General features: G+C 44.2%; 7 protein-coding genes, 1 long non-coding RNA gene, 2 other non-coding genes and 2 pseudogenes across 22 annotated transcripts; 7 read left to right on the top strand and 5 right to left on the bottom strand.

The window, feature by feature from the left end:
* Positions 1 to 19,684: 19,684 nt before the first annotated feature.
* LOC118758680 (U6 spliceosomal RNA) lies at positions 19,685 to 19,791 on the bottom strand. Its single transcript, XR_004995779.2, has one exon. It is a non-coding gene; the product is annotated as a U6 spliceosomal RNA (small nuclear RNA).
* Positions 19,792 to 31,248: 11,457 nt separating this feature from the next.
* Positions 31,249 to 41,852, top strand: LOC101524640 (cytochrome c oxidase assembly factor 7). The gene is made up of 3 exons (XM_058660862.1): positions 31,249 to 31,389; positions 36,823 to 36,963; positions 41,190 to 41,852. Exons 1-3 carry the CDS (start codon positions 31,284 to 31,286, stop codon positions 41,636 to 41,638), a joined length of 696 nt encoding a protein of 231 aa, XP_058516845.1. The 5' UTR covers positions 31,249 to 31,283; the 3' UTR covers positions 41,639 to 41,852.
* A 59,759-nt stretch (positions 41,853 to 101,611) lies between these two features.
* GPX7 (glutathione peroxidase 7) lies at positions 101,612 to 113,229 on the bottom strand. The gene is made up of 3 exons (XM_012927987.2): positions 112,949 to 113,229; positions 107,394 to 107,655; positions 101,612 to 102,202 (listed from the first exon to the last, which is right to left on the bottom strand). Exons 1-3 carry the CDS (start codon positions 113,081 to 113,083, stop codon positions 102,039 to 102,041), a joined length of 561 nt encoding a protein of 186 aa, XP_012783441.2. The 5' UTR covers positions 113,084 to 113,229; the 3' UTR covers positions 101,612 to 102,038.
* A 46,629-nt stretch (positions 113,230 to 159,858) lies between these two features.
* TUT4 (terminal uridylyl transferase 4) lies at positions 159,859 to 285,837 on the top strand. Of its 7 annotated transcripts, none has more exons than XM_058655132.1 (30): positions 159,859 to 160,059; positions 190,815 to 191,685; positions 199,794 to 199,957; positions 207,151 to 207,267; positions 208,801 to 208,978; positions 212,583 to 212,671; positions 213,864 to 213,915; positions 219,424 to 219,493; positions 221,996 to 222,122; positions 230,243 to 230,362; positions 230,535 to 230,747; positions 234,781 to 234,955; positions 235,501 to 236,204; positions 239,633 to 239,783; positions 241,063 to 241,149; positions 243,953 to 244,056; positions 247,644 to 247,701; positions 247,795 to 247,898; positions 248,139 to 248,228; positions 251,576 to 251,689; positions 263,127 to 263,204; positions 263,331 to 263,508; positions 263,623 to 263,670; positions 263,758 to 263,840; positions 271,023 to 271,138; positions 274,135 to 274,352; positions 275,425 to 275,525; positions 278,516 to 278,963; positions 283,483 to 283,641; positions 285,192 to 285,837. In XM_058655132.1, the coding sequence occupies exons 2-30, from the start codon at positions 190,905 to 190,907 to the stop codon at positions 285,278 to 285,280; spliced, it is 5,016 nt and encodes a 1,671-aa protein (XP_058511115.1). In that variant the 5' UTR covers positions 159,859 to 160,059; positions 190,815 to 190,904; the 3' UTR covers positions 285,281 to 285,837. The 7 variants fall into 7 exon arrangements, with proteins under 7 accessions (XP_058511115.1, XP_058511102.1, XP_058511122.1 ...); XM_058655119.1 differs by having other exon boundaries at positions 274,132 to 274,352; XM_058655139.1 differs by having other exon boundaries at positions 159,860 to 160,059; positions 274,147 to 274,352.
* Positions 178,879 to 179,033, bottom strand: LOC131479697 (U2 spliceosomal RNA; annotated as a pseudogene).
* LOC118758689 (U6 spliceosomal RNA) lies at positions 207,809 to 207,913 on the top strand. The gene has a single exon (XR_004995786.2). It is a non-coding gene; the product is annotated as a U6 spliceosomal RNA (small nuclear RNA).
* A 10,374-nt stretch (positions 285,838 to 296,211) lies between the features above and the next one.
* On the bottom strand, positions 296,212 to 307,928 carry PRPF38A (pre-mRNA processing factor 38A). Its single transcript, XM_004588676.3, has 10 exons — positions 307,633 to 307,928; positions 306,729 to 306,888; positions 304,522 to 304,643; positions 303,522 to 303,607; positions 301,825 to 301,935; positions 298,264 to 298,376; positions 297,351 to 297,377; positions 297,144 to 297,241; positions 296,642 to 296,687; positions 296,212 to 296,374 (listed from the first exon to the last, which is right to left on the bottom strand). The coding sequence occupies exons 1-10, from the start codon at positions 307,760 to 307,762 to the stop codon at positions 296,332 to 296,334; spliced, it is 936 nt and encodes a 311-aa protein (XP_004588733.1). The 5' UTR covers positions 307,763 to 307,928; the 3' UTR covers positions 296,212 to 296,331.
* A 180-nt stretch (positions 307,929 to 308,108) lies between these two features.
* ORC1 (origin recognition complex subunit 1) lies at positions 308,109 to 338,661 on the top strand. The gene is made up of 17 exons (XM_058655048.1): positions 308,109 to 308,251; positions 315,867 to 315,966; positions 316,486 to 316,610; positions 318,141 to 318,323; positions 322,829 to 323,140; positions 325,009 to 325,381; positions 327,013 to 327,117; positions 327,435 to 327,633; positions 329,420 to 329,517; positions 329,938 to 330,039; positions 330,422 to 330,593; positions 331,412 to 331,519; positions 331,758 to 331,907; positions 333,689 to 333,808; positions 336,672 to 336,841; positions 337,314 to 337,401; positions 338,411 to 338,661. The coding sequence occupies exons 2-17, from the start codon at positions 315,872 to 315,874 to the stop codon at positions 338,603 to 338,605; spliced, it is 2,595 nt and encodes an 864-aa protein (XP_058511031.1). The 5' UTR covers positions 308,109 to 308,251; positions 315,867 to 315,871; the 3' UTR covers positions 338,606 to 338,661.
* Positions 338,662 to 341,156: 2,495 nt separating this feature from the next.
* Positions 341,157 to 356,110, top strand: CC2D1B (coiled-coil and C2 domain containing 1B). Of its 3 annotated transcripts, none has more exons than XM_058655057.1 (25): positions 341,157 to 341,279; positions 342,636 to 342,709; positions 343,710 to 343,863; positions 344,690 to 344,796; positions 345,124 to 345,276; positions 345,501 to 345,626; positions 345,758 to 345,917; positions 346,044 to 346,231; positions 346,366 to 346,441; positions 346,566 to 346,676; positions 346,760 to 346,887; positions 347,052 to 347,124; positions 347,248 to 347,384; positions 347,762 to 347,879; positions 347,961 to 348,133; positions 348,474 to 348,599; positions 349,026 to 349,084; positions 349,165 to 349,281; positions 349,514 to 349,587; positions 349,691 to 349,749; positions 349,924 to 349,975; positions 350,402 to 350,501; positions 350,659 to 350,749; positions 351,661 to 351,790; positions 355,799 to 356,110. In XM_058655057.1, the coding sequence occupies exons 2-24, from the start codon at positions 342,653 to 342,655 to the stop codon at positions 351,787 to 351,789; spliced, it is 2,568 nt and encodes an 855-aa protein (XP_058511040.1). In that variant the 5' UTR covers positions 341,157 to 341,279; positions 342,636 to 342,652; the 3' UTR covers position 351,790; positions 355,799 to 356,110. The 3 variants fall into 3 exon arrangements, with proteins under 3 accessions (XP_058511040.1, XP_058511036.1, XP_058511038.1); XM_058655053.1 differs by having other exon boundaries at positions 346,757 to 346,887; XM_058655055.1 differs by lacking the exon at positions 355,799 to 356,110 and adding an exon at positions 353,541 to 353,789 and having other exon boundaries at positions 346,757 to 346,887.
* On the bottom strand, positions 355,333 to 534,444 carry ZFYVE9 (zinc finger FYVE-type containing 9). Of its 5 annotated transcripts, none has more exons than XM_004588672.4 (19): positions 534,102 to 534,444; positions 478,014 to 478,125; positions 458,538 to 458,643; positions 447,204 to 449,314; positions 432,366 to 432,465; positions 429,556 to 429,732; positions 427,774 to 427,943; positions 420,788 to 420,908; positions 406,853 to 406,975; positions 405,532 to 405,687; positions 394,198 to 394,422; positions 391,667 to 391,749; positions 387,253 to 387,357; positions 370,717 to 370,867; positions 366,309 to 366,389; positions 362,176 to 362,338; positions 359,300 to 359,405; positions 357,308 to 357,484; positions 355,333 to 355,942 (listed from the first exon to the last, which is right to left on the bottom strand). In XM_004588672.4, exons 3-19 carry the CDS (start codon positions 458,605 to 458,607, stop codon positions 355,781 to 355,783), a joined length of 4,281 nt encoding a protein of 1,426 aa, XP_004588729.2. In that variant the 5' UTR covers positions 458,608 to 458,643; positions 478,014 to 478,125; positions 534,102 to 534,444; the 3' UTR covers positions 355,333 to 355,780. The 5 variants fall into 5 exon arrangements, with proteins under 5 accessions (XP_004588729.2, XP_004588730.2, XP_058511005.1 ...); XM_058655022.1 differs by having other exon boundaries at positions 355,766 to 355,942; positions 427,774 to 427,835; positions 534,102 to 534,388; XM_004588673.4 differs by lacking the exon at positions 429,556 to 429,732 and having other exon boundaries at positions 355,361 to 355,942.
* Positions 523,607 to 523,675, top strand: LOC131479700 (U2 spliceosomal RNA; annotated as a pseudogene).
* Positions 534,445 to 534,598: 154 nt separating the features above from the next.
* LOC131478008 (uncharacterized) lies at positions 534,599 to 537,242 on the top strand. Its single transcript, XR_009244241.1, has 3 exons — positions 534,599 to 534,727; positions 536,216 to 536,341; positions 537,088 to 537,242. It is a non-coding gene; the product is annotated as an uncharacterized LOC131478008 (long non-coding RNA).
* Positions 537,243 to 540,269: the final 3,027 nt, after the last annotated feature.

Raw genomic sequence — 540,269 nt, 5'->3', positions numbered from 1 at the left:
AATTTATTTATTTGCATTGGAAAGTCAGATATACAGAGAGGAGGAGAAACAGAGAGCAAGTCCATCCGTCCACTGATTCATTCTCCAAGTGGCCGCAAGGCCAGAGATGAGCTGATACGAAGCCAGGAGCCAGGAGCTTCTTCCGGGTCTCCGACGTGGGTGCAGAGTCCCAAAACCCTGAGCCGTCCTGAACTGCTTTCCCAGGTCACAAGCAGGGTACTGGATGGGAAGTGGAGAAGCTAGGATTAGAACCAGCACCCATATTGGATCCGGGCTTGTACAGGTGAGGACTTTAGCCACTAGGCTTTTGTGCCAGGCCCCTGCCCTTGATTTTGATGGGGCCTTCACCAAGGATTGCAAACCCCCCCCCCCCAGGAGGACAAGCTCTATTACAATCATCTGACCCTCGCCCACAGCTTGCACTCTCTGAAATACCTCCCAAATACACCAAAACCCCAACCCCATCCATCCTCCCTCCTTTTCATCATTCTGCACACTGCTCAATCAGCTTAGATCCTATTGGCCCGCCTGAAAATCATTCCCAAATGTCCACTAGCGTTGCCATCTTTCTCTTCTTTCTGTTGAAAAGCAACTCTAATCTGGAGCAGAGTAGGAGAGTGGGGGAGAAAAATTCCAAAATCTTACTCACTGATTGACTAACTTCCCTTAAGTTTTTCAAAACGAAAAACTTGGACTGGCCCACCTCCAGCAGTTGCACCCATTTGAGGAAAGAAGCTGTGGATGAAAGACCCCTGTCTGTCTCTCTCCTTTTCTCTCTGTAACTCTGCCTTTCAAATAAAAACAAATAAATCTTTTTTAGAGTGAAATTTAGAATCAGACACACAAAATGCAAACCTGGGGCAAAACTGGTAATCTGGGGCGTGGGGAGTGGCTTCACTCTTGAAGGGATTTTCAGCAGATGCACCAGTGGCATTACATACGTTGTCAGAGCTGTGCACCTGCCACCCCCAGGCAGCCACAGTATCCTTCATCTCGCAAAACTGAAACTCTGTCCCCATTGAACACCCCTCCCCATGTCCTCCTCCTCCCTGCCCCTGGCAGTCACCGTGCTACTTTATCTGCCTGTGAATTCCACTATCCTGGGTCAGAACTTTTAATATTAGAGCCCATGAAGATGAAAACCTTTTGTCCAAATGTTATAAATGCTTCTAAATACATATGCTTAATTTCTGCCCCAAGCTAGTGACAAGCTGTTTGTAGCCAACCTTCTGGTCCGAAGACCCGAGTTTGAGGAGCCCAAGTACTAAGTCACATAGTTTTCCCCTTCCTCAAAAACATCTGATCCTACAATTCTTCCCATCTCCTACATCACCACTTTTATTTGTCTTTTCCCATCACCATAAAACATGAATTCATGTCGTTTTTTAAAAAAGATTTGCTTATTTTATTGGAAAGGCAGATCTATAGAAAGAAGGAAATCCAGAAAAAAATCATCCATCTACTGGTTCACATCCCAAATGGCCACAATGGTCACAGCTGAGCCGATCCGAAGCCAGGAATCAGGAGCCTCTTCAGGGTCTCCCATGCAGGTGCAGCGTTCCAAGGCTTTAGGCCATCCTCTGCTGCTTTCCCAGGTCATAAGTATGGAGCTGAATGGGAAATGGAGCAGCCAAGAAATGAACCAGCTCCCATATGGAATGCCAGCACTTGGAGGTGGAGGATTAGATAATTGATCCATTGCTCCAGTCCCAAATTCATCTTCCCCCTAAAAAAAAAAAAAAAAAAAAAAAAAGCAAAACAAGCCCTGTCAATGAACGGATTTGACTTGACCCTCCAGCCCTTACCCCGTTTGTCCACACCAGGGTGGCCTCTGCTGTGCTGGGTGTCTTGACCTTCTCTCTCACTCTTTGCTGTGGAATCCACTTCAGTTAAGCTCCCTCCTCCCCCACTGTGCTGCTCCTGTCAAAGTCTATTTTGTGACATCTATTTCTCAGCTCCCAGTGCTGACGTTGCCTGACCTGCCACAAGCACTAAACACAGCAAGCGTATCATGTTCCCTTCTATGGAAACAGGAAACCCCAAGTCCTGTTTCTTCTCCCTTCGCTGGTTGCCCCTATTGTCTCCTTGTTTCTCCAACTTGTAGATAGCACAGTGTCCTCCCACACAATGCTTACAATTGTTCCTTCATCCATGTATACACACACTCCCTAATGATCTTCTCCCAACACAGTACTTTAATCTAATTACTAAGCCCCTGTTCTGGACCTCTCCTCTTTTTTTCTTTTTCAATTTGTTTTATCTGAAAGGCAGAGTTAAGGAGAGAGAGAGAGATCCTCTATCCACTAGTTCGCTCCCCAAATAGCTACAACAACCATGGCTGGGCCTGGCTGAACTCAAGAGTCAGGAGCTTTATCCAGTTCTCCTACATGAATTCACAGGCCCAAAGACTTGGGACATCTTCCACTGCTTTCCCAGATACATTAGAACGGAGTTGGATTGGGAATGGAGCAGCCTGAACACAAACCAGTGCCCATGTGGGATGCTGGTGGTGCAGAGGGTGGCTTTATCCAATATGCCACAATGCATGCCCCTAAACAATGCATGCCCCTTTTGAATTACAGACATACACATCCAACTGCCAACTAAACATCTCCCAGTATACTGCCTTTTCTAGTAGCTGCACAGAAACCTTTCCCACGGATCTTATTAGCCATGGATGAAGTAATAAGTAGCAAGTGAAATAAGGCCATTATTAGCTGAAACCAATCATGATTTACTTTCTGTGTCTGATAAAAGAAGCCTTTTCGGAAAGACCTGGCACACGTACAGGGAAAATATCATAAGAAATATCATAAGAAATCAGGGTTCTGCCATGCAGAAAGAATGGGAGCCACAGCCAATCTGTAAATGAATGAAACAAAAGCCCCAAATGTATCCAAATATAGGGGAGTTTGGTTTGATAAAGGGATAATCTCAAGTCAAAAGGAAACATGAAGTTGTATTTGTAAGTGGATAATCACCTTGAAACATTTACTGTGATCTATAGCTGACACTATTATCCAGAATGAATTTCAATTAAGTTAAAGTCATAAATGTGGAAAAAAGAAAACACAAAAACTACTGGATGGAATCATGGAAGAATTTGCTATCATCTCAAAGTGAGGACTTTTGTTTTTAGAACAAATCAAAACCTCAATACTATAAAAGGCTAATTAAGTTTGCTATCCAGAAGTGAATTATGTCTGTAAGGTGAAGCAATTATACAGAAAATCAGATGACAAATAAACTGCATACATATATTTGTATTTCATATAATAGGAAAAGGGGTAATTTTCATGTTTCTGTAGAGAGCTGTGATCAGAGAGCACAGAAGCCTAAGGAGGGCAATGTAAAAAAGATACGAACTCATATTCACAGAAAAGAAATACAAACAATTTCCTAAATGCTCGCCTTACTCATAATAAGAGAAAGGGAAATTAGAATTTCTTTGAAATATTATTTTTTCACCTACAAGACTGGCAAAGAGCCATAACACTGATGATACACTGTGTGGCTGAAGGTGGAGTCACATAGTACAGGGACTCTCATATTCTGTTGGTAGGAGTATAAATTAGAAAAACAGAGTGTTAGCATTTATCAGAGTTTTGATATATGTCTCTAAAATTTTTTGATTTTCAATGTATTTATTTTTAAGTGTTTCCCTGGGTGGAATGGGAAGTGGATGGCGGGAGAAGGTAAGTAAGGGAGAAGACGGCTCTCCCTCTCGTGACCGAGGTGGAGGGAGGCAGTGAGAAGAGATGTTGCATCACTCCTTGTTCCCAGATCACATCAGTGCCAGGGGACAGAGATGGTCCACTGATTTTGTCCCAGAGATCCAAATGAGGGGATGAATGTCCTGAGGGTGTCACTTCAGTAGTCTCAATTGTTCTATGGTGTTGGCTTGGCTGCACCAGATATGAGACAGCACTTTCCGTACTTGCTGGCTGTCTGTTTCTGTACGTTCATAGCTTGAGATGCTTGGTGGAGAATCTGGCCTGTAGTGTTGTTCAACCTGCACTTCTTTCTGTGTTTTGGTGATGCACTTAAAGTCCTCTGTTGAATCAAGAAGACCAATGTCCTGTCTTCTATGTATATCCCAGTATATCTATATGTCTTTCCTTACGCAGAGTCAGCAACAGAGGTAGCTTTGTCCCACGACATGTGCTTTGAGGCCAGACCAGATGTCTCTGTGGTGTTCTATGAGGCTAGGAATTGAGTGGAGTGTACCCAGTAGACTGATTCCTAAAAGCCCCTACTGAGTTGGTCCCATATCTCATTCTCATGGGCACCAGCAGGCACTGCAACCCAACCTAGCATGCCCTACTCTAGACCTAACCTTGCATATGCCTGTGAGTGCAGTGGCTTGGTTGGGGTGACCCCCAATAACTCCAACCAGACACACCCCCAGATCAGACCCCAGCATGTACCACCAGTTGGTACAGACTGCCCTAGCCTGCCCTCAGACCTAGCTTTTTTTTTTAAGATCTATTTCTTTTTGTTTGAAAAGTACATTTTTGTAGAGAGGAGAGATAGAGAAGTTTTTCCATTTACTGGTTCACTCCCCAAATGGCCACAATGGCCAGAATTGAGCTGATCCAAAGTCAGGAGCCTGGAGCTTCTTCTGGGTCTGCCACATGGGTACAGGGTCCCATCCTCCGGGGCTTTCCCAGACCATAAACAGACCTGGATCAGAAGTGGAGCATCAGGCCTAGTGCAATAGCCTAATGGCTAAATCCTCTCCTTTCAGATGCCAGGATCCTTAATGGGTGCCAGTTCGTGTCCTGACTGCTCCATTTCCCATCCAGCTCCCCGCTTATGGCCTGGGAAAGCAGTAGAGGATGACCCAAAACCTTTGGACCTATATAGGAGACCTGGAAGAAGCTCCTGGCTCCTGGTTTCAGAACAGCTCAGCTTACACTTGTGGTGTGAGCGGGGGACGAAAGATCTTTCTTTCTGTCTCTCTTCTGCAAATCTGCCTTTCCAATAAATAAATAAATCCTTAAACAAAAAACATCTGGGACACACTGGCGCCCACACTGGATGCTGCACAGCATGGGAGATTATCCTGTTGAGCCACAGTGCTGGCCTCAACTCAGTTGTCTTGAACTAACAGTGTTGCTGCCTGGTTAGGGAGACCAGCCCCCAGACCCAGCTCTCATGTGCACCAGTGAGTGCTACAGCCTAGCCTGGCCTGGCCTGACTCCAGTTCTGGCTCTTACATCCACCAGTGGATGCTGTAGCCTGGCCCAACTTGCCTCCAGACATGGCTCTAGCTCATACTAGCAGGTGCTATGGTCAGGTCTGGCCTGTCCTCAGACCAGGACTTTCTTATACCAACAGGTGCTGCAATCTAGCCCAGCCTGGCCTGCTCCCAGTCCTGACTGACTCTCACACTCTGGTGGATGCTACAGCCTAGCAAAGACATCCCCAGAGATCACCCAAGCATACTCTCAATCCTGGTTCTGGAGCATGTTGGAAGTTGCTGCAACCCAGCCCACTTCCAGCCCTGATACTGGCAGGTGCTGTGGCCTAGTTGGAGAGACCCATGAGCACTCCTTTTCAGGCTCATCCCCAGACCTGGCTCTAACATGTACCAATGGGTGTTGCAGCCTAGCCTAGCCCAATTCACCCTCAGACTTGGCTCTTGTGTGTGGGGGCAGGTGCTTTTAGCCTGACCCAGTGAGACCCTCCAGATCCCCCCTTCTGAGCCACCTTATCTCAGCTCCCTTGACTGCCTGTGGGTGCAGTGGCCTGGTCTGTGGGAACCCCCAGAGGTCATTTTTTATTTATGTCAAACAAGCCCTTAGGAGCCCCCATTGCAACATGTCCCTTAGTCCTCCAGTGCCTGGCAATGCGCACCCACCCCATGCACTCATGGTCATGGTTATGGTGATGGCAGTGGAGTGGCCCCAGCTGGTGTGCACACATGGTGTCTTTGTGGATTATCTGCCCCACCCCGTTCCCCCCAGGACATTTTTTTTAAGAAAAAATACAATACGCAACTAGTTTGGTACACTAATATAGTTAATGTAGAGTTGACATTAACCAGGCCCAGAATGTCCACCAGCTACTGGCTGCTTTTCTCCCAGTGGATTAATACCTGTCTAGGTGCAAGGCAACCTAGGCAGTTGCCTACATCTGGAGTGGTATGTAATTACTCGTTTATTTGAGAGGGAGAGAGACAGAGAAAGTTCCTATCCCATGTTTTACTCTCCAAATATCAGCAAAGGCCAGGGCTGGGCTGGTCCTGAAGGCAGTAGCTAGAAATATAACCTTGATCTCCCATAGGAGTGGCAGGCAGGAACTCAATTCCTTGAACCATCCTAGCTGTCTCTTGGGGTCTGCAGTATCAGGAAGATGGACTCAGGAATCAGAGCATGGAATTAAATCTAGATATTTTGATGTGAAATACAGGAGTCTTAACTGCTGCCTGACCATTGAATGTTTATATGCATATTCCTTTTGACCCAGCAATTCTACTTCTAAAAATTTATCTACAGCTGTGTTCAAATGTACATGCCTTATTTGTAGTAACAAAAGACTGAAAACAACATGAATTTGTGTTAATACAGGCCTGGTTAAATAACAGCATACTTAACACAATGTATGCTTTACCACCATGAAAAAATGAGAAAGTTCTTGTATGCAAACACAGAAGGATGTTCCAGATCTGTTGTTAAGTGAAAAAAAAAAAGAGGTCCTACATAGTGTGTATTTCATGCTATCATTTCTGTAAGAAATACATTTATAATTGCTAATGTATTTATGGAATATCTCCCAGAAGATTTTTAACAAAATCAGCCATCAATTGTATACTTGCTACCAGTAGGAAAACTGAATGGCAGAGTACAGGAAGTAGGAAGACTTTTCCTAAAATACAGAATTTTGTATTTTTTGACTTTTTTTTAAAAAAAAGATTTATTTTATCTTATTTTAAACCCAGTGTTACAGAGAGAGAGAGAAGGAGAGACAGCGAGAGAGATCGTCCATTGCTGGTTCACTTCCCAAAGAATCACAACAGCTACAACTGGGCTGCTCCCAAGTGGAGAGGCAGGAGCTTCTGTGGCGTCTCCCATGTGGGCACAGGTGTCCAACACCTTGAGCCAGTCTCCAATACTTTCCCAGGCCATTAGCAAGGAGCTGAATCAGACACAGAGCAACCAGGACACGAACTGGTGTCCACATAGGATTCCAGCACCACAGATAGAGGATTAGCCTGTAAACACTGCACCAGCCCCCTGCCCCACCATTTGACCTTTTTTTTAAAAAAAAAAATCCTGACAATATATGACCTATTAAAAACTCAAATAAATAGCAGTTGGCACTATAGTGGAGCACATTAAGATAGCATCCCATTTGGGTACCAGTTCAAGTCCTAGCTACTCTGCTTCTGACCTAGTTCCTGGCAAATACACCATCCAAATAACCCACGCAGGCACGAGGGCCCAGGTGCTTGGGCCATTTTATTCTGCCTTCCCAGGCATATTAGCAAGCAGCTGCGTTGGAAATGGAACAGCTAGGACTCTAACTGACAGTATGATATGAGATGACAGTTTTACAAAGAGCAGCTAAACTTGCAGCCCTTGGTCTTTTATTGTTGTTGAGTTAATCAAAACTTGATCAGTGGTTACTTATCATAAGCTTGGTGAATGTAGACAACACCCTTTGACAACCTTAATGAACATATGTTTTCTACAATAACCATTCTGACAATTCTTACAATTCTTTTTTTTTTTTTAAGATTTATTTATTTTATTACAGCCAGATATACAGAGGAGGAGAGACAGAGAGGAAGATCTTCCGTCCGATGGTTCACTCCCCAAGTGAGCCACAACGGGCCGATGCGCGCCGATCTGAAGCCGGGAACCTGGAACCTCTTCCAGGTCTCCCACGCGGGTGCAGTGTCCCAATGCATTGGGCCGTCCTCAACTGCTTTCCCAGGCCACAAGCAGGGAGCTGGATGGGAAGTGGAGCTGCTGGGATTAGAACCGACGGCCATATGGGATCCCGGGGTGTTCAAGGTGAGGACTTTAGCCGCTAGGCCACGCCGCTGGGCCCAATTCTTACAATTCTGACAAATGTAATTTCTATACCGATTCACTAATTCCAAAACACTCAGATTTCTTAGAACTGTCCAACTTTCATGTGTTATGGGGAAACTTGGCTTCTTTTGATGGATGTAGACAGACACCCAACCTTATGAGAAAGGATTCAGAACAAATGTATGTTTCACTTGAATTCAAAGATGAGTGGTATGTAGTTATGCATTTTTTGACCTTACCTGTGTAAACATAAGTTAATGGCTAACCCAATGCTTTGCTCTCTCAAAAACACTTGTGCCTTTTTAAAATATGTGCTATTAAAGGTTAGGGTCTGAATCTGTGTCCAGTTATAATCAAAGCTGGATCTAGTGTGTTCTAGGCTTATAATTTATTTCTCCAGAAACTCAGGTGTTCTCAGAATTAGAGATTTCTTCATGTTCCCTTAAATGATAGCTATTATTGCCATTGTAAAAAGAATATCATCAACTTGCTGTAGGAGGTCGAACCAGAACAAGGGGAGATTGGGGAACCACAAGAAAGGTAGATTTCAATTGAAGCAAAGGAAGAACATTCCAAAAATGAGAACTGCCCCAAACAGAGTGGGCTACTTGCAAAAGTGTAAGTTCCTGGTCACCAGACATGTGCAAAAAACAACTGATTGACAAAATGTTAGGGATATGACAAACAGGATCTCTATGACTTTTAAAATATCAAACTCTTTGATTGTTATAATTTCCTCTAATTCTGAAAGTTAGTAACTCAAGAAAGTTAAATGGGAGCAGATGTTACTATGTCTTAATTTTAAGCCAACACTTTGGATACCCGCATCCCATTATTGTTTTGCCTGGGATTTAGTCCTGTCTCCAATTCTGATCCAGTTTCCCCTAACGTACAATCTGGAGAGCAGCCAATGATGGCTCAAGTAATTGAGATCTGGATGGAGATCCTGTGTCCAGGCTTCAACCTGGCCCTGCGCTGGCTGACATTTGGGGAATGAACCAGTAGATGGAAACACTTTCTCGCTCTGGTGTGTGTGTGTGTGTGTGTGTGTGTGTGTGTGTGACCCTACCTTTCAAATAAGCTAAAAATGAACATAAAATATTTTAAAAAGAAACCTAGCTTTAAAAAGACAAAAAGAATGGATTGGGAATTTCCAAATAGCTCACAGACAAGATTTCCTGTTTTTCTAATATTCTGTGAAACTTCCTGCTGTCTTCTGTAAGTCCTATTTGATAATGAGGGGGAAAAAATCCCAGTTAAAAACGAACAGGAGGACAGGCACGTAGCCAAGTGGCTTAGATGCCCATCTCACATGTATGTACCAAGGTTTTGTGCGCAGCTCCAACCCCTCCTAATGTATCTCCTTAGGAGACAGCAGTTATGGATCAAGTAATTGGGTCCTTGCCACCCACACAGGAGACCTGACTGAGTTCCTGGCTCCTGGCTTCAGCTCTGACCCAGGCTCAGCCTAGCATTTTGAGAAATGGACCAGTAGCAGTTGGAAGTTCTCTCCCCTTCTCTCTTCTCTACCAAGTGGTAATAAACAGTAAACAAGTTCTTCCTTAACAGTGCAGTAAGAGTGTGATGAAATTTCTGCAGGCCATTTCCTGAGTGTGAAGTGCTAAGCTGCATTCCTCCCATTTATTAGAACTAAGACTCAGGGCAGAAGTTGATAGCAAACATCATGTATCAAAAGAAAGACCCTTAACTGGTGGAGAACTTTCGTCTGCAAAGTTGGGTTGTGGCTCAGGGCTGTTCGCAGGGTTGGACAGGAACAATCCATACCCATGAACCCGGGATACCCTCACAAAGGCAGGGCACACAGCTCCATAGAAAGGTTTTTCACACCCCAGCAGCAGGTGAAGGCCTAGGTTGCCTTGCACCTACGCAAGAGTTACACTGCTGGAAGAAAAGCAGCCAATAGCTGGTGAGCATTCTGGGCCTACTTAAATTTGTATTAATTCTATTAGTATGCCAGCACAGTTGCCTAATTTTTTTTTTAACAAAAAGATATGTAGGAGGGGGCTGGCAAAACCCACCAGTAGACAACCCTAGGGCCCGCACTGGTGTATGTGTGTGGGGGTGTGTGCTGTAGATTACCTGAGGAAGGAGGTTTGGGGATGTGTAGAAATGGGGATGGCAGAGGGAGTACTCATTGGTGAATGCCAAGCCTGAGGGCCAGCCATATCAGTTTGGGTAGCAGCTTTCACCAGCACATGCAAGATCCATTGCTGGGAATGGGCCTAGTATGAAGAACTTGGGGAACTCTCCTGCTGGGCCACAGCTGCTGGTGAGTGTGAGAGCCAGGGGTGGGAGAAGGCCAGATCAGACTGGGTCACAGCATCCATTGGCATACATGTGAACTGTGTCTGGGAGCAGGCCAGGCAAGGTCAGTCCACAGCATACACTAGCACAAGTGAGAGCCAGGATGGAGTGCAGGTCAGACCAGGTTGAACCACAACACCCACCAGTTTACATGATAGCTGAAAGTGGGATAGGCTGCTGCAATGGATGGCAAGATCTGGGTCTGGGGGTGGTTGGCTGAGCCAGGCCACAGCACCTCTTGGCAAATGCTGAGAGTGGGGTGGACCACCTCAGACTGGGCTGTAGCACCTGCTAGCATGCACAAGATCCGGGGCTGGGAGAGGGCCTGATAGGGGATCTTTGGGGGCTCCCTTGATGTGCCACTTCCACTGGTAAGCATGAGAGCTGGGACTAGGGCCAGCCTGGGGCAAGTTGGGTTGTGCTAAGCCATAGCACCCATGAGTATGCATGAAAACCAGGCAGGACATGGTCTGGGCCAAACTAGACCACAACACATGCCACCATACACAAAATCCGGGACTGAGGGCAGGCCTAGTGGGGATTATTGAAGGTCATCCTGATTAGGCCATGGCTCCTGCTGGTATGTGTAAGGACCAGGCCTGTGGTGGGCTGACTGGATAGGTTTGTGTGAGATATGAGACTGGGACAGAACTGACCAGGCACCTGCTTCCACCAGGTTGTACATTCACTGGCTGGTGCAGGTGACAGACCACACTTGACCCTGCACTGGCTGGCACTTATAGAGTCAAGTCTGAAGTCACCTCCCAGTAAGATTTCTTGGGGACTCGCCAACTAGATAGTTAGACTCAGACCTCAGCCTCAGGGGTAATCACAGGATGTGTAATCAGACCTTGGAGTTCATGTATGAGGACTGGATCTCCTCAATTGCTGATGCCTGTGCAGTGGACAATATGCCCAGATGCACACAGGGGACAGAGTGGCCAGCTCATCTAGATCAGCTAGAGTGTCTAGTGCCTTGTCAGAGGATGGAAAGCAGAACATCTTGGACCACTCTTCTGGCCAGACTTTGCAGTATGTTCTTGGGTCTATGGATGCACTAAGGTGGACTTTATCAATCAACAGACCTCGGAAAGATTTTCTCAACCCTGGTGCAGTGAAGCTGACAACATCTCAGAGCTATGAAAAATGCTCAACTAACACTCTCAGAACTCTTCCCCACATTGGGGTCTCTAAGACATCATCAGATGACAGTCCCCTATCCCTGGGTGCTGATGTAGTTTGGCAGCAAAGTATGGACCTGCTGCCCCTTCTCTGTGGATAAAGGAGGAAACAAAACAAAACAAAACAAAAAACACTGAAACATGCTTCTGACCCACCTTCCTCCAGACCCTGATCCTCCCCACTCTAATAAGACAGATGCACAAATGTGCATTTCTCTCAACTATGTAAAAAAATTAAAAAGAATGTGAAAAACAAAAATGCAAAAAGGTTTATCACAGGCTCAGCAGGCTACTCCTCTACCCTGTGGCATTGGCATCCCATACGGGCACAGTTTGAATCCAGGCTGTCCCTTCTTTAAGCCTAGCTCCCTGCTAATGGCCTGGGAAAGCAATGGAAGATGGGTCAAAGCCTGGGGACCCTGAATCCATTTGGGAGACCTGAAAGAAGCCTGGCTCCTGGCTTCGGATTAGCTCTGTTCTGCCCATTGCAGTCATTTGGGGAGTGAACCAACAATGGGAGACCTCTCTCTCTAGCTCTCCTCTCTCTAGCTCTCCTTCTCTCTCTGTGTAAAATCGATCTTTTAATAATAATAAGTAAATCTTTAAAAAAAATAGAGAAAGAGTTATCACAACAGTCCCCTGGGGCTGGTAGCAGGGGTCAGTATTGCATAACTAGAGGAGAAAACACAGGCTCAGAGAAGGGAAGCTTCTTCCATGTCCTGAGGGGTGAGTGGTCAAGACTTGTGCACTGCAAGCTCTCTACCTGTTCCAAAGCTAGCCAGAGTCTTGATCTCTCTAAATTCCTGTGCCTCCTGGCGGCTGTTTCATATTTAACACAGGGCCACAAGAATTCTGAAACAGAAGCTGGCCTTTGTGGCACACAGTGGGTTAAGCTTACAACGCCATTGCAGTTCAAGTCAGCACTTCTGCACTTCTGATGCAGCTCCCTGCTAATGTACCCGGAAAACAGCAGGAAATGACCCAAGTGCTGGGCGCCGCTGCATCCCTGTGAGAGACCTACATGGAGTTCTAGGCTCCTGGCTTTGGTCTGGCGCAGCCCGATTATTCCAGTCATTTGGGAAGTGAACCAGCAAATCAAAGATCTCTCTCTCTCTCTCTCTCTCTCTCTCTCTCTCTCTCTCTCTCTGCCTCTCTCCTCTCTCCTCTTTCTCTTGCTGTGCAACTCTGCCTTTCGAATCATAGAGCTGTTTTTTTTAAAGAATTTTTATAAGAGTATGTGGGGTGGGAAAAGAAAGAGGGGGGCTGTGAGAAACCCTGACCGTGGAACCAAAAGTTGTTATAGAAATTGACCATCAGAATCTCTTACAGCCGCTTTATGGAAAGGAATAAACCTTCATTAACACAGAAGTCACCAGCCTGGATCACTCAGGTCCCCTGTCCCGTCTTTTATAGAGCAGTCATGTGAGCTATTTTTAGAACTGGCTGGAGACAAGCAAACAAGTACATCGCAGCAAGTTTGGGGCTATTACACTCCCGCAAAGAACCCCTGCAGTCCGTTATCACTTTCCTTCTCGCCAACATTCTTTTCTCTACCTGTGGCCTCTTCTATCGCCACTACTCTTCCTAACTCCCTCTACACGAAACCTGGTTTCTTACTATGGTTTCATTGTCTCCAGAGAAGGGAAATGTGGATTAAAAAAAAACAACTAAGTACCTTCTTGCCCTGTCTTGATTCAAACGGAATGTAGAGAGGAAGCAAACTCCTTAGCTCTGTAAAGACAGTGGTGAGAAAAATCCCACTTGTGTGGCCGATCCCACCAAAGTCAAGACCCCCAGGACCACACCAATTTACCATGCTCTGTTGGTTAGTGTATTCTCAACTGCATTTCAGAGAATTTTGTAACCAGATAAAACAACTCACTGTGAGAAGGAACATTACTTTGAGGACAAAATGCCTGCCATTACTCAACCTACAAATGACTGCTCTAATGTTATCTTTTCTATTTCCTTCATCCTTGGACACACAGTGAAATTCCTGGGGCTTGAAAGCAGTTTACAAGTTTAGTCTGTTTTTCATCCTTAAATTGCTGGTTTTGGTATCAAGGCATTCCCAGCTATTTTGTACTCAAACATCAAAGTGAAGTGGATTTCATCTAGCAAACAGTCGAAATGTAAAGAATTTAAAACTTTGGCTAAGGAGGGGAGATAAAACCTGCCAAAAACTGTCACGTTGCGGGGGAAGAATTTTGAGCCTGTTCGCATGGTGGACAAAGACCTGACCATCATGTGAAGTATCCAGATGTCCTGTTTCTGTTTTTCTTGTGGGTTAGAGGTACAGAGAGACCATCTACTTAGATCTCGCCTCACAATGCCCACTCTGATGGCTAGGATTTGGTCAGTCAATCCTGGTATCCCACATGGGTGGCAGGAATCCAGCTTTTTTCTGTACAGTCTTTGACATTTCAGGAACATCTTATCTAGTTATTTTTTTCTTTTTTTAAGATTTATTTATTTTTATTGAAAAGACAGATCAGATTTACAGAGAGAAGGAGAGAAATAAAGGTCTTCTATCATCCACAATACCCGGAGTGGAACTGATCTGAAGCCAGGAGCCTTTTCTGCAAGCTCAGGGTTCCAAGGCTTTTGGCCATCTTCTGCTTTCACAGGCCACAATCAGGATGGGAAATGGAGCATCTGGGATATAAACCAGTGCCCACATGGGATCCCAGTGAGGACTTTAGCACTGGGCTATTGTGCCAGGCCCACACCCAGACTTTTTTTTTTTTTTAAGACTTACTCATGGGCCTGATGCAATGACTCAATGGCTAAATCCTCACCTTGCACATACCAGGATCCTATTACGGAATCCTGTTTGTGGCCTGGCAAAGCAGCAGAGGATGGCCCGAGGCCTTGGGAACCTGTATCCACATGCAAGACAAAGACCTTCCTTATTTTTTATTTATTTGAAAGGTAGAGTAACAGAGAAAGGAGGAAGAAAGAGAGATGCCCCATCTTCTAGTTTACTCCCCACATGGCCACAACAGCTAGGGCTGGGCCAGATTGAAGCTGGAACCCAGGAACTCTATCCAGGTCTCCCAGATGGGTGGCAGGGGCCCAGATACTAGCTGTCTTCTGCTGCCCCCAGCATGTGTACCAGCAGAAAGACAGAATCAGGGCTGGAATCTGCAGCAGGCCCTCTGATGGGGGATGTGTGCGGAGCCCGAGTAGTGTCTTTTTTTTTTTTTTTAAAGATTTATTCAGTTTATTACAAAGTCAGATATACAGAGAGGAGGAGAGACAGAGAGGAAGATCTTCCATCCCGATGTTTCACTCCCCAAGTGAGCGCAACGGCCGGTGCGCGCCGATCCGAAGCCGGGAACCTGGAACCTCTTCCGGGTCTCCCACGCGGGTGCAGGGTCCCAAAGCCTTGGGCCGTCCTCAACTGCTTTCCCAGGCCACAAGCAGGGAGCTGGATGGGAAGTGGAGCTGCTGGGATTAGAACCGGCGCCCACATGGGATCCCGGCACGTTCAAGGCGAGGACTTTAGCCGCTAGGCCACGCCGCCGGGCCCCCAAGTAGTGTCTTAACTGCTGCCCAACCTCTTCACCTGTGACAACACTCCTGTGTGTGACAGCCACCTACCCACTGGGGTGCACCTTGACTCCCTCAAGCTAAAAATCCCTCTGTGTCACAAGTCATAAACATCCAAAGCCACCCTCCTAGTCTCATCCTTTCACTTTTTTTTAAGGCTTATTTGCAAAACAGAGATGCAGAGAGAGGAGAGATGAACAGAAATCTTCCATGCACTGGTTCACTTCCCAAATGGCTGCAATGATTGGAGCTGGTCAGAAGGAGCCTAGAGCTTCTTCCAAGACTTCTACATGGGATTAGGAATGATGCAGAAGGAGGAGAAAAAGAAAGACTTAAAGGCTGACCAATACTTCATAATGTGAATGAACCATATTTTATGCAACACTCCACCAGCTAGCAGACATTTGGGTTGTTTCCAGTTTTTGGCTGTTATGGATGTATCTTCAGACATTTGTACGTAGATTTTTATGTGAGTGCTTATCTTCATTTCCTGGATATAGTCATAAGAATAGAATTGCTGGATCCCACAGTCATTCTAATTTTTCATGAACTGGGCCCAGTGGCGTGGCCTAGCATAGCAGTTAAAGTCCTCGCCTTGAACGCACCAGGATCCCATATGGGCGCCGGTTCTAATCCTGGCAGCTCCACTTCCCATCCAGCTCCCTGCTTGTGGCCTGGGAAAGCAGTTGAGGACGGCCCAATGCTTTGGGACCCTGCACCCGCCGTGGGAGACCCGGCCGTTGCGCTCACTTGGGGAGTGAAACATCGGGATGGAAGATCTTCCTCTCTGTCTCTCCTCTCTGTATATCTGACTTTGTGGTGAAAATAAATAAATCTTAAAAAAAAAATCTCTGTTAAAAAAATATATATATAATTTTTCATAAACTAACAAACTGTTTTCCAAGACAATTGAATCATTTTATAGTCCCACCTGCACCATATGAGGGTTCCAATTTCTCTACATCCTTCCCAACACTGATTCTCTTTTTTATTATTATAATCATCCTAGTGAGCGTAAGTAATGTACTTCATTATGATTTTAATTTGCATTTTCCTAATAGCATGATGGTGAGCATGTTTTTTAAAAAATTGTTTTTTCTGTTTTCATCTACTTGAAATGAACAGCGACAGGAAGAGAGACACTTTGTCTTGCTAGCTCTCTAGTTCACCCCCCAAACATCCTCATCTGTAAGGACAGGGCCAGGCCCAAGCCAGGAGCCAGAATTCTACCAAGGTCTCGCACGTGGAGAGCAAGGAAGGGTTCAAGCCATCATATACTGCCTACCTAGATGTGCAATATTAGGAAACTGGATCAGAAGTGGGGTAGCAGGACTCAAACAGCACCCTGAGATAAGATGCTGGTATCCCAAGCGGCAGGTTAATTCCTCATACCACAATGCCCATCCCAAACATCTTGTCATGTGCTTTAAATTTGTCTCTAGTCTCAAATCCCTGACTCAGCTCTCCTTTTGCCACCAAAATTGTCTTTCTGAACCACACCACACCCCTCCTGTTTGGACATTTCAGCAGCTCTGCATCTCCTACAGGCAGGGTCAAAGGCTCAAACCCTTAATTTGACAATTGAGGCACTCTCCCATCTGGCCTCTCTCTATGCCTTGGGCAACACCTCACTCCTCATCTCCCCACTCTGTTCTATCTTTGCAACATGACTCATAGCTCTTAGAACATACAGTCCTATTTCAAGTCCCTGTACATTTGCTGATGGCATCCTGCTCCGGCTTCTGCAAATGCGTCTCCCACCAGCTCCTGAGCGCTCGCCTCCTGTACCTCCTCTCCGGAAGGCCTTTCCTCACCTGCCCTCTGCCGTGACCTTGGCTGTCCTCATGAGCTTCACTTCCCATGGTCTAGCATATTGGTATCTTTGCTTTTGGGTATCTCCTAACTAAGCTGTAAGCAGGGTGGGTGGGCATTGCCTGGACTTAATCTATCAGTCTTCATAACCCAGAACACAGCTTAAGTGTGGGCAATTAATTTTATGGAATCCTGGCGTCCCTTAAATGCCCTCTGGCTCCAGTGTCAATTCTTCGGTTCTGTTCTCCAACAGACAGTAAAGCGAGACTTCAGACAATACTCCCACTGTAACAGTATGTAATAGGGGGCGCGGCGCGGTGGCCTAGCAGCTGAAGCCCTCACCTTGAACGTGCCGGGATACCACATGGGCGCCGGTTCTAATCCCGGCAGCTCCACTTCCCATCCAGCCCTCTGCTTGTGGCCTGGGAAAGCAGTTGAGGACAGCCCAAAGCTTTGGGACCCTGCACCTGCATGGGAGACCTGGAAGAAGCTCTTAGCTTCGGATCAGCTCAGCTATGGCTATTGCGGCCACTTGGGGTGTGAAACAATGGTTGGAAGATCTCTGTCTCTCCTCCTCTCTGTATATCTGACTTTCCAATAAAAATAAATAAATCTTAAGAAGAGTATGTAATAGTTGAAAGAAAAGACTATTTTCCCCTCATTTTATTTGCAAGGCAGAGAGACACACAGACATATTTTCTGTTTATTCTGTTAGCTGGTTTACTTCCCAAATGTCAGCAATGGCTAAGCCAAATCCAAGAGCCTGGGACTCCAGCTGGTTCCCATGGGGGTGACAGGAACTCAAGTACTTGAGCCACCACCTGCTTCAGGCCAAGGTATGTAATACCAGGCAGTCAGACCTGCCAGAGGAGCTGGGACTTGAACCAGGTACTCTGATATGGGATGCAGAGGTCCCAAGCAGCCACTTGATCCACTATGCCAAACATCATTTCAAAAAGGAGTAACAAGGTAAATTTTATATCCTTCAAAATTAATAAAATAAATAATCATTTAAGAGGCAGAGAGATGTAGACACAGCTTTTCTCGGATTCACTCTTCATATACACACAACAGCTTACGCTGGGTTGAGCTGAAGCAGGAGCTGAGAACTCAAAGTAGGTCTCCTTCCTGGGTATGAGGGACCCAACCATCATCTGTCTCCTCCCAAGCTCAGGGAAGGAACAGAGCTGGAATTCACACTTAGTTACTTGGACATAAGCTGCAAGTGTCCCCAAGAGGTGGCCTAACCATTAGGCCAAAATCCTACCCCAATACTAATTGACTTTGTTTCATCTCAACAAGTATGTGTATGGATTGCTTTTCTTTTCATTTTTTTTAAATTAAGATTCATGTTTAAAATATTTATTTATTTTTATTGGATATGCAGATATACAGACAGAAAGAGGGACAGAGAGGAAGATCTTCCGTCTGCTGTTTCACTCCTCCAATGGCTACAATGGCCAGAGCTGAGCCGATCTAAAGCCAGGAGCCAGGAGCCTCTTCTGGGTCTCTCACGTGGGTGCAGTGTCCCAAGGCTTTGAGCTGTCCTTGACTGCTTTCCAAGGCTGCAGGAAGGAAGCCAGACGGGAGGTGGAACATCTAGGATACAAACCGGCACCCATATGGGATCCCAGCATGTGCAAGGTGAGAACTTTAGCCACTAGGCTACCACACTGGGACCTCATTTATTTATTTATTCTAACGAGTTACAGAAAGACAAGGAGAGACCCTCCTTTCACTGGTTCACTTCCCAGATGGTCATTACTGTGAGTATTGGATCAGGCTGAAGTCAGGAGCCAGGAGCTTCTTCCAGGTTTGCCACATTAGTGTCAGTGCCCGAGTCCCTAAGCCATCTTCCAATGTTGATGGCCTGGGAAAAGCAGGATCAAAAGTAGAGCAGCCAGGCCCCAGTGACAGAGAAACACACACACACACACACACACACACACACACACACACACGAGAGAGAAAGAGAGAGAGAGAGAGAGAAAGAGAGAGAGGGAGAGAGAGAGAGATTTTCCATCTGCTGGGCTGGCCCAAAGCCAGGAACCAGGAAGCTTGGAGCTTCTTTCAGGTGTCCCATGTGGATGCAGGAATCCCAAGGACTGGAATCATACTCCACCACTTTCCCAGGCCACAGCAGAGAGCTGGATTAGAAGCAGAGCAACCAGGACTCAAAGCAGCACCTGTATAGGATGCCAGCAACACAAGCAGAAGCTTAACTTGCCATGGCACAGACCTGACCTGGAGTTGTTTTTTTGTTTTTGTTTTTTAGATATTTGAAATACAACTTTATTCTGATTCTTAATGAAAAGGGATGGGAATGATAGTAACAAACAAGATTTCACTACTGACTTTTTTTTAAAGGTTTATTTATTTTTATTGGAAAGGCAGATTCCCAAAAAGCATAGAGAGAAAGATCATCTATCCTCTGGGTCACTCCACAAATGGCTGCAATGGCCAAAGCTGGTCTAGTCTAAAGCCAAGAGCCAGGAGCCTCTTCCAGCTCTCCCACAAGGACGTAGGGTCCCAAGGCTTTGGGCCAGTCTCCACTGCTTTCTCAGGCCACAAGCAGGAAGTTGAAGGGAAATGGAGCAGCTGGGACACAAACTGGCACTCATATGGGATCCTGGCACTTTAAGTGGGTGGATTAGCCAATTAAGCCATTGCGCCAGGCCCTTCACCATTGAATACTGTGGTGTAACTAATAGCAGTTTTATATTTGAAACTAGTGAAGAAAACAACTATGTTCCCGAGAGCTAAAAAAAAAAAAAAAATACAGAATGCTTCACAAATTAGTGTGTCATCCTCACACAGGGAGCATGTTCATCTTCTCTGTATCATTCCAATTTTAGTATAGGCACTGCCAAAGCTAGCACTGGCCCGGGCTTTTAAGGACAGACAAGAATCACCTACATTAAGAGAGGGAGTAACAGCATTCTAAACAAAGAGAACCACTTGCGCTAGCAGTGGAACCAGATGGTATGTTTGGGGTCTATGAATAGATTGAGATGAGGCATAAAGGGTGTGAATGGAGGGGCGGCGGAGGAGAAAGACACGGGCCGGAAAGGCAGGCTGGGGCAGGTGACTGTGGCTTTGTGGGCAAAGGAAGGAGCTTATGGCTCATCACTAACGCTGTATGACATTTGGTTCCAGCTGCCCCCTGGCACCATTGCCTTTCCCCACAGTCAGCATGTGGTTATATTTAGCAGTTCAGGCTAATGGACTCAGTGATGTGTGTGCTGAGCACATGTGTGTAATCAGTCTTTAGAATGCACTTTTAGAATTGTCGCTTGAAATCTCATGAACTTTTCAGAAAGCACCGGATCCCAGCCCAGACTTGAGGTGGTTCACCATCAGCCTAATCCCTGCCCTGCCCTTTGCTCTTGCAACCGTTTAGAGTTCCCAGAGCCTGCTGGCTCTGTAGGAGTGGCTATAATCAAGCCAAACCAGTCAGCTGGGGTGGGGCCTGCAGTACTCAGCCAGGTGAGGAGCCGTACGTATGTGCGAGACAGAGAAGGAAGAGGACATCGGGGGTACCCTCTTCTGTGAGATTTCAGTCTGATATGCAGGGCATTAGATCAGAAAGACAGGTTGGGAACCATTAGTGACATGGGGTAAAGTGAGCATTTACAACGTGCTGGAGTACGGCAGCTGGGACATAGTGAGGGATTCCTAGCCTTACCAACCACAATCTGGTAAAACAGGCAATGAAAAAAGGCCGTAGTGCTTCAGGAGGTACCAGCAGGCTGACCGCAGTCATCATCAACCAATAAAGTTCAGGGCACGTCCTAGGCCGGAACTGCTGGGGTTTGCACTTTGAGCAGCGGCTGGAGAGAAGCGGGGGAGGACAGCTCCCACAGAGCAAGCAGCCCGTGCACTTTAGACCAGAGACTGGCTTATCTCTTACAGGTGGGGAAGTTTCCCGTCCGGTGGTTTGCAGGGCATAGGTGGGAGGGCCCGGAAGGCTGAGCTAAGGATGGAGGTATTGTGGAGCCGCTGTCTTCCAAATGGGATCAGATCTGTCTCCTAGAAAAACAAGTCCCTTTCATGGCAGCCCAGGACACTCACCTGCAAAATGAAAGATGATTTTGAAAATGTCAGAGCCTGCATCCTCTGATGTCTGATTTTGAAAAGTGCTTCTTCTTCTTCTTTTTTAAGATTTCTTTTTTGTTTGTTTAATTATTTATTCATTTTTGCAAGGCAGAGTTTACAGAGAGTGCAAGAGAAAGATTCTTCCAACTGCTGGTTCACTCCCCAAACAGCCACAATGGCCAAGGGCTAAGCCAGGCTGAAGCCAGGGGCTTCTGGGTTTCCTACCTGGGTGCAGGAGTCCAAGCACTTGGGCCAAATTCTGCTTTTCTCCCAGGCACATCAACAGGGAGTTGGATGGGAAGTGAAGCAACTGGGGCTCAAACAGGCACCCAAATGGGATGCCTGTGTCACAGCAAGGTTTAACTTGCTATGCCTAGCGCCAGCCCCAAGAATAAAGCACTGCTTCTTTAACTTTATTGTGCATCGAGGCACCCTGCAATCTTATTCTAGGACCAGGATTGTGGCAGGTTGAGTTGTTGCTTGCAGGACCCAGTGTTGTAGCCTAGTAACTAAAAAATTCACCTTGAACGCTGGTTCTAATTCCAGCGGTCCCACTCCCCATCCGGCTCCCTGCTTATGGCCTGGGAAAGCAGTCAAGGATGGCCCAAAGCCTTAGGACCCTGCACCCATGTGGGAGACCCGGAAGAGGCTCCTAGCTCCTGGCTTCAGATCAGCTCAGCTCCGGCCACTGCGGTCACTTGAGGAGTGAATCATCGGATGGAAGATTTTCCTCTCTGTCTCTTCTCCTCCTCTCTGTATATCTGACTTTCCAATTAAAAAAAAAAAATCCAAAATAAAAAATCTAAAAAAAAGTTGTTGGTTGCAGTGCCAGTATCCCACATTGGAGTGGTCAGTTAGTCTTAGCTGCTCTATTTCTGACCCAGCTTCCTGATGGCTGCCTGGGTAGACAGTGGACCATAGTCCAAATACTTGGAGAAGAAGTTTCCATCCACTGGGTCACTCCCCCAAGGTCAGTGCTGAGCCGAGCAGGAGCTTCTTCCCAGTCTCCTACATGAACCAGTATATAGAAGATCTTTCTCTTTGTATCTCCTTCTCTCTAGATCTGCCTTTCCAATAAAAAACAAATCAATATTTTAAGAAGGAAGAAAGGGAGAAACAGGAGAAAGAAAAAAGAGAAAGAAAGATAAAAAGACTACTGTCAAGCTATTAAAAAACCACCGTTCTACACCACCCAAGCCTCGAAGTTTCTCATTTATTTCTGGATTTTTTTTTAATTGGAAAGGCAGATATACAGAGAGAAAGATCTTCTGTCTGCTGATTCACTCCCCCAGTGGCCACAGCAGCCGGAACTGATGCGATCAAAACCAGAAGCCAGGAGCTTCTTCCGGGTCTCCCACATGGGTGCAGGGTCCCAAGGCTTTGGACCATCTTCAACTACTTTCCCAGGCCACAAGCAGAGGGCTGGATGGGAAGTGGAGCAGCCGGGACATGAACCGATATCCACATGGGACCCTGCCAGTTACAAGGCTAGGATTTAGCCACTAGGCTTTCGCACTGGGCCCCTCATTTATTTCTTAGGCAACGAAAAGCATGGAGAGACATCCAGCATAGAGCAGATGACAAAGGACAGGCTGTGAGTCCTATTGAACCTCCCTATGTCTCCTGGCAACCGTGCAATTCCAAGGTTATAACAGCTCTAGCCTTTATCACGCTTGATAAACCAGGCTGTCTCCTTCCAGACCCATGGGCAGGGACAGGAACAAAGAGAGAGTCGGTGGAGAGTGTAAGTCAGGAAGAAGCAAGGTCTCTGGCGCTAACGTGGGTTTTCCCTGGGACAAACCCCTTCCTCTAGAGTGGAGACCAGCAGTCCCCGTCGCTGAATGTTGGGCGCTGGCGGGAGGCCGGGCCGGTCACGTAGGACCAGTAAGAATGTGTTATTTATCTCTGCAGCTGGAATGCAAGCGAGTCCGAGCCTGGAGCCCGGAGCCCAGAGCAAGGTGCGGGCCTGGACGTGACACAGGGCAGGCGGGCTACTGTCCCCTCCTGCAGCGGCCTGGGGGAGTGCAGCGCGACTCCCACGCCCAGGGTCCCCAGGCAAGAGCGAACCAGGCAGCAACTAGGCCAACACTCCAGCACTAACCCACACCTTCAAGGTGACCTCACGTCACGTGTGATTGGCCCTGTCTCTCCGTGCATGGAGAGCAGATCCTGTGGTTCCCTGGTTCATGTATAATCTCTTGTGGAAGACTTGGCCGGGTGTGTGACCTGGAGGAAACATCCGTACTGCTCTGAGTTTCCCTTCGATTATATAGTAGTATCAATTCTGAAGTGGCTGTTAGGACAGTGGACACGCCTAAGGGAAAAAAAATCATGTCTTTAAAAGGCACTTGTTAAAGAAAAAAAAACTTAAAAAAATTTTTTTTCATTTGAAAGGCACAGTTATAGAGAGAAAAGGAGAGAGAGATACAGATACCTTCCACTCACTGGTTCATTCCCAAAATAGTGGCAAAGGCTGGGCACGAGCTGGTCTGAAACCAGGAACCAAGAGTTTCTTCTGTGTGTCCCATGTGGGTACAGAGGCCCAAGCAACAGAGTCATCTTTCCCAGGAACATTAGCAGGGAGCTGAATGGGAAGTGAGCAACCAAGACACATTCGGTGCCCATATGTGATGCCAGTACCTCAGGTGATAGCTTTATGTGCTATGCCACAGTGCCAGCTCCATATCAGCTTGTTTGTTCAAGACTTATTTTTTATTGAAAAAGCAGATTCACAGAGCAAAGGAGATACAGAGAGAAACTTCTGTCCACTGGTTCACTCCCCAAGTGGCTGCAATGGCCATAGCTGAGCCAATCCGAAGCTAGGAGCCAGGAGTGTCTCCAGGTCTCCCATGCAGGTGCAGGGCCCCAAGGCTTTGGCCCGTCCTCGACTGCTTTCCCAGGCCACAAGCAGGGAGCTGGAAGGGATATAGAGCAGCTGGGATATGAACTAGCGCCTATATGGGATCCCAAAATGTACAAGGTGAGGGTTTAGCCGCTAGGCTATTGTGCTGGGCCCTGGATCTTGACTTTTTTTTTTCTCTGAGTATACAAAAGGTTAATTTTGAAACAGAGTTAAATTATACCATATAATTTCTTTTTCATTTAGCAATGCAAATAACCCTTTCTTTTAAAAAGATTTATTTATTTGATTAGACTGGTGCTGTGGTGCACAGACTAAGCTTCTGCTACAGTGCTAGCCTCCCATATGAGTGCTAGTTCGAGCCCCTGCAGCTCCACTTCTGAATCAGCTCCCTGCTAATGGCCTGGGAGGGCAACAGAGGATGACTCAAGCCCTTGGGCCCCTGTATCCACAGGGGCAATCCGGAAGAGGATCCTGGCTCCAGGCTTTGGACAGTTCCAGCACTGACCATCACAGCCATTGTAGGAATGGACAATGGACAGCCAATGGACAAGAGATCTCTCCCTCTCTGTCTCTGTAATGGTGCCTTTCAAATCATTATGTAAATAAGTCTTTTATTGAGTTGAAAGGCACAGTTACAGAGAGACAGAGAGATTTTCCATCTGCTGGTTCACATTCCCCAGATGATCACAACAGCAGGGGCCACGCTGGTCTGAAGCCAGAACCTTGACGTTTCATCCAGGTCTCTCACATGGGTAGGTGGCCCCGGGACTTGATCTGTCCTCCACTGCTTTCCTAGGCACATTAGCAGGCAGCTGGATCAGAAGTGGAGCAGCCAGGACTGGAACCAGTTACCTTACAGAAAGCCGAAGCTGCAGCTGACCACTTTACAGGATCAGGCAGTTGGATGGGAAGCAGAACAGCCAGGACTTGAACCTGCAGTCTGGTACGGAATGCAGATATGGCAAACAGAGGATTGATCCGGTGAACCACAACACTGGACCCTGTTGCTTCTATTATGAGAACTACAAGAACAGCAACAAAACCTGTGGCAAAATGTGAGAATGTCTATAGGACACATTCTTGGAAGTTGAAGTTCTAAAATACAAGCATGATTTAATGTTGCTAACGTTGCCAAGCAGCTCTTTGAAGAAGAGGTGTCAGTTACCTTTCCACCCACACTGTGTGGGGATACGGATTTCCCAGCATCCTCACAGACACAGGAAGCCAAACGCTGTTCATCTAATAACTTCTAAAACACCATGTGAAATGTGCCTTCCTTGAATCACTAGCAAGAGCACCTTATCATGTGCTTTTATTTTATGTTTAAGATTTATTTGCCTTTGTTAGAAATGTTTATTATCAGACCAGATAATAAAGAGACAGAGATCTCCCATCTGCTGGTTCACGCCCCAGATGGTCAAATGGCCAGAGCTAAGCCTATCCAAATCCAGGAGTCAGGAGCTTCTTCTGGGTCTCCCACGGGTGTGCAGGTTCCCAAAGCTTTGGCCCATCCTCCATTGCTTTCCCAGGCCACAGGTCAGGAGCTGGATGGGAAGTGAAGCACCCTGAACACAAACCCATGCCCACATGGGATCCTGGTGCATGCAAGGCAAGGATTTAGCCATGAGGCTATTATACCAGGCTCCTGTCATGTGCTTTTTTTTTTTAAAAAAAAAAAAAAGATTTATTTTTATTGGAAAGATGGATATACAGAGAGGAGGAGAGACAGAGAGGAAGATCTTCCGTCTGATGGTTTACTCCCCAAGTGGCCACAACGGCTGGAGCTGCGTTGATCTGAAGCCAGGAGCTTCTTCCGGGTCTCCCACGTGGGTACAGGGTCCCAAAGCTTTGGGCCGTTCTCGACCGCTTTCCCAGGCCACAAGCAGGGAGCCGGATGGGAAGCGGGGCCGCTGGGATTAGAACCGGCGCCCATATGGGATCCCGGCACGTTCAAGGCGAGGACTTTAACTGCTATGCTATAGCGTCAGGCCCTGTCATGTGCTTTTAAAAAAAGATTTTCTAAAAGAAAAGAAAAGATTTTCTAAAAAGCAGAATTACAGAGAGATGGAGAGACAAAGAGAAAGAGATCTGTGTGCTGGTTAACTTTCCACATGGCTGTAACTGGCAGAGCTGGGCCAGACTGAAAACAAGACCCAAGAACTCCATCTGGGTCTTCCACAGCAAGTGGGTTATCTTTTGCTGCTTTTCCAGGCACAGTAACAGGGAGCTGGGTTTGAAGCAGAGTAGTCAGGGCTCAAACTGGCTGTTACATGGGATGCTGGTGGTACAGGCAGAAGCTTAGACACTTTTCCCCTACCATCAGCTTTTTAACCAGTGGTTTCCTCTTCTAAGAGCCGCATGTTCTTGTTAAAACCCGTGTTTCTTAGTTGTGCCTTCCTTAAGACCTAGTCATTATGAAGTCTATTTTTTTTTTAAAGATTTATTCTTTTTACTGGAACAGCAGATTTTATGGAAAGAAGGAGAAACAGAGGAAGATTTTTCCATGTGCTTGTTCACTCCCCAAATGACCACAATGGCTGAAGCTGAACTGAGCCAAAGTCAGGAGCCAGGAGCTTCTTCCAGGTTTTCCACGTGGGTGGGTGTAAAGTCCCAAGGTCTTGGGCCATTCTCCACTGCTTCCTCAGGCCACCAGCAAGAAGCTGGATGGGAAGTGGAGTAGCCTGGGACACAAACCAGCATCTGTATAGGATCCTGGCTTCTGCAAGGCATGGATTTAGCCATTAGGCTATCAGTTCAGGCCCCCTCTATGTTAAAAAATTTTTATTTTTATTTTTATTTATTTGAAAGGCAGAACTAGAGGGAGAGAGCTCTTCATCTGCTGGCTTACTCCCCAAATGGCCACAATGACCAAGCTGGACCTGACCAAAGCCAGGAGTCAGGAGCTTCTCCCAGATTTCTCATGCTGGTACAGGGGCCCAATGACTTGATCCATTCTCTGCTGCTTTCCAAGGTGCATTAGCAGAGAGCTGGATTGAAAGTGGAGCAGGGCCAGGTGCGATAGCGTAGTGGTTAAAGTCCTCGCCTTGAATGCGCCGGGATCCCATATGATTGCCAGTTCTAATCCCAGCGGCCCTGCTTCCCGTCCAGCTCCCTGCTTGTGGCCTGGGAAAGCAGTTGAGGACGGCCCAAAGCTTTGGGACCCTGCACCCGTGTGGGAGACCCAGAAGAGCTCCTGGCTCCTGGCCTTGGGTCAGCGCAGCACCGGCCATTGCAGTCACTTGGGGAGTGAGCCATCGGACAGAAGATCTTCCTCTCTGTCTCTCCTCTTCTCTGTATATCTGACTTTCCAATAAAAATAAATAAATCTTTTAAAAAAAAGAAAGTGGAGCAGCAGGGACTCAAACTGGCACTTACCAGCTATGCCACAACAGCGAACCCCCCAAATGAATCTTTTTAATAAATAGTCTTTAGGCAAGGAGCATGATTTTAATTTTATAAGACACATATGTTTACATATAAAATCATTAAAGCAATTGAATTTAAAAAGTGCAAACAGTTATTAAGAATCCAGAGGAAATTGGGGTTGGCATTGTGGCTTACTGGCTAAAGCTGCCACCTGCAGTGCTGACATTACATATAGGCACCAGTGTACATCTTGGCTGTTCCACGTTTGATTCAGATCCGTGCCAATGGACTAGGAAAGCAACAAAAGATGGCCTCATCGCTTGGACCCCTGGGCGCACAGGAGATATTTGGAAGAAGCTCCTGGTTCTAAATCGACCCAGCCATGGCTATTGTAGACATCTGGGTGGTGTACTTCTCGGGATGAAAGACTTTTGCACTCGATCTGTAGCTCTGCCTTTCAAATAAACAATAATCTTTTAAAATATTTCCTTAAAAAAAGAGGAAATAAACTTGCAAAATCAGAATAGTACTAAGAGAAGTTGGATGTCCTTTTGATTATTTTAAAAAAATATATTTATTTGGGTCTGGCACAATGGCCCAGCAGCTAAATCTTCACCTTGCACACACCAGGATTCCATGTGGGCAACAGTTCGAGTCCATCCTGCTCCGCTTCCCATCCAGCTCCCTGCTTGTGGCCTGGGAAAGCGGTAGAGGACGGCCCAAAGCCTTGGGAGTTTACATCCATGTGGGAGACTCAAAAGAGGCTCCTGGCTCTAGCTTTGGATCCATGCAGCCCTGGCCATTGCAGCCACTGGGGGAGTGAATCAGTAGACAAATCTTTGTCTCTGTTTCTCTCTGTAAATCTGCCTTTCCAATAAAAATAAATAAGTCCTAAAAAAAAAAAAAAGATTTACAGAGAGAAGGAGAGGCAGAGAGAGATCTTTCATCTGCTGGTTCACTCCCCTAATAGCCATAATGCTGGAGCTAAGCCAATCCAGAACCAGAAACCAGGTACTTTCTCTAGGTCTCCCACATGGGTGTGAAAGCCTGAGGATTTGAGTCATCCTCTACTGCTCTCTCACTCCGCACTCAGGGAGCTGGGTAGGAAGTGGAACAACTGGGCCACGAACCCATGTGTATATGGGATGATGGCACTATAAGCAACTTGTTATGCCATGGCATTGCCCTTCCCCTCCCCACCCTCACTTTGATGGTCTTAACTTTTTTTTTAATATATAACTTTACTGAGATCCAGAGTATCTGAGTATCAGAGATCCAGAGATCTGGAGTATCTGAGATCCAGGCTTGATGAAAAATCAGACTTGGCTAGGCCGCAGCACCCACCAGCATGTGCACGCCAAAGCCAAGGTTTGGGGCAAGCTTTGTAGTGATTCTTTTACTGTCAACCCAACTAGGTTGCAGCATCACAGTTAGCCCAAGAGCTGGGTCTGGGTGCAGGCAATGAGCTGGGCCAGGCCACTACAACAGCCAGCACACATGAGATCAAGGGCTGAGGATCTCCTGAGTGGGCGTTCCTAATGGGGTTCCCCAACTAAATCCCTGACCTGTGGGAAAGTCACATGGCTATGTGGCCTGACCCTGCAGCATATGTTGCAGGACTGGGTCACCTCAATTACCGACTCTAGTGCAAGGATAAAGACTATACCCAGATGCACCCCAAAGATAAGACTGCTGGCTGGCTCATGTAAGCCAACAAAGGACTCCAAGTACCTCTTCAAAGGATAGAGAAAAAGGCAGATGGTCAACCCTCCAGATCAGGCCTGTGGATACACTGAGGTAGACAGGCACAGCCAACAAGCCTTAGACAGAGCTTCTCAGAACAATCAAGACCACTCCAGTGACACCTTTGGGACATTGTTAGAGACCCATCAAAGGACCGTCTGGGTCCCTGGTGCTGATGGGCTTCCAACTAGGCAGGAGAGGGTTGGTGAGGTGGGGCGAGGGTGGGTGCTGTCTGCTTCCTAATCGGAAGTCCAACATGGGTCTGCCACACCCTTGCCTTTGTAATAAGCACTAAAATAGATCAATTTTTTTAAAAATGTAACTTCAGAGAGGGCCCAGTCTTTTTTTTTTATCTTTTCACCAACCAAACTCTCTATCGCCCTCTTCTGTTCAGGTGCTCTCATTTCAATGCAGTTCAACTAGGATTAAGGGAAAGTATTATCCACTGTGGGCAGTGCCTGAGTTTAGTTCTCTACTTTGCTCTCATGAATCCTGCTCTAGTCGTGACTGAGGGATGCAGAAGCCACATTGTGGTGCAGTGGGCTGAATCACTGCTTGGAATGCTCACATGTCATGCATGAGTGCCTGGCTTATGTCCTGGCTGCTCTGCTTGCTGCGGGTGTGATCCTAGCAGGCAGGCAGAGGGTGCTGACTCAAACGGTTGGGTCTCTGCCACCCACATGAGAGATCCAGATGGAGTTATTGGCTTCTGGCTATAGCTTGGCCCAAGCTTTGGGTAGTGAAGCAGCACATGGAAAATCGATTTCTGTCTCTCTGGCTTGAAGTAAGTAAATAAGTAAATTTTGTTCCTGAAAGTGCGTATGTCTCTCTGGAGTGTCAACTAAGGAACAGGCAATCTTGCATTACCTTGTGAAAGCTGTGTTATGAAATTGACTGTGAAATAGTATGAATTTATAAAAAGTGAAAGTGATAGTTCAAATTTAAAAAGAAAAAGTGATAGTTCAGACATGTTGTGGCTGAAGTAAGCTGTTCTTCAGGGAGGGAGTGGCTGGTTTGGCCCACTCTCCTCTGCCTTTAGGAACAGTTTTGTCCTGAAGCCATTTGGGCAGCACTGTTACAGGTGATGGAAAACCGTGCATTAAGTTCCAGTAAAGGCTCTAGACCAGGCCAGGAGGAGATTAACAACTTCGGAAGAGTTTTTGGGTTACACTTGACAGTGCTGATGATTCCAAGCAGGAATAAAAGTGACGATAGGCTGCAGGGGTCGGTGTTGTGGTGTTCTCACACAAAGCTGTCACCTGCAATCCCATATTTGTGCTAATTCGAGTCCCATCTGCCCCACTTCTGATCTTACTTGCTGCTGCTGCTGCTGCTGCTGGCCTTGGAAAAGCGGTGGAAAGTGAACAACAAGTACCCTGCCACCCACCTGGAAGACATGGAAGAAGCTTCTGGCTCCTGGCTTCACTCCGGCCCAGCCCAGCCACTGTGGCCATTTAGGGAGTAAACCAGCAAACACAAGCTATCTCTCTCTGTATTTCTCCCTATCTCTCTGTCTGAATTCGGATGTTCAAATTTCCCTTATCTACTTGATGTATTGCTCCTTTTCTACTTCATCCTTTTCTTCAAGCAATATAGATGGCACACCAATTCCCTCGTTACTGTGACCTCGCACTGATTATTGGACCTGTCTGTACCCCATTTTCCTTGTCTGCAGGTTGATGAAGATTAAGTCTACTCACCCCCAGTGAAAATGAAAGGAGTTCATTAGCACAGGGTGTAGAAAAGTCAGCATAATCTACGCATTAGATAGCTACCTTAGCAGCATTATGACTCACACAGCATCTCCCAGGGCTGGGGATTCCACAGGTACCACCTGTCGAGGCTGGAATTGGTTTAGAAGGAAGATGGGCCAGGCTGTCCATAGCCCTTGTCCAGCCACCCACTGTCCCCAACAGCAAGTGTTCAGAATGAATACTGAATGAATGCTGAATGAATAAAAAATTGTTTTCTCAGTGAACTGCAAGCCGCTTGAAAGCAAGGACTATACTTGCTGGCTCTCATACTCCTAGAACTAAGCACCAGGTGAAGCAGTCAGCAGGGGCTCAGGGATTAGCAAACTAATGAAGACGCAAGGGTGCATAAATACCTACATGCAGGAAATCGTGAAGGCTGCAAAGCAGGTGCAGATGGTGCTGCCCCAAGACAGCAAACATGACAGCTAGGGACTTCAGCCGCGCGAGGACTGCTGGGAAGTCGGGGCTTGCCCTCGGGCTCCGCATCCCGCCCCGCCCCTCAGCTGGCTCACGTGACCGCGGCGGCCAACCGGGACTGACAGGGAGAACCATGGCCGGCTTGGTGGACTTCCAGGATGAGGAGCAGGTGAAATCCTTTCTGGAGAACATGGAAGTGGAGTGCAACTACCAGTGCTACCGCGAGAAGGACCCGGACGGTGAGCGGCGCCGGTGCAGCCTGAGGACGCGTGGGGGTGTGTGTGGGACGAGGCTCGGGTGAGCGACCTCTGAGGAGAGCCGGGTCGGCGGCTGAGGAACACGTGGGGCGAAGCCGGGGCGGGGAGGGGGACCCCGGGGTCTGCGGGGCTCGCGACCCCCAGGGCGAGCTCGGGACGTGTGCAGGTGCAGGGGTCCCAAACAACAACTGAACTGGCTGCACCGCAGCACCCCATCTCGACAAGGCTACTTCTTGAAGGTGACCGGCTACAGCCGCAGGGGTATAATGGTTTCTAAAAGACTCCCTGGATCTTCTGGGAGAGTTGATCTGTATCCAAACTGTAGAGAAAGTTATGGAACTGAGAATCTGGGGAGCCAGCAGGGTGGCAGATCAGGAGGGCTGGACAAGTGCTGATGAATGAAGGAGGCTGGGAGAACAAAGTTTGGACGTGGGCGGAGTTAGGTCTGGGGAGGGAGCCGGGAGAGGTGTTTTGACTGCCGTCTGGAGGGCAGGGTTTGCGGCCGTGTGCTGTGGGGACTGTGAAGAGCGAGGCGTGAAGAAGGGTGCACATACGGATATGGGAAGGAATGGGCGAGGGCCGCCGTCCCTTCTTGGAACATCAGTTCCAGTCCCAGCTACTCCAGCTTCCTGGGAGGGCAGCTGAAGATGGCAGGCCAGGTAGGTGGAGTTCCTGACCTGGCTGTTAGAGCCATTTGGGGAATGAACCAACAGGTGCAAGAGCTCTCTGCCCCCTCTGTTTCGCTCTTCATGTGAAATAATTGTCTTGGAAAAAAAAAATAGGACTGGCTGAGGTACTTCAGAGGGAGACTCCGGGTAGATTGTGTTTGCCAGGGCTACTGTGTAAATATTGTCCGTGGAAGTCAGATTTGTCACGTGAAATAGCCGAATCTGTCCGATTGCACCTTTATCCGATTTTCTGCTTGCAGATAGACAAAAGCTTTAGCTTTTATTTTGTTATAGTATTTGTCGTATTTTTAAATAACATGTTTGTTGTTTTAATTGCCCAAGTGTATCTCCTCATACTTAACTGCCTCTAGACTCATCCAGGACTATGTAAATATATATGCCAGAGTAATCTTTTTATTTATCTTAAAGAAACATGTTCACTTTTTTTTTTTTTTAAAGATTTATTCATTTTATTACAGCCAGATATACACAGAGGAGGAGAGACAGAGAGGAAGATCTTCCGTCCGATGATTCACTCCCCAAGTGAACCGCAACGGGCCGATGCGCGCCGATCCGATGCCGGGAACCTGGAACCTCTTCCGGGTCTCCCACGCGGGTGCAGTGTCCCAAAGCATTGGGCCGTCCTCAACTGCTTTCCCAGGCCACAAGCAGGGAGCTGGATGGGAAGTGGAGCTGCCGGGATTAGAACCGGCGCCCATATGGGATCCCGGGGCTTTCAAGGCGAGGACTTTAGCCGCTAGACCACGCCGCCGGGCCCGAAACATGTTCACTTTTAAATTTTTATTTGAAAGAGGGAGGGAGAGAGGGAGAGATCTTTCATTTGTTGATTTACTGTGCTGCTTTCCCAGGCTCATTAGCAGGAAGCTGGGTTGGAAGCAGAGTAGTCGGGACTTGAACTAACACTCAGTGATGGGAGAAAGCCAGTGTTGCAGGCAGCCATCACACTCACCTCCAGGGCAGCCTTTTTAAAATGTGGGTTGGGTTATCACCTCACTTTTGACAACTCTGCAGTAGTTAGTTTGCTGTTGTATTTGGAACAAAAGCATAACTCGTTATGTTCCACAAGGCCCTGTGGTCTGATGCCTGCCTTCCTCTTTATTTCCTGTCCCACTCAATTCAGCCTCCTTGTACCATCATGTGTCACATAATGACAGAGTTACATTCTGACAGACACCTCACTAGGTGACATCATCTGTCTGTGAACACAATAGTGTAGCAGGCACCTAAAGAAAACTAGTGGCCAGACCAGCACAATATCTCTCCTGACTAATCCTTGACCAGCAAGCACCAACATCGCATACGAACACTGGTTCATGTCCTGGCTGCTCCATTTCCCATCCAGCTCTCTGCTTATGGTCTGGGAAAGCAGTGGAAGATGGCTCAAATCCTTAGGACCTGGCACCCGCATGGGAGACTCAGAAGAAGCTCCAAGCTCCTGGTTTTGGATTGGCTCAGCTCTGGCCGTTGCGGCCACTTGGGGAGTGAACCAGCAGATGGAAGATCCTTTTCTCAGTCTCTCCTTTCTGTATATCTGCATTTCCAATAAAAATAATTTTTTAAAGGAATCCCACCTGATGGAGGTCACTATTTCGTGGGCTCTTGATGCAGATGAGAGAACACGCAGGAAGTGTGCGAGGCTGCTGCTGTTGGAACTCACCATCGCAGCCTGCTTTAAACCTCCTTTTCTGTGGAAGGGTACATTCTCAAACAGTGATAAGAATAGTAAAGTAAATGCAGAAGTCTTCAACAGCCTTGTGTCTTGTCGTTTCCAGGGTCGTGACCTTGTCCTGTGTGTGCAGAACTGCTGTATGACTGGCAGCATGGCAGTTTTGTTCACACCAACATCACCACAGAGCCACCATGCATCACACTACCACCTGGCCATGGCTGGTGTCAGCAGGAGACAGCAGTTCTTCACTTTATTTGTTTATTTATGTATTTAATTAATTAATTTTTTAAAAAGTGTATTGCTTAAGCTCTTTTAAAAAATTTTTTTTAGAGATTTATTAATTTCTTTTGGAAAGTCAGATACACAGAGAGGAGAGAGGAGAGAGAGAGAGAGAGATTCCATCCACTAATGCACTCCCCAAGTGGCCACAACAGCCAGAGCTGAGCCAATCTGAAGCCAGGAGCCACGAACTTCTTCTGGGTCTCCCACATGGGTGCACGATCCCAAGACTTTGGACCATCCTCCACCGCTCTCCCAGGCCACAGAGAGCTGGAAGGGAAGCGGGGATGTCAGGATTAGAACTGGCGCCCATAAAGGATCCCAGTGCATTCAAGGCAAGGACTTTAGCCACTAGGCTACCACACGGGGCCCTATTTATTTATTTTTTTAAGATTTATTTATTATTATTGGAAAGCCGGATATACAGAGAGGAGGAGAGACAGAGAGGAAGATCCTCCATCCGATGATTCACTCCCCAAATGAGCCGCAAAGGCCGGTGCTGCGCTGATCTGAAGCCCGGAACCAGGAACCTCTTCCAGGTCTCCCACACGAGTGCAGGGTCCCAAAGCCTTGGGCCGTCCTCAACTGCTTTCCCAGGCCACAAGCAGGGAGCTGGATGGGAAGTGGAGCTGCCGGGATTAGAACCGGCGCCCATATGGGATCCTGGCACGTTCAAGGCTAGGACTTTAGCCACTAGGCCACGACGCCGGGCCTGATTTATTTATTAGAGATACGGAGAAAGAGAAGTTTTCCATTAACTGGTTCATGCCCAGATGGTTGTAATGGCCAGTGCTGCAGGCCATGGCTTAACCCAGGGTGTCAAAACACCAGCTCTTAAATAACCTTTTAAAAGAAAGGAAAGTGGGCCCGGCAGCGTGGCATAGCGGCTAAAGTCCTCACCTTGAACGCCCCGGGATCCCATATGGGCGCCGTTTCTAATCCTGGCAGCTCCACTTCCCATCCAGCTCCCTGCTTGTGGCCTGGGAAAGCAGTCGAGTACAGCCCAAAGCTTTGGGATCCTGCACCCGTGTGGGAGACCCGGAAGAGGTTCCTGGCTTTGGATCGGCACAGCACCGGCCATTGCGCTCACTTGGGGAGTGAATCATCGGACGGAAGATCTGTCTGTCCTCTCTGTCTGTCCTCCTCTCTGTATATCTGACTTTGTAATAAAAATAAATAAATCTTTAGAAAAAGAAAAGAAAAGAAAGGAAAGTGAGCAAGAGATGATGTGTGACGTCCTTGGGCGTGGAAAGGAAGGGGGAGGGAGAGATGTGAGAACGGAGGCCTGCTGGGGCTGGGGAGCTCCCGGAGGGAACAGCCTGTCTCCAGCTTCTTTGGGCTTCTTGTCCCCAGCCTGGCTGAGGAGTCTGGAAGAGTCATGGCATATTGCTTGCTGCTTTGAATTAACAGACTTTTGGATTTTCTTTGTTGTTGTGTTTTTAATTTTTTTTCCTAAGACTTACTCATTTATTGTCTATACAGATTGATACAGGGAATGGGGAGGCAGGGTATTTCTTTTCTTGCCAGAATTTCTTTTATCATTATTATTTCCTGTGATACAGTTTTGTGGCTATAGGGATTAGTACCTTCTCCTATCCTCCCTCCCATTTCTGGTCTCCCACCATTTTCACCTATATTATCACAGTAATACAGTCCTTTAGTAATAGTTACAAGTTTAACATTCTGCTAAGTGTATGATGATATTGTAGGTATCAGCAAAGTTTGCAAATCTAGTATCATATTGTCAAAGTATATAACTGTTTCATTGGGAGTCCTTTTGTTCAGAAGTAGAAATGTGTGGTGCAGCATATCCATATCTTTTATCTGCAACAGCTGGGGCTGGACCAGGCAAAGTCAAGAGCCAGGAATTCCTTCCATTTCTCCCATGTACCTGGACCATTTATTGCCACCTCAATGCATTCACAGGAAACTGGACTAGAAATAAGAGTAGCCAGGACTCAAACCTGTGCTCTAGTATGGAATGTGTATGTCCTAAGTGGCAGCTTAGTTTACTATGCCACAAGGTTCACTCCAGGTTTCCCTTGTCTTTACTGCAGGACTTCATGAGAGATTCCAAAGGTGAGAAAATGCCAGTCATTGGAGTTTGTAGGGCTTTGTGCCTGCCTGGCAGGGAGCAGAAAGGCTGACGTGTGGGGCCAAAATCTCCCAGGCCATATAGTGCTTCATCCCTGTTGGGGGGCCGGAGGGGTGGGGAGACAGTGCCATTTGTCAGTGCTGTCACTTACCTTCTTTGGGATTAGGTCAGTTTGCCCCAATCTCTCCTGAAAGAGAAGGGACTGGTCTGTTTTTGTTTGTTTAAAAATTCATTTGTTTATTTCAAAGGCAGAAGTACCGAGACAAAGAGGGAGAGATAGATAAAGACATCTTCTACCTGCTGGTTCACTATCCAAATGGCCTCAGTGGCCTATAGCTAGGCTGGTCTGAAGCCAGGAGCCTGGAACTTCTTCCAGGTCTCCCAAGTGGGTTCAGGGGCCCAAGCACATGGGCCATCTTCCACACAACCTTTCCAGGCACATCAGCCGGGAGTAGAGCAGTCAGTACTTGAACCAGTGCTCAGAAGGGAAGCCGGCAATACAGGTGGCTGCCTTATCTACTGTACCCACAGCCAGGACTGGCCTGTCAGACCCAGGAGCCTCATTAGGCCCTCCTGTTCAGCCCGACCCCAGCCCTGGCTCTCACACACGCTGGCTAGTGCATGAGCCTGGCAGGGCTGGTCAGCTGCCCCTGACACTGACTGCTCTGATTCTTTCCTTGCAGGCTGCTACCGGCTGGTGGACTATTTGGAAGGGATCCGGAAGGACTTCCATGAGGCTGCCAAGGTATTGAAGTTCAACTGTGAAGAATACAAGCACAGCGACAGCTGTTACAAACTGGGGTCCTATTATGTGACTGGAAAAGGTAAGGAGGGGCCTGGGTTTGTTTTGTTTGTTAATGTTTTTTGTTGATCAGGGGCTATCATCCCACCCAGGCTTCCTGCTCAGTCCTCACAGGCTATCAGGGAAATGCATTTCAGGAGGACTTGAGGATGAGGCTGAGTCAAGCAGGGAAGGCATAGGCTTCTCAGTTCAACCAATCTCAGGAAGGTTATGTGCAGACAGTGGGACCTTGAGCCAGTGAGTTTAACTGTTTTCTCAGTCCTATCACCTGCAAAGGGGAACACGTAGTCCACACTTTGTAGGCCAGTTGTGAGGCTGATGCTGTGAGATTTGGCAGCAGCACATGCCTCAATACTTAATGAATCCCCTTCCTTCTGTCTTTTCTCCTCATGCCATAATTGTTACCACTGAGCAGGGTTAAGATGGCAGTTGCTAAATCAGCAGATTGGGAGCTTAGGAGTGGCTTAGCTGGATGAGGTCAGGCAAGCTGTGGCCTTCCCAAGGCTTCCTGGGCGTTTCCAGGCCCAAGTTGACTCACTCACATGGCTGTGGGGCAAAGGTCTCAGCTGCTTGCCTGCTCTGATCCTTAGTATTGTTCTTTTTTTTTTTAGAGGTTTACTTGTTTACTTTAATTGAAAGGTGGAGTGGCAGAGACTTTGAGAGGGAGATCATTCAATTGTAGTTTCACTCCCTAAATGGCCACATGCCAGAGCTGGGCCAGGCAAAAGCCAGGAGCATAGAATTTCATCCTAGTCTCTTTAATGGGGGATGAGGTGGGATGACAAGAGCCCAAGACTCCCCTACTTTCCCAGGTAGATTAGCAGGGAGCTGGATAGGAAGCAGCTAGAGAACTCAAACTGGCATTTCAATCTATTTTTATTGCAAAGTCAGATTTACAGAGAGAAGGAGAGACAGATCGAAAGATCTTCTGTCTGCTGGTCCACACCCCAAGTGGCCGCCACGGCTGGGGCTGAGCTGAGCCAAAGCAGGAGCCAGGAGTATCTTCTGAGTCTCCCACAGGTGCAGGGTCCCAAGACTTTGGACTTTTGGACCTCTACTTCCTTCCCAGGCCACAGACAGGGAGCTGGAAGGGAAATGGAGCAGGCAGGATATGAACTGGCACCCATATGGGATCCCAGTGCATGCAAGGTGAGGACTTTAGCCACTAGGCTACTGTGCCAGGCCTAATTTTCAAGATTATTTACTTTTATGGAAAGGCAGATTTACAGAGAGAGGTAGAGAGCTGAACGGCTGGAGCTGAAGCCAGAAACGAGGAGCTTCTTCTGGATCTTCCAAGCAGGTGCAGGGTCCCAAGGCTTTGGACTGTCCTCTGCTGCTTACCCAGGTCACAGACAGGGAGCTGGATGGGATGTGGAACATCCAGGACATGAATCAGCACCCATATGGGATCCCAGTACTTACAGAGCAAGCATTTAAGGATTTAACCCCTGAGGAGCCAATTTGCCGGGCCCTTTTTTTTTTTCTTAAAGGTAGAATTACAGAGAGAAGGAGAGACACACACAGAGAGAGAATCTTCCATCCACTAGTTCACTCCTTGCATGGCCACAATGGAGCTGATCTGATCAGGAACTAGGAGCTTCTTCCAGGTCTTCTACGTGGGTGTGGGGCATGAAGGACTCTGCTGCCTTTCAAGGCCGTAAACAGTAAGCTGGATCCAAAGAGGAGCAGCCAGGACTTGAGCTGGTGCCCATTTTGGATGCCAGTGTCACCGGCAGAGCCTTTACCCCATGTTACTGCGACTTTTATAGTGAACCAAATGGATGGAAGAGATGTTTCTACCCTTATCATTCTGCCTTTCAAATAATAAAATCTCTAATTTATTTATCCCACACTGGAGTGCCTGGGTTTGATTCCCAGCTCAGGCTCCTGATTCAGCTCCTCACAGAGCAGACTTCGGGAGAGAGCAGGCAATGGTTCAAGTAGTTGAGTCCTTGCCACCCACATGGAGACCTGGCTGGAGTGTCTGACTTTGGAATGGAGCTTCTCTCTCTCTCTCTCTCTCTCTCTCTCCCTCCCTCTCCCCTTATATTCTCTCTCCTTCAAATTAGGAATGGAAAAGCTTTTATGAAAGGAAAGTGACGAGCAATATCCATTTAGATTGAATGTTGGGCTAATTGAGGTTACCAAATAAATACAATGTCAGTTAGAGAAACCTTTGGAGTGGTTGTCGAGTGTGATGCTTGAACTCCTGCTTGGGGCACCTATATCCCATGTGGGGGTGCTTGGGCTGAGTTGTGACTGCTCCTCGTTCTAGCTTTCTGCTTCTGCGGACCTGGGAGGCAGCAGGTGCTGGCTCAGGCACTTGAGTTCCTGCCACCCAAGTGGAAGACCTGGGTTGGACGCCTGTTTGGTACAGTGATAGCTGTTGCAGACTTAGGGAGAGTAAATCAGCGGATGAGAGGTATCTCTCTCACGTAAGTAAAAATTCAGAAAACAAATAAACCTTTATGATGTAAAAACATAACTGTAACATTTACAATTATTATTGTGTGCCAGGCTCTTTGTAAGAATATGTTCAGGCTCCTTGTATATCAAGAATATACATATACAGAGAGATTCCATGTTCTGGTACGCTCCCCAAGTGGCTGCAATGACTATAGCTGAACCAATCTGAAGCTAGGAGCTCCACAGGGGTGCAGGCTCTGAGACCTTGGGTCATCCTTTACTGTTTTCCCAGGTCACCAATCGGGGGCTAGATCAGAAGCAGAACAGCCAGGACACAAATCTGTCCCCTTACGGATGCCAACATTGCAGGCAGAAGATAAGTGTGCTGCACTACTCCACCAGCCTCTGTTGCCCTTATTTTACAGATAAGGGTAAAAGAGGTTCACAGTGGTTAAGTAACTTTGCCAATGTCACACAGCCAGTAATTCCTGGAGCTAATGGTTTTTGGCCACATGTCTTTAACCACTGTGCTGTGCTGTCTCCATTGGTGCATGTCAGACAGTGGCTGGGGGAAGCTCCGTAAGGTGTGGCTGTCCTGGCTTTTGTGGTTGTCACTCTGTGTCTAAGACAGTATTCTGTCTAACATGTAGTTAAAACAGAAATACTGTGATTCTAACCTTTCAGTACTTGTCTGACCCCCTCCAGAGACACCTTTAGGAAATTTGACTTTGGTGAAGAAATACCAATTTGTGGATCAACAATTTCCTTTGTTTCACTTTGCTTTTGATTTTCTTCAGATAGAGTCAAGTAGAGTCTGGTAGGACTTTTGTATTTACAAATAACATACATGACCCAGTTTTTAAAAATATTCTTAGGGGCCAGTGAGGCTAAACCTCCACCCACCAGTGCCGTCATCCCATAGAGAAGCTGGATCATGTTCCAGCTGCTCCACTTCTTTTCCAGCTCGCCGCTTATGGCCTAGGAAAGCAACGGAGTCTGACCCAAGGCTGGGGTTCCTACACCTATGTAGGAGAGCTGGAAGACTCCTGACCACCCACATTCAAGTCTGGGATGGAGTTCCTGGCTCATGGCTCAGCTTGGCTCAGGCCTGGCTGCTGCAGTCATTTGGGTAATGAACCAGCAATGGAGGATTTCTGTTTCTCTCTCTCTCTCTCTCTCTCTCTATGTGCCTTTCAAACAAATAAATCTTTAAATCATCTCTGGATTACTCAGGCTACCTAACACTCTGTGCATGCTGAAGTTGTTATACTGTGCTGTTCAGGAGAGTAATGACAAGGGAAATGAAGTCTGAATGTTTATCTCTGAAGAGGCGCAGTTTATCTCTGGGGATTTATAGTCTGCAGTTGGTTGAATTCATGGACATGGAACCCAGAGAACCAGCAGTGTTGAAATGAGCACTTTTAAGATGCTGTATTAATGCTGTAAACCCACAAAGTGGACCTTGTCATTCCCAGTTTTCACCTCCTTTAGCTATTATGGACTTTTCTCATTTTCTAATTACTGTATAATATTTTGGGAATGTAAATTTTATTTGAATGTCAACTACAGTTAAGCATGTGCCGTTTGTTTTTCTTGCTCAGGTTTTGTAATTTGATCAAATGTTTTTATTATAGTTTAATAAATGTTTGCTTTATTAAAAAAAAAAAAAAAAAGATCATTTGAACCAAAGACCACACAACAGACAAAGCTGAATGGTTTGGGTCTGTGGACTGTACCAGGCTCCTTCCTTTCCTGCTGCCTTAGCCCGTGGTGACTTTGGCTCCAAATGTTAGGGTCTTCACTGGCTGGGGTTGACTTTTCCTGTGTTTTCCTTTCCCTGAGGTGGACTGAGCCAGGACCTGAAGGCAGCTTCCAGCTGCTTCCTGATGGCCTGCGAGAAGCCTGGAAAGAAGTCCGTGGAAGCATGTCACAACGTTGGTCTCCTGGCACATGACGGACAGGTTAACGAGGATGGCCAGCCCGACCTGGGCAAGGCCAGGGACTACTACACAAAGGCCTGTGACAGTGGCTATGCCTCCAGCTGCTTCAACCTCAGTGCCATGTTTTTGCAGGGCGCGCCCAACTTCCCCAAGGACATGGGCCTGGCATGCCAATACTCACTGAAAGCCTGTGAGCTAGGCCACATCTGGGCCTGTGCCAATGCCAGTCGCATGTACAAGCTGGGGGATGGTGTCGATAAAGATGAGGCCAAGGCCGAGCTGCTCAAAAACCGGGCCCGGCAGCTGCACAAGGAACAGCAGAAAAGCGTGCAGCCCCTAACATTAGGGTGACTTGGCTCACTCTCACTCTGGGCAAACAGAGATTGAGGCTGGCACTTCCTCTTTCTGAGACCTGTCACAGCAGCCCTTGAAGGTCACAGAATGGAGCAGGAAGAACTTGGGACTTGATATCAATAGCTCCGTTTACTTAAATCCATTGCCCCAACAGCCTGCAATGTTTATTTCAGTCACTATTGCTTTAACTATGAAGACCCACCTGAGTTTATGGGATCTTGACTTTTAGTTTCTGGCAGCTCTGAAAAAAAGGAGCCCCCAAAACAGAGCCATAAAGGTTGGGGGAGGGAAACAGTGACTGGCCCTTGGGAAAATTAGCAGCCACAGGGCCCCCAAAGCAGCCCCAGCATCTTGATTTGCTTAGTAGAGGTTCAATAGACCTGACTGACAGCCTGTGACTTAACCCTTCCTGTGGACTGGCTTTTGTCGCTAGACTCAGATCTCTGCTTGGATTCGTAGAGATGAGGAGGCCGAGGCCACGTCCAGTTGCAGGTTGTCACCCCAGGGGTTGCTGGTGAGAGAGGACACGCAGTGAGGAAGCACCACCCCCCCCCCAACCTGGCCCTCCTGGCTCAGCATCCTCAGGAAGCAGACTCCATCCCTCTCCAGAAGCTGGAGCTGGGATTTGTTTTGATTTAGTTTTGCTTTTTAAAGATTTACTTTTTAATGTTTTTATTCGAAAGGCAGATTTTACAGAGAAGGAGAGAAAGATCTTCCATCCACTGGTTCACTCCCCAAGTGGCCATAGCAGCCGGAGCTGAGCCAGGAGCCAGGAGCTTCTTTCCCCCCATGCAAGTATAGGGTCCATCCTCCACTGCTTTCCCAGACTACATTTAGCTGGGATTTGTAAGCAAGAACTTGATGACACATATCTTTAGATTGATTTTCAAGTCCTCCCACCTAAAATAATTGTCTCTAAGAATAAGCATATTTGACTGATTCATAATTTGTATCATTACCATTTTTCTACAGTCAGGATAGAGAATTTTCTTGATGATGACAGCACTTTTTCTGTTAAGAAAATTTGCTTTGGACCTAGTGCAATGGCTCCATGGCTAAATCCTCACCTTGCAAGCACCAGCATCCCATATGGGCACTGGTTCATGTCGCAGCTGCTGCACTTCCCTTCCAGCTCCCTGTTTATGGCCTAGGAAAGCAGTAGAGAATGGCCCACTGCCCTGGGATCCTGCACCCATGTAGGAGCCCCAGAAAGAAACTCCTGGCTCCTGCCTTCGGATGGGCTCAGTTCCAGCTGTTGTAGCCATTTGAGAAGTGAGTCAGTGGGTAGAAAATCTTTCTGTCTCTCCTCGCTGTAAATCTAATCTGCCTTTCCAAAAAAAAAAATTTTTTTTTTAATTTTACTTTTTCTGTTATGTCCCTGGCTCATCACCAGGGGGCGAGCGTGCCATTTTCCTGCACGTAGCAGGACCATTCTGTCACCTCCTGCTTTCAGCTTTGGGTTTTTGCTGCTGTCCTCCCAAGAAGTCTTGCTGGGTGAGGGTTTTTAAGGAGACTTTCCTGATTGCGAAGAAGAGATAACAAAAGGCATCAATCTTACTTTTTTCTTAATGTGAAGTAGCTTTTGGTTTTGCTTACACTGTAGGCCAACAAACATTGAAAGGTGCTCACCATCAGTAATCATTTGAGAAAGCAAGTCAAAACCACAATAAACTCTTAAAATACAAGGTAACTTTAAGAAAACAACCTGATTTAAAAATGGGCCGACAGGGCAGGTTGTTGTGGTGCCACAAGTTAAGCTGGTTATTTCCAGTGGAGTGCTGGCTCAAGTTGCAGCTACTCTACTTCCAATCCAGCTTCCTGCTGATGTGCCTGGGATGCATCATGATGGCTCAGGTATTTGAATCCCTGCTACCCAAGAGTGACACTTGATGGGAGCACTAGGCTACTGGTTTTGGCCTGGCCCAACCCCAGCCATTGCAGTCAATTGAAGAGTGAACTGGGAGGTGCAAAATCTGTCTCTCGCTCTGTCTTTCACATTCTGCCTTTCAAATAAAAAAAAATATTTTTTTGAAAGTGCCAGAAGTGAGCATTCAGTTTGTCAGCTAGAGCACCGGTTAGGACATTCACACCGCGTATACTGCCTGAATTTGATATGCATCAAGCTCATGATTCCAGCTTCTGGGTAATGCAGATCCTGAGACACCAGAGATAGTTCAAGCAGTTGGGTTTCTGCCACCCACCCACGGAGGAAACCTGGCTTCTTGCCTTCAGCCCAAGTCTCACTGTTGAGGGCATTCATTTTATTTTAATTTTGTTCGAGGCACTTAGAAATTAGTCAGGCTTCAGAGTTCTCACTGTCTTTTATGGGTTGAAAAGCCCTTACCAGATACCTCACAAAGGAGGGTCCACAGGTGGCAAGCAAGCACATGAGCAGAAGGCCTGTTGACATGTCAGGGGAAGTGCACGCTAGAACGAGACTACTGCGTGCCAGGCAGCCATTGCAAAGCTGACAGCCAGACCGCTGAGGGCAGATACTGGCTGGATGTGGAGCAACATGAACTCTCCATGTCACTAAGCAGGGACGCAAGAGAACACAGCTGCTTTGGGAGGCAGCACAGTGGGCCCTAAACATACTCTGACCATTTGGTTTAGAAGCTGAATGCATGAATAGATGGTACATCCAGACAATGGGATATAAATCAATGTTATGAATAAATACACTCCCAGGCCATGAAAAGATGTGTGAGCGTGGTAGGTAAGTATGTAATGGATCAATAAATAAATACTAGTATCAAGTGAACAGAGCCAATCTGGGAAGTACGGTCATAACTACATGACAGTGTTATCTTCTAGAAAAGGTTAAGCCGTGGAAGCCATGGAAAGTTGGGTGGCGGGGATGATTCATTAGCACGCAGAGCATTTGCGGGCAGTAAAACTGGTACTATACTGTGAATATACTTCTCTAAATCCCAAAAGTGTGTGGCACTAAGAGTGAAACCTAATCTAAACTGAGTATGGGGTGATAATGTGTCTGAAGGTTTACAAATCACAGCAAAGACACCACTGTGGCAGGGGGCATGGATAGTCAGGGACTATGTGTGAAGGCAGAACAACTATGGGGGCTCAGTTTTGCTGAATCTGAAACGGCTCTGTTATAACAAGTAGCATGTGGGGCTGGCATTGTGCACAGAGGGCTAAGCCACTATTCCACTTCTGATCCAGCTTCCTGCTACTATACCTGGGAAAGCAGTAGAAAGTGGCTCAAGTACCTGGGCCCCTGCTGTCCGTGTGGGACACCCAGGTGGAGTCCTAAGCTGACTTCATCCTGGTCAGGCCCTGGCCTTTGTGACCATTTTGGGAGAGAACCAGTGGATGGAAGATCTTTCTTGTATCTTCCTGTTTTTTGCTCTTTCAAAATCTTTTAAAAAAAGACTTTAAAGAATCTATTCAGATAAAACCACAGTGAGATACTGTCTCACTCCCAGTGGGATGGCTGCCTTTAAAACAAAAAGGTTTTGGGCCCGGTGGCGTGGCCTAGTGGCTAAAGTCCTCGCCTTGAGGGCCCCGGGATCCCATATGGGCGCCGGTTCTAATCCTGGCAGCTTCACTTCCCATCCGGCTCCCTGCTTGTGGCCTGGGAAAGCAAAACGAGGATGGCCCAAAGCTTTGGGACCCTGCGCCCGTGTGGGAGACCTGGAGGAGATTCCTGGATCTTGGCTTTGGATTGGCACAGAACCGGCCTTTGGGCTCACTTGGGGAGTGAATCACCGGATGGAAGATCTTCCTCTCTGTCTCTCCTCCTCTCTGTATATCTGACTTTGTAATAAAAATAAATAATAAAATCTTAAAAAAAAAAAAGGTTTTAAGAATATGGAGAAATCAGAACCCTTGTGTACCCTGATGGGGAATTAAAATCATGAAGCTGTTATTAGAAACAACATGTCAGTTCCTCAAAAACTTAAAAATAGATTTTCTGTATGATCCAGCAATTTCATACCCAAAACAAACAAAAGCAGTCTCCGAAAGATATTTGTGTATGCATGGTCATGGCAGCATTATGCACAATAACCAGAAGGCAGAAGCAGCCAAGTGTCCATCAACAGGTGAGTGGAGAAACATGACGTGGCATACGCCTACCATGAAATACTAATATTACAGTCTTGAAAAGGAAGGAAATGCTGACATCTGCTACCATGCAACTGAGGCTTGGAAGACACACCAAGTGACAGAAGCCGGTCATAAACAGATGTACCATATATGCGCGATCTGGCGTCATTCGGAAGTTAAATCTGAATTTATAAAGGAGGCTGGTGGTTATCAGGGTGGGGAATAGGGAGAGAAGGGGGGAATTGTTCAGTGGGTATCAGAGTTGTAAGAAAACTGAAGATTGACTGTTGAACAACGTGAATATACTTAACACTACTGAATTGTACATGTGAAAATGGTTGAGGTGATAAGTTTTATAGTAGGTGTACTTACTGTATTTGTAAAAGCCTATACATTTGCTGCATTTAAAAATAAAAGGTTGGGGACTGGTGCAGTGGCATCATCACACTAAGCCTCCGTGGTTCACATACCATATGAACACCAGTTCATATCCCAGCTGCTCCACTTCTAATTTGTCTTTCTGCTTGTTACCTGGGAAAGCAGCAAAGGATGGCCCAAAGTCTTGGGACCCTACCCCCACATGGAGATACGGCTTTGAATGAGCTCAACTTTGGCCATTGCAACCATCTGAAGAATAAACTAGCAGATAGAAAAATCTTTCAGGCCCAGCGTGATAACTCAGTGACTAAATCTCCTTGCAACCACTGGGATCCCTTATGGACACTGATTTGTGTCCCGGCTTCTCCACTTCCTATCCAGCTCACTGCTTGTGGCCTGAGAGAGCAGAGAAGGATGACTCAAAGCTTTGGGATCCTGCACCCATGTGAGAGATCCTAAGAAGCTTCTGGCTTTGGATCAGCTCGGCTCTGGCCATTGAGGCCACTTGGGAAGTGACTCAACTGTAAATCTCACTCTGTAAATCTGTCTTAAAAAAAAAAAAACTTTAAAAGAAAAGTCTTTTCCCCGCAGCTCTGCCTTTCAAATAAAAGTAAGTAATTGAATCTTTACAAAAAAAAAAAATAAGACAAGATTTGAAGTTTTGAGTAATAAAAGTAATGCGTTCTCATGGAATGTAGTTTGGAACTTGGGAAAAAGCCATTGACCCTGCCAGTGTTTAGCACCATGGCTTGCTTGTTTTTTCTCTCTCTCTCTTCAGCCTTTCTCTTTCTTTCTTTCTTCCTTCCTTTCCCTTCCTTCCTTCCATCCTTTCTCTCTCTTGTCTCTCAATTTATTTCTCCCTTTACTTGAAAGGGACAGAGAAAGCAAGATCTCCCATCTTCTGGTTCACTTTACCATTTACTATTTGCCTGCAACAGCTAGGGCTGGATGAGGCCAAAGCAAGGAGCCCAGGACCCAATTCAGCTTTCCCACATAAGTGGCAGGGACCCAATAACTTGAATTGTCATCCATTGCTTCTCAGAGTAGGCCCGGCAGGAAGCTTGTGGAGAGGTGCAGCCCAGATTCCATGATAAGGAATGCAGATGCTCCAAACCACACTCCTCAACTGGCAATGCCTCAATCAGGAGGTTGTTAAAATCCCATCATTTCATTTAAATCAAGAGTTTTGTCATTTTGGGGGATTAGGTTGACTAATTTCTTACTGGAGTCACATAGAGAGAAGGAAAGACACAGAAGGTCTTCCATCTGCTGATTCACTCCCCAAATGGCCACAATGACCAGAGCTGAGTTAATCCAAAGCCAGGAGCCAGGAGCTTCCTCCACATCTCGCATGTGGGCACAGGGGCCTAAGGACTTGGGCCATCCTCTGCTGTTTTCCTAGGCTAAACACAAATAACTGGATTGGAAATGGAACTGCCAAGACATGAACCAGCACCCATATGAGATGCCAGTGCTTGCAGGTGGAAGATTAGCCTGTTGAGAACTGGCCCTGCTGAATTATTGTTTCATGAACAGGTTCCACCTGGGGTCCGTGGAACGTGCCTTCTTGAGTCATGTACTGGAATGGGACTGGGAACAAAGCATTGGGCGCAGTATGATGGCTCAGTGGCTAAATCCTCACATTGCATATGCCAGGATCCCATATGGGTGCCGGTTTATGTCCCAGAGGGTCCACTTTCCATCCAGCTCCCTCCTTGTGGCCTATGAAATCAGTAGAAGATGGCACAAAGCCTTAGGACCTTGTACCCATGTGGGAGACCTGGAAGAAACTCCTGGCTCCTGACTTCAGATCAGCTTGGCTCCAGCCATTGTAGCTTCTTGGGAGAGTGAACCAGTGGATGGAGATCTTTGTCTCTCCTCCTCTGTAAATTTGACTTTCCAATAAGAATAAATCAATCTTTTTTAAAAAAAAGAATGAGCCTTAGCAGTGTCAGAATGACAATTCTCACAAAAGGCAGTGAGAGTGGATTCAGAGCGCTTCCTGTGCAGGTTCTGTGGGAGGTGGGGCTGACAGCAGCCAGGGCCATGTGCGTCACATTTACATGCAGTCTTGAAGGTCAAGGTTTGAAAATGGGTTTTCAGACTCTGCTCACAGCAAGCAGTGTCATTGCTGTGTCTACTGGCCAGCAGGCATTGGAGTCACCATTAGCAACTGTTTCCTATGCTTTCCCTATATGCGAGGTTTGCCTGGATACGAGGAAGGCAAAGATAACTCAGATGGTCTAAAAAGATGATTCAGAATTGACTAGTGGTATGTGTTCTCATTGAGATCTCACCGTCCAGTGCTCAGTGTGTTCTCACTGAGATCCCACCGTCCAGTGCTCAGTGTGTTCTCACTGAGATCCCACCGTCCAGTGCTCAGTGTGTTCTCACTGAGATCCCACCGTCCAGTGCTCAGTGTGTTCTCACTGAGATCCCACCGTCCAGTGCTCAGTGTGTTCTCACTGAGATCCCACCGTCCAGTGCTCAGTGTGTTCTCACTGAGATCTCACCGTCCAGTGCTCAGTGCAAACTAAGTATGTGTATCTCAGGCACGTCACACACAAAGACGTTTCAAGGGGATATTTGTAGGCTTTTTAAGAAAAAGATTTTTTTGATTTGATAGGCACATTTACAAGGAGAAGCAGAGACAGACAGAGAAGGTTCTACATCTGCTGGTTCACTCCTCCAATGACGACAGCAGCCAGCACTGAGCTGATCCACAGCCGGGAGGTAGAAGCTCCTTCCAGATTTCCCACATGGGTGCAGGAGCCCAAGAGCTTGGGCCATCCTCTGCTGCTTTGCCAAGCCATAATAAGCAGGGAGCTGAATGGGAAGTGGAGCAGCTGGCATGCCAGCACCACAAGGTGAAGGATTAACCTGTTGAATCCCAGTACCAGCCCCATAATTGTATGTTTTTTAAAAGCATGAGGTAATCATTTTAGGGTGAAAATCTGAAAAGGTTTTGGCTTTCTAGCATTCATTTTTTGATTTTTTAAATTATTATTCCTTACATGCAGGTTGAGGTGGACAAAAGACTTCCCATTTCATGGGTCTAAATGCTTCAGCAGGGCTCTGGTTTGCATTTTGCTTGCCCAAGGCTGTCTCAGGGCTGGATGGCCTTGGGCGGGGTACCCAGCCTCCTGCGATTGGGTCTTGTCACCTCTCAGGTGGGGCTATCTATCAAAGACTTGTAGTGCAGTTGTAAGCAGCTCTTGGCATAGAATGGAGAATGAGTTCTATGGAGCTGAGTTTTGCAGTCCGACCTTGTGAGCCAGTGAGGTGGTCTGGCTGTAGGGAGGTTGTCTGTGCTGCTGCTGTCTTAATATGGGGGTGGGGAGCTGTTGTGGAGGGGGCCTCTCTAGGAGAGTGCCAAACACCTGCAGGAGGTCAGCCTGCCCAGGGGTGCTGCAGACACAGAAGACCCACCTACCGACTGACCATGGTGGAAACTATTCCCAGCTGTCGCGCTCCTGCCCGGGCTTGAGGAGGGGGATTGAATTACAGCGTATAAATCAGGCCTCCCCATGGCGGGAAGCGGAAAGACCGAATTCTTTACCCTCACATAAATCTCCCCACCCCCATGAGATAATCCTAGTCTCCCTGTTTAGCCCCATCATGTTCCTAACTCAGACTTCAGCATCAGGGAATTGCTTGTAGTCTCTGCAATACACCCCCAAAAATATCCTCAGTGTGCACACACGGTAACCATGGGTGATGATGAATATGTTAATTAATTTGATTGTGGTAATCAAGATCAGTGTATACATAAATCATCACATTGAATATAAATTTGTCAATTAAGCAATGAAAAAATAACAGCAAAAATACCCAGGGTTTTTCTTACTGCAGTGCTGTTGCTATTGCTGGCTTTTCTCTCTGTTCTCTCTGGCCTGTTCTAATACCATCTTCCTTCATCTTTTTTTTTTTTTTCATTTAAAGTTTTATTTATTGCTTTATATGAAAGGCAGATTTACAGAGGAGAGACACAGAAATCATCCACTGGTTTACTCTCCAAATGGCCATGAGGACTGGAGCTGAGCCAATCCAAAGCCAAGAGCTAGGAGCTTTCAGGTCTCCCCACATAGTTTAGGGGTCCAAGGACTAGAGTGATCTTCCATTGCTTTCCCAGGCCGTAAGCAGGGAGCTAGATGGGAAGTGGAGCAGCTGGGACAATGAATGGGTGCCCATATGGGATGCTGGTACTTGTAAGCAGAGGGCTAACCTGTTGAGTTATTGCAATGGCCCCATACCCAAGGATTCTTTTTTTTTTTTTTAAGATGTGTTTATTTTTATTGGAAAGACAAATTTACAGAGAGGAGGAGAGAAGAGAGAAAGATCTCCCATCCAATGGTTCACTTCCCAAGTGGCCACAATGGCCAGAGCTGAGCCAATCCGAAGCCAGGAGCCAGGAGCTTCACCCAGATCTCCCACATGAGTATAGGGCCACAAGGCTTTGGGCCGTCCTCTACTGCTTGCCTAGGCCACAAGCAGGGAGCTGGATGGAAAGTGAAACAGCCGGGCATCAACCAGCACCCAAACCTGATCCCGGTGCATACAAGATGAGGACTTTAGTCACTTAGGCAACCATGCTGGGCCTACCCGCGTGATTCTTTTTTTTTTTTACTTGCATTTCATTTTATGACATCATTTCATAGGCTCTGAGGTTCCCCCAACCCCTCCCCGTTCCTCCCCCCATGGTGGATTCCTCCACCTTCTTGCAGTATTACAGTTAAAGTCCAGTCAAGCTTCTTTCATTGCAAGCATGTGCCATGCATAGAGTCCAGCATCTTATTGTCCAGATCAATTCAACAGTTTCTTGGGGAGACCATCTCTGGTCTAAAAGCAGAGCTGGCAGAATGTCATTCTGATCAATTAAAAGCCATAACATAACATCAACAACGGTTTACAATATTATGGAGTTAATCGATACGGTATTGAGTGACTGATATGTTAGAAAATGCAAGTTCTTAACCACACCCTTTGACTACTTCATTGACATTTCAATTTTAGTTTATATACAACCTGCTTCTATCCACCTTAAAATGGCTATAGGATACTATTCAGCTGTCTCGTGTCTATTTCCGTTTTTGTATTTAGCAGTTTATTGTATTGAAGCATAATTTTTACTGAACTAGGCAGATTTTAGGGTAGTCCAAACTGGCTTATAACTTTAACAAGGCATATGTCAACAGTTGAGACACAGAACAATTTTAGGAGGGGTGTGCAGAGAAATCTTCAATACCCCAGTGAGGAGTAACTTATTTTCGTGTCCTACCTAATAAGGTATATATGTGAGTCCCTGCTGACCATTTCCTGTCTGGTTCTAAGCTTTTCTTGTTGTTCTCTATCTATTCTAATTTTTTGTTGTTTTTCGTTTTGTTTAGTTTTGTTTTGTTTTTAGGGGGGGACTCCGGGGCAACCCTGATGGTCTTTGCAGGAGAGGGTGGGAATCCAAAGTTGGAACTAAGTGAAGACCAGAGGAAGCTCCTCTTCCTAGTCCTGAAGGAAGTTTACTGTTCTGTTTCTGCAGACCACTCAGGGCTCCTGGCTGTTGTTCTGATGACATTGGACCCTGCGAGGAAGGATTTGGGCTTCTTCCATCCCATGTGGGAGATTCAAATGGGAGTGGAGGACCTCAGAGTTCTCAGCCTCCAAAGGCACTCCAATTCTTATGCACACCAAAGTGGATGCCAATTCTCCTACTAGAAAGTAGTATAAATAAGACCAGCATTGTGGCATAGCAAGTTAAGTTGCCACCTGCAGTGCCAGCATCCCATATGTGTGCTGGTTCAAGTACGGGCTGCTCCACTTCTGATCCAGATCCCTGCTAATAATGCGCCTGGGAAAGCAAGAGGAGATAGATCAAGTGCTTGGATTGTGAAAGTAAAGATAACATGAGGTCATTATCATTTAAGATATACAAAGGTAAAAGTAAAAACAATAGGGAATCACTATTAGTCAGGCTCACCATTGTTTTAAGGAAACAGGCCATAACTAGGCCGGAACAATGTGGTTTAACTTGATTACCTCTTGCTTCTGTAAAATGCTTTGGCAAATAGAGTTCGACTGGCCCACAGGATGAGATTTTAATCATGAAAGGAAAGGGCCCCATGTACTAGGAACTTTTGTAATTAACTAGGGTCCCATCAACCTGACAAACATCCAATATCTGGGAATGAGTTGACTGAGAAATGAACTCTGTATGAACCAACCCTATGTGACCAGTCTTCTATAAAATCCCTGCATATGTGTTGTTTGGGGTCACACTCTGGCAAGGAGTGTCAGTCCTGTTGTTTGGTTGGTTGCCCTGCCTCTCATTTTAATAAAACTTTGCTATTAGCAGTCGAGTGAATGCAACAGGACCCCTGCACTCACATGGAAGATCTTGGAGAAATTCATGGTTCTAGGCATTGACCTGGCCCAGCCCTAATCATTGAGGCCACTTATAGAGTGAGCCAGGGGATAGAAGTCCTCTCTCTTTCTCTGTAACTCTATTTTTCAAATAAATAAAATAAATCCATTGAAAAAAGATTACTATCAAGCTGGCTTCCCAGCTTGGCACTTTGACCTAGGGGCAATCTGGGCTGTTCAGCTTCCACAGTTTATACAATTCCACCAAAATATCCCACTTTCTCTCCTGCTTGGCATAAGCATAGCTAGTTCATAACAGTCCCTCACAGCCAGGTCTATATGTCACCCAGTCTGGGAAGCCTGCCTGGATCTCCTAGGTCTGCACTGCCCTGAAAGTCCTTGTGCTTCTGCCTCTGAGTTCTTTCCTCAGGGTGTGAGACAATACAGGTGCTGCAGGAGCGACAGTCAGGTGCAAGTCCTTTCCACTCCCAGTGCCCAGCTCCTGCCCTGGCTTAGCTCAGAGGCCAAAGAAATCTGCACTGGAGGACAGTGAAGGGAAACTCTTGGGGGACAAATCCTATCTTCCGATAGATCCACTGAGCATTGGAAAGGTTGCCTTTTAGAAGGGTCTGGATTTACATCACTGCTCTGCCATGTACAACTGTGTTTTGTTCCCTCTTTGAACCTCATTTGCTTTTTTCAGTTGAAGTGTTGAGCAGGATAAAGCAAGCAAAATGCCTTGCTCAAGGTGAGGTACAATCTTTTTTTTTTCACATGTTTATTATTATTATTATTATTATTATTAATATCCCTCATTACCCTCCCTAAGTGATGTCCCCTATATTATCACAATAGTATAGTTCTTCAAAGCAGTCTTAAGTCCATCATTACGGGTATGGACAATGGTAGAGAGTCAGGTATCCTATTATCAAGCCATAGTTAACAGTTTCATTGATCTGAAAGTAGAGATGCATACTGTATTGCATCCTCACATCTGGATATGATAGTCTCTATTGCAGTTACTATACAGCCCCTTAATTTTCCTTTATTATTTCATTAATTTTTTAAAATTTATCTTTCTTTTATTGGAAAGTTAGATATACAGAGAAGGAGAGACAGAGAGAAAGACCTTCTGTCCACTGATTCACCCCCTAAGTGGCCACAATGGTTGTAGTTCAGCTGGTCTAAAGTCAGGAGGCAGGAGCTTCTTCCAGGTCTCCCAAGTGGGTACAGGGTCCCAAGGCTTTGGGCCGTCCTCAACTGCCTTGCCAGGCCACAAGCAGGGAGCTGGATGGGAAGTGGAACAGCCGGGATTAGGACTGGCGTCCATGTGGGATCCCGGCATGTGCAAGGCAAGGACTTCATCGACTAAGTTACTATGCTGAGCCCCATTAAATAAATTCTTAAATCCAGTTTCTCTTTTTGTACTTTTTGGGACTCCCATAACTCTTATATTTGGCCTGTTAATAGTGTCCCTTAATCCTTAAATACTTTTCTTAGCTTGACTTAGTTCCTTTCCCAGCTGTTTGATTATTTTATTATTGTGGCAAAAAAATATCTTCCAATTCTGAGATTATTTCTTCTGCCTCATTCATTCTATTATGGAGACTTTCACCTGAATTTTTAATTTGTTTCACTGTGTCCTTCATTTCTAATAATTCTACTTGATTTTATTTCAGTGTTGCTATTTCCTGTGTGACATATTCCTTAAATTTCTTGAACTCCTGTATGTGCTTTATAACAAGTGTTTGGAATTATTTATCCCCATTTTTTCTATGTATTCCTCAGTTCACCGTGAGGTTAACAAAGGCATTTGCTCCTTTGCAAGGGAGTCTTCTGTAATATTCACTGTGCTTCTGTCTCTTCTTTTGTTCTTGGTCATTGTACTTCTGATTGCCAGGTTCTTTTCTTTAGGGCAAGTTCCTAAATTGTGTCACCCACAGGTCTACAGCTCTATTTTCTTATTGAGCCTGGTATCCAGTTCTTTGTTTGCAGTCACTTGTCACACTCCCTCCAGCAAGTTTCAGGCCTGGATTCTAGTGTTAGGCTTCCATCACAGTCTCCATAACCTCAGATCTGGCTTACCACTCACCACCTCCTGTGATCCTGTTGTGGCTGCACCGTTGTCTGTGCAATCTTTCTCACATTTCTGATTCGAACAGTGCCCGGGATTAGGGACACATCAGTTGTCCTAATTAACTAGGTTGTTAGTGGTGCTGATCTTGCCAGAACCTGCTGGTCATTAAATCTGAGGGCCACCCAGACCTATTTTGACCGGAAAGATGCCAAAGTCGGTATTATTTTCCCTGTGGGACCAGTGCAATGCATTGAGCTGGAAGTGGATTGCTACCAGCTCAGCATATGCGCAGTTCACTGTTGTTCCTCCAGTCTCAAAGCCTTTGCCACACTGTACAAAATGGTACCAGATGTGGGGGTACCAGGTCTGGGGGCTACCTAGAATTATTTTGGGTGGAACCTATAGGATGCCAAGTGGGTGCAATGCACTGAGCCAGAAATGAGTTCACTCCCAGCTTAGTGCATGTGCAGTCCTGTCCCACACCTTTTGCCTCCTTACACAAAATTGTGTCCTATGTGACTCTGGTGGGGGTCTGGATTGTGAAATCCACCCTGTTCCTGGACCGCATGTTTGGAGTATATCGCTCTGTCTCTGCTCCTGGTTGAATCAAAAAAATCATCAGGATGGGCAATTCTTTGCCTGGGTTCACCCCCTGAGCTCCTGGTGAATGCTCCTTCCCACCTTCTTGCTGGTGGAGCTCCAGCTGCCAGTGAAGCTCAATTCGCTGCTTGCTGACTGCCACTGGGGTATCTGATCACTGTAACACCACACCATTCTCCCTGCTGTTTTCCCTTGTCCTTCATTCTCCAGGTGTCCTGCCCATCAGCCTGTCCCCTCCTATTTCCTGGAATGTGCCCTGTCTGCTTCACTCTGGCTAATGATTTTCCGTCTGTTTAAACATGTCCCTACCCTATTCCACCATCTTGATTCCCTTCCATGTTTACCCTTTGAATTTATTTTTTAATTTACTTTTTTCATCTTACATAAAAGAGAGATGGATGTCTACAGAAATCTTCCATCCACTGGTTTACTCTTCTGATGTCCACAACAGCCCAGCAGATGGGGAAGCTGAGACCAGGAGCCCTGAACATCCTTCTGGGCCTTCCACATGGGTGGCAGGGACACAAGTGCTTGAGCTTCTGCAGCTTCCTAGGGTTCATATGAGCAGGAAGCTAGAATTGGAAGCAGTGCCAGGACTCAAACCAGGTACTCTAATGTGAGATGTGGGCATCCTGAGTAGTGTCTTAACTGCTATACCAAATACTTGTCCACTGCTAGGCACGTTCTAATTGCGTAATGGCTTCCCAAGGGGCAACCAGCAGTAGGCTTGCTCTGTACAGGTCAGGGAGTAGAAGCAGGTTTAGTGGATGAGAGCCACCAAGAGGCAGAATTCAGCTCCTAAAGGTCAAATAGGAAGAATGACTCCCTGGTTGGCAAAACAGGAACACCTGGGGGCAGATGGGCTTCCTGCCACAGGGATCTGCAAGCCAAGGGCAGATGCTCACCTCTCAGGGTTGATGCAAAGGGGACTGATTCAAGGTGAGCTTGGGGTCAGAAAGTGAGTGTGGAAACTCTGGAATGTGGGAGCCAAGTCAGGTATTTCAATTAGTGCCTTCTAGAGTCCACCAACACTAAGAACTTCATCATGGCTGTACCCTAGGTTGGACACTGGGGACACAGAGCTGAATGTGACACAGCCCCTGACATTTAGGAAATCATGGTCTAAATGGATCATTTACTGTGCAAATACTATGTGCCAGAGACTCTGATTCTCTCAGCAACCTTCCGTGAGAACTTTTTTTTTCTTCTTTTAAAGATGTATTTATTTATTTGAGAGGCAAAGTTACAGAGAGAGAGAGAGATCTTCCATCCACTGGTTCAACTCTCCAAGTGGCAGCAATAGCCAAGATTGAGTCAGGCTGAGGCCAGGAGCCAGAAGCTTCTTCTGGATTTCCCACATGTGTGCAGGGGCCCAAACACTTGGGCCATCTTCCGCTGCTTTCTCAGGTGCATTAACAGGAAGCTGGATTGGAAGTGGAGCAATCAGGATTCAAACTGGTACCCATATGGGCTGTCAGTGCTGTAGGTGGCAGCTTAGCCAGCTGTGCCACACCTTCCATCCTGGGTGCTTTCGTCTCACTGTTTTTCGGACAAGGAAATGAGTTTGGCCAAAGTAGCTTGTGTTGTGCCGGATTTTGATATCCCCAGAAAATCATCAAGTCTGAAGTCAGTGCTAAGGCATAAAGGTGGCTTATTCAGGTTAACCTAGGTCTCCCAGCCACCTCCCCCAGCCCAGCAGGGCTGGGTGGGGGAGAGGCAGCCGCAGCCGAGGCTGCTGCAGGATCCGCAGGGAAGGCAAAAAGAGAGAGCAAGAGCCCAAGCCCTCCCAGTTCTTATACATTTTAGGCTATTAATTATACAGTCATGATTTAGCAGGTTTCTACTGGTGGGTTTGAAGCAAGCAACTTTCAAAAAGTATAAATCGATGGGGCGGTGAATCTTCTCAAACACCAGGTACCTGCTTCCTGAGGAGTGGTCTTCCTACGTGACCTGCCAGGTGTCCTGCCGGGTGTCATGTAGACTATCAGGCCTGGAGTTCACACAGCCCCCAGCTAAGCCATTAAGGCAGAATCACAAAAGGCAGAAAACATCTAGGTTCTTCACTTGCAGAAAGATACACAGACCAAATGATTGTCCATCTGGGGTTAGAATTCAGCCCTGCCTGTCTTCTAAAAGCTCTTTTTGCTTCCCAAGGCTGCCTCACACCTGGGTATTAGAAACTTTTTGCAGTCCCAGGAAGAGGCTCAGACAGCCCTCAGGGCCTTGTGGTATGAAGGAGATGCTGACAAACGTGGGTTAAAAGCCTAAGGTCAGCCCAGAAGGACAAGGTCTTCTCACAGCAGGCTCACTGCCCAGGGAGTTCTCTCCAGTCCAGACCAGGGAAGCACTGAGGCCAGACCTTGCCACTCCTACGCAGGGCCAGCGCCAGGACTCCTCAAGGAAACCTGAAACCAGGCTGGGTTCCATCAACTGCAAAAATAGCAGCTGACTCTCCCCTCCCCCAGTTGATCTAACAATCAGGTTCCAAAAGGCCCGGTTGGACTCTGGATGGCAGGCCGCAAACACTGACCTTGAAACTGCTGTGGGATGTAGTAATACCCGTGGCAACATCCTATTACTTGTCAATTGTATGCAGGGAGGGAAGGGTGCCTCCTGGGCAGGAGGCATATGAAACAGGGAGCTCATTTCACAGCCGAGTAACTGGCACTCAGAGGCACCAAGAACTTGTTCTAACCTACCCTGAGTAGGCACACAGGCTGGATCTGAGCCCAGGCTGCCTCCAGCCATGACCCTGGGGGAAGGGTATCCTCAAGACCCCAGAAGATTCTCAGGACTCCAGAGCTGGTGTTGTGCCGCAGCCAGTTAAGCCCTGCATTGGCGTTTCTGGCATTGCATATAGGGGCTCTGGTTTGAATACCACCCATTCTGCCTTTCATTCAGCTCCCTGCCAAGGCAGGCAGGGGATCACCCAAGTGCTGGGCTCCTACAGCCCACATGGGTGACCCGGGTGGAGCTCCAGGTTTTCAGCTTCAGCCTAGTTCAGCTCTAGCAGCTGTGAACCAACAATTGGAATCTCTCTGTCTCTCTCTCTCTTTCTGCATTTTAAAGAAATAAAAATAAATCCAGCCGACACCATGGTATATGGTAGGATAAGCTTCCTCCTACAATGCTGGCATACCCTGTGGGTGCTAGTTTGTGTCCTGTCTGCTCCACTTTTGATCCCACTTATGGCCTGGGATAACAGTGGAGGATGGTTCAAGTCTGTGGGCCCCTACACCAATGTGGGAGACTAGACAGAGATCCTGGCTTTGGATCGGTCCATCTCTAGCAATTGTGACCATTTGGAGAATGAAGCAGCAGCTAGAAGATTTTTCTCCCTGTTTATCATTCTTTCTCTCTGTAATCTTCTTTTCAAATAAATAATATTTTATAAATTTTTAAATATATATATTATTTGTTTTTATTGGGAAGGTGGATTTACAGAGAGAAGAGTCAGAGAAAAAAATCTTCCATCTGCTGGTTTACTCCCCAAATGACCACAATGGTCGGAACTGAGCCAGTCTGAATCCAGGAGTCAGGAGCTTCTTCAGGGTCTACCATACAGGTGCAGGATCCCAAGGTTTGGGTCATCCTCTACTGCTTTCCCAGGCCACAAGCAAGGACCTAGATGGGAAGTGGAGCAGCTGGGACACAAACCAGCACCTATTCATCCCAGTGCTAGCCAGGGGAGGATTAGCATCAGGCCCTAAAAATAAGCTTTTAAAGAATTCAGGAGAATCCTAGGCAGAGCCTGATTCAGTCACTTTCCAATTGTTTGCCTATACAGCAGGGTGCAGCCCAGGCTCTTTGGAAAACTAGATTTGGGAGGCTGCAGGAGCTGAAGGAATGCTTCCTTCTCCTCCATGGGCACCTGCTTACTGTCTTGAAAGCTGGGACACACACCCTCAAGTGTACAAGCTCAAGCAGCGCTTGAGGTCAGGTTGGTCTGGATCAGAATCCTGATTTTGTCTGGTCCACAAATCGCTTCTGAGTGCCTCTGGTGTACCAGCCATTAGTCTAGCAGCTGGGACAGGTCAGTGAGACAAGCAGACACAAATCACTGACCTTGTCTAATTTAGATTATGGAATCCTGAAATATAATCCATAGAATTACTGCTGGAATAAAATGAAAGAAGGTCCAAGTATTTCATCGTGTCTGGTTAAAAATACTCTGTGTGATAACAGTTACTGGGAGGTGAATGTGACTGGTTGGGGCTCAGTGAAGAGCATTTTATTTGATTTTGAGTTCTCCCATTTTATTTAACAGGTGAGGAATGTGCCTTGGCTGCCCAGGAAGGCAGCTCCAAGCCTAGCATGTATATCGCAGATCCACTAAGCCTGGAGGGTCCTCTCTGCAGCCACTGATGTGCAGGGTAGGCTTACTGCTAGACAATGGTCTCTCCAGCTTAGATGGCTTGAATTTTCTTGGAGGTAAATGCTTCCTGCATTTCTTGGGTGTGCTGGGAGTTTTCCAGCATGGCCTATGGGGACGAGTGACACAGAACCCAAGATACATGGTGTTGCACAGGCTGGTGTCCTGAAGGAGTGAACTGTGTACCAGCACCAAGCCCTATTCCTGCTTTACTTTCTGTGGTTGCCACTCTGAAATTCTTGTTAGGTTTCAAACCAGGAGTCCTACATTCTCATTTTTCCCTGGCCCCTGACAGTGGTATAATTGATTCATGTAGGTGCTGGCTCCAGAGGGGAAGCAGCAACCCCTGACCTGCAGCAGTCCTGGCACCTGTCAGAGGCTTGTCAATCCTGGAGGCCAATGGCTGTGTCCCTAGTAGACAGGGAGGAAGCCAGACCAAGCAACGCCAGATACGCCTGACCTTTAACTGCAAATCTCTAAGAGATCATACCTGGGCAAGGCACAGGGTAGGCACTGAGTGGATGCCCTGGCTGTAACAGGACCCCACAAGGAAGGACTTGGTTTCAAGAGACCTTCAGCTCTACATCAGACAGTGATGCCTGACATTCAACAGAAACAGGAAACAGGGGTGAGCAGCTGGTTCTGTGATTACAAAACAGCATGGGGTGCATCCGGTGCCTGATTTCCTGGGTTGGAGTCCCACTTCCACTCCAAATCCAGCTCCCTGATTAATGCGCATCCTGGAAGGTGGCAGATGGTGGACCAAGCTACTGGGTTCTTCTTTTTTTTTTTTAATGATTTATTTATTCATTTGAAAGTGAAAGTTACAAGGAAAGAAAGAGCCTTGGGACCTTGCACCCACATGGAGACCCAGAAGAAGATCCTGGCTCCTGGTTTCAGCTCAGCTCAGCTCCAGATGTTGTGTCTATTTGAGAAGGGAGCCAGCAGATGGAGGATCTTTCTCTCTGTATCTTCTCTCTGTAAATCTGCCTTTCCAATAAAAATAAATTTTAAAAAAAGAAGAGCATATGTTTCCCAGTTACCAATCATCAAGGGTTATAACCTGGGTTGCTATAGAATATACAGCAGGATGCCATTGTATCTGTTTAATAATAACAGAGCAGAGACCAGGGCTGCGGTGTAGTGGGTAAAGCCACTTTCAGAAAGAACAGTTTTTTCTGGGCCAGGCAGAAACTTGTGTCCCACATTAAGGAGCCTGGTTGGAGTTTGGGCGCATCACTTCTGATCTAACTTCCTGCCAATGCAACTGATAAGCAGCGTATTGTGACCTGGTACTTAGGTCCTTGCCATTCAGATGGGAGACCTAGAAGGAGTTCCCATTTCCTGGTTTTGGTAGTGAAGCAGGAGGTGGAAGAGCTCTCTGTGCATCTCTCTCTCTCTCTCTCTCTCTCTCTCTCTCTCTCTCTGCCACTTTGCTTTTTAAATAAATATATGTTTGTAGTGATTTATTTATCTACTTTCATTTACTTAAAAAGCAGAGCCTAGGAGCCAGTGCAGGTTAATCGCCTGTGGCACCGGCCATCCAAAATGGGTATTGGCTTGTGTCCCAGATACCCCCTTCTCATCCAGCTCCCTACTAACGGACTGGGACAGCAGCTGAGAACAGCTCATGTCCTGTACCCTGTGGGAGACCTGCAAAGAAACCATTGACTCCCAGTTTCAGACCAGTCCAGCTCTGCCTGTAGCAGGCCATTTAGGGAGTGAGCCAGCAGATGGAAAAATCTCTCCTTATCTCTTCTCTCTATAATTCTTGGTCTCAAGTAAAATAAATAAATCTTGCAGAAAAAAAAGCAGAGCCTCCCAGGTTGCATTGGATTGGGAGCAGTAGCTGGAACTCAAAACCACATTCTAACGTGAGATGCAGGTGTCCTGAATAGAAGCTTAATCTGCTGCCCTATATAATGCCTTAATTCCTGCCCTAAAAATAAATCCTAAAACAAATAAAAAAAACCCTGTGAGAGCAAATCCCATGTTCAAAAACTGTTTTCAATTCTTCATAAATATTAATTCCTTTAAGAAAAAAAATATTTATTTATCCAAAAGGCAGAGAGACAGAGAGTGGGAGAGAGGCATCTTCTGTCTCTTGCTTGGTTCACTCCTAAAGTAGCTGCAGTGACTGGGGCTGGACGAGGTAGAAACCAGGAGCTTCATCTCGGTCTCCCACACGGGGTCAGGGGCCCAAGGACCCGGCCCATCCTCTGCTGCTTTCCCAGGCCATAAACAGATGGCTGGTTCAGAAGTGGAGCAACAAACTCGAAAGTGGAGAATTAGCCTGTTGCATTTGCTCCAGCTCCTAAATGTTAATTGTTAATTCTCATAATAACTCTATGAAATAGGTATTATTTCTATTTGAGTTGTAGAAATTCAATATATTGGCTGTAATGAAAAAGAAAGGGATTGAAAGAACACAGGTCAATCATATACCACATATTGTTTCACTCAGCATAGGTACCAGGACATGTGTGATGTGTGAGTAGTAAATCTGATGTGTCCACAGTTAGCCCGAGTCCCAAGGGGTCTCATCAAATGCCCTGTGTGCGGCATCTTGTCACACATGTATGGAAATCTAGTGCTTGATTATGGGTCTGACCCACAACAAGCCACCCTCTTCAATGGTTCTCCCAGCAAAGTAATAGCAGTCAATTCCATTGCCAGAGAAATCATTGCCTGTGCTGGTGAGAGAGGTCATTCACTTTATGGGTCATCAAAAGGATTTCTTCTTTCCTTTACTTTCCTTTTCTCTTCTTTTCTTTCCCTTGCTTTCTTTTTTTTTAAGATTTGTTTATTTATAATTACAGAAAGATATTTCATTCACTGGTTTACTCCCCAAATGGATACAACGACCAGGACTGGGCCAGGGCAAAAGCAGGAACCTGGAATTTCTTCTGGGTTTCCCATGTGGATAGCAAGGGTCCAAATACTTAAATCATCTTCCCTTGCTTTCTGAAGCACATTAACAGGGAGTTGAATTGGAAGTGGAGTAGCTGGGACTCAAAACCCAGTGCCCAGCAGTTTAACCAGCTGTGTCACACACCAGCCTCTCTATGTAAGCTTTGATTGTGTAGAGCCCATATGTAACGTGACCCATCTTCTCAGTCTGCCTGGGACTAAATGCTCTCTTGGGATGCAAGATTCTCAGCACCCAGACTAAGACAGTTCTGGAGGCATCCTCTGCTGCTTTCCCAAGCCAGAAGCAGGGTGAGTCAGCAGTTTACAACATCACTGGACGTCACTCATCCTAAGGCCACCAGAAGACATTCCCAACTGATCTCCATTCTGAGGATAATTGCATGTCCTCTAAGTGACTTGTTTGTACCTGGTGAACACTGTGAACCGTGTAAGTGAGGAGGTTTCCCTTTTTGCTTTGGCTGCCAGAAGTCTTGCAGCTAAATATGTAGGACACAAATTTAGCTGTGTTAGGTCATCGCGTCCTGCACTTTTTGTATCATTCCAGGCTGTCCTCTGTCCCTATCTTGTTTTTCCTTCCATCTTATCTTGCCTTGACTCAGACTTAATGCTCTTGTTTTATTCTATATGTCTTGCTGGATCAAGGCAGGGCAAAAAGAAACTGTTCTTAACTGAGGGTCTTAGGAACTCTGCGCCAGAGATATCAAACATATGAAGCAATTTGCAAAATGTTTATGTGAAAGCATTTCCCCCCCTCCTCTCTGGGAAGAAGAAGCCACATATCTTTTTAAAAACTTGCATTTCCTAAAATATTAACAGCCATCGGTATAAGGAAACTAGAAAACAAATACATATTTGTAGCAAAAGGCAATTGGAAAGTAGACATTGCAGTGGTAAGGCTGGCATTTTAAGATGCAGGAATGTTGGTGGGGTGGGAATGGCAGAGAGAAAAAGGTTGCCCCCAAAATGAAACAGCCTAGTGTCAGAAAGTGGTGTGATGGAGCACAGGTATTAGAATATTCTAGAATGTTGACATACTGGTTTCCTAGAACGCCTCCTTCCAGATATCCTGACTTAGCTGTATCTTGGGGGCCTCCAGCTCAATGCCCTGAACAGGTGCAATGGGCTGCTAGAGCCTCTCCCTAGTGGGCACATGGCTGCTACCCAGACACGTGTCCATTTCCCGCTGAGATGTCCTTTCTGACTTTTCCTGGCTTCTTTTGAGGTTTGTCACAAACATCTGGCCAACTCAGACCTCTGGTCTACTTCTACATTTTCGGTGTGCATTTAAGGCCATCTCAACCCCACGGTCATTCTCTGAGCTGTCGACCAGAGGACCACTGGCAAAATGGGGCTCTTCAGGTTGGTGTTCAACTTCTGCAGCTACAACTCAGAACCTCTGAGAGGGGCTCAGGAGTAGTGCAGATCAGGGCAGGGCAGCAGATGAACTGAAGCTTCATGACCAGGGGAACCAAATCAGAGTCAAGTTTAGGAGCAAGGGCTGAGCAGAAGTAGAGAGTGGGGATGCATCGGCAAGGAGATGGGGTGGGGTGGGCCTCCTGGATCCTTTCTTTTTCCATTCACATATTCATATAGGTAACATTTTTATATGTTTATTTTGTTTGAAAGGCAGAGAGCCAGGGAGAAGGAGAAAGAGTTAGAAGGCATCTCCCATTGGTTGGTTTATTCCCTCATATCTGCAACAGCTGGGGCAGGGCCAGGCAGAAGTCAGGAGCCTGGTCACAATCCAGGTCCCCACAAGGGTGTCAGGGACCCAAGTATTTGAGCCAACATCTGCTGCCTCACAGGGTGCACATTATCAGGAAACTCAAGTTAGGAGCAAAGTCTAGACTCGAACTCACACACTGCAAGGTAGGCTACAGGTGTCACAACAGGCATCTAAATGATGTCCCAAACAGCTGCCCTAATGTAGCTATCTTTCTCTGAGCGCTCCTCTGCAGCAGATGTTGCGTGACCTGGGGTGTTTATAATGTGGGAGACAGGCATATAGACAGCAACAATCACATGGGTTCAGAGATGTGACACAGGGGAGTTGTGAGGGCTGTAGGAGGCAGACTGACGTACTGACCCATAGGTTTCATTTTCAACTTATGATGCCCAGCATCCCATATGAAGAGCCCTGGTTCCAGTCCTGGCTGTTCCACTTCCGATTCAGCTGCCTGCTAATGTGCTTGGGAGAGCAGCAGAGGATGAAACAACTGCTTGGGCCCTTGTCTGCTAATGTGCGAGACTTGAATGAAGCTCCAGGCTCCTGGTTTCAGCCTAACCTAACCCTGGCTGTGGCTGGGGGTAGGGATATCTATTGGCAGATCTAGGATCCCTCTGTGTCTGTCACTCTGCCTTTCAAATAACTATTTTTAAAAACAAACCTGCTGGAAAAGTACTGTCTGGAAAGAGTTGTGAACAGGTGGGAGGCCTCCAAAAGAGGCCAGGGTACATGGAAATTTCCCAGTGCCCAGGTGTGGGCCTTAGCCCAGGGTGCTAATGATCACAGACTGTCCAGATCCCTGGGCCATAGTGGTTTGATCTGTTCACATCTAATTATCTTTAGACTCCTTTCCCCCAGCTGTTCCAATAACTCACACATTTTAGTCTGCTGCAATCAATTCCAACCAGGAGAGGATAATTGGTTCTAAACATGCACAGACATTCCCTGTGTCTGGAGGCACACAGCCTGCTGCTTCTCGGCCCACCTTGCTACTATGTCCTCTCTCCTGGGCCCAGCCCTGAGCCAGGTCCTCTTCCCAACAGCTGGGTGGGCTGTTGTGCTCTCCTATGGTCCATCTTACCTCCTGCAACTTCACTTTTTAAAATTATTTATTCTATTTACTTGAGAGATAGGTGTCTTTCACATACTGATTCACTCCCCCAAATGCTTGTAGCAGCCAGGGCTAGACCAGGCTTCTCATGGTTTGTCCACATGGATGCCAGGGACCCAGCTACCACCATCTGCTGCCTCTCTGGTTGTGTATGAACAGGAAGCTGGATTGGAAATATGAGGCAGGACTTGATGGCAGGCACACACTTCACTCTTGGGGCGAGTGTCCCAAGGAGGGACTTCATCCGAGGCACCGCAACACCTGCTCATTTACTTCATCTTTAAGACAAGTTCCATAGTGGTGTTGGGGATGGCTCGCTCAGCTGGGAGGCTGGAGAACTGGATAGCAGGCCCTGGCTCCCCACACGCTTCACGGTGTGAGGTCCAACCAGGCATGACTGTCTAGAGTTTGACTTGCCCAACAGTGATATGACAGCAAGGATGCAAAGATGGGGAAGGTCTTTCCGTGTCTGTGTTGGATGCTGGCTGTGCTATGTGAGCCTGCTTCTTTGAAATGAAGGCCGTGGGCTGGAGACAGCAGATGGGGTACATGTCTGGCTCTTGCTTTGCTCTCTGAGTTTGGGACAGCTGTGAAACGTCTCTTTCAGTCTCCTTGTGGGGTAAACTGAGGTGATACCTGCCTCACCCGGTTTTATGATACTCCAGAGAGATGAGGGGAAACACCATGCAGCAACAATGATTTGCTTCCTAGAAGTCAATAACTTCTGCTATGATGAGTTGTAATTCAGTTCTGGTTGTTGCAGAACATGAGGGTCTGGCTCCAGAGTCACGAGGGATGTGGCCAAGTCTTTGAAAGCCTTGTGAAAAGGTTCCCATGAGAGATACAATTAGGGGCAAAAGGATGCCTAGAGACACCTGGCTGGCCACCTGCATGCATTAGCTTCCTCTGTCCCTGTGGGGGAATGTTGGGGTGATGCTTACTAGCTGGGTGATCCTTCCAGACCTCTGCAGGGTGCAGTGAATGTGGATGGCTTTGGCTGCTCAGTTTCCAAACACTCTGCCTACCTGGGGGAGTTCCAAGCTATGTGGAATCTGAGGGAGGCAGCAATTCCTCTTCTAGATCCCTGTGGACCTGGGTGGAGTTGGCCAAGTTGATGCCTTGGTGAGGCTCTGAGGTTGATGGGAGCTAGGTGGAGGGCAGAGAGCAGTCAGAGATTACTTTAGGTGGCTGAAGTGGACACGAGCAAGTGGCTATGTAGACAGACTCTGTGCTACACAGGCACTGCTCCGGGCAGGAATCAGGCTGTGCCCAGCTGCTTTGCCTTGATACCTTTCCCTGATTTCACCCTGTCATTTCAGGAAACTTCCAATAAAGCCCTTTTTTGGCTGGGTTTTGCAAGAGATGGTTTCTATTGTTTGCAACGCAGAGTCCCAACTAATACATGATAAATCCCTGCCAGACATGACATGCAGTCGTGGAAACTGAGGTTGGAAGAGGTGAAATGACCTGAGTGGGGTCACCAAGTCAGGCTGTGGTGCTGGCGCAGGACTGACCACAGACATGATTGGTGTATGGTCTTTAAACAATGTAACACATTATTGTTGAGCATTGTACTGTTGGCTCATTTGTTCTTAGGTCTCCATACAATCTTATGAGGTGAGAGGGCTAGTACATCATCTTAAGACAGAGAGGAAGGGATTAGTTGGAGAGGAGACCTGGGTCTCAAATACACAGCTCAGAACCAGGGCGCTGGTGTTGTCTGTGCATGTGAGCTCCCCAGGCACTTGCTGCCATGGTTTATGGGGCTGCCTCCATGGGTACCAGAAGTGTTAGCAACCTGGAGTGAGTCCTCAGCTGCCTCCAAGACCATGAGGGAGGGAATGTCATGTACCAGAACCTGCAAAGAGAGCCACTCCTACAGTCATTTGCAGATCTAGGGGTTGAGGGCCAGAAGGACAGTGCTCGGGATGTAGAATGGAGATGGAGAGAGGACAGATAGAGTTTTCTTAAATTGGGGTCTCCTCTGTTGTCCCCACCGGACCCCACTAATTGGCCCTGGTTCCTGCAGTGTTGGCAAAGTGGTCTAATCAGACTTAATGGAAGAAAACTAGGCAATGAACATGGCTGATCCAGGTGCTGAGTTCCCCGAGGAAGGCTGGCTGGCTGGAAGAAGAGTGCTGAGCTAAGGTCTGATCTGATGGGCGGGGTGAGCCCAAAAGATGGACAGCAGGGGCAATTACTGCTTCCTCCCCCGGGGCGGGGGTCCAGGACCATCCTGCTGAGCTGGGTATCCCACACCCCTGCACTGTCTTCACGTTTTTTATTATTTATTTATTTATATTTTAAAGATTTATTTATTTTTATTACAAAGTCAGATATACAGAGAGGAGGAGAGACAGAGAGGAAGATCTTTCGTCTGATGATTCACTCCTCAAGTGAGCCGCAACAGCTGGTGCTGCGCTGATCTGAAGCCGGGAACCAGGAACCTCTTCCAGGTCTCCCACACGGGGGTGCAGTGTCCCAAAGCTTTGGGTGTCCTCAACTGCTTTCCCAGGCCACAAGCAGGGAGCTGGATGGGAAGTGGAACAGCCGGGATTAGAACCGGCGCCCATATGGGATCCCGGGGCCCTCAAGGCGAGGACTTTAGCCGCTAGGCCATGCCACTGGGCCCTTTTATTATTTATTTTTATTGGAAAGGCATATTTACAGAGAAAAGGAGAGTCAGAGAGAAAGATCTTCCATCTTCTGGTTCACTTCCCAAATGGCCACCATGGCTGAACCTGAGGCAATTCAAAGCAGAGAGCCTCCTCCAGGTCTCCCATACAGATGCAGGGTCCCAAGGCTGTGGGCCATCCTCTACTGCTTTCCCAGACCACAAGCAGAGAACCGGATGGGAAGTGGAGCAGCCAGTACAAAAACAAGCGCCCGTGAGCCATTGCCCGGAGCCCCTTCAGACATTTTCTTACCACCTGCATAGAGAGACTCATGGGATTTGAGCATTACAATCAGGCTAAGGAGTCTGGAATCCCAGCCCTTTAGCACCACATATGTTAATAATAGAAATTTCCAGAATCTAGCAATCTGACAACCTGAGGCTGCTAGGAAACAATTTAGGAGCTATTCTCCAAGTCTTTACTTAGTAACACTAAATAGTCCCTGCTGAGTCTAGAACAGCTTCGAGGCCCTTTGCGGTTATTACACAGGAGTGGGTGGTATTGTACCTTTGGGCTAAAATATCATTGCATTCACTCAACCACTAAAACAGAATGTGACGTACACCAGTGACAGTCACAACAACGTTTTATCACATGAGAGGCAGGGCAACAGACATCCTACCAGAGTGTGGCCCAGAAGAGCATATACACAGGGTTTTTATACAAGATTGATCACTTAAGGCTTAAACCAAGTTCAATACAGAATTCATTTCCCAGACAATTCCCAGATACTGGATGTTTATCGGGTTGATGGGACCCTGGTTAATTATAAAAGTTTCTGGCACAGGGGGGCCACTCCTTTCACTATCTCATTCTGTGGGCCCTTCCTAACTAACTCTTCTTGCAGAAGCATTTTACAGAAGCAAGCGCAAAGTAAGTTAAGTCACATTGTTCCTGTCCTAGCTATGGCCTATTGCCTCAAAACAATGATGAGCTTGGACAGGAGCGACCTCATGTTGTTTTTACTTGTACCTCTATACCTTAAACAACAATAACTTCACATTATCTTTGCTTTTCACTTTTACAACATGTGCAGATCGGGATGAGCTGGTTGGAATGGGAACCCAGTCTTGCAGAGCAGTCTGTTTCTTTATGCCACAGCTTCGATCCTCTCACCTGCTGGGAGTTGCAGGATCATTCCTAACTACCTGGCCTAGAGTGCCCAGCCTGTTGGTGCTTGGAGGTTCAGGTCTGCACGGTGGCAGGTAGTCTTCTTACTGCCTCCTGGCATATGACAGCGCTCAAGTCCACGGCAGCAGCAGCACAGGCCAGACCAGAACATCATGCCGCAATAACTGTCCAGTTTTTACCATTTAGCACGATTTTCAGTTCACAAAGGACTTAGGACAACATACCCAAGAACACAGTCGAAGTCAAAACGATGAGACTGAAGTCACTTGTAGATGGATCGGAACATGTTCTCATTCCCTTAGAACAAAAAGTTCAGCTACCAAAAGGGAGTCCGGGGCGTATGAGCCAGGCAGAACGCCACGCAGCTGGTGGTCGCAGCGGGAGGGGCGTGCAGCGCAAACTCCCAGATTTCAAGTGGGGAGCATAATTCCTGCCCTGGGAGAGGGAGGCGGGGCGGGGGTCCTGGAGGGGACCTTGCAGCTGGCGTGGGGGAGGGGCGCGGCGCCGCGGGAAGCTGCCTGCGCCCTCTGTCTCCATAGAAACCCGCGACCCCGGAGCCCCGTGGGGCTGGGGAAAGCGGAGCTGGGGGCTCGGAGGATGAAGGCTCCGCCTTCCTCCATGAGCAATGGCGACCTGCCTAGAGAGAGCTGTCTGCGTGCTCCCACAGCCGGCCTCCGATGCTGCGGGGGCGGGAATCTGTGCTGTTCCTTGACTGTCAGTTCTTCCAACCACCGGTCCATCGGTTCCCCCCCGCCCCCACACACACACGAACCTAAGACTGTCCCGGCGGCCGGCCTGATTGATGTCTGCCGCTTTCTTTGTTTGCTAGAGCTCCCGGCACACCCTTGGGCTTCCTGTGCTAGCTGAGTGACTTTGGCTGGGGGGCAGGCTAGTCCTGGAACGAAGGCCTCCAGTCTATGGGATACTGTCTTTAATTTGTGAACCGGACAGGATAGAACTTCCTGTACCTCTTAAGACTCTTCAACTCTGCTGTGTCCAGTTCCACCATGGAGACCTCCAGCCTTGGAATTCTTCAACTCCAAGGTCCATCTCCCTCGTCGCACCCTTTCTTGGCATTTGCCAGCATTTCCCTGATGCTATTTAAAATAATTAAAAGAGTAAAAGAAAGATGATAAATCTTAGTGGGTAAATGGCCAAGGGTTACTTTGTATATTGGCCCTCCTAATGTCCTCCACAAGGCTCCCTGGACAGATGGTCCACTCTGAGTGGCCTGTGTCCTGTGGAGTGTAAAGAGGTGTACACTGACCCATTTACACCCTTGTGGTGGTAGCAGAGGGGAAGAGCTCCAAATGCAAGTAGTTGGGAGTTCATGGGTGAGAGCCAGAACTCCAGGAGACGCACAGGTACTTGGCTGTCCTATCTTTGACACTCATCCCCATGCACAGGCTCCTGGAAAAATGAGACACAGAGTGAGAAAAGCCATATCACAAGAGAGTCGGGGCATTCTTCCTCTCCTGTCAAGAAGACACGGGTTGAAGATCTGAGTCATTTCTCTTTCTTTCTTTTATTATTTTTATTTGAAAAGCAGATTTACAGAGAAGGGGAGAGAGCAGGGAGATCCTCCATCTGCTGGTTCGCTCTCCGAATACCTGCAGTGGCTGGAGCTGAGCTGATCTGAAGCTGGGAGACAGGAGCTCCCTCCTGGTCTCCCACTTGGGTGCAGAGGTCCAAGGCTTTGGGTCATCCTCCGCTGCTTCCTCAGGCCATAAGCAGGGAGCTGGATCAGAAGCAGAGCAGCTGGAACACAAATTGGTGCCCACATGGGATGTTAGCACTGCAGTCAGAGGCTTAATCTAATATACTATGGTAGCAGCTGGGTCTTTTCTCTTTCTTTCTTTCTTTCTTTCTTTCTTTCTTTCTTTCTTTCTTTCTTTCTTTCTTTCTTTCTTTCTTTTTAAGATTTATTTATCTTCACTGGAAAGTCACATACACAGAGAGAAAGAGATACAGAGAGAAAGATCTTCCATCTGCTGGTTCACTTCCCAAGTGGCCACCTCAACAGCTGGAACTAAGCCAATCAAAAGCCAGGAGCCAGGAACTTCTGCTGGGTCCCCTACATGGCAGCAGGGTCACAAGGCTTTGGGCTATCCGCTACTGCTCTCCCAGGCCACTAGCAGGGAGCTGGATGGGAAGTGGAGCAGCCAGGACATGAATCGGTGCCCATATAGGATCCCGGCGGGTATAAGGTGAGGACTTTAGCCACTAGGCTATCATGCCAGGCTCAGCTGTGCCATTTCTTAGGGTCACACGAGCCAGCCATCATGGTCTTTCAGACTTGGGAGGTATCAGGGACTCAGAAGGGTGGGTATTCAGTAAGCCACAGAGATGGAGATCCTGGGTGACCAGGCTCAGTCACTGTCACAAAGAACACAGGTGCTGGGGTCCTTGCCAGGCTAAAGACCCTTTTCCATGACTTTCGTTTTTCTTCAGGAGAAACTGCAAGCCTCTTGACAGGTCCAGAGCTGCAGGACTTGGCCTGTCTGCTTCTCCAGCATCTCCTGTCCCCACCCCCCACCTGCCTCCAGTCAAACCCAAAGAGAGCTACTTTGTGGTACTGGAAATTGTGGGCAGGATGGCTGGGACAGTTTCCTGCCTTTCCATAGGAATTTCAGATGTTGAGAGGGAGTAGTATGAGGTAGCAAGGTTTAATGAGGTGGTACACCTGCCAGGACAGGCAAACACCTCTCCCGCAGCTGAGTAAGAGTGCTCAGTCTACACTGAGACTGGAATTGATAAAGCTATGGGGTCCTTTTCTTCTGCTTAGAGTTTCCTAGGTGAGAAATTTATGTTCTTCCCCAAGGTTTTTTTCTCCCCAATGACAGTTTCCCATTTATTATTTTTTTTAAGGTTTATTTGAGAGGCAGAGTAAGTAAATCATCCATCTGCTAGTTTACTCCCCCAATGTCTGCAACAGGTGGGGTTGAGTCAAGCACCAGGAACTCCATTTGGGTTTCCTGCATGAGTACAGGGACCCAAGCACTTGGGTCACCTTTTACTGCTTTCCCAGACACATTAGCAGGGAGCTGGAGCAGGAGCTGGGCAGCTGGGCAGCTGGGCCTGGAGCTGAAAAAGCTTGTATGAGAGGCTGGTAACCTTCAGGTGGTTCCTTAACCCTCTGGCCACAGTGCGAGCCCCTCTTATCACCCAGTGTTTTCAGACTGAGTAGCCTGCTTGACCCGAGACAAAGAGGATTTTCCCGGGTACTTGTCTGGGGAGGGGACAGGAGGTTACTGGGGTCCTGGCAGGACCTTGTAGTATTGAGGAGGCCGCTTCATTCCTTTCTTTCTTTTTATTTTTTTATTTTTTTATTTTTTTATTTTTAAAAGATTTATTCATTTTATTACAGCCAGATATACACAGAGGAGGAGAGACAGAGAGGAAGATCTTCCGTCCAATGATTCACTCCCCAAGTGAGCCGCAACGGCCGGTGCTGCGCCGATCCGAAGCAGGGAACCTGGAACCTCTTCCGGGTCTCCCACGCAGGTACAGGGTCCCAAGGCACTGGGCCGTCCTCGACTGCTTTCCCAGGCCGCAAGCAGGGAGCTGGATGGGAAGTGGAGCTGCTGGGATTAGAACCGGCGCCCATATGGGATCCCGGGGCGTTCAAGGCGAGGACTTAAGCCGCTAGGCCACGCCGCCGGGCCCGGGCCGGCGTATTTCTGGCCCGAAAAAGCGCCATAGGTAAAAACTGTACCCGGTCGGAGGTCGGAGGTCGGAGGGCGCTCGCTTCATTCCTTTCTGCAGGTACCCTGTCTGGCTCGGGCCCCTTTTACCCACACAGGTTCATTCCTATTTTCTGATTCAACCACATCACTGTCCTACTGTGTCTCAGCCAGGGGCCTCGGTGTCTACTCTTCCCTTGGCCTTCATGGCAGTTCCTGATCTTTCACCACCTTCCCCCTCTTTCATCTGCCAGTGGGTGCTTCCTGACTCATTTCAGGCACACTTCCTCTAGGGTTTTTCCTGATAGCCTTGGCCAGGTTAGGGACCTCCTACAAAAGCCCGTGGCTCCTTGCAGTCAGGGATGGGAAAACAGTTTTTCCTGGCAGGGAATGGTTGGCAATCAGTGTTGAATGAGCAAAGGAGAGTGTTTGAGAAATGGCTGCAGACCACCCCCTCCCCAGCACCCCTGACAAGTGTGCTATAAAGGGTGAGTGGAAGGCTCTAGTATTTTCAGGTTCCCACATTCAGAGTTCAGATTCAGGCTATTCTCCATCTGCAGCCCACCCTCCCTGCTGGCCACCCCCATCCTGTGCCCTCGGAGTGTTCCAGACAAGTGCACAGGTGCATGCACACACACATTCCCAACATAACCAGGAAAGCAATTTACAAGAAATAATTGCCGGTCGATGTGTGCTCAGGAGCAGCGGTTGAGCTCAGACTATTTCTGTCTGTGCGTCAGCCCACCCAGCTTCCTCTGTCCTCAGCAGCCCTGGGGAGATGGTGTGGGGAGAGAAAGAGGAGGCTCCCGCTGCAAAGAGTTGGGGGCAGGTTGGTCTCCAAGGCAGGATTCTGGGAGCCAGCACTTGCATTGACAGCTGAGCTTGGGCTGGGGGTTGGGCTGCTCTCTGGGGTCTGGGACCCGTTGGCTGGTGCAGGAAGCATACATGTTGCAGTGTCCTAGACCCACCCCATATACATAGGCTTCTTTGGGGAAAATCCTACCAGGTCTCAGGGGGATGGGGTTGGGGCATGCTCAGTATGAGGTCACCCAACCTCTGTACTCAAAGCTCAGCTTTGTTCTGGAGGAGCAGTTATGCTCCAGGGGTGGTCTTAGATCAATGGCAGCATTCACTGGAACTTGATAGGAAAGCAAATTCTGGAGGCTTACTTCCAGACTGGGTGGATGGGTGCAACAAACTGCATTGCAGCCCAGGAGTCAGCCCTGGGCCACTGAGGGTTTCTAGAATTCACAGATCATCTTCCCCAAGAGGGTGTGTGCGAGGGTGTCATCTGAGGCTTACTTGTAACTTCCTGGAAGGCCTAGCACACACAGTCCTCCGAATAACATTGGTCTTTACCAGTGAAGACACACCAAGCACGCAGGCACCGTCTTCGCTGCTTAGGCACTATCCCCGGCAAGGTCACCCCGAGCAGAAGGGACTACACCTCCCCACTCTCACCCACCCCCACAGGCGCTCGCATGCATACACCCACACGGGTCCCCTAAGCGCTCTCGACTGCTGATCACTTGCCATCGCTGGGCCTCGCTGGTTGCAGCCTGTGACAGGCTGTCCTCCAGCCAGCCTGCTGAAGCTCCCTCACCTGGAAACTCTGACTCATCACTGATGTCTCAGCCCCGACTACGGCCCCCCTCCTCGAGCTCTGTGCAGGGCCACTCTGGAGCCCACTGCCTTTTTTCAATAAAGACTTATCTATGTGTTTATTGGAAAGACAGAGCAACTGAGAGGGAGAGGAGAGACTCTGCAAGAGATCTTCCATCCACTGCTTTAACAGCCAGGGCTCGGTCACACTGAAGCCAGGAGCCAGGAATTCCATCTGGGTCCTCCGAACTCACCACACCACAGCACCTCCTCCCCTCACTGTCCTTTTGTATCCTGCACTGCCCTGCCTTGCCCATAGGAGCCCCTATTGAGAGCAGGGGGGGCTTTGTTTCCAGCAACCTGCACAGGTCCTGGGATAGAACAGATGTGTGCAATTACTGGACAAAGGTGCTGGGATTCGTGTTGAAAAGAACACACACACCAGCACAAAGAAATACAACCAGAGGTCTTCTTCTCTTTTATTTACTTTATTTAAAATATGAGGGTAAAAAACAAAACAAAACAAAAACAACCTTCTGTCTATGGGTTAACTTTCCCAATACCCCCAACAGCCAGGACTGGAGCCCAGACTCAATCCAGGTCTCTGACATGAGGGACAAGGACCTAAGTTCCCGAACTGTCATTTGCTGCCGCCCACGGTGTGCAGCAGAGGAAGCTGGACTCAGAGCAGAGCCAGGACTTGAAGCAGACCCTCTGAGATGCTGATTTGAGCTGCTGGGCCAAATGCCTGCCCCAGAACTAGGCTTTCCTGACTTCCAGTCTCAGATACTTCTGTGGGTGGCTGGCTGTGCCTTCCCATCTCATAATGTGTCCCTGGCTGGCTCAGACCCAGGTGCAGGTCATGTCTGAAATGCCAAGAGTTGTATTCAGGGGGCTACTATGTGTCCCCAATATTTGCTTTAGAATAATAAAAGGCTTTCCATTGCCAACACTATTCAACATACTTGCATGGACTAAGTGGCTGGATTCTCCCCAAGCCTATGAGGAAGTTACTTAGACTTTATCACTGCTTATACAGACAAGAGAACTGAGGCACACAGCTTATCTAACATGTAAGTGGCAAGGACAGGGTTTTTAAAAATTGGATTAATTTGAAAGGCAGAGACAGAGCCATCCCTTCTAGTAGTTCATCTCCCAGATGACTGCAACAGCCGGGGCTATCATTCTGAAGCTAGGAACTGAAAACTCAACCCAGGTCTCCCCACTCCCCAGCAGAGACCCCAACCACTGGAGCCACCACCTGCTGCCTCCCCGTCTGTGCATTATTAGGAAGCTAGACTTGAGAATGGAGTCAGAATTTGAACCTGGGCACTGTGATATAGGATGTGGCACTCTACGTGTCATCGTGATCACTAGGCTGAACACTGACCTAAGGACAGGATTTTAGAAAAGATTTGTTTATCCAAAAGGCAGAGTAATGGGGAATGGGGATGGGAGGCATTGTCTTCTGTCTGTTAGTTCACTCCCCAAATGGCCGCAAGAGCAAGGGCTGGTTTGAGCTGAAGCTAGGAGCCTGAAACTAGCTACATCTGGGTCTTCCATGAAGGCAGCAGGGACCCACACACTTGGGCCATCATCCACTGCCTTTCCAGGTCCCCTAGCAGGGAGCTACAGCAGAAGCAGTGCAGCCAGGACTCCAACTGGTGCTCCAACATGGGATTCTGGGATTGCAAATAGCTCAACTCACAACACAATATTGGCTCCTGGGACAGTACTTTAACCAGGAATGTGGTTCTGAAGTCTCTGCTGTTTGTTCCTTTTTAAATTTTTTTTAAGATTTATTTATTTGAAAGGCAGAACATGAGAAAGAAGCAGAAAGATCTTCTAGCTACTGGTTAATTTCTCCACGTGGCTGCAACAGTCAGGTCTGGACCAGATAAAATCCCAGAGCCAAGAATTCCATCCTGGTTTTCCCACATGGGTGGCAGGGATCCAAGAGCTTGAGTCATTCTTTGTTGTCTTCTCAGGCACATTAGCAAGAAACTGGATTGGAAGTGGAGCAGCTGGGACTACAACCAGCATTCTGATATGAGCTGCTGATATCATAAAGTGGCAACTTATCCCACTATACCATAATGTCTGCCCCCAATCACACCACCCCAGAATCCCTTCTCTTAGACTATTATATCGGAATGCATCCATCTGTCATTTTAAACATTTTTTAGCAGTTTGGTGGTTATAAAGAAAATTAAAATCCATCACTCCCTTGAGTACTTGCAAAAACCTAGTGAGGTCACTGAAGTTGGGAAAACAAAAGGATTTTATTAAGGCCATGTGGGGTGAGGAACTAATTCACCCTGTGCAGCCTGGGTTCAATCAGCTAGCCATTTATTCTCTCACTAGATCATTGCTCCCATCCACCAGGGAGTCTGAATGAAGCCCTGAGCACACTACACTCCCTCTCATTTCCCTTCCTGGGCCACAGGTCCCCTCCAGGGCAGAGCTGCTGGAGAAGCAGCGGCCACCCGCTCCTGGGTGCTGATCATATTCCCAGGGTCTCCGAGATACACTTGCTCTGGGATGAGGGAACCAAGTTGGAGTGGTTGACTCCCCAGATAAGGGAGGTCCCATGCAACCTGCACCTCCACACACCTAGGCATCTTCCTGTCGGTACCAGGCTGCTCATGACCATTTTCCTGGGCTCCTGTTTGACTTCCTCTGGCCAGGCAGAGCAGTGTAGCTAGGTACACAGTAGAACCTGGGGGCCAGGCAGAGCAGCATAGCTGGGTACATGGTGGAATCCGGAGGCCTCCACTGGGAAAAGCCCTCATTTTTTCTTTAAAGATTTATATATGTTTTATTTTACTCGAAAGGCAGAGTTACAGAGAGGAGAGAGAGAGAGAGATCTTTCATCCACTGATTCACTCACCAAATGGCTGCAACATGCAGTCCAAAGCCAGGAGTCAGGAATTTCTTCCGGGTCTCTCACATGGGTGCAGGAGCTCAAGGACTTGGACTGTCTCTCTTCCTGCTTTCCCAGGGCATAAGCAGGGAACTGGATCGCAAGTGGAGCAGCTGGGACTTGAACTGGTGCCCATATAGGATGCCAGAACCACAGGCAAAGGCATGTGCCAGCCTTCCACCTGTGACACTGGCATCATTATTTTAAAGATTATTTGAAAGGCAGAATTCCAGAGAGGGAGGAGAGATTTTTCTATCCACTGGTTCACTCCCCAAATAGTTGCAATGGCCAGGGCTGGGCTAGGCTGAAGCCACGAGTCAGAAGCATCTTCTAGGTCTCTCAGAGTGGTGCCAGGGTCCAAAGACTTGTGCCTTGCTCCACAATTATCCCAGGTGCATTAGCAGAGAGTCAGACTGGGAGCAGAGCAGTTGGGACTCAAACTGGTGCCTATATTGAACATTAGTGTCACAATCAAGGGCTTAACCCACTATACCCCAACACCAGCCCCTACGAGGACTTTTTTTCCCCTCTAATAAGACAAGTCACATCATTTTCTTTTTTCTAAGCTACCAATTTTTTAAAAAAATATTTATTTATTTTATTACAGAGTCAGATATACAGAGAGGAGGAGAGACAGAGAGGAAGATCTTCCGTCCGATGATTCACTCCCCAAGTGACCGCAACAGCCGGTGCTGCACCGATCCGAAGCCGGGAACCAGGAACCTCTTCCGGGTCTCCCACACGGGCGCAGGGTCCCAAAGCTTTGGGCCGTCCTCGACTGCTTTCCCAGGCCACAAGCAGGGAGCTGGATGGGAAGTGGAGTTGCTGGTATTAGAACTGGCACCCATATGGGATCCCGGGGCATTCAAGACGAGGACTTTAGCCGCTAGGCCACGCCAACGGGCCTGTAAGCTACCAATTTTTTTTTTTTAAAGATTTATTTTATTTTTATTACGAAGTCAGATATACTGAGAGGAGGAGAGATAGAGAGGAAGTGGAGCTGCCGGGATTAGAACCAGCAGCCATATGGGATCAAGGTGAGGACCTTAGCCACTAGGCCATGCTGCCAAGCCCAAGCTACCAATTTTTAAAACTTTTTTTTTATTTGAAAGGTCGTAAAATGTACAAAGATTAATTTCCTGGTTCTTTCTCCAAATGCCAGTGATGGCGAGGGCTGGACCACAATGCAGGCAGCAGCCAAAACTCAATCCAGGTCTTCCAAGAAGGCTGTAGGACCCAGGATGACATTGGGTGACTGTTCCCCATTCCCAAGTACTGATGCAGTTAGGATACTGGGTACAGCATCTTCCCTTCTCCCCCAACCCCCAACTACAGGAAGAAGAAAAAGAAAATTGGAAAAATGGTCTCATCCACTTTCCCCTATTCCTCGACCCTTCCCACCCTAACCAGTGGTCCACATGGGCATGCATTCTTCTCAATTATGTAATCATCATCAAAAATAAAATTAAAAGCAAAAAAAAAACCTTTTTGTCAATAAACACCACAATCATTTTTAAATTCTTATCTCTTTGGGCTTATCAGGCACCCATGATGTCACTAAGCACTTCTACCTTTGGGATAAAAGTGTGTATCAACCATTTAAGCCAGAAAGTCAAGTCCTCCTGGGTTCTCTGCCCCTTCCAAAGCCAAAGCATCACCAGGGCCGTGATTACTGTCTGCCACACCCATTTTTCTCCGTACTTCAGGCTGCACTTAGGTCCAGAGGTGCCCAGAGCACAGAGCAGCCTCCACCTCGGCGCGACTCTCTCCATCCTGATCAGAGATCCTTCTACAGCCACGCAAGTCCAGGCTCCGCTCTTTCTTGACTCCTTCACCACTTTCATGAACTGGCCATCTCCATGAACTGGCCCGTCTCCTCTCTATCATTCTCTCAAGAACTCTGTGCTTTGCGACATTAAAACTCTGTTACCTAGATCAGTCTATTTCTTCATATCCCTGGGCCTTTACATGTGCGGCTGCTTGTGCTTGGACTGACATTTTTATACCTTTTATACTAGCAAACTCCTGTGCTTTGAGACAGCTTGGTGGAGGAGGGCAAGGTGGCACATTGACTTAAGCAACTGCTTGTGATGTGTGCCTAGCTTATTGGAGTGATGGTTCAAATCCTGGCTCCTCCTCTTGTTATCTAGCTTCCTTCTAATTCATCCTGGGCAGTAGCAGATGACGGTCCATGTGGTGGGTTCCCTGCCTGCCACATGAGAGACTTGGATGGAGCTCCAGGTTCCCGGCTTCAGCCTAGTCCAGCCCTGACAACTACAGACATTTGGAAAGTAAACCACTAGATAAGATTTTTCTTTTAATTTTCATTTTTAAAATTTTTATAACAGAGGGGGGTAGGGAGGTAGTATGGTGGCTCAACAAGCTAATCCTCCACCTTGTAGTACCAGCAACTCACATGGGCACAGATTCTATTTCTGCTGCTCAATTTCAGATCCAGCATCCCTGCTTATGGTCTGGGAAAGCAGCAGAGGTTGGCTCAGATCCTTAGGACCCTACACCCATGTGGAAAACCTGGAAGAAGCTCTTGGCTCCTTGCTTCAGATTGGCTCAGCTCTGGCTGTTGTGGCATTTGGGGAGTGAACCAACAGATAGAAGATCTCTTTTTGTCTCTCCTTCTCTTTGTAACTCTACCTTTCAAATAAAAATAAACAAATCTTTAAAAAAGCCAATATGGTCATCCTGTCTATTTGCCACATGGATGGGTAATCAACGCATAGCACTCCCATGCATGGTTTAGGGGAATATAACCTCAGATGGTCCATTTAGACCAGAGCTCAAATTCACTTCTCCCCTGGCTGAAGAGATAGAATTCTTTTTCCTCTTGGCTTAATGGAACAATAACAACAATAAAGTGCAGTCCCAGTGATGATGGCAGCCAATTTACTACCGTAAAAAAAGTTAGCTTTGGGCCCAGCGTGATAGCGTAATGGTTAAGGTCCTCGCCTTGAACGTGCCAGGATCCCATATGGGCGCCGGTTCTAATCCCGGCAGCTCCACTTCCCATCCAGCTCCCTGCTTGTGACCTGGGAAAGCAGTCAAGGACGGCCCAAAGCCTTGGGACCCTGCACCCGCGTGGGAGACCTGGAGGAGGTTCCTGGCTCCTGGCTTCGGATCGGCTCAGCACTGGACGTTGCAGTCACTTGGGGAGTGAATCATCATCGGACGGAAGATCTTCCTCTCTGTCTCTCCTCCTCTCTGTACATCTGCCTTTCCAATAAAATAAATAAATCTTTTTTTAAAAAGTTAGCTTTGTAAGAAAGCCAACCCAAACTAGAGGCCAGAGCTGAGAGAAATGCATGGACTGAAGTCATAAGCCTGGGGACAGTACGGTCTTGTGTGAAAAACCACACCTAAAGCACATTCTACTGTCGGACTTGTCATCTGTAGTCAGTGTATTCCTTTTTGTTTTGCTTTGCATTTTATATTTTTTAAAGATTTATTTATTCTTATTGGAAAGTCAGATGTACAGAGAGGAGGAATGACAGAGAGAAAGATCTCCCGCCAACTGATTCACTCCCCAAGTGGTTGCAATGGCTGGAGCTAAGCTGATCCAAAGCCAATCCAGAGCCCAGAGCTTCTTCTGGGTCTCTCACACAGGTTCAGGGTCCCAAGGCTTTGGGCCGTCCTCAACTGCTTTCCCAGGCCACAAGCAGGGAGCTGGATGGGAAGTGGAGCTGCTGGGACATGAACTGGTGCCCATATGAAATCCTGGCAAAGTGAGGACTTTAACCACTAGGCTACCTCGCCAGGCCCTGCATTTTATATTTTTAAATAACTGAAGACCCACAAAATGTACACACATAGTACAGAGGGTATTATTAGTCTGTTTTTTTTTTTCTGGAATGCTCACATCTTATAAAACCATAGTATATTTTCATAATTAGAAAGATGATTTTTCAATTAATGAATTTTTTTGAAACACAGCGTGACAGAGAGAATATCTTCCATCTGCCCCACCTGGCCACAACAGCCAGGGCTGGGCCAGGCCAGAGCCAGGAGCCCAGAACTCCTTGTGGTTCTCTCACGTGAGTGGCAGGTCTCCAGACACCTGAGCCATCACTGCTGCCTCCCAGGAGGCATTGGCAGGAATGCTGGATCAGAAACAAAAATGTTAGAATTTGAATGGCTCTCCAGCATGGGATGTGGGCAGCCTCAGTGGCAGGCTACTGTGTGACAGCAACCAGCCTTGAATTTTTTTTCTTAATGTTGACTGGGGATATACTTTATAGACTCCAGATAAAAGTCCTCTGTCAGACTCAAGAATATAGACTGAAGCTTGCCTTTTCATGCCCTCTAATACAGCCTCAGGAAGCACAAAAATTGTGAATGTCGATGCACAGCAATTTTTTAAAAATGTACTCTGCTTTTGCTGTGCTCTTTAAATATTGATTTGCCTTGGGTGGGCACTGTGGCACAGCTGGTTAAATTGTCTCCCCTATGAGAGTGCCAGCTTGGGTCCCAGAGACTCCACTTCCGATCCAGTTCCCTGGTAAAGCACCGGGAGGTGCTGATGATGGTTCAAGTACTTGAGTTCATACGCTCACATAGGAGCTCCTGCATCCTGGCTTTATTCTGGCTCAACCTCACCTATTTCAGGAGTAAGAAAGCAGATGGAGGATTTTTGGGTTTTGTCTCCCTCTCTGTCACTATGCCTCTCAAACAAATAATAAACACTTAAATCCTGGGGCCAGTGCGTTGGCATAAAGGCTAATCCTTCACCTTTAGGGCTAACATCCCATATGGGCCCCAGTTCATGTTCCGGCTGCTCTGCTTCCCATCCAGCTCCCTGCTTATCTGGGAAAGCAGCAGATGGCTAAAAATCTTTTTAAAAATATTTTGCCAGCCAAAAAAAAAAAAAAATTTTTAAAAGAGTAAGGAAACAGAAAATCTTGATCTAACTTTAGGATATGCAGATTTTCTCCTGTTTTCTTCTAAAAGTGCTATAACTTCATAATTTTCACTTAAAATCTATTGTGAGTTGAAAGACAGATTCAACAGAAACAGGAGACATAGAGAGGACTGCCATCCACCGGCCCACTCCCCAGATGCCCACAGCAGCCAGAGCTGAACTAACCCAAAGCCAGGAGCCAAGAGCTTCTTCCCAGTTTCCCAGTAGGTGCAGGGGCCCAAGGACTTGAACCATCCTCTAATGCTTTCCTAGGTCATAATCAAGGAGCTGGATGGGAAGTGGAGCAGCTGGGAAGCAAACTGGTGCCCATGTGGGATGCTGGCAAAACAAAGTGGATGATTAGCCTGTTGAGCCACTGTACTGGCCCTATCAGTTAACTTTTGTAGAAGGTGTGAATTTTAAGTAAAAGATTATTTGTTTTAAGCTATGGAATCTGATTTTAGCACCACTTATTACAAAGACTGTTCTTTCCTAATTTAATTATTTTTTCACCTTTCTCTACAATCTACTAGCTGAACATAGATGGATTTATTTCTAGACTGTATTTTGATCTATGTCTCAGTCCCTCTTTCAATGTCACAGTGGTTTTATTACTATTTCTTTATTAATTATCTTTTACTTATTAGAAAGCCAGAGAGGGGAGAGAGAGAGCGCATGAGAGAGAGATCCCTTGCACTGGTTCACTCCCCAGATACCTACAAAAGCTGGGCCACGGCTGGGCCGGGAGCAGGGAACACAATCCAAGTTTCCCATGTGGGTGGGAAGGACCCAGTATTTGAATCACCAAGGAAGCTGGCATCAGGAAGTGGAACTAGATCTGATGTGGGAAGTGGGCATGTGAATCCCAGGGCAAAATGCCCACTCCCTATTGGATTATTATTGATTACTGTTACCATGATATAAATCTTGAAAATGATTCATTTCCTCTAATTTGATTATTCTTTTTAAATATTGATTTAATCTAAATTCCTTCTTTCCAGATAAACTTTAGCTATTTATTGAAATATTTATTTATTTTATTGGAAAGTCTGATTTACAGAGAGAACGAAAGTCAGAGAGAGTTTTTCCATCCACTGGTTCACTCCCCAGATGGCCGCAATGGCCAGAGCTGAGCCAATCTGAAACCAGGAGCCCAGAGCTTCTTCTGAGTCTCCAATGCGGGTGCAGGGTCTCAAGGCTTTGGGTCATCCTCTGCTGCAGTCCCAGGCCACAAGCAGGGGAGCAGGATGGGAAGTGGACAGCAGGGACATGAACTAGTGCCTATACAGGATGTTTCACTTGGAGGTGGAGGATTAACCAGTGAGCCAACACGCCGGCCCCCCATATAAACTTTAGAATTAGCCTAACTATACATGCAAAAGAGCTGCTGTAGTTTTCCTATTCACTATGGTGAATTTTCTGATTCATGATCACAGTGTACATATTTATTTAGGTCTTCTTTGGTTTCCTCCAGCATTTTTTTAAAAGATTTATTTATTTTTATTACAAAGTCAGATATACAGAGAGGAGAGACAGAGAGGAAGATCTTCCGTCCGATGATGATTCACTCCCCAAGTGACCACAACAGCCAGTGCTGTGCTGATCCAAAGCCAGGAGCCAGGAACCTCCTCCACGTCTCCCACGCGGGTGCAGGGTCCCAAGGCTTTGGGCCGTCCTTGACTGCTTTCCCAGGCCACAAGCAAGGGAGCTGAATGGGAAGTGGAGCTGCCGGGATTAGAACTGGTGCCCATATGAGATCCTGGCCCGTTCAAGGTGAGGACTTTAGCCACTAGGCCATGCTGCCGGGCCCCAGCATTTTTTTTTAAGAGGCGCAGGTCGCCTGGCCCAGGTCTTTGGGCCTGCCTTTGAGGTGGATGCCAGGTGTGTGAGCTTCAAGGGCGAGGAATCCAGTGGGGCTCCAGTCACCTGGTCTGGGTTCTGGGGCCTGCCTGTAACAGTATGTCCTCCTCAATGAAAATGGCAGAGCAGTGGTTGCAAACACTTGTTGCCGCTGCTCTGGCCGTGGCGACACTAAAAACGCCGAGTCATACTCTTGGAGGTCCGGGAAAAACTGGCAAAAGCGGTTACGTTTTAAAACCTTTTCTCCGCTGCTCCTGTCCCCGTCTAAGCTTTCCTACCCGCTTCTTCACCACCCTTATTCCCATTTTCCACCACCTTTCTTCCCAATTCTTCCCGTTTCTGTATTCCCCCCGTAAGGGCCACCAGAATGTCACGAACCAAAAAGGAGAGAGACAAAACCAAAAAGGAGAGAGACAAAACCAAAAAGAGAGGGCGAACCAAAAAAGGCTTTATTGCCGAAAGCGAGCTGCTTATATACAGTTCTCCACCAATCACTTCTGCCCGTGGTCCACGGGGCGCTATCTGATAGGCCAGCAATCGCAGCCAGGGAGAATTAGCCTATCCTTGTGACTTCCTGCCTGCCCACTGGCGGGACAAGTCCCGCCTCCTGGCACTCGGCCAGCCGCCATCTTGAAGCCCCTCATCCATGTGGGGTCGGCCGCTCCCCACAGACACTGATGCTTATGGAGAATATGGCAGCCCATTTGGTGCCATAGCAGAAGAAGGAGAGCAGAAGAAATTGGATAACTATCCTAGCCAAACAATGACAGCAAAAATCTGGGTGAATGGAGACTTGAGATTGACTAGGTCAGCCAGTGGACACTGAGAGGGCTGCATCATCCCTGGATGGTGAAATCGACAGCATTTCAGAGTTATCCAGACCACTTGGGCACACACCGGGACCCTGGGTTGCTATTGTGTGGCGGTTCCTTGTTCCTGGGTACTGGGATATTTGGGAGGCCGGTGTGGCTTCCCCCTTTAGCTCTCCCCTTCCACCAGAAACAAGAAGAAATAGCAAATTTGGAAACAATGTTTTCACGCACTTTTCCCTAACCCTTGATCCTTTCCACCCTGATCAACCATGTGATCATTATGAAAAAAAGAGTTCAGGTTTGAGTCCTGGCTTTTTAAAGATTTATTTAATTTTGTCAAGATGACAGATTTACAGAGAGAAGCAGAGAGAGAGAGAAAGATCTTCCATCCGCTGATTCACTCCTCAAGTAGCCGCAATGGCCGGAGCTGAGCTGATCCAAAGCCAGGAGTCAGGAGCTTCTTCCAGGTCTCCCTCCCATGTGGATGCAGGGTCCCAAGGCTTTGGGCCATCCTGGACTGCTTTCCCAGGCCACAAGCACAGAGTTGGAAGGGAAGTGGAGCAACGAAGATACAAACCAGCGCCCACATGAGATCCAGGTGCATGTTAAGGTGAGGATTTAGCCACTAGGCTACTGTACTGGGCCCCATTTTGTGTTTTTTACCAATCGTATCTTATACAAACCTTAAACAGATCTTATACATATTTTGCCAAATTGATACCTAAGTATTTCATTTTCTTTGAGCAACTATAAATGTTAACATTTTAAAATTTTTTCAATTTTAAAAAATTTGTTCTCAATTTTTATTAGTATATGTAAATAAAATTGATGTTTGTTTTCACTTTGTATACCAAACTTTTTTTTAAAAAGATTCATTTATATTTTTATTGGAAAGGCAGATTTATAGAAAAGAGAGATAGAAAGGAAGATCTTCCATCTACTGGTTCACTCTTAAAGCATCTGCTAAAGCCAGACCTGAGCCAATCTGAAACCAGGAGCCAAGGATTTTTCAGTGCATGCCACGTGGATGCAGGGTCTCAAGGCATTGGACCGTCCTCCACTGCTTTCTCAGACTACAAGCAGAGAGCTGGATGGGAAGTGTAGCAGCAGGAACATGAACCAGCAACCATATGGGATGCTGCGTTTAAAGGCAAAGGATTGGTCAACTGAGCCTTTGTGCAAACCCAATATTTAAAAGTTTAAGTAGTTTAAGCTAAACTTTACCAAACACATTTATTAATTCTAAGAAGTTATTTTGTAGATTCCTGGGGATCCTTTATAGTTTAAACTTGCATTGTTGGTATTCCAACTGTTGGAACTTCTATTCAACACAGGAAACCCCTCTGCTGAATCCCACATTTAGCCTTTTCCTGATTCCCTTCTCATAGCTGAAGGCGCTTTCAAATAAAATTTTTTTGTTAAACATAGGATTATAAACTCTTAAGCCAAATGCAGGCCAGGATCTTGGGCGCTCTTTCTAACATTCAGGTCTTACCGAGTCGTACCTCTACCTGATTGACAGTTGTCTGCCCTGGGGATCTCAGCCCTGCTCTTTGGCTCCTACAAAATATCTACTTCTTGGATTCAGGAACTGGCTTGTGAAGACATGAGGCCACAGGCTGTGATCCCCAGGTCTCTGTTCAAAGGCAAGGAACCCAGCTCTTTAGCTAAACCCTACATGACCCAGTTAGTTCCTGGAGCTGAGCCGGTCATCTGTCTCTGCTCACCTTCTGACCAATGCACCTCTGTTTTATCTTAACATTTATTTGAATGGGAGAAGCTCTCTCTTTCTCTCTGTCTCTCTCTCTCTCTCTCTGTCTCTCTCTCTCTCTCTCTCTCTCACACACACACACACACACACACACACACACACACCTGGGCCAGGGACTCGATCGAAGCGAGGAGCTAGGGCCTGGATCCAGATCTCCCACATTGAGCCTGGGAAACAACAGAGAACAGCCTGGAGAACAATAGAGAACAGCCTAAAGTGCTTAGCTCTGCTCTCACGTGGGAGATCCAAAAGCAGCTCCTGATTCCTGGCTTTGAACAGGCCCAGCTCTGGCTTTTGTGACCTTTTTGGGCAGGGGGTTGAACCAGGAGATGGAAGATTTCTGTTTATCCCACTCTGTTTTTGTAACTCTGCCTTTCAGATAAATCTTAAAACAACAACAAAAAGAAGCAAAAAGCAGGAGTACATGCTGTCCCAGTCCTAGTGACTGAAGGACCCAGTTAATGACCAAGCAGTGGGAAGGGGAAGCTAAGTTTGTATCCAGAATCAAGGAACAAACCACATTCCCTTTGAGCCAAAAAGGTGCCAGAGGCGAGGGGTGGTGGGTAGGAAGGGGGACACCAGGGAAGCAGGGCACGCACCAGGCAGCCTGCAGTCCTAGATGGTGGGATTCTGGAGACAGAAGGGCACACACTTGGACTGCAGCACCAGCGTTTCTAACCAATGACTCCTTGAACATATCACCTAACCTTAGACCTGATTCTCATATCTGTAAAATGGGTGATAACAACACCTACCACATCAGGAAGACAATGTGTGTGAAGGTTCAAAGAGTGGCGGAGGGGCAAGCCTTTAGTTTAGCAGGAAGCCACCAGTTAGGACACCTGCTCTCATGCTGGGTTTGACTTGTAGCTTCCTGTCCAAGTGGTGGTTCCACCATGCGTGTGGAGAGCTGGCTCCCCAGCTTCAGCCCCTGCCTGGCTCTTGGGGGTATTTAGGGAGTGAACCAGTGAGCTCTATTTCTTTATCTTTCAATTAAGAAATTTAGAAAGCATAAACAGAAATAAAAGGCAATGTCTGGCACATACCAGGGGCTTCCCTTTCACAGCAAGGGAGAGAGGGGAGGAAGGAGGACCGAGGTGGAGCCGGCTCTATCACAGAGTCACGAGGTGACCTGCAGCCTGTTTCGTCATTCAGAAGCAGTGCTAAGATCCATTCTTTTTCCAGCTACTCTGAAAGGCAAATGAGATGACCCGCTCAGAGTTAGTTTACTCTTCATTACAGTATCATATTTTATGATTATACTATGCCATGGCTTACCCATTTCTCTAGTGGTAGACATTCAGTTTTGTTTCCCCTCTGATTAGCTATCAGGGTCTCTAGCGTACAAGTTCTCTCCTAATACAGTGATTTTACTAAGGCCAGTAATCAGACATGATCACAAAGTTGCAGGATATATGCATTTCTAGCTAAGTAGAGGTCAAATTGCTCTACAAACTGGCTGTACCAATTTATACTCTTGACCAGTAGTACATAGGAGTATCCCTTTCTCCTCCAACCTTATCACTATTAATATAAAGCACTTCTGGACTTTGGGCAATGTAATTGTTTTAAGAAAATAATGCATACATTACATTCTCCTAAGAATAAGAATCATCCTTTAGTGTATATTGGACATTTGTGAGGCTTTTTTTTTAAGATTTATTTTATTACAAAGTCAGATATACAGAGAGGAGGAGAGACAGAGAGGAAGATCTTCCGTCCGATGATGATTCACTCCCCAAGTGAGCCGCAACGGGCCGGTGCGCGCCGATCCGATGCCGGGAACCTGGAACCTCTTCTGGGTCTCCCACGCGGGTGCAGGGTCCCAAAGCTTTGGACCGTCCTTGACTGCTTTCCCAGGCCACAAGCAGGGAGCTGGATGGGAAGTGGAGCTGCTGGGATTAGAACCGGTGCCCATATGGGATCCCGGGGCGTTCAAGGCGAGGACTTTAGCCGCTAGGCCACACCGCTGGGCCCTTGTGAGGCTTTTGTATGTGGATTACATTTTCTCATTTGCTTAAAGGAGTACCTTTATGTTCTAAATCTCAATTCTATCCTATTTTACAAACAGTTCATTCTCATTATTCACAGTAGCCATGTTCTATACAATCACTGCCAACACTTAATTGATTAACATGGAACTACTGCTCCTGGGGAAAATCCAAGGATAGGTGTCTGTGAGTAATTTTTACATTTCTGTAAACCAGTTGAGACATGTCTTTATTATGCTTTTCTGTCAAAAGACACTTTATTTGATATAGGTCATTGACACATTTCACACTGTGTAGCCAACACACTAACTCATGCCAAATGAAGTTTATCTAATTCACACGTTTCTTCTGGAGGCACATCCTCTGGAAGCCTTCTCTTGCTTAGCAATACCAGGCTACCCCTGGAGCCCATTTCAAACAAGGTAACCTCGTCAACAAAAATGCAAAAACGGTGGCACTAAACAGCCTGCAGAAAGGACACCTGCTTTTGGTGTGCGCTGACTCAGGAAGATGGGGCTCTGCTTGCTGAAGTGGGGAGAACTTCAGCTGCTCTGGGCACCCCTGAATCCTCAAATGACCTCAGAAGTGCCTTTACCACTAAGAGGTTATAGATAAGTTTAGCTAGTAGACAGATTTGTAAACGTGGGCTTTGAGGATAATGAGGATCAACCATGTGTGTGTATGTTTGTGTGTGTATAGATATTTATGTTTAGGGCCTGGCGTAGTAGCGTAGTGGCTAAAGCCCTCACCTTGCATGCGCCTGGATCCTGTATTGGTGCTGGTTCATGTCCTGTCCAGCTCCCTGCATCCCGTCCAGCTCCTTGCTCATGGCCTAGGAAAGCAGTAGAAAACGGCCCAAAGCCTTGGGACTCTGCACTCGTGTGAGAGGCCTGGAAGAAGCTTCTGGCTCCTCGCTTCAGATCAGCTCAGCTCTGGCCATTGCAGCCACTTGGGGAGTTAATCAGCGGACAGAAGATCTTTCTAACTCTGTATACCTGCCTTTCCAATAAAAATAAATAAATCTTTAAAAAATAGATATTTATGCTTAGTGTGTCTTTGTAGTCATCACTTGTTTTTTAACTTCACAAATGGTGTGTCTTCCATGATTTGTATTTGACATAAGAAAATATGCCAATTTTTTCTTTTATGTTAAAAAATTATTTAATAAGTCTGTTTCTGGACTCTGTATTTCAGAGTTTCTCAACTTTAGGACAACTGACATTCGAGGTCAACATTTCTTTGTTACAAGATGCTGTCCTTTTTATGGCAGGAGGTGGCACAGCATCCCTGGCCTCCATCAGCAGGTATCAGTGACACCTCTCTCCCCGCTGCAACAATGAAGAGTGTCTCTGGATAGAACCAAGTGTACCCAGCAGTACACTTAGTTGTCAATCACTGCACTGCCCAATGGTGCCCATTTCTGTGCCAGTGTCACACCGACAAATTTTACGTCTCTTTAATGGTCCTATTAACTGACTTACTAGTAGCATGAATGAAAAAGACTTGGGTGGGTAGAAAATTCAGTACCAGTGACATGCTGTGGTTCCATGGGATGGAGGAAGAGGGAGGGAATGATGTCTGCAGAGGGACATAGGTATCCCTCCTCCCTCCCCAAATGCCTCATCATAGCATCCCAGAGGAAAACATAAAACAGTTTCTGCCAGAAACACTGTAAGACATAAATGTAAAAACATGAACTCTGATAAAAAGAAAACCTTGTATGTGATAGAGCAAGTCTCCCTTCCTTGTTCTGTTCATTCTTACTCCTGTGCGCTTCTAGATTAACTGGAAAATTAACCGGAAAAATTCTGTGTAACACTTGGTTGGGATTTTTCTGCACAGGTTAATTTTTGAAGAGCTGACATCTCTGACATTGAGTCTTCCTCTTCACATACATGCTCCGCCCTTCCAGATAGGCAGGTTCTGGTTGTTTTTCTTTAAGGTTTATTTACTTGAAAGCAAAATATGAGAGAGAGAGAGAGAGAGAGAGCTTGAGAGGAAAAAGAAAGAGAGAGCGAATCTTCCATCCACAGGTTCGCTATGCCATGACATCAGGGGCTGGGCCAGAACAAAGCCAGAAGCTGAGACTCCAGCTGGTTCTCCCATGGTGGCAGGGGTCCACACATGTGGGCCATAACCTGCTGCTTTCCCAGGCACAGTAACAGTGAGATGGATGGGAAATAGAGTATCAGGGACTCAAACTAGCACTCCAGTATGGGTGTAGTTGAGCACCTGCCCTAGACAGGTCTCCTAATCTCTCATTAACCTTCATGATGTTTCTCTGTTAGAGTGAAGGTGGAGGACTGCGCTGTGGCAAGTTAAGTTGGGTCTGGGTTAGGCTTTGTTCCCATTCCCTTGCCACTTCCCAGGTCTTTCCAACTGCAGGAATGATTAAAAATGAAGCACAAAATTATTTGATACCAAATGTATCAACCAGATGATTCCTTCCTGGAACAGCCACCTGCCTTTGTCCATAGACCCAGCAGGATTACTTAGTCATGAAGCTCTGAAAAGGGTTCTTGAACTATTGTTTATTTCATATCCATTGTTAAGTTAGAAGATCAGCCTTCTGGGCCCACATTATGACAAAGAACTTAAGCTGCCACCTTCAATGTCAAGATCCCATATGGTCACAAGATCAAGTCCTAGCTGTTCTACTTCTGATCCAGCCCCCTGCTAAAGCGCCTGGGAAAGCAGAGAATGGCTTGGGAGAGCCAGAGGGGATTCCAGGTTCCTGGCTTTCACCTGACCCAGCCTAGCTTGTAGTGGCTATTTGGGAACTGAACCAAAGGGTGAAAGATTCTCTTTCAATCTCAGTAACTCTGACTTTCAAATAAATAAATAAATCTTTTAAAAAATTAACAAAGAGAGGAAGAAAGACAATAAGTCACCAACAAATGGCAGCATTCAGCTTTCTTGGAAACCTAGCCACTGCCCATCCTGCCCTTTCTGTTCCCCTGGCAAAGCTTAAATTCATTCCCCTCCCATCCCATCTGGCCTCACTGCCTACTGTCGGAGTTTCACTAAGTCCTGCCTACACAGTGTAGGCCACAGTTTGAGCTGTCCCAGGGTGCCTTTTCTCCTCTATTTTACCTCCCTATTTCTTCACTTACCCTACACAAATCCAAATGAACACATTTCTCATAGAACAGAGTCAATGCTACGCTTCCACCAGACCCAGTGGAGTGAGAAAAGAGAACGACACAGACACAAAGACAGAGTTAAATGCCAGCCCACGCGTATTAGCTTTAAGGTATTTGAACAAGTCACCAGACCCTCTGAGCCCTGATGTTCTCATCTGCAGGATGGAGATCATAGTAACTATTCTGAATGCTGTTGACAAACCTTACTGACAAATTCTGCCAGCAGGGACTTGAAGATTTCACAGTACATTGCAACAGGTTGAAAAAAATGTATGTCACCAAGACTACACTTTTTCTTTTTGTCCCTCAGGGGTTTTTAATAGTTTATGCCAGAAAAGGAACAGGTGGTCCATGTTACCAAAACTGTCAGATTATCATAACAAAACAGAAAACAATACCTATATTTGGTTTCTAAGTGTAGGGAGAAATACATTTTTCTTATTAATTTCCTTTTGTTTGGAATTAAACACTAGCTTGTACTCCCTAAAGGCTAGAATTAAAAGAATCTCCCAAACTCCACAACAGGGATTACTAATCCCTGGGTGGCACATGGGATACTGAGGACACTAAAATACCAAAGACATCTCAGGCATGGAATCCCCAATCCCCGGAGGAATGTGCTCCCACTCTTGAGTATTCTGGGAACTCTCAACAAGCAAGGCTTTCAGCATCCTACCTGGCCCTCCTCAACCCGCACCCTCCCCCCTGTAAAGGACCATGCTGCTGAGCACAGCACCAAGGCTTGTGACACCTTTCACACCTGCTGTCCGTAAGCTTAAGCTGGGTCCAACTTTGGGTGGGGTTTTGCGCTGATGAACAGGAAGCAGAGCACACAGGTGGTGACAAGGAAGGCCAGGAGAACAACAGCTGCCATGGACAGGCCCATGAGGGTGCCCACACTGGGGAGAGAGCAAAGCACAGGAGCCAGGGGTCGGGGCACCCTGAGACAGAAGCATCGCAGGTGTGGGAGGAACCAGCGTCAGCCTCATTTTGTGTATCCCCAGCTCACACAGGCTATCAGGGCCTCAGCACAGGAAGGTGCATCGGTGATGTGCTAAGTGCTCAGCACATACAGGGCCTGGCACGGCCCAGCACCACTGGGACCCAGGACACATTCCCCTCTCCTCTCCCTACCTTCTACCCAAGGGAGCTGGAGACAGCTTTTTTTTTTTCTTTATTAGTATTATTATTTTAAGATTTATTTATTTTTTTATTGGAAAGTCAGATATACAAAGAGGAGGAAAGACAGAGAGGAAGATCTTCTGACCGCTGATTCACTCCCTAAGAGGCTGCAAGGACCAGAGCTAAGCTATCTGAAGCCAGGATCCAGGAGATTCCTCCAGGTCTCCCACATGGATGTAAGGTCCCAAGGCATTGGGCCGTCCTCAACTGCTTTCCCAGGTCACAAGCAGGGAGCTGGATGGGAAGGAGGCCCACTAGGATTTAGAACCAGCACCTGTATAGGATCCCAGCACATGCAAGGCGAGGATTTAGCCACTATGCTACCGCGCTGGGGCCCTTACTATTATTTTTACAGATTTATGTTGTTCACTCGAAAGGTAAAGGGATAGAGAGACAGAGAAGAGAGAGGAGGATCTTTCATCTACTGCTTTATTCTCCAAACGGCTATAACAGCTGGGGCTGAGTCAGGTTGAAGCCAGGAATCTAGAGCTTCTTCCAGGTCTCCCACATGGGTGCAGGTGGCCCAAGCATTTTAACCATCTTCTGCTGTTTTCCTAGGCCCTTAGCTGGGAGCTGCATCTGAAGTAGAGCAGCTGGAACTTGAACCTGCACTCATACGGGATGCCACCATAGCAGGTAATGGCTTAATCCACTGAGCTGGTCAATGGTCTGAAAAGCCCCTCACCCTCCACTGTGCTGTTTCTCAAAGATCAAGACCTGTATCAGGTCTCAGTCAAAATGCAATTGTCTTTCCAACCTCAAGGTAATTCCTAGGCAAGTTCGGAGGCCCTTCTGACCATGCCAATGTCAATTCTATGTCCAAAGAGTTCCCCACTGCTGGTCCCTTCCCCTCATAGCCTCTTCCCCATGTCTGGCTTTGATCACTTCCTCTCTGTTTTTCCCCCTCACATGACACTTCTGACGCTTCGGGAATGGGGTGCTTTCCCAAGCCCCCAGCAACTCTTCACCAGTACCAGTGGGCACCCTATAACTTAGCTCAATTCTGGCCCTACCTGCCTGAAGACAGTGTCAGCTCCCATAGATAGTCCTACAATACTGACCCCCCAGCCCCGTTCCAAATGCCAATTGCAAGCAGTAGGTTCTTACATACACTCCCCATCCCCAGGCCCAAGTCAGCTTGCCCAAGACTTCTTTGGGCTTAATTTTGCTAGAGGGGTTCATGGAACTCAGGGCTACACTTGTACCAGCTTCTCATAAAGACAGGACAGAGGAGACAGGTGAAAGTGCAGAAGGAACAGACGCCTAGGACCAGATATAGGGGAGAACAAGGAGTTCCCATACCCCCAACAGCAACCTCCCAGGGACCCCAGCACACCCCGAATATAAAGGTCTTGGAACCCTGCTTTCTTGGATTCTTTCAGAATCTTTGCACAAGCAGGCATGGCTGATTTCCCTCAACCAGTCAGGCAACCTTCAGTCCCCCTCCCCTCCACGGAGCTGGGGGATGGGGCTGCAAGTCCCTTCCCTCTAATCACATGGCTTGTTCCCCTGGCAACCAGCCCCCATCCTGAGACTCTCCAGGAGCCCACCGAGCTGAGCCTCCTTAGAACAAAAGATGCTCCTAGCACCCAGGAAATTAGGAGTGATTTAGGGGCTCTGTGTCAGAAGTCAGGGATCACAGGCCAATTATCAGAACCCAAAATTCTTTGAGGACCCTCATCTCCAAGCTTTTGAAGAGCTCTGGTGAATGACTGCAAGCATAGACCAAATATGCATTTATATCACATCTGGTCTCCAAAAAAGTCTCCTGGTTCGGGTATTGAGGGGCTACTTTGCTACTTCATAAGCTCTCATCCCATCATCTCCCCATGATGGCGCTGCACAAGTCCTTGAAGGCTTATCCCAAATGTCCTGATCTCATGCTTCTCTCCCTCAGTCTCCATGCCAGGCTCACCTACCCAAGCAGGACAACTAACTCAGGACTGTCAGCACTGCCCATGTGGTCAGGCAGCTCAGCTGGGTTTGGGGCCAGATTAAGCACCTTTGGGACCCAGCTCAGAAACTCACTCCCTATGAGAGATCTTGGTACAGTTCTCTCATCTTCTGAGCCTCGGTTTCCTCTTCTGGAAAGTGAGAAAGAGCCACACAGCACCTTGCCGCTGCCAAGGCAGACAAACAACACAAAATGCTCTGGGCACAAGCAGTCACCATCCCTACGGCCCAAAAGCCGAGCAGACCATGCTACCGAGCTTCTTACTGAGCTTCATCCTCCCCTTGCTCAGGGTCTGGCACACAATGTGCAGCTGATAAATATTACTGAGGACCAGCTTTCCCGGAGCATTCTGACCTGGTCTGTGGAGGTCCCTACCCATGGTGCCCCGTGCCCATTAGGAAGGCACAGGTCAGCAGCAGGTTTTGTTCTTTCCCTCCTGTCACTTCTCCAGCTTGCCTGTCCATCCCCGTTCCTCATCTCTAACTCCAGACTCCTTCCCTTGGCATTTCTACCAGAATTTCATTCCCAGCTGCCTGGCAGCTAAATTCCTCCGAGAACCTGAGAGCTAAGGTTTCAGACACCTCTTACAGTGGAATAGTATTAGAGTGATTCACTATTTCAAATGTTAGTTAAGATCAGGGGTAAATTCTCTCTTTTTAAGATTTATTTATTTTTCTTGGAAAGTCAAATTTACAGAGAGAAAGAGAGACAGAGGGAAAGATTTTCCATCTGCTAATTCATTCCCCAAGCAGCCGCAATAGCAGAGCTGAGTCAATCTGAAGCCAGGATCCAGGAGCTTCTTCTGGGTCTCCCTTGTGGGTGCAGGATCCCAAGGCTTTGGACCATCCTCTACTGCTTTCCTAGGCCACAAGCAGGTAGCTGGATGGGAAGTAGAGCAGCCAGGATACAAACCAGCGCCCATGTGGAATTGTGGCACACGCAAGGTGAGAGCTTTAGCCACTAGGCTACCATGCCAGGCCCCATGGGTAAATTCTTGAGAGAGAATGTTAAGTGAAAAGAGCAGGACTAAATCTATAGCATCACCCCCTCTTACCTCCATAAACTTATAGATCTGACTACACATAGAAGGGCAGAGTAGAAACATACCAGACTGCTACCTGGTTTTTCCTGGGTGGAGGGCTGGCTGTGGAGGTCCTGTCTCTGTTCCTTAGGTCTGACTATGGTGGAATATTCTAGCTAAGTTTTTTAACCAGCACTCATAGCTCTTTGCCCAATGGCTTGCATTAGCCCAGAACAGACTCTGGGCAGATCAAAAGGGTGGGATAATTCATGTCTCCTTTCTTCCCTGCTGGCTCTCAGTCAACGATACACAGACACTGGTTCTCAGAGAGATTATCTTGCAGGTGCCCGGCCTCTCCCAGCTGGCAGAGTGGAGGCTCTGGTGAGCTTTAGTGTGCCTTGCTGTGCCACACACCTACTGTGGGCTTCCTCCCTTTGTCATCTCACTTCCCTGACTTCTATTGGCACTTCCTGAAATCACTGTCCCTACAAACAGCAATGTACCTGGTGTGAAACGAACCACACATGACCAGAGTTAGTGGAGGCACCAGTAACCCTCACAGGAGGACTCTGCGTGGGTGTCACCCATGTGGGTGACACCCCTTTGAATGACATTAGGGATTCCTGGCCTGGGAGGGAAGCTGGACAGGGTGCACCTCTAGCCTTCACAGATTGCACCGTTCTGACTCTGAAAGATCAAAACAACCCATTGGGGCTCCCCTAGGAAGGAACCAGAGGGCCAGCCTATTGAACAAAGGCTTTGGACTCAGGGAGCTCCCAATTCCAATCCTGGCCATACATACCGGCCATTCATATGCTAAACAAGCACAAAAACAAACAAAAATGTCCTTTTCTTCCTGTCTTACCAAGCAACCATCAGGCTGCCATGAGATAGTGTGTACAGCCCTGACCACCAACTCTGCCCTCCTACAAGGCTGCTGCTGCCGGTTCACACCTTGGTGAAAACCAGAACTCATGCTGGAGAGTACTGAGCAAGTGGACCAGGCTATGTGAAGGCGCCAGCTGCTTCTCTACAGGGCATCCTCTCTGCCCAAGATATGCCTTACAGAAGGTGGCTCTCCTTCGGCATTCTCTCACCAAGGAAACGGTACCCACCTGGAGACAGCCTTCCAAGAACAGCGCCAACTGGAACTGGAAGCAAACCAAGGTCTGCCTTCCGCGCTGGCAGGGGCTCTGCCAGAAGCAAGCCAGAAGGCCCAGGGCCAGGGTGAGAGCACTCTGATGACCTGGGCATCCTGACACTGGCAGGTGCCCTCTTCTGGGTCTAGGACGGGCTATGGATGCTGTCTATGGTATTCATGAGTTGTGTTAGGACTGACCCCAGGAAGCACTGCCCTACATCAGAACTCTCAGCTTGCACTTGGGGTCACGCTGACACGATGTGACCTCAGACATCACTCTCCCCAATATCCCCTCCCTAGCCCTCCAGCTGAAGCATTCCGCATGGAGGTTTCCAAGGCAACAGAAGGGACCACAAAAGATGTGGAAAGAAGGGAGTGATGGGAGAGGAAAGAGGACCTCCGGCTGGAGACGGAGGGAGTTACTGTTCATCTCTGTGTCCCTGAAGGACAGCACAGTATCTGGAAGACAGTGCAGTGTCAGAAGTGTTTTTTTAAGTTATCTGACTAGATCAGGTTCTATTTGGAAATTCAGGCTAGATTTAGATGGTAGCAGAGCAGGACAGGCCCAGGCTCAAGGCCAGCCAGGCCAGCACAGCCATCTCCTCACACTGGTGGTAACTGAACGTCGCTCAAGCCTTCTCATATAGGCCAAGGCTGGGAATGCCCAAAAGCATCTAATCCTAGGCAATTTCCTTTGAACCTGTGTTTTACTGCTAACGTAGAGTAGAACACCCGGCCTGTGGACCAGTCAGGAGCCTTGAAATCACTGGGTCTGCCCTTGACAAGGCAACAGCAGGCAGGACTTGAAATCCAATGTATCTGGGTCCAGTGCAATAGCCTAGCAACTAAATCTACACCTTACAAGTGCTGGGATCCCACATGGGTGCAATTTGTGTCCCAGCTGCTCTGCTTCCCATCCAGCTCCCTGTTTGTGGTCTGGGAAAGCAGTCAAAGATGGTCCAAAGCCTTGGGACACTGCACCCACACAGGAGACCCAGAAGCTCCTGGCTTTGAATTGGCTCAGTTCCGACCACTGTGACCACTTTGGGACTGAACCAGCAAATGGAAGATCTTTCTGTTTTTCCTTCTCTGTAAATCTGCCTTTCTAATAAATAAATCTTTTTTTAAAAAATCCAATATATCTATAGCAGACTAAAAATTAATAATTTTGTATGACCCATGAAGGATGCTATAAAGATTCAAATGATTCTTGGCAAAACAAAACAAAACAAAAAGGTTCCCACCCCAAGGTAAAAGACCTTAGATGGACATCAGGGCAATGACTGCGGACTCTCCACCTCTGCCAGTTGAAGCGACAGAGACTCAGAGAGGTCTGTGGGCACTTGAAATCATGCTTCCTCCCCTGGAGGGTGTGCCTCCCCGGGGACAGGGAACTCGCTGCCTGCCAGGATGGCCTACTCTGTTTTCCCTGAGCAGGCTGAGGGTCAGGTCCCATTCTCCAGGTGTGACGTTTGAGGACCCATAGGCATCAAAACCTACTGCCCCCTTCTACTCTGCAGAGATTCCAGAAATTGTCAGAGCTGGTCTAGACAACACTGTCCCCCAACAAGCAGGCTAGCTGAGCTCCCAAGGGTGGGGATTCACCTGCAGGGCACTCCCGGGCAGCATGGCCAGAGCCAGGTCCTGCTGCGGCTCTATGCCACTATCTGGTGATGGCTTGGAGGCAGCTCCTCTCCTCTTCTTCCCCCAGGGGTGGGACCCATGACCAGCACTTACCACCAAGCTTGGCACGCAGCTGCAAGAATGAGCAAACAGGTCAGGGTTGACACTAGGAGTAGGGATGGAACATAAGACAAAGAGCAAGGTTTGAGGCTGAGGTTGGGTGTAGGTCTAAGGTAACTTTTGAAATCAGGGTGTTGGAGTAGAGCTGAGAAGGGAAGGCGGGCAGAAGGCTGGGGCTGGGGCCAGTATTGGGGAGTGGACAGGGACAGTGATGAACCTGGTGTTGATATTAAGCAGGGATCACTTGGCTGGGAGTAGAGTTTGGGTGGCCTGTGGACACTGCTAAGAGTCAGGGTTGGTAGAGATGCAGGCAGGTGCAGGTGGTGGTTTGGGGGTTCCAGTTAGGATGAGGTTCTAGCACGGGTCTCAGCGGTTGGGGTCCAGATGCGGGACCAGAGCTGGAATGAGGAGAGTGAGAAGGAAGTCCACGGGGAACGGCTGGATGAGTGCTGAGGACTGACTGAAGCTTAGCCTCCGGTCGGGGTTGAAGGTGGGAGTTAGGGCCGGCGCCAGCAGCTGAGCCACCACCTGTAGCCGAGCTCGTAGGGGAAGAAGCTGTGCGGGTCGGAGCAGCAGTACTTGTGGTCGCGGAAGCCGCAGCAGAAGACCGCGGCCGCCTGGCCCACCTCCTGCTCGGCGCTCACGAAGCTCGTGCTGGCGCCGCTCGTCGCGCCCCGCCCCCGCGACCCCGGACCGAGCGAGCCTCTCACCAAAGCAGAGACGTCCGAGACAGAGACGCGCGGGGTTGTCACGGCGGCCGAGACGCGGGGTCCGCCGGGCCACCAAGGTGCGTGTGAGCCGAGGCGTGGTGGGTGGAGAGTGCGGGTAGGGACTGGAGCCGGCCGGCCCGGGCAGGGACGGCGGAGAGGGGCGATCCGCTGAGCCGACGGGGCGGGGGAACGGAGGAGCTGGCCCCGAGCAGCCTGCGCGCGCGTCCAGGTGGGCTCCCGGGTTTGTGCACAAAGAGGCGGCAAGACGGGGCGGGCCGGGACCTCTAGGCACGCCGAGCGCTGCGCGGGGCACCGGGGAGTTCGGACAGAGGCGGGGTTGCAGTTGGCGGCTGGCGCAGCAGACGCGTGAGCAAGCAGCACGCACTAGTAGGGTCGGTGTGCTGAGGCTCAAAGCACTGCCTCACTCACCCTTCATGACGGTCGGAAGTCCCGGAATTTGCCTCCCCATTTTATGAATGAGAGCTGCGGACCGGAGAAGTTGTTCCTTTGGACCCCTGAGTGCACAGTATTTTCGCCTGGGGTCTGGCTCTCCCTGCGGCTCTCACAGCTTCTCTACCCGGAAAGCCTAGCCCCGTTAGCTGTCCCTGAGGGCAAGGAGGCCAGTGTGGTAGTGAAACGCCCCCTTTCCTCCAACAAACCGAAAATCAGACTTCTTCATTTTCTTCTGGACCACCAGGAAGTGTCTCCCCCTCCCCAATCCCAGGCGCAGAGAAGCAGAGCCTGGGTGAATCTCTGTTTGCCCAGGGACAGGTGACCCCTAAAGACTCTGGGTGCAGCCCTTCCCAGCTTGGACTATCTGCCTTCCTCACAGTAATGAATAGAGCAGGAAGAAGTTAATGAGTTCTTCTGTGTCCCCGGTTCCTCCACCTCCCCTAACTTTGAGTGTGTGCAGAGGGGATCTGGGCTCAAGTCCTGCTGGGCCATTTCTCAGCTTTGGTCCCTTGTCTCCTCCCAGGTCAGCTCCTTAAATGCTCAAGTAGCCCAACCTCTGACCTGAGCCCTGAGGGGTCAGAGCCAGATCGGTGTGAGGGAGGAGTGGGGCACTTAACTGGCTAATCATCTGCCTGCAAACAACTGCATCTCTTATGGGCATCCTGACCACTCCATTTCCCATCCAGCTCCCTGCTTGTGGCCTGGGAAAGCAGTGGAGGATAGCTCAATGCCTTGGGACCCTGTATCCACATGGGAGACCCGGAAGAAGCTCCTAGCTCCTGGCTTCGGATCTGTTCAGGTCTGGCTGTTGTGGCCATTTGGTGAGTGAACCAGCAGATGGAAGATCTCTTTGTGTGTAGCTCTCCTTTCTGTAAATCTGCCTTTCCAATACATAAATAAACCTTTTAAAAATGTTTCCAATCTAATGAGGCTGGACATGAAAATATGCCCATTTTATTTCTATTTTTTTATGACTTATCCATATCCTTTGAGTTTTTTTTTTTTTAAGATCGACTTATTTCTTTGAAAGACAGCATTACAGAGCACTCCCCCTCAAAGGGAGAGGCAGTGTATGAGAGCGAGGCAGACATATCTTCCATCTGCTGTTTTACTCTCCAGTGGCCACAGTGGTCAGGGCTAGGCCAGGCTGGAGCCGGGAACTGGAACTCCATCGTTGTCTTCTTCGTGGGAGTCAGGGGCCCAGATAGTTACACCATCTTCTGCTGCTTTCCCAGGTAGATTAGCAAGGAGCTGGATCAAAAGCAAAGCAGCTGGGATTTGAACCCACACTCAAATGGGGTTCCAGTGTCATAGACAGCTGCTTAACCTGTTGTGCCACAACACACCCCTTTAAATATTTTTTTGTAGTACACTTTTGATCAATAAATATTTAATTAGGTAATAAAGATTGCTTCGGTTTTTAGAAATCCTGGAAATTTTGTACCAAACTGCCTCCAGAGATTGACAGTATAGAAAATGACGGGCTACTTTCATTGTTATTCAATGTCATTCTGCATTATTTGGACTTTTTTTACAATGAACTTGCATTTTTTATAATTAAAAAAGATAACAGAGAGGAAGACAACAAATTTTTGTCTTAGATACCCATCGGAAATGCATGTTGGGTGCAAGTTTTTATTGATCACAAGTTGTTTTGGTTTATATGCAAAAAACCTTTATTGAATTTCTCTTCTTTAGTTAGCACAGCCCTAGACACTTCCCTATGTATTTCATCCTAGTCCCCGCAACAGCCCTGTGAGGTAGGCATTGGCCCATTTTACAGGTCTCACTGAGTGGAAGGTTATTGCTTGATATACTTCTGATAGCCACAGATTCTCATTGGTTAGAGGTTCTTACTGGCCAGTGACTCACTGGTCCAGGGCTCTCACTGGCCAGCACTCCTAGTGGTTGCTCTAAGATTCAAATCTTCAAATTACCAGCATTTTTGCCTTCCAAGAGTACTGGGTTGGGTGGAGTAAGAGGGAATGAAGGAGACCCAGTGGGTATCTCCCTTGAAGCACCTTTGGTTTGCTTTGGTCACGGCGGCACGGGTGGCTGGGAGCAGAGGGCTCATGGCTAGAGGTCTTCCCGGTTCCGTAGGATGAGCTTCCTCACCAGCGCTGTGATGTGGGGCCGGATCTCCTCCACGGGCACAGTGGGGTCCCAGGCCCCGATGACCTTTCCGTCTGGGGCCACCAGGTACTTCCAGAAGTTCCAGGTGGGCTCCTTCCCAGAAGTCTCTGGAGAGAAAGGAAGAAGGAGGATAAAGTATGCACCTGCTCCTGGAAATTCACTCTTGATGGAATATTCCTCCTGCCCAGGCAGCTCCCCAGACCACAAGAGTCAGAGTCACTAAGTTTTAGACTCAGGCACCCGTCTTTTCAGTGTCTCCCAAAAGCTCTCTGAGAGACTCCTATGTCAAGTCAAGGTTAAGAGTGACTGTGTTAGTATTCCGCAAAGTGCTTGGTAAAGAAGGATCAAATCTACTTTTATTAATGATTTTAAATTACTGAACAGTGTATACCCTATTCTACAATTAAATTATAATGACTTCCAAATGTTCATCCATGGACTGATTGTGTCAGAATCATTGGGAAGAAGGGAGGTGTTTAAACAGATTCTTAGGCCTTACTTCAGTAGCTCTCGGGCATATGCAGAGTAACAGAGAGAAGTCTTCCTTTGGCTGGTTCACTCCTCAAATGCCCCCAAAAGCCAGCGCTGGTCCAGGCCACAGCTAGGAGCCAAGAACTTCATTCTGGTGTCTCCCATGGGTGCAAAGATCCTCTACTGCCTTCCCCCAGGGAGCTAGATCAGAAGCAGAGCAGCTAGGACACAAATTGGTACTCCAGTATGAACTGCTGGTGTAGCAAGCAGGTGCTGAACCTACTGCATCAAAATGCTGGTCCCGGATCCTACACATTTTTAAGAGCTCCCTGGGTGTTTCAAAGCCAAACTGTATTTCTACAACTATGGGAAAGCACTAGTAAAAACTTAAAAAAGAAAAGGCTGGCATTAAATGGGCTCACAGAAGGAAGCACAGCAAGAACAAGATGGTGGAATAGGGTAAGAACACGTTTAAATAGATGGAGAATCATTAGCCAGGGTGAAGCAGAAAAGCCACGATCCCAGGAAATAGGAAAGGACAGGCTGATGGCACAGGGTCACCTGGACACCCGTGGACACAGGGAAGCAGAGACAGCAGAGCAGTGTTGCAGTGACCAGATACTCCAGTGGTGGTCAGCGCTCGGTGTTCTACTGGCAGCCAGGTAGGAAGGGGAGTTCATTGGGAACTCAGGAGGTGAACTCAGGTGTTGAACTGCTCGTCCAGCTGGCTTGCTTAATGTGAGCACAAGCAGAAGCAGATGACAAAATCCAAGCAGGTGAGTATAGGAACAGGCTGGATTTCATGGCTCAGACCCCCACCGAAGCCACATCGGGCACCATTTTGTGTACTGAGGAAAAGGCTTGGGGCTTAAGGAACAACAGTAAGCTGTTCAGGTGCTGAACTGGGAGAAAACTCACTTCTGGCTCAACACATTGCAACACATTCTAACAAGAAAAATAGTACCAACTTGGCATCGTATGGGTTCCATCCAAAACAGGTCTGACACAGTGCCCAACAGCACACGTGAGAACCAGGAAGGGAGGGGGTGGAGCTGGCAGCGGGAATATGGGGGACGGTTCCCTTGCTGGAGAGCGTGAGCTGGGATGGGGGCAGACCAGACTAAGCAGGGCTACAACACCTCATGTGGACTAGATCAGGCAAAAGCCAGGCTGGGCTGATCATTCCTACTGGTGCAAACAAAATTAGAGTGGGTGAGGGTTGTTTGGGCTTAGCCACAGCATCAGCTGGCAGAAGCTGGCACTGGGGGCTAATCCTGTCAAGTCAAACCACAGAACCACCTGGAGAGTGCATAATCTGGGAGTGGGAGAGGCCTGGAAGGGAAATAGTGGGCTCCTCCCTCTTGGGTTACCACTCCCTCGGAAGAACACAAAAACTAGGACAGGGGCTGGTGTGGCTAGACAGAGAGGCACCCAACAACAACCATGAGAGATGGTTGGGTTGAGCTGGTTAGATAGAACTAAGCCTTAATACCCATTGACATGTACGAGAGCCAAATGGGATGTGGGACAGACTGGACCAGTCTGTTGCCCATACTGGCAAACCAGGGTAGGGGGCGGGCCTGATGGGGGTAGGGATTATTGTCAGTCGCCCTGACTAGGCTGCAGCTCCCACTGGTTTATGTGAGGGCCCAGTATGTGCTGGGCAGAACCAGGCTGAACTGCAATACCCATTGGTTCCAGTGGAAGTCGGGGCTGAAAACAAAACCAACCCAGCAATTGCAACCACCAGCTGATTGGGGCAATGGACTGTGCCGGGCCCTGTACTTGCTAGTACATACAAGAATCTGGTCTGGGAACACCTCAGACAAAGTTTCTTTGGGGATCTCCACAATCGAACTGCCGGACTTGGAACCCTAACCATGGAAAGACAGAAGACAGAACAAGTCAATCAACCACCTCAGCTATATGTTGGCAGTGAAAAACTGGGCAAACAGAGTCTCTCTGATGGACTATGTCAATCAGTGGATTCTTCAATGACCTCATAGTGCTTGGAGTGGCGAGAATGGCAGCGATTCATAACTGGTGAACCATCAAAACCACTTGAGTAAGAATCTCAGAGCATGCCCCACATCTGGGACCTGGGGTAGGTGGGAGACTGGGTGGAGCTTCTCCCTTAATATCCCCCTGTACCTCAGATACATGAAGGAAACAATGTGGAAATAATAGTCTTACCCACTTTCCTGTAGCCCTTGAACCTTTTTGCCCTAATTAACTATGTAAAGATTGTCAAAAATATAATTTTAAAAAATGGGAAAAGTTAAAAAAAGAAAGAAAGAAAGAAAGAAACAAGGGGCTTCAACACCAAAAAACCAAACCAAACCAAAACAAAACAAAACAAAAAAACAGGTCTGAGTGGCCTTAAGACCCAACGACCTGCAGGTTCCAGCAAGACCAGCACTGGTGACAACCCAGTGATTTAAGACAGCTGGCTTCTCCCTAATCCTGGGCACTGCTCAAGCTGGCAGTGGGAGAAGGCTGTGCAGGCAGCGGTGTGGCCACAGCACAGGATCAAGTCAGAGGGGGTAGAAAGTGGTGAGCCAGGAGCTGGGGCTGCAGAGACCATAGAACCCTGGATTGAAACTCACTGGAAGGAGTAGCACAAGTGACTGCAAATGAAGAACCGGGTACTGAATGCAGTCTGTAAAATCAACCTGTACCAGGGGGCAACACAGCTTAGAACCTGGGCCTAAGGAGAGGAATCTGCTAATGGGAATAGCAATGACAAAGAGCAAAAGAAGAGACGTAGACAATGAATATTACTGATGCCTCTCTTGCAAAGGAACAAAAGCTGTTGTTAACCTTAAAGTTAACTGAGGAAAACATCAAGTCATGGGTAATAAAGAATTTAGAAAGTTTGTTATAAAGCTTCTTAAAAAATGAGAAGCATTCAAGGAATTTACGGAATATGTCACACAGGAAATAACACTGAAAAAATCAAGCAGAATTATTAGAAATAGAGGAAGCAAATTAAAAACTCAGTGGAAACCTCAATAATAGAATGAGTGAGGCAGAACAAAGAACCTCAGAATTGGAGGACATTTCCTTCAACAATGGGGTGAAAACCAAAAGGCTGGAAGAGAAACTGAGTCAAACTAAGAAAAGTATTCAAGAATTAAGGGACACTATTATAAGGATGATTATAAGAGTTATGAGAGTTCCAGAAAGCACAGAAAGAGAAGCTGGGATTAAAAAATATATTCAATGGAATAATAAAGAAAATCTTCCCTAATTGGGAGAAAGCATTGGGAAACAAAACACAGAACTCCCAACAGGGTTGATCAAAAGCAGTCTTTGCCAGGACACATGATAATCAAGCTCTCTTTAGTTGAACACAGGGAAAAGATCCTTAAATATGCACATGAAAATAATCAATTGACATATAGAGGAATGCCAATCAGACTCACAGCTGACATCTTAATGGAAACTTTACAGGCCAGAAGAGAATGGAATGACATATTCCAGATTCTAAAAAGAAAAAAATTGTCAAGCCAGAATAACGTACCCAGCAAAGCTCTCCTTTGTCTTTGAAAATGAAATAAAATTCTTCCACAGTAAAGAAAAACTACAAAAATACACCCTTTCCAGATCTACCCTACAAATGATGCTTAAAGGTGTTCTCTTGACAGGGAAAAGGAATAGCACCCACCAAAACTAAAGACAAACATAGAATGTCCAATAAAACAAAAGACTAAATCAAACAAGGAACAACCAATCCATTGCTAAAATGATAGGACCAAATTACCACTTATCCATATTAACCCAAATGTAGATGGCTTAGGCTCATCAATCAAGTGTCATAGATTAGAGGATAAAATACTAAACCCTTGCCTACAGGAGACACATCTCACCAACAAAGATCAGAGGAAACTGAAACTGAGAGGATGGAAAAGATATTCCAGGCTAATGGAAAAGAAAAAATGAACTGTTGTAGCCATTCTTATATCAAATAATAAAGAAAGGAAGTGCAAATCTGCCTGCGGGAGGGACCTTCTGTTTGCTGTAGCACAGTGCTGCTCATTTCCCCTCCCTGAAAGCCCGTGGTGGGGTGGGGAGGGGGCAATGACCCAAGGGCATCCAGAAGTGCTGAGAATGCAAAGAATGAGGGAGAAAACAGGATCCGAAGGACAGGCTTGGCTGGGGACCCCACTCAGTGGCTTAGGCATGTTTGGGGCTAGAGAAGAGAACTATCCCTGAAATACTAAGAAAGCAGGTGGTTTGCAGGGACACAGCTCAGCAGTCCCTTCTGGCTGGTCCAGCGGGGGCTGGCAAGTTTTAGGTTTGGTATTTTAACTCCATAGGTTTCCTTCCCATTGCCTACAGTCCCCGCCTGACTTAGGGAACTACCACCTGTCACCCATCTCAATGAGCCTTCCCTACTCATAGGGTGCCCCCTGTCTGCGCCTTGGTTTTAAACATAAACTCATCTGTTTTACACTGTTTTCACCTGACTTACACTGACTATTGTGAGAGGGGCCTGGTCCCTTTCAAGGAGCCCACCCTGTCTTTGGGAACAAAGAATGGCGGAAAGGCTGAGAGGAGCGATTGGAAGGGAGAATTAGGAGGCATCAGGCACCCAGCATTGTTGGGGAGGAGTCCTCCTCGGCTCCCATTCTCAAAACTCAGTGCTGAGTCAAAGCGTCAACTCACCTGAGGTTACCGTTTTCAATTTTAGTATATGTGCCGCCAAGCGTTTTACCAAAGGGAAGAGGCCCCGAGCCATCCAACCAACCAGTGGCCTCTGCTGCCCAGGAGCTACAGCCTCAGCCAGTTGAGGGAGGGAGAGGGGAGGCAGAGACCAGGACTCACCTATCAGGTACTTGAAGGCAGGGTGGGCACCAGTGCCTGTGACAGCTACCTTACTGAACATGGGGAAAGAGACGCTGTAGGTGCTGCGGGCAAAGCTCTCAATCTCCTTGTTGCTGTCGGGCTCCTGCTGGCCAAACTGGTTGCAGGGGAAGGCAAGCACGTTGAAGTGGCGGGGACCCAGGTCCCTCTGCAGCTGCTGCAGGTCTCGGTAGTTCTGGTCTGTGAAGCCGCACTGGCTAGCCACGTTCACCACCAGAGACACCTGATCAATAAATAAACACCAAAATACAGCTCAAACACATGCATAGCACAGTGGCGAGGCATGCACCTGTCCGTGCCTTGACGGGCTCGCATTCAGAGGCACTCCAGGGGTCAGTGTTGTGACAGCAGGTAACAACTGCTGCCTGCGAGGCCAGCATCCCATGTTGGAATACCAGGTGGAGCTTGGGCCGCTCCATTTCTGATGCAGCTTCCTATTAATGCATCTGAGAAAGCAACAAAAGATGGTCCAAGTGACAAGGCCCCTGTCACTCCTGCGGGAGGCCTGGATAGAGTTTCATGTTCCTGACTTCGACCTGGCCTAGCCCTGGGCATTCTTTTTTTTTTTTTAAAAGATTTATTTATTTTTATTACAAAGTCAGATATACAAAGAGGAGGAGAGACAGAGAGGAAGATCTTCCGTCCAATGATTCACTCCCCTAGTGACCACAAAGGCCGGTGCTGTGCCGATCCAAAGCCGGGAACCAGGAACCTCATCCGGGTCCCCCACATGGGTGCAGGATCCCAAATCTCTGGGCCGTCCTCGACTGCTTTCACAAGCAAGGAACTGGATGGGAAGTGGAACTGCCGGGATTAGAACCAGTGCCCATATGGGATCCCGGGGCGTTCAAGGCAAGGACTCTAGCCGCTAGGACACGCCGCCGGGCCCAGCCCTGGGCATTCTTAACAAAGTTTTGCAAGTATCCTCATATGTGAATCCTCTGACCATCAGTTCTCTCTCTCCTAAAGATTATTTTCTGTTTGGAAGGCGCAGTTACAGAGAGAGAAGAAGAGACACAGAGATTTTTCCATCCATAGGTTTACTTCCAAATGGCCACAACAGACAGAAGTGAGCTAGTCCAAAGCTGAGAGCCAGAAGGTTTTTCCAGGTCTCCCATGTGGGTACAGGAGCCCACGGACTTAGGTCATCCTCTGTTGCTTTCCCAGGTCATGAACAGGTAGAATGAGAAGTGGAGCAGCCAGGACATAAATTGGCACCCATATGGGATGCTGGTGCTACAGGTAGAGAATGCTGTCTTTCAAATACAAAAACACCAGGTGGCCTTTGTGGCTGTGTATGCAGGGATCCCACAGACACACGAACACAGGAACACGTGAAATCAACCATGTAGGGGCTTCCAGATGTGCACCATGTACACAAATACTTGGAAGGCTAAGGACTCAGTGTTTGTACATGGGAAAGCATGTTCATAAACATACACTAGCAAATACATATCACACATGGTTGCATGCAGACACACACACACTCACACACAAACATGACATGTTCACAGTGAGAGGCATGCATACTGGTAAGCACACAGAGAAGGTCCTGTGGGGGAGCAGAGGGCCAGATCTGGGCTTGATTTTTGGCTCAGTTTGCATGTATCACTCTGAACTGTAGTTGCCTGTACATTGTCAGCCTTCCTTCTAGAATGTGAACCAACTAAGGCCAGGAGCTGTTTCTGTGTCTTCTCTGGGCCTGGTGCACATATGGGAAAGTCTCAGTAGGCACCCGCTCGACGCTTGAGTGTGCACACAGACACCTGCTGGGGACACAGGCAGGCACACGTTGTCTTGCTGAGAATCCCAGGACTCTAATCCCTTTTTGTCCCTCCCCCTTCAGCAAACAAATGTTATATTCTTTGGCCACTAGACTCAAACCTGCATTAGAAAAATCTTTAAGGAAATAAATATAAAGCAGACTGATAGAATTGCTGGATTATGATACAACAATTACACATTTGGTGCTGCTGCTGTATTATAAGCTTCTGATTCTATTTTGCTAAAGGATTAAAACCTGACCCCAGGAGCCTGGTGCAGTAGCTTAGTGGCTTAAGTCCTCACCTTGCATGCACCAGGATCCCTCCCATATGGGTGCCAGTTTGTGTCCCGGCAGCCCTGATTCCTATCCAGCTCCCTGCTTGTGGCCTGGAAAAGCAGTCAAGAACAGCCCAAAGCTTTGAGATCCTGCACCCACTTAGGAGACCCAGAGGAGGCTCCTGGCTCCTGGCTTTGGATCCAGCTCAGCTCTGGCTGTTGAGGCCACTTGGGGAGTGAATCATCAGATGGAAGATCTTCCTCTCTCTCTTCCTCTCTGTATATCTGCCTCTCCAATAAAGAAAAAATAAATCTTAAATAAATAAATAAATATAAATAAAATCTGACCCCATGCCTGGCCACCACAGCCTATCTCCCTGGCTATTTGGGATTCCAGCAGCTGGCCCATAGAGAGGGCCGTGTCCCAAGGTGTGTGGAGCTCCAGACAGGCCCAGGTAAGAAAGGTTTCTCCACTTGAGCACTGCTCACACTGCGGGCTGGACAGTTCTTTGCTGTGGAGCCTTTTCTGGTCACTGGAGGATATTTGGCAGCACTTTGGCCTCTACCCACTAGCTGTTTAGTCTTTTGATAATCAAAATGTCTCCTGACATCACTAAATGTTCCCTGGGGCGTAGGCACAGTCACCCCCAGCTAATGGCAAAGCTGAGCTGGAACCCCAGCCTGCTGCTTCCCCCAGATGAGAAAGGACCCAGTCCTGGGGCTGCAGACTTTAGAACAACACCCCCCCCCCCCCACTGGAGGCCAGCCTCTGCCCTATTCTGCTCTGGATGGTGAAAACTGGGACTCTGTATGCTCTGCCTCAGTCAGGGGTCTTCCTCCTTATTCACTTTTTTTTCTAAAGGATTTATTTATTTTTATTGGAAAGTCAGATTTACAGAGTAGGAGAGAGAGGAAGATCTTCTGTCCTCTGGTTTGCTCCCCAAGTGGCCACAATGGCTAGAGCTGAGCTGATCCAAAGCAGGAACCAGGAGCTTCTTCCAGGTCTCCTTGGATGCAGGGGCCACAGTTCAGTACCAATTTGGTATGCTGGTGCTGTGGGGGTGGAGGCTTAGCGAGTTATTTCTTTATTTTATTTTATCGGAAAGACAGATCAGATTTACGGAGAGAGAAAAAAGATCCTCCATCTGCTGATTCACTCCCCTAATGGACACAATGGCTGGAGCTTAGCTGAAGCAAGGAGCTTATTCCAGGTCTCCCATGCAGATGCAGGGTCCCAAAGGCTTTGGGCCATCCTCTACTTCTTTCCCAGGCTGTAAGCAGGGAGCTGGATGGGAAATGGAGCAGCCTGGTCATGAACCATTGCCCATATGGGATCCTGGTGCTTGCAGGGTGGAGGATTAGCCCATTGAGCCATTGTGCTGGGCCCAGGGGTCTTCCTCTTTCTTCTCTTGCTAGCTCCTGGGGCAATAAGAACATTGCAGCTTGCTTATCTTTTTTTTTTCCCCCAATATTTATTTAACTTGAAAGTCGGAATTACAGAAAGAGAGAGGAGAGAGACCTTCCATCTGCTGATTCACTCCCTAAATGGCTACAATGTCCAGAGCTGAACTGATCCAAAGCAAGGAGCCAGGAGCTTCCTCTGGGTTTTCCACAGGGACCCAAGCATTTGAGCCATCCCTCCATTGCTTTTCCAAGCCAAAAGCAGAGAGCCAGCTCAGAAGTGGGGCAGCTGGGACATGAACCAGCACCCATGTGGAATTCTGGAGCTGTGGGCTGAGGATTAGCCTGCTGCACCACTGCACCAGCCCCCTTGCTTATATTTATTAACCCACATCTTGTATATCTATCCACTGTGTTGGGGTGGGAGAAATCTTGCTTCTAGTTTCAGCTCCGAAACCAACAGCTTGATTTTTAGAAACAAAACACAGAGAGACGCAAACACATAGTTGATTTACATGCATGATGCTAACACAAGCAGATAGATTCTGAAACATGCAAAGCAAGTGTGCAAATAAGCCATTCTCACACTAGGAAACTCCATACAGTACACAAGCACCTTCCTAAGTGGTCACCCAGGCATCTGGACTCAACACTGGTCCAAGCCCCAATTAGCCTGAGGACAGTGTCACTCTTGCTCGTGGGTGTCACCAAGAGGCAGACCCAGTGCCAGGCCTGTCAGAGGAGCCAGAACCGGATGGCAGGTGATTGAACCAGCAAGCAGTCAAGCAGCTTCTAAGGGCAGGGTCTCTGGAGCAGGACTCCATCTGCACCTGTTAGCAGCTGTGTGACCTCACTCTGTTTCTGTCTCAGTGCTTATTACAGCTGAGAATGACCTTGTTCCTGTCTCTCTATGTGTGGTCTCTCTCTTCCACAGATAAGTTCCATGAAAGTGGTACATTGAGTCTGAGGGGGAGCAAACCCCTCCCCTGGTCTTGGCCCTTTGCCCTGGGCCTTTGTGTAGTCTTCAGTGGCCCAAGAGCTTCCACACAATTGTCTCAAGTGGAACCATACAGGTTGGTGGTGTGTGTGTGGTATTGGGAATGACTCCAGCAGAATATGAAAATTTCAAGCTTTCCAGAACACTTGCCTCCCTGGGGATGGCTCTGCTCCTAGGACAAAGAAGGTTGACATCATTTTCCTGTGCTCCATCCCATACTGGGCATACCCCACCCCTCCTCCATTTAGGCTCAACTGCCAGCGCCCTTATCACACAGAGGACCCCAGAGCCATCCAGAGAGGCAGCCTAGCAGAGGTCTTCATGACCCACAGACAGCCATCCTCTTTCGATCCCTCCAGCCTCAACTCTCCGCACTCTGGGCCTGGGGCTTTAACCTCCTCCAGCACAGCTAATTGGAATGCCTCCCCTCCCCTGCCCCTGCCTGCGGGGTGTCTGCTGCAGAGCCTTGACCAGGCCAGTTGCCTGTTAGCCCTGCAAACTCCTCTCACAGCAAGCCCTTCCTGGTAAAGGAGGGCCAGCCCGCCAATATGCCCAAAGGGCTGCTAGCCTAATAACCGACCCCGGAGGGAGTGGGGAGTTGGGGGGTCCCTTCCAGGCTCGTGGCTGTCTAGTGCTTGTGCAAACGCCTCCCCCTCTCTCCAGGACGCTCTGTGTGAGGGTCCCGTCGCACCCACAAATGGTAAGGCCTATGGCTCGGAGCAGGGTTCCGATGGGCTCCACAGCAGCAACGCCCTCGTTCCGAACGTGGAACCTGGTGACCCGAGGGCAGGCGCAGGGGCCATGCAGAGGCTAGGCCTGCCTGGCTGCTAAGGGCAGGCGCCGCAGCCCAGGGGGCGCCGGCAGCGAGGGGGTCTCGGGTTTCACTGCGAGCCAGGGCCTTGCCACGTAGTCGCGGGACGGACACAGCCGGCTGGCGCCAGGAGCAGGCAGTCCGGTGGAGCGCGCAGGGAAGCCGGCCCGGGTGCGCCCTTGGAGCCGCGCCCCAGGCTGCAGGCGTCCCCCAACCCCCGCAGGCCCTGTCGGGTGGCGTTCCAACCCGCGGCGCACCCGCACTCACTGTGCCGCGGTACTTCTCCAGTGACACCAGCTTTCCCCGAATGTTGACCACTTTGAAGTCGTAGAAGTCCTGCTCTCGCTGCGCGCAGGCCGCGGCCCACAGCAGCAGCCACGCCACCGCCACTGCCGCCACCATGACTCGCTTCCGAGGGGGCGGCGTTGCAAGGCCCACAGACCAGGCGTCGGGAACCGGCGTGGAGGGGGGCGGTGGGAGGAGGCGGCCCGCGAGGCAGGACGCGCCCCCTTCTCGTTTTTCTTTGCGGGTGGTGGAGCTTCTGACTCCAGACCTCAGTTTCCCCCTCTGTCCTACAGAATCCCTGGAATCCGTCCCCTTCCAGACCTTGTCCCGGAGATTCTGACCACCAAGACTAGAATTTTCTTTGGTGGGGCTCCGACGTATCCTAGGAGGCGGCAACTTTTGGGCAGAAAGGGAGGCGGAAATGTGGTCGCAGACAAGAGCTTCTAATTAGTGCAGTGGCCCTGGAAGCTAGGAATGCCACCGCTGAGGGGAGGGGGCAGTTTGTGTGTCTGGATAGTGGAGCCAGCCTCCAGTTCCTCCGCACCTCACCCTCACCTCCAATCCATTGATAAAGGAATGTAAAACAGGAACGGCAAAATGGCACCTACATTTAGAGAAATGAATGAACGTTGGTTGAGGGGATTGCTTGGAGAAGCGGCCAGGGTCTGTGGTGTGTCGAGTTCCTGGGAAGACAAAGGTTGTAGAGCTGGACATTAAGGAGGGGGCACCCTTGGCATCCACATCTGTAGTGGGAGTGGGCAGGAGTGGCAGAGGGAGGAGCAGAGAGCTCCATGCAGCCCCAACGACTGTCCTAGCTGACCCCATATACGGACCCTGGCACTGGAATGGCCCCTCTGAGCCACTCCCTGCCCACAACCACCAGGAGTTCAAATGGGCAGGCCTTGGTGCCATTGCCTTCATCAATCCTTGTGATGTGGAACGGTCCAGGCAAGCGTGTGACAGGTGGCAAGAGGGCCCTATTCCTGTAGGGGCTGACAGCTAAAGGCTTTGTGCTGGCAACGCTCCTAGCAGCTGTGTCCCAAGTCCTCAGGGATGGTTCAGCACATCACGGTGTCTGCTGTGCTCAGGAAACATCTTTTCCGAAGCCCACAAAGGGCCAGGCTGACCCTCTGGCCACTTCCTCCAGGAAGCCCCAGGCTGGTGTTAGAGAAGCTGAGTAAGCTGGAGGTTTGTGTGATGTAAAGACCAAGCACTCGTTGAGCACCTGTTGTAAGCCAGGTTCTGCTCCAGTGATGAACGAGACAGGCATGGTCCCTCTGTAGGGAGAGACAGACATTCAATCATTCATACTCAGGGCCAACATCCGCTATGGGAGTGCCCTTTTGTCTGCTGACTGTACTGCTTCCAATCCACTTAAGAAAAAGATTTATTCAATTTTATTGAAAAGTCAGATATATAGAGAGAGGAGACAGAGACAGGAAGATCTCCCGCCTGCTGACTTGTTTCCCAAGCAGCTGCAATGACTGGAGCTGAGCCAATTCAAAGCCAGAAGCCAGGAGCTTCTGCCGGATCTCCCACATGAGTAAAGGGCTCCAAGGCCTTGGGCCATCCTCGACTGCCTTTCCAGGCCATAAACAGGGAGCTGGATGGGAAGTACAGCCACCAGGACACGTACCAGAGCCCGTATGGGATCCTGGCTCATGCAAGGCGAGGACTTTAGCCACGAGGCTACCGCACTGGGCCCTTTCAATCCACTTTTAAGCTAATGCTACTGGGGAGGCAGTACCCATTTCAGGAGCGAATCAGCAGATGGAAGATCTCTCTGATGGCTGCCATGGTGGCCGGAGAAGGTGGAGTTTGCCTGCAACCAAACCCAGAATGGATGGCAGAATTCTGGTGGGCCCCTCAGGCTGTGAGACCACCGTTGCACCAATGAGGGGCACAGACCCATATCCCCCCCCACCAATAAAGGCCGAAGTGACCCCCATCTCAGCTTCCGTGTCAAGGAGAGTATAAAAATCCCCCTCCCCATCTCTTCCTCGCTCTTTTTCCTCTGCAGCCCACTCCTTCACGTCTGTCTGTCTGCTGCATGGGGAAGGGAAGCACGCGACCGTGGTTCCCTGAAATAAAGGCCGTCTAAATTCTTTTTATATATTTGACTGAGTTATTCTTTCCCTGGTGGCCGGCGAATCTAACATTTTGGCAAGCGGTGAATCTAACACTCTCTCTTTTTCTCTTTTTCTTTCCATAATTCTATCTTTCAAATAAATAAATCTTTAATAATAACTGTTTAAAATTCATAATTAGCTCTAAAATAACTATTGTGGTAGGCACCAACAAAACTAGCACAGTGGCCAAGGAGAGTTTTCTAGAAAAATAGGGGGAGGGAGGTTTCAGCTGAGTTCTGACAAAAGAGTTGAAATTATCCAGATGGAAGGAGGAAAGCCCTGGGGCAGCGGAGAGAAGCCTGGTGCACTGCATTGCAGGTACCTAGAGCTGGAGGTCGATAGGTGACATGAGAGAGAAGCCAAATCCAGAAAGACAAGTACCACATGGCCTCACCTGGGGCAGATTAAATAAAGTGGACCTGAACTTAGGACAGTGGTTACTGGAGGCTGGGTGGGGACACAGAGGGAGTACCACAGTTAGGGAGAAGGGAATGTTCTAGTGTTCCCAGCACAGTGGGAGAGCTATAACACTCAGCAAAATGCTAGCTACTACATGAAAAACTATGAAAGGAGTATAAGTATAAAGAAATGATAAAGAAACAAAAGTGTCTGATCAAATCAGCCTATGCCGTATGCCTATGTTGAACCACTCCGTTGTATCACATAAAAAGTGTAAATATTACATGTTAATGATTGGATGGTAGGATGAAGATAGGCAATGTTACTGTTTATTTTTCTATTTAAAAAGTAGAAAATGCTATTTTTGGATACTTTTACTGTAAAAAAAAATGTGGTAAATGGGTGCTTGGCATTGTGGCATAGTGAGTAAAGCTGCCACCTGTGATGCTGGCATTCCTTATGGGCACTGGTTCGAGTCCCAGCTGCTCCACTTCTAATCTAGCTCCCTGCTAATGGTCTGGGAAAAACAGAAGAAAATGGCCCAAGTACTTTAGCCTCTCAGTGATGTAGGAGATCCACTCGAAGCTCCTGGCTCTCGGCTTTGTCCTGATCCAGAGCTGACTCTTCAGGCCATTAGCGAATGAACTAGAGTGTGTAAGTTCTCTCCATCTCTCTCTATCTCCGTCTCTCTGTGTGTGTCCATTTCTCTGTGTTCTCTGTGTAACTCTAACTTTCAAATAAATCATTTTTTTTAAAGTTGATTTTTTTTTTGCATGGCAAGCTTACAGGGAGAAGGAGACACAGAGAGAGATCTTTCATCTGCTGATTTATTACCCAAATGGCTGCCATGGCTGGGCCAGTCCAAAGCCAGGAAGTTCAAAGTCCAGATCTAGGAGCCTATTCAGGGTCTCCCATGTGGATGTTAGGGTCCACGGGCCTGGGTCCTCCTCCACTACTTTCTCAGGCCACAAGGCTGGGAGCTGAATTGAAAGTGGAACAGCCCAGACTTGAACCAGAACCCATGTGGAATGCCAGCATCTCAGGCATAAGCTTAACCTACTGTGCCACTGTGCCCTGTAAATAAATAATTTTTAAAAAAAAAAAGTGCTAAGTGCTTGACATGTACATATCTTTACCCTGATTGGACTTTACTCCAATTTTGTATGCCCCATACACATGCATAGTCTTTGGATTTTTAAAAAAACAACTTTTTTTTTTATTGGAAAGGCAGATAGATATACAGAGAGGAGGAGAGACAGAGAGCTTCCTTCTGTCTGATGGTTCACTCCCCAAGTGGCCACAATGGCTGGAGCTGAGCCATTCCAAACCCAGGAGCCTCTTCCAGGTCTCCCACAAGAGAGTGAAGGGTCCCAAGGCTTTGGGCTGTTCTTGACTGCTTTCCCAGGCCACAAGCAGGGAGCTGGATGGGAAGTGGAGCTGCCAATATTAGAACCGGTACCCATATGGGATCCCGGGGCGTTCAAGGCAAGGACTTTAACCACTATGCTATTACTTCGTGCCCTAGTCTTTGAATTTTTAAAAGAAAATATTATAAAGAATTAACATCAAAAATTACATTGAGAAGCAAATAAATGCAGTTTGGCGAAAGATGAAAGGGTAGGTGGAGAGGAGGTGGGGATGACATCAAACTGAGATGTGAAGGTGTTTTGTTTTATTTTTTAGTAGGAAAGTATCACATTGAGTCCAGTGTTGTAGCAGGATACCACTGGCTGTTCTGGGGCGAGTGGCTAGGCAAGACTAATGTCAGGACAGAGCCCGAGGACCCTGAGGCAGTTGACTCCTGGCCAGCGCAGCCAGGGGAGAAAGGCTTCCTGGAGGTGGTGAGGAAGCATTCTTCAGGTTGGGAAGGGAGGAGCAGTGTCTGCAAAGGCACAGAGATTGAGAGGCAAGCTTAGCTACCTGGGGTGACAAGGTTGGATGAAATTGGAGGAGCCGTGAGGGGCCCAAGAGAGATGTGGCTTGAATCCTGAACAACTAGACTGTGGCAAGGCAAGGTATTGCAACAGGGCACAAGATGACACAGTGAGCAGGACTGGAGCTAGGCCTTTCGGGATCTTCCTGAATCCTCAAGGTGGCCTATCTTCAGGAGTGGACAGCATTGTCAGAGGGTGGAGGGCAGGGGAGAGGGCGCTCAATGGAAGGACTGAGTAAAAGCCGGTGTTGCTGCCCTTCTCCATGTAGGAGCCTTCAGCCCGCCATGAGTCCTGCAGGCTAGTAGTGGATTTCTTCTTGCCTGCTCCGCCCCTGTGAAACCCTGGGGCTCCCCTGTTGCCACCTGTCGCTTTCACTCAGCTTTTCCTTGGTTGTCCCAATAATCAGGAGTTCTCAAATTCTGCTTTACATAACAGAGTTGTGCGAGCTTGGCCAAGCTGTTTGCTCTTAAAATTCAGGTAGCTAGGCATTTGTGTTGAGTAGAGAAAAAAGTTAACAGTAAAATGTTGCTCAATTGTCAATCTCTCTCCTGAGTCCGTCTCTCCTCTCCTTTTCACACTTCAAAACCCAGCTCAGATTTCTCCCATTTTCTGCTGTGCTTAATCATTCCCTTCTCTCTGTTACCACGGCATCTGTTACAGCTTTCTGCTAATGGGCTGATGATAATATTTCATCATTGTTGGGCCCAGCGCAGTAGCCTAGCAGCTAAAGTCCTTGCCTTGAACATGCTGGGATCTCATATGGGTGCTGGTTCAAATCCCGGCACCCCTGCTTCCCATCCAGTTCCCTGCTTGTGGCCTGGGAAAGCAGCCAAGGACGGCCCAAAACCTGGGGACCCTGCATCCACGTGGGAGACCTGGAAGAGGCTACTGAGCTCCTTCCTGGCTTCTGATCGGCACAGCTCCAGCCATTGCAGCCGCTTGGGGAGTGAATCATCGGATGGAAGATCTTTCCCTCTCTCTCTTCTCCTCTCTGTATATCTGCCTTTCCGATAAAAATAATTGTTTGAATTTAAATATTTCATCATTGTTAGTGTCTGTGACTGTCTCTACCACCAGACAGTGAACATCTTCAGGGCATGCAGAACTGTATCTGCGGCATCATCATCATCATTAAATTTGAGAGAAAGAAGACTCATCTACCGGATCACTCCCCAGATGTCCACAACAGCACAGGAGCCAAGCCAGGGGCTGGGAACCCAGATCTCCCACATGGGTTGTGGAACCCAACTACTCGAGTCATCATTGCTGTCTCCCAGGATTCACAACAGGAGGAAGTCAGAACCAAGAGCCAGAGCCCACGTGTTTTGATATTCTGGATGTAGAATGTGTCTAACAGGTGTCTCAACTATTTGGCCAAACTCCTTAGTCACGTTTCTGACTATCAGTAAATGGTAACTGTTCTTAAACTTTCTGGTGACTTCTGTTCTTTGTGCTACAATATGATGTAAGAGGCTCCTAATTTTAGTCAATGGTATATATTTTGTCATTTAATTTTCAGTCTATGAATTTTCCTGTGTTTCTGAAAGAACATAGTTGCTTCCAGGTGGCCCATCTACACAAACAAGAAACCAACAGGGCATAAACTAAAGCACACAGTTCTCAGCCCAGCACCTAGAACAAGGTCACATCTGGACTACCAGTACTTCTTTTTCTATAATAAGTTCTTATGAACATTTAAAATACTCATAAAGGGCCCAGCATGATAGCCTAACGGCTGAAATCCTCACCTCACAAGCGACGGGATCCCATATGGGTGCCAGTTCCAATCCCAGTGGCCCCGCTTCCCATCCAGCTCTCTGCTTGTGACCTGGGAAAACAGGATGGCCCGAAGCTTTGGGACCCTGCACCCTGTGGAAGATCCAGAAGAGGCTCCTGGGTTCCTAGCTTCAGATTGGCTCAGCTCCAGCTGTTGCAGCTGCCAGGGGAGTGCATCAGCGGACAAAAGATTCTCCTCTCTGTATGTATGACTGTCCAATAAAAATAAGTCCAAATAAATATGAAATGCTCATAAAATACTTATGTTTTTGGCTTATTTAACGAGTTGTTGAGTACCTATTATGCACAAGAAGTTATTTTAAGGGCTATTAATAAACTAATGACTAAAACATACCCAAAATTCTTTTTTTTGTTGTTTAAAGATTTATTTTATTTTTATTACAAAGTCAGATACACTGAGAGGAAGAGAGACAGAGAGGAAGTGGAGCTGCCGGGATTAGAACCAGCGGCCATATGGGATCAAGGTCTTAGCCACTAGGCCACGCCACCGAGCCCCCAAAATTCTTGAATATACATTTCAGTGGGGAAAGGGAGAAAATGAAAACTTCGAATAAAAAACTGTTTAATTAGCTTTTTATTATTGTAACAAAATGCCTTAGACAACTAACCTATGAAGGAAAAAGAGGCTGATTTTGGTGCTGGAGATTCAAGTGTGTGATTGGATGGTCCCTTGGATTTGGCCCCACCAAGGGTCTTTCATGGCAGCAGCAGAACTTATGTGAAGAAAGGGTCACCCTGCAAACCAGGAAGCAAACAGAATGGTTGGGCCCACACCCATTTCAAGGGCCTACCCACTAGGTCTCATTTCTGGACAGTATCATAGGATTAAGTTTCTACACTCATAAATACCATTACTATATGACTCTGGGGGTTAAAGTCTATGAGTTCAGGAGACAAATCATGTTCAATGTGATAGCAAAAATGTATAGCATTATGCAGAGTAAAAAGCAGGAGGGTGGCCAGCATTGTGGCATATCTGGTTAAGCTGTCACTTGCAATTCAAGCTCCAATCTAGCTCCATGGTAATGCACCTGGGGAAGCAGCAGAGCGTATTTAAGTAGGCCCTGCAGCTACGCATGAGATTCAGATGAACCTGTCTCCTGGTTTTGGCTGGCGCAGCCCTAGGTGTTGCAGCCATTTGGAAATGAACCAGTGGGTGGAAGATCTCTATCATTCTCTCCCTCTTTGTAACTCTGCATTTAAAACAAATAAAATAAATCTTTAAAAAGCTGCTTCATTAATATTTTTCCATTACCTTCTTAAATCTAGGCAAAAATAAAATACATTCATTAAAAGTAATAAAATAAAATACTGTAGGTGAGGGGCCAACGTGGCGGCACAGCATACTAATCCTCCACTTTGTAGCATCGGCATCTGGTGCTGTTTCATGTCCCAGCTGCTCCAATTCCTTTTTCTTTATTTTATTTCTGATGTTTATGTAGTTGAGAAAGATGTATGCCCATGAAGACCACTGATTAGGGTAGGAAGGGTTGAGGCATGAGGGAAGTGGGTGAGACAAATGCTTTCATTTTTTTTCCTTTTTCTCCTGTATGGAGTGGAAGGGAGGGAAGGTGAGGAGCCCACTCCTAGTCGACAAACTACATCAGCACCCTTGTATGGGGGATGGCCACTTGATGTCATCTTAGAAATCCAGATGTAGAAAAGAATGTTTTTGAGGGTTTTGCTTGAGTGGTTTTGATAGTTCTGAGACATTGTTGTCTTTGTTGTTCCAAGGCTGAGAAAATCTCTTCAAGGTCTGTTGGCGGACAAAGTCAACTTTTTGCAGCCACTCACCCAGACACTTGCGGCCACAGCTTAGCCAGGAGAGTTGTCCAGCCCGTTCTCTGACGTGGCGCTTGACATTCTCTGCAGGCCTAAATGATGTGCTCCTGGCCATGCTGTCCACTGAATAGGCATCAGCAAAGCAGGAGGTACAGTCCCGATACATGCATTCCAAGGTCAGACTACGAATCTTGTGACTCTCCCTGTGGTTGGAGTTTTGAGTCCAGCAGTCCAGTTGAGGGGATCCTCCAAGAAATTTTGACAGACGGGACCCCAGACCTGATTCTTACAAACGCTTGCTAGTGCAGGGTCCAGTTCAGTTCATCACTGCATCAGCCTATGCACACACTCATGATTATGGTTATCTGGTAAGTTCTGTCCCCAATCCCATGTCCTATGCACATTTACAGGTGCTGCAGCTCAGCCCAGTCCAGCCTGCCACAGACCTGGCTCTCACACATACCAGTGGGAACTGCAGCCTAGTTGGTGCAACCCCCAATGATCCCCACCAGGCTCTCCCCCAGTCCCAGTTCCTGCACATGCCAGTATGTACAGCAGACTAGTCCAGTCTGTGCCACAATCCAGTCTGGCTCTCATATACATCTGTTGGTATTGCAGTTTAGCTCAGCCCACTCCACCTCACAACCCAGGCCACATGTATGCCAATGGGTACTGCCACCTTGTTCAGCCAGGCCCAACCCTAGCCCTGGCTCATACTTATGACAAGGAGCTGCAGCCTAGCAGAGTAGTACTCACAATTTCCCTACTAGGCCAACTCCCTTTCCCAGATCTTGCACTTGCCAGTGGTTACTATGGTCTGTCTTGACCCAACTTGCACCCTGTCCTAGCACTTGCCAGCAGATGCTGCAACAAAGCCTGGCCAGTTGGCACTTAGTCTTGCCCTTGCATACACCAGCAGATGCAGTGGCCTAGTTTCACCTGGCTTTCCCCTAAACCCAACTCGCATGTAGGCCAACGGTTGTTGTATCCCTGCCTGGCCTGGTCCACCCCCAGTCCCAGCTCTTAGGCTCCCCAGTAGGAACAGTGGCCCAGAAGGGGAGACTCTGAGGCCTTCTTACCAGGTTTGCCCCCTAGCCCAGGGTCTTAAATGTGCCAGTGGATGCTGTGTCCGGCATGGCCCACCTTACCTCAACCTGACTCCACTCAGCCTACCCCTAGTCCCAGCTCATGCTGGAGAAGCTGCAGCAAATCCCAGCCCAGACAGCCCCAAGTCTCAGCCCTATTGTGAACTGCCAGGTATTGTGGCCCAACCCTGCCTGGCTTGCACTCTGTCCTGGCTGTCATACCTGGCAGCAGGTGCTGTGGACTGGCCAGGTTGGACCCACCCCCAGACCTAGGCCACATGTATGCCAGGGTGTAGAAGTCCCCCAGAAGTCATTCATCACCTGTATAGTACTCCCTTAGTGGTTCCCCCTCCCACACATTACCAAACCCTGTTCCCTGGGCAATCCACAGCCCCTACACCCACATATATGCATAAGACCTTGACCTGGTCTTCCAGTGGGGCAGCATGCCAGCTTGAGGCCCTGCCTACCTGCCCCACTGCTCCACTTATGATCCAAATCCCTGCTTTTGTCCTGGGAAAGCAGTAGAGGATGGCCCAAAGCCTTGGGACCCTATTCCCAAGTGGGAGACTCAGAGGAAGCTCCTGGTTCCCAGCTTCAGATCAGCTTGACTCTGACTGTTGCAGAATTTAGGGAGTGCACCAGCACATGGAAGACCTTCTGTCTCTACCTCTCCTTTCTCTGTAAAATCTGCCTTTCAAATAAAAACAAACATAATTTTTTTTAAAAATTAAAATAAAATACTATAGGTGATTTGAAGGGGCGATTAGGATTGAAACTTACTGCTGTGTGGTGGTCCCTGCCTGCTTACCTATGTGTTACCCTGTTGTGTGTGTGTGTGTGTGTGTGTGTATTTGGGCATGCACAATGGCTCAATGGCTAAATCCTTGGATCCCATATGCACACCAGTTTATGTCCCAGCTGCTCCACTTTTCTTCCAGTTTGCTGCTTATGGACTGGGAAGGCAGCAGAGGACAGTACAGAGCCTTGGGACCCTGCACCCATTTGGGAGACCCAGAAGAAACTCCTGGCTTTGGATTGGCTCAGCTGCGGCTGTTGTGGGGCCATCTGGGAAGTGAACAAGTGGATGGAAGATCTTTCTGTCTGTCTCTTCTACTCTCCATAAATCAAATCTTTCCATTAAAAATAAATAAATCTTTATATATATATAATATATTATATATATGTATATATATATAAAACATATATATATATATACATATATATATATATTATTTGAAAGGCAGAGTGAGAGAGAGATCGTCTACTAATTCACTCCCCAGATGGCTGCAGTGGCCAGAGTTGAACAAGACTGAAGTCAGAAGGCTGGAATCCCATCTATGTCTCCTACATGGTTGGCAGGGGCCCACCGACTCAGGTCATCCTCTGCTGTTCTTCCAGGTGCCTTAGCATAGAATTGCACTGGAAGTGGAGCAGCCAGGACTGGCTCTGTGATATGGAAGGCTGACATTGCAAGCCACAACTTATCTAGTTGTGCCATGACACTGGTCCTGTGTGTTACCTCTGAGGAATCTGTGACCATGTTTAATTAAAACCTGTCTCTACTCTTCAGCACAGGACTTGATTTAAAAAAAAATGTGTGTTCTGGACATGACAGTTCACATTAAAGAGTGTTGGAGGGCCCAGCGTGATAGTGTAGCGGCTAAAGTCTTTGCCTTGAACATGCTGGAATCCCATATGGGCACTGGTTCTAATCCCGGTGGTCCTGTTTCCCATCCAATTCCCTGCTTATGGTCTGGGAAAGCAGTCAAGGATGGCCCAAAGCTTTGGGACACTGCGCCTGCTTGGGGAACCCGGAAGAAACTCCTGGTTCCTGGATTTAGATCAGCTCAGCTTCAGCCATTGTGGCTACGTGGGGAGTGAACCATCAGACGGAAGATCTTCCTCTCTGTCTCTCCTCCTCTCTGTGTATCTGCCTTTCCAATAAAAATAAATAAATCTTTAAAAAAATGGTAAAAATAAACAGTGTTACAAATTCGGAGGAGACATGGTTAAGATGTTGCTTGGGATGTCAGTATTCCACATGCAAGTGCTGGATTCCAGTCCCTGCTCTGCTTCTGATTGAGCTTCCTCCTGGTGTATACTCTGGGAGGAGGCAGGTGATGGCTCAAGTGCTTGGGTCCCTGTCACCAATATGGGAGGGAACTGGATCAAGTCCTGGGATCCTTCAACTATTGCAGGAGGTTAGGAGTGAACAGTTGATAGAAGATCTTTCTCCGTTGTTGCTCTGCCTTTCAAATGAAAAATAAAAAGTATTAAAGATTATAATTTCCTTTTAAAATGCTTATGTATTTTTAGCAAAAGTGTGCAATTATAGAGGAGAGATGGAGAGATTTTTCCATCTGCTGGTTTACTTCCCAAATAGATACAAAGACTGGAACTGGGTTAGTCTGAAGCCAGGAGCATCATCGGAGCACTTGGACCATCATCTGCTGCTTTCCCAGACCATTAACAGGGAGCTAGAACAGAAGTGGAACAGCGAGGACACGAAGCAGCACTCATGTGGGACGCTAGTGCTGCAGGTTGCAGCTTTACCCACTATGCCATGGTGCTGACCCCAAGAATATTTTAATTTCAAAGTGTGTGTCATTTTATAATTATTATTAATATGTGTATGTATATATGTATCTGTATATATCTATATATGTAGATATATAGGTATATGTTCTAAGCAGTTGTTATTTTTCCAACCATTGTAGAACATCGTATCAATTTGTTGTGGTCTAGGTTAGGGCCTAATATTTATTTCCTAGGTTCTTGCCGCTTAAAAAGTGTTTTAAGCACAGGCACCTATACAGCTTACAAAGCAATTTATTCAGGAAATGAGGAACGCAGACATGTGGGGGGCCATGTTTAGGGAGAATGGGCCCAGAAAGAAAAGGGTAAGGGAGATTAATACCTTGTGTCCTCAGCGCCTGTCAGTAGGGGGTTGGGACGTAGGTTCTTAGGGGACTTGAAAGGGGAGTGGCTATGTGACTCTCAGGTCCAAGATAAGGGGAAGTTTTCACTGGAAAATGTCTTTTGACTGATAGGTGGGTAGAAAGGATTGCATAGGTAAGGGAAGTGTGGCTTTCAAACTCGTGACCCTGAACTAGCTGCCTGCCAAGTCCACATCAAATATAATGGTTTAGCTAGTACTGGGAGCAGGGGTGGGGAGAGAAGGATTGGTGTGTACTGTAAAGCACATGTGTGTGTTTCAGGTGGCAAGGTAAACTGTATTTTGACAGTGGATTATATTCAAAATCTTTCAACACAAATAATATAACTTTACTTCCCTTTGGTTTACTTTAAAGTGAGAATAATAATATTACCTCCTAATTCACAGGCTTAAAATGAAGATTAAATGAGTTAACAAATGTAAAGTTTTTGACTTCTAGTACAGAAAAAAATAACTAACAGTAGTTGTAAATATTGTGCAGCAGGAGCCGGGAAATGTACCTGGGAAAGCAGAAGAACATGGCCTAAGTACGTTGGGCCCCTGCCACTCCCATGGGTTACCTGTATGTAGTTCCTTGCTCCTTGCTCCAGCTCTCAGCTCTGGCCATTGAAGACACTTGGGAAGTGAACTAGCAGGATGGATGATCTGTGTTTCTCTCCCTGTCTCTCAGTAACTCTGTCTTTCACATCAATAAATATTGAAAAGAAATACTGTGAGGGAAGTGTGGTGATACAGCAGCTAATCCTCTGCTCTGTGGCACCGGCATCCACATGAGCACCAGTTCATGTCCTGGCTGCTCCACTTCCCATCCAGCTCCCTGCCTACGGCCTAGGAAGACAGCAGAGGATGGCCCAAGTGCTTTGGAGACAGGGAAAAAGCTCCTGGCTCCTGGCTTCAGATCAGCTCAATTCTGGCCGTTGCAGCTATTTGGGGAGTGAACCAGAGGATGGAAGACCTTCTCTCTCTGTAACATCTACCTTTTCAACGAAAATAAATAAATATGTTAAAAAACAAAACAAATAAATTAAAATGAAGAAATACTGTGGAACAGCAAATTATTTTTAAAATTCATATACAATTTTTATGACATTGTTATAGCTGTATAATACGCGTGCAGATAGACAAGGGTGATTTTTCTGACTGTATCAGATCACTTAAAAATGCTGTACAGATAAGTTATATTTTACAATAGGAAGCAGAGTACCCAGACTTCCCTTTGCTTGAGGTCAGAATTATTTGAGGTCTGATTAGGGTATGGGGTGCTGCCTCAGATTTTATCTGGAGGTACATCCTATTAATACTACCTTTATTGAATTTGACCATGTCCACAGACTATTCTTGCACCTGCTCCTAGATAACACAGCTCTGTTTAGAGGGAAGTGGAGAGAGGCTCAGTAGAGCTTGGTTATTTAAGAAGGTAAAACACTTTGTACCATGCCTGGTACTCAATAATGGCAGGATCACTTGAATTGAATTATTAATCAAGCCTTAATCAAGCTACTGCCCTTCTCTGAACCAGAAATTTTTCTGTGTATAAAACAAAGGATGGGCCTGGCACAATAACCTAGCAACTAAAATCCTTGTTTTGTGTGTGCCAGAATCCTATATTGATGCTGGTTTGTGTCCCAGCAGCCCCGCTTCCCATCCAGCTCCCTGCTTGTGGCCTGGGAAAGCAATTAAGGACAGCCCAAAGCCTTGGGACCCTGCACCCACGTGGTAGACCCAGAAGAGACTCCTGGCTTAGGCCGCTTGAGGAGTGAATCAACAGGCAGAAGATCTTCCTCTCTATTTTATTTATATCTGTATGTTTCATTTCCAACAAAAAGAAAGAAATCTTGAAAAAAAAAAAAAAAAAAAAAACAGGGGAGGCCCATTGGTACAAGGTGCCTCTGATTTCGCTGAGAGCCAGAGAGGAAAGAAACTTGCCCAAGTTCGAATCACAAGTTGGTAGATACAGAGATTGAACTGAAACCGCCACCAACCCCAACTCTATGATGAAGCACTTTTTTAAAAATTTAGAACTTTATTTTTAATGTCTATTGTTTATTTGAAAGTCTGTGTTACAGAGAGAAGAGGGGGAGAGGCAAAGAGAGATCTTCCATCTGCTGACTCACTAAGCAAGTGGCTACAAAGACTAGGGCTGAGCCAGGCTGACATCAGAACCCCAGAGCTTCCTCTGGGTCTCTCATAGGAGTGACAGGGACCCAAACATCTGGGTCTGTCTTCTGCTGCTTTTCCCAGGCCATTGCTAAGAAGCTGGATTGGAAATGGAGCAGCTGGGGCACAAACTGCCTGCGTCACACACAGTGACTTCACACACTGTGCCACAATGCTGGCCCAAGAAGAACACCTTCTGTGGTACGGTGTTGTTAGTCCATTTCTAGGATTCTTGGGAGCAGATAGAAATAACTGACTACAGATGCACGTAACAGCAGGGCTAGATCCTGAACTATGCAGTGTGGCGTGTAAAAGATGCAAATGAGAGGTAATCTGGTACCATTTACATACATGTACAATACAGGCACTCAAAATTAAAAAAAAAAAAAAAACCACACTTTGCAAGAACAATGTAAATGGGCACACGATAAACACACCGGAAGAGTTACTGCAGAGGTAGGGCGAGGAGGACAGATGAGAGCAGAAACAATATGAGAGGCCTTGGAGACCAAAGAAGACAGTGAGCTGAGAAACGATTCACTCCACCCTGTGTGCCCAAAGCTGGATAAAACTGAATGCACTTGCTCTCTTGTGGACTTTACTTCTGCAGGTGTGCGTGAAGGGAGAGCAGATGGGTCTAGTCAGTGATCTGTACAAATGCCTCCCTCCTCGCCTCGGCCCCTGCCTTCCTTTGGGCCTCAGCCCAGCTCTCCTGGACTCTTGGAGCCGCTTTCTCCTGGGTCTCCCTGCGGCTTTCACTTGTGCCCCTTCCAATCCAACACAATTTCCCTCAGAGCAGGTAGAAGCCTGTTTGTCACAGAAACATCTGGTGATGTCACTCCTTTGTTTAAATCCTTCAGGGACCTAGTCTGGGGAGTATGGAGCAGTGGTCAGACACACTGCAAGTGGCTGCCTGCAAGAAAATCCCAGTTTTGCTACTTCTTAATTTGATTTGAAGCAAATGAGATGACCCGACTGTGCCTTCATTTTCTAACAGGTAAAGTAGGAAAAATCAGAACTCCTGCCTTGTTGTGGGGTTGGTGGATTTAAATGAGTTAAAACTTGCAAAGGATTTCAAACTGCTCATCATCACATCATAAAAGTGTAGCCACGCTTGCCTTCTGGCTGGCCCTTCACAGTTTGGGTCTTGTGTAGACTTCCAGCTTGGTTTCCTGCCTCCCCTCCCCCCCTTAGGATGCCAATACAGATCAGCTTTTCTCAGCCTGCCAGCCTCCTGCTTGCTTAAGAACCCCTCCTCCCAGAAAGCTTTGCCACAAATGGGGCGCAGTGGCTGGGCAGTCCTTTCTTTGCGATTCCCAAACAGACCCATGGTATTTTATCATGCTGTTTTATGAATTTCTTTTTCACTATTTGCCTATATGCAGGGCTTGGCCCACAGTAGGTATTCTATAAATATTTCTTTTAAAAAATTTGTTCATGAAACTTATGCATCCAGGCAGCAAAGTGCTCCTACCTGTACAGCCTTGGTTAACTTTTGAAACTGAACACTCCATGTAACCTGAACCTGGGTCTATAAACAGTGTTTCCTGCTCATGTTGCATTCCAGTCAACACCCCCGAAGCCCCTGTTCCTGATTTCCGACATCATAGATGGGTTTTGCCTGTTCTTATACTTTGTGCAAATGGAATCGTGTAAATTCTTTTCTAGCCAGCCTCTTGCACTCGGCCTACATTGCACTCATAAGTATTCTGTATTTTTTGCGTGCAGCTGTATATTCTACAGCTTGTTTTTTCTATTGTTGAAGGCTACCCAGCAAGTATTTTTTGAACGAATGAATGAATGTGTGTCAGGGCTAAGGTATGAATTCCTCAAGGAAAGAGAGTTTGAGCTTGCTTGCTTTCTTTCTTTCTTCCTCTTTCTTTCGTTCTTTCTTTCTTTCGTTCTTTCTTTCTTGTTGTTCTTTTAAAATTTTTATTAATATACAGAGAACAGATTTCATGCATTCCATACAATTCCAAGGAGACAACCGCGCTTGCCTCACTCCGTGGATTCCTCCCTTGCAGTCCCCTTACGTCCCTCCCCTCTCTCTGTCAGTTTTTGCTGACATAATCTTTTTAGATGACTTCTCTTTCTTCTTCCTGTATCTGGAGGAGGGGGGATACAATGGGAGAGACCATGCCCAGCCTCCCAACCACCTCAGTATCCGATGTCATCCCAGGGTCCTCGTCGTAGAGCATGTTCTGAAGGTTCTGCTCAAGTTGTTCCAATAGCTTTAAGATGCTGTGGATATCACCGCTTTAAGGATGAGGAAATCCTTCCAAGGTCAATTGGCTGACATAGTCCACCTCAGAGACTCCATTCGCCCATAAGTTTGCTGTCAAGCTTCACTGGGGTAGTTAATCAATTTGTTCTGCCCTTTTCCTCTGCAAACCAATGGATACAGCAACCCAGCCCAATCCTGCCCACTACACACTCGGCTCTCATGTACACCAGCGAGGAGCTGCAGCCCAGATAGAGGACCCCCAATAACTCCCACTGAACCCGCCTCAGCGGTTCCTATGCCTGCCAGCATGTCAGCATGTACACTGGACTGGTTCAGTTTGTCTCACATTCTTCTCTGATCTTGTATACATCATTGGGTATTGAAGCCTAACTCAACCCAACCTACTCTGCCCTCCAGTCCACATTCATGCTGGCAGGTGCCACCTGTCCAGCCAGGCCCTCCCCAAGTCCTGGTTCTTGTGCTCACCAGTGGGAGTTGCAGCCCATCAGAGAAGTGCCCACAGCCTCTCCCTGGACCCGCTCCCTGCCCCAGATATTGTACTCTGCAGGTGGTTCTGGAGTACATCACAACAGGACTTGCCCCCAGTCCCAGCACTTGCCAGCTGATGCTGTGGTAATGCTCAACCTGTCTGCCCTTACTCTGGCTACTGCATGCAACAGTGGATATGGCTGCTTAGCCCAGACTGGCTCTCCCCAACCCAGTTCACATGCAGACCAATGGGTGTTGTAGTCCTGCCCAGCCTGGTATGCCTCTGGTCCCAGCCCTCATACCAGCAGGACCAGTGGCTTAGTAGGGGAGTTTTCACTACTCCCGCATGGGCTCACATATCCTGTGTGCTGGTGGGTGCTGCGGCCCAGTCTGGCGTGACCCATCTCACCTCAGCATTTGCTGGGGTGCTGAACCTGGGCCAACCCAGTCAGCTCCTGTTTCAACTTGCACTGGTGGGTGGTATGAGTTCCTCAAGTAAACAGAGTTTGATTCATTTCTAAAGTGTCACTCACTGTCTTATCTAGCATAGGGTCTGGCCCTTGGTGGGAATCCAGTGAGTATTTGAGGAATGAACTGATGTATGATGCCCCTGGGCCTTTGTAATGAAAGTGGTCATTTCCCCATCCTGGCTGGGGCCCCAGCCTCAGATCCCTGGGTGAGGCAGCTGAGTTGCTAGGCAACAGCATGAGGTTGGCTCAGGGGTCACAGTGATGAGTGTGCTGCTGAGGCCAGCCTGGTGCGTAATTGGAAACACTTCTATTCAGCAGGCTCCCAACAGCCCCTCTGGCCCATCCCCCGCCCCAGCTGCGGGAGGATTGTTCTGTAACAGGCCTTCAAATCCCTGCACTCCCCCTTTCCATAAGCTCCTGGCTCTCAGTGAGGAAACTGGGTTCAGAGAGTTCAAATAACTCACCCCAACCAAGTACAGAGGTAGACCCAGGTTTGTCTGGTCATTCCTGTGTGCTGATTTGAGGGGCTTGCTTGGTAGAGAGATCCCGACTGATGTCTTTGTGGTCACACGAAGGTTCTCTCTGAGTTAGTATCTGAATTTGGCAGCTGAGTAGTGATAGGGGGTTGGGCAGCAGCACCTAGACCCCACACTTCTCTGGCCTCATCGTGCTGAGACAGGGGAGCACTTGACCCAGACTGCAGACCAGAGGGGGACTCTCAGGAAAGGAATTCCTGGACAAGAGGACTTTTTAAAGATTTATTTCTTTTTTATTGGAAAGGGAGATTTATAGAAAAAAGGAGAGATGGAGAGAAAGATCTTCTGCTCGCTGGTTCACTCCCCCAAATGATCGCAACAGCCAAAGCTGACCTGATCCAAAGCCAGGAGCCAGCTGCTTCTTCCAGGTCTCCCACGTGGGTGCATGGTCCCAAGACTTTGTACCATTTTCCATTGCTTTCCCAGGCCACAAGGAAGGAGCCAGATGGGAACAGGGGCCTATATGGGATCCCAATGTTTGCAGGGGGAGGATTATCCAAGTGAGTCATCGTATTGGGCCCAAGAGGACATTCTGAACAAGGCAGAGGCAACTGCCATGTAGAGATAAGAGGACATGGTAGAGGCAGTTCAGATGGCCCCTGATGTGGGTGTGTAGGAGAGAGTTAATAGTCCGGTGGAAGCCTTCTTTGCTAGAAGAACTGACTATTCTTTCAAGCATTCATGCATTCACTCTCATTTATCCAAATATTTCTTACGAATCATGTTCTCTATGGTTTGGCCATCCTGAACTCTGTTCAGTTATCACAAAACCTCTAGCTCCCAATCTGTGAATGCACTTCTACAGGAAAGCTTTACAGTGTTGGTCTGTAGTCTGGAGGTGGGGTCTCTATACGGCGAGGGTTTCCAGGAGGCCGGGTCACTCAAGCTTGTAACAGAAAGAAGGAGAGTGTTAGCCAGCTTAGAAAAAGAGACCTGGCTCAGAGAAAGACAGTATGGTAGCTGAGACAACCGGAAGAAACTTCTCACAACAAATTCTAACACATTCCTTTAAACTTCTGCTCCTTTGCAGAGTCAGCCCCAGTTGACCCAGGGCTGTTTCCAGCCCCTCCAAGCTTCTAAAGGTATATTACCTTTATTTTTAGAGGGCATATCATGTGGTCGTTATTTATTCAAATTGTATTATTTTAAGAGCATTTGCCTATATCCTCAAGACTGCAAGTTCCTTGAAGGCAGGGAACTCTACCTCTGCTTTTGCTTTCCACCAGCAACTAGTGAATTGTCGGCATTCTATAAATATTGCTGAATGAGCTAACAAGTGAAGGAACGGTTTACATGTCTTTATCCTTCACTGAATGATGAATTATCCAAAGGCACCGATCTATCTGATGTCTCTCCAGTAAGTCTCTGGGCTTTGAGTAAGTTTCAGAGACCAACATTCCAAGGGGAAATCTCAAGTGAACCGCGTACAAAGTGTGAGACCTTGAATTAAGTTTCTTAAGCTTCCTTGCATGTAGTTTTCTGATGTCAAGTAGAGTGATAGTCCTGACCTCACAGGGTTGCCTTGAGGGTCAAAGGGGAAAATGGAAATGAATTATTAGCATAGTATTGGGTACATAGGAAGTGCTGTGCTGTGCTGTGCTGGTTGAATGAATGAACAGATAGATGGAAAAGCAGTAGCTCAAGTGCAGGAGAAGAAAAAACCAAAATCTTGCCCATTTCAGATAAGGAGGATTTCCTTCCTATCACTCAGGGAGAGACCTTCCCCTTACACTCCAATACCCCAAGTTCCAGTTTAGAACCTAACCCTAACCCTAACCATGGGAGTTGCTAGACCCTCAGACCGTGGGAGAGCTAGGATCAGCATCAGGATGGATCCCTCCCCTTCCCACGTACCCCAACCCCTTTGCGCCTTGTGAGATGCCTGGCACACGCACGGTGTGCGGGGGGAGGTGATGCTCACTGATCACATGTGAAGTAGAAATACAAGGGACAAGGAGTGAAACCAAACATTCAGAGTGATTACAGGCTCTATTTCCATTCGAACTAGTCCCATTAACAAACAGAAATCTTCTTTCCTGGTAGCAGTGTTCTTGAAGCCAATGAATGACTTGGTTTATTGAAAGACCTTCAGACCTGGCACGGTAGCCTAGCAGCTAACGTCCTTGCCTTGCACTCACTGGGATCCCATGTGGGCGCTGGTTTTAATCCTGGCGGCCCTGCTTCCCATCCAGCTCCCTGTTTATCACCTGGGAAAGCAGATGAGGATAGTCCAAAGCCTTGGGACCTTGCACACACATGGGAGACCCAGAAGAGGCTCTGGGCTCCTGGCTTTGTATCAGCTCAGCTCTGGTCATTGCAGCCACTTGGGGAGTGAATCAACAGATGGAAGATCTCCCTCTCAGTCTCTCCTCTTCTCTGTATATCTGACTTTCCAATAAAAATGAAATAACTCTTAAAAAAAAAGAAAGAAAGGCTTGCAATGGCTGTTGTCCTGCTGACCTGCACTTTGGAAAACCTCCTCTTGACTGGGATCCAGTTACTTTAGACAACAGCAACAGCAACAACAAAAAACGATTTAAAAATCTTTTTTTATATTGATTCTCTGGCAAACTCTCAAAAGAAGGTCTGTCCTGTAGCTGGGCTGTGATGTAAGAAAGTGGAGATTTCGCCATTGTCAAGCCATGAAACGTCTGACCTCTGCCGCCTGCTCATTTCATGTAATTGACCATAATTCTCCCCTCCCCCACCCCGATTGAGAGACAGCTCATTTCCTATTAGAAGAAAACCAGATCGTTAACCTGGGAACTGGAGTCCTGCAAAGCGTTTATTTTACCAGCGCATGCTTCCAGAGGGAGCAGACAGCAGGAAGCCTGCATTTTCTCTCCGCTTCGGTCCACCTGGTACCTGGACTTCCTGCCATGCTTGGGATTGGCCCCAGCTCCCCTGCCCCCATTCCCTCTTGGGACACTTTGCAGCCTACGAAATATTTAGGCAGATGTTTCCTGTGGAAAATATTCCACAGGACTGCCCTATGTTATATGGGTTTCTGGTAGAAGTATTCAAGAGTGGAGGCTGGGCCCCATTTTAGAGATCTGAGGAGGTGGACTGTGCCTGTAAGCGATCTGTTGTAATATTAGACAACTCCTTTTTAAAAGTTTCTTTGCATTGCCAACAGTTAAAATCTCTTCTTCAGCAGGCCAACTTTGGACTTTGTCAGTGCTGGACCTACCACCTATTAACTGTATGAACTTAGACAAATATCTAATACGTTTCCTTTCACGTAAAAAGTTATATTTTCTAAAGATGAATTTTTTTTTTGAAGATTTTTATTATTATTGGAAAGCCGGATATACAGAGAGGAGGAGAGACAGAGAGGAAGATCTTCCACCCGGTGTTTCACTCCCCAAGTGAGCTGCAACGGGCCGGTGCGCGCCGATCCGATGCCGGGAACCAGGAACCTCTTGCGGGTCTCCCACGCGGGTGAAGGGTCCCAAAGCTTTGGGCCGTCCTCGACTGCTTTCCCAGGCCACAAGCAGGGAGTTGGATGGGAAGTGGAGCTGCTGGGATTAGAACTGGCGCCCATATGGGATCCCGGGGCGTTAAAGGCGAGGACTTTAGCCGCTAGGCCACGCCGCTGGGCCCTAAAGATGAATTTCAAACATTGAGATTAACCAGGAAGAGAAGGTGTTTGAAAATCCTGGCACCTACTGACCACTCATAAATGATATTGTTATATCCTTGATCCAGAGAATCGGCTTGATCCAGTTTCCAAGCCAAGCCTGCCTCATCTCTCATAGTAGGAAGGACTAAGAAATGGATCAGATCTTGGAATAGACCAGGTGTGAATGCTGGTTCAGTTTCATGATTGCCTTGCGCAGAAATTCTCCCCCTTCTTACTGCTGTCTTAGGTCTTCGGCCTGTGTGAGTCCTACATATCTAACCAGGTAGGGAGTGGCGATGCATCCTGTTCTATAGGTCACTTCCTGACACACAGCTGTGAACAGAATAGCTCAGAACCATAGCATTGCTCCCACCACACTCCTTTGGGGATCACTCACTGCCTAGGCTCTTGTCACCCAATCTGCATGTGCAGTGCGTCTCTGAGCTCTTCAAACTTTTTGAACTTTTGTGTTAGCCCAATGAGTCCTTCGTGCTCCTTACCAAGTCTTCATTCCCTTTCTTCTCCAGGCCTGAAAAGAAAGGATTGAGTTTTCCAGATACTGGGCAGCTTTCTGTGTGCTTTCTGACTTACTTTAATTCTAATGACTCCATGAGGTGGGTAGTAGTTGTCATCTGTTTTATAGATGAGAACACTGAGGGTCAGCAAGGTTAACTAGTTTGCCCGGGATCACATATTGAACAGATCGTGGGGTACAATTTTGAACTCAGGTTTCTGCTGCTACTACACTCCATTAGAGTCTACATGTTCATCCAAGAGTCTCAATCTGCACCCTCATAAACACTGGGTCACTGGTGTAGGGTAATTCCCTTAGGGTTTCCGACTACCTCCTGCTCTGCACCCCGAAGTCCATTCTTTTCCCAGGATCCTGCTTGGCTTCACATCTTGACCCTTGATAAAGGGGTATTAGCTAATATTTTTACTCTCCTCTGGTCCCAGGTGCCTGTTTTCTTTTTTCTTTTATTTATTTATTTTTTTTAGATTTATCTAAATTTATCTGAAAGAGTTTACAGAGACAGAGAGCAAGATCTTCTATCTGCTGGTTCATTCCCCAAATGACCACAATGGCTGGAGCTGAGCAGATCCCAAGACAGCAGCCAGGAGCTCCTGTAGTATAGGAGTCTCCCACGTGGGTACAGGGTCCCACAGGCTTGGGCTATCCTCTGCTGCTTTCCCAGGCCACACACAGGGAGCTGCATGGGAAGTGGAGCAGCTGAGACACAACTAGCACCCATGTGGGATGCCAGTGCCACAGGGCACAGGATTAATTTATTATACTCCAGTATAACAAAATGCCTATTTTCAGATTCTCCAATGGAAAGCACATTTCCTGGCACTTGGTATCCAAACCACAGTTGTAAATGTCTTTACCCAGATACCCTTAGCCCCTTGATGGGACAGCAGAGACTAGACCCAAGTTTCTGTAATACAGAGACATATTTCCATATGCACAAATTATATTTCTTCTTTCATTAGCATTTCAGGAAGTTTTAGAACTACCCAACCCAGATGGGAGAAGAAAAAAAAAAAGGAGCCCTGAGTTATGCTATGAAAGAGCTTACAGTGCAGCTGTGTAAGGGAAGAGGGCCTATGATTGAATTAGCAACATGTTCCTAGGGAGGGTCAGATAACACTGCGATCCCTACCCGCAGGCTGGCGTTAGCATGGGTCAGCATCAGCCAGGCTCAGAAGCTGATCTGGTGCTGCGTGAAGATGGATGTATCGCTCAGATTAGAGACCTGTCCTCAGTCTTGTATTCATAAGCTCCCTGTGACTGATACAAAAACCAGAAATCCATTTATTAATTTGCAAAAAAGAAAAAAAAAGTATTCTTGGCAACGCCAATTTAATTTGCAAAGTCGACCAGAACACTTGCATCAGGAGACCAGGCCGTTTGCTCCCTCCCTCTGAGCATGTCACGTGGGAAGCCAAGTGTCAGAGGGTGGCCTGGAAGGCCTGCAATCAGAGCCAGGGTGTGAAGCAACCTCAAAAAAAAAAAAAAAAAAAAAAAGGCCTCTCTGTAAGCTCAACTCACTATAGCTGTGGTTCACAGCCATGATTGCCTGCTAGATTCATCTGGGGCAGAATTTTTAGATACTTACGTTAGGACCCACTCCTTGACAGTCTTCCAGTTGGTCTTCAGTAAAATGCAAATAGGCTGGGTTCAAAGCTGCTGAGACCATTCTCATAGGCAGCAGAGGACTGCTTGCAGGGTGTTGCCAAAAAAGCCGTGTTTGTGTTGTGGAGCGAAGACTTCTCGCCCCAAGACAGTGGCTGGAAAAGCGCCCCTGACTCACCACCCCTCCAAGTTCCCTGGCTGACCTCCCTCCGTCTCCATTCACAGACCTTCTCCACATGGGATATGCTAATTACAGTGGATGGAACTCCCACTTAATAATTTGCTGTGGGTCTCCAGGCCTGCCATTGTGAGATTACTCCTGGATCATCTTCATTGGAGTTTTGAGTATTCTCAAACTTCTTCGATGTGATTTTGCAGAGGAGATCTTAGTTTCCTGCAGATGGTTGATTTCATTTATGGAGAGTAAATTCTATTTCAGGGACCACCTTGCTTCCGGGCTTGCTGAGAATGTCCCATGCATCCAGAGAATAATTCAAGGCTGTGGCGTTCAGAGAGAAAGCTTAATGACCATGAGTTAACTCGGACTCTGAGGATGGAACAGGGGCTCAGTGGCAAGCATCAGAGAGTTGTGGGTTCACGCCTTGATTTTGGATCTTTTTGGAGTACGTGACATTGAGCAAAAGGCTTTATTATGTGAGCTTTCCTCATAAACTAGAGATTATTGTGTGTAGCTTCTAGAGTTCTGGAGAATAATACAGACACTGGGGAGCCCTTGGCATAGAACAGACAGTCAGAGGAACTGTTCATCTATTTCAAGAAAACCTGCCTTTCAAAAGTCAGAATATTTCCTCATAGCCAAACTACCCTTAACTTTATTCTGCTTTTAAAATCACTATGCACATAAGCACGAATTTCAAAATCTTGTACCAAATGAACTTACCCTTTAATAACATTTTCCATGAACTTCTTGAAATTTCTTCATGTATATTCAAAAATGATTCCAGTCGTACAGTACAGAAAGAGCTCAAGGGAGAACAAATCACCCTGATTTTAATGCTCAAAATAACATTTAATAGGGAAGATCATTCTGCTCACCTCTGTTATACAGTGTGGGGCTGGGATCCTGGCTCAGCAAGCTAGTCCTCTACCTGCAGGCACCAGCATCTCACAGCAGCATCATGTTCCTGCTGCTCCACTTCTGATCCAGCTCCTGCCTGTGGCTTGGGAAAGCAGTGGAGGACAGCCCCAAAATTATACAGAGTAATTGATACAGGAAGGATTTTTGTGGGTTCATATTCAGATTTTAAAATTCTGTTAAAAAGGCATTCCTTTTTAAGATTTTGCTTATTTTTATTTGAAAGGCAGATTTATAGAGAGAAGGAAAGAGAGATTTTTAGTTCACTGGTTCACTCCCTGAATGGCTGAAATAGCTGTAACAAATGATCCGAAGCCAAGAGTTTCATCCAGGTCTCCCATGTGGGTTCAGAGATTCAAGGACTTGGCCCATTCTCCACTGGTTTTCCAGGCCATAAGCTGGGTGAAAAGTAGCAGCCAGGACTAGAAATGGGTTGCCACTTCCTGCAGGTGGAGAATTAGCTTATTGAGCCAAAGTACCAGTCCGAAAAGATTTGTCTTTATTTGAAAATCAGAGTTACGAAGAGAAAGGTAGAAACAGAGAGGGAGGGAGAAAGAGAGAGGTATCTTCCATTCATTGGTTTACTTCCCATATGGCCACAACAACTGGTCTGGGACTGACTGGATCCATGAGTTTCATTTGGGTTTCCTACATGGGTGACAAGTGAGTCCCTGGTGGTCTAGTGGTTAGGATTCGGCGATCTCTCCTACATGGGTGACAAAAGCCCAAGAACTTGGGCCATCTTCTGCTACTTTCACAAGCCATTGACAGGGGTCTGGATCAGAAATAGAGTAGCCAAGATATGAACCAGCTTCCATATGGATGCCAGCATAACAGGTGTTACAGGCTGTGGCTTTATTTTACTATGCCATAACTCCAAGGCCTTATTAAGATATTTTAAATAGGGTCTGGCAAGTAACCTAGTGGCTGAATCCTCACTTTGCATCCATCGGGATCCCATATGGGTGTCAGCTCTTGTCCCAGCTGCCCCACTTCCCATCCAGCTCCCTGCTTGTGGCCTGGGAAAGCAGTAAAGAATTGCCAAAAGCCTTGAGACCCTGAACCCACAAGGAAGACCTGGAGGAGGCTCCTGTCTTGGCATCAACTCAGCTCTGGCTGTTGCAGCCATTTGGGGAATGAACCAGTGGACAGAAGATCTTTTTCTCTGTATCTCCTTCTCTCTGTTTATCTGTCTTTCCAATAAAAAGATAAGCCATTTTTTTTAAAAAAAGAGATATTTAAAATTAAGTGCTAAATTAAAATGTATTATTCTTTTTAAAAATTTATTTATTTATATTGGAAAGTCGGATTTACAGAGAGAAGGAGAGACAAAAAGATCTGTCCGCTGGTTCACTCCCCAAGTGATCACAAACGCAGGAGCTGAACCTATCTGAAGCCAGGAGCCAGGAGCTTCTTCCAGGTCTCCAATGCGGATTCAGGGTCCCAAGCCTTTAGGCCATCTTCTACTGCCTTCCAGGGCCACAAACAGGGAGCTGGATGGGAAGTGGAACAGCCGGGATATGATATGGGATCCTCGCAGATGCAAGGCGAGAATTTACCCACTGGGCTATTGTGCCTGGGCCAAAATGTATTATTCTTTTTTTTTTTAAGATTTTATTATTATTGGAAAGCCAGATATACAGAGAGGAGGAGAGACAGAGAGGAAGATCTTCCATCCAATGATTCACTCCACAAATGAGCCGCAACAGGCCGGTACATGCCGGGGACCAGGAACCTCTTCCGGGTCTCCCACGCGGGTGCAGTGTCCCAAAACTTTGGGCCGTCCTCGACTGCTTTCCCAGGCCACAAGCAGGGAGCTGGATGGGAAGTGGAGCTGCCGGGATTAGAACTGAAGCCCATATGGGATCCCGGGGCGTTCAAGGCGAGGACTTTAGCCGCTAGGCGACGTCACCGGGCCCCAAAATGTATTATTCTTAAGTTTTTACTTTGTAAAAATGTTTTTAAAAGATGTATTTATTTATTTATTTATTTATTTAAAAGCCAGAGTTGCAGAGAGAGAGAAATCTTATATCTGGTGGTTCCCTGCTAAGGTGAACTCAATGGCCAGGTCTGGGCCAGGTGAAAACCAGCAGCCAGGAGAGTCATGTGAGTCTCCCATGTGGGTTTAGGAGCCTGAACACTTGTGCCATCTTCTGTTTTCGCAGGCTATTGATGGGGAGCTGGATAGGCAGTAAAGTAGCTGAAATATAAACCATGGCCCATCTGGGATAGTGGTGTCAGAAGCAACAGCTTAACCCATCACACCGAAACACAGGCTTATATTACTTGTGTGTTAATATTTGAAAGAGAGAGGGATGGAGACAGAGATCCACCGGTTGGCCTTGCCGATACCTACAACATCCAGGACTTAGGCCAAATCCAGGAACCTGGCTCACAGGTGGATCCCAGCAACTGAAGAACTTGAGCTGTTGTCTGCTACCCCCCAGGGTGAGCATTATGTAGAGCTGACACTTGACCCTAGGCACACTGCAGTGTGGGATGCCAGTGACCAGACAGACTGCTTTACTGCCGTGCCAACATCAGCACCAAAATGTATTTTTTAATTGAAGAGAAGTAGCTAAATACATTCATGAATGATAAAGTTAAGATAAAGAGGTCGAAAATAATTGGAATGGCAATTTTTGCTAAAGATTTGTTTAATTTTATTGTAAAGTTAGATATGCAGACAGGAGAGACAGAGAGGAAGATCTTCCGTCCGATGATTCACTCCCCAGGTGACCACAATGGCCAGTGCTGAGCCAATCTGAAGCCAGGAGTCACAAGTTTCTTCCAGTTCTCCTAAGGCTTTGGGCATCCTCGACTGCTTTCCCAGGCCACAAGCAGGGAGCTGGATGGCAAGTGGAGCCACCAGGATTAGAACCGGCACCCGTATGAGATCCTAGCACATGTAAGGCAAGGACTTTAGCTACTAGGCTACTGAGCCAGACCCAGAATGGTAATTTTTAAAAACTACATTACTTACTGTTGGGCAACAGTGATTGATTTGTCTTTCACAATGGAGGTTTAATAGTTACATAATTCCCTCCTTCTCTCTTATTCCTAACTTTTATTTTTTGTGATTGTACTTTGCTGAGATTCATAATGTTTACATTTTATTTTGAAGTTACACTTTGGGCTCAGGTCTAGATGTATTTTATTGCTAAGATTTATTTTCTCATTTATTTGAAAAACAGTATCTGAGAGCAATAGACAGAAGAGCTTCCTTATTTACAATCATGTCTTGACTAGCTGGATTTCAATACCAAGAAGTTTGATTCTTGGAACTATTTGAATTTTAATAATGTCTGCTTTTTAATTTAAAAGACAGCATAGGTGCCCACATTATGCCTAGCAGTACTAGTGGGGCACTGGCCTGCTATGTGGGTACCAGTTTGCATTGTGGCTGCTCCACTTTCCATCCAGCTTCCTGCTAATGATCTGGGAAAACTTATGCTGCGGAAAATTTTAAAACAAGTCAGGTTTGTTTTCTTGTAAATAACTTCCTTTTTCCTTTTGAAGAAATAATTATCTCTGAAGTTAAGTAATAATCAGGTTTAATCAGTCATTTGATCACATAGATACAGAATTTATTTGCTTGTGATTTACTGAGTAATAGCAGGAAAAGCCACATCTTTCCCTAGGCCTCATGAATCTCAACTATACAGTAAGAGCCAATGAGTCCTTTCAGCCTTGCCAGTCTAGCTGTCCCTGCTTGGAGCCATGTTTCCAAGCAAGCAGTTTTAATGTTATTTGGGATGATAGCAACAAAGTACGCAAAAACTGAGCTTAAATCTACTGATACAAGTTATGGCACAACTTTGTTTTTAAAGATTTATTTATTTTATTGGAAACGCAGATATACAGAGAGGAGGAAAGACAGAGAGGAAGATCTTCTGTCGGTTGATTCACTCCCCAAGTGGCCGCAATGGCCGGTGCTGCGCCAATCCGAAGCCAGGAGCCAGGAACTTTCCGGGTCTCCTATGCGGGTGCAGGGTCCCAAGGCTTTGGGTCATCCTTGACTGCTTTCCCAGGCCACAAGCAGGGAGCTGGATGGGAAGTGGAGCTGCCGGGATTAGAACCAGTGCCCATATGGGATCCTGGCGCGTTCAAAGCGAGGACCTTAACCTTTACGCTATCGTGCCAGGCCCAGAACTTTGGTTTTTTTTTTTTTTTTTAAGATTTATTTTATTTATTTGAAATAATTACACTGTTACATGGACAGGGGAAGAGAAAGAGAGAGACAGAGATCTTTCATCTACTAGTTCACTCCCCAAATGGCCTTAATGGCTAGAGCTGGCTCAGATTTAAGCCAGGAGCCAGGTGTTTCTTCCGGGTCTCCCACATGGACAACTTGGTCCAACTTTGTCTCTTTCCCAGATGCATGAGTAGGGAGCTAGCTTGGAAGTGGAGCATTCAGAACTGGAATCAGAGCCCATACGATACGCTGGAGTCTAAGGCAGCAGCTTTACCCCTACGCCACAACACTGGCCCCCAGGACTTCATGTACTTGAGAAAGCATGTAGTAGGGTATCCATCTTCACTTCAGGTTGTTTTCTATCCCAGCAGTGAATCTAGGACAAGAATGCCTTGGTATGTTTCTCTGATTGGAGGCCCAGTTAGACAAAGTCTGATGTCTCACAGAAGCAACTGTAAAGATGAACTATTATGAGGCAGATTAGAAATGACGAAATATAAAACTAAAGCAAAGATAAAACCAAGAGAAGACAATTCAGTATGTTGATGCAGTTATACAACACACAAGTACCATTCACAAAGGGCTTAACAGAGGAATAGTGTCCTGTCCAGCAGGACAGTCAGCACGGCTCCTGACAGAATAGGGTGGTTGGCTATTAAAAATTTTTTCCTCAGATGCTCTTCAATAGAGAGGATCACCAATGACAGCTATCATGTCCCTGGAGTGACAGTTGGGCAGCCACTTTCCTGTTTTCTTTAGGAAACTGACTACCACCCATAATCACTATGAGTGACTAATAATAATTTTTGTAGTTGACCGCTCTTTGGCTTTCAGAAATAATACATGAGATGAATCACACAAAAGGCTACTATTAAGATAATTGTTAAAAAGTACCAAGCTGAATAATAAGTCTTAACATGGTTAATTTTTAAAAGCTAGCATTTAACAATAACAAAAAAATCAAGCCAAAATATTTATAGTATGAAACCATGTAAATATTAGAAAAAGTATACAATATGTCAGCTGTTTGTATACATGCATATATATATATATATACACAAAAGCCACATATGCACACAAGCAGAGACAGAAATTAATATAGATCTATGTGTGGTAAACATCCAAACGTATCCTAGCTCAGTTCCCTGGGAGGACTTTGAAGTAGTGATAGCCCTAGCTCAATGATCACACTTCGTGGCAGAATACTGGTTTCTAAATCCTAAAAAGCATCAGAGCTCCTTGGAAGTGGTTGATTCCAAAGCTGAAGTAAGGAAAGTACAAGGTGAGCCTGCAGCATGTGGTGCCAGAATGAAACTGCCGAGAAGACACATGAACTAACCCAAAAGAGGTTGTTGGCATAGGCATTGTGATGCAGCTGTTAAGGCACTGCCCAGGACACCTGCGTGCCAAATCTGGAGTGCCTGGGATTGAGACCTTGTTTAGCTTCTGATCCAGCTTTCTGCTGATGTGTGCTTCGGGAGGCAAAAGATGGTAGCTTAAGCACTTTCCACATGGCCGACCTGGACAGATGGGCTGAGAGCCAGTGCGATAGGCTTCCCTGAGCTTGACTTCAGCACCTGTCAGTGCATGGAAGAGCTGGAGCTAGGGGTAGGCCAGGCTGCAGGTCTGAAAAACTGGTATGCTGGGGTCCCTGGGCCAGGCCACAGTACTCAATGTGGAGGGAGGCCCATCAATGACTTTTGGCATCACCAAGCAGCATGTCCTTTCATCTCAAGATGTCCTCAGACATTCCAGGATCTCTGATCTCAGACAGCAGAACCCGTAGGTGTGTAGTCTGGTCTTGGTGCATATGTTCTTTTTTGTTTTTTAAGATTTATTTATTTTTATTACAAAGTCAGATATACAGAGAGGAGAGACAGAGAGGAAGATCTTCCATCCGATGATTCACTCCCCAAGTGACTGCAACGGCCAGTGCTGCGCTGATCCGAAGCCGGGAACCTGGAACCTCTTCCGGGTCTCCCACACGGGTGCAGGGTCCCAAAGCATTGGGCTGTCCTCGACTGCTTTCCCAGGCCACAAGCAGGGAGCTGGGTGGGAAGTGGAGCTGCCGGGATTAGAACCGGTGCCCATATGGGATCCCGGGGCGTTCAAGGCGAGGACTTTAGCCGCTAGGCCACGCCGCCGGGCCCGCATATGTTCTTGATTAGACCACCTGTGCAAAAGCCAACAAACTCTCAGAGTGATAATGAATATTCAGGGACATAGCCATTGGTACTAGGTAGAAGTTCTTCAGCTTAGATGAAATAGAGCATTAACCTGGGATAGGCAAGCCCTACACCCCTAATCAGCAGGAAATAACCACAGAATATGTTAGAGTAAGAGTTGGAAATCTTTAAGGTGGAGAATGAAATGGGACAGGTAGCTAGCTATTTTGGGGTCATGAGCTGGAAGCTAGGAGCCCGGAACTCCACCTAGGTCTCCCATTTGGGTGGCAAGGGCCCAATCACTTAAACTATCATCTGGTGCCTCCCAGGATACATTAACAGGAAGGTGGATTAGAAATGGAGTAGCTAATTACTTGACCCAGCACTCTGAAATGGAATGTGATCATCCCAGTGGGCACCTCAGCTGTGCCACATTGCCCACTACTGTCCCATTACTAGATATCCTTTTTTTAAAAGTTTGATTTTTATTTTGGAGTTGGCACAGTGGCTCAATAGGCTATTCCTCCACCCTGTGGCGCCAGCATCTCATATGGGCACTGGTTCATGTTCAGGCTGATCCACTTCCAATACAGCTCTCTTCATCTATGGCCTGGGAAAGCAGTGGAAGATGGTCCAGGTGCTTGGGGCCCCTGTATCCATGTGGGAGACCTGGAAGAGGCTGTTGGTGCCCAGCTTTGCATCTGCTCAGCTCTGGCAATTGCAGCCATTTGGGGAGTGAACCAATGGATGGAAGACTTTATCTGTCATTCCTTCCCTCTCTGTAAAATCTGCCCTTAATTTACTTTTTAAATGGTTGCAATGGCTGGAGCTGGGCCAGTCTGAAACCAGGAGCTGGAAGCCTCTCCCAGGTTTCCCACATCCATGCAGGTGCTGAAAGATTTGATTCCTCTTCTGCTGCTTTTCCAGGCCATATGCAGTGAGCTGGATTGGAAGTGAAGTAACCGGGACTTAAACTGGTGCCCATATGGGATGCTGGTGCTGTAGGCAGAAGCTTTGTCTACTACCCATGCTCTAGCCCCTAGTATCTTTTTTTTTTTTTTTAAGATTATTCACTTCCATTGGAAAGCTAGATTCAGAGAGAAGAAACAGAGAATAAGATCTTCCATCTATTGGTTTATTCCCCAAGTGGCCACAATGGCCAGAGCTGAGCTGCTCTAAAACTAGAAGCCTTCTCTATGTCTCCCACCATGGTCACAGCATTCCAAACACTTGGGCTATGCTCTACTGCTTTCCCAGGGTACAAACAGGGAGCTAAATGGAAAGTGGAACAGCTGGGGCATTAACTGGCACCCATACGGGATCCTGGTGCTTGAAGGGAGAGGATTAACCAACTGTCATTGTGCCAGGCCCAAGATATCTTAAACAAAGATTTTGTCTAATTCTCCCTTCAGTCACTCATTCAGCAAATACTAATGTACTTGAAAACATTAATGGAAAATGGAATTAAAAGATAAATTTTAATTAGAGTGTAAATTTCTGAAATCCATGTATGATTTTGTTCAAAATATATATATTCTTATGAATTTTTAGAACCCTGACATTGATCAAGCACCTGTTGTGTGCCAGGATTGAGACTAGGTGCTGCAGATTCCAAGGTAACATGGGTAGACCTAGTCCTTGCTCTCACAGATGTTATAGTCTAGCACAAAAGGCAGATGAATAAATGGGCGAGAAGAACAAAAGGTACAAGTACTGCAACAAGGTGAAGCACTGTGAGGAACTGTGGGCAGAGCCATCTACTTTGCTTTAGGCAGATAATGGAAGGCTTTCAGAGGGAAGTCATTTAAACTAAGAACTGAAAGGAAAAGCTCCAGTTAGCGAAGCAGTGTAAATCCTAGACTGAGAGAGCATAACATAACACATTTCAAGAAACTGAAGTTTGCACACCAGTTCTGTTTGGGTGCAAGCAGTAGAAATTAGATGGGACAGAATGCCATAGTGGGTAGCCTCAGAAACAGGAATAGCAGTTAATGCAACCATGTCCTTTGCTGCAGTGTCTGGGTCTCATTTCCAGCTCTGGCTTGCATTCCTGGCTGCTTTGCTTCTGCCCCATCCAACTCTAGGCATTGAAGGAGTCACCTAGTGGGTGGGAGTTCTCTGTTTCTCTGCCTTTCAGATAGAGACAACAAAAAAGAAAAAGAGATATGTAATGTTACGATACTTGAATAGAAAACCCTTTGTAAATGTTTGCTAAATGCATGAATAGTGAGCTATTAAAAAAATGAGAAAATGAAACTTGGAGAAAGTGAAGCTTGTTTGATTTTTTTTTTCTCCTCTTTATGTCTGAGAAGCGTTTTAAAGTACGTTGGTTAAGATTTTAGACTTTGACACCAACAGCTAAGGTTGGAATCTTGACTTTGACAATTAATGGCTGAGTGACCTTATATGCATTACACAGCCTCTCTGTATGTCCTTTCTCCCATTTATTAGATAGAAATAACAATAATTCATAGAATCATTGTGAGGATCAAACAAGTTCATATTTGTCAAACATTTAGAAAGATGCCTAGACCTAACCACCGTATTTGCTATCATTATTCCTCTACTCATCAAAACGTTTACTGAAGGCCAAATATGTGCTCAAGATGCTATGTAAATACAATGTGGCTTCCGCCATGGAGGAAGACCATAAAATCTAGTGAGGGAGAAGACTCTGGAGTAAGGAGTTAGAGCATGATGTGATGGAGCAAGATGATAACGGTGAGTGTAGCAAAATCAAACAAGAGGCAATGACTCATTCTTTCTCAAGAAGTCAAGGCAGACCTCAGAGGGAAGGACACGCTGAAGTCTGTGACAGAGGTAAACAGAGTTTGCTACAGAGAAAAGCAGCAGGTTCATTATGCCAAGGAAGTATCGTGTTGCAAAGGCTCAGGAGGATGCAAGGTAGTTTTCAGAACTGGCAAGGGCTCTTGAGCACCTATTCTGTTCCGAGGTGTGTGTTGAGCTCTCTCACTTTTCATAGGAAAGTAGGGGGTAAGAATTATTCATCAGATTTTAGAAGATGACCAGAAAGCTGGCGAGGCTACTTAATGTCACAAAACTGAACGCAGTGCCCCTAAGTGTGCATATAAATCTGTGACCCCAAGATTTGTGTTCTTTGCTTTCAGGCTGAGGACAGGGAAGGGAAGGGTGGGGGAATCAGACAGAAAATCAAAACTAAAAGTATGATATTTTTGTTTCAAATTTTAATGTTGAATGGTGATGTTTTAAAACAGATACTTGGCATAACAGGTTTTTAAAATTGAAGGCATTCGCTGGTTCTAATCCCGGCAGCTCCACTTCCTCTCTATCTGTCTTCCTCTCAGTACATCTGACTTTGTAATAAAAATAAAATAAATCTTTAAAAAAAAAATTGAAGGCATTGACCCTATGCTAAACTCTTAAAGATACCACAAGGTTATTATCATAATAATTATTTTTTATTCTTTGAGTTTCTATTTTCATATCCTGAATATTTGTTAGGGGATTGTCTTCTTACACCTTTGGTTTCAAAACTGTGTGTTGAGGAGCCCTGCACTGCTGTGGCCAGCTCACATGGTGTGATGCGACATTTTAAGAATCCGGAGGAGGCCATGGCTCAGGGCTAAATTCTTGCCTTGAATACAATGGGATCCTGTTTGGGCACTGGTTCATGTCCTGTCTGCTCCACTTTCCATCCAGCCCCCTGCCTGTGGCCTAGGAAAGCAGTGGAGCATGAGGAGTGATCTGAATGTCGTCATGGAGACTGAGACCCTGCCACCCTTGACCTGGCACCATTTCTTCTTCTTCACAGCTCAGGAAATTCACACAGGTCCGTCCATCTGTTCACCAATCAGATGTAACCCTACATTTCACCTGAGAAGCCCACCCTCAATCTCCCAGCCCTTTTCCCCATCCCCATTTACCAATCATCCTTAGGCATTCACATGCAGGCCCTCAATCCCTCCCAATCCCGCCCCCGAACCCACACCTTTCGCTCACCTGAACATAAAGAGCCCCAGGTGCTTCCTTGCTTCTTATTGCCCTTGCACCACCTCGGCCTTGTCTCTGCCTCGCTGGAATAAACCTCCTAGAATACCTTGCTGCGTTCAGGTGTTTTCGGCTCACATGAAAGAACCAGGCTGCGGGAATTAGCCACGTGTAATAGCGCAATAACGAAAGAACTCTAAGAACTTTAAGTGCACTAAATAACTAACATGGAGGATGGCCCAAAGTCTTGGGACCCTGTGCCCATGTGGGAGACTGGCCCCTGGTTTCAGAATGGCTCAGTTTCAGCTGTAGCAGCCACTCAGGGAATGAATCAGTGAATGAAAGATCTTTGTTTCTGTATCTCCTCTCTGTAAATGTGTCTTTCCAATAAAAAATAAATAAATCTTAAAAAAAAAAAAATACAATCTGGAGGACTCTGAGCAGGTATCAAACCAGGCAGTCTAATCCAATGTAGCAGGTAAGCATCTTAACTGCTAGGTTAATGCCCCCTCTGATTGCCATGTTTTCATGGCTTATTCATTTTATTTTTTTCTTTGTTGCGTATCACCGCTGTACTCCCATTCCACTTCATACTCATATAGTATGTGCACTTGTTACCACTTTGTATTTATTAACTAGCTTCATGCTTATGCAATTGTGTGGAAATAGGCTCCAGTATAACCTTCAATGTATTGATGAAGATTTGAAGCAAAAAAATGTTAAGTATCTCATTTAAAGACACAGTCACTTCAGAATCCGTGCTGTCAATGAATACCTTACTTTGCTTGCAATCAGGTGTTGATCTACTGTTAGCATGGACTCTAGTAATGCAAACTCAGAACTGCAGTTAAATGTTGAGAGTCACCTCTGGGAGAAGACTGTATGGCCTGAACCAGACAGAGCTTAAAACACAAATCAGTTCCCCTCCCTGACTTCCCCAGTTGTATGAGTGTGTGTGTGTGTGGGGGGGTGGTCTATCTAAAATTTGAATCCTCGAACCAGCACGTTGCTATTCCCTGGAATTGGAAAAGTTTAAAATTAGTCACTTCAGTGTGGGGGAAGACAAAAGTAGGCAGAAAATGCAGCACAGATAAATGACAAAGAGTCAGGATTATCTAGCGCTAAGCAGAACCATATTAATTCACAAAGAGAAATGTCATCTCAAAGAACAATAAGGAATGAGAAGGGAGAATTCTGCAGACTTATTGCAGGAAGCAAACTTCCTTAAAATATGATTGATTCAGACTGTACTTAAAGTGAACCTTGAACAAATGGAACCATGGAGATTTAGATAAAAGACCAGGCAAAAGAGAATCAGAACTTAGGAAAGTCCAGACTGGATTGGAAGAGTTCACATTAGTTAAGAACTCTCTCCACTTCCTTTTTTTTTTTTTTTTTTTTTTTAAGATTTATTTCTATTGGTAAGTCAGATTTACAGAGAGAAGGAAAGACAGAGAGGAAGATCATCCATCCACTGATTCACTCCCCAAGTAACCTCAATGGCAGAGCTGAGCCGATTTGAAGCCAGGAACCAGGAGCCTCTTCTGTGTCTCCCATGCGGGTGCAGGGTCCTAAGGCTGGCTGTCCTCCATTGCTTTCCCAGTCCACAAGCAGAGATCTGGATGGGAACCAGTGCCCATATGCAAGGCAAGGACTTTAGCTGCTAAGCTCCTGCACTGGGCCCAAAGAACCCTCTCCACATTTATTTATTTATTTTTAGAGAGGAGAAACTGAAAATTCAAAAGAACTGGTAGGGCCCGGCACCGTGGCCTAGCGGCTAAAGTCCTCGCCTTGAAAGCCCTGGGATCCCATATGGGCACCGGTTCTAATCCCGGCAGCTCCACTTCCCATCCAGCTCCCTGCTTGTGGCCTGGGAAAGCAGTCGAGGATGGCCCAAAGCATTGGGACACTGCACCCATGTGGGAGACCCGGAAGAGGTTCCTGGTCCCTGCATCGGATTGGCGCGCACCGGCCCGTTGCGGCTCATTTGCGGAGTGAATCATCGGATGGAAGATCTTCCTCTCTGTCTCTCCTCCTCTCTGTATATCCGGCTTTCCAATAATAATAATAATAATAATAATAATAATAATAGAAGTAATTAGGTCATGAGGACTCTGGCCTCAGAAAAGGATTAATTAAAAAAAAAAAAAAGAACTGGTAAAATCACCTTAGAAGATTTTTGTCCGAAATTATGCAAAAGTGTGCCAGTTAACTGTATATTCTCATTTCAGAGTGTGGGTTCAGTCTTTCACAATGAAAGATTTTTGTTCACTTCATAAAGTCTCCAGCAAAAACTCCTTCTGTGTGTGATTTATAGATAGTAATTTGAATGGTTAGACCCTAGCTGAATGTGCATTCAAAATATCATTCCAGGAGTGGGGAAAATCTCCTTTTCATGGTCTGAGGATGATATGCTGAGCACAGACTTCTAACAACACTGAGGACATTCAGCGTTCTTGCTTGTGAAACTAGAGAGCTACATTCTGGATAGGTGCAATTTATAGCAGCATCATGTCCCAGATTTTTTAGGACAGTCCCAGATTTCAAATATTCTGTCTTGCTTTGTAAGTATATTAGATTTGAACTTGTTCTTTCATACATCCTGATTTGGATAGAGAACAAAATGCTGGTATAATGTTAGTGATCCATTTTTGGAGTATATGATAGGGATAAATACCACAGGAAGTCGTGGTGTTTAGTGCTTTACTAAGAGTTTTCCTTAGTAATGCGGTAAAAAAAAAAGAAAAGAAAAGAAAAGAAAAAAAACTCTGTGCCATGTGAAAGGGGCAAGGAGAAAGTCCTAGAGATTCAAGGAGGTTGTGTGTGCCACTTGGAGAGAATAGGAAGATCCAGAGGAGAGAGGGAACCTGGATGGCGGGAGGAAGAGAGAAGGGAACAGTATTTAAAGAGGAACTTAGAGAATTCAAAGGTCAGCTCAGAAAAGTTCACTTAGGAAAACAGAGGTAACTGGGGAACAGGGCATTGAGGAGAGAGGCCAGGGAGAACAGGAACTAAAGAAAGTGCCAGAATGAAGCAGGAGGAGCTGTCACAGGCCCAGTGGAATGGGTAAGAGAGACAACCCAGGAGTTTCTGTAGAGATTGTAGATATACAGAAGACCCCGAGGGAGTGCTGGTGAGATCAGGGAAAGCATTCTGGGACAGGACCAAAGACGCCCAAACAAGAAAACTTCAGCATTGCCCGCACCAGCTGCCAGAGCAGTCCGTCATTGCCCTGATCCCTTAGGAAACCTCCCTCCAGGGCGGTTTGGAGTCTGGGGTCAGATTCCTTGGAGAGCTCTGGAGACATAGCAAGATTTTTTTTTTTTTAATGTTGCTTAACTTTAAGGAGTATGCTCTCTAAAATATTTATATTTTTGGCATGGAAAGTGAAGGAACTTCTTTGTCTAGAAGGTAGATGTCTCAGATCCTTGAGCTATAGCAGGATAAAATAAAGCATGGCACTGCAAACCCCAAATCCGAACGATTATATTACCATCAAGTGTTTGTTTCTTAAAGGAAGATCCATTTGTAGATAAAACAGCCTTTGCCCAGAAATTTTCAGTAGCCCATCATTTTTTATTAGCAGTTAAAAAAAATTTATTTTATTTTTATTGGAAAGTCAGATATACAGAGAGGAGAGACAGATAGGAAGATCTTCCATCCACTGATTCACTGCCCAAGTGGCCTCAATGGCCGGAGCTGCACCAATCCAAAGCTAGGAGTCAGGAGCCCGGAGCTTCTTCCAGGTCTCCCAAGTGGATGCAGGGTCCCAGGGCCTTGGGCTGTCCTCCACTGCTTTCCCAGGCCACAAGCAGGGAGCTGGATGGGAAGCGGGGCTGCTAGGATTAGAAGTGGTGCCCACATGGGATCTCAGCATGTGTCAGGGGAGGACTTTGGACAGTAAGCTACTGCGTCAGGCCTAGCAGCCCATTATTTTAAAAGTTGTGAATGTTTAGTTGGTTTCTTCTCCCATGTTGTGGTATAAGTGATATTTAGCGTGGTACAAATCTTTGAAAACACAGTTTGATGGTACATATTAGGAGCCTTTTATATTCTCACACTTTGATGTAGAAATACCACATCTGAGAACTTTCTGTGTTGAGATAATGCCATGATGTCTTCCATATTTGTGCAAAAAAATTAGTATAATAGAAAGTAATTAGAAATAAAATTTATCTAATAATGTGGAATTGGTTGAGCAGGCTCTGGTACTTTCTCATAATGTAATATTTCACAGATCCTAGAACTTTCTACAACAATTACATTAAGTAAAATAAATTATATCAAAACTATGACCCCCAACTATGCTAAAATGCATTTTGTAAAAGACTGGGAGAAAATATGCCAAAAAGTTGTTAATACACTGGTGTTTTCTCTTTTGTGTTTTCCTGTATTTCGTAGATGGATTATGTATTTCTTTTATACTTAGAAAAAAGTTTTGTTGTCAAAGATTTTTAAAAATCAATAAACTACATGTTTGCAAACATAATACTCATTTATTTGAAAAAATACAGAAAAGATTTAGAAACTGTAAAAACACATACTGAAAGAAATAGTCTTAAAATGTTTATTTATTCACTTACTTATTTGAAAGGCAGATTGAGAGAAAGAGAGATAGAGAGGGAGGCAGAGACAAAGACAATGAATTTTTCATCTATTGGTCCATGCCCCAAATGGCCACAATGGCTGAAGCCTGGAACCAAGAGCTCCTGGTCTCCCACCTAGATGCAAGTGCCCAAGCACTTGAGCCATCCTCTGCTGTTTCCCCAGGCACATTAGCAGAGAGCTGGATCAAAAGTAGAGCAGCCCATTTGGGATGCTGCTGTTGCAAGACTAGCTTTTATTTGCTGTGCTACAATGCTGGCCCCTATTCATATCTTTCTAATCTACTCCCTTTTCCATTGCTGCCGCTTCTGCTTATTTGAAGCATTTATAAATTCTCACTTGATTTTCTACAACATGCCCTTATTGTTTTCTCTGATTTCAATTTTGTCTTCTTGATTTTTCTTCCATACACTGTTGACTAGTATTTTTCAGTATCTGAACACGACTGTATCACTGTCCTGGGTAAGATTCTTTAAGGGCTAACTTTCAGACCAAGTTCTAGTAAGTCAACTACTTGCAGGTTGCTGAGACATGCCCTACCCTTCTCTTCTCTATGTCTTTATTTCATTTTTTAAAGATTTTTTTTTAAAATTTGAGTTACAGATATAAAGCAATAGGTAGAGAGAGGTCTTACATATAGTGGTTCATTCCCCACGTGGCTGCATAGATTAATTAGGTCTGAGGTCTCAAAGCCTGGAGCCAGAAACTTCATCTGGGTCTCCCATGTGTATGACAAGAGCCTGAGCACTTGGGGCCATCTTCCACTGCTTTTCCTAGGTCATTAGCAGGGAACTGCATCACAAGAAGAACAGCTGGGACACAAACCAGTGTCCAGGTGACATCTTTGCCTGCTGTATCACAACGCTGGTCACCTCTTTTTTTTTTTTAAGCTGAATCTTTTTTTAATTAATTAAATCTATTTATTTGAAAAGCAGAGGGACAGAGAGCTCTGCCATCCTCCAGCTATCACAATTGCCTCCCAGGTTGTGCAGGAATCTGGAATTTAAAGTGAAAGTGGGACTCAAAACCAGTCCCTTGTCTAAGAATTTCCCTTCTTTGAAAGCTGACATACTATTGTAAACATGTACAGTACTACATTTTACTCTGTTAATGGATACTCATGTTTGTTGCTGCATGCTTTAGCTAATGTGAATAATGATATAAAAATGGGTGTGTAGGGCCCAGTGGCGTGGCCTAGCAGCTAAAGTCCTCGCCTTGAATGCGCTGGGATCTCCACTTCTTCTCCAGGTCCCTGCTTGTGGCCTGGGAAAGCAGTGGAGGACGGCCTAATGCTTTGGGACCCTGCACATGCGTGGGAGACCTAGAGGAGGTTCCAGGTTCCTGGCATCAGATCGGCGCAGCACCGGCTGTTGTGCTCACTTGGGGAGTGAATCATCGGACAGAAGATCTTCCTCTCTGTCTCTCCTCTCTGTATATCTGACTTTGTAATAAAAATAAATAAATCTTTAAAAAAAATATGGGTGTGTAAATGTCTCTTTGAGACTTTACTATCAGTTCTTATGGGCATAAATGTGAAATTTCTGGGTCATATGATAATTATATTTTTAACTTTTTGAGGACCCTCCATGCTGTTTACACAGTGTCTGCACCATTTTATATTTCTACCAAAAGTGCACAAGGGTTTCTGTTCTTCCACATTTAAATTTCCACTTTTATATCAACACATTATATTTTTAAACTCAGTTTAGTGAGAAAGAGAATGTGCTCTTACACTGCTTGATTCCAGCTGACAGCAAAAACCAACTTGGGCTGGGCCAGGCTGAATCTAGTATCTGACAACTCAATGCATTGCCTCCAAGGATTTACATAAACAGGAATCTGGAATCAGGAAGTAGCGCCCAAGATCAAGTCCAGGAACTCCAATGTGGTGTAAAGCAGAGGCCTAACCTGTGTGCCCCCTAAGTATTTTTTCTTTTGTTTTTATTCAGTATTATTATTAATAGTAATATTAGAGGGCCCCCTTAGTATTATTTCTTTCATTATTGATTTAATAGTTTCTTTTTCTCAGCCCAAATGGTGTGTCATCTTGTGGTTTTTACATGCATTCCTTACTGATGCACAGTATCTTTTTACGTGCTTAGTATCCACCTGCATGTTTTTGGAGAAATGTCTATTCAAGCACTGTGCCCAATCTGAATTGGACTTTTGGTGGTAGTTACTGAGTTTTCTTTCTCCCCTCTGTTGATTATCTTTCTATTCTGTTTTTTGAATCACAAAATTTTCATGCAGCTCAATTATTTTTAAGAAGTAAAGGCTGAAAGGGAGAGGGAGGAGAGGAGTAAGTTATAATCAGCGTTGGAGCTAAGAATTGAACACAGACCATTCAGTCTGGGGTCTGGATCTCTCAAGCAGCACCTTAACTGCTGTGCCAAACACCTGCCCCCCTCATTAAATTTTTGTTGTCATTGTTGTTATTGCTATTGTCTGTGCTTGTATGAGTCATATCCAAATAATCACTGACAAATTTAATATTGTAAAGCTCTTGTTCTGTTTTTTCTAGGAATATAGTTTTTGGTCTTAGATTTAGGTTGCGGATCTTTTTTCAGATCTGTTTTCTTTGTGTATGGTCTGAGGATAGTACCTGACTGTTTTCAGTTTCCCAGTTCCATTTATTGAAAAGACTGTCTCTTCTCAACTGAACAGTCTTGGCATTCTTGTTGAGAATCATTCAACAATACATAAGATTTCTTTCTGAACAGAGGGCATGAAATTTTTAAGAGGCTATAAAGATAAAGCAAGTACAGGTTGTCCTACTATCTTATATTAGAAGTGGTCTTAAGGAGATTGCTAAGAATGGAGTTGGATCTAATTTTTTTTAAAGATTTATTTTTTTGAAAGGCAGAGCCACATACACGTGGTGAGACAGCAAGAGCTCTTCCATTTGGTGGCTCACTTCTCCAACGGCCTCAATGACTTGGGGAGGCCAAGCGAAAGCCAGGAACCTGGAAATCCACGAGGTCTCCCATGTGCATAGCAGGGGCCCAATTACTTGGTCCATCCTCTGTTATTTTCCCAGGCATATTAGCTGTGGGATAACACCGGCCCAAACACCTTTTTTTTAAAATAGCATATTTAGCTCTTACAGTGTGATGCCTTTATAGTAGTATCTCCTGGTACGTATATAAGCTCTTGATTATCTAGTTCTAATGTTGCATCTCACTCTGTAATATTACTCACTTTTTTTTTTTAAGATTTATTCATTTTATTACAGCCAGATATACAGAGAGGAGGAGAGACAGAGAGGAAGATCTTCCATCCGATGATTCACTCCCCAAGTGAGCCGCAACGGGCCGGTGCGCGCCAATCCGAAGCCGGGAACCTGGAACCTCCTCCGGGTCTCCCACGTGGGTGCAGTGTCCCAATGCATTGGGCCGTCCTCAACTGCCTTCCCAGGCCACAAGCAGGGAGCTGGATGGGCAGTGGAGCTGCCGGGATTAGAACCGGCGCCCACATGGGATCCCGGGACTTTCAAGGCGAGGACTTTAGCCGCTAGGCCATGCCGCTGGGCCCAATATTACTCACTTTTTAAAAATGCCATGTTAAAAAAAATAGACTTTGTAATGCTTGCAGGAAGTAAGCTAAAGGGCAAGACTGAAGTTTAAAGTTCCACACGTAGAATCTTTAGGACAGAGGAAACCAAGTCGGTCTTAGCAGGATTGTTCCTGTGTGAGTTTAAAGGCACATGAAATCCCAAGTGGAGAAGATGGAAGAAAGTCAGTTTTAAGAAGATTCATTTCTGTTGCTTATTTAATACAAAAATCTATACAGGACAGAAAAAGGGAGGGCGTGGGCTCAGGAAAAATACCAGCAAATCTGGTTATCTTGCTTATAAATGTTCAGTGATTTCCAATAACTATGCGATCAAGTCTGATATTTCATATGACACACATGACCTAGCCGGCTTATCTCTTAGGGACCTTGCTGTTGATTTATTTATGCAAGCAGTCCCTTTTTATTCTTAATTAAAACAAAACAAAAAACAACTTGGCCTGGCATAATGGCTCAATGGCTAAATCCTTGCAAGCGCTGGGATTCCTTCCATATGGATGCTGGTTTGTGTCCTCACTGCTCTACTTCCCATCCAGTTCCCTGTTTGTGGTCTGGGAAAGCAGTGGAGAATGGCCCAAAATCTTGGGATCTTGCACCCACAAGGGAGACCCGGAAGAAGCTTCTGGCTCCTGGCTTTACATTGGCTCAGCTCTGGCTGCTACAGCCATTTGGGGAGTGAACCAGCAGATGATAGATTTCTGTTTCTCCTTCTCTCTGTAAATCTGCCTTTCCAATAAAAACAAACAAAAAATTTGGATTTTCTATCACCCTGAAGGAGAATAGAATATGAATATTGATTCACTGGGCAATTATATTTCTCACTAGTTATAGTGAAATAAGAGTTTAGCTGCAAATGATTTTCATCTGTGTGAGTGAAACTGAGTTTCCAACACTTCCAGAATAGAAGGCTAAATGTGGAGACTTAACCACAATTATGAGATCTTCCTTGAAAATAACAGATATAAGTCCTCAGAATATTTTTGCAATGCTATCATATTTTATCATTTTACTTCACAGCAATCTGTGGTGCCGTGTGATAGCACACAGGGATGGCATTGTCCTGTGTGTGACTTACTGAGTGACTCTGGACACTAATGAAGCCTTATATGCCTTTAATATCCTCATTCTTCAATTCAGAGCAGTACTTGCTCTAGGTATTTAGCTGTGATGATAAATTAGATTATGGGTGCCAAATGCAGGTATTATAAGGAATACTGGTGTTTTTGTGTTCAAGTTTATCATCCACAGGGTCAAGCTTGTTAAAGTACTATGTTGGAATTTCAAGACTGGAGCCATAGCATTTAGTGAAGTTGAGGGAAGAGGTGATCAGGAAGGCTTTGCAAAGAAAATGCAAGTTTAGCTGGGTTTTGGGAAATAAAATTGTGCAAGAGAACTATCTAGGCAGGGTAAGTACAGAGAGACCTTGGGGTTCTCATTCCGGTCTTGGCTTTCTTGTCTGGACTCATTATCTTCTGTATCTCCAGATGGAATGCTGTCCTCTCAATCACAGACATGCAAGTAAGCAAGGCTTCAAGGTCCAATTTTTACCTTTTTTGTTTAAGTCTCATGCAGGTGGGATTATTTGTCCAACTCTTGGTTGCTTTTTCTTGTAGCTCACTAGAATGGTGAAGTTTTTGAGACAGGAGTCTGTTGTTTTTGTATCCCTGGGCACCTGACCAAATGTTTTGCTCTTATTCAGTAACTAGCCAATGTTTGTTCAATTGAGCTGGCTCCAAGGACACCGCTACCTCTAACTAAGGAGACCGGCATGTTGATATCATCCAAACTTCTCTATCAGCCTTAGGTTTTCACTTTTGTTGCTTAGTATGTTCATTATATCATCGCTGCAAAAATAGTTATGTGATTCCAAACGCTACATCAGAGGAATGCAGAGGGTATATTAACCCAACGTCATTCAGTTGAGAAGTATCCAAACCAGGCAGGACTTTTTGGACTTGAATTCCGGTACTGTGTCTTCTACACCTGGGACTTGTGGCATTAGTCAGATAGGGGTAAAATACTCTGTTCTCTCTGCAAATGGAAGCAACAATGCCTACTTCATAGGATTTGCACAGATTAAATAGTGAGCTATGTGCTGTTCCTGGCTGAATGTCTTGTACAGAGTGGGCAATGTTTGATGTTTTCTCACCAAGCTTATTTCATGAGGCTTCAGTTGGATGTACGGACACACCAACCAGATAAATAAGGACTTGGTTCTGGGTTGTCCTGGAAGGTAGACAGACCACTAAGGATCCTCCCTCTGTAACTTCTTAGCAGTTCCAAGCTCTGAGTCTTAAGAATTTTTTTCTTGTTCATACTTAAGATACAACATTTTTTCTTTCCTCCTAAGTCCTTTTGTTGTCTACAGTATACAAACTGAAGGAATGCAGATGTATGTGTCCAGCTTTTAAGTTGGAGGCTAGTTTGAAATAATCTCTGAGCCAGGGTTTCTAAAACCAAACCCAACGAAACATTAAGCCTGCTCTGAAGTACTTTTATTACAAGGAAGCTAAAGGGGAGGAAAGGACTTTGTTGATGGTAGTTGCTTCTAAGATCTGCCTGAAACCATTTTCTGAAGAAAGGACTTCATTGATGGTAGTTGCTTCCAAGATCTGCCTGAAACCATTTTCGAAGTCTCTTGCCCGAGGTTTCTCTGCCTTTAACTCCTCCAGCAGCTGCTTTGTATAAAGCAGGGTCCAGGGGCTTCTGGAGCAGGGCGGCAGTGGCAGCCGTGAATGGGCTGCTGTGGCCACGGGGGCTTCCATTTGTTTAGCTGCTTGGTGAAGCGCGGGAAAGACCACTGGCCGCTCCGTCGGCGGCAGAGGTTCGGGTCGTGTCCTGTGTGCTAGGTCAGAGGGTCACAGGCAAGGCCAGGCTTCCCCCAGACAACAGCAGCTTTGGGTGCGAGGCGCCAGGCTGGCTTACGTGCCCCACTTCCTGCCTGGGGGCCTCAGCTGGGTGGGAGAGGGGGTAGTGTTGGAGGGAGGCGGTGCCCGAAGCCCAGGGGCCTCACGTGAGTGAACCCCAGCCTCCCCCAGGCGCGCCCCAGCTTGGACACGCAGCCCCCAAACTGCGTCTAGGCGGGCAGCGGAACCTTGCGACCCTTCTCGGTGGTCCTGCTTCTCCAGGAGAACCTAGACAGACTTTGAGCTCCCTCCGCCCCCACCTAACTCCAACAAGGGCCCCGCCCCCTCCTCCCGGGCTAACGAGTATCCTTCCCCTCAGCGTGGGTGTGAGAGCGTCGTCTCTCCCCAGTCGCCCCCTTCTCATTGTTTTCCAGCGGCTACCACAAGTACCCTCGAGCGTAGCCCCTCCCCCCTAGTGGTGTTTACCCTTCCTCAGCATCGGTTTAACCAGTACCCGCCTCTCCCCCGAGAACGGAGAGACTCCCCCAACCCTTCTCTCTGCGCCTGCTTTCCCAAAGTCTAGTCGCCCGACGCTCACCCTCTCGGGCCGGTACCCCTTTCTGGGCCCTCGCTCCCCTCCCCCACTTCCCCAGGTCTCCACTCTCCCTCGGCCCCCTCCCCTCGCCCGGTCCTCCTCTTTCTCCCTCTCCCTCCTCCTCCTCCCCCTCCCCATCCCTTCCCCCCCACAATGCAGTTCGCGGCGCGGCGGACATGGCGGTGGAGCCCTGAGCTCGTCGTGTCCTGGCCTCCGGCGGCGGCGACGGCGGTAGCGGCAGCGGGAGGTGGAGGCAGAGCTGGAACGGGGAGGCTCTGAGATGGGGAGGCGCCGCGTGCGCCTGTAGCTCCTGTAGCTCGCGGGCCTTGCAGGTACGGAGGTTCCCGGTCGCGGCTCGGCTCCGGGTGCCGAGGGGGGTGTGCTCGGGCAGGCCGGCGGCCCCGGGTTTGCCCTTCTCAGGTGCTGTGCCTCGCAGGTGCTGGGCTGGGGGAGCGAGGGTGACGGGTGTCGTCCCAGCCGTCCCCTTGGCGGGACCTGACACTTCTTTCTTTGCTGGGATGGGTTTCGGATCTCCCAGGGGGTGGTGGTGGGGGGAGAGTGGAGGGAGGGTAGGGACGGCGGCCTGAGCGGCCTGAGGAGGGCAGTGGGGCTCTTCGAGCGGAACTCCACCGAGAGGCTGGGGCTCTGAGGCCTCTTGCCGAAACCTGTCCTGCACGGGCCAGGCCCATTTTGGACTTAACGGGATTGAGCATTCTCCGCGCCTGGGACGGTCCCCTGCCCTGTGTGCCTTTTTTTTTTTTCAAGCTTGCCTCGATTATAGATAGCGTGTGTGCACACACAACAATACACAGTCTTTTCTCGGCGCCTGCCCTTCCAGTGAGAAGCTAGAGGTGTCTGGATTTTGTTTCTGACTCGCCCGCTTTCTTCCTCCCCGCCCCCCAGTCGGATGGTGGCATTGCGCGCCTTTGACGTGGGTCACAGCGAGATTCGTATTTGTAAACAGACAGCGCTCCCCAAGTGTGTTGCACGCCTCCGCACGAGGTTTCAGGTCCTGTTGGGATCTAGGTTGCGTGAAAATGAGGTGTTTAGCCTTGGAAGAAGGTCTGTGCGATTTTTTTGCCGTATCTGAATGGGATGAATTGCTAGTAATTTAACTGTATGGATTATTTCCTTTTCAGATGACCAAGTCTTAAATCACACGCACTTTTCTCCCTTGCATGCAGTGTTAGTTTCATTATACCATGTTGCTTCAAATTGATATGTTCTCGATGCAGAAGTAGTCCTTAGATACTTGGTGTTCTCTGTTGGGAGCCTAGTGTCCCAGGAACGCGATCTGAGAACGAGCTTTAGTGGGTGGGAAAGCTTTTATTTCCAAAGTTTTTTTTTTTTGTAATTTCCCTCCCAAATCTTGTATTAGCAGAATGTTTGTTATGCTTGGTGAAACGGAACATATCCTGTTTCAGTTTTGAAAGTGGTGAGAACTATTAATAATCCCAACTGAGTATGATATTTAGAGAAAATGCCATGCTAGTTGAGTCTGTGTGTGTATGATGAAATTTAGAATTTGCAGTATTACTGTACATCTTGCCAGTGATTAGTCATAACTTGTAGAGCCATGAAATATTAATTTAGGAAGCTGTACTTAATGAAATCTAGCATCGAGAGTGCTATGATGCTTAATAAATAAATGATTAAGAGTTCTTCCTTAAAAGTTGCCTACGCTGGGAAAGACAGGACTTTTAAATCTTTTATGTTTCAAAATGTTACAAAGAAAAGAAAGTTACTTTTAAAAGGCATGCTTTTTTAGGTACATTTTCCCGATGTTTTCGTTTGGCTGTTGTGGAAAATGAAAAAATAAAGTTTCCTTGACATAATCCAGAAGTGGAACCTGGAGTTACTGACATTTACTGTTTTCAGGCCAGCTGAAATCTAAATACTGGAAGGTCTCTTCATTGTCCAAGGCCACGATCCTGAAAGAAAAAACTTTTTTCCCCCCACCGGAACTTACATTTTTAATAACATTTCCACAGACTTTCTGAAATGCCTTTGTGTTTAAAGAAAATAATAATAAAACAATTCTAGAAAGACCTAAAACTGGGCTGGGGAAGAGGATACTACGATTTTTAAAAAGTGTGAATTTTAAAATTAGTATTAGGCAAATTAGCTGTTCACATGATATAAATGGAATTCTGTTAATTCTGGAATCCTGGAGAGTTAGATAATTTGGAGAAACGTGTGGGTTTTTTTGAAAGGCAAGAAAGGCCAGGGAGTTGTGGGGTAGGAAAGGGGGATACAGAAAGAGACTCAGAGAGGAAGCCTGCCCGGCCTCTGGTGTACTTCCTGAGAGCCAGCCATTGCTAGGCCGGGCCAGATTGAAGCTAGGAACCCAGAGCTCTATCCAGGTCTCCCAAGTGGATGGCAGGGATTCAAATACTTGCTGCCTTCCAGGAGTTTTCTCTGGGTCTCCCACATGTGTACAGTGTCCCAAGACCTTGAACCATTTGCTGCTTTCTCACATCATAAGCGGGGAGCTGGATGGGAAGTGGAGCAGCCAGAATTAGAACGGAATTTTAGAATCATGGAATACAGGCAGTGCAAAGCAGAAGATTGGCCTGTTGAGCCACAATCCAGGCCCTAAATTATTTTCATATTAAGTTATTGCACTAGATACCCTTAATTACCCTGTGATTTGAGAGAAGGAACTTATGCTTATTAGAGTAACTGTTTTGTTCTAGTCACTGTGTTAGATGTTTTTATGCATTTTTTCATTTTTTGTTGTAACAGCCCTATGAAACCTTTTTATGGATGAGCAACCCATGACTCAAGAGGTTATTTGCTAAAGATCATAGAATTGGAAAGATTTCAAAGCAGGTCTCATTCTAATATATAGGCCATTATGTTGCTTTCAGGTGCATCCAATGTTTTCTTAATTTTATAAAAGAGGAAACTGCCTAAAGTTCATTTCTTCAGTACAGATTCAATACAAGCGTTTGCATTTTACTGTATGCTAGACACTACTAAGTTTTGGAGACATAGCAGTGTGTGAGTTAGCAGAGAGGGAGAGACAGAGATCTTCCCCAGACGGCCACAGTGCCTAGGGCAAGGACCAGGGTATCCCTCATGGGTGCCAGTGGTCCAGACATTTGGACCATCGCCTACTGCTTTTCCCAAGCAGAAACTGGATCAGAAGTGGAGAAGCCAGGACAGGAATTGCCAACCAGATGGGATGCTGGCGTCCCAGGAGGCAATTTTGCCAGCTACACCACAATGCAGGACCCCAGTACTTACTCCTCTATTTGTTCTTTTCTCACCGGTAAATGCAGATAATATAAAAGTACCAGTAGGGGGCGCGGGGTGGTTGTGTTGCAGCATGCATCCCATACAATACTCCAATTTGAATCCAACTGTCTGCTAATGTACCTGGGAAAGGGGAGGATAGTCCAAGCACTTGGGCTCCTGCACCCCTGTGGGAGACGTGGAAGAAGGACAAGGCTGCTGGCTTCATCCTGGTCCAGCCTTGGTTGTAAGGGGTATTTGGGGAGTGAGTCAGACAATGTAAAATACTCTGTCTCTTTGTTCTCTATGGCTCTGCCTTTCAAATAAATAAAAAATAAATATTAAAAATAACAGTAAAAATATGAAAATATGTGCTAATACTTTGAAGCTCTAGAGAAAGAAATTAGGGTATAATAATTATGCAGTAGATTGTCTATAATGTTGGTAATTCAAATGTCCATTTAGAGCAATTAGGCTGTTGTATGATTAACAAGTATACCTACCTCTTTCTGGAAGTGTAGGCTGCTTTGTATAGATTATTACTTTGCTAACCTTTATTGGTGAACAACTTGTGTGAGTACTTCTCTCTGTCCTCTTTAATGCCCTAAACTACTACTTTCTAGTGTAAACTAAAAAAAGGCTAACCCAGGCTACAGAGTGAAGGAGTGAAGGAACTTCCTGAGTGGGTATAAATTCTGATTTCTCCGAGAAGTATTTTTAATCTCAAAAGAATCTTGTAAGAGATGAAAAATTCTTAAGGTGTGGATCGCTGGATTTCCCAACAGTCTAGAATCCAAAAAAAAAAAAAAAAAAGAGTGGTATGAAAAAGGTGTAACCGTCCCACTCAAAATGGGTAGAATCTGTTTTTAAAGAGGCAAAGAACTAGTCTTGCAGTAGGAAAACAATTCTAATCACAACTCAGTTGGCTTATCACAAGATTCAAAATCCAGATGCTTAAATTTAACATATATGACCCTTTTCAAGTTGACTTCTTCCTTCAACTGCTTCTCATCACTCTATTGAAACCCTCTATTCCAGGGCCCAGCATGGTAGCCTAGTGGCTAAAGTCCTCACCTTGCATATGGCAAGATCCCATGTGGGTGCTGATCCGTATCCCTTCTGCTGCATTTCCCTTCCAGCTCCCTGCTTGTGGTCTGGGAAAGCGGTGGAGGGCAACTCGAAGCCTTGGGACCCTGTGCCCACATGGGAGACCTTGAAGGAAGCTTCTGGCTCCTGGCTTCAGGTTGGCTCAGCTCTGGCCATTGTGGACACTTGGAAAGTAAACCAGCAGACGGAAGATCTTTCTGTCTCTCCTTCTCTCTGTGAATCTGACTTTTCAATAAAAATACATAAATCTTTTTTTAAAACAACAACAAAAAGTAAAGCCCTCTATTCCAACCATACTGAATTTCTTACTTTTCAACACTCGTCTTTGCATGCTGTTTCCTGGGTCTGGAACCAGTGCCCAAATGGGATGCTGGCAATGGCTTTGCCTGTTGCAGCATGGCACTTCCCCTATGCTACATTTTTAAAGAAGCAATATTTTCAGTGTCTCCCAGAGAAATCTTTTGCTGCCACTTCCCCCCCCAAGTGTTTTTAAACTTACTGATTCTCTTTCTAGAAATGTGCTCATTTTGGATATTTTATATAAATAAGATCATCTATTAAAATGATTTTTTTTTGCCTGTCTTCTAATGTTTTCCAGATTGAATTCATGGATGAACACTTCTTTGCTTTTTATGATGGCATAGTATTAAATATTTTTTGGAGCTAATTACATTTTATTTGTCCATGGAATAGTATTAAATATTTTTTGGAAATAGTTACATTTGATTTGTCCACTCAGCATTTGATGGACATTGAGTTTGTTTCCAGTTTTTGTCTGTTATAAATGTTTCCGTTGTGAGCATTTAGTAAAAGTTCTTGTGTGGATGTATGTTTTTGTTTTTTTTGGGACTTTGCCCAAGAGTGGAATGGCTGGATGTTTATATATCGATGGTTAAATTTATGAGGAGCTGCCAAACTGCTCTCCAGAGTAGCTGTACTCTTTGTTACATTTCTACTTGCATTGTATAAGAGTTCTCAATTTCCACATCCTCACCGTCACACATGACACATTTGTTAAGTTATAATCATCGTGGTAGATGAGGATGGCACCTCATTGTAATTCTGTTTGGAATTTCCCTGATGATTAGTGATGCTTAGCATCTCTTCATGTGTCTGTTGGCCATTCCTGTGTCTTCATGCATTTGAATTCTGTGTTTGCTTTTGAAAGGCAGCATTACAGAGGACTTCTGTCCACTGGTGGCTAGACAGGGTTCGGCTGGAGCCAGAAGCCCGGTGCATCACCCAGGTCTCCCACATGGGTAGACCTTGACCCAAGCAGTTGGGCAATTCTATGTTGCTTTCTCAGATGTGTTACTGGGGTGCTGGATTGGATGGAGAGCAGCTGGGACTTGAACTGGTGCCTGTATGGAATGCTGATGCTTTAGGCAGGAGCTTTACCTGCTTTGCTACAGTGCTGCCCCGCCCTTTATTGTTTAACCTTAAGAGGTTTTTTTTTTTTTTTTGTTTTTTTTTACGGATATTAGAACCTTACCAGATACATTAGTTGAAAAAAAAAAGTTTTTCTCTTTTGTGGGTTGCCTTTGCATACTCTTTTTTTAAAAAAAGATCTATTTATTTTTATTGGAAAGTCAGATATACAGAGAGGAGGAGAGACAGAGGAAGATCTTCCAGTAGATGGTTCACTCCCTAAGTGGCCGCAATGGCTGGAACAGAGCCAATCTGAATCTGGGAGCCAGGAACCTCTTCCAGGTTCAGGGTCCCAAGGCTTTGGGCCGTCCTCAACTGCTTTCCCAGGCCACAGATAGGGAGCTGGATGGGAAGTGGGGCTGCAGAGATTAGAACCAGCAACCATATGGGATCCCGGGCTTTCAAGGCGAGAACCTTAACCATTATGCTATCGCGCTGGGCCTGCCTTTGCATACTCTTTGAACAAGCATTAAGCCTGCTGATTTCCTCCATTTACTTTTTTTTTTTTTTTTCGGAAAATATCGTATTTTTAAAAAAAAAATTATATAAAGTGGAAATTTCACCTGTATTACACTACATTTTTAGGAGCTCAGTAACATTTCCCATCCTCCCCTCTCTCCTGTCCACATTTCCTTCCCATTCTCCTTCTTTATTCCCCTCACACTCCAGTTTTTACAGTACCAAACTTGTAGTTCACTCGGCAATTACAGGTTTAACATTCTAGGTAGATACCAATGCATGGCAACTAGAAAATAATAATGAAGAACTAAAACAATGATCTTGCTGTTCCTTGTGAGTATAAACAAAGGCTGTACACAATAATCAAATTCCAAAATGTCAGTGTCACACGTGTAGATTATATTTTTTGCATTTTCTTTTTTAAACTTAAAAATTGTGTTAAAGAAATGTAACGTAAGATTGCTGCTTAACTTTTTTCATTTCTAAAAATTGAGTTAAAATGCACATAACAAAGTTTATCATGTTACCCAATTTTTAAATAAACGGCTAGGTGAAATTAAATTCAATACATTAAATAATTCATAATGTGTACCATTACTTCCAACTATTTTCACAACTTATAAAACCGACACTTTGTATCACTTAGACAGTCCCCCCTCAATCCCCATTTTCTCTCTGTGCAGCTGCAGACACTCACCATTCTACTTTTTCCTGATTTTGACGCTGTAACATATAAGTGAAATTATACAGTATTTGCCTTTTCTGACTGACATTTATCTTATAACATTCCAAAGGATATTCCATACAGCAGCCTATTACAGAGTTTCCTGTTCAGGCAGAATGATACTCTGTTACAAGGGGGTACCGTGCCACATTTATGGGTTGATAGATGCTTGATGCTTGAAATGCTGCTGATTTATCTGTTGTGAATAATGTTGCTATGAATATGGAGTACAAATATCTCTTTGAAATACTGTTTTCAGTTCTTTTAGATGTGTATGCAGAAGTGAAATTGCTAAGTGATAAAGTAATTATAATTGCATATTTAAAAAATAAGATTACTTAAGATAATAAATTACTTAATCTTATCTTTTAAATATACAATTATTTGAAAGAGAAACAGAGAGAAAATTTTGCATCCATTGGTTCAGTCCCCAGATGGCACAGCTGGCTGAAGCCAGTGTCCCATGTGGGTGAGTGGGTGAGTGGCAGGGACCACTGTGCCTGGATGATAATCTGCTTTTCAGGCTCATTGATTGGGAGCTGGATCAGAACTGAACTAGCTGAGCTCCAGTGGTCACTCTAGTAAAAGGATGTAGTTTGGTAGTAGCTTATTTATTTTCTTGTGCTATAACACTGGTCCATATAGTTGCATTTTTTGAAAGTAAATATTATTATACTATTGCCACAATGGCTAAATAATTTTACATTCCACACAGAAGTGCAGAAAGGTTCCAATTTGTTTACATCTTCACCAATACATATTTTTTAGTCTTCCTAGTGGATGTGGATGGTTTGTATTTCAGTAATATTAGTGATGTTCAAGATCTTTTCATGTGCCTATTGACCACTTGTATATTTTTCCCTGGAGAAATGCCTTTTCAAATCCATTACTCCTCTCTTTGATTTCTTTCAAGATGTCCATGAAATGAACAGAGACAAAGTTAGATTAGTAGTTGCCACAGATGAGAGGGGGAGAAAGTAGGAGTGACTACCAATGGTTAAATAGTTTGAGGTTTTGGAATTAGGTAGTGGTGATAGATGGGCAACTCTGAATATGCTAAAAATCACCAAAATAACATCAGAAGAATGATGGCACCATGGGGCTGGCACCATGGCGTTTGAGGCTAAGCCTTTGCCTGCGGCACCAGCATCTTGCATGCATACCAGTTCATGTCCTGGCTACTCCACTTACAGTCCAGCTCCCTGCTTAATGGCCCAGGAGAGCAGTGAGGGGCAGTTCAAGTCCTTAGGCCCTTGCACCCATGTGGAAACCCGGAAGGGGCTGCTGGCTTCACTTGGGCTGCATTCCAGCTGTTGTGACTGTTAGGGGAATGAATCAGTCAGTGAAGGTCCCTATCTCCTACTCTGTAACTTTGCCTTTTAAATAAAAATGAGTTTTTTATATGTGAATTATAAAGCTATTAATAAATTAAAAATAACCAAAATTTACTGAATGAATCCTTGCTAAGTGCCAAGTACTAGCTACAGTACCTAGGCAGTTCTAAATTCTCTCAGTAAGAGGAGTGCTGACATTCCTATGGGTGCTGGTTCTAGTCCTGGCTGGTCCACTTCTGATCCAGTTTTCTGTTAATGTGCTGGGAAAGCAACAGAGGATGGCTCAAGTGCTTGGGCCCCTAATGCCACGTGGGAGACCTGGAAAAAGCTGTTGGCTCCTGGCTTTGGCCTGGGCTAGCCCTGGTCATTGCAATTATTTGTGGGAGTGAACTAATGCATGGAAGACCTCTCTCTGTCTCTCCCTCTTTTTGTGTTGACCTTTCAAATAAATAAAATAAACCTTGACAAAAAATAATCATAGTGCATAAATAGCTTTTCTTGATGAGCCAACCACTCCTAGTATCACAGCCTCAATTCCTACTGTCATGGATATTCTCATTTAAGCTTTGCAGTAATTAATGTGATAGACAATCTTACCATCAGTTATCTTTTATAAAAGTAGTAACTAAAGCTCAAAGAAATTTGACCAACGTTATATAACTAGTAAAAGATCCTTGTCAAGACTGCAAATCAGTCTAATAGCTTAATGTGGTTGCTTCATATAGGAACATTCCCTGTGATATCAAGTCATCCTTGCATCTGGGTTGAAATTCTCTTGTATCTGACTTTGCCCCCCCTTTTAAAAAGATTTATTTATTTATTTATTTAATTGGAAAGGCAGACATACAGAGAGGAAGATCTTCTGCCTGAGGATTCACTCCCCAAGTGGCCACAGCGGCTAGAGCTGAGCCAATCTGAAGCCAGGAGCCAGGAGTCTCTTCCAGGTCTCCCATGGGGTACAGGATCCCACAGCTTTGGGCCGTCCTCGACTGCTTTCCTAGGCCACAGGCAGGGAGCTGGATGGGAAGCGGGGCCACTGGGATTAGAACCAGCTCCCATATGGGATTCTGGCATGTTCAAGGTGAGGACTTTAACCACTATGCTATTGCGCCTGACCTGCCCACTTTTCTTAAGATTATTTTTTAAAGATTATTTTTATTGGAAAGGCAGATTTATGGGACCAAGGAGATAGAGAAAGATTTTCCATCTGCTGATTCACCCTCAAGTATTTACAATGGCCAGAGCGAAGCCAGTCCGGAGCCAGGAGCCAGGAGCCAGGAGCCAGGAGCTTCTTCTGGGTCTCCCATGTAGATGTAGGGTCCCAAGGCTTTGGGCCATTCTCTACTGCATTCCCAGTCTACAAGCAGGGAGCTGGATTGGTAGTGGGGCAGCTGGGACATGAACTGGCACCAACATGGTGAGGATTTAGAGATTGAGCCATCAGCCCCTCCCCCCACACCTTTTTTGTTTGTGTTTTGAGAAGCACAGTGAGAGATCAGGAGAGCTCCCATTTATTGGTTCACTCTCCCAGCTCCTGCAGTGCCTGAGGCTTCACTGGGAAAAGAAGGCAGGAGCTCAGTCCCTTATGGGATGTCTAGTTGTAGGTGGTTGCTTTACTTGCTATGCTACAATGTTGACTTCTGTGTTACAACTTTTAAACTTTAAGTATTCAGTATGTGAGGATTACATGAGAAAATTTCAAAATGTTCATGGAAAATGGGGTTAAGAGATAGGTTTATTTTATTGTAGGCATTTGACTTAATAGTCCACGTCCTTTATTGCAGTGCCTGGGTTGGTCCTGGCTCCACTTACTAATTCCAGCTAATGTCGATCCTGGGAAGCAGATGATGTCATACTTGGTTCTTTGTCATTCAGGTGAGGGATCTGGATTGAGTTTCCAGCTTCTACTTTTGGTCCAGAACTAGCTCATCCTTTGTAGACATTTGAGCCACAAACTGGATGTGCGAGCTCTGTCTCTGTTTCTTGAAAAAATGTTTTGTTTGGTTAGAAAAAACTTTGAAATCCATGCATAGTAGTTTTTTCATGATATGCATTTTCCATAAACTTTTCAAGGACTCCTGTATCGCCTTGGGAGGCGCTTTACAGTCAGTTTGAAAGGCTTTATAAAGGTAGCCTCATAGATGGCCTCTTTGCTTTTCTCCCACATCCCATTCTTGTCTTCCTCCTTTTTTTTTTCTGTTGGAAATATGCTCTGTTTCTCACATGTGTCGAGAATTATCATACTAAACCTTCTTTCCTTCTTTGGGATGTAGCTTACTTATCTCACATGTCCCCTCCAAGTGAAGAAACAAGACCGACATTGTTTTGTACACTATTTGACCTTTGTATAAAATTCTTCTTGTGGGACTAGTACCCTGCTGGCTGTGTTTCATAGCTGATTTGTCATTTCAGTGTTGGAACATTTAGGTTGCTGCACTGTATTCCCAGTATTTTGGTATAATTCTTGACATTGGACAATTGGAAGCCTAACATTAAAAATCACCTGTACATCTTTATTTTTTTCTGAATTCTTTCTGTAAACTGTGATATTCAACTCACTTTCCTTGATGTATGAACTCATATGGTTCAAACAGTTCTGTTTTCTTAAAATTTTATTTATTTATTTATTTTATTGGAAAGGCAGACATACAGAGAGGAAGAGAGACAGAGAGGAAGGTTTTCTGCCTGAGGATTCACTTCCCCAAGTGGCCACAACAGCTGGAACTGAGCCAATTTGAACCCAGGAGCCAGGAACCTCTTCCAGGTCTCCCATGTGGGTACAGGGTCCTCAGGCTTTGGGCTGTCATTGACTGCTTTCCCAGGCCACAGGCAGGGAGCTGGATGGGAAGCGGGGCTGCCAGGATTAGAACCAACACTAAGGGCCCGGCGGCGCGGCCTAGCGGCTAAAGTCCTCGCCTTGAACGCCCCGGGATCCCATATAGGCGCCGGTTCTAATCCCGGCAGCTCCACTGCCCATCCAGCTCCCTGCTTGTGGCCTGGGAAAGCAGTCGAGGAAGGCCCAAAGCTTTGGGACCCTGCACCCGCGTGGGAGACCTGGAAGAGGTTCCTGGTTCCCGGCTTCGGATCGGCGTGCACCGGCCGTTGCAGCTCACTTGGGGAGTGAATCATCAGACGGAAGATCTTCCTCTCTGTCTCTCCTCTCTGTATATGTGACTTTGTAATAAAATGAATAAATCTTTAAAAAAAAAAAAAAAAGAACCAGCACTAATATGGGATCTCATTGCATGTGCAAAGCGAGGATTTTAGCTACTAGGATACTGCACTGGGCCTATAGATTCATGTTTTAAATACTTAGTTAGGTCCTTAACATGGCTTAGCAATATTCCACTGAGTTTCCAGTGTTCTTCACATCTGATGGTGTTTTATACTCTACTGTGTTTTTTAAAAGCATGTTAATACATTTTCTTACTGTATAAATTTTATTTTTTGTACATTTTACATATTTGATTAGGGTGCAAAGGGTCAAGGGCTAGAGGAAAATGGATTTGACCATTGTTTTGACATTCCATTTTTTTCCTTCCTATATCTGGGGAGAGGGGAGAGATAAGAGGAGAAGCCACACCCAGCCTCCCAACCATCCCAGGGTCCCCAGTGTGGAGCATGCTCCGAGGGTCCTGCTCAGGTGGTTTTGATAGTTCAGCAATTCTGTATTGCTGCCAGTCTTGCCACTCCAATCATGATGAAGTCTCTCCAGAATCCACTGGCTGACATAGTCCACCTTAGGGTTTCTGTTTGCCCAGGCATTCACTGCCAACTCTTTGCTGGAGTAGTTGATTGATTTGTTTGTCCTCCATCCTCTGTTATGGTACCAGGTGTCCTGAAGGCTCCAGTGTACTGCCAAGTCCTCCTTGTGCTTCTGGATGTGCTGTCCACTGCTCCGTCTAAGCCACTGAGGAGGCCCAGCTCTGACACATGCATTCCTTGGTCAGACCATGGAACCTGCAATTGCCTCTGTGATTGGAGTTCTGAATCCAGCAGTTCAGTTCAGAGAATTCCCAAAGAAACTTCATCTGAGGTGATCCCAGACCTGACTCTTGTGTATGCTTGCCAATACAGGGTCGGGCACAGTCTGTTGCTCTAATCAGCTTATGGGCATGCTGGTGGTTTCAATTGCTGGGTCAGTTCTGCCTGCAGGCCCTATCTTCTACGCAAACTAATGGCTGTTGAAGTCCAGCACGATCCTGCCAACTGCACACTCTGCCCTTATGCAAACCAGTGGGAGTTGTAGCAACCCATAATAACCTCCACCAGGCCTGCCTCCGGCCCTGGTCCTGTGCTTGCCAGTATGTACAACAGACTGATCCAGTCTGTCCCACATCCTATTCAGGTTTCATACATGTCACTGGGCATTGAAGCCTAGTTCAACCCAACCAGCCCTACCATCCAGCCTACACATGTGCTGGGGGTGCCACTGTCTGTCTAGCCATGCCTGCTTCAGTCCTGGTTCCCATGCTTACCAGACAGAGTGACAATGCAAGAGGGAGTTGCCCACTGTTTCCCTACCGGGCCCACTCCCATTCCTAAATATTGCACTTTCCAAGTGGTACTGCAATTTAGCTCGACAGAGTTGCCCCCCTCACCCCCATGCCAGCATCTGCTAGCTGATGCTGTGGCAAAGCCCAAACAACCCTCACTCCCTTTGGCTTATGCATGTACCAGTAGGTAACATTCTGCCTAGCCTGGCTTGTCCATGGTCTAGCTTACATGCAGACCAACAGGTGTTGTAGCCCTGCCTTGCGCCTCTCCTGCTCACAGTGGAATAGTGGCCTAGCAGGGGAGCTCCCTGCAACCCCATTACCAGGTTTGCCCACTCTGCCCCAGGTCTCAGTCTCATGTGTGCTGATTGGGTGCTGCTGCCCAGTCTGGTATGTATGTTTCACTTCACCTCAGCATTTGCCAGTGGGTGCTGTAGCCTGGCTGTGCCTTACCTGTCCCCAGTTCTGGCTCACACTAGGGGGTCTACAGCTTAACCAGCCCAGCCAGCTCCCAGTCCTGGCCCTAGTGTGAACTGGCTGGAATTGCAGCCCAAACCGGCATGACCCACACACCATTCTGGCTCTTGGATTTGCCAGCAAGTGATATGAACTGGTCCAGTCTGGCTTGCCCCAGACTTGAGCCAAAGGTAAGCTTGCAGGCACCGTAACCTGGCCTGGTTTGGACTGCTTCCTTTCTTGGTTCTTGTATTCACCTGCAGGGACTGTGTCCTGACAGAGGTGTTGCCAAACTCCTCCGTCAGAACCTCTCCTAATGCCAGATTTCGTTCACAACAGTGGGTCCACGGCCTAGCCTGACTTAGTCCACCTCCTGTCCCACAGGAACAGTAACTTATCCTGACTGGTCCTCACCCATTCTGCTTCTTGTTGTTAGGTGCTGCAGCCCAGCCAGTCCTGTTCGATACCCAGGCACGACTCACACATGGCTCAGCAGGGACAGAGACCTAGCCTTGCCCATCCTACACCTATTCTGGTTCTCACGAGCTCCAATGGGTGCTGGAGTCTAGCCCAGTCTTTCACGCCCCAGTCTCAGTCCACACTGGTGCCAAGGGAGACTGCATCCATATCCAGACCAGATTGCGTCCCTTACTCTGGCCTCTGCACTCACCAGTGGAACCCATAAACCAGCCAGGGTATCCCCTTAGCTCCCTAACCAGGCCTGATGCCAGCCACAGATCTTGCTCGTGCCAGTGGTTGCTCTGACCCAGCTTGGCATAGCTCCTCCCGTCTTGGCCTTTGTCTTAGCTGTAGCCTGGCGTGGCCCAACCAACCCCCAGGCCCAATTCTCATTGGTAGGTGCTGCAACCTGGCCCTGCTTAGTCAGCTCTCATTCCTGACTCTTGCAAACCAATAAGTATGGCAGCCTAGCCCATCCTGTTTTCTGCACTTGCTAGTGGGTCATGTGTTGCTTGGCTCTGCCTGGTCCACTGCCTTCCAAAACCAACTTATACACTTGCTGATGGATGAAGCCTCTGCTTCCTACCCAGCCTGCCCAACACCCAGGCCTGGGCCACGTTCTCATCAGTGGGAGTTATGACCTACTGGGGAGTTTCCCAGGTTCCCCTGCTAGATCTCACACATGCCATTGGGTGGTTGGCCCTTACCCGACATGCCCTGGCTCATCCATCCCAGCCATTGCATGAGCTGGTGTGCCTAACCCACCCTGCACCCTGTTTTAGGTTGTACCTGTGGGTGCTGCAGCCTGGACCTGCCCTGCTTGTTCCCAGCCCCACTACCAGTGAGCATTGGTGAATTCCATCGTCATGCCTAGCCCTGCCAAACAGGCTCCCCAGCGATAGCTTGCGTTGTGCTGGTGTGTCGTGGTCATCCATGTTCCATGCTAACAATCCCAACCCAGGACTTCCATGTGGCTGGTGCATGAGTCTGACCCAAAAACATCTTCAGGTCTCTCCCCTCCAAACCACCAGGTCTTAGTCCCCTTGCTTATCGCAAGTACAATATCCCTTTCATTGGGTGTCTCTCAGGATTCATTCCTTGCCTACACGTACTGTGGCCTTGTCCATGGATGTCCCTAGGCAGTAATTTCATACCCCCAAGACCGCAGAGCTCACTGATGGGTGGCCATTGGGCAGATCCCACAAGCCCAGGACCCTGCACATAGCAGCATTGCATGGAGAACTAGAATCCCTAGCAGGATGCCTGGGTCACAGTCATGTGTCTGGGGCACCCAGACACGCTTGCTGTGCTGCTGCTCAGACTTACCTGGACTCCGCCTTCTACCCTACTGCTTTTAAGATCTCCGTTGTCAGGCCTGACATTGTGACTCAGTGGATAAATCCTCAGCTTACATTCACTGGAATCCTATATAGGCACCGGTTTGTGTGCTGGCTGTTCCCTGCCCCATGCAGCTCCTTGCCTTTTGCCTGGGAGGCCAGTGGGGGTATGGTCCAAAGATTTGGGACCCTGCACCCTTACGGGAGACCCAGAAGAAGCTGGAGGCTCCTGGCTTCTGATCAGCTCAGCTCCAGCTGTTGCGGCCAACTGGAGAGTGAACCAGTGAACAGATGTTTCTCTGTCTCCTTTGTAAATCTGACTTTCCAATAAAAATAATAAAATTAATTTTAAAAAAGACCTTTGTTCTCTTTCTTACTATTCTGTTTTATGGAACGGTGTTAACCAATTTTTGTTCTTTGCAATTCTTTGAAATACTAATAAATGGGGCCTGCTGCATTCTGTGGCAGGCTGAGCTCCACCTGTGGCACTCACATGCCGTATGGCACCAGTTCAAGTTTCAGCAACTCCACTTCCAGTCTAGCTCCCTGCTAATGGCATGGGAAGGTAGTGGAGGAGAGGGACGTCTTTGGGCGCCTGCACCCACATGGGAGACCTACAATAAATTCCTGGCATCTGGGTTTTAACCAGTTCAGCCCCAGCCCTTGTGACCATTTTGGGAGTGAACCATTTTTGCAACATCTCTGTTTTTTCTCTGTCTGTATTTTTGTCTTCCAAATTAAAAAGGAAACAAGGAAGAAATTTTGATAATGCTGATAAAAGTGGGTTAATTAAAGTTGGAAAAATTTGCAATTCTCATAGACAGTACCTACTAATTAGCACAAAATTTTTCAGGAAAAATGTCACATTTAACTGTTTATCATAACCTCTCCATACTTTTTTAATAATGAATTTATTTTATTTTTGATGCGTATTTTATTTTAAGGATTTGTTTATTTTTACTATAAACTCAGATAAAAAGAGAGACAGAAAGGAAACTCTTCCATTTATTGATTCACTCTCCACATGGCTGCAATGACTTTTGCTGAGCTGATCTGAAGTCAGGAGCCAGGAACTTCCTCCAGGTGGCTGCAGGGTCCCTAGGCTTTGGGCTGTCCTCGACTGCCTCCCAGGCCACAAGCAGGGAGCTGGATGGAAAGTGGGACTCCTGGGATACAAACTGGCACCCACATGAAATCCCAGTGCATACAAAGCAAGAATTTAGCCACTAGGCTACCACACTGAGCCCTGATGATGTTTAAATAGTTAAGAAGGATGCCTGCCCATGTGGACCACCAATTAAGATGTGGAGGGTTGACAAATGGTGGAAAGCGAATGAGACAACTGTTTCCAATCTCCTTTTTCTACCTATATCTAGGGAAAGTGGGAAGGATGTGGGGAGGGCTGCTGCCAGCACCCCAACTGCCGCAGTACTTGTGGATAAAGAAGCGCCACCAGGTGTCATCCCAGGATCCCTGATGTGCATGTTCTGAGGGTACTGCTTAACTGGTTTTGATGTTTCTGAGATAGTGTTGATTTCATTGCTCCAAAATGAGGAAATCCTTCCAAGGTCCATTGACTGACATAGTCCAGTTTAGAATCTTCACTTGCCCAGATACTGGCTGTCAAAGTTTGGCCAGGAGAGCTGTGCAGTTTGTTCTGCCCTCCGTGGTACTAGACATTCTTTGCAGGCCTCAATGTGCAGCTGAGCGTGAGGTCTACAACACAGGCTTCAGCATTGAGGAGACCTAATTCTGACACTTGCACTCCACAGACAGACCACTTATCCTGTGCTTTTCACTGTGGTTGGAATTCTGAGTCCAGTGGACCAGTTTGGATTTCCCCAAAGAAACTTCGGCACAGGTGACCTCAGACCTGACTGCTGCGTGTGCCAGCCGGTGTGGAGTCTGGCTCAGTCTGTTACTTTCCAGGTGCTTTCATGGTCTAGCCTGACAGGACTTGCCCCAAGACCAAGCACCTGCTAACTGTTGCTGCAGCAAAGCCCAACCAGCCTGCACTTATTGGCTCATGCATGTACCAGTGGATAGAGTCGCTCAGCCTGTCCTGGTTTGCGCTATAACTCAGTTCTCATGCAGGCCAGTGGGTTTTGTAGCCCTGCCCACTTCTACTGAAATTGCTTTTGATAAGATTGCAGGTTATTGGGGCACACGATAGCCTAACAGCTAAAGTCCTCGCCTTGTATGCACTGGGATCCCATGTGGGCACTGGTTCTAATTCTGGCTGCCCCGCTTCCCATCCAGCTCCCTGCTTGTGGCCTGGGAAAGCAGTTGAGGATGGCTCAAAGCTTTGGGACCCTGCACCCGTGTGGGAGACCTGGAAGAGGCTCCAGGCTCCTGGCTTCAGATGGCTTTGCTTTGGCCGTTGTGATCACTTGGGTATGAATTATCAGATGGAAGATATTCTAGCTCCTTTTCTCTGTATATCTGACTTTCCAATAAAAAATAAATTGATTAAAAAAAGACTGCAGGTAATCACCTAATGCTTGTGATTATTATTCCTTTCCATTTCTGCTCAGCCTTCCTTGTTCTGCAGCAGTTAATTTGCAGCTGCCACAATCTGCTTATGAATTGGGGACTTCCAAATTATAAACTCAGCTCCCTGATCAAACATATGTACTGGCTTATTCTCAGCTCATTATGCATGCTGTTTTTTGGTCCTGAAAAGGTTCTCAGACTTTTTTTCCAAATAATATTTTAAAAACTTATGTAAAGGGAAAGCAGCAAATGCTGGTTTACTTCCTAGATGGCTGGTGTCACCTGGTACTTGGCCAGGATGAAGCCAGGATCCAGGAACTCCATCGTGGTTCCTCCTATGTGGTCTTCCTTGTTGGGCCAGCATCCACTGGTTTCTGAGGCACAGTAGCAGAGAGCTGGATTGGAGCTCCTGGGATTTCAATCTGCTTTATGATGGCAGTGTTTCAAGAAGTGACTTAACTGGCTGTGCCACACTACCTACCCCAACCTTTCATTCTCTTTCTGTCTAAAATGAATTTTTGCAGGAAGATTATAGATTAATTTTTTTTTTAAAATCCAGTGTGTCAGTCTTTTATTTTTTTTAGATTGATTTATTTATATTGCAAAGTCAGATATGCAGAGAGGAGAGACAGGGAATAAGATCTGTCTGCTGGTTCACTCCCTAAGTGGCCACAACAACCAGAATTGAGCCAATGGGAAGCCAGGAGATTCTTTGGGTGTTGCATTCGGGTGCAGGCTCCCTAGGCTTTGGGCTGTCCTCCACTGCATTCCCAAGCCACAAGCAGGGAGCTGGATGGGTAGTAGGGCTGCTGGATATGAAGGTTTGCCATTATTGGGATCCTGGCACATGTTAGTCGAACATTTAGCCACTGAGCCATTGCACCAGGCCCCTAGTATGTCTGTACTTGGACATGTTAATTTATTTATATTTAAAGTAATTACTGTGGTAGACTTACTTTGCCATTTGCTTATTTCTTTTCTGTATATGTTAAATGTGTTTGGCTCTGCAATTCCTTTATCTTTGCCTTTTTATGTATCTGGTTGATTTTTAAAATTGAGTACTGTGGGGCCAGTGTGATGGCACAGCATTTAAAGCTTACTGCCAATATTAGTGCCAGTTTGTATCCCAGCTGTGCCTCTGCTGATTCAGCCCCTGCTAATGTCTGCGGAAAGTTGGAGAAATGGCTCCTGGCTCCCAGCTTTGGATGGCCCCAGTTCTGGCTATAATGGCTATTTCAAGAGTGAGTCAGTGGATGGCAGATCTTGCTGTTTCTCCTTCCTGCCCAACAAATAACTAGTTTTAAAAATAAAAATACAAATTATATTTGCAGATAAACAAAAACTGAGAAGGTTCATTGACCTTCAAGAAATGCTGAAAGGAGGTTTTAAGGCAGAAATGAAAGGATACAAGATAGTAATTAAAATCCATAGATGAAATAAATAATATTGATAAAGTCAGTTACACAACTGTAAAAACAGTGTTTTTGTATTTTTGATTTGTAAACCTTAATTTTATTTCTTTCCATGATTAAAAATACAAATAAATAAATAATGAACCCATGTTAAAGGGCATAATGTATAAAACTGTATAATCATAAATCACATGATGGAATTCCATTCAACAATGTACCACATATACAGAAGTGGTCCACCTGTGATGTCATTGTCATTTTAGTTCGTCTAAGTACACTATAATGTTCTCATAATGATGAAATTGTCTAATGATGAACTGCTCAAATACTGCACTTGATCTTAGCCAAAAGGCCGAGAAGCCATGATGATGAACTTCTCAGAATGTAGCCCTAATCACTGTATAATATGTAGCAGTAATATGTGCTCATAAAAATATAAATAGGGATGGACAAAGATGTATTGGAAAAACGTGTACTACTGAAACTATGCTAGTATTAGTTTTATAATTATCCCTAAGTGAGTCATTTCAAAAAACTTCAAAGAACAAAATAAAGACAAAATGGGCTCAAGAGGATATCGTCGGGAAAATCAAGATGGCGGAAGAGGGTAAGGACATGTTTAGACAGAAACATTAGCCAGTGTGAAGCAGAGAGGGCACATTCTAGGAAATAGGAGAGGACAGAACAACAGCAGAGGAGAATGACAGACACAAGGAAGCAGTGGACACAACAGTGTGGTGTTGCAGTGACCGGTACCCCAGCAGCGTTCAGCAAGCAGTGATCTGAACTGCACTGGCAGCCGAAACTCCATCAACAACCAGGTGGGAAGGGACTTTCACTGGGAGCTCAGGAGGTGAACCCAGGCAAAGAACTACCCATCCTGCTGGTCTATTTGATTTAATCAGGAGCAGAGACAGAGCAGCAAGTTCCAGATGGATGGTGCGGAAACAGGGTAAATTTCACAGCTCAGTCCTCCTTCTAGAGCTGAATGGGCGCCATTTTGTATAGGGAGGCAAAGGCTATTGGATAGGACTGTGCATGCACTAAGCTGGGATTGAACTCATTTCTAGCTCAGTGAACTGCAACAAAATGGCATCCTACAGGCTCCACCCAAGATAGGTCCAAGTAACCCTCAGACTTGTTGGCCAGCAGACCAAGAACTCTAGCATTGGGCCTCATGCAGTGGACCAGCAGCTGAAGTCCTCGCCTTGAATGTGCCCGCCGAGATCCCATATGGACACCAGTTCTAATCCCAATCGTCCTGCTTCCCATTCAACTCCCTGCTTGCGGCCTGGGAAAGCAGTCAAGGACAGCCCAAAGCCTTGGGACCCTGCACCCTCTTGTGGGAGACCTAGAAGAAGCTCCTGGCTCCTGGTTTTGGCTCAGCTCAGCTCTAGCTGTTGCAGCTGCTTGGGGAGTGAATCATCAGATGGAAGATCTTCCTCTCTGTCTTTCCTCCTCTCTGTATATCTGACTTTGCAATAAAGATAAATAAATCTTAAAAAAAAAAAAAACTAGTAGTGGCACATCAGGCACCATTTTGTACAGTGCGGAAAAACTTTAAGACTGCACAAGCAACAGTGAGCTGCATATACCCTAAGCTGGGAGTAAACTCACTGAGCTCAGTGCATTGCAATGGTCCCCAGGGAAAATAATACCAACTTTGACATTGTACTTACCAAAATGGGTGTGTTTGGCCACCAGACCTTATAGCCAACAGGTTCCAGCAAGATCAGCCCCACCACCAATCTAGTTATTTAGCACACCTGGTGTCTCCCTAATTCTGGTAACTGTTCTAACAGGAAGTGAGAGAAAGGTTGTACAGAACACAGTGCAGCCTCAGTATAGTATCCAGAAGCTGGGGCTACGGAGACCATGGTAGGTGTCTAATGTAAGAACTCAGACCTGGAACTGGCTGGAGGGAGTGGCAAGCAAAGAGGTATAATCAACCACAATGAGTAATTAAATCGAATTGTAGATCTGTGGGTAACACAACTTAGAAACCTGCCCCAAGGAGAAGAATCTGATAACCAGAAGTACAATGATCAAGAGCAAAAGAAGAGACAAAGGCACAAGGAATATTACTGAAAAGTCCCCTGTGAAGTAGCAAAAGCCTTTGCTCGGCCCGGCACAGTGGCCTAGCAGCTGAAGTCCTTTCCTTGAACTTGCCAGGATCCCATATGGGTGTCGGTTCTAATCACGGCAGCCCCGCTTCCCATCCAGCTTCCTGCTTGAGGCCTGGGAAAGCAGTCCAGGACAGCCCAAAGCCTTTGGACCCTGCATCAGCACGAGAGACCTGGGAGAGGCTCCTGGCTCCTGGCTTTGGATTGGCTTAGCTCCAGCCATTGCAGCCACTTGGGAAGTGAATTGGCGGACAGAAGATCTTCCTCACTATCTCCTCCTCTCTGTATATCTGACTTTCCAGTAAAAATAAGTAAGTCTTTGAAAAAAAACCTTTGCCGACCTCAGAGTTAACATCTAGAAAATGAGGGGTACAGAATTCCTAACACTTGTTATAAAGCTTGTCAACAACGAGAAACACATAATACAGGAGTTCAAGAAATTTAAGGAATATGTCACACAGGAAATGAATTAAATGAAAGCTGGTGTATCAGAAATGAAGAATACAGTGGAGCAAATTAAAATTACAGTGGAGAGCCTCGAAAATTGAATGAAGCAGAAGAAAGAATCTCAGAATTGGAAGATATTTCCTGTCAGCAGAGGGTAACAAACGAAAAGATCGAAGCTGAGCTGGGTCAAGCTAAAAAAAAGTATTCAAGAACTGAAAGACACTATTAAAAGGCCACATGTAAGAGTTATGGGAGTCCCAGAAGGTGCAGAAAGGGAAGCTGGGATTAAAGGTGTATTCAATGAAATAATAATGGAAAATTTCCCTAATCTAGAGAAAGAATTGAGAAACAACATCCAAGAGGGGCACAGAACTCCCAACAGGGTTGACTAAAAGCAATCTGCATCACAACATGTAACAATCAAGCTCTCTTCAATCAAACATAAGGAAAAGATCTTTAAATGTGCACGTGAAAAAATCAATTTACATATAAAGGAATGCTAATTAAATTCATAGGAGACCTCTCACAGGAAACTCTACAGGCCAAAAGAGAATGAAGTTACATATTCCAGATTCTAATAGCAAAAAATTGTCTGATCAGAATAACATACCCAGCAAAATTTTCCTTTGTCTTTGAAAATAAATAAAATTCTTCCACAGTAAATAAAAGTTAAAAGAACATGCCTCTTCCAAACCTGCCCTACTCATGATACTTAAAGGTGTTCTCTTGACAGAGAAAAGGAATAGCGCCCACCAAAACCAAAGCCATGTGTGAAGAACATCCTAGTAAAAGAAGACTAAATCAATGAACAACCCATTCCTAAAATGACAGGACCAAATTACCACTCATTCATATTAACTCTCAATATAAATGGCTTAAACTCATCAGTGAAACAATATAGATTATTAAACTGGATTAAAAAAGCAACACTCATCTATTTGTTACCTACAGGAGACATATCTCAGCAACAAAAATCAGCGGAAGATATATCTCATGGATTTAGATTTTTTTGTTTCATCTCTTCAAAACACTGTCTTCTGTTTAAATTCTTCAGTAACTCATAGATCATACAGAAGCATCATATTCTTCAAGAAGGTTCTTAATTTTCTTTTTTATTCAGCAACACATTAGTCATTCAGTAAAATAGTAGTCAACTTCATGGTGTTAATTTTTCTTTCTGTTGATTTTGTTTTGTGCCTTTTCATTTAAGAGGATGTATAGTAACTGTGTAATGGAGACTATCATTTCCAGATGTGAGGATACAATGCAGTATGCATCTCTACTTCCAGACAAAGCTGGACTCCTAGTGAAACTGTTAACTGTATCTTGACTATTGGATACTGAACTCTTTTCCATTGTCCATGCCCGCAATAATGGACATATGATTGTGTATGAAGAACTATACTGTAGTAATGATATAGGGGACATCGATTGCGGGAGGAAGGGGGTAAGGGAAATCCCTGGGCCTATGGAACTGTATCGTAAAATGATAATAATAAAGAATAAAAAAAGACAAAATGGTACTCTTACTTTTTAAAAAGACTACTACTTATTTGAAAGGGAAAAAGAGAGAGAATGAATTAATATCTTTCATCTGATGGTTCATTCCAACAATTGCAGCAGTGTCTCAAGCTAGGTGGAAATGAAACCAGGAGCTTTTTTGGATCTCAGTGAGTGGAGGTGCCCAAGGATTTGAGTCATCTTCCACTGCTTTCCAAGGCACAGTAGTTGGGCGTTGGATCTGAAGTAGAACAGCTGTGTCATGAACTTGCACATAGGGGTTGCTGGTACCACAGTTGATGGAGTAGCCTGCTATGTATGTGCCAGCTCCTATAATTTTTTTAGTTTTTTTAATTAGATTTTTTTGAAAGGCAAACACATAAACATACAGAAAGCACATGAGAGAAAGAAGGAACGAAGGGTGAGATGAGGGGAGAGGTATGGAGATTAAGGCAATACCATCCATCTACTACTTTACCTCCTGCATGTTGCAGCAGCTGAGGTGGATCTAGGCTGAAGCAGGAACTCAGAACTAAGTCCAGCTCTTTCATGTGGGTGGCATGGACTTAGCTACTTGAGCTCTTACCCAGTGCCTCCCCAGATGTGCAGAAAGCTGGAATTGGTTGAGCATGCAGCCAGGCCTTGATCGCAGGGCCTATGATTTAGAGTGGAGGTGTCCTGAGTATTGTCTTTATTTTACCAAGTGCCTCTCTCCTACGTTGTTCTTTTTTTTTTTTTAATATTTATTTTCATTTATTTGAAAGGCAGACTCATGCACACACAGAAATTGTTCATCTGCTAGTTCACTCACAAAACCAGCAGGGCTGGGCTAAGTGAAAGCCTTCAACCTTGAACTCAATCTCCTCTGAGTGACATGGACTCAAGTGCTTGAGTGATTCCTAATTTCTCTGTGGAGTGTACATTAACAGGAAGGTAACATCTGAGGTGGAGCTGAGAGACTTAATCCTGGTCAACCCAGTGTGGAATGTGGGTATCCCCAGTGGGACCTTACACCTTATCCCAAGTGGGAACACTCATCCCTTCTTTAGGACAGGTTTAATGGTTACAGAATGTTTTTTTAAGATTTGGGGGAGGGTGAAGTGTTTTTTTTTTAGTAGCTTAATGAGATTTGACCCTTCCTACCTTTCTCTCTCTCTCTCATTCCCCCTTCCTCCCTCCCTCTCTCTTTTTAATTTATTTTTTTTTTATTTGAAAACCAGAGATCCTAAATCCACTAGTTCACTGTTCAAATGGCTGCAGTGACTGGAGCTGACCTGATCCTGGCCAGAAGCCAGGAGCTTTTTCTCGGTCTGTCATGTGCAGGAGTTTCCTTTGCTGCTTTCCTAGGCCCTAAGTTGGAAAGTGGAGCAGCCAGTACTGGAACCAGCGTCCATATGGGATGCTGGTGCCGTAGGTAGAGGGTTAGTTTGCTAGTTCCTGGTGTAGCTTCCAGGAATAGAATTCTTAGTTGATAGTTCTTTTTTTTTTCCTAAGATTTATTTATTTTTATTACAAAGTCAGATATAGAGACAGAGAGGAAGATCTTCTGTCCGATGATTCACTCCCCAAGTGAGTGCAACGGCCGGTGCTGCGTTGATCCAAAGCTGGGTACCTAGAACCTCTTCCAGGTCTCCCATGCGGGTGCAGGGTCCCAAGGCTTTGGGCCGTCCTTGACTGCTTTCCCAGGCCACAAGCAGGGAGCTGGATGGGAAGTGGAGCTGCCGTGATTAGAACTGGCGCCCATATGGGATCCCGGGGCATTCAAGGCGAGGACTCTAGCCTCTGGGCCACGCCATTGGGCCCTGATAGTTCGTTTTTTTACTTTATGTCATCTTGCTACCTATGGTCTGCATGGTTTCTTATGAGAAGTCTGCTTATCTGTGTGCTTGATCAGTTAAACTCTTTTGCCCCTTTATAAATTTCTCCTTTTGTTTTTGAGTTTTGACAGTTTGAATACATTGTGTTTCTAGGAATTTCTTTGAGTTTAATCTTTAAAATTTGTTATTTTTTAACTTTAAAAAATGTCGTTACACTTTTTGCAAATGTATTTTTGTGTCTTTTTAAGATTTGTAAAAATTTTGGCTATTATTTCAAAATTTTTTTCTGTACCTTTCTCTATTTCCTCCTGTGACTCCTATTATACTTATTATTATATTTGGAATAGAGTCAAACAAACAAAAAGCAATGCAAGTAAGAAGAAATTCAGGGAACAGGAAAGCTATATTCATGTTCTTAGAAATAAGATTTTATAGTAATAAAACAAGATGAGAATAGAAATAGTAAAAGAGAGAGAATTCTTTTTTTTAATATTCATTTATTCATTAATTACATTGTATTACATGACACAATTTCATAGGTACTGGGATTCCCCCCCCCTTCACCCCAAACCCTTCCCCCATGGTGAATTCCTTCACCTTGATGCATAACCACAGCTCAAGTTCCGTTGAGATTCCCTAATTAAAAGCTCACACCATACAGAGTCCAGCATCCCACTTGTCCAGTTCAAGTTCAACGGCCTCTTAGGGAGGCCCGAGAGAGGAGAACAAAAAGAGATGGAGAAATTTAAGAAAAATGTAAAAAATTGGAGAATCAGTTTACGGGGCCTAAAGTCCAATTATTAGGAGCCATGTAGAATGAGAGCAGAGAAGGTAAAGGGGAGGAAATGATAGAAGATAAAATATAAGAAAATAGGCCAAGGAGTGAAGAATGTCTTTCATAGATTAAAAGCTAACTGAATTGTCAGCAAAGTGAATAAGTAAATATCTTCAGCAAGACTTATACCCTCGAAATCTCAGAATGCTAGAGCAAAGAGAGAATGCTTCATTAGTGTGGAGAAATAACCCAATCCAGTAATAGAAAGATGAAGAATAAGAATGACATTTTTCAGTGGTAGCTATAGAAATTAAAAATAATTGAAAAGGAACCATAAGATTTTGAGCAAATTTTATACCCACCTAAACAAAGTCTGAAGATGTGCAGTCTTATTAAACCTTATATTCTGTTGAGGTTTAAATGGGTTCAGTAGTAGAACATGTCCCTTTTCTGAATTCTGGACAAATGGACAAAGAAAGCATATGGTGGAGACCAGGATATATATTTTTTATTAGTAAGATTTAAATTGGAAAATGGAGCTTGTATGTATAATTTCATGTGATTTACTATTCAGACACAGAGCTGAACTGCAGGTCCTGTGTGTGACAAAGAGTGTGGAAGAGCAGAATTGATGTTCTTCCATTTACATAGCAGGAGCCAAACAGTAAGGGAGAGGAAGAGGCTGTTACTGCAGATAATGTTTCATGACTTACTGCTGAATCAAGATTCCCCGTCTCCTTAGGAAAGGAGTGAATGGTGCTTAGGCCAGATCTGTGGCATAACAGGCTAAACCTCTGTGGTGCTGGCATCCCATATATAATCTGTTTTGTTTCCCAGCTGCTCCATTTCTGATCCAGCCTTGGCACTCACCAGTGGTGCTGCACTTTGCTTAGCCCAGCATGCTCTCATGCTCTCAGCCCTGGCTGTTGTGTGCACCACTGGATGCTGTAGCCCAGCCTGGTTTGGCCTGTCTCCAGTCCCAACTTCTGTTGGATGCTCAGCCCAGCCCAGCCCTGCCTACAGTCCTGGTGCTGCAGCTTAGTTGGGGTGACTCCAAAGAGCCACTACCAGAGCCACCCCCCAAATAGGGCTCTTATGCTTGCTGGTGGGTGCTTTGGCCTGACCCCAGGAGGCTGTTTGGATTCCCCTAGTCTGATTCACTCTATCTCACCTCGCTTATTACCTGCATGTTCAGTGACATAGTCCATGGAACCCCTTATAAATCATTTTGTAGATGTCAAACAATCTCTCAATAGCCCCCATTCCAATTCCCCCCCGCCCCAGTTCCCTGTTCCCAGGCAGTGAGTGCACAGCCCCTTTATGTGTGCATGGTGGTTGGGTAGCACTGGCCCCTGTGCACCTGTGATGACATGGGGAATGTTATGCACCCCTCATCTGCCCAAATCTTAAAAAAAAAAATAGGCGTCTATGCTGGCACATTTATATAATCAATGGAGTTGATATTAACCAGTCCCAGAATGTCAGCTAGCTATTGGTTGCTTTTCTCCTAGGTGTGTAAACCTGCTTAGGTACAAGGCAAACCTAGGCAGTTGCCTAAAGTTGGTGGCCTGACTTTCTAATATAAGAATGCAAACAATTGAATAGCTCAGGCTAGTTTTTCATTAATCCATGTGATATCGGTGGAGTATGTGCTTTGTATATACAAGGTATGTAATGGTACATAAAATCAGAGATGATTTCTTACTTCATGGCATTTACCATATAGTTGGGAGAGTGACATGAATCAAATGTGTAGGATTGTGTAGCAAGGCATGATTTCCTTTAACTTCTGTCAGGGCTGTAGGTCTTTTCAAGATTTTTTTTTAATTTGTGGGGTTCAGTGTGGGAGAAGAGGTGGGAGAGATAGAAATAGGAGTGGAGGGCATTGGCAACAGATAAAAGAGACACCCATCTGTTGAGCCATTTTGTGAATGCCTTTGCAGCTGGGTATGATACAGGTGGAAGCCAGGGATTGGGAACTCAATCCAGGTCTCAGGTGGTAGCGAGCAAGCTCTGAGGAACTCCTGGATATTCTTAGGGTGCACAATAGCAGGAAGTAGAGTCAGGAGCAGGGCTGGAACTTAAATCCTTGGGAACCAGTAGGGGTTAATGGCATCCCAGTGTTGGTGGGTGTAGAGGACAGGTTCTGTGAACCTTGGACAATAAATTGAATGAGACTCACAGAGACACCAAGTGTAGGGAGCAGATTTATTATGGTAAGCCAAGTGTACTGCACACAGCTGGTAGGTGCAGTCCGCTGGAGAGAACTCAGAGTCTGAAAAACACTGAGATTTCTCCCAGGGCATAACTGGTGATACAGCAGAGTAGGGTTCACTACTTAAGCCTTTGATAAGAACTCAGAGCCTTGGGAGTGATTTGGATTGTTCATTTATAGGCGGAAATTTTAGTGAAAGGAAAGGGAGTTGTTGCCAGGGAGACTCTCCCCAGGTGTCATGGATGGAGAGGTGTTGCCGAGGAAACTGGCCAGAGTTTCTCTGACATGATGCCTCTTGCTTCTTCAGATTGGCTTTATCTGTTCTCTGCTTGGCTTTGACCTGTGGTGTAGGCTGGCTGCCCTCTCCTGCGGGCAGGCTGGCAGTCTTTGAGCTAGCTGTTTTCTAAGCTGACATTTTAAACAAGTAAAACACAAAATCATAGTTTTTTTTTCCTTTTAACAGCTTTTTGAATTTTCCTCTTTCTTACTTTCTCTAAATGGCAGCTACCTCCTGCCTCCCCAAGGGGTGTATTAATCACTGGCTGAATTCCGGGCACAGTTCTCGTAGTGTGGTCTCTGGACCAGCCCCATCCTATCATCCAAGATGTATTGAATTAGAAACTCCGTTAGTAGTCTTCCAAGTAATTCTGGTAACTCTTAAAATTTTAGTTCCTCTGTGTGAGTATTTTAAGCTTTGTGCATTACTGATAGTGTTTCAGTGCTAAAGCAGTCTATTGCATATGTGATGCTATGTAATTTTGAAACATTTTAGTGATTTCTTAAATGTTTATTTTTTAGAAGTTATTTGTTGGGTTGACGCGATGGTTCAATGGCTAAATCCTCGCTTTGCAAGCAACAGGATCTCATATAGGCGCCAGTTCATATCCTGGCTGCTTCATTTCCCATCTAATTCCTTGCTTGTGGCCTGAGAAAGCAATGGAGGACGGCCCAAAGGCTTGGGACCCTGCATCTGGGTGGGAGACCTGGAAGAAGTTCCTGGCTTGGGATTGGCTCAGCTCTGGCCAATGTGACCACTTGTGGAGTGAACCAGCGGATGTAAGATCTTTCTCTCTCTCTCCTTCTCTCTGTAAATCTGATCTGCAGTATGTTTTTGTTGATAGATATGTGTAGGTTTTTTTTGTAAACAGCATTTATTTCATTTGAAAGATGGAATGACAGAAGGAGAGACAGAGCTGTTCCATCGCTTGGTTCACTTCCCAAATGGCTGTGACAGTGGGGCATACTCATACTGTTGTGGTCTCGGCTAGACCCTAATTTTTTTCTTTTTAGGTTCTTGCCCAGTTTTCCCTAACCCTTGATCCATTTTACTCTGATCCACTATGTTAACATCATCTAAAATTAGAAATAATTTTTAAAAAAGCATTTTAAGCACAGGCACCAATGTGGCTTACAAGTGGTCAGTTTTATTTAGAAGGTGAGGAATATGGTTGCACAGGAGCCATGCTCAGGGAGAGAGGCTTCTGCCATCTGTTCTCTGTACACGAAGGGTGTGATAAAGTTGGCCCCTCCTCATCATGGGCTATTGGGAGACTTGAAAGGGGAGTGGCTACATGACACCTCCCTCAAGTCCTAGAAGGTGAGTATTTAGAATTACCTTGGCAGAGGAAGTGTTAACTTCCAAACTTGGGGTGGTCAACTGGCTGCCTAAGTCCAGCTTCTCTATCCAGGTCTCCCCCTGGGTGGCTATCTAAGTACGTGGGCAGTTTCTGTTACCTTCTCATGGGCACTGCCAGGAGAGCGGGATTGCAGGTGCAGCAGTGTTCTGGATGTGGGCTGCTGGCTAAGGCTTACGTCTCTCCCTCAGTCCCAGCTCCATCACTGCAATTCTTATCATATATCAGTTGTCATTCTGAGATGTGGGTCTGATTTTAGGCATGAAGGGACTTATATCACCATTTAAGGCATAAAAATCCTTATTTCCACAAAATATAGTATATATGATATTTTAATATGACAGTGTAATAAGATATATTTCATTTATTTCTTGTTTGTGCTCTGTGGTAGATTTAATATTTCGTGGCATGATTGTGTTGGAAGAATCTGGTTGATTTATTTGCTATTTTTTATCACGTAAGAGTTTTAGGAGCAGGTTTAGTTCATATCAGAATTGGGAGAATGTGGAGTTCTCGTACGCTCCATGCTCGCTCTCCTGCATGCGTAGAGTCTCCTATCAATGCCTGACACCCAGTGGTGAGATTTGTTAAATCACTGAACCTGCATTGAATCATTATCATCACCCAAAGTCCATTCTTAGATTAGAGTTTACTCTTGGTGTATATTCTGTTGATTTAAACAAATGTATTTTAGAATCATAGAGAATATTATTACAGTTTTATAACTCTGGGTTCCTATCGAATTTTAGAATTTACCATGAGACTAATTAAGTTGCTTTATACTTAGGATTGGAGAAAGTCTTGAAATTATTCCCTTATGGGCCCGGCGCTGTAGTCTGGTGGCTGAAAGTCCTCACCTTGCATGCACCAGGATCCCATATGGATACCAGTTCTAATCCTGGCAGCCCCATTTCCTATTCAGCTCCCTGCCTGTGGCCTGGGAAAGCAGTTGTGGATGGCCCAAAACCTTGGTACCCTGCACCTGCATGGGAGACCTAGAAGAGGCTCCTGGCTCCTGGCTTCAGGTGGGCGCAGCTCTGGCCAGTGTGGCCACTTGGGGAATGAAGTATCAGATGGAAGATCTTCCTCTCTGTCTTTCCTCTCTGCATATCTATCTTTCCAATAAAAATAAATCTTTTTTTAAAAAATATTTTGTTTCTTCATATTTAGAGAGTTGAATTTGAAAAGTAGGTTAGAGGTATAAGTAAGTGCTGTTCCATGTGAGTCATGTAGGGAAGATCACAGCATTTAGGATTCTTTCTGATTCCTAATGATAGGTATAATTGGAATTCTTGTGTTTTCTTTATTCCGTTTCCTTTTACATTAATTGTGGTATATCATTTACAGGTTTCATTTAGTTGAAATTTGTATTGTGTGTTGAAAAGCATGTTTTTTACTGTCGTTAAAAAATCCATTGTTTTGATGTCTTATTACTATAAATATATTATTATTCCCTTAGTGTTTCACTGTTATTTTGTTTAATTCCTTGTACAGTTCTGAGTTTTGTCTTTGTTGTTATTACTATTCAACTTTGAGAAAACATGTTTTTATTACTCACCATTCTAAGAAAGTTGTTTTTTTGTATTTTTAATAACAGAGCCTTTTTTTGTTTTGTTTTGTTTTAAACCTAACAGTTTGCCTAAATTGAATTTGAAGCAATTCAAACTATTGGAGATCTGCAATTTTACAAAAATCACAATTGGGAAAAAGTTGATTTCCAAATAATGGAAGAGTCTAACACCTCTAAAAGTGAAAATCATGAACCAAAGAAAAATATGATTTGTGATGAAAACAAAGCAGTTAAAGTGATAACTAATCAAACTTTGAAAGCTAAAAACGACAAATCCATAAAAGAAGTTGTGACTGCCTCTCCAAACAAGAATAGTAATAAGAAAAACAAACAAAATGATATTTGTATAGAAAACTCAGAAATCAAATCATGTAAAGTAAATGTTGGCAGTGTTTCATGCCCTAATGATTTGGGATTAGTCCTTCGAGATCAAAGTCATTGCAAAGCCAAAAAATCTCCTAATTTACTAGTACGAGCTGAAAAGACGGCCATTTCACAAGCAAAATTTGAAAAGACATCTGGTTTACAGGCAAAAGCAGAAAAATTACCAAAGTCACCAAATTCACCAATGAAAGTAGAGAAAGCACCAAGTTCGCAGACAGCAGCAGCAAAGGCACTAAATTTACAGAGGAAAGTGGAAAAAACACCCAGTCCTCAGATGAAATCAGAAAAGGTGCCCAGTTTACCAGCGGAAGCAGAAAAAGTGCTAAATTCACTACTGAAAGAAAACATGAGACAGACAGAATTACAACATCCTGGGACAAAAAGTTCAAGCTCCTTTACTGCCGTGGACAGAGCGATGGCTGGAGCTGTGGTGGGAGAGAAATCTGCCCTAGGAGATGCAGCCCAGTCTCAAAAGCAACACACCAGTGCAGGTAACCCTGGGGACTCTGATGATAGTGCTTCAGGCATCGAAGATCTCTCGGACGATCCAAGTAAGTACCAGTTAGCTCATTCAACAGGTAATGTTGCTGGGTCAGGTTTTCCTATGTTAATGGTCTTTACTGTTGTTTTCTGACTTAATTAGCGTTGAAAGCTTAAAAAGGCACCTTCCTGGGCCATTGCTATGCTGCAGCTGCTTGCTGCAGCGTGGCATCCCATGTGGGCTCTTTGACTTCTGATCTACCTTCCTGCTAACGTACCTATGAAAGTATCGGAAGATGGCCCAAATGCTTGGACCCCTGCACCCACATAGAGACCCTCATGGAGCTTGTGACTTTGCCCTGGACCAGCCCTGTCAGTTGTGGCCATATGGGGAATAAATCAACAGATGGAAATGCTCTCTCTGCCTCTGTCTCAAAACAAACAAACAAACAAACAAACAAACAAACAAAAACCAAAAAACACTTCTCAGGGCTGGTGTGGTGACTTAGCAAGCCAAAGCTCCACCTGCAGTGCCAGCAAACCTTAAGATGTTGCTTCGAGTCCTAGCTACTTTGCCCCGATCTGGTTCCCTGCTTGTGGCTTGGGAAAGCAGTGGTGGCAGATGGACCAAGTCTTTGGACCCCAGTACCCACATGGCAGACCCAGAAGTTCTTGGCTCCCAGTTTCAGACTGACCCAGCTCTGGCCATTGAGACCATTTAGGGAATGATCCAATAAATGGAAGATCTCTGACTCTTAAACTCTGACTTTCAAGTAAAATAAACAAATCGGAAAACAAAATTTTGCAAATCCCTTCTCATTTATTACCATACGGATAAAAGGTTGTGTATGTGTAAATGTGGCGCTTGTCTTTAGTTGACACACACATTCTTTTTGCGTGATCTAGCAGTATATTGCTTGTTATTCACTGTCATGTATAGGTTGAGTCAGCATTGTATTGTGTTTTGAGAAGCCATTCAAGTGGTTTAAGCAAGGTAATGTCACAATCAGATTTTGTTTTTCTTTAAAAAGGTATTTGGGTACACTGCAGCAAATTTTTTGGAGGAACAAGATTGAAAGATTTGGTTAAGACACTTTAAAGTTTACTTGTAAAAGTAATTTTTTCAGGGCCCGGCGGCGTGGCCTAGCGGCTAAAGTCCTCACCTTGAAAGCCCCGGGATCCCATATGGGCGCCGGTTCTAAACCCAGCAGCTCCACTTCCCATCCAGCTCCCTGCTTGTGGCCTGGGAAAGCAGTCGAGGACGGCCCAAAGCTTTGGGACCCTGCACCTGCGTGGGAGACCCGCAAGAGGTTCCTGGTCCCGGCATCGGATTGGCGCGCACCGGCCCGTTGCGGCTCACTTGGGGAGTGAAACATCGGACGGAAGATCTTCCTCTCTGTCTCTCCTCCTCTCTGTATATCCGGCTTTCCAATAATAATAAAATCTTTAAAAAAAAAAAAAGTAATTTTTTCAGGGATTTTGATGTTTAAAGATTTGTTTGAAAGACACATTAGAAAAATGCAGACAGAAGACAGAGAATTCATTTGTCCCCTGGTTCACTCCCCAAACGGCTGTAACAGCAAAGGCTGGGCGGGTTGAAGCCAGGAGTGTGCGCCTCCATCTGGCTCTTCTACATGGTGCCAGGGGCCCAGATACTTGGGTCATCTTATATACTGTTTTCCAGGCAAATTAGCAGGAAGAACGCTGGCTTTGCAGGTGGCAGCTTAATCTGCTGTTGTACACTGCCGACCCCTGTTTCTGAGGTTTTGATTATTTATTTTAAATAATCAAAATTTGTGTTATTTATTTAAAAAATGTATTTGTTTATTTACATGAAAGGCAAAATTACAGAGTGGGAGAGACAGACAGCAAGATCTGCCGTCTGCTGTTTACCTCCCAGAGGACTGGCTGAAGCTAGTACCTTCATCTGGGTCCCCCATGTGAATCAGGGGCCCAAGGTCTTGGATCATTTTCTGCTGCTTTCTCAGGCACAGTAGCAGGGAGCTGGATTGAAAGTGGAGCAGTTAGTGAGCTTGGGGGAATGTCAGCATTGCAAAACATGACCCAACCTGTTATTCCATATCACTGCCCTGATTTTAAGTAAATATTTGGAAATATTCTTGTGTTTCTTTGAGTAATGGAATCCTGGATTTGTTTACATCAATTTCAGGAGGAATTTTTTTTTCTGATGTATCTGCAACTGGAAGAAGAAAGCCTTTCTTTGATTTAGAAATAAAAAGAAGCTATAACTGAATCATTTTTTGCCATACTTTGGAAAGTACTGGTAGAGCTCAGAAATAGCTTTTTAAAATTTGTGGGGATACCCACATAATGGCATATGGATAGACCTTTTTAAAATAGAAATAACTTTTTTTATGTATGTAAGAAAAAAATTAAGCTCACAATTGTATGTAGATGATTTAAAGGTTTCTTAAAACCCACTAAATGAAATCACAGCAAGATTTTCAAAGAGCATGGTCCATAGACTAAAATTGTATAGGTTTTGAATATTATTTAGTAATTTTATAATCTTGGATAATTTGTTTATTCCTTTAAAATGTATATCTTTCCTCATTTTTATAAAAAAAACGGAGATGATGTTGCTTTTGTTATGAAGTTTAACAGAATTAAGCAATGTAAGTATTTATTATTCCAATTAAATATAATTTTGTTGTTTTTAGCATAGAGAACAAGTTGAACTAGCTTAACAAAGCTAGAAACCAGAATACAAACAGATCCTTTTAAAAACTTGTTTTAGCAGATTAGGAGTTGCTAATTAAAAGTTATTTTCTTTCTTTCTTTTTAACATTTATTTTACTTTTTTATTGGAAAGTCAGGTATACAGAGAGGAGGAGAGACAAAGAGGAAGATCTGTCCATTGATTCACTCCCCAAGTGGCCACAATTGCCGGAGCTGCGCTGATCTGAAGCCAGGGACGTGAAGCCTCTTCTGGGTCTCCCATGCGGTTGCAGGGTCCCAAAGCTTTGGGCCATGCTCGACTGCTTTCCCAGGGCACAAGCAGGGAGCTGGATGGGAAATGGGGCTTCTGGGATTAGAACCAGTGCCCATGTGGGATCCTGGCGAGTGTGAGGCGAGGTCTTTAGCTGCTAGGCTACAGTGGCAGGTCCAACAGTTATTTTCATAAGTACTTGTTTTATATACTATCTTCAATGTTATTTTTTGCCTTGGAGTCATGTTCATTCATGACTTCTTAGCATTTCTAACTCATGTAAAATTCAAAATGATATTTTAATTAATCGTTTTTCATTAGATTGTTCTTCAATAAAATGTTTGATGTTTGTATTTAATAGGTTTTATTAATCAATTTTTTGTTTGTTTCTGTTATTTGCCAGGGCCTGATCTCATCACTAGGAATACGTAATGAACGAAACTGCCACACTGCCCGTAGGGAGTTCCTAGTAGAGGGAGGAGACAAGTATAATGAAGAATAAGGAGATGTAATAATTTAGATAGTTACTAATCCTATAGTAAGAAAGTAAAAAGGAAAGATCGTAGGCAGTGATATTATTATGACTGATGATAAGGTTTTTTTAAAAAAAGATTTATTTGTTTTTATTGCAAAGTCAGATATACAGAGATGAGGAGAGACAGAGAAGAAGATATTCTGTCTGATGATTCGCTCCCCACATGACCGCAACAGCCAGTGCGGGCCCTGAAGATCATTGTTGTGGACTGTATTCTCTCCCTCTACCTATTCATTTATTGAAATTCCAAATTCTCAATGGAGCTGGATTTGAAATAGGGGCTTTAATAGATAATTAAGATTAAATGAGATCAGTGGGTTGGGTCTTATTCTGAGAGGATTGGTGGCCTTATGTACACACAAAGGAGAAGGAATATAGATATTTTTCCATAAAGAAAGGTTATGAGAGGACTCAGCATAAGTCTGCAGAGCCTGCAGCCATGTGCCTTGACACTGGATTTTACAGTCTCTTGGACTGATGAAATAAATTTCTATCGTTTAACTCCACTTATCTATGGTATTTTGTTAAGGTAGCCTGGGCTAAGGCAACTGAGTAATGTTCTAGCCTAATGAATACATCGTGTATGTTTTTGTAAACGTTTTATTTGTTCATCACTGATGCACATATGAGTTATTCTCACTTTTGGTTATGGTGAATAGTGTGTGAACATTTGTGTATTAAGTTTTTGGTTGAACATCAGTTTTTTTTTACTCTTGTTTTATCACTGTTAGTATTTCATGGAACTGACATTTGGAATGCCATCTTACAGTTTGTCTTAATTTTGTATGTTAATTTCAGAAAATTAAGTATTTTTTTTTTTTACTCCTAGAGGAAGATAGCATAACATTTCTTAAAACTTTAAAAAAAAATTTGGGGCCAGAGCCATGGGATAACAAATAAAGCCAAAGTTTGTGGTTCCAGCATCACACTGTTACACTTCTGATCCAGTGTCCTGCTAATGTGCCTGGGAATCAAACAGAAGGTGTCCCAACTATTTCTGCTACTGCAGATAATACAGATCTCCCATCTACTGCCCAAGTACTTGTAAGAGCTAGAGCTGGGCCATGCCAAAGCTGAGAGCTAGGAACTCAATATAGGTTTCCCACATGGGTGACAGGATATAACTAGTGACCCATAACCTGCTACTTCTCAGGATACATGTAAGTGGGAAGCTGAAATCAGAACTCAGTCTGGGAGTATAACCCAGGCAGTCCTGTAGGCATTCCGAGCTGTGTCTTTACCTCTATGTGAAATACCCCATCTATGTCTTTATATTGACAAAAATGGGTTTTTAAAGGTTCATTTTTTGGAGAATTAGAAAAATGAAAAGAGATAAAGTGACCTTTGATCTGCTAGTTCATCCCCCAGATGAAACAAAACCCGGAGCCAGGAGCTCCAATTGGAATCATAAGGGAGGCCAGGACTCAAGCACTTGGAGCATTTTGTGCTTTCCCCATGTCATTAGCACCATTCTGGATTAGAAGTGGAGTAGCTGGGGTCCTGGCACAGTAGCCTAGTGGCTAAAAAGACCTCGCTTTGCACACCTGCATCCCATATGGATGCTGGCTCTAATCTAGCTGCTACACTTCCCATCCAGCTCCCTGTTTGTGGCCTCCTAGGGCAGTCAAGCATGACCCAAAGCTTTGGGACCCTGTACCCATGTGGGAAACCCAGAAGAAGCTTCTGGCTTCTGGCTTGGGATTGGCTGAACTCCGGTTGTTGTGGCCAAATTGGGGGTGAAGCATCGGATGGAAGATCTTCCTCTCTGTATCTCCTCTCTGTATATCTGCCTTTCCAATAAAAATAAATAAATCTTTAAAAAAAAAAAAGAGCGGAGCAGCTGGAGCAAGTGTTGATGCCTGTGTTATAGACAGCACCTGTTACATCACAATACTGGCCGCAACAGAAATAAGTTTTCTGGGTTTGCTGATATTAATTGCCTTATCATACAGAAATTTTTCATGAAGAAATTAGAAAGTTATATAAATATGTTGTTTTTCTACTATCCCTTTTCCATAAAGTATAGTGGTAAAACTCGGGCTTCATCTGTTTCTTTTATATTTCTGTAACAAAAAGTTACTAAGGTATGAACTACTTTTCCAATTACTAGAACATAATAGCAAATTGTTTGTGTTCAATGTTACTGTGACTAATTTAAGAAACATTTATCTAACCTAGTCACACTTAGGGGTTTTAGTCCTTTGTATAGCATCTTTGCCTATCAGTTTACCTTCCTGTTTTAGAAACTCCTGTACTCTCGTAGGAGACATTAGTATTTTAAAGGTCTACCTTTCTTTTTGTATTCAGAAAATAAGTGCTATCAAAAGATAAAATTGACTTTCAAGGTTTCTTCTGGGTGGCCTGTAAGTTGACTTTTGAGGACAGAGGGCTGGATTTGGTATGCTTTTTTTTTTTTCTTTTTAAATTACGTTAGTCTGCTTTTTGTTGTGACAATAAAATACCTGAGGAAACTGAGCTTAGGAAAGAGGAAAGGTTGGGAGCTGGCCCCAACAGGTAAAATGGTGCCTACCATGCCAGCATCCCATATTGATACTGTTTCTTATCTAACTGCCTGCTAATGACCTGGGAAAAACAGTGAAAGACTCATGTGTTTGGTCTCCTTCATCCTGTGGTGAAGCTCTTGGCTTCCTTCTGACTCAAACTGAGCAAGCCATCTGGGGAGGAAGGTAGCAGACGGAAGATCTCCTTCTCTCTGGTCACTCTACTTAAAAAAAAAAAAAAAAAAAACCTCTGATTTATTTATTCATTTATTTAAAGATACTTATTTTTATTGGAAAGATAGATTTACAGAGAGAAGGAGAGCCAGGATTTCTGTCCGCTGGTTCACTCTCTAGGTTGTCGCAACGACCAGAGATGAACTGATCTGAAGCCAGAAACCAGGAGCTTCTTCCAGGTTTCCCACATGGATGCTGGGTCCCAAGGATTTTAGGTCATCCTATACTGCTTTCCCAGTCTACAGGCAGGGAGCTGGATGGGAAGTAGAGCAGCTGAGATATGAATGGGTGCCCATATGGTATCCTGGCACTTTCAAGGCGAGGATTTAGCCATTGAGCCATCATGCTGCCATTGAGTCATCATGCTTGGCTCTGGACTTAGTTCTTGAGTTTGAGGGAATTAATCTTTCTAAATGGCAGAATTGCTTTTAGTATATACAATATCATTTATATATTTAACAGTTAGTAAAATGTCAGCTCTGCTCTGGGCATTGTATTAAAGTTTGAAGACAAAAAATTATTTATATTAAGGAATCTATCATGTAATGTAGTGGTTAGTTGAATACAAATCCCATTATGTTGCATGAGATAATAGAGTGTCTAATAAAAATACAGAGGATATTAGATTGGCTTTCAGAGCATGTGGTGGGTGGGTGTTGTGGCTCAGAGTGTCCATCTGCTCGTTGGGAATGCTTGTGTTCTGTGCTGTGCCTAGCTGACAGCGGTGATGGTGCAAGTGCTTGAATTCTTGCCGTTCACAGGGAGAACTGGGTGGAGTTCCAGGCTCCTGGCTTCAGCTGGCCCAGTCCCAGCTACTGCAGGATTTGCTGGATTTGGGGCAGTACAACCAGAGCATAGATCTGTTTCCTTTTTCCTGTCAGTCTTTCTTTCAAGCAAATGAATTTTTAAGAAAATTATAGTGGTAATCAAACCTATTAGATGCCAGTTACATAATATTAAATTCTAGAATGCAGTGATGAAACCACATAGCCTGCCTTTAATAGATTACATAGTTAGAGAAAATAAGAAAAAACTGTTATTGTGAAAAGTTTAATGGGAGACACAGAGGCTTGTTACAGTTTTTTTGGCATGTACAAGGGCACTTCAGAAAGTATATTCACTTTAAATATTTTTTTCAAAAAATCCATGCATACTTTTTTCATAATACATATTTCTTTTGAATTTTTGAAGTCCCATTGTATACAGACTTAAAAAATGTTATGCTAAAATTAATCTTAATTCCATTTTTTCTGTGAAAATTTTGAAATATTCTTATATATATTTTTTAAACTTTATTCATTAATTTATTTATGAAAGGCAAAGCAGCAGAGGAGTTATGTTGAGAGAAAGAGATCAATGTATGGTTCATTCCCTAAATGACTGCAACAGCCAGGGCTGGCACAGGTGATGCCAGCAGCCAAGAACAAATCATTCCACATGGCTGGCTGAGGCTTTTGCCGTCACCTGCTGCTTTCTCAGACACGCTAGCTGGATCACAAGCTGAGCTCTTACATTTGAACCAATATTCTGGCATGGGAAGTAGCAGGTTAATTCATTGTGTCTTAACCCTAGCCCCATATGTTCCCTTAACTGCCAGTGACTTCAGTAAATTTAGTTCATTGACTGATCTTTGAGGGAGGCTCAAAATAGCTTTTTATCAAATTGACTTAACAGATTGTACATGATGATTACATTATGTTAGCTCTGTATGGTGTAGTCTTGGCTATGTATATCTCTTGATGAGTAGGTTGAAAGAACAAAGCAGACATTTGACCTATAATGTAGTTTTTTTTTTAGGATTTTGACATCATGTATGTTTTTCACTTGTAATTTACATACTGCTACATACTTGGACATAATGTTAGAATATTTCTCCGTGTGTATACGTGTAATTTTTCTGTTAAATTTTTAAAAATCTATCTGTTCAAATGATAACTAAGTGATTGCTTCCTTTTGTAGGTAAAATGAAGAATAATGAATCTAATAAAGAAAATTCTTCAGAGATGGATTATTTAGAAAATGCCACTGTGATAGATGAATCTACATTGACGCCCGAGCAGAGGCTAGGCTTGAAACAAGCAGAAGAACGCTTAGAAAGAGATCACATCTTTCGACTTGAAAAAGTATATTATGTTGTTTTAATTATTTGGAGGGAAATGTTTCATAACTTTCCCCTTAAATCTCCTTATTTTTCTTGTGAGAGGAAGAGAGTGTTCATCTTCACTTTTCCATTCCCTTCTTTCCTGCCCTCCCTGTGCTCCTCACATGAGTACATTTCTGAGTCTTGCTTCATTTGTTCATCCATGGTTGGAAAACTGTCACCTATACCCGCCCCTTGTTTATTTGAATGTAATAAATACACTTAGTCTGTCAGCCCCGATCTTTTTTTTTTTTTTTTTTTTTTGGTAAACAGAGGTTTATTGTAATATGCCTATATCCAATTGTTTGTATTTTGTTCACGGCTACTTTCATACTGTCATGGCAAACTTGAGTTAGTAATTTCCATAAAGAGTATATAATGACTTGCAAAATGTAAAATATGTATATTTTCCAAAGCATAAAACATGCACCAAATTATTACATTGGCTCGTCATAGAAGAACTTTCGCTGACCTCAGAATTATTCACTTATTAAGTAGATAGTACTTTTGATGTGCCAGGTACTATATGAGGTACTGTAATGTATTTGTGAAAACAATAGGGTCTTTTTTTGCATTAGAAGTTAAAAGTCCAGTCGAATCGGTGGGAATAAGTTAGAGAATATTATTGCATAACTCAATGCCCTCCCTTTTTATCTCTTTTTTTCTCTATGTTTGCTAAGTATTTATTATGTAGTTTGAACTATTTGAACATGATATACCTTGTTCCTCAGTACTAATAGATTTCTCAATATAGAAATATATATTCCTAAGCCTCAATAATAAAAACATTGCTAGATATTGAAGGAAAGACCCACAAGCAACTATTCATCTGTAGATACCTTGGATGTCTATGAATATACATATAAGAAAATAGTCCATTGTTCTGGATAAATATGAGATTGTATCCAGATTGAAGATGGCAGTCCTGGATTATGAATAGAATTTATTAAAAAAAAGTTACCATATCTAGCAGTTATTTTGTATAGCTAGGTTCACTGAAAACTGGTTAGAAATAAGCCTATTTTATAATTTACTGTTATGTTTAATTTCTTAGTTCTCTCACTTTCCTTTTCCTGCACCTGGGATTAGTAGTTGTTTTTAATCTATCCACTGAGATAAATGTGGAATTATTTTCATATGCCATGATCTTGTGATTGAAACTTAATTTGGCATGCCTGACATTTAAAAAAACCGTAACAGTGCCTGTCTGAGATATCACTCAATAGAGACAGATGTGTAAGCCTGTAACAATAACAGTATGGGTCATTTTGGTCATCAATGAACAAGTAGCCAACTTGAGTTTGAGGGTGTGAAGGCAGCAGTTGGAGTTAAGCCTCAAGGAATGGGTAGGGAATTAGTTAGGTTATGGAAAATTGGTGTAGGTTAATTATGTGGAGGGTATAAAGGAAATGTGAAAATGTGTTTTCAAGAAAAATAAGCTGGGATTTCACTGGAAAAGAAATGAAGCAGGAAAGGTCTGTTTGGAGAAGGAAGGAGTTGTGAAATGGGGATTAGTTGTGGGAAAAGAACAGCCTAAGGTGAAAGGAAAGCTTGGAAGCACTGGAAGACATTTTATTCGTTGTTGTTAAATTTGTATACTCAGCAATGAAACTCTAGTAGTTTTTTATTTATTTAAAAAATATTTTAAAAGAGAAAAAACATTTTTAAAATCTAATTTGAAATGCAGAGTTACAGAGAAGTTCAGGGAGAAATAGAGATCTTTTCATCTGGTTCATTGCCCAAATTGCTGCAGCTGTTAGGGCTGGACCAGGCCAAAGCCAGAAGCCCAGAACTCTGTCCAGGTCTCCTATGTGGGTAAAGGGTCCCACGCCTGCTTTTCCATGCACATTAGAAGGGAGTTGGATCTGAAGTGGAGCACCGGGACTCCAGTGGTGCCTGCATGGGATGCTGTCATTGCAGGTTAGCCAACTGTACCATAATGCTGCCCACTCCAACCCCTTCCTGTTAAAAATTTGTTTTTTAGAAAGAGTTACTGGGAGATGGAGAGGCAGAGATATAGGTCTTCAGTCTGCTAATTCATATTCTAAGTGGCCAGGACTGAGCCAGGTAGAAGCCAGGAGCCAGAAGCTCCATCTGGATCTCCCACGTGTGTGATAGAGGCCCAGATACTTCAGCCATCTTCCCCTCTTTTCCCAGGCACATAAGTAGGAAGCTGGATCAAAAGTGGAGTAGCTGGGACATGAACAGATATGCACAGTCTTATCTGATACTGTGCGTAACACAGTATCTGGTCACACCAGTTGGTTGGTACTCCGAGGACCGTGTGCATATTGGTCCAGTATAGATTTTGGTGTCACTGGATCTAACTCTGCCACTTACTGGTTTGATAATATTACTAGATTATTTACACTCTTTAAAATTCAGTTTCTTCATAAAATTATACCTACTTGCTGGGGCTGTTAGTATTAAAGATAATGCAAGTAAAGTTTTTGGCACAAGACTTAATATGTAGTAAACACTACTAAAAGCAGCTACTTTGTAGAGTTAATCTGGCGAATGGCACATTTTCTGTAATTTTATAAATAAGGACACAAAAGCAGACTCCAAGGATGGAGATATAGTTAAGGAGTTATCTCAGGCCTTCTTACTCCTCATTCAGTGTTATAACCAAGCTTACTAAAAGAATTTAGACATGTTCTTGTCTGCTAACATACAATTCATTGGAAAGTCAGATTTACAGAAAGAAGGAGAGACAGAAAAATCTCCCATCTGCTGGTTCGCTCCTAGTGATCGCAACAGCCAGAGTTGAGCTGATTCAAAGCCAGGAACCCCTCTGTTTCTCCCATGTGGTTGCAGGGTCCCAAGGCTTTGGGCTGTTCCCTGCTGCTTTCCCAGGCCACAAGCAGGGAGCTAAGTGGAGCAGCCAGGATATGAATCAGTGCCCACAAGGGATCCTGGCACAGGCAAGGCGAGGACTTTAACCACTAGGTTACTGCACTGGGCTCACATTATATAATTCAAAGAATTAAATGGTTAATTTTATGACTCCATTAGTCATTTTACTATTCATAGTTTTAGGTATTTGTATATTCATTTCCTAAATCCATTCACTTTTCCCACCTCTACCACCCTCATCTTGAGCTAAGTAAACTTTTTGTTTTCTAGATTACTACAGTATGCCAATGACTACAAGCTTTACCTGCCTCTTTTCCTAATATAGAAGGCAAGTTATCCTTTTAGAAATACAGATTAGATTTTGTAGTTCCTTTCTCAAAAGTCTTCAGTGACTTTTCCTCAGTTTTGGGATAAAAGGCAGAGGTCTCATCTGGACCTTTGTGATGTGGTCCTCATTATCTGTCTTTTCTAGTGATACCAACATTTGTGTAGTTTCTTACACATTTTATTTATATTCCTGCCATAGCATTTACTTTTTTTCTCTGCTTAGAATGTCCGCAAATATCCAAATAGCCGAATAATTCACTTCTTTTCAGTCACCTTATTAATAAAATCTTAAGTGATGAGTTTAAAACAGTAACAATTTCCCCATCTCATATTTCTATAATTTATTTGCACATTTGGGCTTTCAAATACTAGAATGTGAATTCATGCAGATAAGAATCCTTGTCTGTTTTGTTTACTGTTGTTAGGCCTGTCTCTTGGAAAAATGTTTGACATATATTATGAGCTCAGAAAATATTTGATGAATAAAGAAATAATTGTGATTGGAAGCCTAGAGATTGAATTCTCTTCACTGGGTCAATTTATTCTGTAGTAAGACCAATTTTAATAATTTTTACAATGAAGAAATGGAGCAATTAGATTGAATTGAATTTCCTTATCTCTTTATTGCTTTTGACAGATTACATTAAAAACATTTGAAAACAGAGAGAGAGAAAGAAACACATAGCTTTCTTTTCTTTGCTGATTCAACAGCCTCAGACAGGCTAAATCCAGGGCCTGTGGGTGATACACAGCTGCCCAAGTAATCCTCTATTTCATTCCAAGGCACGATGGCAGACAGCGTTGCAGGTGACAGCTTAACATATTGTGCCAGAGTGCCATCCCTGCAGTAAATTATTTAATACCTGAGATTTAATTTCTTTTCCAGTAAAATGAAGACTCCTACTAGGATTTTTAGGAGGTAATTAGGTACAATCTAAATATTGGCTGTATTTAATTTTAAGTCTATGGCATAACTTAAAAAATTTGGGACATCCCATATGGAAAAAAATTATATGCTATTGTGAGTTGAAAGACACTTTTTGCCAAGACCCATCACCTGTTGAATATTGAAGACCAATCACTTGCTAAAATTAGATAGCATTAAACATAATGTTTTATAACCCATGCAGTGGGAATTTGGTGTAGTGGTTAAGTTGCTGTTTGAGATGCCTCTTTGCGTCATCACATTGCTTGGTTTGAGGTCCTGCTTCCTGATAATGCATACCTTGGGAGCAGTAGTGAATGGTTTTAAGTAGGTGGGTTCCTTACACTCATGCAGTAGGCCTGGATTGAGTTCTAACCTCCTGGCTTTGGCCTAGCCCTGGTTTTATGGAAATTTAGAGTGAACCAGTTAGTGGATGAAAGATTTCTTTTTGTCTCTCTACCTTTCAAATAAAATAAAGTTAGAAATCCTAACATGTATTTTATAGCTTGCTAAATTTTTAGTCATTACAGTCTTATGGGAAAAGTATTAGCTTCACATGCAGACATACATTAGTTTAAAGTCAGTATCTCCCACTTAATACAGCCATATATCTGTGAAAGTTTTAAGCTCTATGAGCTTTTGTTTTTAATTTTTAATTACTTAAACTAATTTGGTAAGCAAAAATAGAGAACTATAATCTGCTAGTTCATTTCCCAAATGCCCGTAATGTCTAGGGTAGCCAGGCCAGGCTGAAGCTAGGAGTTGAGAATTGGGAACCAATTCAGTGTCTTCCCTTGGGTGGCAGGGACTCAGGTACTTAGGCTCTTGAGTGGCCTAGAGTTTGAGCCCAGGCAGTCTGCCAAGAGAAATGGGTATCCCAAGTGGCAGCTTACTGCTATGCTAAGTGTGGACTTTGAACTTTCATTTTTTTTTTAAAGACTTCTTTTAAAGTCAGAATTACAAAGAAAGGGAAAGACAGAATTACACGTCGAGAGTTTCATTACACTGGTTCACGTCTGATTGGCTTCAGCCAGTGGCCAGGGTTAGGGCAGGCTGAAGCTAGGAAAGAGCTTTGTATGGGTCTCCCCCTCCTGTGGCAGGGTCCAAGCACATGAACCAGCTTTTGCTGCTTTCCCCGTCCTACTAGCAGGGCATTGGATTGGAAGTCAAGCAGCCAGGACTTCAACTGGTGCCTGTATGCGATGCAGGAATTAGTGGCTCTGCCAGTTATGCCACAATGCCTGTCTTCTACTTTGGGCTTTTGTTTTCACATCTGAAAAATGAAAATAATATTCATCTTATTGATAATTAAGGAAATTAAAACGATAAACTGTACATGAGTCACCTAGTATAGAGCCTAGTATTTAACAGGCACTCAAAATTTCCTGTTTTATTATTTCTAGAATACATACACAAAGTATGAGTAAAATGCTGTGACAGATTAATTTGTCAGTATTGCTCCCTTTGTAATGATTATCTCGGGATTATTTATTCTCATGATACTGAGCATTCAGGACCAATTTTTGGAAATTGCCTTCCATATTTTAAACCTTATTTAAGGAGAGAGGAGATCACAGGTACATTCATGGTATGTGCCGGGTTGGAGAGGATCAGGTGGGAGGAGGGTGGGAGGGAGGGGAGCGTTTCTGCCTTTCATTAGGTGTTCACATAAAGAAAGGATTCTCCTCTCCATGTTGCCAGTCTTCATTGATCTTGGGAAGGAGTGGTTTTATGATACCACTGCAGATCCCTGGTGAGTAGAAGTGCATTCTGGAAGAGGGGTCATTGATTGGTGGATAGGTAGGTGGATTTACAAATAGCAGGGGAGTTGTGGCTTCTAGCTTCTGACCCCAAACTAGCTACCTACTGTTCCATTTCATCCCCACCCCCAGAGATTTGCAACCCTTACATCACATCTCATGTATTTAATTCCTGCTGGTTAGGTTTGTAGGCTTACCTATCCTGGATTCAGGATTCTCTATCATCTGAGGATTCCCCTTATGAGCCAGATAACTCTGAGTCAGTGGCAGTGTCTCTGTCCTCTGCATCTTCATCTTCATTATTACTCTGGGATGATGTTATCTTCTTTACAGCCTGTGTGTTGAAGCCAAACCACACACTCACAGGTTCTGGTTCCTATGGTTAGAAATCCAGATGTTTCTGAGGCCATCGTGAGGTAAAACGAAATGCTGCCATTGGTGGACCTTCTTCCACAGTGGGTGCTTTATGATGGCCCAGGAAACTCATTGTGCTAGCTTTCCAGGCCCCCAGTTCATCTTGCTCCTAGCCTCAGCTCTTGCACGTGCTGGCAATTGCAGCTGTTTGGTCTGGGAAGGCCCTGTCTGCCCAAGCTGCACAGCCAATGCCCCTCCTCTGTACTCTTGTGCCACAAAGTGGCTGTTGCCTGGTGAGACCGTGGCTGTAGCTCTGCCCAAATCAGAGGCTTTCATTGGCCATCACTCTAGTCCATAGACCCTCGCAAGGGGATGGTAATGGTTTGCTCACATCCCCTCTCATCAGATTTAACGTTAAAGGGCACAGAAGTATGCTGGCAGCTGGTGTAGTTACCACAGGATGAATCAGGCCCGAGATTCCAGCCAGCTTTTGGTTGCTTTTTTCCCAGCAGTGTAACACTTGTCTAGGTACAAGGCAGTTGTAGGCAGTCACCTACAGCTGGGGATTCCATATTTGTGATCCATTGTTCTGAAATCCTGTATTTGAGAGTAGTTTTTATTTTTTATAGTAATAAAAAAGACTAAAAATTAAGTTTGAAATAAATTTTTGGGCCAACACTGGAATAAAGATGAGTAACACAATTGCCTTATCTTACATTGGTTCTAAAAATATCAGATGAATTTAAATGTATTTAACATTACCATGAAGTTTGAAATTAGTATGTAATCTGCTATGATGACTGAAAAAGACAAATATCTGTTAGGATATTAGTACTATTTTTTAACTAAAAGTTTACTTGTTTAGTGTTTGTCTATTGGTTATATCTGTAGAGTTGTGCTATTCACTTAGTGAGAATTTATTCTTGTCTGCAAAATTGCATCTTTTCTTTTCAGCGATCACCAGAATATACCAATTGTCGATATCTATGCAAACTTTGTTTGATTCACATTGAAAACATTCAGGGAGCTCATAAACATATAAAGGAGAAACGGCATAAGAAAAATATTTTGGTAAGTTATTTTGAAAGTATTTTCCAAATGGTAAACCTGTACTAAATGTTTTTGATTTAAAAACCTTGAAATGAAATCCTTTTTTGAGTCAGTAAGTGAAGTGATGTACTTGGAAACTGAGTCTTTTGCTTATCCTCGAGAATGATGATTGCTAAACTATCAGTCAAGTCAGTCAGTTTTTATTGAGCATTTGCTGTATTTGAAAAAGAGTGGTACACTAAGATTTTTCTTCCACTGCTTGCTGAGAGTGAATGTGAGAAAGATGATTGTAAGATTTCCCATCTGCTACTTCATTCCCCCAATGTCCCCAGTGGTTCTTTGGCTCTCCTCTGCTCCCTCCCAGTTGCATTAGCAGGAAGCTGGTTCTGAAGCGTGGAGTAACTGACGTTTGAACTGGCACTCTGATAGGATGCTGGCATCCCAACCAGTGGCTTATCCTGCTGTGCCTTGATTCTTATTCTGCATGAATCCTAAAAGAGTGGTTCTGAAACCTCAGGCACTCATCTAAATGTTTAGACTTTTTAGAAGTGGTCATACAGTATGCTCACTTCAGCAGTATACCACCAAAATTGGAACAATACAGACAAGATTAACATTGTCCATGCTCAAGGATGACGTGCAAATTTGTGAAGTGTTCCATATTTTAAAAAAAAGGCCATACAAATTTATAGAATGAGGTTGACTTACTACTGTGTTTCACAATTCTGTGTCTCATGTAAGCTTAATGTTAATAGTGAATGTCGTAATAATGAGTGAACTGAAGGTTGGACCAGAGTCTTTGTTGAATTGTATATGAGTAGGTGGCAACTAGTTTCAGCTATTATATGTGAAGGGAATTTTATGTCTCAAAGGATAAGAAATTGTCCTTTGATTGAAAAATATTAACACATTCCTGTCTTGCAGTTCTAAGTTAAAAAAAGATATGATTTTTCCCTGTTTTATATAGTGTTTGCAATTGGCATGTATTTTTTAGTAATTAGAAAATAGATTAGTCGATAACAGTCATTATATATTATTTAGTCTTGTGAATAGAGGTTTCTTGAGAAAATTACTTATCTGTTTAAAATTTAAAAAAAAAAGAAAGAAATCACTTGTAAGTAGTAGACAATGTATCCATTGTGGTGACAGAGTCTGGAAAGTTTTCCTGCAACTATTTAACTTCATAATGTCACATGCTGGTTAACAAAATTCCTGACCTTCTGCTACATCTGTCTACTACAACATCACTAGCTAAATGTTTTGGTTAGCATATCTTGTTGTAGCATATCAGAATTTTTCCACTACTGCAGAACAAATTTTAAAAAGTAAATAACCTCTCCAGTGGCAACACTTATTGCTTGACCTCTGCTTCGTAAGAGTTTCATGTCTCTTTTTTTTTCTTTATTGTAGTGTTTTATATCCAATGCATAAAGGTGAATATTTGTTTAGTTAGTTTTTTCTGTCCTTTCCTCCTAAACATAAAGACAGTAAAATAGAAACATTATTGTTATTGTTGTCATTATTGTCATTGTGAAACCATTATTATTATAATAGGAAAAACAGGAAGAAAATGAGCTCCGATCTCTGCCACCCCCCTCCCCAGCCCACTTGGCTGCTTTGAGTGTTGCGGTTATTGAATTAGCAAAAGAACAAGGAATAACAGATGATGACCTCAGAGTCCGTAAGGAAATTGTGGAGGAAATGTCACAAGTTATAACGGCGGTTTTACCAGGTACAGATCCTATTTTTAATTTAAAATCACACAACTGTCTCCCCCACTGATTTTTGAGCTAGAATAAATGGGAAAAATGAAAAAATATTATGATATATGATTATTTTACAATACAAGAAAAATTTAAATGCAGTTTGGGTAATTTCTTAGTTTTCAAATACATTTTTACATAAATTTTTCAAAATCACTGGCTTGAACTTAAATTTATTTGAATGACAGAGTGTGAGAAAGAGAGATATCATCCATCCATTGGTTTACTTCCCAAATGACTAAAACAGGAACCAGAACAAAATCCAGAAACTCCATTGTAGCTTCCTGCATGGGTGTCAGGAGCCCAAGTACTTCTCAGAAACTTTAGCAGGGAGTTGGATGGAAAGCAGAAGAGCCTGGACTTAGACTTGTCATTCCAGTGTGGGGTGACAATATTGTAAGTGGTGGCTCAGCCTGTTATGCAACAACACCAGTCCCTAGCTTGTGTCATTTTTTGTATTGATGTAGAGATAAGTAAATGCATCTTAAATAAAACTTGGTTTTTATTCCCAAAAGAATTTTAGACAGTGATTAAATAAATATTTCATATAAACTCATTCTGAAATATAAAAGAATATAGTTATAATGTAAAAATGGGGAAGTTTTAAAAATTATTTATATTAGTTTTCTACTAAAAGTACATAAATTCTAATTTAATTTGTGTATAGAAATAACTTGCTTTTATAAGACCAGGAATGGAATTTCTTTATTATAGTGATCTATATAACTTCCAAATATTTTGTGAGCTTGATATGTATAGCTCAAACAGTGATACACATAGCTGAGTATTAACTTACACTTGATAAGAAAATAAGCCTGCCTGATCAGTTCCATTCATTACTTTCAACTTGTCCTCTACTGAGATTCTTACATAGTTTTCCTTATAGTTTTGAACCTAACACTCTCGGTAGTCTGGGAAAGATATAGATACTTTGTTCTTCCTATTTCTTTTATTCAATGGAATTTTGAGTCACAGATTTTTAGATTGTAGTTCTATAATATATCTGTGTGGGTTTTTTAGATAATTTTTTATCTTTATTTGATGATGTTTACATTATTGATCAGGGTGGCGAGGCTTCAAGGATTAGAAAAAAGTGGGTGTAATCATTGCTTCCAAATTTTCTATTTCTTCTTCCCATCGCTAGGGGAATGGGAGGAGATAAAGGAAGAAGCCACAACCAGCCTCTCAACTGCCCCATATCTGGGGATGGGGAATGACCTCCCAATATCAACCTAGGGTCCCAGTGTGGGGCATGCTCCAAGGGTTCTATACATGTGGTTTGAATAGTTCTGAAATGCTGTCCATCTTGTCAATCCAAGGATGAGGGAACCCTTCCAATGTCCATTGGCTGACACAGTCGACCTTAGAGTTTCCATTCACCTAGATTTTTGCTGTCCTCTTTTGGCTGGGGTAGATGTCTGATTTGCTCTGTTCTCCTTCCTCTGCTGTGGTACCACATATCCTCTGTAGTCTCCAATGGATTGCATATCCTCCATGTGTATCCAGGACTGTCATCTGCTACTTCATCTTTTCCAGTGAGGCGAGAGTTTTCACAGGCAGGCTCAAGGACCCAATCCACGCAACCTGGGCTCTACGGGCACCCTTCCTCAGGATTTACGGACTTGGCACCCACTGTGTAGATGGGTAAAGGACCCCTGGCCCTGTTGGACATCTTGGCCCTGGGATTAATTGTCCCAGCACCCACTGCACTCAGACTGGCATAGCTTGCCTCACCTCGGCATCCATCAGCATCCATAAGCCTGGCTCTGTCCAGTCTGCTGCCAGTTGCAGCTCCTGGTGATAGGTGCTGTAGCTGGTCTAGTCCAGCCAGTCCCCACTCCTTGCCCTAATGTGGAGTGGCTGGTGTTGTGGCCCAACTTGACCTGTCCTGCACCCTGTCCTGGTTCTCAGATCTGTCTGTGCATGTTATGAACTGACCCAGCCCGGCCCACCACCAGACCTGACCCACATGTATGCCGACAGAAATTGTAACCTGGCCTAATCTGGGCTGCTCCCAGTCTTGGTTCTTGTGCTCACTTGCAGGGACTGCGTCCTGACAAAGGAGTTCTCTAGGCTCTTCTATCAGATCTCATCCCATTGGGTCTGGCACACACTAGTGAGTCTTTGGCCCAGGTTGACTTTGTCCACATCTTGTTCTGGCAAGAAAAGTATCCTTGCCCAACCAGCCCACATCCTTTTTGGATCTTACTGTTGGTCTTTATAGCCCAGTCACACCTGGTCCATGTGCAGCTCTCATGTGGCTCAGCAGGAGCTGACATCTAGCCCAGCCCGTTCTACACCCACCCTGGCTCTCACAAGTACCAGTGGGTGCTGGAGTCTAGCCCAGTCAGGTGCTCCCCAGATCCAGTTCACATTTATGCTGAGGAACACTGCATCTATGTCCAGCCCATTCCACTGCCCCTGTTCCATCTCCCAAGCTCACCAGTAGGAACCCTAACCCAGCTGGGGTGTCCCCTTAGCTTCCCAATCTGGCCTGTTTCCAGCTACAGATCTTGGCGCGTGCCAGCAGAGAATACCCCCCCAACATATTTTGCCCCCAGATCTGATTCTGTCACGTGTTGGTTATTTGCCCAGCCCAATCTGAGGTTGTTCCCACCGCCTCTGGGCACATAGAGTTAAAAGGATCCTGGGTGGACCCGATCTGAGATTTCCCCCATTGCTACTTGGCACATGGGGTCAAGAGGACCCTGGGTGGTCCTGATCCGAAGTTGCCCCCACCACCTCTGGGCATATGGTGTCAAGAGGACCCTGGGCAGATCTGATGTGAAGTTGTCTCTGCTGCCCCCAGGTGTACGGGGTTTCAATGTATTTTTAAAAGTCATTGGTGATAAATGTGAACTTTTCCCGAAAGTACTATTTGATACGTACTTATAAATATGTATTATGTAATATAAATAAGTGTAAGTGTGTAAAAATCAGTAAATGCTTAGCTGGATTAATGTAGTTGTCACTATTATATATTGAGTGCTAAGCACATTCTCTCCTACATCTAAGAAAAGTAACTTAAATTTTGTTTTAACACTGAACTTTTTTTAGGATTTATTTTTATTTGAAAGGCATATTTTACAGAAAGAGGATAGAGAAGGTCTTTGATCTCCTGATTCACTCCCCAATGGCTGCGACAACTGGAGCTGAGCTCTTCCAGAGCCAGGGGATAGGAGCTGCTTTCTGATCTCTTGTGAGGGCGTGGAGTCCCAAGGCTTTGAGCCGTCCTCCACTGCCTTCCCAGGCCATAAACAGAGCTGTATCACAAGTGGAGCAGCGGGGACTGTTGCCAGTATGGAATGCTGGCACCACAGGGCAGAGAGTTAGCACACTGTGCCACAGTGCTAGGTTTTGTGTATAGTTTTTTTTTTCTCTTCTTTTTGTATTGTGTAACTAAGAAATGTTTCTCTGTTGTAGATTAATCTGAGAGAATATCACTGTTCTATAATTATTGTAAAAATGGAAATGGATATCAGAGATTGAAGTATAAGTCATTTTGTTGCTGCTATTTTTTAAAGCATCTAGATTTGCATGTTTTAATGCTTATGTGTTTTTCCTTTATTCCAGAATGTTCACTTAGGTTATATGGCTCATCTCTGACTAAGTTTGCTCTGAAAAGCAGTGATGTTAATATAGATATAAAATTTCCTGCAAAGGTAAGTAATTAGAAAAGAACCTTTTCTGTTTGTTTGTTAGCTAGTGCTTAGTGATTTTTATAGAATTATCTCTCTTAGATAAGGAGTAGGAGGATTAATCAGCTTTTTGTTAACACAACAAAACAATGAGATAGATTACTATGAAATTAAGATTTGTCTATGTCACAGTTTTGGAGACTGAAAAAAGTCCAAATGGCACAGTGCAGGTTGGGTGAATGCCTCTTGTGGGTGTATGGAAGAAGAATTAGAGGACAATTGTATCAGAGGACACAGAAGTGAAATAGTATTGTTTTTATTTATTTTATTTTTTTAAAGTGAAATAGTATTGTTTTTATTTATTTTTTAAAGTGGGATATAGGCATGATTTTTCCATTTATTGTTTAAAGATTTATTTTTATTATTATTGGGAAGGCAGTTTACAGAGAGAAGGCAGAGACAGAGAAAGATCTTCCATGTGCTGGTTCACTCCCCAAGTGGCCACAATGGTCAGAGCTGAGCTGCGCCGAAGCCAGGGGCCTCTTCCTGGTCTCCCACACGGGTGCAGGGTCCCAAGGCTTTGGGCCATCCTCGACTGCTTTCCCAGGCCACAAGCAGGGAGCTGGAAGGGATGGGGAGCAACTAGGATATGAACTGGCACCCATTAGGATCCTGCCACATACAAGATGAGGATTTAGCTACTTAGGCTATTCTACCAGACCAGCTTTTTCATTTTTTTAATTTAAGCTTTTTAAAATTTGAATATTATGCTTATTTATTTTTACTGGAAAGCAGATTTACAAAGAGAAAGAGAGACAGAAGGATAGTCCATCCTGTAGTTTACTCTCCAAGAGGCTACAGCGGCCAGAGCTGAACTGATGCAAAGCCAGGAGCCAGGAGCTTTTTCTGGGTCTCATGCATGGATACAGGGTACCAAGGCCTTGGACCATTCTACATTGCTTTCCCAGGCCATAAACAGTGAGCTGGTTGGGAAGTAGACAGCCAGGACATGAAGTGGCACCCATATGAGATCCTAGCAATGAAAGGGGGAGGATTAGCCAATTGAGCCATTGAACCAGGCTTTGTTTTTATTATTGTAAGATGCATACCATTATTTGATTTGACTTTTATTTTGAAACAAAATTGAATTCTTCCTAATAGTTTTCCAGTTGAACTTTGAAATTAGTATGTTTTTTTTTAATTGGAATTTTTTTAGATGAGCCATCCAGATCTCCTAATAAAAGTGCTTGGAATTCTTAAAAAAAATGGTAAGTTTCTCTCCCACCCTTTTAGAAAAATGTCTAACAGTGCATGTATTGCTATTTATACTAATCTTAATAAAACTAGCAGCATATTTGAGTCACTGTAAGCATGCAGGTTTGTGTATGTATGTCTTTCTGTAATGGGCAAATTAGAAAGTATAATTTACCTATTAGTTAAGTTCAAAGTACCATATAAAACTTGAATGTGAAAATCCACTGGCTTTGAGTAATTTAAAAAATAGCTTTGAGTGTAGTAGTTTCCTTATTTTTGTGATTTTGCTCTCTTTTAAGGATTTTTTTTTTAATTTATTTGAAACATTTGTGTGTGTGTGGAGAAAGAGAGACTGATCTTCCTCAGGTGGTCACTACCACTTGGGCAGAAGCCAAGAGCTTCTTTCATATGGATCACAGTGATCTACTTGAACCATCTTCAGCTTTTCCCAAGCCATTTGCAGAGAGCTGGATCAGAAATGAAACACCTGGGACATGAACTGGCACCCATATGGTTTGCTGGCATTACAGTTGGTGGTTTTACCAGCAACATCATGAAGCTGGCTCCTGAGGTTTTGCTTTCTTCAGCAAACTTTGAGTTACCCGCCATAAGCAGAGTCCAAGAATACCATGGGGCATATTTTAAAAATAATGCATTCCAATTTTTAAATTGTATACCATTTTGAGTTATGTGATGAAATTTTTTTTTAAATAAGAGAGGTCAAGAGTAGAAGAGGGAGAGAGGAAGACAGAGATAGATCTGTTTTTTGGTTCATGCCGCAAAGGCTGGGGTGGGCCCAGATCACTGCCAGTAACCAGGAGCCATGAGCTTCATCTGGGTCTATCATGCAGGTGGCAGAGACCCAAGCAATTGGGCCATCCTCTGCTGCTTTCCCTGGTGCATTAGCAGGGAGCTGGATTGGAATTAGAACAGCGGAAACTTGAGCCTTGCTCATGTGGGATACTTGCAGCTTCACCTGCTATGCAACAGTGCATTTCCCACCCCTGCTCCCGGCTTTGTTAAAGGTGATGAAATCTTGCACTGTCCCTCTTCATCTGCCATGTGTGGGAAGCGGCCGACCCCACGTGTATGTTAGGTGGTCAAAAGATGGCAGCTGGCCGAGGGCCAGGAGGTGGGATTTGTCCCACCAGTAGGCAAACAGGAAGTCGCAGAGATAAGCTAATGCCACCCCCACCCGCTGCGATTGCTGGCCTATCAGATAGTGCCCAGTGGACCCACGGGGAGAAGTGATTGGTGGAGAACTATATAAAAGTAGCTGGTAAAATCTAGCTGAGGACAGACAGACGGATGGAAGAGACCACAACGAAGAAAGACTGGGGGGCAACAAGGAGACTGGGGAATGAAGCAGAGAGTACGGGAAGAAATGTGGGAAGAAGGGTGGCGGAAAATGGGAGGAAGGGTGGCGGAAGAAGCGGGTAGGAAAGCTTAGACAAATGGGGACAGGAGCCGCGGAGAGAAGGTTTTAAACGCAGCCGCTTTTGGCATTGAAGGGCCTGGTTGCCAGCTTTTGCCGGACCTCCAAGAGTATGACTCGGCGTTTTTAGTGTCACCGCTGCTGGGTGGCAGCGACAGCCATGTTTATAAAATATCCCTTTTTCTAATGTATCACTGCTGGGTATGTTTCCTGCTCATTAGTCATTTAGTAGCCATCTTTGTGATAATGACCTTGGGTGGAAGTATTGCAAGGCCTGTGTTCAAGTAACTAATTGACATGTAATAATTGCCCCTATATACACGAGTAGTAGTCCTGGCATTTTGGACATGCCAAGGAGAAACAACAAAGTGATTAGGTGAAATTTGTTGACTTAATATGAAAAAATTATATGCTGTGGTTGTTTAGATCTACAGTTCAGTAAGATTTTAGAAACTATTCATCTATCTTTTATTACAATGAATTAATTACTTCAGTTAATTATTAGAAGCTGTTACTGTGCCTAACTGATAAGTTTACCTGAATGTGATATGTAAATATAGGAGAAAATAAGGCACATATATAGTTTAGTATTATCCATGGTTTCAGTGTCTTCTGGGTTTCTTGTAGTATGTCTGTTGTAGATAAGGGAGCTTCTGTATAATGAATGTTTTATTGTATTAAAGAAGATAGGAAGCCCATAATCATTAGGAGGTCATTGATGAAAGATGGTCAGAAAAAGACCTAGAATAAAAATGTTTCTACACTGAGTAAATTTTTATTCTCCACTCAAAAACAGTGATATCAATGTAATTTAATTATTTATAACTGAATCATACCTAGTATATTTTCATGTATGTTTTTGTGTGAACTGTATTTATAAACAACATTAGTATAGGTAAAAATACTTTTAAAGTAAAATTTATGAAATTGTAAGTTTGGGATCCTGTGCTGTAGCCTAGTGGCTGAAGTGGCTAAAGCCTTGTGTGTACTGGGATTCCATAGAGGTACCAGTTCATGTCCCGGCAGCTCCACTTACCATCCAGCTCCCTGCTTGGAAGGCAGTCGAGGACGGCCCAAAGACTTTGGACCCTGCACCCGTGTGGGAGACCCAGAAGAAGCTCCTGAGTCCTGGCTTCAGATCAGCTCAGCTCTGGCTTTTGTGGCCACTTGCGGAGTGAACCAGTGGATAGAAGATATTTCTTTCTGTCTCTGCTTTTTTCTGTAAACTGCCTTTCCAATAATAAAAATAAATACATCTTAAAAAAATTTATAAGTGTGGTGAACAAGCACCACATCATTTTGTAGAGAGAGCAGTTTAGTTTTTCTCTTTTTACAAAGTAAATGTTTAAAATTAGAATCTGAGCTAGGCTTTATGAGCTTTTTTTTTAAACTATATGAGTGGGAGCGATCATATACTCCCTGTCTTGGTTCACACCCCAAATTAGACTGAGGTTTAAATTATGTCATTTATTCGTCGTGTGTCCTTTGCAAAACCAGTGCTTTAATTTTATTTTAGCATTTGTAAAATTGCAGTAATCCATTATTTCAATGAGAAGGTTGTTGTGAGGAGGAAGTAGATTAAACTTTAGAAGTGCCTTGTACATATTAATCTCATTAGATTTTTTTAAAGTGTAAATATAACTACTTTGCCTTTTATGGACAAAAAGCATCTAGCAAAGATTTGCAGTTTGACTTAGGAGAGAAAATATTTTTTATTTGCGGATTTTAAAACATGTATTTACTGATTTATTTGTTTGAAATGCAAAATTTCAGCGAGGGAGGACACAGATCTTTCCTCTGCTAACTTGCTCCCTGAGTGGCTCTGAGGAAGATCTGTAAAGCTTTGTGGTGCATTTAAGCTGATGCCTTTGATGCCAGCATCCTGTGTGTGCACCAGTCCATTTCCCAGCTGCTACACTTCCAAGCTGGCTTACTACTAATATGCCTGTGAAAGCAACACAGGATAACCCAAGTACTTGGGCTCCTTCTACCCAGGCAGGAGGCCTGAATGGAGGTTCTGGCTGCTGGGTTGAACCTGGCCCAATCATGGCCCTTGTGGTCAGCAGATCTCTACTTCTCTCTCTCTAACTTTGCCTTTCAAAAATAAACCATCAAACCTTTTAAGGAACCATTAAAGCCTTACCCTCTCATGAGACATAGTTTTAGTTCCTTTCTCGTTTTGTTTGCTTCATCAGCCTTCAGTTATTACCATTTCCCACTGCATGTTGTTAATTTTGGAAAATTAGTTTTTAAGGAATAAGTTTGTTACGTTTTATCTTGTCAGGGTATTTTAATATAGTTTCTTAATAAATTCTTGTTTCTAGTTACACAGAAATAGGTAAGAGAGAAAGCCATGTTAGTATCAACCTAGCATTAAAGCTTTTTTATTTATTTTAAAGTTATCTTTATGTGTGAGAGACAGAGCTCCCATCTTCTGATTCATTCCTCAGATGCCTGCAACAGCTGGGGCTAAGCTGGGCGAAAGCTAGATACCTGAGCCAGCTCTCCCATTTGGGAAACAGTAGCTTGAACCACCACTGTTACCTTCCAGGGTATGTATTAACAGGAAGCTAGATTCAGGAGCAGAGCTAGGTTTTCAATCCAGACACTGTAGTATGAGATGGAGTGTCTGAACCATTAGTGCAAATCATCTTCCCTGTATTTATATGTTTTAAGTTTTTATCTATTTGAGAGAGAAAAATGGATAAGCAATATCAATCAATACTTTTATCTATTGAGTCTTCTTCCCAGGCCTGCTGGGAGCTGGGATATTTAGTCCAAGTCTCCCAGGTGTTGGCAGAAATCCAGTTACTTTACCTATCGCCACTGCCTCCCTGGGTCTGCATTAGCAGGGAGCTGAAACCAAAGCCAGGTACCCAATCTGTGTGCTTAAATATGAGGTGTAGGCCTCTTGACAGTTAGCCCAAACACCTGCTACTAACATCAACATTAGAAACATTTCTTGGGCCTGGCACAGTAGCCTAGCAGCTAAAGTCCTCACCTTGCAAGTGCCGGGATCCCGTATGGGCACCGGTTCTAATCCTGGCTGCCCCACCTCTCATCCGGCTCCCTGTTTGTGGCCTGGAAAAGCAGTGGCGGATGGCCCTGCACCCACGTGGGAAACCCGAAAGAAGCTCTGGGTTCCTGGCTTCAGATCAGCACAGCCCCAGCCATTACAGCCACTAGTGGAGTGATCATTGGATGGAAGATCTTCCTCTCTGTCTCTGCTCTTCTCTACCTTGCTTTCCAATAAAAACAAATCTTGAAAAAACAAAAAAACATTTCCAGCAAAATACATGAACGGTTCATCTTAAGTCACATAATATGGATTTATAAAATTTGTTACAAAATTATTTTCTTCATAAGTCCTCATTGCATCCTGTAGTGATCTGTCATGTCATCCACAGGATTTATCTGCTTCTGTTTGTGGTCTCAATCCCTAACTTAGCTCTTTTTCTTACTCGTTGTATCTATTATGCATAAAAATTTTTGATGTGTTAACTCTTTAGCTCATGTTTTTTATTCATTTCAACAAGTACTATTGCAAGATTTTATTTGAAATTCAAGTGAAGTAATATTAGTGCATCTATATTTAGACTAAATATTTATGGCATTTTGCTTACCTTCAAGGTATGGAAAAAAGACTTTGGAGATGTGTTTAACCCAGTCAGTCCAATCCTAGCAGATTTGGTGAGGCAGACTCTTTATGTGTTAACAAGAAATGAGACCAACAGTTAGCCTCTTCTTACATTGGTATATTAGAAGAATTGAGCTGTGAAGTCACAATAGGTCGTCATTTCATGACTGTTGTGGAAATAGCACTCTTTGCTGTTGAGCTGTGAAGGGATGACAATTCTTACTAGATTATGTATGTACTTGGAAATATTCAAACCATTAGGAATGTTAAAGACATTTCTTAAGGTGCTTGTAATTTTCAGATAGTATATGATTCTGCGCGTGTGGTTACTGATACTGAGGCAAGAATTATCACACAGAAACAATAATAAGGCAACTATTACTTAATATTTATCATAGAGGAAACTTTGAAGAATTACTGAGTCTTACTTTTTTTTTCTTCCCCTTATAGTATTATACATAGATGTGGAATCTGATTTTCATGCTAAAGTTCCTGTTGTGGTGTGCAAAGATCGGAAAAGGTTGGTAACAAGGAGCAGAAAATAAATTTACTTAAATTTTAAAAGTTTATCTGAAAGACAGGCATGTACACATACAGAGAGGGAGGGAGGGAAGAGGAGAGATTTGAGAGGTGAAGGAGAAACTGAGAGAAGTTTGCTCATTGCCTGCATGCCTGCAGTAGGTAGGGTTGGACCAGACTAAGCTTGGAATCAGGAACTCAGTCTCAGTCTGCCATGTGATTGGTGCAAATCCAGCTACCTGAGCTATCACCTTCCCAGGGTGCACATCAGAAGGAAGTTGAGGGCTGATGTCTGTATTGGCATTTCATATGGTCATTGGATTGAATTCCTGCTTTTTCACTTTTGATCTAGCTTACTGCCAGTGTGCTGGGAAAACAGCAGGTGTCCAAAGTACTTGAACTCCTATACTCGTGTCAGAGACCCAGAGGGACTTCTAGGCTACTTACTCTGGTTTGGCCATGCCCTGGATGTTATAGCCATTTGGGGAGTGAATCAGCAGAAGGAAGATGCCCACTTTTTTTTTCCCCTTAAAGGAAGAAAGTTGGAATCTGAAATGGAGTGGTGATTTGGACCCACACAGTTTGATATGGGATGCTGGCATCTTAAGCAGGGCCTTAACCAATGTACTCAACTCTCTCTGAGAAAATACTTTAAGAAAAAAAAAGATGGCAAGAACCCAACTACCTGGGCTTTTATCTGCTTCCTAGACACATTAGCAGAAGCTGGATTGGAGACAACAGCTAGCTGGGAGTTTAAGTAGTACCCTGATACAGGATGTAGGCATTAAGTTGTGGCTTGATCTTGAATGGCACAGTGCTCACCTCATCAACCCAGTTTCTCTCAAAAGAGAACATCTTTGTTTTATGTTTCTTCTTGTAACATCATTAAGTTTTTTGTTTGTTTCTTTTCAGTAAAAAATATTAAACCTACCAACATGTAAATAAAAAATGTAACTACTAGGCTGTTGAAAACAAAATAGATACAGGTCATTTTTCCCTCAAGTTTACTCATCAAGTGCTATTTGGGTAAAAAAAAAAAAAAATCAGTTCTAAGGGTTCCAGTCTATTAAAATCTAGTTTTTAGTTCACTGAAGACTCATCTTGCCTTTATAGTCTACTTGCCTATGAGTGAGAAGGCAAGGTGCTTTTGAAAAAGGAAGCAAATTATTGTATTTGAAGTCAGTATGAGAAACATGGAAATGAAACAAAACAAAGTTTATTGTTACTGCATTTTTACATTTTAAAATGCTTATTCAAAGCTAAAAGATCTGTTCAGGTTTCTTGTTTTCTAATTTAGAAAATCGAGAGTTGCAAGAGTTAAACAGTTTGTCCAAATTCATGTCATTCACTGGGATAACTAGTGGTGGCAATGTAGCTTCTAGTGGTTTGTTGTTGTTGTTTTTAAACCACATTGTATCAAGTTATCCCTGTCTTTTGACTTTTCTAATTCATTCTTCTGTGTCCTTAAAATAACTCCACTATTTGTCCAACGTTTCAGTTAAAGTCATTCTTATTTTCACTTACATATAAGTGCAGTTCATGGTTTATTGTGTAAGTAATTTCTAATCTTATTTTCTGTTAAGATTTATCTAATTTAGAGATGAGCATTGTTACAGTCAGTTAAGCTTCTACGAGGTATGCCTACATCCTATATTGGGTACAAGTCCCAGCTACTTTAAGATTTAATTGTTTATTTGAAGGAGTGAAAAGAAGGACACATAAATGAAAGAAAGCGATAGAAAAATCTTTTACCCGCTCATGTACTCCCTAAATGCTCATAGTTGTTGGAACCAGGCCCAACCAAGAGCTAGAACTAGAAACCAAGAACTAGAACCAAGAAACCAAGAACTAGAAACTCCATTTTTTGGGTCGTCCAGGTAAATGGCAGGAACCCACATATTTGGGCTAAAATCTACAACCTTCCAGCGTATTAGCAGGGAGCTATTGGAAGTATATAGCAAGCGGACTTGAATCAGATACAATACTTCATTTGGGAGTGTGGGTATCCCAAGAGGTGGCTTAATTTGTGTGCCACAACACCCATTCCCAATTTCTAACCTTTATTCCCAAGATATCTTCAGTAGAATAATTAGTTCTTGAATAAAGGAAAAATTTAAGTCAAGAAGTCTTACTAGTGAGTTCAGTATTTCATTTTTTGTTTTTATTGTGAGCAGCAAGAAGAACGAACTATATTTTGCACATTTGATATTGAAGAGATGAGTATCCTTTCTTTCATATAAATTTAATATTGATGATTTATAACACCGCTTTTGAAATTAATTACCCATGATCTTAGATATTGAGAATGAAATTTATTTCTGAAATACAGATGAACATTAAAAATGTCCTTGCTTGGCTTTTATGGAACTCTAGTAATGGACAAGTAGTTCTCAGTTTGGTCTGAATGTATTAAAACATTTGTTATTGTGACTTTTTGGGTTTAAATATCCTACATTCTGAGGTACTAACACATTAAAATTTACATTTACGTCTTTCTTCCCAGTGGTTTGCTTTGTAGAGTGAGTGCAGGAAATGATATGGCATGTCTCACTACTGATTTACTTGCTGCTCTTGGCGAAATTGAACCTGTCTTCACTCCCTTGGTGTTAGCATTTCGTTATTGGGCTAAGGTAAGTTGAACTGAAGAACCCAATCTTCTTAATAAATAAGACTTTTCCTTCCACCCATCAGTAACATAAATCATTATATGTGGGAAAAAAAATGATAGTTAATCTATGTCAGAGGGAAAGCAGTTTAGCAGGGTCTGATTTATGTACATGAACATAAAGCTGCATGGACACAACGGTAGTCCACGCTTGTGAACACTGAAATCTCAACAGCAAATTCTATATATATTCTATGTTTTCCTACGTATATATGTGCCTTTGATAAAATTCAAGCACAGTAAGAGATAGAACAATAATTTAAATAGAGTAGATTACTGTAGACTGTAGCATACAGTGATTAGTATAAACTGGCAAAAGTGACTAAAATGTGAATTGTTTATTTTTGAAATGTACCCTCTTTTTCTCAGACCATATTATGGGTAACTGAAATCAGGAAAGAAAAAATTCAGATAAGGGGAAACTACTGTGTAGACTAATTGTTTTACTTTAGAATTCTTAATTGTCATTTATTTTCTTTTTTATGCTATAGAAACATTTTATTTCATATCTTAATATGAGGCTCAAGTTTTCACTTTTATGATAAGTTAAAATTATAAGCAACTAAGACATGTAACACTTTTGTTGGAATGATTTTTCTAAGGAGATTTAATTGAGTAATTTAAAAAGTTTGTGGAAAATAGAATTAAATTTACAATACTTTTCATTTTATATACATTTTTTGAAATTTTGGATGTACCTTATATGTACAAATTTCTTACGGGTTTTTTTTTTTCCCAAAGCAAACATTTTTTAATTCCATTTTCCAAAAACGAATTTTTAAAAAATATATATTATTCAAGGTCTTCCTCAGGGCGTAGATGGATGGACCTCCCAGCAGCATTGTGGCTGCTGGGGACATCTGAACCAAGTCAGTCCCAGTGCTTGGGGCCCTAGCCCCAGTTTCCGCTGTCAAGCAGTGGGTGAATTCAGGGCTTGCAGGCGGCCACACCTGCACCAGGCATTGCCTGCTGACCACCTACTCTGCGTTTTTGAGGGGGTGGAATTACTGCCTAAGGACATCCATGGATAAGGCAACTGTATGTGTAGGTGAGGGATGAATCATGAGGGACACCCAGTGACAGGGCCACTGTACTTGCAGGTAAGTGATGGGACTGAGACCTGATGCTTTGGTGGGGAAAGACCGGAAGATCTGGATGGATCAGAATGATTCACCAGCCCACACTGGGAATCCTGAGTAGGGCTTGTTAGCATGGATCATTGCTGACCACCATACACCAGTCTGCACGAAAGCTATGGATGGGGGCCTGTCTAGCAGGGCTAGATCCTAGTACCAGACTGAATGTTGGAACAAGGGACGGGTCACATTAGGCAGGGTCATTGTCACCAACCAACACGCTAGAGAACCAGGTCTGGGGGTAGATTCTTTGGGGGATTTGTGGGCCAAAACCTGTGGAAATATAAGTCCCACTGGTTAGGTCAAGAGTTGGGCTGATGATGAGCTGAGCTAGGTGTGACCATGGAACCTGCCACACTCATGAGTACAGGGATCGAAAATAGTCTGGGTAGGTCCAGGCTGCGTCACCCACGTGTGCATCCTAAAACAGGATGTGGGGCAGAGTGGGCCACAACATTCACCAGGTCATATGGAGGGGAAGGATGTGCCAGGCAAGGACCTAGCACTGGCTGGCATGCCTAATCTGGTTCTTGGAGTGGGCCAAGTGGGGGAACTTGGGAAACTCCCTTAGTGAGTCAGAGCTCCCACTGGTGAGCACGTGGTCTAGTCCTGGGAGTCACGAAGCCTGTGCAAGGTAGTTCCATCAGTCAGCAAATACGTGAGTTGGTTTTGGGAGGGGGCAGACAGGGTGGGGCTGAGCAAGTCTAGCTCAGCAGCAAGTGCAGAAACCAAGATGGAACATATCTCAGGTGGGCTAAGCTGTCACACCTACTGGTTTGCATGAGCCAGGGATGGGAGCAAACTGAGCAGGGGCAGGCCAGGTCAGGCCAGGCTACAGCATCTAAAGGCAAAGGGCAAGGCAGGTGAGGGACTGTGCCAAACGGGGTCAGAGCAACCACTGGTACAAAGATCTGTGGCTGGTAACAGGCCTGGTTGGGAGTAAAGGGGACACCCTGACTGAGTTGTGGTTTCCACAGGTGAGTGTGAAGGCCAGAGTGGGGGCTGCTGTTTGGTATGTACATGGCTACATTGTCCCTCGCCGCAAGTGTGAACTGGGTCTGGGGTGAGACAAACTGGGGTAGACCCCAGCATCCACTGGTGCTTGTGAGAACCAGGGTAGGTGTAGGATGGGCTGAGCTATGTCTCTGTCCCTGCTGAACCTTGTGTGAGCTGTGTGTAGGTGTGGACCAGGCTTGGCTGGTCTGTAATACCCAACAGTAAAAACTGTAACGAGTGAAGCCCAGTCAGGAAAGGCTACTGTTCCTGTGGGACAGGAGGTGGACTAAGTCGGGCTATGCCATGAACTCACTCTTGTGCGCAAGATCTGGCATTGGGATAGGTTCTGATGGATGAGCTTGGGTAACTCCTGTGTCAGGACACAGTCCCTGAAGGTGAGCGCAAGAACCGTGACAGGAAACAGCCCAGTCCAGGCCAGGTAATGGTACCCAAAGGCATACATTCGATGCAGGCTGGGGACAAACCAGGGTGGGCCAGTTCACATAAACCACTTGGGAATCTAAGTGCCAGAGTGGTGTGCGGGTCAGGCCAGATTGGGTTGTAACACAACTCAGTTCACATGAGGGCCGGGACTGGGGGCCAGTTGGACTAGGTTAGGCTGTAGCCCCCAGTAGCGTGAGCTGGAAATGGGGGTGGGCTGGGCCAGGCCAGGTTACAGCACCCACTGGCAAATGCCAAGGTGAAGTGGGCCATACCAGACTGGGCCGCAGCACCCAACCAGCACACATGATACCAAGTGGGAAAGGGATGAACCCAGTAGGGGGTTGTGAGGGGCTCCTCTGCTGGACCACCACTCCCACTGGAGAGCATGAGTTGATTTGGGAGCAGACCAGATAGGGCAGTGCTACCATACCTGTTAGCTTCATGTGAGCTGAATTAGGGAAATGCCAGAATGGGTTGAATGTTTCTTCTGGTGCATGCATAAGCCAGAGTGGGTGTGGGTTGTTTGGGCTTTGCAGCAGTGTCAGCTGGCAGATGCTGGCTTTGGGGCAAATTCTGTCAAATTAAACAGTACAAGATCCTGGAAAGTACAAGATCCTGGAAAGTACAAGATCCAGTAGTGGGAGTGGCCCCAGTAGGGAGACAGTGAGCACCTCCCTTGGGTTGCCATTGTGACTGGTGAGCATGAGAACTGGGACTGGGGCAGGCATGACTAGGCAGAGAATGGCACCTACTGGCACATGTATTGGCTAGTTAGTGGGTTTGGTTGGTTTGAACTAGGCTTCAGTGCTTATTGACTTGTATGTGAGCTGAATGGGATGTGTGACAGACTGGATCAATCGGCTGTACATACTGGCAAGCATGAGAAGCAGGGCAGGAGGTGGGCCTGATGAGGGTTATTGTGGGTTGCTCCGACTAGGCGGCTTCTTCCACTGGCATACGTGAAGGCCGGAATTAGGCATTTGTGTGGTTTGCAGCAACACCCTAGTTTGTGTAATAGACAGGGCTGGAGGCAGAACTGACCCAGCAACTGAAACTACCAGCATGTGCATAAGCTCATTGGGTGACAGACTATGCCAGACCTTGTATTGGCAGACACAGACAAGAATCGGGTTTGGGATCACCTCATATGAAGTTTCTTTGGGAATCCCCTGAATTGAATCGCCGTACTCAGAACCCCAACTGTGTAGGAAATTGCAGGTTCCATAGTCTGACCATGCAATGGATGTGTCAGAGCTGGCCCTCCTCAGTGGCTTAGACAGAGCAATGGACAGCACATCCCTGCAGAGGACACCTGGTACCACAATAGAAGATGGAGGACAGAACAAATTGATTAACTACCCCGGCCAAGTGTTGGTAGTGAGTACCTGGGCAAATGAAGACTCTACGGTGGACTATGTCAACCAGTGGATTCTGGAGAGATCGGCAGTAATTCAGACCTGTCGAACTATTGAGACCTCATGTGCAGGACCCTCAGAGCCTGCCCCACATTGGAGACCCTGGGGTGGCTAGACACAGGGTGTAGAGGTGTTTGGGAGGCTGGGTGTGGCTTCTCTCCTTATCCCCACCATTCCCACCCCATCCCCTGTCCTTCAGATACAGGAAGGAAAAAATAATGTGAAAATGCTGTTCTCACACACCTTCCTGTAGCTCTTGACCCTTATCACCCTAATCAACTATGTAAAATCATCAAAAAAATAAAAAAATAAAATATATTCAACTTTTTCAAAAAAGCTTTTATTTTTATTGGTAAGTCAGATTTATAGAGAGAAGGAAAGACAGAGAGGAAAGCTGTTCTGTTCACTGATTATCTCCCCAAGTGGCCAGAATGGCTGGAGCTAAGCTAATCCAAAGCCAGGATCCAGTCTGTGGTAAGCTGTCTGGATAATAGTGGCTGGGAGAAAACACAGCAATTTTTTTCCTTAATTTTATTTTTAATATTGTTTCCATAATTGAGAGGAATATGCTCCCATGTAGGCTTCCAATTAGGATGGGAAGGGTTGAGGTATGGAGGAAGGTGGGTGGGACAATGATTCAGTTATTTTTACTTTTCTCCTTTGCAGCAGGGGAAAGGGAGAGGGGTCTCTCCTTGCTTTCAAACTACATCAGCACAGAGGAAATTTTTTAAAAAAAGATTTACTTATTTTTATTGGAAAGGCATATTTTGAGAGAGAAGGAGAGACAGAAATATCTTCTGTCGACTAGGGCTATCTTGGCTCCACCTTGGAGGGCATGGAGGACCGGACATGCAAACAGGACCCCTCACCCCATCAGCCACTTCTGGTAGGTTAAGTTGGGGGGCGTGGCCTATCCTGGCTGCTTCTGAGCAGCTGGGACCATCTTAGCTTGGGTGGCCAAAGCACCAATTGGTGCCAGGCTCCGCCTGCTGGCCACCCGCTGTTAAGCTCTGGGGACTTGGGGGTGATGAATTACTACCAAGGGACATCTATGGATAAGGCCACCGTAAACATACATGAGGAATGAATCTTGAGGGACACACAAGAACAGGGCCCAATACTTTCAGGTTAGCCAGGGGATTGAGACCTGGTGGTTTGGAGGGGAAAGACAGGAAGATATGTGTGGGTCAGACTGATGGACCAGCCCACATGGGAGTCTTAAGATGGACTTGTTAGAGCAGAGCATCGCTGACTGCCACATACCACCCTACAGGAAAGCTATGGCTAAGGACCTGTCTAACAGAGCTAGATCCCAGTACCTAACTGTCAGGCAGGGCCATGACATAGACCATAGCAGCCAATGGATTCTGGAGAGATTTCATCATGATTGTAGTGGCAGGATCGAAAGCAATCCAGTACTGTTAAAATATCAAAATCTCTTGACAACTTCATGGTGTAAATTTCTATTTTTCTTCCTTTTGTTGATTTTGTATTGTGGCTTTTCATTTAAGAGGATGTATATTAACTGTGTAATGGAGACTATCATATCTAGATGTGAGGATACAATGCAGTATGCATCTCTACTTCCACATCAAAGATGGACTCCCAATGAAACGGTTAACTGTGTGTGGACAGTGGGATGCTGGACTCTGCCATTGACCATGCCCACAATGATGGATGTATGACTGTTTATGAAGAACTATATTGTAGTAATAGTATACAGGAACTCGGTGGGGAAAAGGAGAAATGCGGTGAGAGTAAGGGAAAACCCAAGGCCTATGGAATTTTATCGTAAAATAATAATAATAAAAATTTTTTTGAAATAAAAAAGGATCCTCTGTCCACTGATTAGCTCCCCAAGTAGCCTCAACGGCCAGAGCTGAGCTGATCAGAAGCCAGGGAACCAGGATCCTCCTCTGGGTCTTCTACATGGATGCAGGGTTCCAAGTGTTTGGGTTATTCTCAGCTGCTTTCCCAGGCCACAAGTAGGGAGCTGAAAGGGAAGTGGAGAAGCAAGGATTAGAACTGGGGTCCATACAGGATCCTGGAGAAGGCAAGGCAAGGACTTTAGCTACTAGTCTACTGTGCCGCGCCCAGAAGATTTTTTTTTAAGATTCATTTTTATTGTAAAGTCAAATTTACAGGAAGAAAGAGATACAGAGACAAAGATCTTCTTTCTGCTGGATCACTCCCTTAGTGGTTATACAGTTGGAGCTAAGCCATTTTGAAGCCAGGAGTCAGGAACTTTTTCCAGATTTCCCCCATGGGTGTAGGGTCCCAAGGCTTTGGGCCATCCTCCACTGCTTTACCAAGCCACAAGGAGGGAGATGTACAGGAAGTGGAGAAGCTGAAACAAACCGGTACCCATATGGGATCCCAGCAACTTGCAAGGTGAAGATTTAGACACTGAGGCATTGCGTCTAGCCCCACAGAAAGATTCTCAAAAGCCATATATAACTTCGTATGATTTATGCTTTGAAAAGATTCTAGGAAAAGGTGGTAATAGGAACCAAATCCGCCAAGTGTTCTGTTACATCAGGCAGAAATGTGCCAAGTTAAGTTGAATCTGAAGTAGATTATACTGATTTTGGGTAAGTTTTAGAAGTAGAAAAATATCTGGAAAATGCAGAGATAACCAAGTTCTTAGAAAGGGAAAGGATATATCCCTAAAATAAGAAATTTCATTAAATTAAGTTTCATGTATACAGCAATTCCACTTAGAATTATAAGTAATGTAAAAGAGGTAATACAATAATCTTTAAATGTATTTGGAAGAATAAATCCTAAGGAAAACGAATTCAGAAGGAAAGTAGTGTAGGAAGACTTATTTTTCTATAGTAAAACTGTTTAAATCAAGAGTATGCTGGGCCTGGCGTGATAGCATAGTGGTTAAAGTCCTTGCCTTGAACACGCTGGGGTCCCATATGGGCACCAGTTCTAATCCTAGCGGCTCTACTTCCCATCCAGCTCCCTGCTTGTGGCCTGGGAAAGCAATCAAGGATGGCCCAAAACTTTGGAACCTTGCACCCGCATGGAAGACCAGGAAGAGGCTCCTGGCTTTGGATTGGCTCAGCTCCAGCCATTACGGCCACTTGGGGAGTGAACCATCGGATGGAAGATCTTCCTCTCTGTTTCCCTCTCTCTGTATATCTGCCTTTCCAATAAAAATAAATAAATCTTTAAGAAAAACAAGAGTATGCCATTGTCCAGCTGGCATGCATGAGAACTAGAATGGGTGTGAGCCATCCTGGCTAGACCACTGACCAGCTGGCAAGTGCCAGGACTAGGTGCAAGTTACATCATGCTGAATCACAGTACCTCTTAGGGGCAAGATCCAGGTTGGGTACATGCCTGGTAGGGCAACTGTGGGTACATGCCTGATAGGGGAATTATGAGCACTTTGCTGCTAGACAGTAACTATACTGGTGACTACAAGAACCAGGGCTAGGGGTGGGCTAGGTTCGACAAGGCAGCAACACCTGTCAGCATACATGAGGGCAGGGTCTTGGGTGGGAGGGCAGACAGTGCCCATGGCTGTGCATGAGAGTTGGATGGGATATTGGCTAGGCCAGATTGGTCCGCAGCAGAGGCTGGTACACAGGAAAATGAGTTAGGTGCAGGCCTCGTGGGGGTTGTTTGGGGTCACCCTGACTATGCCATTGTACCTGCTGGTATGTGTGAGGATCCTGATCTTAGCAGGCTGGTTGTGCCCTGCAATAATACCCATAGATTGGTGTGACACATCCACCAGTATACACATTATTTGGTGCAGGTGACAGAATGTATCTGACTCTTACTGATTGTTGCTCATGAAAGTCAAGTCTGAAGTCACCTGGACAAGGTTTCTTAGGGGACTCTGACTAGACCGCTGGGCTATGTATTACTCTATCCTGTTAAACTAAAATATGAATAGTTTTGTAGAATAATACATGAAATGTGTGAATGTTTTTTTCCGGGTGATGAAATTGTGGGTCATTACCTAAATTTTTCATTGTTGTTTGAGCTGCTTAATGATTAAGATATAAGTAACAAACTACTTTCACTGAAAATGAAGGAAAGCTATATATTGATCCTTTTTCTCCTTTCTCTTGCAGTTATGCTATATTGACTCCCAAACTGATGGTGGAATCCCTTCTTACTGTTTCGCTTTAATGGTGATGTTTTTTCTACAACAAAGAAAACCCCCTCTTCTTCCTTGCTTACTTGGAAATTGGGTAAGCATGAGTTTGTGATCCATATGCATGTATATATGTAGTTTGCTCTTGGAGAGAGCTCTACTCAAACATTTTAAGATGGAATTCTGGTTTGTTTGTTTGTTTGTCCATCTTTAAAAAAATTTGTTTTAATAATTTTTCAACTACCAATTTGGAATGCCTTTTCATATAGATTGAAGGCTTTGACCCAAAAAGAATGGATGACTTTCAGCTGAAGGGCATAGTAGAAGAGAAGTTTGTGAAGTGGGAATATAATTCAAGGAGTGCAACTGAGAAAAACTCAATTGCTGAGAAAAACAAAGCTAAGGCAGACCAACCAAAAGATGATACCAAGAAGACAGAAACAGACAACCAAAGTAATGCCATGAAGGAAAAACATGGCAAAGTAAGCTGTTTTTGTTTTTGGCTTTTCTATCTGTAGAATTTGTAATGCCTTCAATTGAAGCTGTTTTAATAGATTTTAATTGACTTTGGGCAAGCCTCTTGGCCTCATTTTCCTCAACTATAAAGTGAGGGGTTGATCTGGTTTAGTTTTTCAGTAATAAAATTCCCTAATTTAAACTGTATCTGTGAAAGCTCATATTGTTTGAATCATATCAAGGTACTGCATTGTATCTTTCTCCGTCTAGATAAGGAGAATTCCCTTCAAGGTGTTAGACTGCGACCAAAATTTTAGTACTTGAAAATGATGTTGCCAGATTGCTTTGAGACATACCCAGTGCTGTAAAAGGAACTGCTTTGCTTATTTAATCATTCACCATTACTTTATCTCGGATCTGCCATATGCCAGGTATTATCTTGGGTGCTGAAGAGGCAGAGATGGATGGCCATGAATTGAATCCTTTAAAAGCTTGTAGTCTTTGACAGAAGGACCATTATAGAAGTCGGAGTATTTCTGATATCATTCATTGCTTCAGCTGTACTAAATTATTTGGAGTTTCCTAGGTACACTTTCCTTCTCCACTTAGCTCTTATTTCACTTAACTACCTTCTCCTGTCTCCCCAAATACTCTCATTTTACCACTTCACTGAGAATACTGAAGTAATCAGAAGCATTGTCTGTAGTCACGTACTTGTCTGGTTGCCTGCCTTCATAAATGAACTTCTTATATTCTTACCCAAGGTCATTATTTCTATTTACATATTCAATCTTATTCCCTTATTTTCCACATGAGAACATCTTTCTTGCAGTTCTTCTCATTGCCTCCTAAATCATCAGCTTTTCATTCTTTACCGAATCAATTGTGCTTTTATTTTTCTCATCTTAAGAAAAAGTTTTGATACCACTTTCACTCCCATTTGTTTTATACTCTCCATGCACTAAAACTTCTTTAAATAATTGTCTGCATTAAAAAGGGGGGAAGAATTATCTATATTCAATATTTCCATTTTCTGTTTCCTCTAACTCAAGGCTGATTAGGGTTCCCCTGCTTACCCCTCTTAATTTTCACATGACTAAATCCAGTGGTCATTTTCTAATTTTTATCTGTTTTTGACTTACCAGTGTTTGCCAGTTGGTTACTTCCTTCCCTGAAAAATGTCTTTACTTGACTTTTCACTACATCACATTCATAATTGATTATTCCTCTTTTTATGTATTTATTTATTTATTGCAAAGTCAGATGTACAGAGAGGAGGGGAACAGAGAGGAAGATCTTTCATCTGATGATTCACTCCCCAAGTGGCCACAATGACTGGAGCTGAGCTTATCTGAAGCCAGGAACCTCCACCTGAATCTCCCACGCGTGTGCAGGGTTCTAAGGCCTTGGGCCATCCTCGACTGCTTTCCCAGGCCACAAGCAGGGAGCTAGATGGGAAGCAGGGTTGCCAGGATTAGAACCGGTGCCTATACGGGATCCCAGTGCGTGCAAAACAAGGACTTCAGCCGCTAAGCTATTGTGCCTGGGCCTGATTATTCCTTTTTAATCTCCTTTGCTAGGTCTGCTTTTCTCTCCAGTCTCATAATGCTAAGTGTGCAGGGTTGAGTCCATGATAGCTTTAATAATTCCAGCCAGTCCCATGGAATTTTTTTAAAACTTCTCTACCTCCCTCTTTCCTCTCCCCTTCCTTCCTTACTTACTTATTTGTAAGTCAGAGTTGCAGAGAGAGAACGAGAGAGAGAGAGAGAGAGAGATTGATATTCCGTTTCTTTTTTTTTTTTTAAAGATTTATTCATTTTATTAGAGCCAGATATACATAGAGGAGGAGAGACAGAGAGGAAGATCTTCCATCCGATGTTTCACTCCCCAAGTGAGCCGCAACGGACCGATGCGTGCCGATCCGATGCCGGGAACCAGGAACCTCTTCCTGGTCTCCCACGCGGGTGCAGGGTCCCAAAGCTTTGGGCTGTCCTCAACTGCTTTCCCAGGCTACAAGCAGAGAGCTGGATGGGAAGTGGAGCTGCCGGGATTAGAACCGGCACCCATATGGGATCCCGGGGCTTTCAAGGCGAGGACTTTAGCCGCTAGGCCACGCCGCCGGGCCCGATATTCCGTTTCTCAGATCATTTGCAGAGAGCTGGATCAGAGGTGAGCAGCTGGGATAGTAAACCTTACCCATATGAGATGCGAACATTGAAGGCAGCTTTACCTATTATGCCACAAAGTCAGCCTCAGTATCATAGATTTTAATCTAAGTATTATCTATATGTGATAACTGCTAAATTTAATCTCCAGCCAGAGTTATCTCTGAACCCCATAATTGTTTATCTATCTGTACATTCGATGTGTCAGATCTAGAAAACTTGCTGTCTGAACTGCCGGTTTTCCTCAGAAATTTATTCTACATTCAAGGTTCTAAAACATCTCAGTTGACAGCATTCCATCCTTTCAATTGTTAAAGCCTTACTGGTTTCTTTCATATTCCATTCTCAACTATATCAGGAAAATCTGTCACTGCTACTTCATAGTATGTTCAGAATTGGTTCACTTTGCTCATCCCTGCTGTTACCTTCCAGTCTCGGCCAGGATCATCTCTGCTAGATTGCTACTCTAGGCTCTTTTCCTAGCAGAGTTTCCTAGGAAAATCCTCAACAGAATAGTGTAGTTTATTCTGGATCACCAGGCCCTTTACCCTCTTGATGCTCGGAATGTTCAGTTGCTCCGTATTTTCGATGTATACTTTTTTTTCCTTCTTCTTCTCGTCCTTCCCCTTTTCCACTTACATAGTAACTTCCAGGATTTTTTTTTTAGTAACATTTCTACTTAGTATAACTTACTCTTTGTTCAATATGGCTATAAAAATTTCCCCTTCCTTATATCATACCACTGAACAAATGCTGTTTGCATCCATCTTCCACCCTATTTAACATAGTAACCTCTTGCTCTCACATTCACATCTCTTTTTTCCATAGCACTTATCTTATTGCTGTGTAATTTACTTATTATTTTTTTGTCTTCTTTCCCTAGAATGTAAGCTCCATGAAGGCAAGAATCTTTTGGATTTTCCCCTAAGAAATACTCCCACATGCCCAGAACATTGCCTGGCATAGAGTACGCACTTGATGAGAGTTGAGAGTTGAATGCCTGAATGACTGTTTTATGTCTGTTCTGCCCACTGGCTGTTTTTAGCCAATCTTCATCAAGTTATTTCCTCTGGATTTCAGTTATTACCTCTTGTGATTCGCCTGGTTTAGAGATCCAGTGTAGCATGTGACTTTGGTGTAATTGTTAAATTGCCTCTCCCTGGACTAATAATACTTGTATGCATTAGGAGCTCAATTTCAGTGGCAGTTTAGTGTAGTGGTTCACATTATGGATCTATATGGTCTTGAGTCAAATTCTTGCCCTATGAATATATACTTTGCAGAATTGTTAATCTATGTGCTGCTTTTATAAGTGTTTGGTGCCATGAGCTTGACTAATTGTGAGTACTCATTATTTGACCCTTGTTACAATGCCAGGAAACAGATTGTAAAACAATGTTTACTGAATGAAGGAACAGGTTATTGTTGTTCTTTTTGAATCAGCATATTTATTTAGATTTCAAAAGTAATTATTGACTAAAGAATTATTGCAATTTTTACTCTGGTTTACAGCCTTTGCTGCATTTGAGAATCACTTTAGGGAGCCTTAAAAATTCTGTGTCTTGGCCAAGAACTTAGATTAGGCAAATCAGAATCTTGGAGTATGAAAGCGTGTGGGGGTAGGAAAGATGAAATGATGTGGCATTTGGGCGTTAGCGTATCTTCCTGTTCCTCAGGTGATTCTAAGTTGCATCCTAGGCTGAGAATCACTGGCTTACTGGAAAGAACACAAGGGACCCTGTTCCTTGCCCTGTGCCTTGCTCCCAGCCTTTTGACAAGTTACTCCCTCATTCCTCAGTTTTTGAAAAAATGATGTTTAAGTCTTTTCAAACTGGAAATTGATTGGTTATATACTATTGTGAAGCTTAAATTAAAGGTAGTTTTTCTTTTTCAGTCTCCATTAACTTTGGAAACAATAAATCAGGTGTCCCTGGGACAGTTATGGTTAGAGCTGCTAAAGTTTTACACACTGGATTTTGCCTTGGAGGAATATGTCATATGTGTACGGATACATGATATTTTAACAAGAGAGAACAAAAACTGGCCTAAGAGGCGGATAGCTATTGAAGGTGAGATTGGTGTGCAGTATTTCATTTGGAAAATTTTGGGGGGTGTGCCAATCATTTATTTTAATACAGTGTTACAGATTTTATCCCTTTGCTAAAATGAGGAAGAAATGAACAATTGATGTTGACAAGTAAGGTTCCAAATTAAATCCCAAGAACATCAATTGTGGTAGGATAAGAGATAAAAATAATTAATGGGTTCTAGAACATTCCAGTGACAGTGAAAAAGGCAGGCATAATGACATGGCTTTTTATTGCAGCAATTTCTTCACTTAAAATGTAATTGTTGAGTTAGCCTTCTCAGCCATTTTAATTGCCTTTTATTGTTTTCTCAATTTGCTTTTTAGCTTTTTCTTTAATGAGGAAATAATAGATACTGCTATTGTATCTCCATTCCACAGCTTTCAAGAACTCTACTTGGGTCCCTATGTTAGAAAGACCTGGGGGAAAAATACTATGCTGACAGTCTAGCAGTTGGGAGGTACTTGTGTTGTCTTACATAGTTTATTGATGGAGGCTTACCTACTGACCATTTTCTTTTTTATTAGATCCATTTTCAGTTAAGAGGAATGTTGCACGGAGCTTAAACAGCCAGCTTGTTTACGAATATGTCGTGGAGAGATTCAGGGCAGCCTATCGTTATTTTGCTAGTCCTCAGAGGAAGGGAGGAAATAAATCTACAGTGGATTTGAAGAGAAAAGAAAAGGGAAAAATAAACAGTAAGAAATCAGTAAAGTCTGACAATATGTCAAACAACTGTTGTATTTTTCCTGGGGAAAACCCAGAAACAATAAATGCCGATAGAGGGCAACCTGAGAAATACACCGAAATGGAATGTGCGTCACAGAGATGTACTGGTGACAAAGGCGGCTTGTTGGTAAATGAACTGGATTTGGCTGACCCTGGACAGGACTCTTCATCTCTTTCCACTGCCACTGAAGGGAATGAATTAGAGCTAAAATCAGTGAAGAAACAAGATGATTTAGCACCTTCAGAAACTTGCTTTAAAAAGGAGCTCAGCCAATGTCGTTGCATTGGTTGTAAGTCTCCTGACCCAGCTGAATCTGCTGGGACAACAGACTGCAGGTCAAATGTAGAAACTGAGAGTTCACATCAGATTCTGAGTGTGGACACATCCGCTACCTCTTGCAGCTGCAAAACTACAGAAGATGCTTCTGATACTAATGATGATAACCTTCCCTCCCAGCAATTATATTTTGTGTTTGATAAATTTATTTTAACCTCTGGCAAGGTAAGATATGGCACCATATTTCTTTATAGCTTTTAGATTTTGAAATGTACAAATAGTTTGAATGGTAATGGTTATTATTTTGGAAGGATAATTCAGTGTGTTTCTGTCTTCAACATATTCCTCTTGTAATTGCCTTTAAGTAATGGCTGCAGAGACCCAAAAGGCTTCAGCACTGTATTATTTGCTGGCTTTCTTCCCTTTCTCATACATGAAAGGATTCGTATGCTATTTTATGAAAATTCATTTAGCAAATTCAGCATATGTATTGTCTTTACTTTTTATTCATATTGTTTTCTTTTAAAAGTAGCAGAAGATTTAAAAATTCTAATAGTGTCATTGTTCTAGTATTGTGTTTTGTTGTGATGGGGGAATATAAATATGATAAATGAGCAGGCATGTAGTCTACTTATTAAGTTGCCTACGTCCCACATTGGAGTAACTGGGTGGTATCCCGAGTCCCGATTCCAGCTTCTGCTGATGGTGTTGGTAACTGGCTCATGTGGAGACCATGGAATATGGAGCATTCCCACTTTGCAGCTTTGCACCAGCTCAGCTCTGGCCGTTGAGGGCTTTTAGGGATTGAACCAGTAGATGGGAGCTCTCTCTTGACTCTTCATGTGTCTCTGTCATGTATGACGGGGAAAAAAAAAAGATCTAGGTTGTGTTTCTGCCGCTGTACCTTTGTATTTTGGCTGATAGGACTACTTCTGAAGTGGGTGTATATGAACTTTAACACTCTCACTCCCCTCCAAATAGAAAGGTGTGTGCATATATATATGTATGTTATAAATATTTATTTGCGAGTCAGAGTTGGGGAGAGAGAAAGAACATGCACTCATCCTCTGACTAATTTCCCAAATGCCTGTCATGACGGGCACGGCCAGGACTGTAGATGGGAGTCAGGAACACAGTATGGGTCTCTCATGTAGGTTGGAGGAGCGCAGTTACTTGAAGCATCTCAGTTACCTCCCAGAATCATGAGTCGGAAGAGGACTGCACATTCAGGTGCATTGATGGGGACATTGACATCTTAACTGTTAGGTCAGATATCTTTCACTGAGATATTCTTTAAATCACAGAGAATAGCCCAAGGAATAGAAAATTAGGTAAAAATTTTGTTACTAAAAAAAGTTTTACCTGAGTCACATTGTTTCAGTTATAGCACATAAAGTTGAATATCAGGAATCGGCAAAATGGCTCTGTAGGGTAAATCCTCACCATGTAAGTGCCAGATCCCATGTGGGTGCCTGTTTGAGTCCCAGCTGCTCCACTTCCCTTCCAACTCCCTGCTTGTTGCCTGAGAGAGCACTAGAGCATGGCCTAAAGCCTTGGAACCCCAGACTCATGTGGGAGACCAGAAGAAGCTCCTGTCTCCTGGCTTCAGGTCGGCTCAGCTCTGGCCTTTGTAGCTATCTGGGGAGTGAACCAGCAGACTAGAGAAAGCTGTGTCTCCTTCTCTCTATAAATTTGCCTTAAAGAAAAAAAAAAGAAAAGAAGAAGAAAAGAAATATCAGCATCCAAAATGTATACATCATAGCACAAATCATGTGTAAGCCAAGTGGAGTATTTTAAAAACACAACCTTCAGGGCCCGGCACCGTGGCCTAGCGGCTAAAGTCCTCGCCTTGAAAGCCCTGGGATCCCATATGGGCGCCGGTTCTAATCCCGGCAGCTCCGCTTCCCATCCGGCTCCCTGCTTGTGGCCTGGGAAGGCGGTCGAGGACGGCCCGGGGCTTTGGGACCCTGCACCCGCGTGGGAGACCCAGAAGAGGTTCCTGGTCCCGGCATCGGATTGGCGCGTACCGGCCCGTTGCGGCTCACTTGGGGAGTGAAACATCGGATGGAGGATCTTCCTCTCTGTCTCTCCTCCTCTCTGTATATCCGGCTTTCCAATAATAATAATAAAATCTTAAAAAAAAAAAAAAAACAACCTTCAGGGACTCGGCCCAGTGGCCCAGTGGCTAAAGTCCTTGCCTTACATGCGCCTGGATCCCATGAGGCACTGGTTCTAATCCTGGTGACCCACTTACCATCCAGCTCCCTGCTTGCAGCCTTGGAAAGCCGTCAAGGACGGCCCAAAGCCTTGGGACGCTGCACTTGTCTGAGGGGATCTGGAGGAGGCTCCTGGCTCCTGGCTCCTGACTTTGGATTGGTACAGCCCTGGCTGTTGTGGCCCATTAGGGTGTGACTGAGTGGATGGAAGATCTTCCTCTCTGTATATCTGACTTTTCAATAAGAATAAATAAATCTTTAAAAAAAAAAAGCTGATAACTGTGATGCTGGAATCCTGTGTGGGTGTTGATTTGTTCCCTGGCTGCTCTATTTTTTTTTTTTTAATATATATTTTTAAAAGATTATTTTTATTGAAAAGGCAGATATACAGAGAGGGGACACATGGATCTTGTATTTTTTTTAAGATTTATCTATTTTTATTGGAAAGTCAGATATACAGAGAGGAGGAGAAACAGAGAAGATCTTCCATCTGATGATTCACTCCCCAGCAGCCGCAACAGCCAGAGCTGAGCCGATCTGAAGCCAGGAGCCAAGAGCTTCTTCTGGGTTTCCCACGTGGGCGCAGGGTCTCAAGGCTTTCGGTCATCTTGGACTACTTTCCCAGGCCACAAGCAGGGAGCTGGATGGGCAATGGAGCCGCCAGGATCGGAACCGGCTATGGGATCCTGGCTACTGCGCAGGGCTCAGCTAACTCTTTTTTTTTTTTTTTTAAGTTTTTTTTTTTATTCATTAATTACATTGTATCAGTTTCATAGGTACTGGGATTTTCCACACCCCTCCCCACACCCTCCCCCCCATGGTGGATTGCTCCACTTTGTTACATCACCACAGTTTAAGTTCAGTTGAGATTCAGCTAACTCCTAAAGATGAAAGATCAGCCAATTGAGCCATTGCTCCAGACTCACCTCCCACCCCTCCCCAACTCATCCCTGTACTCACGTGGGGGACCTGTCTTAGGTTCTTGGCTGCTGGTTTCAGTCTGGCCCATTGCTAGCCATTACAGCCATGTGGGAAATGATTCAGGACATGGATGGTCTCTCTGTTTCTCACTCTCTCTCACTGCCTTTCTCTCACTGTCTTGTCTTTCAAATAAATGAGTAAAATAACTTTTAAAGACAATACATATTTGTTTCTTTGACAGCTGTCAAGCTGTTTAAATCAATTCATACTTTCTGTCTCCTATTTTAAGTTTAGTAGTAAAACTGGTTGACTAAGGTTTTTTTTTCTTTTAAATATCTAATGTTGTATTAACATTCTTTTTGGGAGTTGTTTTTGTTTTATAACTTTTTGAGAGTATGTATTATCCGAACAGTGTTACGTAGAAGATTCTTCTCAGGGATGCTTCTTGTGTGATGAAATACCTTGCATGTTTGATTTTATTTATTTATTTATTTATTTATATTTGCTTTTGCATAGCCACCAACAATAGTATGCAGTGTCTGCAAAAAGGATGGCCATTCGAAAAATGATTGCCCAGAGGATTTCAGGAAAATTGATCTAAAACCTTTGCCACCAATGACAAACCGATTTCGGGAAATACTTGATTTAGTATGTAAAAGATGTTTTGGTAAGGCTTTTGTTACCACAAATATTGGGACTAGATATTCTTAATTATTGAATATTCAGTTTGTGAATTTAAAATAATTATCTTACAATATGTTTAGATACAGCTCATCCCAAATAGTTTAGAGACCCAAAGTATTTTCTTAATGTGTGCAGAGCTTTGTGGGAAGTGGGAGGGGGAATCCTGACAGTCTTCAACTCCTACTGGTTTCCACCATCGGCCACACGTTAGTTTGATTTCTTCATTGTAGTACATTTATATGGCGGAATAGGAATTGTTAGGCCATGTTCCTGTAGGAAACAACTTTGTCAGCTAGTGAATACTGCTTATGTGTAGCTACTTTCACCATTAGTATAACTGATTGTATCATTTTCAGAGTTACTTAGGTCTTGTCGCATATTTATAGCACAGCTAGACTTATGTTGTCATTAGCATTTATACTGAAATCCCGACATCCTACATAATTTTTTTTTCAATTTGCCTGAACTTAAGTTCACTCTGTATTGCAAGTTTCTGTTGGTTTTCACAAGTAGGTGATCTGTTTTAGTCATAATTAGAGTATTAAACAGGAGAGTTTCACCATTGTTAAAAGACAAATCACCAGTATTTCATCTTTTACTTCCTAATACTTTGTGTAACCACTGATACTTTTATGTTACTTTAATTATGGCAGTTATATAAGCTGTTTATTCCCATTACTATATTAACGTTTAGGGATGATTCTGGCACATTGGCAGAAAGAAAGAGACCTTGTTGTGGTTCTGCAGAATGATAGAATGAGTGTTATCAGTGAAAGAACTAGAAAACTGGAAGGACAGACTAGGAGGCTGTGGAAAGTAGTTTCAGAAACTAAAGAAACTGAAATAAGGAGAAGCCAGTAAAGGCGCTGATTAGGCGAAAGTTCTTGGATGAGATAATTTGATCAGGCCTTGAAGGGAACTGTCAGATTTGAGTGGACCAGTTAACTGTGGTTGCAATGTGAATGTATTTACAGGAGTGAAAACGAGCTTTACTGAGGGAGAATAGAATGAGGAAAACAGCATTAGTTTGAAGTCGTAAAAATAGTTGTAACTGTCGCATCAGGAAAATAATCATGTGAAATGTGCATAGGTCTATAAAAATGATTTTTTTCCATTCCCCCTGTGATTATTTCCCCAGTAACATGATTTTAGTCAGAGAAATCAAGAAAAAATGGAGAGATTGCAAGGGAAATTTTAGGGCTAAAAACTTAAAAGAAATTTTTGCATTCTGTTTTTCTTTTCTTTTTTCTCTTGAAATCTAGATGAATTGTCACCACCTTTCTCTGAACAACACAACAGAGAGCAAATTTTAATTGGTTTGGAAAAGTTTATTCAAAAAGAATATGATGGTATGTCGTAGATGACAATCATTTTCATTACTATACTAATGTGCTGTTGAAATTCATTTATTTAAAATTTACTGAATGTTATTTATATATTAGATATTATTTGATAATATAGCGTATTTCAGCTGGTGATATAGTGCTAATAAAGAGATGAAACCTGTTTTCATAAAACTTATATTTCAGAAGGGGAGCTAACCAATTAAGTATAGACCAGCAAATAATAAATGCCAATGAAGGTCAAGAGATAAAAAATTAGACCTGGTGGAATGTTATGGTAGGTATCTGATAAAAGTGTCACCTGAATAGTATCATGAATAACATGAAGAATAAGTTATATGAATATCCAAGAAGAAAATGCTGTAGAGAATAGAGATATGAAGACACTGAGACTGGGTTGTGTCTTGCATGTTTGAAGGTCAGCCAGGATGTTGGTGTGGTTTGAGTGCATGAGATAGAGTGTCATAAATGAAGTTATGGCTGGAGCCATTGCATAGCAGAGGAAATCTCCGCCTTTATCACCGGCGTTCCATATAGGCTCTGGTTAAAGGACTGAATATTCCACTTTTGATCCAGCTCCCTGCTATTGTGGCTAGGAAAGCAGCAGGAGATAGTCCAAATCTTTGGGCCTCTGCACCCATCTGGGAGACTGTGGCTCTAGGCTTCAGACCAGTCCAGCCTCTGCCAATGAGGCCCTCTTGGAAGTGAATCAACAGATAGAGGATTGATCTCTCTCTCTCTCTCTCTCTCTCTCTCTCTCTCTCTGTCTGTCTCATTCTCTGAAATTCTTTCAAATAAAAATAAATAAATCATAAAAAATAAGAAAAGGTGAAAGAGAAGTAGGCTAGGGATTAATCACTCAATTCTGGTGAATTAATCATGAGTGCTAAGATAGCATTTGTAAAACTGATTGAATTGTACCCTGGAAGAGTTAACTTCCTCTTCTCTTCTCTTCTCTTTTCTCTTCTCTTCTCTTCTCTTCTCTTCTCTTCTCTTCTCTTCTCTTCTCTTCTCGCCCCGCCCCGCCCCGCCCCGCCCCGCCTCGCCTCGCCTCGCCTCCCCTCGCCTCCCCTCGCCTTCTCTTTCTCTCTTTTTTTTCTCCCCAAGATTTATTTGTTGAAAGAGTGAAAAAGGCTCCAGTGCGATAGCCTAGTGGCTAAAGTCCTTGCCATACATGCCCGGGATCCCGTATAGGCACTGGTTCTAATCCCAGCAACCCCATTTCCCATCCAGCTCTCTGCTTGTGGCCTGGGAAAGCAGTCGAGCACAGCCCAAAGTCTTGGGACCCTGCCACCTGGGTGGGAGACCCCAGAAGAGGCTCCTGACTTCTGATCAGCTCAGCTCTGGGTGTTGCAGGCACTTGGGGAGTGAATCATCGTACAGAAGGTTGTTCTCTCTGTCTCTCCTCCTCTCTGTTATCTGACTTTCCAGTAAAAATAAGTAAGTGTTTTAAAAAAAAAGTTAGAGGTCTTCATTTGGTGTTCAGTACCCCATCTGCTACAGCAGTCCTGTCTGAGCTAGACGAAAAGTTAGACACCAAAAACTTCATCCAGGTCTCTACCATAGGTGACAGGGAACCAAACACTTCAACCCTCTTCTGTTGCTTTTCCTAGACTATTAAAGAGACAGCTAGGTCAGAAGTGGAGAAGCCTGAACCTGAACAAGTGCCCATGAGATATGCTGGTATTTCAGGCACATCACTGGTCCCCAAAGTACTTTATTTTGCAGTTCTAAATTCCCATATATTTTTTTAAAGATTTATTTATTTTCATTACAAAGTCAGATATACAGAGGAGGAGAGACAGAGAGGAAGATCTTCCGTCCAATGATTCACTCCCCAAGTGACCGCAGCTGGGAACCAGGAACGTCTTCCGGGTCTCCCACGTGGGTTCAGGGTCCCAAGGCTTTGGGCCATCCTCGACTGCTTTCCCAGGCCACAAGCAGGGAGCTGGATGGGAAGTGGAGCTGCCGGGATTAGAACTGGTGCCCATATGGGATCCTGGCTCGTTCAAGGCAAGGGCTTTAGCCACTAGGCCACGGCGCTGGGCCCAATTCCCATATTTTGATTTTAATGTACTCAAATAACCCTTATAAAATGTGCTAATGGTGAAAAGTGAAAATACATGAGTTTATAAGTCAATTAGAAGAAGCCAAAGATCTTAGTGATTTTAATTTGGAAACTGAGGTAGTGGGACTTGGGCAACTGAGTCAATGATGCTGTTTGCTGAGAAGGAACTGCTGCAGTCATGGTAACTCTGGAGTGAATTTGACAGTTCAGTTTCGATGTGACATTTGTAATGTCTTTGGAAAAGTGTGTAGTGGTAGTAAAGTGTAAAAGTAGTTGGACATATGGGAAAAGGTCTAGGCCGCCACTTGATGCTTTCCTCCCATATTGCAGTGCTAGTTTGAGTACCGACACTTCTGCTTGCGTCAAAGTTCTTGGATTCCTACAGCCATGTGAAAGACCTAAATGGAGTTCTGGGTTGCTGGTTTCCTTGTTGCCCAGCCTTGGCTATTGTGGCTGTTTGGGAATAAACTAGCAGATGGAACGCGTCTTTGTCTCTTTTTCTGTCATTTTGCCTTTCAAGTAAATAAAAGCAAATAAACATCGAAAGAATTTAGAAGGTAAAGGGAAAAGATTTTTTTAAAGATCTGTACTTGTGGTAGGTGTCTTCCTATGGTAGGTAAAAAAAACAATTTTAAGCCTTGGAAGTAGACAAGATCACCTTGTGTTAGGCCATTAATAGATAATAGAAGAATTCTCTTCCCTAGTAATTAAAAGGCTTTTGACTTTTTTTGCTTTTCTTAGAAAAGGCAAGATTGTGCTTATTTGGCTCTTCTAAGAATGGATTTGGATTTCGCGATAGTGATCTGGATATTTGTATGACCCTGGAAGGCCATGAAAATGCAGAGGTAAGAGTATTTAGACACGGATATGGAAATGTATTCTTGTTAATGATGGACCTAATTCTCTGTGTAATAATTATAAAAGATTTGTCATTTCTTAAATAAGTTTATCAGCAGGTTTGTTTAGTATGTAAAAAACTCAGCATTTAAGATTAGAAAATAAACACATCTTGAAGTTAATAAAGTTGCACCCGGCCTGGTAGTCTAGTGGCTAAGGTCCTGGCCTTTCAAATACCAGGATCTCATATGGCTGCTGGTTCTAATCCTGGCAGCCGCACTTTGCATCCAGCTCCCTGCTTGTGGTCTGGGAAAATGCTCGAGGATGGCCTAAAGCCTTGGGACCCTGCACTAGCCTAGGGGATCCGGAGGAGGCTCCTGGCTTCTGCCTTCAGATCATCGCAGCTCTAGACATTGTGGCCACTTGGGGAGTGAATCATCAGACAGAGGATCTTCTCTGTATCTCCTCCTCTCTGTATATCTGAATTTCCAATTTAAAAAAAGAAGTTAGTAAAGTTATTGATTTCCAAAAGTTCATAAGACAAAAGCTATGTTACCAATAGTTACAAGTGCTTTGTTGTAAGCTATTTGTGTGTGTAATACATATTTGCCATAACTTTCTTATACACACACACACACACACACACACAATGTGTGCCCAGTGAGAAGGTGGTGCTTCAGGTTACTAGTGGACATTGATCTTGTTTGCTCTGTCTTCTGGATCTATTCCATGAGGTCATATCCTTGAAGTATTATAGATATGAAATACAGGTGGCTGTATAATGTATAAATGGATTGTATTCTAAATGTTGATTATAATTTTTGAGTAATCATGGCACAATTTTTCCCCTAGAACATTTTTATAAATGATTTGTTAGGATAGCTTTTAGAAACTTTTTGAATGGGAGGGCAACTAATACATTGTTGAGTCCCCAGGAAACACTTTTATCTACATTTTCTCATTTCATTCTTACAACCATCTTTGAGGTAGGTATTATTTCCCCCATTTTACAGACGAGGAAACTGAGGCTTTGACAGATAAACTGAATTGTCCAAGTTTACACAGCTAGTAAGTGTTGGAGCCGGGACTCATACCCAGGTCTGTCTGACTCCTGAGTTCATATTTCCATTATGTCTCACTGCCTCTCTGTAATTATTTTAACCCATAATATAGCTTAAATATAGTACTAATAATGTTGTAGCACCTAACCACTACTTCTGAAATGTAAAGCATTCCGAGTTCCACTGTGAGATGCCAGGAGCAGACCTTCCCCGACTGCAGTATCAGCAGGGAGAGTTGCATACTCACACTCCCCTTGTGTGTGGATCAGACCTTAATAGAGAAAGGCTCCGCTGAAGGAGGGGATTGTTTGGACAGGCAGGAAGAGTTCCAGCCTTTCGTAGGAACAATTAGACAAGTTAGGGAATCTCTGAAGATTCTTAGTCTTTAGCCAGCATGGCAGTTGGTATTTTTTTTCAAAACCAGGAACTGCTTGCAAGATTGGGGTGAGGCCAAGCTTCTGGCATCTGTGTGATGTCAGTATAACCTTTGTTACATTATAAAGAATTCAGCAGAAGAGCATACCTGTGCGTTTCTAAAGTAGTTCTTTTAAAAGGTGATTTTTAAATTGTTAGATATGGAGAAAAAATCACAGTGATACTTGGGAGCTCTTTATTTCTGGCTCTATGGTAGTGCTTCTATTGTTAAGAATTTCTTAAGAAACTGAAAAATTATACATCTTTTATTTGTTCTTAACTTCTACATAGTACTACCTACTTGGAAAGAGGCTGCCCTTCATTTTTAAGAGCCAAAGTTGAAGGAATAGAGAGTGCTTCCCCCACCCCATGGAGGAGATTAGCATTTCAAGCAGCATCCATGAAATTTAAAAATCAAACATCTAATCAGTAAGGACTTATATATATATATATATGTATATATATAATGTGTACCGTTCATATTGAAAAGTAAAAACATTGCATAACACATTTTCTTCCAGATGAGACATAATGGAAAATTTAAAAATTCGTTACAGTTGCATTTTATTAACCCCTTAATTCATTTTATTTTGTATGAGTTACTAGCTACTGTTTCCCCTGAAATCCTCAGGTTATGCTGCACTGGCTACTATTTACTTGCAGCTGCAAAGAGGATATTGGAGATACACAAAAGTGATTTTAATAATTGTTAGGATTCCATGTTTATGTCCGTTAACTTAATGTAGTTAATTTATGATGCTGTTATGCTTTTATTTATTATGGTTATATTTGCCATATCATCTCTTCTGTGTTTTTTAGAAAAGGTACACATTTAAATTTGTTAAGATAAAAATTTCCTTGCAGCAATAGGTGCAGGTGGTCATAGGATTGCCTTTTTTTCGCTCCTCTTATCAACCAATAATAATAAATAGCTCAGTGATATAAAGTGCTATTTTTGTGCCAGGCATGCTGCTGAATGCTTTACATACATATCTCATGTAATTCTTCCAATAAGTCTATAGGGTTTATTTTGATTTTAGAGAAGGGTTAAAGATGAATCATATAGCTAGTCAGTATTTGAACCTATATTTGTCTAAAATCAGAGCCAATGTTATTATTTTTTTTTCTTTTCCTGTTTTAATTATTTGGAAGACAAAGGGACAGAGACAGAGGAAGCTCCCATGTGCTGGTTCCACTGCTGCAGGGGCTGGAACTGGACCCAACCCAGGGGCTGGGAATACAGTCCTGGTTTCTCATATAAGCAATAGGGATCCAATAAACCTGAGCCATGATCTGCTGCCTCTCGGGGTCTGCCCTGGCAGGAACCTAGAGTCAGGAGTTGGAGCCAGGAATTGAATGTGGTTACTCCAGTTTAAGTGTAAGTTTCCTAAACACTAGGCTAAAAGCCTGCCTCTCTGAGCCTGCATTCTTAAACACTCTACTGTTTTGTTCTCACCAAATCAATCTCGACTTTTTTGTGTATTGAAAACCATGCTATTCTCTTGGGTCTGGTGCAGTGGTTCAGCTGGTTAATCTTCTACCTCCAAGCATGCATCCCATATGAGCACCAATTCATGTCCCAGTTGCCCCCCTTCCCATTCAGCTCCCTGCTCGCGGCCTAGGAAAGCAATGGAGGATAGTCCAGGTCCTTGGGACCCTTTTCCACGTGAGAGACCCAGAAGTTATTTCTGGCTTCAGATTGACTCAGCTCTGCCTGTTGCAGCCGTTTGTGGAGTGAACCAGTGGATGGAAGATCTTTCTGTCTCTCCTCTGTAGATCTGTGCTTATCCGATAAAAATAAGTAAATTTTTAATAGAGAAAAAAAACCATGTTATTCTGTTGTCATGCATTTCAAATTTCTAGCTCTATGTGGATTACCTTGAGATCTGGTTAAAATACAAATTATGGTTTAGTAGACCAGGAAGAGAACTATCGAGTCTGCATTTCTGTCCTATTTCCAGATTATCCTGGAATTTATATGGCTCTGTGAATCTCATGCTTTCAGTAGCTAGATTATTTACAGAGTTTTAAGGCTGGAAATTTTACATGAATGTTAATTATGAATTTGCATGGGGTCCAATTGTATCAAACTTTAATTTATTATGTGTTTTATTTTTTAGAAATTAAACTGTAAGGAAATAATTGAAAACTTGGCAAAAATCCTTAAGAGACACCCAGGTATTTAACATTTTAGCTTTCAAACAAGAGCAACATTTTTTGACATTATAGAAGTTACATAATCTAATTAAATAATTTTGTTTTTTAAATCAGGGTTAAGAAATATTTTGCCTATAACTACTGCCAAAGTGCCTATCGTAAAATTTGAACACAGACGAAGTGGTTTAGAAGGCGATATCAGTTTATATAATACATTGGTAAGTTTTTCTTTCTAGGACACTTAACAGTTTTTATTGTAGAAGTTTTTACTTTCTGACTTATGCTTAAAACTTTCAGTCTGAATAATATAAGAAGAAGAAGTCATCTTGGTATTTCTTTCAGATTGAAGATTGGTTTTTAATTGACTCATTAGTTGCTGTTTAAGTTTTATATTTGCATACATCTATGTGATTTGTAAGTCTGTGTTAGGAAATTTGAAATGTGCAATTATTTTTCAGGCTCAGCATAACACAAGAATGCTGGCTACTTACGCAGCTATTGATCCTAGAGTGCAGTACTTGGGATATACTATGAAAGTGTTTGCCAAGGTATTTATGAAATAATTAACCATTTGTGTTGTTGGAATACTCATGATAATTAATGTAAAGCATGCTGATGTCAGATTGAGTTAGGAAACTTTGTATTTGACTTTATTGATAGATTCATCTGATCAAGAAAAAAGAACATTACCAATAAAACCACATGCTTTTTTAGCTGCTGTTACAACATTGGATTCTCTTATTGTTCTTTTGCTAAATGTATAAGCTTTGAGGTTAGTAACCTGTTTTCCTAGTTCAGTATGGTGTTTTTATGGTAGTTGCTCAGTAAATAATTAATTTTATGAATTTCAGTAAGGAGTTTTAGTATGAAGCAGTAGCTTGATCATATTCCAGTAGCAAAATGATTTTGTTTATTCCTCCTTTAAAACAAGGGGCCCTGAAACTCAAATCACTGGAAGAAATGCTGCCCAATCCACTTTCTTACTTTCTCACATTCTTTTTCTGACTATTTGAAAACCAAGTTTGAGACCCTTATACCTTTTGTCCCTGAATCTAGTGTATAATTCTGTTCATTTTTCTGAGACTTTCAATGTGGAGTACTGCCAAATTTATGAAGGGATAGAGTAACCTATCAGCCTGACTTCGGAATCCAGGGTTATAGTTAATTTAATTCAACTTCAGCAAAAGGAAGAAACATATAGAATTAATTTGGACTACTCTCTGGAGTTAGTTCAGTATACCTGAAGGTATATTCTCTAATCAAAAACTTGTTCCAGAGATGAATAATTATTATGAAATCAGGAAGTCATATTCCAAAGGTGACAAAATAGCTTTTTTGCTCCCTGTCTCTTGAGAACTTATCCTTAAGATGCCAAACATTGAAATTGTTTTTTATTGTTAAAATGAGTGGATTTTTAGTCAGACCAGTGTTTGCTCCTTATCGTGGGCGTGTGGTAGAGTGGGTTAAGTCATTGCCTAGGACTCTGACATTTCCTGGTGGATCTGTGATTTGAACCCTTGCTACTCCACTTCCAATCCAGCTACTTGCTAATTTCCCAGGAAAGCATTGGAAGATGACTCAAGTATTTGGACCCCTACAATAAGGTAGGAGACCTGAATGGAGTTCCAGGCTCTGGGATTCAGCCTTACCAAGGCCAGACCTAGCATTTAGGGCCATATGGTGGTAAACCAGTGGATGGAAGATCTTGTTCTTTCTGTTTCTCCTTCTATATCACTGTGCCTTTCAAATAAATAAAACCTACTTAAAAAGGAGAGGGGGTGACGAGGAAAAAAAGAGGGAATAAAATCCAAAAACCAAACAACAGATAAAGCAAAAAAGGGGGGAACCCTCATCCGTAACATTAGTAGCTGTCTTATGTGTAGATTGACTGACACACTGAAGCTATTCCCCCCTATTGCTTGAATGGGTACTAGAAATCTGATGAGATTCTGCTGTGGGAATGTTTAGGCTTCAGTTTGGATGCCCAAACTAGCTCTTATATCCAGCTTTTGCCAGTGGACTGGTGACTTTTACCAAGAGAATCAGAGACATGAAATGTTGTCAAGTCTGTTTCAAATGGACCATTGCTTTTCATTTTTTTTTTTTTGTTAAGGTTTATGTATTTGTATTTGAAAGGTTTTACAGAGAGAGGAGAGACAAAGAGTAATGTCTTCCATCTGCTTGTTTACACCCCAAATGGCTGCAGAGGTTGGAGCTGAGCCCATCTGAAGCCAGTAACCAGGAGCTGCTTCTGGGTCTGCATGTGAGCACAAGGTCCCAAGGACTTGGGCCTTCATATACTGCTTTCCCAGACCATAAGAAGGGAACGGGATCAGAAATGGAGCAGTCAGGACAGGAACTCATGCCCATATGGGATGCCTGAAGATTAGCCTGAGTTGCTACTGCGCTGGCCCCACAGTGGACCACTTCGGAAAGTAGTGCTCAGCACACTTGGAGTGTAGGACAGAGCATTCCATCTGTTTTTTGCCTGCTTTGTCAATATGTTTATTTAGCATAAAGAAAACAGTAGCAGTTCAAAATGTCTAAAGGAATTTACTGTGGAAAATGGAAAGTTTCTCTTGTGCATGTGCTAGCTATGCAGTGCCTTTTGCAGAGGGCAGGCAATGTTAAAAGTTCCTGTGTTGTGCCCAGTGCAGTAACTTAGTAGCTAAAGTCCTCGCCTTGATTGCACCAAAATCCCTTATGGGCACCGGTTCGTGCCCTGGCCACCCCACTTCCCATCCAGCTCCCTGCTTGTAGCCTGAGAAAGCAGTTGAGGATGGCCCAAAGCCTTGGAACTCTGCTCCAATGCAGGAGACCTAGAGGAGGCTCCAGTCTCCTGGCTTTGGATTGGCTCAGCTCGAGGTCATTGTGGCTGCTGGGGAGTGAATTAACAGATGGAAGATCTTCCTTTCTGTCTCTTCTCCTCTCTGTATATCTGACTTTAAATAAAAAAGTGAAATAAACCTTTTTTTGAGAAGGTCCTGTGCCCTTTCAGAAATGTGTTCTACTAGTACAAGCAGATTTCCTTCCCCTTTTTTCTTACAAACACGCTGAAAATAATATTATGTACTTGGCATTTTTCACTTAGTATCAAATCTTGAAATTACTTAGGTATAGATCTTGGAGTTTATTTTGTATTAGTACACCAAGAATTTCCTTTTTTCTATTATTAAGGTTATTTATTTGAAATAATTTCTGAGAAAGGGACAGTGGAGGAGAGACATAGAGCAAGGAAGAGGCAGAGAGATCTTTCATCCACTGGTTCATTCCCCAAATGGTTTACAACAGCAACAGTTGGTTCAGGCTGAAGCCAGGAACTCTTGCTGTTCCACGCGAGTGGCAGGGGCCCAAGTACTTAGGTCATCTGTTGCTACTTTACCTAAGCAAAAGTGGAAGAGCTGGAACTCAGACTGTCATTCCAATATGGAATGGGATGTTTCTGCCACCATTGGTTACTTACCACACTGTATTAAAGTGCTAGCAGCACCTCCTCCTTTTTTTTTTTAATGGCTGCCTGCCGTTCCATTGTGTGAGTAGTACTAAAACAAACAACAAAAACCCTGTGCTTTACAGATGAACCAAAATTGTTTCTGATTTTTGCAATTACAACAATGTTGCATGAAAAAGTTATTTCACATGGTTTGTGTTAGTATAAATTCACTTTCTTTGTAGGCTAAGTTCTTACAGTAGGATTCCTTGGTCAAAGGAAATGTTGCTTTTGTAACTTTGTTACTCTTGTAATTTATGGGAGTGCCTATTTCCCCCAGACTCTTTAAAATACTTTATGTTCCTGAGCTTTAGGATATTTGCCAGATTATTTTTTTAGGGGCATGTGGTATTTCTGCATGGAATAATACTCAAGTTTTATTTCCAATTATTTTGTTTTTTTAAGCGATGTGACATTGGAGATGCTTCCAGGGGAAGTTTATCTTCATATGCCTATATCCTTATGGTGCTGTACTTTTTACAGCAGAGAAAGCCACCTGTTATTCCAGTTCTACAAGAGGTACGTGCTTATAAAGAAACTTTGTGAAAACAGTAGATTTAAACACAGTAGATCTTGCACAAAGTGATATCAAGGATTTTTACATAAAGTAATGTCCAAAGTTTTCCTCTTCAATTAATGTTAAAATCATACAATGAATGTTTTTGAAACAGTTTTTTAAAAGGTTTTATTTGTTTATTTTTATTGGAAAGTGAGACACACAAAAAGGGAGAGAGACAGAGAGGAAGATATTCCCTCTGTTGATTCACTCCCCAAGTGGCCTCAATAGCGGAAATTACACTGATCTGAAACTAGGAGCTGGGAAGGTCTTCTGGGTCTCCCACACAGGTGCAAGATCCCAGGGTTTGAGCCGTCCAACTGCTTTCCCAGGCCACAAGCAAGAAGTTGGATGGGAGACAGGGTGGCCTGGATTAGACCGGCACCTATATGGGATCCTAGTGCAGTCAGGCGAAGACTTTAGCCACTAGGCTACAGCACCAGGCCCTGTTTTTGAAACATTTGTTATGGGATAATATAGATTACCCAAAGGTGAATGAACCAAGCATTTGTGAATTTCACATAGAATGCCTTCAGATGATTATGAAGTTATTTTAGGTAGTCATAACCTGTATATATTATATACTCAAGATGCAGATATGCTATTTTCCTCTGTTTTAAAGAATTTTCTGACTGAAGTTTGATTAATTCCTGTGTATACATCCTTTGGTCAGCCTTTTGAATTTTGATTGCGAGCAGACCCAAGGGAATTCTTCCTTATGTCTGCTAAAATTCTGTTAATTGCATTAAATGCTAGATTTTACCTTGACAGAGATGCTTTTTACTCACAACCCACTTGGAATTGGTGACTCTTAGAGAGTTCTCTTTTATATTATTGGAAATAAGTGTAGTGAATTTATTAATCATCCACCTGCTATTGATTCTTAGCACAAAAGTAGATTTAGGTGTTTGGGAAGATCTAGTTATAAATTCTCAGAAGGGTAACTATTATGAGGTAGGAGTTAAGCATCAGAATTATTTCAAAAATTACATATTCTGATTTCACATAAACTTTTATAGTTGTGGCAGAGAAGAAAATATAAAATATCTAGGGCCCAACATGTTGACTGCTCAATATCATGTCAATTAATTCCATAACGATGTTAATTGTTGCAGATGGTATATTAGTGCTTTTATTTGACCGGGAGGATACTCTGCTGACTCTGCCCTCAGACCAGAGAGGGTCTTCCCGATAAGTAGTTGGACTTGTCTGGACTATGGGATGTTGGACTCTATGCTTGGCAAATTCTTGCAGGGAGGGAATTTCAACTAAACTTGAACTATGGTTATGCAGCGGGGTGGAGGAACCCACCATGGGGGGAGGGGGGGGGAGAATCCCAGATTCTATGTAATTACAACACAATGTAATTAATGAATAAATTTAATAAAAAAAAAAATCTAGGGCCTGGCGCGATGGTCTAGCAGCTAAAGTGTTTGACTTGAACACATCAGGATCCCATATGGGCGCCAGTTCTGATCTCAGTGGCTCCACTTCCCATCCAGCTCCCTGCTTGTGGCCTGGGAAAGCAGTCAAGGACAACCCAAAATTTTGGGGCCCTGCACCTGTGTGGGAGACCTGGAAGAAGCTCCTGGCTCCGAATCGGCGCAGTGCCGGCCTTTGCGGTCACTTGGGGAGTGACTCATAGGATGGATGATCTTCCTCTCTGTCTCTCCTCCTCTCTGTATATCTGACTTTGTAATAAAAATAATAGATAAATCTTTAAAAAAAAGGAAAATTATAAAATAACTAGTTGTATAGTAGATAACAGATGGCTATACTGTTTACAAAGTTCCAATGAGTGACTTGTGGTTTTATCAGCATTTTTCCCTCTTTAAACAAATAGTGAAAGGCAAATTAAAATTATAAGTAGTTTTAAGTAGCTGAATATATATTGAGTGTTACTTGTATGTCTAAAGTTTGTGTAAGGGTATTTCTGAACTCAAAGTTAAGAAAGGTGAAGTTGTCTCATCCAGCCCGTTCCCCCACACATGGAGATCTTAGCTGTGGTCAGTTTCATCAGAGTAGCATACCAACATTGTTCCAGTTGTGGAACATGCATATTGCACTCACCCTAAGTCCACAATTAATGTTAGGATCACTCTTGGTATACCTTGTATGAGTTTGAACAGTTATTACTTTTGAGCAAATGAGTAGTGGTTTATCCATTATGGTAAAATCATACAGTACTTTCACTGCATTAAAAATCCTTTGTGCTTTTCATGGACATCCACCTTTTCCTCGACTCCTGATGACCACTGCGCTTCCTAGTGTCCTCCAGATTTTTGTCTTTTCCAGAATGCCATGTGCCTGGAATCATATAGTGCTGTAACTTTTTCAACTTAATACTGTAGACTTTGGAGCTTGTCTTCTTTTCACTCAGTAATGTGCACATATGGTTCCTCCATGTATTTCATGGCTTGTTTACCCATTTTTTTATAGTGCCAAATAATATCCATTGCCGGAATACACTGCATTTATCCATTCATTGATTAAACTGAAGGACATCTTGGTTGCATGTGTTATGACAATTGCTGTGAGTCTGTATATACCTTTTTGTGTGATTATACTTCTCACATTTGTGGGGTAGATGCCAAGGAAAGGGAATACTGGGCACTATAAAAGTTTTTGTTTACTTCTGTAAGATTCTGCCAAACTGTCTCCCAAAATCTCTGTGTCTTTTTGTATTCCTACCCTCATTGAGGGTTCCTGTTGTTCCACACCCGCACATTGGTTGTTGTCAGTGTGCTGGATTCAGGGCATTCTGTTATATGTGTAGTATTATTTTCTTGTTTTAATTTGTATTTCTCTGATATATAATGTTCAGCATCTCTTCACATGTATATTTGCCAGCTGTACATTTTTTTGTGAAATGCATATTGGGGTCTTTGTACATTCCCCTTTCTTTTTAGTGGAGTATTTATTTGAAAGGCAGAATGATAGAGAAGGAGTTAGAGAGATGGTGGACTTCCGTCTGCTGCTCTAATCCTCAGATGACCACAACAGCTGGGGCTGGGCCAGGCTGAAGCCTGCATCTCCCACGTGGGTGATGGGGTCCAAGCACTGGGGCCGTGTTATGCTTTCCCAGGCACATTAGCTAGATTACAGGTGAAGCAGCTGGAGCTTGAATTGGTAACCATATGGGATGTCAGTGCTCCAGATAGTGGCTTGACACACTACACCACAGACTTGGCCCATGGTCTCTCCCAAGAGAGAGGGAGAGACAGACATCTTTTACTTGCTGGTTCATTCCCCAGGTAGCCATAATGGTTGGGACTGGGTCCGGATAAAGCCAGGAACCAGAAGGTTCTTGCTGGCCTTCCATTTGGGTGCAGGGAATCAAAAAGTCAGTCCATCTTCTGCTCTCCCAGGTGCATTAGGGAGCTGGACAGATTTGGAGCAGCAGGACAAGTATCACCACCTATCTGGGGATGCTGGTGTTGCAGATGGCAGCTTAGCTTACTATGTGACAGCACTGGTCTCGTGGTCCACTTTTTTTTTTAAAGATTTATTTATTCTTATTAGAAATTAAGATACACAGAGAAGAAGAGAGAAACAGAGACAGAGAGAAAGAACTTCTGTCTGCTGATTTACTCCCCAAGTGACTACAATAGCCATAGCTGAGCCAATATGAAGCCAGGAGCTTTCTCCGGGTCTCAGTGCTTTTGAAACATGCTCCACTGCTCTCTCCCAGGCCACTGACAGGGAACTGGATGGGAAGTGGAGCAGCAGGGACTTTATCAGGTGCCCATATGGGATCCCAGATGTGCAAGGTGAGGATTTGACCATTAGGTGGTTGCGCAGGATCCTCATGGTTCATTTTTAAAACATTGTCTTCTTCCTGTTGAATTTAAGACTACATATTTTTCATAATTGTCTTGCATTTAGTTTTTTTTTTTAAGTTTTCTCTCCCAATTTGTGGACTGTCTTCATTTTTTTTTATTTTTAAATTTTTTTTTATTTTTGACAATCTTTACATAGTTAATTAGGGTAAAAAATGTTCAAGGGCTATAGGAAAGTGGGTAAGACTATTATTTCCATATTGTTTCCTTCATGTTTAAAGGGGGGTATTAAGGGAGAAGGCCCACCCAATTTCCCACCCACCCCAGGTCCTAGACGCAGGGCATGCTCCATGGATCTTGCTCAAGTGGTTTTGATAGTTCACCAGTTATGAATCGCTGCCAGTCTTGCCACTCCAAGCACGATGAGGTCTTTGAAGAATCCACTGATTGACTTAGTCCATCAAAGAGACTCTTCTCTGTTTGCCCCATATTTCGCTGCCAGCATATAGCTGAGGTGGTTGATGACCTGTTCTGTCTTCTGCCTTTTCTTGGTTAGGGTTCTGAGTCCAGCATTTCGATTGGGGTGATCTCCAAAGAAACTTTGTCTGAGGTGTTCTCAGACCAGATTCTTGTATGTACTAGCAAGTACAGGGCCCGGCACAGTCCATTGCCCCAATCAGCTGGTGGTTGCAATTGCTGGGTTGGTTCTGTTTTCAGCCCCAACTTCCACTGGAACCAGTGGGTGTTGCAGTCCAGCCTGGTTCTGTCCAGCACATACTCGTCTCTCGCATAAACCAGTAGGAGCTGCAGCCTAGTTGGAGCGACCCACAATAACCCCCACCAGGCCCGCCTCCTACCCTGGTTTGCCAGTATTTGTAGCAGTAGTCCAGTCTGTCCCACATCCCATTCGGCTCTCGCACATGTCAATGGGTATTAAAGCTTAGTTCCATCTAACCAGCTCCACTATGCAGCCCTAACAGATGCTGTTGAGTATCTGTCTAGCCACCCCAGCCCCTGTCCTAGTTTTCGTGCCCTCCAGTGGAAGTGGTAACCCAAGAGGGAGGAGTCCACTATTTCCCTCCCAGGCCTCTCCCACTCCCGGATTGTGCACTCTCCAGGTAGTTCTGTGGTTTGACTTGAGAGAATTAGCCCCCAGTGCCAGCTTCTGCCAGCTGATGCTGCGGCTAAGCCCAAACAACCCTCACCCACTCTAATTTTGTTTGCACAGTAGGAATGATCAGCCCAGCCTGGCTTTTCCCCTGATCTAGTCCACATGAGGTTTATAGGTTTTATAGCCCTGCCCAGTCTGGTCTGCCCCCATCCCAACTCACGCTTTCCAGTGGGAGTAGCTGTCCAGCAAGGGAACCACCTCTTATTCCCCTGCCAGCTCTGCCCCCTCCCTTCCTGGTTCTCTCGTGTGCTGGTTGGGCGCTGCGGCTACATCCAGTACAGGCAACCTCACCTTGACATTCCGTATTGTGCACTAGTTTTTGTTGTGTCCAAACCTGGCTCGACGCACACTCTGTTCTGGTGTTTGGATTTGCCAGTGGATGACATGAACTGGTTCAGCCTGGTCTTCCCCTGACCCATGCCAAATGTGTGCCAGTGGGTAACTTTGCATGGCCTGTTCTGGGCTGTTTCCTATAATGTTTCTTGCGCTTACCTGCTAGGTCTGTGTCCTGCCAGAGGAGTTGTCCAGGCTCCTCTATCAGAACCTCTCCAAATGCCAGAATTAGCGCATACCAGTGGGTCCATGAGCCAGCCCTACTCAGTTCACCTCCTGCCCTAGCAGGAACAGTGGCTTTTCCTGACTGGCCTTCAACCCAAACTGGTTCTTGCTGTTGGATGTCTCAGCCCAGCCATGGCTCGTCCATACCCACAAATGGCTCACACATGGCTCAGTAGGGGTTGAGACCTTGCCTTGTCCATCCCCCATCTACCCTGGTTCTCCAGGACACCAGAGGGTGTTGGAGTCTGACCCGGCTCGGTGCATCCAATCCCAGTCCACACTTGTGCCAAGGGATACTACAACCATTTCCTGATCAGAACCCAGCACCCATTCCAGCACACACACCCCTTAGTGGGAACCTCAACCCAGCTAGGGTTGTCCCCTTGTCCCCTTAGCTCCCCAACTGGGCCTGTTCCCAGCCATAGATCACGCACATGCCAGTGGTTGCGCTGACTTAGCTTGTCTCAGCCCCTCACCTGTCCAGACCCCTGCCCTAGATCCTGTGGCTTAGCGTTCCTGGCTTATACAGACCAGTAGGTGCAAGAGCCTAGCTCAGCATGACCTGTGCTCCATCCTGGTCTCTAGTTTTGCTTGTGGGCTAAGGTTTGCTCAGTCCTGCCCGGTCCACCCTGTTCCATTACCAATTCACATATTACCAGCTGTTGGAGCTGCTTTGCCCAGCTTGTCCGACCCCCAGGCCTGGACTACATGTTCACCAGTGGGAGCTATGACCTGCCAAGGGAGTTTTCCAAGATCCTCCGCTTGATCCACTCCCAGACCCAGTTCGCACACATGCCATTTGGTTTGGGCCAGTGCCCGGCGTAGTCTGGCTTTCCATTTGGCCTTGTATGAGCTGGTGAATGTTGCAGCCCGGCCCACCCCACACCCTTTTCAGGATGCAAATTTGGGTACTGCTGCCTTGACCAGTCCAGACTGTTGTGGGTTCCTTTTTTTTTTTTTTAAGATTTATTTATTTTATTACAAAGTCAGATATACAGAGAGAAGGAGAGACAGAGAGGAAGATCTTCCGTCCAATGATTCACTCCCCAGGTGAGCCACAACGGCCGGTGCGTGCCGATCCGAAGCCGGGAACCAGGAACCTCCTCCGGGTCTGTCACGCGGGTGCAGGGTCCCAAAGCATTGGGCTGTCCTCGACTGCTTTCCCAGGCCACAAGCAGGGAGCTGGATGGGAAGTGGAGCTGCTGGGATTAGAACCGGCACCCATATGGGATCCTGGCTCGTTCAAGGCAAGGACTTTAGCTGCTAGGCCATGCCGCTGGGCCCTGTTGTGGGTTCCTTTACCTGTGATTGATGGCAAGCTCCTTGGTCGTACCTACCTTAGTCCATCACCACCCAACCCTCAAGCTACCAGTGGGGTAGAATTTCCACAGGGTTTGGCCCACAAAAACCTCACAGAATCTACCCCTGGATATGGTTCTCGAGTGTTAGTTAATGTCATGGCCATGCTTAATGTGACTGTTCTCCTGATCCATCATCATGTCAGGTAACAGGATATGATTCTGCTGGACATGCCCGGAGCCATAGCTTTTGAATGGACTGGTATTTGGTGGTCAGCATTGTCAGTGATTACAAGTTTTTCAAAGGAAGAGTTGGGAATCTTTACTATTGATTCACTTCCTAGAAGCTCTGTGGGTTCAACCTGGAGCTACCTAAGCAGCAATTCAAAGAACCAAAATCCCAGAGCTCCCCGGCCGGGCGGCCAGCAGGTGGAGCCTGGCGCCAAATGGCGCACTGCTGGCCCCGGGATAGCTCACCATGTGCACATGGTGGCTGGTATCTGGGATCCAGGTGTGAGACGCCCCGTCTTGAGACCCACCAGCAGCCAGGAGGCTGCTTGATGTTTAAACTCCCAGTCCCATGGTCGCGCCCCTCCCAATCCCATTCACTGCCCAATGAGGGCTGTGGGTGGGCCCCGGACCTGCCCAGTCACAGAGACGACCTCCTTCGGTGTACTCACCCTGAAGGAAGCAGCTCCCAGAGCCCTGGCAAGCCTGGGGACAGCTCACCACGTGCACGTGGTGGCTGGCTTCTGGATCCAGGCATTAGATGCCCTGTCCTGAGACCCACCAGCAGCCTCGGCTGCTGGAAGTTTAACTGTCTTCATTTTTTTATTTTGTTTTTGCAAAGCAGGACAAAGCTGCTTTAAGGTTCATGTATTTTTGTTTATTTGAAAGATAGAAAGAAATCATCCATTTGTTAGTTCCTTTCCTGATTGCTGGAAAAAATTGGAAATGAGCTAGGCAAAATCCAGGAGCCTGTGTCTTTTGTGTGGCAGGGACCCTCTGCTGCCTCCCAGGGTGTGTGCAACAGTGAGTGGCAAGCTGATATGGGATACGGACCTCCCATGAGGCAATTTAAGCTACTGCATCATTGTATCGTCTCTTGAAGTTTTTTCATGTATTATGACTGGAATTTTTTTTATTCAAAAGTGTACCCAAATCATCTAAATTTTCTCCTATGTTATCTTCTAGGAGTTTAATAAGTTTGGGTTTTACATCTAGGACTGTGATCTATTTGGAGATAACTTTTCATGGTGATATTGTCTCAGTGTCATTTGTTGAAAGACTATTTTGCTTCATTGTATTGTCTTTGTTCATTTTTCCAAGACAGTTGACTATGTGTAGGTCTATGTAGACCTTTTCTTTCTGTTCTGCTGGATTCTCTATGCCTTCACTAATATACTCCTCATAAGCTATATAACTTATGTCAACCTTTTGTGTGTGTGTGTGTGTGTGTGTGTGTGTATGCGTGGTTGCCTTGGCTAAGGTTGATTTAAAAAAATGTGTATTCATTTATTTGAAGGGCTGAGCGAGCATGTAAGAGATCGCGCTTATGTCTGCTGATTGATGCCTCAAATGGCTGCGGTTGCTGAGGATAGCGAGTCAGGAACTCTGTTTTGGTTTCCTACATGGATAGCAGGAACTCAGGTTCTTGAAGTGTCATCTGCTGTTTTCCAGGTATTAGGAGAAAGCTGGAATGAAAGTGGAGTCCCTGGAACTTGAACCAGCACTCTTGATATGGGATGTATGCATCTCAATCATTGGGTTCACCTGATGTGCCATATCTGCCCCATGTTTTTTTAAAACAAGTGTTTCAGTCGGATCTCTTTTAAAAAAATATTTATTAGTTTTTATGGGAAGGCCAAATATACATAGAGAAGCAAAGACAGAGAGGAAGATCTTCCATCCACTGGTTTACTCCCTAAGTAGCCACAACAGCTGGAGCTGAACCAATCTGAAGCCGGGAGCCAAGAACTTTTTCTGGGCCTCCCACATGGGTTCAGGGTCCCAAGGTTTTGGGCCGTCCTCTACTGCTTTCCCAGGCCACAAACAGGAAACTGGATGGGAAGTGGAGCTACCAGAATTAGAACTGGCACCCATATAGGATCCTGTCATATGCACGGTGAGAACTTTAGCTACTAGGCTCCTGTTCTGGGCCCTTCTGATTTTTAAAATTAGTCTGATTTTTAAAATTCACCATCAGTTAGTGGTCTCGTTTGATCAGTGTGAACTTTCTTTATTGGATACTTTTTTTCAGCTTAAGATTTGGGGGTTTTCTGTGGCTTGCTGTGGTAACAATTATTTGGCACTTTGCTAGAATGCAGTGATTAAGAAATTGAGCCACAAAAATCTATTTTTTTTAAAGATTTATTCACTTTATTACAGCCAGATATACACAGAGGAGGAGAGACAGAGAGGAAGATCTTCCGTCCAATGATTCACTCCCCAAGTGAGCCGCAACGGGCTGATGCGCACCGATCCGAAGCCAGGAACCAGGAACCTCCTCCGGGTCTCCCACAGGGGTGTAGGGTCCCAAAGCTTTGGGTCCTCAACTGCTTTCCCAGGCCACAAGCAGGGAGCTGGATGGGAAGTGGAGCTGCCGGGACCAGAGCCGGCGCCCATATGGGATCCCGGGGCTTTCAAGGCGAGGACTTTAGCTGCTAGGCCATGCCGCTGGGCACACAAAAATCTGTTTTTATGATAAATTATCTATATACTCTGATTATCCATGAATTAGGAGTCATTGTTGAATATACCTATGAATATAAAATTCTTATAAACGTGATCTTTATATGTCATGGAGTAAATATATTTAGTTAACAAACATATTTTAAGTATTTGGTGTATGGCAGAATTAGGACTAGTAGGTTTTTGAGCTCCAAAGATGAGTTCTATAGTCTTTCCATTTCAGAAATATCTTATCTAGGTTTTTTTTTTTTTTAGATTTATTTATTTTTATTGGAAAGGCAGATCAGAAACACAGTGAGAAGAAGAGACAGGGAGAAAGATCTGGCTGCTGGTTCACTCCCCAAGTAGCTCCCACAGCCAGACCTGAGCTGATCTGAAGCCTGGAATGAGGAGTTTCCTCCACTTCTCTCGAGTCTCGCACATGGGTGCTTTTGGCCATCTACTTTCCCAGGTCACAAGCAGGGAGCTGGATGGGAAGTGGAACAGCCAAGACAGGCAAGAGTTTATGCACTGAGCCTTCACTCTGGGTCCTATCAAGCAGTTTTAAGCTGTATTTGTGGTTTAAGTATCTTTTGGAACCACTGAGTGAGTATGTGTATGTGTGTGTGTGTCACTAAAACAGGATAGTGTAAATAAAGGTTTTGGTATGTTTTCGACACTATGGCTTCTAAAAGTATTTCTGCTTTTATTTGCTTTGTAGGTTTGAGTATCCAAAAATGTTTCATTTTAGGAAAGGGCCTAGACCTTAAAGGAAAAATAAAATTTGTTTAAATTACTACTCATTTAATTAATGCAATCTTCCCTCATTTTCACTTATAAAACTGAGGATATAGGAAGATGATTATTCAGAATCATTAAACTGCAGAATTAAAGTTGGAGATGAGATTGGCTGATTGTGATCCTATTTCATTTTTCTAGTTACATCTTTCTTAAACTTCATCTAGAAAAAATAATCTCAAAATTATCTGTGGAGGTCAGTTACACCTGTACAATCACCATATGGGATACTTAAAAAAAAAGATTAAAAATTCATTTCCACTTTCCTGTTTTTTTTTTTAATTATTTATTATTTAACCTCATTAATTACATTGTATTATGTGACACAGTTACATAGATACTTGGGTTCTCCCCACCCCTCCCCAAACCCTCCCACCATGGTGGATTCCTCCACCTTGTTAGACAGATGTGGAGATCTTGTGTGTATAACAGCTCAGGTGAGTGCAGCAGCAGCCAGGAGCCTGGATCTCAGCACTGATGTCCCTGTGGGAATCAGAGATTCAGCTTGCGCCTTTGCTGCTGCTCCGAGGCACATTAGCAGGGACAGAACTCTGACTTTGTGGTTTGCTTTTCTTTTTGTGACAGCTTTTTTCCCCCTGTCTTTCCCAGGACAATGAACTATTATTCATAATTGACGATATTTGTAATTTTATCAAATCTTAAGGAAACTGTCCTTTTTTTTCTATTTAAAAGAAAACAGTGTCCAAATACCTTTCAGCCTTGCCTGATACAGATAACTGATGAAACATATAGATAACTGATTAAAGGTAACCAGGTCACACATCAGTTCCATTAATTTCCTTCGGTATGGAGTCAATAGGTACTAGTTCTTATGTATTTCTTTTTCTGTTAATTTTTCATGTCTTTCCTTTAGTTTTGCTTTGCTAATCTTGGGCTGGATGTGTTTTAGTAGACAAGATAAATAGCATATCAAATGTGTCATTTGGAAAGTGATGCTTTGTTGTTTCAGATACATTTTATTCATTAGTTACTTAACATAAAAGTATACCATTATGACAGATTCTTTTTGGATGATACAAAATGGCAACTAAAGTAATAATGATGGGATTTAGGCCTTTGTTTTAGAACACTTGAAATCTGATGATAACAATAATTTTTTATGCAGATCTTTGATGGAAAACAGATTCCACAGAGAATGGTTGATGGATGGAATGCCTTTTTCTTTGATAAGACAGAAGAACTGGTAATTTTTTCAGTTTTTATGTTATAGAATCATCATCAGCACATAACGGGGCTTGCCTAATTTAATTATGTAACTTGGATTTGGTGTATGTATTTTGGATATGCACATATTCTGTCTTCACTATAGAAGAAGCGTTTGCCTTCACTTGGAAAGAACACTGAATCCTTAGGAGAACTTTGGTTGGGATTGCTTCGTTTCTATACTGAGGAGTTCGATTTCAAAGAATATGTAATTAGCATTCGACAAAAAAAGCTATTGACAACTTTTGAGAAGCAGTGGACATCTAAATGCATAGCAATTGAAGGTAATCCATTAAATTAATATTGATTCAAAAACAAAAGGAAAATTTGGCCAAGGAAATTGAAGGGACAAATGAAAATTTCTTTAATGTAAAGAAGCCAAATATTTCTTTTTCCAGACCCTTTTGACTTGAATCATAACCTTGGTGCTGGAGTTTCTAGAAAAAGTAAGTTTTAAATTCGAGGAATTTCTTACTTTTAAAGCTCTTGAGAGTTTATTGTCTACATTTTGTGTTTTCTTCCTTCTTCAATAGTGACCAATTTTATCATGAAGGCATTTATCAATGGGAGGAAACTTTTTGGCACCCCTTTTTATCCACTCATTGGCAGAGAAGCTGTAAGTTTGCGTTATTTGGATTCTGAATGTTTTTAAAAATAGTATACCAAAGTCTGTTTCCATGTTAATGCTAAGAACAGGGAAATCATAGCTCTGTATTTTTTCTCATGGTTCCTATTGAAATAGATAGTAAGCTTTGTTTAAGATGTTAAGTCTGTCTCCTCCATTATTCTGTCGGCTCTGTGAAGACAGAATTGATGTCTATAAGGTTGTCTTTGGATGTCTTTGGATATCCAGTACCTGCTGCAAAGTCTTGCATAATAACAAGTGTTTGTTGAATGAATGAGAACAGTTAAGACTCAGAATTGGTTGGTTTTTAATTAAAAATGCTACTCACTGACCCTTTTTCATTACTAGAAAATTGATGAAGGTATACACAAAAAATGCAAAGCCAAAGAAATGTATTATTCTTTCCTGAGGCTTCAGTTCTCCATTTAGTGTAGTCTTTGTTTTATTATCATTATTATTATTGTTTTATGATACAGTTCCATAGGCTCTGGGATTTCCCAGCCCCCTCCCCAGGTTCCTCCCCTACCCCAATCATTTTCTTATAAGCTATTGAATTTATGTATATAGAGTTGCTTACAATATTTCCTATTCTCCATCTCTTTTTTTATGTTATTTCGTTTTACTATTATCATTTTATGATACAGTTCCATAGACCCTGGGATTTCCCTTATCTCCTCCCCAATTCCCTCCCACCTCACTGAACGTCATAGATTAGTAGACTGGATTAAAAAAACGAAGCCCATCTATTTGTTGCCTACAGGAGACATATCTCACCAACAAAGATCAGCAGAAACTGTATCTCATGGATTTTGATCTTTTTGTTGTTGTTGTTGTTAGTTTCATCTTTTCAAAACACTTTCTTCTGATTAAATTCTACAGTGAGTCATAGATTATACCGTAATATTTTCTTCAAGAAGGTTCTTGATTTTATTTTTCATTTCTTCAGGGACACGTTAGTCATTCAGTAGCATGTAATTTAACTTCATGGTATTGTAAATTTCTGTTTTTCTTTTGCTGATTTTGTATTGTGACTTTTCATTTAAGGGGATATATAGTAACTGTGTAATGGAGACTATAATATCCAGATGTGAGGATACAATGTAGTATGCATGTCTACTTCCAGACAAAAATGGAATCCCAATGAAACTGTTTACTATATCCTGACAATAGGATGCTGGACTCTCTGTCATTGTCCATGCTCACAATGATGGGCATATGATTGTGTGTGAAGAACTACACTATAGTAGTGTAGCCTTTAAAATAAGCTGAACTTCAAGGTGACTTGGGACTTGGGGATTTCCTTAGGCCTGTGCTAGGAATCACTGTGTTATACCTTCCTGTTGATCTCATTCTGTTTTTACCACTTTTCTGATGGTTAAGAAATTAATGAAATCTCAATTTCAGACCAAGGATGTTTTAAAAGTCAGAACCTCAAGAAAGTAGAAATCATGCATTTATTTTTGTAAATAAATGTGTTTGACCTTAGTTCAATCCAGTTTCAATATTTTTGTTATTGTTGTTTTAAAGATTTATTTATTTTTATTACAAAGTCAGATATACAGAGAGGAGGAGAGACAGAGAGGAAGATCTTCTGTCCAATGATTCATTCCCCAGGCGGCCGCAATGGCTGGTACTGTGCCGATCCAAAGCCAGGAGCCAGTATTTCATCCGGGTCTCCCATGCAGGTGCAGCTTCCCCGGCTTTGGGCTGTCCTCAACTACTTTCCCAGGCCACAAGCAGGGAGCTGGATGGGAAGTGGGGCTGTCGGGATTAGAACTGGCATCCATATGGGATCCCAGTGTGTACAAGACAAGGACTTTTTAGCCGCTAGGCCACGCCATGCCAGGCCCAGCTGTCAATCCCCATGCTGGGGCCATCCCTCAGTGCTTTCCGTGGCACATCAGCTAGGAGTTGGATCAGTAGTGGAACAGCCAGGACAAAAACCAGCATCCACACAGGATGTCATTGCCTCAGGCAAAGGTTTAGTATCATGGTATGCTCCCACACTGGCTCCTCCTCTCTTGTTATCAGAAACTATATTGTGAAATAATTTATATAATTCATAAAGAAGTGTGGAATTCAATTCAATGGAATTCAATATTAAAATATGGTGGGAACATTATACAGTCATCATCACTATTTTTTTTTTTTTATCCATTTTATTGTATTGTTGTTGACAATCTTTACATAGTTAACTATAGTTGAAGGAAAAACAAGAAAAAGAAAAAAAAAGGTTCAGGGGGATAGGGAGGTGGGCAATGCTATTATGTCCATATTGTTTCCATCATGTATCTGAGGTAAAGGGGGGTATTGAGGGAGAAGCCCCACCTGGTTTCCCGCCCACCCCAAGTCCCGGATGTGGGGCATGCTCTGAGATATGTGCTCAAGTGGAGTTAATAGTTCTCCAGTTATGAGTCACTGCCAGTTTCGCTCGATGAGGTGGTCCACTGATTGATATGGTCCATCATGAAGTCTCCATTTGTCCCATATTTCACTGCCAACATGTAGCTGAGATGAATGATTGTCCTATTCTGTCTTCTGTCTTTTCTTGGTTAGAATTCTGAGTCCAGCAGTTCAAGTGGGGAGATCTCCAAAGATACTTTGAGGTATTCCCAGATTAGTTTCTTGTGTGTTCTAGCAAGCACAGGGCCCGGCACAGTCCATCACCCTGATCAGCTGGTGGTTGCAATTGCTGTGTTGGTTCTGTTTTCAGTCCCGAGTTGCACTGGAACCAATGGGTGTTGCAGTCCAGTCTGGTTCGGCCCTCACACTAACCAGTGGGAGCTGCAGCCTAGTTGGGGCGACCCACAATAACCCCCACCAGACCGCCCCCTATCCTGGTTTGCTAGTATGTGTAGCAGAAGACCAATCTGTCCCCCATCCCATTTGGCTCTGGTACTTGTCAATGGGTATTAAAGCTTAGTTTTATCTAACCAACTCAACCATCCAGCCCTCACGGGTGTTGTTGAGTGCCTCTCTATCTAGCCATCCCAGCCCCCGTCCTAGTTTTCATGCCCTCCCACGGGAATAGTGACCCAAGAAGGGGGAACCCACTTTTTCCCTCCCAGGTCTCTCTGTCCCGGTTTATGCACTCTTTAGGTGGTCCTGTGATTTGACTCGACAGAATTAGTCCCCAGTGCCAGCTTCTGCCAGCTGAAGCTGTGGCCCTGATCTAGTCCACATGCAGCGCACAGGTGTTGTAGCCTTGCTTAGTCGTGTCTGTCTCTATCCCAGCCCACGCTCTCCAGTGGGAGTGGCTGTCCAGCGAGGGGACCAGCCCCTTAACCCCCCCGCCAGCTCTGCCCCTCCCTTCCTGGATCTCACGTGTGCTGGATGGGTGCTGCATTCATATCCAGTACAGGCAACCATGCCCTGGCGTTCCATAATGTGTACTGGTTTTGTCGCAACCGAACCCGGCCCATTCCACACTCTGTTCTGGTGATCGGATTTGCCAGAGGATGACATGAACTGATTCAGCCTGGTCTGCTCCTGACCCATGCCGAATGCATGCCAGTGGGAAACTTTCCATGGCCTATTCTGGGCTGTTTCCAATCATGCTTCTCGCGCTTACCTGCAGGGACTGTGTCCTGCCAGAGGAGTTGCCCAGGCTCCTCTATCAGAACCCCTCCCAATGCCAGATTTTGCGCTTGCCAGGGGGTTCTTGAGCCAACCCTACTCAGTTCACCTCCTGTCCTAGCAGGAACAGTGGCTTTTCCTGGCTGGCTTTCACCCCATTCTGACTCTTGTTGTTGGATGTTTCAGCCCAGCCATGGCTCGTCCATACCCACATACAGCTCACACATGGCTCAGAAGGGGATTGAGACCCAGCCTAGTCAGTCCCACATCTACCCTGTTTCTCCATAACACCAGATGGTGCTGGGATCTGAACCGGCCTGGTGCATCCAATCCCAGCGCACACTAGTGCCTCGGGTGACTGCAACTGTTTTCTAGATAGAACGCAGCCCCCATTCCAGCACATACACCCCTTGGTGGGAACCTCATCCCAGCTGTGGCATCCCAGATTGGGACCGTTCCTAGCCATAAATCACGCACCTGCACGTGGTTGCTCCAAGGACCATTAGGTGCCAGCCTGCTAGACAAGCCGGAGCTTATCTTTTACTTGATAGGTGTTCAAAGCTCAGCATTATTAAGGGATTGGAAGTTCTTCAAAGGAAGAGTTGCTGGTATTGGGAATCTTTAGGATTGACTCAGATCCCAGAAACAGTGGCGTCACTCTAGAGCTATCTCAGCAGCGATTCAGACGTCCAATACCCCAGAGCTCCCCAGCCGGGCGGCCAGCAGGCACAGCCTGGCGCCAAATGGCGCACTGGCCGCCCGGGCCCAGCCCGCCGTGAGCCATGGGCACATGGCGGACTGGGTTCGGGATCCGAGCTAGACGTCCTCTCCCGCAGCCCTCGGCTCGCCTCTGGCAGCCGGAGGTGTAATCCTGCAGGCCCGAGGTTGCGCCCCTCCCCAATCCCGTTCACCACCCAATGAGGGTGGCGGGTGGGCCCCGGACATGCCCAGTCACGGAGGCCTCCCCCCTCGGCGTACTCACCCCAGAAGGAAGCAGGCCCCGCACCCAGGCATGTCCGGGCCCAGCCCGCCATGAGCCATGGGCACATGGCGGACTGGGTTCGGGATCCGAGCTAGACGTCCTCTCCCGCAGCCCTCGGCTCGCCTCTCCATCATCACTATTTAATTCTAGAACATTTTCATTGTCTCTTTAAAAAATCTCTGCCCCCCCCCTTTTTTAAGATTTATTTTTATTGAAAAGTCAGACCTACAGAGAGAAGGAAAGACAGAGAGGAAGATATTCCTTCTACTGTTTCTCTTCCCAAATAGCTGCAACAGCTGGAGCTGATCCAATCTGAAGCCAGGAGCCAGCAGTTTCTTCCAGGTCTCCCAAACTGGCAGGGTCCCAGGAACGTGGGCCATTCTGGACTGCATTCTCAGGCACATTAGCAGGGAAATAGATGGGAAATGGATCAATGGGATACAAACCAGCACCCACATGAGATACCAGGACGTGTCAGCTGATGGCTTAGCCATTAGGGTACCACACTGGGCCCAGTGAATCCCTTTTGTCTTTTACCCTGTACCATTAATCTACTCTTTCTTTGTCAATATGTATATTCTGGATATTTTATGCAAAGATAGTCATATAGTACGTAGTCTTTTGGAACTACATGTTTCACTTTACAAATATTTTCATGACCCATCTGTGCTGTAGTATTTATCAGTATTTTCTTTGTATAGCTAACACTGATTTTATGATTATTTTGAATAAGTTTGTTTTGAATATTAGTATACAAATTCTTACATGAATTTATGTTTTCATTTTCCTGGGTAATATGTGTGTCATTGGAATTGATACATCCTTTGATAAATTTATATTTAACTTTTTAATGAGATACTAAACTGTTTTTCTAAAGTGATTACTATTTTACATTCCTTCTAGCATTATTCATTTGTAGTAATTTTCCTATATTCTCACCAATGTCTTGTTATAGGATTTAAAAAGTATTGCTAGGCTTGGCGCAATAGTAGCTTAGTGGCTCAATTCTCACCTTGCATGCACCAGGATCCCATATGGTTGCTGGTTCATATTCCAGCTGCTCCACTTCCCTTGCAGTTCCCTGCTTGTGGCCTGGGAAAGCAGTCGAGAATGGCCCAAAGCTGTGGGACCTGCACCCACATGGGAGACCTGAAAGAAGCTCCTGCCTCCTGGTTTCAGATAGACTTAGCTCTTGCCAGTGCAGCCACTTGGGGAGTGAACCAATGGATGGAAGATTTTCCTCTCTTGTAGATCAGCCTTTCCAATGAAAAAAAAATGACAAATTTTTTGAAAAGTTGCTTTCATGAAAAAAAATAACTATAACTATTCTATTGGATTTTTTTATTTAAACATTTTAAAAAATATGTATTTATTTGAAATTCTGAGTTAGAGGGAGAGATAGGGAGAGTCACACATGGATGGCCATGGTCCAAGTACTTGGATCCTCTTTTTAATTTTTGTTTATTTAAAATGGAGAGACACACCCACACTGCTGTCCCAAAAGTTTCCATCTGATGGTTTACTCCCAAATAAAGCAACTGCCATCGCTACGTAAAAACTGGAGCTAGAAGACACTGCCTCCTAGTGTGTGCCCTAGCGTGAAGCTGGATTGAAAGCAAAGGAGCTGGGAGTGGACCCAGGTACCCTTGAGCTGGGACACAGGTGTCCCAAGCAGCTACTGAGTGTTGTGTCAAACACCTGCCCCCTTTTCTGATTTTAATAGTTGATGTGAAAAAAAAAAAGAAAAGAAAAAAAAATAGTTGATGTGAGAGACAGCAGAACCTGCTTTGCTTCCTACTTCCTTCCATGGCCAGTGCTGGGACTGGTCGAAGTCTAGATCCAGGAACTCGGTGGCTGCCACATTAGTGAAAGGAATTCAGTCGTACTTGCCTCCCAAAATCTGCATTTCCTGTTCCTATTTTAAATAGATTTGAGGATAGCTTAAGTGAAGAATATATTACCTTGCTTTCTGGAAGTGTAGTTACTGTTAGAACCAGTTAGTCTTTGTGATACTGAACTACTGAACCAAAGTTGAAGAGGGATAATTAAAGTACTAAGATAAAGCAAAAATAGGCTCAGAATATAAAATTTGGGGAAATTATTTATTAATCCTCTTACCTTTTTCAGTATACTTCAGTTTGTATAAAAAATCTTTTTTAAAAGTTGCATGCAAATCGAAATATATTTGGATAAACAAGAGAATTGTTTATGTATGTAAAGTTCTTTTGTATAGAGTATTTTTTGTAGAAATAGCCTGATGTAGCCCAAAAAGATAAGCTTTGTGGCAGGACATACTTAGATGTAACTGGTTTATTGGAGTTTCTAACCACTTTTTTACTTCTAACAAGTGTCATGAACTGAGTAAATCAAGATAAATCGTATGTATTTTATTGATATTTCATTTGTAGTAGCTACAATATAATATGGACGTGTATAATTCTATTAGCTTTGATAATGATTGTGAATCTTTCTGATATCACAGTTTTAATGTTAATAAAATATTTGTTGATATTTCCTGCTTTCTTTAAAACTATTTTTTAGATTGATCTCTTTTTCGTTTTTTTTTTCCCCAAAAGTTTTAGTGATTTTTTATGGCAAAATTTCATTTTTTCTAGGAGTACTTCTTTGATTCAAGAGTATTAACAGATGGAGAACTAGCTCCCAATGATCGATGTTGCCGCGTGTGTGGAAAAATAGGCCACTACATGAAAGATTGCCCTAAAAGGAAAAGGTTGGCAAATGATTCTGTATCAGCCTTGTAGAGGTTATAAACATGAGGCCAACTTGTAGCTGTATTTGTGTTTAAAAATATTTAAGCAAGAAAATTCCAGTCTTTACACTGGACCATAGATATATGTTTATTTGAATGGAATTTTCAATAGGATGTTATTTGTGATGCAATGGTGTCTTTTTTAATTTTTGTTTTTAATATTGTTTACATAGTTGACATTGCTGCATTCCCATGTGGGATTTGGATTACGGTGGCCATGGTTGTGGCTTGGAGGAAGTGGGTGGGATAAATGTTGCAATTTCCTTTTCTCCTGTGTCTGCAGCAAAGGAAAAGGAGGGGACCACTCTTTGCTCTCAAACCACATCAGCACCCAGGGATGGGGGACAGTCATTTGATAATGCTTTAAGAAACTCCAGTGTGGGGAAGAGTGTTCTGAGGGTGTTCCTTGAGTAGTTTTGATGGTTCTGAGTCATCATCAACTTTGTCACACCAGGATTTCAAGGTCTGTTGGCTGAGCAAATCTACCTTAGTGCATCCCCAGGCTAAAGAACATCCTGTAAAGCATGGCCAGTGGAATTGCCCAACCTGTTATGCTTTCCATCCTCTGATGAGGCAGTTGATGTCCACTGCTGCCCTAGATGACCTGGTCGTCATGTCTCCCATGTGCATCTGAGCATGCTGTTTGCTGCACAGGCATCAGCAAGTGAGGAGGCTCAGTCCTGATACATGAGCTCCAAGATTGGACCACATACCTTGTGATTTTCCCTGTGGCCGGGTTTGAGACCAGCCATCTAGTTGGCGATTCCCCTAGGAAATCTTGCCTGTGGGGACTTCAGACTTGACGCATGTGCTCCAGCTATTGCAGTGTCAGGTGTGGGTCCATCACCTGCACCAGCCTGTGTACGTACTGGAGGATGCAACTGCCTGGTTAGTTCTGCTTCCAGCCTCATCTCTCATGTGAACTGACGGTTACTGTGGGCAAGTCCAGCCCAGCCCGTCACAGGCCCTAGTGGGTGCTGCGGCCTGGTTGGAGCAATCGCCCATAACCTTCATTAGTCCCTCCCCTGGTCCTGTGTTTGCGTATGCTGGCATGTGTTGCAGTCTGATCTATACTCCATCTGCAGTCCCATGGGTGCTGTAGCTTATCTCAGCCTGCCTTACCCCCAGACCTGGATTCCATTTATGCTGTATTGGTGCTATTGCTGTGACCAACCTTGCCTACACTCAGCCCTGGCTCTCATGCTCACTAGCAAAAGCTGCAGCCCAGCAGGGGATTGTCCACACATCGTCTACATTGCCCCTACTGGGCCAGCTTCCTGCCCTGTATCTTGTACTTGCCAGCGGGTACTGTGGTGCAGCTTTACATGACTCGCACCCAGTCCAGGCACTTATCAGTGGATGCTGCAGCCCAGCAAGGGAGTCCCTTCCAGCTGCAGATCTCATGCTTGCCGACGGTTGCCACAACCCTACTTGACATGGTCTGCCCTCAGGCCTGGCCTCTGCATGTGCTGATGAGTGCTGCAGCCTGGCCCAGCCTTGGCCTGAGAGTGTCAGGTGAGTTTTGCGGCCCAGCCTGGCTCAGCCATCACCACCCCAGCTTTCTGTGCCAACCAGAGTGGGCTGTAGTCCCATATAGGTCGAGCCCACAAGTTGCTTACAGAATCCACCCCAGATCTGGGTCTCTTGCATTCTGGTGGGTGCTGTGGCCCAGCCTGATGTGGTCCACCCATTTGCTGTGACACTCACCTATGAGTACTGTAGCCTAGTTCAACTAGCGCTCCCAGTGCCTGCTTTTGCATGTGTCAGTGGTTGGTAGGCCATGCTATTTAGCGCAGTCCAGTGCAGGTCTCATGTGGGCGAGATCCTTGGCCTTACCTTGGTCTCTGATTTTCTCCCTCTAAGCGTCCTGGTCTCAGCTCCTTTGCCTATGTGCAAGTGTAGTGACCTGGTCTGCAAAAGACCCAGAAGTCATTTCTCCCTTATCAAACATGTCCACAACTGCTCCCCAATTCGTCTCCATATCCCATTCCCCAGGCAGTCTGAAGCCCCCTGCCTGGGGGCTGGAGTGATCTGTTGTGGCCCAGCTATGCCCGCGTTCCCCACATATCTTAAAAAAAAACAAAACTGAACAGGTTACTATGCTGGTACATTGGTGTATTTAATACAAATTTGGCATTAACCAGGCCCTAGGTGTGCACTAGCTTTTGGCCGCATTTCTACCAACAGTGATATTACTTGCCTAGGTACAAGGCAGCCAGGCAGTTGCCTCCAGCTGTGTCTTACAACATTCACTTACTCATTTACTCACCAATCTGTTTCACTTCTTTTTAATTGAAAGAGTGTTTATTGTTGCCTTTCCATTTGAAAAGAGCTGTACCAGGAGCCAAGAGAAGTGATTCAGATGTGGGCTTTTGTGTGAGGACCTCACAGTCATGCAGACCAACAGTTAAAATACAGTTAACTGAATCCTTGAGATAAAGACTGTCAGATATACATATATGGTACATATTTTGAAGAATATACACCCTAAATGCCCCTTCTAAATATATCTGTGAATCATACTTTCCCAGACTTTATATGCTATATTTAATAGGCCAGGAAAAATTTTTTTTTCATTGCGTCTGGTGTAATATAAGAAAAGGAACACTTCATCGCTTCTCAGGCTTTTTGCTAAGATGAAGTGTAAGAAAAGGAACGTTTCAGACAGAACATATAAATATCAATCTCAAAAGATTATTGGATATTTAAAATCTGATATTAAAACATTTTTGAGTACAGTATTGTTATTAAACTGGAAACCTGGTTTTTCCCATGTCAGCAGATGCGCCAGAGTTCCCTTTAAAAAACAAACAAACAAAAAAAACAAAACCAAACAGTGCATGAAGCACCAGGCATATCATTCCTTTTGTTTTGATGGAGACTCTTGGATAGTTGATTTTGTTTTGTCATTCACTAAGCTTACAAGTCCCTAGCTTCCACATTATTGGTATCAGTAGTTTATTGTTTAGAGTAAAGAAGAAAGACAGCGAAGAAGAGAAAGAAGGAAATGAAGAGGACAAAGAGTCCCGAGACCTTGAGGCGCGAGATCTCCACGACACTCGGGACTTCAGAGACACCAGAGATCTCAGATGTTTCATATGTGGAGATGCCGGACATGTTCGGAGGGAGTGCCCAGAAGTCAAGCTGGCCCGTCAAAGGAATAGTAATGTAGCAGGTAAAGCCAGAAGACTGTAAATTGTTTCTGTGGGAAGTAGTTTCTGTTGGTGTCATGTTAAGGATCCCTAATCCTTTCTTTTTCAAATCTAATTGTGTGGATCTGAGTCTTGTAATTTATTGAAAGATGAAGTTTAGACAGTCAGACGTTTACTGTGAGCAGTACCAGAATGTATTCATCATCAAGTTCTCCACAGTCTGTTATATTGAGTTAATTCCATGTAAGTATTATCTGGATTGGAGTTAGAATTATTCTTTCAGTATAACTTCTTTTTGTAAAGCTTTTATTTTTATTGGAAAGTCAGATATACAGAGAGGAAGAAAGGCAGAGAGGAAGATCTTCTGTGCGCTGGTTCACTCCCCAAGTGGCCACAGTGGCCAGAGCTGCACTGATCCAAAGCAGGAGCTTCTTCCATGTATCCCGTATGGTTACTGGGTCCCAAGGCTTTTGGGTCATGCTATACTGCTTTCCCAGACCACAAGCAGGGAGCTGGAAGGGAAGTAGGTCCACTGGGACATACGGGATCCCAGCACGTGCAAGGTGATAACGTTAGCCACTAGGCTACAATGCTGGGCCTACGATGTAATATATTTTGTTAGAGTTTTCTTTTTTTTTTTTTTAACCCTGGAAACATGTAAGGGGAATAATTTGTTCTTCCCATGAGTAAAATGAGAGAGGGAAACATGTTCTATTTTATATCACATGGAATTTTAAGAATTAGATATGAACCCAAATGAGAGTTAGTGAAGGGAAAGAAAAGATTGTTTTAGAAGTGCTGATTTCCATTTATTTAGACTTCTTTTGCACAGATTATTATGTCTTTTTTAGATAAACAGGTTGGCAACTATTCTTGTTTTTAGAACCAGTGTTAGTTTTTATTTGATCTGTGGAATTGAAAAATGAAAAAAGAAAGACAGCTTTTATTATAAGTTCTTCACTAATACAGAGTTCAGAGTCCAAGTTTATAAAATTTTGGAGATGTTTGAGGTTGTGTTACATGGGAGGGAAGTTTATTGATTCTGATTTTCCTGATACTTTATCTCTGAATTTTCTTTGTGATGTTTTCTCTTAGCAGCCCAGCTGGTTCGCAACCTTGTCAATGCCCAACAGGTGGCTGGTTCTGCCCAGCCACAGGGTGATCAGCCCATAAGGACTAGACAGTCCTCAGAATGTGTAAGTACAAAGCCTGCGAATGAGTGCATTTTGACAGCGTTAGAGCAATATCTTTAATGGTTGATAGTTTATCTCTCAGACATCTTAATACTTTGTAAAGGTATTGTTGATAGGCACATAGGATGGAATGAGCATTACTTTTGGAATAACGTCTTTTATTTATTTGAGCCTGCTCCCTCATTTCTGAAGTAAATTAACAACTAATAGGATGAATTAAAATAAGGTTATGATTTTTAAAGGTTCAGACTTTACCTAATGGAAAAATGTCTAGCATTAATAAAAATTTATATGTTTAGTACTATTAGAGAAATATGCATGTGGGGCTTTGCATGCATGAAGCTTTGTCTTCTCATAGTTTGACCTATGTACTTTAAAGCGGAATATCAAGTTAGAATTCAGACTTATACGTTTTATGTACATATACACATACTTAAGATGTACCAGTGCTGCTATGGGATTTGCAATAAGTACAGAGTGACAGAGAAACAGACGGAGGTAGTTCTTCCATCGTTGATTTGGTCATCAAATGGCTACAACAGCAATGTGTAGGTCAGGCTGAAGAAAGGAATCAGAAAGTACGTCCAGGTCTCCCGCCTAGATGGCAGGAACTTATGTGTTTGGACATGGTTCACTGCCTTCCCAGGCCTAATTGAAGGAAACTGGATCAGAAACAGAGCAGCCAGTACTGGAGCTGGCACTCTGACGTATCATTTCAGTGTCCTAAGTGGCCGCTTGACCTGTTGTTCCACAAAGCTGGTCCCATAGTTTTTTATTAACTTTGATAAATTGCTGTTGATGTTTGTCTAAATCTATATTGAACTTTCACTGCTTAATTTGATGAATTCTATATTGAGTGCTTATTCTACATCTGAAACTATATCACTGTTACACACCTACTATGAAGTTTTGTCTTTTGAGTAAACTGGTAAGCTGAAAATTTTAGATATTGGTGAAAATGAGAGAAATTAGGAGATAGAAACTTGTTTCTAGCTTCAAATCTATTACCTGTTAAAGATTTTAAATCAGATGTGTTTGTATTTAGGAAAGACTCAGAATATTTGAAGAATGGTAGTAAAATTCTTACTCCAAATATCTGAATAACCTGTTATGCATTTGATAACTTTCATAAATGTGATATAACCATATTTAATTTAACTGACATGTGTAGAGTGTTAGGTGCTATGCTTTTGTGTGTGTGTGTGTGTGTGTGTGTGTTAACGTATTCTACCTAGAAGTCAGGATTACAGAGACTGGGAGAAACAGAAGTCTTCCACCTACTAGGTGGCTGTTTTGGCCAGAACTGGCCTGGTCCAAAACTGGGATCCAGGAGTTTCTTCCAGGTCTCCCATGTGGTTACAGGTGCCCAAGAATTTGGGGCCATCCTCTGCTGCTTTCCCTGGGCATTAGCAGCTATATTAGAAGTGGAGCTGCTGGGACGTGGACCTGTGCCCATGTGGGATGCTAGCACCACAGGCTGTAGCTTTATATGTCACTGTGCAGGTCTGTCTTGATTTTAGAAAATATTTTTTTTTAAGATTTATTTACTTTTTATTACAAAATCAGATACACAGAGAGGAGGAGAGACAGAGAGGAAGATCTTCCATCCGATGATTCACTCCGCAAGTGAGCGCAACAGCCGGTGCTGTGCCGATTCGAAGCCGGGAACCTGGAACCTCTTCCGGGTCTCCCAGGCGGGTGCAGGGTCCCAAGGCTTTGGGCCATCCTCGACTGCTTTCCCAGGCCACAAGCAGGGAGCTGGATGGGAAGTGGAGCTGCCGGGATTAGAACTGGCACCCATTTGGGATTCCAGGGCATTCAAGGCGAGGACTTTAGCCACTAGGCCACGGTGCCGGGCCCGATTTTAGAAAATATTTTAAAAAATAATAGAAAGAATAAACATAATAAACCCATGTAACTACCAGACTATCAAATTATAACATTGTTATTTTCACTTTGTGAAAAATGTCCCAGCTTAAAACCATTTGGCATCCCTCTGGGTTTCTGTTCCTATTTTAAAAGCTTTGATCTTTCCAGGCCCAGTACCGTATGCCTTCAGTTGGTTTGTTCCTCTGCCCACAGCACTCTTCCTTTTCTCTTACCACTTTATGTCCATTTATCTGACCAGTTTCTGGATAACCTTGAGTCTTAACCTTCTGGGAGACATTCCTTGATTTCCAGTCTTCCTTGATCATCAGTTTGGGTTTAGGCATTCCTGCAATGGGATTTCATATGTAGATTATGTTTTTCTCACAGTAATCATAATACTTGATTGGAGTTGTCTGTATAATATTTACTCCCTGCTTCCCCCACTTCCCCTAAAAATTAAGCTTCACGGCCATACGTTTGAATAGCTGTTGTTGGGGAGGTGGGAGGGGGAAAAAGAGAGAAAGAAGGAAAGAGAGAGGTTGAAAATTCTCATCTGTTGCTTTACTCCCCAAATGGCCACATTGGCCAGAGCTAGGTCAGACCAAAGCCAGGGACTGCAGCTGGGTTTTCTATGTGTGTGGCAAGGCCCACGTGTTTCGGCTGACCTATGCTGCCTTTGCAGATGCATCAGCAGGGAGCTGGATCAAACTGGGGCAGCTGAGTGTCAGCCTTTGCTCTTGAAATGGGGTTGCAGAGTCACAGCCAGTGGCTCAGCGTATTGTTCCACAACACTGGCCCCTGGCTATGAGACTTAATAAACATTTAATTTTTTGTTCCCAGTGGGTAATACTATTTACAGGATGGGAATGATGTCTGAGTTCTTTGCTTAGTCATTGAAAATGTTTATGAGGCAATTTCTGTGTGAGAGAGTAGTTGGGTACTTGGGGAAAATTCTGCCGTCATATAATATGATGTTTTACCATTATTTGTTATATGCAGTAAATAATTCTGAGTATACTATTCTAATGAAATAACTCGATAATTTTATATTTTGATCATTTGTATTTTTAAAAATGAAGAGTTTGTATATGAATTTTAAAATGTCTTTTTTTTTTCTCCTGCAGTCAGACTCACCGTCTTATTCTCCTCAGCCCCAGCCGTTTCCACAGAACTCTAACCAATCCGCTGCTATTACCCCGACACAGTCCCAGCCAGGAACCCAGCCTAAGCTTGGCCCCCCTCAGCAGGGAGCCCAGCCTTCCCATCAAGTCCAGATGCCCATGTATAACTTTCCCCAGTCTCCACCAGCTCAGTATTCTCCCATGCACAATATGGGCTTGTTGCCTATGCATCCCCTCCAGATCCCTCCTCCATCCTGGCCCATCCATGGCCCAGTGATCCACTCTGGCCCCGGCAGTGCTCCCAGCAGTATTGGTCTGAATGATCCCAGCATCATCTTCGCACAGCCTGCTGCCAGACCTGTGGCGATCCCTGGCTCCTCTCATGATGGACACTGGCCTCGTACTGTGGCTCCAAATTCTCTGGTGAACAACGGTGCAGTGGGGAATACTGGTAACCCTTTCCTTTTTTATGTCTGTCTACAGAAAATTTGGGCGATTGTTGTTAGTAGTTGAACCTGGGGAAATAATATGGGGAAAAGAAAACAAGCAATAAATGTTTGTGGAAGCCAGAAAAGGATTAGGTAAAGGTTAAGAATGTGGGCTGTCAATTCAGATTGCCCAGATTTGAATACTGGTTTACTGGTTTTGTTGTGATATACTGTGAGGCCTGGTAAAATTATTTAATCTGTTATACATCAGTTTCATTTGTGATTTATACATTCATAGGAATATTGGTGCCATTTAACTTACAGGGACTTTGTGAATATTTTATGAGGTAATATATTAAATATCAGGCATTTATGTTCAGTTTGTATTGCTTCCTTGCTTGGTGTAGGTAATATTAACACTCATAGTTGATAAAATTTGGGGATTATGGGGCCAGCAACGTGTTTTAACAGGCTAAGCCTCTGCCTATGGTGTAAGCATTGCATATGAGCTCTGTTTCAAGTCCCAACAGCTCCACTTCTGATCCAGCTCCCTGCTAATGGCCTGGCAAGACAGTGGAGGAGACATCAAATCGTTGGGCCCCTGTGCCCATGTGGAAGACCTGGAGGAAGCTACTGGCTCCTGGCTTCGGACTGGCCCAGCTCTATCCAGTGTGGTCATTTGAGAAGTGAACCAGTAGATAGAAAATATCTCTCCTGTCTCTGCTTTTTCTTTCTATAACTTTCTTTCAAATAAATATGAAAAAAAATTATCTTTAAAAATTGAAGGATAAAGTAATTTTTCATATTATCATGGTTAATATTTAAGTTAATTTCTTTGTTAAAGCCTGTGTTGTATATTCCAGACTCAACTATTTCCTAGTAAACAGTAATTCTTTAAAAATATGTTAATAGTAATTAACATAAGAATAATAGTTTTGTGATATATACCCACTGTAGAATATGTATCTAATCAATTTACAGAGAGACAAGATCTTCCGTCCTCTGGTTCATTCCCCAAGTAACCACAATGGCCAGAGCTGAATTGATCCAAAGCCAGGAACCAGGAGCTTCCTCCAAGTGTTCCACGTAGGTGCAGGGTCCCAAGGCTTTGGGCCGTCTTCGACTGCTTTCCTAGGCCATAAGCAGGGAGCTGGATGGGAAGTGGGGCAGATAGGATATGACTCGGCACCCATATGGGGTCCCAGTGTGTGCAAGGCAAGGACTTCAATCACTAGGCTACCATGCCAGGCCCTCTAAGAGTATTCTTACAGATTTAGGAGTTGAAGTACATAAATTGTACATGGTTTTATTCTTAAGTATCTCATGTAACAGCTCCTCATTATTATTTTAACCTGTATTAACAATTTATTGAAAAATGATATGATTTCCCTTATTCTGAACTTGAGTGATTCTATAAAACTTTATCTCTATATTTTCTACAAATTGATAGCTAGATTCAGAGATTGGGTTAGATTCAGTTCCTAGGTTGGTCCTGTCTGTTTTCTGTTCCTCCACTTACAAAGAGGAGTGTGGTTGCTAAATTTCATGAATTAAGCTAGATTTATGAGGTGGGTGATATCCACCTCCCCTGTCCTTTTTAGACTTCCTCATTAATTTTCACTGATTGGCAGTATGCATCCTTTTAAATTTAGTTTTTCCATTCATTTAACAGGGAGACAGAAATGCTCTACCCGCTAGTTCATTCCCCAGATGCGTGTATCAGCCAGTGTAAAGTGTTGAAGCAGGACTCAGTTTTTGAGCTATCAACTTGTGGCTCCTGTAGTGTTGACCAACAGTAAATTATATCAAAAACAGGATCTTGGGCTGAAATCAAGCCTTTTAAAAATTATATTTATATGGACTCGGCGCAGAAGCCTAGTAGCTGAAGTCCACACCTTGACTGCACCTGGGTTCCATATGGGTGCTGGTTCTAATCCCGACAGCCCTGCCCCCCATCCAGCTCCCTGCCTGTGGCCTGGGAAAGCAGGTGAGGATGGCCTAAGGCCTTGGGACCCTGCACCCACGTGGGAGACCTGGAAGAGGCTCTGGGCTCCTGCCTGAGGACTGGCTCAACTGTCGCCTTTGCGTCCATTTGGGGAATGAAACAACTGATGGAAAATCTTCCTCCTTCTTTCCTCCTCTCTGTGTATCTGACTTTCCAAATTAAAAAAAAAGTCTAAAAGTTATATGCATATGCATGTTTATGTAGATAATTTTATGTGTGTACATGTATTTGTGTATATATGTATGTGTGTATACTACATGCCTGTATACAGAGTTACAAAGAGAGAGAAGGAAGGAAGGAGTGTGAGAGAGATACTCTCCATCTTCTGGTTTACCCCCCAGATTGCACTAGGTACTGGAGCTGGGCGTGGAGAAGCTAAAGCAGGAGAATCTAGGTCTCACATGGTGGGTGGAGAGGCCCAAGCACTTGGGTTATCCTCTGCTGCTTTCCCAGGCACATTAACAGGGAGCTAGATTGGAGGGGAAGTAGATGGAACTTGAACCCGCACCCATTTGGGGTGCTAGCATTGTTGCGAGCGGCTTAACCCAACGTGCCCTAACACTGGCCTCAAACCAGGCCTTGTTGATGCGAGATGTAACTGCTGTGCCAAGTGCTGGCTCCTGGTATCCATTCTTTTACTAGGCATTAATTGTAAAGTGACAAATTTATACTTACCGCTTGTGATTATTTATAAAGAAGAATTTTGCTTATTTAACACTTGATTAACCAAAAGTATAGTTTGTAGAGGAAATGCGAACTGAAAGTTCAATTCTTTATCAATTTTCTTAATAATTTTAGTGATTAATAAAATGCACTGTTCCTTGGAGAACTTCCAGTCTTTTTGGAAAAAGGCAAGGAATGTATGTTACTCAAATAGAAATGCTAGAATATTAAAACTCAGTTACCGAGATCAAAGTAAGTTACATGTCTGGCATTTTCTATCATTTGACCTGTGTGTGGTATATAGCCTTCGTAACGTGGACCATGAGAGTCAGTGAGTTGTGTAACCATGAAGACTAGTCCAGTGTTTTTGCCCCCGGATGGATCAGCTCTGTTTTTGTAATTTTAAGTCCCTCACCAGTGGTTGATGTTTGTTCCCACCATAATGAAGCCATTAGTACTCGATAAGCACACTGTATGGCCTTTCACCCCCTCTTGTTTTTTAAATGTAAGAAGTTGTGCTTTCTTACTCTTCTCTCACTGTCACCACCTCCTGCCTTGATTCAGAGCTTGGCTGACTCACTCATTTTTGCTTTGTCGAACTTGGTTCACTTTTTCTGGAAGCCTTTAATCCTTTTATGCCCTGTCATTGTCTCTAGTAGTCAGTTTAATGCTTGACATTTACTAGATACATTATTATGTACAAACTATTCAGATACTATGTTGTATAAACATAAAACTTATAGTTAGTAGCTAAATTTATTAATATGTTAAAATACAATGACTGAGTGGAAATATATTAATGGTAACATTGTATAATTCCCCCTCCCCTCATTTTTGGAATTTTCTTTAATGCGTTAATACATAGCACAAATTCTTGGTTGGAAAAATGGTCAGGTTAGCTTTTTATGTTAAACATCATTTCTCAGTTAATGATAACCTGAATCTCTGCTGTCACAGTTGTTTTATATGGGACCACTTCTTTCCTGTCCCCAGACTTGCTGATTTGAGTTCCTTATATTGATGTAATGTTTGCCTAACAATTACAATGTATGTTGGTTATTCCGTACACATTGTGAGCCAGAATGACAAACCAGCAGAAGTGATTCAGAAGATTGAGTGGATAATGCATCAAGAAAGATGGGGGAGTAAACCTATGATTTTGTCAGAATTTGTGCCAGCCATTTTGTTATCTCCTGCAGTACTTCTCCTAACAACTGAAAATTCACATTGGAACTTCACTAGTGTTTAGAAGTTGCATTTGAGCATTGATTTGTTTGAGACTAAAACCCTGTTGCTCAACAATTACACTGCAGTGCCTCAAACCTGCAGTACCTCTCCTTCTCCACCAAGATGGAATTGATTTCTCCTGTGGTTGTCATTGTCTTTAGAAGAAAGAGAAGTTCCTTAGAATGACACCGTCTAAGGTTGAAATTTAGAATTCACTTTCTGTGAAGGCTGTTTGTCCTTTGTATTGCTGACTGCTTTCTTGCTCCCAAATATCCTGTACTTTTCTTTCAAGCTTTTGTAAATGCCATCCTTGCTACTTTAAAATGCCCTCCTGACCCGCTGCCTGAAAGACTTGTTAGTTGTTTCTTAAAACACATTCATCATAAGAAAATCTTCTTTAATCTTTAAAGCCAGGTGTCCTACCCTTCTTTAGAACATCTTTTGCCTGTGTGTTATGGCATTTATTAAATATTAGTATATTTGTGTTTTTGTATGTCTATCTTGTAATAATTTAATGATCAAATAGTAGTGCTTACTAATGAAACACATAGTTGGTACATATTCAGTACATCTTTGAGGAATGACAGAAGGTTTGAATCAATGAACTACTGTTTTAAAATGTGTCTGTCTTTTTTGTTGAATTGCAGAGCCAGGCTTTCGAGGTCTAAATCCTCCAGTTCCGTGGGAACACGCACCACGCCCCCATTTTCCCCTTGTCCCCGCTTCGTGGCCTTATGGTTTGCATCAGAACTTCATGCATCAGGGAAATCCCAGATTTCAGCCCAACAAACCCTTCTATTCTCAAGGTACAGTTTCTTACAAATCGGATGAAAAATTGGGTTTCTTTTATTCTGGGACAGGGAGCCTCAGTCAAGGCCAGGATTTGGGAGTAAAAATGCATGCATATTGTATGTCAGGTTACATTTAGGTGCTTGTTACTCAAATGAAAGTAAAATGAATTCCCTAATCGTTTTTCCCAGGTGATTATAAGAGCTGAATATGTTAGATAGATATGGATAAGGTTGTCATTTTTTAAATGAACTAAAATACAGTTTGATGGAGAGATTCTTAAATCTACTGATTCATTCTCCAAATGGCGGTATGACGGCCAGTTCTGGACCAGGTTGAAGCCCGTAGCCAGGAGCTTTATCTGGGCTGTCCACGTGGTGGCAGAGACCCAAACATATGGGCTGTATTCTATTGCTTTCCCAGATGTGTTAGGAGGGATCTGGATAGGCAGTGGAGCAACCAGAACAGGACCCATCACCAGTATGTGTCGCTGGCATCACTGACAGAGGCTTAACCTTATATGCCACAACACCAGCGCCGCGAATTTAGAGACATCAGTTATTGTTGCCTCAGCAGAGAGAGTAAGAATTAGAAACTAGAGATCATATGCATGCTTTTGACACTTGTAATGCATCCTGAATTTTTCCCCAAGTGATTTTTTAGAGATTAAAGGGGAGGGGTATTGTTTCTAGCTGAGTGGCTAACATGCAGTCACTGGGGTTTGCTTGAGCTAATGAGGAAGGAAAGACAGTAACAGAATTAGGGGATTGGAGGTTACGGGAAAGATACGTAGGCAGTATGACTAGAGAGTGTAAGCTGATGATAGCGATTATGGAATTTGGACTTGGTTTAGTAAGTAGTAGGAGTCTAATAGAAGTTTTTGAAGTACACAGAAATAGATTTATTTAGTAAAATTGTATTGAATCACGGTAGAATTTATTATAACATGCTGCTGCTATTGTACCAGCAATAATATTGAGAACTCCAGGAAAATTGAAGTGTTTTATCTAACTTACTTGTTTCAAAGATGTTTGTCCCAACAGGCCAAAAAAAAAAAAAAAAAAAAAAGTTTGGACTTTAATACCTGGTTAGCTTGGGATTTTAGAATACTGGAGATTTAGAATTAAAGTAAAAGTTCAGGAAAAGGCAGAGGGAAAAGGGGGAGCAGTGACGAATGCAGTAATCCCTTCAGAGGGAGCCCCTGCTCTTAGTGTCAGCTAAGCATACTGGTCTGGGGGAATTTGTTGAATGCTCCTCAGCCCTGCGGGAGGGGTGGGGCTGGCCTGTGCTGGGGTTCTTCCCTGGACTCCTCCCTACTTTCCCTTTGTCTCCTCCCCTTCCTTTGATGGCACTCTTCTCCCCTCTCTGTCTTCTGTTATGTAAATAGAGAAAAAGAACTAACTACAAGTTAATTTTAAGGAATTGTCAGATGAATAGGCATAAGCCTTTCAGTTTCCTGTCTGTGTTGTGTCCAACAGACAGATGTGCCGCCCGTCGGTGTAGAGAGCGTTGTCCCCACCCACCGAGAGGAAACGTGTCGGAGTAATGCGAGTGCGTTTTCTTTCAGCTGGTCTACCGACGCACAGCAACCAGCCAGTCCTGCTGTCTCAAGGGTATCCGTACCTCAGTGTCAGTTACACTCAGCAGAAAAAGTGACATTTAATGGAAAGCAAAACAAATCAGGTCCTGATTTAAAATTTTAACACACTTAGATAGCTTATTTAAATTCTGACTGACTGTTTTTAAAGACTGTAATATTTGTATATAAATATGAACTATAGTTTTTACTGGTATCACTAAATTGAGTGATACAAATTTCATCTATTTTATTACCCTATTTTTAAGGGAATTTTATGTTTTGTTTAATCTTGATGAATTGTATAAAGAGAGAATTTAAAAAATTACATTCTTTATTTTCTATTAGCTGTATTGATACTTCGGTTGCTTCAGACTTTATATATATTGTTCTTAAGAATTAGGAAAGAATTTCATGTGTTTTAAATTTGTCACTTCTATTCTTTACAGAACCTTGTAGTGCCAAAAAATTTTTAAAAGGTGAAAAATAAAACAAAAAAATAAAATAAAATTACAACATGGAGATTCACAATTTTTTCTTTTACATAGTTGTATGTGGAACATATTCATATTTGAACAGAATATTGCTTTTGTCTGCATTTCGAGTAATTCTATTTGAAGTTAATTTTTTAAGGGTTGAATTTGGTTAACTCATGTAGTTGTTTAGATGATGAAAAAGTAATGTCATGATCTATAGATTCCTTTCACTCTTATTAGATAGAGTATTCTAAATCAGCTTAGGGTTCTGTTCTTCTTTCTCTGTTTCTTTTCTGTGTAGCAGAGAGAGAGAGGCAGAGACAGAGAGGCAATGTTGTCACCAGCCACATCCGGTGGTTCACTTCCCAAGTGCCTGGCGGTGGCGGGGGCAGGGGTGTGCTGGATCCAGGAACAGCACAAACAGGTATTCAACATAAATGGGACACTGGAGCCATCACCGCTGCCTCCCCAGATCTGCATTAGCAGTTTGCTGGAGTTAGGAGCTGGATGGAGCTGGGTATTTAACACATGTACCTTGATATGGGATGTAATCATCTTAACTACTGTTCTCTACTACCAGGGCTCATGCCCCCATGTTAAGGAAGTTTTTATGTGCTTTGTTTTATTGGTCTTGACAATACCCATATGAGGTTGGTACAAGCAGGTTCTATTTCCATTTTTCTTTATTTTTTCCCCCTTTTCTAAGGTAGCTTCAAGGATTTGATTCTTACCAAATGTATAACCATTGTAAGTTCTGCATTCACTGAAGGGGGTTATTTTTGTGACCCTGAGGGGTATGTATTTTTATTGATGCTGATATCTTTTTGTGCTTTTTATTGTAACAACATGCAATTTATGAAGTTTTGGTGGTTATCCACCTTATTGTTCATAATCTGTAGGTACAGGTTGGAACACTATCTGGAATTCTTGATTTGGTAAATTTGTGACTGATCCAGTCTGTACAGACCTTTAATTAGTCTAGTCTGCCTTGGCGTCGGAACAACTACTGAGTATAAAATCCCTGGTTCTAAACACCAGTGTGAACCTCCCTGGAGAGAAGCTCCATTTTATCATTGAAAGTGAAAACTGAAGAGCAATAAAGTGGATCCAAAGGCAATGTGTCTACTGTTGGGATATAAATCCAGACAGTTCTTGGGAAAGGTTTTAAGGAAGACTTTCAAATTTGAAAGGCAGAACAACAGGAGGAGGTTGTAAGAAGAGAGAGAGAGAGAGAGAGAATCTTCCATCTGCTGGCTCATGCCACAGATAACCGTAATAGCTAGACTGGGCCAGCCAGGAACCAGAGAACCCATCTCAGTTTCCCACATGAGATGCAAAAACTCAAACTCTTTGAGTCAGCATTCATCATTCACAGCTTACACCGTGCATTAGCAGGGAGTGAAGCCCGAGTGGCTGGAACTGGGCTCTCCTGGGAATGCAGACTTCCCAAGCGGTGGTCTGGCATGCTGGGTCACAGTGCCTATCCCTTTAGTGTTTTGTGTGATTTTTATACAGGTTAACATCAGAATTATTGTGTCAAGAACAAATTGTTTTGACTGAGGGGCCTTTCTGCGCAGCCAGAATGAGGAGCCCTCTGGAAGGCTGTCCTGCTGAGACATTCATTACAGCAGTGCTTGTGCTCCAGGCTGTTGGAAGTTCAGTCCTGGAGCATTTATGGTAGGGCAACTTCTGAGAAAGGAATCATTAAGCAGGTTCACACTGTGCAAACGTGGTGGGGTTAGTTTCTTCGTATGGCTTCTTCGTACAATCAAGAGAAAGAAAAGATGCAAGAGTTGGTTTCTGTCATTTTAGAATAACCTTTAATTTCTTTAAAATAGAGAGGGGTCAGTATTCCATATGGTCATCTGCTTGTTTGTAGCTACCCGGCTAATGTGCCTGGGGAAGCAGCAGAGGATGACCCAGTCTTTAGATCATGTATCTGCCTGAGATTCAGAAAAAGCTCTAGGTTCCTGGTTTTGGATTGGCTCAGTTCTGTATGTTGTGGCCATTAGGGGAGTGAACCAATAGATGGGAGCTCTCTCTCTTCTTCTAACTTTGCCTTTACAATTATAATAAATAAAATAAGTCTTTAAAATGCTAGATACAGGGCCTGGCACGGTGGCCTGGTGGCTGGAGTCCTCGCCTTGAATGCACTGGGATCCCAAAGAAGCTCCTGGCTCCTGGCTTCAGATCGGTGCAGCTCTGGCAGTTGCGGTCACTTGGGGAGTGAATCAGTGGATGGAAGATCTTCCTGTCTGTCCTCCTCTCTGTATATCTGACTTTGCAATAAAATAAATAAATCTTTTTAAAAAATTAAAAGCTGGATCCAAAGAAAAGTCCCATCAACTGGATTACTTTCCAAATGTCCACACTAGCTGACACTAGGCTGGAGTGAGCTGTTCCAGAGGCAGGAGCTTCTTCTAGGTCTTCCTTAGGCTACAGGGTCCCAAGACTTTGAGCCATACTCTGCTACTTTCCCAGGCTGTAAGAAGGGAGCTGGTTGGGAAGTGGAGTATTCAGGACACAAAGTAGTGCTCATATGGGATGTGGGCACTTGTAGGTGGAGGATTAGCCAGTTGAGCTGTCATGCCAAATAGTTGCTCATTTGCTTTTTTAATGTATGCTTTTGTGTGAAAATAGGAATTTGCAGCCTGGGAGGATGGCCTAGAGGCTTAATTCTCAGTTTGCATGTGCCAGAATACAATGTGAGTGCTGGTTTATGTCCTATCTATTTTGCTTTCAATCCAGCTCCTTGATGGTGGCCTGGAGGAAAGCAGTGGAGGATGCCCCAAAACCTTGGGACCCTGCAGTCACATGGGAGACCTAGAGGAAGCTCCTGGCTCCTGGCTTTAGATTGGTTCAGCTCCGGCCAGTGTGGCCACTTGGGGAGTGAATCAGTGGACAGAAAATCTTTCTCTGTCTCTCCCTCTCTCTGTAAATCTGCTTTTCCAATAAAAATAAACAAATAAATAAATCTTAAAAATAAAAAAGGAATAGGAGCATTCCGTGTTGTTTCATTGTTCAAATGTGATTTCTTTTCAGGTCTTGGAGAAAATGTAATGAGGTGTGAAGGGATTTTTGTTTTATTGTTCTCCCATATTTGTGTATATTTGAACTTTTCTTTAAAGATAGTACACAACAGAGAATGGCCCAGCTCAGCCTTTCAAAAGCAGTGTAAAAGCCATTAATAGGATACGGAAGCATCATTTACATGACAGCATTAAGTATAGTGATTTTCAGCATTTCATGTGCCCCCTTTTTAGTAACTGTCAGCTGTGACCAACAAAATGGTTCCAGATTGAAAACCAGAATAATCTGAGTCTGTAATTTATGTAGTAGTTTGGACAAATTTGCAGAGTTGATTATGATCACACAGATTCATTGCAGAACAAGTAAAAAGTATAAAAAGTTAAATCTTAGGCAAAGAATAAATCCTTTTTAAAAAAGGTTTTTTGAAAGGCAGTTATATAGAGGCGTCTTCAGTCCACTGTTCATTTCCCAAATGGCTGCAGTGGCTGGAGCTGGACCAGTTTGAAATTGGGAGTCAGGAGCTTCTTCTTGGTCTGTCATTTGGGCTTAGGGGCCCAAGCAATTAGCCACCTTCCACTGCTTCCACAGAAACATTAGCAAGGAGCTCAGCTGAAAGTGGAGCAGCTGGGACTTGAACCGGCCCTCAGATGGATAATGGCATCACAGGTGGCTATCCCAAAGAATACATAACTAAGATGATATTGTTTTGCGATATTTTGTATAATGGTTAATGCCATGGAATTTGATATTTTCCTTGCCATTTAGTTTTTGCAGAAATTGTATTATTAAAGGCACATTATATAATCTGTTCAATTCTATTGTGGATGTTTTCTCAAAATATCTGTAAAATGATATGATAAAGCTATTGGTATGTATATTTAATTATTATAGAAGTATGAAGTCCCATAAATGGGATCTTTGGGCAAAAGGGTAAGAGTTTTAAAGTTCCTGTGTGTTATCACTAAGCTGCTTTCCAGAGACTGGTTATCAACTTCTGGTTCCTACACATGAGATACACAATGTGGTACTACGCTTAAAGGAAATTTTAAATTCCATTAACTTTTTCCTTATAAAAAATGTTTATTTGGTGTGGTAGGCTAAAGACCTCGCCTTGAACACACTAGGATTCCACATGGGTACCAGTTCTAATCCCAGCGGCCCCGCTTCTCATCCAGCTCCCTGCTTGTGGCCTGGGAAAGCAGTTGAGGATGGCCCAAAGACTTGGGACCCTGCACCTGTGTGGGAGACCTGAAGAGGCTCCTGGCTCCTGGCTTCAGATCATCTCGGCTCTGGCCATTGCGGTTATTTCGGGAGTGAATTAATGGACTGAAAATCTTCTCTGTATGTCTGACTTTCCAATAGTATTTTTTTAAAAAATCATTAAATTGTTTATTTAAAACAAAGAAGTAATATAAAAGAACAATATACGAAAAGCAAGTCTGCCAATCAGAAATAAGCAGCCAATGCTTGGTAAACCTCATTCTTACACATCTATAAAGAGTACTTTACCAAACTGGACTCAGTTGCTAAATTTAATGTAGCTGCTAAATTTAATATAGCCAATCAGTTTCACTTGGATTTAATAGAGGGAAATGAAACTGAAAATATCCTCAACTATACTGTTTTTGTTTTACATGAGTTAAGTTTCCTTTTAAAATTATGGTCAATTTTAGAAAACTAAAGAGGACCTGGAGGGAGTTTCTTTCTCTGGCTTTACGTATGATTTACTTGAAAGGGAGAATGACAGAGCAAGCCAGTGTGTGTGTGTGGGAGATTTCCTTCGCTGCTTTGCTCCCCAGATGAACACGACTGGTAGACTGAGGACAGACTGAAGCCAGGAGGGGCAGGAGTCCAGGTCCATGGGTCATTATTGCTGTTTTTCTAGGCACAGGGTGCTGGAGCAGAAGTAGAGCAGTTAGAACTCGGTGCCGCAAGCAGCAGCTTAATGCACTGCACAGTGCTGGCCATGCATGTTAAAAGATTCATGTCATTCATGCTATGGAGAACGGAACAAGCCCACAAGAAAAGCTGCTCTTCTGGGGCCGGCATGATAGCTGAGCGGGCTGCTACCCTGTGGGGCTGCTGCCAGTTCATGTCCCAGCTACTCCACTTCCCATCCAGCTCTCTGCTTATGGCCTGGGAAAACAGCAGACGATGGCCCAAGTTCCTGGGTCCTTGCACCCATGGGCGAGACCCAGAGGAGCTGTGGCCATTGTGGCCATTTGGGGAGGGATCCAGCAGATAGAAAACCTCCAGCTCTCCTCTGTAAAAACTGCATTTCAAATGAAAATAAATCTCAAGAAGATTCTTCTGGTTACTTCCCTGTAGGTAGCGGTTATAATGCTGTTAAAACACTGTTGAATTTTAACCTTTAATTTCCTGGGCTTTTAAGGTTTTTGTAGTGCACCTAACACTCCTTTTACTGATTTTTTTCTGAGTCATAATTAGATTCATTTGATTTGTTGCAAATTTTATCATCACACCGTTCTCCTCCACAGGTTATTGTACTTTTCTCATAGGCCTAAGAATGTCCATTGCGTTTGTTTTTGACATCTGGACAGAGTAGAAAATTCCTGGTACATTTTTCTCCCCTTGGATCTTTGGGGTCTTTTGCTTTACTACATTTCCTAGCTTAAGATCTGAGACCATTTTCCTTTTTATTATTATTATGCTTTCATTTCTGTGCCTGATTTCTGGTAAGATTCTTTTGTCTTTTTAGCCAACTTATTTCTTGGTTATTTTTCTTTAATGTGCTGGGGTTTTCTTGTTGTTTGTTTGAGGCTTTTTCAAAGGAGGAGAAAGAGTTCACCCCCAAGTGGCTGCAACTGCTGGGGGTTGGCAAGGCCAAAGACAGGCGCTTTATCTGGGTCTCCTTTGTAGGTGATAAGAGCTCAAACAATATGCGCCATCTCTTTCCTAGATCATCAGCAGAGAGCTGGGTCACCATTAGCACAACCAGGATTTGAACCAGTGCCTGTATGGGATGCCAGCATTGCAGGTGGCAGCTTAACATGCTGTACTGCAACATCCACCCTGTCTCTGTACTTTCCATTTTTATGTTGTTTATTTTCTCTGTGCCTTGCTATCTTCTGGTTCCTAGTAAGACTGAATAAAGCCATCATTATTTAAGCTCCAAAAATCTTGCTGTCTTTTCATGCTTTATAATCCCTTCAGCATGTGCACTTGAATTGTTTTTTTGCTCAGGTTAAACAGATGGTGGTATCTATAAATCTGAAGGATTGACACCACAGTATCACTTTGGTTTATTAGACTTTGGCATGTTGTACTCTGTTGAAAGCTTTTTAAATTTTTATTTTTTTTAAAAGTTCTATTTATTATTATTATTGGAAAGCCGGATATACAGAGAGGAGGAGAAACAGAGAGGAAGATCTTCTGTCCAATGATTCATTCCCCAAGTGAGCCGCAATGGCCAGTGCTGCGCCGATCCGAAGCCGGGAACCAGGAACCTCTTCCGGGTCTCCCACACGGGTGCAGGGTCCCAAAGCTTTGGGCCGTCCTCGACTGCTTTCCCAGGCCACAAGCAGGGAGCTGGATGGGAAGTGGAGCTGCCGGGATTAGAACCGGCACCCATATGGGATCCTGGCGCATTCAAGGTGAGGACTTTAGCCGCTAGGCCACGCCACTGGGCCCAAAATTTTATTTTTTTTACTAATGATTAAATGGGTGATCAGGGAGGGAAGGATCAAGGTTTAGGGAAAATTGAGTGAATTCGTTCCTCCAAATTATCTATTTCTTCTTCTTGTTCCTGGGGAAGGGGAGAAACTAAAGGGAAAATCACTCATGATTTTCCACACGTCAGTATGCTGAAAGTATCTAGGATAGATTCCTCCTCTGCCCCCTTGGCAAGGCAGATGTGCATAAACAAAGATCTTCCATCTGCTGGTACATTTCCCAAATGGCCACAAGGGCCGGAGCCGAGCTGATCTGAAGCTTCTTCCGGGTCTCCACTTGAGTGCAGGGTCCCAAGGTTTTGGGTCATTCTCTGCAGCTTTCCCAGGCCACAGTCTGGGAGGCTGGATGGAAAGTGGAGCAGCCAGGACTAGAACCTGCGCCTATATGGGATCCCTGGTGTGCAAGGCGTGGATTTAGCTACCAGGCTATTGTGCTGGACCCAAAAGCTTCTAAGATTCAAAACAGTGATGTGTACCCAGTATTATAACTGATATTTATTGATTTGGTGATATTTACATAGTTGATAGGTGGGAAGGGTTTCAGGTCCTGAGAAAGCAGATGAGACCATTGTTTCCAAGTTCTCCCCTTCTTCTGTGTCTGAGGAAAGGTGGTGGTGGTGGTGGTGGAGACAAGGAGATGAGGCACCCAGCTCCCACCCACCCCAGCACCCGGGATTGGGGAATGGCCACTCGATGTCACCCCAGGGTCCCCGATGTGGATCATGAAAAAAGGGTCCTGCTCAGATGGTTCCTGTAGTGCTGAAATGCTGTTGATCTCACTGCACCAAGGATGAATAGAACCTTCCAAGGTCCACTGGCTGACATAGTCAACCTCAAGAGCCTCCATTTGCCCAGATATTTGCTGTCAATGCTTGGCCAGGGTAGTTTACCAATTTGTTCTGTCTTCTGCTATGGTACCAGATTTCTTCTGCAGGCACCAATGGACTGCCATATCCTCCATGTGCATCTGGGTATGCTGTCCACTGCTCCATCTAAGCCATTGAGGCGGCCCAGGTCTGACACATGCATTCAACAGTCAGACCACAGCTCCTGAAATTCCCCCCAAGGTTGGAGCAGTTCAGTTGGGAGGATCCTGAAAGAAACCTCATCTGAAGTGATCTCGGGCCTGACCGTACTCTTGCCAATACAGGGACTGGTTCTAACCATCACCCACATCAGCCTACGCACACTGGTAGTTGTAATTGCTGGGTTGCTTCTGTCTATAGCTTTGCCTCTTTATGTAAATCAGCACATGCTGTGGCCCATCCCATCCCTGCCTACTGCATACTCAGCCCTCATGTTCACTAGCACACTGCAGTCTAGTAGTAGCAACTCCAGTAATCCGCACTAGGCCCACCCCCAGTCTTGGTTCCTGTGCTCGCCAACATGTGCAACAGACTGGTCCGGTGTGTCCCACATCCCATTTAGTTGGGACACATCATTGGGTGTGGAAGCCTAGTTCAACCAACCAACCTGCTACCCATCCTACACTAATGCTGGCAGTCACCAGTGCCTGTCAGGCCTGTCCCCAGTTCTGGTTCTCGTGCTCAGCAGTGGGAGTTGCAGCCCATCAGACAGGTACCCACTGTAGACACTGGTATTTAATCTAGTAGGAAATACACAATGTATTTATTTTGTAATTAAGAATTCTTGAAATTTCAGTGAATATCTTTGTACACCTACCTAATATCCTTTATTTGGTTTGCAATCACAGCATTTTAAATCTACCATGTTGGGCATTTATTTGGGACAGCAGCCAATATGTTGCTTGGGATGCCAGCATCTCGTAGTGGGGCGCCTAGATTTGAGCGTTTTCTCTGCATCCAATGGCAGCCTCATATTCAGTGTGTATCCTGGGAAGTTCCAGGTGATAACTCAAGTGCTTGGGTCTCTGCCACCGAAGCAGGAGACCATGATGGCAAGTTTCAAGTTCCTGCTGTTGTGGACTTTGCGAGGAGTGAACTAGCAATTGGGAGATCCTATGTCTGCCTTTTAAACATCAAAATAAAGGTAGCTTTATAAAGTTACCACTCCAAGCCTTGTCCTACACTTAACAGAGGACAGAAAAGTTTGTCCATATGCACCATTTCTTCTGAGATTTTGTTGCTTTACCAAAATGATGCAGATATTCATGTCCTACCTTTTAAAATTGTCCTGACTATATAATAACACTCTGTTGGTCTTCATGCTCAATTTTTTTGCTCAGATTTACTATTTGTAAATAAGTATCCTTTAACATTTATGTTTGGGTTCATTTATTACTTTTTTTGTGGGGTGAGGACATTACCACTATAAAATAGAGTTACAAAATTTTTTACTTTTAACAATATACTGATGCTAAGTTGGTTGTTCACAGGCCATTTAAGCCAAAAGGAATTTCTTTCTTCCTAGTAAAGAAATAACTGCTAGGACTCTAAACAGAATTAGAGATATTTATATATACTGTTAAATGGAACTCCTATAGATAGCTCTATTGTAAACCATAACAGTTCTTAGGGACAATGTTTATTAACTCAGACATAAGTATAAGAAGGAAGCATTAAGAATATGAAGGCTCAAACAAATTAAAAACTTCTCGTATTTCTACAAAAATCTCTTCATTGTAAACAACAAAATGTTTATCCTGTGACAGGATTTTCCAAGAGGCTGGACCCTAAAGGTAGCTGGTGAGCAGTTCTCGCTGTGGTTAACTACAGCTGCAGGACGCCACCATTACTTCTGCATGGCATCCCACAGCCTCTCAAAACTAGTCAGGCTTCATGGCTCATTGTCTACCCTAAGACTCATTTCTTGTCCCTCTAAGCACTGTCTCTTTCTGGTGCATTTTTTACATCTGTGAATGGCATCACTATCCAGCAGTGCAGGTAAAAATCATAAGTAGTTAACATTTTCTGTCAAGTCTTCTTCAATATTATTGCCCTCCTGCTAACGATGAGGTATGGGTAATTTTAATGTTTATAGGATAAAGGTAGAGCACGTGAATGCTGGCTTGTGGGGAAGAACAAAGGACATTGCAAACACGTGCTTTATATGGGACAGTAAATGCTACTGCTCTTTAAACTGTTCAGCGACACATTAAATGATCCAGAATAAGCATGCTGTTCTTAGAAGTCGCTGGTCAGTTTGCAGGTCCACCACTACTTGCTGATAGTAGAAGAAAGGAGCTGCTGTCGTTCTGATGTGATCTTGGAGCGCCAACTCTAGAATTCTCCAAGCAATTCTGATGAGTCAACAAACCAAAAAATAAACTACAAAAAAGAGATATCCTGGGCTTGGTAACAGGAAAGGATAGAATCACTAAGTGGCCTGTTTTGTTATAACCAACTCCTAGAAATTCTCTATTCTACTAAATATGAATGTACAAGCTGACCTTAAGAAATATTATCATCTGTGCATGGCGCAGTAGCCTAGCAGTTAAAGTCCTCACCTTGCACATGCCAGGATCCCATAGGGTACTGGTTCTAGTCCCGGTGGCCCTGCTTTCCTTCCAGCTCCCTGCTTGTGGCCTGGGAAAGCAACTGAGGACAGCCTGAACCCTTGGGACCCTGCATCCACATGGGAGACCCAGAAGAGGCTCCAGGTTCTTGGCTTCGGATTGGTGCAGCTCCGGCCGTTGTGGCTGCTTGGGGAGTGGATCGATAGATGGAAGACCTTCCTCTCTGTATCTCTGACTTTCCAGTAAAAATAAAATAATATCTTTTTTAAAATGCCTAAAAAAGAAATATTATCATCCCTTAAAGATGTTTGCTATCGTTTTAAAAAGAGATACAAAACTCAGCACCACTTTCATTAAAAAAAAAAAAATGGAGAAACTTGATAAGAAAGACGATAATATTCTTATTAGCTGCCTGGGGAACAGGTCTTAATTCTTCTGCATAGACAAATGTCCTCAAGCAGAAGAGGCCATTTGGACTTGAAGCCAAAGTGAATCCATTACTCATTCCCTCGCCGGCTCTTCTTGTGGCTTTTCTTAGATCTGAAATGGTACCACAAAGAAATGATTATGTTAAGCAGCAGGTAAAGGCCCATGTTGTGTGCCGGCACTATTCATTAACTATGCACGGTGGTATTTTATGTCTATAACAACTCAGGCATTACTACCCAACACGTTAAAGTTGTCCACCTAGTATTAGTGTTTGTGGTAGTAAGAGTTTGTAATGAAAGTTTATTAATTGAAAGTTACTCTTTCTAAGTAAATAATTTTTTTAAGTTTTTAAAGCTGAAAACAAAATTCTGTCCATACCTTTCAGGAGACTTTGAGTGGCTCCTGTGTCTGTGACGATGATGACCTAGAAAAAAATATGCCAATGACAAGTGAGGGTCTGACTCATTCTGAAACTGTCATTTTACCTCCACTAATCCTCCCATTAGCTTAATATATTTTTGGCTTATGCTGCTGACGCCTCTTGCTAACACCTTTGTGAACTAGTAAGTGTATCGTTTTACATGTGACAGGGAAGGCAATTGTAAAACTTTGAGGTGTCGTGATTAACCTCACAAAAATTATACTAGATTTTTACCACTAGTATGATTAGACCGTTAAGCCCATTATCAAATCAGCAAAATCTGTGAAAGAGAGAATCAAAATATAGATCCCTATTCACAAATTTAATGTGCAGTTCTTTTTCCATGAGACATTAGTATGGTCAGGCAACCCTATACTGCTGCATGCTATAAATGCTCCTCTTACATTCTTTCAATTTTTTTTTTCTGCTAAATAATGGCAAAAGGCCCAAATATTATACCTGGGGACTTGGAGCGGGATCTGTGCCGCCGATCTCGAGACCTGCTGCGATGACGTCTGGGACTCTTGCTACGATGCCTCTCTCGGCGAGGGGATGGGCTGTGGAGTAAAGCAGGTCAGACCACTGTCTGTGTCTGGCAGTATTTGCATATTACCAATACCCCATCCCCAGTACACTGTCCTTCACAAGAAATGACTGACGGCTTACCTTCTCCGTTTGGGAGATCGGCTCCGTCTAGTAGAGGAAAGAGGAAAAGGGGAACCTAGGTTAGTGTTATGGATGCAGCATAAATACAACTATTATTTCTCGTAGTTTTCTATTGATGTCTGTGATACACAAGTTTTTTTTTAACACCCTCCCTCTATAAATCTAGGATTGGTTACATGATTTTCTTTGACAATTGGGATATTTGCATATGTGACACAAGCAGAAATTAGGGAAACATTTGTTTGAGTAGGCTTGCAAGATTTACTTATTACCTAAATGGCAAATTTTATAGAGAGGGAAGGAGTTCATACATTTGTTCACTTCCTAAGTGGTCGGCCACACCAGCCAGAACTGAGTTGAAGCTGGGGCCAGGATCTCCTTCCCAGTCTCTCATGTGGATGCAGGGTTCCAGGCTTTGGGCCATTCTGCACTGCTTTCTCAAGCCATAAGCAGGTAGCTGGATGGGAAGTGGAGCAGCTGGGACACAAACCTGTGTCCACATTAAATGCTGGGAACACAGGACAGAAGGTTAGCCTGTTGGGGACCATTCCCTGTTCTTACTTTTTGCAACTGCCATGAAAATATACCTGACTTAGCCTATTGGAGATTAAAAGGTACTGAGAAGACAAATATCTAGTCAACTGGCTAAGCAAGCCTATACCAGCTAATTTACAGCTATCTGTAAAGTAAGGGAGCCAATATAACTTATACTTCAAAAAGCTGCCTACTGAAGCCCAATTTAAATCACTGACAACACACTTAATAAATAAATAAGTGGTTACTTTTATTGAGAATTTGGTAGGTGGTGACTGCCAGTGGTCTCCAGTTGGGCATTTTTCCTTCCTTGAAATGCTAACCTTCTAGACTGCCTTGGCCGAAGTCTCCCTCAGGAGGCCAGTGACCAGAGCCTTACCTTCTGGGAGACCGACTCCTGCTCCTCCTGTAGCGCAGCGCAGGAGACCGACGGGGTTTGTCCAAGTCTCGGTAGCTTCGACGGCGGTGATCAGGGGATGGCACTCTTTCCAACTAGGAAGGAGATGGTTGGGTCAGTGAGAGGTACAGGCTTACAGAAAGCTAGCCTAGGAACACTCCCCTTCTGCTCCCAAAATTCACCTCCCAGTGATTTTAAAAAACAGAGAGAACCTGGGAAAGAGAAAGGTATCCTAACTCCCTACACACAATCAGCATTTGCAATAACCTTAGCATTATTTAGGACTCTGAATGTAGCAAGTGCTGACTCTCTCAAGAAGCTCTATTTTTTTTTTAAGATTTATTTATTCACTTTTTATTGGAACGTTAAATTTACAGAAAGGAGGAGAGACAGAGAAGGATCTTCCATCTGTTGGTTCACTCCCCAAAGTGACCACAACAGCCGGAGCTGAGCTGAGTTGATCCGAAGCCAGGAGCCAGGAGCTTCTTCTGGGTCTCCCACTTGGGTGCAGGGTCCCCAAGCTTTGGGCCATTCCCCATTGCTTTCCCAGGCCACAGGCAGGGAGCTAGATGGGAAGTGGGGGCACCTGGGACACAAACTGGTTCCCATATGAGATTCTGGCACGTGCAAGGCGAGGATTTTAGCTACTAGGCTACCACACTGGGCCCAAGAAGCTATATTTTTGTTGTAAAAGAAAGACCTTTAGAGATGACAATCTGCTCCAGTCGAATAACATGCCACCAGTGACTCCCTTATCAGAGTACAAGTTTAAGTCTAGGTTCCTCCACTTCCAATTCTGCTTCCTGCTAATGTGCTAATGTGCTTGAGAAGGCAGCAAAGGATGATTGAAGTGCTTGGGCTCTGCTACCTATGTGGGAGAACTGGATGGAGTTCCTGGCTCTCAGCTTCAATACGGCCCAGCCATTTGTGAGTTAGCTAGCAGATGGAAATCCCTATTCCCCACCCGTCAGTATCTCCCTCCTGTCTCCATTTTCTCCTAGCTCTGTCAACTCTAAAGGCCTGGTTGTGATAAGCACACACAGTGTCCATACTATATCCTATAAAAGAAACCAAGAGCTTCTTGGAAAATTACTAATTCTAGATCTAGGGTAGAAATATCTAAAACGTAACTGGCACTCGTATGAGCAGGCAGTAAAACTATCAAAGACTACTATGGTTGCTAGTCTCAAGTTATGTTGATGATGCCTGCCAAACATGGGACAGTCTCAGCATCAACAAGGGTAACAATGGGTTGAAACGTCAAATTTGATTAAAATCCATGAGTTCACAATGCTACCAGGAAAAAACGTTCATTACCTTGAAGTAAGCTCTTTAATGGGTAGTTAAAAATAAATAAATGTATCTTAGTACTTAAACTAAACTTTGATCTTGGTGGTTTTTCCTTAGGAGTATTCTAGATAATAAATGAAGAAATGACAGAACTGAAATATCATTTTGCAATCTCTATTTGAGCTCAGTATTGATCTGGAATGTAAAAGTGAGAAAGCCATACTCTGTACATCTCAGAAAGTGTATGCACCTCTCTTATGAAGTGGTTTTGCTCCACTCCAAGGGAGACACCCTCTCCCCCAACAAATCAAAAAATGTAAAAAAAGGCAAAAAGTGATGGAGGCAACTTGTAGACTAATTACCATGCACAAGCCCCTGAATACTAACTCAAATAATTAAAATTTATAGAAAGCTAAGGAAATGTGTACACTGAATATTTGATATTAAGAAAGCAATGAGGATACAGGTGATGGTCCAGGCAGGAATGATACAGAGAAGCATGACAGTAAATTTTATTATGAACTGTAAGCTGTCTGCGGTCAGCTTCAAAATCATTAGTAGGAGATACCTGGATAGCTGATAATCTTTGCAAATTGGAAGATGGGTAGAAATTTTCCTTTAAAAATACAAGGAAACTGTTTGCTTTGGTTTACTTCTCTAGCTTTCTGGTTAATTCTTGTACTTAGTTCTCAGGAAGCTTGTAGACTTAGAGCTACACTTCCATCCTCACTTTCTCAGTATCCTTAAGGCAGCATTTTTCCTTTCTCTACCCCTTCCTGTGTCCTTTTTGTACTCTGAGTTAGTCAGCTTCCAGCCACAAAGCAGCTACCGCTCTCAACTCTCCCACATTACCTCCAGAGATATCAATTATTGCTTCTGGGTAGGGCCTGGCACAATATTGCCGTTTTTAAGTGGACTACTTTTTCTTTAATCTATAAAATACATTAATTTTATCACACAGTTTAGTCTGAATATTTGATGTAGTAGAAATACAGGCCTATTGCTTGACAACATCAAATTTTTAGGCATTTCAGTGAGAATACACATTTTCATAATCTTTAAGAATCTATGCTTTTAGCAGGTATCCATGTACTTCTTAAGGAAATGTCAAAGCTATCCCTTCAAAATAGAGCAAACAAAAATGTCTTTGGTCATTAACTTCTACTCCCCACTACATTGTAAGTTCAAGACAAAAAATTAAGGGAATAAAGGTTAGAAAGGGAAATAACTATATTATTCCAGATAAGACTGTTGACATGGAAGTCTCCCCTCTAAATCTACAAAGATTAGTTAATTCCTAAACACTAACAACAAATACTTCTTAGAAGTCTTTTTTTTTTTTTTTACAATAGCAACAAAAGCTAAAAGGGACCCAAAAGAAGACATGCAGTAAGTGTATATAGGAAATCACAAATGGGCATAAGCAGACTTGTCATGTTCATAAATGTCACACTCTTCCCAAAATTTAATCAGATTAAAATGTCTATCAAAATCCTAACATGTTTCTTTTTGAATTTGTGAATTAGGTCCATTCTATATAAAAGAACAGTGGTTCAATAGGCTACTACAGAACAAAGTAAAGAAACACTTGCTTAATGAATATCAAGACAACTTACAAAGCTATACATTCTTGACAGTGTGGTACTGGCACATAAATAAAATAACCAGCTGAAAAGATAATAAAAAACAGACATACATGTACATGCAAGTTTGAATTACTGCAGCAATGGTAACAGATCTATGAGAAAAGAATGGAATTTTAAAAACAGACCCACTGGTATCTCTATTGAGGAAAATGGAATTAGACCCCAAACTCACCTCAGACATAAAATACACAATAGGTACTTTCTCCTCTAAACTAGTCTCATACTATAAGGTAGGTAAAATTACCAAAGGTTTTACCCATGTTGTTACTTTAGTGGGTACCATCTATGCAGCAAGAATAACGTACCAGTATCATGCAAGGGCTTTGCATGCGCGCGCACACACGAACATGCACACACACACCCCTATTACTCAATAGTCTTGAGAAAAGATGATCAATATCCTCTCTTTATTGAGGATGAAACAATTTGCACAAGCTTACATTGTCACTAATGGCAGAGCTATGACTCAAAGTCTAATGCACTCAAGCTCATAGCTCTGATGAGGGACTACTGTAGTTTTAATTACTGAAATCTGAACACAAACAAAAAGCAGCACTCCTGGCTTCGTCGCCACCCTTCCCCAGTCCTTAAATTCTAGGTGCCTCACCTTCTCGTCCTCTTCCTCCTCCTCTTCGCTGGATTCCACGTCATCCATGTCCTCTTCAAGAGCACTCACTCGAGGCTCCAGCTGCTCAGCTTCCTCTAGCACATAGCGTTTCTACAAAAGACGGAAAGATTCGGAGGATCACTGTCATCGCTCTGTGTCAGGAAGCCCCAGGACTGACAGAAAAGCCACAAATAACAACTAAGGCAATTTTACTTCAGACAGTTCAAGATTTTAAGGAGTTGAATATGTTTGCAATCTACTTTTTTATGTCCCCTTCAAACATAAATATAAAGCTGAAGAGAAAAAATCTTAATTTTCTACGGCTATTGTTCCCTTAAATTGATCTTATTTTATACGGTAACTGGAGTATCAATCACTTTATGTAGGACAAGAACCAAAACTGTGGGCCAGTTCAACTCTCTCATCCTATGTCTTGCAGTGCTGGCATCACATATGGGCCCTGGTTCCTGTCCCAGCTGCTCCTACTTCTGATGCAGCTCCCTGCCTATAGCCCTGAGAAAGCAGTGAATGGCCTAAAGCCTTGAGACTCTGTATCCATGTGGGAGACCAAGAATCTACTCCTAGCTTCAGATCAGCTCAGTTATGGGTGCTGCAGCCATTTGGGAATGAACCAGAGGATGGAGGCTCTTTTTCTCTCCTTCTCTCTAATCTGCTTTTCAAATAAAAACAAATAAATCTTGGGCCCAGAGTGGTAGCCTAGTAGCTAAAGTTCTTGCCTTGCATGTGCCAGGATCCCATCCTGGCAGCCCTGCTCCCATCCAAATCCCTGCCAATGGCCTGGGAAAGCAGTGGAGGATGGCCCAAAATCTTGGGGCCCTGCACCCATGTGGGAGACCCAGAGGAGGCTCATGGCTCCTAGTTTCGGATCAGCTCAGCTCTGGCTGTTGTGGCCACTTGGGGAGTGAACCAGCAGACAAAAGATTCTCTCTGTATCTCCTTCTGTCTATCTGCCTGTCGTTTAACATTAGACAAGAGAGGCAGAATGATAAAGGGGAAGTTTTAATGACTAGTGGGCTCAATTTTTCCTCCTGTTTATCTTTTTATCTGTCTTAATCCTGGCTTTGGGGCTGTGGTTCTGTGATGGGTGAAGCTGCCACCTACAATGCTGCTACCCCACACAGATGCTGATTCAAGTCCTGGCTGCTCTACTTCTGATCCAGCTCCCCGCTATGCACCCAGAAAAGCACCGCAACATGACCCAAAAACACTGGGCCCTTGTACCCACAGGGGAGGCTCAAATGAAGACTCAGACTCATGGCTCCTGGCCTCACCCCAGCTGTACGGCCATTTGGTAGTGAACAGCTGAAAATCCTTCCTTCTCTCCCTATAACTCTACCTTTAAAATAAATAAACATTTAAAAAATAATAATAATAATACTGGCTTTGTACATGAGTATCGGTAAACAAAAAAGGCACACAAAGTGTAAAACCTACTGCTCAAGCTATGAAATATTTTATATGACATCTTAAAGTTTCCTTATGGTAAACTACTTGCTTTTAAAACATTATTGTTCAGACACTATCTGTTTCTCTCATTCCTAATCCACTTGCTCGTAGACATGAAGACTACTTATTCAGAGAACTCAAAAGATCATGGGCCTCAATGGCTCAATGTTTGTGTGTTTGACTGCGTGACTGCAGGGGAAGCGTGACTCTGGTAACAGATTTTCTCTTACCTGTAGCCGGGGCAGAATGATGTCACAGACTCTCTCACTGTGGAGAAGTTCATCAATAAACTCATCTACATGCATTAGTTCAAACTCTAAAAGAGAAAAAAATGAACTTAAGCAAACTAGGATTTAGATTACAAAAAAAATTAACACTTTATCAGGCCATTTGAAAATGTGCCATAACATTTTAAAATAAACAAAAATATTTTTTAAATTATAACCCTTGGGCCCGGCACCGTGGCCTAGTGGCTAAAGTCCTCGCCTTGAAAGCCCCGGCATCCCATATGGGCGCCGGTTCTAATCCCGGCAGCTCCACTTCCCATCCAGCTCCCTGCTTGTGGCCTGGGAAAGCAGTTGAGGATGGCCCAATGCATTGAGACACTGCACCCGCGTGGGAGACCTGGAAGAGGTTCCTGGTTCCCGGCTTCGGATCGGCTCAGCACCGGCCGTTGCGGCTCACTTGGGAAGTGAATCATCAGATGGAAGATCTTCCTCTCTGTCTCTCCTCCTCTCTGTATATCTGGCTGTAATAAAAAATGAATAAATCTTTGAAAAAAATTTATAACCCTTGTGTAAGGATATATTTACAATATAGTCTAAAAATGGTCGTGTGGAATATAGTTCAAAGAAGATGCAACTAGAAAGAACTATGAAGATGTAATATATGAAAAACTGGGAGGATTTTTATGTAGGTAAGCCTTGTTTTATTTTAAAGCTAGTTCTTGAGGAATGGAGCACATGTGGAGAAAGCGGATGACATAAGGCATGGGTTAATGCAGGACGCAGCTGGGAGAAGCAGCAGATGGAGGCAGACTGCATGCAGTCAGTGAGAAGTCAGGAGTCACACTGAATACGCTCCACGACTGATGGAAAGTACTTGGATAAAAGCACTGACAATGACAATGAAGAGAAGCATTCATAGCATTTGTGACAACGCAAGGCTAGACACCGGTGAAATACAAACTGGCTTAGGAATGACAGGCCGCAGACCTGGGACCATACTCACCCCCATTCCGGTTTTGGCTCTTGATTTTTCGATAGTCATTGTACAAAGGCTCCAAGTACTTGTAGCAATCAATTGCAGTCCCCGTCAGCCTCATGTACAGTGCCCCCAACATACGAACATACCTAATAGAGAGACGGTAATGAAACAACAGCCTATGCTAAGAATTTCCTTAGTTTAACAAGAAGAAATAACAAATTTGGAAGCAATGAATTCAACCAATTTTCCCTAAATCTTGATCCTTCTCACCCTGGTCAACCATTTAATAATTATTATATAACTAATTATTATATAACTAAGTTCCTTAGTTTTACGACTCTCCTGAAACAGAGAATCATGTTCTTTCATTTTGACAGAGAGCTAAAGCTGCATTGTGGAGACAGCATGGAGCAGATGGCTAAAATATGGACGCACAGGTTCAAATTTACACTTTCACTTACTGCCTATGAGAACATGGTACATGGTCTTTTTCTCTTTCTTGAAGATTTACTTTTTTTTATTGACACTCAGATTTAGAGAGAAGGAGAAACAGAGAGAAAGATTTTCCATCCACTGGTTCACTCAAGTAGCCACAATGCTGACCCAATCTGAAGCCAGGAGCCAGGAGCCACTTCCAGGTCTCCCATGCAGGTACAGGGTCCCAAGGCTTTGGGCCGTCCTCCACTGCTTTCCCAGGCCACAAGCAGGGAGCTGGATGGGAAGTGGAGGAGCTGGGATACAAACCCGCAGCCATATGGGATCCTGGTGCATGCAAGGTGAGGACTTTAGCCACTAGGCTATTGTGCCTGGCCTGGTACCTGGTCTTCAAGTTTCAAATGTATCACCTATAAAATCTGGACAAGATGTGTTTGACTTACAGGATTATTCTAAGAATCAAATGAGATACTAAATTTAATGGAAGACATAGACATATTTAATAAAAGTGTAGGTTCTGAAAAGAAGTCAAAGTCATGGCTTAAAATTTGATTTATTTATTAACTCTGTAACAATGAATAAGTTATGTGTTTTTCTCAATTCTTGTAAAATGGAGATAATGCTACCTACGTTTTGGGTCTGATGTATTTAGTAAGAAATGTTTGTAGAAGCTGGTGGTGTGATGTAGCCTCTGTCTGAAATGACAGCATCCCATAGGCGTGCTGGTTCGAGACCTGGCTGCTCCACAATCAATCCAGCTCCCTGGTAAGGTGCCTGAGAAAGCAGTTGAGGGTGCAGCAAAGGCTTGGGCCCTGCGCCCATGCAGAAAAAGCAGCAGCAGTTCCTGGCTCCTGGCCAACTCAGCTCTGGCCCTCGGATCTGGGGAGCGAAGCAGTGGATGCAAGATCGCTCTCTCTCTCTCCTGCCTTACTTTCCTCTCTCTCTCCAACTCTGCCTTGTGAATAAAAATTAAATATTTAAAAGAGAAATGCTCATACAATGGTTAAAAACAAGTCTGATAGATTGCTTTCTTTTCCTTTTCTGCTCTTATCAACTTACTTACTCAAACGTCACCTGGATAACAAGCAGGCTTCTTTACATCAGAAGCAGCCTAATTTAGCAAAGTATATGAATTCTGAAGTGATGTTTGCCATTTACCAACTGTTTGATTTTTGGTAAATTATTTAATCTCTTTATGCTTCAGTTACCTACTTTGTAATAAAGGGATAATAATTTTACAGTCATGCTGGGAAGTCAAATGAATTATATGGAAGGCGCTTAGCATACAGTACCTAATACCACACTGCTCTGTGAGCTCCTGGAGGATGGGATGGAATAGTTAAGAGCAGCTAATCCACGGTAAGGTGTTTACCATGCAACAGACATTGTGCTGATACATTTTCGTGTAACATGTTCAACTCTCAAATTAATTTCTCCAAGGTTACAGTTAATTACTGACAGTCTGAACATGAACCCAGATCTGACACCTTACTTACTACCTTATATTGTTTCCTGCACTTGGGAGTGTCCAGCGCCAATCAGCATATTATGCTCATATTTCCAATTAATGTATGTTCGGGGAATATCAAACTCTATAAAAGGGGGAAAGACGGCTGTGATTGAGAAAGTGAAGCAGATTAACACACCAGAACAGACAAAACACAAACTTGGGTCCTCAAAGAGCAAAAACCTAGTGTGGAAATGAAAAATGTTGAAACAGGCTGCAGTCACATCTCCCAACAAATGCCCAATTGTGAACCGCTGAACTTTTTATGTTAGTTAATAACTTCACTCACTTGAAATCTTCATTTTTGATAAACTCTACAATGATATCCTTCTCAGGCTGTATCTGAAGCATCTTCAAGGTTAAACACAGAAAGGGAGTGGGCTTGATGTTGCCGCCATAGACACCACCCACAAATCTTAGCTCCATGGCTTTATCCACCACCAGTTCAGCTAAAAACAAAAAGAAACGGCACATCTCAAAAGAGCACAATACGACGACGACGTTCCTGGGTGGAAATGGCATTAGTTCAAGTTTGATACTCCTCCAGTCATTAGCAGTTTAATATTAGAACAAGTGTTAACACCAACGATGACAATGATGACAGTAACCAATACACACGGAAATGTCACTATAAGCCACGTAATCTTCCAAGCATGTCACTTCATCTCAGTCCTCACAGGTAGTGGGGAAACAGCTGGCAAGGCTCCTACTTCCAGCTAAAGAGAGGGCTAAGAAAGGTTAAAGAGACTAGCTCCAAAGTCTGCGGGATGCTGAATTAAACCCGGAATTAAAAAATTAAGAGCAGAAGGCTACCTGGAAAGCGTCTCTGAAGTACAGCCATTTAAAGTAGGACTCGAACGTGGAAACAGTGAACCGACTGAGACTTAAGGACGGTCTGATCAAGAATTTTTGTTTCCAGCGTCTGAGTTCTTGGAATAGTTCCAGAAGCTAAGGTCGAGGAGTTACCACCACGGGTCCTCAGCTGCACAGTGCTTGGAACCCAGCAAGCTACCTTGAAATCTAGAACGACTCCGGGAACCCAATCCAGAAACCCTTCAGAGTAGGATCTGTGGGTGCCCGGGACGCGCCCCAGGCTGCGCCAGCAGCGGGCTCCAGCTTCTGAACGTCCGCGGCGTTCCCGCCCCTCCGCCCCGTCAGCCCCGGGGCGCCCAGGCCGGCGCGCTCCCGTTCACCTGTAAGGCCGAAGCACTCCTCTTTCCAGTACTTGGACTCGTAGATGCGCGTCCGGATGATCTTCTCCACAAGATACTGAGGATTGGTGCCATGGATGCTGTGCGCATCCTTCACCGTACGGTTCGCCATTTTAGAACGCCTTCAGCCCTCCTTCCGTCGGGCTAAAAAGGCGTCACAACCAGGTTAAACACACAGACAAAACTCACACAAAGAAAGGGGAAAAAAAAAAAAAACAGGAGTCCAAAGGCAGGCGGAAGAAGACTTTCCGGCGACTTAGGCGACCATCTTGAAATCGGAAACCTCTCACGGCCTGAGGAACTTCCGCAAGTGCGCGATGGCCGCCGCCACGCCGTGCGTCGCTCTGGGCTGGGCGGGGCCACCGGGTGGTGGCGTCACGCAGGGACGCCTTGAGGGGGCGGGGCTACGCCTTGTGGCGCGAATTTTTTTTCTTTAGTCCAAATTTCCTCCGAGCGAAGCCAGCTGGCTACTTGGAGTCTGGCTTGCGACCCGTGGCTTTAAAGCAGAATCCCGGCTGTGGCAGGTTAGGGGTGCTACAGCTGCCGGAGTCGGACGGAAGCGAACGGCGTGCGGCTCGTTCGAGAATTCTCGGCGCGCGTGGTGAGTGTGCAACCCGGCGGGCTGGAGGGCGAGCCGAGCCGTGGACCCGCGGTGTTCCCTGTAGACTCCGTCAGCCGGCAGGCACGAAGCGCCTGTGGAGCGCCACGCACTCTGCATTGCCGTTGTAGGAGGGTTCCTGTTTCACCTCGTGCTCACACGAGGGGAGAGGCGCTGGCATTCGTGCCCTCTGCACCCCAGAACTCCTCGCTGAGCATCTCGCCTTTGGCCTGCCTGGCCTTTACAAAGCAGTTGCGTAGCTTCCTTCTCTGACTTAGAATGTACCGCACCGGACAGGGCAGATGGAGCCGATGCTGGGTGACGTAGTCGAGGCCAGAGGGCTATCTCGGGGGTTTGTGACTTGGCTGCCTGGGATCATGGCCCGGGGCGTCATCTTTAAGGTGTGCTGTTCCTACGTGCGGGGGTTTCCAGGCAGAATTCGGCGCCACTTTGTCTTGTGGTCTAACCTGCACTCGATGGGTGCAGGTTGTGGCTTACCGGCCACAGCACTGGGCTGAGCAGGATAAGCTGTGAGAACAGTGAACGCTCAGCCCACTTGGCACATTTGCGATGGAAACTTGAAAAGATGATGCAAAAACCTCCAGCAAATTTTCTAACCCTTGCGTGGGGGCGGGGAGAGGAATGGAACCCAGCGGTGTGGTCATCCACAGTGAAATTCAGAGGGGGGAGCAGGGCCTCCACCTCCGCGGTTTTCAGTTGTGAGATCCCACGTGTAGACTGCAGAAGGTTTGCGAATACCCTGAAATCATATGCAAAATTTTACGTGAATTGTACATGGGTTCCATAACATCGTTAATTTTTTAAAAGGTAGAACCACTGCCTCTCACAGTGGTGAGACAGAGGTAGAATGAGGATTTACTAATTTACCTTTTCTTAGAACAGTGGGTGCTTAGTAAATATTGGTGCAATAAAATGAAAATATAATTATCTTTATTTTATAGGTAAGGAAATAAAGGGTTCAGAGCAGTCTGACATCTGACTGCAGGCTAAATTGATGAGTTGTCACCTTGAAGTGCTAATAAATCATCTACATTTAGCAAATACAGTAGTACACTTCCAGTTGATTGGCATTATTCTAAAGTTGCTGTAGGGATTTTATTTTACTTAGATTTGCTTATATGATAGGCAGAGTCACAGTCAGAGAAACAAAACTCATCAGCTGGTTCACTCCCTAAATGGCCACAAGTGACCAGCTGGGCTTCAGCAAAATCCAGGAACTTAGACTTCATCCATGTCTTCTGTGTGGGTGGCAGGGACCAAGCAATGGGCCATCTTGCGCTGTTTCCCAGGCTCATTAGCAGGGCCTGGGTTGGAATTGGAGCATCCAGGGCTGGACCTGGCATCCATATAGGATGCTGGCATCTCAGGTAAAGGTGGCCCCTGTTGTAAAAATTGAATGAGAGAAGTATATGACGACTTAGCATCGTGTGTTCCTGGCTCAGTGTTAGTGATTTTTGCTGCTTTTGGACATGGCACTTAGTCTGGTTAGTGTGCATATTCCAGATTTCCAGTCTCTGTAACATCAAGACCCTGTAATGGGTGTCTCCTAGAAGCTTAAGGCTTCACTGGGCCAAGTCAGACCTGCATTTCCAGTTCGTCTACAGTCCTGGGGGCAACTTGGTGCTGATGTTGGAGATGAAGTTCTGGCTGCAGGGTAAGAGAATTTGGTAATAGTAGATGAGATCTGTGTCCATGTGCTGTTGCTTCAGAAGGACTGCTCCTTCACCGACTTGTCACTGAAAACTGCCATACACGAAGCAAAGTGCGTAAGTGACAAATCTGCAACTCGGTGACTTTCCTTAAGGAAGATGTACTGGTGTCAGCAGCACTCAGATTAAGAATATGACCAGCATTCTGGAATTGCTCTCTCTACTACACACACTCTCCACCTGCCATTCTTTGACTTCTTTAACCTGTTTTTCCACTTTATATAATGAAATTGATGTAATATGTGTTTGTGATACTGTGAAATAAATGTTTGCTTTTCATTTCTGTTTCCTGGCCTATAATTTCTCAAATCCCTACAATCTGCAGTAGTGTGTCTTTTCATATGGCTGATGGCTAGTAACCGCAAAGTTACTTCACAGTGAGGTTCGATCCCCAAAAAGGAGGGAAGTGTGATTGGGGTTGGGGCTTTAAACCCCAACCTCAGTTGGGGAGGAGGAGCAGTGAATTTTTTTAATCAGTTGTGCTTGATACATAGTGAAGCTCTTGTAAAACTCCCAGCCAGGGTTGGAAGGTTTTGTAGAGGTTCCTGGAGGTTGGTGAGTCTGGAGTGGGCATGAAATCTCCATGGATTTTTTTTTTAATGGGTTACAAGGGTAGTATTATAGAGTATGCTGATAAAATGTGGCAGTTATTACCATTTCCTTATCTTTATGTTTGCAGCTTACAGGCTAACTTGTGTAGTTCATAGTAAAGTATATATTACTGTGAACTGCAGTTTGTCCCTATGCAGCCTCTGTCCCTCCTCCTCCACCCTTCACATGGTCTAGTACTTACTATTCCACGTTCAAATCAAACTTCTTGTAAAGTTCCGCTCAGACGGCACGATGCTCATGGGGCCAATTCCATGGCACAGCTGACTAAGTTTCTACCGGAGGCACCAGTATGCCGGTGCAAGTCCCAGTTGCTCATTTCTGATCCAGCTGCCTGTTAATGTGCCTGGAAAGGCAGCAGACGGGGAGACCTGGAAGAGACTCTCTTTTGGCTTTGAATCAGCTCAGCTCCCGCAGTTGCCGCCATTTGGCAAATCTCTCTTTTCTCTGTAACTCTGCCTTGGAAATAAAAATAAGTGTATTTTTTTTTTAAATAAGAAGAAAAAAGAAAGTGAAAAGCTTGTCTTTCTATATGTGGCTTTTTTCATTTAACCAAAACATCCAGTTCCATCCATATTGCTGCAAATGCTGTAATGACATTTTTAATGCCTGAATAACATTCCATTGTGTGTGTTTACATATGTATGTGCACACATGCCATATTTTCATTATCCATTCATCCATCAATGGACATTTAGGTTGACGTTATCGTTTTGATTGTGAATAGTTCTGCAATAAACATGGAAATAGGGCCTGGTGCAGTAGCCTAGTGATTGAAGCCTGGTGCCTTAAATGTACCAGGATCCCATATGGGTGCTGGTTCTAATCCTGGCAGCCCTACCTGTCATTCATCTCTCTGCTTGTGGCCTGGGAAAGCGGTCGGAGATGATGACCCAAAGCCTTGGGACCTGTACCCCTGTGGGAAACCTAGAAAAGGCTGTGGGCTCCTGGCTTCAGATCGGCTAACCTCCAGCTTTTGTGGCTGCTTGAGGAGTGAATCATAAAACAGAAGATCTTCCTCCCTGTATATCTGACATTCCAATAAAAATAAAATAAATTTTTTAAAAAGATGGAAATACAGATATATCTTTGATAGGCTGACTTCATTTTCTTGGAATAGCTGGACCTTATAGGGTTCTATTTTTCCTTTTTTTTTTTTTCTTTTGAAAGGCAGACTAACAGGGCCTGGCACAGTAGCCTAGTGGCTAAAGTCCTTTGCTTGGATGCTCCAGGATCCCCATATCTGCTGGTTTGTGTCCCAGCTGCTCTACTTCCCATCCAGCTCCCTGCTTGTGGCCCAGGAAAGTAGTCGAAGACTGCCCAAAGCCTTGGGACCCTGCACCTGTGTGGAAACCTGGAGGAGGCTCCTGGCTCCTGGCTTTGGATCAGGTCAGCTCCAGCCGTTGTGGCTCCTTGAGGAGTGAATTGGCAGACGGATCTTTCTCTCTGTCTCTCCTTCTCTCCGTAAATCTGCCTTTCAATAAAAATAAATATTAAAAAAAAAAAAAAGGCAGAGTGTGGGCAATTGCCCCTGGTTTCTGCCTGCTACCTAGTGGGCATGGCTTAGAGCTTACCTGTCCTGACCTAAGGTACTTCCAATCTTGTATATGGAATGTGGCCTCTGACATGATTGGAAGGTCAGCAGGATTAGGCGTGCTTTTTATCCAGTCACAGTGTCATTGGGTGGAGGGACTACCTGAAAACTCCCTCCTACCCTCTCTCTCCTTAAACTTTAAAAACCTGGAACTTGTGCTGAATAGACATTCCTCACCAGCCTGTCTCCAGTGGTTCCTTGATTTCGGGGCCTGCCGGCAAGGCTTAAACCCCGAGAGCCAAGTAGAGGGAGTGAAGTCTTTCACCCCCTGGTTCACTTCCCAGTTACCTGCAACAGCTAGGACTGGACCAGGCTGAAGCCAGGATCCAGGAATAACATCTGGTTCCTAAACATGGATGATGGGAACTTAAATACTAGGGCTGTTTTCTGTAGCCTCCCAGACACATTCGTAGGAAGGTAGTTTGAAAGTGAAGGCATGATTTTACGGCAAATCTTGGGGGAATTTCCTGCCAGCAGGCCCCGAGACCACCAAGGGGGTGAGGTGACAGTGTTCTTTGGCTGCAAAACTATCGGGGATAGTTTATTGAAACATGCCAGTTTATTGTAAAGCGAGTACCAACTTGTATAGACTAGGAAAAAGGGAAGACAGAGGGTGGTTCCGACAGTCCTCCCACCCAACAGTGACACTGTAATTGGCTACACCTATCCCTTTAGACCTTCCAATCATGTCATAGGTCACATTCTGCACACACAGCTGGAAGCTGTGCCTCAGGTCCTGGGCAGGTAGGCCGTGGATCAGGCAGCAGGCAGAGATCCAGGGATGCTCTCCCACAACCAAGCACTCCGAGATGGCATGTGGACATCCCAAGCAGTGACTTAACCACCTATGCCATAATGTTTGTCTTACTTTTAGTTTTTTAAGTAGCCTTCATATTGCTGTTTCTAATAACTATGCCTAATTTGTATTTTTACCACAGCATAAAAAGATTCCTTTTTCTCGACATCCTTGCAAGTATTTATTTATTTTAAAGATTTATTTATTTACTTGAAAGATAGAATTACAGAGATGGGAAGACAGAAAGAAATCTCCCATCTTCTGATTCACTTTCCAAATGGCTGTCATGGACCAGGCTGGACCAAGCTTGTTTTCAGAAATGGACCAGCATGAAGCAGGAGAGACTGAAACTAAGAAACCTAAATTGGGGGCCCGGCGGCGTGGCCTAGCGGCTAAGGTCCTCGCCTTGAGCGCCCCGGGATCCCATGTGGGCGCCGGTTCTAGTCCCGGCAGCTCCACTTCCCATCCAGCTCCCTGCTTGTGGCCTGGGAAAGCAGTTGAGGACGGCCCAATGCATTGGGACACTGCACCCGCGTTGGAGACCCGGAGGAGGTTCCTGGTTCCCGGCTTCGGATCGGCGCGCATTGGCCTGTTGCGGCTCACTTGCGGAGTGAATCATCCGACGGAGGATCTTCCTCTCTGTCTCTCCTCCTCTGTGTATATCTGGCTGTAACAAAATGAATAAATCTTTAAAAAAAAAAAAAAAAGAAACCCAAATTGGATGCTGCTGTTGCAGATGGTGGGCTTGACACGCTGTGCTACACTGAGGGCCCCACAAGTATTTATTTTTGTTTTCAACAATAGTCATTCTAGGATGACATTGCAGACTAATAATCCACCTGCAAGTGCTGGCAGCATGCTGGTCACTATCCTGGCTGCTCTACTTGCTTCCAGCTGCATGAATGTGGCCTGGGAAAGAAGAGGAGGATGGCCCAAGTCCATGGGTCCCCGCACCTGTGTGGGAGACCGGGAAGAATCTCCTGGTTCACAGCTTCAGATAAGCTCAACGGTGATGTTGTAGCCATTTGGGGAGTGAACCAGCAGATGAGGGACCTCTCTCTCTGTCTCTGCTTCATTCTCTAAAAATCTGCCTTTCAAATAAAAGTAATGAATCTTTAAAAGGAAATAGCCATTCTCTGTGGCATGAGATGTCTCATTGTGGTTTTGCTCCACATTGCCCTGAGCATTTTTTCATGTGTTTGTTGGCCATTTCTGCTTTTAATGTTCATGTATTTTATTTATTTCTTTTTTTTTTTTTTAAAGATTTATTTATTTTATTACAAAGTCAGATAAATAGAGGAGGAGAGACAGAGAGGAAGATCTTCCATCCGATGATTCACTCCCCAAGTGAGCCGCAACGGCCGGTGCGCGCCGATCCGATGCCAGGAACCAGGAACCTCTTCCAGGTCTCCCACGTGGGTGCAGGGTCCCAAGGTTTTGGGGCCGTCCTTGACTGGTTTCCCAGGCCACAAGCAGGGAGCCGGATGGGAAGTGGAGCTGCCGGGATTAGAACCGGCACCCATATGGGATCCCGGGGCTTTCAAGGCGAGGACTTTAGCCGCTAGGCCACACTGCCGGGCCCTTATTTATTTCTTAACTGGGTTAGTTGTTTATCTTTTGTTGAGGTTTTTTTTGTTGTTCTTTATAGACTCTAGATATTAATCGTCTCAGATAATTAGTTTGTGAGCATTTTCTCTGATTCTGTAAGTTGTCTCTTCCCTCTGTTGATGTATGCTTTCCTGTGCGGAAGCTGCTTTGGTACAAGTTCATTTGTCTGGCTTTGTTTTTGTTACCTGTGAGTGGTGAGAATATGTATGCATGTCCGAAGTCTTAGAGAAAATGCTTTGCCCCTGTCAGTGTGATGCTGGCTGTGAACTTTTTACATATAAATTGAGGCATTTTTAAATTGTTTCAAGTGTTTTTACCCTGGATGGACGTTGAATTCTGTCAGATGCTATTTCTTTCTGTGTCTATCAAGACAGTCATTTGATTTTTATTCTGTTGATACAGTTTATTGAACCAGTATTGCATCCCTAGAATAAATCAGATTTAATCTGGGTAGATGATTTTTCGCTGAGCTGTTAGACTTGATTTGCTAGTGTTGTTTTGTTGACAATTTTTGCATCTGTGCGTATATTCAGCAGATTTTGGGTCTACTGATTTATTTTTGCTTTTGTGTCCTTGTCTGGTTTTGGAATCACAGTCTAAAAATGGATTTGCTAGGATTTCCCCCTTTCAGCTTTTTTAGGAATGATTTGAAAGTTGTGAGTGCTTACTTAAAAGTGCTAGAATTCATCACTGGGCCTTTCTTATCACTCAGCTCAGGTGTTACATGTCTTGTTTATTCCATTTTGGTAAGTTACATGTATACAGGAAGAAATTCATCCATTTCTTAGGTTTTCCAGTCTTTGGGCCTGTGGTTGTTCACTATAGCTCCCCATGACTGTGTTTCTGTGCTATCAGTTGTAGTGGTTTGTTGTTGTTTTTGGTCTCTCGTTTTATTTCTGAGTTTTCTTTTTTTCTTATCTATTTAAGAATCTATTTTTAAAAATTTACAACCATTTAATCATTACAACTATTTTAATTTCACATTATTGGATGTTTCACACCTGTTATTGTGCATTTTTTCCCCAGTAAGTACTACTAAAACATCCACGATTTTCTTTTCTTACTTATTGGTGCTCCTGTTTTTCTGGGTAAGAAAAAAAGGTGCAGTATACATATGACACTAAATTATCTCTGTTTAATCCTCATGGAGCTTGAAGATGTTTTGTGAGTCTAAAATGTGTGAGGAGTATAACAAAGAGGCTGGACCATAGAAGGTAGGGCTTAGCTATGCTTTTGAATGTATCAGTGTTTTCATAACTCGAAGTATGGCTTTTTTCACAGGGGCCATGGCATGTTACCTTACAAGGCTGAAGACCAGACAGACTTACTCATGGGTTGGCAAGCCATTATTGGATCAAAAACGGGCGTACCAAATCTACAAGTGAGTGAGTGATGGTTACCTTTGAAACAACAGATTCTTATGCAGAACTGTTAAGTAAATTGTATTCAGGCCATTGAGGGTTGTATTGTGGGATGGTGTGTATGAATTGTTTGTAAGGAGGGTTTTTATCTGATGAAAGAAAAATATTAGCAGAAATCTAGGAGTTAATGATAGAGATGAAGTTGTGATGGTTCTGCAAAAGCTGATATGCATGACAATATTTATGGTGAATTTTATCTACCTCTTAGTGGTAGCAAGATGAGAATTGTTGTATAGCTCTGCACAACTTGAGAGATATTACAATCAGAAGGCCCTTAATAGGTAACTGAAGGCAGTCAAGGATTGCCTCTAGATTCGTCACCAGTGGTGAAACGACTCATTGAACTCAGGTGTCTGCTCTTACTTAGGCCTTAGTGAACTGCTTTCCCAGTCAGATAGTTGGTCGTTGGAGCCATTTCGGCATTTAGATCTTGGCACACTTCTAGAGATTTCCTAACACTTTTCTCTGTTGTTTCCTAGAGAAATATGTGTGAAAATGCAAGGTTGTTCTGACATTCACATCCGGGTTGGACAGTTTGTATTGATTGAAGGGGATGATCATGAAAACCCATATGTTGCTAAATTGATTGAGTTGTTTGAAGATGGTGAGTCTGGGCTACATTAAAAACCATTCCTTGTCGCAAGTGATTGGGAAGCGTGGAAGGGAGGCTGTTAGTTCTGTCCTCACAGAGGCACACACGGCATCTCAGATTGTGAGGTAGAGTCATGGGGGTATTAGCGACTCCCTCTGCTACCTAGAAAGCCTCACTCCCTGGAGTATTACTGGGTGAGATGAAAGTTAGCTTTTTCCTTTGTTGTTGTTGTTGCTGTTGTTTGTTTTGCTTGTTTTTTTTTTTTTTTTTTTAAGGAGTTAGTAAGAAAGACCATTAAGGCAGGGTTTTGGTGATGGAGCAAAAGACTGAATTTGGGAAGAAAAGAAGGAAAATAGGAGGTTTACATTGTCGGAGGGATGTGTCTTAATTGTCTCATGAGGAAGATAGTAACATTCTATAGCGGCGGTTTCTTTACAAGGCTGGATTGGGAAGGTGTTTAGTTATTTAGATATTAGTTGGGAATATTTAGATACTTAGTTGGTAATACAAAAAAATACTTCAGGGGTTTTACATAAAGGGCATTGTATGTGAGTGTTGAAAAGGGTGGAGGAAAAGACCATTTCTCAGAACAGGAAGCCTTTGCTTTCTCTAGGCTGGAGAAACTCAGGGAGTTCTCACCAGCCCCTGGGAGCCCATAGTCACCACCTCCCCTAGTGTTTGTGGCTAACCTACCCTTTGTAAACACAAGAGGCATGCACAGGAAAGTGAGGATGGGGTATAGCTCCCTAAGAACGAGAAGAAAGATGGCAATTTAGAAAGTGCACATAACTTTCTCCCTAAGGAAAGGAAAGCAACTACTGTCTGACACGGTGGTTTGATAGTCCTGTGGCAGATTATGTGCCCATGAGAAGGAACTGATAGGATCAGTGGCTAAAGGTGTTTTACACTACTGAAAGAAGGAGCCATTAACTGCCCATTATGGAGAGAAATCACATCCAATATCCACTAGGTGGGAGGTACGTTTGCTGAATTGGGGCAGTGTGTGCATTTTAGAGTCCTTGTCCCCATGTGGGGCTGCAGTCTTGCCCTGAAGACACTTAAGAAGAGGCGGGCAATAAGAAACCTGAAAATTGCTAATATCTGCTTGCTGGAAGTCTTCTATTGGTGGTAGATGGATTCATTCTTGCTAGGATTTTGTTCATGCTGTTTAATGCCTTTATAATCACTGGCACGTTTTGTCTACTGAAGATTAGAGTAGTTGTTCTGAAATATCTTCTGTAATGTTTTTATCAAGTGTTAGCATCATTAGGAAGTAAAAATCCCAGAAGGAATTGAGTGGAGTGGGGTTAAATTGCCACCCCTTGGCCCTGTAATCGTTGACCAATTATTTAAAGAAGCTTGTAGTTTTCTTTCTTTGGCAGTCGAAGAGGGGTGACCATAGTACCTACCTAGTAGGATTGCTGTGACTCTAAAAGATGGTGTAGTCAGAGGCTTAATATGGTATCTGGCATGGGGGAAGTACTCGATAAAATGTACTCACATTTTCCTGTGTTTTTCCCCATTCTGCCTAATTCTTCCTAGATTCTGAACCTCATTCTAGGAAACGTGCCCGAGTGCAGTGGTTTATCCGATTCTGTGAAATCCCTGTCTGTAAGCAGCATTTGTTGGGCCGGAAGCCTGCTGCACAGGAGCTGTTCTGGTATGATTACCCTGCGTGTGATAGCAACATCAGTGCCCAGAGCATCATTGGCCCTGTTCAGGTAGGTGCTGCCTTGATTGCGGGTTTATCTTTAAGCTTTTCTGTGATCTCAAACATATTACTGGCTTCAGTTTACCCTATGGGAAATGCATTTGTCCATGTCATCTTCTCTGCTTTCTTATCAGCTTCATGCTAACAAATTTTTTTGAGAACATGGATTAGGTATTGGGAGCCGCCTGAAAGTGACATTTAAGTTGCAACTTCAGGGATGAATATGAATTAGTCAATACATCCCAGTGGAACACTACATTTAGCTGTGGTTGTAGCTGGCATGAACCATTGGGAGGTTAAATACGCTCTGCTAAATGAGACTTCCCTGAGTGCATCAGTATCGAGTGTGCCAGTTGCAACAGGCAAATAAGCAGTGGGATTTTGTAATATATCAGGACATGTTGTTTGTAGGCTGGACTGAGGCTATGATTTGGAAACTAAGTGTGCGAGTTATGTCTACAGCCCCTCAAAGTAGAAAGCGGGCAGCAAGTGTGGTAGATGGGTGGGTGGATGTATGGGTGGACAGAGACTGGTACGGTGTGACTACAGTGAGTACTCTCTGAGTTTAGTGAGGCATGGAGGAAAACGGGAATGCAGGACTGGTAGCAGAAAGAGGATAGATTTGGGGAGCCAGGGGGATGTGCTTAGACATGGTCTGTGGTGGGCTGGCGGTGGAAGCCAGAGATGAGCAGGCATTGAAAATTCAGGAAATTATTATTTTTTTAAATTATATTTTTGACAATCTTTACATAGTTAACTAGGGTAAAAAGTTCAAGGGCTACAGGAAAGTAGGTAAGACTGTTATTTCCATACTGTTTCCTTCATGTATCTGAGGTAAGGAGGGATATTGAGGGAGAAGCCCCACAAAGTTTCCCACCCACCCCAGGTCCTGGATGTGGGGCATGCTCTGAGATTCTTGCTCAGGTGGTTTTGATAGTTCACCAGTTATGAATCGCTGCCAGTCTTGCCACTCCAAGCACGATGAGGTCTTTGAAGATTCCACTGATTGACATCGTCTATCTTAGAGTCTCCATTTGCCCAGTATTTCGCTGCCAACATATAGCTGAGATGGTTGATTGACTTGTTCTTTCTTCTTTCTTTTCATGGTTAGGGTTCTGAGTCTGGCAGTCCGATTGATGAGATCCCCAAAGAAACTTTGTCTGAGGTGTTCCCAGATTCTTATATGTACTTGCAAGTACAGGGCCCAGCACAGTCCATTGCCCCGATCGATCAGCAGGTGGTTGCAATTGCTGGGTTGGTTCTGTTTCTAGCTCTGTCTTCCACTGGAACCAATGGGTGTTGCAGTCTAGCCTGGTTCTGCCCAGCACATACTTGGCCCTCACATAAACCAGTGGGAGCTGCAGCCTAGACAGAGCAACCCACAATAACCCCACCAAGCCCGCCTCCTACCCTGGTTTGCCAATATGTGTAGCAGACTAGTCTGGTCTGTCCCACATCCCATTCGGCTCTCGTACATGTCAATAGGTATTAAAGCTTAATTCCATCTAACCAGCTCGACTATCAGATGTTATTGGTTGCCTCTCTGTCCGGCCACCCCAGCCCCTGTCCTAATTTTTGTGCCCTTCAGTAGGAGTGGTAACCCAAGAGGGAGGAGTCCACTATTTCCCTTCTAGGCCACTCCCACTCCTAGATTATGCACTCTCCAGGAGGTTCTGTGGTTTGACTTGACAGAATTAGCCCCCAGTGCCAGCTTCTGCCAGCTGATGCTGCGGCTAAGCCCAAACAACCCTCACCCACTCTAATTTTTGTTTGCACCTTAGGAACAATCAGCCCAGCCTGGCTTTTCCCTGATCTAGTGCACATGATGCACACAGGTGTTATAGTCCTGCTTAGTCTGGTCTGCCCCATCCCAGCTCACACTTTCCAGTGGGAGTAGCTGTCCAGCAGGGGAACCACCCCATATTCTCCCTGCCAGCCCCCTCCCTTCCTGGTTCTCACATGTGCTGGTTGGGCGCTGCGGCCACATCTGGTACAGGCAACCTCACCTTGACATTCCTTAATGTGCACTGGTTTATGTCACAACCTAACCTGGCTCGACGCACACTCTGTTCTGGTGCTTGGATTAGCCAGTGGATGACGTGGACTGGTTCAGTCTGGTCTTCCCCTGACCCATGCCAAATGTATGCCAGTGGGATACTTTCCATGGCCTGTTCTGGGCTATTTCCTATCATGCTTCTTGCGCTTACCTACAGGGACTGTGTCCTGCCAGATGAGTTGCCCAGCCTCTTCCATCAGAACCTCTCCCAGTGCCAGATTTTGCGCATACCTGGGGGTCCATGAGCCAACCCTACTCAGTTCACCTCCTATCCTCATAGGAACAGTGGGTTTTCCTGACTGGCTTTCAACCCAAACTGGCCTGGCTTGGTGCATCCAGTCCCAGTCCACACTTGTGCCAGGAGAAACTACAACCATTTCCTAATCAGGACACAGCACCCATTCCAGCCCACACGCTCCTTGGTGGGAACCTCAACCCAGCTAGGGTGTCCCCGTAGCCCCCCCCCCCCCCAACTGGGCCTGTTCCCAGCCATAGATCACGCCCATGCCAGTGGTTGCTCTGACTCAGCTTGTCTCAGCCCCTCACCTGTCCTGATCCCTGCCTTAGACACTGGCTTAGCGTCCCTGGGTCACGCAGACCAGTAGGTGCAAGAGCCTAGCTCGGCATGACCTGTGCTCCATCCTGGTTTCTAGTTTTACTTGTGGGCTAAGGTTCGCTCAGTCCTGCCCAGTCCACCCCGTTCCATTACCAATTCACACATTACCCAGCTGTTAGAGCTACTTTGCCCAGTTTGTCCGACACCCAGGTCTGGACCACATGATCACCAGTGGGAGGTATGACTCGCCAGGGGAGTTTTCCAAGTACCTCCACTTGATCCACTCCCAGACCCAGTTCTCATACATGCCTTTGGGTTTTAGACCAGTACCTGGCGAAGTCTGGCTTTCCATTTGGCCTTGTATGAGCTGGTGAATGTTGCAGCCTGGCCCACCCCACACCCTTTTCAGGATGCAAATTTGGGTGCTGCTGCCTTGACCAGTCCAGACTGTTGTGAGTTCCTTTACCTGTGGTTGATGGCAAGCTCCTTGGTCACAACTAACTTAGTCCATCACCACCCTAGCTCGAGCTAACCACTGGGGCTAGAATTTCCACAGGGTTTGGCCCACACATCCCCCACAGAATCTACCCCCGGATATGGTTCTCTCATGTGCTAGTTAATGTCATGGTCCTGCCTAATGAGACCCCTCTGTTGATCCATCATCATATCAGGTAATAGGATATGGTCATGTTAGACAAGCCCCAAGCCTTAGCTTTTGCATGGACTGGTGTTCAGTGGTCAGCATTGTTCAGTGATTACAAGTTCTACACAGGATTTAAAGGAGTTTGGTGTATCAGTCTTGTCCTTAAAGATCATCTGGTCCCTCTCTTCCAACCTACCAAGTCTCATTACTCTCGTTACTCTGTCGTGGGGAATCTTTAGGATTGATTCACATCCCAGAAGCACAGTGGGTTCAACATGGAGCTACCTAAGCAGCAATTCAAAGGAAGCAAAACCCCAGAGCTCGCCTCTGGGTGACCAGCAGGCGGAGCCTGTTGCCAAATGGCACACTGCTTGCCCGGGGACAGCTCACCAGGTGCACGGGGAGAGCTCACTGTGTATAAGTGGTGGCTGGAATCAGGGCTCCGGGCATGAGACACCCCATCCTGAGACCCACCTGAAAATTCAGGAGATTAACCCTCCTGTGGCATTGAGATGTTATTCATTGGTGTGCAGGAGAGCAGCTTTAGAGAAGTGAGAATCCTGTAGAATATGGGTATCTGCCAGGAGTTCTGGAAATAGTTGGTGAGTGAAACAATATATAGTTGAACTAGGATGATAATGATTGAAATTAAGAGGTGAAGCCAATAAAGATTTCAAGAAACAAAACAAGGAATAGGGGCCCGGCGGCGTGGCCTAGTGGCTTAAGTCCTCGCCTTGAAAGCCCCGGGATCCCATATGGGCGCCGGTTCTAATCCCGGCAGCTCCACTTCCCATCCAGCTCCCTGCTTGTGGCCTGGGAAAGCAGTCGAGGACGGCCCAATGCATTGGGACACTGCACCCGCGTGGGAGACCCGGAAGAGGTTCCAGGTTCCCAGCTTCAGATCGGCGCACATCGGCCCGTTGCAGCTCACTTGGGGAGTGAATCATCGGATGGAAGATCTTCCTCTCTGTCTCTCCTCCTCTCTGTATATCTGGCTGTAATAAAATGAATAAATCTTTAAAAAAAAAAACAAGGAATAGTTTATGTATTTCATGACATCTTTAAAGCCATTAATGATGAAATGAGTGCATGCTCATATTTCTATCAATATGTCCTGTGTCTGTCTCTTTCTATTGGAACCATAATGTTTTAAGTACAGATGTAGAATTACGTGAGTTTTTTTTTATCATAGCTTTGATGGAACTTCCTTTGGCCTTTTTGCTCCTCTTCTTTCTCTTCACCTGTACTTCCTAAATTCAGGTAGTGGCTTTGGCCCCGGATGACATCTTTCCCTTGCATATGAAGAATGAAAAGATATTTTTTGTGAAACTATGCTGGAACGAAAAGACATTCAAACCACTGACCCCCAAAGTATTTGCGGAGTTGCGTAAATTGAGTGAAAGCAGTCCTGAATGCCAGAAGTTCATGGAAACGACGACAAAGAGCATAAAAAGCCCTTCCTGGGACACGACAGAACATGTGGTCAAAAGGATTGAATTTAGACACTCAGCCTCTAAATCTCGCCAAACCCCACGTCCTGTCACGCCCGTTGCTAGGAAGAGGCTGGAGCTTGGCAGTAAGTGTGGAACGAGTTGTTGTGGGCAATTCTGGGGCTACAAGATTAGGATCAAATCCGTGCTACAATGTGGAGTTGGTACAGCAGCAGGCCAGGTAACGGTAAGGTGGGACACATGTTCAGATGATACATTATGTAAGTTTTACCATTTTAGTCATCTTCAGGTAACAATAGCTATGTTATCATTGTGCAACCATCACCGTCATCTTCCAAGCGTGAAGCTCTGTAGCCACTCGGCTGTAACTCCCACCTTTCCACAGCCCCTGCACAGCATCTTCTTATTTCTTGTTTTGGACTGCTCCAGGCAATTCCTGTAAGTGGAATCGTACAGTGTATGTCTTCCTGCCTCCATTTATCGTCATGGGTCAAGGCTCACCCATCTTGCAGCATATGTCAGTTCCCTTTCTCTTTAAGGTTGAATAATGCTCTGATGCATGTATATATCACTTTCTGTTTATTCATCCATCCATTCAGGAGCTCCTTTGGCTATTACAAATAATGTTTCCATAAACAGAGATTGAACAGATGCCTTTTGGAAATCTTGCTTTCAGTTCTCCTGGGTATATAATAGAGAACTGAAGTTTTGGATCATATTGCTAATTCTGTGTTTAGCTTTTTAAGAAACTGGCACGATAGGGCCTGGCACTGTGGCCTGGCGGCTAAAGACCTCGCCTTGAAAGCCCCGGGATCCCATATGGGTACCAGTTCTGATCCCAGCAGCTCCACTTCCTGTCCAGCTCCCTGCTTGTGGCCTGGGAAAGCAGTCGAGGACGGCCCAAAGCCTTGGGACCATGTACCCGTGTGAGAGACAGGGAAGAGGTTCCTGGCTCCTGGCTTCAGATCGGCACAGCACCAGCCTTTGCGGCTCACTTGGGGAGTGAATCATTGGACAGAGGATCTTCCTCTCTGTCTCTCCTTCTCTCTATATATCTGACTTTGTAATAAAAATAAATAAATCTTTAAAAAAAAGAAACTAGCACGATAGCTCAATGGCTAGATCCTCACTTTGTAAGCGCCAGGATCCCATATGGGTGCCAGTTCATGTCCTGGCTGCTCTACTTCCCAAAGCTACAAGTTCATGGCCCAGGTGTCTGCAGTGGCCCTAGGCTGGGCTAACCAATGCCAAGAGTTGGGAATACAATCCAGTTGTCACCTGTAGGAACCCAGTTACTTTAGCTATGACCACTGCCTCCCAGGGTCTGCCTGCACAGTCAGGAGCTGGAGCTGGGTAGAGAACACAGGCACTCCGGGGTGGGACTTAGCTTCCTAGACTGTGAGCCCAAATAGCTGTGCCTGTTTTTGTAAGGTTTATTTATTTTTAAAGTCACAGAGAAGGAGTGAGAAAGAGATCTCTCACTTATTTGAAAGAATGTTTGCAGAGAGGAGATAAAGAGATTATCCATCCATTGTTTCATTCCTAAAATTGATACACTGGCCAAAGTTAAGCCAGACAGAAGCCAAGAGCTTCTCTCAGGTCTCCCAAGTGGGTGTTGGGGCCATCTTCTACTACTTTCCCAGGTGCATTAGCGGGGAACTGGATTGGAAGTGAAGCAGTCTGGACTTAAACTGGCACCAACCTGGAATGCTGGCATTGCAGGCAGTGGCTTAGCATGCTGTGCCACAACACCAGCCCGGAAATTCTCCTTTTGACAGTATACTGTGGAAGTGTTTTACAAGTGCATTGAATTGTTAACTGTCATAGTCAGAGCTACCTGGATTGTAGGCAGGAAGCACAGAATTATCGTAGTATGAATAGTAAGTGCCTCTATATAATCTCAGTGGATGAATTCAGCTGTCATGAGATTGGGGTTCTATCTGGCTGGGTGTACAACCACTGCACTGTTGATGGTGATGTCTCTCTGGTTTAGGTGTCCCACGGGTAGCTAACACTAAGAATTCTCAGCAGCCTTCCTATGACTCCTTGGACTCTCCAGGAAGAACTAAAAAGAAGATGGCCTTGTCTGAGGCCACCTTATCTTCCAAGCGCTCTCATCCTGACAGCCTGGGCACCTCATCCCCAGCTCCGAACGGCCCAGAGAAAACCAGGAAGGTTCAGCTCCTCTGTACCCAAGCCGACAGCAGCAAGACTTCGCCCAAGCCCCCCATGAGCCTGCGACCCCGAATCCCCTCCTCGAGAGGCGGAGACAGCAGTGACAACAAAACGCTGTCCCCCATCGGCGGGGGACGCAGACCTTCCATGGTGCCTTCCATCATTCTGAAACCAGAAAACATCAGAAAGAGGTGAGCAGGGGCATCACTGGGTTCCCACAGAGCAAATTCAGATCCTTCACATGACGTCAAATGTGCAAAACACAGTCAAAAACATGGCAGAACAGTGAGTCGCTGACCTGTTTGTCACAGAAACACAAGGGCACGTTGTAGGAGATCTCTAAGCCTCCGTCGCAGGCCTTGTGACAGGAGTCAGCACTTTGAAAAGGTCTTCCATGGTCTGACACACCTAGCTGTCATGTAGGGATCCCTACTGTGGAAAGAAATTTCCTTTCCTGTATTGCTCCACAGTTCCAGTTTTGAAGATTGATTTACTGATTTGAAAGGCAGAGTTAGAGACCGATCATGGCAGCCAAGGCTAGGCCAGGCTGAAAACAGAGGTTTTAGTCAGGTCTCCCATGTTGGTAAACGTGCACAAACACTTGACCATCTTTTTTTTTTTTTAAAGATTTATTCATTGTATTACAGCCAGATATACACAGAGGAGGAGAGACAGAGAGGAAGATCTTCCATGCGATGATTCACTCCCCAAGTGAGCCGCAATGGCCGGTGCACACCGATCCGAAGCCGGGAACCTGGAACCTCTTCCGGGTCTGCCACGCGGGTGCAGTGTCCCAATGCATTGGGCCGTCCTCAACTGCTTTCCCAGGCCACAAGCAGGGAGCTGGACAGGAAGTGGAGCTGCCAGGACCAGAACCAGCGCCCACATGGGATCCCGGGGCTTCCAAGGCGAGGACCTCAGCCGCCAGGCCACGCCGCCGGGCCCTCGACCGCCTTTTATACTGCTGCAGCGCAGTGCCAACCCAGCAGTCTTTCTTTAAGCATTTACTCATTTATATTTGAGACGTAGATTTACAGAAAGAGAGACAGAAAGATCTTCTATCTGCTGGTTCAATCCTCAAGTGGCCTCAACAGCAGGAGCTAAGCTGATCTGAAGCCTGGAGCCAGGAACTTCTCGACTCCCATGCAGATGCAGGGTCCCAAGGACTTGGGCCATCCTCCTCTGCTTTCCCAGGCTATAAGCAAGGAGCTTGGTGAGCAGTGAAGCGGCCGAGACACACTCCTGTGCCTATATGGTATTTGGCACTTGGAGGTGGAGGATTTGCCTGTTGAGCCATGACACTGGCCCCCTAGCAGTTATTTTTAAAATCAGTCCACCTCTCTTCCCAGCCCCAGATAACAGAACAAGAAGATACTACATCTGGAACAGACTTTCAAGTTTGACAGTACTAAAGCTTTTAGATAATGGGCCTGTAGAAATAGAAAATCTTGAGCCAGAAATATTTTATTTCCTTCCTAGATACTCTGGTGCCTGGTGCATGATATGTTGGAGAATAAATGGCATATATCTAATATATAGATATAGCTATATTTCTGCTAACCCTGGCCCTGATAGAAAAGAAATTCATAGATTATCAAAAGCTGTTATTGTGTATTTTGGTCTGTAAGAAGTGCTGAGTTTGAGTTAAATTAAAAGTTTAAAGCAAACTTTGATGAATTTGAATCAAGCCTCAAGCGTGTACATTTTAGTTCTTTCTGTGGAATAAACAGAAGCCAGTTAGACCATCCGACTTTTCTACCAGTTCTTCCGATCCCTGGTGTTCCCCAAGCTTTCCCTATAACCTCTCTGTGATATGTTGCAGGGAGGCCAAAGAACCAGCAGCCCAGAATGCAGCTGCGTATACCTCCCATCGTGTCCGCAGGAAGAGTTCTCTCTTGAGTTTGAATCGGATTAGGCAACAGCTTCAGTAAGTCTTCTGCCGTGGGCTTAGATGGTGCCTGTGCTCCCATAATCACTGGGCCCAGCTGGATGGCTGCTTGTGTGGGATACTTAGCAATAGCAACTGTGATTCTCGTAGAACTAGATTTAAATCCTGGGATGGTTACTTAACCTTTCTGGGTCTCAAGTTTTTATTTATAAAATAGGAAGAATAATGTACAAGCCACAATGTTGTCGGGGTAATGACACACTTAGTGGCTAGCCTGTGTTAGTAGCAAGCACTCAAGAAACACATATAGACTTGGAACAGCAAACACCAGGAAATAACCTATTGCCACCGTCCAGGTTTCTAGATAATGTTAAGTGTGAGCAAGAAGAAGAGTTTCTGTCCACATCAGAGACTTCCGAGTCGAGCAGTGAAGGTGAGGAGGAAGAGGCAACCACACCATGCCTTACACGGAGATCAACTAGAAGTGTGTCCAGGAACCGCCAGTATTCCTCGAAGTCATCCTTGCAGACTCCTTCCAAGACACCACAGAAATCAGTAAGGTTCCTTTCGGGTTGCTTTGCAGTGGAAAACTCTTAGTCAGGATTGCTTAACCATACAGTTACTCAGTAGCCACAGGATTCTGAGCCCATGTTATTCAAAGCTACTCCTGTTGGAATATTCATGGAAGAAAGTACCTGAGTAAACCCTAGTACTGAAGTGAATCCAGCAGCTAGTGTTTAAGTTTTTTTTTTTTCTTTTTTTTTTTAATTGGGCTTGGGACAATAGTTCAGTAGCTAAATCCTCACATTGTATGTACCGGCATCCCATGGAGCAGTCAGGACACAAACTGGTGCCTGAGTGGGATACCAGTGCTTGAAGGTAGAGGATTAGCCAGTAGCCAATGTGCCGGCCCCAAGTTGTTTTTTTTTTTTAGCATGAATTTGTTAATTTGAGACAGACAAAAATGGCATCATATTCAGAATGCCTACAATGGCCTGAGCCAGGCAGAGGCCAAAGCTTATAGCTATGACCATAACCTAGGTCTCCCACATGGCTGGCAGGGACCCATCTGTGTGAGCCATCACCTGTGCCTCCTAGGATGTGCATTAGCAGGAAGCTGGAATCAAGAACTGGGGATTGAATCTAGCCACCCCCAGTGTGGGATCAGGTATTGTAACTAGTATCATGGCTGGTAGACTAAGTGCTCATCCCTCGAGTTGTTTGTTTCCTTGTTTCAAGATTTATTTATCTATGTTCATTGGAAAGGCAGATCTACAGAGAGGAGGGGAGACAGAGAGTAGAATCTTGTGGCCACAATGGCTGCAGCTGAGCTGATCTGAAGCCAGGAGCCAGGAACTTCTGAGTGTCCAATGAAGGTGCAGGGTCCCAAGGCTTTGCACCATTCTCAACTGCTTTTCTAGACCACAAGCAGGGAGCTGAATGGGAAGTGAAACAGCTGGGACACAAACTGGCACCCTTATGGGATTGTGGTGCTTGCAAGAGGAGGATTAGCCAATTGAGCTATCCTGCTGAGCCCCAGAGACCTACTTAGCTAGAGTTCCTCAGACATGCAGAAAGTTCAGCTTTGGTGTGATTTGATTACATCTCCTGGGTCCTACCCAAAAGCAGGGACATGGGCTGCGGTCACTTTTAACTAATACCTTGTGACAGTCAGGTTCTAAGTGCCCCCTGCCTATGAAGCAGCTATGCTAGCCTGACTGGGTGTTAAGGGTGGATGGAGGGAGATGCCTCCCAGCAAAAGTACCTTGTGAAGATACTGTGGAGAGGAGGCTGGCAGGAGCAGGTCTGCTTGATGAACCTGCAGCAAGAAAACAGAGAGCAGCTATAGCGCCTTACCCAGGAAGTGGCTTCGGAGTTTGGGTAGAAAAATTGGAGCAGGTTTCTCCAAAAGTATTATGTCTTGGGATGTGGAAGTCCTGAGCTAAGGCTTTAGTACATTTTCTAACAAACTTAGACTGAGCACTTAGGAATCAAACCTAGCATGTGCCTCCCTTTTGACCCTGGGCATGGCAGTTCAGGTATTTTACCATTCCCTCTTCTTTCAAGATAATATTTAGCCAATACTTTTGTTCTTAGATTATAATTGTTTGCAAATGCTGATACTTAATGTGAATTAGGAAGGAGAAATCATGTTTGGGCTTGGGGTATGAGCAGAAGTATGTGATGTGATGAGGGAGGAAGAATCCTGCCACTTCACACAGGAAGGGACTAAGGGAGCCCACTGACTCTGTGCCTTTTAGCATATCTGCAGGTGTGTTCTGGATGACATTTGCTCTGTGTTTTCCTTCTGACGTATGTATATGTTTGCATTTGAATATAGCCTAAGCCACGCACACCACGTCATGCCAACCCTCAGATCCGCACTAGAAAACTGGCTGCTCAGAGTCCAGGCAATGTGCTGGAAGAGGCCCGGCTAAGGTAAGTAATGCTGGCTCTTTGCAGAGGCCTCTACTTTTATTCACCTCTTGCCAGAGCAGTCTATAAACATTTGTGTACCTAATAAAGAGTAAAAATAAAAGGCATGGCTGTGATTGTGAAGGAAGTAAAAACCTTGTAAACAATGCGCGGGTGAACCAAGATAGACACCCAGTCTAGGGGTGGAAGGTCGTTAGCCAGGACGCTGCTGGGCCATAGTACCTTGAGAACCAAGAACCATGTGTGGCTGTCTTCAAAACTCACAAAGCTTAGGAAAGGACATCTCTGGTGGGAGGATTCTGCTTGATCTGAGAATGGAGCCATAATCTTGCCTTTGGAACTGAGTTTCCCTGAGGAAGTTTCCTATTGAGAAGGTGGACTCTTTGTACAGCCCCCTTTTCCTTCATTTATTGCCAACCATAGGCTGCATGTTTCTTCTGTACCGGAGTCTCTGCCCTGTCGGGAGCAGGAATTCCAAGACATCTACAACTTCGTGGAAAGCAAACTCCTGGACCACACTGGAGGGTGAGTGATGCCTAGGTGGGACAGATGGTGCCACAGTATCATAGATGAAATCAATGCAGAAACCTAAAGCTTCTAGAACAGCTTTTGCTGCCACAGTCCTTCTACACAAGTAGAAATTCTGCCTTTCCAAAAAAAAAAATGAAGCTGCCTTTTTTGGATAGTTGGCAGGCACACGACATCAGTCCTGCTTGTGGAATGAGTGATTTTTCTAGAAGTAGGTCCTACCCTGACTAGCTTCCCAAGGTAGCCCTTCCTGTGCCCACCTCCACCTTCCAAGGGTCCCAGCCCTTCCTTCAGCACTCGGTCCCACACTCTTGTTTGTTATGGCAGGAGGTGGCTGTTGGCCCAGACTTCACCCACAGGTGCTCCCTCCTTGCCCTAGGTGCATGTACATCTCTGGGGTCCCTGGGACTGGGAAGACAGCCACTGTGCACGAGGTGATACGTGGTCTGCAGCAGGCAGCTCTCACAAATGACGTTCCTCCCTTTCAATACGTTGAGGTCAATGGAATGAAGCTGACAGAGCCCCACCAAGTCTACGTGCAGATCTTGGAGGTAGGCACAGCTTGTTTGGGCTTTTGGGGGCAGACACATCATAGAGGCTTCCTGAGTTTTGTGTGCGTGTCACATGCTTACCACCTAGGAGGTGCTGTCTTTGTGTGCTGATAGCATAGGCAAGGCAGAATTCCTGCCCTCTACGGCTGTGGAGCCTAGGAGTTAGGAGATGGGAGTGTTTAACCACACGGTAGGCAGGGGGGAAGCCAGGGTTTGAACTGGGTTATGAACTCTTTCATTCTTAGCTCTTACTCCAGAGCTGCTAATGGCTAGTGTCCAATTACACAATTACATATTAATTATACAATTAGTATAAGATTAATATCAGGAGTCTTGTGGGTCAAAGTTGGGTTGAGCCATGGTAGGTAACTTGTAATGTAGGCATCCTTTGGGTATCAGGTCATGCCCTGGCTACTCTACTTCCACCCCAGTGGGAAGCTCAAGAAGCAGCAGGAAAGCTCAAGTGCTTGGGTCCCTGTCACCCTTGTAGGACACCCAAATGAAGCTCCTGGTTTTAGTCTCACTTAATCCTGGCCAGCACAGTTATCTGGCGAGTGGACCCGCAGATGTAGATTTCTCTCTATCCCTCTATCTATAATTCTTGCTTTTGAATAAATCATTACATAAAATTTGAAACTACACAAACTTTATGTAGTGTTTGTTGCCTTCACTGTCCTTCCAGGTTGAGGTTCAGATGAGAGTAGAAGGCAGAGTAGGGGAGACTGAGGTGTTCAGGGCTCCCTGCTCTTACAGGTCTCACTTTGGCCCAGATGATTAAATCCTTACAGTTCACCATGACTGTTTACTACCCCATGCAGAAGCTGACAGGCCAAAAGGCAACAGCCAATCATGCGGCAGAACTGCTGACCAAGCGATTCTGCACCCAAGGGTCCCGACGAGAGACCACTGTCCTGGTTGTGGATGAGGTAAGCAAGGACTGGAAAAATGGATGCACTTGACTGTAGTGCTGCAGGAGCAAATGCTAGGTGGGAGAAGCCCTGACTCCCTTCTGCATTCATCAGAACCCCTTGTCCACTCACTTGCTGGCTGCTCTGACAGTGTGGCCTGGGAAATACATGCTCCTGAGGCGTGGTGGCAACAGGGCTTCACCCTGGGGCTGCAGCTCGTTTCATCTGCATGACTCCATATGTTTTTCCTTGGCAGCTCGATCTTCTGTGGACCCACAAACAGGACGTAATGTACAATCTTTTTGACTGGCCCACTCACAAGGAAGCCCGGCTGGTGGTCCTGACCATTGCCAACACAATGGACCTCCCGGAGCGCATCATGATGAACCGGGTCTCCAGCCGACTGGTAGGTCCTAGGACAGTTCTCAAACTGTTCTGTGTTGCGGTCTCTGTAAGATGGACAGAGTTCTACAAAGGAAGTATAGAAAATTAATGTAAATGAGATAATTAAGAAATATAGCTGTATGATTTATACATTGGAATGAAAAACTGTTGCGTGGTTTGCTGCAAATGTCCTATTCTTTACACTTGTAAGCTTTACAAAGTCCTGGAGGCTTCATTCTTTCTCAAAACATATTAACATCTACTGGGCAGTGTTTGCTACTTGCAAGCTAGCTGTGGCCCAGGTGAATGGTGTCTACCCTCATGGGCCTTGCCGGTCAGGAAGAAGCACATAGATAAATCCAGTGACTGTGACACCTGCTGTACACTTCAGTTAGATTACCTCTTCTGTGTTGTGACTCTGAATATTCTGGAGAAATAAAAGGTTCCTCTTTTTAAAAAGAAAATCAGTCTTAAATTTTGGATTAAGCTACAGTAAGCTATGGTGTAATATGTCAACACATGTGAACAGCATGAACTGAACTTAAAGTCCCATGTGCCAGAAACTGGCTCTGGAAGTAAGGGGGCACGGGGAGGACAGCTGAACAAGAGCATCATCTCAGAGACCAGTGCCCACAAGGGATCCCGGTGCATGCAAAGCAATGACTTTAGCCACTAGGCTGACATGCTGAGCCCTAACATTAATTTCCTATTGAAGAAAGAGAATATTCTCATAGTGTAGCCTGGGAGTACAGTGCTTGTAAAATCCACAGTAGTGACCAAGGCCTTGCCACTCACTGACCAGCCATAGCAACTTCACTGCCAGGAAACCAGACTTTCCGTCTCCTTCTTTTTTCTTTTTTTTTTTTTTAAAGATTTTTTTATTATTATTGGAAAGCCGGATATACAGAGAGGAGGAGAGACAGAGAGGAAGATCTTCCATCCGATGTTTCACTCCCCAAGTGAGCCGCAATGGCCAGTATGCGCCGATCCGATGCCGGGACCAGGAACCTCTTCCAGGTCTCCCATGAGGGTGCAGGGTGCCAAAGCTTTGGGCCTTCCTCGACTGCTTTCCCAGGCCACAAGCAGGGAGCTGGATGGGAAGTGGAGCTGCCAGGATTAGAACCGGCGCCCATATGGGATCCCGGGGCTTTCAAGGTGAGGACTTTAGCCGCTAGGCCACGTCACCAGGCCCCTCCTTATTTTTTCTTTGTCTCGGAACAAACCAGGTCCCCTGTTCTAGTTCTGTACATGAGGTTGTTGGGTAAAATGAAAAAATAGGGCCCAGTGTGGTAGCCATGTGGCTCAAGTCCTTGCCTTGCACGCACTGGGATCTCATATGGGTGCCGGTTCTAATCCCGGCGACCCCGTTCCCAATCCAGCACCCTGCTTGTGACCTCAGGAGAGCAGCTGAGGAAAGCCCAAAGCCTAGGGACCCTGCATCCAGGTGGAAGACTCAGAAGAGGAGACTCAGGCTCCTGGCTTCGGATCGGCGCAGCTCGTACCGTTGTGGCCACTTGGGGAGTGAATCAGCAGATGCAAGATCTTTTCCGTATATCTGACTCTGTATATCTGTCCTCCTCTCTGTATATCTGACTTTCCAATAAAAATAAATAAATCTTAAAAAAAAAAAAGAAGAATTTGAGAACTACCGACCCACTGTATGACTGGCCACTGTAACAGCTGGCATTGAAAGCAGTGGTACTCTTGGGCTGAAAAATGCAAATGGGCATATGGGACTTGGGAGCCAGCTTTGGTGACCTAGGCCCCCTGTGAACTCAGCCCTCTGTCATCTTGGCTCCCCAGGGTCTCACCAGAATGTCCTTCCAACCCTACACGTACAGTCAGCTGCAGCAAATTCTTGTGTCCCGACTCCAGCATCTGAAGGCCTTTGAGGATGACGCCATCCAGCTGGTAGCCAGGAAGGTAAGTCACCTTCGGGAGCCCTTGGTTGTGCTCGCTTCAACAGCACATATACTAAAATTGGGAACCCTTGGTTATACCCACAAGCTGAAACTTTTTTTTTTTATACTGGGTATTCTGAGGAGGAAGAGAAATTTAGGAAGCTTGGTGCAAATAAATAAATCTCCCAAAGCAGATCAAAATTCAAAACCCGACTTGCTTGTTTAGAGGGCTGTTGGCACTGCAGGCTCCCAGGAATTGATTGAAGGAACAAGCCATTTCTCTAACTTAAAGAGCATGAGATCAAGTCGGTAGACTTGGGCTGACGCGTGTGGAAAGTGAGGGAAAAGGCATTCAAAGTCCCAGGGTTCTTCTCAACAGTTGGGAGTGTTTCTAGTCATCTTATGAGGTCCTTCTGCAGTTTACCTGAGAGATCAGGTCTGTAAGGTGTCCAGGAAGGTCCTGCTCCAGGCCTGGGGTGAGGCTGCTCCTCAGCTTAAAGAGCAAGCCAGCCAACACAGGTCCTTGAGCACTTAAGAGAATTATAAACTCACTTGTAATTTTGTCTTTCCTGAGCACTAACCCCAGCTGGCTTTGGCAGCAGTACAGTCTGTAACACCTGCCTGAGCTGGAGCTACGACCTGGGCTTGTTGGGCTGCATGCGGTGATGAGCCAGGGCTGGGGCCTGTCCCCGCGGCTGCGCCCTCAGAGCTGCTGTCTCACCCACCCCACGCTATCCACATGCTCAGACTCTTGCCTGAGAGGCCCCGCTTTGTATTGAGGTTGTCTCCATCTTGTGTAGAGCCTTGTCTTGGCTGTCTTGCCCATCCACTCTGAGCTAAGAGTGCAGATGAAAAGGCTGGCTGGGGCTCTGAGCTCGCTGTGGAATCATCAGGTTACACTACCTCAGTATCCTTTGCATTTCCCATTGGGATAAGCCACACTTTGATGGGAATGGGGGAGCTCGTGCCACCTGTGCCTTTTTAAGATCCATTTATTTGAAAGGGAGAATCAGAGAGAGAGAGAGAGTTCTTTCACCTTCTGGTCCACAGTTGGGAGAGTTACTAGTCATCTTATGAGGTCCTTCTGCAGTTTAACTGAGATCAGGTCTGTAAGGTGTCCAGCAAGGTCCTGCTCTAGGCCAGGACCTTGTGGCTCCCAAGTGGCCAGCTCCCAAGTGGCTACAAGGGGCCGGGCTGGGTCAAGTTGAAGCCAGAAAACTTATTCATGTCTTCCACATGGGTGCAGGGACAATCCTCTGCCACCTTCCAGGCGAATTAGCAGGGAGTTGGATGAGAAATGGAATAGCCAAGACATGAACCAGTACCCATTTGGGATACAGTACCCATTTGCTTTACCTACTATACCACAATACTGCCCCTCGCCCTGCCCCACCCCGCACGCTGGTTTTGAAAAGGGACCCTTCTCTTCAGTAATAAAACCTCATATTCCATACCTAGCATAATGGTTCAACTGGCTAATATTCTGCCTTAAAAGCACCAAGATTTCATGTGGGTGCCGGTTCTTGTCCTGGCTGCTCCACTTCCCATCCAGCTCCCTGCTTATGGCCTGGGAAAACTGTAGAAGACAGCCCAAAGCCTTGGGACCTTGTGCCTGTGTGGGAGACCCGGAAGAAGCTCCTGGCTCCCGGCTTCAGATCAGATCAGTTCAGCTCTAGATACTGCAGCCTTTTGGGGAGTGAACCAGTGGATGGGAGATCTTTTTCTCTGTCTCTTCTCTCTATAAATCTTTCTTCCCAATGAAAATAAATAAATCTTTAAGAAAAAAACAAAATGGTATGGCATAATGTCTCAGTGGTTAGATCCTCATTTTATAAGCTCTGAGATCCCATATGGGCACCAGTTCATGTCCCAACTGCTGCACTTCCCATCCAGCTCCCTGCTTGTGGCCTGGGAGAGCAGTAAAGGATGGCCCAAAGCCTTGGGGTTCTGCACCAAGAAGAGGCTCCTGGCTTTTGGCTTCATATTGGCTCAGCTCTGGCTGTTGAGGCCATTTGGGGATTGAATCAGATGTTGGAAGATCTTTCCATCGGTCTCTCCTTCTCTTTGTAAATCTTATTTGCCTTTCCAATAAAAATAAATACATCTTTAACTTTAAAAAAAAAAAAACAACCCTAATGTTCTGATGTCCCTAAGTTCCAAATTTTTTTTTGAAGATTTGTTTACTTTTTATTGGAAAGGCAGATTTACAGAGAGAAAGATCACCCCCCAAGTGGCTGCATTGGTCAGAGCTGAGCTGATCTGCGGCCAGGAGTCAGGAACTTCTTTCAGGTCTCCCATGTGGTTGCAGGGTCCCAAGGCTTTGGGCTGTCCTTGACTGCTTTCCCAGGCCACAAGCAGGAAATAAGGGAAGTGGGGCCCACATTGGATCCTGGTACATGCTAGATGAGGACTTTAGCTACTAGGCTGTCATGTCTGGACCAACCATAAATTCTTCACGTGTTGCCACAGAAGCTCAATTATTTTTTTGTTCCAGATTCTCCCAACCTACCCCGCCAACCTGGCCTGGCCTTGTCTGGGCTCCACACCTCTCCTTGCCTGGTGGTCCCCCCGCCCCTCCTGACCTGGCCACACAGCTCCTCGCCAGGAATGTTGTCCTTCATGTTGTCACATAGCTCAGTCATAATCATGAGCCAATACTCTTGTTTTTTATTTTATTTCTTGAGAAGTGAATAAAGCTGAGACTTTCTGCTTTTTTCACTCTTGAGTAAATTGTAAATTCAACACAAAGGTTTGGCCTTGGGGATTAAAGACCCAGGTGTGACATAATGATTGCTTTCTGTAAGGCTCCCAGGCAGGGCCGAGAGTCTCACAGCAGGCCTGCGTGCATTCCCAGTGGTGCTCAGGAGTAAAGCGTTCTCTCATAGGTAGCCGCACTCTCCGGTGACGCACGGCGCTGCCTGGACATCTGCAGACGAGCCACAGAGATCTGCGAGTTCTCCCAGCACAAGTCCGACTCCCCCAGCCTGGTCACTGTGGCCCACCTAATGGAGGCTGTGGATGAGATGTTCTCTTCCTCCTACATCACTGCCATCAGGTAAGACACTGACTCCTATATGCAGACCTTCCCAGGAGAGCAGCAGAGACGTCCCCATCCTGGGAGCCCGTGGACACGCATCCCTCCCTCAGCATTCACGCATTGCTCTTGCATTCATGAGAATGCACAGCTGGTTTGGGGCTTTTTTAGTGGCCTGGTCAAGTTGGGAAGCAGAAACCTAGGAAAATCTGAGAACACTTGAGCAAGGAGAGAGCTATTTCTGTCACACAGAATGACACACTCAGCAGGTGGAACGTGGGTGTGGATCTCTGAGATGATGCTCTTGCTCTAGATGTCCTCTGCACGGCCCCTTGCTTCCAGAGCCAGTTCCTGTCTCATGGGACACAACGGGTGCTAGAAATGTAGGAGGAAGCATTTCCCAGTGTTCTCTCCCTCTAAAGGCGTGGAGAAGGGGAGCGCCGTGTGGGTTTCCCCTGGGCTTAGGAGAACTCACCTCTCTGTTTCTTTGAAGGAATTCCTCGGTTCTGGAACAGGGGTTCCTGCGAGCCATCCTTGCAGAGTTCCGACGCTCAGGATTGGAGGAAGCGACATTTCAGCAGGTGACTCATCTCCCTTTTCAGTTTCTCAAGATGTAGTTCAGGGATCTGCAAATGGTCACGTGTCAATTACTGATAGCAGTTCATTATGAGAAATGAGTTATTAAGTGATTTTATCATTTTGCTACATTGAAGTATGAATTTGCTAAAACCTAGTTAGTATATAAACTTCCAGAAACCTGGACTAAGTGGTCTAAGCCATTGCTCCCAAGCTTAGAAATCCTTCCATAAACGTTGTATTGCCTGTTCCTGTGCTCCTGGAGCCCTGCAGGGTTCTTCTATAGAGTGCCTTCCTTCCCCTCTGCACACACTTCCCGAACACCTGCAGTGTGCCAGCAACTATGAGTGCTGTGAATCCCAAGCAAAATTGGTTCATTATCCCTGCTCCTGGCAAGCCTGTGGTCTTGGAAAACAGGAAAGACTCATAAATATTTAGTGTGGAGGAAGACCTGAGGTGCGATTCAGTGGCCTAAGGCAGTGGCAGTTTCAGTCCAGGAATCCGTGTTCACAGCTGCCCTCCTGCCTGTCCAGGCTTTGTGTTCTCCAGCAACCATGTCTTGGATCCTGCTTTCTGTGTCTGCTACGGAAAGTGTTCACGTAGGAAAATATGACCTGAATTTTGACTGTCTAGGCTGTGGAACTGTCAGCCCCTGGAGACCAAGCCTGTGGAACCACAGTGGTTTCCTGCCATGCTGTACTCAGTAACTCTCAGGGATTTGCAGGCGGCACTTTTACAGGTGAAACTGAGATCAACACAAGTGAAACAGCTTACACAGAATTGCATATCCGGGGAAATGGTAGAACCATGATTCAGACCTGCTGTTCTCCGATTCCTCAGTTTGCCCGTTCCCCTGCATTTGTGCACCATTGGATCCCCCATCAGTGCCTTCTGGAGCCCTTGGTGTGTTGTGGGCATCAATTGTCTAATTTTTGTCACAAGAAGAATCGAATGATCAGGGACAGGCTCCCAATTGCCTCTCCTCTTACCCCTCACTTTGCTTTCTGTGTTTAGATCTATAATCAGCATGTGGCGCTGTGCAGAATGGAGGGACTGCCCTATCCCACCATGTCGGAAACCATGGCTGTGTGTTCTCGCCTGGGCTCCTGCCGCCTCCTGCTCATGGAGACCAGCAGGAATGACCTGCTGCTCCGGGTGCGGCTCAACGTGAGCCAGGATGATGTGCTGTACGCGCTGAAGGAAGAGTGAGTGTGCTTCCCAGCAAGGACCGTGGTCTGCTGGTTCTTACAGTGCTGTGGTTCCCTGCACTGCATTGGAGTGCCAGTTCAAGTCCTAGCTGTACCACTCTGCTTGGGCCCCTGCCAGCCACATGGAGACCCACATGGAGTTCCAGGCTGCTGGTTTCAGCCTGATGCCAACCTGGTTATTTGAGAAGTGAACAAACAGATGCAAGGTGTCTGTCTCTGTCTCTGACTGCTTTTCACATAAATGACAAAATTTGTATTTTAAAGAGCTTTTTTTTTAAAAGAATAGAGTTGTCGTAGCAAATTATACTGATTGGAAATGGTTGTCGTATGTTTTGAAATTTTCCACTAAATTATTTTTTTGTCTTAAAATTGTTACTGTCGTGCTCATGGTTTTTGGTACAGTATACAGTCAGCACAAACATCAGACTATACAAATCAAACTTTCTGGAGCTGGCACCGTGACTCCACCCTGTGCTGCCAACATCCTATAAGGGCGCAGGTTCAAGTCCTGGCTGCTCCACTTCCCATCCAGCTCCCTGCTTCTGGCCTGGGAAAGCAGTGGAGGACAGCCCAAAGCCTTGGGACCCTGCACCTGCGTGGGAAAGCCGGAAGAAGCTCTGGGTTTTGGATCAGCTCAGTTGCAGCTGTTGTGACCATATGAGGAGTCAGCCAGTGGGTAGAAGACCTTTTCTGTCTCTTTTTCTCTGTATAATTGCCTTTCCAATAAAAATAATTTTTTAAAATTCAACTGTCCTTTCTATACCAGGCCCTCTCCCATATTGGTGCTGCCCTGCTGCTTATATAATATTAACATTGTATATACTATGTGGCTATAATACATACATGCATAGCATAAAATAATTCTGGGAGAATATGTAAGATAATTGGTTATCTCCCAGCACAGTGGCTTGGTGGCTAAAGTCCTCACCTTGAACACCCCAGGATCCCATATGGCAGCCGGTTCTAATCCCAGCGGCCCCACTTCCCATCCAGCTCCCAAAGCAGTTGAGAACAGCCCAAAGCCTTAGGACCCTGCCACCTGGGTGGGAGACCCGGAAGAAGCTGCTGGCTCCTGGCTTCGGATTGGTGCAGCTCTGGCTGCTGCGCTCATTTGGGGATTGAATCATCAGACAGATCTTCCTCTCTGTCTCTCCTCTCTCTATGACTTTGCAATTAAAAAAAAAAGAATTTGGTTTTCTCTAGGAAAGAACAATGATTTATGATGAGGGCTTGGAGGACTTTCCACTGCATGTCATTATATGTCTCAGATTTTATACAATGAAACATTCAGTTTAAAAAAAGAACTGCCCAAGCAACAAATAGCTAGAAAGTGAACAAATTTTAAAGGTGTTATTTATCTGAGAAGTCTATAAACTTAATTATCTGTTTGCAAAGAAGAACAGTGATGTTTCACCTGCTCCGTCATGCCCACAACAGCTGGCATGATGCCAGGCTGAAGCAAGGAAGCTCAATGCAGCTCTCCCTGTGGGTGGCAGGGCCCCCGTGTCCTTGGGCCCTTGCCCTGCTTCCCGGGGTGCAGGTTAGCAGGAAGCTGGGCTAGCAACTGAACAAGGCCTTGCACTCCTCACGAGTAGTATTTTAACCACTGTATCAAACGCCCATTACAACAAATCTAAAACCAAATGCTTAATGTGGTACAGAAAACCAAAGGCGTGGTCTCCCACACAGGTGCAGGGTCCCAATGCATTGGGCCATCCTCGACTACCTTCCCAGGCCACAAGCAGGGAGCTGGATGGGAAGTAGAGCTGCCGGTATCAGAACCGGCGCCCATATGGGATCCCAGGGCGTTCAAGGCGAGGACTTTAGCCACTAGGCCACGCCGCCGGGCCCTAAAATCAATATTTTAAACTTGCATTTATAAATGGAATCCTGAATTGTACCATATGTTAAATTTTATGAGTGTGGTAATGTAGTTGTGTAGGAAAATGTTTTTGCTGAAATATTTATGTGTTTTTTTTCCGACAATTTGATCCAAAATGCCCCGTGTTGATGGCAGAGGAAACAGATACCTAGTTTGTGGACCATTTGAATGGTAAAGTGCAAGAAATCCTGTGAGTCGAGAGTTCTAGTGCTAAGTATGTATGTAACCCGTGTAGGCACAGGACTCATGTACGAGGACATTCGTATCGCTGTAATGGCATCTCCGTGGGAAAATGACTTATTTTGATACTGTGGACTACAGGTGGAAGTGAAATCCAGTAAGGTGTACAGGTATCAGCATGGATGAGGCTTACAAACAGGGTCGTGTAGGTGCGGGAGAGCGTCGCTTTAAACCCTCCCAAGCGTCCCCATAAAGCGACGCGGGTCGGACTGGTCAGTCAGCCGTGCGTCCAGGGCGCCTCACGGGAGCAGGGACAGCGGCTGACCAGGCGGGGACAGGCCGGGACAGGCCGGGACCCAGCGAAACCGCGCCCACCCGCCGTCAGCCAGGCCCGCGCTACCTGCACGAAGGCGCCTGCGCACTGTGCTCGCACCCCTCCGAGTCACCTGGCCAGCGCCCCGCCCCGCACATGCGCACTGCGGCCCGCTGGGGCGCGGTCACGTGTCAGGCGCGAGCTGCTCGCCGGGCGGGAGCTTCCTGTGGCTGCGGCCTCCGCCGCCGCGGGCCGTGCCGGGCGGGACGAGGCCCGGGTTTGATTTGCGTCCGCAGCGAGGTATGCCGCCGCGTATCTGCCTCCCGACGTGGGGAGGTCTCGGGGTCGGCGGGGAGATGGAGGCGGCTTGGACAGGGCCGTGCCGGGCGCTGCGCCCCGACTCGGCTGCCCCTTGGGGTCCCGGCTGCCTGTCTCTCTCCGGAGCCCCGGGTTGGCGCCGGCTCCAGAGCCTCAGACGCGGCGTGTTTGAGGGTCCCCGGGCTCCGTCCCCCTCGTTCTTCCCCGCCTCAGTTGACCCGAGAGTCACCGACGTCTGACACCCGGCGGCATCCCGCGCACCCCTTGCCGGTTCTGAGAGGCGGGTCCGTGTGCGTCCCAGCTCTGCCATGGCCCTCCGCCTCGGGGACAGCCAGCCCGCGCCCTGTCACTGCGGCGCCTCCGGGACGGTTGGGAGATGCTCGGGCCCGCGGCGGCTTCCTGCTTCACCTCCCTCCTGCTTCCTGTACCCTTGCCTTCTGGGGCCCGGGATCCCCGCACCCCACGCCTGGCTTCTCTCCCGCCGCCCCGCAGGCTGATGCGCGCCTCTTTTGGACTGAAAGTTTTCCCTTTTTTGCCCCCTTGCTCCGTGGACATTTTCACCTGTGCCATTTCTGGTCTCCAGTTTCTGCCCCAGTGGTTGCGAACGTTTCCTTCTGCAGGTCCCAGAAGCATGCCTGGAATCCTACTCTCCAGCCCACCCCTGACTCTTTCATGACTCAGCACAAAGTTTCTGCCTGTGCTGGATTAGGGCCCACCTTGGGGTGCCCACTTCCCCGGAGTGACCCTGTGTGGCACTGGGCTTGAGTTTGCCCGCGCTGGTTGAATGTTCCTGAGGAGTTGAGACCCTGAGAGATGCACTGACTCAGGGGCTGTGCCCTGGGCAGGGCCTGACCAGATATACACACACACACACACTCCTATGATGATGGTGACACCCCGGCTTCTTGACATAACAAAAAGGTGACTTGTGTGTGTTTTCCAGTGGTAGCCACCTTGACCGTGGCTGAGGATCTGGATTGATTCACTTGAGTTAAAATAACTACGCGTGGCCAGTGCTGCTTTGGAACTCTTGTGGATCCTACACAGGCTGGGAACACCTTGAACCCAGAGTCACCTCCCAGAATCGGACTTGCAAGTCTGCCCATCTGTGAGGCACTTGAGCTTATATGTTCACACTCCCGTGAAGAGAGGCGGAGCCTGTCCCATTTCTCTGCCGCGGTCTGATTCAGCACTGTCACTCCACTGGCATTGGATCCCTGAACTTGGTCCTGTGGAGAAGCTAACTCCAGCTTGCCATAGGCTGCAGCTGCACGCCTGGGTGGGCGGCTTGGAGCCAGCTGTCTGCTGAGCCCCTAAATGTCATTCCCCACCTGACAGGTGTCTAGGCCGCCAGGATGCCAGGGCCAAGACGTCAGAAGGCCAGTGGCCAGGGGGTGGCAGCTGCCAAGCAGGTATGGACATGGCCTCTTGCACTTCTGGGCCACCTTAGGGGTCAGAGGTCTCCCCACAGCTTGGGCAGATGGGAGCACCAGTGCCTTCCTAGCCCAGAGACACTGAATGGTGCCTCCTGGCAGTGGCAGTGCCCTTAGGGCCCTTGACTGGCCCTGCTGTCCACCGTAGGGAGAGCAGACCCGAGACCTGCTGTTGCCTTTCAACCTGGATGTTCTTTGACCATGACTGCTCTGTGCAAGTGACCAAGGGGGGAGGGTACTGCTGAGACATAGTTTCTCCTGATGGGACCTCAGCACTCTCAGGTTTTCCCCTTTTAGGGGCACAGCTTGGCATATCCGCCAAGAATGCCAGGGCCTGAGAGCTGGGGCTAGGGGGAGGACTTGGCTGCCTAAAGACTCGGGACCCTCTGCCCCCAGTTTTCTTCCTTTCTTTCATTGTTCAGTTGTGCTGAAAGAGGCAGGTAAGGCAGGGGGTGGGGTTTCGGCACGAGTGAGCACTTTGGGTTTCAGTCCTGGCCTTGTCACAGAGAAGGCTGTGTCCACTTCATCGGGACAGTGGGGTGTCCCTACCTTGGACAGTCAGGGCTAGGGAGATGGGGGGTAAAGCGGTGCCAGGAGGGGAGAAGGGACAGAGCGTTCACGTGCAGTTTCCGTTTGAAGGGATGATGGTGACTGGCACAAGTGTTGCTGACCTGTGTGCTTAACATGGTCAGGATGGTAGGTTTCATGGTCTGTGTGCTTTGTCACAATTTTAAAATGAAGACCTTTCAGTCTGGGAGAATGAACCAGGTTAATTCCCTGGCAGCTGTGACGGTTACTGCTCTTAAGACCAAGGTCAGTAGAGTGGTGCTGGTTCTTGAGAGGGTCCCAAGGAACAGTGTCACAGTCCTTAGTTTCCCTGTCCCCATGCTGGACCTCCCAGAGTAAAGGAACCAGCGAGCAGCATATTAGGCTCCCTGAGCCTGATGCGGAGCTGGGCTCGGCCCCTCTCTGCTCTCAGCTGGGGCTCTTTGTGGAGTTCAGCCCAGAGGACATGCTGCTGGGGATTGAGGAGACCGAAGGGGATGAAGCTGACTCGGACCTGGAGGCTGAGCTGCTTGCCCTCACCGGGGAAGCAGAGACCACAGACAGGAAGCAAGCTCCCACGAGGCAGGGTGAGTGTGGGCTCTGGGTTGGCTGGGTGCTGGGGCCCGGGTGGGCGCCTGTGTCTGCCGGAAAGGGGGGGGCTTCCTGGTACAAGCCTTCCGGAGGCTGTGTGGCCTGGCCCCTGCACCTGGTTATGGGGCCTCCCTCCCTCTCTCCATTGCAGACAGATCCATTTCACAGACTGACTTAGGCCTGGCCAGACTGGTTAAAAGCAGGGTGGGGCAGGACAGATTCCACAGAAATGTTACATGCACCCCTCTGTAGCCCAGATGGGTCCAGAGACCTCAGCCCTGGGAGGATCTAGAGATCTGAATTCTCTCTTCACCGGGATCCCTCAGAGAACTATTGCTGTGCCATGGGTCCCTTAGCTGGGGAGAGTGGGAGGGCTGGGGAGTGGCCCACTGGGTTTGAATTTTGACTCTGCCACCAGCTAGGATTCTGGTGTTGGAAGTGACTGTTGATAGTTTCCAATTCATCCAATGTATGAAGTGGGGGTGATAGTCCCCATGTTGCAGCACTTGATAAAACTCCAGGAGGCTTAACTGTTGAGGTGGCAGGTAGTTGGGGGAAGTGCGTGGACTGCCATAGCCAGAACATGAATACCTAGCTACCTGCGACAGAACACAGAGAGGCTGCTTGTTGCTTGCTGGGAGGTGTGGGAGAATATACGGATGAGGGTTTTTGGAACTGGGGTACAAAGGCATGGTTTCTTGGTGGGACTCAGTGTCGGAGAGGGGGCATCTTTGCCAGGGAGTGTCTGCCAATATAGTGTGCTGACGACTCTGCCTCATTGCCCTGGGCCTCATCTGAGCTGCCCTGCCCCTCTTTCCCCAGCCCCCCTGCCCATGGCCCACATCGAGAAGTTGGCAGCAGACTGTATGCGAGATGTGGAAGAGGTGGAGGACGAAGAGGATGGGCTGGAAGAGGATGCAGACCTGCTGGTATGTTTGCCAGGCTGGTGTCAAGGGCTTGGCAGAGCAGCCCAGGTCTGACCAAGGGCTCCAGAGAGGAGGTCTCGGGTGTTCTGGCGTGTCTCTGAGTGCCCTGCCCTGCCCTACCCGGGCACGTCTTCCCAGCTGTGCCCGGCAAGAATTCTCTGTTTGGCCTCTTTTCTGAGTGGTGCAGTTGCAGAGTCTCTGATGTGGAGTCTTTGTTGGTTTCAGGGGGCTGGTTGGACCCAGTGACAGATACTGGGAAAGGGTCCCCTATTCTCCCATCCTGGGTTTGACAGTGGGACCCCCAATCTCCTGTGTCTTGTGTGTCCCCAGACTGAGCTGCAGGAGGTCCTGGGTGCAGATGAAGAGGTGGGGCCGGGGGATGGTGAGGAGGCACGCAGTTCAGGCCTCGACCCCAAAGAGGAGCAAGAAAGCCTCACCCCTCCAGCGCGGGCTGCCCTGACAACTGCTGCCCCTGAGCTTCAGGTGGGTTCTGGAGGTTTTTCCGCAGCTGTTGCAAGGCTGTGTGGTGCAGGTGTGGGGCATGGCTTGCAGGCTCTTGAACTCCATCCACATCGCCCCTGTGGGTGTGGGGCAGGCTCACGTGGAGTCCTAGAGCTCCGTCTTCTGGACAGCTTTCTCAGAAGGAGAGAAGGGCTCAGGCTGGACTGGCCCTGGAGTGGCCAGGCCCTGAGCTGAGGCGTCTGCAGGCCGGAGAGCCTCAGGGGCTGCAGGCTGTGCTGGAGGAGCGGATCCGCAACTACCGGGAAGCAGCGGCCAGCGCCAAGGAGGCCGGGGAAGCGGCCAAGGCCAGGCGCTGCGAGCGAGGCCTGAAGGTGAGCAGGGCTCTGGGAGTGTGGCTGTCCGCCAGGGGCAGGAGGAGGGTGCACCTGTGGAGGGGCGGGGCCTGCCTTTGGGCAGGGGTTATCCAGGCTAGCCAGCTTTCTGGACTAGTTCTGCCCCTCAGACTCTGGAGTCCCAGCTGGCCGCTGTGAGGAGAGGCAGGAAGATCAATGAGGAGGAGATTCCACCTCCAGTGGCTGTAGGCAAGAGGCCTCTGGCTCCCTTGGAAACAGCCCACAGGACCCTGGAGACAGAACCCCCTGCTGCTACCACCACAGAGCCAGGTATCTGAAGGATGTCTGAACCCCCAGATCCTGTCCTGTTTCCACGGCCTGCCACTGGCCATGGCTGTCAGTCACCTGCCCCAGCATCTCCTCCTTTTGACCCGCATGCCCCTTGTTTCTCTGTAGATGACTCCTCCCACCCTGAGACAAGCCTCTTGGAAAACCCCAGCACTTCTGACACACCGGCACCAGATTCAGAGCCTGACCCACGGAATCTGCTGATGACGCGACAGAGAGAGTACAAAGTGGCCGCCCTCAGTGCCAAGCGGGCTGGAGATCTGGAGCAGGCCCGGGAGCTCATGAGGATTGGGAAGGTATGACATCTGGCTCGCTTTACATGTGCTAAAGCCCGACGCCTGGACAGGGAGCCGGACTGGGTTTGAGGCTGGCCCGAGGGAGAGCAGCTGGAGGACAGGTGTCAAGGTTGCTTTGCCTCTGCTTTTCATAGAGATTTGGCGCCGTCCTGGAGGCCCTGGAGAAGGGGCAGCCTGTGGACCTGAGTGCCATGCCCCCTGCCCCTGAGGGTCAGTATGGGATTTATGAGGTGACCTGGTTGGCTGTGGCGTGAGGTTGGGTTGGGTGGGGCAGATCCTCAGGTCTGGGGCTGGCCAGACACTCCCATCCACACGTTTGATCCCTGTCCCTCAGACCTGAAAGCCCTCCCCCAGACCTCAAAGGACCCCAGGGAGCCCCCTTTCGGATCGCCAGCGGTGGAACAAGTGCAGCCAGTGATGGCTGCCAACATCCCAGCAACCCCAGGTAGGACAGGAAGGTGGGACTGGTGGTGGGGCACCTGGGAAGAGGCAGACAGAATAGATGCTCTCTCCTCCCTCTTCAAGCAGCTCCTTCAGAGCCACAGACAGTGCTGGATGCCCTGCAGCAGAGGCTGAACAAGTATCGGGAGGCCAGCGTCCAGGCCCGGGCCAGTGGGGATGAACGGAAGGCCCGGATGCATGAGCGCATTGCCAAGGTAAGCTTGGGACCCCACGGCCACCTGCCCTGTGCTGGCCTCTTTCCTGCGGCTGGTTGCTCACCCTGCTCTTCCCCAGTCCTCCTGGCCCTCCTCTCTGTCCTGGTGGGTGTGAAGCTGCAGACTTGTGCCCACACTACGTTCTCCTTTACCCACCCTTGCAGCAATATCAAGATGCCATTCGACTACACCGAGCAGGACGAAAGGTGGATTTTGCTGAGCTGCCTGTTCCCCCAGGTGAGTGGGGCTTGGTCCATGGACTAAGGATGGAAAGATGACTTGTCAGTGATCCCACCCCCTCAGCAGCCACGGGCTGCCCTGAGGCTGCTCCGCCCCCTGCCAGCTCCCCCTGTGCTGCAGGGTTTCCCCCCATCCCTGGCCTACAGCCCTCTGTGGGCACAGAGGAGGATGCAGTGGCAGCGACGCTGGCAGCTGCCCAGAAACTGGCCTCTTCAGATGACACAGCCCTGGCAGATGAAGACGAGGATGAGGATGAGGTTGGTCCAAGGGCTTGAGACTTTAGAGTTTGGTGGGGGGACGATGCTGAGAAACAGCCCAGACTCTGTTGTCCTTGCTAACAAGCCCAAGGGTGCATTTTCTCAGTTTCACAGAGGCGGGGGGAGGGGTAGAAACCTTGAGCTGGGATTCTGAGTGAGGTCTTTGTGATTCCAGAGCCCAGGCTCCACCCCCAGACCCTGCTGGCTGCTGTGTTGGATGGGAGGGGAGCCCAGGATAGAGGAACTTTCTAGCATAGGGCCCAGGAGGGGAAGCTGCTCACCCCGGGTCTGCATAAGTTAGTGCCACAGCTCTGAGAGCCCCAGCCGGGAGGCTGCCCTGGTGAGGTCCCCAGTGACAGCCTCTTGGATATGTGCAGAGTGAGACCCCAGCCCAGGCTCCAGTGGCCAAGAAGCCAGCGCAGCCTCTCCCCGCATCATCACAGCCCTTGGCTGGACCCAAGGCCTCAAGTTCCAAGGAGTCCCTGAGTCCGTCTGGTGAGTCGGGCTTGAGCAGGATTGGAGTGCAGGGTCCAGGGAGGGGCAGACATGGCACTAACCGGCAGTACTCTCCCTCAGTGCGGGAGCAGCTGGCACTGCTGGAGGCACGAAAACTGCAGTACCAGCGGGCAGCTCTGCAGGCCAAGCGTAGACAGGACCTGGAGCAGGCCAAGGCCCACCTGCGGGTGGCCAAGTGTCTAGATGCTCAGATCATCCAGGCCCGAGCTGGCCGGCCTGTTGACCTGTCCCAGGTGAGTGTCATCTTTCCAGGCCCATGACTTGTTGTGTAGAGAAGGTGCGTGGCAGGGCCATCACACCAGGGCAGCTTCTGGGAAGCAGTAGGATTTGGATAGGGTGTTAATGGCTTAGAAAGAGCCTTTTTGTGATTCTGTCCTTGCCACGGCCTGAAGAGAGCCCTGGGTTAGGCTGGTTGTAGTTAGATACTAGACAGAGTGAGGTCAGTGGGGGGCAGTGAGCTCCTGTCATGGTGGTTACAAGCTGAAGAGAATTCAGTGTGGATTTCTGCATTTTGGGGACTCGGTAGAGGAGTAATCTGACTCTTGGGGCCCGAGGGGCCTTGTGACCTGGCAGGTGCCTTCACCCTTGACGGATGAGGAGGGTGACTTCATCCTCATCCACCATGAGGAGCTGCGACTCTCCCAGAAGGCTGAGGAGGTGTATGCCCAGCTACAGAAGATGCTTCTGGAGCAGCATGAGGTCAGTAGGCCCCCTCGGCTCTCCCTTCCCTTTCCGTGCCCCCGGCCGCCTCTGTAAAACAGGATGAAAATACCCTCTTTAAGGGCAGTTGTTAAGGTCAAACAACAGAAGGCAGGTGGCGGGGGAGAGGGACTTTGTAGGTGGGAGGTGACAGACGTGCGCTTTAATGGTGTGTTTGGCTGAACTGCTGCCTGTTGGGGGAAGTCTGCTCTCAAAGGGGATGCTTAAACCCAATTCTGAGGGAAGATCAGGAATTTGCTACATGGATTTTGGGGAATTGCTATTATTCTCAGAAGGGGAGAGTGTAAAAGGAGACAGAAAACTGGCAGGATTTGGCATATGTGTTGGGGAGGACAGAAGTGAGGCTGCAGAGGAAGACTGGAGCCTTGAGTGGGCTCCCGAGTCACTGTGGGCCCCCATTTCCAGAAGTGCCTGCTGTTTTCCAAGCAGTTCATGCACCAGGGCAATGTGGCTGAGACCACCCGGTAAGTGCCAGGACAGGGCTGGGGGTCGGAGCAGAGGGCATGCCCTGCTGTGCTGACATGCATCCGTACGGGCACCCCAGGTTTGAGAAGCTCGCTCAGGACCGCAAAAGACAGCTGGAGATGCTGCAGCTGGCCCAGGCCCAGGGCCTTGATCCTCCCAGCCACCACTTTGAGCTGAAGACATTCCAGACTGTGAGGTGCCAAAGCCTAAGGGAAACGGTGGCTTCCTGCAGGTGTGGGACAAGAGGGTGGCAGCCAGCGCAGTGAGGCACTGGTGAGGCGGTGCCTGCCCATGAGGAGCTTACGAGCTGCTTCTGGCCAAGATGAGCATGTCCCCTCTGGCTCCACACTCCCTGGTTGCCAGCCAGGCAGGCCAGGAAGGGGGAATCTGGTTCCACCGAGCCCTGTCTCCTTTCTCTTTGGCTGTAGGATCTTCTCAGAGCTCAGCAGCACAGAAATGCACCTGATCATTGTTCGGGGAATGAACCTCCCAGCTCCACCAGGTAGCCCGGGGTCTCTCCTTCTCAGGAACCTCGTGTGCGTGTGCTCCCCCCACTGCTGGGCGTCTGTCCAGACCCTGACTTGACCCCCATCTCTCCCTCACAGGGGTGACCCCTGACGACCTGGATGCTTTTGTGCGTTTTGAGTTTCACTACCCTAACTCGGTGAGGTTTGGGTACAGGTGGACTCCTCTGAACCCGGGTTCAACTTCTGCCCGTCCCTGGGAAGCATGGGTGTAGGGAGGGCTGGGGAGACTTCCGGCCCATTCCCTGTAGCGTTCCTGGCCCTGTTGATTCATTTCTCCAAACTATTTTCATATTTTTCCCTTTGGTTTTTAGGATCAGGCCCAAAAAAGCAAAACAGCTGTGGTGAAGAACACAAATTCTCCAGGTGAGGGAGCGCTGCTGGGGTCCCCACTAGCCTCCCTCTAACTCTTGATATCTGTGGGCAGAGCTCTGTTTGCAGGGTGCTTTCAGATTAGCTACATTACTTGATTCATTCCATGTAGGTGATAGAGGCAGATACTGGTAACACTGTTAATGTAGGGGGGAAACAGGCAGAGAAGTAAGAGACTTGCCTAGGACCTCAGCATACAGAGATGGTAGGGGTAGAATTTTAACCCAGGAATCCTTATTCCAAATTCCAAGTGCTTTCCCACTTTGTTATCAATCTCTAATGGTTGGGTCCATTAGGACCTGGATTCTCCACCACCCTCTGGTGGCAGTCACCCTGAATTGCAAGACTGGCCCTGGGCCTCAATTCCCACTTCCTCAGGGAATCCCCACGAGTTAACCCTTCTGCTTTCTCCTCTTGTAGAATTTGATCAGCTCTTCAAATTAAACATCAACCGAAACCACCGGGGCTTCAGGAGGGTGATCCAAAGCAAAGGGATCAAGTTTGAGATTTTCCACAAAGGGTGAGGATCCTGTGGGTCCTGTTGCCCGGTGGGCAGGGAGGCAGGAATGTTTACATCACAGCTGCCGCCTCTTGCTGCCACTTTGACATGGGGCTCAGCTAACCCATGGCCGCCTTCTCCATCCAGTCTAACTCTCTGCTGCCTCTTGCATCCTCAGGTCCTTCTTCAGAAGTGACAAGCTGGTCGGCACAGCACATCTGAAACTGGAGCGGCTGGAGACCGAGTGTGAGATCAGAGAGATTGTGGAGGTAGGGCCCGGGGGGCAAGTTGTAGGACTCGGTGTGAGCCAGTGCTTGCAGAACGCCAGTCTCTGTTGCAGGGTCTGTGCCTACTAAGCACATTAGCCATACAGGTATGGTTCAGTAGGTGGTATCTCCATTTCACAGAGGAGGTTTACAAGACCAGAAAATACAGTGCACATCCAAGTCTAACAATGCTGGATGAATGTGAAGGCCTTTGAGATGCCAGTCACAGATCTCAGCTTGGCTGGAGCTAGACCTGTGGTTGGCACAATTGCCTGATGGCCTGAGCTCCAGATCCGACACTGATACAGTATGTCTAGGTTGGGGACCCCACAAGAAGCAGCTGGTCTGTTGGGATGGCTTCCCAGATAGCTCCTTAAGCTGTAGAAGCATAGGATTACACAGAACTTGCCTCTGACAAAGGCATTGAAGCTGGAGAGTTCACAGGACCAGACCCTCACTGACAGACCTCTCCTGCTGCAGCACGTGGCAGTCTGCTGGGGCCTAGTCAGTGCTGGCTGAGAGGGAACAGACTCCTCAAGGCTCTAGTACCGTATTGCATTCCAGCCTAGAAAAGAGTAGCATGGTAGATAGGAAGGAATCGCTGACCTGCCACCCAGTGATCTACTTCCCTTTGGACCCCTAGGGAGGGCAGGGGTCACTGGCTTTCAGCTGCTCCTTAGTCCATGGAGACAGAGGCAGACACGGATGCAATAGAGCACCACGTGTCTCCTCTCCAGTTAGAGCTGGTGTCCTTTATATGTTGATTTTTAAAATAAGAAGTAAAGCATCACCACTCCCACAGAGGGAAGGCAGGTTTGTCATGAAGTGGAGTCTGCTGTGTGTCACGGTGCCGGCTCCCTGGCTCCTCTCACAACCTGCCTCCCTTGGTTCTCATCTCTCCTTGCTCCTCACAGGTGCTGGATGGCCGGAAGCCCACGGGGGGCAAGCTGGAGGTGAAGGCGAGGCTGCGGGAGCCTCTAAGCGGCCAGGACGTGCAGATGGTCACTGAGAACTGGCTGATCCTAGAGCCACGAGGCTTGTGAGGTGGGCAGCTCTGAACTCTAGCACTCTGCCCCTGCCGCCGCCTCAGCCTGTGTGAAGAGAAAGCCCAGGAATCCTCATGCACGCCCAAGAACTACAGGCAGGACTGGTGGGCAGGGCCGTGGGCTGGCGCAGACATACGCTGGCTTCCAGGAGGACTGCAGTCCCCATCCCCTTGCGTCTTGCTCCCCCAGTCTGGGCTAGGCAAGGATACCTCAGTGCTCTGTGCCAGAGACCTCAGCTCCTAACCCTGCACAGCAACTGTGTGTCGCTTGCCCTAGCCCCAGTGGCTTCATTTCTGGATGTGCCTTTAAATGCTATAACTGTAAGGGATGGGAGAACTCGAGAGTAATCGGGAACCTCCTCTGCTTAGTATGGGGACAGTGACCTGTGACTCCTGTCCCCTCAACTTGGTTCACCCCAGCTCTCTGCCCGTGCCTTGGTTTCTAACAGCTGCTGTACTAGCCTTCCTACTTCCCAGTGAATTTTAGTAAACAAAACCTTTTGGTACTACTTGGTGGGAAGTAACGGGAAGGCTCTCTTGGGTTGGTTTTCTTGCACCTAAGATAAAAGACTGTTACTGGAAAAAGGGGGGAAGGAAAAAAAAATTATATATATATATATGTACGTCTGTGTGGCCATCTTATTTAAGAAGCTGAGTCTAATTCATTGTGGAGATTTTAGAGTCTGTACATTTAAAAAGCTTGAGTCACAGAGACACTGGTTGCTGACCAAGTTGGCTGCCGTGCAGATGCCCTAACAGGGCGGCTGGGGAAGCCTTTCCTCTTCAGGGCAGTGCAGGGGAAAGACTGAGAAATTCTGCTTTCAGTCTTGTTTTTCTCAATGCATGGAGACAATGAAGGAATCTGTAGTTCTAGATTTAGTATTCAAAACTTCTACACCTTCCATTTTTTGAAGCATTGGCTTAAATTTTTTTTTTTTAAAGATTTATTTTTATTGGAGTGGCAGATATAGGACTAGCTTAAATTTGACAGAGCATCCTGAAGGCCTTTGTTTTCAAGGCTGTTGGTGCAGCAGACACTGAGCTGACTGCCGACTCCAGCATGGCCTATGCACCACTCTGAGTCTTGATTTCAGGGCTGACAGGGCTGACCCATGCTTCCCTGCCCTGCAAGCAACACAAGAGGATCTACAGATCAGTGGCCTTCATCTGGCCAGTCTTCCTGATCAGATGAGCACCACCTGTACTAGAGCGAAAACAAAGGTTGCTGGCTTTCACAAGGTGGCCTGGAGCAAAGGGGTTGTTTGGGATCATTATGGTTTTCCTGAAAAGTTCCAATGCAGGAGTTGTAAATTTAGACCTCTGCTGGCAATGTTCTATTTCAATAGGAAGTTTTCTATAGCCCCAGTTTTCCTTTATGATTTGTTCACTGTCAGTTGGCTTCACAGCTTTTCACTTCTGAAAAACAGCCTCAACAGGCTGACAAAGCGCCCACAACTTGGACAATGAGGTTCCTAAAAGGCCTTTGTTCTTAAAAGCCAATGCATGCATGAGTAGAGGGAGGGGCCTGACCCAGCCTCATCTTAAGATTTGTCTAAACATTGGAGATTACTTACGGGCAGCGGGGAATGTCATGACCCAATCATCTCAGAATTTTAGTCTGATCTAATGTAATGCACACTTTCTTCTGAATTAGTAAACTAAATATATACAAGAAATTTACCTTATAGTCAGGAAGTCTTGATCACCAAGAACAGATTCTTGTGATTTGAACGTTATTTTTTCTCACAGCCCCATCCTCAAGCCTGCATCAAGGCTTCCAAATTTTTCTTCATGTATTTGAAAGGCAGACAGCAAGCAAGAGAAAGTGCGCTCCCATCCCCTGGCTCATTTCCCAAATGCCCATGACAGACAGAGCTGAGCCAGGCTGAACCAGGTGCCCAGAAGTGTCCCACTCTGAGCATCCCACATGAATGGCAGGGACCCAGCTCCCTGAGATGTCACCTGCTGTCTCCCAGGACACGCATTAGCAGTCAGCTGGAACTGAAGGCATGGTCAGGGTAACACTCTGATATAGGATGCAGGTGTGCACGTGACATCTTAACCACCATTCCAGATGCCTGCCCTGAAGACACACAACAAGGAAGAGCTTCCGTATACTTCCCAGACAGCCCCAACAGCCAGGATAGAGCCAGGCTGAAGCTAGAACTTATATCTGGGTTGCCCGTGTGGGTCCAAGAGCCCCACTTTCATCATCTGTTGCTTTCCCAGGCCATTAGCAAGGAGCTGGATGGGAAGTGGAGCAACCAGAACTGGGACCAGAGCCCACATGGGATGCTGGTATCACAGGCAGTTGGTTTACCTGCTGTGTCATGCTTATGCCAGTCCCTGCTTCCAAATTTCAGTGGCTTATTTTCCAAAGTTTTAGGAGGCTCCTAAAAGTTCGTGCCCCTCTAAGGGTAGCTGCTTTTAGGATGAAGCTGTGTAGCTGAGACTAAGTATATCAAGAGTGGACACCTGGTCCAGCACCATCAGTCTCTTTGGGCATCATTTTTATTCTAGTGCTTAGCCCTACTGAGTATGTATACAATCCCTAAGAATCCTATCATCATCATCATAACATTCCAGAAACAGTGGTCAGCCTGTTACTTGTTTGAAATGCTCTAGATGCATACAGTTTTTTCTTAGATGACTAGTGGTAGCAGAGGTAAATTCAACTGGAAATTAGGACCTACTAGTGCTCAGGAACCACTGTGGGTAGGGGAAGATAGAAGAGGAGAAATGAAGCCGGTAAAACCTCTATCTACAATGTAGCTGATTCTTACAAAGTGCTGATGAAGAAACATTATCTAAAATTTATTGGATATTTACCAAATGCTAAAGATTACCAGAGTGGCAACTGTCTTTTCAGCTAAGGAGAAGCTCTGTATAAATGGCAAGTTATATTTAGCTGAGCAGGTAGTGGAATCTTCTCCCCCCCAGAAGCCCCAGATGTCTATGGTATATTAAGAATAAGCTGGATATTACACCAAAAATACCAGCTGTCCCTGTTAACCCTGGATGCTTCTGTTGTTAGGTTAAGAAGGGTCACTTTAGAAACCCATAGATCAGAGTGGGCTCCCAGAAGCCACTTCTGTTAGGTTAAGAAGGGTCACTTTAGAAACCCATAGATCAGAGTGGGCTCCCAGAAGCCACTTCTGCAAATCTCTGGAGAAGTAGTTGTGGAATGCAATCTGCTCTCCACACCCTTGCCTCCCAGGCGAACCCCTCAGCGTCACTGCCAAGTGTGAAGCACAGCTCTTGCCACTGGGGAGCACCCTCTCACTGTCCCACACTGGTCTGCTCTAGTTTGCAGGGGGTTCTTGGGACTGCACGTTTATGCTGAGAGAACCCAATTCCAGCTTGGCCTCTGCCTCCAGGAGCTGCTAATGATGTAGCAGCTGAGCTGGTCTGGAGCAGTACCTTTTCAAACTGACTGATGAAATTATTAGGTCTGTGACCAAACTGAATGTTTAACAAGAGGAAACAATCACAGCACATCACATGTGTCATATATAAGCCAGATTCTCATTTCCAATGCTACTCCCAGTTGTGTACAAAGAGTGCAACAATGATGCTTCATTTTTTATTTCCCCTCTGCCCTCCCACCCCACCCCACCCTTGGTGATGGTTGTACCCATTTGAGCATTTCTGAGCACATGACCATAAGTAAGAATTAGAAGAGGAGCTGAATTTTTGTCTAAACCATAACAGAAGGGGGTTAGCTGCAAAGATAGCATAACTGGTGTGCGGTATACCAGAAGCTGCCCGGGTCTTCTTGTTGTACAATGCATAGAAGACTTAGAATTATGGAACAGGATCCCCAGCCATCCTCTCCCACCCCTGCTCCCTAATCCTCCCCCACTCCATCCCCCCCCCACCCCATTAATAGAGTTAACAAAAGCTTAATATTCCAGTTTTAAAGTGCAAATGATTTGGGTGTGACTGCTGTTGCAACAGGTATGAACAGGAAAAAATGAAGTCCTTGCTGTCTACGCGATGTTTTCCAGAATATAAAAGATGAGTTCCATGACGACGGGGCCCTCACTGAGCTGGCAGGCCCCTCCATGGATCACCGGCACCAAGGCGCTGTCCAGATCGTTCATGTATTGCGAGGGAAGGGGCTGGCCATTGCTCCCTGCTTGATAGCCAACCTATACCACAGAGAGAAGGGGATGAAGGTTACTGGACCGAGATGATCTTATCAGAGTCACAGGGGCTGAGCAGGAAAGGAGATGTCCTTGGCCATGGGCTATCCATACAACAGTGAGTACAGATTGCGCCTGTTCCCTGAACTGTCATTAAATCATCCCAATCACTCAGCGGTGACTTTCTTAACCTGTTGAAGTCTCTAGTTTTCTGGGAAGGAGGAAAAAATATGCAGCATCAGAAATAACACCTTACTTAACATTTGTCTGTGAAGAGTAAAGTGAGAAATACATAAATGGCAGGAACAGGTATCTGGCCCTTTAGTCCTGAACTCACCTTTGTCCCATTTTCTTAGCCCCTGTAAACACAGGAATTCAGAGAGGAGGGAATCAGGGCCCTGCACTCAAGAAGCTCACATATTTAGCAGAAAAATGCTTTTCTTTGTCTCTGTAAGGGAAGTTTGTCTACAGTGCCATTTAAGAACACACCATTTATATTAACCTGGTAATGCTCCCTTACCATCAGGCAAGACCTCAAGTACAAAATAAATCCTTGTTGACTGACAGCCTATCGGGAAATGGGGCCAGGCACACAACCTTTCATCCTAACAGCACAACTCTGCCTTCAGGAACCAGTTTCTCGCCATAAGCACTTAGGCTGCAGCAGCCTGTGGTATAGAATTAATACTTAGCTAGGAATGGGAATCACACTGTCTACACATTTCCTAAATGACTCAAATCTTAAGTACTAAGGGAGAAGGATAGTAATTTTTCAGCAGCAAAAGCAGGACCAAAGGAGGAAGTCAATGGGCATCCAAAATGCAAAAGAAATGCAGAGAATCAAGACCTTGGCCACAAGAGAAAGAATGGGGGAAAGATTTCAAGCTGAGGCAGGCTAAGACTGGACTGTTACTGCAAAGAACACAAAAGAATGTTAGGGAAACCTGGCAACAGGAGGCCCAAAAGAACTGGTAAATTGATGTAGGAACAGCTCATGGTCTGTTTATTCACTAACTAGTCTAGCAATGTTGGTGAGAAATACCTCTTTCAGGCAAGGCAGAGTGGGAATGGGGAGACTGCAGGTGTACACAGACCCCAGTCACAAGGACGGCAGGTCCTCACACGCTGGCCCCTTGCACAAGATAAAGGAGGAAATCAACTCTGTGGAGACATGAGAATGATGAAGCTACAGCTCAAGTAATCTGGGAGTCTGACCAAACACACTGGGATATAATTACTATTCTTGCAAAGCCCAGGATACTGCTATTTGTTTAAGCAGGAGGGCCAAAAATTGAGTAATCTGGTTCTGTTGTAGCAAACGCAAAAGGCAGAAAATACAGATATTTCCCAAGGCTCTCTTTAACTTTTTACCTGGTCTGAGTCAAGTGTCACACGTAGTCCCAGTTTTGTCATTCCATCTTCCTTCAGGAGCTTCAGGTGGGGACAGAGAGCAAGGCAGAAAGCCTTGGCAACGTGTTCAGTCAGTCTGCTGTGATCTGCAGGGTCGCTGAGGCAATTGTGCTGGTCGTCATTTTCTAGAAAAAACACCTGTTCCCCCCACCAGAAAAAGATTTTTAACCTTGTACTTAGATTTTGGAGGAAACAAGAGGAACAGCTCACTGTCTATGTGCACCCTGATTCTTGAGGCTATGCAAGAAGATGTGATTAGAACAGGACACCATGGTCGTTGGGACTATCCTTCCCTCCCAACCTCTGCTTCCACAGATCGGTAGTAGTAGCCTTTTTATGACCTCTGCCATGGCCATCATTCTACTCAGAAAAGAAACTCATTTTGTACTGTTTATTTCTCAAAGGTAATCTTTATTTGTGGACAATTTCCTTAGGAAATTATCTCAGACTCTCAAGAGAACAGACCTTACAGATTATATGATGCAGCCCCTTCCTTTTTTAGCTTGCTTACGGCCTAGCTCAAGAGCACATAGTACTGAGAGGTGGAGCCAAGCCCAGAATCTCAGTCTTCTGCCTCTGACTGTAGACAGGGCTTTTCCCTGCACATGGCCCTCCTTGCCACTGTAGGGGCCAATGCTGTGTGAGAGCACTCAGCTGAGCACAACAAACCTGGAAATGGGAGTCTCCCACTACCAGCCACACAGGAGGGTGCTGAATAAGCAAGACTATGGGAAACTAAAGGGTTTCTTAATGTCTAGCATGCCTCTGCAAAATGTGTCTCTGGTTATTTACAGAGGAAACATTATAAAGGCCAAGAACACAAAAGGCAGAGAAATGAAAAAACACACTGTTTACAGACAACAGCCCCTAGCTAAGTGAGGCATTCCTCCCACGAAGACAACCAATGCTGCAGCTCGGAGGGAAGCGCTGGCCACCAATCGGAAAGAGCTCTGCAGGGGGAGGCAGAGACCTGCGCTGGGGTCCTGCTTGCCAGGAACCACATCAGTCACAAAGTTAGCCTGGTTTCTCATTTGCATAATGGGATAAGGAGCCTGCCTACCTCACTGAATTGTTGGAGAGTAAAATGGAGAGAACCAAGGTCAAACTATCTTATGAGTCAAAGAGAATTTTACATGTTCTAGACTCAGCCCTGCTCAAAATGAGTCAAAGAGGCAATCAAGACAAGGCAAGCAGCCAAATCACTGGACTGCACGTGATGACACGGAGCCTAGTATGAAGGACAGGTCACTGGGACAACAACAGCTCAAGACCTACAGCCAGGCCCCAGACCCTGTGATGTCAGGGACCAGCTCAGCTGTGAATCTGTTAAGGCACTGCCACCTCTTTTGGCTTCAGCTTCCTGTGTGTCAGATGAAAAAGCTGAAAGTCACAGAACTTTTTAGAAAAAATTAAACCCTTAAAGGAGGCCTTTGCAATTCATGCATTCATTTTAAAGATAAGTAGATATGAAGCCCCAAAGCAGCGGACAGACTGAGGGTTCACCTGCTTACTAAACCTGATGTGTGGATGTAAACACACAACAAGGCCCACCCCGCTTCGGTGGTTCTCAGGTGAGCCTCTAATACAGCCTTCAACTCGAGAAGCAACCACCAGATCTGGGTCTGAATTAGGATTCTGTCATTATTTATCTTGCAATATCTGGCAAGTTACATAGTCTCAGAGGTTTGTGTTTTCAGTGGTGAGATAACTCACACAAGACGGTTCTAACTAAGTGCAACCACAACCAACTCAGCTTTCTGGAGAACACAGCAAGGACAGTATGAACCAGAGATGGGCCCTTTTTCATTTTAACACCAACCAACCCCTAAAAGCTAGTTCCCTATAGACATAAATGTAAAATTTGTTCTTTCCCTCCAGCATCTTTCCATAATAGACTCTCAGACTAGCAACAAGTGCTCAAATCAGGCCAAAGGTGACACTTCACTTCCTTACCTCTGTCCATCGGATGACTTTTCCATTTGCTTTATACTCGGATCCATGGAAGATCTTCACATTTGTTATAGACTCCATGGACTTTCCATCTATTGGACTTACGACACTAAAGTAAAGGCAAAGAAAAGAGAAACAACTCTAAAGTCGAGGATCCATTTCGCTTATCAAGTCCTGTTACTGGTTGGTTACAAGGCAGTCCTTGCCGAGTGTCCTTATGCAGCACACCACAGCACGCAGACTACAGAAATGTACATGCACTGCTCGCATGGAAAATAACTATGCACTGAACTAGGAGTCAAAGAATATACATGTTCTTATAAAAAAAGACATTTTCCTAGCAGCTGCTTCTTTCCAATGCAGACATGATTTAATCACAACAACACCTCTTCCTGTATTCTTCCTTTGAATAAACTCAAGGTCACCCACCAAATCTTATCTTCCATTTGGATTCTAGATATATGTTATACTCTATTTAAAAAAAATTTTTTTAATTGGAAAGTCAGATATACAGAGAAGAGGAGAGAGAGGAAGATCTTCTGTCTGCTGGTTCACTCCCCAGGTGGCCACAATGGCTGGAGCTGAGCCAGTCTGAAGCCAGGAGCCAGGAGGTTTCTTCCTGGTCTCCCACATGAGGGTTCCAACGCTTTGGGCCATCCTCAGCTGATTTCCCAGGCCACAGCAGGAAGTTGGCTGGGAAGTAGAGCAGTTGGGACACGAACCAGCACCCATTTGGGATCCTGGTGCATACAAGGTGAGGACTTTAGCAACTAGGCTACCACTCTGGGTCCTCAATATTTTTAAAGCGCTTACTAAGGTGCCAGATAGTGATTTAGGTGCTGGCAATAATAGCAGGAAATAAACCAAACAAAAATGTCTACCTTCATGGCACTTACATACCAGGGCCAAAAATGGCTTAAATAAATAAGCAAAATAAAAATAAGTACGATAAGCAAGAATAATTAGTATTAGAGGGTTAAAATGTTTATGAAAAATAAAATGTAGGGACACAAGAAAGTAAGTACTAGGAAGGCAGAAATAGGTCTGAGTGTTAAACCCTGGATGGGTTGTTCTGGGAAGGCCATACAGAGAAAATTACATTTTGGAAAAGATCTGAAAGGCACAAGGAGGTGATTTCACAAGGCTCTGCACAGGATGAGGATAAGCAGAGCCAAAGGCAGTGCCAGGAGCTAGGAAGAAGTGCCTCTGAGAGGTCAAAAGGTGGCAGGAGGGATCCACAGGCTGCGAGACCTCATTAAGTCAAACACAACCCTTACCATGGGTGATACTGGAAGCCACTGCTTGGTTCTGAGTACAAAACTGACAAGTCTTTGACTAATGTATTCCAATAAAGTGCTACTGTGAGGCTCGTGTTGCGGTTCAGTGAGTAAGCTGCAGCTTGCGACACTGGCATCCCATAATGGAATGCTCGTTCAAGTCCTGGCTGTTCTGCTTCCAATCCAGTTTCCTGAGAAACTTCTGATCCTAAGAAAGCATCAGATGATGGCCCAAGTGCCTGGACACCCCATCACCCTCATGAGAAATCCAGATGGAGTTACCAGCTCATGGCACAGGCCTGGCAGAGTATTACCCATGTGGACATTTGCAAAGTGAACCAGAACATCTCTCTCTGCCACTCAAAAAAAGTTTTATTAAAAATTCAAGTTTTCTAAAACATGCTACTGTAATACTTGAAAATACATGGTTCTGGTCTTAAACCAGGATGCTAGCAGTAGAGGTTTTAAGAAATAGTAGTTCTTGGATATATTTTGAAATAGCACATACTATATTTCTTGTTAGATTAAATATAGGGTTTGGGGGTTGATGCTGTGGTCTAACATTAAGCTGCCACCTAGAATGTCTGCATCTCATATGGAAATGAAACAAAAAGTTCCAGCCACTCCACTTCCAGTCCAGCTCCCTAACAGTGTCTATGAAAGATGGTTCAAGTGCTTGAGCCTCTGCACCCAAGTGGGAGACGGGGAGGAAGCTCCTGGCTCCAGCCTGGTCCAGCCCCCGCTGTTGGCAACCATCTGGGGGCTGAACCAGTAAGTGGCAGATCTCCCTCACTCTATAACTCTGCTTTTCATCTAAATGAAATTTTGAGAAAAGTGTTTTCAAAGTGTAGGGTATGAGAGAAAATGAAGTGTCTAATATTTCTCCAGTCCAGGACGGTAGCCTAGTGGCTGAAGTTCTCATCTTGCATGTGCTGGGATCCCACATGGGTACCGATTTGTATTCCCGGTTGAGGGCCCAAGGCTTTGGGACCCTGTACCTGCATGGGAGACCCAGAAGAAGCTGCTGGCTCCTGGCTTCAGACAGGCTCAGCTCCGGCCGTTGCAGTCACTTGGGGAATGAACCAGCAGATGGAAGATCTTTCTCTGTCTCTCCTCTCTGCAAATTTAACTTTCCAATTAAAAAAATATGAGTAAATAACTAAAAAAAGGATGACTCCAAAAGTTTGGCTTGAGCCACTAGAAGAGATAAGCTGAACACTTGTCCTGCCACATCTTAGTTTCAGGGACCTGGCATTCCATGTAGCCTTTTAGAACTTGTTTACTTATCTATAAAATGGAAATAATAACATCTGTTATGTCAAATGAAATGGTATTATGAAAAATGCTTTGTAAATCATAAAAGACATGGTACTACTATGACCTCAGTAACTTTAGATGGACAATAGTTTCATCAACCCTTCCCACTGACCTCCCCTCAAAAATACACCGAGAAACTTCTAAAGACCTTGAACTACCAGACCAGAAGTTTAACATTCCATGTTATGCATCCCCAACCACTGGTTTCACAGAGGGCTTTCACCAGGGTGGACAGGAGACGGGCTCTAACAATATGCCGGAAGAAGAAAATGTGTCCCCAGTTACCCCTTGTTGACGTTCTTGTCGTCATCCACCCACTGGATGTGGATGTGCTCCTGGGGCTCCTCGGCGTCAGCCTTCCCGCAGGTGATGGTGAAGTCCTTCATCTCCCGCAGTGCCTGCCGCAGGGCGTCCATGTTCTCTGCCGTGATCTGAACCATAACGCCATCTGCCAATCGCACCAAGACAACAGAGATGGAAACAGCTCAAAGCCAGAAGGGTGGTGAAGGGGAGGGCAGACAAAACACAGTACTTGGCACGTAGAAAATCCCTGAGGCTGAGTGTAAAACATTGGTCAGTAACCCAAACTGATAAATAACGGAAGTTTCAGTTCCCCTGAGCTGAGCCTCTCACTTATTTAAACCGCCATGGATGCCAGAATGGATTCTGCCTAAAACACTTGCCTGTTGATTTCATATCAGACACAATTAAGAGCGTCTTCTGAGCCTGTAAAGCTTAGATATGGTCACACTCCTCTCTGGATTTACGGAGCATCTTGTTCCATCCTGGCATTCATCACACTGCCTTCACATGTATATGTTCGCATCTTCATCTCTCTTACTCTGATTGCCTGACGCAGAACAAACACCCAGTGTACTAAACAGGGGTGGGCATTGTGGCACAGCACATGATCTCCTGCTTGGGATACCTGTATTCCATATTGGAGTGCCTAGAGCCTCTGCCACCACACTTCTTTAGATTTATTTTATTTTTATTGGAAAGTCAGAAATATATATAGAGAGGAGTAGACACAGAGAGGAAGATCTTCCATTCGATGATTCACTCCCCAAGTGACTGCAACGGCCGGTGCTGAGCCGATCCGAAGCCGGGAACCAGGAACTTCTTCCAGGTCTCCCACATAGATGCAGGGTCTCAAGGCTTTGGGCCGTCCTTGACTGCTTTTTCAGGCCACAAGCAGGGAGGTGGATGGGAGGCGCAGCTGCCGGGATTAGAACTGGTGCCCATATGGGATCCTGGTGCATCAAGGCGAGGACTTTAGCCGCTAGGCTCCCGCACTTGGCCCTACCACCGCACTTCTGATCTGGCCTCCTGATGTGAATGCATTTTGGGAGGCAGCAGATTATGCAAGTACTTGGGTCCCTGCTAGAGTCCCAAGTACAGAGACCCAAGTGGGTTCCAGGTTTATGCAGGGATTTAGGGTATAAACCATCAGAAGATACCTCTGTGTTGCTCCATCTTTTAAAATGTTTCTTAAAGTTACTAAATAAGGGGCCCAGTGTGACAGCTCAGTAGGTAAAACCTTGCCAAGCAGGTGCCAGGATCCAATGTGGGCATCCATTTGTGTCTGAGCTGCTCCGCTTCCCTTCCAACTCCTTGCTTGTGGTCTGGGAAAAGCAGCAGAGGACCCTTGTACCCTTGGGACCCTGTACCCACGTGGAAAACCAGAAAGAAGCTCCTGGCTTCAGATCAGGTCAATTCTGGCCACTGAGGCCACTTAGGGAGAGAACCAGCAAATGGAAGACTTTTTTTTTTTTTTTTTGGTCTCCTCTCTCTATAAACCTACTTTTCAAAAAAAAAAAAAAAACCAAAAAACCAAAAACCACCTCAACCAAACACTCTTAAAAAAAATGTTACTGGGGACTCTATGCTTGGTATACGTTTGCAAGGAAGGAATCTTGATTGAATTTGAACTGTAATACCGCATCAAGGTGGAGGAATCCACCTGGGGGGAGGGGTGGGGGGATTCCCAGAGCCTATGAAACTGTCACATAATGCAAAATAATTAATAAAAAATTAAAAAAAAATGTTACTGGGCCCAGCACAGTAGCCTAGTGGCTAAAGTCCTTGCCTTGCATGCACCAGGATCCCATATGGGCGCCAGTTCTAATCCCAGCAGCCCTGCTTCCCATCTAACTCCCTGCTTGTGGCCTGGAAACGCAGTCGAGGAAGGCCCAAAGCTGTGGGACCCTGCACCCGTGTGGGAGACCCAGAAGAAGCTCCTGGCTCCTGGCTTTGGATCCGCTCAGATCCAGTCATTGCAGCCACGTGGGGAGTGAATTGGCGGTTGGAAGATCTTTCTTTCTCCCTCCTCTCTCTGTATATCTGACCTTCTAATAAAAATAAACAAATCTTTAAAAAGCTAATGAACAGGGCCCGGCGCCATGGCCTGGCGGCTAAAGTCCTCGCCTTGAACGCCCCGGGATCCCATATGGGCGCCAGTTCTAATCCTGGCAGCTTCACTTCCCATCCAGCTCCCTGCTTGTGGCCTGGGAAAGCAGTCAAGGACGGCCCAAGGATTTGGGACCCTGCATCTGCGTGGGAGACCTGGAAGAGGTTCCTGGTTCCTGGCTTCAGATCGGCACGCACCGGCCGTTGCGGTTCACTAGGGGAGTGAATCATCAGATGGAACATCTTCCTCTCTGTCTCTCCTCCTCTCTGTATATCCGGCTTTCCAATAATAATAAATAAATGTTTAAAAAAAAAAGCTAGTGAATAAACTAAAGCAAATGGTTCCAAAACATATCTGCTAACTGACAAACAACAACCAAATCAGAGCTTCCTATGGCTGTGTTTGCGGTACCAGTTCCTGAACTGAAGGCCAAGGCTGTCAGCTGCCAAGCAGTTAGCCTACTTCACTGGCACACATTTTGTTAGCTGAAATAATTTCTAAATAGCTTAAATAAAATGTGTTAAATACAGTCAATTGCTTTATGAAAGACCCAAGAAATTTCAATCCAGCACTATGGACATAAAAAACTTTTACAGATAATGCTGTACATTTTTAAGGGTTTCTATTGGTTCAACTGACCACTGTAACATTTTAAAAGTGTGATTTAGTCATCTCACAAAGACACAATTTCTGCCAAAGTCAGTAACTTGCTAATAAACATTATATCAGTCACTTAAAACAAGTGAACATTTAACATTAACTTAAGCTTTTCTTTAACTTAATAATATGCTTCTGCTCTGTAGTCAGAGTTTAATATTTAGTTGTTAAGATATTAGCATATTTTAAACTTAACCCACTGTTTCACTACATTTATCAAAAAGGGGGACCAAATATAGTGCTGGCCAACACATTTAACATAATCTATGAACACAGCAGAAGCCAGCTCTCAGAAAGGACTGTGCGGAGACAGGGTCTTGGGTTCAGCTATTTGGGAATAAAAATCTGTCACTGTGTGAAGGTTATTTCCCAAAGATGACTATAATATCTCCCATCTTACATGTTTTGCTGAAGTGCCACTTTCCCAGTCCCCCACTGAGAAGTGAAGTCTAATTCTTTCATTCTCTTCCAGCACAGGGAGTGTCACTTGTGTGACTACTATATTTGGCTCATGAAAGATAATACAGCTTCCACCTTGTTGCTGGGACACTCCTGGTGTTCTGAACTACCAAGCAGTAAGTCTGGCTATCCAAAGACTGCCAGGTTATGCTTAGGGAATCCATGTATAAATATTCCAGACAACATCTTAAGCATTACATCATCTCACGCACAGTAATGAGTGAATATTCAGATGATTCACATAATGGACACCTTCAAGAAATCCCTATTGAGAACTCAAACATCATGAAGTAGGGCAGAGCCAAGCAGTCCCTGCACTGTCTTGTCAAGATTCCTAGTCTGAGTAATCAGTAAGCATTACAGAACAGCTAATTTAAGCCATTTAGTTTTGGAGTAACTTGCCATGCAATAAGAGTAACCAGATCAAAAGAGATAAAAAATAACTAACAAGAAAATAGAAACAATAATAAGAAAATATTTAATCTAAATAACTTTGTTCAGGATTTATGTCATATCTAATTTCAGCAACCTAGCAGCAAGCACATCTCATTCGATATTCCAAATGATGATCACAGCATTTTGGGGGTAGACAGGATTAAAGTTCATGTACATATTTACCTGTTTACACCCAATGATATGTCTGAATCAAAACTATGTTCCATCATGTAACTTATCCTAGAGCCCTGAAAGGCCATCTCTGAAATTGTCTGTCACTTTCTCATGAAATCTCTTCCTCCTACCCGCTTCTCTGGAGAACTAAGAACTTCGTGGCAGTGAGACACTATGATAGACACCGAGAACCAGAACACCAAAGCTTTCCTAAAGGTTCTCTGCATTAGTTGTCCAATTAGGACTGAAAGAATATACATGAAGTAAACAGTTTACTCTTTACCTTCCACAATACTGGACTTGGCAAGGTATCCTGAAGAGGACTTCAGAGCGCCACTGAACACAAAGAAGCTGGCACCAGTCACTAAAACAGCAACAAAAACAGCTTAGTGAAGACAGATCCCAAGATGGAGGGCCTGTGACAACGATGAAATATTTGGCAGTTGGGATTCTATATTAAGCATTGTCAGAGATTCAAAAAACCACATGTAATGTATATATCACAATATATAACTAACCAGTAATTCTAATGGGAACGATGCCTTACAACACGTTTTTCCAAAGCCAGTGTTTCCACCTGGCAGGTTAAGACCCTGCCTGTGATGCTGGGATGCTGGCGTCACTCATGGGTGACAATTTGAGTTCCAGCTGCTGTACGTCTGATGCACAGACTCCCCAAAATGCACAGGAAAAAGCAGCCGAAGATGGCACAAGTACTTGCGTCCCTGCACCCACTTGGGAGACCTGGATGAAGCGCATGGCTCTTGGTTCTGACTTGGCCCAGCCTGCATCATTGTGGCCATTTGGAAAATGAACCAGCAAATGGAAGATCTCTGTGTAACTCTACCTTTCTCTCTTTTTTTAAGATTTATTTTATTTTTATCGCAGTCAGATATACAGAGAGGAGGAGAGACAGAGAGGAAGATCTTCCATTCACTGATTCACTCCCCAGGTGACCACAATCGGCAGAGCTGTGCTGATCCAAAGCCAGGAGCCAGGAACTTCTTCCAGGTCTCCCACACGGGTGCAGAGTCCGAAGGCTTTGGGCCGTCCTTGACTGTTTTCCAGGCTACAAGCAGGGAGCTGGAAGGGAAGTGGGGCTGCCGGGATTAGAACTGGCGCCCATATGGGATCCTGGTGGGTACAAGGCGAGGATTTTAGCCACTAGGCCACTGCTCTGGGCCTGTAACTCTACCTTTCAATTAAATGAGTAAGCCTTTAAGTTAAGAATCAAAGTACACCAAAAACAAAGAAATCTTAATGGCGGATTTCAGATATTGGCAAACTAGAAATGGCTTGGGCTATAATCTATTTCTGTAAATAAAACTTTATTAGGACATAGCCAAGCCCATTCATTCACGTATCATCTAAGGCAGTTTTCGTACTATAGTGCTAGAGTTGAGTAGCTGGTTGTAAGGATTACAGATCTGCAAAACCTAAAATATTTATTATGTGAGGAGTTAATCAACCTCTAATTCATTTATTTCCAATTGTCTTTAAAGATAAAATATGTTTGGGACTGACACCGTGGCATAACGGGCTGGGCCTCTGTCAACTCTTCCACCTTCAATCCAGTTCTCCGCCTGTACCCAGCAAAAGAGGCAAGAGCTGGTCCAAGGTCCTGGGCCTCTGTAGTAGCCATGTGGGAGAACCTGAAAGAAGCTCCTGGTTTTTGGTTAGCTCAGCTCTGGCCACTGCAGCCATTTGAGGAATGAGCCAGTGATAATGGGGGATCTCTCTCTGTCTCTCCTCTTTCTGTAGCCCTGCCTTTCAAATAAAAATAAATGAATTGTAAAAAAAAAATGCATACATATATAAAACATATTTGGAAAATACAGATATGGTAACCAACTATTTTCTCTATCCAAAATAGTTATAATCACACCTATTTATAGGACAAATTCCTATTACCACTATATCTTCATAAAACAAACTGAAAAACTCAGTTTAGTTACATTCAATTTCATAAAAACTTTATTATAGTGTTATTATCTAGCCTATTTAAAAAAAAAAAAAGATTTGGGCCTGGCATGGTAGCCTAAGTGGCTAAAATTCTCGCCGTGCACGCACCGGGATCCCATATGGGCACTAGTTCATGTCCCAGCAGCCCCGCTTCCCATCCAGCTCTGTGCTTGTGGCCTGGAAACGCAGTCGAGGACGGCCTAAAGTCTTGAGACCCTGCACCGGCATGGTTGATCCAGAAGAAGCTCCTGGCTCCTGGCTTTGGGTCAGTTCAGCTCCGGCCACTTGGAGAGAAAATCAACAGACATAAAATCTTTTTCTCTGTCTCTCCTCCTCTCTCTATATCTGACTTTGCAATAAAAATAAATAAATCTTTAAAAAACAAAAACAAAAGATTAATTATTCGGGGAGGGCTGCAGTGTAGTGAATAAAGCCACAGCCTGCAGTACTGGCATCCTATATAGGCACTGATTCAAGACCCACTGTTGTACTTCCAATCCAGCTCCCTGTTAAGTTCCCATGAAAGCAGAAGAGAATGGCCCAGTGTTTGCTTTCTCTGTGTCTCTCTCACTCTGCCTTTCAAATAAATAAAATAAATATGTATCTGGCCATACAATTGGCCAACCAGATTTTGTTAAGGGATTCCCAGAGATAGGAGGCCCAAAACAGCACAAAGCAATCTATTTTACTTCTGAGTAAGTCTCAGATTTATACAACATGCTCTTCAACTAAGCCCAAATCTGGCTCCGGCAATTTTCACCCACTGACATTGGTGCTGGCCTTTTGCAGCTTTAGAAAATAAGCTGTGGGGCCAATGTTGTGTAGAATGTTAAGCTGTTGCCTGCAATTCAAGTGATGCAAGTATGAATCCTGGCTGCTCCGCTTTCTATCCTACTCTCTGCTAATGTTCCTGGGAAGGCAGTGGAAAGCCCTTGCAGCCCAGGAGGGAAACAGAGTTGCAGTTTCTTTGTTGCCGCCCAGCCCAGCCCAGCCCAGCCCCAGCTTTTGTAGCCATTTGGAGAGTAACCAGCAGGCAGATCTCTGTTTCTGTGTGTAACTCTGCCTTTCAAATACTACACAAATCTTAAAAAAAAAGGGGGGGGTGAGTGGGGGGTAAGGTGAATCTTACTTCCATATGCCCCCCAAAATCTTTTAAAATAGGGGTACCTTTCATCTTCCACAACTCTTCTGGTGAAGCATTTAAACTTTATTCAAGAAGTACTCCTTTGACTTGGATTATATATTTCTCATAGGTCTTAAATCATTTCCTGAAGACCCTTTTTTATCATTATACTTAGATTAATGAGATCCAGAACTTATTTGAATATTCTAGGTATGACTGTGGACTTAATTGCCTACTTTATTTTGGATACCATATTTAAATTCACATGGGTTAAATTCTTTTCTGCTCTTACTAACTCACTTACTGAATAACATTTTGGAGGTGGGTATTTGTCCTAATGGTTCAGTCAAGATGACTGTCTACATTCCACACCACAGTGCCTGGGTACAAATCTTAACGTCAATGCTTTACGCAGCTTTCTGCTAATGGAGACCATGGGAAACAGCAGGTGATGATCAAGCAATAGGGTTCATTTCACCTCTGTGACAGAGCCAAACCAAGGTCCCAGCTCCTGGTTGTTTTTTTTTTTTTAAGATTTATTTATTTTTATTGGAAAGGCGGGTATACATAGAGGAGGAGAGACAGAGAGGAAGATCTTCCATCCGATGATTCACTCCCCAAGAGAGCGCAACGGCTGGTGCTGCGCCAATCCGATGCCAGGAACCTGGAACCTCCCCCAGGTCTCCCACACGGGTGCAGGGTCCCAAGGCCTTGGGCCATCCTCAACTGCTTTCCCAGGCCACAAGCAGGGAACAGCTCCTGGTTTTGACCTAGTCCAGCTCCAGCTATTACAGCCATTTGAGAGATAAGCCAGGAGATGTGAACTCTCTCCCCCTGCTTCTCACATACACATGTGTGTGGTGTGTGTGGTGTGTGTCTGTGTGTGAGGGAGAGAGACATACTATATGACAATAATCTGAATGCCTTCTAGAGAAGTGTTTCACAAAATACACAAAAGAAAGATAGTTTTGGTAAATACTCTGACAGGAAAAACTGGGGTCAAATAAGATTTGCAAAGCTAAGTACTTTAAAACATACAGCAGTAAAGAAAGTTGATTAACCTTGTTTAATTTATGGTTTCTCAGAATTAATTCACCAAGCAAAACTTATTTATGTGAACTTTTTTAAAAACATGGAACCTGAGAAAATACTTTGAGTAATGCCATTTTGAACAATGCTTCTCATACTCATATGCATTTGAATAAAACAGATCTTGTTAAAATTATGATGAGCAGCTCCAAGGTGCAGCTTCCTGGTTTCTAACATTCTCCCAAGTGATGAGACCATATTTCTAGTAGCACTGATATTAGAGGCTGTTCTTCAGAATCCTGTCAACCCATTAGTTAATATGCATTGGGTATGCTTGGTCATCCCGCAAGGTCCAAGGCCACCTAGGCACACTTCCTATGGGGCCTATCCAAGTACCAGTGCCGGCCCTGTTCACATCCTCAGGAGTCAGCACAGTCCTGCAGAACAGCCTGAAAAGGTGAATCAGTTTGTTAGTGATCAGCTGTCTGTCTAGACAGTGAGCTGATGAAGCTGATGCACCCAATTCTCCAAGTCCCATATGACCTTCCATTTAATTCCATCCAGCTCAAGTGCTCACCTTTTCTGGGCTGATTGTGAATACTGATAGCCTGGGTCTGATAGTTTCCATCATCATTCTGTACACACACGAGGTGAGAGTCTGCCTTGTCGTTGAAGCAGGCTCCTCCTGCCAGGACATGCTCATTGGACTTGTTCATGGCTTTCATCATCTGCAGTCAAAGAAGAGGGTTAACCTTACTCTGCCAAGAATGGGCACTCTTCTGTCTGACGTGGTGTAACTCAACCTTCTCCAAGAAAAGACTAGCATTAGATTACTATTAAAGCGTCAAGGGGGGGCTATGAAATAATGAAAACAAGCAAAACATTATTATTATTAGCAAAAAGAAAACAACACATATAAACATTGCCTGTATAATCTGTGATTTGTACTATAACCTATAGAGCTGACACGCACTGCTTTCAGTCTTTGTCTTTCTGCACTGCATTGAACCGGAGTAACTGAAAATGGTTTGGCTAATGGCAGCAGTTTTGTTCGTGCACTGGATTTTCTGAGGATATATAACCGAACATTTTAAGCGCAAAAGGATGTCTCATATTTAAGTGTATCTGCCTTCTTTTGTAATACGCAAAGTAGTGAGACTCATTGTTTCTTAATTTTACTAATATGCTTGAGATGCCCAGTGAAGCCAATTCATAATATTCTGTTTTTTTCTTAACAAAAACGTTCCAGATTCTGAACCTTACCTGAAACCACCGTTTTGTTCTAGTAAACAAATCTAAATTAGTGTGATCTATAATTCTGGCGTATGGCTTCTGCAATAAGTTAGTTATTTACTTTTATTTTTCATCTTTTTCTTCATGTCACCATTCAAATTTTAATGAATTTTTTAAACGATTTAAAAATTTTATTGGAAAGTAAGATTTACAGAAAGAAGGAAACATAGAAAGATCTTCTGTCTGCGGGTTTACTCCCCAAGTGGCTGCAAAGGTCTGAACTGACCCGATTCAAAACAAGAAATTTATGGATCTCCCATGTGGGTGCAGGGTACAAAGGCTTTAAGCTGTCCTTGATTGCTTTCCCAGGCCACAGACAGGGAGCTGGATGGGAAGTGGAGCAGCTGGGACATGAACCAGTGCCTATATGAGATTCGAGTGCATGTAACATGAGGACTTAAGGCACTAGGCTACCAGCAGGGCCCAATCAAATTCTTTAAAATGGCTACAATCTGCCCAGTGATATAAATTTATTCCTAGTTACTGTATCAATACAACTAACCCTTGGTCACCTCCAGGCTTTATTTTGTTACAATTCTTGCAAAGATGTTAACAATATTGCAGAGACATCCAAAAAATTATTGAATACCACTCTCAGACATACTTATCAACCACATTAATCTAAACCATCTCTGCCAGGGTTAGCAAAGCTCAATGCAAACAGGATGAATCATTTGGAGGATTTCTTCACAGCAAAATCAACATTAAGACTAATCCAGGTTCTTATTTGGTCTTAATATATGCATCACATGAAAGAAACAGAAATAATCACACACAGCAATTTTAAATAACATTACACGCATCACCTCTTCCAAATCATAAGGCTATGATTTCAAGGGACTAGTGTCATGGTACAGTGGTCTAGGCCACTGCTTGGGATGCCTGCATCTCACATTGGCAATGCTTTCAGAACTAGAGGTTCTACCTCTGATCTACCTCCATTCTAATGTTACTGGGGAGCAGTGGAAGATGACCCAAGTGCTTCAACACATGAATCTGTGTGGTGGGCCCAGAAGCTCTAGACTCCAGGCTTCAACATGGCACAGCCCTGGCTGTTGCAGCCAATTAGGGAGTTAACAAGTGGTTGGAGGATCCATCTCTATATATACTTTCTCTTTCTCCCTCTCTCTGTAACTCTACCCTCAAGACAAATTAAAAATAAACCTTCAAAACAAAGCAGGGGATCATGTGATGATTCAACTGGCAAATCCTTCATCTTCAAGTGCCAACAAACCTATATAGGTGCCAGCTGCTCCACTTCCCATCCAGCTCCCTGCTTGTAGCCTAGGAAAGCAGTGGAGGATGGCCCAAAGTCTTGGGACCCTGCACCTGTATGGGAGATCCAGAAAAACCTCCTGGCTCCTAGCTTGGAGCCAAAGCTAGGAGTTCAAATATGGTCCTAGCTTGATATGGTTCAAGTCTGGCCATGGTGGCCATCTGGGGAGTGAACCAGAATGGAAAACTTTCTCTCTACCTCTCCTTCTCTCTGTGAAATCTGCCTTTCCAATAAAAATAATCTCTTTTAAAAAGTAGTTCCTAATTTTGTCCACATTAAGCACACCAAGAAACATTTTCAACACAACTCAGATATTCTGAATAAAATGGCAAGAAATCACTTCCTTGGATATCAATTTCAAGCCCAATAAGATTAACAAATTTCCTATTGCTTTAGAGATAAAATATGCTTAAAATATGCTTCATTTATAACCAGAGTTTCTCCAACATTCAACAGACCTTATTCTTGAATTCACATTTATCTAAATTATACCAACTATCCACTTCAGATGTGCTATTTTTGTGGTCTATCAATTCCTATCCTTATCTTCACTATGATTCAAGGACAAATTACTTCTTTTCTAGACATAGTAACCTTTCCATTTTTAAAAAGATTTAGCCACTTATTTACTTGAAAAGCAGAATTAGAGAGGTTGGGGAAGACAGAGGGAAGGAGGGAGAGAGAGAGATCCTTTATCCATTGATTCACTTCCCAAACAGCTCCAAAAGGCAGAACTGGGCCGGACTGAAGCCAAGCAAAGCTTGAAAATCCACCTAGGCCTCCCACGTGGGTGTGTGTGTGGGGGGAGCGAGCACCTGAGCCATTCTCCGCTGCTTTCCCAGGTACATTACCAGAGTTGAATTGGAAGTGGAGCAGCCAGACACAAACTGTTGCCCACATAGGATGCCTGTGGCTAGCAAGGGCTCAACCTGCTGCATCACAAAGCTGGCCCCATAATAAAAACCTTATTAATTGGTTTCCCTACAGTCAGTGGCTATCAGTCCCACATAGTGTTTCTATACTTCTCAGAACATGGCTTATACTTAGAGAAACATGACATCAAGTAGAGAAAAGTAGGTCCTCCATTTACAACCACAGGCTTACTGTGCTCAAACCCCAAACTAGTTTTCATGTCTGGTCTTCCTTTCTACCATATCTTTATATGCTGCATTTACATGCAGGATGACTTCCTGATGCCCCACCACTCCCTTGGCCTATATTTTTAGTTAACCTTATCTCTCTCCTATCTATCTAAATTTATTTGAAAGACAGGGTGACAGAGATATGTCACCCACTGGTTCACTCACCCCAAATACCTGCAGCAGAGAGGTATGGGCCAGGCTGATGCCAGGAACTGGGAATTCAATCTAGGTCTCCTATGTTGGTGGGAGGGACCCAACTATTTCAGCCATCATCTGTAACCTCTCAGAGTGACTATTAGTAGAATGCTGAAATCAGGAGCAGGACTCCAACCCAGGTACACCAATATGGAATGTAAAATTTACAAGCAACAGCTTAGTCATGGTGCCAAAAGCCTTGCCCAGCCTCCCTTTAATTCTCCCAAATCCAAGCACCTGAAAAGGCTGACCCCCCAAAGCATTGATTAGCAAAAAGCACCAATTATTGCATATAATTTAACTCCATCAGATACTTAATGTGACCATTACCATATTTTTTTCCTCTCTCTCTATCTCCCTCCCTCTCTCTCGCTCTCTCAAGTTTATTTAAAAGGTGAGGAAATCAAAGAAACACATTTCAAGGAAGAGTGGGGAGAGATAAAAAGGTAGGAGAAAGGTTTTACTTTCAGATTGTGTCCTTTGGGAGAAAGAGACCATCCCTCTTCACTGCATGGCTTCTACTGAGCCTGGGAAGGGAAGCAGTTATAGGTTTTAAGGGAAGAGTACAACCTGGTAAAGTGGCCATCTGACTGACAAGTAGGAAGGCTGTCTAACACAAAGTGGGGAGATAAGGCTTATAATTCCACCAATTGCTACCTGCCTGTCTCATTTCATTCCCTCATGAAATGTCCAACCTTTCTTCTTAAGGGTTGCTGAAAGACACTATTTATCTCTTTTTCTGTAGCTAATTCCTGCTGATTAGGGACATAGGCTTTACAAATCCTATCCCAGATTTGGAAACCTCTCCCCATCTTACCTAATGGGTGCATTTAACAAGCCTACAAATTGTAACTGCTGCCAATGGCTGTGTCCCCCATAGCAATATCACCTCTCTCAGAAGTTGCTGGCTTTTTTCTTTCCTCTGTTGTAAATGTGAAGACCTCAACTGGTTCACAGGAATAGGCCTACTCATCCTTCATGTGTATCTGGGCATGATCATGTCCACTGAACAGCATTCAGCATTACAGCTGGCACAACACGTGCTGTGTGTTCTGATGTCAAGTCACGCACCCTAGTCCCTGTGCTACAGGACGGACCCTAGTCCTGTGCTAGAGGACGGAGGACAGGACAAATTGATCAACTGCCCCAGCCAATCGTTGGCAGTGAAGATCTGGGCAGATGGAGAAACTAAAGTGGACTATAGCAGCCAGTGGATTCTGGAGAGATTTCATTGTGATTGCAGTGGCAGGATCGCCAGCAATTCAGGATTGTTGAACTATCAAAACCTCTTGAGAAACTCATGGTGTTGTAAATTTCTATTTTTCTTCCTGTTGTTGATTTTTTATTGTCATCTTTCATTTAAGAGGCATATATGGTGACTGTGTAATGGAGACTATCATGTCCAGATGTGAGGATGCAGTGCAGTGTGTATCTCTACTTCGAGACGAAAGAGGGACTACTAATGAACCTATTAGCTGTATCTTGACAATGGGAGGCTGGACAATCTGCCATTGTCCATGCCTGCAATGATGAACATGTGACTGTTTATGAAGAGTTATGTTATAGTAATAACAGGGGAATTCAGTGGGGGTGGGCAGGGGAAATCCCAGGGCATATGGAACTGTATCATAAAATGATGATAATAACTTAAAAAGAAGTTACAATAAAAATGTAACAATAATAATAATAATAATAAGATCCTGTGCTTCTGTGACTGATAAGACATGAAAATCTGGGTTTCTCCTTTTTTTTTTCCCCAAAACTTGGGTCTCTTTGCGAAACAAAAGGCCACCAGAAGGGCCCCCAGCCTCCTAGAACCCAGCTTTTCCCAGACCAGCATAATGTCACATATGGATGTGGCCTGCCCAGTACTCCTCAGACAGCTGGCTGGTCAAAGGCCATCAGTGGGCCATTCCACCTCTGAAACAGGACTGTGGCCTCAAGACTCTGATCTGTCTACATCAAGACCAGCACTTTGACATGCCCAGGTCTACTTCTTTCTCTGAACCGCCTTAGCACACTCTGTAGTTTATCTAGCCATCATCTGCACTCTATCTTGGATAATAATTAACAGCAAAAACATGAGCCAGACTGTATATGAATTCTAGCTCTGCTGGACAACTTACCTGACTTTATGTCCCAGTTTCCTCACAGGTAAAATGAGAGATAATGGAATTGACTATTTCACAGAGTTATGCAGGTTAAATAGATTAATAGTTAAAAAACTTAGGAGGGCCAGAATTGTGGCAGAGCAGGTAAAACCACTGCCTATGGTGCTGGCATCCTCTATGGGAATCAGTTTGTGTCCCAGCTGCTCTACTACTTTTTTTTTTTTTAAAGATTTATTTTTTTATCACAAAGTCAGATATATAGAGAGGAGGAGAGACAGAGAGGAAGATCTTCCGTCCGATGACTCACTCCCCAAGTGAGCCGCAACGGCCGGTGCTGTGCCTATCCAAAGCCGGGAACCAGGAACCTCTTCCGGGTCTCCCACGCGGGTGCAGGGTCCCAATGCATTGGGCCGTCCTGGACTGCTTTCCCAGGCCACAAGCAGGGAGCTGGATGGGAAGTGAAGCTGCTGGGATTAGAACCGGTGCCCATATGAGATCCCGGCGCGTTCAAGGCGAGGACTTTAGCCGCTAGGCCACGCTGCCGGGCCCAGCTGCTCTACTTTTGATACAGCTCCCTGATGATGGCCTTGGAAAAGTAACAGAAGATGGATCAAGTATCTTGATCCCTGCCATTCACATGAGAAACCTGGATGAAGCTCTTGATTCCTGGCTTTGGCCTGACAAAGTGGTGGAAGGTGTGGCCCTCTAAAGAGTCAATCAGTGGGTGGAAGATCTCTCTTACTGATTGTCTCTTTCTTTATTCTTTAAGGGGAAAAACCCCATATTTTAATGGAAAGGCAGATCAGATTTATGGAGAGGAGAAACAGAGAAATAACTTTTCATCTGTGGTTCACTCCCCAGAAGGCTGCCATGGGCAGAGCTGAGCCAGTCCAAGGCTGTGACCTGGGAGCTTCTTTTGGGTCTCCTATATGTGTGCAGGGTTCCAAGGTTTTGGTCATCTTCCACTAATGTCCCAGGTATAAGCACGGAGTGGGACAGGAAGTGGAGCAGCCGAGACACAAACTGGCACATATGGAATACCAACATTTGCAAGGTGAGGATTTAGCCATTGAGTCATAGCGCTGGGCCCTAACTCTAACTTTCAAAACAAACAAACAAGCAAACAAAGTCTTTAAAAAATACAGCTGGGGTTGCACCAAACACATAATAAGCACTTAAGTATTCATCAATAAAAGCTGCTTATCTTCTCCACCCTGCCTACTGAAACCTAAAGTAACTTTAAAACAAGCAGCAAACATAACTAACTCAATACCTTTTATGAGATAATGAGATAGGGTTCTTCCTGAGAGCTCATAAATCAATGAGAATGACATGCAGATAAAAGGCTGAGAACCAGTTGCTATGACAACAAAGTGGCCAACATTTATAGAGCACTGACAATGAGAAGATGTTGCTGGATCTAAATGGTACATGAATATTAACTCCAAAGAGACACATAAGAGTTCTCTGCTTCCTTGGAGCCCATAAAAAAATCACAAAAGCGAGTTAAACAAATTAAAAAAGAGATAGATTTAGATAATTTGTCTTATTCATGAAATCAAAATGAGAATAAATGTACAATTTTTTTAAAGAAAAAAAGTCATTCATTTTTAACTGCATTTTAATGTCATATACATTAAGTATTCAACAAAGTAAGTTTTTAACAACTCAATTCTATAAATATTTATCAAGTAACTGACTGAGCTTTAGGAGGGTATAGAGATTACTTCCATTTCTAGGAAAAAGGTTCCTCATTCCGCTCTAGGGCATGGAGAATTCTAAGGAGATCTCCTACATGTCATTAACATTTTGTTTTGAAATTAGAAACACAGGGTCTGGCGCCATGGCCTAGCGGCTAAAGTCCTCGCCTTGAACGCGCCAGGATCCCATATGGGTGCCGGTTCTATTCCCGGAAGCTCCACTTCCTATCCAGCTCCCTGCTTGTGGCCTGGGAAAGCAGTCGAGGATGGCCCAAAGCCTTGGGACCCTGCACCCGCGTGGGAACCCAAAAGAGCTCCTGGCTCCTGGCTTTGGATAGGCACAGCACCGGCCGTTGGGGTAACTTGGGGAGTGAATCATCGGATGGAAGATCTTTCTCTCTCTCTTTCTCTCTGTATATCTGACTTTGCAATAAAAATAAATAAATCTTTAATAAAAAAGAAATTAGAAACATAAAACGACATTTGCGGTAAAACTGCAAGTGTGAAGGGACATAAATAGAACTCAGAATGAAACATTGATCGAATGGGTGAAAGCATGTCCTTTTTAGAAAAAATGTAAACATGTACTCTGTCAGCTGGAATTAACTAGTGTCTATCAAATTCCATTTTTCAGTCCTACAAGTTTAAATATTGCCAAGTACATGCCTTCATTCAGTTCATTTAGCAAATTCTTATTCATTTATCAAATGCACGTTCAGCATGTAGCATGTGTCAGGCGGAGCTGGCTTTTGGGGGCATTGGTTAAGCCATCTCTTACAAAGCCAGCATATTACACAGGATCTGTGTTTCAAGGATGGGCTGCTCTGGTTCCAGTCCAGCTCTCTGCTAACACTCTGGGAAAGCAGTGGAAGATGACCCAAGTACCTGAGTCCCTGCCACAAACTTGGAAGACCCAGCTGGAGGTCCTCCTGGCCTGAGTCAGCCCTAGCCGTTGTGGCCAGCTGAAGAATGAGCCAGTAGTTGAAAAATCATTTTCTGGGGGTTAAAACTTCCAGCAGCCTGCAGGTTATTGGTGGGTGCCAGGCTGGGGCCATCTTCATGCTCGGAGCCCTGATTCCAGCCACCACTTATACACAGTGAGCTGTCCCCAAGTGACCAGCGTGCCATTTGGCACCAGGCTCCACCTGCTGGTCACCCAGGGGCGAGCTCTGGGGTTTTGGCTCCTTTGAATTGCTGCTTAGGTAGCTCCGCGTTGAACCCACTGTGCTTCTGGGATATGAATCAATCCTAAAGATTCCCCACGACAGAGTAACTTTTCCTTTCAAGGTAAGCAAGAGTAATAAGACCTGGTAGGTTGGAGGAGAGGGACCAGATGATCTTTAAGGACAAGACTGATACACCAAACTCCTTTAAATCCTCCTTTAAATGATGATGGATCAGGAGATGTGTCTCCTTAGGCAGGACCATGACATTAACTAGCACTCAGGAGAACCATATCGGGGGGTAGATTCTGTGGGGGATGTGTGGGCCAAACCCTGTGCAAATTCTAGCCCCACTAGTTAGCTCGAGTTGGGGTGGTGATGACTAAGCTAGTGAAAAGGAATATTTAGGATCAAAAGTTTTGAAGAAGGCTTCAAAGTACAGAGGGGTTTAATTTGCTTTCTTGCTTTCTGTAACTTGTTTGCGATTAGGCCAACAGCTGTTGCAAAAACCTTAACTTGCAGCTGCATCTGGAATAAGCCTTGAGCCCAAGATAAATAGGACGCAGCTGACCCCTTCCCGAGAACTGCAACAATTTCAAAAGGTCAGCTAGCTATCAGAAAGGAGAGGCACGATAAGGAACTGAGAAAGGCATCTCATGAAAGAACTAAGAAATGCATCCCACGACCGGGAGGAGCAGCACGATGAAGAACTGAGAGACAACCGGAAAGCCCCTAACCGTGTTGGCCCCCTCCCTGCCTGTGATTTTAGCCTTTAAAAAGAAGGCAGTAAAATGACTCGAGGTCGGTGTGTCCAGTCTCCTGCGTGAGGAACTGGCCCCGGCCCCAGCGCACTGGTGAACAAATAAAGCCTCCTGCTTTTGCATCAAGTCTCGTCTTCGGTGGTCATTGGGGAAAACACACTCTCTCGAGACAGACGGTAAGGTTTTCCCTTTTGGGGTGCCTTACTAGGTGTGACCAAGGAGCCTGCCATCAATCACAGGTAAAGGAACCCGCAACAGTCTGGACTGGTCAAGGCAGCAGCACCCAAATTTGCATCCTGAATAGGGTGTGGGGTGGGCCAGGCTGCAACGCTCACCAGCTCATACAAGGCCAAATGGAAGGCCAGACTATGCCTGACACTGGCCTAAAACCCAAAGGCATGTGTGAGAACTGGGTCTGGGAGTGGGTCAAGCAGAGGAACTTTGAAAACTCCCCTGGCAGGTCACAGCTTCTGCTGGTGAACACACAGTCCAGACCTGGGGGTCAGAGAAGCTGGGTAAAGAAGCTCCAATGGCTGGCTAATGTGTGGGATGGTAATGGAATGGGGTGGACTGGGCAGGACCGAGCGAACCTTAGCCCACAAGCAAAACTAGAGACCAGGATGGAGCACAGGGTCATGCCGAGCTAGGCTCTTGCACCTACTGGTCTGCATGAGCCAGGGACGCTAAGCCACAGGATCTAGGGCAGGGGCCGGGACAGGTGAGGGGCTGAGACAAGCTGAGTCAGAGCAATCACTGGCATGGGCGTGATCTATGGCTGGGAACAGGCCCAGTCGGGGGTGGGGGGGCTAAGGGGACACCCTAGCTGGGTTGAGGTTCCCACCAAGGAGTGCGTGGGCTGGAAAGGGGGCTGTGTCCTGATTAGGAAATGGCTGTAGTCTCCCTTGGCGCAAGTGTGGACTGGAACTGGACGCACCAAGCCGAGCTAGACTCCAACACCATCTTGTGCTCTGGAGGACCAGGGGAGATGTGGGACGGACTAGGCTAGGTCTCAGCCTCTATCTACTGAGCCATGTGTGAGCTATATGCGGGTATGGATGAGCCGTGGCTGGGCTGAAACATCCAACAGTAAGAACCAGTTTGGGTTGAAGGCGAAGAAAAGCCACTGTTCCTATTAGGACAGGAGGTGAACTGAGTAGGGCTGGCTCATGGATCCACTGGTATGCGCTAATTCTGGCATTTGGAGAGGTTCTGATAGAGGAGCCTGGGCAACTCCTCTGGCAGGACACAGACCTAGCAGGTAAGCGCAAGAAACATTATAGGAAACAGCCCAGAACAGGCCATGCAAAGTTACCCACTGGCACACATTTGGCATGGGTCAGGGGAAGACCAGGCTGAACCAGTTCATGTCATCCACTGGCGAATATGAGCACCAGAACAGAGTGTAGGGCGAGCCAGGATTGGTCGTGACAAAAACCAGTGTACATTACGGAATGCCAAGGTGAGGTGACCTGTACTGGATGTGGCCGCAACGCCCAGCAGCACACGTGAGAACCAGGATGGAAGGGGCAAAGCTGGCAGGGAGAATATGGGGGTGCTCCCCTGCTGGACAGCTACTCTCACTGGACAGCGTGAGCTGGGTTGGGGGCAGACCAGACTAGGCATGGCTACAACACCTGTGGGTCTCAAGTGAGCTAGATCAGTGCAGAGCCAGGTTGGACTGACTGTTCTGACTGGGGCAAGCATAAAATAGAGTGGGTAAGGTGCAGGGCCTGGCCCCCCAAGGGTTAACCTCACCAGATATGCCTGCTGCACTAATCTTGCTTTTTCTCATACCAGTTGCGCTTGAGAAAGCTTGAGAAATTGCGGCCGATCAACAGGGCACAATGTCCCCCCCACACGACTGATGGGTTCATGTTGGCCTAACCGCAAGCTTCCTCAACATGCGAGACATACAATGGCCAAAGAGCTGGGAAAAACTCTCCAAGAGGAACTAGTCAAGGTTTATTAAGACAGCCTGGATTTTCAATAAATGGCATTCTTACACGAATGACCCAGTGTGTGTGTGTGTGTGTGTGTGTGTGTGTGTGTGTGTGTGTGTGTGATTTTCTTTTCTTTTTCTTTTTTTCTTTTTAACCCTAGTCCCTCCGCTCGGCTCGGGGTACACGGCAACGCGGGCGTTGCCGGCAGTAAGGGTTGTTTGGGCTTAGCCACAGCATCAGCTGGCAGAAGCTGGCACTGGGGGCTAATTCTATCGACATAAATCACAGAACCACATGGAGAGTGCATAATGTAGGAGTGGGAGTGGCCTAGAAGGGAAATAGTGGGCTCCTCCCTCTTGGGTTACCACTCCCACTGGAGGGCACAAAAACTAGGACAGGGGCAGGGGTGGCTAGACAGAGAGGCACCCAAAAGCATGTGTGTGGGCTGGATAGTGGAGCTGGTTGGGTTGAACTAGGCTTCAATGCCCATTGACATATATGAGAGCCAAATGGGATATGTGGGACAGACTGGACTAGTCTGCTGCACATACTGGCAAGCAAGAGAACCAGGATAGTGGGCGGGCCTGGTGGGGGTTATTGCGGGTCGCTCTGACTAGGCTGCAGCTCCCACTGGTTTATGTGAAGGTCGAGTATGTGCTGGGCAGAATCAAGCTAGACTGCAACACCCATTGGTTCCAGTGGAGGACAGCGCTGGAAACAAAACCAACCCAGCAATTGCAACCACCAGCTGATTGGGGCAATGGACTGTACCAGGCCCTGTACTTGCAAGTACACAAAAGAACCTGGTCTGGGTTCACCTCAGACAAAGTTTCTTTGGGGATCTCGTCAATCGAACTGCTGGACTCAGATCCCTAACCATGAAAAGACAGAGGACAGAACAAATCAATCAACTATTCCAGCCATATGTTGGCTGTGAAAAATATGGCAAACTGAGACTCTAAGATGGACTATGTCAACCAGTGGATTCTGCAGCAATTTCTTCATGATTGGAATGGCGAAATTGGCAGCAATTCATAACTGTTGAGCTATGAAAACCACTGGAGCAGACCCTCGGAGCATGCCCCACATCGGGGACCTGAGATGGGCAGGAGACTGGGTGGGGCTTCTCTCATTACCTTCCGCTTTACCCCAGATATAGAAAAAAAAAATGTGTGGAAATGATAGTCTTACCCACATTCCTGTAGCCCTGAACCTTTGTGCCCTAATTAACTATGTAAAAATTGTCAAAAATATAACAAAAAGGGCCCGGCAGCATGGCCTAGCGGCTAAAGTCCTCGCCTTGAAAGCCCCAGGATCCCATATGGGCACCGGTTCTAATCCCGGCAGCTCCACTTCCCATCCAGCTCCCTGCTTGTGGCCTGGGAAAGCAGTCCAGGACGGCCCAATGCATTGGGACCCTGCACCTGCGTGGGAGACCCGGAAGAGTTTCCTGGTTCCCGGCTTTGGATTGGTGTGCACCGGCCGTTGTGGCTCACTTGGGGAGTGAGTCATCGGACGGAAGATCTTCCTCTCTCTCTCTCCTCCTCTCTGTATATCTGACTTTGTAATAAAAATAAAATATATATATATATATAAAATAAAAAAAGAAAAAAATAAAGGAGCTGGATTCAAAGTGGAGCAGCCAGTACCCAAGCTTTTGCCCATATGGCACACTGGCATGCAGCTGGTGGCTTAGTTCATCATAGCATAATGCTGGACCTCCATGCAGCATGTAAACTCTCTTACCAAACATCTGTCCCTTCTTGAAGTGAACTTTCTGAAACTCTCTTACATAGCTAGTAAGTAAAAGTTAACACGAGGTATTCTGATTCCAAAGTCTGTATTTGTTTTAGGATTTACTTATTTATTAGAAAGGCACAGTTCACAGACACAGAGATATCTGCCATCCACTGCTTCACTCCCCAAATGGCTGCAACAACCAGAGCTGAGTTGATATGAAGCTGGAGTCAGAAGCTCCTTCAAGACTTTGGGCCATCCTCTACTGCTTGCCCAGGCTACATGGAGGGCGCTGGATGGCAAGCGGAGCAGCTAGGACATGAACTGGTGCCCATATGGCATTCTAGTGCCACCAGAAAAAAATTTAGCCCATTGAATCATTGTACCAGTCCTATAATCATATTTAATTATCCACACTGACTTTCTGGTATTTTTTCTAAAGATTTATTTATTTTTTATTACAAAGTCAGATATCTTCCGTCCAATGATTCACTCCCTAAGCGAGCCACAACAGCTGGTGTTGCACCGATCCGAAGCCGGGAACCTGGAACCTCTTCCGGGTCTCCCACATTGGGCCATCCTTGACTGCTTTCCCAGGCCTAGCAACTGGCATGCCATCTGGGACACCCAATATTAGGTTCCCCCTTCTTGGGTCACTACTCCGGCAGGAGGGCATGAAAACTAGGACAGGGGCTGGGGTGACTAGACAGAGAGGCACTCAACAACATCCATGAGGGCTGGATAGTTGAGTTGGTTAGATGGAACTAAGCCTAATACCCACTAACAAGTACAAGAGCCAAATGGGATGTGGGACAGACTGGACTAGTCTGCTATACATACTGGCAAACCAGGGTAGGGGGTGGACCTGGTGGGGGTTATTGTGGGTCGCCCCAACTAGGCTGCAGCTCCCACTGGTTTGTGTGAGGGCCGAGTACGTGCTGGGCAGAACCAGACTGGACTGCAACACCCATTGGTTCCAGTGCAACTCGGGACTGAAAACAGAACCAACCCAGCAATTGCAACCACCAGCTGATCGTGGTGATGGACTGTGCCGGGCCCTGTGCTTGCTAGAGCATACAAGAAACTAGTCTGGGAATACCTCAAAGTTTCTTTGGAGATCTCCCTAATCGAACTGCTGGACTCAGAACTCTAATCAAGAAAAGACAGAAGACAGAGCAGATCAATCATTCATCTCAGCTATATGTTGGCAGCGATATATGGGGCAAACAGAGACTTTATGATGGACCATATCAATCAGTGGACGACCTCATCGAGCGAAACTGGCAGCGATTCATAACTGGAGAACTATTAACACCACTCGAACACATATCTCAGAGCATGCCCCACATCCGGGACTCGGGGTGGGCGGGAAACCGGGTGGGGCTTCTCCCTCAATATCCCCCTTTACCTCAGATACAAGATGGAAACAATGTGGACATAATAGTATTACCCACTTCCCTATCCCCCTGAACCTTTTTTTTTTTCTTTTTCTTTCTTTAACTGTAATTAACTATGTAAAGATTGTCAACAACACAATAAAATAGATTATTAAAAAAAAAAAAAAAACAGAATAAATGATGAATTATCTCCTAATCTATAAAATCAATTTTAACAATTTTTAGCTCAAATTAACTTTTAAAATAAAATTCCTTGAAAACTCTAATGAGGGATAGCCCTAGAGGGGTCTGCTGGTGCTGACTGGAGTCCATGGTGCTCTAGCACCTGCCACTGCACGACCTGCACAGTGGACTGGGGGTAGGCCACGATGAGGGCCACTGAGGGTCCTAGAAGTTGGTATAGTCAGTGCTACATGTCTCCTGGGGCCAGGCTGCTACTCCCACTAAGCAAATGCAAGAGCCTGAGCTGGGGGAGCACCATGGTTCTCTGGGTCAGGCCACGATACTCGCTGTGTGGAGCGAACACTAAGTTTTTAGCGTTATCAAGTAGCCTGTGTTTTCATGTTCTGTTAGCACCCGACACATCTAGATCTCCTATCTCAAGGACTAGAGCCTATGGGTGTATGGTTTGGCCTCAGAGCACCTGTTGTATGGTCAGGCCACCCCTGTTGCTGATGCCCATGCAAAAGTGAGAAAAATACCTAAGTGCACAGGAAAGATAAGGGTGCCTACTCCTCTAAACCAACAGAAGATCTCAAGTACAACTTCCAAGGGCAGAAAGATAAGCCTTTGCTTTTCACAAATCAGGGCTGCTGCACTTTAAATCAGACATGTTTTCCCCTACTTTATCTCTTGAACTTCTCTGAAAGTTGTTATTGTTAACAGAACACCTTAGTGAGTTCTTTCAAAATAACACAAGATACTGACAAGCCATATGAGCTGATTTTAAAAACCTGACCATTGCTTTAGGTAATTGGATCAACTCTTCAAGCCAACTTCTACAAACATCCAAGTCTGTGGACATGTGTGAAGCAGTCATGAACAACTGACAAGCCTTGTAATTAATACTAAGAGGACAATGAGGAGCAGTAATTAATGGCACTTCTACTCTAAAGGTGTCTGTTCATTGAAAGGGACATTAAAAGTCTAACACTCAAGCGATATGGTTTTCTTTCTTTTTTTTTTTTTTTTTTTGGTATATGGTTTTATAATTTGTACTGGTGCAATTTACCACTACCCAGCATGTGGAAAACAAATAAAAAAAAAAATACAATTTTCCCTTCTTGAAGAGCACTAGCTGCAACTTGTTTTTTTTTTTCCAATTTTGTTCATACTGACTTGTCTATTTCAGAAGCAAACAATTTCTCAGAGTCATGCTATCAATGTGGGAGACACAGCCAGTCACACTGGAAATTTTCTGGCTTGTGAGAGGAATCCATAGGGAAGACTTACAAACCTGGGATAGGCAAGCTCCATGCTCCTAATCAGCAGGAAATAGCTACAGAAGATATAATGAATCTGCACCTTTCAGTAAGATTAAGAGCTGGAAATCTCAGGGGGGAATTAAACGGAACAGATAGGTAGCTAGCTTAGAGTCAAGAGATGGAAGCCACATCACCTCTGCTCCATGTAGATCCTACCAATGTACCTATAAACCAAATGAAACCTCTTTCAGGATGTACTTCCCCTCAATGGGGACCTGGGGGTGGGTATCATGAAAACACTTTCCTTCCCAGGTTCACAATAAAAACCAGCAATATGGAAGGGCTAGCTTTCTCTTCCTGTGAACACACTTCCCTGTCTCTCACCTTTCCCCTCCTGGCCCACTCCATTCCTGAACATGGCTCACGTGTCTGTGAGCTCTTCATCTTTTAAATAAACCTTAGGAAAAAAACTCCAATGATTACCACATCTAAGAATTGATTTTAAAAAAAATCTTTACATTTAAACACACACACAATTACTTAGATAGTCTGTTAGTGTGCATACAAGATGTACAATTTCTTTCAGCTTAATTTAATGTGTAACCATTTCCTTTGAGAGCCTCATTTAAAGCTATTTCAAAACTTAAAAATAAGCTGTGCTTAAGGATAGCCAAAACAACATACATTTATAGACACACTGAAAAATTCTTGCCACCTATTTTATAGATATAAAGTTAATTTTATACTTTATACCATCAAGATGCAAATCTAAAGAGTCAAATGACATAATCAATGGTTAAAATCACAAATCTAGCACTTAATCTTTCTGTAATGAAATTCTCTATAGCTTGACTAAGCCATACACTACTACGGATTTCATTACCAATTAACAGTAAAATTTATGTGTAACCATGCACCTTTCACCTTCATTTATGTTTCAATTATGAAAGAGATGCTTTCGTGATAATTCTTACCTCATTGTATCTGTTGCTGGGAATTTTGATGCTGGTTTTCCGAACTTCCATATCAACCACCAAACCCTGAACTACTGGTAGGGTATATTGGTAATTTCTGAAATCCTAAGCATAAGCAGATTGAATTAGGATAAAGAACTCATCAATTGGAACAAAGAACTCAGTAATGAATTAGAATAAAGAACACTTCCAAAGATTTGATTTATAGTAGTAAAATTAGCATAAACACAAAGAATGTCAAAATGAAAATATCTTATTTAAATGATATGGAAATCATAATCATAAAAGTCTTACTGTTTATAGTCTAGCATTCCATACTGTAAACTAATATAAGGAAGTAAAACAAATAGTTTCATATTCTTTTTTATATAACATTAAACATTTAAATGCTTACTCTGCTTTATCACCATTTAACCTTTTCTATGTTTATTTGTTAACTGTCTCCTCCCTCTAAGGTAAACTGCAAAGGGTATTATGGATTCTTTATTTGCTTTGTTCTTACTATATCAGACACACACACACACACACTAAAGCATATCTACAGTGGCTGAAGCAAAATAAACAAGATTGAAAGGACTCCAGGTTAAAGCACACAACCAGATTTCAAAGGTTAGTGTGACTATCACCAGGACTTTTGACTATAATTTGAGGAGGCTTTTGATCTGTTTTAATAGTTTTGACTTTTCTGTAAAGACTAGGTAGCAAGAGATGGGCATTCGGCCTAGCAACTGGCATGCCATCTGGGACACCCAATATTAGGTTCTGACTACACTTCAATTCCGGCTTCCTGCTAATGTGCACCCTGGGAAGCAGCAGGTCGTGCTACCCACTTGGGAAACCTAGACTGCTTTCCTGGTTCCTGGCTACCACCTGCCACAGCCCTAGCTAACACAGGCATTTGGGGATATGAATCTGTGTTTCTATCTGTGTGCCTCTGTACTTCAGGTAAATAAACAAATTTTGAAAAAAGAAAAAAGGTGGAGAGCAGGCAAGGATAGCACACAGAAAACTAGAAAAACACAACAAAAATAATTCAGGTGAGATGTAGTGAAACGTAGGCCAGGATGCTAATAGTTCAAAAGTCACTAACAGAGGTGGGGCATTTAGCCTAGCAATTTAAATACTAAGAGGCCCACATTCCGCACAGGAATGTTGTGCTTGCTCCCTGGCTCCAGCTCCTAATTGCAGTTTTCTGCTAATGAAATCCTGGGAGAGAGTGGTGATGGATCAAGTAAATGGGTTCCTGTAGCCCTCCACAGATGATCTGGACTGAGCTCCCACCTTCAGCTCAGCTGGGACCACTATGGACATCTGGGGAGTGAATGAGCTGGCATACAGATTTTCCCTCACACTCTCTTTCTTGCACTGTCAACTTTAAGCACATATTAGAGAAAGAAAGAAGGTACCAAGAAGTTACCAGATTCTAGATGTATTTTGAAGGGGAAAGCAACAATGCTTGACATTAGATTAGACATGGAATGTAAACAAAGACAAGGGTTAAAGATGATTTAAATTTTATGGGTAGGGCTACCAGAAGACTGGAAGATGCAGAAACTGATGGGAAGAAGAGGGTGATGCTAAGAAACTTAACTATGTCACATGTAACAGAGCTCAAGAATGCTGATAAGAGGGCCAGCTTTGTGGTATGTCTGTGATGCCCATTACAAATGGGCACTGGTTTGTGTCCCAGCTGCTCCACTTCTTTTTTCTTTTTTGATTTTCTATTTGCTTTTTAATATTATTTATATGGTTGAGAGGAATGCACGTATATGTGGGTCTCTGATTTGGGTGGAGAGAAGGGTCAAGTATGGAGGAAGGCAGGTGGGGCAAGTGTTTCAGTTCTGTTTGTCTTTCTCCTGTGTCCACAGGAGAAGAGGGGGAGGGAGCCACTCCTTGCTGTCAAACTACATCGCACTCAGAGATGGGGAAAGTTGATGACACCTTAAAGACCCTGACGTGGGGGAAGACTGTTTTAAGGGTGCTACTTAAGAGGATTTGATAGTTCTGAGATCTTTTGAGAACATCTCAGAATAACATGTACCAGGATTGAGAAAATCTTTCCAAGGTATATTGGCTGATCAAGACCGCCTTAGAGCATCCACAGACCCAGGAACATGATGCAAATCTTGGCCAGCAGAATTGTCCAATCTGTTCTGCTTTTCATCCTCTGATGAGCAGCCAAGATCCCCTGCTGACCTAGATGCCAGCTGTGCTACTTCTAATCCACCTCTGTAAGGCCTGGGAAAAACAGCATAAGATGGCCCAAGTGTTTAGGCCCTGCCACCTCCTTCGGACACTCAAATGAAGTTCCTCACTTCAGCTTGACTCAGCCCTGACCACTGCAATCACACAAGGAGTGAACCAGCAGATGAAAGATTGAAAGATCTCTGTGCCTCTCCCTCTCTGTAACTCTGACTTTAAGATAAAAATAAATAAATCTTTTTTTAAAAATCAACACTGATAGAAATGCAGAGCTATCCAGCATCCAAGCCAGGTAAATTCATAGTGTGCAGTATACCTAACAACAAACAAACAAACAAACACTAAACATGAAAAGAAGTAGGATAGAAGAACTCAAAGTTAAAGTAAAGTCAAAAAAACTGAATCAGAACTGATTCAAGATGTTACAATTACTAAATATGAACTTCATAATTATTACCATTATCTAAATGTTCAAAAAAGTAAACAGATGAAAGATTCAGGTAAAATTTCTATTGATAAACATTACAGTGTCTGAAACTTCTTTTTTAAAAAAGTGAATGGTATTAACGGTAGCTTAACACTGCAAAAACAAAAATTAGTGAACTTGAAGGCATAACAAAAATACTATCCTAAATGACAATTAGTGAGAAAAATAAGACTGAACAAGAAATAAGAACACCAGTCAACTGTGAAACAATTCCAAGCATCCTGATATCTGATTGGAGTTTCTGGAGAAGGGAGTGAACAGAAAACATATTTGATGAAAACTATTAAGTTCACAGATCAAGATGCTTAATGAACTACTAGCATAAGAAATATGAAGGAATACTACTACTGCATATTATAATGAAATTTCTCCAAACTGATGGTAAAATAAAATATTGAAAGTAGCCAGAGAATCTTTAAAAATATTATGTAGAGAAGACCAAAGACAAGAAATACGGATTCCTTTTCTGGAACTGTGTACATCAGAAGTCAGGACAGTGAAGCAGTAACAAACTTTCAACCTAGATACTACATTTGGCAAAAACATCTTTCAAATATGAAGATTAGAAATAAAGATGTCGATGGAAATACAAAAGCTGAAAAAAATTCATCACAAGCAAACCTATACAAAATGATACACATTTTAAGGCTGAAAGAAATCATGCCAGATAGAATACAAGGGTTTATACAGAAAAAGGAACTACACTACATGACTAACAAGCAAAAGTTATTCTTATTGATAAGATCTCTTTGAAAGATAAGAAACTATAACTTTCAGCACAGCAGTGTGAGATGCTCAATGAATCCCTCTCCAAAAGCAACTAGAAACCTGGGTAAATAGTTTAAAAAGCAATTACATTAGTGCTTTGGGATTAGGTTTATAAAGAAAACACAACACATTGAGGCTTCTTGAAAAACAATTTCAAGCAGTAACAACTGAGCTGACTCTGGATCTTTCTGGCCTAGGACTGTTCTTCAGCCTTGTTTTCTAGTTAGGCAATTCAAGCAGGGAAAAGTTCCCCTACTTCATAAAAATAAGCTTTGTTTCCTGAAGGGCTCTACTTGATTAGAGCATTATAAAAGTGGTAATCTCAGTGCCTAGTGACAAATGAGTGCTAACAATTTTGTTAGCCTGAGGTGACCACCTTGTTTGGGACAAGCAATGTATATGCACAGCAGAGGTTAAAGAGGTGCCAGGAGAGTCACAGGTGAGCTAGCCATGCAGCACCTCATAAATCCTGCAAATACCCTGGGTTGACCTTAGCCTCTGCACAGAGAGCTCAGAGGATCCAAGCCAATCAATGTTCTTTGGTCAACAGAGTCAAGGTCTGCACGGCAGTGGAGATACAGGACAGTCCAGTCAGTAGGCAGACAGGGTGAAGTTTGAATCCAAATCCACGTAAGAGATGAATCAGCAGAGTAGAAGCCTCACTGTCTTGGGGTATTTGAGTGGAAGTTCTGACTTGACTAGCCAAGTAGGAAACAAAATAGACACAGGGGAATCCTCCAGGAAGCCAATCTTAATAACAAGATCCTATGTTAGATGCTTATTGAAAATCTCTACTATTTTGCTCCAGAATTCCATATACTTCAAAGGAGTATATTCTTGTATGTTCTGCTTCTTTTCCTCCACGCAATAGCGTGATTACCATCAAAACAACAAAATCCTTCTCAACTTGCTCACAAATGTTGGTAAGAAAAAAAGAAAAAGAAAATTCCAACTTACTGCAAGAAGATTCATGATGGTATGCCCCGTCTCTCCAAACAATGGCTTCCGAAATCTGACACTGAATAGTGGGCATGGATAAACTACGAAAATCAGAAATGATCAGACTAAATTTAGCTTGGTAATTTAAAATTCTGGTTAAAAAGCAGCTACTATAATTTTCAAAATATAATGATAATGGCTCATCAGAACGTATCAAATTTACAACTCAAAAAGCAGCATGGAAGCAGACAAATCCTAAGCAGCAGTCAGCATTGGCGGGGGCAGGGCAGTGGGTTAAGGCTGCCATGTGTGATACCAGCACCCCATATGAGTTTTGGTTCAAGCCCCAGTTTCTCTCAGGTTGACCAGTGGCCATAGTGTCTGTGCCCCAGCCACCCACCTAGGAAATCTGGCTCCTGGAGTCAGCATAAAACCCAGACCCAGCTGGGTTTTGTCTGTTTGGGCAGTAAACCAGTACATGGATCTCTTTCTGTGTTTGTTCTCTGTCTCTCTCTCTCTCACTCTAACCGCCTTTCAAATAAATAAATCATTAAAAAGGAATCCTAAGCCAAAGTCTTTTAATGAGAATAAGCCCTTTTTCTTAAAAATTATTTATTTATTCGAAAGTCAGGATTAGTGAGACTGAGACAGAAGCAGACTGCCATAGAGTCAGGTAGCTCTTCAATCTGCTGGTAAACCTCTCAGATGGTCCCAACAGGGACTGAGCCAGGCCAAACCCAGAAGCCAGGAACCCAAATACTTGGGATATCTCTACTGCTTTTCCTCTGACCATTAACAGGGAGATGGACAGGAAATGGAGCAGCTAGGACATGGTTTTACCTACCACAACACAATGTTAACCCCCCCAGATTTGTCTTCTGATTAGTAGTTCCAAAAATGATGCACAGGTCTTAGGAAGCAATCTTCTTTAAATTGGGTTGCTATGATTTGACATGGTCCAGGAAACAATGATTTCCTGATTCTTCTTTGATCAAGAACATTTAAAAGTCCACTCTTCTATAGTTCCTAAGTAGGATCGCCAAGGGACAGCCAAATACCAAGTGATGTACCACATGACTCATCCTGCCAACTTTGAGGTTTGAAAGGCCTATGGAAGCTATGAATGTATCCTCTGCACACAATCTTAACCTTCCTTGCTTCATTTAGCTGATCCATTTGCCTCCCTCATAGTTTCTGCCACAGGAACGTAGATCTGAAAAGTGCCTCTTAACTACTTCATTCATTCCATTGTGGAGCTCCCAAGGAATCTAACTTTAAGCACAGGTTTTAACATCATGTACAACTAAAATGAGGACTTTTGTACGCCTTCCTTATACAGGTTGCCAAAGGACTGTATTTATGTCTAGACATTTCTGAAATCCCAGGATTTATAACATATAATAGGTCCTTACTAAATTCTTAATGAATTAATGAACACGTGAGTAAAAAAATTAAGTTGCCTTGCTAAAAATATATATTGTCCCACTATTTATAAAGTATTTAATTACCTCATTCTATCCTTTTAATAATTCAATATAATATACAATACTAGCACTATCATCTTCAGCTTACAAAAGAAAATGGCAGAAAACGAGAGTGAAAATATGAGAACCTGATTAGCTCAAAGTTATACAGCTTGTGATTAACCTTATTCAAATGGTCTGATTCCTACATGACAACACTTTTAACTAGGTTAGCTTATAGTGTTCAAAATAAAACTTACATTTTATTTTTCTTTTTTTAAATTCACAACTTAGGGCCCGGTGCATTAGTGCTGTAGTTAAAGTCCTCACCTTGTACGCCCAGGACCCCATATGGGCACCGGTTCTAACACCAGCAACCCTGCTTCCCATCCAGCTCCCTGTTTGTGGCCTGGGAGAGCAGTTGAAGATGGCCCAAAGCCTTGGGACCCTGCACCCGTGTGAGAGACCTGGAGGAAGTTCCTGGCTCCTGGCTCCTGGCTCCAGCCGTTGCGGCCACTTGAGGAGTGAATCATCGGACAGAAGATCTTCCTCTCTGTATATCTGACTTTCCAATAAAAATAAATAAATCTTTAAAAAATAAATAAATAAATGTTATCCTAAAAAATAAATAAAATTACAACTTAGTTGCACAGGAAAATAAGTTCTTTTTCTGAAGCTATCCTGCCAATTGAGAGTGGTATTCATACAACTAACTTCCAGGATCTGTTAAGTAAAATACTGTTTGCCATGTATTCCAATCTGCCACCAAGGATATACGTATCATTTATAAGAGACACTATTAAAGCAGCTATGTTCAAACTCATTTATTTAAAAACAATATTTTTCTCAATGAACTATAAAAATAATAAGCTTACATGGTGATAATAACCAATTTTCTCATTTGATACTTTCAGTATTTCCCATTAGGAGCAAATCAAGTAGAAACAGTGGAAAAATTTAACATAGAGCTATTTCAAAACATCATTTTTGCTGACCTATACCACCAAACTAAAGAGCCGAGAACATTACTGCCCTTATTCAGTCATTAATGCATTGGCCATTTCACTTAACGGTCTTATTACTTACGTCGATATTCAGCTCCAAGTCGCAACATTAGTCGGATAGGAAACACTTTAGCCCATGGAGTTTCCCATTTCTGGATAAGAATCCCAAACAAGTAAGGTGGGGTTGGGAGCACTAGGTCTTGTAGTGACTGGTAAGTAGATGTCACATATAAGAATCCACCATGCTCTTTACTGCCAAGGAAACTTTGACTAAAGAAAGAATGTCCCAAGTTGCCCACAACATTTCCTAAAACAAACAAACAAAATCATTGATTACTTTCTCTTAACAAATAAACCATATTTTTTAATAACCACTGTTATTTCACATTTGACCACACTAACAAACATTAATCCCAAACCTTTCATCATGAAAGATCCATGTTTATAAAATTACTTTTAAAATAAATCACATTTATTAAGTAATAACTTACTTTCCAATTTTACCAAAGCCGCTTGTGAACATGAAGCAGCTTATACTATCATAGTGCATATTTAAATAACTAAAAATAAAAATACTGATATATTCCTAAGTTTATTGATTTACTGTATGAATTATGTTAGAGGTCTAAGGATAAAATACACTCACAAAAAATGTGGGCCCAGAGGCGTGGCCTAGCGGCTAAAGTCCTCGCCTTGAACGTACCGGGATCCCATATGGGCACCGGTTCTAATCCCAGCAGCTCCACTTCCCATCCAGCTCCCTGCTTGTAGCCTGGGAAAGCAGTCAAGGACGGCCCAATGCATTGGGACACTGCACCCGCGTGTGGGAGACCCGGAAGAGGTTCCAGGTTCCTGGCTTCGGATCGGCGTGCAGCACCGGCCGTTGCGGCTCACTTGGGGGGGGTGAATCATTGGACGGAAGATCTTCCTCTCTATCTCTCCTCCTCTCTGTATATCTGGCTTTGTAATAAAAATAAATAAATCTTAAAAAAACACTTAGCATTTATTCTTTTTCTTCTTACTGTTGGGTGAGACAAAAATGAGATCTAAAACAGGGTTTAGGGGCCGGCAGCGTGGCCTAGCGGCTAAAGTTCTCTCCTTGAATGCGCCGGGATCCCATATGGGTGCCGGTTCTAATCCCAGCAACCCTGCTTCCCATCTAGCTCCCTTCCTGTAGCCTGGGAAAGCAGTCAAGGACAGTCCAAAGCTTTGGGATCCAGCACCCGTGTGGGAGACCTGGAAGAGGTTCCTGGCTCCTGGCTTCAGATCGGCACAGCAGCAGCCATTTTAGTCACTTGGGGAATGAATCACTCGGATGGAAGATCTTCTTCTCGTCTTTCCTCTTCTCTGTATATCTGACTTTCCAATAAAAATAAAATAAATCTTTAAAAAATAATAATAAAAAAATAAAAGTTAGGGTTTATTTAAACTCATATTAAGCAGATATTTCCCCCCTTTTAACTGTTTCTCACTAAGCACATTTTCATTCAAATACTTGTATTATGTATTTATCTATTTTTATAGGAAAGGCAGATCTACAGAGAGCTCTGTAGGAGAAACAGAGAAAAAGATCTTCTGCCCACTGGTTAACACTCCAAATTACAACAACGGCCTGAGCTGAGCCAATCTGAAGCTTGGAGCCAGGAGTTTTTTCCAGGTCTCCCAAGTATATAAAGGATCCAAAGGCTTTGGGCCATCCTCGACAGCTTTCCCAGGCCACAAGCAGGGAGCTGGATGGGAAGCTGGGTTACCAGGACATGAACCAGTGCCCATATGGGGTCCAGGTGCATTCAGGGCAAGGACTTTAGCCACTAGGTCTCCATGCCAGGCCCCGAAATTCTGCCTTTCAAATACATAAAACAAATCCTAGAAAATAAATAAAAGTAAAAACAGAATGAGTGTTCTGATGAGTTAATAAGAAATAGGTTTCAAACACAGAAAAAAAAAACTGAGGAAACCAGAAACAAAGAACAGTAACTGGACTGCCTGTTTCAATATTACCTTTCTTATAAAGGTTAAAGGAGTGTGTGTAGGGAATTAATTTAAAACCAGAGCTCTTTCCCTTGTTATGACAGGTACAACTGGCTTGATTAGGTTTGTTGCTATGATCTCTCACACTACTGACTGCTTGGAAGGTCTGTTAAACAATTTAGATCAACATGGTAACATGCAACTTCAACACGAATGATATATTGGTTCAATCTGGTGTGGTACAGGAGGTCATTCCAAATCAATGACTTTCACTGTGAAAAAAATAAGAAAAAAAATCACTATGAAAGCAACACTGAGAGCTTTCCCAAATGGAACATGTAAGCATTTTCTAACATATTGGTCACTCACTACCATGTTAATTAACTTCATGGTGTTGTTAATTTCCATGTTTCTTCCTGTTGTTGAAGTTGTGTAGTTACATTTCATTGGAGGAGATGATATTCTGCCAGCTCTACTTTCAGACCAAGGATGGTCTCCCAATGAAACTGTTGAATTTATCTGGACAATAAGATGCTGGACTCTCCGAATGGTTCATGCCCACAATGAAGGAACCATGACTGGGTATGATCTGTACTAATGTAGCAATATGGAGAAATTCAATATGGGGAGAGAGCTTGGGGAGGGGCTGAGGGAATCCCAGAGCCTATGAAACTGTGTCATAAAATGATAAAAAAAAAAAAAGATTATTCCCCCCAAAACTTTATCAATTTATGACTGTTAATGCTAAACAAGATGTAACTGCATAGAAACTTCGATGTTAAGTTTATACTCAGCTGTTATATATGATGGATGTTAATGTTGATCCATTCACTGCTCTTGTGCCACTCTGATTTAGGTTTAACTCAAAAACATGTTAGCTTGGGAGGAAAAAAAATTGTGCTTTCAATTACTATGGATTAAATATAGGGAGCCCCAGGAATACTGGAGATAAATATGCCTGCACAGAATTGCAGAAGATAATGGGACAATGGCTCAGTAGCTACATCCTTGCCTTGCATCCAACAGGATCCCACATGAGTGCTAGTTCCTATCCTAGCTGCTCTGCTTTGCTTACGGCTCCCTGCTTGTGGCCTGGGAAACCAGTACAGAATAGCTCAAAGCCCGGGGACCCTACACTTCCAGTGTGGAAGACCTGGAAGAAGCTACTGGCTCCTGGCTTCGGATCAGCAGCCACTTGGGGAGTAAACCAGTGGATGGAAGATTTTTCTTTTTGTTTCCCTCTATATATCTCTTTCCAAAAAAAAAAAAAATGCAGAAGATTAGAAAGAAATAAAAACTAGCATTCAAATGTAAAAAGGATTTAACTTACAAAGATGAGAAAAAATGTAATCTAAGAATTTTTGAGATTTATTTATTTTTATTGTAAAGTCAGATATATATATATATAGAGAGAGAAGGAGAGACAGAAAGATCTTCTGTCTGGTGATTCCCTCCCCAAGTGACTGCAATGGCTGAAGATGCACCGATCCAGAGCCAGGAGCCAGGAGCCAGGAACTTCTTCCAGGTCTCCCACACAGGTGCAGGGTCCTAAGGCTTTGGGCCGTCCTCGGCTGCTTTCCCAGGCCACAAGCAGGGAGCTGGATGGGAAGCAGGGTGCCAGAATTAGAACTGGTGCCCATATGGGATGCCAGCACCAAAAATTTTCAAACAATCAGAGGTGTACAGAAAAATAATAAAAGCAATTTATTATAAACAAAATAAATGCTTTAGATTGCAGCAGATGGCCAGAGGACAATGAAATAACATCACCAAAGTAGTTGCTAAGATGAGGGAAAAGAGAAAATAAAGGAACAAGAAATGAGAGAAAGAGAGAAAGGAGGAAAGGAACCATGGTAACTCAGAATTTTATAAACAACTAATCACTCACAAATGATGGCAAACTTCAAAAAAAATTCAGACATAAAAGGCATAGTTAATCAGTCATACACCTTCATTACTGGTCTATTTCAGAAACAAAGGTAGTTTAAATGAAAACATGAAGACATTAAAAACAGCGGATTTTACTAAAGATTATGATAAATGTAATCAATATTTTAGTTGAATTTAACACTGATCATTTAAATCTCAAATTAAAAATCAACAGCCCCGTGCAGGTATGTACAGCTGAGCACACTGGCTCCCTGAGGGGGAGGGAAGCTAGCAGGTTCCAGGACCACCCCATCCTGGAGGTTATGTTTTATGACCCACACAGTTGCCTGTAGCTGGGCTGTGTGGCTCCCCTTGGAAGGGCCTGGCCAAAGACCCTGGGCGAAGCCCCTTGGGCTGCCTGGTGGTGCACCCTCACGGTAAAAGGGTCCTGATTTACAGGGGGATGATGGGATTGCACAGGTGTTAGTGAGAGATGAACTGTGGTTTTATGCCTGGGTTAGGAATTACAGCTGAGGGACTTTCATAGATATATATAAGTAGGGGACTGACCCAAACTGATTTGGAGGAGAGAACAAGAGTGAGAGAAGTGGGTCTGTGAGGAAAATGTGGGCTCATCCCTGTGGAACTGTGATTTTTCTTGGTTCACCTAAAAACTGCGGATTGAGTCCGGCCTTGCTGGGGATATGGGGGTACCCAAGTCGGGTTGGGGTTCCCACTGGTGAGAATGAGAGTAGGATTGAGGGCAGCAAGCATGACTGTACATGGCTACAGAATGCACCGGCATGGGTGTGCACTGGCACTGTGGAGCGACAGACTGGGCTTGACTCCAGTCTCTACTTGTATTTGTGAGAGCCAGGTTGGGTGTAGAACAGGCCAGACTAGCTCTTGACTCCCAGTGAACTATGTGAAAGCTGTGTCTGGGCGTGCACCAGGTATCGCTGGGCTGCAGCACCCAATAACAGGAACCAGAATGGGTGTGGCCAGTTGAGTAAAGCCATTGTTTTTGTCTGGACAGAAGGTGGACAAAGTCAACATGGGCCAATGACTCACTGGTATGTGTGAGAACTGCCACTGGGAGGAGACTTGATGGAGGAGCTTGGGAAATTCCTTCATTGGGATGCAGTCCTTGCAGGTGAGCACAAGAAGCAAGGCAAGGAGCAACCCAGACCATGCCAGGTTAGAGTACCCGCCAGCATACATTTGAGTCAGGCCTGGGGACAGAACAGTCTTAGCGAGCACATTACATCCACTGGCACATTTGAGAACCAGGTAGGGGGCAGGAGGAGCCAGATCAGGCTGCAACACCAGCCAGTTCACATTAGGACCGGGACAGCAATCAGGCTGGGCTAGGAAAGGCTACAGCACCCAGCAGCAGGAGCTGGAACAGAGGGCAGACTAGACTAGCTCAGGCTGTGCAATAAGATTGAGAATGCTGAGGTAAGATGAGTTACGTCAGCTCGGATCCAGTGGGGGCTGGGTACGTGAGTCCCAGGAACGGGGGATCTGACAGGGCTGGGGTAATTTGGCTCGGGTCCTTGGGCCCACCTGTGTGGTGGGGCTGGGTTCCTGAGTCCTGGGGACAGGGGAACTGGTGGCGTGTGGGTCGCCTGGCCCAGATCCTGGGGCGCAACTTCTAGGTGGGTGTTGGTTTTGTGAACCCTGGAGATGGGGAATATGGCGTGGCCTGGAGCTCCTGGCCGGGATCCCAGGGCCCGCCGACTAGATGGGTTTTGGGTTTGTGAGCCCCAGGAGTGGGGACTTTAGCATGGCTCAGGTCACCTGGCCTGCATCCTAGGGCCTACCTGTGAGATTGGTGCTGGGTTTATGAGCCACAAGGATGGGAGATCCAGCGGGATTTGGGTCTCCTGGCCAGGTCCTGGGGTCTGCCTACTAGGTGGATGTCGAGTTCATGAGCCCCAGGGGGTGGGGGATCCTGTGGGGCTTGGGTCACCAAGCTGGAGTCTCAGGGCCCACATACTAGGTGAGTGCTGGGTTTGTGAGACCCAGGGGTGGGGGATCCAGCTATGTTTGGGACATCTGGCCCAGGTACTTGGACTCGCCTTCAAGAACATGTCCTACTTAATAAAAAAGGTGGAGCAGCGGACACAGGTCCTGCTGTAAAAAGGAGAATATGGCAGCACATTTGGTGCTGTAGCAGAAGAACAGAACAAACTGGACAACTACGCCAGACAAATGATGACAGCAAAAAATCTCAGTGAATGAGCCAATGGACATTCAATGGTGACAATGGACATTGGGAGGGTGACTTCATCCTTGGATCAGTGAAATTGGCAGCATTTCAGAACCATCCAAACCACTTGGACAAAACCCTTGGTATATGTACACACTGAGACTGGGGGGCGGCTCCTCATTCCTGGCTACTGGGATGTGAGGAAAGTCATGAGTGGTTTCCCTCTTTGTCTCTCCCATTCCTCCAGGAACAACAGGAAGAAATAGCAAATTTGGAAGCAATGACTTCACCCAATTTTCCCTAAATCTCGATCCTTCCCACCCTGATCAACCATGTAATCACTATTAAAAAATAAAATTTAAAAAAAAGAGGAAAAGAAAATCACCATGAGGAAATAGACATCTAGACAGCTTTAAGTTATATATCAAGCTGTTACCAGTATCTCCGGGTAGTAAGATAGGTAAGTTTCAGGCCTGGCGTGGTGGCCTAGCAGTTGAGTCCTTACCCTGAACACAGCAGAATCCCACATGGGCACCAGTTCTAATCCTGGCAGCCCCACTTCCTGTTCTCCGCGTGTGACCTGGGAAAGCCGTCGAGCATGGCACAAAGCCTTGGGAACCTGCACCCATGTGGGAGACCCAGAGGAGGCTCAGGGCTCCTGGCTTTGGATTGGCTCAGTTCCAGCCGTTGTGGCCACTTGGGGAGTGAATCATGGGACAGAAGATCTTTCCTCTCTGTCTGTCCTCCTCTCTGTATATCTGACTTTCCAATGAAAATAAAATAAATCTTAAAAAAATTAGGTTTTACTTCTTTATATTTTTATGTTCATCTGACAGTTTGAATAATCTTGTTTTAATTTCATAATTGTCAAATAATCCAACATAAAAAGCTATTTTAACTTTGTAAAAAACAGAGTAGCCACCAGCCCCATAACAAATGCATATTTGCAAATTATCTGCATGATTTCTTTAAATTAACAGAAGAAGTTTATCACTATGGTAAATATTGAAACAGGAAAATGAAATGTTAAAATATAGTGGATCTTTTCAAAATTTTTGTACTAACATAAAAATTACATAAATAAAAATAAAAGCTTTGATTAAAAGTGAAACTACACATAAGAATAATAGTATTGGTAAGGATATTAAACAAGCAGATAAAGTATGCTAAGATCTGGTTCATATTTTTGAAAAGGATAGAAATACTGTGTGGTATAAGCAAAATTCTACCTCCTCTTGGCATCCATGCTTATTTTCCCTTGGGAAGCTCCTATGACTAGGTAGGATTATTTCCCTCATTTTCTTAGTCAAAGAAAAATTATGGGGGTGGGCCTGACATAAGATCTTTAAATCTAGGTGTACAGATTTAAAAGAAAAATATATTTCTTCCCCTTACCCCAAACAAAAAAGGCGTTTCTGCTGGCCTGCAAGAAGGAAAACATCCATGTTGTAAACTACCTATGCAGCCCAAGACAAGGAACTGTAGACAGGCTCTAACAGTCACCAGTGAGGACCTGCAAGAAACTGAACTCTGGTAATGCAACAAGCTTGGAACAGGACTTTGAGCCCCAAATGAGAATTGCAACACAGCTTACACTTCTATTACAGCCCTGAGTTGCCCTAAGCAGAGGATTCAGTTGAATCATTCCTGTACTCCTAATGCTTGAAAACTGTAAGACAATAAATTTGTGATGTTTCAAGCCACTACATTTGTGGTTTAGAAATACAGCAATATTGCGGTAGAGCGTTTAGCGTACTTGTTAGGATGCTGGTTAAGGCACCTGTGTCCCAAATCAGAGAACCTTCAGTCCAATATTTAGGTCCAGCTTCCTGCTAATTCAGACCCTGGTAGGCAGGGATGAGGAGTCAAGTGATTTTGTTTATGTGACCCATGCAGGGAACCTGGATAATGGATCTGGCTCTCAGGTTCAGTCTCAGTCCAGATCTAGTCACTGCGCACACTTAGGGAAAGAACAAGCAGATGGGAGCAATCTCTCTGTCTCTCCCTCTTGTTCTCTCTGGCTCTCATGTAAATAAAAAGGAAATAAAGAGAGGGACAGAAAACTAATACATACAGGATAATTAGACAGTAACAAAAGATCATAATCAATTATATGTATGTTTTAAAAATTTAAAGATCACTCCAAAACACTAACAGAAACATGGATGAAAAATAAAAACAAGGATTTCACAAAAGGCTAATATCCAGATTTTACAAAGAACTTCAGAAACTCAATGATAGCAAAACAAACAACCTTGTGAAGAAATGGGCAAAGGAAACAGACATTTTTCAAAAGAACAAATTCAAATGGCTAACAAGCATATGAAAAAATGTTCAAACTCTGTAGCTATCAGAAAAATATGAAGAGAAACTACACTGAAGTTCCACCTAACTCCAGTGAGAATGGCCTACATTCAGAACTCTACTAATACCACCTGCTGGAATGCATGTGAGAAAGGTACCTTATCCTTATTCCACTGTTGATGGGAGTGTAGATTAGTATAACCACTATGGAATTCAGTATGGAGAGTGCTAAAACAACTGAAAATTCATCTGCTGCATGACCCAGCTATCCCACTTCTAGTAATACATCCAAAGGAAATGAAAGCTGTATATGAGAAAGTGACATGCAACCCTGTATTTAAAGCAGCATAATTCGCAACAGTGTAGAGATGCAAACAACCCAGATGCACACTAAAAGAGGAGTGGATAAAGAACCTGAAGTACATCTATGCTATAGAATCCTACTCAGCCATTAAAAAGAACAAAATTCTACCATTTGGCAACAAAATGGTCCCAACTATAGATCATTATGTTCAGTGAAATAAGCCAATCCCAAAAGGACAAATATGATATGTTCTCTCTGATATAAGGCAAAAATTCATGCAAAATACAAGATCAATAGATACAGAGGTAAACATGCATGAACATACAATCTAGAGGAACTGTATAACAGAGACTATCCTATCAAGATGGGAAGACACAATGCAGTATGCATCTCTACTTCCAAATCAAAGAGACTCTGCTATTGTCCATACTTACAGTGTCAGAATATATTCAAACAGCAGAACAGTGGACATATGACTATTTTTGAAGGACTATACTATTCTAACATTATGGGGGAACCAATGGAGAAGGGGATTTGAAGAACGGAAGAGGGAAAAATCCCAGAGCCTGTGGAACTGTATAATTAAACAAATAAATAAAAGATTCTTAGGTATATCCTCTCTGGTTTGGAGACAGAGCCAGCAGAGTATCATCCCAATCAGTTAAAAGCTCCAACATACCATCAGCAAAAATTTACATCATTATGGAATTAATTGACATAGTAATGAGTAACCAATACGTTAAAAATAAATGCGAGTTCTTAAGAAGCCGTTGAACTTGACTGGACAATAAGATGCTGGACTCTATGTTTGGTATATGCTTGCAATGAGAGAATCTCAACTGAACTTGAACTGTGGTTATGCAACAAGGTGGAGGAATCCACCATGGGGAGGGTTTGGGGAGGGGTGGGGAGAATCCCAGTACCTATGAAACTGTGACACATAATACAATGTAATTAATGAATAAAAAAAAAGAAGCAATATTACCTGCTAAATAAACTTTGTCTCTCAAAAAATAAATAAATAAATAAATAAATAAATAAATAAATAAAAGATTCAACAGGAATACTCAACAAATATATGAATATATGCTCAGTATCAATAATAATCAGTGAAATGAAAATCAAAATAAGATACCATTTCATATCTGCAAGACTGAGAAAAACCCGGTGAAGTCAAATGTAGGCAACAATGGAGTTAGGAACAACAGGTAGATATGAATTGGCAAGTTACTCAAGGCAATAATGTAATCATCTAACACTGCTGAAAATATCCAGCCAGCATTTTTATTCATAAGTACACATATGCACAGGTTTTTCTAGAAATGTATTTGTCTTTTACTTAAAAGTCAGAGTCATAGAAAGCGAGGGGGAAGAAAGAGAGAGACAGAGAGAGAGAGAGAGAGAATCTTCCATCTGAGTTGTTCAATTCCCAAATGGCTTCAACAGCCAGAGCTGAGCTAATCCAAAGCTAGGAGCCAGGAGCTTCCTCAGGGTCTCCACATGGGTGCAGGGGCCCAAAGACTTGAGCCAGACTCTGCTGTTTTCCCAGGCCATAAGCAGGGAGCTGGATCAGAAGTTGACCAACTGGAACATGAACTGGCATCCATATGGGAGTTTTGTGCTATAGATGATTAGTGTGATAAGCGACCACACAGGCAACTTATCATTTATTTTTTTAAAATGCCTGTATTTATACTAGTTACATATTTATCAATTGTAGATAGTTTACTAACTTATTTGTACAACAGTAAGTGAAAATTTAGTCCACTTGTAGTACTTCTTACATTCACTATCAAGTCAGTATGGAGGATAAACTATAATGTCAGATAACATATATAATTTCTTCTTAACAATCTTGGACAGTATTTCCTTATATTTAATATTCTTAGCCTTCTCCAACTTCTAATAGATATGACTTTATCTTTACATGGTTACCATTAATATTTATTACTTAGTTCTTTTCTTTTTTTTTTTTTAAAGATTTACTTATTTTTATTACAAAGTCAGATACACAGAGAGGAGGAGAGGTAGAGAGGAAGATCTTCCGTCCAATGATTCACTCCCCAAGTTAGCCGCAATGGCCGGTGCTGCGCCAATCCGAAGCCAGGAACCTGGAACCTCTTCCAGGTCTCCCACACGGGTGCCGGGTCCCAAGGCATTGGGCCGTCCTCAACTGCTTTCCCAGGCCACAAGCAGGGAGCTGGATAGCAAGTGGAGCTGCCGGGATTAGAACCAGCGCCCATATGGAATCTTGGCGCGTTCAAGGCAACGACTTTAGCTGCTAGGCCACACCGCCGGGCCCCTATTACTTAGTTCTTAAACCATATCAAACTCATATGCTGTTTTGAAATGAATATTCATTATAATGTTAAAATTATTAAATGAACATTGATAATTTGGGGTAGGCATTTAGCCTAGAACACAGGACACGAATTAGGATATCCACATCCTAAATTAGAGTACTCAGGTTAGAATACATAGTTCCAGCTCAAGGTTCCTACTAATACAGACCCAAGGAGGCAGGGTGTCGGCTCAAGTAATCGGGTTCCCACCACCCACCTGGATGAAGTAAATAAGCACCATACAAAGTAAACTACTGAAGATTATAATTTCTCCAAACCATGCTGAATTCTAACTTGCCAATAATATAAAAATCTCATGCCAAACTTTCAAATTTAAGATCCTTATTTTATATCTGAGTCCAAAAATGCTGATCATTTATTGAGGGTACAGACAGAATCATAAAGCATTCCTACCTGCCAAAGCATCCTGATAAAGCTGCACAAAGTGACTAAAGATATCCTTTGGCAAACACTTTTCATCTGGTAGACACTGCAGAAGAATGACTAATTCAGACTGACCCACTGCATGCATCCCCTTAGTTGTGAAACACCAACACTTCCGGTTCACATCTAAACACAGAATAAAAGTAGAAAGTATTTATCAATCCTAACACTAAAAAAATACACATTGACATCTATAGTACAATGTAGCAAAGAACAAAACAAACTATACTGAGTCTGTATAATTCATCTGTGAATTGACAAAGCACTGAACCAAAGAATTACTGTAGCAAATAAAACATGCCAAGTCCTCTGGCTCCTTCATATACACTTAAAAATATTAGTAGCGAAGAAGTGAAAGAAGTAGTGAAAGAAGATATAATACACTGTTGTGTACATTTATTAAATTTAATTTATGATTGATGTATCTTAGCAACTTAATCATAGTCTACTCTCAGACAAGATTTCAGCTATAGCCTCTTATTGTAAAAAGTGGTTTTAAAAAAACATGGCTTTTCTAGACCATCTCTACTTCTTTTTAGACTACATAGAATCCAAATACCACAACCCATCCGTAGTCACAGGGCTGAGCCCTTGACACTTTTTTTCTCTTGTGCCTTAACACAATGAAATCTCAACAGTAATCAGGACAAGAATTCAAATAAAATTATGAATACCACCATGTATATCAATACCAATAAAAGATCACTTTCCTTCACCTAGAATATTGTTACTTTATGTGCCTAAACAGGAAGTGTGAAAAAAAAACGTATATACTACAAGAATTCTAGATTAGCTATTTTCTAAGAATAATGTAGAACTTTATAGGATAAGTAAAAATTTCAACCAATTTCATTCTCTCCAGAGCTGCCTATTTACAATAATCAATTTAAGTGCACTCTCTCTATCCTCCAACACCATACTGGAAAGTAGGCTGAGAATCTAAGTTATTGTCTGCCTTCCCATGGTGATGTTCATGAGCAGCAGGAATCAAGAAATTACCTCTGGGCTTTAACTTGAATGTTTAATGCTTCCATCTTAAAAACTCAGAAAAATTCAAGATACATTTGGCTTGTTTGTTAAGGCAAATTTGCTATCTCAGTCTGTGTTCAACTACAACAGTTTCAGTAAGCACCACCATGAGTTGTCTTTCTGGGATACAAATCCACTTTTTCCAAACTCAATTTTCAATAAGGTATGGCTCAAAAAGATTTGTGTGTAATAAATTGGAAAGATTCATTTACTAGAAGTCAATAACATAGTTTTAATTTTAAAAATTAAACTTTTAACTTACAATTTACAATTTTAACCATTGACAACAAATTTGCATTTAAAACAAATACAAGCGGGTCAGGGCCACCGTCTTCCAATTGTTGCATTACTGAAATCTGTGATGGTTTTTCTTCCACGGCATAGTCTGTAAGGAGAGAAAAAAAAACACTGTAATAGATTGGCTAGAGGGAGGTATTAATGGAAAAAGCTGATAGAGGAAGGGGCTGATCATTCACAGGAAACAAACAAGCACTGGATTTGCAAACAGGGTAAACAAAGGTCTGTTCTATACCAATGGTCCCAGTGTCATGTCAATAGTGTCTCCTGTTACTCTCAAGTGGCCCAATTCAATTTCAATGATAACCAGATAATCCAATATATTAGCTATTCCACAAACTGTGTTGCACCATAACCTAAAGAGAACTCTTTACACAACAGAAATCTTCCAAGCATCACATAATAATGATCTCACATAATACCAATAATAAGGATTTTACATAATTTCAATCTTTAAAATAAGGCCCATCAGAGACAGCAGAGCTGACACGAATAACTGAGTTCAGCCACCCATATGGGAGATTGGGACTGCATTCTTGGCTCTCAGTTTTGTCTCAGCTCAGCTTTAGCCTCATCCAGACCCTGCCACTGGCAGCATTTGAGGGTGGGAGCAGTGACCGAGGAGATGAGAGTGTTCTCTATATCGTTTTTTCTGTCTTTGCTTCTCAAATAATGTTTTTAAAATATGTCAGTACTCCTGGGATGTGTGGAAAGTCATGTGTGGTTTCCCCTTTGAATCTCTCCTGCCCCCAGGAACAAGAAGAAACAGCAAATTTGGAAGTAACGACTCCACCCAATTTTCCCTAAGCCTCGCTCCTTCCCATCCTGATCAACCATGTAATCATTATTAAAAAATAAAATTAAAAAAAATCAGTACACAAAATAACCCATCACATACAAAATGAAGCAGTAATATGCCAGAAGTAATTCCCGAAAAGAATGTCAAAAGGGGTTGCAATAGAGGAGAGTCCTACTTTTTACTCTATATAAACACTAAAAGCTGACTTTAAAAAAAAATATATTCAGGGCCTGGGGCAGCAGGCTAGTGACTGAATCCTCGCTTTGCATGTGCTAGGATCCCAAATGGGTGCTGGTTCTTATCCTGGCTGCTCCAAATCCCTTCCAGCTCCCTGCTTGTGGTCTGGAAAAGTAGTAGAGGATGGCCCACAGCCTTAGGATCATGCACCCACATGGGAGACTCAGAAGAAGCTACTTGCTCCTGGCTTTGGATTGGCTCAGTTTTGGCCAGAGCTGCCACTTGGGAAATGAACCAGTGGATGGAAGATCTTTCTCTCTGTGTATCTGCCTTTCCAATAACAAAATAAAATAAATCTAAAAAATACATTGCATAATTGCTGAGATCACCAGTAAATCATACATCAAAGCTGGAACATGGGCAAGTTAATATTTGAAACTCTGACTACAATTCTCATTTAGTCGATATAGGCCCAAAATATGGTACAAGTATTCAGCCTCCTCATTTAAATGATGGTTCTCTCAGCTTAAAGGAAAAATCAATGGTTAAAAACACTGAAGGGCCTGGCACAGTAGCTTTGTGGCTAAAGTTCTTGCATCTGCAGGTATCCCATATGGGCACCAGTCCTAATCTCAGCAGCTCCACTTTCCATTCAGCTCCTGGTTGTGGCCTGGAAAAACAGTTGAGGACGGCCCAAAGTCTTGGGACCCTTCATCCACGGGGGAGACCCGGAAGAAGCTCCTGGTTCCTGTCTCCAGATTGGCTCGGATACAGCCGCTGCAGCCACTTGGAGAGTGAATCGGCAGATGAAAGATCTTTCTCTGTCTCTTCTCCTCTCTGTATATCTGACCTTCCAATAAAAATAAATATTTAAAAAAAAATCACTGCAGATTCTAGATATGAAAAACAAACTGAAACCTGAAAGTTGCTTGGTTGAGTTCATAAGCTACTTAGGAGTACAAAGTAACACCATTTCCAACAGACCAATAAAAATGTCAAAATTAAATAATGGTATAACGGGAAACATTTAACTTAAAAATGTTACTGGAAGAAATTTAGTGATGTTTCATGATGTCAGCTCACTGGAATACAAAATTATAAAATTCTAGTGAAGAACCGATAAATTGCTGAAATACATATAAGCAGTTGTTCTCGTTCAGTAAGAAAGCTTTCTTTTTAAGATTTATTCATTTTTATTTGCAAGGAAAGCTAGAGATAGAATGAGACACAGAATAGTGAAAGCACTCCATCTGCTGGCTCACTCCCCAAAAGGCCACCATGGCCCAAACTGCGCTAGTCTGAAGCCATCATCTTCTTCCAGGTGTTCCATGTGGATGACAGGGTCCCAAGGACCTAGGCCATCCTCTGCTGCTTTTGCAGACCAATTGGCAAGGAGATGGAACTAAACTGAAGCAGCTGGGACTCAAATAATGGCAATTATTTGGGATCCCAGCTCTGCAGGTAGAAGATTATCCTAGCCCCAGTAAGAAAGCTTTTGACAATTGGATTTAATAATTCTAAGTCTTTTTAAAAATTAGTCTTAACAATAGACTGAACCACTATAACTCCTCATTCATCTAAGGTTTATTAAAAAAAAACAACATTTAAAATTTAAATAACAATTTATCCCCCCCCCCCCAAATGCTTTAGGAGGCCTTGTTGAAGAGCAAAACCATGCTTGACTTCACATGAAAATTCACTGATGAACTATCTGGGATACAGCTAAGTTGGAAACATGATACATTCAGTCACTGCTGAAAATCTGCTAAGGGGTCAGCATGATGCACGAAGTAGAATTCACAAACATAATTAAGATGAAAAGAACAATCATCTAATTAAAATAACCAGACCTATAAAATAAATTGTAATGAGAAAAGCATTAACATAACAGTCTTTAAAAATTGTTATCAAACAGAGATAAGTAGTTAAACCTTACTCAGCAGGCAACAGGTATCAGTAAGCAACACTACTTACTAAGCAACTCAGGATTCAGAGCACAGCCTAGCATACAAGTGCTTTTCCAAAGAGAAAAGGAGGAAAAGGAAAATAACTAACTATATGCCTACCTTCTACAACCTCTTTGCTACACATACTGACAAGCACCATATCTGATGAGATACTCACAATGACTTTTTTTTTTAAGATTTGTTTGTTTTTATTGCAAAGTCAGATATACAGAGAAGAGGAGAGACACAGAAGAAGATGTTCTGTTTCATGGTTTATTCCCCAAGTGGCTGCCACAACGGCTGGAGCTGAGCCAATCCGAAGCCAGGAGCCTGGAGGTTTTTCCGGGTCTCCCACGCGGTTGCAGGGTCCCAAAGTTTTGGGCCATCCTCTACTGCTTTCCCAGGCCTCAGCACGGGGCTGGATATGAAGAGGGGTTGCCTGGATTAGAATTGGTATTGGTGCCCATATGGGATCCCGGTGTGTTCAAGATGAGGACTTTAACCGCTATGCCATTGTGCCAGGCCCCACAATGACTTTTAAACAGATGCAGCTGCCTTTTTTTTTTTAAGGAAACAAAAATACAACAAAACTGAAACAGACCAGTATCTGAATCAGAGAGGATAAATGGCTTGCTGATCAAATCACATAGCTAGAATGAAATGAAATTGGGACTAAAAATTCAGATTTATCCAACTCTAAAGTCAACTTGCTATCTAGTACTCCATAGGAAAAGAAAAATCACAGAAGCATGAAAAGTGAATACTCAGGGGCCAGCACTGTGGTGCAGTGGGTTACACCATGTCACTTATGATGCCATCATTCCATAATCACCAGTATGAATCCTAGCTTCTCTCCCAATCCAGCTCCCCACTAACGTGCCAGGGAAGGCAGTGGAAGACAGCCCAAGTATGTGGGCCACTGGACACATGTGGGAGATGCAGACAGAGTGCAGTCTGGACCAGATCAGCCCCAGTTAAGGCAGCCATCTGAGGAATGAACCACCAGATAGGAGATATCTCTTTGTAACTCTGCCTTTCAAATAAATAATTTTTTAAAATGAATACTCAGAAAACAACAATTTGCAGTATCCTTATAAGATACTGGAGTAATGGCTGAAAATAAAGTTAGAAAGGTAGAATAAGCTCACAAGGAATACTGCAAATTAATATACTAAAGCTATTAAATATTTACTTGGATATTGAACACTATTTGTAAACAAGACACTATGTTGGCCCAGAGGCAGCCAAATGGCCCCAGACACATACATTCGTACACCAGGAAGCAACTAAGTAACCAGACTACAGTAGCTGGGCCAACAGGGGTCCTCAGAAGTAGATGCTTGTCTCCACCAACCTACTTTCTACCCCAGGAAGAAGCAAGCAGAATTTCCTAAGCAGGTTACCCACAGAGGACTTGCAAAGCTATTAGACACTGACAGGGGAGTTATCTGGACCATCTGAGATGCTCAGACATTGACAGGTACTTCACCCCACACCAAATCCACCAGGATCCACACAATTAGCCCTACTATCACCCCTTGCAAAGCTGTCAAGACACTCTACATCCACAACCAGGTGCCCTGTGCCCAAGCTGCAAATGCACCCCCACCACTTAAGATGGCTACAACACCAATTAGAAATATAATCACGTAATTCCTACAACTTGGGTCGTTGAGACACTCACAGGCATGGTCAACAATGATTATAGTTTAAGAAGCTACAAAGACACCCCATGAACAGTCCCACCTGAACCCAAAACCAATGAAACATACCCAGTCAACACTCAAAGAAACAGCACCTGCAGAACATAAGCAACTCTGTAAACTGATAGAAGCAACTGAGCCTTCCATAAGGATAAAAATCAACACAGGTATAAAATAAGCATGAAAAAAAATTGAGGTAACATGGCACCTATGAAGAGCTATACTAACCCCTTAAAAATGACACCAAAAAACAGAAATCAACAGCTGACAAAGAAGTCAAAACTACAACTTTAAGGAAGCTTGACAGGATGCAAGAGGGGGTGGCATTGTGGCATAGTGTGTGATGTTGTCTGCAATGCTGGCATGCGGTAGGGGTACTAGTTCATGTCCTGGGTACTCCACCCCTGATCCAGCTCTGTGGTAATGGCAGTGGAACATGGCCCAGGTGTTTGGGTCCCTGTTATCCACATGGGAGATCAAGAAGAGGTTCCTCGTTTCTGGGTTAGGCCTGGCCCAGCCCTAGCTATTACAGCCATCTAAGCAGCGAAGAAAAATTCATTCTGTCTCTCTCTTTCTACCCCCCTCCATCTCTCCCATCTCCCTCCCTGATTCTCTGATTTTCAAATAAATAAACCTTTAACAAAATGATATAAGACTACAGATAGAAACTCAATGACATCAGAAAAATATAGTACAAATAAGAAGTCATCACAGAGCAAATAAAAAGAAACCATCAGAAATCTTGGAGCATAAAAAACTCAATAAATAAAACTATATTCAGCTGAGTACCTCTGCAGCAGAAATGAAACAGTTGCAACAAAGAATACCTGAGCTTCAATGCAGACCTTAAATAACCCAGTTAGATATGAAAAAAAATATTAAGTTTTCAAGATTTTAAGACATCATTAAGTGAATAGCCTTTTTTTTTTTTTAAAGATTTATTCCGTTTATTACAAAGTCAGATATACAGAGAGGAGGAGAGACAGAGAGGAAGATCTTCCGTCCAATGATTCACTCCCCAAGTGCGCCGCAACGGGCCGGTGCGCGCCGTTCCGAAGCCGGGAACCAGGAACCTCTTCCGGGTCTCCCACGCGGGTGCAGGGTCCCAAAGCATTGGGCCGTCCTCGACTGCTTTCCCAGGCCACAAGCATGGAGCTGGATGGGAAGTGGAGCTGCCGGGATTAGAACCGGCACCCATATGGGATCCCAGTGCGTTCAAGGCAAGGACTTTTTAGCCGCTAGGCCACGCCTCCGGGCCCAAAGTGAATAGCCTTTTGCCTTACAGGTATTTCCACAGAAAAAGAGAAGGGAAAAAGCAAAGAAACACATTCAAGGAAACAGCTGATGAAAACCTCCAAATATCTGGAAAAGATAGAAGTATCCAGTTCTAGGAAACTCACTCAAAAGATCGGTTCCAAAGTATATTTTAATAAAAATGACAAAACTGTAACAGGGGCAGGGTATTTGGTCTAGTGGCTGAGACACTTTAAGATGTTTCACCCAGGGCCTGGTGCAGTGGCCTAGCCGCTAAAGTCCTTGCCTTGAATATGCCAGGAACCCATATGGGCACCAGGCTGGATGAAGGGCTAAAAAGATCCAATCATATTCTACCTTGAAGAAACTTACTGAGGCACAGACAGAAACTGAAAGAAAAGGACTGAAAAAGATCCTATGCAATCAGAAACCAAGAGTAGGTAGGAACAGTTATCTTTATACGATAAACAGAATTTATTAAAAATTATGCATAGAGACAAAGATCATGTCATAATAATGAAAAAATCAACTGAATTGAGAAATAACCACTATAAATTAATATGTTGGCATAACTGATTATATAAAATACATATTATAAATCTAAGGAGAAAGATACTATAATAACTGGGGATGTCAACAATAATCCAGACCAAAAAAGTATCAATGAAGAATCATCAGAGTTAAACTTTACTGTAGTCCAAATGGACTTCAGACAGTTTACAGAACACCTCATCCAGCAGCTGCAGAACACACGTTCTTCTTACCAGTACATAGAGATTTTATCGCATTATACAACCCAGAACAAATTCCACTAAAAAAAGTTATCATTACTTGTATTTTTTCTAAGCAAAATGGAGGAAAAAACTAGAAATCAGCAACAGGAACTTTAGAAGCTGTACAAATATATGGAAATGAAACAACATCCTTTTGAATACTAATGGATCAGAATCAACAGAGAAATTTTTAAATGTCTTAAAACAAGTGAAAATGAATATGTAAATATCAAAATCTATGGGTAAGAGGGAAGTTTGCAAAAACTGTTAATAGTAAAACATTTAAAGATTTCAAACAAATGATGCAATTCAAAGAACTAGAAAAATTAAAATAAACCAAACCCTAAATTAGTAGGACAACTATAACACAGATCAGAAAATAAATGAATAAAATATTGAAAACTAAGAAAATACACAGGCCAGTACTGCAGCACAGCTAGTTAAACTGCCTCCTGGAACGACGGCAACACGCATAGGTGTCCAACTCCCGGCTGCTCTACTTCTGATTCAGCTCCCTACTGACGTGCCCAGGAAAGCATTCCTGGCTGCTGGCTTTGTACAGGTACAGCCTTTTGGATCAGAAGATAGAAGTTCATTACCTCCTTCTCTCTCTCCAAATGTGTACACATATACATATAATTATCTGCATCTTAATCTTAAAAAAACAAAAAACACCCTCTCAGATCAAATCCAACAGTACATTAAAAGCTGGCCCAAGATCAACCGAGATTTATCGTAAGGATCCAAGGATGATTCAACACAGGAAAATTAATTAACATAATCCAAATCACTCAAAAATACTCAGTATTTTTTTCATGATAAAAAAAACCCTCCAAAAATTAGAAACAGAAAGAATGTGCTCTTAACACAATAGGGACTACATATGACAAATTCACAGTCTACCTTATACTAAATGAGACAAACATAAAATTCATCTTTCAAGACTAGAAACAAGACAGGGATGTCTACTTTCACCTTTCCTTAGTATTGGAAGTATTATTTGTAGAAATCAGACAAGAGAAGAAATAAAAGGCATGGCAAAGCAGAAGAGTATGATCCAAATGCTTGGGTCTGCATGTGCGTGTGAGACCTGAAGCAGCTCCTGGCTCCTGGCTTGAGCCTGACACAGAACTGGCAGTTGTGGTCATTTCAGTAGTAAATGAGCAGATGGAAAGAACTCTCTCACTTTGTCTCTTGCTCTCCCTCTATATCTGTACAATTGTCTTGCAAACAAATACTTTTAAAAGATCAAATTATTCCTGTATGCAAACAATATGACTCTATATACAGAATAATATAAAAACTTCACCAAAAAAAAAAAAAGACCCTGTCAGAATTGTTAATGAAACTCTGTAAGGTTAGGTTTCAGACTATAAAATCAACATACAAAACTCAATAAAGCTTTTAATCATACCACTAACAAAACTGCTGAGAAAGAAATTAAGAAAGCATTACCCTTCAATATAGCTACAAAATAGCTACAATGTAGGTTAGAATAACTAGAAATAAATTTAACCAACAGAAGTATTTCTACAATGTTTATACAACACTAATGAAAGCAGTTAAAGGCAAAAAAGCGTGCACATTCACCAATTAGAATATTAAATGTCTACAATACTCAAGGTGATCTGAAATTCAATACAATCCTTGTCAACATACTAATAATATTCTTAAGAAAAACAGAAAAAATCTTAAAATCCATTAGAAACCACGTAAGAGTCTGAGTAGTCAACAGTCCTAAAGCAGGACAAAGCTGGAGCCATCACAAAACCTTATATTGAAACATACTACACACAGCCATTCTAGTTAAAACAGCCTCGTACTGGCATTATAAACAACCACACAGGCAAATGGAACATAAACAAAACAGGCAAATCAATCTGCAAATTAACATCTGATTTTCAGTAAAGGCAGCAAGCATATATGGAAGTGCTTCAAAAAGCTGACGGGGTCCTGGCATGACTGCTCAATGGCTAATACCCTCTCCTTCTACACACCGGGATCCCATGTGGGCACCGGTTTGTGTGCCAGCTGCTTCATTTCCTTCCCAGCTCCCTGTTTGTGACCTGGGAAAGCAGTAAGGATGGTCCAAACCCTTGGACCCTACACCTATGTGGGAGATCTGGAAGAAGTTCCTGGTTCCTAACTTCAGACCAGCTCAGCTCCAGCCATTGCGGCCACTGGGGAGGATGAATCAGTAGACGAAGATTTTTCACTCTTTCTGTTAAAATTAGCCTTTCCAACAAAAATAAATAAATCATTTTTGCTTAAGATTTATTTACTTTTTCTTGGAAAGTCACATATACAGACAAGGAGAGAGAGAGGAAGAGCTTCTGTGCACTGACTGACTCCCCAGGTGGCTGCGATGGCCAGAGCTGAGCCAATCCTAAGCTGAGCCAATTTGAAGCCAGAAGCCAGGAGCCTCCTCCAGGTCTCCCATGCAGGTGCAGGGTCCCAAGGCTTTGGCCCGTGCTCTACTGTTATCCCAGGCCACAAGCAGGGAGCTGGATGGGAAGCAGGGCCTCCAGGATTAGAACTGGCACCCATTTGGGATCCCGGTGCTTCCATAGAGAGGACTTGAGCTGCTAGGCCACTTCGACAGACCCTAAAAATATACAAATCCTTTTTTAAAAAAAGATTTTTTTTTTATTGCAAAGTCAGATATAGAGAGAGAAGGAGAGACAGAGAGGAAGATCCTCCATCCGATGATTCACTCCCAAAGTGACCACAACAGCAGAAGCTGAGCCAATGCGAAGCCAGGAGCCAGGAATTTCCTCCAAGTCTCCCATGTGGATGCAGGGTCCCAGTGTTTTGGGCAGTCTTTGACTGCTTCCCCAGACCACAAGCAGGGAGCTAGATGGGAAGTAGAGCTGCCGGGCTTAGAACTGGCTGGTGCCCACATGGGATTCCGGAACGTTTAAGGCGAGGAATTTTTTTTTTTTAAAGATTTATTCATTTTATTACAGCCAGATATACACAGAGGAGGAGAGACAGAGAGGAAGATCTTCCGTCCGATGATTCACCCCCCCCAAGTGAGCCACAAATGGCCGATGCGCGCCGTTCCGATGCCGGGAACCTGGAACCTCTTCCGGGTCTCCCACGCAGGTGCAGGGTCCCAATGCATTGGGCCGTCCTCAACTGCCTTCCCAGGCCGCAAGCAGGGAGCTGGATGGGAAGTGGAGCTGCCGGGATTAGAACTGGCGCCCATATGGGATCCCGGGGCTTTCAAGGCGAGGACTTTAGCTGCTAGGCCACGCTGCCGGGCCCAAGGCGAGGAATTTAACCACTACGCTATTGTGCCGGGCCCAAAATAAATAAATCTTAAAAAAAAAATTCATAGGAAATGAAACTGAAACACAAAGAAGTTTACACTGGTGCAAAAATTTTGAAATCATAGCACATTCATTTTTTTTTTGCATTTCATTTTTTTTAATTAATTACATTGCATTATATGATACATTTTTTATGCACTGGGATTCCCCCCGCCCCTCCCAAAACCCTCCCCCCACGGCGGATTGCTCCACCTTGTTGCCTTTCCATAGTTCAAATTCAGTTGACATTCTTTCATTGGAGGTATTTACCAAGCATAAAGTCCAGCATCTTATTGTCCTGGTAAGTTCAATGGTTTCTTGGTGAGACCATCTCTGGTCTGAAGGTAGAGCAGGCAGAGTATCATCCCGATCAATTAAAAGCCCCAACATAATATTTCCAACCATTTACAACATTGTGGCATTAATTGATATGGTACTGATTAACCAATATGTTAATAGGAAAATGCAGGTCCTCAACCACAACCTGCGACTTCTTCATAGACATTTCAATTTTGGTTTATATTCAGCTGTGTTCTATACACCTTAAAATGGCTTAGGTTGCTATTCAGCTGTCTCATGCCTATTTTAATTTTAGTATTTAGCAGTTTATAGCATTGAAGCACGTTTTTGCTGAACCTGGCTGTTTTTCAGGTGGTCTAACTCTATAATTCTAACAGGATATATGTCAACAGTTTAGGTGAGCATGTTTAGGAGGGGTGTGCAGAGAAATCCTCCATACCCCAGTGAGGAGTAACTAATCTTTGTGTCCCACCCAGTGAGTTATAAGTGCATCCCCGCTGACCGTTTCCTGTCTGTTTCTAAGCTTTCCTTGTTGTTCTCTATCTATTCTAGTTTTGTTTGTTTGTTAATTTGTTTTGAGGGGTTTCTGGAGTGCTCCTGATGGTTATTACGAGAGGGGGTGGGGACCCAAAATTGGAAGCAGACAAGGACCAGAGAAACATAGCACATTCATATATTGGAGAAAGGAAAAGCCCTTTTAAGGAAATGATGGTTATTTATATACAAAGAAATAAGCTAGATACCTATCTCTTACCATACACAAAAAAATGAAGTCAAAATGAATCAAAGATTCTGACATTACTGGAAGAAAATATAGGGGAAACGCTTGGTCACTGATCTAAAAAAGATTTTTTGGACAGGAGCCCAAAAGCACAGGCAACAAAAGCAAAAATCAATAAATGGAACTATATTAAAGAAGCTCTGTAAAGAAAACAATCAATTTATCTGGAAATTATTCATTTGACAAGTGATTAATTTCCATAATACATACAGAAGTAAACAACAGAAAAAGAACAAATAACCCAATTAAAATTGGATGACATGAACAAACATTTTCCAAGAAGACATAGTAGGGCTCAAGAAGAAATATGACAAAATGTTCAAACACTGCTAATAATCAGGGAAATCTAAGTCAAAACCCTGAGGTCAAATCTTACATTAACCAGAATGGCTATTACAAAAAACCATGAAAAACAATAAATGCTAGTTAAGATGTGGAAAAAACAGGACCCCTATTACATGGTTGGAAGTTAAATTAGCACGGCCATTAGGGAAAGTAGTGTGGTAGTTACTCAACTACCAAATGACCCGGCAGTCCCACTCTTGGGCATACACCCACACGAACTGAAATAACCATCCTGCAAAGACAACTGTCCTCAATGTTTATTACCATATTACTTATGATAGGGAGATAGAAACCAATCTAAATATGTGCCTATGGATCAATTGGTACAGGAAATGTGGTATCCAAGCACATACAAAATAGACTATTATTCAGATACAAGAAATTCTGTCATTTGCAGCAACATGGATACAGAGAGAAGTAAATTTGTTAAGTGCAGTCAGGCCCAGAAAGAAAACTATTGTAAGCTCTCACTTTTACGTGAGGTTGAAGATGTTCTCAAGAAAAGTGAAGAGCAGTTAGCAGAGCATGGGAAAGGAATGGTGGGAAGCTCCTCAGAGAGAGAGGATAGCTAATGGGTATAGAGTTGAAACAAAAGGATTAACTTTTTAAATACTATTTTATTTTTCTACAGTACATTCATATTTTTAAAATATTAAATTTATTTAATTATTTTATGATACAGTTCCACAGGCCATGGGATATCCTTTCTCCTCTCCCCAAATCCTGCCTTTCCCCAGTGGCTTTCCCCTATATCATGACAATAGTATCGTCCTACATAATCAGGCATAAGTCTATCAATCTGCTATTTAACTGTATCCTGAAATTGTACGTATGCACAATGGCAGAGTACCCAGTATCATATTGTCATGATATATTTAATAGTTTCATTGTGAGTCCATCTTTAATTTCAAAGTAGAAATCCATACTACATTGTATCTTCACATCTAGATGTGACAATCTCTTTTAAAAAATGTTTTTAAAGTCTCTTTAAAAAAATATTTATTTATTTATATTGAAAAGAGTATTTTTTTAAAGGTTTCTTTATTTTTATTGAAAATGCAGAATTACAGACAGAAGGAAATACAGAGAGAAAGATCTTCCATTCGCTGGCTCATTCCACAAGTGGTCACAACAACTGGAGCTGTGCTGAGCCAAGCAGAAGCCAGGAGCCAGTAGCTTCTTCTGGGTCTCCCACACACAGATGCAGGATCCCAAGGCTTTGGGTCGTCCTTGATTGCTTTCCCAAGCCACATGCAGGGAGCTGGAAGGGAAGTGGAAGAGCCAGGATACAAACCGGCATCCCTATGGGATCTATTATATGCAAAGCGAGGACTTTAGGCACTAGGCTACTGCGCTGGGCCCAAGGATTAACTTCTAATAGGATTCCAATAACTGATAACAATTTAATATTCCAGTTGCAAATAGAATTTGATTTTCAAACACAAAGAAATAATACATGCAGTGACTCTGATGTGATCATTACACTGTACATGTACTGAAACGCTGCATTGAATCCCACACCTATGCACAATTAGTATATGTCAATTTTTTAAAGTTAAAAGTAAAATTTTACATAGTGAAAATAATAATTTCAAAACAATAGCAATATATGATAAAAACTATGTTTAGAAAACTGAATCGACAACAGTATAGAAGATAAAAGAGAAAAACACTGACTAGTGCGGTGCCATAATAAGCTAAGACTACAAGAGCCACCAGCCTTCCATATGGGTGCTGGTTCATGTCCCTAATGCTCCACTTCCCATCGAGCTCTCTGCTTGTGGCCTGGGAAAGCAGCAGAGGATGACCCAAGTCCTTGGACCCCTGCACCTACCTGGGAGACCTGGAAGAAGCTCCAAGCTCCTGGCTTTGGATCGACTCAGCTCTGGCCACTGCAGCCATTTGGAGAGTAAACCACTGGGTGGAAGACCTCTCTGTCTCTGCTCTCTACAACTCTGCCTTTTAAACAAAAATAATGAATGAAAAGAGAAAAACACTGAACTTCCCCAGGCAAAACGCAAGGACAAATGTAAAGCAAGATCATGTATAAACTATCTCCTGAAAATGAGCAGACCAGATGCTGATAGTGATATACCAATTATGAACTTTCACACAAAGGTAAGCGTTTCCTTAGTGAACAATAATTTTATTTCTTAAAATGATTCCCTAAAAATATTTTAACAGTGAATTTTTTATTTAAATTAAGTGCTCTTCACACTTACTGTATATATACATTTCTAAATGTGTATCATACTTCAAAACAAAAAGTTTAAACCAATATTTTAATGGTATCAGGCTGGGCCACATGTAACTCTTCCTACAGGCTTTGAAATATAAAGGTAAAACTGTTAACAAACATTTATATTATAATATTTGCCTTCCAAAGAAAGCAAATAACATTGTAATAGAAAAGTATACAACAGTAACAGAAATAACTGCTTTCACAGCACTGGAGTAGATGCTTTCTGAAAGCTAAAAGAATGGTTATTATCAAGAAGCAAATACACATACCTCCTTTCACACCAGTGGAAATGAGAATGGGAGGAAGGCCATCTTCAGGAATAAGATTCATTGCACTTCCAACAGGACTTCCAACCTGAGTTATACTCCCAGAGAATAAAGAAATATCCGTCTATAAAAAGCAAATCAGTGAGAATGCTTAAGACTCCAGCAGAACAGAATTTAAACTAAAATGGGAAGCGAAGTGAACTTTGAAATGTCCTATTTTCTGAAACATAAACATACTGGAATGTTCACAGCAGGTTTCTTTAAAATAGCCAAAATTAGAAGCAATCTAAATGTTCACTAACAGAGAAACAAAAATATTGAGGCAGGTCCATAAACTGGAATGCTATGCAGTTCAAAAAAACCAATTAAAAAGTTAACATATGTAACAACATAAAATTCATAAATACCAGGTTGAGAACAAGAAGTCTAGCACAAAACATACAAACTATATGTTTCCATTTATTTGAAATTCAGAACTATCACAACAATTTACGGACATGAAAGAGTAACAGTTACCTTAGAAAAGGAGATAGACAGGTACTGATAAAGAAAATCTATCAAGAACCTTGTGACACAAAGGTGCTATACCTTCGCTTGAATAGTGGTTTTACAGATTTATATTTATGAATTTTATAGAAATAGTTGCATATCTTCTATGTGGTTATATCTGAAAATGCACTATCTTTAGGTACTTCAAAAGTTTAGGAAAACAAAATCAGAGGATAAGTTTATTTTGGTACATAATTAATCCATGCGTTTTTTAAAAAGTTTTTTTTTTTTTTATCAGAAAGTCAGATATACAGAGAGGAGAGACAGAGAGAAAGATCTTCCATTCAACGATTGACTCCTCAAGTGACCGCCACGGCCGGTACTGTGCGCCGATCCGAAGCCAGGATCCAGGAGCTTTTTCTGGGTCTCCCACACAGGTGCAGGGTCCCAAAGCTTTGGGCTGTCCTCGACTGCTTTCCCAGGCCACAAGCAGGGAGCTGGATGGGAAGTAGAGCTACTGAGATTAGAACCGGCGCCCATGTGGATTCCTGGTGCTTTCAAGGCGAGGACTTTAGCCACTAGGCCACCACGCCAGGCCCATCCATGTAGTTTTTTTAATGTTACACATTTTCTATGATCCCCTGTGTATATACACACACACACATATATATGTACATGTTTATGTAAACTTTCTCATATATATATATGTGTGTGTGCGCGTGTGTATATATGCACACGCGCACACACACATACACATACACATTTCATTAGGCTGCTTCCAAAAGATAAATGCCCTTTAAGGACTTTGCTATACATTTTCAAGACTTGTAAATATGTTCAAAGTTTTTTGTTTTTCTAAATGCGCCCATGTTGTGGCAGGTGTTTGGCGGTTAGGACAAAGGTTGGGACACCCACATCTCATATCAGGATGCCTGGGTTAGAGTTCTTGCTCCAGACCCAATTCAAGCTTTCTGCTAATGTAAAGCATGGGAAACTGCGGGGATGGCTTAATTAGTTGGGACACGGCCAGTCCCGTCCAGCATCTGGACTGAGTTCTCCACACCCTGTTCTGGTCTCTGGTCAAAAGCTGGTGTAGGCATTTGGTAAGTTAACTGACAGATCCATCTCTCTTTTCTTTTTTTAAAGCATGTTTTCCCTCGATTTACCCAGTAAGTATTAAAATAGCACTGCATATTGTGAAAGCACAAAATTTAAAGTTTACTTTCTTTGGTGCTTGTTATATTCAGCTGAACTTCATTTCTCTCTAACATTTATCTACTGGAGTTTCCCATTTGTTTAAAACTGCTTCTGTTTTGGGTTGGTGTTGTGGTGGGGTAGGTCAAGTAGCCACACACAATTCTGGCATCCCATATCAAACCCAGGGTTAGAGCCCCAGCTGCTTAGTTTCAAATACAGGACCTTACTACTGCTCTGAATGGTTGATGGCCCAAGGTACTAGAGCCCCTGCTCACTATATGGAACTCTGAGTTCCTGGCTTGCTGCAGCTAAAATCTGGAGAGTGAACCATCAGGTAGAACATATCTTTCTTCCCCACTTTCATCACTTTGCTTTCCAAATAAATATAATTTTTAAAAAATAAATATTTGTCTTAAGAACCTAACATACAAACTGTAATATATACAAAATTATCACAAAAAAACTGCGACATGTAAGTGCCATGTTTCTAAATTATTTAGGCAGGAATTATCAAAGAATAAAGAAATTCACAGGCTTAAAGACATGAGGAACAAGATAGTAAAAATCTTGTATTATCCCTTAGTTTACTGATTAATTGGAAAGAGGAAGATACTTTCTCAATGGAGAAACACGGTAGACATCACTCTACTACATCAAACTGATCTTTCATGTGATCTGCTAGAAAATGACCATTCCTTCAGACATATTCTTATAAAAAATTCACCCTCAAACTGCTCCGTAGGGGAAAAATGATACAAACACAAATTGAAGATATTATATAGAATGGCTCAAATGCCTCAAAAATGTTAATGATGTTAAAGAGACAAGAGAAATGTAAGGCTAATTCAACATTGAAGAAAATCAAAGAAAACTGACAGCTAAATGCAACAGTAATTTTTCACAGGATTCTGATTTCTAAATCAGATACCTATATAAGTAAATATCTTTTACAGAAATAAAGAAAAATATCTTATTCTTAGCAGATAAAGTTCAAATACCAAGCAGTAAAGCATAACTAATCCTTTAAATAGTTTATAAAAACAATGGAGGCAGAAATTTTGGTGCAATAGAAGTTATCCCCTATCAGAGAGTCTTGCACTTCCAATCCAACTTTCTGCTAAAGCTCCTGGGAATGTAGCAGATAATGGATCAAGTGCCTGGGCTGCCCCTGTGTGCTGCTCACACAGCAGATCCAACGGCATTCCAAGCGCCTGACTTTAGCCTGGTCCACTCTGGCTGTGTTGAGCATTTGTGGAGAGTCAGTGAATGGGTCACTCTCTCACTCTCTCTTGGCCTTCCAAATAGATGAAAATAAACATTTTGAAAAGGTATATGCATAGTGTTAAAGTAAGTGCGGCAAAATGATAGTTAATGAATATGGGTGATGAACATGTGAGTATTCACTATATTATACCTACCACTTTTTGTTGTGTTTGAAAATGTTTCCATCTAAACGGTTTTTGGGGGAGGGCATTTTGTAGCCAAAGGCATTGTGGAAATACGAAGAATAAGACATAGTTCTGACTCTTGTCACCCACAGCCATGCAAAATCTCAAAAATACAAATATCGGGCTTGGCAGCGTGGCCTAGTGGCTAAGGTCCTCGCCTTGATCCCATATGGCCGCTGGTTCTAATCCCGGCAGCTCCACTTCCTCTCTATCTTTCCTCCTCTCAGCATATCTGACTTTGTAATAAAAATAAAATAAATCTTTAAAAAAAAAATACAAATATCCCTTAATTGTAGGTTTTGGGGTAAGATATGTCAACATAAATCCTTTAATTGTAGCATTTGGGGTAAGATATATCAACAAAAATACAGCAATTGTGACAACTAAAGTACTCTAGTGGTGTAAACACTGGGAGAAGCTGTACATGTGTAAAAGGAAGAGGTATGTGAGAAATTCCTGTGCTTTCCTCTCTATTTTGATACAAACCTAAAACATCTTAAAAAATAAAGTCTTAGATCCCATACGGGCAGCGGTTCATGTCCCAGAGGTCCTGCTTCCCATCCAGCTCACTGCTTGTGGCCTGGGAAAGCAGTGGAGGATGGCCTAAAACCTTCGGACCCTGCACCTGCCTGGGAGACCTGAAGAGGCTCTGGGCTCCTGGCTTTGGATCAGCTTAGCTCTTGCCGTTGCAGTCACCTGGGGAATGAATCAACGGACACAAGATCTTCCTCTCTGTATATCTGCCTTTCCAATGAAAATTTTAAAAACTGTTATTTATTGATTTTGTTTTAAAAGTCAACTTCTATAACTAACTGCAATTAATGACCTAATGCAACCCGGACCACCAATTTCAAAGGGAAAACCAGCAAAAGAAAGGAACTCAGTTTGTAAAAAGGCTCTGCTGTGTGTACTTTCAAATTGCAATTAGAGGTGGCTCTGCCCCCTTACTAATTTCAAAACCTAGCAAAATAAAACCAAAAAGTTATTTATCTCATGTGGAAAATTAGGCCCCACGGAAGGAGAATCTTATTAACCACAAATTATAACTGTTATATCTATGGAACATGGTAGAAATGATGACATAGTATGTGGTAGTTTTCTTGGATGCATCGTCTGGGCCTTTCATTAATCAAGCCAGTGGTTTTCAACATCTCTTTTTTTTAAGATTTATTTTATTTTTATTGGAAAGGCAGATTTACAGAGAGGAGGAGACACAGAGAGGAAAGATCTTCCGTCCACAGGTCCACTCCCCAAGCAGCTACAATGGCCAGAGTTAAGCCAATCTGAAGCCAAAAGCCAGGAATTTCTCCTGGGTTGCCTACATGGGTGCAGGGTCCCAAGGCCTTGGGGCATGTTTCGAGGGTAATGGACAGTTTTTCTTTCTCTCCTTGATGTAACTCTTCCTTTCCAACAAAAATCAATAAATCCTTAAACAAGAGAGAGAGAAAAAAAATACAGGAATCCTCAGCCTTCTACTGAACAATCTTTCTCATCACGGAACTCCAGGAGGTCACCACAGGACCTCGGTAACATGCCTTAGAACCAGTATATCAGCAGCCCATGAATTCCTGTAGCCCAGTCTTTTTTTTTTTTTTTTTTTTTAATAAATTTTTAAAGGCTTTGTTTTGTTTTTATTGGAAGGTCAGATATACAGAGAGAAGGAGAAACAGAGGGAGATCTTCCGTCCGATGATTCACTCCCCAAGTGACCACAACGGCCGGTGTTGTACCCATTCAAAGCCAGGAGCTAAGAGGTTCTTCCAGGTCTCCCATGCAGGTGCAGGGTCCTAAGGCTCTGGGCTGTCCTCAACTGCTTTCCCAGGCCACAAGCAGGGAGCTGGATGGGAAGCGGGACCGCTGGGATTAGAACCGACAACCATATGGGATCCCAGCAAGTTCAAGGCAAGGACTTTAACCGTTATGCCACCATGCCAGGCCCCATTGAATACATTTTAAAACCAGCTTCTCTTTCTCTGCCTTTTGGAATCACGTAACTCTTGTATTTGGCCTTTTAATATTGTCCCTTAATTCTTCAATACTATTCTTAGTTTGACTCAGTTCCTCTTCCAGCTTTTTTATTTCCCATCATTGAAGGAAATGTCTTCCAATTCTGATTCTTCTGCTTCACTCATCCTATTATTGAGGCAATTATTAATTTGCTGCATTGTGTCCCTCATTTCTAATACATCAGCTTTCACAGGATTCATTGCTTCTATTTCCTGTGTAACATATTCCTTAAATTCCTTGAACTCCTTGTATGTGCTTCTCATTGTTAAGAGCTTTATAACAAGTTTTCAAAATTCTTTATCCTCCATGTTCTCAATGTCTTCCTCAGTTAACTGAGGTTGGCAAAGGGTTTTGCTCCTTTGCAGGGGAGTCTTCAGCAACATTCATTGTGCTTGTCTCTTCTTTTGCTCTTGGTCATTGCTATTCTGGTTAGCAGATTGCTCTCCTTAGGGCCAGTTTCTAAGTTGTGTTGCACATTGGTCTGATGATTGACTTATTGATTGTGTTCTGTACCCAGTTGTTTCTCTGCAGTTTGCAGTCACTTGTGCTACTCCCTCCAGAAAGTGTCAGTTCTGGCCTCTTATGGTATGTTTCCATCACGGTCTCCTTGGCCCTAGCTCCTGGCTCACCAGTCTCTATCCACTGTGATACCGTGCTGTGGCTGCATTGTTGCCTGCACAGCCTTTCTCCCACTCCCGTTCGAGCTGCGCCCAAGAATAGTTAGATGCCAACTGTGCTAAATCTGTGAGTTATCAGCAGTGCTGGTCATGCCAGAACCTGCAGTCAGTGAGGTCTGAAAGTCACCTGGATCTATTTTTGGTGGAACCCACAGGATGCCAAGTCGTTACTATTTTCCCAGTGAGACCGTACTAAGCATTGAGTTGAAAGTGAGTTCTTTCCTGGCTCAGGGCCTACACAACTTACTGTTGTTCCTTCAGCCATCCAACCTTTTCCTCAGTACACAAAACAGCACCTGATGTGGCATTGGTGGAGGTCTGGGCTTGCTGGCCATTAAGTTTGGGGGCCACCCAGATCTCTTTTGAGTGGAACCTGTAAAATGCCAAGTCAGCACTATTTTCCCTGTGGGATCAGTGTAATGCGTCAAGCTGGATGTGAGTTCACCTCCGGCTTAGTGCATGTGCAGCTTCCTATTGTTCCTCCAGCTCCAAAACCTTTTCCTCCTTACACAAAATGGCGCCTGACACAGCACAAGTTGGAGTGAGCCAGGAAATCCACCCTGTTTCTATACCCACCTGCACTCTGTTTCTGCAAGATGAGCAGGTGTATGCCTGGGTTCACCTCCTGAGCTTGTGGTGAACTCCCCTTCCTACTTGTTCCCCGATGGAGCTCTGATCACCAAAAGCCACTGCAGAATCTGATCACTGCAACACCACTCTACCGTCTGCACTGCGAGTCCATGTCCCTGGGGCTACTGGTATTCCTCTACCATTGGTCTGTCCTCTGTTTCCCAGGATTGTGGCCTCTCTGCTTCACCCTGGCTAATGATTCTCCACTTGCTTAAACATGTCCTTATCCTATTCCACCATCTTGTTTCTATCCCCAAGCCAAGCCTCTTGCTAGAGCAGTAGCCTAAGCTCATCTAAGAACAACCTCCATGAGTATTTTTTTTTTGGAAAATTTTCAAATACACAGAAGACAAAAAACAGTTGATTCTGCCACATATACCTAACTGTCACACATACATAAAGAGAGGTTCCATCTGTACATTAAAATTGTATCAAAATTCATTGGGTTCCACAACAGTCACTAAACTTAGCAAGAGGAAGAAAGTAACACAGCACTGAGTAAAGCAAGTACTTATCTTTAGTTGCAGTTTTGTTTTTCTTACCTCTGGTGGTAGAGGATTGGTAGTTATTGGCTTGACTGGGTCATGTGACACAGCCAGGGTTCCTGCAGAAGAAGTTCCATTCATTGTTAATTTGGCTGCATCAGCAACTTCTCCATTAGGCAAAATCCCATCAGCAAACCAAACTCTCCTTTGTTCTCTGGGCTGAGCCACTTGAGGGGCCAGAAAAATAAAATAGGTATCAATGTGACACTGATAGGATTTCAAAGATAATGAAGACAAGGTCACCAAATCCAGATGCATAAGATATCACTATTTAACATCTTACAACTAAAGAAATCAGAGGTAAATCCCTATATAAAAACGGTTACAAGATATAATGAAATATATTCTTTACATCTATGACTTAGATACAAAGATTTAAAACATGCTGCTTTGAAGTACTCTCATTAGGAGTTCTTCAACACATCTACGGCTATGTCATATGATCTGTACTGCAAGCATTCAAGCAATACATTCACAGCAGGCAAAATATCAATAAGTACATCTAGCAAAAAGAAATTCAAATTCTCCCAACAGTATGAGTTTTTCACAGAAATTAAATACCTGGAAAAGTGACATGGTACTTACTGTTAAAGGGCAAAAGATGCCCTGAAGGATGCTGAAGAATTATAAATTAATAAAGGAGGAACTGGCACAGATACATAAGAACTGGGAAGCAAACTGACCAGCATTTCTGTAAAAGTGTTAACTGAAGAAGCAAAAGACTGATCTGGCCATGTAAAAGTTGTTTGCATTTTAGTAAAAGGACTAGGGAAAAGCTGGGAAATTGAGTCTGATGAAATGTTCTCATAAATCCAATTTTGAAAATCAATTCAAACAGTCAAAACAGAGACTAGGAAAGAATAACAAAAATGACAAATGAAGTAAAGAGAATAAGGATTTTAAGAAAGCCTGAACTCACAAAAATACAAGGATTATGACCAAGGGATGATCTGAAAAGACAGGTCAATGGGAAGAGTGTGATAAAGTCAATAAAAGTCTTAGATCTTTAAAAGGGGAAAATTGACTATTTAGCAAGGGGAAGGGAATATTACCAGATGAAAAGATATATAATTAGCGAAGGAAGATTGATTTTTGACTTTTGATTATCAAGAGAAACTTCTTGATGAGATCATTTTAAGAAAATATATATTGTTATTTTTACTTTATATAATCCCCTAAATTTATAAAGTACCTTTCATCTGACAAAATCAAAAAGTTATATAGTAAGCCAAAATAAGCTTATCCTATAATTTTCTACCTGTCATATCAGAATTTAAGTTCTGGATTTAAAGGTCTATATTCCAACACAATATTTTCATGTTTTATAATGGGTAGATTAAAAATTAAAAGAAAATGGCAACATATATTCCAAAAAAGCAAAACTAGAACAGGCTTGTCAGGAAGAAGAATTCTCATTTTCATCACCTACTAGACTACTACAAAGAACATTAAGGTAAGTATGAGGGTAGAATTTTATAGGGTGACTTCACATTCCACACCTCTTTTAGAGTATAAGCAGTATAATTACTTCATTCTTAACCTGGAGAGGAAGGTGGCATAGTTTTCAGAAGTGCTGCCACAATATCAGGCCAACACAGTATTATTTTTTACTTGCCCAGAAATAGTATTGACACATTTCTCACCTTGTTTTTCCACTTTAACAATCACCCAAAGGGACTTGTCTGCAGTGTTTCAAGACTTGTGCTGCAAAGTCACATCAGCACCTTTTTAGAGGAACATGGTGAGGAAAAATAGAGAGAATAGCACATGATCCCCTACCTTCTGCTCCAGGGTGCTTTAAAACTCCCACAGGTACCATCACAGTGGGAGGTGGAGAGCTCAGGGCTCCTGAAGCCTGAGCTTGCTGCAAGGGAGGGATAGTAGAACAGTATTCAGCAGGATTGTTAGGGTTAGGGCTCTGGCTTGAGGCACTCATCATGTTCTCCCAGGCTTGAGCTAAAGCAAATACAGACACAATCAATGTGAATGGATTGTAAAATATGGACATTAAGACCTCCACAATACTGGATAAATAATGTAGCTCCTGCTCATTAACACTCAGAGTATCTCTCTCTTCCAGCTAGTGAAGGTATTAAGGAGATAGGTGATTTTATTCAATTAAGGAAACAGCTTAATAAACTATTTGCAGTTAAGAATTTCATTGTATTAAAAATAGCAAAAAGAACTGCCTAATCTGAGTTAAAGACTAGGCCCCTAACTTCTTTAAAGGATCACACATTGCCTCAAAAGGGAATGAAGCAACAAAGGATTTCTAATGGGAAAACAGTTTAAATAGTTCATACATTTTATGAAGTTCTATCAGGAACTAAAACTGCATAACCCCATCATATGATTTTTAGTTTCAATTCTAGATCAGACTGTTTTTAGCTAAGATAAACTCTTGTTTGAAATATTCTGAAGCCTAAAGCTCAAGGGAACACATCTCTGCACTGAGTGAACTCTGCCTGTACCTAACAACAATCATTTTACATCTTTGGTGTGTCTAAAAAGCACAGAACCTATTCGAACATGAAAATGCGCCAAGTTCATATAAATGTGATCAACCCACATGATCACAGATAGGTTATAATTCTGTGTAATTTTACTATTTAAACACTCCTATTTCAAGCACTGTCTTTAAAAATAAACAGATGGAACTGAACTGGCACTTGTGTTAGAGTTAAGGTATGCACCCCTTCCACACTGAAGTGAATAGGTTTGATTCCTGACTCTGAATCTTGACCCCAGCTGTCTGCCAGTATAAACTCTGGGAGGCAGTACAGACAGCCCAAGTGATGCATTCTTATCACTCACATGGGAGACAAGGATTGAGTTCTCAGCTCCTGCTTTAGTCTCAGGCCGCTCCAGGATGTGGAGCACATTTTGGGGGAACGAACCAGTGAACAGGAGCTCTATCTTGCTCTTTTTCTCTCTCTGCCTCTTAAACATTTAGGATGAAATGCTACAGATAGGAAAGACATCATATATTACTTTCTCAATTCAGGAATACTGTGTGCACGGAATACAATATAATAAACTTTTTTAAGTTTGTTTTCAAAAACATTCTGTGTCAAAGAACAATTTATAAGATTTTGAATATTGCCTTCAAACTGCAAGACAGGACTATTTACAAAAGCTATGCTCCTTTGAAAGCACTAGCAGGAAGAGGGGAGGAAGAGAAAAGGAAAAGAGATAGGGAACACATCAAATTAAATGTTCAGAAAAAGATCAGGCTAAGCCATGCAAGAGGAAAGACGCTGGAAAAACCAGGAAAAGTAGATCACCTTAGGATCCCTTGTTAAGGGCCTCCTTTGCTTAATAAAAAGTAGGTTCCATATGAATCCTCTGCCATTTCCTTCATCTTTAGTTCTGCCATCTTAAAATAAAACAGCTATCCAGTTGGAAGATCTCATCAAATAAAAGAAGTATTAGGTACTATAATTAAGTAAAATGCTCTTGTCCGTGAATATGTATCCAAAAATGAAAGTAGTGGAATAAACATCATCAATTGAGAAATCAAGTGAAATTACCATCGTCCAAAAAAGTGACCCTTAAGAGTAGAGAGAATGATTTACATTTGATCAAAATTATAAGAATTCAGAAATGGGAGGAAACTAGGTGGATCATAGGAGATTAGAACAGAACAGATCAGATTAACCGACATGCAATAGGTTAACAAGGCAGCAACAGGAACACATCACTATGAGCAATGCAGACAGACAGGGCAGGAGGGATCTCAGAGCAGCTCCATCCTCTGCGAGGGCACACTATCCAGGCACAAGCAGCAGTGGTGTCCAGAATCAGTATCTTACGTCTATCAGTGAATGTTCTGGCAACTACACAAAGACATTTTCAAAGAGAAAACACTACAGCTTGAGCAATTTTATTGTCTCTCTTTAGAAGAATATTCAGGAGTACTTTTGTTATCCATTTTTTTAAACTATAAAATGCTCCTGAATTTATTTCTAATTTCTTAAAAGATGAACAGTAAGTTTTACTTACCACCCACTGGCTATATCCTTTTGCCAAAAAACACTAAATTCAAAACTATTATCCTCATCACAAACATAAGTAGGATCAAAGAGATAACTGATAGGAAAAAGCAATTCTCTACTTGATCCTGGACTTAAAATATATATTCTTAACAAGATGAATGAAACAAGGTGTTAATAAGAATGTATTTTAAGTTATTAAGGTGTCCCCTAGATGGAGTTTCTCTTGGGAAGAAAATCTCAACCCATTTGTAATATCTTATCATCAATGTCAATTGCTCCCTGGCCCCACACGCAACTCAAGTCATTTCACAGGAATATTAACGCTATATAACACCAGATTTCCAAAGACCTTCCATTCTTCTTGCAAAAAAACTTAGCTGCCCTTTAGCATTCAATTATTAAAAATCAGGCACAGTAATTCTGAAATGCTAATACGGTTCAAAATATGAAAACTTTCTCAATATTTTTAAAGTTACAACTTTTGAGAAAGTGAGCAACTTATACAGAAAGACATTGAAGAAAAAGTTTTCTTTTCATAGGAATTCTATGGTTTGGTGTCAGGAACTGTGAAACCAACCTGTTCTCAATACTCACCATTCATCAGTACTGAATGGCAAATAACACACACTCTAGCTTCCTTTTTGTCCATATATAACAGTTTACATTTCAGGTTACAGCAGGAAGCACAGAAAACCTGTGTAGAAAAAGAAGACACTATAAACTCATTTGGGATCACAACAAATAGAACAGGTCAGTGCTGTTTGACAATGATGACTGACAATGAAACTTATTACACTAAAGTAATAAAAACTTTAAAGAGAAACCTAATTCAAGAGGCTATGCAATTCAAAAAGCAAGAGTGAGATTTATAATTGTATCAACAATAAACTGAAAATATTGACTGAAAATAAAAACTATCACGGAGGTCATACAGAAAATACACAGCAGAGAAACAAAAACACACACCTGAGTTACAATATTTGATACATGTAATATCGCTTTAACACAGACTGCTCAAGACAATTACTTCTGCTATTGATATTTGGAAAGGAACTGAAACATTTTAAACAATGATTTCTGGTTTTTAACTCTGCTTTCTACTACCCTTATTGGAAAACAAGCCAGCTGCTTTCCCTAATACGCAAAAGATCACGCATAAAAATATACCAGGCAATCATATTAACAACAACAAATCAAAAGCCCAGCTCTACCTACAGGAAACGAGAGCTGGCAACCAAAATCAGCCATGGCAATTTCTAGCACCTCATTTCCAGCTTTTGGGTCTGGCTCTAAAAAAATCTCAATTTCTTTTGTTTTCTACATCATGCAAAAAGAATTTCCTTAAGCCTTTGATAAGACTTGTTTTCTTGAAAATTAAATCATTCACCACACAGGTCTTCATATAGGAAGAAAACTGTTCCCAGGAGGATAAATGCTACCCCAACAGCCTGTACAGCAAAGAATTATCCTGCATCTTATGAGACTGACATAGGTCATACTTAACTCAAAGCTGAGATAAATCACTATCCTTCCTACTAGGTAAAACTGATACACATACAGCTATTATGATTACTAATCTACAGTTTTCAAAGGGCTTTACATTCTCACATTCCTCTGTGATGTAGAAAAGAAAAAAGTATACTGCCTTTTTCATTTTCTACAGAAACTGAGTTTGATTGATTAGACAACTTTTAGAAGTTCACAGGAAACTGGGACCAACACAATGGCCTAAAGGCTAAATCCTCACCTTGTATCCACTGGGATCCCATATGGGTGCCTATTTGTGTCCTGGCTGCTCCACTTTCCATCCAGCTACCTGCCGCGGTCTACCAAGCAGCTGAAGAAGGCCCAAGGCCTTGGGACCCTGTACCCATGTGGAAGGCCTGGAAGAAGTGCTTGGCTCCTGGCTTGATTGCCTTAACTCTAGTCATGCCGACTACTTGGGGAGTGAATCAGTGGCAGGAGGATCTTTCCGTCTCTCATGCTCTTTGTAGATGTGCCTTTCCAATAAGAATAAATAAATATTTTTTTTTTTTAGATTTTAATTTTTATTACAAAGTCAGATATACAGAGAGGAGGAGAGACAGAGAGGAAGATCTTCCATCCGATGATTCACTCCCCAAGTGAGCCGCAACGGGCCGGTGCGCGCCGATCTGATGCAGGGAACCTGAAACCTCTTTCAGGTCTCCCTGGAAGAGGGTCCCAAAGCTTTGGGCCGTCCTCGACTGCTTTCCCAGGCCACAAGCAGGGAGCTGGATGGGAAGTGGAGCTGCCGGGATTAGAACTGGAGCCCATATGGGATCCCGGGGCTTTCAAGGCGAGGACTTGAGCTGCTAGGCCACACTGCCGGGCCCCAAGAATAAATAAATCTTTTTTTAAAAAAAGACTTTTATATGTTATTTCTTAAAAAAGACTTATTTATTTTTATTGCAAATTCAGATTTACAGAGAGGAGGAGAGACACAGAGGAAAATCTTCCGTCCAATGATTCACTCCCCAAGTGACAGCTGTGAGCTGTGAACTGTGCCAATCTGAAGCCAGGAGCCTGGAACTTCTTGCAGATCTCCCACACGGGTGCAGGATCCCAAGGCATTGGGCTGTCCTCGACTTCTTTCCCAGGCTACAAGCAGGCAGCTGAATCAGAAGTGCAGCTGCCAGGATTGGAACCGGTCCCCATAACGGATCCTGGTTCTTTCAAGGCGAGGACTTTAGCTACTAGGCCACCACGCCGGGCCAAAAAAAAGCATTTAATATAATTCAACACCCTGTATGACAGAGCACTCAAAAAGTAGTAACAAGGAAATTATATTAATATGGTAAAACTCATGTTGTAAAAACCTAGAGCCATCCTCCACAGACTACGAGGGTAAAAAGTTAAAAGAACTGAAACATTCATCTTACCCACCTTCTTCCATACCTCTACTCTCCTCATCACTCTAACTGGAGGTCCACATGGACATGCATCCCTATGCAAATGATATGTACAACTATGTAAATACTAAATAGAAAATTAAAAATTAAAAAAAAACTACAGCCAACATATGCAAGGATAAAAGACAAACAGCTTTTCCTTTAAGATAGTAATAAGACAAAGACATGTGCTTTAGCCATGTCTACTCAACAAGGTAATGAAATTTAGCCAGAGCAATTAAAAAGAACTAAAAGGCATGCAAACTGGAAAGGAAGAAGTACAATTATCTCTGTTCATATATGACATGATCCTGCATACAGAGAATCAAAAGGTACCATACCGAAAAATAACTGTCAGAACTAACATGTTCAAGTCACAAAGATAGGAAATCGGTAAGCAAATTCAGCTGCATTTCTACACATTGATAACAATAAAACAAAATGAAATTAAGAAAACAATTTCATTTTAAACAGCAAAAATAATTAAGAATTATATATTAAAATTAGAAGATAAAAAAGAATTAAGAACTTGGGAATTAGGTACTTAAAGAGGTGCCCAATAAAAGAAATTAAAACAAAATAAATGCAAAGACAGTTTATGTACACAGATTTGAGAATTAACATGAAGATGCAATACTATGGGCTCAGCGCAGTGGCCTAGCAGCTAACGCCCCTGGCCTTGAATGTGCCAGGATCCCATATGGGTGCCGGTTCTAATGCTGGCAGCCCAGCTTCCCATCCAGCCATCTAGCTCCCTGCTAGTGGCCTGGAAAAGCACTAGAGGACCCTGCAGCCACGTAAGAGACCTGGAAGAGGCTCCAGATCGGTGTGCATCTCTGGCTGTTATGGTCACTTGGGGAGTGAATCATTAGATGGAAGATCTTCCTCTCTGTCTCTCCTCTGTATCTATCTGACCTTCCAGTATGACAGGAACAGTCTGATTATAAGTGTTTACTTACTCCCATCTACATCTGCATTGCTCCATCAATACATACCTGAATGGGTATAGACAAAAATGAATCCATGGGAAATATGGGTAGTAATATTATCAATAATCTTAATTGTATTCTTAATATTACTACACTTTTATCTAAGATTGATGATCTAGAAATAGCTACAATAATAGACCTTTTATGTAAATCATGCTGTGACTTAATAAGGGATATAGTATGTATGTTGGAACTCTTGAACAGAAGTGACTCCATCTTCCTAGACTACTGGTGAAATGGAGTCACCTCTCATATCACTCCTGTCAAGAAGTTCTAACGCAAGTAAACATGTTAAAAAAACAAGTTCTGGTAAAAACGATAAAAGAAGAAAAACATGTTTTGACAAATATGTAAAAAAACACATTTTGCAGAATTAAGAAAAAGCAAAGAGTGTTACTGACAGATAAGTTATAACCAATTAAAAATAAGTAAACATGTTTGTGAAGTGAAAGTAACCAATGGAAATATGTTGTAAACAAGTAATAACCAACCAAAAACATTGTAAACAACTAATGGCTTGACCCCCTGAATTGTATATAAACCCATGCCTTGGTCCCAGTCACCTGAAGCCAACAGGCTCCCACCAGATCGGAGCCAACCTGTTTGGTGTGTGCTCGCCTGAATAAACGTCCGATTGCAAGCATTCATTCTCTCGGCTTGTGGTGTGTGTTTGAGTGACCGGGCTCGGTGTTCGCGACAATGTACAAAAAAACAAATACAAAACAAAAAAACAAAAAAAAAAAAGAAAGAAAGATCCAAAGCAACCCACAGATTCAACAGTCTAGGTTGAGACCTCAATCACATGTGTTTTGTTTTTTTCAGAAACAGAAAAAAAATCTTCCTTATTCTCATATGGAATCTCAAGGGACAATAAACAACCAAAATAATCTTCACAAAGAACACACTCCCTAGATGCAAAATGGAAGTAATCAACACAGTGTGGTACTGCATAATAAAAGATACAAAAACCAATGGATTAGAACACAGAGCCACAGAAGTAAACTCTCATATGTGTATCAAATCATGTTAACAAGAGTAGCAACAGCACTCACCAGGAAAAGAAAAAACAGATACCGACATTCAAAGCAATAAAATCAGACTCACATCATATACAAAAACTCAAAATGGATCAAAAATCAAAGTGCAAGCACAACTATAAGACACACAAAAATCACAGTGGAAAGCTACATGATACTGGATGTGGAAATGGTATCTTGAGTATTATTTTAAAAGCACAGGCAATAAAAGGATAATCGCATCTCATCAAAATTTAAAACTCTGGTGTATAAAAGACAAAAGAGTAGCAAGGAGAAAAACCTCCACAGAATGAAAGAAAATGTTTGCAAATCATATGCCTGATAAGAGATGTTTATGTAAGATATGAGAAGAGCTCTGTAAGTGCACAACAAAAACGACAACTGAATTAATAATGGGCGAGGCCCGGTGCTGTGATGTAGCAAGCTAATCCTCCATCTGTGGTGTCAGCATCCCACATGGGTGTCGGTTCAAGTTCTAGCTGCTCTACTTCCAATCCAGCTCCCAGGTAATAGCTGGGAAAGCAACAGAACATGATCCAAGTTCTTGGGTTCCTGTACCCACATGGGAGACCCAAAAAGTAGTTCCCAGTTCCCAGTTCCCAGCTTTCAGTCAACCCAGCTCTGGTCCTTGGGGCCATTTGGGGAATGACTAGCATATTGAAGATCTATTTACTAATTCCACCTTTCAAAAAAAAAAAAAAAACTACATGAATCTTTTTAAATATGGGGAAGCAGCAGGCCTTTAGCCTAATAGTTAAGACATGTGCATCCTATGCAAGACCTCGATAGGATTCCCAGCCTTGGCTCCTGCTTCCATTGCAGATCATGTGAGGCACTGGTGATGGCGGAAATGCATTTCCAGTTCTCACCTCTGGTCAGCCCCAGGCCTAGCTGTTGCAGGAATCTGGACAGTGAACCAACAGATAAAAGCTGTCCCTCACATAAATAATTTATTTTTTCCCAGTAGGTGAAGAACACGAATAGATATTTCTTCAAAGAAGTCACATGGGTTTTCAAAAGGTTCATGATAAAAATGTACTATAAAAAAATATGCATGGATTTGACCATGGCGCATTGACAACAGCAAACATTGGTGTTTGATAAATGGGACTCTCATTCATTGCTAATGGCAATGCAAAATGTTACGGCCACTTTGGAAGACAGTTTACTAGTCTTAGAAGAAGAAAATGCAGAACCCAACAATCACAGCGCAAGATGTTTATACAAGTGAAGCAGAACTCATGTCTATACAAATGCCTACATACAAATGTTGCTAACAGCTTTATTTATAATTACGCCAAACTAGAAACGACCCAGACACACTCCAATTGGAGAAATCAACTGCAGTATATTCATACAGCAGACTATTATTCAACAGTTAAAAAAAAAAAAGCCATACAAACACACAATAAAAACTGCATTTCCAAAGGAAAAACATAAATCTGAAAATCTACATCCCGTATGATTTAAACTATATAATATCCCAGAAAAAGAAAAAAATAGGAACAAAAATAAGACCAATGGTTTAGAGAAAGAATGATGAACAGGTGGACAAGGGATTCTTAGGGTAGTACAACAGCTCCATAGAGAACATGATATATAACAGATACTTATCAAAGTGCAATATGGCATTAACAAAAGGTACAGCTTTCAAAAAAGATTTATCTGAAAGGCAAGATTACAGAGCTAGAGGGAGAGACAGAGATCTTCCATCATCTGTTTGATTTCCCAAATGGTAGCAATGGCTGGAGCTGGGCCAGTCTGAAGCCAGGAGCCTCTTCTGGATCTACCATATGGGTTCAGGGTCCCAAGCATGAGACCCATTCTCCTTGCTTCCCCAGGTACATCAGCAGGAAGCCAGATCAGAAATGCAGTGGCTGGGACTTCAGCAGGTGCTCATATGGAATGCTGTGTTAAGAGTGTGGGTAAAATGTTATTGTTGGGCAGTGTGAGATTCCTTTGTACTGAAAAACTGCTACTTTGCTAGGCCAGGAGGTGCCTGGATTTTGGGAGGATTCCCTTTAGCGATAAGTCTGTTCTTTGCTGCCTTGCAACTTTGTGAAGGCAAGGGCACAATTCTTCTCTGGTCCCAGGAACAGGAGGAAGATAAGGGTATGAGAATGGGATGAGCCATACAGATAATGGGTATGGGAACAGAACAGGCTGCCTGTGCCTGAAGGCCATAAAAAAATTAGCATGTCTAAGGTTGTTACTTTTGATGTATTTCCCAGCCCAAGAGAGCCTATATAAGATGTCTTGGGCTGTTCGGGGGTCCGACCGCCCTGCTTGGCTGGCCTGTGTGCCCCAAGTGTGGTCTGACCCCAGCATGCTGGCACAATAAACTCTGTTTGCTGTCTGCATTACCAGTGAGACTCTTTGTTGTTCTCTGGGGGTTGACTAGCTCGCACCCTGATGTCCGGGGGTTTGGGCCCGGACTCTAACAGCTGGTGCTGCACACGGCAGCTTAACCTGAAATGCTGCAGCATTTGAGTCCCCAAAGCACATTTTTAAGTATTTCTTTTAAACTTAGTAAGGTCATTAATATTAATTCAACTGCAACAAATGTATCACATTAACTCAAGATGGCTTATGGCAACTATCTTTAAAATTCTTTTGCTCCAGAAAACAAAGTCTGTGAAACAAATAAATGAGAATATTCAGAGAAATCAAGAGACAGCTATCCTTCAAGGTATATATACATTTATATTACTTTGTTCAAATAAATGGGGCTGGCACTATAGCATGCAAGACTCCTGGCTTTAGCCTGGCACAGCCCTGGCCATTGTAAACCTTTGGGGAGTAAATCAACAGAGCCGAACTTCTGTCTCCCACTCCCCATTCTCTAACTTTTGTCTTTCAAATAAATAATTCCTTAAAATTTTAAATGTAATTATCATTTTATTTTGATAATCTTTACATAGTTGATTAGGGTACAAAGGGTCAAGGACTACAAGAAAAAAATATATATATTTTTAAATCTTACAAATACCAGGCTTTTAAATCTCATTTTCAAAATGAATATTTTATTTTAAATTTCAATCTAAACTCAGATTTCTAATATACTTTAAAGTACTTTTTCTCAAAGGACTAAAACAAAAAAAACACTTAAATTTGTAAATACAGTTTTTCATATATATACATATATGTATATAAAAGAGTTCTGTAATATATTTTTTTTAATTCTACTTGCATGGGCCTGACGTCATGGCCTAGCAGCTAAAGTCCTCGCCTTGAACACTGGGATCCCATATGGGCTCCAGTTCTAATCCCGGCAGCTCCACTTCCCATCCAGCTCCCTGCTTGTGGCCTGGGAAAGCAGTTGAGGATGCCCAAGGCCTTGGGACCCTGCATCTGCGTGGGAGACCTGGAGAGATTCCAGGCTCCTGGCTTTGGATTGGTGGTGCAACACCGGCCGTTGCAGTCACTGGGGGCGGGGGGAGGGGGTTCAATCATCTGACAGAGGATCTTCCTCTTTGTCTTTCTTCCTCTCTGTATATGACTTTGCAATAACAAATAAATCTTTTTAAAAATTCTACCTGCAAACTACTTAATAATTTATTGTGCACTGAGTTTTTTCAAGGTTGAAGTTTCAGTTGACCTACCGTATTCTTGACCTTTATCCTGGATGTCACAGTCAGTCAAGTCTATTATGCACAGAGAACATTCTGAAGGGATCTTTTAACGCACTAGGAAACTCAGTGAAGTGTTCCATGAACTCTTCAAGTAAACAGAAACAGAAGGTATTACTGAACATCAGCACACCCTGGGAGGCAGCAGGTGATGACCCCAGTACTCCGTTCGCTGCTGCATATGTGGGAGATCAGGATTAATCTCCAGGCTCCAGATTTCAGTCTGGCCCAGACCCAATTTCAAGCATTTAAGGAGTGAAGATCTCCGATCACATGTTCCTGTCTTTTAAATAAATAAATACATATAACATTTATAAATACACTTTACAGACTCTTGATATCTGTAACTGAAGATTTATACCATAATTCAATGTGACACTTAAATTTTAATTTTAGTAAGTTTCTTCTTTTTTAAGATATATTTTTATTGCAAAGTCAGATACATGGATAGGAGGAGAGACAGAGAAGATGATCTTCTCTCTGATGATTCACTCCCCAAGTGACCACAACAGCTGGTGCTGTGCTGATCTGAAGCCAGGAGCCAGGAATTTCCTCCAAGTCTCCCACACGGGTACAGGGTCGCAAGGTGTTGGGCTGTCCTCAACTGCTTTCCCGCTGTATTCAAGGCAAGGACTTTAGCCATTAGGCCACCGCGTCGGGCCCAATACTTAAATTTTTTTTGAAAGATTTATTTATTTTTATTGGAAAGTCAGATATACAGAGAGGAGGAGAGACAGAGAGGAAGATCTTCCATCTGATGATTCACTCCCTAAGTGACCACAAATGCCGATGCTGCGCCAATTCAAAGCCAGGAGCTAGGAGCTCTTCTAGGTCTGCCACGCAGGTGCACGGTCCCAAGGCTTTGGGCCATCCTCCACTGCTTTCCCAGGCCACAAGTAGGGAGCTGGATGGGAAGCAGGGCCGCCAGGATTAGAACTAGCAACCATATGGGTTCCCAGTGTGTGCAAGGTGAGGACTTTAACAACTATGCTATCACACCACGCCCTGACACTTAAATTTTATACATATCATCAGGAAACTTTTTAAAAATTGTGACAAAGGTCATGTGTGCCAAAAGAAATCCTGAAAAAACTATCATGAAAAAGTTACTGAAAAAGGGAATCAGCAATTGCAAAACAAAACTCCAAGCACAGCCAAGTTAACTGATAACATTAATAGCATTTCCGTCTGAATAGGATGACCTCCAGAAAACACACTTTGAATTCAGCACATTTCAAAATGCTTAATGGCACTCTTCCCACAAAGTGATGTCAGTAATCAGAAAGTTCCAATAACGATTTGAAAGAGATAAATCAATGCTAGCATAATGACTTTTCTTTTCTTTTTTCTTCTTCTTTTTCTTTTTCTTTTTTTTTTTTTTTTTAATGAAGGGCTTACACAAGCTCTTTTAGAACAGCAAGGGAAATGCTTCCTTTTGCAAAACAGGAAACGTTCCCAGAACTCTGTCATTCCTTCCAGGGCTTTCCCCCCTCCCCCACACTGCCTCTCCTACAGCTTCCCGTCTCTCTTCTATGTTCAAACCAAAAATGCAAGAAAAACTCATCTATTTTGCGGCTACTTTTAAAAAGCTGAATTACAACAAAAAAGTAATGCTGGGGAAATGAAGGGATATATGTTACTTTCACTAGATCTCTCTTCTTTCAGTGTTCAAGCTGTTCCAGATCTGCTTTGTAATTGAACAATTGGTAAGTGAAGTAAAATTTATCTTTTTTTTTTTTTTAAAGATTTATTCATTTTTCATTACAAAGTCAGATATACAGAGAGGAGGAGAGACAGAGGAAAGATCTTCCATCTGATGATTCACTCCCCAAGTGAGCTGCAACGGCTCGTGCTTGCCGATCCGAAGCTGGGAACCAGGAACTTCTTCCAGGTCTCCCACGCGGGTGCAGGGTCCCAAATCCTTGGGCTGTCCTCGACTGCTTTCCCAGGCCACAAGCAGGGAGCTGGATGGGAAGTGGAGCTGCCGGGACTAGAACCCGCGCCCATACGGGATCCTGGCGCATTCAAGGCAAGGACTTTAGCTGCTAGGCCACGCTGCCGGGCCCTGAAGTAAAATTTAAAATGCTAACTTTGCTGGGCTACTCTGTTACCTGATAACAACAAGCACTCTCTTTCTTCCTTACAAATTCAAATAAGCCACCAACCCACGACAAAGTCAGTGTAGTCATGGTTAGAGTATGTGCTTTGAAATTTGGCAGATTTATGTATGGTAAACTCCACACATTTCCATTTATATTTTAAGATTTGAACAAGTTACTCACTATTTCTAAGGCACATTTTTCTTGTAACTACATCTTAGAAAAATGTCATATCAGTCAAGATAAGCCTCTTAAAAAGCAGCCTTCAGGGCCCAGTGTGGTAGCCTAGTGGTTAAAGTACTTGCCTTGCATGTGCCCCGGGATCCCATATGGGCACTGGTTCTAATCCCAGCAGCCCCACTTTCCCATCCAGCTCCCTGCTTGTGGCCTGGGAAAGCAGTTGAGGATGGCCCAAAGCCTTGAGACCCTGCACTCAGGTGAGAGACCAGGAAGAAGCCCCTGGCTCCTGGCTTCAGGTTGGCTCAGCTCCAGCTGTTGTAGCCGCTTAGGGAGTGAACCATTGGATGAAAGATCACCCTCTCTGTCTCTCCTCCTGTCTGCATATCTGCCTTTCCAATAAAAATAAATCTTAAAAAAAAAAAGCAGCCTTCAAAAACACGTTAGACTCACCTTTAACATGATCCCAAACACAAAATATCTGAGCTAGAAGTATCAATTCACATTTTTTTCCTTTTAGAGAAATGAGTTCTCTGTTCTCTTATTATTCTGTCAATTATTTCTTACTCTAAGGTGACGTATGATTTATTTTGCTATTTGGAGCAATTATCTTAATTAATGACATGAGGCAATAAAATGAAACACTCATTGAGCATTTCAGAGTGTGAGAAATACTCTTCCAATTTACAAAGAAGGAAACAAACTGTGTCATGATAACCCCACTCATTTTAGCAGTACAGATATAAACTGCAACACTTCAATAAGTATAATAAAGTAAAACTAGTACAATTATTTTATATTCTACTTATATTATACCAAGAAAAACAACAATTATAAAATTTGTTGCAGGGTGTGAGCAAGATCATGTCAAACAAGTCTAAAGTTTATTAAGAATCCTTTATCAATCAAGTTTGATAACAGGGCCCAATAGAAATAGCAAATCACAAACCCATATAACAATCCAGTCAATTGAAACCCAAAGAGGAACAAATGGTCATTACCCTGAAGTCCATCCGTTAAGCTGAAGACCTATGTCCCAGTATCCCTAACAATATAAGTTACTGTGAGAGACATGCAACAAATAACCTGGACACACTTACAAAGCCGCAGACATTCACCTTTCCCTGGCTTCTCTGCCCACATTCCACTACTGCTAGGCCTCACCTCTCCTGGAACTCCCGAGAGCACCCAAATCAGAAATACAAAGCTTCTTAGCACTGCTATCTTCACTGTCCTGTCCAAGCAGTGAACAGTGGGTGAAGAATATAGACACACAGGGGCCATGCTCAGGGCATACCTGTCCTTATTCTGTTCATGGGAAGCCAGAGAGCAAGCAAGCACTGAGAAGGCCAAGAGTCGAGACTGTCAGAATGATGGAGGCACAAGACCAAAAGAGTGAGCCCCTCCATATCAAGGGCCTTCATAGGGGCTTGTGAGGTAAGTGGTTACACAACACCACCACACCGCTCCCTCTCAGGTTCCAGGTGATCATCGCAGATGGGTAGGAGGGAACACATAGGTGGTGGTGGGGAGTGGTCTCCAAGCTAGTGACCCTGAACTAACCGCCTACCTCACTACAATACTACTTACTAAGAGATAAATATAAGTGTCATATTGTGTTAAATAATTTTTCACAATTTTATATGAACTGCTTCTATTCACAAGCATATTCTTATCTTGGCTCACTTTTTTGGTAAGATAATTTATTTCTCTTTCCTGCTAACTCTCTACCTACGCGTTAATGTAGTCCCATTTTTAAAAACACTTTAGAACTTTGTTCCATGAATTTTATCTACATTTTAGTGCTTTAGAAGTCACTTTTTTTTAAAGATTTATTCAGTTTATTACAAAGTCAGATATACAGAGAGGAGGAAAGACAGAGAGGAAGATCTTCTGTCCAATGATTCACTCCCCAAGTGAGCCGCAACGGCCGGTGCGCGCCAATCCGATGCCGGGAACCCGGAACCTCTTCCGGGTCTCCCACACGGGTGCAGGGTCCCAATGCATTGGGCCGTCCTCGGCTGCTTTCCCAGGCCACAAGCAGGGAGCTGGATGGGAAGTGGAGCTGCCAGGATTAGAACCGGTGCCCATATGGGATCCCGGGGCTTTCAAGGCTAGGACTTTAGCCGCTAGGCCATGCTGCCGGGCCCTAGGAGTCACTTTTTGTTATGACTTTTCCTGACTTTCCCTCTCTTACTCAGGAAAAAATTAGTCACTCATTTCTTAATGTGTATAAACTCTTTTGTTCATATTGCTAGAATAAATGAGGAAGTGTAAAGGGAAAGTAATATGACTGAAGGAAAGAATACTAGCTTTTTCAGATGCTTTGGCATTACATGCATTTATAGACTTGGAGTTATACCTTTCCCTCTAACCTCAGTTTCTCAATCTGTGAAATTAAAAAAATTAACACCCATGCTACAAGATTCTGATGAAGACTAAATGAAAATAAATGTAAAACACACAAACTGGCAGTCACAATACTTTATATATATACACACACACACATATATATTACACATATATATGTATAAATTATAATTGCTATGGGATAGGATAGTCTGCATATTCAAATTAGTGGTTCACAAATATTTCTTGATTTTTTAAGTGCAAAAACTCCAGATATTCCTCCTCCCACCGAATGAAATTAGTGGCTCTGACTACAGATTATGAGATAAATATCCTTAAATGCACTTTTAAATACCAATTGCCCAGCTTGCTTGCAATAGACATAATTTAGCTATAGATACTTAGCAGAAATTACTGGAAGTGCTTGATTTTTACTAGACTAGAACAACAAAAATTTTTTTCAATATATTACAAAATCACATTATTTGGAGTATTTTCTAGGAATACCCAGCATAATCTGATTAATATCTAGAAAAAGTATACCTGTATTTAACAAGCCATTTTTTAAAAGGAATTCAGATTTTTCTCATCAATTATTCATTTAAAAATTATTTATTCATTCACTTGTCCTCATTGGCATGAAAGGCAGATAAGAGTCAGAGAGAAGAGGAAAGACTATCTACTGGTTCATTCTCCAAAGACCCAAAACACCGGGGTCTGATTCAGGCATAAGCCAAGAGTCAATAATTTCATCTGAGCCTCCCATATGGGTAGCAGACCCAAGCAGTTGAGCCATTATCTGTTGCCCCCAGGATATATCAACAGGAATGTGGATGGAAGCCGAGTAGCCAGTACTCAAACGGGCACTCCAATATAGGCATGTGTGAGTTCCAAGTGTGGCCTAACCTGCTGCACTATAACATTAACGACTCAACAATTCCTATAACATCAATTGATATGAGGATAAAGGATGGAACTATGAACCCATAAATTCTTTAATTCCTGAGCAAAAAAATCATCTACTTTTCAATTAATACGCATTTGACATTTCTTTCTGATTTCATCTAAAGTACCTAACTTTACTCATTTCATATGGTACACTGGTCTGTACCAAAAATATTTTTATTATCTGCCCAAGGAATCAAAAATTTCACAAAACAACTTACATAGTACACAAAAGAAAACAGTATAGATATGATGAGGGCTGGTGTATTAGCACAGCAGGTAAGCCAACTCCTGTAATGCTGGCATCGCAAATGGGTGCCAGTTAATGACCCAGGTGCTCTACTTCTAATCCAACTTCTTGCTAGTGGCCTAAGGAAAGCAGCAGAAGATGGCCCTACTGTTAAGGCCCTAGATGGGACCTAGATGAAGCTCTTGGCTTCTGGCTTGGGCTTTCCCCACCCCTGGCTATTGCAGCCACTTGTGGAGTGAACCAATGGATGGAAGATCTTTTTCTCTGTATATCTCCCTTTCCTATAAAAATAATAAACAGATATTTTTAAAAGGGGGGTTCTCTCCTCTCTGGCACTGATACTATGCCCAACAGATTAAGGCACCATGTGCAGCACCAGCATCCCACGTGGGCACCAGTTCTAGTCCCAACTGCTCCTCTTTTAATCCACTCTCTGCTAATGTGCCTGGAAAAGTAGTTGAAGATAGCCCCTCGTGCCCCTGCACTCACACAGGAAATCACAAAGAAGGTTCTTCCTTTAGCCTACCCTGGCCCTGGCCATTGTGGCCATTTCAGGTACGAGCCAGCGGACAATCTCTGTGTGTCTCTCTCCTCTTCTCTCCATAAACTTTCAAATACATACATATATTAAAAAGATCTCTCCCTCATAACACTTCAAAATAAACACACACATCTTTAAAAAAAAAAATCAAAAAACCACAAGATAATATGAGCTCAATCACAATACTTCCTAAACTGGGAGAATAACTTCCTTATTTCAAACTATTCCACTAATCAATACAGAAACCACAAAGTTAACACTTCCTCAATTCTCATCTGTTCATGGTAACTGATTCAGCATAAGCCTTGACAACAACAAAAGATTATATACTGTACTAAAGAACCGGTAAGATCACTTTTATACAGAAATTTAGGAGAACTGTTTACTAAAGCTATTTATAATGTTTTCTCAATCAAAATATGTTCATTTTATACTGCCTTCTTACATCACGAATTGAGCATTCTGAAATGGGCATGCCAGATTCTCAACCTGATGCATTCACCTTACCTTCCCACATGCTCTACAATGATGCCTCCTTTTGGTGAATGTAAACCTGGCTTCACATTTCATGCAATTTGGAGCCTGGGAATCTGGTACCCACACTGGAGCCACTTCACCCAGAGTGGTAAATGGCTTTCTGGAAGAAATTCCAAACTGACCGGCTCTGAGATCATTATCTGGGCTATCTGGAGGTAATGCAAGGCACGGTCTACTGGAGATTTCAGCCTCATAACTTTCTAAATGTTCTCCATTTGTATCACCAATAGAGATGTTTCCCAAAGATGCATTGCATATACTGGTTGCTGAGTTTTCCCCTAATTTTGCTTTCCCAAGAATATTGTTCTTGTTTTTAACATTATTTCCACTGCTTGCAGGAAGGTCATTTTGTAAATGGTCTGATAATGGCTTTGGAATTTGAAGTTTAAGATTAGAAGGTTGCTTGGGTCTTGCACCACCAAAAGGAACACTCATAGGTTGCAAGTTTGCTGCAATCTTAGGAGAAGATTGCCCAAGCACAGCTGGAACTTGACTACAGAAATTATGCAAATAATTTTTCTTCATTAGGTCACCAGTACTATTCAAAAGTAATCCACTCCCTTCTGGGGCCTCATTTCCCCTCTGTTCATAAATATTTGTGTAGCATTCTGATTTGCTCTCTTCTATTTCTTTTTCTTCTGTTACTGAATCTTCTTTGGAGGGTAAAGTCTTTGGAACGAAAGAAACAACTGGGCTCTGCATTCCATAGGAATCACAACCATTTGTTAGAGAATTTGCTGCTGGTGTATCTGTAACAGTGGGGAAATCACATCCTTCACTTTCATTCACGCAAGTTCCTTTGAAGTCTAGGCACGCGTCTGTCATTCCCACACATTCTCCTCCACTATCACAGGTGTCCTCAGGCTGACAAATCCGCAGAAGTTTTGCAGTTTCTTCATTTCCTTGGCTATCATTCATCTCATTTAACTGAGTCAATTTCCAATTAGTCACTTCCTCAGATTTGGAGAAATGTTCTGTCACATGAGGAAACGCTGTAGTCCCAAGAGTTTTTTCATGTTTACAGCCTTCATTTTCATCAGCCCTAACTTTATCAGGCACAAGGCAATCTGATAACTGTTCATGGTTATTATCCCTTGCAGATCTATTAGGCATGTCTGGTTGGACAAGCAAAGGTAAAACAGACTGGAGTGATTCTCCAGTTGTTCTGTCCTCAGCTGGCTCTTTTTTGGTTAGAATATCCTCATTTGAGTGGGAAAAGGAATTTGGATTCCCTACAACTGTCCTAGGAGAGCTGTTTTTGCCACGAAGGTCCTCCTCTGGTTTACAGTTCTCTTGTTTTATAGTAGCAGGATCTCCATCTGTTCCCTGGGATGAGATAACTGAATCGATTGTTAAACTTGTCACTGCAGACATGCAGGAGTCTCTACCTACATTTGCATCATCCGTTAATTGTGAAGGGGAGCAGACACTGGTTAGACTATCAGGTGAAGTAGTGTGTAGATGGTTAACAGAATCTTCCTCTGTTTTCAGTCTATTCAATGGATCCATTTGTTTCTCTGAGTCTGTATCTTTCTCAGTGGACCCATTCATACTAAAACTAAATTGATCAGTTTGTTGGCTTTCATTATCCAGTGACTGGCTAAAAGCATCCATGAGGGATTGACCATTAAAATTATTACAATCCTGTAAATCACTTTGTAATGTCCTTTTATCACAGTTATGCATGACAGCTACAACAAGAACATTTTTCTCATCTGGCCGACAAGTGAGCTTTCCACATTTCTTCTCTCCCACTTCAACAGCACTGCATTGATCATCCTGATTATAGTTTCTCTTAATTAACTGATCTTCCGTAGCAGCGTTTTCATCAATCCACATTGTGGCAATCTCCGGATTTAAATTACAGCCTTGTCCATTAGCACAATGATCCTCTCCCTCCGCGGTCAGAGACGCCGAATGAGCAAGTGAAAAGACTTTCAGGTGTGGTTGTGACTCATCAGAACCTGCAGGCTCATGCACACTGGTCAAGGTGGAGTTCAATGCTAGTCGTTCAGAAGGGGGATTTAGGCTCTTACTCTTATTCCACTTGGCATCCAATAATGCAGAAGAAACTGTTTCATCTGAAAAGATAAATAATTACAGTAAGTTTGTTGGTAACCCTGACAAGTTACTATGAGTAAGTATTTTCAGCTGCATTCTGAAAATAAAACATAGGTAAAATCTGAAGGCTTAAAATTTCTGTAAATGAATAAGAAAGTTTTAGAGTAATGAAACTTCTCAAACAACAAAAGAACTATACCTCAACCTAGTAATATGATTAAACTGACACAGGCCCAATAGAGGAGAAAAACACCCTTAGAATGTGCACTAGGTAGAACAGCGAATAATTTAAGAGGAAAAATAATCCAGAACGATAGTGAGACTAGAGTAATTGAGTAGGACAGAAAATAAAATCACTTGTGGAAATTAAATACTCTGTAATGGTAACATGATTAAGATTCAGGTTACAGGGTATCTTCACTTATCAAAACTGTGTAAGACTTATGCATGTTAATGAATAGAAGGTTCACCATAACCAACTACCAGGGGGAAATGAAGCAGAGCTTGAGGAGCAGAAAAAGATATTAATGACACAAAAAAACAATAGCGTGCCAATCATTGAAACTGGATGATAGACATTTCTATTTAATTTGGGTACACTTTTTAACTGTTCAAAATGGGCTTTCAGAAATATTTATCTGTTTGAAAAGCAGATTACAGAGAGGGAGAGACTCCTAAAGAGGGATTTTCTATCCACTGGTTTACTCTCCAAATGGGCTGCTCAAGACAAGAGCCTAGGACTCCATCTGCATCTCCCATATTTGGGGAAAAGGATCCCAGCTATTTAGGACATCATCAGCTACCTTTATCAGGCATATTAGCAGGGAGCTAAATTAGAAGTGAAGGAGCCAGTATTTCAATTGGTGCTCCTATGGGATGCTAGTGTCACAAAGGAAGTTTAACACATTCCCTGCATCACAATGCCAGCTCCAATAATGTTTTATTTTCTTCTTTATGATTCATGTATTCTTACTGGAAAGGCAGATATACAGAGAGAAGGATACACAAAGAGAAAAATCCTCCACCTGCCGGTTCACCACCCAGGTGGCTGCAACTTGGGACATCTGCCTGGGTTCAAGGGCCAACTTACTTCCTGCTTATGCACACAGGAAGGTAGCAGATCATGGCTCAGGTACTTGGGTCTCTGGCATCCACACAAGAAAATTCAATTTCTTGTGTGGACATCTTCAAAATCTGGGCTCCTGGCTTCAACCTGGCCTACCTGAAGCTCTTACATAGGAATAAATCAGAAGATGGAAGCTCGTACTTTCTCTGTCTTTATATCTCTACCTGTCAAACAAATTTATCTTAAAATTTGCGATAGAACACAAAATTCTACTTTTGACCATGTCACAATCGGATATTAATAAGGTTCATATCTATACTATTTTTAGAGAATATATAGCAGAAAATATTCATTGATCTTGTTGAAATTAATTTGCTATAGTCTATCAATAGCATAAGGCTCATATAATGTGTCTGGGTACTTTCTGACACAGTAAGTTTGACAGCTATTTTCTCAAGTTACAGTGTTACTGTGTAACTCTAAACAAATCAGAGGAATAAGGAAACAAGGTATTTGGTGCCTTTCCTGATTTTCTCTTTAGTAATGGATAATCATAGTCTTGAAATTATGTGTATATATCTGGAATATTAACCATTGACTATAAAATAATCTTCATAACTCCCATAAATCCTATACATATCTCTATTCAGGCATTTACGACAGAGTAATGTAATGGCTTATTTACCCACCTCATTCATCCACTGGATGATTTCTAAGGGCAGAAATCAGTTCATTACAGCATCTATTCATTTTGCATATTATCTGCTATGTGGTACACAACAGATGCATAGTAAGTACATATCTATCATAACGAAAACACCGGGGTTGAGGAAAATGAAGATTAAATGATACTTAATACCACCAAGAAGTATATAACCTAATCATGAGAATAATATACAATACATATTAATGTCTTTAGAAGTACACAGCAGTATAAGTATTTGAGAATTATTACACAGAAATAGAAAATATTCAAGAAGAAAACTAATTACAGGATGTGATAACTGAGCATAAATCCATGAAGGCAAGGGAATGAATGTGCGCTAGGCTTGAAAGACAATTTTAAGTAAGTTAGAAAAATGAGGTACTTGTGAATAGGGAAAAGGAAAAAATGCAGTCCCTAAAACAAGAATTCAAGAGAGCATAAGTCAGTCAGTTTGCAGTGATTAAAGAGTTAGTGTAGGGGCCAGCATTCTGGCATACAGGATAAAGCATCCCATCTAGGTGCTAGTCCAAGTCCCAGCTCTCCACTTTGGATCCAGCTCCTTGCTAACAGCCTGGGAAAGCTGCGAAGGATGGCTCGAGAATCTGAGCCCCTGCCACCCAAGTGGGAGACCCTGATGATGCTACTGCTCTGGCCTGACACAACCTTGTCCATTGCGGCCACTTGTGGAGCAGATCAGGAGATGGAAAATCTGTTTCTTCCTCTCTTTCAGATAAACACATCTCTACTTAAAAATCAGTGTAAAGAAATAACAAAAAGAAGCTAAAAAGAGCAGAGAGTAAAGGGCATAAAACATCAGACCGCATAAGGAAGGCGCCTGGTATCCTCTGACTGTTAAATTCCATATTTACCAAATTGGTGCTACTAGAGATTTGAGAAACATGGCCTTCCTTCAAAAAAAATTGAATAAATAGGTCCGGCGTTTGGCGTAGCAGTCAAAATACCAGTTGGAATGGCCACACCCCATGTCAAAGTACCTAGGTTTGAGACCAGGCTCTGCTAACAATTCCAGTTTGCTTCTAATGACCATTCTAGGAGGAAGCAGAACTTAAGCAGATGGGCTCCCACACAGGAAACCCAGATGGATTTCTTGGCTATGAGTTTCCATCCAACCAAGTCCCAGCCCTTATAGACAATTTGAAAGTGAAACAGTAGGGGAGTGACAAATAACATGTGAATACTTGTGTGTGTTTGTGTGTGTGTGTGTAATAATAGTAGTAAGTAGAGAATCAAGATGGCAGAATAGGGTAAAGACACATTTAAACAGAGAAATATTAGCCAGTGTAAAGCAGAGAAGGCACATTCCAGAAAATAGGAGACGGCAGAACAGCAGCAGAAGGGTACCTGGAGACTGACAGACACAGGAAAGCAGCAGACATAACAGTGTGATGCTACAGTTACTGATACCCCAGTGGCATTCAGCAAACGGCAATTTGAACTCCACCGGCAGCCAGAACTCCACCAGCAACCAGGTAGGAAGGGACTTTCACTGCGAGTTCAGAAGGTGAACCCAAAGAACTGCCCATCCTGCTACTCTATTTGACCAGGAACAGAGAAAGAGCTGCAGATCCCAGAGAGGCAGTGTGGGAATAGGGTGGCTTTACAGCCCAGTCCATGTCCTAGAGCTGTATCGGGTGCCATTTTGTTTAAGAACGCAAAGGTTATGGGGGCAGGACTGTGCATGCACTGAGCTGGGAGTGAACTCATTTCTGGCTCAGTGAACTGTAACAAGGTGGCATCCTACAAGTTCCAAACAAGATAGATATGGATAGCCCTCAGACCTAATGCCCAGCAGACCAAGAACTCTAGTGTTGCCACATCAGGTGCCATTTTGCACACTGTGGGAAAGAATTTAAGACTGCAAGGACAACAGCGAGCTGCGCATGTGCTGAGCTTGGCAAGAAGTCACCAAGCTGAGTGCACTGCACTGGTCTCACAGGAAAATATTATCAACTATGGCATTATACACTTCAAAATAGGTCCATGTGACCCTCAGACGTAACGGCCAACAGGTTCCAGCAAGATAAACACCAACAACACCCTAACTACATAGGACACATGGTGTCTCCCTAATCCTGGAATGTACTCCAACCGGAAGTGGGAGAAAGGTTGTACAGACAACGGTGCAGCCTCAGTACGGTATCACAGGAGGTGGAGAGTGGTGAGCCAGGAGCTGGAGCTGTGGAGACCATGGTGGAAGTCTAACATAAGAACCCAGACCTAGAACCTGCTGGAGGGAGTGGCACAAGTGACCGCAAACAAAAGCCATGTACCAACTGCAATAAGTAAAATCAAAGTGTAGATCTGTGGGTGACCGAGCTTAGAAACCTGTCCCAAGGAGAAGAATCTGATAACCAGAAGTACAATGACCAATAGCCAAAGAAGAGACAGAAGCACAGAGAATATGACTGAAAATTCTCCTGCAAAAGAGCAAAACCCTATGCCAACCTCAGAGTTAACTGAGGAAGACATCAAGAAAATGGGGGATAGAGAATACAAAACACTTGTTCTAAAACTTCTTATCAACAATGAGAAGTATGTAGAGCAGGCGTTCAAGGAAATGAATGAAATGAAAGCTGATATATCAGAAATAAAGAATACAGTGGAGCAAATTAGAAGTACAGTGGAAGGTCTCCAAAATAGAATGAAGCAAGCAGAAGAAAGAATCTCAGAATTGGAAGGTATTTCCTGTCATCAGGGGGAAACAAACAAAAAGATCAAAGCAGAGCTGGATCAGGCCAAAAAAAAGGATTAAAGAATTGAAAGACATTATTAAAAAGACAAACATAAGAGTTAAAGGAGTCCCAGAAGGTGCAGAAAGAAAAGCTGGGATTACAAATGTATTTAATGAATAAGGGAAAATTTCCCTAATCTAGACAAATAATCGGGAAACAACATTCAGGAGGGGCACAGATCACCCAACAGGGTTCACCAAAAGTGATCTTCACCAAGACACATGATCATCAAGCTCTCTTCAATCAAACATAACGAAAACATCCTTGTATGTTCACATGAAAAAAATCACCTGACATATAGAGGAACTGCAATTAAACTCACACGACACTTCTCATAGGAAACTCCACAGGCCAGAAGAGAATGGAGCAACATATTCCAGATTTTAAGAAATAAATTGCCAACCCAGGATAACATACCCAGCAAACCTTTCCTTTGTCTTTGAAAACAAAATAAAAGTCTTCAACAGTAAAGAAAATTTAAAAGAATATGCCTCTTCCAAACCTGCCCTACAAATGATACTTGAAGATGTTCTCTTGACAGAGAAAAGGAATAGCGCCCACCAAAACCAAAAGCGAAGAACATCGCAGTAAAATAGCAACAGAGGACTAAATCAATGAACAACCCATTGCTAAAATGACAGAACCAAATTATCACCTATTTATAATCCTGAATATAAACAGCTTAAACTCATCAACCAAACATCAGTTAGTAGATTGGATTAAAAAACAAAACCCATCTATTTGTTTCCTACAGAAGACACATCTCACTAACAAAGATCACCGAAAACTGCATCTCATGGATTTTCATTTTTTTTGTTAGTTTCATCTCTTCAAAACACTTTCTTCTGATTAAATTCTTCAATGACTCTTAGATCATACGGTACCATCATTTTCTTCAAAAAAAAGTCCTTGATTTTTCTTTTCCATTTCTTCAGCAACGTATTAGTCATTCATTAGCATGTTATTTAACTTCATGGTGTTGTTAATTTCTTTTTTTTTAAACATTTATTTTTATTACAAAGTCAGATATACAAAGAGGAGGAGAGACAGAGAAGATCTTCTGTCCGATGATTCACTCCCCAAATGGCCGCAACAGCCGGTACTGCGCCGATCCAAAGCTGGGAACCTGGAACCTCTTCCGGGTTTCCCACGCGGGTGCAGGGTCCCCAAAGCTTTGGGACATCCTCGACTTCTTTCCCAGGCCACAAGCAGCGAGCTGGATGGGAAGTGGAGCGCCGAGATTAGAACCGGCGCCCATATGGGATCCCGGCGCGTTCAAGGTGAGGACTTTAGCCGCTAGGCTACGCCGCTGGGCCCAATTTCTTTTTTTTCTTCCTGTTTCTGATTTTGTTTTGTGGCTTTTCATTTAAGGGGATTATAGTAACTGTAATGGAGACTATCATATCCAGATGTGAGCATACTAGGCAGTATGCAACTACTTCCAGACAAAGATGGACTCCCAATGAAACTATATCTTGACAATAGGATGCTGGACTCTCTGCCACTGTCCATGCCTGCAATGATGGACATATGACTGTGTATGAAGAACTACCCTATAGTAATGATATAGGGGAACTCAGTGAGGGGGGAGGGATTTAGGGAAGGGATAAGGGAAATCCCAGGACCTATGCAACTGTATCATAAAATGATAATAATAAAAAGAAAATTGAAAAAGAAAGAAAAGTAGTAAATTAAATTTTTAGTAGAAGGAAATCACATACTCAATCTGGTTCTTGAAAATGTGAAATATTGTTTCTTAATAGTCTAAGAGGACTGATAGATGTTAAAATTTTTATCCTTTGACTATCTGGGGGGGGGTAACACAAGTTACATGGTGTAATCGCAGTCCAACTGTAATATATTTTCTATTCAAGGAAAGAAAGTTAATGGGCCTGGCACAATAGCCTAGTAGCTAAAATCCTCACCTTGCTGGGATCCATAGCGGTTCTAATCCTGGTGGCCCTGCTTCCCATCCAGCTCCCTGCCTATGGCATGGGAAAGAAGTCGATGATGGCCCACAGTCTTGGGACCCTGCACCCGCGTGGCAGACCAGGAAGAAGTTTCTGTCTTCAGATAGGCTCAACTCCAGCCTCTGCGGCTCACTTGGGGAGTGAACCAACAGATGGGAAGATCTTCCTCTCTGCCTCTCCTCCTCTCTGTATATCTGAATTTCCAATAAAAACAAAAAAGAAAGTTAACACAAAATGAGAAATCATTTTACTTAAGCTATTTGTTAAGGTACCAGGCCAGAGATGATATGTTTTTAAAATATAATTAGTACTTAATGCTATTTAAAAAAATAACTCAAGCATACAAATACGGTTATAACCAGAGCTGATTTCAGAAATCCTCATCCTAAAGGAGTTTTATTTTTCAAAAAATGTCTTATTTTCTGCCTAAAATATTTTCAGTGAATCAAAAAGCATGCGCTAAAAATCAACTATATACAATGATCCCTACTGGTATCTGAAGATGTCTCAGAGATACTAAAAACGAACTAATAATTTTTATTAGAACTAATGGCATTATAGAAGCATAACATTCACATGACTCTCAGAGTTCAGTAACTGGTACAATGGGGGCTATGTCAAATAAATGTTACAAAAATATCAGTACAAGCAGTTGAAACTCAGAGGATTATTTATCTCCTGGTTTGATATGTAGAACGCCTACCCGAATCCAACCAGATTCCAAATGATTACATTTCATACTTAACATCAAATCAGCAATGCACTTATTGATATGGGTTAGCAGCAAGTCACCATGCATACAATCCGAGAGCAGCACTCCCAGGTAGTCTTCCTCTCCCTTTGTGTTATAGACCCAAAGTAACAAAATCAAAACTACTCTCTCCCCACCTGCTATCAACCAGTAACCTGAGTCACTGGATACAGGGAAACTGTGAAGTTCATTACTCAAATCATGGACTTTGGATGGAAACATATTACTTTGCAAAACTGCTAAGTGCCAATTTCTCTTAAAAATAAAGAATACAGGGGAAATGAAAAGAGATACAAGAAATTAAATTATAGTTTATCCATTCAAAACAAACTAAGAGAGTAACTTAGTAAAGCATCTCCCTAGATGTAAATCTTCACCAGACATTTTTATATCAAGGTTTTAGCATGTGTGATTTAATTAACCATTCTGGCATTTATTCAACAATGTGTGAATCTTTTAATCAAATCAGATTTAAAATGTACCATTACTTCACTGAAAAATCAATATGGAACAAGTTACCTTTCCTTTTTTTTTAAAGATTCATTCCCCTTTTTATTGCAAAGTCAGATATACAGAGAGAAGAGACAGAGGAAGATCTTCTGTTCGATGATTCACTCCACAAATGACTGCAACATACGGTGCTGCTCCAACCTGAAACCAGGAATTAGGACCTTCCTCCAGGTCCCACACAGGTGCAGAGGCCCAAGGCTTTGGGTCATCCTCAACTGCTTTCCCAGGCCACAAGCAGTGAGCTGGATGGGAAGCGGGGTGCTGGGATTAGAACTGGTGGCCATAAGGGATCCTGAAGTGTTCAAGCTGAGGACTTTAGCTGCTAGGCCACCACACCGAGCACAGATACTTTTTCTTAGTTCATGAAATGCAAGCATAAAATCTAAAGCTTTCCTCAACCACAAAGTAATTTATTAAGGTAGGATGGGTTCGGGGATTTGTCTCACCTTGCCTTATTAACAGTGCTGATTTTTTTGGGCAGTTAACTTTGAAAAGTAGACAAACTTCTGTCTTTTATTCAAATCTATAAAATGGAGATAAAAAGGTCAGTTTGATCAAACTGTTTTGCAGGTTAGATGATATAATCCCATGCAGGTATCTGGCACATATTGCTAAAAATGTATTTCTTTTCTGGATATTATTATTTATCATCATCATCATCATCATCATCAACAAGTCATCAGAGCTCTTTTGGGTTTTTAGTCCAGCATTCTCTAATGTATCCACACTTTCTGTACAATAAATGCAAATACAGAACTAAGCATGGTGTTAGAGCAGGTTAACTTGTCCCTGGACATGCCCACATCCCATACCGTAGTGCCCGGGAGCAAGTTCCCCTTCCACTTCTGATCCTATTTCCTGTTAATATGCCTTGAAAAGAAGGCCTGAAAATTTAGATGCCTTCCATCCGTATCGGAGACTTGGATAGCAATTCTTGGCTCTGGACTCAGCATGATAGCCTAATGACTAAAGTCCTCACTTTGCACAAAATATGGGTACATCTGCCCATACGGGCGCCAGTTTCTGTCCCGGCTGCTCCACTCCCTGCTTGTGGCTAGGGAGAGCAGTGGAGTACAGCCCAATGCCCCGGGAACCACACCTACACAGGACACTGGGAAGGGGCTCCTGACTCCGGGCTTCAGATCAGCTCAGCTCCAGTCATTGTGGCCACGAAGGGAGTGAGCCAGCAGACGGAAGATTCTTCTCTCTGTAAATCTGATTTTCCATTAAAAATAAATAAATAAATAAATAAATAAATAAATAAATAAATAAATCCATCCTTTTTAGAAAGAAAGAGTTCTTGGCTCCTAGTTTTGACCTACCTCCATCCTAGCTGTTACAGGCATTTGCACAGTGAACCAGAAGATGTAAGATCTTCGTCTGTCCATGTGTGTGTATGTGTGGTGTGTCCCCATCCCTCTTTATCACTCCGTCTTTCAAGCAAATAAATAAATTTAATCAAATAAGCTGACCACATTAATTCTCACCTTCGTTCTGCTCAAATTCATCTAATACCTTGTCCAGGTTGTAAGCTTCTGCTTGAAAGTAATTCTCCATCAGTGAGGAAACACCACTCAAGAGACTTGGTTAAACCTAAAATATAGATATGGTTTATATTATACTTTGAATCATTAACATAATTTATAAAATTTAAATATACAAAGATAAAATCTTTTTTTAAAGATTTATTTATTTTTATTGGAAAGGCAGATATAAACAGAGGAGGAGAGACAGAGAGGAAGATCCTCTGTCCGATGATTCACTCCCCAAGTGACTGCACTGACTGAAGTTGAGCCAATCCAAAGCCAGGAGACAGGAACTTCCTGCAGGTCTCCCACGCAGATGCAGGGTCACAAGGCTTTGGGCCGTCCTTGACTGCTTTCCCAGGCAACAGGCAGGGAGCTGGATGGGAAGAAGAGCTGCCGGGATTAGAACCAGTGCCCATATGGGATCCTGGAATGTTCAAGGTGAGGACTTTGTGCTGGGCCCAAATATACACAGATAAAACTTTACAAACCTGTTCATAAAATGGTAAACTAAAAACTCCACCATCACACTGCTTGTAATATAGCTAAATGATAGAAACCTAGTTTCTAGTCTCGAAACCTGTCATTTTGACAATCGCCAAAATTCAGTTAGCCCTTGGTATCCATAGGCTCTACAGTTGTAGATATAACATACTGTGAGCCAAAAATATTTGAGAAAAATACTGAATTGACAATTTTTCCTTTGGTTTTCCCCAAAACAAATACAGCATGGCAACTATATGTGGCATTTACATTGCATTAGATATCATAAGTAGCTTGGAGATTATTTAAGTATAAGAAGGATATGAAACGATTACCTGTAAATACTACACTGTTTTATATAAGGGACTTGTGGATTTTGGACTTGCAGGAGTGCTACAACCAAGCCTCCATAGATGTCAAGGTATAATTTCACTAAACATAAATACAGACTTGATGGTTATTCAACAGGACGTGCTTTAAAAGACAAATTTCAAATGCTGGGAAAAGAATAATTTTATTTGGGGCCCGGTGGCGTGGCCTAGCAGCTAAAGTCCTCCCCTTGAAAGTCCCGGGATCCCATATGGGCGCCGGTTCTAATCCCGGAAGCTCCACTTCCCATCCACCTCCCTGCTTGTGGCCTGGGAAAGCAGTCGAGGACGGCCCAATGCATTGGAACCCTGCACCCGCGTGGGAGACCCGGAGGAGGTTCCGGGTTGCCGGCTTCAGATCGGCGCGCATCGGCCCGTTGCGGCTCACTTGGGGAGTGAATCGTCGGATGGAAGATCTTCCTCTCTGTCTCTCCTCCTCTGTATATATCTGGCTGTAATAAAATGAATAAATCTTTTTAAAAAAAGGAATAATTTTATTTGGGTAAAACAGTATTAGAAAAGCAAGCTCGAAGGTGCTTTTTTCTTCAAACAAAATTACATTTTTCTTAATCTCGATTAATTTGCTGGTTTATTTGAAAGGCAGAGCAACAGAAACAAAAGTCAGTGACAGATTTTCCATCCAAGGGTTCACTTTGCAAACAGCCACCAGAAAAATTCTTGCCACAAACATTTAGCCTGAATTAGATCATAAGGAAAGTCAGGCCTAGAATACAAGACATGCTATAAGACAAATGACCCAAACATTATGGGGAAATAGGTTAAGACACTGCTTAAGACACGCATTATCCCTTATCTGAGTGCCAATTCAAGTCTCAGCTGCTCCATGTTTAATGCACCGGGGAAGGTGTCAGAAAACAGCTCAAGTGTCTGAGCCCTGCCACCCATGTGGGAGTCCAGGATGGAGGATCCAATTCCTGGATTCCGGCTGACCCAGTACTGGCTGCTGCAAGCATTTGGGGAGTGAACCAGCAGAAAGAAGACAGATCTCGACCTCTATCCCTTTCCCTTCCCGTTGCCCCATTACTCTAAGGGGAAAGCTGGAAATTATATTAGAGTACCTGGGGCTGGTACAACAGGTTAAGCAGCCCATATGAGCAATGGTTCGAGCCTGGCTGCTCCATTCCCTGATAATGGCCTGAAAACACCAGCAGAAGATGCTTCAAGTGCATAAGCCCTTTTCATCCATGCTGGAAACCTAGACAAAGCATCTGAATTATGGCTTTGCATTGACCCAGTCCCAGCTATTGAGGCCATTCGGCAGTAGACACATGATCTCTCTGTGCCTCTCCCTTCACTCCTTCCTCCTTTCCCTCTCTTTGTAACTGCCTTTCAAGTAAATAATTCTAAAAAAAATAAAATAAAAACAAAAAATCAAGCAAATAATTCTTTTTTTTTTTTTAAAGATTTTATTATTATTGGAAAGCCGGATATACAGAGAGGAGGAGAGACAGAGAGGAAGACCTTCCGTCCAATGATTCACTCCCCAAGTGAGCCGCAACGGGCCGGTGCGCGCCGATCCGATGCCGGGACCAGGAACCTCTTCCAGGTCACCCACATGGGTGCAGGGTCCCAAAGCTTTGGGCCGTCCTCAACTGCTTTCCCAGGCCACAAGCAGGGAGCTGGATGGGAAGTGGAGCTGCCGGGATTAGAACCGGCGCCCATATGGGATCCCGGGGCGTTCAAGGCGAGGACTTTAGCCGCTAGGCCACGCCACCGGGCCCCAAGCAAATAATTCTTAAAAAGAAAAACATTATGGCATTGCAAAGAAATATGCACAGAACACAGTTATGCTTCCACTACTATAAAATGTCTAGGATAGGCAAATCTACAGACACAGAAGTAGATTAGTGGATGCCAGAGATTGCAGGTAATATGCGACTGCTAATAGGTAGAAGTTTCTTTTGGGAGTCATTAAAATGTTCTGGAATTTGGTAACTGTAATGGTTACACAACTCTGTAAATACAAAAAAAACAGAATGTAGTTGATACAGAAAATGTTTTAGTAGATGAACTACATTTCAATTTTTAAAAAGAGGTGCTTTAAAAATCTGTGTGCCAAAAAGCGCTTTAAAAATCTGTGTGCCAAAAAGCAAGGAAATGCTCCAAGAATGATGCGGACATGTCAAAGGGACAGAGAGACCAGACTGAAAGGCTCATGTGGGGCACACCAGAAGCAATTTGAATAGCAATGTGTGTAACAATAGCAACAAACTACAATCCACTGACAAGAAGTAAATACTGAGTTTATGAGTGACAGAACTGATGTGGGTTACACTTCCAAAAAAGCATCTTTCCACAAAACACTAACGCTAAAGTATCTCTCCCCCAAAACACTCAACCAGCTGCCAAAGGGAAAAAATAATTGTAAGAGAGAAAACCTAGCAGGTGCCACCCTACCCAAATGATGAAAGTAGACATCAGTAATAGCGCAAATGTAATTTGCTATTCCTTGGTAGACTCCAGTTTTTTTTTTTTTTTAAATCACAGCACTTTTTTTTTTAAAGATTTATTTATTTTATTGCAAAGTCAGATATACAGAGAGGAGGAGAAACAGAGAGGAAGATCTTCCATCCGATGATTCACTCCCCAAGTGAGCCACAACGGGCCGGTGCTGCGCCGATCTGAAGCCGGGAACCAGGAACCTCTTCCGGGTCTCCCACGCGGGTGCAGGGTGCCAAAGCTTTGGGCCATCCTCCACTGCTTTCCCAGGCCACAAGCAGGGAGGTGGATGGGAAGTGGAGCTGCCGGGATTAGAACCAGCGCCCATATGGGATCCCGGGGCTTTCTTTTTTTTTTTTTTTGAAAGATTATCTTTTTTTATTGGAAGGAATGTCCTGTGATAACACAGATTACTGGGCTGATAACATCTTTTTTTTTTAATTTTTAATATTCATTTATTCATTAATTACATTGCATTACATGACACAATTTCATAGGTACTGGGATTCCCCCCCTTCACCCCAAACCCTTCCCCCATCATGAATTCCTTCACCTTGATGCATAACCACAGCTCAAGTTCCGTTGAGGTTCCCTAATTAAAAGTTTACACGATACAGAGTCCATCATCCCACTTGTCCACTTCAAGTTCAACGGCCTCTTAGGGAGGCCCTCTCAGGTTTGTAGGCAGAGCCAGCAGAGCGTCACCTCGATCAATTAGAAGCTCCAACATATCATCAGCAACAGTCCAGGTATGATGAGGCTGGTGCAGAGTCCACTGATTGACATAGTCTATCTTAGGGTTTCCCCTTGTCCAGTTTTCCGCTGCAAGCATAAAGCTGAGGTGGTTGATTCATCTACTCCATTTTCCATCTTTTTTTGATTAATGCTTTGATTCCTCCATTTTGTTCAGGGGAATCCCCCTAAAAAAAACTTTGAGGCATTCCCAGTCCAGGCTCCTACATGTACTACTAGTAAGCACAGTGCCTGCCACCGTCCATCACTCCGATCAGCTGATGGTTTTAACCCCTGGGTTGGTTCTCTTCTGAGCCCCGACCTCTATTGGAACCAATGAGTATCGCATCTCTCCCCGGCTCTGCCCATCACACACTCGTCCCTCACCTAAACCAGTGGGAGGAGTGCTGGTCGGGTGTTGCATTCCCTGCTAGCACAGGCCATTTCACCTTGGCATTTTGTGTTTTGTACTTTTTTTTTTTTTTTTTTTATCGCAATCAAACCCGGCCAGACCCCCACACAGTTTCAGCACTTGGGCTTGCCAGTGGATGACATGAACCGACTCAGCCTGGTCTGCCCCAACCCGAGCCAAGTGCATTCCAGTGGGTCACATTCCAAAGCTTCTTCTGGGTTATTTACCTTCATGCTTCTTGTGTTTATTTGTAGAGTCAGTGTCCTGTCAGAGGAACTGTTCAGGTTCCTCCCTCCGACTCCTTCATGGTGTCGGGCTTCACGCATTCCAGCAGGTCCTTCGGCCAGCTCCGCTCTTCAATCCATTCTGGTTCCTGCTGTTGAGAGTTTCAGCCCGGCCCCGGCTCGTCCATACCCACGTATATCTCATATATGGCTCAGATGAGGTTGAGGCCTAACCGAGCCCGTCCAACGTCCATCCTGGTCCTCCGGAGCATCAAACTGTGCTGTGGTCTAATCCGGCATGGTGCGTCAAAGCCGAATTGATATTTGTGCCAAGGGATTACAACTGTGACCCGACCAGAACTCAGCCTCCCTCCAGTTCCTGTGCCCCTTAGTGGTAGGCTCCACCCAGCCAAGGCCTCCACCACGCTCTCCAACCAGGCCTGTTGCCAGCCAGTGTTAACTATGCCAGAGGTTGCTCTGGTCAGCCCAGAGCGTCCTATAGACTGTTATGCCTCCTGCATAGACTCCACCGGCCCTTCTAAACCGTCCAATGGGGTCAGAGTGTCAGGGGATTGGTCCACGCATGCCTCACACATTCTAGCCCCGAGTATGGTCCTTGAATGCCAGTCAGTGTCATAGTCCTGCCTTCTGTGACCCCTCTGCTGATCCCTCATCCTATCAGGTAATGGGACATCCTGCTGGACAAGCCCGGAATTTTGCCTTTTAAGTGAGCTGATGTTGGCGATCGGCACTATAAAGTGACTACAGGTTCTTCACAGGAAGATTAAATGCCTTTAAAAAGCTTAAGGACTAATAATACATATTCTCAGAGTACTGGGGGTTCAGCACGGAGCGTCTCACACAGCATATCAGAGAAACCAAATTCCAGAACTTCCTGGCTGGGCGGCCAGCAGGCGAAGCCTGGCGCCAAATGGCGCACTGGGCGCCCGAGAGCCTCGCACCCCATGTACCTGCGCAGGTGGTGGAAAGCTTGGCTGTGTTAGACTGGAATCATGGCAGGGACCCTCGCACCCGGGCCGCATGGCGGCCCGGGGCCAAGCTGCTTGGGCCCCCGCCTGGATCTTGCTAGCTCCTCCCCCACTCCAGTCCCTGGCATGGCGGCTCAGAGGCGTTGCCAATCCGCTTCTCAGGGTCCTGGGACAACCTTCCCGCCCCAAAAGGAGGCCATCAGACCAGGACCCCAGCAAATCGGAAAGCTGCCCGAGAGCCTCGCACCCCATGTACCTGCGCAGGTGGTGGAAAGCTTGGCTGTGTTAGGCTGGAATCATGGCAGGGACCCTCGCACCCGGGCCGCATGGCGGCCCGGGGCCAAGCTGCTTGGGCCCCCGCCTGGATCTTGCTAGCTCCTCCCCCACTCCAGTCCCTGGCATGGCGGCTCAGAGGCGTTGCCAATCCGCTTCTCAGGGTCCTGGGACAACCTTCCCGCCCCAAAAGGAGGCCATCAGACCAGGACCCCAGCAAATCGGAAAGCTGCCCGAGAGCCTCGCACCCCATGTACCTGCGCAGGTGGTGGAAAGCTTGGCTGTGTTAGGCTGGAATCATGGCAGGGACCCTCGCACCCGGGCCGCATGGCGGCCCGGGGCCAAGCTGCTTGGGCCCCCGCCTGGATCTTGCTAGCTCCTCCCCCACTCCAGTCCCTGGCATGGCGGCTCAGAGGCGTTGCCAATCCGCTTCTCAGGGTCCTGGGACAACCTTCCCGCCCCAAAAGGAGGCCATCAGACCAGGACCCCAGCAAATCGGAAAGCTGCCCGAGAGCCTCGCACCCCATGTACCTGCGCAGGTGGTGGAAAGCTTGGCTGTGTTAGGCTGGAATCATGGCAGGGACCCTCGCACCCGGGCCGCATGGCGGCCCGGGGCCAAGCTGCTTGGGCCCCCGCCTGGATCTTGCTAGCTCCTCCCCCACTCCAGTCCCTGGCATGGCGGCTCAGAGGCGTTGCCAATCCGCTTCTCAGGGTCCTGGGACAACCTTCCCGCCCCAAAAGGAGGCCATCAGACCAGGACCCCAGCAAATCGGAAAGCTGCCCGAGAGCCTCGCACCCCATGTACCTGCGCAGGTGGTGGAAAGCTTGGCTGTGTTAGGCTGGAATCATGGCAGGGACCCTCGCACCCGGGCCGCATGGCGGCCCGGGGCCAAGCTGCTTGGGCCCCCGCCTGGATCTTGCTAGCTCCTCCCCCACTCCAGTCCCTGGCATGGCGGCCCGGGTGCGAGGGTCCCTGCCATGATTCCAGCCTAACACAGCCAAGCTTTCCACCACCTGCGCAGGTACATGGGGTGCGAGGCTCTCGGGCAGCTTTCCGATTTGCTGGGGTCCTGGTCTGATGGCCTCCTTTTGGGGCGGGAAGGTTGTCCCAGGACCCTGAGAAGCGGATTGGCAACGCCTCTGAGCCTCCATGCCAGGGACTGGAGTGGGGGAGGAGCTAGCAAGATCCAGGCGGGGGCCCAAGCAGCTTGGCCCCGGGCCGCCATGCGGCCCGGGTGCGAGGGTCCCTGCCATGATTCCAGCCTAACACAGCCAAGCTTTCCACCACCTGCGCAGGTACATGGGGTGCGAGGCTCTCGGGCAGCTTTCCGATTTGCTGGGGTCCTGGTCTGATGGCCTCCTTTTGGGGCGGGAAGGTTGTCCCAGGACCCTGAGAAGCGGATTGGCAACGCCTCTGAATCAACATTAATTTCATTGAATGACTCTACTGTGTTCTGTGTAACAGAATGTCTGCGCAGAAAAGTCATTCAAAAGTTATGTACCATACAGTAAAAGCTTACTTTCAAATGATTCAGAGAAAAACTTTTCTACACTATATTTAAATTTTTTAAAGATTTCATTTCACTTTTATTGGAAACTCAGATTTACAGAGAGAAGGAGAGACAGAGAGGAAGGTCTTCCGCCTGCTGATTCACTCCCCAAGTGGCCACAACGGCCAGAGCTGTGCTGATCTGAAGCCAGGAGTGAGGAACTTCTTCAAGGTTTCCCATGTGGGTGCAGGGTACCACGGCTTTGGGGCGTCCTCGACTGCTTTCCCAGGCCACAAGCAGGGAGCTGGATGGGAAGCGGGGCTGCTGGGATTAGAACTGGCGCCCGTATGAGATCCTGGTGGGTACAAGGCAAGGACTTTAGATGCTAGGCTACCGCACCAGGCCCCCAAAACTTTTCTATAAGCATGAGTTCATTTAAAAATCTTTCAAATCACACCAAAAATGTCTATCATATTTTTAACTTCTTTGGCACTTTTTTTCCCTAATTTTTCTTCTTTCTTAATATAAAGAGAACAGATTTCATGTATTTCATAGGGTAGTTTTTTTTAACTTTTAAAAAGATTTTTTTTTTTTACTTGAAATGTAGATTTACAGAGAAGCAGAGACAGAGAGGGAAATATCTTCTATCTGCTGGTCCACTCCCCAAATGGCCATTAATGGCTGGAGCCAAGTCAATCGAAATCCAGGAGCCAGGAGCCTCTTCCAGGTCTCCCATGTGAGTGCAGTGTCCCAAGCAGCTAAGCTATCTTCTATGCCTTCTTAGTCCATAAGCAGGAAGGTGAATAAGTAGCACAGCCAGGGCATGAACTTGCACCCACATAGGATGCCAATGCTCCAGGGAAAGGACTAGCCCGTTGAACCATCACACTAGCCCCCACAGGGACAGTTCTAAGAAGATGACCAGACGTCCCTTAGTCCCTGATTTCTTTCTTCAATATCCCTCCTTCCTAGCTTGCTTTTTCTTCAGTTTTTGCAAACACAAAATTTCAATCCATTAAATAATCACTGACTTAATTTCTCACTAACCACAATATTCAAGAAGCAAAAAGCAGAAAGACCACAGTTACACAGGAGTATCAAACCAAGGGCTAAAAACAACAATCCTATCATAGGATGTCCACTTCAAGCCTATACTTTTTTTTTTAAAGATTTATTTATTTTTATTACAAAGTCAGATATACAGAGAGGAGGAGAAACAGAGAGGAAGATCTTCTGTCCAATGATTCACTCCCCAAGTGAGCCGCAATGGCCAGTGCTGCGCCGATCTGAAGCCGGGAACCAGGAACCTCTTCCGGGTCTCCCACACGGGTGCAGGGTCCCAAAGCTTTGGGCCGTCCTCGACTGCTTTCCCAGGCCACAAGCAGGGAGCTGGATGGGAAGTGGAGCGCTGGGACTAGAACTGGCGCCCATATGGGATCCTGGCGCATTTAGGGTGAGGACTTTAGCCACTAGGCCATGCCACCGGGCCCCTATACTTTTTTTAAAAGACTTATTTATTTTTAGTGTAAAGGCAGATTTACATAGAGAAGGAGATATAGAGAGAAAGATCTTCCATCTGCTAAGGTTCATTCCCCAAGAGGCTACAATGGCTGGAGCTGAGCCAATCTGAAGCCAGGAGCCAGAAGAGTCTTCTGGTCTCCCATGCAGGTGCAGGTTCCTAAGGCTTTGGGCCATCCTAGATTGTTCTCGCAGGTCACAAGTAGGGAACTGGCAGGGAGGTGGAATAGCTGGGACACTAGCCAGTGCCCATATGGGATCCTGGTGCTTAAAGGCAAGGATTTTAGCTACTGAGCCATCACACCAGGCCCTCAATCCTACACTTTTTGTATTGTATATTAACTGCAACATACCAGAGAAAAAATATGACAGCTGACTTTTGGGGTGCGGATTATTTCACTAGGCATAATGGCTTCCAGTTGCAACTATTATGCTGCAAAAGACAGGATTTCATTCTTTGGTATACCTGAGTAAGTAGTTCATAGCGTGTGTGTGTGTATATACATATGTATACACACACACACACATTTTCTTCATTCAGTCATCAATTGCTGGGCATCTAGGCTGATTCAGTATCTTAGCTACTGCGGACTGAACAGCATTAAACACGGGAGTATAGGTAACTCCTTTATACACTGATTTAATTTCTTTTCAGTAAATTCCCAGGAGTGTGATTGCTTGGTCTTTCGGTAGATCTGTTTTCAGATTTCTGAGAAACTCCATTCTGTCTTCCATAATGATGGTACCAATTTACATTTCCACCAACAGTGGAGTAGGGTACATTTTTTTGCTCCACATCCTTGACAGCATTTGTTATTTTTTGTTTTTGGATGATAGCAACTCTAACTGGAGCGAGCTGAAACCTCATTGTGGGTTTTTTTGCATTTCCTTGATGACTAGTGATCCCGAGCATTTTTCACGTGTTGATCATTTGAATTTCACGCTTTGAAAAAAACACCTGTTCCGGCTCTTTGTTCATTTCCTAACTAGACTGTTGGGTTTGCTGATGCTGAGTTTCTTGAGTTCTTCACAGATCGTGGGTATCAATCTTTTATCAGTTGCATTGTCTCTAAATATTTTCTCCCATTCTGCTGGTTGCCTCTTCATTTTATTGAGTGTTCCTATTGCAGTGCAGAAGTTTCTTAGTTTGATATGACCCCATATGTCTATTTCTGCTTTTACTACCCTTGCTTTCTGGGGTTTTGTCCAAGAATTCGTTGCCTATGACAAGGTCTTTTAGAGTATTTTCTAGTAATTTATGGTATTAAGTCTTAGATTTAGATCTTTGATCCCTTGTGAGTTTATTTTTGAATAATGTGCAAGAAAAGGGCACTGATTCATACTTCTGCATGCATAGATCAATTTTCCCACCATCATTTGCTGAAGAGTCTTTCTGCAGGCATGGATTTTTAGCTCATTTGTCAAAAATTGGTTGGTTGCTAATGATGTGTGGATTGGTTTCTATTCGACTCCACTGATCTACATACTTATTTGTATGTCCATTTCAGGCTGCTCTGATTATAACTTCCCTGTAGTTTTCCTGGAAATCTGCTATTACAATGTCTCAGGCTTTCTTTTCATTAAGAATGCTTTAGGTTTTCAGGATCTCCTGTGTGTCTATATGAATTTTTGCATATTCTGAATTGATTTGGATCACACTGAACATGTAAGCTGCTTTGAGCAGTATAGACATTTTGATTAATTTTTCAGTCGACAAACATGCAAGGTTTTTCCATATTTTGTGTCTCCTTTTTTTCCTTAATGTTTTATGACTGTCACTGCAGAGATCTTTCACATCCTTGGTAAAATTTATTCTAAAATACTTAAATTCTTACAGCTTTTTAAAATAAAACTGATCTTCTAACTTCTTTCTTAGCCATGGTATTGTTTGTATACACAAAAGCTTCTGATTTTAGTGTGCTTCTATATGCTGCAAATTAACCAAAATTTTTTTTCAGGTTTATTATGTTCTTGTTGTTGTTGTTGTTGTTTTAATTTTTATTGCTTTTTCTTTTTGTTTTTTGTTCCTTTTTTATTTTTTGGTTTATTATGTTTTTATTTGAAAGGCAGATTTTACAGAGGTAATAGTAACGAATATCATTATTTCTCATTATGAATAACTGTTGTTTATGTAATTACATCCTTAAATATCTTTCGTAAAGTTGGACATACGGTGACAAATTCTTTTAATTTCTGTTAGCTTTGGAAGATCACCTTTTATCACCTTCATTTGTAAGTGAGAAGTTCGTTAGATACGTAATAGTTGACTTGATAGTTCCCCCACCCCTTAGGTCTTAAATTATATCTCTCCATTCTCTCATAGCATGCAGAGTTTCTGATGAGAACTCTGTCAATTTTTCCAGATACCCGTTAAGGGTAATTCAGCATTTCTCCTGTGAACATTTTATTTTTTAATCTACTGTTACAGTAATATTTCTTTTCAAAATATTTATCTAATTTGAAAGTAAAAATTACAGAAAGAGAGACCTTCCATTAGCTGGTTCACTCCCCAAATGGCCACAATGGACAGAGGTGAGCTGATCTGAAGCCACGAGCCAGGAGCTTCTCCTCAATCTCCCATATGGGTGCAGGTTGCCAAGTACTGGAGCCATCCTCCACTGCTTTTCCATGCAATAACCAAAGAGCTGGATTGGAAAGTGAAGCATCCAAGGCTCGAAGTCACACGCATATGGGATATCAGTATTGCAGGCAAAGGATCAGCATATTATGCAACCACACCAGCCCCAACTCCTGTATACACTTTAGAAACTTCTATGTTTTGCTGTTAAAAGTCTGACTGTAATATGCCACGATGAAGATCTTTTCTGATGTCTGTTACATCTATGTGTCAGTGAGGACTGTGGTTTTATCACTCTGACAAAATCTCCTAGTTGTGTGCATGAGCTGCAGCAGCCTCTACTTGTATTAAGAGGGTCCTTCTGGCTAGTTGCCAGGCATCCCTGAGGAGGGACAAGGAAAAAGCAATGTGCCTTCCCTTCACAGGGTTAGGTGGGCATGCGGCTTCCCATTTATACTCCAAGTTGGACTCAAAGATGGTATGGTCCAAAAGATTCTACTTTGGGTAATATCACCAGCGACAATGGCTGCCGCAGATTCCTCTCACCTCACTTCAAGAAGATGACGTCTTGTCCAGTCCAGCTGCAGGAGTTGCCGCGTGACCCGTTTGCTAATGTACATCTATAATGTCCATGCTGCTCCACCACATCTGTCCTCTCTGCAGAGGTTGCACTGCCAACTTCTCTCAAATTTTCCGCTAGGAATGTATTTCCTCCACTTTTCTTCTGTTATCTTCTCATGGTCAAAATCTCACATCTTTCCCCTATTAATCCATATTGGATCTATTTTCCTCATCTTTATTTGTGATACTTTGATCTTCTCTCACCTTTGTGATACAGTTGCATGCAATTTGCATTTTAGGTTTTTTAAGTTTTCTTCTGCTTCATTCTAAGCATCTCTTCTAAATATACAAGTTTGATCTCGTTCACACCGGAGGTTTTCCCAAAATGCCTAATTATTAAACATATTAAAGACTAAAAATCAACTGAAAGCTCTTCATGTATGGCTTATAACCCAGTGCATGGTGATTGGGTAGTAACAGCTATTTCACTGGGTAACTCCATTTGTCAGGATATGTAGGTCTTCTCTTTGTAATCCAGGGAAGAATTAAATGACCTGTAAGGGAGTACAAGATGTAATATCTAGCAACCTCTTTCTGGAACAGCAAAGGGTTGAAGGGAGGGTCTCACCTTTACAGAAGATTTCTCTTTATTTCTGCTTTCGCCATGGTGCCTCATCCCTGATCTGTCATGGCTAACATTTCCAAGTCGTTGAGACCTGGTTGAAACTTGAAAACTTGAGGACTTAGGAGTCTCCTAACAACCTCTTTTGTCTTTTTGCTTCTAACACTTCCCTTTTTCAGTCTATTAAACAAAGACTTTCCAGAATTCAGAGATCCCACTTGCTCAGGATGGATCTGATTGTACCTTTTATAATCCTTCCACTGGTACCTCCTCATGATAATTCATATCAAGTACAGTACTTCACATATCTGATATTAATTATCAATCATCTACCTTCTATCAACTGTTGTCCATGATACCAGGGTACAATAACAAATAAGACAGTGTCCTTGACCTAAAGGAGTCCAGTGTCTCACAGTGAACACAGATGAATATATTTAAAATACAAAACCCTGCAGTAGGTACTGGGTGCTGTGGGTCAAAGAAGAGGCAAATTCCAATCAGAGGGAAGCATGTATTATTTGGGGTAGGGCAGGTTTCTGTAATAAATATTCAAATAATAATTTCTCTGTGGTACAAATAAGACAGAAGTTTATAGCATAATGATTAAGGCTAAGTTGTCCAGCTTTCTAGGAAACTACCCAGTAAAGATAGTCAACTCTGTGCCACATATTATAACAATACTAAGTCAGATGACAATCTGCAAGGATATTATAGATCAACACATTGCTTTACTCCTGGATAAAAATGTGATACTATAAAATGTTGGATGGGGCCCAGCACAGAAGCCTAGTGACTAAATCCTCACCTTGCATGCCCAGAATCACATATGGGTTCCAGATTGTATCCCGGCTGCTCCACTTCCCTTTCAACTCCCTGCTTGTGGCTTGAGAAAGCAGTCAAGGATGGCCCAAAGCCTTGGGACCCTGCACCCACGAGGGAGACCCAGAAGAAGCACTATGCTCCTGGCTTCAGATCAACTCAGTTTCTTTTTTTCTTTTTTTTTTTTTTTTAATTTTTTTTCTTTTTATTGTATTGTTGTTGACAATCTTTACATAGTGAATTACAGTTAAAGGAAAAAGAAGGAAAAAAAAAAGGTTTAGGGGGATAGGAAAATGGGTAATGCTATTATGTCCATATTGTTTCCATCACGTATCTGAGGTAAAGGGGGATATTGAGGGAGAAGCCCCACCCGGTTTCCCGCCCATCCCGAGTCCCGGATGTGGGGCATGCTCTGAGGTATGTGCTCAAGTGAAGTTAATAGTTCTCCAGTTATGAATCGCTGCCAGTTTCGCTCGATGAGGTGGTCCACCAATTGATATGGTCCATCATAAAGTCTCCGTTTGCCCCATAATTTGCTGCCAACATATAGCTGAGATGAATGATTGTCCTGTTCTGTCTTCTGTCTTTTCTTGGTTAGAGTTCTGAGTCCAGCAGTTCGATTGGGGAGATCTCCAAAGATACTTTGAGGTATTCCCAGACTAGTTTCTTGTATGTTCTAGCAAGCACAGGGCCCGGCACAGTCCATCACCCCGATCAGCTGGTGGTTGCAATTGCTGGGTTGGTTCTGTTTTCAGTCCCGAGTTGCACTGGAACCAATGGGTGTTGCAGTCCAGTCTGGTTCGGCCCTTACATCACCCAGTGGGAGCTGCAGCCTAGTAGGGGCGACCCACAATAACCCCCACCAAGCCCGCCCCCTACCCTGGTTTGCCAGTATGTGTAGCAGAAGACCAGTCTGTCCCCCATCCCATTTGGCTCTGGTACTTGTCAATGGGTATTAAAGCTTAGTTCTATCTAACCAACTCAACCATCCAGCCCTCCCAGATGTTGTTGAGTGCCTCTCTATCTAGCCATCCCAGCCCCCATCCTAGTTTTCATGCCCTCCCACGGGAATAGTGACCCAAGAAGGGGGAACCCACTTTTCCCTCCCAGGTCTCTCTGTCCCGGTTTATGCACTCTTTAGGTGGTCCTGAGATTTGACTCGACAGAATTAGTCCCCAGTGCCAGCTTCTGCCAGCTGATGCTGCGGCCCTGATCTAGTCCACATGCAGCGCACAGGTGTTATAGCCTTGCTTGGTCGGGTCTGTCTCTATCCCAGCCCACGCTCTCCAGTGGGAGTAGCTGACCGGCGAGGGGACCAGCCCCTTAATCCCCCCGCCAGCTCTGCCCCTTCCTTCCTGGATCTCACGTGTGCTGGATGGGTGCTGCATTCACATCCAGTACAGGCAGCCACGCCCTGGCATTCCATAATGTGTACTGGCTGTGTCGCAACCAAACCCGGCCCATCCCACACTCTGTTCTGGCGCAGATCAACTCAGTTTCAGTCACTGCAGCCACTTGGGCACTGAACCAGCGGATGCAAGATTTTTCTCTCTGTATTTTATTCTCTCTATAAATCTGCCTTTCCAATAAATCCCTTTAAAAATGTTGGATGGACAGAAATTCTTACCTCAGTTCAGACAAATAATAGCTCAAGAAAGGCAACTGGTTGGTAGGTCACACTTACTATTAGCACTGTTCTAAGGGATGGTTCTCTCACTTATCAAAGATGGATTGAAGCTACATGTAAGCTGAGTTAAAAAGTAAAAAGACAAAGTAGAGGCAGTATGCCAGTCTATTAAAAGCATAGACCTGAAAATGGTACACATCATTTCCACTGATATACCTTTAGCTAACCTACTCAAGTAGACACATTTATATTTATTTATTTTTTTAAAGATTTATTCATTTTTATTGAAAAGTCAGATATCAGGGAGGAGGAGAGACAGAGAGGAAGATCTTCCATCTGATGTTTCACTCCCCAAGTGAGCCGCAACGGCCGGTGCTGCGCCGATCCGAAGCCGGGAACCTGGAACCTCTTCCAGGTCTCCCACGCGGGTGCAGGGTCCCAAGGCTTTGGGCCATCCTCGACTGCTTTCCCAGGCCACAAGCAGGGAGCTGGATGGGAAGTGGAGCTGCCGGGACTAGAACTGGTGCCCATATGGGATCCCGGTGCGTTCAAGGTGAGGACGTTAGCTGCTAGGCCACGCCGCCAGGCCCCACACACATTTACATTTAAAGAAAGCTGGGTGGACTGCAAATCTACCAACTATAGCTTACCACAAAAAGGAAAACAGATTTTGGTGGATTTCAGGGATAACTGGTAGTGCTGGAAACAGTTGGTAGAAAACTTCCAAAAGCGAAAATGCCTGCAGGATAACATTGTGCGAGGGGAAGGCAGAGAAGGGCAACCACATTCTGACACGCCAGTGTTAGAAGGTTGAAAGAGAAGAAATATCTTGCCAAGTACACATCCAGAAAATCTGGATACAACTGTCCATTGCCTCTGTTGCTACTCTTGACTAAAGAGAACACAGCTGTTTCCTTTCATACACTGTTTGCCCCTTGCCTTTCCTCATAACTTACAGAGCAAAACCAGAGATGACAATCAAGTAGGTACCAATCTATAGGGAAATGGTCTGAGCACTTTCTTTTTTTTCTCTCTCCTTCTCTTTTCTATGTTTTATTTAACAAATTTTATTTTTGATAATGTTTACATACTTGGTCAGGGTGGGATGGGTCAAGGATAACAGGAAAGTAGATGAGACCATTGTTTTCAAATTTCCCTTTTTCTTCTTCCTGTGTCTGGGGGAATTGGGAAGAAAGAGAGGAAAACACCACCCAATCTCCCAATTGCCACTCTACCCGGGATACGGAAGGCAAACCAATGTCATCGCAGGGTCCCCAATGTGGAACATGCTCTGAGGGTTGTATTTAGCACTTTCTACAATTCTGAAATGCTGTCGATCTCACTGATCCAAGGAAGAGGAAATTCTTCCAAGATCAATAAACTGATTTAGTCCATCTTAGTGTATCCATTTGCCCAGATATTTGCTACCAATACTTGGCTGGGGTAGTTCATCTATTTGTTCTGCCTTCCTTCTCTGTTAGGGTACCAGATGTCCCTTGCAGGCTCCAATGGACTGCTATTTCCTCCATGTGCATCTGAGGATGCCATCCACTGCTCCATCTAAGCCACTGAGGAGACCCAGTACTGATACATGCACTCCAAAACCAGATCACAGATCCTGAGATTCTCCCCATGGTTGGAGTTCTCAGTCCAGCAATTCAGTTGTGGGCGGAGGGGGGGGGGGGCTGTTGGAAATCCCTTCAGAAACTTCATCTGAGGTGATCCCAGACCTGATCCTTGTGTGTGCTTGCACACACAAGACGCTGGTAGATACAGGGTCTGGCACAGAATGTCACCCACTTCAGCCTATGCATTCAGTGGTGGTTGCAATTGCTGGGTCAATTCTGTCTCCCACCCTGTCTCTTATATAATCCAATGGGTGCTACGGCCCAGCCCAACCGTACTCACCATACACTTGGCCCTCACGTATACCAGCTGGAACTACAGCCTAATCAGAGCAAACCACAATAGCTCCCACTAGGCCTACCCTCAGCCTTGGTTGCTATGCTTGCCAGTATGTGCAGCAGACTGGTCCAGTCTGTCCCACATTCCATTTTGTTCTTGTACGTGTCAGTGGGTGATAAAGCCAAGCTCAACCCACCAAACTCCACTATCCAGTCCACTTGAGCCAATGGGTGCCAACATCTGCCTAGCCATGCCTTCCCCAGCCCTGGTTCTCATGCTCACCAGTGGGAGCTGCAACCCAAGAAGGAGATGCCTACCATTTCCCTACTGGGCCCACTGCCACTCCCAGATCTTACACTCCCTAGGTGGTTCTGCAGTCTAGCATGACAGGATTTGTCCCTACTTTCATCACTTGACAGCTGATGCTACAGCAACGCCCAACCAGTCCACACCACTCTGGCTAGTGCATGGTACATGCAACAGTGAGTACAGTCGGTTAGCACAATATGTGGACAGAACAGGTGTCGTGGCCCTGCCCATCCTAGCTTGCCCCTGGTCCCAGCTCTCACTCTTACCAGTGGGAACAGTGGCATTCACAGGCCCCCTACCAGGATCGTACTAACCTCTCAACCTCCAGCCCCTGCCTGGGTCTTTGTGTGCTGGTTGGGTGTGTGGTTCAGTCTGGCATGGCCTGCAACACCTCGGCATTTGCTGGCAGGTGCTATAGCCTGGCGCCCTAGTGTGCCCCCTGGTTCCAGCTCATGCTGGTGGGTGCTGCAGTGTAGCCCAGACAAGCCAGCCAGTTGGTGTTGAGGCCCAACATGCTTCATCCTGACCCCTGTCCTGATTCCCAGGTTTGCCAGTGGGTCCAGCCTGGTACTCCCCCAGACCTGACTCACACCTATGCCAGCAGGTACTATAACCTGGTCTGGTCTGCACTACTCCTAGCCTTGGTTCCTGTACTTACCTGTAAATACTGCATCATGACAGAGGAATGCCCTAAGCTCCTCCATCAAGGCACTTCCCAGACACAGATCTTGCACGCACCAGTGGGTTCTTGGCCCAGACTTAGTCCATCTCCTATCTCGCCAGGAACAGTGATTTTGCCCAACCTGCTCACACACATTTCGGCTTTACTATTTGATGCTACAGCCCAGTGAAACGTGGTCCACACCCAGACACATTTTTTGCATGGTTCAGCAAGGGTAGAGACCTAACTAGGCCCACCTCGCACCCATCAGTGGTGCTGACTCTCGTGAGCACCACTGGGTTCTGGAATTTAGCCCAGTCTGGGTGCTGGAGCCTAAGCCCAGAACCAGTCAACACCAATGATGAGGGACATTGCAGTCATGTACAGACCACTTCACTGCCCCAGTTTTGGCTCTTGCACTCACCAGTGTCAACTGCAATGCAGCCAGGACACCTCCTTTGCTCCCCAACCAGGCTTGTTCTCAACCACAAATCTTGCTAGTGGTTGCCCTGACCCAGCATAGCATAGCGCACGTGCTGTCTTGCTCTTTGCCTCTGCATATTGCAGCCTGGCCTGACCCAGCCCTTCCCCAGTTCCAATTCTTGCTGGTGGGTGCTATAGCCCAGTCCTGCACAATCTGCTTCAAATTCTGGCTCATGCAAACCTCTAGGTGTTATAGACTAGCCTGGCATGACCCACACTCTAGCCTGGCTTCTGCACATCCCAGTGGGCTAAGGTATGCTCAGTCCTGCCTGGTCCACCCCTCTCCAGAACCACTCTACACACATGCCAACAGGTGGGGCTACCTTGCCCAGGCTGACCAGGCCTGAACGACATGCTCTCCAGTAAGTCTATGGCCCACCATGGGAGTTTCCAAGTTCCCCCACCAGGCCCCCTTCCAGCCTCAGCTCTCATACATGCCAGCAGGTGCTAGACCCTTACCTAGCATAGCCAGCAATCTCCATCCCAGCCTTTGTATGAGCTGGTGGATGTTGAAGTCTGGCCCGTTCCACACCCTATTCTTGGGTATGCCTGTGGAGCTAATTTAGCTCTTACACAATAACTAAGAAAAGTAAATTACTTTAAAGGGGATATTTGTACCACTACTTGATCCTAGCAATATTGTTAAAATCTATGTTACTTTCATGCTGAAATTACCATTTTATGATCAAGAGAGCAGCAACCTAATTCTAAAAGGGAAGGCATAGAACCAACAGTTGTGATACAATTTAACAGTAATTTTAAGACATCCTTTCTCTCTTGATTTAAGTAAAACATTTTAAAAATTGTACTGCTGATTGAGTCAACGTTTAAATGAACCAAGCAGCACAAATACAAATCAACATTATTTCAGTAGCTTTCTTAAATTGAATCCCTACAAGAAATAACACCGGTTTCCTTACCTTTTTCCCTTTACACATGTGCTAAGGAACAGGCTTCTCTGTGCTTACTCATCATGCTTGCTGTATCATCAGCCAGTCGTGCTGATTCAGATTTAGTATGTTCTGTGTGATCCTAAAGAAAAAAAAAATACACTGGTCATTACATTTGCTAAAACAATAAGCCCTAAATTTCTTAATATGAACCTATCACAGTCACACAAATAAACACAACAGAGTTTAAACATTAAATTACAACTACTCCTTAAAATTTAAAGACTTGGCTAGCACAGAAGGTAGCAGCAGAATACATTACATTGTCTAAGAAGGCCAAAAGTTGAACCTTTCAATGAAGAGATAAGAATTTTTGCACACTAGCTTTAACGGGGTAACAAAATAAAACACCAACAATGGACACTTTCTTCCCAATGACTTTAATTATGGCAATTTATAAGAACACCATTTATGTTATAAGGCCTCTAAGAAGCCAAAGCTATCCCCCAGCTGCAGGTAACTGCCTAGATTGCACTGTAGCCTGACAAGTGTTACACCACTAGGAGAAAACCAGCTAGTAGTTGGGAGGCATCTTGGACACGGCTAATGTCAAATTTGTGTTAACTATACCACTGTGCCAGGATAGCTGCCTATCCTATTAAAAAAAAAAAAAAAAAAAGCTATGCGGAAGGTAGACGCCAGCACATCAGCAGACAGGGTCTGGGGACACGAACCCAAGTGTGCACGGACTCTGGGTAGGCAGCAGGGCCGTAGCCTGGTGCAACACACTGCCAGAGGAACAGGCTTGGAGATGTGAGCGATTGCAGGAATGGAGGCTGTGGATTGCTCAGGACAGAGGGTCTGGAAATGTGGGGAAGGGAGGACTGAAGAGGGCAAACATGACAAATGAGGAGTGACTTCTGAGCAACTTCCACCAACCAGACTACTGCACTTGCAGGTAAATGAGGGGGCTGAGACTGGGTGATTTAGAGGAGGGAAACCAAAGGACCTTTTGGGGCCAAACTAATATACCCACCCACATGCGAGACCTGAGCTGGGATTGTAGGTCTCAACCACCACCTACCAGCACACATGAAAGCAACGGTTGCTGGGTCTGGCCTGCTGGCAAGGTTTGATCGCAGTAACCACCAGTGAGCACTGGGGCAGGATGTGGACTATGTTAAGCTGGGGCATGACACTAAACAGTACGTGAGACAACTGGGCCTGAGAACAGATTCTGTGGGAGGCTGTGGGCTCGCCCCTGTGGGACTGCCATACCAGCTGGTTTGCTTGAGGGTTAGGGGTAATGACAGGCTGAGGTAGGCATGATCATGGAACTCACCAACACTCATGGGTACTGGGGTTGGAAACAGCCCGGGCTGGCCCAGGCTATAACACCCACAGGGACACCTAAGAACTGGGTGTGAGGCAGGCCAGCACTCAACCTCCACCAGTACAAACAAACGCCAAGACTATGAGGGTGAAGGGAGGCAGACTGTGTTAGGTAAGGGCCTAGCACATCCTGACATGCATGAGATTTGGATCTGGGAGTGGGCCCGGTAGGAATCTTGGGGGAACTCCCCTGGTGGGCTGTCACTCCCACTGGTGAGCACGAGAGTCAGGGCTGCTTCTTCACTTGTCCACAGGTATGTGAATTGGCTCTGGGGGATGGGAGAGGGAGGCAGACAAGGCAGGGCCAGGCCAAACCATAACACATTGGTATATGCAAGAGCCAGGCTAGAGTATGCTATGCAGAGCTAGGCTAGGCTGTCACACCTACCAGTTTGCATGAAAGTGTGGGATGGGGGCAGACTGGGCAGGGACAGCCTGCAGAAACCCAGCGAAAGTTGGGACTGGTAGCATGCCAGATCAGTCCAGGTTGCAGCATCTAATGGCAAAGGACAGGACAGAAGATGAGCTATGCCGAGCTGGGTCAGAGCAACCACCGGTACATGTGAGATCTGTGGCTGGAAACCAGCCTGGTGGGGGAGCGAAGGGAATCCCCAAGTTGGGCTGCAGTTCCCACTGGTGAGCGCAAGAGCTGGAATAGGGGCAGTGAACTGGGCTGGACATCGTTGCAGTTTCCCTCAATGTGGATGTAACCTGAGTCTGGGATGTGCTACTGGGTTAAGCTCCAGCATCCACTGGTTCTTGAAAGAGCCAGAGTAGGCAGATGACAGGCTAGGCTAGGTCTTGGCACTCATTGAATCATACAAGAAGTGGGTCTGGGTATGCACCAAGCAGGGCTGAGCTATAGAACTCAACACTAAGAGCTAGAATGAGTGTGGGCTGATTAGGCGAGGTCACTGCATCTGCCAGGTTAGTAGGTATGCCAAGAATCCACTGATGTACACCAAGATCTGTGACTGGGAGGTGCCCTGATGGAGGAGCTTGGGGAAATCCTGTCAGGATGCAGTCCCTGCAGGTGAGTGTAGGAACCAAGGCTGGGAGCAGTGCAAACCAGACCAGGTTATGTAGCACCTTATACATGTGGGTCATGTTTGGTGGCAGGCTAGGCTGGAACAGTTCATAGTACCCACTGGCAGATGTGAGAACCAGAACATGGATGCAGGGTCCCAAAGCCTTGGGCCATCCTCGACTGCTTATCCAGGCCACAAGCAGGGAGCTGGATGGGAAGCAGGGCCGCTGGGAATAGAACCAGCACCCATACGGGATCTGGCACATACAAGGTGAACACTTTTAGCCGCCAGACTATCGTGCCAGGCCCCGCACAGTGGATCTTAGAGGGCCTGGTGGCATGGCCTAGTGGCCTTTTAAAAATCTCACATTCCCAGAGACCAGAAAAAATACAGAATCACTGCTTGGGGAACTGAAAAAATAGGCACATTTATGATGTGTTTTAAATGAGAACAGGCATCGATGCTTAGAAATAAATGTACATCTATCAAAAGACTAGATCACATCAGAAGTATAAAAGGATCATGTCATTTAAAATTATCATGGCTGAAGTGAGAATGAGCAAACATTTTCCTCATCTAATCTTTAGCTAAGAGAAGATATTTCTGAACAACTAAAGTTAGCTCTGTACGTGTGTATGTGTATGTGTGTGCGTGTGTACTCACATTTTAATGCAGGAGGAAAGACTAATAATGTAATGGTTAATTTTACGTCTCAACTTGAGTGAGAAATGGAATGCCCATATTTAAGACTATTTCTGTATCTATGAAGTGTTTCTGGATGAGAAGATTGTAGCATTTAAATCAATACACTGAGTAAGGCAGACTTCCCTTCCCAATATGAGTGAGCATAATTCAATCCATGAAGTGCCTGAATAAACAGAAGAGGGAAGTCAGAGGAATTTACGCTCCCTGACTGATTTAACTAGGACATCAATCTTCTCTTATCCTCATCTGGAACTTATTTCACTAGCCACCCAGTTTCAGAACTATATCACAGGCAGACAGAAGACTGTATAACTTCTCAGCCCCCTAAGCCTGTGGACCAATTCTTCATAATAAATTTAAGTACTTAGACAGACATGCATGCTGTATAAATAAACATACACCACCATGCAAATGTATGAAAATACACACATACACATGATCTGCATGACATGGATTTTATTTATTTGAAGCATCCTTATAAACACCAATATTATTACAGAGATTCCTACAAAATTCTAGGCTTTTCTACATGAATTGTATTTCTTTTCTTATCCAGCCTAAGCTGGCAAAGCCATGGCCCTGGTTAAGTCCAACATCTCCCTTCTGCATACATTCCCAGAAGCAGCTGAAATGGGCTGAAGGGAAACCACACAAGATGGTAACTGGACTCCAATCACATCTATTGACTCCAATCACATCTATTGACTCCAATCACATCTATTGACTCCAATCACATCTCCATTTTCCTCAACCCGCTTTCAACCTTGCACCCTCTTCCCTTCTTCAGGTATGCCTGATAGCCTTTAATTCAAACTACTAGTAATTCAATTCTTTCAGAAAATCTATCTTTGGTCTTTGGCAGGCCAAAGAGGAAAAATAGCTACACGGGGAATGCTTAAATAATGGTAAAACCAATAATTTCTTGTACCATCTTCCCTTCAGTCTTTGGAGATTCCTGGATCTCTACGTCACTGATAGAAGGCTCTGTGGAGGTACTGCTGTGCTTTTTGTAACGTCTTCTGCAGGCAACAGCTATTTTTCAAATAGGTTGAAGACCTTAACCCTTTCTGCTTGTTGAAATCTCTCATCCACGGTACTTTCTCTTCTGTTGTTTCTTTAACCATTTTAGTCAGGGTTTGGGGAAAGAAATAAAGTGTATGTGTGTAAGTGATCTTAAGTCCCAATCTTATCTCTGACAAGTCACATAATGAAATAAATCATTGCATTTTTTTTCTCAAAATAGAATTAAAGCAGCTAGTAAACTAACAAGTAAATTAAAATTCAGTGAAGAAAAGCAAAGGGAGGGAAAGACATACATAGGTGATAAATAAGGACATGCAGTGAGTAACATGGAAAATGTAATAACTTTACATAAAGAACATTTCTTGGGTTAGAGACAAATAGTTTTCATCTAGAATGGGCTCTTCATAATAAAAATAAAAACTCTTACCACCTTTTGATATTACAGGAACACTTTCAGAGGAATAGAAAATTAGTACTAAATTGACAGATCTATAACATGGAATACATTTTAAAATGCCTTGGGGTTTCTTAATTTTAGCAGTTCTCTATCCCAGCTTTTAAAAAGTGTATGCTTATGCAGTGGTCCTCAGCATTGTGACTGTATGCTGGTTATGCTGCTCTTTTTCATAATTCAAGAAAATGAATTTGTTTGAAATGACACTCACTTAAAAAGTGCCTTGGGGACAGATTTGAGTTAAGGTCAGGGTAACCTTCTATATTCACATAATATTGTTGTATCTATAACACAATTCACATTACACATACTTTCTCTTTATAAAACTCCCGGACCCACCTAAAGCATACAGTGCAACCAAACAGAAAGCTCTTTTTCTTCATCTTCTACACCAAGGCACAGTACTTAACACACAGTAGATATTCAAAAGAGATGAAATTATTTAATTAACTGTAGCATATAATACACTTCCAAGGCAAGGATTCTAAACAGATAGCTCCTAATGGGCTGATGCAGTAGCCTAGTGGCTAAAGTCTTCACCTTGCATGCTACAGGATCCCATATGGGCTCTGGTTCGTATCCAGGCCATTCCACTTCCCATCCAGCTCCCTTATTGCGGCGTGAGAAAGCAGTCAACAATGGCTCAAGGCCTTGGGACCCTGCACCCACATGGGAGACCCAGAAGAAGCTCCTGGCTTCAGACTGGCTCAACTCTGGCATTGTAGTCACTTGGGGAGTGAACCAGCAACGAGCTTTCTCTCTTTATCTCCTTCCCTCTGTATATCTGCTTTTCCAACAAAAATAAACAAATCTTTAAAAATAAAATATATTAAAAATAAATAAATAAAATAAAGTAAAATCTAAAAAAAGAAACCCTAGTTACCAAACCAGAAAAACAATGAGAAACCAGAGACATAAGATATGGCCAAGCCATCCTGCCTCAGGCCAGTCGGGGGCTGGGGTGGCTCATCCGGGCCTGAGGATGTGCACTGGCAGCAGGGTTAGGGGCAAAGTACCAGCAGGATAAGTGGGGACCTGGGAGTGAGTGTCTAGGCAGATGGTACGAACCTGGGGATCTCTCTATATGCTTGGTCCTGGGCAAGATGAGGAGAAAGAAGGGGAGAGGCCCAGGTTAGCACGCTGACCTAGTGTTTTGGGGGATCAGACCTGTAGAAATTCAATGGGCCTGGATCACAGGTGTGTGGAGAGGTAAGATACAAGGCAGCACTGGTATCTGGTGGATGGGCAGAGCTCCAGACTAGCACACCGCCCACTGGGCTTCTGAAGGCTGGGTGGAAAACACGTGCATTCCTGGACACACAGATTGGGGACTGATTAGGGAACAGAGCAAGCGGGGAAGGAGGACCACTGAGGGAGTGTGCTACAGATGAGGAATTACTCCTGAGGGACTCCCAGCGACAAGTCTACTGAACCTGCAGGTAAGCGAGGGGACTGAGACCTGGAAGTTTGGAGGGGAGAGGTTATAGGACATTTATGGGTCAAACAGATGCACCAGCCCACATGGGAAACCTGAGCAGGGCTAGTTAGCATTAACACTGCTGAGCAACACACACCAGTCCACACAAAAGCTAGGGCTGGGGGCCATTATGGCAAGGTTAGATCAGAGTACTCACCAGTGTGTTGGAATAAGGGACAGGTAATGTTAGGCTGGGCCATGACACTAACCAGCATGCAACAGAACCAGGTCTGGAAGTGGGTTCTGTGGGAGATATGTGGACCTAACCCTGTGGAAATACAAGTCCCTCTGGTTAGCTTAAGAATTGTGGTGGTGATGGGTTGAGCTAGGTATGACCATGGAACCTGCCGACATCTATGGGTACTGGGGCTGAAAACAGGCTAGACCGGTCCAGGCTGCAGCATCCACAGGCTCACCCCAAAAACACGGTAGAGGTAACCAGGATGCAACATCCACCAGCCCGTACAAAGGCCAGGACAGAGCTGCTGGCTATGCAGGGCTAGTACCCACTGACATGCATGAGATTAGGGTCTGGAAGTGGGCCTGGTGGGGGAACTTAGGAAACTCCCATGGTGGGCCATAGCTCTGGCTGGTGAGCATGTGGTTCAGGCCTGGGTGCTGGTCAGCCTGGGCAAGGCAGCTCCACCCTTTGGCAAATGTGTGAGTTGCTTTTCAGAGGGAGCAGACCTTAGCCCACTGGCAAGTACAGAAGCCAAGCTAGAGTGTGGGTCATGCCAGCCCAGGCTATAACACCTACAAGTTTACATACCCAGGGATGAGAGCCTAGCTGCAGCTTGCACCAGCAAGAGTTGGGACTGGAGGCCAGCTGAGTCAGGCCAGGCTGCAGCATCCAACGGAAAAGGCCTAGACTTATGATGGGCTACGCAAGCTGGGTCAGGGCAACCACTGGCACATGCAAGATCTGTGGCTGGGAACAGGCCTGATAGGGAAACAAAGGGGATTCCTCAGTTGGGTGGTGGTTCGTATTGGTGAGCCTTTGAACCAGAATGGAGCCTGCCATCTGGTCTGTACATAACTGCAGTGTTCTTTGGTAAGGATGTAGACTGGGCTAAACTCCAGCATCCACTGGTACTTTCAAGAGCCAGGGTGGGTGCAGGATGGCCAGGGCTAGGTCTCTGCACCCACAAGGCCATGCATGAGCTATGTCTGGGTGTGGACCAGGCTTGGCTGGGCTGTAACACCCAACAGTAAGAACTGGAATGGGTGAAGGCTAATCAGGAAAGGCAACTGTTCCTGCTAAGATAGGAGGTGGACAAATTAGGTGCACAAGATCTGGCATTGGGAGAGGTTCTGATGGAAGAGCTGGGGGAACTCCTCTGCTGGGACACAATCCCTGCAGGTGAACACAAGAACAAAGGCTGGAAGCAAGCAGCTTGGTCTTGAGCAGTTCAGAGCAGAGCAGGTTACAGTAACCACGAGCATACACATGGCTCAACTCTGGGAATGAGCCTGGCTGTGACAGTTCATACCACCCACTGCTAGATCTGAGAACCAGAATGGGATATGGGACAAGTCAGGTGGAGCCACAACACTAGCCGGTTTGCTTGAGGACCAGAAACAAGGGTTGGAAGGGCTGGGCTACACTGCAGCATCAGCTGGACCTCAGCGTGAGCCAAACCAGGCCAGACTATAGCTCCCACTGGTTAATATCAAGGTGAGGCAGGACATGCCAGACTGGGCTGCAGCACCCAACCAGCACACGTGAGACCCAAAAGGGGAGAAGGGATGAAGCCGGTAGGGGGACTATGAAGGGCTACCCTACTGGAACACCACTCCCACTGGTGAGCTTGAGTTGGGATGTGGGGCAGACCAGGATAAGCAGGGTTACAACAACTGTGGGCCTCATAGCTGGGTTTGGGGGAAAGCCAGGCTAGGCTGACTGTATCCATTGGTGCATATATAAGCCATAGCCAGAGTGGTGTGGACTGGTTGGGCCTTGCTGTAGCATCAGCTGTCAAGTGATGAAAGTAGGGACAAATCCTGTCATGCTAGACTGCAGAATCACCTAGGGAGTGTAAGATCTGGGAGTGGCAGTGGGCCCAGTAGGGAAATGGTAGGCATCTCCTTCTTGGGTTGCAGCTCCCACTGGTGAGCATGAGAACCAGGGCTGGGGAAGGCATGGCTAGGCAGATGTTGGCACCCATTGGCTCAAGTGGACTGGATAGTGGAGTTTGGTGGGTTGAGCTTGGCTTTATCACCCACTGACACGCACAAGAACAAAATGGAATGTGGGACAGACTGGACCAGTCTGCTGCACATACTGGCAAGCATAGCAACCAAGGCTGAGGGTAGGCCTAGTGGGAGCTATTGTGGTTTGCTCTGATTAGGCTGTAGTTCCAGCTGGTATACGTGAGGGCCAAGTGTATGGTGAGTACGGTTGGGCTGGGCCGTAGCACCCATTGGATTATATAAGAGACAGGGTGGGAGACAGAATTGACCCAGCAATTGCAACCACCACTGAATGCATAGGCTGAAGTGGGTGACATTCTGTGCCAGACCCTGTATCTACCAGCGTCTTGTGTGTGCAAGCACACACAAGGATCAGGTCTGGGATCACCTCAGATGAAGTTTCTGAAGGGATTTCCAACAGCCCCCCCCCCCCCCTCCGCCCACAACTGAATTGCTGGACTGAGAACTCCAACCATGGGGAGAATCTCAGGATCTGTGATCTGGTTTTGGAGTGCATGTATCAGTACTGGGTCTCCTCAGTGGCTTAGATGGAGCAGTGGATGGCATCCTCAGATGCACATGGAGGAAATAGCAGTCCATTGGAGCCTGCAAGGGACATCTGGTACCCTAACAGAGAAGGAAGGCAGAACAAATAGATGAACTACCCCAGCCAAGTATTGGTAGCAATTTGGAGACTAGGGTAGACTATGTAAACCAGTGGTTTCTGGAGAGACTTCCTCATCCTTGGAGTGGGGAGATCAGCAGTAATTCAAAACCGTTGAACTACTGAAACCTCCTAAGCAAGACCCTCAGAGCATGTTCCACATCAGGGACCCTGGGGTGGTATCGGCTGGCTGTCCTGCATGCCAGGGTACAGAGACATTTGGGAAGCTGAGTGTAGCTTCTCTCCTTATCTCCCATCTTCCCCAGATACAGGAAGGAAAAAAAAAGAGAATGTGAAAATGGTGATCTCATCCACCTTCCTGTAGCCCTTGACCTTTATCACCCTAATCAACTATGTAAAAATCATTAAAAATAAAAAAATTAATAATTTTTTAAAATCCCAGATCTGATAAACAAATGCTCAATAAATCGTAGTTTTCAATATTAACCATCAAAACACTAATCTATGCAAAAGTCGAAAATAAATCGAAAGAATGATTTTAACCATGAAACTAACTGAAAATGAACTGATGAACTGCATTGTTTGTACAGTTAATAATCCATCAGTTATTGGACTTAAGTGATCGATTCAACCCTAAACAATGCATGAAATTAAAAAAAAGAAACAAAAACGTACTATTTCAATTCTCTGAAGTAAGTAAGTAAATCTTATTCTGAAACAACACCCTTTGGATATGAATATAACTTAAACTCATAGTGGAGAGAGCGAAGAGAGAAGACGTGGAGAGGAGAAGAAAGGGGAGAGAAGAGATTAATACTGACAACAGTTCTATTCCTGCAAATCAAGACCAAAGTCCACCAAAAGAGCATGATCTGGCAGGCTCACACTGCTATTACTCCACTTTCACACAGGCTTTCAGTTTCCAGGACATTAATCATCAATCTCACACCTTTCACTAATACCACATTTTGGTCAAGAACCCAAATAAAGTAACTATTTCCACTTAGTACAAACTAAACAAAAAGCAGAGTAGTGTAACAAATAGTGGAAAACATGGTAAAATTTATATCAAATATACAGAGGCATTGAACACCAAGGGATTTAAGATCAGCATCAAAACAAGGAATATGTTTAATTTTCAAATAAGAAATACTAATCATGTTAACAAATTCTAGCCCATGTAAACAAATCTATACATAACTGAGGGCAAGAAATTACTCTAAAGGATACATCTCTCTTAACAGCCCATCTTACATGTCAGTATCGTTGAGTCAAGATATACCACAGGTTTGATTAAACAGCACTTCTGGATTTGTCTGTGACTGTGATTCCAGACGAGATTAGGACTGAACTGAACTGAGTGAAGCAGTCTGCATACTTTACTTTCATGTCTATCAGGACAAATAAAGACAAGCAGAATATAAATGTATCATAAGGAACAGACTCACATGGTGCTGAGGCTGAGATTTGCCTATAAGCTACAGTATCACATCTATTAGTTCTGTTCTCTGGAAAATCCTAACACAGGGCCCAGAGGCCTAGCGGCTAAAGTCCTCACCTTGAAAGCCCCGGGATCCCATATGGGTGCCGGTTCTAATCCCGGAAGCTCCACTTCCCATCCAGCTACCTGCCTGTGGCCTGGGAAAGCAGTTGAGGACGGCCCAATGCATTGGGACCCTGCACCCGCGTGGGAGACCCGGAAAAGGTTCCTGGTTCCCGGCATCGGATTGGTGCATCGGCCCGTTGCGGCTCACTTGGGGAGTGAATCATCGGACGGAAGATCTTCCTCTCTGTCTCTCCTCCTCTCTGTATATCTGGCTGTAATAAAATGAATAAATCTTTAAAAAACAAAAAAGAAAAAAAAGAAAAAAGAAAATCCTAACACAATCCTTAAAGTAGCATACTGCTTGGTTGTCAGTTAATTAACAGTTAAGCTCAAATTCACACCTGTAATTTTTGAGGTAGCAGAAATCTGTTGGGCTATGTTTACGCAGAATTTTCAAACTGCCTATCTCCCCACCCCAATACACACACACACGCACGTGCGTGCATGCATACACACATTTTTATTTAAAAAATAAATGTCATACTTATGGAAAACCTATCCACTTAACCAGTTTATTAGTCTGGTATGAGCTCCTATTCTAAGCTAAATTAATTACAGATCAAACTATGCTAAGCCTGAAAGGTATAGCTGCAATCATGGTTTGGAATTCTATATTAGATAGCCTATTTTAATTTATATAAAACTTCTCTTTTCCCCTAAAAAGCTCCACTGGCTTAGACCAATTTGTATAACATATCTTTAGCATTTCAGTTACCTATTTGAAAGGCAGAATTAGAAAGAGAGGGAGAGTTTTAATCTGCTAGGTTACTCCTCTAAAGGTCACAATCACCGGGACTGAACCAGGCTAAAGTCAGGAGGTTTTTCCTGGTTTCCCAGATGGGTACAGTGGACCACCTTTCCTGGTTTCTCAGACACACTAACAGAGAGCTTGATCAGAGAGCAGCTGGGACCTGTGTGTATCAAAATATAGCAGTATATGTAGACTTCCAGCTTTTAGGTGAGCATGTAAGAAACCTGGAAGTTGGGCCCAGCACGATAGCATAGTGGTTAAAGTGCTTGCCTTGAATGGACCGGGATCCCATACGGGCGCCGGTTCTAATCATGGCAGCTCCACTTCCCATCCAGCTCCCTGCTTGTGACTTGGGAAAGCAGTCAAGGACAGCCCAAAGCCTTGGGACCTGCACCCGTGTAGGAGACCTGGAAGAAGCTCCTGGCTTCAGATCAGCATAGTACTGGTCATTGCGCTCACTTGGGGAGTGAATCATCGGACGGAAGATCTTCCTCTCTGTCTCTCCTCCTCTCTGTATATCTGACTTGGTAATGAAAAAAACAAAAAGAAAAAAAAAAAGAAACCTGGAAGCATGGCTCAATCTTAAGAACAAACTAAAAACTGAACAAAGTACCAAAAAAAATTAACAGTTCTTAGATTTATAAAAGAAATAAGGTCACAGGACAAAACATTGCCTCCAATGGGGGAATCAGGAGTAATCCTAACAACCTCTTAACAGGAGGTCATGCGCATAGAGCAGGGAGGGGTCCCCAGAGTGGAGCAGGCGGACAGGAGGAGGCTTTTATCCCAAACCTGAAGACTCCTAGATCCTCACCAAGGACTATCAGTATGAGCACCGAGGACTACATCCCTACTGCCAAGGAGACCACGGGGAAATGGAGTGCCTTCGGAGACCAAGAACTCTGAGGTCACCCACCCCCATTTGGATATACCACATGGGATGGAAGACGCCCAAATCCTGCCTTGCAGGAGCCAAGGTCATTGGAACAACAACCAGGATCCCTGAGCGGTGCGCAGAAACAGAAGAACAGTAAACTTCCTTCAGGACTAGGGAGAGGAGCTTTCTCTGGTCCTTGTCTGCTTCCAATTTTGGGTCCCCACCCCCTCTCGTAATAACCATCAGGAGCACTCCAGAAACCCCTCAAAACAAACAAACAAAACTAGAATAGAGAACAACAAGGAAAGCTTAGAAACAGACAGGAAACGGTCAGCGGGGATGCACTTATAACTCACTGGGTGGGACACAAAGATTAGTTACTCCTCACTGGGGTATGGAGGATTTCTCTGCACACCCCTCCTAAACATGCTCACCTAAACTGTTGACATATATCCTGTTAGAATTATAGAGTTAGACCACCTGAAAAACAGCCAGGTTCAGCAAAAACGTGCTTCAATGCTATAAACTGCTAAATACTAAAATTAAAATAGGCATGAGACAGCTGAATAGCAATCTAAGCCATTTTAAGGTGTATAGAACACAGCTGAATATAAACCAAAATTGAAATGTCTATGAAGAAGTCACAGGTTGTGGTTGAGGACCTGCATTTTCCTATTAACATATTGGCTAATCAATACCATGTCAATTAATGCCACAATGTTGTAAATGGTTGGAAATATTATGTTGGGGCTTTTAATTGATCGGGATGATACTCTGCCTGCTCTACCTTCAGACCAGAGATGGTCTCACCAAGAAACCATTGAACTTACCAGGACAATAAGATGCTGGACTTTATGCTTGGTAAATACCTCCAATGAAAGAATGTCAACTGAATTTGAACTATGGAAAGGCAACAAGGTGGAGCAATCCGCCGTGGGGGGAGGGTTTTGGGAGGGGCGGGGGGAATCCCAGTTCATAAAAAATGTATCACATAATGCAATGTAATTAATTTAAAAAAATGAAATGCAATAAAAATGTTTAGAAAAAAATAAAATAACACCAAAAAAGGAAAAAACAAAAAAACCCAAACAAACAAAAAAAACATTGCCTCCAAAATTTGAAGAGCCAAACAGGTGATACATCAAAAGTTACTTGAGCGGAAATTCACAAGCAAAAACTTCTGTGGGAAGCAGTAGCACTGGAATAGCAAAACTGGAACTGGTGAATCACTAGCAGACTGATACACAGAGCTCGAACCGTAAAAACCTCAACAGGATCCAGTCAAAGGGAGCTCCCATATTTTTTTGAGTTTTACCTATGGGAACTGAATCAGTTCTCACAGTGTGTATCACCAAAAACAAAATAAACAAAAAAACCACCCAATGATTTTTGGCAGAGAAAGGGAAAGAGAACCATTTGCTATATGCTCAAACATTGTTCTTAACAAGATCTACTCTCAAGAAATACTTACCAGTGCCAGATCTGCTGGAATTATGACACAGCCTAATTGCCCTGTCCAAGTCCAGCCCAATCCAGCTTGCTCATACCCTTTAAACAGGCAGAAAATAAGTGAGAGATGCACTTGGGAAGCTCATGCTTCTGAGGCACAGATTTACTAAAAGACCGAAACTTACAATACTGAACTGTAAAATGCTTCCCTTTCTCCTCCACATCCTCCCACATTACTACAGGAATACTAAGAGCACTCCCTGTTATATAGTACATCAACTCTACCCATCAAAACATTACTGTGGGGCTTGGAAGATAGCCTAGCGGCTAAAGTCCTTGCCTTGTACACACAGCGATCATATATAGGCACCGGTTCTAATCCCGGCAGCCTGCTTCCCATCCAGCTCCCTGCTTGCGGCCTGGGAAAGCAGTCAAGGACAGCCCAAAGCCTTGGGACCCTGCGCCCACATGGGAGACCCGGAGGAACCTCTGGCTTCAGATCAGTGCAGCTCCAGCCACTGCAGACACTGGGTGAATGAACCAGCAGACGAAAGATCTTCTTTGTCTTTCCTTCTCTCTGTATATCTGACTTTCCAATAAAAATAAATAAACCTTTTAAAAAAATCACTGCAAAAAAACAGTTTCTAGAGACACAGCAAGTGTAAGAATTAGACTCAGATAGGAATTCTGGAATGATGAGACCAGGAATTTTTTTTTAATTACAGGAACTGGTATGATGGCATACTACATAAAGCCACTGTCTGCAACACCTACATCCCATATGGACGCCGGTTCAAGTCCCAGCAATTCCACTTCCAATCTAGTTCTCTTTTAATTGCACCTGGGAAAGCAATGGAAGATGGCTCAAGTATTGAGTCCCTGTACCGACTGGAATACTCAGAAGCAGCTGCTGGGTTGGCTTCAGCTGGACTCAGCCCTGGCCGTTATAGCCATTTGGGGAGTGAACCAAAACTTATACAACAAGGAAGGTGGCTTCTTTAACAACAACAACAACAACAACAACAACAACGATTCAGCCCAGCACAGTAGCTTAGCGGCTTAAGTCCTCGCCTTGCATTCACCAGGATCTCGTATGGGCACCAGTTCTAATCCCAGCAGCCCCACTTCCCATCCAGCTCCCTGCTTGCAGCCTGGGAAAGCAATTGAGGACGGCCCAAAGCAAAGCCATGTCGGAGACCCAGAGGAAGCTCTTGGCTCCTGGCTTCAGGCTGGAGCAGCACCAGCTGTTGCGGCTGCTGGAGAGTGAATCAGCGGACACAGGATCTTCCTCTCTGTCTCCCCTCTTCTATGTATATCTGACTTTCTGATCAAATAATAATAATAGTCTTCCTCTTGCCTCCCCCAAAAAACCTATGATTAATACGTTAAGAGCTGTAATTCATAAAATAGCCTGTAAGACCAGATAGGCAGTGGAAGCAAACACTGAAATCCTAAGAACCAAAAAGAATGCTATGGACTAAAACGCTGTAATATAAAAATAACAATAACATTAACGAGAAATGCTTTTGATGGGCTTATTAGGACACTAGACCTGGCTGATGAAAAATTCTTCAAAGACAGGATAGCTCAATAGAAACCTCCAAACGTGCAAAAGCAAAACAATTTTTGTAAAAATTGACGAGAGAGAGAGAGAGAGAAAGGAGTAAGGGAGGGGAGAGAAGGGAAGAAGAGGTGGGCAAGGATCTGTCCTACTCACTGAGCCACAGGCAGGGGCAGTCATATCACATATCCACCTAGAGGAATGCCTAGGGCTGAGTTGGCTAATGTGCCTCTTGGGAAGCAGCAATGCTGGCTTAAAGAATTGGGTTCCGCTGCCAATCTGGGAGACCTAAACACACCACACGGGCCACTGCAGGCATTTGGGAACTTTTTGTCTAGTGTACGTTTCTCCCTCTCTCTCTCTCTCTCTGGCAAATATTTTTCACAAAAAAAAGAGCATCTAATACAGAACATATATGTAAAAAATATTGACAAAAAGAACTGAGAATTTTGCCAAATTAATGTCATATAGGTCCAGAGGTCCATGAATCTCAGGGAATACCAAGAATTACAAATGCCAAAATAAACTACATCTAGGCATATGACACTCAAATGACAGAAAATCAAAGGTAAAGAAAAAAATTCACAAAGGAATCAGAAGGGAAAAAACACCTTACCTACCATAGGGGAAAAGCAAGAATTATACCACATTTTCCTCAAAAAACATGCAAGAAGAGAAGTGAAACAGTTAAACATTTCAAGAGAAAAAAAATATATGAAACTATACTCTTTGACATTATCCTTCAAAAGTGAAAGAGGTTGTCAGCATCTATTAAGAAGTAAGGCTCTGCTATACAACTGCTTCAAATACAAAGGAACATGTAGATTAAAAGTAAACAGCAAGTAATGGAAGATAGAGAAGGCTAACACCAATCTAAAGAAAGCTCTACCACTCTGAGTAAACTTTCGATCAAGAAAAGTGCAGATAAAGAAAGGCAACACAGGGCACACTGCAATGGCTCAGCTGGCTAAACCCTCCAGTCGCAAGCACCACGATCTCAGTGGGTGCCAGTTTATGTCCCAGCTGCCACTTCCCATCAGTCCCTACTTGAGAGTCTAGGAAAGCATCCAGAGGACAGGCCATTGCCTTGGGGCCTGCAACCCACGGGATACCCAGAGGAAGCTCTTGGATGCTGGCCTCAGATCAGCTCAGCTCCAGCTATTGTGACCATCTAGGCAGTGAACCAGCAGATGGAAGATCCTTTTCTGTCTCACCTTCTCTCTAAAAATCTGCCTTTCTGATAAAAATAAAATAAATCCTTAAAAAAAAAAAAAAGAAAGGGCATTACACAATAATTAGGGGTTAATTCTTCAAGTCATAAAATCCTGAAAGGATGTATCTAATAACAGAGCATCAAAATAAACAATACAAAAACTGATAGAACTATGAAGATGAAATGGCTGAATTCCTTATTAGAGTTGGGAGACTTCAATATTCCTTTCTCAGAAATTAAACAATATAGCATACAGGAAATCACTGAACAATGCTGAACTCAATTTCACCTTAAATCTTCCGAATAAAATGGATATCAATACATTACTTCATCTAACACTACATTCTTCTCAAGCATACACAGGACACTCACCAAAGGACCATCAAAAACAAATTTAACCTGATTTAAGATCACAATGGCATTAAAATTAAAAGCCAACTAACATACAAATAACTAAAAAGTTCAAAATATTTAAAGACTAAACAGTACACAAATACTGTCCTTGGTATTCACCCAAAAGAATTGAAAACTTAGTGCATAAAGAAACTTGCACAGATGCTTATAGCAGCTTTACTCATAACTGCTAAATTTGGAAGCCAATAAAACAACCTTCAGCAGGAGACTTGGGCAAACAAATCGTGATACATCCAGACAATGGAAAACTATTCAATGCTAAAACAGAAAGGAGCTAGCAAATTATAAAAAGACACCGAGAAACCTTAAACGCATATTTTAAGTGAAACAAACTGAAATGCAAAGGCTACACAGTTGAAAGCAAGTCCTTCAGAAAAAGTCAAGTCTATGAAAACAGTGGAAAAAAAAAAAAGTATAATCAATCATTGTCACAGGCTAGGAGGGCAGATTTGAGGAGCAGTAACACTACTCTTTATGGTACTATAAACTACAGTATTTGAGTGATGTGTCAAAGTAGACTCATTCAGTACATCAGGTTCATCAAGTACAACAAATGTACTTCTATGTTTGGAGATACTGACCATGAAGGAAGCTACGCAATTGAGAGAGCAGGAGGTTCATGGAAGTATCTGCAGATTCTTCTCAAAATTTTCTGGGATTTTAAAAACTGCTGTAGAAATAAAGACTAAAAAAAATTCATGGTTCCATTGGGCTCCTGTTACTCACATGCAGGACCTGGAGGAAATTCCTGGCTCCTGGCTTCATCCTGGCCCATTCCTAGTTATTGCAGCCATTTGGGAAGGGAAGATATCTCTTTCTCTCTCTCTCTCTCTGCCTTTTAAGTAAATATATATACATACTATATATATATATATATATATATATATATATATATAGAGAGAGAGAGAGAGAGAGAGAGAGAGAGAGAGAGAGAGAGCCCAGCACTAGTCTAGTGGCTTAAGTCCTCACTGTGCATGTGCCAGGATCCCATGTGGGTGCTGGCTCATGTCCTACCTGCTCCACTTCCCTTCCCGCTCCCTGCTTGTGGCCTGGGAAAGTAGTTGAGGAAGACCCAAGGCCTTGGAGTTCTGCACCCACATGGGAGACCCAGAAGAAGCTCCTGGCTTTGGAGTGGCTCAGCTCCAGCCTTTGCAGCCACTTAGGGAGCGAACCAGCAGACAAAGGATTTTTCTGTGTCTCCATCTCTTTGTAGATCCGACTTTCCAACAGACAATTAAAAAAAACAAAGAAGAAAAAATGTTTGATGATATAGTCTCAATTGTCTCAAAATGCAGGATAGCTATGTAAAATGAAAGCTTAGGATAACTATGAAATAAACAAGTCCATGCTCAAATTAGTTAAGAACATTACAATATCATTCAATGACAAAAGGGAAAAAAATCTCCAACTGTACATTTTGGCTTAAGTCTTCAACTACAGTCTCCAGGTGAATGACTCAGACTTCTCTGTCTAATCTTCCACTCAAATCCCAAGGCCACAACTTCACCACATGCTACATAATGCATCTCCATCTAGTCTTCTCACTATACCCAAATTTCAAACAGTGAGCCACACTGTGAACACCGTAAGAGGAATATTTTCTCAAGAGAGCTGTCTGCTCTCTCTGTTTCCCCTTTACCTCTCACTCAAACTCCTACTCCTTTCCGGCTGCTTTCTCTACCACTCTTGCTTCAAGTCACTGAAACCATCCATACTGTTGAAATCAATGGAAGCTTTTGGGTCCTAATTTCATTTGACTTCTTAGCAACAGTGAATTAAAACAGTCACACCCTTTATGATGAGTCATATAATACTACAAATTTTTATCTTCTCCCACCTCCACACTTCCATCTGCATCCTGCATGACTCCTCTTTTATCTACTCTTTAAGTAGGCTGAAATTTCTCAGTTTATCTTCTTTTTATTGTTCCAAATACTATCTATAAGAAATCTCAGCTTTTAATCTATTTTTTATTATTTCAAATAAAAAACAGGTATATTAACATCTGTTTTATCCACTTTAGATTCCTTTTGTGCATTCTAAGATTAATTACCTATTAAGTGTCTCCAAGTTTTTACAAACATCTTAAACCCAACAAACACACCTGCTCTAAATCAATGTTATTTCTCCTCTGTTCCCTGTAACATTCACCCAGTTGTTTTTGCTAAAGTCAGCTTCTCATCCATGTTCATTCAATTCTTTCTCTTTTTCTCTTTGTCTCCTTCCCTTTCTCCCTTCCTTCCTCCCTCCTTCTCTCATTATACTCACCATCAATACTCAATCATTCCCTAGGACTGGTAAGCAATACACTTACTTCTATCAACAAATATTATTATTATCCCATTCCTAGATTAGTAAAATGAGCTTATTTTCCACTGCTTTGAAAGTAATAACATGTGTCTTCACTATGGTCTGCTAAGGTTCTGTATAATTTAGCACCTACCTTCCTACCTCTCTAGTTTATTCTTCTGTCACTTTTTCCTTTTCCTTTCTTCCCTCTATTCACACTCAGTTTGGGCTTCTTGCTCATACAGATCTTTTGAGGCAGCAGTGATAGCACAAATAATTGCATCCTTGCCACCCATCTGGGAGACCTGGACTGAGATCCCAGTGCCCGGTTTCAGGATGGCCCAGGCGTTGAAGATGAGCAGACCTGAGGATTGGACCATACAGTGGGAGTGCACACTCTGGCTCTTCTCCTTTGCCTTTCTACCTCTCAATTTTTTTTCACATATGTACATGTTTTCGCTTGTTTGTTTTTTAAATAGTTATTATTTTTATTACAAAGTCAGATATACAGAGAGGAGGAAAGACAGAGAAGATCTTCCGTCCAATGATTCACTCCCCAAGTAACCACAACGGCTGGTGCTGCATCAATCCGAAGCTGGGAACCCGGAACCTCTTCCAGGTCTCCCACGCGGGTGCAGGGTCCCAAGCAAGGCCTTGGGGTGTCCTTAACTGCTTTCCCAGGCCACAAGCAGGGAGCTGGATGGGAAGTGGAGCTGCAGGGATTAGAACCGGCGCCCATTTGGGATCCCGGCGCATTCAAGGTGAGGACTTTAGTCACTAGGCCATGTCGCAGGTCCCACACATATGTACATGTTTATTAAACCATAGCTATACATTTTATTTATTATAGCATTATAATCAATCAGCACATTTAACAGAATACTGTTAAATGAATCTAATACATACATCCAGATTGACCGCACTCTCTTCTCAAATTTGTTTTTTCTTAAACTTTTATTTATTCGAAAGAGACACAGAGACAAAGATCTTCCATCTGCAGGTTCGTTCCTCAAATACTTATCATGGTCAAGGAAGGGAGGCCAAAGCCAGGAGTGTGAAGTCCAGTCAGGCTCTCCTATATAGGTGGCAGAAACCCAAGCATTTCAACTGTAATTTATTGCTCCCCACAATGCATGCCAACAGGAACACAGAATCAGAAACAGAGCAGGGACTCAAACCAGCACTCTGATATGGAAATGGATGTGCAAGCTTTATCTTACCTCTATCCTAAATGCCCACCTAACCTCCATTTTTGAAAATAAATGATACCATTCCACTAAATGGCTGTGACATAATTTAACTCTCATCCTTACAAAGGAACATTTAAACAGTTTTCATGTTTTTATATTTTATATTTAGCCTAGCGGCTAAAAGTCCTCACCTTGAAAGCCCCGGGATCCCATATGGGCGCCGGTTCTAATCCCGGAAGCTCCACTTCCCATCCAGCTCCCTGCTTGTGGCCTGGGAAAGCAGTTGAGGACGGCCCAATGCATTGGGACCCTGCACCCGCGTGGGAGACCCGGAAGAGGTTCCTGGTCCCGGCATCGGATTGGCGCGCACCGGCCCGTTGCAGCTCACGTGGGGAGTGAAACATCGGATGGAAGATCTTCCTCTCTGTCTCTCCTCCTTTCTGTATATCCGGCTTTCCAATAATAATAAAATCTTTTAAAAAAAATAATAAAAAAATTTAAAAAAACCAATACAACGAATACTTAGTATATGCATCTTTATACTTGAATGTACAACATATTTAGAGTTTAGGAGAAATGAAGATAACCCATACATTTAAATTCTAATAAGTGTTGAATTTTCCACAACATATTGTTTCCTATTTATTCTATGCTTTTCTCACCACTGAGTAAAATTTATCTTTACTAATCTTACAGGCAAGGTAGAGAAAGTGATTTCTTTTATCTTTGAATTTTACGGTACAATTCCATAGGGTTTGGGATTCCCCCATCACCACCAAATTCCCATCCCCGATCTGATTTTCTCCTTACTGTTACAATAGTATAATACTTCACAAGGAGTTACAATTTCATCAGTCTGTTGTTTAAGTGTACCCTGACATTGCTGATACAGTGTCATAGTCCAGCATCCCACTGTCCAGATATAATTTGTACTTTCAATAAGTAAAAGGTGAACATTTTTTATCTTGCACATGTTTACTGATCATTTTGCAAACTGCTTCTACATATGCATATATATGATGACGTTTGGAATCCTTGTCAATGGTAATATTTGTTCGGTTTTTTTAATCTTTTTTTATTTGTTATTATTATTTTATGATACAGTTCCATAGGCTCCTGGGATTTCCCTTATCCCCTTCCCAATTCCCCCCCGCCCACCTAGCTCCTCTATATCATTACCAAAGTATAGTTCTTCATACACAATCATATGTCCATCATTGCGGGAAAAAGGTTGCATAGACAATGGTGCAGCCTCAGCATGGTAGCACAGGAGGTGGAGAGTGGTAAGCCAGGTGCTGAGGCTACAGAGACCATAGTGGAACTCTAACATAAGAACCCAGACCTACAACCTGCTGGAGGGAGTGGCACAGCTGTACCAACTGCAATCAAAGTGTAGATCTGTGGGTTACAGAGCTTAGAAACCTGCCCCAAGGAGAAGAATCTGATAACCAGAAGTACAATGACCAAAAGCAAAAAAAGAGACAGAGGCACAATGAATGTTGCTGAAGACTCTCCTGCAAAGCAGCAAAACCTTTTGCCAACCTCAGAGTTAACTGAGGAAGACATCAAGAAAATGGAGGATGGAGAATACAAAACACTTGTTCTAAAACTTCTTATCAACAATGAGAAGTATGTAGAGCAGGCGTTCAAGGAATTTAAAGAATATGTCACAATGGAAATGAATCAAATGAAAACAGATACATTAGAAATGAAGAATACAGTGGAGCAAATTAGAAGTACAGTGGAAGGTCTCCAAAATAGAATGAAGCAAGCAGAAGAAAGAATCTCAGAATTGGAAGGTATTTCCTGTCACCAGGGGGAAACAAACAAAAAGATCAAAGCAGAGTTGGATCAGGCCAAAAAAAGGATTAAAGAATTGAAAGACATTATTAAAAAGACAAACATAAGAGTTAAGGGAGTCCCAGAAGGTGCAGAAAGAAAAGCTGGGATTACAAATGTATTTAATGAATACGGGAAAATTTCCCTAATCTAGACAAATAATCGGGAAACAACATTCAGGAGGGGCACAGATCACCCAACAGGGTTCACCAAAAGTGATCTTCACCAAGACACATGATCATCAAGCTCTCTTCAATCAAACATAACAAAAAGATCCTTGTATGTTCACATGAAAAAAATCACCTGACATATAGAGGAACTGCAATTAAACTCACACGACACTTCTCATAGGAAACTCTACAGGCCAGAAGAGAATGGAGCAACATATTCCAGATTTTAAAAGAAATAAATTGCCAACCCAGGATAACATACCCAGCAAACCTTTCCTTTGTCTTTGAAAATGAAATAAAAGTCTTCAACAGTAAAGAAAATTTAAAAGAAAATGCCTCTTCCAAATCTGCCCTACAAATGATACTTAAAGATGCTCTTAAAATAACAATAGAACACTAAATCAATGAATAACCCATTGCTAAAATGACAGAACCAAATTACCACCCATTCGCATTAACCCTGAATGGAAATGGCTTAAACTCATCAAACATCACAGACCAGTAGACTCAATTAAAAAACAAAACCCATCTATTTGTTGCCTACAGGAGACACATTTCACCAACAAAGATTAGCGAAACTGTATCTCATCAATTCTGAATTTTTTTGTTAGTTTCATCTCTTCAAAACACTTTCTTCTGATTAAATTCTTCCATGACTCATAGATCATACAGAAGCAACATTTTCTTCAAAAAAGTTCTTGATTTTTTTTTCCATTTCTTCAGCGACACATTAGTCATTCGTTAGCATGTTATTTAACTTCATGGTGTTGTTAATTTCTTTTTTTCTTCCTGTGTTGATTTTGTATTGTGGCTTTTCATTTAAGGGGGTGTATAATAACTGTGAAATGGAGAGTAACATATCCAGATGTGAAGATACAATGCAGTATGTATCTCTACTTCTAGACAAAGATGGACTCCCAATGAAAGTGTTTACTATATCCTGACCAATAGGATTCTGGACGCTCTGCCATTGTCCATGCCCACAATGATGGACATATGACTGTGTATTAAGAACTATATTATAATAATAATACAGGGGAACACAGTGAGGTGGGAAGGAACTGGGGAGGGGATAAGGGAAATCCCAGGACCTATGAAACTGTATCATAAAATGATGATAATAAAAATAAGTTAAAAAAAAGTTTTTTAAAAAAAACCACAAAATCATTTGGTATGGCTCTTCCAAGACAACTGCAGCAGGGACTCAACATTCATTAACCTGTAGTAGATTAATTTTTTTATGTTGATAATTTTGTATTGGCCATAAATGTTATAAATATCCAAATGATCCTTGGCAGAAAAAAAGGTTCCCAATACTTGCCTGGAAAGTACAAGGACTCTTCAGAATGTTCATAGAAATACATATGATGGAAGAAAAAAAACTGTACATGGTTTTAATTTTTTTCTATCAAATGTGTACGGATTTATTACAACTTTTCTGAATATGATTAAGTTTGAAGCACTAAGAAGGGTAAGACAGAGCCCAGTGCAGAAGCCTACTGGCTAAATACTCGCCTTGTATGTGCTGGGATCCCATATGCTTGCCAGTTTGTATCCCCACTCCTCCACTTCCCTTTCAGCTCCTTGCTTGTGGTCTGGGAAATCAGTAGAAGATGGCCCAAGGCCTTGGGACGCTGCACCTGCATGGGAGTCCCAGAAGAGGTTCCTAGCTTGTTTTTGATTGTCTCAACTCCAGGCATTGTGGCCAACTGGAGAGTGAACCAGCAGATGGAAGATCTTTCTGTAATTCTTCTGTAAATCTGACTTTTCAATAAAAACAGATAAATCTTTTTAAAAAGAGAGAGAAAGAAAATAGGTAGAAAAAGAAAGAAGAGGGGGAAGAGAAGGGGAGGGAAGGGGAGGGCAGGGGAAGGAAGGGGAGGGAAGAGGAGGCAGGGGAGGGGAGGGCAGGGGAAGGCGGAAGGGGAGGGGAGGAGAGAGGGAAGGGGAGGGGAGGGAAGGGGAAGGGAAGGGGAAGGGAAGGGGAAGGGAAGGGGAGGGGAAGGGAAGGGGAGGGAAAGGGAGGGAGGAAGGGAGGGAGGGAGGGAGGGAGGGAGGGAGGGAGGGAGGGAGGGAGGAAGGATGGATAAGACAGGACTGGCACAATGGCTCAACTGACTAATCCTCTGCCTGCCAATGCTGACATCCCAAATGTCCTGGCTGCTCCACCTCTCACACAGTTCTCTGATAGTGGCCTGGGAAAGCAGAGGAGGATGATCCAAAGCCTCAGGGTCTTGTATCCGCATGAGAGACTACAAAAAAATTCTTGGCTCCCAGCTTCACACCAGTTCAATTCTACTGCCATGGTCATTTGGGGAGTGAACCAGTGGTTGGGGGAGATCTTTTCCGTCCCTCCTTCTCTTTGTAAATCTGAAGACCCCTATCAGAATAATATGAATTTCCCCCAAATTTTAGCATTGTGGCACAACACATTAAGCCACCTCTCCCACATGTCAGCCCCCCATACAGAAGTGCTGGTCCAAGTCCCAGCGGAGCAACACAGACCTGAATGGGCACTCCCATTTGAAATGCCAGTGTTAACCTACTGTGCCACAATACTAGCCGATTTATTTTTATTGGAAAGTCAGATTTACAGAAAGAACGACAGACAGAAAGGTCTTCCATCTGCTGATTCACTTCCCAAGTGAACGCAATGGCTAGAGTTGAGCCAATCCAAAGCCAGGAGCTTCATTTGGGTTTCCCATGTGGGTGCAGGGTCTGAAGACTTTTAGCCATCCTCTATTGCTTTCCCAGGCCAGAAGCAGGGACCTGGAAGGGGAAGTGGAGCAGCTGGAATACAAACCAGCTCCCATTTGGGATCCCAGGTGTGAAAGGAAAGGACTTTTAGTCACTAAGTTACCATGCTGGGCCCAATACTAGCCCACTTTAATTCAGTTTTTCCATCAATCTTAAGAAGTTCTTTCATGTGAGCCAAAGACTTGTGGGCAATTTCTAACTTAACTATTTGTGTCTCCTACTCAGTATAAGATCTACTACATAAAGACTCTGGATAAACCAATCCAGTTTATGTTTAATGATTGCAAAGATCTCCTTACTAGGCTATGGGCTAATTATGGGCAAGGATGGTGTCACACTTACTTTAGTGTCACTCCCACAAACAGCGTTTTTACACAAAGGAAGCAGAGCCTTGTTTTTACTGAATAGAACACTATTTCTGAACATGCATGATAGCAGCTGAAGCAATCAATGTAAAACAAACAATCCCTTCCTCCTACATGGTTTTATGACTTAGTATCTCTAAAAGCATATCTTCTCACCACATTTTTAAAGAGTTAAGTACATTTCAGCCCACTCTGCCACAGCTGTTTGGGTTTCCTCATTTTGTTCTCTTGCTACATGTTCTGTGTGGTACATTTCTGCCTTTCTAGTAAATGCTACTAGACTGGTTCCTTTCCAGGATCTCACTGTGGATGATCTAGGCTTGTAGTTTCATCTCAAACGATGAGACAATGTGAGGTAATGGAGAAAATAAAGGCTCTTTGGAGCCAAAGGACCTGCATCTGTGGCTCAATTATTTAGTAACTATACAACTTGAATATTTCTAAATTTCTATTTTCTAATAGAAATAATAATAGAAATAATACAGATTAAAACACAGTAAGTATTAATAAAATTGGATGACAATGCAGAATGCTTTCTAAAGTATTCCACAAATAGCCATAACTATTAATTGAAATGCAACTCAAACACACCATCAGTGAATAACCTAAACACATAATTCACTTCAGGAGTGTAAAGAATCATGCCTGAGTGTGTCATGTTACATCTCACACCTGGCAAATTAAGTTGATGAAGATTAAAGAAATGGCAAAAATTGAAAACAGCACCAATCAAAGGCCTTAGCTAAATTGGCAAATCTCTGATAAAGTGAGAACAATATCACTTCCTTCAAAAACTGCGATGAAAAGAAACAGTATTCATCAAACATAATGGATATTTCTCTGCTTCTTTATCCTAAATCAGACATGGTATAGGACTTGGCTGTATAAAACTTAGATATTGTTAATACTTGAAAAATAATTCCTCTAAGGTCAAAAACATTACACTATAATATTCAACATCCATAAAATTAATATGGAAGTTATTCAATACTTTATTTCAGCCATATCATGCTAACCTTAACAGAAATAAAAAATTGTAAAATTACTATTGTGGGGCAAGCATTGTGTTATAGCACGTGAAGCTGTTGCCTGTGATGCTGGCATCCCATAAGGGTGCTGGCTGGTGTCCTGAATGCCTACATCCAGTCCAGCTCAACAAATGGGAAATCTAGAGGAAACCCCTGCCTATCTCCTAACTTTGACCCAACCCAGTCCCAATCATGCCTCCATCTGGAAAGTATAGATTTGTTTCTCCCTCTAACACTTTCAAAATAAATAAAACTAAAAAAAAAAAATTACTATGAAGCATATGATAACAAATAATCTAAGTGAAATGTACAAATTCCTGAAGACACAGATCCAAAACTGAAACTAAAGAATCTGAACAGATGAATAAAAAGAGATTTAATGATTAATTTTTAAAGTTCCCACCCAGGTCTCAGTTGGTTTCATTGGTGACTTATATTAAATATTTGAAACAAATTACTAATGATCTTTTCACAGACTCTCAACAACAGAAGGCATATTCCAGTACACTCCATAAGGCCAGCATTATCTTGATTTCTAAGGCATCAGAAAAATATTTAAAATTGTATCCTTTATGAAAATTTGTAGAAATTCTCAAAATATTAGTAAAGCATTTTGACATGGCAGCTTAAGCTAGTCTGTAATATCAGCATCCCATATGGGTGCTGGTTTAAGTTCAGCTTCTCTATTTCCAATCCAGCTCCCTTCTAATGCACTTGGGAAAACAATAGAAGTGTTGGGGCCCTGCACTTACATGGACAATTCAGATGGAGTTCCAGGCTCCTAGGTTCAGCTCAGCCCTAGGCCACTGGCGTCAGCTGGGGAGTGAACCAGACAATGTAGGAGCGCTCTATCATTCCCTCCATCTAACTCTGAGATTCAAACAAATAACAAGATTTAGCTGCTGGTGCTTGGCTTCAGCCTGGCCTAGTACTGGATGTTGAGGATATTTGGTGACTAAATCAGCAGATATAAAATATTTCTCCATCTGTCTGTCTCCTAAACAAAATTAAATAATTTTCTTTAAACACCAATATTCTAGAAAAGAAGGAAAATAGTAAATAAGGAAGAAAAGTCAAATAGGTTAGAAAAGAAGTTAGTGAATCTTAATTTGCAAAAGATATAAATGCGTATAAACAACAATTACAATAGATATACAAAAAATTGTAAGAACTATAATGTTCAATATGGTTGCTGGATACAAGATTAATATACAAAAATCAGTTATTTTTATACAACTAGTTGTATTTTTATACATTAGCAATGAACTTAAAACAAAATTTTAAAAATAATAACTTTTACAATAACATCAGAAGGACCAGAAGATACACAAGATTGGTTCCAATGCAATAGCCTAGTGGCTATATCCTTGCCTTTCACGCACTGGGATCCCATATGGATGCCAGTTTGGGTCCCGGTGGCTCCACTTTCCATCCAGCTCCCTGCTTGTGGCATGGGAAAGCAGAGGAGGATAGTCCAAGTCCTTGGGACCCTGGACCCTCATGGGAGGCCCAATGAAAGTTCCAGGCTCCTAGCTTCAGATCAGCTTGGTTCTCACTGTGGCCGCTTGGGGAGAGAAACAGTGGATGGAAGATCTTTCTGTTTCTCCTTCTCTCTGTAAATCTGACTTTTCAATAAAAATAAACAAAATTTTAATTTAACAAAAAGGACAAAATTTACACATAAAAAAATGCACTCAATTAAGTCTTTTAGACCAAAAATCAAAGGAAAAACTGGAAACCAGAAGTTTAGCCTAAGAGTTGAGTTGCCCGCTTCCTACAGTGGAGTTCCTAATTTACTTCCCTGATCTGCCTCCTGACTCCTGCTTGCAACTAATGCAAACTCTGGAGGGGAACAGCGATGCCTTGAGTAACTGGTTTCCTCCCACCCATCACTGATGCTCTAGCTCCTGCCTCTGGCCCTCACCTAGCCTGACTACTACAGCAACTTGGGGAATTAAATGGATGGAAGATTCTCAATCTCTTCCTCTCCCCTAAAAGTTTTTAGTTGAAAAACAAACACAGGGCCCGGCGCCACGGCCTAGTGGCTAAAGTTGTCACCTTGAACACGCCGGAAACCATATGGGCGCCAGTTCTGGTCCCAGCAGCTCCACTTCCCATCCAGCTCCCTGCTTATGGCCTGGGAAAGCAGTGGAGGATGGCCCAAAGCCTTGGGACCTTGTACCCGTGTGGGAGACCAAGAAGAGGTTCCTGGTCCCCAGCTTCGGGCTGGAGCAGCACCGGCCATTGCAGTCACTTGGGAAGTGATTCATTGGATGTAAGATCTTCCTCTCTGTCTTTCCTCCTCTCTGTATATCTTTGTAATAAAAATAAGTAAATCTTAAAAACAAACAAACAAACAAAAAACCAGCATGTTCATGAATTGCAAGAAATTAAGATGTTAATTCTCAGATACATTTAGATTCAAATCATCACTATCAAATTCCAGGTGCTTTCCAGGTTGCAAAACCTGACAAGATGGTCTTTAACAAACCCTAGGATGTGGAAATATAAGCGAAATTCATAAGAACATTAAAGCCAAAGTAATCCTGAAGAAAAGAGTTAGAAGACTCACATTATCCAATTACCAAATTACCACAAATTGGAATAGTCGAGACAGTGCAGTAGGGGGTTATAAATACACAGATCTATGAAAGAATCTGCAGCCTAGGTATTACATTTTTGTCAATTGATTTTTAGCAAGAGTATTAAGCTAACTCAAATAGGGAAAAAATAGTCTTTTCAATAAATACCCTCAAAAATTTTTACAAGAAATCTAACACTGCAGCCAGTACTGTTGCAAAGTAAGATACTGCCAGACACACTGGCTTCCCAAAACATAAGCCCAGTTCAAGCCCCACCTTTTCTACTTTCAAAACAGCTCCCTGGTAATGTGCCCTGCAAACAATAAAATATGCCCCAGGGACTTAAAGCCTCTGCCACCCACAAGAGAGATCAAGATGAACAGCCAGGTTCCTGATTTCATCCTCACCCAGGTTCAGATGCTGCATCAGCAAATGCAAGATTGGTTTCTGTCTCCGTACCTTTCTATCTGTCTTATTCTTTCTTTCTCTCTCTGTCCCTGTCTCTATATCTCTCTCCATCCTTCCCTCCCCCCCTTCTCTGTCACCCTGCATTTCAAATAAATAAATCCAATTCCTTGGACAGCATATCAAACTGTTCATCATCTGGCTCCTATGGCCAAGTCTACATATCATTCTCTTTCAGCCTTCAAAGCTGCTATGTCACACTATCTGAGGTTCCCAAACAGAACAGCACATGCTTTTCCGCACCCTTCCACTGAGTGTGAGTGCCCAGGCTCTCCTTTATTTAAAGCATACTCCTGGACTACTGTTGCAGCACAGAGGGTTAAGCTGTTGCTTACAACGCTAGCATCCTATATGGGTGCTTGAGTCCTGGCTGCTCCATCTCCAATCTAGTTAATTTTTAATGTATGCAATTTTCCATCATGTAACAAAAATATATTTCTGGGGTCGGTGCTGTGATATAGCAAGTTAAGTCTCTGCCTGCTGAGCTGGCATACTATATAGTTATCAGTTCCACTCTAGGTGCTCCACTTCTAACCCAGCTTCCTGCTAATGCATCCAGGAAAGCAGAAAAGACTGGTCCAAGTGCTTGGAACCCTGGACCCACACGTGACATCCAGATGAAGCTCCTGGCTCCTGGCTTCAATCTGGCCCAGCCCTGGGCATGTGGCCATCCTGCCCTGGGCATGTGGCCATCCTGGGAGTGAATCAGAGAATGGAAGATTTCTCTCTCTGTCCCTCTCTCTGTGCAATTGTACCTTTCAATAAAATACACAAATCCTTGAGGGTAAAACAGGATAGAAAAACATTTCTGCAGGAAAAAAAGAGGCTTCCTAGTTGACAAATTCATACAACTATATATGAGCTTACTGAAGAGGAAACAGCAAGTAAAAAGGCAAATACCCTGGGAATTGGGAAGCTTAGTACTGAGTGAAAACAGATAATAAACAGGGGAAACAGGTCAAACATGTGGCAGGCTAGATGGAATATGATGAGGCAGAAAATAAAGCGAGAAAGAGGAAAGACTAGAGGTTTCATTTTAGGTAAGTCAACCAAGGAAGATCTGAGAGGTAATATTTATGTTAAACACTGAATGTGAGAGAGCCATCCTGTGACTATCTTGTAAAAAAAAAAAAAAGTTCCAAACAGAGGGAACAAAAAGAATAAAGAGCAGATTAAGCAAGATGAAGAACAGATAAGAAGGAAGAGCTTGAGATCAGATGAGGACTGACCAGTTGCCAATTATCTTCAGAAAAAAAATCAACATTCCTTGTAAGAATTTCTTTTTAAGATTTATTTTCATTTACTGGAAAGATCGCCATGTTTCCACTTACAGAGAAACAAAGAGATGTTAGATCCACTGGTTCACTTACCAAATGGCCACAACAACCGGCGGTGGGCCAGGCAGAAGTCACAAGCCTAGAGCCCCTGTCAAGAGGGCTTTCCCAGGCACATTTGCAGGAAGCTGCATCAGAAGTAGAGCAGCCAGGACTCAAACCAGCAGTCCTATACTGGATGCCTGACATCTAAGCCATGACTTAACCTACCAGCCCACAGTACTAGCCTCTACTTCTAAGTGATTTTAGCAGGAGTTTCCTTATATTTTCTGGTTCACTCCTCAATGACCACAAAAGCCACAAGTGGGTCTGTATGAAGCCAGGCGCTTCTTCCAAGTCTCCCACGTGAGTGCATAGACCCAGGCACTGAGCCATCTTACTCTGCTTTCCCAGGCACATTAGCAGGGAGCTGGATTGGAAGTAGAGTAGCTAGCAATCAAACCAAAACCCATATGGGAAGCTTGCAGTAGTAGGCAGATGTTCAACACAGTATGCCACAGTGCTGGCTCCAAGCAGTCCCTTCCTACTCCTAAGGTGACCCCAAATGTTACAAAGAAATTACTGTATAAAACACATAACTTTGGAAATGCACATAATACTACAATGTAGTTAATTCTAACTACATTCATGTCAATACCCTACTAAAAATATTCTTTAATTTCTTAGTCTTTCCTCAAAGAAACTATAAAGATAAAATTTCATCGCAGTAATATCTTTGGATCTAAATGTCAGAAAATTAACAACTTTTATTTTTTAACACTTAATCAAAGCAACTAAGTATGAAATGCAAGCCTTAAAAATATATTTCTTATTCTTTCTAGAAAAAATTTGAGAGGCCAGCATCAATGCTGTCATCTCTTAGGAGCACCAGTTCAAGACCTGGCCTTTCCACTTCTAGCCCAGCTCATCGCTAATCTACCTGAGAAAGAAACAGATCATACTCCAAGTACTTGGGCCCCTGCTGCCCAGGCAGGAGACCAGGATGGAGGTCCTGGCTCAGCCGAGGCCATTGTGGTCATTGGGGGAATGAGCCAATACATGGAAGATATCCCTATCTCTTTATCTCTCTCCCCCCATTTCAACCTCTCTCTCCCTCCCTAACTCTACTTTTCAATAAATAAAATAAATATTTAAACTAAATAAAGAATTTATTTGAAAGAGTGACAGACATCTTTCTTTCACTGGTTCATTCCCCTAATGCCCTCAACAGCCAGGGCTGGGCCAAGCCAAAGTTAAGAGCCCAGAACTTCACTGAGACCTTCCTGTGTGAGTGACAGGAGCTGCAGCACAGTCCCATGCAGAGCAGCAGGAAGTTAACAACAAAAGCAGAGGTGGACATGAACTCCATCCCGGCCACTTTGATATGGAGCATGGTAAGTTTCAAAAGGCAAATTAACCTACTGTGTCATAACACTTGCCCCCAAACTATATATTTTTTTTTAATTAGGCAAAATTAACCTGTATTTAGATGAAAAATAATGAATACACACTGAGTACCATCTTATTAAATCACTTTAAAATTAATAAATCAGTTAAACACTCAACAGAATAAGCAGGCTGTTGAATTTCTGAAAATTTTTATTTTTATTATTTTTTAAAGATGTATTTACTTTTTATTGCGAAGTCAGAAATAGAGAGAGGAGAAGTGACAGGGAGGAAGATCTTCCATCCAATGATTTACCTTGACTGCTTTCCCAAGCCACAAGCAGGGAGCCAGATGGGAAGTGGAGCTGCCGGGACCAGATCCGGCACACATATGGGATCCCAGGCACTTAACGTGAGGACCTTAGCGACTAGGCCACCATGCCAGGACCCCTGAAATTTTTTAAACAGGTTAGATAATGTTATTAGATAAGGTGCACATTGTTTGGAGGCATCCAAACCTAAAATTGGATGAATTTAGGCCATACCAAGGATACTCAAAATCCTTTTAGGAAATACAGAAAGTCAAAACTATATTCATTAACAAACTAAGAAACAATGCCTCAGTATGCATTTTTCACTATGATGACAAGTACAGAAAAGGTGCAAAAGACATAACTGGACAGAGCTGCTTGCATCTTAGCAATATCAAACTAACAATGATCCTATTCTTCACTACCATGCACTCTGAGCTTTAAAAGTTTTTGATAGATTAAGCAATAAAAAGCACTAATTTTGTCAAATCTCGGCCCTTGAACAAATATCTTTTTAATATTCTGTGTGACAAAATGAGAAGCACAAATAAAACACTTTTGCTACACAGCAAAATGTGATGGTGATCTTAAGAAAGCACTTGCAAAACATATAATCCGAGCCATTTTTTTTAAGATTTATTTATTTTTATTACAAAGTCAGATATACAGAGAGGAGGAGAAACAGAGAAGATGATCTTCCATCCGATGATTCACTTCCCAAGTGACCACAATGGCCGGTGCTGCGCTGATCCAAAGCCAGGAGCCAGGAACCTCCTCCAGGTCTCCCACACAGGTGCAGGGTCCCAAGGCTTTGGGCCGTCCTCAACTGCTTTCCCAGGTCACAAGCAGGGAGCTGGATGGGAAGTGGAGCTGCTGGGATTAGAACCGGCGCTCACATGGGATCCCGGGGTGTTCAAGGCAAGGACTTTAGCCGCTAGGCGACTGTGCTGGGCCCCATTTTTTCCTCCTTTTAATCTTTCTTTTGATATCTTTTTTAAATTTATTTTTTATTGGAAAATCAGATTTACAGAGAGAAGGAGGCACAGAGAGAAAGATCTTCCATCTGCTGGTTCACTCCCCAAGTGCCCCACGGCCAGAACTGAACTGATCTAAAATCCAAAGCCAGGAGCTTCTCCCAGGTCTCCCACGTAAGTGCAGAATCCCAAGGCCCTGGGCCATCCTCTATTGCTTTATCCAGGACACAAGCAGGGATCTGGATGGGAAGTAGAATATCCAGGACACAAACCAGCACCCATATGGGATCCTGGCACATGTATGATGAAGATTTAGCCAGTAGGCTATCATGCTGGCCCCATTTTTTCCTCTTAACCATCAGTATTTCAAACAGGCAGTTAGAATGCAAGCAGAAAAGGGGAATTCAAAGACAAGGAGCCAGGTAAAATATACACTGTGCTTCCAACCCTTCAATAACTGACAGCATAACCTACAAGACAATCAAGACTGCTATTACATGCCTGCTGCTTCTATACCTGTTTCTTCAACAATTCTTAAAATCTCAACCACTTTGCTATGTTTTATGAATTGTGATAATCATTAGCTAGTCTTAAAATTATCCATTGGAAGATTCCAGAGTTGTGGACCAACCCAGGACTATTAGTAGCAGAATCTCAACAGCAGCAATAGAAAAGCACATTCTCTGATCAAGGTCAGTCGACAGAATAGTGCAGATAACTTGCCCTGTTGTATCTCATTCACCCATTCTCAATAGTAACTCTGGATTATCTAACTCAGTTATATTTTCCACCACATTTCAACGGACTTACATTGATTTTTTTTGTTTGTTTGTCTGCTTGTTTTGGTGGAAAGGCAGATTTAGAGAGAGAAGGAGAGATAGGAAAATATTTTATCTGCTGGTTCACTCCCCCGCAAGTGACCACAATGGCTGGAGCTGAGTTGTTTCGAAGCCAGGAGCCTCCTCTGTTTATTTCTGACAATAATTCTTCCAATGTTTCACCTTAAGTCTGATTTTGGCTTTTTATATTTAGATAACTAAAAACAAGGAGGGACTAGTAGCTCCTAACATGAAGAGGCCAATAATTTCTTTACATGTGATTGTTTAATACTGTCTTCGTCTTATTTTTTGTAGTTTTTTGGTAAAATGCACATGGCATAAAATTACCACTTCAACTGTTTTTGAGTCCATGGGTCAGCAGTTTTAAGTACATGTACACAGCTGTGCAACCATCACCTCTATCCATTGACAGAGTTTTCTCAGCTTCCCAAATTATGCACACAATAAAAACTAACACTTCCTCTCCCCAACTCAGCATTCTATTTTTGTCTCTAGGAACTTGAAAACCATACTATTTCATTGGTTAGAAATCACAAGTCTTGAAAGAGCACCTTGCAAAGCATTAGCAGATAAAAGGCAAAAGCAAGCTCTTGGTACTCACAAAGTACCAATCATTTATATAATCTACACACATCTCCGTATAGTTTATGTAAATTCTTTTACATAAGCTGTTTGGTGAAGCAGCTTAAATCACAAGCTAAGCCCGGCGGTGTGGCCTAGTGGCTAAAGTCCTCGCCTTGAACGCCCCGGGATCCCATATGGGCGTCGGTTCTAATCCCCGCAGCTCCACTTCCCATCCAGCTCCCTGCTTGTGGCCTGGGAAAGCAGTCGAGGATGGCCCAATGCATTGGGACCCTGCACCTGTGTGGGAGACCCGGAAGAGGTTCCTGGTTCCTGGCTTCGGATCGGTGCATACCGGCCCGTTGCGGCTCACTTGGGGAGTGAATCATCGGATGCAAGATCTTCTTCTGTGTCTCTCCTCCTCTGTATATCTGACTTTGTAATAAAAAAATAAATCTTTAAAAAAAAAAAAATCACAAGCTAAGACACCTATACTGCTTATTGGAGTGTTTAACTCAATTCCCAACTATTCTACTTCTGAACCAGTTTAAGACACATCTTAGGAGACAGCAGATGATGGCCCAAGTTCTTAGGTCCCTGCCACCCATAGGGAACAGCTGGATGGAGTTTCAGGCATCTGGCTCTGACCTGGCCCAATCCTGGCTTTTTTTTTTTTTTTTAAGATTTATTTAGTTTATTGGAAAGACAGATATACAGAGAAGAGGAGAGACAGAGAGGGAGATCTTCTGTCTGATGATTCACTCCCCAAGTGCCACAACGGCCGGTGCTGCATCGATCCAAAGCTAGGAGCCAGGAACTTCTTTCCAAGTTTCCCACGCGGGTGCAGGGTCCCAAGCAAGGCCTTGGGGTGTCCTCAACTGCTTTCCCAGGCCACAAGCAGGGAGCTGGATGGGAAGTGGAGCTGCCGGGATTAGAACCGGCACCCATATGGGATCCCGGCACATTCAAGGTGAGGACTTTAACCACTACGCTATTGTGCCAGGCCCCCAACCCTGGCTTTCATGGGCATCTACAAAAAGAACCAATGGATTGTCTCTGTCTATCTCTCCGTCTCTACATTTTAAATAAGATGACAAGAAAAGCCAGTTTTGTAGTGCAGCTAGTTAAATCTATGTTTGCAATACCAGCATCCCATATATCAGAGTGCTGGTTGCTCCACTTCCAATTCAGCTTCCTATTAACACCCTTAGGAAGGCAGGAGATCATGGTCCAAGTACTTGGGCCCCTGCCACTATGGCAGGATATCAAGATGGAGTTCCTGGCACCCAGCTTTAGCCTGGACCAGATCTGACTATTGCAGCCATTTGAACAGTTACCCAACAAACAGATCTGTCTTGCCTTTTCTCTGCTGTTCTAGCTTTCCAATAAAAATACTCCCTTTTTAAAACAAAAACAAAAAATACAACTTTTTAAATTTTAAAAAAGTAATCTCTAGATTACTTATATACCTAATACAATGCAAATTTAATCATAAGCAGTGGCATACTGCATTATTTAGGGAATAATGACTAGAAAAAATCTGCATTTTCAGCACAGTGTTTTTTGATCTGTGGCTGGTTGAATCTACATATATGTGAAGCCATGAATAAGCAGGACTTGCTGTAGTCAGGACTCAGCTGTTTCAGTGAAGCTTTTAAAATATATTTATTTATTTATTCATTTATTTATTTATTATGTGAAAAGCAGAGTGACTGAAAGAGGAAAATACACAGAGACAAGAAAATCTTCCTCTACCTCATTTCCCAGATGCCCACAACAACCAGAGCAAGGTCAAGCAAAAGCCAGGACCCACAAACTCCATTCAGGTCTCCCCTACTGGGTGGCAGGAACCCAACTACTTGAGACATCATCAACTGTCTCCCAGACACACTGGCAGGACGCTGGATCGGAAGTGTGGAGTAGCTGAGATCTGAACTCATCCCAAGTGGTCACTTAACCTGGTACACCACAATGCTGGTCCCAAAAGTTCAAAAGTCAAGGTCATGCCAGCAAATCCTTTCCAGAGCAAAAGAAAAACTGCTATAACTTACATCCTCCACTGGAAAAAAAATATCTGGTTGACTTTTTCAATTCTGGTGGCACTACATTCTATACTGCAGCCCAAAATACAGCCTGATATGAAAGGCCCCCAGGTTTTGAGTGGGAAAACAATCTTGCAGCACATCCATCTGTCCAGCAAACAGTCCCTATCCTCCTATGCAGCTGGAGGTACAAATAACAGGAAAAGGTAGCATAGTTTCTAGTGAACCTGAACAAGTATGCAAGCCCCTGGATTCTGCAGGAAAACTATACTATCAGAAAAATAGAAGAAAAATAGCTCCTAGATGCTGATAAGAGAATACTTGGTCTTGAGGTATCACGTGTCCAGAACTTCCCACAATGAGCTCAGTTTACCGGGACTCACTAAGTCATGAAACCAAGTAAGCTCAGCAGCAACGCACTATAAGAAGAAAACAGTACATCAAGGATGTAACTGAAACAGAAGCAAAGTGTGTAAGTAGTCTGTGTAAGTAGGCAGCAAAGATATCCCTGATATCCATCACAGCTGAAATGATGTCAACAGACTTCCTTCTCAAATCACATCTACATACGTTTGGCGGGGGGCGGGGGGTGTTCTATAAGACCAAAACGAGGAGGAGGAAAACAACTTGGCTTATAAATATCTCAGCTCAGTCTGTGAAAGCTTCATTATAGCCACACTCAAAGGTCACCTTGGCAGTAGAAAGAGAAAATTTTCCTAACAGAGATTCACGTGGCACACTTGTTTACGAACTTTCTGTGGAAAGAAAGTTATATAGGATGAAACCAAAGACAGATTTATTAGCAATGCTAAACGGACATGGCCAATTGGTCAGAGGCTTTTAAGGAAAAAGGTTTTAAGACAGAGGCAAGAAGTGTAGATGGAAACAAATCAAAGAACCTACAGGAGTGGGTGCAAAGCACAAAAATCTTTTTTTTTTACCAAGTATAGTTTTATTGTGCAGGAAGTAGATTTTATGACTTACGCCTGACTGAGTTGATAAAGGACTTCACAAACTTCACGCCATACTTGTGGTCGGGTTTGTGAATGCGGCCAAGCAGGACCAAGTGCTGATCCAAAAGGCGGCTGGCCCAAAAATATTCATTTCATGTGTTAATGCACATGAGAAAGCATTCAACACAAAATACAGGATGACCAGTTCAGTACACAAAATGTCTCAACTAAGAGACATCGAGCCACCCCAGAACTAGTGTAATAGGAACCTGAATGAGAGGTCACCAGGGCAGGAACAGAGATGAAGGCATGCAAACAGAATCCAACCAAAGGAACCACTCACAGTGCAAGATTTGTGGCAGTGGGCCCATAACCATGAGATCCAACACCTTGGCCGAAACAGGTCTATACAGAGCCCTGGGATGACTTGAAAATACAGCTGACTCACACCACCTCAGGAAAGAATAGTATGCTATCCTCAAGTAGGGATATGCACCGATTTGCAACTTTGTTCCTAGCAGAAAGACATGGCTCTGAGAACCAAGAAGTAGAAAGAAAAATGTCCTCACTTTGCATCCTTCCCAATGATCCACTGGCAGACTTTGTACTTTCCATCTCTGCAAAGCAGAGCTCTACAGAGTTAAGGTCCTGGTACTAACGAGGGGGGCACACCTTTGTCAGGAGACACATTAAGAATCATAATGAACTGGAAGTTACAGCTATTATATAGGCAATTGAGATTCTCTGTGTCCAAGAATCAGGAGGCAGGAAGAAGAATTGTCATCTTGTCAGGGCTAATTGGTCCCTATCTTCAGGAAAAAGTAGAGCTGCTATTACAAATGAGAGCAAGTAGGAATATGGTGTAGAACTAAGCTGATTCACAGGGTACCACCCCTTCCCAACTAGGACTGTAAATGAACAGATGTAAACTCTAGCCAGACATTCAGTTCTGATTTCTCAGAAGGGTACGGGACTTCACACTAAAAATGCAACCTGGGCCCGGCGCGATGGCATAAAGGTTAAGGTCCTCGCTGGGATCCCATATGGGAGCTGGTTCTAATCCCGGCAGCCACACTTCCCATCCAGCTCCCTGCCTGTGGCCTGGGAATGCAGTCCAGGACGGCCCAAAGCATTGGGACCCTGCACCCGCGTGGGAGACCCGGAAGAGGCTCCTGGCTTCGGACTGGCTCAGCTCCAGCCATTGCGGCTCACTTGGGGAGTGAATCATCGGACAGAAGATCTTCCTCTCTGTCTCTGCTCTCTGTATATCCACCTTTCCAATAAAAATAAATAAATCTTAAAAAAAAAAAAAGAAATGCAACCAACATGAGAAAAAGTGAACATAATTTAGACTGGACAGTGGAGACAAGTAAACAGTAAGAACTACTGTGACCCTGAGACTAGCTACAGGTGGGGTTGAAGCCTGTATCACTAAGTTCCATTTCCCATTAGGAAGAGACACAAAAGATCCATGCAGAAGCTACTCTAAGTGTTGAGAAAGAGACCTATACAACACAAGAAAGTGATTACCAATCACTTGGATTTCCCTTCAAAAAAGAATTGCCACAGCCCGGCACGGTAGCCTAATGGCTAAAGTCCTCACCTTGCACTCACCAGGATCCCATACGGGACCTGGCTCTAGTCCCAATGGCTCTGCTTCCCATCCAGCTCCCTGACTGTGGCCTGGGAAGGCAGTCAAGGACAGCCCAAAGCCTTGGGTTCCTGTACCCACATGGGAGACCCAGAAGAAGCTCCTGGCTACTGGCTTTGGATCAGCAAAGCTCTGGCCACTGCTTGGGGAGTGAATCAGTGGATGGAAGACCTTCCTCTCTGTCTCTCCTCTTCTCTATATACCTGTCTTTCCAATAAAAATAAATAAATCTAAAAAAGAAAGAAAAAGAAAAAAGACTTGCCAGAACATACCTTTGGCCTGACAAGATGCTGACTGGAACACCAACATCACATACTGGAGTGCCTGAGTCTGAGTACTAGGTCTGCTACTGCTTCTAGCTTCCGCTAATAATATACCCTAATAGGGAGCAGGGGATGGTTTAAGTACTTGGTTCATTTCCACCCTCTGGAAACTTGAATGGAGTTCCTGGTTTCCAGCTTCAGTCTGGCCCAGCCCCAGCTGTCGAGGATACTTAGGAATGAACTAGCAAATGACAGATTTCCTGTTTTTCTCCTCCACTCAAATAAATAAATTTGGGTGCAATTTAAAAAAAAAAAGATTCCTATTGAGAGGTAAGCAGAATGGTTAGCCATTAGCCTGCAGCTGTAGGTTGCTCAGAATTCATCTTAGCATTTCAGTGGAGGCCATACTCTACACAGATAGTTCCTAGCCAGTGATTATCATGGTATACATACTAAAATCTAGCTATTTATACCCAAAGGAGGTTTGTATGATGGAGTTCTCTGTTAAGATATCCGAAATATTTTCAGATCTGCTTCCTCTCATTTTCCTGACACAGCCATTCCACTTGGCACACCCAGAAAGTTTCTGCACTACTAATTCATCTGTGTCTGCTTCCCAGGGGATCAGAACCAATACACTACATACTCAGATCTTTCCGTGTAACACTTAACTCATTTTTAAATGTATTTATTTATTTTATGATACAGTTTCATAGGCTCTGAGATTTCCTCTCCATCTTCCCCAATTTCGTTCTCCCCATTGATTTCCCATTCAAAAACAGTCATACGCCCACCGTTCTGCTGTTTAAGTGAATCCTGACATATGGCAGAGTCCAGCATCCTACTGTCAAGATACACTGCAGGCCCAGCAGGTAGCTAGCAGCTAAACTCCTCGCCTTACACATGTCGGCACCCCATATGGGCACTGGTTCTAATCCCAGCAGCCCTGCTTCCCATACAGCTCCCTGTTTGTGGCCTGGGAAAGCAGTTGAGGGCAGCCCAAAGCCTTGGGATCCTGCACCCACGTGGAAGACCTGGAAGAAGCTCTAACTCCTGGCTTTGGATCAGCCTAGCTCCGGCCATTGTGGCCTCTTGGGGAGTCAACCAGCAGATAGAAGATCTTCCTCTCTGTCTCTCCTCCTCTCTGTAGTTTCCAAAACAAATTTTCCAAAACAAAAATATACATTTAACAGATCCATTAGGAATCCATCTTCGATTTTGAAGCACAGATGCCTACTGCTTTGCATCTTCATATCTCGATATGACAGTTTCTATATTTCTTTTTAAAAAAGATTATTTATTTGAAAAGCAGAATTACAGAAAAACAAAGAGAGACAGAGAAGGATGGATCATCCACCTACTAGTTCATTCCCCAAACAGTCACAACAGTCAAGGCTGGGCCAGGCTGAAGCAAGGAGTTGCATCTGATTCTCCCACAGGGGTGCAGATTTGTGGACTAGGGCCAATTCTGCCACTTTCCCAAGTACATTGGCAGGAAACTGGATTGGAAATAAAGCAGCTGGGATATGAACCAGTGTCTGTAAGGGATGGCAAAAATGTAGGCAGTGGCTTAACCTGATATATCACAACACCAGTCCCAATCCACTATTCTTTGGTTATCATTTTACACGTGAGAAAACTAGGGTACAGAATTAACTTGTCCAATATCACACTATAAAAGCAATAGGAGGTAAAATCTGAATTTAAACAGTCTGAGTCAAGAGCCTGAGTTTTTAACCATTATGCTGTGGGAAGTGGGATACTATTTTATCAACTTTATCTAGTAAAATGAGCATAGGTATTTGTTCTATATAATTTTACCAAATAATGAAAGAACAGATACTAGAGAAAAGAAGATTCAGGGCTAAACACAGAGAACCTTCTGGAGCTGGCACTGCAGCACAATGAAAACAATGCTAGTATTCCATATCAGAGCACCACTTGGAGTTCGGGCTATTCTGCCACTGACCCAGCTTCCAGCTACTGCACCTAGGAAAGCAACAGAAGATGGCCCAAGTGCTTGGTCCCTGCTGAGAGACCAGCAGGAGTTCCTGGCTCTCGGCTTAGGTAGGCCCAGACCAGGTTTTACAGCCATTTGGGGAATGAACCAAGGAATAGAAGATCTTCCTCCTTCTCTGCCATTCCACCTTTCAAATAAAAATTTTTTAAAAAGAAAAAAACACCTTTATAATAATAATTAGCAGTAGACAACAACAAAATTAGCTCCGTAGTAATAACCAAGGTCTACGACCTGAGAACTCAGTCTTGGATAATGTAAGGATGAGGCTCCATAAAATCAGATAAAAACTGGGCCCGGGCAATAGCGTAGCAGTTAAGGCCCATGTCTTGAACACATCACAATCTCATATGGGCGCTGGTTCTAATCCCAGCAGCCCTGCTTCCCATCCAGCTCCCTGCCTGAGGTCTGGGAATGCAGTCCAGGACGGCCCAAGACTTTGGGACCCTGCACCCGCATGGGAGACCTGGAGCAAGTTCCTGGCTCCTGGCTTTGGACTGGCTCAACTTCAGCCATTGCAGCCACTTGGGGAGTGAACTATCGGACAGAAGATCTTCCTCTCTGTCTCTCCTCTCTGTATATCTGCCTTTCCAATCAAAAATAAATAAATCTTTCTAAAAAAATCAGATAGAAACTGACCTAGGTTAACAAAAGGTGTATTACCAAGTAATATATAGGGAGGAAACATTTCATAGCTATGTAAGTCTGAGTAATATTAGATGAAAGACTAAAATTAGATATATTTGCTTATTTTTACTCCTCAGTCTTTTTTTTTTTAATTAATTTTATTTTTGTTGGAAAGTCAGATATACAGAGAGAGGAGAGACAAACAGGAAGAACTTCTGTCCAGTGATTCTCTCTCCAAGTGAACACAATGGCTGGAGCTGAGCTGATCTGAAGCCAGGAGCCAGAGCCTCTTCAGGTCTTCCACACAAGTGCAGGATCCCAAGGCTTTGGACCATCCTCGACTGCTTCCCAGGCCACAAACAGGGAGCTGGATGGGAAGCAGACCCACTGGGATTAGAACCAGCACCCATATGGGATCCTGGCGTGTGCAAGGCAAGAACTTTAGCCATTAGGCTACTGCGCCGGGCCCTACTCCTCAGTCTTTAAAAATATTAATGTGGCACAGCGAGTTAAGCCACCATTTATGACACTAACACCATTTGTGACGCTAGTGTCAGTTCATGTCCTGGCTGCTCCGTTTCCCATCTAGCTCCCTGCTTAAGTGCCTGGAAAAGTAGCATAAAGTGGTCCAAGTACTTGGTCCCCTGTTATCCATGTAGAAGATCCAGACAGAGTTCCTGGCTCCAGTCTTCAGCCTGGCCCAGCTCCAGCTTTTGAGTACATGCGAGGGTGTGAATCAGGGAATGGAAGATCTCTATCTCTATGACTCTACCTTTCAAATAAAACATCTTTTTAAAAAAATTAATGTGTATTTGCAAATCTACTTGGGTAGATAAAATACACTAAAAACTCAGGCTCAGTTGAACTTACTTAACCTGGCGTGTTGTGACATAGTAGATAAAGCTTCAACCTGTGGTGCCAGCATTCCATATAGGCACCAGATCAATGTTCCACTTCAGATCCATCTCCCTGCTCACACCCTGGGGAAAGCAGTGAAAGATAGCCCAAGTGTTTGGGTCCCTGTTACCCATATGGCACATTGAGATGAAGCTCCTGACTCCATCCTGGCCCAGCCATGGCCACTATAGCTACTGTGCAAGTTAAACAGTAGACAGATGTCTCAATCTCAATCAATCAATCAATCAATCAATCTCTTCAGTGGGAAGATCTGTTAAAAATCTCTCTTTCAAATAAATAATAATTGAAAAAAGAAAAAGGAAATTATAAAAAAGCAAATCAGGGGCTGGTGCTGTGGCACAGTAGGTAAAGCCACCACCTACAATGCCAGCAGCCCATATGGGTGGCTGGAGACCCAGCTGCTCCCTTTCCAATTTAGAAGATGGCACAAGTACTGGGGTCCTGCCACCACACGGAAGCTTCTGACTTGTGCTTTCAGCTGAGCACAGCCCCAGCCTTTGAAATCTTTTAGCAAGTGAACCAGTAAGTGGAAAATCTCTCTCCCTCTGTAACTCTGCCTTTCAGCAAAAAAAATCTTTTCCGAAAATAAAAAACAAAAACTTATTTTAATAAAAAAAAATTCTTTCATTCTTCCTAGATACTTTAGAAATCCTTGTCTAGGGTGACCTATTTCCAAAGTAGAGATTCACTGATCCAAGAATTCCAGAAGAAACGAACAAGAAAAAGGCAGTTATTTTCTAACTGGTTAATAGTTTCCCAGCTAGTCAAAACACCACCCGTCTATCCTGTTATCAATCTTGGTACCTCCAATACCTTGAGGGTGGAAAGGCTTTGTGAAAATTTCATCATCAAATGCATTTATTCCTTTTTAAAAACATAATATGCCTTCATTTGTTTCATAAACAATCTCTTTGAAGATTTACTATAATTGGCCCACATTTTAATTGGTGAATTCTCACATCACGAGAAGTATGAAAGCTTTAATTATTTATAAGTGTGCTATAGATGATCTGGTTATTTTCATATAAAACAGCTCCAGATGCACTTTTTTCAAACATACATAAGCTATCAAAAGAAAAGCCAGAGGGCCCGGCGGCGAGGCCTAGTGGCTAAAGTCCTCGCCTTGAACGCCCCGGGATCCCATATGGGTGCCGGTTCTAATCCCGGAAGCTCCACTTCCCATCCAGCTCCCTGTTTGTGGCCTGGGAAAGCAGTTGAGGACGGCCCAATGCATTGGGACCCTGCACCCGCGTGGGAGACCCAGGAGAGGTTCCTGGTTCCCGGCTTCGGATTGGCGCAGCATTGGTCGTTGCGGCTCACTTGGGGAGTGAATCATCGGACGGAAGATCTTCCTGTCTCTCCTCCTCTCTGTATATCTGACTTTGCTATAAAAATAAATAAATCTTAAAAAAAAAAAAAAAAGAAAAGCCAGAGAAGACTGACATCTCAACCACAAACTAAGTTCCAGCATTTTTATTCAGCAGTATGTTCTCTACAGTGATTCCAAGGAAAATTATAAAGAAATTACAATCCTTTGATCTTGGCTCCTCTATCTTTCTCAGCCAGCAGAAGGTTGCCCACCACTCTCCACTTCTTAGTTCACCACCATCGCCTGGGTTATTTATCTGTCACCTCACATTTCCATGCAGTTCTCCTTTAGGAATATTAAATAGAGTATTAAATATAAAAGGGACCTTACCATCTAGTCTACTACCAATTTTCAGGTCAGAAAACCTAAGTCCAAACCAGTTACCATGGTTTTCTAATCACAGCAAACCAGACATTTATCTGGTTTTAGTATTAAAATTATTAAGTATTAAAATTAAAATTATTAAGTATTAAAATATTAAAAACTACCAGTATCTGAAAGCTGAAATTTCCAAAATATATGCCACATGCCAGTAATACACTTCAAAGGCAAATATTCACCGAAGTCAGTCAACTAAATTTGTGCTCTCCTGATATTAACATTGTGGAAGCACAATAGGAGGTTCAGAAGATATGAAGAGGTGGGGGTGGCATTGTGGCACAGGAGGTTAAGGAGTTACTACAACACTGGCATCACCAAATGGATACCAGTTCAAGTCCTGGCTGTTCCACTTACCACCAGCTTCCTACTAATGTGCCTGAAAAGCAGTGGAAGATGGTCCAAGTGCTTGGGCCCATGCACTCATATGGACAGATAAAGTGCCAGGTTCCTGGCTTCGACCTGGCCCAAGTCACAGCTATTGTGGTCATTTGGGGAGTGAGCCAACCAACAAAAACTCTCTTTCTCTCTCTCTCTCTGTAACTCTGCCTTTCAAATAAATAATTTTTTTATCGTTTCTCGGCCTTTTGGCTAAGATCAAGTGTAATATCAAATAAATAATTTTTTAAAAAAAACAAAAAGGAAAAAAGAGCATATAGACTTGGTAAATAGAGATACTTGGGTTTAAACCATGGATGTATACACCAGCTTAGAAAAATCAATAAAGCTTTTTCAAGCTTCAGTTGCCTCAGCAATAAAACATGTGAATGTTACAAAGTCACTATAAGTATTAGAAATGGCATACATGAAACACCAAGCAGAAAGATAGCACACTACTATACTACTGGTAAAGTTTTTCTACCACATAAACAAGCAATGCAAGGGAAAAGAAACTAAGGAAAACTTCATTAAAGAGGAATTGTGAACAGCTGTAAAAACCAAAGTGAGAAATGATCATTGTGAACAAAACCACAAAGAGCCAAAAGCCCATTAAAGAATCCCAAACTCAAGTGTTTCAGGCATTGAGTAGGAATTTCCAAGAGTGACTTCAAAATAACCTCAAAAATAATTTACTTCAGCTACTAAGCAGGGAGAGGGCAGCTGTTAGAGCAGTTAAGATGTTGTTTAGGATGCAAGGTTCAGCTATGCTGCCAATACATTTCTAACTAATGCCCACCCTGACACAGATCAAGTAATGACTGAAGCACTTGGGTCCCTGCCACCCATGTGGGAGACCCACACTGTTCAGGGTTCCCTGTTTAGGCTGGGCCAAGTCCCAGTTGTAGTGGGAATTTGGGGAGTAGATCAATAGACAGAAATCTCTTCCTCTCACCATTTTTCATATACAATGAGAAAAAAATTTTAAACTATGGACAGTTATTACAATCACCAGAATCACAAAAAGTTCCACAGAATCTATCTAGACCTTTTCTCGCAATTTTCTGAAACTGGCCAAGCATTTTATTTCCATGGTATTTAGGGATATTTTTTCTATTGAAAATGAAAACTAGATTACAATTTACGTAAATCCTGACCCAATATCTTCACAAAATTTTAATACTGCTTGCTCATTTTTTTAAAATTTTTCTTTATTTAAATGGCAGAGAGAGAGAGCACAGAGAAAGCTTTCCCAACTGCTGACCAGTCTCCCAGATGTCCACAATAGCTAGGCTAGACCAGACCAAAGCTCCAAGTCTCCCACATGGGTGATGCGGACAAAACAACTTGAGCGTGCTCTGCTGCTTTCCAAGGTATGCATTACAGAGCAAGGGCGAGATTCAACTTGAAATACTCCAAAATGGGATGTAGGTATTTCAGGCAACATCTTAACTGCCATGCCTAACTCACCCCTCAACGTCTCTTAATAGGATGTTAAGGCAGACTCCCCAATTCTGTAAAATAATAATAAATACATGTACTGTTCAGTCTTTCCTCATTTTAACAAGAGATAAAATGTCCAAACCTTAACCATGAAATGTCAGCAAGGAATCAACCCAGATTACAAACAGAAACACATATCTCTTCATTAATTCTACAGAAAAGGTTCTAGAGCTGCCATTTTTAAAACTTCCTATGTAAACTATGGCATTCCAAGCAACTAAAACATACCAGGCAAAAGTTACAGCACAATTCAAAGTAAACATTATATCCTCTAAAGTGATCTTAATTAAATGGGGAAATAACATGGGTGACCCACTGTAGGCATGATGAAGGCCAAAACTCATACTTTGTTTACTCAAACAATGGTTCCCTACAGTATTTCCTATCCAGCTTGAAAAACTTTCAAAACATTCAAAAGTCACTATTAATGGGCTTTGAATGTCCTACCTCTTAGGAAACCTCTTAGGAAAGTTTTAATACCTTGAATCAGGAACAAAAAAAACAGGATAATATCCTACATGTAAGAAAAAAATATTTTTTTTTAAAAAAAAGAACAGCTAAACTGTACTTATTTAAAATTATGTATCATTGATAATATAATAACAACCCTTAAAATCTGTGAGACCTGAGTGTTTAGGGAGGTTTGTATGCATCTGGAATTTAAAAAAAAATTAGAAACATTTTAGTAGAATTAAAGAAAAACTAAACCTAGGGCTTAAAACTACCTTTCGTTAAGAAATATTCTTGACAGTCTTTTCTATAGTTCAAGGTCCCAAACCACCATTCACATCATTTGTAAGGTTAACCACCAATGTGGTTAACCAGTTCCACCCACAGAATTCACTGTTAACTAAACAGGAAACCAGAAGGTTCACAGCTTATCATCAAAGAATCTAGTCATTCTTCGGCAAGTAAAAGCCTCAACCCTTTGCCTAATGACTATAAATAAAACCATGAACTTCAAATATTGCCTTATCACACCACATCACATTCACCTGGCTGTTTATAATCAAAAAGTAAGTGTTGATGAGGGTGTAAAGGAACTGAATCCCTCATATACTGCTGGCAATAATGTAAAAAATGTAACTTCTTTGTAAAACTGTATGGCAGGGCCTCAAAATGATAAATATAAGGTTACCATTTGACCAGTGATTTCATCCATACTCCTAAGAAAAATGACAATACAATATTTCCTATAAGAATGTTCATAGCAACATTATTGCTAACAGCCAACATGTAGAAACAACCCAAAATGTGTTATATCTGCATAATGCAAAGAAATGCAGACCTGGGGCCCAGCACAGTAGCCTAGTGATGTCCTTGCCTTGCAACCCCCAAGATCCCATATGGGCACTGGTTCGTATCCACTCCAACTGTCGTAGCCTCTTGGGGAGTCAATCAGCAGACAGAAAATATTCCTCTCTCCTCCTCTCTGTATATCTGACTTTCCAATGAAAATACATAAATCTTAAAAAAAAAAAAAGTGAAAACCTGATTCACATCCAGGTTCTGGAACAGAAAAAAAAAAAAAAAAAAGACTGATACAGGATACTGAATCCTGAAAACATTGTGCTAGATGAAAGACACAAGTCATGTTTATATGATTCCACTCACATGAAATGTCCATCACAGACAAACCAAGAGGCCAAAAAGTATATTAATGGATGATTAGGGTAGGACAATTAGGAGAATACTGGAAGAACTAATTGGTACAGATTTCTTTTTGGAATAATGAAAATGTTCTAAAATTAGATAGTAGTGATATTTCTGCCATTCTGAGAACTGGCTAAAAGCCACTGAAATATAAAACACATTTGGGATGCCTACATTTCATATCAGCATGCCTGGATGCAGGTTACAATTCCACTTCCAATTTTGGTTTCAGTGATGTCTCAAGCAGTTGATCCTTGGACTTCTGTGGGAGACCTAAACTATGATTTTAACTTAGGGCTTCAGCCTGGCCCATCCCCAGCTGTTGAGAACATCTGGGAAGTGAACCAGCAGAGGATCTCTCTTTCCATCTCCCTTTCACTCCATCTTCAAGACAAATGATAAAGTTATTATAAAAATTAAAACCTTACTTAATAAACTAAATTTAAACAGTTGTACTCATTTCATGTTAAACCCTCCTTATAGTTCATATGATACATTATAGTGCCACAAGAACTCAGAATGAATATGTACATATTCTCCCTAACTAATGAAAAAACTCTAGATGCATGTTACCATATCCTTAAGCCTTATTTCCTAAGGTCCCTTGCTTGAATATTAATACAAGGCCACTTAGGTTGAATTTAATTTTTAAAAATCTAGGGTATAGATTTACTATTCTATTTTTTAATGCAACAGAACTAACATCATGAACATGACTATAAACTTAAAGTTATATTATAAATAGAAACAGGAATGAATGTTTGGCCTAGAGGTTAAGACGCAGATTGGAATACCCAGAGCACAGATTAGAGGGCCTAGGTTCCATCCTGACTCAGCTCCAGACTCCGGCTTCCTACTGTTGCAATCCTGAGAGGTGGCAGGGGATGATTCCAGTTGAGTCCCTGCCACCCACACGGGAGATAAGTTTCTGGCTCACAGCTTCGGCCTTGCCCAGACCCAACAATTACAGACTTCTGGGGAGTGAACTCAGTGAATGAGAACTTCAGGAAATCCTTCTGTAGGTCTCCCTTTGTCTGCCTTTCAAGTCAATAAATAAGCAAATAGAATTTTTAAACATTTCAGAAGTGCTATTTAATTTTTAAAATATTAAACATTTTATAGTATTTTCAAATTATTTTATTAAATGAATTTACTATGACCAAGTATAAGGCACTTTCTAACTAGACAATTGAAACACTAATTTTACTGATTGTTTGGTTCATCCTTAATTTAGCACTCTGTAACACTTCGAAATTGATCATGTTAATTTTATTCCTTAGTAGTAAACAGTATAAAATAATGAATGACCTTTCAAGCTCTTTTAAAATTCAGTGCAAATAAATACATTTTCCACTTTCACGGTAACACTGATTTTTTTTTTAAAGATTTATTCATTTTATTACAGCCAGATATACACAGAGGAGGAGAGACACAGAGGAAGATCTTCTGTCCAATGATTCACTCCCCAAGTGAGCCGCAACAGGCCAGTGCGCGCCAATCCGATGCCGGGAACCAGGAACCTCTTCCAGGTCTCCCACACGGGTGCAGTGTCCCAATGCATTGGGCCATCCTCAACTGCTTTCCCAGGCCACAAGCAGGGAGTTGGATGGGAAGTGGAGCTGCCGGGATTAGAACCGGCGCCCATATGGGATCCTGGGGCTTTCAAGGTGAGGACTTTAGCCGCTAGGCCACACCGCCGGGCCCAGGTAACACTGATTTTTACCAGGACTCATGGAACTGAACTGCAGCTCTGATTTGCATATTCTAATATTTAATCCCCCACAATCTTTTTTTTTAATTTTGTGTTACAATTATGTAGGGTCTGAGATTTCCCCCCTAAATTCTCACCCCCCGAATGATTTTCCCCATATTATTACAATAGTACAGTCCTTCATAACAAGTTGTAATTCCATCAGTCTGTTATTTAAGCGTGCCTCGACACCGTCAGTACAGACAATGTCAGACAGTCCAGTATCCCATTGACCAGATATGTCCAACAGTTTCACTGGCAGTCCATCTTTGATTTGGAAGTAGGGATGCATATTGAATTGCATCTTCACATCTGGATATGGTAATCTCTACACAATAATCTTATAACATAGTATCAACTTCATTTTATGAAGCAATAAACTAAGGCATAAAGGAGATAAGAAACTAGTCCATGGGCCCAGCGGCTAGAGTCCTCGCCTTGAACGCACCGGGATCCCATATGGACGCCGGTTCTAATCCCAGCAGCTCCACTTCCCATCCAGCTGCCTGCTTGTGGCCTGGGAAAGCAGTCGAGGACGGCCCAATGCTTTGGGACCCTGCACCCGCGTGGGAGACCTGGAGGAGGTTCCTGGTTCCCGGCATCAGATCAGCGCACCGGCCCGTTGCAGCTCACTTGGGGAGTGAATCATTGGACGGAAGATCTTTCTCTGTCTCTCCTCCTCTCTGTATATCTGACTTTGTAATAAAAATAAATCTTTAAAAAAAAAAAAAAAAGAAACTAGTCCAAGGTCATATGGCTTATGAGTCTGGCACTTTGGGGCCGGCATGTATCTTAACAATAAAGCTGTCGCCTGTGGCATGGATATCCCAAATGGGCAACCCAGCTGTTTCACTTCTAATCCAGCTCCCTGCTAATGGCATGGAAAAAGCAAAAGATTGCCCAAGTTGCCACCAACGTGGGAGATATGGATAGGCTCCTGGCTTCAGCCTGGCCTAGCACTGGCTATTCCAGTCACCTGGGGAGTGAACCAGTATATGAAAGATCTCTCAATCAATCAATCAATTAATCTCTCTCTTTCCCTCTAGCTCTCTCTTTCCACCCCTACCTGTCTGTAACTAACCTTCAAATAAATTTTAAAAACTTTACAAAAACAAGAACTGGAACCTGTATCTGACAGGATATAAAGTCTATTTCTAAGCTACCATAATAGTAAGGAAAAGTCTGTTTTAAAAACTCCTCAGTTCTTAGGTAATTTTAGTAAATTGCTATCATTTTTTTAAAACTAAGAACTACTGATACTCAATACCTACAATTAGACATTTCAAATGTGGCCACATCAGCCAGTCAGGCCAGAAGCTTGCAGCGGGCCAGAAGCCAGAAGCTTGGAGCGTCTACTGGCTCTCCCAAGTGGGTGCAGAGGTCGAAGGATTGAGCTGTCTTGTGCTGCTTTCCCAAGCACAGTACCAGGGAGCTTGATCCGAAATGGAGCAGACAGGTCTTGAACCAGTGCCCATAAGGGGATGCTGGTACCATTGTGGAGGCTTAACCAATTAACGCCATGGTGCTGGCCGGCCCTTATATCTTTCAAATGAATAAAATAAATCTCTAAAAAAAGTAAAAATTAAGGCATTCTAAAAGATTTGTTTGCTTTAAAAAATAAGTAAAGCTATTCACAATACTTCATCTTCATTTTAGTTTTCCCCAACAGGAAAAATGGAAATGAGCATTAATGAGTATCTATACGACAAATACTGTGCTAATTGTTTTTGATTACTCTTATCTCAGGAACCTGTTCTATTTCCCTGGGAGGAGAACACAAACTCAGAATCTCAATGTCATGCTGCTCTATGAGATACAGCAAGCATTCCTGCCCATATCTGAGTACACACTGCATCACATCATGCAGCTAACAACCCTAAAAGACACACACAGCAGCCCATTAGGAACACAAGCACGTAAGCTAAAATAAGCGCAATTATCTGTTAACCAAGTTTTGTTTCTTGTAACCAGTCTATGGCCAACACGTAACAGGTTCTGAGTTTCCTGAATGGGATGAACAGTGGTAGCATAGCAACAGAAGGAGGAAGGGGATCACCCCTGCTCGCTGCCTCTCCAAAGGAGTAAATAGAAAACTCCTTATACAATTAGTTCCTCCTAGAAAACACAGGATCAGGAATTAAAATAGAAAACAACACCCACATCCAAAAATTATTATCTATGTTCTTAAAAAGATACAGGATGATACATAGAAGCCTTAAACAGAGATCTAGCCGGTTCCACTCAACTGCAGTATTTGTCTGACCCTGCCCTGGAACAGTTAATTTTACCTGCCCTGCTTCCACAATTAGCTAATTGCTCGTAAAGTCCTTCCTGATATTCTGTCTCCCAGAACACCTCAGACAAGCACTAATAGCTGAAATTTTATAAAAATCTTCACAGGGGGTCTGGCATAGTAGCCTAGTGGCTAAAGTCCTCACCTTGCACATACTGGGATCCCATATGGGCGCCAGTTCTAGTCCCAGTGGCCTCGCTTCCCATCCAGATCCCTGCTTGGGGCCTGGGAAAAGGAGTACAGGACAGCCCAAAGCCTTGGGACCCTGCACCCGCGTGGGAGACCCAGAAGAGGTTCCAGGTTCCCGGCTTAGAATCAGCACAGCTCCAGCTGTTGCGACCACTTGGGGAGTGAATCACTGGACAGAAGATCTTCCTCTCTGTCTCTCCTCTCTGTATATCTGACTTTCCAACAAAAATAAATCTCTAAAAAAAATCTTTCACAGATCACAATACATTTTTAAAACGTAAAGGTCTTCCAGTGTATGTAAAATAACTTCCTGGATTTTACAGTCATGGACGTTGAGGTCCATTAAACCCAACTGGCTTTTAATCCTTTAACACTGCAGACATCACAGTAGGCACACATAAATGTTGGTAACTGTTGCTCAAAACACCCTTTTTCTTTCTAACATTATAACACCAATTATCTGTTGCTATGAGAAATATTGCCACTTAAGACCGAGAGCTGTGCTAGGAAACACATACTCATCTCTTAAAGTTAGCTAAAGTTACTATATCAGTGTTCTCGAAACTACTGGACCAAAGAATTCAAAACTTGATAAAAATGAAGATCTGTAGGCCATCACCATCCTTAGAATTCTGATTCAAGGGCCTGGAATGGCAGTCTAACGGCTAAATTCTCGCCTTCCAAGTGCTGGGATCCCTTATAGGTGCGGGCTGGTGTCCCATCTGCTTCATTTCCTTTCCAGCTCCCTGCTTGTGGCCTGGGAAAGCAGTAGAGGATGTGGCCCAAGGCCTTGGGACCCTGCACCCATGTGGGAGACCCAGAAGAAGCTCCTGGCTCCTGGCTTCTGATCAGCTCTGGTCATTGTGGACACCTGGGGAGTTGAACCAGTGAATGGAAGATCTTAGTCTCACCTCCTCTCTGTAGATTTGACTTTTCAATAAAAATAAATAAATCTTCAAAAAGAAACAAAAAAGAATTCTATTCAAAGGGCCTAGAATCTACAGATTTTTTTAAAACATACCCTTAAAAATATTATTTGAGAGGCAGATTCAGACAGCCAAACAGAGCGCTCCTATCAACTGACTCACTCCTTAAATGTCCTTAACAGGAAGGATGCCTGACCCCAATTTAGTCCTCCCACATAGACGACAGTGCCCAAATACCACAGCCATCACCGACTGCTTCTCTAGTGCACATCCAAAGCCAGAGCCATCACAGACTGCTTTGCAGGTGTACATCCAAAGCCAGAGCCATCACAGACTGCTTTGCAGGTGTACATCCAAAAGCCAGAACTCAAGCTCAGGCACTGAGGCAGGGAATGTGGACATCAAGTGAAAGCTTTACCGTCTTCACCATGAAGTTCCAACACCTGCCCTAGAATCTGTTCACTGTAACAAGCATTCTCAAGACTCTAAAGTTAGTATGTTTAGGGACATATGGAGAACTGAATTCCAATTTTAAAGAACTAAATAAATCTAACCCAAAAATGCTAATAAATAAAAGGAGAAACCACACAAAATCTGACAGAAAAAACACAAGGCTACAGCACAGCAGGTCCTCAAAAACCTCCCTGAGGTGAAGTAAGGAACCTTTCAGGTAATTACAAATATTATCACGTTTTAATAATCAAATTCTACTGTGATTCTCGCATGACTGTGCAATCTTCAAAGGACAGTCAGGAATTCTAAACCTAGTACACTGAAATAACAATTGAAGGACTTACCACCCCGAGCAAGTATTTATTCATGTAATTAATTTAGGACAACCATGAAGTCTCTTAAGGCTTCATGGAAATACCTAGCTTCAATTCCCAGACCGGCCACCTGATCCCAGCTTCCTGGTAATACAGCCAGTGACAGCTCAACTAATTCAGTTCCTGACAACCAAATGGGAGACCTGGATTGAGTGACAAGCTTCAGCCCAGCCCCACAGTCCCAGCCATTGGCGACCATGTGGGCAAGTGACTCAATGGAGGGGGTGTGTGGGTGAGTGTGTGCATGTATATACACGCATGCCTCTCAAGTTACCATCAGCATAAGCACATTTTAAACTGACCATCGAGAAGTACTACCTGGAAGACGAAGAGTGATTTCTCCCTAGCTATTAAACACAGACAGCCAACACACTGTCTTTCTATATGTTCTGAATTCCCTATAATAGCTAGTTATTATTTCCCATGATTATAAAAGTTCTGGAAGTACTTTTAGATCTTGTTATCTTAATACACATAATAGGAAAACAAGAATATAAACACTAATTCCATCTATTATAAATCATAAACACCCAAATATCTAACTATGGTATCAAATTGTAATCACAGATTCTTAGATTAATATCAGAACAAATTATTTTACCTTTAAAATTTACAAAAGATCCTAATTCCATCAGGTGCCTGTTATTAGAGAGTTACTACGACTTGAAATCCTCCTGGCACCCATTCTTAGATTTATTTAGGCGGGACCATTGTTGTACTGTGGACAGAGCATTAAAATATTTCCCTGGGGTGGTGGAGGGAGTTAAGGGGGATACCGTTCTTAAAAAAAAAAAAAAAAATGTTTTTTTAACGTGAATGTTTAGTTGGGAAACTTAGCATTGTAAAGCGAGGATGAGTCTTTTCCAATGAAGACTACCCTTAAAGACCAGGTGTAATTCAAGAAAGCAAAGACGAGCTACCAGCAGATGATGAAATTTCACCTCAAATAAGGGCGTAAAAGGTTATTCTCAAGCAAATCGTGTCCGCAAATGACACTCCAAGGCACACTAGGGGCTCTCGGGGCCTCCCCACCGCACTTTCTGCACCCCAATTCTCACCCTGCCCTGGCTCCCTTTCCACCGGGACTCTCAGCAGGACTCGGTGCAGGGCGCAGGGAAGCCGAGGTTGTTTGCAAACAGGCGTCCTCCGCCTCCCTCCGGGATGTACTCGCAGGGCCCGGTGTGGTAAGACGCTGCGCTCCGCCAGCCCCGGCCAAGCCCAAGGGCGCCCGGGCCGCCCCCGCCGCCCCCGCCAGCCCCTCTCTCCGCATACCCGGCCTCGCCGAAACCCAGGCCAGGGCGAGGGCTTCTCGGGAGCGCGGGGCCTAGTCACCCCCCCCCGCCACACACACACACACACACAAGGGCCTCCATCCTCCCGGAAAACGCGAGAAACACGGGTTGAGGCCCCAGAGTTGCGGGGTGGGGGAGGCGGCCGCAACGACAGGACGCCCGGTCCGCCCGGCCTCGAGGCTGCCGCCAGGGCCCCCCGAGAGGCGCCGGGCGGGCGAGCCGGGACCGCGCCGCACCGCACCGCACCGCACTCACCTCGACCAGCGGCCAGCACCGCTTCAGCATGGCCAGCGGGGTCGTCCCCGAGCCCAGAGTCTCCTCCGGAGGGCACCGGCGCGGCCCCGGGAGCCGCTGCGAAGCTTCCCACTCCTGACGGGGCTGTGGTCGCTGCGGTTGTTGTTGCTGCCGCTGTTTACCGCCGAGGCCCAGCTCCCGCTCAGGCGCATCAGCTCCCGGGCCGCTGCCCCCCACGCGGAGCCCCGAGCAGCGCCGCGGAACCGGGCCGGGGCGCCAAGGCTGCGGCGGGACGACGGCCGTGCTGCCGCTGCTTCTGCCGCTGCCGCAGGCTGGGATCCTCCGACGAAGCCTTCGGCGTCGCGGTGGACGCTCCAGCCCTTCGCGCCGCTGGGCCACAGCGCCCCCTGTCCCCCACGTCCGGCTACGGCGTCGGGACTGCGGCGGCCACGCCGGGCACGAGCGGCAGCGAACGCGAGGGAGCGCGGCCTGGGTCCCTGCGCCGCCTGCGGCTTGCGGCCCGCCTCTCACCCCTGACGACGCTTCCTGGCAGCCGGAAGCCCCTCGGTTCCCACAAACCCCTGGCGGTCCCACCACCCCTTTCCCCCCCGGCCGACCCCCGAGCACCGTTTCCTTCTCTCCGGAAGGTACGTGAGTGTTCTGGTCGCTCGGACTCGCACCTGCGAGCAGAGGAAGACTCCGTGTGTCCTGTCTCCTTGGGGCGGGAGAGAGGCAGGGGAGGAGAGGGAGGGCGATTTCTTCTGTTCCCTTCAGTGTGGATGAAAAGAGAGTGACCCCAGAACAGACCTTCTTTTTTTTCTTAAATACACACACACACACATACACACACACACACACAGAGGCACGCATAAATCCGCCCCCAAAAGAGATGAAGCAATTGCCGTTGACCTTAACTTTTTTGAATCAACTGTGCATTACAGAAATTTCCTACAGCTACCAAAACCGCGAATAGTCCCCCATTCCCTCCCCTCCTTCAATAAAATGGGAAAATAATAATAATGCTGAGCAAGAGAAGGGAATAGCCACCGGGTTGTCCTGAAATAAACAACTTAAAAGTAAGAAAAGAACCATTCATTTTTCACTAACCACCCTCCCTTACCTCCCACCCCTCCCAGATCCTGGGTCAGGCTCAGAAGGAAGGAAATTGTGTAGTGGAGCCTAGATTCATTCTCTATGCCGAGAGCCCGTTTTGATCTCACTCAACCTCTAGGGTACCAGCGTCAGAAAAACAAAACAAGGAAAGGATTGCCAGTGGGGAAAGAGAAATTCTCCAAATCCTCTGGTGCCCAAATTTTTTCCAAATACAGAATCTTTTTCCCCCTACTGAGGACTATGCTAGCACAAGCAGGGACCTTGTTGTCAGATCCTGCTACTAGCAATTCCAGTTCTGTCACGTTATGGCTGTATGACCTGGGCAAGTTATGTAACATTTTTGAATGCCAGTTTTCTGTTGCCTGCCTTGCTGTTGCTGAGAATGTTGCAGATAAAAGGACTGACCCATAAAAGTACTCAATATATGTTAGTTCAAATTCTGTGTGGGTTCCAAAACACCCTAATTTTCAGCATTTCTTAAGGTTAAGATTGTATCCATCTCTCTTTTTGTGCATAAATGTCTTCCTATACCAAGACGGATGCAGCAGTCTTCATCATCCCAAATCTGGATGAAATTGCCCTCAATTTGAATGGTTTATATAACATCCCTTCACTGAATAATATTGCACAATCCACTCAGTTGTGTGACTTTTGGTTGCACTGTAGATAATCAGTACAGGAACAGCATTTTTTTTTCTGTATAAAATCATCTTAAGATCACTTTGCCTTAGATTGTAGCCTAATAATACTAAATCATCATGAGGAAATGACATAAGGTCTTTAGGAGACATTCAAATAATAATTGAGCAGCCACTTTAGAGGAAATACATCCTAGCAGCTTTCTTCTCATCAATGAAAACTGTTCCTGTATATTCCTAAGTGTGCCTTTGCCACATACTTCTGAGTCACATCACAAAAAAAAAAAAAAAAAAAAAAAAAATCACCATCCCCGTTTTATAACAAGGGAAACTGGGGCTCAGTGGGAAACTATGATTCATCCTCACAATCACTCTGTGAATTAGGTACTATGCTACCACCATTTGACAAGGGAAGTACATCGACTGACCGACAGAAAAGCTGGATGTGGATGCCTTCAGTGTTGATACCCCAAATACTCCTCTCAGCTCCATAGAGAAAATGCTGTAAAGGTAAGTTCCTGCCACTGAAAATTTCTCATCTTGAGAAATGGGCCCTTTAATTTAAATCAGTCTGGCAACCTAACGTGAGCACAGTGCTTTCTAAGCCTAGCTCACTATCGCTGTACGAAATCTGCATTTGTTTATGAATAACCATGCTACCCAGAATGTCGCTACTACATGGAGATGATTCATTTGTTCCCGGGACTTGTTTCCTACTGCTTCACACTTTCTTCCCTTCTATTCAGATTCAGTTGCTGAAAGAGGCTGCCTTTACCTTCACCACCACCTCCCCTGAGGGAAGTAGTCCAGTGTAAATCCTCTCACCTTCCTTGCTTTCACTCCATCATTTTGGCTTTTCCTGCCCAGTTTGTTCTCTGCTCCTGAATTGTCTCTCAACTTTATATAAAGCTTGCTTGTCTTAATCTGTCTTGGCCTGAAGTCAGCTGATGTGATTGCCCCGTTTTCAATTTTTCATTGGCTTTCACTACTATCTAGTAACTCTGAAATATCTCTTTCTTCCCAACCTGGTAGACCTCCTCACTTTGATTTAGGTACTTCCTATGGAAAGACAACATTCTAAGAAAAGTGTTGTCAAAGTCTAGCAACTCTAGCAAATTTTTCTTTGCTCTTCACAAATTTGATCTTTAAAATTCAACCCCAAAAGATACCTGTTTCCAAGCTTAGTGATATCATTCACTCAGGGGCACAAGCCAAAAGTTCTAAAAGTTCTCCTTAACTCGTATCTCTCTCATCAGCAATTAGGCACGAAGCCACCGCCTGCAATGCCGACATTCCATATGGATGCTGGTTCAAGTCCTGGCTGCTTGCTCCATTTCCAGTCCAGTTTCCTGCTAGTGGTCTGGGAAGGCAGCCAAAAAAAACCCAAGTGTTTGGGGCTCTGCCAACCAAGTGGGAGTGAAATTCCAGGCTCTTAACTTCAGCCCAACCCATTGCAACCATCTAGGGAGTGAACCAGAGGGTAGAAGATATCTGTCTCTCTGTCTCTTCCTCTTTCTTTCTGTAACCCTGCCTTTCAAAGAAGTATTTATTCATTTTTTTCTCTAAATTAATTTTATTTTCTTTTTTTTTTAATTATTTATTATTTAACTTCAGTAATTACATTGTATTATGTGACACAGTTACATAGATACTTGGGTTCTCCCCACCCCTCCCCAAACCCTCCCACCATGGTGGATTCCTCCACCTTGTTGCATAACCACAGCTCAAGTTCAGTTGAGATTTCCCCATTGCAAGCGTATACCAAGCATAGAGTCCAGCATCTTATTGTCCCGTCAAGTTCAACGGCTTCTTAGGTATACCCTCTCTGGTCTGATGACAGAGCCAGCAGAGTATCATCCCAGTCAATTGAAAGCTCCAACATACCATCAGCAAAAATTTTTATTCATTTTTTAAAAGTTGCAAAAATAGTGTCAAAAAACATATCTCTTTCACCCATCCCTAACCACTTTTTTTTTTTTGAAGGGTCTCAGATTTTTTTTTATTCATTAATTACATTACATGACACAATTTCATAGGTACTGGGATTCTCCCCCCTTCACCCCAAACCCTTCCCCCATGGTGAATTCCTTCACCATGATGCATAACCACAGCTCAGGTTCCATTGGGATTCCCTAATTACAGGCTCACTCCATACAGAGTCCAGCATCCCACTGTCCAGTCAAATTCAACGGCCTCTTAGGGAGGCCCTCTCAGGTTTGAAGGCAGAGCCAGCAGAGCGTCACCTCGATCAATTAGAAGCTCCAACATATCATCAGCAACAGTCCAGGTACGATGAGGCTGGTGCAGAGTCCACTGATTGACATAGTCCATCTTAGAGTTTCCCCTTGTCCAGTTTTCCGCTGCAAGCATATAGCTGAGGTGGTTGATTGATCTACTCCATCTTCCATCTTTTCTTGGGTAATGTTTTGATTCCTCCATTTTGTTCAGGGGAATCCCCAAAGAAACTTTGAGGCATTCCCAGTCCAGGCTCCTACATGTACTACTAGTAAGCACAGTGCCCGCCACAGTCCATCACTCCGATCAGCTGGTGGTTGTAACCCCTGGGTTGGATCTATTCTGAGCCCCGACCTCCATTGGAACCAATGAGTATTGCAGCTCTCCCGGCTCTGCCAATCACACACTCGTCCCTCACCTAAACCAGTGGGAGGTGTGCTGGTTGGGTGCTGCATTCCCTACTGGCACAGGCCATTTCGCCTTGGCATTTTGAGTTTTGTCCTGTTTTTTTTATCGCAACCAAACCTGGCCAGGCCCTCACACAGTTCCAGCGCTCGGGCTTGCCAGTGGATGACGTGAACTGACTCAGCCTGGTCTGCCCCAACCTGAGCCAAGTGTATGCCAGTGGGTCACTTTCCAAAGCCTCTTCTGGGTTGTTTACCTCCATGCTTCCTACGTTTATTTGTAGGGTCAGTGTCCTGTCAGAGGAACTGTTCAGATTCCTCCATCAGACCCCTTCCTGGTGTCAGGCTTCACGCATACCAGCAGGTCCTTCGGCCAGCACCGCTCTTCAACCCATTCTGGTTCCTGCTGTTGAGAGTTTCAGCCCAGCCACGGCTCGTCCATACCCACATATATCTCATATATGGCTCAGTTGGGGTTGAAACCTAGCCGAGCCCGTCCCACATCTATCCTAGTCCTCCAGAGCACCGAACTGTGCTGTGGTCTAACCCGGCATGGTGCGTCAAGTCCGAATCCATATTTGTGCCAAGGGATTACAACTGTGACCCAACCAGAACTCAGCCCCCCTCCAGTTCCTGCGCCCCTTAGTGGTAAGCTCCACCCAGCCAGGGCCTCCCCCAAGCTCCCCAACCAGGCCTGTTCCCAGCCAATGTTAAGTATGCCAGAGGTTGCTCTGGGTTATCCCAGCGCGCCCCATAGATTGTCATGCCTCCTGCATAGACTCCACCGGCCCTTCTAAACCGTCCAGTGGGGTCAGAGTTTCCAGGGGATTGGTCCACGCATACCTGACACATTCTAGCCAAGTATGGTTCTCGAATGCCAGTCAATGTCATAGTCCTGCCTTCTGTGACCCCTCTGCTGATCCCTCATCCTATCAGGTAATATGGTATCCTGCTGGCCTAACCACTTTTTCAATGCTTTTTCTCCTCTGAGAGACAAATTCCTATCTACTAGCTCACTTTCCAATATGCTTGGAATGAGTGAGCCAGGTCTAGTCTGAGCTGCCTTGGCAGGAAGCTACAAGTGAGAGTCAGAGCCAGAAGCAAGTCCAGGTACTCTGCTGTGGAATGTAGGTGTCAAATCAACCTGTTAGCGAACAGACCAAATGCCTGCCCTAGACTTCATCATTCTGTGGCTCTTGCTGTATTTTCTTTCACTCCGCACTGAGAGATAAACAAAGGTGCACAGATAGCTGAATTATTTTCTGTTCCATTTATCCCTAAATATGTTTTAGGTCTGTTTTCTTAATGATAAAGTATAAATACCATAGTGTAATGATCAAAGTTTAACATTGATACAATGCTATAATCTATTATTTAACATTGATACAATGCTATAATCTATTATTTGGGGGGGGGTTGTTGGTGTTTTTGTTCTTGTCCCTCTGATTTTCTTTATGGAAAAATATTATTTTCCAGCTCAGTATTAGTGTGGGATCACATGTTATAATACATTGGCAAGTTTCTTTGGCTTTCCTTTGTCAGAGGCTGAGATAACTTCTGACTTTGTCTTTCATAGCCTTGACATTTTTCAAGAACAGAAGCCGTTTATTTTGTACAATATCTTTTAACTTGAGTCTGCCTGGTATTTCTCCATGTTTAGATTCAAATTTTACATTTTTGTCAGGAATACCACAGAACTGATGTTGCCTTCTCGGTACCATATCAGCAAGTATGTGTTACCTGTATACCTCATAAATAATGAAATCAGTCTTTTATCTTTTTTATTCAAGGTGGTGTTT

The sequence above is a fragment of the Ochotona princeps genome, chromosome 2 (genome assembly GCF_030435755.1).
Source record: "Ochotona princeps isolate mOchPri1 chromosome 2, mOchPri1.hap1, whole genome shotgun sequence".
Taxonomy (NCBI): domain Eukaryota; kingdom Metazoa; phylum Chordata; class Mammalia; order Lagomorpha; family Ochotonidae; genus Ochotona; species Ochotona princeps.
This window is presented reverse-complemented; position numbering and strand designations above follow the sequence as displayed.

Coding starts and splice junctions, on each gene's coding strand:
- ZFYVE9 (XM_004588672.4), bottom strand. CDS start 458,607: ATGGAGAATTACTTTCAAGCAGAAGCTTACAACCTGGACAAGGTATTA. Junction 427,944..429,555: donor AAAGCACCCTGGAGCAGAAG/GTAGGGGATCAT, acceptor TGGCCCCTCAAG/TGGCTCAGCCCAGAGAACAA. Junction 406,976..420,787: donor TTCCACTGGTGTGAAAGGAG/GTATGTGTATTT, acceptor CTCTCCTTACAG/ACTATGCCGTGGAAGAAAAA.
- TUT4 (XM_058655119.1), top strand. CDS start 190,905: ATGGAAGAGTCTAACACCTCTAAAAGTGAAAATCATGAACCAAAGAAA. Junction 219,494..221,995: donor GTGTGCAAAGATCGGAAAAG/GTTGGTAACAAG, acceptor CTTTCTTCCCAG/TGGTTTGCTTTGTAGAGTGA. Junction 278,964..283,482: donor CGGTGCAGTGGGGAATACTG/GTAACCCTTTCC, acceptor GTTGAATTGCAG/AGCCAGGCTTTCGAGGTCTA.
- PRPF38A (XM_004588676.3), bottom strand. CDS start 307,762: ATGGCGAACCGTACGGTGAAGGATGCGCACAGCATCCATGGCACCAAT. Junction 306,889..307,632: donor GGAGTGCTTCGGCCTTACAG/GTGAACGGGAGC, acceptor TTTTGTTTTTAG/CTGAACTGGTGGTGGATAAA. Junction 304,644..306,728: donor ATCAAAAATGAAGATTTCAA/GTGAGTGAAGTT, acceptor TCTCTCTATTAG/GTATGTTCGTATGTTGGGGG.
- CC2D1B (XM_058655053.1), top strand. CDS start 342,653: ATGCCAGGGCCAAGACGTCAGAAGGCCAGTGGCCAGGGGGTGGCAGCT. Junction 346,888..347,051: donor TGCATGAGCGCATTGCCAAG/GTAAGCTTGGGA, acceptor CCACCCTTGCAG/CAATATCAAGATGCCATTCG. Junction 349,976..350,401: donor GAAGAACACAAATTCTCCAG/GTGAGGGAGCGC, acceptor CTCCTCTTGTAG/AATTTGATCAGCTCTTCAAA.
- ORC1 (XM_058655048.1), top strand. CDS start 315,872: ATGGCATGTTACCTTACAAGGCTGAAGACCAGACAGACTTACTCATGG. Junction 330,040..330,421: donor CTCCTGGACCACACTGGAGG/GTGAGTGATGCC, acceptor TCCTTGCCCTAG/GTGCATGTACATCTCTGGGG. Junction 336,842..337,313: donor TCCTACATCACTGCCATCAG/GTAAGACACTGA, acceptor GTTTCTTTGAAG/GAATTCCTCGGTTCTGGAAC.
- LOC101524640 (XM_058660862.1), top strand. CDS start 31,284: ATGGCCGGCTTGGTGGACTTCCAGGATGAGGAGCAGGTGAAATCCTTT. Junction 31,390..36,822: donor CCGCGAGAAGGACCCGGACG/GTGAGCGGCGCC, acceptor CTTTCCTTGCAG/GCTGCTACCGGCTGGTGGAC. Junction 36,964..41,189: donor CTATTATGTGACTGGAAAAG/GTAAGGAGGGGC, acceptor CCTTTCCCTGAG/GTGGACTGAGCCAGGACCTG.
- GPX7 (XM_012927987.2), bottom strand. CDS start 113,083: ATGGTGGCGGCAGTGGCGGTGGCGTGGCTGCTGCTGTGGGCCGCGGCC. Junction 107,656..112,948: donor TGGAGAAGTACCGCGGCACA/GTGAGTGCGGGT, acceptor TTTATTGATCAG/GTGTCTCTGGTGGTGAACGT. Junction 102,203..107,393: donor TGCCTTCAAGTACCTGATAG/GTGAGTCCTGGT, acceptor CTTTCTCTCCAG/AGACTTCTGGGAAGGAGCCC.